This window comes from Lagopus muta, chromosome Z, assembly GCF_023343835.1.
Source record: "Lagopus muta isolate bLagMut1 chromosome Z, bLagMut1 primary, whole genome shotgun sequence".
Taxonomy (NCBI): domain Eukaryota; kingdom Metazoa; phylum Chordata; class Aves; order Galliformes; family Phasianidae; genus Lagopus; species Lagopus muta.
The window spans coordinates 58,991,365-59,568,080 of record NC_064472.1 but is presented as its reverse complement, the minus strand read 5'-3'; the positions used below and the strand labels follow the sequence as shown (position 1 = coordinate 59,568,080).

The 576,716-nt window shown below is 37.9% G+C and overlaps 6 protein-coding genes and 1 long non-coding RNA gene across 13 annotated transcripts; 2 read left to right on the top strand and 5 right to left on the bottom strand.

The window, feature by feature from the left end:
* Window positions 1–52,548: 52,548 nt before the first annotated feature.
* LOC125686840 (uncharacterized) lies at window positions 52,549–83,369 on the bottom strand. Its single transcript, XR_007373911.1, has 3 exons — window positions 83,234–83,369; window positions 56,943–57,094; window positions 52,549–52,984 (listed from the first exon to the last, which is right to left on the bottom strand). It is a non-coding gene; the product is annotated as an uncharacterized LOC125686840 (long non-coding RNA).
* A 92,350-nt stretch (window positions 83,370–175,719) lies between these two features.
* CETN3 (centrin 3) lies at window positions 175,720–191,710 on the bottom strand. 3 transcript variants are annotated; one of them, XM_048931743.1, is made up of 6 exons: window positions 191,623–191,697; window positions 191,039–191,144; window positions 189,510–189,642; window positions 188,071–188,185; window positions 183,415–183,606; window positions 175,720–176,213 (listed from the first exon to the last, which is right to left on the bottom strand). In XM_048931743.1, the coding sequence occupies exons 2-6, from the start codon at window positions 191,134–191,136 to the stop codon at window positions 176,170–176,172; spliced, it is 582 nt and encodes a 193-aa protein (XP_048787700.1). In that variant the 5' UTR covers window positions 191,137–191,144; window positions 191,623–191,697; the 3' UTR covers window positions 175,720–176,169. The 3 variants fall into 3 exon arrangements, with proteins under 3 accessions (XP_048787700.1, XP_048787703.1, XP_048787701.1); XM_048931746.1 differs by lacking the exon at window positions 191,039–191,144 and adding an exon at window positions 190,717–190,820 and having other exon boundaries at window positions 175,721–176,213; window positions 191,623–191,700; XM_048931744.1 differs by lacking the exon at window positions 191,039–191,144 and having other exon boundaries at window positions 175,722–176,213; window positions 191,623–191,710.
* Window positions 191,711–198,108: 6,398 nt separating this feature from the next.
* MBLAC2 (metallo-beta-lactamase domain containing 2) lies at window positions 198,109–204,788 on the bottom strand. Its single transcript, XM_048931850.1, has 2 exons — window positions 204,301–204,788; window positions 198,109–199,991 (listed from the first exon to the last, which is right to left on the bottom strand). The coding sequence occupies exons 1-2, from the start codon at window positions 204,743–204,745 to the stop codon at window positions 199,603–199,605; spliced, it is 834 nt and encodes a 277-aa protein (XP_048787807.1). The 5' UTR covers window positions 204,746–204,788; the 3' UTR covers window positions 198,109–199,602.
* Window positions 204,789–204,815: 27 nt separating this feature from the next.
* Window positions 204,816–225,525, top strand: POLR3G (RNA polymerase III subunit G). Of its 5 annotated transcripts, none has more exons than XM_048931349.1 (9): window positions 204,841–204,861; window positions 206,525–206,612; window positions 209,409–209,537; window positions 212,096–212,225; window positions 217,652–217,714; window positions 218,483–218,533; window positions 221,687–221,757; window positions 222,641–222,769; window positions 223,276–225,525. In XM_048931349.1, exons 3-9 carry the CDS (start codon window positions 209,418–209,420, stop codon window positions 223,360–223,362), a joined length of 651 nt encoding a protein of 216 aa, XP_048787306.1. In that variant the 5' UTR covers window positions 204,841–204,861; window positions 206,525–206,612; window positions 209,409–209,417; the 3' UTR covers window positions 223,363–225,525. The 5 variants fall into 5 exon arrangements, with proteins under 5 accessions (XP_048787304.1, XP_048787306.1, XP_048787307.1 ...); XM_048931350.1 differs by lacking the exon at window positions 204,841–204,861 and adding an exon at window positions 204,932–205,610; XM_048931348.1 differs by lacking the exon at window positions 204,841–204,861 and adding an exon at window positions 204,932–205,988.
* Window positions 225,526–225,778: 253 nt separating this feature from the next.
* LYSMD3 (LysM domain containing 3) lies at window positions 225,779–231,972 on the bottom strand. The gene is made up of 2 exons (XM_048931346.1): window positions 231,534–231,972; window positions 225,779–229,920 (listed from the first exon to the last, which is right to left on the bottom strand). The coding sequence occupies exons 1-2, from the start codon at window positions 231,783–231,785 to the stop codon at window positions 229,267–229,269; spliced, it is 906 nt and encodes a 301-aa protein (XP_048787303.1). The 5' UTR covers window positions 231,786–231,972; the 3' UTR covers window positions 225,779–229,266.
* Window positions 231,973–244,729: 12,757 nt separating this feature from the next.
* On the top strand, window positions 244,730–496,427 carry ADGRV1 (adhesion G protein-coupled receptor V1). The gene is made up of 91 exons (XM_048931822.1): window positions 244,730–244,843; window positions 255,628–255,812; window positions 256,676–256,825; window positions 258,005–258,100; window positions 258,900–259,004; window positions 260,328–260,441; window positions 262,433–262,998; window positions 264,780–265,050; window positions 265,779–266,108; window positions 268,030–268,206; window positions 268,925–269,148; window positions 276,059–276,091; window positions 277,822–277,948; window positions 278,039–278,224; window positions 280,067–280,247; window positions 281,067–281,230; window positions 281,846–281,969; window positions 282,315–282,581; window positions 284,928–285,054; window positions 286,480–286,697; window positions 287,848–288,591; window positions 290,373–290,746; window positions 292,149–292,325; window positions 293,380–293,560; window positions 294,159–294,361; window positions 294,990–295,119; window positions 296,553–296,633; window positions 297,991–298,130; window positions 300,257–300,866; window positions 301,766–301,981; window positions 303,277–303,492; window positions 304,438–304,682; window positions 304,882–305,063; window positions 306,116–306,927; window positions 308,411–308,620; window positions 310,488–310,618; window positions 310,911–311,010; window positions 312,144–312,323; window positions 313,222–313,385; window positions 313,939–314,032; window positions 315,791–315,869; window positions 316,407–316,545; window positions 317,054–317,195; window positions 318,496–318,758; window positions 319,722–319,897; window positions 320,503–320,627; window positions 321,706–321,872; window positions 321,959–322,102; window positions 322,346–322,453; window positions 322,922–323,174; window positions 323,853–323,975; window positions 324,188–324,410; window positions 324,861–325,065; window positions 326,766–326,912; window positions 329,757–330,012; window positions 331,520–331,728; window positions 332,494–332,667; window positions 333,069–333,251; window positions 333,897–334,076; window positions 335,341–335,505; window positions 336,116–336,233; window positions 336,827–336,950; window positions 337,311–337,449; window positions 337,694–337,879; window positions 338,204–338,436; window positions 339,441–339,589; window positions 340,779–340,980; window positions 341,403–341,622; window positions 342,740–342,979; window positions 344,540–344,689; window positions 345,390–345,863; window positions 346,582–346,725; window positions 348,509–348,680; window positions 349,050–349,185; window positions 350,799–351,646; window positions 352,876–352,993; window positions 353,771–353,942; window positions 355,643–355,885; window positions 359,924–360,331; window positions 361,261–361,445; window positions 362,638–362,887; window positions 363,049–363,188; window positions 364,720–364,880; window positions 366,005–366,105; window positions 417,403–417,519; window positions 424,804–424,982; window positions 445,452–445,609; window positions 454,979–455,100; window positions 486,479–486,670; window positions 488,300–488,477; window positions 495,842–496,427. The coding sequence occupies exons 1-91, from the start codon at window positions 244,822–244,824 to the stop codon at window positions 495,958–495,960; spliced, it is 18,696 nt and encodes a 6,231-aa protein (XP_048787779.1). The 5' UTR covers window positions 244,730–244,821; the 3' UTR covers window positions 495,961–496,427.
* Window positions 496,428–561,653: 65,226 nt separating this feature from the next.
* ARRDC3 (arrestin domain containing 3) lies at window positions 561,654–575,157 on the bottom strand. Its single transcript, XM_048931440.1, has 8 exons — window positions 574,579–575,157; window positions 571,826–571,907; window positions 569,399–569,546; window positions 568,072–568,174; window positions 567,459–567,715; window positions 566,930–567,092; window positions 565,958–566,112; window positions 561,654–564,451 (listed from the first exon to the last, which is right to left on the bottom strand). The coding sequence occupies exons 1-8, from the start codon at window positions 574,856–574,858 to the stop codon at window positions 564,395–564,397; spliced, it is 1,245 nt and encodes a 414-aa protein (XP_048787397.1). The 5' UTR covers window positions 574,859–575,157; the 3' UTR covers window positions 561,654–564,394.
* Window positions 575,158–576,716: the final 1,559 nt, after the last annotated feature.

The window sequence follows — 576,716 nt, the reverse complement described above, 5'->3', positions numbered from 1 at the left end:
ACAAGCGTCTGTGCATAAGTGCAATGACTCCAAAGTAAACATTTGTAATAGGATGCACTGTTCACTAGTAAAAACCACAACATTAAAAGGGAGACAAGAACATTAGAAAATGTCAGAAAGAAGAACTTTAAAAAAAATGTTCAGATCAGCTCATCATTCTGAAATTATTTGGAAGGCTAATACTGTAAGCAGGGACTTTCCTGTACACAAAACCTTGATTTCTCCTGATTCCACATTAGATCAATACATACATGGAAAGAAAAGTCTTTTATTTTAAAGAGCTAAATTAATTAATCTTTTATTTAGAGTGCTAAATTAAGCTTATTATTATCCTTCCTGCTTATATGGGCCTTGTTATTATCATACCCAAACTGCAAACAGAGCTTAAATGGTACTGTCCCAATTTAAAGCAGTTATGGTAAGGAAATAGTGCAAGACATCCCATTCTCCATTTTACAGATCAAAATTTCAGAGAAAGGAGGACATAATCAAAACTTGGCACCAATTCCCAACACTTTATTCCCAAATTAACTCTCAAAATAATGAATAAAAGATCCAGTCTTTAGAACAGTATTCACAGCAGTCAACAAGAAACATCAAGTTTGAAGGGGTTCTCAAAGCTTACCTCTGCCCTACCTAAAGACTTTTGTTTAGACTTTTTGTTTTGTTGAGTTTAGCACCTCAACAGGGATACTATTCAGAGATGCAAAGCTGGGACTAGACTGTGACACGCAATGCAAATACTGAGATACAGAAATAAATTTTTATGAAAATAACAAAGGACACAAAAGGATGTTAGGAAATAAGTTAGAGTCCATCTGCCTAGAAAAAGAAATGTCTAGATTTCAAATTCTCCTAAATCTGAAGAATTCTAATCCATATCTCACACTTTCTAGAATTTCTTATTCACTGGACTGAGTGGAAAGAGAGGAGGAAGTGCCTTCTTAGAAGATACTGTGCAAGATGACCCATAAGAGCAGAGAGCGGATAAAAAAATGTTTGGCTAGAGCATAGAAAATTAAGAGTGTGGTGCTGAGTGGGAAAAGCTGAAGTACGTAAAAGAGTAAAGAATGTAGCCCAGACATGAGCTCAGAAAAGGACACTTCATGAAGATTTCCTCAGAGAGGTTGCACAGAAGTACATCCAGAAGTAGACTAGACCCAACAAGAGCCATGACTGAGCAGTGCACATCAACTTAGCCCAGAAGATCATGCCTAGCAAAGGACTGTTCATTCAGACATTATACCGTCTCTATGTCATATCAGGAATGGTCTCTAATACCTTCTTGTTGCCCACCTGAAACTGACATATTGCCCGGACCACAAAACATGCCAGCATCTTGCTTCAGATACAGTTCCCCCAAATAGCATTGCAGTTGTTGTATATAATATATGAACATTTTCTGTGGAAGCAGAAAGCAAAACCAAGAGCAAGCCCTACTGTCATGTCTTGACATTCACGTGATTTCTCCTCCTGTGAATCTCAATTCTCCTTCCTGCTCAGCAGCACATCTCTCACAGTAGAAATAGCACTTACCTTCTCTTAGGGTAAGAGTCTGTAGTAAAAAAGTAGTATATTTTTAGTGCCACATCCTACAAAGAGCCTAAATGCCATTTCCTTCCATCTCAGAGCATTATGTCCATTTGAAATGTATGCAAGGAGTAGATGGTTGTAATTTTGCATTCCAATATATACATATAAGTTGCCAAAACTGATGCATGTCAGTGAACTCAACACTCTTTGTACAGTATTAGGTACTCAGAGGATACTAAACAAACATGGACCTTTAGAGTTATATCTGATTTGTCATTTCCAGATAGACTCCTGATAAGTCTACCTCTGTACTCAGTTTAGCTATGTACAGTGTCTCTGAAACACATTTTAAATTATCTTTGTCTGTCTTTTTTTCTAGCCAAAGCCATGACATCCATGTCTTCCCATGCACCTAAGTGGGCTGAATTTTCATGGAGCACTCCTCTGAACAAAGAAACATAAATTAAGCTTCAGTTACACTTTAGGTTCCTAAGTGCTTTTTTGGATGCCAACCAGAATAAAAAAAAACACCAAGGTCACACAGGAAGTCTATGGCAAGAAAGGAAACTGATCTGGGGTCTCTGTGGTCTAGGAATTGTACCCACAGTACAAGAACACCTTCTCCCTCTTCTGCTCCTATTGAAACTAAAAAGATAAGGAAAGCTAATGAAAGTAGTGAATGTGGTGTGGAGTTATTCCATTTCATTTGCAGGATTCTGAAACATGATCTATATGTACTTTTATCCATCTATTACTTCTTTACCCTTAGCAGATGATTGCAGAAATGCCAAATCCAGCTATTTATAAAGCAGCGAAGCAGTCGAGTGTTCTCTAATGTATGACTTCCAAGTGCAAGCAGTATTCACTGACCGGCTTGTAGCTATCTTGGCAAGGATTCACACACCTGTTAGGATTTTAATTTATCGAAGACAGACATATTTATATTTATGTCTATGGTTGTATGCTCATGAAATTAGAAAGGATGTTAGAACAACACTAGTGCTTTAAGAGCCGCCAGGAAACTCAGAGTTAAGATTCGATTTTCTGTCCTCAGCTCACCCATGTTATTCAAAACTCTCATATATGTATAGAAAGCACATGAAGACCAAATGGCTGATATGTGAAAAAAAAAAAAAAAAAAAAAGAAAAAAAAAAAAGAAAAGCGAATGCAAAGACCAATAGAAAATCCAACTGGAAAACTACCATCCATGCTCACAGGGCTCTTGAAATGGCCTTTCTGTAGTCAGCCATCCTTCAGTAATTGTCAGAAAACAGCCTGAATTGCTCCTACCATTGTCTAGACGATGCAGCATTCAGATTTGGCATGTTTGATTTCCCTTTGATTAATGAAAGCGATTATAGCAGGCTTTCCCAAGCCTGTTAATACTTTTTCTGTACTATAATGGCCCCCAAGGATCTCAGGAAACATAAAGACACTCCTACTAATTCTCTTCTATTTTCCAGACTCTGAGCAATTTCCATAGACCTGTTTCTTTCAGATCCATTATAGATATAAGTGATACACCCCCATTATCAGCAGATCATTGACATGATAGATAGTAATGACTGCTTTGGAGGCAGCTTGTATATCAACCTGCTGTGGAGTGCTTTATAGGCCAGGTTTAAATTCCGTAGGAAATGCTATCAGACACTTGGCCTAAAACAGTGCCTAACATTGCTACTCCTTGATGAAATTAAAAGTTTAGACAACTGTCCTGCCTTCTGTCCACAGCAGAACCAAGGTTAATGTGGTTTGCACATCTGGAGAAGCTGGAGGAAGGACAGCCATAGTTCTGAATCTTATAAATAATTCCTGTAAAACTGAAAGAGTAATGATATTTTCCTTAAGCATACTGCTTTCATAGTCAATGATAAAATTAGATTAACCTGTTTTCTTGTTATTGTTGTTGTTGTTTTTGGTGAAAAGCATTAGATTCTCTTTACTTTCAGTTTTTGTCTTCTGCCTTGTCTGAACTTTCAGCATTTTCTGAAGCTACTCTTGGCAAGACATCTATCTCCACTCTCAACAATACATATTCTATTCCTAATCTTCCTAAAAATATTCCCTAATACAGGTAGAAAGTGAGCAGAAGAGAAAACTTGCTCTCCCAGATCTGTTGCTTGTGAACAGAGCAGATCTTGTGAAGGAAGTGGCAACTGGAGGCTGTCTTGGCCATAGTGACCATGGAGTAGTTCAGTTTTAAATATTTGGTAATACGAGGAATACTGCTGCCAAAACCTCAACTCTGGATATAGAGACAGTAGATTTCATTTAACAAGATTCCCATGTGCAATGTTTTTAAAGGCACTGAGATCCCAGACAAAGCAAAAACAAAATGCCTTGTATGCCTCTGTCTTCAACACTGATGATGGCCTCTTGGGTTTCTTGACCTGAATTGGAAGATCGTGACTGCAATAATGATCAAATCCCAGCCAATTCTGAACTTGTCCAGGGTTTGCTGCTCCATCAGGACACATATAAATCCAAGGCACCCAATAGCATTCATTCCAGGGTACTAACACAGCTGGTCAATGTCATTACAAGACTTCTCTCCATTATTTTTCAACCGCATCAGGAATTTGGAGGGTTCTACTTGAATGAAAGCTGGCAATCCAATTTTCAAGAAGGACAAAAAAGAAGACCCTGGTAATTATAGGTCTGTCAGTCTCACTGATGTGCCTGATAAAATTATGGAGAAAATTATGCTGTGAATTATTGAAAAATACATGAAGGAGAATGCAGACATTGCTCTCAATTGCTCTCAGCCAACACAGGTGCACAAAAAGAAAATGCAGTTCAACTTAAATTCTTCTTATGAGAAGGTCACTTTCTAGTTGACTAAGGTTGATTTTGGTCAAGTTGATGTTATCTTTTTGGATTTCAGAGAAACTTTTTATATTATTTCTCAGAGCATCCTTCTGGAAAAAGTGTCCAGCCCGAGTCTAGACAAAAATAATGCACTGAGTCAGCAATTGGCTGTTGGGTTGGGCCCAAAGGTTTACAGTAAAAGGGTTTACATCGTGCTTGCAGCCAGTCATCATCGGGGTTCCTGAAGGCACAATTTCATGGCAAGTTCTCTTCAGTGTTTTCATAAATTATTTGAATATGGGATTAAAAAGCATTTTGAGCAAGTTTGCTGGCAATACTAAATTGGAAGAAGCTGTTCATCAGGGGTTGAAAGGCCTTGCAAAGAGAGCTAGACAAATTAGAAAACTGGGCTATCACCAACTGCATGAAGTTTAACAAGAGCAAGTTCCAGATTCTGCAACTTCAAGAGGCAACCCCAGTTAACGGTTTACGGGCTTGTTCGGCCCAATTCCATGGCTAGCAGTCTGGAGGGATTTCGGAAAATCCACGCCTCCAGAAAAAGGGAACAGGGGACACCAAAATAATTAAAAACAGTGGCAACGATCTGAAGAGAAACAAACTAATTTACTAAATATAGTATCAGAATGGAAGATAACACACCATTATACAATATAATTAGAATTGAAGCAAATAAATTAAATATAATGAGAGAGAATGTCTGAAATGTGGATAGCCCTCACCATAATGCTAGGTGAAATCCGCAGTCTGGTTGAGCAGCAGGGAAACAAAAAAGAGCGGATGAAGAAAAGCGGATAAAGAAGAGCCCGTCAGGTGACCTTGCCAGGAGTTATATCTCCTCTCTGACTGCAAAGCCCCCTGGGGAATGTAGTTCTTCTTATCTTCTGGACAGGTACCCAGAACTTGAGCATTAACACTTAAACTCCCAGTGCACTACATGATGTTATGATGTGGAATACCATTAAAAAAAAAATCACAAAACCATGACATTATGCATTCAGACTAGTGAAAGAGGTGCTTGAGAGGATCCACAGTGAATCAGATCTAGGGATCTTGGCCAGCAGTAAGTTGAACATGTACCCATACAGAAAGGAAGGCCAACTGCACCCTGGGATTCATCAAGCACAGCACTGCCATATAGTCAAGGGAAGTGATTTTCCCACTCTTCACTGCACTGGTGGGGCCTCACCTTGAGTACTGTGCAGTTTTGGGTGCCACAGTACAGTAAGGACATACAACTATTAGTAACAGTCCAGAGGAGGGCTAGAGAGATGGTGAAGGGTCTAGAAGACAAGACAAATGAGGGGCAGCTGAAGTCCATTGATTTGTTCAGCCCAGAGCAGAGAAGGCTGAGGGGAGGTCTCATCACGACCTATAACTTCATCACAAGGGAAACAGGGAGTAGGAGCTAATCTCCTCTCTCTGACGTCCAGCCAAAGAACCCAAAGGAAGGACATGAAACTGTAGCATATCAGAAAAAGATTCTTGACCAGAGAGCGGTCAGGCACTGGAACAGGCTTTCCAAGGCAGCAGTAATAGCCCCAAGCTTCCAGAGCTCAACTAGCATTCAGACAGTGCTCTCAGACATATGGTATGATTTTTGAGTGGCCCTGTGTGGAGCCAGAAGTTGGACTCAATGATTCTTATGGGTCCCTTCCAACTCAGGATATTCTACGATTCTACAAATTAAGTCTTACCGCCTTAACAAAAGTCATCTACAGGACTTGAGGACATCCTTCTTCCTTGTAATCATTGCAATCATAATCACCACCTCTTATATAATTCCAAGAAAGGGAGATTTCAATAAAGAGTGTTCACTGTCTGTCTTGGCTATCCATTAATAATTGTTTTCTTGCAGCCTGACTAGCAGGCACACAGCCTACTCCTCAAAGGTGCCACCGAAAGGAGCAGAGGCTCTACATTTCTTCGTCTGTCTGAAAGTAAGCAAATTCAGATTTGAGAAATAAAGGTAACAGTGGTTCTTGAATCACCAACAACTCGAGAAAGGATCAGACTAAAGAATTAATAATAGAATGCTATATTGGAAAAGTATTGCACATGTACCAGACAAAACATTAAATGCACACGTACTTCTAACTTATTTTAAGCAAAAAAGTCACTTTTTTTGCTAATCCTTTTTTTTTTTTTTTAATAAGAGTATAACATTTGTCATTGTGCTATGTTATACATTTGTGAACCATGCAATTATTTGTTTCAATATTGTTCTAATATTAATTATTTGTATTTTGTAAGTGAATCTACAAGACAAAATAGCGTCGTTTATGACAAGTTAACAGCACTCATTCTAATAGCATCTTCACAGTTTTTAAATTAGAATGCTTATTAAAAATACAATTATTAACTGACAAAACTTTAATTTTATATACATAACACAGTGTGAACAAGGATGATTCCCATTCTGCAACTTCTTTATTTCCATGCAAATCTTCTATTTTCAGTTATTATAAATATTTAAAAAATATATATTGAATAAGTAAGCCAATTTTCTTCCTGGAAAGCCTATGCAATTCATTGTAGTAATTCTTGACCAGAACAATAAAAGCTATGCACTTTTCTTCTAATAAAAATACTTCACTAGCCTTTGACAACTGGAATGCTGAAGCTGGAAATATGAGTTGGAAATAATCTTTACTGATAAGAAAGTTGATTTTAAGATCACCATGCTACAGTTTTGAAGAGTAATCTTTGCTTATGCATCAAAACACTGTGAATCGGTCTTCAGCTCTAAAGAAAATACATATGCATAAGTAAACTCTAAAGCAAAGGTTGATAAAGTCTGTTCATTTCTAAGAGATTCATTTCTTCAGGTAACACATTCTCTGAACAGTTAAGCATACTGTGAAAAAAATGCGCTGGTAATCTTCACTTCTGTTGTTTCAGAGATGGATTCTATATATATCTGTGTACAGTTCATATAACATACTTGTGCATTTGGTTTTTAGAAACAGACATAAAACTTGCATTTACTTGCCTGAAGTGCAACCACATGCTGTTACTGGGACTAACACACTAGAGAAAACTAATGAGCTGATAGCATCCTCAAAATACAAGGTATTGTCTTCAGCACGTGTCTTATTTCTCATTAGTTTCTGAACAGCTACTGTTTGTACTTCTGTTATTAAGTAGACAGATCAGAAATAAGTAAAATCAATTTGTGTGCACTTTCTGTGCCATAACCCTTATATTATTGGTACAATTATGTTACACTGCTCCGCTTCAAGTAAATCAGCTTCCAGTGTTGTGAAGAAAAGAAAATGCAGACATTATTCTGATATTTTTTAATTTCCTGGAGTGAAGTATAAACTTTGGACTAGCTCTCACGGCACACTCTCAATTGTAAAGAAAGTTTTGATGGTCTCTGAATTTCAGGAAGAGTTCAAGAAGTACATGTTGGAAGAAAAATGAATCATAACGTGTAAATATCCCTGCTCTCTTACAAGCTTTGATCACTTTTTGCCTCAATTCCTTTACTCCCGTGATTTGTCTCATCCTGGTTTAGCTCATTGCCAAAGGACAAGTTTACAACAACATTAAAATGGTTTATATTGGCTTGCGGGAGTATTGCCCAGTCAGGATTTAGACAGACATGGTTTATGTTGACGTGACTTAGGTCTGGGCACTCAGTAGCCTTCATTTTCTTTCCCATGCACCACACTTTTCAAACTTGATGACATATATCCTTGCCTAGAGGCAAGATCTTTTTTCAGTAAACACTTGAAATTTTTAACCATACGTCTGCTTCTACTATGGTTATAAATGCCAGTTTCCTGGGAGAAGGTATGTGCTGCTACCAAATAATAAGTTATAGAATGAGCTTAAACCTAAAAGTTTAGAGAATATAATGTACATAAAATAAATAATTTTTGCACTTAAAAAGAATGTTCTACTGAAAATTTCTAAATCTAGCAATCTTAGGTTAGCAAGTTACGTTATGGAATAAACATAATAAAAATAAAAATACTTTTAAAAGGTATATGTAAAAATAATTTTAAAAGGTTTAAGATAATTAAAATCCTCTAGTCCACTAACAATAAAAATATACTGCAAGATAAGAGAAACCACTCTATCATTGTTGAAAATCAAAGATATTTAAAAATAAATGATTGGTGTAACATCAATGGGGAGTTAGTATGGCACATTTCTACAAAGAAAGTGAGATTTGAAAGACTGATGGTACCAGAACCTGTAAGTATCTCTGGCTGTTATTCATGGACAAAACTGAGACATTCATTGAGAAACTGACAGTGGAACAATTAATGTGAGGCTAAATAAAGCGTTCTTTATTAGTGGCAGGGAAATCCATTACAGTAGAGGCATAGTCCATGAAGACCAACTCAGCATCATCAAGATGCAGAGCAGAGGCAGTGCAGAAGTACACTTAAACACTGTACTTCACTTGGAAACTGACAGACAACAGGAGAAAACTGACATGGTTAGATTTCAGTGTATCTTCTATACAATTAGCCTGAAGCTTAAATATTTTTGTCAGTTCTTTTTGTGTCTTTTTCATATAAGTCTGTGCTGTGCCACTGTCTGTCCTTACTAACTGCAGTCTCTTTTGCCACTTCTATGAGTTCATGCAGTTCATGGAGAGAAAGAGAAAATACAGAACTGCAGATATTTGTGAATTATCCTTTCCGTTCTAACCTCTTCTTTAGTCACTGCTTATTTTCCTGAGAATTTGCATAGTTTTTCGTGAAGATTTCTACACAACCACTTCAGAGTTGCTCTGTAAAGCTGAATGATTTCACACAGTTCTAGACTCAGAAAGCAACAAAAGTGATGTCTTTCTTACTCACTTTCCACTTCTAGAAGGCGGTAAGAGGTGCCTAATTTTTATACCTTATACAAAGTGACTTCACAAAACAGAATTAGCTGAAGACTCCTGAGAAGATGTTGAGGAAACGAGAGCTTCTCTAAACATTCATTTTGTTTTGTTTTCCACACCTCAGGCAAAGGAAACTTTTGGTTTCCTTTATTCCATTTCTAGTGAAAGCTCTATTTAAGACACACTCAGCTGGTTAGTAATGTAATGACAGTTTTCACTTCCATCCAGCCCATTAATTTTGATAGTAAAGAAAAACAAGTACATCTTGCTGTTATGGACACTGGCAAATGACTCAGTGTACAAAAAGGTGGCTTTAAAAGAAGCACTTAGAAGATTTCTGCCTTCCCATTAGTGCAGCCTAGTGAAAGGCACACTGGGGGTTTCATGCCGCAGTGCTATCTGCTTCCATTTGCAGAATCTCAGACAGTTGTTGGGAGAGCTACAACCTGTCTCTCAGAGCTCACACTCCAGCAGTAACATCTGAAATTTCCAGGTTGGTACTTTGTCATTCAAGAAGGCACACAGGGAAAGAGAGAGCTCCTTGGAAGATCTGTGAGAAATGTCTTGTGTCCACACCACAATAGCCTTTTTGCCACAACATCTGAGGTCTGTTTATTGGCTCCTCTCCCAGCTCAATTAATGTCACAGGTAATGGTATTCCTGAAACAGAATATTTTGTTCAGATGTAGAATAGAGCATTGTCTTTCTTTCTTGATTATAAATCTTGATGACAACTCTTAAATACTGCTGTCATCTTTACCGACGAGTTTAGTCCTGAAAAAATTGTTTTCTACATGTTCCATTCTGAAAGGTATTCACCTCCTACTTATTCATATATCTCAATGAATTTAGTTTTATATTGCTATAGAAAATAAACACTAGTTTTCTGCTTGGGAAGAAACACAATGAAAATTCCATTTAGCAGCATTTGCTTGAAAGTAAAACTGAATTCTCAATTTACCATAAATGTATTATGATCCATTCACCCTTTATTTGCAGAAATTCCTTCCTAAACATACTTGAAGATATGTGATGTTTTACTCAAAGTCAGAAGTACTGCCAGCTTTGAAAGAACTTTTCCTTGACATTTCCCATTGGCAGCCATAAAGAGAACAGGAATACTTCCTTATTCTAAAGAGTCACAGGTAAGGATTATACACATAGATATTCATAGATTATGCTAGACCAAAAATAAAGAAGACTTGTGAGAGATAAATGACTCATCATCCAAAATGTCTTTATTCTAGTTTTGCTTCTTGATATTTATCCTTTGTCAGTATTTCAGGGACAGCTATAAGATAATACCAACTATGATAGAAGGCATTGCCACCATGTGTGTAAATTGCTAATTATACTGTAAAGTTTGTTATGTTGCTCTGCAGAAGGCTAGATAATGACTGGACTTCACTTGTTAATGTGGGCAGGCAGTAGAATACTATGGGTTACTAAGGGATGGGTAACATTGCCCTTTAGATTCTAAAAAAATTATGAAGGAGAAGAATGATTAAAACTCAAATAATTTGCTGAAAGTTGGTCATTTTGTAATTCCATAAAGTGAAATCCTATTTATAGCAGCAGTAAAATCAAATAGTGTGCGATCACTCTGAGGTTTGCAACATTTGACAAATTGTAATTTTGTTCTTCACAAACTCCTAAACACTTCCTGCTAAGTGACAACAAGCATCAGCAAGTTTCCACAAACCTTCTGCAGCTTCTTTATCTCACTATAAAGAACAGATGCCGTTTTGGGGCTGCTGTGAGCTCTTCTGTTCTTTGCATAATATGCACATGTATATGAGAATGCACATCACATGAAAATGTGATAGCCAAGGCCTTTCTCAAATACTTTTTCCATAGAGCACAGTAAGCAAACAGCTGGCTCCAGGCAAGAATCATTTGTCAATCATGGCAAAAACATGAGCCACATGAAATTTCATGGCAAAAGTGACAACATTTTCAGCATTAATAACAAAATTATTTGAGCTGCTAAAAGATAAAAAGATGCTCCCGCAATGTTTTCTGGTACATCTATGAGATATCTATTTCTGCACTTTAATAGTAGCAAGAGAAATGTACCTAAAGTACACGCTAAATAGTTAATGCTTCCAGAAAATATTCACTTTCAAGCTATTAGAGTGCTTTTAAATTTTTCTACAGAGTTTCATATAAAACAAGGAGCCTCAAGGACTACCATTTCAGGATGGTAGAAATGTCATGTCATGAAGTCAGAATAAGCATCATCTACATGCTAAAACAGTGTTAAAGTAAACCTTTGAATGTCAAATCCTTTGCCTGTAGGCACTTTATTGTGATCCCCTTTCATCCTTTCTTGCCCTTGTTATCATTGGGAGCAAAAAGACAAATTTTAAAAGTCTCACTAGCTGTGTAGACAAATGGCAACAGAAATTCCTCTGGAAGACAGGAAAATTCCTGACATACACATGAAGCATGAAGACACGCGTCTTGAAAATGGCGTCACATCACAGACAAAGCAAGAAGTACAAAAATGAGAAGTAAAAATGGATCACTTTTCATGGAGGGAAGAGAAAATTGGCTAAGTTAGAGACAAACAAGCTAGAGCAGATATAAAGAAGAGTTGTAAAAAAGTGGTACATCTTTACAGAAAAATTGAAGAGAAGAATTGTCAATTTACCTTGCTGATCAGTGGTTGGACATGATGATCCTTATGGGCTCCTTTTAACTCGGAATAATCTACGGTTCTGCAATTTTATGGTTAACAGGGCAGCTGCATCCATGATGTGTAGAGAAGATGAAAAACTCAGGAGAATATGGATTCTCCCCTGCAGTTACCTTGTGGCACCATATCCTCCATCCCATATACTTTTCCTATTTAACGTGCTCAAGTTTTCCACACATAAAATTTAACCAGAGCAATATTAATTCATTGATGTCAAAATAATGTATAGGAGAGAATATATCTGTTGTAGCAAATGTAGACTTGTTCAAGATGACTATACTATGCATATCAGAGTAATCAAGAATGTAGAACTGTCTTTTGGAGATGAGAGACCAAAGTTCAGGATCTGCTCCCTTCAAGTAAGAACAAAGATTTCAGCTTCAACCTTTCCCCAGTAAGCCCTCAAGGCTATCTATTACTCTTGATGGAACATTTTCAATCTCAACTATTAGAGCAGCTCTATTTTGTATAAATTGCATTAAGTATTCATTGAATTTTGGGCTTCAACACCAGGGGTTAGTGCCCTAATCACCTGACTGTTCTAAGAAGTCATGAGGCAAAGCAGAGCGTGGAAGTAGTCATATAATAAGAATAAACAGCTTTTAGAATCTTCTTCCATCAGGCTCTACAATCCATCACTCTTGCTTTCACTTCCATAAGTCTTGACATCTTTGCAAACTTTCACTCTGCAGTTAGGTTACAATTCTGTCACCAGTAGAGTTGGTTGAGACCAGCTTCTTTATCTCTCTCTCTCTTTTTTTTTTTTTTTTTTTTTTTTGTTTGCGGAGAGGCTGCTAAGAGGCTCAGTTTATCATGATATAACATAGAATGGTTTAGAATTAGTAAGGCATTTTGGAGTGAGAAGAATCATTTCCTGACAAAGTCTAATCCTAAAAACATATAAAAATTGCCCATTTGTGTTTTATTACTATACAAAGTTATTTTTAGAACAAAGCAAAGAATAAATTAGGATAAAAATAATGATATTTGAAGGTTAAAATTAAAAATTAAATAAGGGAATTTGAAACAACGTGAAGAGATTTCTGTTTTTGTTGTGAGCTCCATCTAAAAATGTCTTTTGCTACATTACAGTAAAGTTACAGCCTTACATATGGCCATGCAGAACATTTGGTAGTTCAGTTAACAAGAATGGAAATAGACAGATGAGAAATATCAGAGCTCAGCACTGTACGATACAGTCGTGTACACATATTGATTTCCCTGGTCTTGTTCCATTTATTGTTCATTTCCACAGTTATTTGTATGAGCCAACCTCTTAATGCATTACTAATTCATCCAAGATCCAAACATAGCAATCAGCGCACAGACAGCAGGTCAAATGCTTTAGTGTGATGCTGGACATGACTAGGTGAAGGCCTCAGCAGACTAAATTCAACCTTGACTTTATTCACTTCTTTTACCATGCAGTCCAAGCAGAGAAGAGAAAATGGGAACAAGAGCAGAAGATTCATCAAGTGAGTGGAACAGGGAAGAGCAAAACTAAACAAAAGAATGCTCCCTGTTTCTCCTATTTTTTGTTTGTTGCAGGATTAGTGGTGTGGAGTACTCACCACACAGCTGAAATGTTGAATCAGATGAAATGTTGACTGTACCACAGTGTGTGCGCCTAACCTACAGACCAGCTGGAAGAGAGGATGGATGTGGAATCTCAGGTCAATACACAAGCCTCAAGAAATGCTGTAATACACGGATGTTGTCTTCCAGAACAGCAGCTCTCCAAGATTCTTAGACTTAACAGGAGCAAGGAAGAGTGCTCTGTCTACGGAAGGATGTTTGTCTCCAAAGAAATCTGGAGCCTGATCTAAAGTTCACACCACATTTTGTTTCCGAAGACAAAAGTGCTCTATGTATGAAAGAGAGATAAAAACTTTCGTCCTGTTATTTAGAACTTTTCAATTTAAAATCTTTCATATTTTCAGGGGACTAATTTCTTGTCCAACTCAATTATTATCATATAAAGAGCCTGTGATCAAGTAAAAATAAATAATTTATTCCAATTTACTATATCTTATGGCATAGTTCTTTTTTTTTTTTTTTTTCCCAGATAATTTCAGCAGAGCTGCCACTAAAATGAGATTAGATGAAAAAATCTATATGGTTTTATGCTACTTAAAAGTCATCTAAACTTATAGAAACTGAAAACGTGGTTCTCTGCCTCTCTTGTTAAGGAATTCTTTGACCTATGTTAATTAGCCTAAAAAGTGAAATCTAGTTTGAAAAATCAAGTATGAATTATATTCCTGCCATTATTCAACAAATCTCTTTCAATTTTCTGTGTTTTGAATGTAACTGGTATATATGACAAACAATGACAGTGCAATTTCAATGGAAGCAAGTGAAAGGTATATCTGATCTAAAACATCCATATGTCATCTCGGTAGTGAATAAGAATTTGCCAATAGCTTCAAGATATTTGTGCTTGTCAGTGAGTTGTGCATTTTCTGCTCTGAATTTCAAGTTCAAGATGTGTGGAAATAATCAAACCAGAAGAGGTGTCAAAAGAATATGAAGACTTACGTGTCACTGAGACTGAGTGATACAGTGATTTCAGGTTTTAATTGCCAGCAGTGCACACTGACCAAACTCACTATCAAGGAAGAAAAAATAAAAAAAAAGAAAAAGGATGTTTACATCAGGAAATGGTCTGTGACAGACACAGAATACAAAAAGCAGCACACATTTCTTAGACTTTGGAACAAAGAGTAAATTTTGGTAGTGTATTTTTGCTTGAATAGACACATTACAGAGGACCATATGATTTTCAAATCTGGTTTAGTTCATCTGAAAATCTCTGGGATAAGGAGTATTCTTTTTCTCTCAATCATTTTGCTCTGTCCTTAAATTAAATGCAATTCAAGGCTCTCTATCAATATGCATTCAAAATCAAAATTTCCCATTAGTGCTATTTGAAACTAAGAAATGTGTGACTGTTGACACAAGAGCAAATAACATGAATGAATCTGCAAACCTCAAGAGAAATAAAGAAAATGATACCCTAACAGCCACCCATCTGATACTGATTTCACCATCTTTCCACCCAAATGTTTCCTTCAACTTCTTTTCTAGCTTTCTCCTACTGACTTATCAAAAAAAAAAAAAAAAAAACCTAACAAACAAAAAAACACAACTTGCTTTGAAGAAAAATAGTTTGTGTATGTGAACTTGAAGAAGTATCATATGTAAAGTACTTTCAGCAACATTATGTACAAAAACATTAATAGAATAGATATTACAAGTCTGAGAAATGCAAGCATATTTGAAGTTCATATGAACAAACATAGAAAACCAGTAAGTAGCTGATCATTTCACAGGACTCACTCAAGTTCAGAGAGACTACAGTTATTACTCATCTCTCATACTTTCAGTCAAGTACACTGAAAAGTGAGTTAGGCTCAATTATGTCAAAAACTTATCGTTATCATAAAATGAGTGAATACCATATATCTGATTTCAAATAAACAAAAATAATTTGGGGACTGAAAGGTATTGTGTCTACATTCTCACTCTTGATATCCTCAGACTTCTGTAAATCTTTTCTCCTTCTGCACCCATTCTGGTGCTGTTTTTCACCCTTATTTGCATTATTTTTTTGATCCATCACTGTCTGCAATAGATTGCTTCCACCTGCAGCTCTTAATCCTGCCAGAACTTCTTCTACTGTTTTCTTGGAGGAGAAGTAGGAAACTTCAAGTCTCATCTGCAGCACAAGGAGGAAAGGAGTGAAAAGTCACGTGTTCTTCACCAGAAGAAGCAGAATTGTGAAATGGTCTCATAAAAACATGCATTTATCTCATACATGCTGACTGTCAAATATTTGTAAATTGCTTATTTCCCAGCAACAATATATCTTCACAGGCAATGAAGATTTCTTCTCTTTTTATGGTTCAATATGAAATTTTAGTATCTCAGATAAAGTTGCTTGCTCCTATAACAAATATAGAGTAGAAGTATAATAAAATAGATCAAGGCTTAGAAAAGTGGAAGATAATTCATTTTGCCCTCATTATTCCAAGGTTTATTTAAATTTATGGATGTCGTTATTCCTTAACATTTTCTACTCCAAACCTGTTTTTCCTGTCCACACAGCACAATGGAACTCCTGTTAAACTGTCTGACCCTTGTTCTTACCTAACCCTGCCCTCAGTTGCAAACTCCTGGCTCACCTGAAACCTAAGCCTGTATTTAAGTTAGCTCTAGGAACAGTCAAAAACTTTCCAAATATATATTTTTAAGCCCGCACATATGCAACAAGCAGTCCTAACAATGAGCAGAGATCCAGGCAAAACCACCAACTCAGTTTTCAGCGTCTTCAGCCCCAGGAGGCTAATTCAGAGATCATATTGTTCAAACAATGGATTGATCGGCATGTTCATGGGCTGCAAAAAGGCCAGCTTGCAATAAGAAGGGGGGCAGTGGGGGAACAAACAAGTAATTTGGAGCAGTAGGGAGCTGGGAGGGACGCCAGCCAGGCATACTCTGCACCATCAGCCCTGACATGTGGCCATGACTACTCAAAGAGGAAAAATGTGAGGGAAGACATTAAGTATGGCCATGCCAGAAGAGCTAGTTCAGCTAAGATCTGGCATGAGGAAGAATAATGATTCTGAGGCAGAAGACAGAGTGTCTGCATAGGAAATACCACTGGTGCGAAGAAGAGCCATGCTCTGAATGTAGGCTAAACATCACAGAAAAACAGATTGTGAGTATCTCAGTCTGAGTGTCCCCAGAATCCACAAACACCTTTGGTTTTGCTTCTCCCTCTCTTCCTTTCAAGGTTAAACAGGACATTTTATAGTATTTTTCAGTCTTTATTATATTCTAAAGAACTATAATACAAAGCTTTAACAAGTTAACAAATCAACTGAAAGCTTTATCTCCCTCTCACTTGGGCAGCTGTTTGTTTGTGCTCTATTGAAAAAAATTGTTTGGACATTTTAGGAATCAATTAAAAACAACAACAACAACAACAAAAAGCAAATATCAACAGCCCCCTCCCCATACACACACACACAAAGACCTACTTTAGACTCCAGGACACTGCTGACTTAATCAAAGAAATACCTTATTGTCTAACACTACGTCAAGAAAACACTGCAGAGTAGCAGTAGATTTGCAGAACCTCTGCCACAAGGTGTACTGTGCAGAGTATACCATATGAATTTCTTGGTAATTGATTTTGAATGAAGTGAAGTTTTTAGCCACATCCAAAGGAAAACAAATAACTTGGGGAGACAAAAAAAACATCACGCACCACAATATAACCAAAGCAGAAAGTGTGTGCAGTGAAATACTGACATATTCCCCTTCATTTTTTTTTAAGCAGGACGTCATGAATGAAAGTCTGACAGGCTATAACTTCTTACTTTTTAGTAATGTGACAGCATCAGTGAGTTGTTTAAATATTTATTAAATCACTTCACAACAAATAGTAACACATCTAGTGCTGTCTGCACTTGTTGTTACAGTCTCATTCCAACAAGGAAAGCACTATACGAATGATTTTTGTGTGTTTTTAAGATATTAATTCAACTGATATGTAGAATATGAATTTCTATAGGACTTCACTAACAATTCCTTTATTTTGTACTAAGATCGTGGTACTATACATGCAAATATTTAAATTCATAAATAATTGATCTTGAAAAATGAATGGTGTTTGATTAGTGAAGTAGTGCACACATCTTCCAGTTTATTGAGCAGACAGGAAAAAGCTAAACACATACTGCTTGTGCATGACTACTAAATTCATGGAGGGCTCGGATTTCTTAATTTGCATATTAATTTACTTCACAGGTTTGGATCAAGCAGGACTCAATTCATTGAAGCTTATTTTGAAGAAAAAAAAAGAAAGAAAAGAAAAAAAAAGAAAAAAAGAAAGAAAGAAAAGAAAAGAAAAGAAAAGAAAAGAAAAGAAAAGAAAAGAAAAGAAAAGAAAAGAAAAGAAAAGAAAAGAAAAGAAAAGAAAAGAAAAGAAAAGAAAAGAAAAGAAAAGAAAAGAAAAGAAAAGAAAAGAAAAGAAAAAAAGAAAAGAAAAGAAAAGAAAAGAAAAGAAAAGAAAAGAAAAGAAAAGAAAAGAAAAGAAAAGAAAAGAAAAGAAAAGAAAAGAAAAGAAAAGAAAAAAAGAAAAGAGCAAAATTATCTGTTTTGCCATTTCTTGTTCTTGCAAAATTTAAACAGTTCTGAGTCTCCTTTCCTTCCATATTCCTAACTATACTGAAAGCTTTGACAAGACAATGGTTTATGTCCTCAGTTAAACTCTCTCCGTTCTTACTCTTCCAACTTCCCACCCACCGTGACAAAAAGTTATCTGTAAACAGCAGCATAGGGTATGAACAGAGAGAAAGTTTTCATATACATTTTAACCATTATTTATTTCAAAATAAATAAATAAATAAATAAAATATGTTCTAACTAATTGTATCCATCTTAGGAAATGTATTTTGCATATCTTATTATTTTTCTAGTCAAATTTTAAGCACTTATTTTCACGTGAAAAATAAAAAATAAAGTGGAAGAAATCACATTCCCCTTCTCTCCTTCTCTCCTTCTCTCCGTCTCTCCTTCTCCCCTTCCCTCCTTCCCCCCTTCCCCCCTTCCCCCCTTCCCTTCCCTTCCCTTCCCTTCCCTTCCCTTCCCTTCCCTTCCCTTCCCTTCCCTTCCCTTCCCTTCCCTTCCCTTCCCTTCCCTTCCCTTCCCTTCCCTTCCCTTCCCTTCCCTTCCCTTCCCTTCCCTTCCCTTCCCTTCCCTTCCCTTCCCTTCCCTTCCCTTCCCTTCCCTTCCCTTCCCTTCCCTTCCCTTCCCTTCCCTTCCCTTCCCTTCCCTTCCCTTCCCTTCCCTTCCCTTCCCTTCCCTTCCCTTCCCTTCCCTTTCCCCTTTCCCCTTTCCCCTTTCCCCTTTCCCCTTTCCCCTTTCCCCTTTCCCCTTTCCCCTTTCCCCTTTCCCCTTTCCCCTTTCCCCTTTCCCCTTTCCCCTTCTTTCCCTTTCCTCTATGTTCATAAAGAAAAAGCAGACCAGGAAAATCCTATTGCTATAGTGCTACCTATCAGGAGTAAAAGAAACCAAATATTTCCTGAATTTGGAGTGAATAAACTCCACACACACTTCATTTGCTACTTATCACATTACTGAGTACTGATTTCAGATTATGAAAAATCAAATCAGTTGTGGGTTTTTTATTCCAAAGGGAAGCATGTATTTTGTAGAAGAGAACACATTTATCAAGGGGGGAGAAAGGGGGTGAGAGAGAAGGGGAGGATGAGGAAGCTGGGATGAACAGTAGTGCTAGGGACACATCACTCTGCCTGTGCATGTTCCCTCTGTTCCTCTTTTTTTTAGCAGTGGTATGAAGTGAGATGTTTATTTTGATCTTTTGAGCAGGCGGGCAGGAGACAGTGCATCCAGTGGCACAGATGACATTGCATACACTGGTTTTGCAGCAAAGGACAGGGACTGCTACTCTATTCTACCTCATCTCTCGCTCTTTTTTTTTTTTTTTTTTTCTTTTTTCTTTTTTCTTTTTTTTGCAAAGACATCAAGCTGGAGAGAAGGAAGAAATTGGTGCAACCGCATGATGAGTCAGGCTGAATATCCTCATCTGAGGGATATGGTACCTACAGAATGGTCAAGAGTGTGGGAAAAGGAGACTGTGACTACATAGAAGAGGAGAATATGAAGTGCATGAGAGCCCAGTAGCTTTGAGCTTTCTCAAATTAGAAACTGTATGTCTAACACAATGTATCTTGCCATATATCATAGATTCATAGAACATCTCAGGTTGCAAAACACCTTCAAGATCAAGTCCAACCGCAACTCAACCATACTACTCTAACAACCCCCCACTTCATCATGTCCCTGAGCACCACATCCAAACAATTTTTAAAAACATTATGTATTGAGAAATTACATTTCATTAATGCATTGTTTCAATAATTCAGTGATATAAACTGAAGACTTCAACAGTGCCATTACCAAAAAAGCCATGTAAATGAAGCCAAGAATTAGTACTACAGCAACGACAACATCCTATTATGTATTGCATAGGTACAGTGAATCTGAGCAGAAATCATGTTGGCAATTCTTCAGAATGCTTCAGTTTGTAATCTTAGTGCCTGGTATTTTCAATGAAGATGCTAGGAGACAACGGCTCATATCTACTATAAGATAATAAAATAAAATTTCACTAGGTTTTTTTATCATAAAAGACAGACAAAGAACAAGGAAAAGAAAAAAAATATAACTGTCTTCAGTAGATTTCTTTAATCGTCTTTATGTTTCTTGCTGTATTTAGTGTTAAAGGCAGAAGTAGACGAACCAATATACTTCTGTAGGCAAATAGGTTTGGAGGGGATTCCCTAGTTTGTGTGAGGGTGGTTATTTTTTTGTTTTTTTGTCTTTAGATAAACCAGTAGTTAGACAATATTTTTAAATATTTCTGAGTATTAAATCACTATGAAATACTCTCAGACTGCTCACACACTGTCTGTAAAGAAGTTTCTAAGAAAATATGAATAACAATTTGAGGAACCTGTGAGCAGGTGACCATATTTCTTGGGTAAAGTATTTATTGACTATTCTATCACTAGGCACGAAAACAAATGTAAAGAAGAAGAGTCTTCCCAATTTTGAATTCTCAGGAAAAAAAAAGAATTTTTTGTAAAGTTTTTGGGGTTACAAGCACATTTCAACACCATGCTTTGTTTAGCAGAATACTGGTACACAGATGTGAAATGGTTATTCTGGTTCAGGGACGAGAGCCCAAAACCCTGTTCTTCCAACAAACTAATTAAATTTTACTATTAGAGCACAATGCTCTTTCCTCCTTCTTCCAAACACTCATTCTCTCTCATACTCTGCTCTTGTAAGTTGATCCTTTGTGTTCAGTTCCATCATCCTCTTCTAACTCTCTCACATGCTCCTTTTTCTTCTCTAAGGCAAATAGCCTGGCAGAGTTAACAAACAGAAGATGCTTGAAAGAGAAAAACACTCATTTTCTGATTATTTTTTTCCATTATCATTCAGATGACAGTGAATAGGCCTTATTAATGTACAAGTACCTATTTTCTGCAATTTCGTAGGGAATGAGAAGGAAAGGAAGAAGGTAAAAATAGCAACAAATGCAGGTTTTCTTACCACTGAATACATTACATAGCAGCGAAATGTATATCACAAGCTTCCTAGTAAGCTAAAAATATTGTGCAGTAACAGGTGAAAAAGGATCAAAACACAGTCCTGTGTTCTTCAGTGTATTAAAAACATCCAAAAAATTAAAAATGTTTTCCACCAGAAGATAACCAAGTTGATCAAACTTCTCAAGCTTTTCAAACTGCAATTTTTGAAGAAAAAAAAAGAGGAAAAAAACCCACATTAACCTGAGATTGCAGGCATGGTAATAGCCCTTAAAATAAACTCTTAAAAAAAAACAAACCATTTCTGTTAATGGCTCTTCTTGCGCCTGACCAGAGGGTTTTTAATTATGAACATTGACAGCTCTTTTCTAAAAGTTCCTTCAGAACTTTGACAACTGGAGTTTCCACTCTGTTGATATGAAGCTGACTTTTTTGAAGGTAATGTAAGTACTGTGTAATACATTAAGATAGATTTGACTCTTTAATATTTATAAGATTAGCATTTATATTAGACCATAATGAGCTCCAATTAGTATCATTCCAATCTAACCTAAGGTCTATAACCCAATTTTCTTACATTTCAGACATCATCTTGAAAAGTAAGATGGGAAAGAATTGATTGATTCATGACAACATTTTTTAGGGTCTACTGGGAAGAAGAATTGCTTGAATGATTGATCAGCATTTTTTCATCTGTCGCTTACGGTGTCTTTTATAAAAAATACCTTGTAAAACTGTGAATTCACTGATAATAGAAAGTATTTATACATCAACCTTTTTTTTCTTTGCTTGTTCAAAATCTAAACATTTCCCTTGCATGTCAAATAAATCTTTAATTAAATTGATTTCCCGTGTTTCAACCTTTTCACAGGTATATTGTTAAACCAGTTGAAACCTCAAGGAGTTGCCATTCTGTATAACCTATGCTCTCAGTATATCTGGTATCTCATTAGCACTGCTGTGCCTGTTCAGAGAGGTCTCTTTGTAATGCTTTGACTCATGTGTCCAGTGATCTCATCCCTTGATTGAGTGTAGTTCATCCATTGAGATGTGCAGAGGGAAGGAAAGCCCTCTCTCAGTATGCAGAGCATCTCTGGACATATAGATTGTTTCTGTGAAGACATGACCAACACCTGCCACAGACAAAGGGATAGAAGGGAAAAGGGGATGTGTGAAAAGGATATTCTTCTCAGAGAGGTACCAGGAGACTGAGCCCCACCCAACTTCATTAGGCAGGTGGGCATAAAATAGTGAAGAAAATTATGAACAGATTTGAGTAATTAGAAATTACCGGATCATCCATAATGTTGCAAATTTTCACAATAGCAATTTTTGCTTATGCATTTCAGTTTCAGATGAAGAGTCCCAAATGATATACACTATGGGAATTGTACATGGGAATAAAAACACAAGAACTGTCAGACATTCATACAATTGGCCAGTGCTGATGCAGATGGATGATACAGATGGATGTGTGAGGGGACAGTGCTCTGTATGTGAAGTCTCACATCTTCTTCAATGGCCTCTGCAGCATCAGTTTGCAGTATGAAAGCCCAAAGACAGATTTTGTTGTTTGTTATGAAGGAAGAAACAGGAAAGATATCAAAGAAACGGAAACTTCTATAACAAAAGAAAATTTGTGCCTAGTATTCAGCCTACATAAACCACAAGTAAATTACCCTAGTTACAAATAATTCATACTTGCATCATAGGTTAGTTACATATAAATCCTATCTACACACCCAGAGACTTCCACCAGGTTTAAATGCTTTCCCCTTCACCTAGTACAGTTCTCAGGTTATATACTCTAAACCCTTAACAAACCTGTGCTTTTGTGCATGTTCCACAGTTTATATTTGCCTACAGTGAAGAATCTGTAAACATGAACAAAACAAATAGTAAACAGCAAAATAACATTCAAGGAAGTTATTTTCCATTACTTTACTCTCACATGTCTTCCACAGGACAGGTATATTCTGTAGCACACAAATTACTGGAATTTTGTCTTGCACATGACATCAGCTCACTACATGCCTTTCATGGCTTTTCTATCTTCTGCAGTGCTATTCCTGTCTTGTCCCTGAATGTGAAACCACAAGATTAAGACTGTGACCCAAAGCCTAGTTTCAGGCAAAAACATCCCCTGGTAGATACGCTTCATTTCAATTTGTTTTACAAGTTGATTTCAGTTCTTCATTCTTTCCAGTAAAAAGAACAAAATCTTTCCCATGTGCCAAGTGAGCTCTAATAAATCATTACCCTCTTATAGTTATTTCCATTTTCAATTCATTCCATGCTGTAATTCTCCTCAAACATGAATTCAAGTCAACTCATATGCAGTATTCCATGGGTGCTTGTGCAATATTATTCACCTTGTTTTGTGTTTCTGTTCTCTTAGTACCAGTAGAGGACAATAAATGGAAGTAATTGTTAAACAATAATCTTTAGTTCTCTTGTTTTACAGAGTAATCTCAGTCATCTCTACTGCCTTGTAGCATTTCTCCTTTCAAATAAAACCTGGTAGCTTCAGTTCAAACAGAATTGTATCTCCATTGTTATTTCAATTTTATGTTTTTCTCTATATCCAGAAATTGTAAAATCATTTTGAATCAATATGCCATGCAGCAAAGGAGAATTATACAGAGTTGTCAGTGAATGTCTTGAAATGGAGATGTCTTTTAAACAATTACATAATTTAAGAGTACTGTTTTTGTGAAATGTGCCTGCTACAACAGCATGCACATGCTCATCCATTCAAGTCTTTCCTTATATAATGCACCAGTTTTCAGGAAAGTGAGCCCCTTCAGTAGATCAAAATGTGCTACACATGTTCTGGTACTCACAGCTGAAAATCAACATAGTAAGGATAAAAGGTGTTATTGATGAAATAATAAATAATTAACTACATAGTTTAAAAAAAAAATCCTTCAAGGTTTTGAAATTAATGTGCTTGGAATAGAAGAAAGGAGATGAAGCCTTAAATGACCTTGAGAAATGTGGTTCAACGTAATCCATACATGCATGCGACACCCTTAAATTCAAGGTGAGGTGGTATTTGGACGTTTGAATTGTTTAGAAGACTTATATCTGCCATCATAAAATCTTTGGGTTGCTGGCTTTCCCCTTAGTGGCACACTCCCAGTTCTATCCTAAACTGACAGAACTACTTCAAGCTGGCAGTTCTCAGCTAACCTTGCAATAGGAAACTAGAAAAATGAAAAAAAAAAAAATCTGACAAATTAAAAAATATATTGCAAGTAAACCTTGTAACGGCATCCAGTATCACAGGCAATAGTGGGGAAAACAGCTTAAATATAAGAAGCTCTGATTGTATTCTTTTTCTTTACAGAAAGGATACCTTACTTACATTGTCTGTTTTAGCAAAGAGACAGGGAGATAGATATATTTTACAGTTCAGCAGACATGGTTATATATATGCATAACCTGTATCTTTCTGCTTCATGTGTTGGTTTGGGGTAATTAAAACAGTGCAAGTGATGAATTTGAGTACTCATTTTGTATAATTACTATACAGTATCAGTGGGAGAAAAGTAGTTAGCAAAAAACTCGTGAAATAACTTACGCATGCAAAGAATATGTACTGAAAACAGACTAGACACATCCTTCTGGATAAGACCAAGGGTTCATCTTGCTAAGCATCACATTTGCAACAGCAATTACAAGTGACTTAAGAGGAAGGCTTAGAACTGTAGAGTATGTAATACTTCCCTTAACGCTCCCTCAGACTCCAAATCTTTATAGCTCAGGTTCTTCTTGAACCACACATAGCCTTTACTTAGTCAGCAAGTTCCATCAGGTTGCCTAAACCTTTGCAGCTTTCTTTTCGGTGCATGTCTTCTCAGTGTCCACACAGTTTTTTGGCTAGGGGATTGATCCTTAGCTTGAAGAGAACTTCTTTCTCTTGCCAGTTTTCAATATGACATCTCCTAGCTTCTTTATTTCCTCCAGAGAATCCAGTAGAAGTTAGACAATATTAATTTCTCCAGTAATGTTTATAATTTCTCTGTCCATTTATTACTAGTATTCTTATCACTATGATGTCTGATGAGGTGCTTTCAGATCTCCTTTTGGTTTCCCAGGGACGTATTAGGAAACATAAGTGCTTTAATCCATCTGCATTCAGTAATAAGGTTGTGACCTTTATTCTCTCAGGCAGACCTCAAAGTTAACTAGGCATATTTGACCAAGAGATTCAATTGCAGCTAAGAGCTCTGAAGGAATTGCTCTCACAAAGCTCGATATGACAGTGCAGAATATACCAGACAGTGATGTGGTAGATCTGATACCACAGATCTGTAGAGACCTTAAGTTTCTCTCTGACTGCAATACCCAGGGAAGAGTGAGGGGGGAAGGATTTAATAACAGGTATCCTACATGCTGGTGTTTAATACATTATTCTTTACTATTTCAATTAACAAAGTTTTCAATTCACAAATATTATTTCTAGGATTTGCAATACCACTTTATGGTTTAGAACTGCAAATACATTTAAAGTTCACTTGCTACTGAAATGAAATTTTTACTTTGAGAAAGCACTGTTCTTTCTGCTAGCAAGGCAGGCTGCATTATTAAGTGTTAATACACATTTAAAAACTAAGTTCTTTCCACATTTGTAGCAGAATATGTATGGCTAAGCCCCAGTATATAAGAAAAGACATTTTCAAAAGTGAGTAGATCTAATTTACGGGAGGTGTTTGGAATCTCCTTTAAAAACTACTACATGACTCTAACATCTCTTGGGATCATAAACTTAGCCTAATGTACAGAAAACAGCAGTGATTTGATCAAGGATTTTGCTTTAAAATATTTGCTAGAGGTACAATCACTTATTGGTATTTTAAATAAACTGTCAATCTTCACTATTTCCTAAAGCCTTTATTGGGTACTTTGTTCAAAAGATCATTTCCTAGAGGCTTTTATCATGTCTAGAAAGAGGGCATATTCACAGAGCATTATTCATGATTTGTCTTTAAGGTACATTCTATTTTTTTGAATAACGTCTTCTGTAGAAAAGTAAATAGTTCAAGACAGAGTACTTTGAACTTCAAACTGACTAAATTTCCCCATGCCACATGACAAATAAGTCAGCCTCATGTCTTTTGCTGTAAATATTTCAAAATATTCAGCAATGACTTGACCCATGAACAGTTCTGAAGAAACCCAGCTGCTAGTAATTCTGGCACTACAAAGTACTTTGCACCATTTCCCATGAAAATCAGAAGAAAACCAGATCTCAGGCATTAGTCTACATTCACTGGACTACAAAACCAAATCCTGAAGAGAACTGACATGACATCAGCAAGGAAATGAAAATGGTCATATTTAGCAACAGGCTCAGGACTCCATGTATTGATGTGTCATTTATAATGTACATGTGAAAGCTTAGATTTTAGCACTCATTGCTTTTCATCATGGGTCCAGAAGCTTAAAAATAATTCTTTTATTTTTTCAAATACCAAACAACTAATTTAGAGAAAAATCAATTATTTACTCTTACCTTAAATCCCTGATCAGCTGTGTAGGAGCTACCCAGACATTTCTGAGATTTTTTTTTTTTCATTTCTTTCCCCATTTAATGGAAAGGATGTATAACTGTTTGTTATGTATGACTATTTAGCTGCTCCAGAATTTGAGTAAGAATCAGTAATCTACAAAATGAAAGCTATATTGCAGCAGATGGACAGAGATGGGAGAGAATGCAGGGACACTGAAGGTATCAGATGTGCTTCTGAATATCTTGCACGTGTATGATGACTACCTAGCAAGTGATTTGTGCATAGGAGAGAAAACAAAATCACTCACTGAAGCAGGCATTGCAGACCAAACTGTTCACTGTAATTCTGACTGAAAAAAAGAGAGAAAAATTTGTCCACCATTTTAGTGGTGAGAAACTTTACTGCCTTTGTTTCACCTGCAAGCATCACTGAGAAAAACGAGTCCATCAAACTAGCTTGTTTGGGGCTGACACCAATATCAACAATCTCATTTAGTTGATGGACTGAGAGGAGAAATAGACAGTTAAATCAACTCTAATCTTTTCCAGCCCAGAAGCTGTATTTTACCTATGGTTGTCATTGAGGATATATGTGTCACGTCATGGCTGAACATAAGGTCAAGTTGGTTACCAGGTTGGGAGCTGCATGTACACTTGATTAAATCTTTTCTAATACTTAATGTAATACAAGGTTATGCCTTATCATATTATAAATAATAATATATTTAAAAAATCTCAGTAGCAGCAGTATTAAATGTCTTTCCAATTGTTTGTATTGTTCAGAACAAAACTTGCAGTGATCTGTTATCGGTTTTCTTTAGTGAAAGACCAGCTCCTCAAGCTCTGTAGCTCATTTGTGATCAGTGATCAGCTCATCTTGCATAATGTTTTTGTTCCTTCATGACTAAGCAGAGATTTCAGAAGCAAATGATCCTATGTGATGACTTTACAGCTATTTGTTAATATTGTACACCAGTTTAAAAATACAAATATCATTGCTATTAGATATTAATCAAAAGTGATTCTACTTGAAAACCCGCAATCTCGCTCCATATTCCAACCCTACTTTAACTATGAAGGATGTAGCACAAAGGTAGTGAAATCAGCTTGCTAAGGTAAAACTGATGTATAGTAGGAAAGGCTTGTCATTACCAGAACTGACAAAATAGCTGCAATAAATTAAGCATTTATTGTGAGAAGTCACGAGAATTATTTTGCCAATTGTCAGCTAAGCATCGCACATTTTCATGCTAACTTGGAAATAGCAGTCTCCATTGAGAAACCCCAGCAGCTGAAATCCTGCTATTCACAAGAAAATAATAAGAAAAAAACCCCTTAGTAGACAATATTACTTTGTATTATCTACCAGACCCTATGCATAAGCTCTTCTCTTGAATATCCCCACTTTGTTTCACACTGATGTATTTAATAGCCTCATTTGTGTATTAGTTCACATTTTCATTATATTTTGCCATTTAGCATTCTCCATGATTGTGTTTTATTGAACAGATGCACTACAGTTTCTCTGCAGCAAATTCTATGATCCATAATTAGATGTCAATATGTTTTCTTGTAATGCTATTGTGAATTAAACACATTTTTAGTTACACGGACATTAATTAAAATCATATGCTGAATTGTTACATCTTTCCAAGCCAGTTGGAGAAAATATATCTGGTTTACTTCAGTGCTATAGAGCATTCCTTTTTATTTCTTCATTGCTTACCGCACTGGAAGATTCTACCCCCATCCCACCCCAAATGACGCAGTATTAACGTTTATAGCAAGATAAATCCTGTCCTGTGATGAGTGGATCTATGTGGTAAAGAATGCCCTCAATCATGTGCATTTACATGGGAGGTGAGGACACCCTCTCTAGGAATGGAGACCCACAACTCTTAAAGACGACAGAGGGAAAGGAAGATCCAGAGTTTGCCTTTTGCCCATGGGGCACTGCCTATACAGGGGCACAGTGGTGAACAGATGCATAGGAGCACTGAAACATGAACTTAAATAAAGAAAAATCTGGTCTTTAGTCCCCAGCTAACAGCCTGTAAGCAAAGTTTAGAAATCTGACGGCTGTTAACAGATAGGAGAAAAAGAGAGAATACGAATAGTACTGAGATCTTGCATAATCATTGACATGTTTTTTATATTAAATGATGTAATTTTTTTTGCCTGTAGGGGAATCAGTTTTGATGGGCAGGAGCTAAGAATTTTCTTTAAAAAAAATCTATAGCAGTAAGTTTTGGAGGAGGTTTCAAGCAGGTCCCAACAGAATGAATGGCATAAGGCTGGCATAAGATGTGTGAAATAACTGTAAACAGCTAGTGGGATGTGAGCTAGAGAGGAAAAGAGCAAAGAACAGCTTAAAATAATAAGGCGAGCCAGTGAGAACCAATATTCTTCCCTATTATTGTAGGTGGCACGTTCTTCCAAAAACACGCTTTTGGTTATTGTAACATTTATTTCAACTTCCTACTCACTGAGGGCAAGTTTTGCCCCCACTTCACAGCTGCCAAAGTTTCCAAGGCATACTTGATGTGATTTTGCTCCAGAAGAATAAGAGAGAGATGAAGAAAGAAAGTCAGGGTTCATCTTCTCCTATGCTTAGTGGAGTTTTTCTCAGTGAAACATACTGTTAAAGACTGCAGAGCAGAAATAAACAGAAGAGGTGCCCTCTAGAAAATAAAATAATTAACTTGGTGGTTCCTTTACATAAACACCCCATGTAAAGCAAATTCTGATTTGTTCAAAAGGAGGATTCTGCAGTGCCCTCTTTTACTTCCTTGCTATGGTACATTCCCTGTTGCTCAGTTCTAGTTCTACAGTCTAGTTGCAGATGTGAATTTGCTCACAGAAAAATCAGTGACCTAGATAGCAGCCTACTACTAGCAACTTTTACGTGCTATTGTATGATGCACTACCATAAAAACATATACTGCAATATCTCAGTAACTTCCCAAGAAATGTCTAAGAGTTTTGGTAGGAACGTATGGCAGAACAAACAGGTGAGAAAATAAGTGAAACTAATCCAAGCTGCTACATGAGAATCTCCTATTTGTGGAAACTTAAATCTTTCCTGTGACATTTTAAAAGACCATAGGTGTTTTTCCATAGTGTGAACTCTTTGCTACTTGGGTACAAAAACAGTTTTCCTGCAGCGTTCTTTGTTCTCTGTCCTCCGTCACTCCCTCCCATATACATCTGTATAGGAACATTTATAACCAGAAGTTGTGGTGATGGGCAATGTTCAGTATTTTCCAGAAGGTGGTAATTGATCAAAACTTGAATGATTAAAAGTTGGATATGTACAAATTGAGAAATTCAGAAGGGAAAGTAAAAATATCTTTATTTTATTTCATTGTAATTTTGCTGAGAAGTTCAAATTCTTAGCTTTCAGAAGATACAGAAGAACTTTTGTTTAAGCAAAAAACTTGCGAGTGGCTGCCTTTTTCCAAGTTTTCAGGCTGTGAAAGTTAGATTGCAATTTCTCCTCCTGACTTAGCTCTATTTTCAGAGAGAGCACATGCGGTTCTAATGAGTGCCATTAGGTCCGTGACAAATTTTCTGAGTATCAGGACTACTTATGGCAAAACACAGACTTCACAAAATTAAAAATAGTGTATTGAGTTCTTAGGAGATTGAAAGGCAAACATTCTGAACTGTGAATAAGTCAATTTTTAAAAACCTGTAAGAAATCTCAAATTTAGAGAGGAGCTCAATTTGCATGCAAGATTTTCTGTAAATTTTAAACACAAATGTCATTGAAATGTTCACAGAATTAAGTTATACAAAAGACAGCTTCTGACTGAAGATTCTCTACTGTTTGCAACTATCACATAGGCAAATAGCTTAAGCAGTTGTAGGAGTTTAAAGTCTATAGATCAAGGCTTGGATTCTCCGAACACATCAAAAGTCTCATAGCAGCTCCCAAGGTTCTGCTGATTAACCCAGTAGGATATTAATTAAGAAAACATCTGCCATCCATACTCAGCATTCTCTTTCACCAATTAGGAGAGATCTGGGTAATTCAGACTTCTGAAGCACAGCTTTTCTTTTTCTCTCTCTCTCTTTTTTTTTTTTTTTAAATACAGAATTAAGTCTATACAATACTAACTGAAATTAGCCAGTTTACTACTAAAACAGACTGTAATACTTACTGGAAGTAGCAGAATTGGAGAGGGAAAAAAAAGATTATCATTTTAAAAATAGTTCAAGCTATCTGACCCAGTTTTGTGTAGCTGCTGGATTCTCAAGCAGACATCTTCCTTTGCCACACACTGGAAGAAAAAAGGGGTTATGCAGTCACTTCACAAAGAAAAGTTAGAGAATAAAGCAAAACAATATAAAAGTTCAATGAAGCCTTACAAGTCTAAAACCTAAATAAAGTCTTTTTTTTCCTGAAGTTATATAAGAAGGGGTCAAATTTGGAGATGCGCTAATTGCTTCTCATGTTCTTTATCTGCCTTCATGTGATCCCACTGCTTTTATAGTATTGATAGTGGCATTTGCAAGACTGCATCCAAAGGTACAGTATTGTTTTTATTATGCCTTTGTTCAAGAGATGTGTACACTTTGCATAAATACACACCTGAACATAGCAGATTGCCAGCCGGTCTTTTTACACCTCCTTTTAGTGAAGAACCTTGTCCAGTTTCCCCCTTTCCATCTTGACTACTCTAATCAAGGTCAGTCTTCTCTACTCCAACCTATATCACTCTCCCAGTGCTATCCCTAGTTCAACACTGATCACAACGAGTTCCTTGCAGTTCACATGCTCTTCTTCAGCCTTTTATGATCTTCAATATGTGTTCACCATTTCCATGGCTTAACCATGTCCCAGTTATCACTTCCCATACACTGCTGAGATGCTAAGGACTCCAATCAGTAAAAAACAGACACTTCCTTTGTGCTTTCACTCTCATTGCCAATGAGAACACAGGTGTCCCTGTAAACACACACACACATCCACCCCCCAAAAAAACCCTTTGTTTTCCTATTCTAAAACTAACCTTAAAAATTCTCCTATGCAATGATACTTTCTGAAAATTGTCCATGGTTAAGCATCTGGTGTGCCGAGACCACTGCCTACTGTGCCAGTCAATTTCCTCTTATTTTTAACATTCCCCATACAGGACCAGCCATCTGTTTCTTGTTCTATCCTTTGATTGCAATCTTTTGGGGATGGGTTTATTTCTGTACAGTTAACACCAGCCAGACTGGGGTCAATGAACCCAGGCAGCCCCATTCAGTAGTATATAAATACATAGTATAGCCCTTCATACAGCAGTTGCAGAGATTTAGCTTGTTTTCCTTTTGCCATTGGAATGGGAATTAGTCCAACATTTTTCATTCAGTTCTTTTTATTTTTTTTTTAATTAGAATTTTTAAAAAAACAACTCCTCATACACAAAATAAAAAAAAAAAATAAATTATATCATCAGCTTTTTTTTTCCTTTTTCACAGGTATGTCATATGATAATACTATTTAAGAACACAATTGGTTACTGAATGCAACAATTTTGCAGTACACCTGTCTCCTTCTCCCAAAGCAATGCATGTTGCCTTAGGTTTAGTTGCTTAATTCTTAATTATCACTGAAACAGAATGTGTGGAACTGTGATCAGCACTATAACAAAAGAAGGAAAATATAGAAGAATTGGAGAAGAAAAAAATCCCACTGTAAGTCTTGTAAGACTTTCTTCTAGTTTTTCTAAGGTAGATTCTAAAATGGATTAATGTAAATAGTTGTTGTACAGAAACACCTGCTTTAAATCAATGAAAGATCTGCAGTTTCATACAAATAGTTCCCTCTGGGTTGGTACCATCTGAGTCATTGCTAGATTGTAGGTTTTTTCAAATATATACCGAGATTTTTCAACTTTTCAGACTTCACTGTCATCAAAGAGGTTAATATTTTGTCTTCCTTCTTTGTCTGTTAGGAGCATGGCAGGCAGCAGTCCGTGTTGTTAATAGACACAATTGTGGAAGGTGAGAAAGGCAATTTCAGACTTCTCTCTGACCTTATGAAGTTTTAATGCATTTTATCTTGAAAGTGCTTTAAGTACCCAGAAGCAGCCACGTTTGTTGTGAAACTATGCCAGTGGCTTCTCGTAATGCTTTTCCATTACTTCATGGATAATTAGATAGCTGTACCTCCAGTTCTACACCCTTCAGCAGTGGACTGCTGTATACTGTGTACCAGTCCTTCCATTTCCCTGTCACTTGTCCAGAATTCAGCATATCTTTTCATGTGAGAAAGTATAGAAATACCTACTTTACAAATATCAGAAGACTTTAAACATGTTAGTGAGCATTTCTCGGAACTGAAAAGTCTTAACTCAGTCCCAGTCACATCCGGATGTGAGGCTCTTACACAATTTTACTTCTGAAACAACAGGATGGGAAAGATCTAAGTTTCAAAAGCTCCATGCTGAGGAGGTGGGTTTAATCATTGGAATTTTGGCCTGAGGTAGAGAATGGAGATTAATTGCCCAATCACATCATTTTTTGCATCTAGTTATGCACACAACGTACTTCCATTACTAAAATCATCTTGTAGAAATGATGGCAGTATGGTATATGTAATATGTAGAAACAAGAAAGGTTAATTAACTAGTAAAAAGAAGCAAAGCAGAAAAACAACAAAAAGAAACAAACAAGCAAACAAGGAAACAAACAAACAAAATGGGTAATACAGAAGAGAATAGAGAGATGGGGGAAAAATAAAGCAGTGGCTAGTATGTCACTAATCTTGCTGTTTTTCTTGATTGATGAAATTCAAGAAAAAAGAATGCAAAATAATCTGTAGCCTGGATATTCACAGGTACTCTACTATACTCTACTCTGCTATAAGAGATGCCTTTAAGAATTTTCAGAGATTACTTCTCCCATAACTCTCCTTTCAATTTGAGATTCATGAGAAGGAAAGACTAATAAAACTAGCCAGTCCACACTTGTAAAAAATCATTTAACATATCACACATTCACACAGCAAATCTCAAAACACAAAGGCACAATCCTGCAAACATTTGCTCAAGAAGGTCTTATTTCTGTAAAGACAGTCCTAGAATACAAATGCATATTATTTCACAAACACAACATATGTACTGCTTCATATCTGGAGCACTCTGGAGCAGAAGCTCAAATGTTCCAAGTTATGTGGTACTTTCTGTTGTAGCACATGTCTGCTAGCGATTTATAGGGGAAAATTTCGCCTTGGCAAGGGCGACAAACATGTACTAATAATACTTTTCCATCTCAAACATTCATGTTTCATGAGTAGATAGGGACTAACAAACTTATTCGTTGGTGATCTAAACCAAAATATGAGCCCAGAGGTGAAACCCACTGTGCCAATAAATGATTTTTCCTATCCTGAATCTACAGGTTGCAGAATAAAGGAATTAAAGCTGTTATTCATTTTGGCTTGTTCCTAGTGTTACTGCATGAAAGCTATAGCTGATTAGCAGCTGCATCATCTTGGTGCAAACTCAGTGAGTTTGCCCCAACATAAAGACAAATCTCTCCAGTTATTAAGAGCAAATGCAAGCAGTCACTAGGAAAGGAGCTGATTATTCTACCATATTATACTATTCTCTCAAATGTCTTGATTTTGTTTGATATTTCCCCATCAAGTGCCAGAAAGAGTTGGCTGTCAACAACTCACAGGTTCCTTCTACAAAGCTGTAGATTTTCCAAGATTATGCACTAAACCAGAATTTGTGATGATTTACACCCACTCATGCTGTACATGTAGAAGGAAATCTGAACAATGAAACAAAGCCTGTATATATCCTTCCATTTGTAACTCAAAGTCACAAAATGTGGAGCACCCATCTGTAGAAGATGCTTTGTACAGACTACTCTTTAAAGATTATTCTACAGCTCTCCCCTCAAAAAATTAATAAGTAGAAAAAAATAACAAACAAATAAATGATGTATCTAGTTCCTGACATCACTTACCTTTTCTGAAAACTAAGATGATTTCCTATGTGCTTTGGTGTCTTTCAATCTTATTTCTAAGTAATGAAATATCTTTGAGGTTTGGACAATGGAGAAGTCACCATTTCTTGTCTCTCAGGTTACACAGTCTGTAGATGGCTTACTTCTTATCCGTGCTGATAGGTAGAAGCAAAGAAGCAAGTGTACCTTTCCTTACATATGCCACATTTGAATGTCCGGAGAGGGGAGAAGCAGAGTTGAAGGTTCCCCTTCAGAAAGTTCTTGGCTCTGGTTTTCATGAGTTTTCAGTCAATTCTTAATCTATTGATACTCAGAGTGACCCAGACCCATATTGTTAGGCTTTTCCCTCCTGTGATGAATGAATGTTGCTGAAGAAAGAGGTTATACTGTAAGCTATAAATCTTTGTGGATGAGTGCTTCTTAGCCAGCTGAATGTAGTCATTCAGCACATTACTAGCATAATAGACACAAACTTGCCCTAGGCACTTACCTGGGACATTTCTGAGTTTCTTGGAAAGAACTAACAACATCTTGTGGTTTTTTTCAGCTTTCACAGATATCCTATAATACTCCATCACCACTATTTGGTAATATCCCTGCTTTATCTGTTTAGAGTGGCACTTTACACTGTCTCATCCTAGACAATATTTCTATCTGTATTATTCCAGCATTCAAAAGAATCACATGAAATAGAACTCAGCTCACAGACTTTTTTTTGTTTCTGAAATGCAATAATATTAACATCTCTTTTATATTACTATGAATAGTCAAACATAAAAAGCAGATTAAATAATTTAGATCTCTGATAATTATTTGGTTCATATTCCTATATTTTCCATAGATGTAGGAAGTGAGGAATGGTCATATATTTAAACAGTATCTTAATGCAGTCTTAATATTCCCAAGATTAAAATGATGACACTGAGTTAAGTAAATTGTGTTAAAGAGTGCTATTACAGCTAGAAAGAGCAAAATATGTAATTCCAACCAAAAGTGAAGCAATTCCCTGATTTAGACTCTAAAGCACTCACTTCAGACTTCGAATATATTAGATATATCAAAAAATCTAAACAACTACATTTTGTATATCCTTTCTATTCTCAAATTATGAAATATTTCAAATATTTCAAATTCTGAAATAAGAAAAACCAAAGACTTTAAGTCATGGGAGATGTCAGTCTAGGGTACACATACACTACAAGGATTTTCACAGCAATGACCATATCTACCTATGCACAATCCATTCCAAAGACCACCGTATGTCTGTTGGATCTCAGGATCAGCATAACCTAGGCTAATGTGGAGAAATCTAAGTGAGAAAGAGCCCAGATCCGAAATACTCAGTATTTACATATATAGGCATTTTAGTTCAATGTTAAAAATGTGCTACAGTTAGGCTACGATGCTTATTATACTAGATAGGCTGTAAGCTGATGTTCTTCATCTTCTCTAAGAGACAAAACCTGTGTTTAGAGAAAAACAATAACACTGAGTACTTAGAGTTTCTATGCCTGAAAGTTATTCCACATTTCTGTAACCCAGCTGGGGCGTGCATGTATTTTCTTGTACAGAAAAATATAATAATATAATAAAATAAAATATAATAACCTGCCTGGATGCCTACCTGTGCTACCTGGTGTAGGGAACCTGCTTTGGCAGGGGGGTTGGACTCGATGATCTCAGGAGGTCCCTTCCAACCCCTACAATTCTGTGATTCTGTAATTCTGTGAATAAGTACTATATACTGTATAGTATATATATATATACTATACAATAAGAACTAACGAGATATCAGAATATGCTGGTAAAAGGACACCAACAAATTTGACAGCCCCAGAGGTCTCCCTTTATTCTAAGGTGATGGCCCAATCATATAATCTATACAGAAGAAAAATTTTTCTGGGTAAAATCATTGCTTCTCCTTTCCTTTACTTGCAATTCTACATGTCTACACATTTCTGGGAAGATTTGTCTATACAAGGTGCTGTGCTAGGAGGAATCCACCTCAGCAGTGTGCACCACAGCCCCACTTCTCCTGCACTAGAAATGGAGAAGACTTTCAGAAGAACGAATTTCCCTTTCCAAAGCATAAAGTAGTAGTTGTTTATTCACTATCATAATCACTTTTGCAATTCTTCCTCACTCAGTTCTCTCACTTTCTAGTCCATCGTCATTTCTCTGAAGAGACTTTTAGTACTTTCATAGCTTTTTGTATTAACTTGCAGTCTTTGGACTGTGGGTTCTTCCTGTGAAAATCAGGATATTGTGTTATTTCCTTCTGAAAGCTGTTTCTTTCTGTCTGACAGACTGCTGTCAATGCATAACAGTATTCTGAACTGGAAGAAGTTTCTATAGTTCAAAAAGCTGTTGGGTACCTCCCTCATCCCTGTGCCCGTTACCACAATTTATTTTCACAGGTTGGTTTTTTGACTTTTTTGGTTGTATTTTTCCTGTGTTATTGGTGGTTTTTTTTCCTTCACCTAAACATATCTTTACAAAACTGAGACTATAAAACAGAAAGGTGTTTTAAGCATGCTTTCATTATGTGCTGAGTCAGCCTACTTGCATTGAAAGCAGTTAAACAACCACAGTAAATTAGTAAAAGTTGTATACAAGAGAAACATGTAGATTACAGGTAGTTTTTGGCTACATTCTGCCAGGGCAGTTAGGAAACTTGTCTGCATTGTGAATTTATGTCTTGAGCACCTAATTTAATAAGAAGTGGATAGTGCCTTGATTCATACACCTACCAATATCTCCTTAAAAGATTAAATACTATCATAGACCTCAACTCTAGCCCAAAGCAGGCAAGTTCAGAAGGTCACCATGCTCTCTTTTGTTGAAGGACTTTATTGCAGATAATAAAATTAAATACATAGTAGAGAAAGAACACAAAGGTAGTTTCATCATACGCAATCTGCAGGGATGATTGTTTAGTGTGACATTTCACAGAATCACAGAATCACAGAATTGTAGGGGTTGGAAGGGACCTCCAGGGATCATCGAGTCCAACCCCCCTGCCAAAGCAGATTCCCTACAGCAGGTCGCACAGGTAGGCGTCCAGGCAGGTCTTGAACATCTTCAGAGAAGGAGACTCCACCACCTCCCTGGGCAGCCTGTTCCAGTGCTCCGTCACCTCACTGTAAAGAAGTTCTTGCGCACATTTGTGCAGAACTTCCTATGCTGCAGTTTCCAGCCGTTTCCCCTTGTCCTGTCTCCACTCACCACTGAAAAGAGTCTGGCCTCGCCATTCTGCCCCCCACACCTTAGATATTTATAGACCTGGATCAGGTCCCCTCTCAGTCTTCTTTTCTCAAGGCTGAACAGACCCAGTTCACTCAGCCTTTCTTCATAGGAGAGATGCTCCAGGCCCTTCACCATCTTTGTGGCCCTCCGCTGGACTCTTTCCAAGAGATCCCTGTCTTTTTTGTACTGGGGAGCCCAGAACTGGACGCAGTACTCCAGATGAGGCCTCACCAGGGCAGAGTAGAGGGGGAGGATCACCTCCCTCGACCTGCTGGCCATGGTCTTTCTAATGCACCCCAGGATGCCATTGGCCCTCTTGGCCACAAGGGCACACTGCTGGCTAATGGCCAACCTGTCATTTGCTTTTTATATACATATATAGGCAGTACTAATGCTTTATGAGAAAGAAGGGAATTAATTTCATTTTGTGAGAGCCTTGTTTATTAAGACAAATTTTTTTCAGTAATATTTAGATGCAGTTTAAACAACTCATTATAAATAATGTCAATAAGTAGGGAAGAAGTAGCTTCTCCATCCCTTTGCTGCTGTCAGAGCAGGACATGGGTGCAAGCAGACATCAGCAGTCAGTGAGTAGATAATAACATCCTGCTTTAAAACAGGTTAACAAGATAGTATTATTGATCTAATGAACACCACGAAAGATATCCAAGGAAGCCTTCTACTTCTTACTCTTACCCTTTCTTACAGTGCTGACAATGAGCAATTCAGGACTGAAATCTATGTGGATGACAAAGCAGGAAGTTCCACTTCAAGAGAATTTTGGACTGGTCATTTTTAGCCAGCCACAAACCCATGCCTTGTGCAGTTCTCTGCAGAAATTCCTACCCAATGGCTTCATTAAAATCAATTAAAAAAAAAAAGTTTGTCTCAGATTAGTTTTTGTCTAGCAAGGTGTAAAAATACTATTGATCATATATGTCATTTTTTTCTAAATATGCTAGGTTTCAGTAGAGGATTCCTCTGAATTAAAAATTGGCAATTGATCTGATCTTGGCTTCTGAAAATGTGTAATGAAATACACATTGCACAATATGAAAAGCAACCACACTGGAGGCAAAGCAGGGGAGGGAAACACGTTTGCTGTTGTATATGAACATGCCAAACTGGATAGACAAACAGTGAATTTTCTTTAAAAAGATCATGGTTTCTTTAGGTTTGCAATGGTGAAATTTTCATTTCATTTAGACAGAGACAGACAAATGTGCTGAAGGGAGTTAGAGAAACTTGGATATTGAAGGTATGGAAGCAATGTTTTCTTCTGGCAACGCCTTATTTTTTTGAAATTTATGATTTACAGTATAGCAATAGCCAATAGCAGTAGTATTACCACCATTTTTGAGTGCACGAAATTGCAGTGTTGTATATAAGGTTGGTTTTCCAATGAGACTGAAAGAGTCTCCTTCATCAGACATGGTTTCAACAACTAGGGTGATTCCTTCCTACTGGCAATACTGTGTCCAACACTTACTAGTCACATTTATTCCCAAGCCCTCCAAATTCTTACAGGAGACAAGTTGGACTACTTTACTATTCCAGTGCTCTGCTATCAAACATCACCACATTTTTACCAACAGTAATGTCAATGTGAAAATTACCAAATTTTAAGCCAAAAATTTCAAACCCAAGGTTTTTCTTTTACAAAAGCATTTAAAAAGCACTCAGCAAAATAGCTTTTACCCAATGAAAAGTATTATGTCAAGGAAAATCCTGGTCTGGTCTTTACCAATCTTTAAATATACTTAAGATAGTAGCAGGGCACTATCGCCAATTGTATTCCATTCACCTAAGTTCTTTCTTGTTTTAACTGAATGATACAAATGCTTTCAGCTCTTCCTCTGATATGGTGCTCAGTGTCCCAGCTCATCCTTATCCATTTTCTATTTGATCAGTATTATGTTCCCATGAAGTTTAAAAAACTCCATTATGTAAATAAACTCATTTGTGATCTCATGGTAGAGGACAACGGTAATACACATTATTTAATCTTGATTTAACAAAGCAGGCTGGATCATCTGCTAGGATTTATGGCTTACTGGTGCTCATACTGACTCCAACAGATGAGCCCACTCAAGGTAACAATTATAAAGAAACTTTCAAGGCTTGTACAATTGCTTCACTCATTTCACCCAAATGAATCAAACGTTTGATACAGAAACTATTGAAGAGGATTGAGTGGAGAAGTGGGAGAGCCAGAATTGCTCTTGCCAGGCATTGCCTGCCAAAAACAATAGGAAGATTTCTGTACATCTAATATTAGACAGCAGAACTGGACCTCTAGCTACTGTCTCCAGAAACGCGCCCAGTGGGTACGAGCCTATCTCTGCAGGAAGTGACCTGAGGGCACACGCTTTGTGCCAGGCTATCACTCCGCCTCAGGCACATGACTGGAGATGATGCCAGCAGCTGGGTACTGCTGGAAGCAGTGTGCTTCACTTGCTGAAGTGACGCTCCTTTGGCAAAATACAGCCTGCAATGCTGCCGTGGTTTTGAAAAGGTTTCTTTGATGCTGCCGGGGGGTAGGGCTGAGACAATAGCTCATTAACTAACTCTCTCCAATATATATAAAAAAATAGTTTCTAATTAAAAAAGATGCCAACTACAGAGAGAATGATCTGAAAATAACTCCCACTAAATCTCCCCAGCCCCCATTTCTTCAAGTTTCTTGGCTTTAAGACTTTCCACACTCCTCTCTCTGCTTCCCCCTCTCCCACCTCTCACCTCCTCCCCCTCCAATCTGGCTTCTCCGCCTCCCTTGGCAGGCTCTTTAGCTTTAATTCAATAGTCAAAAGGCTGAATCAAAAGTTGTATAATCCGTTTGAACCAACTTTAATTTCCTATCAGAAAAGGAGCAGTGGCTGAGGCTAGCCCAGCTGTGACTGAAAATTAATGGCAGTGACAAGCATGAGCTGCCGATATTTTTGCCTTATTTTGCATGTTTTATTTTCTAGCAGAGACACCCTACCTGCTCCACCAGGTGCAGTTCATGGGCATCTCTGTGATGGGCGTAGAGCAAAGCAGAACTGCTCATCTGGCCACTCTTGTCTGAAATGTAACTGCTGTCACAGGAAACCTGGAAGTGGAAATTGTTTTAGGTTCAGCATAAGGTGGATTTTGAAGAGAAAAAGACTGAATAAGTTAAGGGAGGGAGAGAGGCAGATGAAGAGAGGGTAGGCACAATTATGAAGAGACAAGAAAGACTGCCCAGTTTTACTCTTCTTGAATTATTGCTGAAATAGGTACAGAGCACACAGGAATTAGAAGAAGCCTTTAAGCAAGAAAGACCAGAGGGTGCTTTGATGAGCTTGATAACAACTCTGATATGTGGAATGGCTGTGGTGTCTAACTGAAAAGAATGAATGCTGGTGGAGAGAAAAATCTCTTGGAGCTAGTAGATGGCATTAATGCAGAAACAAGTATAAATTCACTACAAATATATTTGGACAGAAGATAAGGAGTTATGTCATTAGAGCTGGGTGATCTCTGAGCAGAGCTACAGGAACAGGAGTTTACTACCTTTAGGGCATGGGTCAGTGGTATGCTAAGAGACATGTCTCCATCATAAGAGAGCAGAGTGAAAGACTGACTGGAGGGCAGTAAAGGAGAAAAGAGCTGCAAGGGCAGGAACCAACTGGATTGCATCTGACAGTGACATGGTTGTCTTCAGCTCCAGTGTGGTGTGAGCCAGCTCCAGCACCCCTGCCCTCCACATGCTGAGATCGATAACAAATTGGTAACAGTGATAGTTGAGGCAGTCACAGCCTTGTCACAGGAGAAGCATAACCTTGTCTCGATCAGCAGCTGAGTAATTAGTTGTAACAAGCATTGACCAACCAGGTGATGCAAACAGGGGTCAAACAGACAGCAGAGCAATGCCTGAAACTGCTGGAATTGTGTAGCTGAGTGCCGCCATGGGCTGATTTCATTGGTGGTCTATCTAGAAACTGGTATATATGATTTGGGGCTGGAAAAAATTTATTTACATGAAAAACCTTCACAGGTTTTAAATAATAATAGTAAAGTTATGCTTCTGTATAATTCTATGAAAAGAAATAAAAACACTACACAGTGATTTTTCAGCATGTCGTAGAGAGCAGAGACAGGCTGATTTTTTCTCAAAGGCTAATATTGCACCATTTTAGTTTGATTTAATTAATTAATCTTGTGTGCTTAAACTCTTAAATTCAGTAAATGTTTCCTTTCACAAAAAAAGAGTCACACATTATGAGTAGTTGAGCCTGACATCAGTTGTCTTTTAACTACGTCTTATTAGGTAAACGTTAAAAATAGAAATCTAGAATATAGGAATTCATTCCTTCTGCTCTTCTTGGTTGTTTCATTGTTTTTGTTTTCATTGCTATGTTTTGGTTTGGTTCTTTTTCCTCCAGCTATTTGAGGGTTTGAAAATGAACTGGGCATACTGCATCACTTGAGAAAAATAAACTCTTAGATATAATGGGAAAATTTAAATTAAAAAAAAAGTAGGTTTTTAAAACCTGCAAGAGCATATGGCAATAGCACACACATCTTTACATGCACTGAATGCTGACACTTGCACAAGGCTGAATTTTAGATGTAAGGGAGACCGTGAGAACCTTCTACTCTCCATGAAATGAGGTACACACCACAGCAAAAATGCTATTAATCTCCCAGATCTTCACCAAATCCAGACACATGGTTCTCTTGCTTTCAGTATTGTGCAAAATATTCAAATTACATAAACTCAAACTAAAGAATTTTACAAGTTGCTATCAGTACCACAACTATAATTCAGCCATTTCTTCTGTATTTCTCTGGATTCTTTTGACAGAACACTCTTGTTAAATGTAGTAACAAAATACAAATTATAATTTGTTATTTTTTGTGTGTGTGTGAGGTAGTGGAAAAAAAAAAAAAAAAAAAGAGTACATTAGCTAAGAAAACACCTTTAATTTCAATAGTCACCATCCCCCCCCCCCCCCCAAAAAAAAGAGCACTCTCACTCCTGCCCCCTCCTGCCAACTCCTACCCCCCCCCCCCCCAAAAAAAAAAGGATAAAAAGAATCCATGTTGTCATTACAGAGGGTTTTATGGCAAAATAAATAAATAACTAAATAAATAAAATTACATTCATTTAATCTCCCACAGTTCTTTCTTACACAGTATCAACTCCCCTTGTGCACACCCATCCACCCTGCATACAGTGAGTGCATATGGGACATTGGAATAGCTGTGGGATAAGTGCAGTATTAGCACAGTATGGTAGCTTTGATATGTGATGCTCTGCAGGGCTGCCAGCAGAGTGACAGTCTCCTTCCTCTAATGCAAAGACTATTCATCTATTCAGCTCACTTGTAATAGTCTTATGTTGTCATTAGTGGCATGAAGCAGATTGTGCATTGCAATGGAAAGCTTTGCATCCCTGAGGATTAGTTCTTGCTTTTGAGTGCCAGTTCTAAAGCATTCAACAATTTTTATCAAATGAAAATAAGGGTCAAATACAAGCAAATGAAAAGAATAGAAAACAAACAGGCCAAAATAATACATAAGCAAGAATTTGTGCTCCTACTATATTCCAATGGGAATTTCTGTAGTAAGGTATTGTTCATACCAGCACAGTTAGGAGCTTATCCCTGATCACAGAAAAAAATCTACACTTTGAATTCAAATGCACAAATTGCAACAGTTAAACAATAAATGCTTTGAAAAAAATAATAATAAAGGCCAGGTGTTGCTCCATGGAATCGCTTCGGAGCATTTAAATCCGTAAATTTTACTGAATTTAGATAGTATAAAACTGTGAGAAATAGCTCAGAAAATAAAGGAGATCTGAGTGCCCATGACCCAGTTCTGGTACCAGCACTCATGGTAAGTAGAATTTTTATTTGAGTGGGTTTGCAGATTCAAGGAGAGAAGGTGCCACATAATTTGTCAGAGATGTTCCTGCTAAGGATAGAGGACCACTGTTCTAGGTGATACAGAAAAAAATCCATCTGGAAGGTTTACAGTGCAAAGCAACCCCACATGACAAATAAGTAAGTTGCCTCTAGTATAGCAGCAAGTCAGTGTTAGATCCAAGAACAGAGTAAAGGTCTCCAGTCCTAGTCTAGCAGTCTCTCCTTCCCCCTCCTTCCATGCCCTACTATGATATTACTGTGTTTTCAAGGACTAAATTTTAAGGCTTTGTATACCTGTAAACGTGGAAACATTCTGTGTGGAGGAGTGCTGGTAAAAGGCTATTTAAAAGAACAAAAATACCATATGCTTCCTGGATTAAACTTGAAACCTCACTAAAGTCAGTATAAAAGCCTAAGATCTACTTGTGATTTGGTGTGAATTTTCATTTGATCAGAGAGGAATGGTATTCTTGTAAACAAAGTTGCTAATTTAACCCAACCCAGAATAAACGTGAGTGTAAACATGAAGTAATAGCACTGTACCTTGGGAGCAAACAGCCTAAGGAGATGCTGCCCTCTGAGTTTACTAACCTTAAATACTAATGGAAGCACATCAATTACTAACACAATAGAGAATGAAGAGCATTCATATTCTCCAGCCTCATATAAATGGTTTCCTCCTAAACTAGCCGCCATCTCTCCGGACTGGTGGTTTAAAACAGATGCCGGCATACAGGCATGAATGAGAAAGTGTCAGTAGGGGTAGTAATCTTTGTGTCTGTTAACAGCAGATTATGTATTAAATAAGGCTACTATATTCAAACACTGCCATTTTATTCTTACTGCTAAGTATAGAAAATGTATGAGTAGCAAAGGCTGAGATTCCTCCCTGAAATATTCTAGTGACATCAGCCTTAATCCCTCTATTGATGAAGATCCAAAAAAAAAAAAAGCAGAAATAGAGTAATATTGTTAAGTAAAACCTAGTGACATAATTGTACTTCAATATTGGTTCTATAAATAGAATTATGTTGATCTTAGTGAGCGCACACTGGATTTGTATGCTTTGAGAGGGGAAAAAAAAAAAAACACACAAAAAAACCTTTTAAATTCCAACCCAAATCCATAATACTCAATTTTCAAATCTCTGGCACTTATTTTCATGTTAACAAAACATTTTTCTTTCCAAAGGAGTACCAGAAAAAAAAAAATTAGAAAATTCAGAAGATATTACACCTGTATAATTTCTAATCTCCAGGGGTGTATTTCCTTGAATAACTATCCCAAAACTCATAACTTCTATTATTTGAAGACCAAGCATTTATAGGAATTTAATTTAATCCCGCAGATCACAGAACTATGTTTGATGCTGAAGAGATGGGCAAGAAAGGACACGCATGATCAAAATTAATATATTTGCTTCTCTTAAACATTGTTTACTGAAAAATTGTCTTAATATTTTAATCATTAATAAGAGATTGGACCTCCTGACTTCAGTTTTAAATTGAATCCTTGAAATGAAAACTTCTGAAGAAATAATTAGAATAAAAAAGTACAGAAGGTGTCAGGTGATGAAGACAAATTTGATTTAAAATACTGTCAGAATCATAACTGGTCAATGTTTCTAGCATTCGAGTTTATGTGTATATGTATAATTAAATTTTTAATAATACTTTTACATTCATAACAGCTTGTAAGTTCTGTTTGTTAGATCTATAAGCAGCTGCACTTTCAGTCTAAAAAACATGGAGTGATAAACAGAATTATCTTAAAGAAATCTGCAACAGAGCTAAAGTTTTCCCAAGGAGCATATAGATGTTGGACATTTTTTATGAGACCACCTCACTATTTCTTAGCACCTCTATATTTTTCCAACTAATTTCTTAAAAAAAAATAACGTAGGATAATTCCATTTGCTTCCAAATTTCTATCTATCCATGTATCTATCTATCTATCTATCTATCTATCTATCTATCTATCTATCTATATGACATACATGATATATATATTTGTCCAGGATATGCTAACTTAGCCATGGCAGAATCATTTATTGCGGTAAAAAATCACTAGTTTCCCTATGTAAGTAAATTTCATTTGCATTCAAGAATGAGGTCTGAAGGAAAATACTTCAATAGACCAATCTGATTGACTACACCCAGAGATTTGTTGTATTAGGTCCCCCTAAAGTCCTCTAAGATGCAATTCAAAGTGACATAAGATACGTGCTGTGAATATATACATCTACAGGTCATAATCTTGAACTCAAAACATCTGAATATGGCAGTATCTTGTCATCAACTGACAACTCTGTAGTTTTGGTATAAGAAATGTAATATCAGCATGAACTGCAGCTGTTTGATCTTCCTGACAAGCCCAGTTCTTTCTCATCACATATGGAACTTGTGAAAAATTTCCTCCCTAAGATCTGTAATTCAGGGCACTACACTGAAAGTTCATGGAATCTTTTCCAGTATTTCCCTTTCCCTATGAAGCAGTTTTCCTTACTACAGCTTAAGTGTTTATTTTTTTACCTACTTTGTGCACACAGGTAAAACTTGTCACCTTTCATACTGCCACAAGATTCTTCAAAGATACAGAAGCCCAATTCATTCAGTCTTGCATAGTAGGTCATATTTTCTCAATCTCCAGTCACTTTTCTTTAATCAGTCATGATTAAAGACATTCTTGGAGGAAGGAATTAAAAATTGGACTTTCCTTCAACTATGATATCATCATCTGGAATAGAATGGTTTCCTCATTTCTTATAGACAAGCTTTGTTTCATATAGATTTTCTTTTTCCTTTTTTTTTTTTTCCCATAAAAGGATAATGCAGGCAACTCTTTCCAGCTGACTGACCCCTCAACACTGTATCTCATTCTCCCCAGAAAGAAGGCTTGCATAGATATAGGATAACATAGGTTTCTGAGATTATCTTTGCTGAATTGCATCTTGGTTTTTCAGCTTAGCCAAGACTCTTTTCATTTCTGAACACCAGCCTTTAGCATACATCCAATCTCCCAATGCCATGCACATAACTGTAGTGAACACAAAATGTGGTCATCTAAGATTTCAGAATTTTCATTAATACCAGATCACAAGTGAGACTTGCAGAAACTCATTTTGACAGGAATTCATTGACATTCATTTTGAATGTGATTTATCAAATAGATTTGATGCCTGATGCTTCAATTTAGAGAAATCTTAAGGATCTGTTAACAATCTCACTGTGCTCATGAGATATTTCTGCAACAATTAATGCATCTCTTGGTCCATCTCCTCTAGCCAGAAGGTTGGCTACCTTCCTATGGAATGGGTGATCAGTGTGATAAAAAACTTGTCCCATATTGTTTGTTAAATTAGAAAGCAGAAATTAAAGCCTTCTCTTCCCTTCTAAAACTGAAGAGAGGAAATATCTAGGAATCAAAAAAATAAAAATAAAAATAAGATATAATGTTAAGAATTTTTTTGTACCAAGAAGGACCCAGTTCTGTCCAGTTTTGAGTGTAGAGCTGCTGATAATACCACCTCATGAAGAGATATGCAAAAGAAACTTTCAAAATGCATATGGATTTGTAAAGAACAGAGAAAAAGAAGCTCGAGGATTTCTAATTGAGCGTGTTCCAACAAATGTAGGACAAGCTCGCAGTAATGGGAGGTTGGCAGGAGGGAAAAGAGAGGTGAGCAAACAGTCTAAATAATATACATCAAAGAAAGACAAAACACACTGCCACAGCATGAATAGGCATTGCCTCACAGGAATGCTTATTTCTCTGTATGTACCTAGGACACAAATAAATATATGGATAACAGAATAACCATTTCAGAATTAAAAATTAGAAATAAAGAGAAAGAACATTTTTGTTCTAACTTGATCAGTCAGTACAGGAGAAAAAGGGAAAAAAAGATTAATCAGCACAAACATGCCAAAAGTATAAACAAAGAAAAAGTATTTTTGAAACATAATTAACAGCTATTTGGGCATTGCTTTAAATGACTTTTTTGATGAAATGTAAGCAAACATGAGGTTAGGCCTAATTACCAGTTCTTTGTAGATAAATCCCAAAGCCATTACCAAGCTTTGTTGGATTTAATCTACATAACTTTTCAAGGAACTCTTTAAGGAAATGGCTGAAAATGCTGCATGTTCCCCACCCACTTAGGGGGCCAGCAACACAAGAAATCACAGGACACATTCAGCACATATGCACTGGAGGATGTCCTATAGACAGATAGAACAGGGACGTTCAGAGGCTGTTTGCATGGACAGCAAACATGTTCTTGACTATATCTCAAACACAAAAATAGAGATCCATCAGCAAACAGCAAGGATTCTACATGTTTTTTTTTCAAAGAGTCTGAAATTTGCCCCGCCATCCTTTTTTTCAACACAATCCCTGCTATATCTAGATCTTAAAATCCCTGCTCATCTAGATCTTAAAATTTCTGGTGCTGCAGATCCAACTTTTTTTTTTTTTTTTTAAGTCTTATCAGTTCTCTGGAGCTATATAAATAATTGACAGTAATTAATTATTATTATAGCTACCCAAAAAATGAAGACAGTGATCTATATCCAAAAGAGGAAAATTACTATAAAGGCCATATGTCAGATAAAAAATAATCTCCCCTTCTGACTTTCTTTTTTTCCCCTGTGCTTTTAATTTTTTTATAAATGTATTAAATAGTACATTCTGCACCAAAAAATTTTACCACCCATTTTCACTGATATCCTGTTATGCAAGCAGCACCTGTCAATACTCTCCTGTTGAGAGCCTCTGCTTGTAACGCCATGTATGGTTCAGAGGCTGGGATGATACTTCTTTTTGAATCTATAAGGAGTGTCAAGTCCAAAGTCACCGCAGCTTTTCATTTTCATCCCCAGAACTCCCAACATGGACATTTTTAAAATAGAAAATCAAATGCAATTATCTCACAGCAAGAGGTTTCTTCTTTGCTAGAAAGAATGCAAGGAGATGCTATCCCACCAGGATGTTACCAAAGGGAGACAGAGACACAAACTACCTAAAGACACATTTCAACTAGTGTGGGCATCTAAGTCATACTTCATTTACCGTATTTGCATGCTAGTGCCTTTAGAGTCACATGGGATTCAGCTAAGCGGAATTCACAGGAAAATTTCAGATAGTCTTTGTACTTTTCACAGTAGCACAGTTCCAGAGCTTTTTCACAAAGGGTTTTATCTATAATTTTCTCCCAAAGAAACATGATGCAAATAATACTATACTAGTGCAAGAACTGAGATTTTGCTAGAAAATCCCAACACTGCATACTACCAGAACAAAACTGTGTATGTAGTCCAGGTTTCAGAAGCCTCTTGCCTCTCAGGACAGTTTCTGCTCAGCCTACTAAGCACAGGTATGACTAGTAGAGGTGTGTACAAGGCAAGTGGAGGTTGAGGTAGACCAACAGAATCACAGAATAACAGAATTGTAGTGGTTGGAAGAGACCACTGGAGATCATGAAGTTCAGTCCCTTGCTAAAGCAGTTTCCCTACAGTAGGTTGCACAAGAAAGTGTTTAAGGTGGGTCTTGAATATCTCCCAAGAAGGAGACTCTACAGCTTTTCTGGCAACCTGTTATAGGGATAACTGTACAATCTTCTTTTCATATTTTAGACAATAACCAATTGTGTTCTCCGTGCTAAGGAAAACTACAAGTATCTTCTGAGCTATTTACCTTCTGTGTATTTTGTGAAGTGTTTGTGCTCCCTCAGTGCTAAAGATTAACAAAAGATAGAGACATAGTTATTTTAATTGCTATGTATGCAGCAGAAAGCCCTTTGATTTCTCAGTGGTTTTTTTTAAGCAAAATTTCTGCGTTGGTGTAAGGCAGATTTTCCAGGCTTCAACAAACCAGATGGCCATCCAAAAAAGTGATATGAAATTTTTATAGGAAGCTAAGAGCTAACCCATCTCAGGGAGAGATTTTTCAGAGATTCCAAACTTTTAAAAATAAATATTACCACAGGATCTTATGTATCTACATTTGAACTATAATGAATAAATAAATAGCCCCAGTGACAATTACCTAAATTTTATATTTAGAAGGGAAAGAACACGTGCAACAAACAATAGCACACTGTGATATTAATGAAGCACTTGCTTCCTCTAAATGTAGAAATTCAGCAATTATCACTAGAATTGGCATGTATAAAGGTGCTGGTGACAATTTTAAAAAGGCATATTGCTTATCTGATAGACCAGAATGCATGCTTTGGACCCGAAGCATTCTGTTACAAAGTGTTCAGTGACACAGTCCCACACGCAGCCAAGCTTATGCTCAGCTCAGCGATGGCTGTGGTGGAAAGAAAGAGGTGATTGCAAGTCTTCCTTCTGCTTGCCCCAACTTTGTGTTGGCTGGAGGCCAAGCCAGCCATCAGCACAAATTAGAGTTGCTATAAAGATGTTCTACTTTACACTAGCTAGTTTGGACCCCTGAGGAGTACAGCACTCAGACATCAGAGTTCGTATTGAACTTCGGACCTTTCCCATCAAACCTCTGTCAGGCTCCTTCCCTGCTAAAAGGTAGCTGCTTTATGCTCTCAAGATTTTTGCCCTGTGCTTTTAGAGCACGTCAGGAAAACTGACAGAGCTGACCACACCAAGCTGAAAGGTCTCTGAGTCACAGGAGTCTTCAGTTGCCCTCTAAAGCTTTAAGGTCACTGCAGTGTAACCAAAGATATGGTGTGGAGATCTTGCCAAAGAAATGCCTTCTGGAAGCTTTTCTCTCAAACAAGCTAACTCTACCTGAATCTCTTGTCCTAAGCAAACACAGAGCTAACCCGCTTTGCTCCCTCTTGAGCCTACGTATGCATCCTTAACCCTCTCCACCCCGATTTCCTGGGTGAAAAACACTGCTCTCCCATTTTTCATTAGGCTTCTCAGTGCAGACCGTTACCTTGTGACCCTATTCTAATTCACTTGCAGAAAAAAAACAAAGTTAGCATGATGTGGGAAGGTGATAATTTACCACCTGGCTGACTACAAGGTCTCAGCTTTAGCTTTCCACCCTATTATGTACCAAGTAAAGCTAGTCACAGGATGAAGAATTTAGGCAGCAGATGAAATCTTCTTTAAATCTCTGAGCAGTAAAGGCTTCATATTCAACTCTCTGCTTCCCAGTACACTTGTATAGAAAACACTGTTGAACACTGCTGAACTGCTAGGCCAAATTTCTTTTAAGTGACCAAGCTGGAAAAGGATCTTGTGGCACATAGCACTTCACCCCAGCAATATCTTCAAGTGGCCAGAAAGCTCTCTTTGTATTTTGGAATTTGGCACAAAATATACAAGGAAATTAATTAGTGAAGCAATCAGAATATGTTTGTTCTGCAATACAGACATAATTGCTTGTTCCACTTCTACAAATGCTCCCAGGAAGGAGGACACCTGCCCCATAAATCCACGTGTCCTGTACACACATATTGGTGCAGTGGCAGGGACAAACAGTCCTCCTGTGATTAGTAATCAGTCATGTACTCCTTGTACTCATAAAGTTCATTTATTTTTGCCTGGGGAAGAATCAACAAAATTGGTTCAGAAGGCTCTTTGTTGATAGGTAGTTGACAACTGTCATACACCATCAGCAAGAAAAACTGCAGCATAATTGAAAGTTTGCATTATTGATCCTACAAAAGAATTAGGGAAAAAAAGACAACACAACACACAAGGAAAAATTCATGGAGCTGTGAAAAAAAAAAAAAAAAAGAATGACAAGAATGACTAGAATGACTCCTGCTTTGTGCTTATGTGCTTACCTTCTCCAAGAGGTAACACTGCTAAAGGTTATGGTGTGCAGAAAGCCCTCAATACAGTGGCATCATGACCAGTTTTCTAGGTGGAGTAATTGCACTTTTTCCACATAAATTTTCAGAGATAGTTCAGAGATAATAGTATGTTGGAGTAAGTTCACATCACCAAGACTTCAGACATCACTAATGTGTTTGTTCAGACATCACTAATGTCTTTGTGGGGACAAACTGCTCACATTATTTGGTCCTGTAGAATAGGCACTCTCTGGCTTGCAAGATTATTAAAAGAACCAGATGCTCTCAGCAATTGTACTGCCTCTGAGATCCCCACCATTATCATACAGTGCCCCTTGTCATTAAGGACCAGGCTGTTAGAAATAATTGCCATGAGCACAGGAGACATGCAACCTCTATCGCCTAACCTCATGATGAACTTTCTACTGCAAAAGTAGTTAAAGCATAGAAACAGTGGCCAGAGAGCTGTTATCATGGCAGCCAAAAATTAACCACTCCTCTCCCACTACAACAAGTCTATCCATCTTCTAAATGAAATATGGAGCTTCTTGTTCCAACAGTTTGTTGAACCCCTAAAAAAATAAATACATGCCATCCCAGCCAAATAACTTAATAAGAAAAGAAATTGCTGTGTCACAGAAAAGCAGACTTCAACTACATCTTCCTGTTTTGGGCAATAATGACAAAATATCCACTGCATGGACTTTTATCCCTGCTCTGCATGCCATTTGATGCAATACTGAATCTGCATACGGACTGCAAAGCAGAAATATGATCTAACCACTTGTCTCAACTCTTCTCAAGATGCTCTTTGCTCACTCATGCTCTTGTTGTGTTTTCCTCTCGGCAGCCGGATGACTGTGTACAAAAACATGCAGTTATAAATGAACACACCAAATGGTTCTCAACACTGAGCAGAACAATCAGGCGGTGGAATGCACTGGGAAATTCCCCATTCTGCGCCTTTTGTTCCAGGCCTGCTAATGCGTTTTCCATGAGAATTTCTTCTGCAATGGAAAAAAATAAACATCTCTCCAAATGTTAGGCAAACAACTTATTTATTATTAGAAGGAAAGGCAGAAAGGGGAATCTAGCAGAGCCTTAAACAAGAATTTACTGTGCGAGCTGAATATTTTTAAAATGCAAAATTATATTTCAAGAGTCATTTAGTAAAAATTGTGACTCCAAGTCCTTACAATCCAACTCTTCTGAGATGTCATTAAGATTGGCTGCCCAGTGATCTTGGTCAATGGTATGTACTTGCACAAGGATGCAGAATCAAGTCGTTATTGCACCATCTTAGTGATTCTTCTCATGACAAGACCTAATTCCTATAAAGATGGAGACAAACACTAGAAGATACATAACAGTCTGAAAAGCGGTAGGCTAAATTTACCATTCTATCAGGCATCAATACACTGGTACTTTCCCATAAGAGATCATCCAGACGGCATCTGGCTGCGGAACAAATTTCTGAAGCTCTCCAAGAATGGTCTGGGTTCAACTTTTGTCCAACATCCTACCTCTGAAAATGAAGCAAAGAACGTAAATAGTAAAAAAAAAAAGGGAAAATACAAAAAGCAAAAAAAAACAAACACAATAAGAATTGATGAAGAAAGGGGAGTAATTATGTAAGTAGATTAGTGGTAAGGGATAAGTGTGATAAATGGAGAAGATGCAGGTTATAAAAAAGGGATGGTAAAGTAAAAGAGTTGTTGTGGGAAATTCTGCTGCTAAAGAGCTACAGCTCCAGGTGTTTTTCAAAATACCCCTCTGGTAACAAATGATCTATGACATTTGTCTCCTAATCCTCTCAGCATGCCTAAGCAACACCATAGTCTATTGATTGAAATTCTGCAGCATTGACCATAATCACAATACCAACCTCCTGCTACCTTCAACAGCCGTAGCCCACAAAAATAAAATCCCCACACACGTCATATACAGGAGGATTAAATTTCAAGCAGCAGTAGCTCTATAAACATGCTATGTGTTTACACGTAGCTTTCAAACAAAAATCTTTGCTGCAAGAAGTACATAGCTAAGGGCTGCATAACATCTTTTAGCCTTTCTTTAGAATTTCTGAAGTAGATTTTTCTTCTGGCTATTTTCCTAAGGCATAATCTGTTTTTAGGCTATGCAAATAAAAACAGTTTTGCTTTTTTGTTCAGGGGAAGCAGGGCTTGTGGTGGCTGAAAGGGCAGTTGAGGTGAGAATGATTGGGCCCCGTCTCTTCTGTGGTGGCATTGTGGTTTTGCTGCAGGGACCAGCCAAATGAAAGAATTGTGTGTCTTAATAAATACAGACCTGTGTAATGCTCTCTGTGAACATGTGTACTGGCCTTATGAATGTGAATAAAAGGGATGTACATTGCCCATAATTGATTTTCTTGTGCAGTTGTCTGTACTCCCCTGTACCTCAACCACACACCCTTCTGTAGCAATCTTGTGTTGTGCAACTGTTTATCATGAGGATTCAGCAAACATATACACAGCTGAATTCTTGTACAGAACTTGATTTATGGTCATAGAATTCATTTTTAATGAGCCCTTTCCCAAAATATCAACAGTGTGTTTTGATTTCCAAGAGCAGTTTAATAGTGAGGGGAAAAAAAACACGCACATACACACAAAACCCACCCTTCTTGCTCCTTGACTTAGGAATGCCACAAAGGCTACATTTTCTTCCAGCTTTAAATGGCACAGTAGATAGCATTACTCTGCCATAGGAAGACTACCTGCACGTGTAGCACAGCTTCAGCCTCAGAAGTCTTCATCTCCCTAGCTGCAGGGCAGACATGGAGGTAGGTATTCAGGAGAGAGGTACAGTTCAGAAGACAATGCTTAGTATCTGAGAGCTGCCTTGAAGGATCAGTAACCTGACAAGGACTGCAGACAATTTTTACTCTCAAATCACAAGGTCACAAAAATTACACCCTATATTTTAAATCAAATAATGTAGAAAATGCTGAACAGCGTGTCTTCTTTTCCACCTTCCAACATTTATGGTCATACATACATAGAGAGTGCCTTGAGGTCCAATCAGCATCTCACTAATGCTTGACATTATGCGAGCATAAGAGGCTGCTTTCTCTTCAGGGGACCAAAATATAGATGAATAATAAAGATGGTTAGAGTTTTCTCTATCACAGCTAGCTTGTCCAGAGGCAAAAGAAAATCTTGTCTTACATTTTTCATTCAAAATATGTGTAATATTGCTGTGCTTTAGCTGAAAACTGGGTTGGGAAAAAGTGATTCCTCTGGTTGCATGATCAGTGCGTTATGTAAAACACAGTTTGGTTATATCATCTCTGAGACTAACAACAAAATAGCTCATATTTTTTAATGGCTGACTTCAAAAAGGGAGATACCTCTCCCTCCCATCTGAGACCTAGTTTCTTTCAATAATTATATTTTTTCTAAGCCTCGAATGTCCTGACAGATTGCTGCAGCCCCAGAATAATCCGTGCTATTGGAGACCCCACATTGGAGAAGGACTAGGAGGTGCCCACCACATCACAGTTATGAATGCATCATGCCAATATAGGGCAGATCAACTCCATGGGTCAGCAAACAAAGACCCTTCCATCTGTTAGGACAGACTTACATGTCAAGCTCATGGTAAACACAGCTCATGTGCATCCACTAAGCAAAGGGAAGCCTGGCTTCCCTTACAACTTTCCTGCAACCATATGCATGTTAGCCTATTGCCCTTCTTTCAGCAAGGACCAAATTATCATTTCCTAATTAGACAAATCAGTAATTGTTGCATGCAGACCTTCAACTACAAGGCAAGAAAATCAAACTAGAAAAAGGGTCTGGCAGAGGCTCCCATAAATACAGCTGCCAGTGACTTTTTCCTCTCAAGAATGTGTTTATAACTGCAATAGAGTGAAAATTCAGCAGAAGACTTGGCATTAACTATTACATTGAATCTGGCTGTGTCACGTTCATGAAAAATGCATCCTCTCCGGCCACAAGACACAGAAACAAGTTCTACTGAATTAAAATCATCTCTAATTATCAATGATAAAGAAGTCAAAGGAAAAAACTCAAACTTTGCAACTGTAATTGGGTAATGAGTTATTGTTTCAAACGTCTTTAAAAGAAGAATTAGGTTGATTCTAGAAGGTCGGAAATCTTCTAGATACTTCATTATTTTAGTAGCTGAATTATTATCTAACAATTGCAGACCAGCACTGTACCACAAGTTATTATCAAAGGATCCATAGGTACAAAGTGGATGCTTTTCATTTATGGGTGAAATATAATATGCTATTTTTCTGCCTTTTCCTTAGGGCATGACATATAATACAAGCGTCTGCAAAAGCAAGGTTCATATACAAAAGCAGAAAGGGTCTGGAAAAATTGTACCCTTCTTTATAAACTTTTAACTGGCTGACTAGAGAAGGCTGTACTGGAGAGGGGAAGGCTGTGGGGTGATCTCATTGCAGCCTTCCAGTACCTAAAGGGAGCCTATAAACAGGAGGGGAGTCAATTCTTTACAAGGGTAGATAATGACAGAACAAGGAGAACAAGGGGAAAGGATTTTAAGTTGAAGGAGAGAGGATTTAGGTTGTATATCAGGGGAAATTTCTTTATAGAGAGAGTGGTAAGGTGCTAGCACAGGCTTCCCGGAGAGTCTGTGGATGCTTTGTTGCTGGAGATGTTCAAGGCCAGGTTGGATGAGGCCCTGGGCAGCCTGGTCTACCAGTGTGGAAGTTGGTGGCTCTGTCTTTGGCAGAGGGGTTGGAGCTTGATGATCCTTGAGGTTCCTTCAAATCCAGGCCATTCTATGGTATGATTATATGATTATGATTATATGATAACTATTTCTGAAGAAATCCTGAATTAAAGACAAGAGTGAACTGCAACTTCTATCTATCCCTGCTCCTATCATCTTTCTTGTTTATTTTCCATGCTTTCTCTTGTCTTCTGACTTTGAATTCTTTTTTCTTTTCCTTTTCTATCTTGTTATTTTCTTTCTTGTTTTGATAGCTGCCACACCAATTCACTTGTTGAGATTGTGACATTTAATGCAGGAATTGAAGAGTTTTTTGAATACCTGGGCTCTTTTCTGATGCACAGGAGTTTTGTATTTGTTTGATATGTTGGCACCTAGAATGTTTGTTATGAAATAAATTGCAAATGTTTAATAAATAATATAGTTTAAAAACATTTCACCATGGAAAAATATTTGTGAACTATTTTGGTATGAGTATCTTAAGGAGAAACAAACAGATGAAGTATTTTCTTTCATTATGTAAAGCTGGAGTTTTGATCCTCGAAAGCAAAATTTGCTTTGTAATCCGTTAGACCCAGAAATCCAACGAAAAGAGGTAAGGTGATTATGTCTTAGTGTGACAAGGAGTGAAGCAAGGAGCTTCTTCTCTCTGCAGTCACTTACAAAATGACCACACCACTAGCAAGCTAGAGCTTCTGATCATCTCATCATGGCCTGCAGCATTTGCTTCGGTTTCTCACCTCTTAAAACTACTACCTCCAAATCTGTTAACTTCATCCAATCTTGAGGAGCTCTGTCCAGAACACCAGAGACTTCTCACTCAGTGTCCAAATACTCATTGTTGAGCTGCCACTGTTTCATCCTCAGACTAAACCAAAGCACAGTCATTGATCTGTAAAGACAGTATGAGACAAATGCAAAATTAATTCAACGTTGTGCTGACCAAGTAGTTGTGAATGAGGAAAAGTAAAAACAAAACAAGAACAAAGAGTTTATTCAGTTTACTATCTCTGTGAGTAGGGATTAATGATAACACTGAGATGAAGCTCCAGAGGCACCACGAAATGTGGTTTTCAGAGAAAGTTTTCATTAAAATAAGGAAGTTACGCCAGCAACCTCTTGGGTGCTTTTGAGTCAGCTGTTTTTGTCAAAGGCCCTATTTTGGTTTCATTCAGGAAAGTCAAAATGTTACATGTGAAATGAGAAGTGATTACAACACCCAGAAACCCCATAAGCTATTTCTTTTTAAAGAGACTTTACAATGTAAAGTGCCAGGCTACTCTTGAGAGTGGGAGCATGCTGCCTAGATTCTGGTTCTCAGATGTGCTTAAGGAAGCAAATAGACACAAAGGTCTGCCTGTCAGTGCCTCAGAGCCTCCTTCCAAAATTACACACATCTACATCATGACACTCACACAGCGATACAATTACAGATTTGTGAAAATGACATCTGATATTTGTGGACTGAAATATTGGCCTTCACCTGTGATTTGCCTCAGTTTTTTCCAGTAGGAAAAAAATATATATTCTGGACATGGTACTACTTTAAAAGGAAATCATTAAACAAAAAGCCTTGATACATTTGAAATGTACACAACAAAATCAATTTATCTGTTCTGATGTTTCTGAATGATTCCAAGCTTTGTCCTTCATACAGCCTTTCACCTCTTTGCTATCTGCTTTTTAGATATAAAATAGTAATAATAGCAGTCCAGCACCTGTACTGACAAGAAGATCAAGATTTTTCTTTTTTCTTTCCCCAGGAAACTGTTTCTCCATGAGCTCTCTCCTGCTTAGGTGACAGCAAAAATGAAACATCTAAAGGGTTTACTCCTAAATCCCAGTTAGACCCACAAGGTCCCTGGATCTGCACAATTAATACTGGAGAAACATCAGAGTCCTGACACTGAAATGGCTCTGCCCATTCTGTTTTGAGACACAATTACAATGATGTCTGGAATGGAAATCGTCAAAATCAACCTCTGCAAGTGGATAAAGTGTATTGTTTCTGTAGCTCTCAAGGAAGTACTGTCAAAATAACTATGATGTCATTCACTTACAGCCAGAAACTATAGTAATCTGGGATCTGTTATACACCACTTTGATGCATTCCAGCCATTTGCAGAATCACAGTCACAGAATAGTTCCTACCGATAGACAACTGTTCCAACTCCAGGCCCATATCCAGGCAGCTTTTGGAGATCTCCAAGGAGAAGACTCCACGGCCTCTGGGTCCCTATGCCAGTGCTCTATCACCCAAACTGCCCAGAAGTGCTGCATGATGGTCAGAGGTAACTCCAGGTGGTGCTCACTGACTACTGTCCTGGCACTGGGCACTACTGAAAAGATCTTAGCTCTGTCTCCTCTGCACCCTTCATTCAGGGATCTGTGGACACAGATGAGATCCTCCTGAGCCTCTTCTCCAGTCTTAGCTGTCCCCGCTTTCTCAACCTCTCCTGACAGGAGAGCTGTTCCAGCCTCTGTAGCATCTTGGTGGCCTTCTGTGGAAGTCCATGCAGTATGTCCAGGTCTTTCTTGTACTGTGGGGCAGAATTGGTCCCAGCACTCCAGGTATGGCCTCACCAGTGCTGAAGGAAATGATCATTTCCCTCATTTCGCTGGAGATACTTTGTAAAGTGCAGAAACCCAGAATATAGTTAAGCTTCTCAGCAACAAGGGCACTCTGCTGGTTCATGTTTAACTTGCCATGCTCACCAGGCCCCTTGTTTTACTTCGACATTTTCCAATAGCCAGGAATTGTTTTATGAAAAAAAAGTGATATTATACAAAACTGAACCAAAACTAAAAATTGCAACATACCCTCCTCTCATATTCTCACTTATCAATTATGTTTGTAGTTTTCACTATTTGTAATTTAAATGGAGATGAACTGAGAAATGGGAAATAACATTTAGTTTTCAGTATGAAATATAACCTGTTTATTAACAACAGGCAATCTTTCATCTTTGGGATTTGAGATCTGCACAGATTTTGCTGCCACCTCCCAGCAAAATATGAGTTCATGGGAATGACCAATACTAATGATCCCTGAACTGTTTCCCACAGCAAAATGACAGCTGTGATTCTTAACCCCAGCTCTCCTCCTTAGAGCTGACTCAGCAGTAAATTTACGGCACTTCCTGAACTTCAGTGTCCCATGCTGGCCTTGGACATTTATCACCCAACCTTATCATTGAAAGATGTGTTTTCCCCACAGTTCACAGCCAAGTGCCCTCTTCATGAGACAATGGGTAGCAGGGAAGGCAGGTCTGGGTGTATTTGGGGAGATGGCTGAAGCCTTTATCTTGTTATCATCTTTCTGAAATGGAGGATGAGTAATGGTGGAACTTTGTGTAAAGCATGGGGAAAATGTCTGAAAACATGGGCTTAGAGAAGCGTTGAGAATTTTTGAGCGTGGTTACATGTAAATAAAAGAAATGACATCTTGAACCTACTTCAGGTTCGAAAGCTTTATGCTGCTCGTCTCACAGTTCATGGGAAATATTTATGTCCAAGAGCATGCATTGCCCTAGGACCAGTAAAGTGCTGTAAAGGTTAATAAGGAGTTACTTAGAAGACATTACCCAAATCTATGGCAGTTAACAAACAAATAACAGGTCCATAACTGATATAGTGTTTTCTATCACAGTGTTCTGAAGAAAATACCATTAATACCTTCTCTGTCTCAGCCTTTCCACCTCTAATACTATTAATACATTCTCTGTCTCAGCCTTTCCACCTTTAGAGATGGAAATCCTGTCCAGAAATGGATTTCATTAAGCCCTAACGCAGATTTTATTCTGATTGTGTTCTCTCAAAAATATCTGGTGGATTGGCTAGTACAGGTTTTTAAACTGGTGTGAGAGTAAGGCACTAACAGCAGAAATTTCTTCCAGGTTCAGACGTGGATTTCAAACCTCTTCTTTTTCATTCTCCATCGCAGCTTTTTCAGGCAGAATTTTATTTTTAAACGAGGGCAGAACCCAGTGTCTTTAACTTCATAACTTCTTGTTCAGAAACTCTAGCAGTGTGTGATAGTCTGGTTAAGAACTGTTTATCCTGCAGCCATGCCAGCAAAGCAATGCACCCTTGATCTTTCCATATGAGCTGTTACACATAGAGCAGGTTTCGCAGCAGGTTCCATGGCACAAAAGACATCACGTTGCAGAAATAATGCTCCAAACAGCCAGACACATTCTCACTTCTACAAATGTCTGAGCAAACATCCGCATCTGGTAGTCTGTTCTTTTTTTTTTTTGGTTTTTTGGTTTTTGTTTTGTTTGTTTGTTAATTTTTATTTCTTGTTTTGTTTCAAATCAAGTAAAATCCTAAGAATTACCTTTTGAACCTTTCCACCTCCAGACCAAACAAAGGTGATGCTGCTTTGGATTTAATTCATTGAATTAAAAAATGAAATGATTAAATGGTCACTGAATTAGATGCACAGATTCAGCAAGTTTAGCACAAATTACTCCTGAAATGCAACCCTTTTTCTCACAGTGGAAGAATCCGAGGATGAACTTCTTAAAATAAGGCTATTGAAAAATCAACATGATTTTCAACATTCTGTGGGCTACATTTTCAAACACCATTTTGAATTGTACTGAGGAAAACACTTTTACTCAGTTTTTAAATATCACTAAAATTCACATTTAAAGTGTAGTTACTCTCTCTAAGTAATAAAAAATTAGAAAAGTAAATCCTGAGCAAACATTTCAGATTTTTGCATCTCACTCTGGGAAGACAAATTTTAAAATTGCAAGTAGTGGATAAATAGAAACGTTCTAAAATGCAAATTAACTGTTACCAGTGATATAAGGCTAAGCCAGCAAAGAACTCTCATTAAGAATCTTAATGGAGGCCATAGATTTAATTATCGAGGGCAGTTGCACAACTCGTTCTGACCTTCTCAAAACATTTTTGGTTTGCACAGATGGGCCACAGAACTGTCTCTTTCTTCTGTCTTTTCCATTTTCTGGAACAGGCAAATTATTGAAATACATAAGTATTTTGCTCAGCAAAACTCTCACCCTTGCTTGTCAGTCTTGAATGCAGCATGCTTTCTGCTGGCAATGGAGGTGGAGATAATTTTCAAGACCTCAAATTCCTTACGTTTTGTTCCTTTCTAATTATTATTCCGCAGTTGATGAAGAGAAATGCAGCCTTGCTCCTTGCTCATTTTCTATTCACAGCAGTAGATATCCTGCACACTCAAAACATGTGCTCCATACACAGAGGATGTAGTACAAAGACGAAGCTTACACAGCTGGCTTAATAAAAGTGGGGCTTCAAATGTTTCACAAAGTATATGTGGAGTGTATCATGCTTTCTGCTCACTCTCCAGGAAATAATGAAGTTAGGAGCTGCTGGAAGAACTTATACTATGCATGGGCTTGTTGGTGCAACAGGAGAGCAGACATTTGTCAAAGATTTGGGGTGGTTTTTTTCCTGAGAGAAATAGTAATATTGACCAAGAGCTGATTGCTGAAAAGTATAAGAAATAGGGTCCTGGAAATTTCTTCAATATACTTGTGCAATATCTCAAATGAACAAAATTAATCTTGCTTATTGGAGTGTGATAACTGCTGGATGGACTTCAGAAATAATGTATGTCATCTGTGCTTCTACCAGGAGCCCCTACTCATATCAGTCTGGTAATTCCTTTGGGTAATCTGCTTCCTGTGATCTGTATTTCCATTCTGACACCAGCTAACATATTAAAAGATTACATTACTATTCAATCCTTGTAAGAGTTGCCTTAAAAATTTTGGACAACTGTCAGCAAAATTCTCCATTCTGTGTTGTGGGCAAACAAAATCTTGTGTCTCTCATCATCTCCAGGCCTTTATTCTTGGACCCATAAGCATGAGTCCTCATCTCTTTTCTGCAGAGTGAAAATTTCTGCTTTACTTCTATTTCTTTTGATGACAGACAAAGAGCACAGTGAAAAGCACAGTTTCCCTCTGTAGCTCTGTTTAACTGAATGAACTGCTTTATAACTTCATCATTTCTCATGCATTAAAAAAATATATTTATAAATTAGTACTGGAAATACACTGTCAGTTAATGAATGTGTAGGATTTTAGGACTCTTCAGATCTTGTTTCTGGTTGTTTTTGTTTGTTTGTTTGTTTGTTTAAGACAACCTGTCTTGCTTTTGCCTTAACACATTCCATAAGCATGTTAGTTGCACTGCTTAGCAAAGGTTAAAAGAAAGATCTTCTGCCTGGACTTATAGCCCCTGACCCGTGCCACACAAAATGTCAGGGCATCACTGAAGTTTTTCCACAGAACACAGTTGTGACTAGAGTTGCCTTTAGCATATTTACTCCTTAAAAACAATTTTCTTGACATTGATGTATCCATGTACTTAAGTTACAGTTAGCATCACAGGGAGGATATTTCCTTATTTCACAGCTCTAATGTTCAATTTCTCTTTGAGGCATCATAACTGCATTTTACTTTCACTGATCCTTGGTGCCAGCCAGCCCTAGTTTTCCTAAGTTTCACACAGTGTGGCTGCATTCACTGTGCTAATCTTATGTTACATACATTTTTTTGTCACTCCATGTGTTTCTAATTGGTTTCCCAAGCACCCGCAGCATTACAGCTGCTTTATTTGGCAGATGCAAGTGCCTACAAACCCTGTGTCTTCCTCTTCTCCACTGTTTTAGGTATTCTCCTTTGGCATTAAAGTGAAAACAGTTGTAATCAGATGTAGAGTATATATATATATTTTTTAAAAAGTATGGAAATGTGGCTTTGATGTTCCAAGAAGAGAAAGATCTTTTCCTGCAGTCTGGCTGGTGCCCCACCCCATCTCATGGAAACTGGCGTCTCTGTGCATAATCTGGAGATATTACAAGAGATTACAAGCGTAGTAGGGATGACCAGAGGATCAATGATCAGGATTGGACAAACTTCAGTTGCCAGTGGACAGAGAAGAGCAGAGAGGCAGGAATGGGGGCTCTTCATAACCATGTCCAAGCATAGGAAGAGGGAGCTGCCCTATTCTCCCAAGCCCTGATTCACTTTCTCTGTCCGTATAATGGGATACTGTACATTATTTCTTTACAGTGGGAAGTGGGAAATGTAAATACTTTGTAAAATACCCATATTCTTGGATAAAAGGACAAATACTTTTCTTTCAAAGTGCTATGTTTTATGACTAGCAGGTGGGTAAGCACACAAAGGTGTTTCATAAGCTGCCTACAAACAAGCACTGATGAAATGCAGTTGCTTCTGTATTAGGGGCACAGCATAAGGAAGTAGAGAAAGCACAGAGAAGTTAGGAAAGCACTACATTATCTTTAATGCCTGTACAGAACAGATTCATCTCATCTTGTCATCTGTGATCCTATCTGAAACACATACAGACCGAGTGAAAAGCCTGATGCTTATTTTGGCTGTCATGCAGATATGAAGAGTAGACTCAAACCCATCATCATTTGAAGTTATGGTTCAAGGAGATCAAGGTATTTTAAGACCAATGTCTAAACCTTGGATCTATCCTAAGTGTAGAAGTCCTAAGGTCATGGATGGCCTTAACCACAAGCACCAGTCCAATTTCAGCCTAGGAACCAAACTGCTCATCCTTCAGAATGCAGTTGAGAAACTGTTCTGTGTCAATGGCTATCCTTGCAGTCTTAATTTACTTCACTAAATACTCCAATAAGTCTGTAACATGAGTTTCTCAAACAAGTGAATCACTGTTTGTGTATAGAAAGGGTTGGTGAAAAATAATGAGTGACTCTCAATCCCATGTTCATTTTTCGTGGAAGCTCCCAGAGGAATGGACTAAAAATAGGCATGCAGGACAGCAAAAATTTTTGCTTAATAAGATGAGGGTGCCCAGTCTACACATGTAATCCTTGTAATGTTTCTGCTAAATTGAGCTTTGTATTGGGGTAGGAAAGAACTCCTACAAAATATGCTATTGCATTAATTATAAGTTTTCATTTGACAGCTTAATTAAGAAAAGAAGAGTTAGTGTAAGGCTTGCAGAATTGGTGATGAATCACGCATATTCGTATAGACTTCGTTTTCATGTTTCAATTATACACATTCCTAACTGATGAACAGCAACGTAGCATTTTCTGTTTAATAAATGTGATATCTGTTGGAATTGATAACATTAGTTCAGTAATTACTGAGCCATTATTGTCAGGCATCAGGAAAAGAAGTGGAAGGATGCCCCAGTTATTAACGTTTAGCATCAGCACTGAAAAAGAATAGTGTGGGGGTTTTACCTACGGGGCATGATACTTAGCAGAAGACACTAATAGAAAGTGCCTATGGACCCAATTAGGAAACAAGGGAGAGAGGAACAATAGCTTTATGACTGAAGAGACAGACAGAGAGTTGGGAGATCTGCATTTAATTCTTGTGTCTATCACAGACTTCCTGTGCAGTTTTGGTAAAGTTATTTGATCTCTTTATGTCTCAGCTCTCTATCTGTAATAAAAGTATATACAATGATACAATATGCTCTTCTCCCATACTGTTGTCTCCTCTTTTCAATTGTAGTAGCTTAACTGTTGGGACTATCTTCTTTTCTGATAAAATAGCCTTCTAATTTTACAGAGACTCACCAGATATGTTCATAGCACGAATAAAATGTACAAATAAAATGTAAAACAAAATGTTTTCTAAATCACTGAAGAAAAAAAAGACCATCTTTTATGCTGACACTCTGAACAACAGAGTTACAGGAAAAGTAGGAAAGCATAATCTCAGGCATTATTTCTAAAACAGTTTTGATAGAACATTTTGTATTGAAACTTTCCAAGGAGAATTTCCTTTTTCTTTTTCCCAGATACTGTAAGAAGACAATGGAGTTTAAGAGTGGGCAATACCTTCTAGCAGAGAAGACAGCTGAGAGTTACTATGGGTGATGCTGCGCTCAAAAGTTCATCTAAATCATTCAGTTTGTTCCCAGAGCATGACTGCTTTTTCTGCTCTGGGAATTTAAAATCTGAAAGGGTTGGGCACATATGCAGATGTCAGGGGTCCTTTTCTGATGGCTTTTTTACCATTTGCAATAACAGCACCTTTAAATCAAGTTCAGATGTTTATTTCCCCAGTGGCCGATACAAAGCCTCTCATACTGCCATAAAGGCAACTGCTTACATGTAAAAGAGGTTTCTGCTATAATTAACTTTGAATGTATTCATAATTATCTCTAACAAGATTACTGATCAAGAGCCTTGCCTGAGAGAACAGCTGGAAATGGCTCTTCATTCAACTTGCTAAGGAGCAGTGTCTGCTTTATTTTATCTCCTCACTGCCAGAGAATGATAATAAACAAAGCACCTGACTCCTATTACAGAATTATTTATTATTATTTTTTTAAAAAACACAATCTATCTTCTGACTTGATGAGATGTTCTGTTTTCATTAAGTAAAGCAGGAGGACATTTAGCGTCTGGAACAGCACTAGGTGGGAATTTTGCATGTCAAGAAAAGAATGGCAAAAAAATTTGGTCTGACATTTGAATGTATAGGAAAAAAAAGAAAAGGATGAAGGAGAAGACGGCTTCTTGGTCCACCTGAAAATTTGTGTTGCTTAAGCAAATCTGAATGGTAGAAATGGAAATGAATGTCAAGAAGCAAAGAGTTGTTTCCTCACCATTTGGTGCAAGGATTTTGGCAGATACAATAAATTAGCACTGCTATAAGTGCTGTGAACTCAACCTGCCGTGGTAGGTTGTGGTTTTCAGCATAATGCAGTGATGCATTTTCACTACTATAGCTGTTCTCCAGTTTATCACCTTGTGGCTAATTGTTACTAGAAACAACTGCAACTGTTCCAATTGAATGTTTTTGTATTTCTTTTTCCCACTGGAAAATGCTGATTTGACAAAATACAGCTGCTCCATGGGAACAGAATGATTTTGAAGTTCTGGTTGAAGCCAAGGAAATTGGCAGCTGTGCCAGTTTTGAAAATCTCTTTCTTGGGCAGGTTTATAAAATTATCCCCTGTGAGTTTCTGCCTATTCATCTGATATACTGCTAAGGGGACCAAGCTTAGATACAGGCTGACCAGATCTGGAAGTAGATCCTTTTTGGTGCTACCACTGGAGCTTGCCAATACCTGGGGAAGTTCAGAAATAGATATGTTGAGGTTGTTCAACAAGACAACATTTAAATTTGTGTTAAATAGAACTGTGAATCTCTTACCCAGGAAAACATTTTGAAGTTGTGTTTTTGTTCAATTCTGAAATTTTTCACTTAGCATCTGAAACCTAGCAGAGTATATTTCCATGATTTGTAATTGTAATTCCCACTGAGAAACATTTAAGCAAATCAGAATAAGTACACTAGTTCTGATAGGCTTTTTCTCAGCCCAAGTGGCACTGTGTAAGTATCTACCAGAGGAGATGCTTTCATCTCTGCCTTGGCTACATAAAGGCCTGGACAGTTATCAGAAGACACTTGCAACTAAAGACACTTGCAACTTTAAGATAGCTACAGTTCAGTGTGATAGGCTCTGTTGCTAAGCATACAAAAATAAAATAATATAAGTATTTTTAAAATATTTTTTTTTTAAAAAAAAAAAAGAACTACAGAATTGGAAGAGATTAGGCAAACTATTATAGCCAGACACAACACAGTCTATTGCTTATTGTGCTTTGAATGTCCAGGTATTTTGCATGCTGAATACTAAAAAAAAAAATAATCAAATTTGTTGTACGAATAAGACTCTGCATTCTCAGCTTAGTTTTATTTATAGTATCCAAAACTATTAATGTAAACATCACATCACAATTTTCTTGGCTATTTGGAAATACCAAAACAACAGCTTTCACATGGCTTCAGAAGTCCATTCAAGAGTAGTTGCATTTTTTATATTTAAAAGTCAATGTAGTATCATCTTTTTGCCTTCCTCATGTTTTTATTGTCTCTTCATTGTCCTGGAGGACTTTGTTGTGCGAAATATATTTGTAATAAGATGGGTAATTTGTGTAGAGACTTAGATGGTGTATGGGCCTTTAAATGTCTGAAATGATTGCCAGCCCAATAACTTCCTTTCTTTGTTATCTATATTTTAGATTACTCAGTGTCACCAGGAAGATCTGTTTGGTTAAGAAGAGGAAAATCCTCAGTGGCTACTTTTTGAAAGATGAGACAAGCCATCAGGAAGAAATCCACTTAATTAAAGGGAACCTACAAACAGGAAGGGAGCCAACACTTTACAAGGGTAGACAATGGCAGGAAAATGGGAAAGGATTTTAAGTTGAAGGAGGGAAGATTTGGGTTGGATATCAGGGGGAAGTTCTTGACTATGAGAGTGGTGAGGTGCTAGAACAGACTGCCCAGAGATGGTGGATGCCCTGTTCCTTGAGGCGTTCAAGGCCAGGTTGGATGGGGCCCCAGGGCAGCCTGACCTAGTATTACATATGGAGGTTGGTGGCCCTGCCTATGGCAGAGGGGTTGGAATCTGATGATCCTTCCAACCCAAGCCATTCTATGGTTCTATGTTCTAAGAACTATCCCAGCAGTAAGAAGCCCTGGAATGGAAACTGATGATCACGTAACCAAACAAGTTGGAAGCATGAGAGAGCATGAGCCTCTCCCAAACACTTTTCTCAAGGAGCCTCCTCTTTGTGATGCCTCTGCAGTACAAGATCCTGCACAGAGATCTCTTAATTACTCTTAATTTCAGATACTCAGGAGGAAGCAGAATCATGCAATTCAATTTTAATGCCTCAGTGGAAGTTAGCTTTGTGCATATCCATACTTGTGTAAGCAAGAGCAGTGTTATGAGCATTACTCACTGAGTACAGAACTACATCACAATGTATTGAATAAAAGCGGCTATTTCTCTACAAATGTTGCCTCATTCTGTTGTTAGGCCATCACAGGTCCCACCAAGCCATTATGATCTGTCAGTACACTGAAACAGTATGATTGAAAAGCAACTCTCAGCAGAACTGGAACAGCCCCTTCATTTTTTACTCTTTACTTTCATGTGTGTGAGACAGGGAGAGAGAGTGAGAGAGAGACTACTGAACTTTAAACTTCCTGATAAGCTGTATTGTGGGAAAGTGCCATTTTTAGGTTTACATGAAGGAGCTACCTCTGAGAACGGCCTTTTAGCCTGTGAAAAAAAAAACTAGAAACATCCCAGGAAGCCTCTGAAACATTGTAGCACTGTGAGAATTTGTATAAAAATAAACATTGGATTATTTCAGTCCTCCTCCCCTGAGAAAATCAGACCGAATTACTCAGGGCTACTAACATAATCTTCACAGAGAATGGGAAGTTAGCAACTAATACCAGGGCTCTTTGTCTTGTTTAGGGGTTTTTCCCCTCCTTTAAAATGTGAATACTTGGAGGAGCAGCAGAGGCAGGTTGTGATTGTGATTGGAATGGAATGGGATGGGAGCTGAGAGCAAATCCAGCAGAGCAAGCCAAATCAGAAGGAGTGCTTTTAAAAGGTGTAAACTGGAATTCACAGAAACATGAGAGCTTGGAAAGCAGCCACTGACAGACACAATCCAAAAGCAGACAAATCCTGGTCTCTGGAGTTCAGAGGATTTTTTAAAGCTTTTGTAAAGCATTTTTCTCAGGAGAAATTAAGATGTGAAAGGCACATGAGTCAAGCAGGGTCCCATGCCACTGCAAAAGCTGTTTCTAAGCCTGGTCAGAAAAGGCCTTCATTTCATGGAAAAATTATTCTGATTAAATTGTCTTCCCATCACAAAGGTCTGAGAAACCCACAGACTAATAAACTCACATGTCATTCCTCTGAGGACTAGTAAAGGAAAGACCACAAGATGTTGTGATTTCCATAACTGACAAGTGATTTCCAAACCAAGGGAAAAAGCAATGAGCAGGAAGTCTAGCACAGGGATATCTGAAACCATAGCACAGAAAATGAATGTGTAAGAGAAGTAGAGTGAAGGAGACTCCTCCACAGGGACACTGCCAGACCTGCTGACTGCTCTGCAGCATTGATCATGGTTGAGCAACTGCTTCCTGGAGAATGCATTGCACCCTGTCAGCATTTGCATGCAATCCCTGATGAACAGAGAACAGGGGAGAGCACAGATGGTCCCCATCAAAGTACAGTATTTTAAACCGAGGAGAGACTTCATTACTGATAAATGCATAGCAAAAGCATGGCACAAGAGATCTAAGCCTAGGACTCGAGCATTCTCCTATGCCCCTTTCCGTGCCCTGTATAGGAGTGAAGAGACAGTGTTCTGCCTGCTGTCTTGGCTGATACTGAATTCAAGAGTAAAGAAGTATTTATATAGAAAAAAATTATAATTCCATTTTTGTCCCTGGACATGCAACAAACTCATATTTCCCTGAGGTGAAACACAAACAAGAACATTCAGCAAATCTTGTGTAAGGACTGCAGAAATAGTTGCTGCCACTCACATTCCTTCCTACAGAAATCATTCCAGGCTACTCACAAGTGGTAGAAGGTCCGTTTGATATCAGATTAGACAGTAAAGGAAAGCAGAGGCAAAGATCTCCAATAAGAATAAAATGAAGGCAAAGAAGTGTCTTCTAGACATGTGGAAAAAATCAATACCTCCAGAAGGAAAAAAAAAATATATTCTACATTTTTTAGCTTTGCTGCCCAATCAGGTTAATAAAAACCTCCAAAAAATCGCCATACAACTCTATGATATCTACAGAGAAAATTCAATATCTGCTGCCATTAACAACATCATTAATAACAAATGTCTGTTTAATTACTCATGCTAAGATTAAAAAGGCCATTATTCTTGTAACTCGAGAAATTCATTAGCTGGAAAGTCTGTTTAATGCCAAATGCACCCCCCTTAAAGGAACATATCTTAATATTGAGAGGTATTTCTGACAGTTAGGCATTTGTGTTGCTTGAAGACAAGCTACCCAGCTGGGCAAAAGTTCATGCTGTGACAGCAAGCAAGCACTGCTGCATTTCAGAAACCTGGATGAAACTACAGGACATTTTATCTGACCTTCTTTCCTCTAGAGTCATTAAAATGTACAGGAGCAGTATAGGGCTCTCAGAAGTACTTTAATCACCTAGAACCCTTCATTCATCTGAAAGTGAAATAAATACTTCTGGAAGTCGGGCTTACGTAAATGCGTAATCCCCTAAAAAATTCTGAAGAGATTGTCCAATAATTTAATCTGTACAACTTGACTTTCACTCATTATTTACTGAGAAGGTCTTGTACTAGCACCATGAATCATGCTTAGGTTACAAGCACTGCATCTTCCATAACTGAATCCTCAGCATACCTAGCACAAGTATTTACCATGCTATTGAATAGATGAAAAAGCAGAAAATGCAGGAAGCCCTGTTAACACAGTCATTTGGATGATATCCATTTTTCAATGGCACTCAACTCGTAACTCACATTCCATCTCCAGAACGGAATGTGATTATATAAGCAGGTATAAACAGAGCAATTACCTCCTTCTGGAACACTATACAGATTGTTCAAATATACAAATTGAATACAGGGCAGGCAGAGGATCTGGTCTGTGGCAGAGATCAACATGAAAAGTTAAAAGTTTCCCTCCTCTGAACTCTATAGGTGGAGCAGAAAGGCCATAGGAAAAAAAAAAAATGCAGTTCATAGCAAATATGGATAAGTTTAACACTGTAATTCACTCCAAAAGAGAAAAAACTGAGTAAATGAGAAGGTAGATGATCTACCTGGAAGGTAGGCTCCATACTATGCAGGTTTTGTCATGTTCAGTTCTGTGCTCTCTGGTACAGGAGAAGCCTAAACATAGTGGAAAAAGTCCAGCACTGGGCAACCAAGATGGAAAAACATTGACTGTCCGACAAACCTATTCTCTCAGGGTTTTGCTAACCACTGTCCATACACCAATATAAATATTTTATATATTTCACAATAATAGAATTAAATTTCATGTAACATACTTGTAATACTGGGTTGAAGGCATTAGAAAATGATGAAATTGCAAAATTCACCCCCACTGACAAGTCCAGTACTTATCTTTTCTTTCTTTTCTCAGAAAGTGACAACCCACAAAGTTACAGACATCCCAGCTGCTGTGGTCACTGGCATAATGATAACAGCAAACGCTAATGAGTTCCATTGCTACTGTATATGATAGTAACACAGCAAACAGACTGTGCAGTCACATTCTAAACATGCTACCTGTAGCTCAGAACTTAAGAAGACCTCGGAGACTCTGGGTACAATTTTTGATTTTGTTTATTGTTTTCTTGCTTCTGGCAGAGACATTCTCTCACAAACATGAGTCTAGTCTTTTTAATGTTGTTGTTGTTTTAACCTCAAAACCTTTTTCTCCTGCTGAGTTGCCTCCAACCTATATCTGCTTGGAGTGGAATCAATTTTTTTTCCATCATGTTGCTGAGGCAGCCCAACTAGAGCAGAATATAATCTGCTTTCTCTAAAAAAATAATAAATTTACACTAATAACATGTTCATGATTACCAGGTACAGCTCAAGAATTATCCTTATATATGACACAACAGATGCTTTTACATCATGAAAGTAGGTAGACTTGAAAATACAAGGAAATAGTTGTAAGAGAACCTGACTAGTAGCTCTCAAAGTCTGTTTAGTTTGGCTCCCAAATACGATTATATTTGCCTTGCTTAACTTATAGATGTTCAAAAGCCTTGGGTTTTATAGTCCCTCTCTAGGAACACATAAACGTGTCTCCTTGACCCTGGGCACCACTATGTGAGTGTCTACCACAAAGTCACAAACAGTTGTTAAAATAGCATTTTATAAGCACTTCTTTCCCATTCCTAGGTCATGCAAGAAGGTACACTAATTTAGCGTGAAGAGTGGTGGTATTGTGGGTCAATAATTATGCTAATACAGATAATGATATGTACTTGTATTACAGATGTTTTCTCACAGTTAATTTTATAGTCAAGCAATTGCTTTACTGTGTTTAGCTTCACATTTGGGTTGAAGACGAAATAAAATGACAACCATAATTTGGTAAATCAGGAGCTCTACATGAGAGAAATGAGGCATTGTTTCCAAGCACATGGCCCTAAGTATTTTCTTTCCAACTCATTTTCTTCCTGCCTTGTTCTCTCTCATGGACCCTAATGGCTGGATTCAAAATGCCATGCCCAGCCTGTTATATCTTGTTTATCTGAGAAATTTTACACCAGGAGCAAGAACTGAGTTCCAAAGAGTGATACAGCAAATTAAATTTTTGATGTAGTGCAGCTGTTAACTAAAGTTTGAAAAATGTTGAGGCACTCTAAAACCTTGCTGGGTCTATCACAGAGGTGAGCCTGTGATGGTTGCTGGCACGAATGAGGATAAGGGTATTAGGGTAAGAATGATTTTACCACCCAAGTTTCTTAAAAGGTAGGCACAGTGTACATATTTCTTGTGTTTTAGTATGAGGGGAACTAGAGTGAGCTCTATAGCTCTATAGTGAGCTCTATAGTGAGCTTATATACAGAATTGGAAAGTCAGGTTGCCTAGGCTTCCTTTTTGCTTTTAAACTTAAATTTTAACTTACTTAAAGTAAGAGTTTTAACTTAAGTCCAAAGATGATTAGTAAAAATTCCAGCTGCACTTTTCCTGTACCTGTCAGTAAATTAAGCAGTTACATATGAATGTCACATAAGGGAGAATAGGTTAGCAGTGAAAAACTGTGATACACAAGCATGTCTGCTGCATCCTTTTTCTTCCAGAGAAGTGTGATAACCATGCACAGCTATCACACAGGGTTAAATTAAGCCATGGTAGAGCAAGTCCAAATGATATTACCCCATGGGCCAATCCAGCCCATCACATGCTAACTACACCTCTGAAAATTAACACCCTTTTTTTTTAAAAAAAAAAAAGGCAAATAGTGTTTTCTAAAATTATTTTCATGGAAAACAAGTTTTGTTTGTTTTTTCAAGAAAATTACATATTTGCAGAGTTCCTGGATTTTTTTATGATATTACAAGTTTCATCTGTTTTTCTCCACTGCCATTACCCTGGCCTCTTTTAAAGGTGAAGCTAATTCAGGGTAACCTGAGGCTCTGAGTGAATTCCATCTGCCCAGGAAAATCCAAGCCACAGGGAACACTTAGGAAGGAAAATGCTGCCCACAGCCCAGTGCTGCCATCCCAGAGAATTTGCAAGAGATGTGAGGCAAGCATTGGCTCTGGGTTGCGGCCATCATGCTCTAAACATTTTGTTCCAGCTCACTTTCTTCTCATTCCTGTCTCCAAAGGGGGCTAGAATGGAACATAGAACAGCCACAAGCCTCCAATCAGGGGATGATTTTCTGAAGTTTTCTCTTCTCCCCTCTCCAGCCCATCACCACATTATGGAGGATTGTCACGGAGTTAACTAGATTAATCTATGCCCGTGACAGGGGGGCAGTAGGCCCCTGGGCCATCCCTCTCAACCCCACAAAATGGGAAGGGAAAGGCGAAAGGGATAAGGAGTTGGGAGCTGGGCTTAAGGGAGGAAGAAAGTCAGCAGCAACTATCTACGGAGGAGAACTTATTTTATTAACTATGATATCAGAATGCAAGATAACACAATATAATATAATCTAATTGAAATTGAGATTAATAAATCAAAATAAAATAGAGAGAGAGGTCCTGAGACCAATTCAAGCCTGAAAATCTTGGTACAGCTAGGAAAGCACCTTCCAACACCCCCTGCAAGGCAGTAGAAGACTGCCCAATTCAGAAGAGCCAGATCCCATGACTTCTGCGAGGTACAGGGACAGGTACCCAGGATTGGAGCACTAACACTTTAACTCCCAGTGCACTACATGATGTGGAACACTGAGAACCAAAAATCACACAACCGTGACAAGGATGGACAAAAATCTTCAGGCTTAAGGCTCAGCAAACATTCACCCATCCTTTGAAACACAGCTTCTGTGCAAAAATGTGTCTTTTTCCAAAGCAAAATGCCTGACCTCTCTGCCTTGTGCACTTTTTGATGGTTCTATCTGCTTTTTTTCTTATTAATTGGAAGAGTGTGTATTTCCACCTCCTTTAGTCTGGATTGGCATGAGAATCAATTACACATGAGGAAGCCATAACTCTGGTTCACTTATTTGTTGTACTTTTTCTCTCTCCTTTTTCTTTGCTCAGTAATTTCATTGTCTTTGGTATAACTAGAGAGTTGATTGCTAAGCAAAATTCTTAAAATGAGTTTTGCAACTGACTTCAGTGAAAGAAAAGAAAGTATAGAAACTTATCCCTTATAAGAAGACATAATATTAACTACATAAATCTTAATATAACCTTTATACCATTTGTAGTGATCTAGCATGAAAACCACCAATATCACTGTAGCTGCAGGGCAGTTTCCATATGTAAAACCTTATTTTATCCCATGATAAAAATCCTTGTCTAAGACACTTGAATGTTCAACACAAATTACAGCCTTATAACTGAAGAAAATACTTATGTTTCTGCCTCGTATTCCCATAGTTGTAGCATTTGAACTTATATGTTTAATACTTCCTTATCAAAAAGTAGTCCACACATAGGTAAAGGTGAGAGAACATAAACAGCCAAAGAAATATTTCACTGTGAAAAATTTTGCTCTGAAGAAGCATCAAGAAGCAATTTATTAAATAAATACTTCAACAATACTTCACCCACTCTACATATTAGAGAGTGTGAATAGGCATGCATGTATAAGTATGTCTCCAAGCAATGTGAGGGTCTGCAAAAGTAACATGGGATTGCCTGCTGTCCTGTGGAGGGTTTGAATTTCTCCATGAAATGCAACCCCTTCTTTCTCTGTCCCTCGATTTTGCTTTCTAATACTCTCTTGCAAGACTCTTGAAACCTGTGTCCTGACATTAAAAGGAACATTTCAAGGATAGGACTGATAATCACTTCTGACTTTTTTTTTTTTTTTTTTTTTTTTTTTACGTTCCCACTTAGTCTCAGAGAGCAAAAGTAAATGTCCCAGAACCAGACTAGTCACATAAGTTTTGTACCACTTTTCCACTCATTCACTCACTCTTCTAGTGTTGGCTGAGCCCTGCTTTGTGCTTGTAGCCTTCTTACTGGATGACAATTATGTTCAAATAGTAGAGGAAAGCCATGCTTTGTGATTCTCCCTTGTAATTTGGACAAATTGCAAACTAGTTATTCAAAAACAGAACCACCTTTCATTTGAGAAAGCAATAACAAAAAGGTTTTGTCTTAAAGTGGCAGCTCCCTCTTTTGCTGATAGATGTATCCTACTCATTAGGATAGAACAACAACTTTGAAGGCTGCCCAAAAATTTGTTTTTGTGCCATGTGGAGATATATGGTGCAAGGGAAATGAAGTGAAAAAAAAACAGAATTTTGATGTGCCTAATATACGTGCCTTTTACAAATACTAGCTTTTCAATTCTCTAGCCATCTTACTTTTCAATAATCTTCTTTAAACTAGTTTTTCTTAACCTTTTTAAAGATTATTTAAAATAGCCTCAATAATTTAAAGTTAAGCCTAAATTTGTACGAAACACTTTCTGTGCCTATTGCATTCCCATCCTTTTTTTTTAATTAAGGAGATTCCAGCAGTCATTTCTGACTGCTGTCGCATCGTTCTGCAAATCCCTTCTGTAGCTCTGCTACACTGAGGTTCATTTGTGTCATTCAAATCATTGCTCTTTAAATATCCTCTTATAAATTTATTATGGCAATACATTCATATCTTTAAGTTTAATCTGAAACTTCGATAACAAGCAGGAGATGGAATAAATTAGTAGAAAGGAGACCAGATAAAAATTAAAATACAGTTCTGTCATTGCCCATATAAACTATTATGGACACTGACAGGATGGTATTTTAATTTTGTCCTGTTCCACCCCCTCTCTATGTCCTCCTTCACTCTTCCATCTCCAGCTTGTTAGCAATGCCTGCAATGAAGTCCAGGAAGATGGTACCACGTGAAACATGCACGGGAGATCTTCACAAGCAGGAATGTGAATGACACCAGGTAGAAATCAGAGTGCCACCACACAGCAAAAAGGACCTTCTCTTTTGTTAATTAGACATTCCAGCAATCCTCACAGAAAAACACCTCTTGTTGCCTAAATAACAATAAAATATCATCAGCAATTAACCCTGATGGAGATTTTCAGTGATATTATAGGATCAGTTGCTTTTTCCATGATCTACATTGAAGTGTTAATATAGTAGCCATAGGCAGGCCAGTTCCCAGCCCTCTGCAAAACACGTGGTTCATAACTGCTCCCCATCTGCAACTAAGAACCTGAACGTTGTTGGATTTTTCAGCATTCAGGTGTGACCGTTTTCTCTTTTCTTCAGTTAAGGGAGAAGAAAACAAGTCTTTTTTCAGTTTTCTTATTTGTTGAGTATCCAGGTAACAAACTACTTAAAATCAAGCAAACAAAACTTGATAATTGGCCCCTATCCCCATCTGAGCCACAGAAGGGAGTAACCATGGTAACGTGTAGTTTAGAGCAGACCATTTCGTGTACCTTTCAGAATTTAAGCTTGTGAGAATCTATCCATTCCTAAGTAGAATTATCACTCCGGGAGCAGTTTGTTCTTTATTTTAAAGGATGGTTAAAGCCGGGTCCAGAAATAGTCCCTGACAATGTGTTCAGGTGCAGGAGGGAAAGAAAGGGAGGCCAATATGAATGTGCACATAAAAAGAAAAGCAACAAATGGGGAAAAAAGGTTCCTCTGGGCCAAGAGACAAACAGGAATGGGCACTGAAAAATACAATAATTAAGGATGAGTCAAGCACAGTAGATTGTCAGAAAGCTCTGCTGCAAATGTGTTTTCTCATGAGCTAAGAAGCCTGGAATAGTGTTAGTCATATCCCAGCCCTCAGGTCCAGTGTCTCCTTCCTTGCTTTAGGGAACTGTTACTGCATGCAGATATATGCTTAAAGAAGACTACGGACATAAATTTTTAAAAAAATAACTATTGGTTTTTACAATACAGGAACTTTTTAATCACGCAGATTCAGTATCAGAGGATGCTAAGTCAATTCGGTGCTTTTGAGCATTTTTCCCCATTACAAAATATTTTCTGTGTTTTCCATTATCTGTGTAATCCAGGTATGACATTTCCTTCCATTCCTGTGTGTTTACAACAAATGCCCATGTAATGCTACTGACTGTATTCATAGAGCTGTATATATTATTTTGCTTTCTTCCTGCATGACACAATTAACTTTTATTTTTTAATGCAATTAAGAGTGTGTCTTGTAATCTATCCTGCTAATGTAAGTTCTTTTGTTCTCCTTCTCAAACAGAAACTACAAACACAACAGACTGTAGCTGTCTTTTTTTACGTAAGACAAGTTGTACTGTTTAACCAGAGCCTGATTAGGCAAATCAAGTGACACGAGTGGTTCCACTGAAGAGGTAGTATGCTACACAAGGCACCGCTCAGAGTTATCTTGACATGGAACTCTTAAGGAACAAGTTGTGTTCATATTTGAAAGAAGTTAGATTTCAATCAGAACAAAAATATTCTGAGTGAGAATGAAACATATTCCTGTATTCTCACATACTATCCTTCTGCAGCATTTTAAAGGGGAAATAGCATTATTTGCTCTCCTTTTCAAGAGTGGATATCCTTTCAGTGGGCAAATTCCAGGCCCCCTGCAGGGTTCTATGCCTGAAGGAGAATTGGCTGAATGGGTGGCTTGAAAAATTGCATCACAATCCAAAAGATACCATAAAATGTAGTGTACACAGAAGCACTCTCTTCTGACAGTACAACCACAGCTAGTGCTGCTCACATCATGTCCCCTGATTAGAACATTTTATCCCTTCTTTTTCTCTCTCTCTCTCTTTTTTTTTTTTTTTTTTTTGGTACTTTTGCGATTGATGATATCTCAAATGCATATTCTATGCATCTTTCTAAAAGTGAAGTGGAAGTTTACCATAAAAATATTTGGTAGGGAGGAATTTATACTCAGGCCTGCAGTCAGGGTTGCTTTTTACAAGGTACCTGAGATTAGGTTCTAGACATTTAGAAGAATAAATTCTGTATACCATTTCTCTAATTTCATGGTGCAACCTAACATAAGCACTCCAGTTAATTCATGATCACCATACTCTTTCCAGTTTTACTGCCACTGCTACTGCTATTACTACTACTAGCACTATTACAAATACTACTCTTTTTCAAGGAACAAGCAGGATTTTATTTATAAGCAAATAAATATTTCTTGCTGTTTAATTTTATCCTCAGAGAATTTTGCATCTTGCACACTTTGATAGAAATATAAGCTCATTAACGGAATATTTTTTAACCAGACCATTATGACTTCATTTTGAATCAAAGCTCATTAAAACAATTATAATCAAATGTTTCATTTTCTTTTTCCCTTGTGAGGAACAGCTGAAAAGGTTATGTTTGTTTTTCTTTATCTGAATCTCTAAGGCTATATAAACAGACTACATGGACTTATTTGTGCTCCTTCTCCTTTATACTTCAGGGTTTGAACAGCAGAGCATGTTCTTAGGACACTAAGAACTTGAACAGCAGAGCATGTTCTGAACAGTGAGCACTGTTCTTAGGGTCATCCACAAATTGTTGCGGCTCAAAGAATTGCAAACCTGACCACAGGAATATCAGCACCATTTCTTGTGTCAGTGCCCAGTGTAGATTGGCTCAGTACCAAGGCTCACTACCAATGGTCCAACCAGTAATGATCTCTTTATTCCACATCCTGGACAGATATTTAAGACTGTGTGCAACAGGGAAGGGGCTGTGAGGTGTTTTCCTTTTTCTTGGTTCATCTGTGGGACAGACACTCTTATCAGGAACAGTGTTTCTCTGCATGTCTTTGCATCCCTGCAAAAGGACCTGGAGATCCTTGGCTGGATCTGCTCATGTTTGGTAGGTTGAGGAATCAGATGTAGGCAACTGCATGCTGACATTACTTAGCACACACCCTACTGAGTCTTAACATTCAAAAAACATTGTGCTTAACTCCTTGGTTTGGGAATATGACTCTCAACACTGAAAGAATATTATCTTCATATGGGAAACAGTGATTATTCTTTTAGCTAACAAATAGCTAACAAATATACAGCATTTGCAAGCCAAAAGAACAGCCATTACCTACAGGAACTCCTGCATCACTTATTCCAAACATTAACTGTTTTTCAGTCATGAGACAGAAATTGTCTAAAAGCTGAAAACTCCATATACAATGGTTTTTTTCCTCGGGAAGGACAGCCTTGCCTATTTCTACTGATAATGTGAATCTCTGCTGCCTTGATGTAGCACAGTATTTCTTTAGACCACTCTAACCAACATCCACAGGAAACAATCATCCAATGTACAAAGTTGTACAATGACTAACCACCAGTGACGCAAATGTGAAAAGAAAAATGTCATCTTAAACTAATGCAGTGTTTTGTTCCTAGTAATTGACCTAGAATCTGACCTCTGATATTGAAGGAACAGAAAATACATTATAAGTGGCTATATTTTGAAGTAAATTATAGTTGAGGAGTTCCCTAGTGACAGACGTATTTATCACAGACTGATGTTTCCCACACAGGTGTTTATTACCCCAAAACTTCCAGTGTCCTTCCTCCATTCAGAAGAAGAGGAAGGTCAAGAGCAGCAGCATTCAGTTCATTTTGTAGTCAATCTTCCTTCATACCCAGAGTTACATTTCTCTTTGCAATTGGGCCACTGCTTAAGTGGAAAGCAAAAAAGGAGCTTTTCTTCTAGACTGCTAATGGTTAGTCCCCCTGGATTTGGGGGTTAAAACAAATGCTTTCTGCTCTACAACCTTTCTCTTCAACGTAGTCTAAACAGATAAGACAAAAATGGGCATAAAGTTTATGTATTTTCAGCACTGTGAAGGACTGAGTTATTCACTCTGCTTTCCTAGAACTGCTACATGTCCTTTTCTAATTTTCAATTTATGGGCCATTTTATAGGTTATGAGAGTTTGGAGCACAATCTCTCAGCAGTAGGTGCAAATGTCTTTTACAACATCCTCTGAATGATCATATTCACTAGCTACAAGCATGGATATGTAATTCCACAGTTCCATGCTGTTGAATGCTATATTGGTGGTATTATTACTTCAACCAGGATGATTATGACCTTTTTTTTCCCCTTCTTTTCCTTTTATTCTTTTCTTATCTTAAGAGAGACCAAGAGATTTCAGAAACACAAACCAGAAGTGTACATGGATCTCACTGCACATTAATGGCAACAGGAGCTATGCTAATTCTAAGTGGCAAAATATTTGATTGTTTTACTGTAGACAGCTCTTACAATGTTGACATGTAAAAGTCAGGTGGGCAAGCAATGCTGTTTTAAAGTGACTTCACCTCAGTATTTAATAATGCACTATCTCTGAAAATCCAGAGAAAGCTGTATCATAAAACAAAATTAAAAAAAAATAATAGTATTAGGAGAGGGATAGTCTATATTTACTGTGTCTTTCCTTTGATCATTTCCAAATGCAGACCTGGAAACCAATGGATATTAAATTTATTTCAGATTTGAATCAGTTTGTCAATCAGGTTAAAGCTGTCAGCTACACTGTCAGTCATACTTAGTACGCTGTCAGGGCTGGAGAGAAAAACAGCAGGATGGGAGTAAGGGAAGAAATAGCAAATTGGAGTATAGCTTCTTCTGCCTACACTAGTCTTTTCTTTGGTCCCTCTTCAGTGATAAGCTGCTTGCCAGAAAAAACATGTGACACGTGACATGAAAAGCGTCAAACTAGTTTTTTGTGTGTATGAATTTAGTTATTATTTATTTTTAAACATGATGTTTGGGAGGTCTGTAACTGGAGGATTTGGCAATGGCTAAATCTAAGGACTGTTTCTTTGACAGCAGTGGGTGGTGATGCTCTATTCACACCTCTGCAGGTTCTGCGAGTCAATGTCATTTTGTCCACTCACCAGCTTCCAAAGGCAAATCTCTTGCCTCTAGAAAGATGCTTCTCCCTTCTGTCAGCTTTGCCTGGAGGATCTGACAAAACAAAGAACGCAAACCTATTCTTTCTTTGTTGTTGCTGTTAATTACTTGTTTTAAGGAAGGCAGCAATCAAGAAAGAAATGACCTACTTGCAGATGCTGAGAGCATTTAAAATGTTTAAACGTAGGCAGTATGGTCAAATCAAGACATGAAGTTCATGGATCAGGCTCCACAAAGATAACCCATAAATAATGATATTAAAAAATATATATTATTATCTCATCTGTCTTCTGACTTCACCAACTTTTCAGTACATGAGAGCAAATCTTCAAAATTTCTTCATCAAACACAAGTACTTGAACGTCTTTTCCTCTCCTCTCCTCTCCTCTCCTCTCCTCTCCTCTCCTCTCCTCTCCTCTCCTCTCCTCTCCTCTCCTCTCCTCTCCTCTCCTCTCCTCTCCTCTCCTCTCCTCTCCTCTCCTCTCCTCTCCTCTCCTCTCCTCTTCTCTCCTCTCCTCTCCTCTCCTCTCCTCTCCTCTCCGAAAGCTGAGGCTGTTAAATTTTTTGCATTATGCTGGGAGCTTTGATTTTCAAGAAAAACATCAAATATTACCGGACTTCTGATAACATCACAAGAGCTGGCAACAAAGGAATACTATCTATAGATTGAAATAGTCTTTCCCAGGCACTTTAATAAGGCTTACACATCTTATATTCTAGCTGTGCTTTAATTAAAACCAGTTATTTTCCTTTGTATGAAATATATTAAACAATTCAGTACTTAAAAAAGAAAGAAGCTATCAGGATGTGTTTCTAACACTGGGTTTAAAACCAGTCATAATCAAAATTTATTTGTACAAATCATTTCAGTGGGAAAACAGCCTCCGAAGTGTGCATTCAATTAAGTATCATACCAAACCTTTGTTATCTTCATGTTAGACCTGGCTAGTGTCTATGTACATTGTTAGTCAAACAGAACAATATCATAATCACAAATAATTCTTATTTCTCATGAAAAGTTGACTCAAAACAAAACCCTGGAGGGGTTTTGTTTTACCTGCATTTCTGCTGGTACTTGTAGTTGTCTGAAAGCAAAAGCAACTTTAATATTGCTGGTTAAATTGAAGTCAAATATTAACTTATGAACTTTCTTTGACTTCACAAGATCATGTGGCATTTTTGCCTGTTATCTGAAATCCTTAATAATGCATTAGGCGAATGAAATTTCAGAAAAATTTGTTTGAGATTTCTTCTTTGGCTTCATCTGCAGTTCTCAATGAGCAATGCATCATCCAAACACATTATAGAAATTAGAGTCTGCATTCCATTATGCATTCAGACATTTATAGCAGAATGATAAACCTGTCTGTACCTCAGGGAGTTGGCTTTATAAATCAAGGCTTCATATAAAAAGATTACATTCCTATTTGAAATTATTGGGGTTCTATATCTTCTTTCTATATCATATTATAATAAGCTTCAGAAAAGGAAAAGGGAACAGAATAAATGAGGAGGAGGAAATGACGTGTTGTTAGAAGCAAACTGTACTATTATTTTTTTTTATTTTCTGAAAAAAAACTACCTGAGATTTCTAGAATTCTAAATTTCAACACTTTACCATTCTAGAGCTTATATAAAAGAAACAAACACCACTTATCTTTCTATTTTTGAAACATAACTGCTTCTGTAGTACCACAAAACTACAGAAGGTTTTCATGTATTTACCATCACTGAACTCCACTGAGGGAGGCAGACACTGTTATCGTTAGTTACACATGCACTATAGAGAGCCAGTGTTAAAGTGCAACTGCTCAGGTCTATCAGGCAAGCACTGATAGAGCAAGGTTTTAAGCCAAAGTCTTCCAGGCCCCACAGGAGCTGAATGGGAAGAGCAGCCACAGGAGCATCGATTCACCAGCAAGCAGAACACCAAAGGTCAGTGAACATGGAAGGTATTGGGTAAGACATTTTCTGATATGGGAATACTAGAGGTATTACAGCACGGTGTGTTCCATTGCCATGTGAGGTGTATAGCAGGCTAGACACACCTGCCAATCTCAAGAATTGGAGATAAGTTGGTAAATGCGATGAGAAATTAGTTCACAAATATGCACACTCAGCTGAAATTTTAGCTCCTTAGACAGAGAGTACACACTCACCTGAGCACATCCCTATGTCTTTTTTCCACTTCAATTTAGACATATCTCAAAACTAGCCTTGGAGTTCCTGAGCTGATTATCCTGCAGTGTATGGTCAAACTGTGATGATTGCCACTAGGTGAATGGAGGAGCAGAATGATACTCTTCTGTGTAAAAAAAAAAAAAAAATAGGTCTTCATTATGATTTCTGGTTGGCATAATGCCCTGTAGAGAACATTTGGTAATTTTATGTTAAGAAGGGGGTTTACATGGAATGATTTCCTAGGCTAAGACATTTTCTAATATAATGAAAACAGATGATATAGGAAATGGGAGAGAAAATGTAAATATACCTATACTTTTTTCCTTATACATTTTAACATTTGGTTTCATTTAATTTACAACTGAATTAATTCATAATGCAGTCTGTTTCTCAGCAAACCTGAATATTTGCTGAGAAGCTATCACAAAATTTATCTATATTCTGAGCATACCCAATAAACAAAAGGTAAGGGATGAAGTTTAGGATGGAACTTCATCAGCACAGTAAATATGGAGATAGGAGAATGTCCAAAGTCCCCTGGACTACTGCTGACTAAAATGTACATGTAAACTGGTAAAATTTCATGTGGTTTTTTTTTTTCAATTATTATTATTTAGAATTCTGCATCTTAATTTCATAACAAAAAAGAAAGAAAGAAAGAAAGAAAGAAAGAAAGAAAGAAAGAAAGAAAGAAAGAAAGAAAGAAAGAAAGAAAGAAAGAAAGAAAGAAAGAAAGAAAGAAAGAAAGAAAGAAAGAAAGAAAGAAAGAAAGAAAGAAAGAAAGAAAGAAAGAAAGAAAGAAAGAAAGAAAGAAAGAAAGAAAGAAAGAAAGAAGGAAAGAAAGAAAGAAGAAGAAGAGAAAGAGAAGGAAATGCATAAACTTCTGAACTGCTTTTCTCAGGGCTCTAATCACTTGGTTCAATGAGTGGCCCAAAATATTATTGAAACAGAATAATCACATCTTCTATGTCCTTGAATTATACCATTGGTTTGTGTATCTATATGTTATTTTATTCACTGATTTAAACAGAAGCTCTTGAGTACTGCAAATTACACAAGCCCTAAGAAAACCAAAAGATTCCATGGATCTGAAAACAACCAAAAGACATTGGTGCATATGACACAAGACCTTCAAGTCAAACAAAAAATCTGGTTTCCCAGCTTCACTTTTTGGTTTTCTTAGCATTTCATATTTCTATACGTAGAAGAAAAGATTTCATAGGACCTACTTACTTTTTTAAAAACTCGAACTACTTGTTTATTGTATGACACTTAGATATGTTTTGTTAAATGTAACTTGCTATCATATCACCAATAGCTGAGGCTGATAATTGATTTGATCAATAGAATTAATTTATTCTGCATTGCTCACTTAATCTGGGATTTAGAATCAGAAAGTCATGGAAGCAAAGTCTGCATGATGAATCCTATATTACAATCAATAATCCTTACTCTTTCCTAGTTCATTACAATTAGAGTTGTAGCACAATATTGATAAGGACTCAGGAAGTGTAACATATACATTATTGATTTCCTTTTGTGCTTATTTTTTTTATTTTATTTTTACAGTACAAAATACTCCCAAGAGATGCAAACAAAGACTAAGGAGGCCAGAAGTAGATGCTGTACCAGCATTACAGAACAAAATAATTCCGAGTATGCAGTCTTAAAACCATAACCATTAATCTTTCGATGAAGTGCATCTCTGAGTGTGGACTCATAAAGCATATAATAAAACACAGATACACCACAACAACTGAAGGCCTGCCTTTTCTCAGCTGAGGGACTTAAGACAGCAAAATAAGAACAGAGAAATGAGCACTGGGTAAATACAAGAATAATAGACAGCAAAATCACTTTTTGCTCTTAGCCCTTACATTCCTTTAATATTTTGAGTTTTCCAGGTAGCATTCTTACACTTTGGTTGACCAACATTGCCTACTATCAAGCATAATTTCATTGCCTAAAACTTTAAGAACATTCTTTTGTCTGGGTGAAAATCTTCCACATGAATTCATGAATATGGGTACACATACGAACAGAAATGGCCATATCTGAAATGGGACTTGTGGAAAGCAATAGCTTCTTTTATTTTATTTTTCACTGAAGAAATGACCAACGTGTGTTCCCTGAAAAGTTGCGATTACTCAGCTTCTAAGAAATGTGACTGATGGTTGACAAAGGTTGGCACTTGCACCACATGTGTGGCATCTGCTGTTCTTGGAAAAGTACACCCAAATTTTGACAAAATCATAAACCTATTTTACAGCTCACAGCTGCCAACAAATTCAGCGGATACTGAATTTTTGTACAAAACTACTAAAACAACAGAAATCTGCATACCTGACTTCCAGCTCTGCCCCATGTACACACACAGGTAACATAGCTTTGTAACCTTCTTTTTCGTGAAGCAGTGATGAGGTTCAGATGAGGGAATATTAAAAAGTAAATAATAATGTATTTCAGAAAAGTCTTAAGCAAAGCGAAGGGTGACATATTGAGGAAAGAAAACTAGATACCAGATATCTCATCATTAATTACCAACTATCCTGTGCTCTGAATGAGATAGTCATTTCTGAAATGACTATGATGTGGTCATATAATTTAAGACCGAATAACAACATGTAGGCATCTTTTTTCTGCTCTTACCCTACTTTAAAGTGCTTCACTTTGTGATCTTATCACTGTATTCTTAATGAAAGTGGTGTGGTAATCACAGCAAACAAAAGCCATCAGAGAATCTGGATTTCTGTGGGGATCATTCATTTCAGCAGGCCGGAACTGGGCAGACAGGCCTATAGCTTTGCCTCTCTAGTGCTCTTTAACACAGAATGTGTGGCGTGTGTGTAACTGATATATAAATAATATAAGAAAGACGTTGTTCTTGTGTGAGAGAAAAATCCCATTGCAGTATAACATTCCCAGATGTTATTTTTCTAGCACAGCTAGTATATGCAGAGAACAGCCTCCCCTTAAATAGCTTGCAAAACTTCTAGTGCTGTTCACTGCATTTCTTGTTTCAGACACCAGAAACCAGCCAGAGCAGCAATATGTATATAACTAGGTCTTGCATGTTTGCGTATTTTTAGTAAACATAGTTATTTGGTACCCAGCTGTGCCCCTGTGGTTTTTTCATATTGTTTTTGTTGTTTAAAGATCAAAAAGCACAGGCATACACCATGCATTGTAAAGAAAGGAAATGAGGAGGCAAAACTTAGATAATTTAAAAATCTCTTTGGCACTTCTCCAAAACACAAAATACAACTCTAGAGATATGCTTGAATATTACATTACGTACCTTGTGCAGAGCCTGGATCTCTGCCCTGTTTGGTTTACATTATTCAGACTTCCAGATAGCAAAACTCTCAGCATTGGCTTCCACAATCTTATTATCTTCCGTACCATCAGCTACATAGGCCTCAAAGAAGCAATTTTTAACTTTCAAATGTGACTAATGTAACCATTTAACTCTAAAAGGCCTTTTGTTTCATGTCTGAATGTGAAGATGTTTTTCTTCTAATCTTCTTTCCTTGACAATAATGTGAACTGTTTCACAGACTGTCGAGAACTTTGGCTCAGTGAGGAGTTATTACTGATTTTTCCATTTACTCTGTGGGATCTTAAATCACTTGAAAATATCTCACAAAGGAAGAAAAAGTACTTTATAGGCCCAGAAAGTGATTGAGATGTGTAAAGGCAGTATCTGTATGAAATGCTCTTCATTTGAGCAAAATGGCAGGAACAAGGAAGTTGCTTCACATACATACATACAGCTCAGAACTGAGATGGTCCTGACCAAGGAGTTAGAGGTGAAACCTTAGCGAAGTTAAGCCGTATGGACAGAATTTTGATAGGGACCAACAACAAGAACAGTAGACTGCAGAACAGCTGGTTATGAGAGGAAAACAAGTCAGAAAGATGTATGAGGAATAGTTCTGAGTTTAGCATAGGGGAGAGGATGTCTTTGCATCCAGTGTTCACAACAGGCAAACTCAGATTTATGAGCAAAGCAATTCTCTATTGTTTGTTTCTGCTTGGTACCAAAACAGATGTAAGAGCAAGAACTGTCTCATCTCTACTTCAAAATCTATACTTCCTGAATGAAATAACGTTTCAGTTTTGAATCTAATTTTTCACTTGAGCCAAAAATGAAAATACTATTATAATGGAGTTAAACATAGAAAAAATAGACACAGCTCCGTGGTGCTCATTTCCAATATTCTTGAGAATTATTTTTTAAAAAAACAGAGTGAGCACAAGACAGTGAATCCTTACATAGCAAAATATTCAGTGATGATTTCTGTGTGTGGTCCACCTGAGGAAAGGTTTCTGGACGTGGGCATGGAAGCTGTTTTTACTGTCATATACTCCCCCATTTAACAACAAATAACAATAAAAAAAATAAATAAAACACATGGGGATGGTTGATGCACTTCCCTAAATAATGCAAATGCCACAAGTATTACAGATTATCATATCTTAATCTTGGTAAGATATTTGTAGATCAAGACTTTTTCCAAGTAAGGTTTCACATCAAAAATGTGACCTCAAGATGCATACAAAGTTCCTGTTGACAACAAAGGAACCTGACTGCAGAAGGCAAGATCTGGACCGTGATAAAGCCATGGGAGAAACTCTGACACTGGTACTGGATTTATTTAAGTTCATTAGTACACTGAGCCAGATATTAAAGTACAGCATGTGCACAGGGGGAGAGAGAGAGATGCATTGAATAGAATGTGGAGCAAGTGCTCTAGAAGAAAGATGCAAAGCGACATGTTAGAAAAACAAACATCTGGCATACATTTAAACAAAGTTGTCTGGATGAACTGAAAAAGCAGTCACTCAGAAGAGTCTGGTGTGTTATACATAAAACAGCCTTTGAAATTCAGATGAGAGGACAGAGATTAAAATCCTAAATAGTAAAGGAAGGTTTTGAGAAGCTAAATTTTGGGTGGATCAACATGAATCCTAGCAGAGCAAAGATATCTGATTTTTAATTTGGAAATCTTGTAGGGAAGAACAATAAGTTGAAATGTACATTCATTCAAATCACCACATTCTTGTATGCCTCTGTATAGCATAGAACTCTCATTGAGAGTTATATTCCTTTAAATATCTATCACTCTCTAACACAAGTATTACTAGAGGAAATATAACCACCGTATTTATCTTGTATTCCACTGAATGGAAGCTGTCTTGTTTGAAATGCGGAAAGCAACTTAGAAGGTATGTATGTGTGTGTACACGTGCCATAAAAACTGATGGACAGATACATATGCAATATATGAATCAATACATATCCATGAATTTGTATCTACAGTAAAACAGAATTTTAAATTTATCTTACAGTAGCTTCTAAGTAATATATGCAAGAATATATTGCTTTACAGAAATATCAGTGTTGGTAGTACAGTGAGTCTTACATTTCCAGCAGATGAATTCTGAGCAGGATGTCTGTGAAGTACGTGGTGTAATCACTGAGAGTGTTGGCATGAACTCATTTTTAATCATTTTGTTCCAAATGTCCACATTCAAAAAATGTGTCCACACATTTTACTGCTACTCTAATACCATTAGTGCAGACTGCCTCCAGCATCCTCAAAGCAAGTGTATTGCAACTCCTACCCAAGTATTTCCACAGCTAAGCACATTGAGAGATGCTGTTTATTTAATGAAAGGATAACATGATGATGCTTTCTTTCCCAAGTCAGTCTTTGAAGAAGTCTGACTGTCCAGCATTTCGCAGCTGGAGAGTGGGTGGCTCTGTCCACACTTCCCAGACCCCAAAATCTAAATCCTACCCTGCCATGAAGAAGCAACTGAAGAGAAAAACACGGGAGTCAAAATCAGAAGAAAATACTCAATGGATTGAGAGATTTCAGTCCATTTCAAATGGATTTCATGAGAGATTTTGGACATATATATCTTTTCAACTAAACATAAAAAAATAAAATGTTTTTTCAAAGAAATGCTGTTTCTTGGAAAAACTTTACTAAATAGAAAATGCTTTCACAAACATTTGCATGAAACACATGTCCTCATGAGCTCTACTGGAGACAGTTTCAGTGGGGTTATTCCCTAATTCCTTTTCAGATAACACTCTCAATAACTTTCCAGCTAGTAAAGTTTCAAGATTTAATCCTGAAAGTTAAAAAAAAATGCATTTTGAAGGATTAATTTGTCAAATTTCTCTACCCCCATCCCTCATAATCTACAAATATTTACAGGCTGAAAAACAATAATCTGAGATGATTTTATGTACTGAAACAAAAAATATATTGTTTCCATCTGTCAGTTAAGACCCTTGCTTGAAGTGAGCAGTTAACTTCTAGGTAACACTCTCATCAATTGAATAAAGCCAAATATATTTGCTTGCCTATAGTAAAAATATCCAGAACCTATTTCATATTAGAATCAATATAAAACCGTAAGACTTGTTATTCAGTCCAGAAGGTTTCTGTTACCATTTCCTTTATCCTGCATTTGTTTTTAAGTTCCCTATAGAGTCCTTCTAGAGATCAACTCATTTATTGGGAGTTTTGTTTTTTAATCAGTTATTTCCTAATACAGTATTTCATTTAACATGCATGATTTTCTTGAACAGCCTTACAATAAAAGTCTTCCTTTAATCATTTCAGACATTTTAGCAGGCAATCATTTATGTATATATGTATGTACGTTAGCAATTAAGGATAGCTTTAATATTAAACTAATCAGGCTCCAGTTTGTGGTTAGGTAATCATCTCTTTTACTTCAGTGATATTCTGCTTTTTCTGCATTTTACTTAACACATATACATGCATAAATAAAATGAAGTGTAATAAAGGACAAAACAGTGTTTCTTTGGTGAGGCATTTTCCCTGTTTTCTTAAATATCTTTTCAGTCTGTAAAACAAAATGCATCCTCTTATAGTTTGACCATGCTCAAAACCAAGAAAAAGTATACGTTCATTGTTCCAAACCTCCTTTCTACTGACATGATGTTCCAAATGCTAAATGAAATATAATATTACAGGAAGCTGCAGATGGCTGTTCACTAGTTTCTCGACCCAGAAGTCTAGCTAGACCAGAAACATAACAACCAGCAGGATACAGAAAAATGAAAAAGGTTTTTACAGAAAAACCCCATGACCATGGAGACCTGAAATGACACTTCAGCACAAACACTGGAATTGCTGCTGCTCTTCTTCAGAGAGGCAAGATCTACAACATGAGGGATTCTCTGACTGGCAGAGGAGAAATAATCTGCAAAAGTTGTGGGGAGTTACAGATAACTTTACAATTGGCAAGCCAAACCTTTGGCCAAGGATCACCAGACCAAGGCCTGGAAGACCAAGTTTTTATCATAGAGGTGGTTCCTCATGATCATGTGCTAACTTACTGGAAAGATGGAGACAAGATGGATGCTCCATTGCAAAAAAAATTGTAACAGGTGCTCAGTTTATTTACATTTCACTCTACCTTTTTCTCTAGGCATAAAAAGGCACATTACATTTCCCTCAGAATCAAGCCTTTTATAGAGGGAAATAGTTCATTCTATACACCAAAAGCATCATTTATTTCCTGTCTAAAATAATTAGAGGACAGGGAAGGAAGATAGAGACGCTTTGAAAGGATAGCATTATTTCATCATACAGACTAACACCTTGCTTTAATGCAGTTTGGAAATTCTTGATATTGGACAGATAAATTAGGAAGATAAATTCTGGTGACAGAGATCTGATCAGAGTCTGAGGACCACGGCATGCATGTTTTATCTCCATGAACACAGGTTTTAATACTTGTGTTTTATTTCCATACAAAATGAGGCACTGTTACCTTTGCTTAGAAGACATAATCGTCTTTTCTAAGAGAAAAAAAGTTATAAATTCTGAGGGAAATGTAATATCTTTTGACATAGTTTTAGGCCACCCACACAGCAAGCTATGGAAACCAATAATCCTAGGCCAAGATACACTTAAATCACTGAACAAAGCTTTTGCCTTTTTACAAATTTTGTATTGTCTAATAAAAACAACATGAGCTGATTGTTTATTTAGAATTTTTGAACCTCCTCTTTTGTCCTGTCTAAGATGCAGTTATTAGTTTTCCTTTTTGTTAAAAATATACAATCTAATGTATTTTAAAAACAGGTCTCCAATTCTGAAGGAAAAATAATGTGATCTATTTTTAGTGCATGTCTTTTAATACCTGATATGAGTTCAAAATCTACTCTCAAGTTGATAAAATACAAGGATGTAAGATTATATATTTACTTTTATTAGAACCTGTTTTCTTTCTTTACCTAAAAATCATAATTACTGCTGACCTGATTCTTAGCACTGACTTTAGATTGCCGCTGCAGAAGTGACACAGCACTTCACAGCATTAAGCTTAATCTTAACACTTAAAAAGGTATATTAATCACCATTTTCTCCCACTCAATGCTAGTCCCTAGCAAAGGGAAATTTTAGTAAATGTAAGTGTGAAGTCAAAATCAGTTCCATTCAGACAAGGAAAGTCCTGAACTAAACCCACATGAAAGCATCAGAAAAGGTTGTCCTGAATTCAGATGGTCTTTTGACCAGCTTCCTAGATAGCAAAGATCATTAACAAAAGAGTCTTTATTTTTGAAGATTTTTACATAAATAGACACAAAATTTAGAAAACAAACTTTCACTTTTACACAAAATATTCTGAACACAACCTAATTAGAGACAGGGTCTGATTTACCAACTTTATCTGTGAGCTGTCCAACTGGTTTTAGAAGAACTGTAAGTGGAAGAAACAGCCAGAAGTTTAATGCAGATACAGACTGCATACCCTGGCACTTTATTTCCCTTCACTGTTTTCTTTGAATTGCCTAAGGAATACTCACACCCTTTAGAGCAGACAGGTACTGGGGTTAAGGAAAGGAATGGTTCCCTTTTTCCCCTTTTTTCCTGCTGTACACAGTACTGATAGCAATAAAAGTATTTCCAACAAAAATGTTCCAACCCTGTACCTGAGGTTATTCTGGAAAATGTTTTTGCTTGCCAGAGCTGTGGCTTTGCAAAAGGTAAGGAGCCCTGTGCTCTCTGCATTTTCTCCAGTAACAATGCTTTGATTCAGTCAGAAACCAGCTTGAGTTGAAAACAGTGATTAAGCTTGGCTTAAGTTGTGAGAATCATATCAAATCTCCTTAAGTTCAGTCCAAACAGTGGAATGAAAACATACCTTTTCCTTTAATAAAAAAATTATGAGTTTTTAAATGGAGCTTAAAACAAGTGTTCTGAATTAAGTTTTACTTATGACCTCAGGTATTGATCTTTTTTCTTTTAAAGCCTTAGATTTGCAAGTTCTTTGGCTAAATTTTCAGTGCAAGCTTGTATAAACCAGATTTTCAAACTCATATTTTTGCACAATAGGAAAAATAGGGTTGAGTGTAAAGCCTCGTAAGAGAAAGGAAAGGTACATGGGGCAGTAGCCCTTGTTTTCTTTATCTCTCTCAACCAGTATGTTATTTTAGCAGAAAAGAGGACTTCCAACATATAGGGTAAAAGAATTGTGTGTTAGAAGAACATGTCTGTCTGAAGTGAGTATCATTTTGTTTTCTGTGTATCTTCTCTCAGTGAAAACAAAATCTTCAGATAACATCCCCACTTCCCACAGATGGGGTGTATCAATCTTAAAAAGGTTCAGGTGCTCGGATTGGAGCAAGGAGTAGATCAGCCATCTTCTGCTTTCAGAGAAGGCAGTAGACTGCCTCTGCCCTGAGTATCCCTGTCTGAAATGCCACTTGGGGAGACCAGTATCTTCTCATACAACAGCTAGCTGTTAAAGATGAGCAGGATGATGTGATCTGCCTCTAGAGAAGAAGTGCCTGGCCATGTGCAGGACGTTGCTGCTGCAGGTTCCCTGCTGCCACTGCACAGGTTGCAGAGAGCTAAAGCATGGGGTTTTTGAGGATCCCCCCCCCACCCCATGAGACAGTCTTCTCAATCCGCAGTGAAAATAATCCTAAATGAAAAAAGTATCTACTTCAAAGCAGATTAAAATTTTAAAGCTGGTCTTCTGCTTCCACCGCTTCTCCATTCTATCCTCTCCTGACATAAGGTAGAATTTAATTGGTTTTCTTTTTCACTTATTTGGAGGCTTGAATCAATAACAAAACTGTTTCACTACAAGAAACCTTTGTTTTTGTGGGACAGCTAACATTTTGATGGTTCCTATCTTCTGACACATTGTAACTCTTGGCATTCCTTTGTCTCTAGCAAGTGCGGCAGAAACCCTTCCCACGCACTGACAAAAACTAGCTCAGTTTAGCTCACCTCTGTGTAGCGGAGGAGACACCTCTGTGCCACAAAGTATCTGCAGAAAGGCAGACACAATTCTGCAAAGCTTTAGCCCTCCACAGTCCAGTGCTTACGTGGGGTGTACGTACATTATACCTGATAACGTTTAAATGATTTTCTGGTGGGGAGGCTTTGAGGTATACACACTTTTGTCCTTCTATATAGAGTAAGCCCATATAGCCTTTAACACTGATGCATTACTTCCGCAGCACTAGCTGCAGGACCAAAAGAAGGCACTTCAAAGTAGACTGCACCAACGCACAGAATCATAGAGTCCAGCCGATGGGTTGGAAGGGACTTTAAAGCCCATTCAGTTCCAACCCTATGCTATGGGCAGGGCTGTCCACATCCCATCCCTCCAGTTCAGGCTGCCCACAGCTCCATCCAATCAGGGCTTGAGTGCCTTGACAGATGGGGCATCCATAGCCTCTCTGGGCAGTTGTGAGGCCCTGGGTCACAACTTTCTGAGTGAAGAATTTATTCCTAAAATCGAATCTAAACTAATTTTTCCTCTTTTAGTTTAAAACCATACCCTTTAGTGCTGCTTTCAGAAGTATGGGGCATCTTCTGAATTTCTGTCTACATGAGAACTTGTTTACAGAAGTCTTGCTGAGATTAAATGAGCATAATTTTCTTAGGTACAAAGAAACTCACCTGTCTTCAAAGTAACATCTGATGCTAGAACTTCTCCCACTGAAAACATCCTGCCTGATTTCAGCAGCTAAGAGTCTGTATCCCAGACAAGACTAATACCCAGGTGTAAGAAGCTGACCTATCAGAAGAGCAGCCCTTCAGATTTCAACAATGAATAATTTGCATCATTTCAATCAAACATCTCCTCTTCCCTTGCCCACTATCTGAGAAGCCAGAAACTACTGATAAACACAGATTTTTTTTCTTCCATTTTTTGCCTGTGGTTTTTTTGAACAGGACTGGAAACGTTACTTTGGCTTGCATTCTTAAGATTTCACAGTGCTTCACCAACCTACTGCAGTTTTTATCCTTTGCTTTGCATTTTTTACGTGGGACAATGCTGCACTGGAAATAGGGAGGTTTTGGGGTACAGATCTGTTAAAAAAATACTTTAATACAGTGAAATCAATCTAAAATCTGTTCTAGGCAGGCAAGTGGCAGGGGATAACATGAGCAAAGGGAATAAAAAGAGCTCTGAAGAGCCCATACTAGTTGCTAATACTTAATCTCTTTAAATAATGAATTAGCTGCTCATATCTACTGTCGCTGCTAAGAGAAAGCACTTTCTTTGTGAAGTGAAGTAAAGCTTGAATACCCATGAATTATTCAATATAAAGTGTGCCAGTTAAAATGCCTTGATATTGGAAGTCAAGTGTAAGATTATCTTTTGTCTGTCAGAAAGCATCTCTCCCATGTTACTGAGACTTGAGGGGGCGGAAAAAGGAGCCAAGCTGTGCACAACACGTCATGAAAAATAAGAGAGTTATGGTAGTGAAACACAGGACCATCTCCACTTATGGATGAAATCCATCATATGCAGGAATAATTCTTCTGAGCTTTGTTCTGTGTACTGCTACTGTTCTCCTTTGCCTCTGTGATCACTCTGTGATCTGTGACTCTCAGGGAATCACTGGTGATGCAGCAATGCTGTTCCACCATTTCTTCCAGCAGAGACAGTACTAGCTATTGATCTATCTGCCATCACTGACGTGGAAAAATATATTTCCTTACTCAGGTTTCTAAGGCTTCCAGAGCGGAACAATGACCTCTGCAATATCAGAATGTGTAATCTAGAAGAATGTGCCTTGCAGGATGATCTGAGCAAGAGGCACAGAAAATGAGTCTTTCTTGGGAAGGTTTAGGTTGCCCAGTTCTGTGCTACAACATGGTTTTCTAAGGAGACAAGTAATCAGCTGCTGTGTTACATCCAAAAAACTTGCTCAACTGGACAATATGAGAATTATATAAATATATAATATATATATAGGCTTATATGAGGCTTATATGAGACTAGAGAAAAGAAAAAGTATCTGGATTCTTGATAACACTCTATGAATCTATCTCCCTAAGGATGATCTCTATGGACAATCACTTCAACTAAAAAGATAAAAAGATAAAACAGAGCACTGAGAAGTATCCAAAATGTAACAGTTGACATTAAAAGGATTAGACTGCAAATTGACTCACTCAAACTGGAAAAAGACAGAAGAGTTACTATACAGTTTTCAGATATACATTCAAGCTGTTTTTTCCCTGTATTTAAATAAGATTTTTAGTGCTATTAATCAGTCTAAGCTTAGACAAAATCCTCAACAGATGAAAGTGGTTTGCCTCTTTGTCTTAACATAAACACCCATTGCAGATCTCCCTGTCCATCTGAAGCACAAAGAGCCAGATTTCTTAGCCAAACCACAAGCTCAGGCTTGTGTTTGTCTTTCCATTTCACCTGTACTACCCATATACTGCTAAAGAAAGCAATAGTTTTAAAACTATTTTGTTTTAAAACTTTTTGTTTTCTTGACCACCCTTCTTCAGGCCAGAGGCTATGTAAGTTCATTTTGGAGCAGTTATTAGTCAAACAGAGGAAAAGTAGGCTAATTAATTTATCGCCAGTCTCAAATATATACCAGAGTGAATAAAATCTGAATAAGCTTAGGAGATGAGATGTAAAACAAACAAACCTAGAATTCTTTTCTATAAACAAAGACAGTTTGGTGATAGTGTAGCTTTGATGTGTCTTATGTCAGAAATTTCTCTTAATTCAACATCAATACAAATTAATACATGGAATCTAACGTAAGAAGAATCAGAGTTGGGAAAAAATATTAATTCCCTTCTATTTAGGGAAGACAGTTGCACGCTGACTTTTAAAATATAGCTTGCAATGTCTTCATTCAATAGATTAGGAATATATAACGCGTTGCATGACAAATCTAGGCACAGTCTTTGGTGTCTTTTAAGACTGATGTTTAGCAACAAATGAAAACCATTTACCATTCTCCCCAGAGAAATTTTAGAATGAAAGATTAATTATCCATATTATTATGAAAGTTACATCCAGAAAAACTCTCTTGGTTTACATCTTTTGTTCCAGAAATTAATTTAAATGTCTTGAAAAGATTGTTCAGAATTTATATGGTGCCTTTCCTCATTAAAATCCACAGATATAAATCTCACAGCATTTAGAAGTATAGAGATTTTTAGCAGAAAAAATTAGAGGCTTGTCCCTTTTGAATGTCAGGGACCAGATTATGGTCTCTATAGTATGTATCTAATTCCCAGTGAAATGAATAGAAATCCCATGTATACACTGTTTTCATAATCGGAACCAATTGTTTTATTTTGTATCATTCAGCCTGTATGAATGAGAAAACAGAGACCAGGCATTGCAGGATAATGTCATGCTCTGGATCTCAAAGTCTTCAATACATTAGGTCTGATTTCACTTGTGTGTGGTTTCATGTAGAGTTAACAAGGTTTTTATTAGACTACCCAAGTTTTTAGAATGAGAAGAACCTCCTTAATTTCACACAGTTCATCGTTCTTTATACTTTATAGAATTAGTACCATTTTCAATTATTATTGTTCAGTAAGAGATTTTACTTGAGTAAATATGCTTCTCTGCCTTTAAAAGTACATATATGAGGAACAGGCCTATATATAGGCACAGTAACTCCATCACCTTGATGTGCAGTACTGAATATAGATTGTTTCATGTGTGGCATCTTTGAAACCTGCCCCCAGAGCATCTGCAACCTGTACTGTAAATTTTGAATTTAAGCAGCGCATGGTCTATTTGCAGTATGGGGTTTCTTGGTTTGGGGTTGTTGATTTTTTTTATTTTTTGCAAACTGACAACTGTTCCTATTTTACACACTGTGCAATATGCAAGTCTGTTAGAGTGACCTAGTTCTTCAGGAATAATGCCAGATGTCCTGTGCTTGAAAATACCTACACTAATGCTACAACCACCACTATCACTGTTTGTTTATGTAGTAATCAGCTGTCATGCTGTCTTTTTATATCAGTGTTTGTATTGTTTTGTACTGAGGTTAGAAGAGATAGGAGGAAATAATGTAATTGGACTACAAGCATCCTTGTAGAAAACATTAGATAAAACTTGATTTCAAAGTACTACAGCACTCAGTTTTCTGCTTTACCTGCAAAAGAGGTCAGATGCACTTTTAAGATACTCATGAACACTGAAGGACAATGCTTCAAAATGGAGATCTGGAACATTATTTTTTTCATAGGGCCATAGGTTAGATTTCTGTGGTGTTTTTTTTCTTCTTCTTCTTTCTACTTTTCCTTCAGCAGGTACAACTTAGATAATTGCACATCCAGCTATGGGAAATCAGGAGTTATTCAGATCAACTTATCAGACAGAGTTGTTCTTCATTGACTTATTTGACTGACCCATCTCTACTGACTCCTAAGCTGTAAACTGAACATTTCAATAGGAAGTTTATTCTGGGAATTGGAAGGAGTCCACAAATCGCATTAATGAGATATCAAACACTGTGTTTGGAGGGATATAGTAAGGGGTTGCAGCTGCAGCAACAATAATGTTTTACTCACCTTTTCTAAGAAAAAACAAAAAATTAGACAAATATCCTTCCTCAAAATAAATTCTAGAAAATAAATCTCAAGAATTAGCTGAGTTTCAAGCACTTCTTATGCTGGCATAAAAACTCAAGGTGTGTTGGCGACTGAAATGAATCTCTACTGTTTAAAAACAAATGCCACGGCCAGATAAAACAGTATCTATCAGTATCTTTTTGCCATTTAATCTGCACCCAAATAAAATCCTGTACCTTGTTACACCGGTGTAACTGCATTGCTTTCTGCGGATCTTTATCCAGGTTCATACTGTGACCTGGCTCTAGCTGTTACAATTATTCACTTCATTCCTTCCTTCTTATAAACCTTCTTTCTTAGGTTGAGGATTCCTTTCCATCTTTCTTCCTATCTTTTTTCCATCTCTCCCCCTCTCTTTCTCTCTTTTTCTTCTTTTTTTTTAGTATTTCAGAAAGCAACATATTAAACCAGTAAATCAAGGAGGAGACAATAAACATGCCCACTCCATGCAGGTACAAAATACAAGACAGCTGGTTAGCCATCTCCTTAGGGCTAACTGCTCTAAAAATCACTACTTTTCTTCTATTCCTTTTTTATTTTTTTATTTTTTTATTTTTTTTTCCTTCTCACAGCACATATCCAGATACAGAATCTCTGAGCTAATTATCAGGGCTGGGATTCTCAACTTAATCATCACTACCAATTCTCCGGAGTATAGTGGCATCTAAGAGCTAACCCCTGCCATGCTGAATCACAACCACAAAGATCAAGATCCAAAACTGAGATTCTCAAATGAGGAGTCCTGGTACACGTACATAACACAATCTTCTACAATTGAAGTGTAAACTAGGAGATGCTAGCTGATGAAATGCAATTAAAAGTTAAAGGATGAATGTTATAGATTATTAGTTTAACAAGGCTTTGGGGAAGAGAGAGTCCATCTGTCTGATTCGTCTAAAAGTAATTCTGTGGTGGGCTATCTCTATCAATTAACTCCTGCTATGTTCTACATGAATGAAAAAAGGTGAAAAGATAAATAATCCGTTGACTAAGTGGTTGTAACTGTGCACAAAGCATTCGGCTTCTGGTTAAAATAAGGGCAGAGTAAGGTAGATTGCAGAATTATTTCTCTCCATCATCCTCATTAAATTTCATTTCAGCAGGGAATACTGTCACTGTGGCTTCAGCTATCTCTTATAAATTCAAACTGATATTCAGCCCCAGTATTCCGTGTTTGGTACTGCCTGTTCTTACAGGTACACAGAGAGGAGTGCAGTTGTGTGATGCCGATAAGTGACAGGATTAATTGTTTTGTAATTATTCCACAAAATAATTTATTTTGCATGAATAAACACAAGTGCTTTTATTCTCTGCTGGTGTAGATCAGCATCGTCCCACTGATACTAGTGGAGGTGTTCTAATTTATGCCAACTTCAAATTTGGCCTGGTTTTTTAAGGACCTGAGCTATTTGTCAAATACTGCATAGGCACTACTGAATTGTGAAGTTTCCTCTTAGGGCATTTCAGCAGTAAATTACATTTTATAAAGAAACTTCAGCTGTCTGGATGTAAAATCTTCCTGGAGTAACTGCAGTAAATTAGTTGGTCTGTCAGATTAATACTATTTGCTACACCACTTGCAGATGTTCAGTCTTGTGAGATTTCCTTGATGCAACTGCCTATAACAAGCACATATTTATCACACTTATAGCTGTCCAGCCCTTAACTAACACTACTCAGGTGAAAGATGCTTCTTTTCATGAAATCTAAACTATATTAATATTTTTCTTAATGATTAGGCCATCCACAGCAACGGCAACTTACAAACATTATTGCCCATAATGCAAAGTTTAGTGGGTTGTTGAAGGCTGCAGATTCAGCAGTTATGAAAATATGTCAAAATTTATGCTTCATTATGCATAAAATTTTTTCTAGCATACATCACAATGTAAATAATTGAGAAAATGTCCCTGATGGACATGAGATACTGGAAAACAATAATTTAAGGAAATTCTCCCAAAACATTTTGTATTTAATTCACTATATGTAAAGTAATTTCAGAATTTGCAAACACCTTACATATTGATTGATTTCTAATTTTGGCAGCACTGCAGTAATATGCTTTGTTTTACCTAAAATTATAATGGATAATGTGAATATTTTGGCTAGAAACTGTGGTGCAATTTAATGAAATTTCAAATTGAGTGGAGCAGCCATAAATACACTGGCAGGATTATGTACATCTAAGCAGAATATTTTGAAATGAATGAAAGCTTAAGGGGCACGAAAGGACAAAAACAGCTCTTAATGTGATTCTTCATATCACGACAATCACCCTTATCCTTATTTTGTCTCCCTCTCTCTGCACAAAAATTAATAAAAGCAAGATTTCTTTATCACCATGGATTTATTAACTTTTGAAAGACCATCTAAGAATGAGGTCGATCATGTTAAATGTCATAATTGCAAGAAGTATATACAAGTTTTGCAACCCCAGAGATAGCTGTTTCTCTGCATGTCTTCAGGACATAAACCTTTAACTTTCATTGTTGCAAAACAAAATTGTCCTCAACTGTTGCTACTTGAAATTGTTCAGCAGAGTTCTGCAGTAGTCAAATAGGAATACTTCTTCAAATAGCTTTTAAAATGCTTCGAAAAAACTAACAACAAACCATTCCTGTTTATTCCACATTCTGTCTGGCTTGTTTCAATAATCATTTCAGTATGACATGCTAAATAGTCAGAACAAAAACCTTGGATAGATTATAGTAACTCTTCTTGTATATTTCTACTTCTCTGTAGCAGCATGCTTGTTCATTATAAGCATAGTTTTATTTAATTTCATTCCTTGTGCTGATAAAGGAGCTGATCCCTCTTTCCTTTAAATAGGACAGGGTGGAGAAGTGTCAGCCTTATTTCCACTCACTTTTCCGTCCTGGGCACATACTAACAATCCAAAGGTTTCTCCCAGCTTCTCTCTGAACTAGGGACTTGAAAACATTTTCTTCACTGCATGGTGTTATATCATAACTGAAGAGCAACCACAGAGTACCTTTAAAGGACATCCTCCCGTTGATTATTCTGGCCTGACCTCAGGCAAGCTGAAATAATAGGATCCAACATTCTTAATGAAATGCATCATATATCAAAATATTTACATATATTAAAATGAAGTCAAACATCCCAGGAGGTACACAAGAACTCTCTGTCAGCTGCTTCTGAATTTCTGCTTTCTGAAATTGTTCCTACCTCTAAAGTAGTAGAGCCAGGACTGAACACACATGAAATAATGTCTTAATCCCTTTAAAATCATATGATCACAAATCACCTGTAGAGAAAAATGCTGAACCTGGATGACTTACTACCTGATTCCTCAATTTGTATCACAGTGTGTACAAAGTTTAACTGGGGAGATTTCCTGGTGACATTGGTACTATTACCTGCACATTTACTGCAGAGCATAGGCTGTTCTTGCCCTCATTACTTTATGCAAATAGTACTGATTTCACAGAATGGATTGCTGATGAAGAAGTCTCCTTAAGGGATTCACGTGAGATTGGAAACAGTCTCATCCATTTAAACATAGCTTCCAACTATATTATGATCTTAAGTTTATATTTTTAATAGATTTTCTAAACAAAGTATGATTAAAACTCAGAATTTGAGAGCAGATATCCACTGCATGAAAATTCACCTTCTGAGCATGAGCTGGCAATGTGACTTTGCCACTAAGAAGTACCCTGGTCAGTATTAGGAGGAGAGCTGCCAGCAGGTAGATGACGTGATCCTTCCTTGGTGTCCATCATTGGAGTCCTAAATTCTGAACTTTCCTCTGAAAGAGAAACCTGAACACACTGGAGTATGTCGGGCAAAAGGTCACAAAGACAACTGATAGATTGGACCATCTTTCCTGTAAGGCAAGGCAAGGAGATCTGGGACTGCTCAGCCTGGAGAAGAGGAGGCTCACAGGGATGTCTTGTCTGTCTGTAAATACCAAAAGGATGGCGACCAAAGGACAGTCAGATTCTGCCCAGTGCCAAGACAAGAAGTTAAGGGAACAAAGTAGAACACAAGAAGCTGCCACTGGCCATTAGGCAGCACTCCAGTGCTGTGCAGGTGGTGGAGCAGTGGCACAGGAACCCAGCGGCTGTGGGTGTCCTCCTTGAGGATCTTTAAAATTCACCTTGACACCATTCCAGACACCCAGTCTGTTCTGCTAAAGAAGAAGCAAAATTTCTTCTGACAGGTTACGGTTCCTGATGATACCAGGCAAAGTAGTCACAGTTAGGCCAATAGACATATACAAGAAGAGATGAACTCACCCTGGTGAGGGGGGATCTCTAGCTATACAGTAATCTTTCTCAGAAAACAGCCCAGGACAAAGAGATGCTCTCTCAGTGGTTGACCCTTATATGAGCCCAAAGTGGCTACACCCCTTTTTGTCTCACAGGAAGCTCAGGTGCCAGCACTTTTCCTGTGATCCCTGGGCCAGTCACACTCTTTCACCAGGTGTTCAATCACCAATTCAAGCCATGACCTAACAGTTCCCCTATACTCCACATCTTCATAGCATGAATAGAGGTTGGGCACGTTTGGAGATGAGCCCATACATTGCATTTACAATATGTACAATCAACAGTACCTCTACAGAACACACAAAAGTTCATACATCAATTTACTTATGTGTGCAGACTTTCTAGTTGTTGCATAGAAATTGCTGGATTTATTCAATAGATTTTTTCAGAATGTCCAGAGGTTTTTTTTTCCTTCAACAAAGTCTACCATTGGCTGCTATTGAGGAGCAGAACACAAGAATGACTCTTCAGTGACATTGGAAGGTGTCAAAATTCAGTGATGTTACTCCTGCTACTGGTGTTGTGGGCTGCAGACATTGGGAAGTAAAACAGATGCTGAACAGGTTCCAGAACAGGCAAGTGCACCCGCCAAGGTAAAATACGTCCAGTATTATTGTCCTGGGCCAATATTTCTTCCTGAACCTGAATGCTGATTTGTACCACTCCCTTTGGCCTGATACTGATGGCCCATCATGTACCAAAGGAGGATTCTGACCTGCCAAAGCAACAGTTAGTGTTTCCTTTACAATGAAAATCAGTGTTTGCATTATAATTTCTGGGATCCATGTAATCTTCAATGTCATTTTTCTCAGCCCTCTTCTGTACCCCTGTACCCACAAAATGATTCCTGGGCCACTCAATTATCTAAGAGGTACTCTAAGTTGCCATCAACTTGGTGGGTGCCTTGATGGTGTAGAGTTGATTTGTTTGAGGCATTGGATAGGCCTACAGTAGTCTACTCACTGTATCAACACAGGTCAGAGTGCACCTGGCCCCTCCAGTCCAAGGGGGTGAACATCTACACTCAGCCTGCCACCTCTGTAAGCGGTTGTCCCCTCTGGCAACATCACATCTGGTAGCAGCCTTGGACACATTCTGGCACAACCTTCACATTTGTGACATGCCTGGAAAATATCTGACATTCAGACAGGCAGTCTCCGTGCTTTTATTACTGTCCACCCACATCATCTTTTGTCTAGCATGTTGCAACTTTTTACACATCCAATGACTAGAGATCTATGCTGATGAACCTTCCAGCTATCTGCCCAAGTTAGTGTGTCAGCTTAGTCATTTCCAGGTAACTCGATGGGCTGATGTTTGTACGTACAGTAGGCATGTATCCAGATATTGTCCTATGCCTACCAACGTTCCATATATAAGTCCACAATGGATAGCTCAGTACAGAGAGGCTCACCATGCAATCCAATGTGTGAGACCTCAGTAGAAGGCCAGCTGTCTGTGCTCCACCACACCACACTATCCATGTTCACCACATTATCATCTGGCTCTTGGGTTATAACCATCCACACTGCTCATAATTCAGCCCACTGGCTACTTTGCCCATCCTCTTCTTCAAACCAGATTGTCTTGATTGAGGAATGGTATGCAACTGCACACTGCTTATTTAGATTTCCTCTGCAGGATGCATCTAGGGATCCTCTGGAATTATATGTATTCCCTCTTGTACAAGACTGTTCTCTGGTGGAATGGCAGAAACCTCCCAGAGTGCATTACTATAGCCTGTCACTAGGCCAAGTATTTTCTGCAGTTCTTCCTTCAGAGGCAAAGAGGACAAACTGCATTGTCCCAGATAGGCAACCCAACATGCTACTGTTTGGGCTTGGACCATTCCTGTCTTAAGAATACAGGACAGATCTTTCACCCATCCTAAATAGGAATGTTTGTCTTTACTATTACCTCCATTACTGTTTGTGTTATTAGTTTTCCAGCCTGCAATGCAGAGTAGGTAGCCAATAAACATTTCTCGAACATAGTGCATCTCTCTTCTACTCCATGTTATACCTGAGACCAAAAACCAATTGGAGTCAAAACAGAACCCATTCCACAATCCCCAGCTCAACTCGACTCACATGTATGTTCAATTCCATGGGAGAGTGAGATCAAATGCACTAAGTGCCTGCGCTTATTTAACAGCTAACTTTGGCTGTTGAAAAGCGGCCTGTTCTTTTGGTCTCCAATCCCACAACTGGCCTTTCTTGTAGAGATCTTATGAAGGGGATCTCTGGCTATGCTGCACTCCTTCAAAGAAAACAGCCTAGGTCCAAGAGATCCTCTCCTAGTAGTGGCTGGCCTTCATATGAGCCCAGAGTGATTCCAATCTGGGTCCACCCCTTCTGGTCACATGGGGAGCACAGGTGCCAACACTTCTCCTGTGATCCCTGGGCCAGCCACACCTCTTCACCAAGTACTCATTCACCAATTTTGACCTAAGAGTTCCCCAACACTATCCATGTTATAAGAATGAACAAGCATTAATATATACTGAGGTGTATTCTCTTCAGGGGAAGCATTACAGACGTGGTTGGGAGACAGTGTCTCCACCTTTTTGCATATTTGTAATGTAGCCTTTTAAACACAGAAAAAATATTCTGCTTTCCTTTATTTTTCACAATGGCAGCAGCCATTCCTTTCCCACAAAATCCTGCCTGACTGTGTTTTGTATCACAGAATCACAGAATCACAGAATTGTAGGGGTTGGAAGGGACCTCCAGAGATCATCAAGTCCAACCCCCCTGCCAAAGCAGGTTCCCTACACCAGGTCGACAGGTAGGCATCCAGGCAGGTCTTGAACATCTCCAGAGAAGGAGACTCCACCACCTCCCTGGGCAGCCTGTTCCAGTGCTCCGTCACCTCACTGTAAAGAAGTTCTTGCACATGTTTGTGCGGAACTTCCTATGCTGCAGTTTCCAGCCGTTTCCCCTTGTCCTGTCTCCACTCACCACTGAAAAGAGTCTGGCCTCACCATTCTGCCCCCACACCTTAGATATTTATAGACCTGGATCAGGTCCCCTCTCAGTCTTCTTTTCTCAAGGCTGAACAGACCCAGTTCACTCAGCCTTTCTTCATAGGACAGATGCTCCAGGCCCTTCACCATCTTTGTGGCCCTCCGCTGGACTCTTTCCAAGAGATCCCTGTCTTTTTTGTACTGGGGAGCCCAGAACTGGATGCAATACTCCAGATGAGGCCTCACCAGGGCAGAGTAGAGGGGGAGGATCACCTCCCTCGACCTGCTGGCCATGGTCTTTCTAATGCACCCCAGGATGCCATTGGCCCTCTTGGCCACAAGGGCACACTGCTGGCTCATGGCCAACTTGTCATGACACCCAGGTCCCTCTCCGCAGAGCTCCTCTCCGGCAGGTCATTTCCCAACCTGTACTGGTGCATGCAATTATTCCTCCCCAGGTGCAAGACTCCACACTTGCTTTTGTTAAACCTCATCTGGTGTCTTACTGCCCAGCTATCCAGCCTGTCCAGGTCTTGCTGAATGGCAGCACAGCCTTGAGGCATGTCAGCCAATTCTCCCAACTTCCTCCTATCATCAGCGAACTTGCTGAGAGTGGCCACTATCTCCTCAACAAGGTCAATGATGAAGATGTTGAACAAGACCGGACTTCGCACTGACCCCTGAGGAACACTGCTGGTTACAGGTCTCCAACCAGACTCTGCACTGCCAATGATGACTATGCTCTGCCAGTCAACTAGTTCTCAACCCACCTTACCATCCACTCATCTTTCCCACACTTTCTCAGCTTTGTTATAAGGATGCAATGGGAGACAGTGTCAAACGCCTTGCTGAAATCAAGGTAGACTACATCCACTGCTTTCCCCCATCCACCTAGCCAGTGACAACATTGTAGAAGGCTACCAGGTTGGTCAAGCATAACTTCCCCCTGGTGAACCCATGCTGACTACTCCTGATCACCTCCCCCTCTTCCAGTTGTCTGGAGATGGCATCCAGCACAAGCTGTTCCATCAGCTTTCCAGGGACAGAGGTGAGGCTGACTGTCCTGTAATTACTTGGATCTTCCTTCTTGCCCTTTTTGAAGACTGGAGTGACACTGGCTATCTTCCAGCCTTCAGGCAGCTCCCCCATTCTCCAAGACCTCTCATAGATGACAGAGAGCAGTTCAGCAATCACCTCTGCCAGCTCCCTTAGCAACCATGGATGCATCCTATCATGTCCCATGGATTTATAAACACTGGTGTTGCCTAGTGCTCTTGGACCACCTCTTCCTGACTAAAGGGAAGTCTTTCACTCCCCAGACCCTCTCACTAAACTCCTTTTTCACTGAAGACAGAAGCAAAGAAGGCAGTCAGTATCTCCACCTTCTCAGCGGAGATCCTTTCACTACTGCTTTCCTCAAAAGTTTTTCATGAAACTCCATAGGAATAAGCATGTTTGTTGGTTCAACTCCAGTGTGTATTACTGCTTTTTTTCACTATAATCTGTTCTACTCTCATTTTAAAGAAATTTAAACTCAGTAACTCATGCATGTCTAGCTGTGAAGTACTTTCTTTTTTCCCACTTCTTTTCCCTTAGGCAAGCTAATAATGCATATCATATAAATCCCATAACAAGCACAAGTAATATGTTTGGTGTAGCTCAGTTTAAGCTTTGGTAAGCAGCTATGTCCTTTTCCAACCCACTGAAGTCACTGTCAGTTCTCAAAACTGCAAAGGAAAGCAAACTGGAGGCTTTAGCACAGAAACGAACATGGCCTCAGGGAACACTGGTAGCAGGCACACTGAGTCTTGAATTGTCAGCAAATTTGGGAAATGTGGAGCAAGAAGCAGCAAACACCAGGAGCTGCAGCCAGGTGAATAGGGTAAGAAAGGGGTGCATGAGCCCTGGTAGAATTCCAGTTAGTTTAGAGAATCAGTTAAACTTCTGGATTTTCACCCGAAACACGTTTCTGTTAACATCACTGGCACCATTTTTCATCTCACTTGTCTAGCTACAAAATGTCATGTTGTTCTTGTAGACATAATTATCTAATTGTTATTTGAATCCTCCTAAACCTTTTCACTGTTCGTTTAGCAAGTTACCAGCGACGCTAATGACACTCAAGAAAATTGCTCTGATAGGAGTTGCCTGTATACTATGATGTATCATAAATATAGATGAATGCAAAGTAAGATGCTAGGCATAAAATGCAAATGAGCCAGGAATGAGCTTCAGTTGTTCACCAGAGATTCAGATCTTGATGGAGAAGCCTCCGTAGGGCTACCAAGCAAAAGACAGGCTTATGTTTCTACTCCCCAGCTGCAGCTGAGTAGGGACAGCAACCTGTCATAGAGCACTAATTGAACAGGATGCTGCTAGAAGGAAATATGTGTCAGTGCCAATCCCCCAGAGGAAAGCCATAAGGCAGATTCATGGAGGAGCAACACGCAAAGAACAGCTTGGGCCAAAAATGCAGCTTTGAATGCAAAAGAGTCAGGAGGGCAAGCAGTCACAGGAGAGCTCTCCTGTAGCTGAGAGAAATAAAAAAGGTTAAAAAACCCCAAAGATTTAAATGGCCTCAGTAAGAGAAGCAGCAGGAAGATCGCTGAAGGGGATAAACAGCTGTCATGGGAAGCAGTAACTCAGTTCAATACAACTTTATTTCACTTTGCATCCTTTATACAAACTCTTACACACCATTTCACAGCCTTAAATACTCCATGTCAGCAAACTCCAGCAAGAATTAAAGAGAAAACAGGTGTTGCTTCCCAATGAGCCCATTTCTTCAGCAGGAGAGTGTGGAGGGAGGTGATGACCATGGACATTTCTCATCATGGAAGTACCCAGCTTGTGGCAGCTCCAGTGGACACACTGGCCACTACCAAGCAGCCTGGCAAAGAAAACCTGAGGGCTTGTCTGCCACCTCAGGAAGGGATGGGCATGGCTGACCTATCCAGGGCATGGCCTCCTGCAAGCCTCAGGCTTCAGATGCTTTGGCAGACCAGAACACTAATGGGTCTCCTTTCAGTACTCATGATGGTCAGCAGAATATTTCCTAAGAACCACATTAGGGGCTGCTGACTTTCCAGAACTGCAACCAGTTTTGTTTCTGTTATTTTTTTAATTTCTGTTATCACCTCATTTTTTCCAGATTAGAACCAATGCTCAAAACACCAAAGTCTCTCTAAACACCTAAAACAGCCTATGACACCTGAAAAGAACCTACATTTCAAAGTCTTTCCCATTTGATCTGCAAATCTTATAGCTGAATAATAATGAGCAGTTTTGTGATGATAGGGGTAGTATGCAGTGGGTCTAAAGTTCTTTTGCCAATCAAGTCTGAAATGACTCATTTCAAGCCAACAACAGCATTTCTCAAATGAAGATATGAAATCTTTATACCTTTTCATGCCTCCATCTCTGGGCAGACTGGATACTCAGCTGTGTTTAATAACTATGAGGCATGGCTCACAGAGTTGCATGCAAATATTGAGAAGGGCAGCATCTTAGATGACAATGAGGACACTTTAGAGGTCAGTTTATTCTTTGTTAGTATTGGCATCATATAGTCTGAACACTTTGTGAGTTAGCATTTAAGCAATTAAATAGGATATCATAAAACATAGGATATCATCTAGATCACCATTTTAAAAAACCCTTCTGTTTCCATTTGTCTGGTGCATTAGGCATGTTGCTGATGGCCAGAACGTTCATTCAGTTATATAAAATGTACATGATGTTTTTTTTTTTTACCACTAATCCAGAATCTCCTTACTAGATGTTCATGGGAAGCTTTTCTCCCCCATTCACTTAAACATCACCTGTAGTAATCTTCTGTATCCTCCAAAGCATGCTGAGCTTTCCAGAGAGACATCTGAAGGGCTAGGCACCAGCCCAAAGGCAGTCTGATGAAACTCTGCCTCTCAACACAGTCCCAAATGTACACAAATGTGTGCTCAATTTTTCCACTGGTCCCTGCCAGATCCTGGCGTATACTGCAGTGAAAGTAGGAGCACAGAATAAATTAAATAGATGTGAGGAAAAAAGAGCCTGAAATGATAATAACAGAGAAAGAATAGTTTGGAGAAGTGGTAAGAGCTGCAGGAAATAAAGTAACACAGAGCCTGGAAAAGAGACAGATGAGGTGTGGGAAGCAGGAGCTGATACTTAAAGGGAAAAATGGGTAATACGGGGTAGCATGATGCTTTGAAAACCCTTTCAGCTGGAAAATAAACCAAAAAAAAAGCAACCCAAAAAACTAAAAATCTGACTCTGAAGTAAAGTGTTAGTATCATTGTTTAGTATCATGGTTTCTGCTAAGTTTAATATTCCTCAAACAGATTTCCCATGTAATTCAGATAATTGTTTATTATTACTCAACATTCTGTCATTAAAAATCTTGTCCTAGAGAGATCCTAGGAAAAGTCCTGCAACAACTTTTAGTATGTGAAAGGGTTTACGTATTTTTTATATTTTTTTCTGCTCCATATAGTCTATCAGAACTCAGATAAGTTCCTGGAATTGCCTTTATTGCTAGAGTATTGGGGAGAGGCCCAGGGAGATCATTTGTGTTTCAGTTATATGGAAAACTATTTCACTTCTGAATTCTTTTCCTTTTTGAGGACTGCCTTGCTAAACTCCCTATCAGTGTGCTACAGAAGAAAAAAAAAAATCAACCATGAGTCTATTTGAAAGAGCACAGTACAAAAGAAAACTTGGGAAATATGGAAAGATATTTTTCAAGGCCCATACCTTTTCTGAGCTAGCAGCTATTTGAAAATGACTGTTCTGCAAGCATCCACAGATGTGATTTAAAAATAAAGACTCTAGGAAAATACCAGTGGTTTTCATTATTTCTCCATTGGGAATTTCTGGCTTCGTTAGTAGATTCAGTTTGTTGTTAGCAGCCAAATGCTGAATACTAAACAAAGCATTTCCTCCTAAATTAAATGAAGCTTTTGAATTATGTAGTTATAATGCTCACTCCACTGCAGAGAAGAAGGGGTTAATAAGCATGAAATATTACCTCTCTGTGCAAGAGGAGGGATTTAATTTCAGAAGGCAAGATCTTACACCATATCCTGAGTCAGACATGCTTTTACTGATTCAGCCATAGCATTCACATGGAAAGCTTTACATCATGGCCTTGGCAGACTCCCAGGCTTTCCCAGTGCAGGCTGCTATTTTTCCTTTAGCTTACCAAAAATAGCAGTGCACAGATTTAGTGTACTTGGTTTGCTGGTGTTTACAGGCATGCGAGCGTTGTCAGTATTGCTCTGGGCAGGCAGAGACTATTGCAGGTCGGCAAGGAGGGAGGAAAACACCAATTTTCTTGGCAGGCAGGACCACATGCCCTGTAGACAAGGAGACATCTGAACATCCAATCTGAGCCTTGTTACATTGGCACCATCTTCTGCAGTTGCATTCCCAGCTCAGGGACAGCCTTTCTGTCCATCTGAGGTAGTTGCAAAGGGGCTTATTTTCCATAATTCTAACTGAACAATGATGGCAAGAGAAAAAACAAATAGCAGTGACTTCCTAGAAGTACAGTTCTACAGCAAGATGTGCCCAAGTCCTTCCTTTAAAATGTTGAACAAAGTAAAATTCAGTTGCTACAGGAGGGAATGAGTATCATGAAGACATCCTTGCATGGAATTGCTGACCTGTTTCTAGGCCTTTTCCCAGCATCCAGGAGGATAGAGATGTAGCTGTTATGACAGCTGTCATACACTACAGCTCCTAGGCAGGCAGGGATGCAGTCTGGTTCGTGTTCTGTTATGTGAAATGATTGACAAATCCCGGTGCAGAGGATTCTTGAGTATCTATCACAGAAAACTGTGAAGGATAGCCGTTCAGATGTCTAAACGAGGACAGCCTCAATTTTTATCTGCCCATATGGGCATCCGCAGAATATTCCTTGTCCACAAGGCACAGCAAAAAAGAACACCAGCATGTCAGCCACTGCAGGACCTCCATAATCGACTTATCTAAAAGGCAGTGCTTCTGTCAGTAGATAGCACTTTTAAAAGAAACACACAATTGTTCCTTGACTGTAGAAGGAAGCTGGCAATAGAAGTGAGCTCTCAGAAAGGTTTTCCAGGGATAACTTACATAAAACAAATCACAATAAGGATTGCAGCAATAATTTAGCACATGTTTCTGCTTGAATTTGCTATCAACTAGCTCCATTACTTTCCTACCATGAATTCAGGAGGCTGACATGTTCTTCATCAAAACCTATGGTTCTTGCAATTATCACCTCTAGTAGAAAATTGAAAGGAGCTGATGGTAAGGTACCTTTCAGATGGAATTTTTTTCAGGTAAATTATCCATAATCATCTCAAATTCTGGAAAGCTGATGAAAATTATCGCTGAAGAGAACAGGTACAGAATATCACAAGCTGTCCTAACTCTCTCCACTTCTTGAACTCCTTGTCTCACCAGACATCACCAACGAAAACCTGTGGCAGAAAGCCAGGCAGAAAAGAAGACTAAGACATAACAGCCCTATGATGTGCCACCACAACATACCTGCTCCACCCTTTCTTATCTTTCATGAGAAAAGCACAATATCAAGCATTAGTTTAAAACAGGCTTCACACTTGAAGCCTGAGTTCTGTTGTGACAAAATTAGTGTAAAAGCCTCACACATGCTCACCTGTAGCAGATAAAAATGCTGAGCAGATCTGGGTTTGGGAAGTGACTTGCTATTGGAGGTATTAAAAGTCTAGAGGAGGGATGAGAGACACATTTAGTGACTGGAGTTTTCTTTGTTTTCTGGAGCCCACCGACAGTGAGAGGAAGTTCATTTCTTGCTTTATTTAATCACAGAGTCCTTCATGTTAATTTGCAAAAGACCTCATTTTCCAAGTAGACAGAAAGACTCACATATTGCTTTGTGATATTGCTTGTATGCATACCCATCTTGCTGCGTACTCCTTTCCTAACAGGATGTTCTCCTTCCATCATTTGACACTTTCCTTTGTTATTTTTCTTTCCTTTTACTAGGCGTGGCTGTAAGAGCTGGAAAGGATAGGATATTTGGGAAACAACAAAAGACAATGGATTTCACTTAATTCAGTATACAGGATTGAAGGCACTATACTCATCTACATCTATATGCACATATGTGTGCACACATATTTTCGTTTCAGAATCCTTTTTAAATAAGCTCTTAAATGCTTAAATGCTGACAATGCAAAACCATCAGCACTATGCAACTCTGGCGAATTAGAAAGTGTAGGCTGGGCAGCCTGCATCAACCTTAATAACCAAAAATAACTGCTTGGGTCTGAACCAAGCATTTTCTCATCAATATGCAGCACCAGAGTGTAGGAGGAGGAAAATGAGGAGTGGGAAGATATAAAACAAACAGTGAAAAGGAAAAATGTCAACTGTGCTCTGGCCTTCCTCTCTGCTTCTCACAGCCCACCCTAAGCAAAGTAGTTGTGATATGTGATGGGCTGTGTACAGAGCCATAGTAGCACGCATACAGACAAACACATCTGGTGAACAGTTGTCTGAGCTTGTGCTGCGAGTCAGTCAGCGGCATCCATGTTTCTCAGCTAGCGTTCTGCCATTGTTGCAGAGTGGTTTATGACTCAACTTTTTCCTTTGTAATAGGTTCAGCCCCCTAGACAAAAATATTGCTGTCACTCTTTCATCTTTGCCTCCTCACTTGCTGCAGCCTTCATCCACACATCTATCCATACAGTTAAATTCAGGATGACTGCATTAGAGAGCAAATGTCTCAGGATTTGATATGAGCACTTTATCTGAAATCCTAACCACCTTCCCTCCCAAAGGTCATTCCCTTCAAAGCAAATCATATTTACTGAGGTGTGTGATATCAGCTTGCAGGCCTGGCTTTGGCATCAAGGTAGAAAACTGTGTTTTCAGTTCTTCCAGCTACAACAAAAGAAGTACGTTAATGATATTACTTGAACAAGCTGTAGTCTCAAATAACATAGAAAAGTGTAAGAAAAAAGAGCTACTTTTTCAGGTTCCCCTCAATCAACAAGGAGCAACACATCTGTCCTTTCATTCTTCTCTGTTGCTCATGTTATCAGAAAAGCTGCTAGGGACAATTTACTCCTCTCAGTGTTTGGCTTAGTACAGTAGAAATGAAGGGAGGAAAAAATCCATTGTGCTGACTACCACTAGTTTTTGTTGCAATTTTGGTTATTTCTACTGTCCAATCCTGTGAAGAAACTGTGGTTTAAGCTGGGCTGGGTTTTGGCAGGAGTAGCAGGAGGAAAATTTAGATAAAGAGAAGAAAATATCTAGACACACAGACACGTATCTATGAGGTGTTCCACAAGTACCACAGGAAGAAGGGTTAGAGAAAAGACTCTCCCTAAACATTAGGGGTTAGTTCAGACAAAGAGCAGATATAGCCATGGAAATAAGTATCTGTGTGTACTGGAAGATGTGATAGACTGGCAAAGTCAAATTTCTCCAAGCAAAATTACCTGTGATTACTTGATGCAAGACATCACTCAAACCAATCAAATTGTTATTTTGGGAAATTATAAATTTGTATCCAGAGTCAGTTTGTCACTCATTAAAATCTTATAAGAATGATTAGGAAATGATCTTAATAAGTAAATGTTCTCCTTTTTTCGTTTAATAGCTTAAAATACAAGATGATCTCACATGGCTCTTACATGACCCCTGACCAACTTGTGGATAATTATTTTTATTCTCATGCTTACAGCTAGGATTGGGATCAATTTACTTCTTTTTGGAGCAAGCTTAGCTAAATTTTATGCCATTGTCCCTATGTGGGTGAGGACTATTGCCCTAGAATTATATATCCCTGACTTATTTCTGCCAATTCAGTTCTTGCTTCCCAGAGTAAAGGAATGCTGCAGGCACTATGAAGCAACTGAAGCAAAAACGAAGAGGAAACCTTATAAAACAAATGAAAGGGGTGTGATTTAGATCACCCTTGCGATTAATATCTACTATAAGGTGAATTATTTTGTCAGTTACATCTAGTAGATGGTTGCTTAGGCCACTTCTACCAGCCTTTCTGGCTCACTTGAAAAGCTATTCTTGCTAAGGAAATCCCCTGCAGGAGAGGCTTCACAGATCAGTTCAGTAGTTTTCATGTGTGCTGCATATCAGTAGACTCAAGCTGGGAACCTTATTTTATTTTAAGGAGCTTCTGTAAAATTCCTGTTGTTAAGATATGCAGAAGTAGACACAGCCATTATTGGAGTATCATTTAAACTAGACTTTGAAAAGGGGACTAAAATGTGTATACTTTCTTCTGATTACACAAGGGTATATTTTGCCCACACGCATATGTCGGATTTCTAAGTGTAAAAAATCCTTTTTTTCCAAGAATTATTCTTGTGAAATGATGGACTGGGTCTATCCATGAAAGAAATATATACCATTTTCTACTCTTAAAAATAACAGGAAAACAATATTGGAGAAACCATAAATCAAATTAACCAGAACACAAATTTAAGAAGAAACATGTTGTAAAATGCAAGTGACTGTAACATGAATGCAGCAGAGAATTCACTTTACCTTTAAATTTTACTTTTTCTCATATGGAGCTACAGGCAATTGAAAAGCTGTTGAAATCTGTACTTCTTAAGCCTCCTTTTCAATAGAATAACTACAAGAAACCCAAGAGATTCAAGTGCCCAACAGGTTAAGAGCAGTTTTATTTAATACATTGTCCTGCTTTGCTGAAAGAGAATGGTGATCTCTTTAAGAGACCTTTTTGATTTGCTTTCAGCTCATTCCTGCTTCACAGTAAAATTCTCTATTTCTTTCTCTCCATATCTAGGAAAAAAAAAAAAGAAAAAAAAATACTGCCAGTGTGACACATTTTCAGAAAGTGACAACATGGTTTAGAAACTGTCAGTACCTAATGAAGCATTTCAGCTCTATTATATAAGCTGTGATTATCATGATCATTTTACTGATACATATATGGATTTGACATCTGCACCCTTTAGCCTTTTAAATAATCTGGTCAGCAAAGTTGCTAGTATGTAGGTCAAGTTAACCATTTCTTTTTAGGTTTTCTGGTGCTTTCTCAGTCTCATGCTTAGGATACATTTTGTTTCTTCTCTGTAGGGAACAAAGCAGAGAAGACTTGGAAGATATTCAACAAACTCTATTATAAACTCTGAAATTTCCTATTGCTTACTATATTTGTTCAAGGCAATGCATCTTATAAGTAACACTGACAGAAAGGCTCTGACCCAAGAATTAAGGCACAGACCAGAACTCTTACCCCTGCCACCATTAGGTTACAAAAATGTTTATGCAATTTTAAGTTGTCTTATACAGATACTGAGAAGACAGAACTGATAATGTAGCTGTAGTAATGGGGAAAGGAGTAGGCTATAAAATCTACAGTAGAAAATGCAACCCCAGGGATTACAAGATGGACAAGCATGAGGAAAGAGTACATTTAAGATTTCTGAGGCTGGAAGCCTTCCTGAAAGGTTTTTTTTTTTTCGATCTTTCATAATCATTTATTTTGCTACCATGGTCCGCACTGTGCATAGGAAAGGCCCATGTCCCATGTCTTTCTGTCTGTTTCTGCATGACCATTGCTCCCCTTTCATTAGCTCAATGGAAGGAGTTTGGTGTCCTGGCAATGCTGGATGCAACCAAGCAGCTGCCAATCTAACATGAAGATGGAGAAGGTGCAGGAGCTGCGCATAGGAAACCAGGGAATCATAGCTGAGCAAGTCACAAGCACCTCACTGGGTGCAAAGGCACAAAGCAGTGGATATGAGGGCAATCACAATTTGGGTTGGAAGGCACTGAGTATCAGTTAGATTGCAGAGAGGCTTGTCCACCAATACTTACTCCAGTTTTGATGGCTCACTTTTGCTTTTGCTAGAAGACTGCTGACTGGGGTCCAAGTTTGACCATTTTCAAGTGACTGCAACAGCGAGTGAAGTGCTTGAATATACAATTCTCCTTTAGGTTGACAAAAACCTAGTAAAGTTCATGTACCTTCAAAACACACCCGTAGAGATTCAGGCTGACCTGATTTGATGTGATGACTGCGTCATCTGACATACAGCGCAGAGGAGATCTCATCAACAATTTATTTATCTGTTCATAACAGAAATCCTCTAAACACTGATTAGGCAGTGTCCGTATGTCTTGATTACCATAAAAAATGTGCTTTAGTCTCAGTAAATTTTGCTTTATTTGCTGAAGGATTTTGTTTGTTGTAGAAAACTAGGGGTTTTATGCTGCAAATATCCACTTGTTACATTGTTCCACACTACGGATATGTAACTACACTTACTCTCTACGAAATTTTGAAAAGCATTTGTCAGAGCAAGGTTAAAAACTTTTGTCTGTGTATATTTGTGATATGATTTGCTGGTTTCGAGATGGCTCTGCTCAGAAGTACTGTCTTTCAATGCAAATAGGTATGTCTGTTTTTTTGCAACTTGAAATCAAGGTGAGTACTCAACCAGACAGACACAAGGAATTAGTACAGTAACACGAGTGCTGTAAATGAAGATCTCAAGGCAAGTGGCACAGCATTTGGACTCTTGTTCTGGTTCTTCATGCAGTCGATAACATGCTTTCCTACACCTACAAAGTGCTAAAGGTAAGTCTGCCACAATGTGTCACAAAATTCAAGTGAAAGCTAATGATTCATGTATTAGAGCATGTGTGCATACGCGCATGTACAGAAAACAAAAAAATACCAGCTAGATCTCAGCAACAGTTTATAGGTAACTGCTGTCTGCAAAGGCTGATTTGTGTCTCTTCCTGGAAACCACCTACAGCTAGCCAAGAACTAAAGAAACCCTGAAAACTGTCATAGCAACATTGAAGATTACAGTTGGGAAGCCTGTGCCATATTGGTGCCTTGTTTCAAAACTGCCATCCAAAAATTCTCATTTAAAATCAAGCACCTGTTCGGTGCTTTTCTGAATCACGGCCATTCACAGTAATCATTTGTTCATGCTTTTGCTGCACTACCAACTTTTAGATCTTGAGACATATTCTCAATAATAACTGACCAGTCGAACTACATTTTCATTATTAGTTGCCGTATGAGCATTCTAGAAATAAAATATGCTGTCTCTTTTTCACATGAAATTTTAACATAATCTTCCTAAGGCAGAACTCACAGATGGGAACCCTTTCCCCTTTTCAGTCTTCTTTGTAAACAGATTTTTCCTATAAGAAATGAAGAGATGAAATTCATTCCAGGAACAGTGAGTACAACCCTGTGTCAGATCTTGCCCTTGTTTGTTCAGTTACTGTACAGATGAAATAATCACACATGTACAGTGCACAACTACTCCTAAATTATATGTAGTTCACTGCACCACAGAATTTACAACTTTTTACTGCAGTTTATATAGGGATGAGCAATAGATTATCTGCTAACTAAGGACTAGACATTCATCTGAAAATGAGACTCTGAAAACACAATTTTTAGACAACATAGTGGTCTGGTTACAAAACTCACTAATGGATCTGTGATTTAAAGGAACGACATCTTTCATTTTCAAGAAGTAGAACCAATGGATGAAGATGGGGTTACGACTAAAGTGCAAGAGATTGGGATAGCACATTGTTTAGTTACACAGTTTTTTGTTGTTAAATTCTCCTGAATGTCTCTTTTCCTGTATTTTTCTTTCATTCTGACAGAATCAAAGCAGTGATTTCTGTAGATTTCTTCTGGCCAAGAGCTGTGCATTGCTCTGCTGACAGCAAGCCCTTCCTATACAAGAACCAGCTCACGCATCCTGTCACATTAATACCTTCATGTCCTCAGCCTAAAGTCTTGTCCACATCTCTGCTTCTCCAGAACATATTAAATAGCTTGAACATTGCACCCAGTTTATTCCACTTGCCATCTACCCCCCACAGCTTCACAGGTGTAGTTTCACATACTTTTAGGCTCATACTTGTAACTTAACAAGCTCCCTTTGCCACACACTGCCCATAACACTGCAGCTGCTTTGTGTCTCTTTGCTGTTAGTCATGAAATGACTAAAGCATGCAGAGGTCAAGGCCCTTTCTTACACTTTGTTACTGTTTTTCAGAAAGTGTGTGCTGGTCTGCAGCTTTGCTCATTGTCACGGCTGAGTGTAAGACCCTGCATGAATCAAGAAATTGTAATTTCTCACTGCTTTTTGATGTCAGATTTTCTATATTCTTCATCTTAAAAAATATTAATTCTCTTCTGTACTTGTAATTTTTACTTTCTCTACTAACCCTAGTTGTAGAATCTTGGCTTTCCAGCTAGTATTTGTAAAGAAGACTCATCAGACAGCAGAAGTCCGCACAAACGCTTGTGCAGCAACTTTGTTCCAGAGAATACGTCTCAAAGGAGCACAAACACTGGAGAATTCCTTTGGGTTCCTTCATCCCATTGATTCTGCTGCTCTTGGTCAGACCCGCTTAAATTTACTGCACACAGTGTTTCTGTTCTCTGATGTTTGCTGAAGGCTTGCAGACAGAAACTTTATGAAGCCTCTGTACTGCCTCTCTTTTCTGCGCTCTTTTTCTCTCTCACACAAACCAAAACTGAGACACACGCGCACACACACAGTCACAGCTTGTCAACAGCTTTAGCAAAGTAAAATACAAATGGTAATTAGAAACATGTGACCCTGGAAAAGCAGCAGAGAAACTAAAAGGTCATCTTTTTTCCAAATGACCTAATTAGAAAAGCCTGGAGTGTTGGCTACAATATAATGGTTTTACACAGCATTTTAACATAGACTTCCTGTTTTAAAACAGCACAATTTAGTCAGTGCTCTTGCAAAAGAAAAAAAAAAAAAAAGGAATTGGCATTTAATGCCAGGGAAATTAGGCCCCACAGCAGCACCTGCCTTGAACAATCTCAAGCCCGTTACATTTCTGTCACCCCATGGTGACCATTCAGAAGAAAGTGCCAGGACCACTGCCAGCTGAAAGGGGAGACTGAAGTGATGCTGCAGCACTGAAGGGAGCATGGGAAGCACACAGCCAGCTGGTCAGTGTTGCCACAAGTCTGTTACACTGCTGTGCCTCTCAGGCATTAAGTGAGCGGAAGAGATGGAGCAGGAATGGTGAAATGCAGAAAAAGTGGAAAAAGGAAGACAGAGATGGGGCTTGAGGGGAGGAATGAATGGAGGCTTCTCTCCTGGAGTCACCCCAAAGAGAATAACGTGGGTTACTTCTGGGAAAATTTATGAACCTAGTTTCACCTCCTCGTTGCTCCATGTACTCATTTAATAATTTTCTTTGTTCTGGTGAATGTGCATGCCACTGATTTCTACAAAACTATTAATCCCAACTAGTTCATCATCTAGCAAAGCTATATTTAGTTTATGGCTTTTCCCCATAAATCAAACCCTGCAGGCTCCTCAGTTTTAAACATTTTAATGATGGCAGCTATTCCCAAGCTGTAGGGCATGTCCCTGCTGTGGTGGGAGTGCACAGGGCTGTGAGATCGGCTCAGGACAGCAGTGAGCTGGCTCCCAGACTAGAAGCTGGACAGCCAGGACACCATGGATCAAGCTGAGCTAATTAGAGAGAGGGACAGAGTTCATGAAGGAAGAGAGAGCTGGAGAAAATAGCTTGGGAAGTGCTGATTTAAGGTCTTAGCATGCCTCTGGATTATGAGAGGCAGCCAAAATAGGTTTCTGTGAATTCAGTTGAGGAAAAACCCTAGCTTTCACATGGCACAGCAGCTTAGTTCTTAGCAGCCATCATAAAGGTGGGAGGGACATTCATCTTGTGTATTCATGTCCCTGGAGACTGAGAAGTTCTCCACTTATAGTGGTTTCATTGGGAATCAACGGCATTGCCCATTTCTCAGGCAGTCTCTGTGTCCCATAGGATTGAGCTGGATCAGGCAGCATGGAAAAATGATATATACTGTGCATGTAATGTGCTGCTTAACAACTTTTTCCAAACTTATGTAAGCATGTGATCTTCATTGAAAACTGTGTACATGCCAAGTTTTGAGCTTTACATTTAAATTCTCTTTGAGAGTCTGTAATGGGGAAAAAAAAAAAAAAAAAAGCCATAATATTTCCCTCGTTTTATTGTTCTGAAATGACTGGATAGATTTTATTCAGCTCTTTTGTTATTTGTTTGCTTTGGTTTGAGAGGAGCAGATGTCATTTTTTAATCTCAAAGGTAAGTTTACTATGAAAGACACTGAAAACAAATGTTGAAAAATGAAATATTTTTTGAATCGTAACAGTGGTAGTGATGGTAAAATTATATTATGTGCTAATTATAGTTTTCTTGTGGTAATAATACTGGTAATGATGGATATCTCATCTGAAATTAAGCTGGGGCATTCAGATGTTCTTGGTTCTTCCTATACGCAGCCTAGAAAGAAAAAAGGAAGCATCGGCAAGATACCATATCATTCGTAACACAAGTTGTGTGAGTGCTTAAGGTTACAGAGTAGCAATTTGCATCTTCCATCTGTCACTCCAAAAATGCAGCCATTAGCTTGAAGACCTTACTTCTCAGCTCTGCAATGAGTGTCTCTCATGGGGAGAGAATCCGGTCCCTTTAAAGCATTCACACCTGCATGGGGCTGTCTGTTGATCTGGGGAGAATCAGGTCACTAAGACGTAACTTGGTTTCAAAGACTGAAAGGTACTAATTTTATATGCCAGTAAATCCATCAGATCACAAGGAGACTGAGGAAATGCTTTTATCTTTAAAATGACAGGCATTAATAATGTTACCAGAATTTCCCTTATATATAACTTTAATAGTTCAGGACTCTTCAAGATCTGCACAATGTGAAAGCTTCTGAAATATAAAAGGCAGTGTCCTCTTCAGAATTACTAGCACTGCCAGCATGGGCGTGGGAAGATGAAATATGTTCTCAGGAAAAAGAAAAGGGTGGACAGAATAGAGGAAAAACCACAACCATTTAAAGAGGGGTGTTTTATATAGATGCTGGTTCTGCCCAAATTTTAGCTGATTCTGAAAGGAGAAAGACCAGCTCCAGAGTGGAGCTGCAACCACTGGACCTAGCAGGGAAGACACCTGCTGAATTTCCACTTGGAGGTGCACACACATACATGAACTCTGGGAAGACAACATTCAGTTCTGAAAAAGCAGTAGGCATCACCCAGCTTTTGACACACACGTAAGTGAGGCTGCCCCTGGCATCCACAGCCAAATGACTGCATTACCACAACTCTTGATGCATTTGGTGTATAATAAAGAAATTTCCAAATAGCTGGTGCTGGCAGTGGGAAATTTACTACCTACTACAAAGCAAGGTCATCAGTATGCACACTGGGAAGTTCAAATCACAAACACTGGTATGGTAAGGATAGGAAATCTACTTAGATGGGCTCCTGGGAGCAAAGTGACAGAAAATGGCTGCTCAATTTTAAACAAAAAGTGGATAAATGAAGCACTCTGTTTGGATTGCAGGCCCTTTCTTAATAATGTTAATGGGATGTCAATCTTCTCTGCCTCCCAGCACAAGAAAAATGTGGAAAAAAAAATTTTTTCTTATGACACTGCTGTTAATGGAGTTGGGTACTGTGTAATTCTTATACATACATGTTCAGACTGAGTTAGCAAGTTCATGAGAAGAATATGGTAAACCCAATCAACCTTAAGGCACTGATAATTTCCTAGCAAGATGCTGAGGTTCATCTTAGTGGGATAAAGCTGGAGCAAGCATGCCCTGACCTGAAACAAGGCTAATGACTGAGTGAACTGCACCCAGGATGAAATTCTCCCCAAACACATCTGAATTAGCAGGGAAAAAGCACTTCCCAGGCAGAATATAATGCACCAATAAGTCACGTGGACTGGCTGAACATCCCTGCAGGTAGTGCTCAATGGTTGCTCCATGTACCTAGCATTTAGCATCCCATCTGGATCGTTAGGTTTTTGCTTTTTTCTTCCCAAGCTAATGGAGTTCCTGGGAACAGTTCAGTAATGGAGCTCTGTGGGGAGCTAGTGTCACTGCTTTTTTGTCTTCTCACCTTACTTAATCACCTATCTAATCTAGGATCTGTATTAGCTGCCCGATATAGGAGCTGAATCCCTGCCAAAATATGGCAAAACTCAGAGAGTGGGGAAAAGACATCACAGGAACAGTAAACCACACAGCTTTCTCATTTTGCAGCGTGAATTAGTCACTACTACCCCACACCTGCTTCTCTTTAAAAATCAATGAAAAAATATCTTGGTAAAATGATACAGGTGAGTGGTCATATTTACTGAAGTTCCTGTAATCTGAACTTCTGTTCTTTAAGGTACGTTTCATTAGTACCATGTTAGTAAAGCACACTGAGATTTTTACAATGGCAGCAGCGATTCATTGCCTTTGTTAAAGGTTATTTGAAAGCGTGCGCAGAACAGATCTATAGACAATCTACAGGATATTCCATTTGGTTCATATGATTCAAGCTCACTGCAGACTGTACAGTCACAGCTTCCCATTTCTGCTGGAAATACTACAAGCTATTATACTTTTTTATTAGCTATAATGTGCAGATATGGAAACTGAAGGATACCCAGCTCCTTCTCACTTCCAGTCGCCCACTCTCTCTTTCTTTCCTTTTCACATACACGCTTCATTGATCTGAATTCTGCATTTATTTTCATCAGAGAACACATTTGGTTGATCACAGAAGTTGCTCATTCCAAAGTGGAAAGATTTTTTGCTTTGTTTGGCAATGGGAAGGATTTTTAACAGGTTTGGGCTTTCAATTTCACATTTTATAAGCTAGCTGCATGATTTGACTGAGGCAGTGAGAGAAGAAAAGGCAAAAGGGTATGCACAAGTAGCATGGTGAATCAAAGTTCTCATGTTGGTTGCTTTACTGTCCCACTATCAGCTTTGTGAAGTTTCTTTATCCACAGAAATCCTATTTACAACATTATTTTTGGTTTTCCTCTCAGTCGAATTTTTCTGACTTTTCTGCTCAGTGAGCACCAAGCCAGAGACCTGGTGGTGTCTGTCATTCCTGCCTGATTACTAACACAAGCTGTAGGGCTTAGCAGTGTCTGCAGAGGGACTGATTCGCTTGCACCAGAACCACAACATGCCCTACACAAACATGGAGAACTGGGCATCAGCTGCAGTGAACTAAACTCTAACTCCTGGATGGAGCATCCCACTTGTGGCTGAAAAACAAGGCAACATTGCAGAGGTTATTGCATTCTTGAAGGCAACACTCGATCCAGGAATTTGCATTTTTGAAGCTGTCACTCAGGGACTACTGAACATGAATATTATGACTGTAGGAGAGAGGCTCAAAAGTGTGGTGTGCAAGAAACTGAGTTCTCGCCAAGGGCTGGGAGGAGAATAATTCAGAAGGAAATATTTCTCTTTTCTCTGCTGTGTTTTTCTTTTTTTTTTTCTTTACATAACCAACTCATATAGGAACATTCCTCATCCACCATTGAGGACGGAGCTAGGTGCCAGACTGTGTAAGGATGCTGCTCCAGCAAAGTCCTCCGCCACTGCAGGAAATGTTACCTGCAGATCTACAACGGGTGGGAGTATGGTGCTCCCTTGAACAAGCAGTCCCACTTGGAAAGAGTATATTTGGAGGTGATTACTGGAAGGCTTGCTCCAAATTTTTATTTTTTATTTTTTTATTTTTTTTTTAATTCTAAATATTTACCTTAGTAGTATTTGGACGGGAAGATAAATGGCAGATTGAATGGAACGTTCCAAAGTGAACGCACACATGCAAGTTAGGGTTTGCTAATATTTATGACAATATTTTTCTGAGTGAGGTCCTGACAAGTGGACAACATAATTGCAGCATGCCCTGGGATGGGTTGGGTAGAATCCTCATCATCTTCCAGTGGGAACTTATGTCTATTACTCAACAGCATCTACTGTCCAGAACCTGCCAGATCACCTCCACTTTTCATTTACTAATTGTTTTATTATTTATTAATTTACTAATTATCAGCAGCAGGTTTTTGAAAAACACTTTTTCTTTCCATTATGCTTGTCCCTTATCTTTTCTCAGAAGCAGAATTGAATATTCATGTGTAAATCAAATCACTGTTAATTTGGCTTGTTGCTATTTTTTTTCAGATAGACTGTAACCCCATCATTTTTATGGCACATATACAGTATTTGCTGTATTTTTAAAATCTTCACTGGTCTGTCTAATTACTTGGAAGTTGGTTTGGTTTTTTTTTTTCAAAGCTAAATAAAAATTTTGTTCCAAATCAAACATTAATAGGTTGGGAGACATACACATAGCCTTTTGTATCTGCACCTACAATTTTGTGGTTGGAGTCAGCTGCACATGCTAATTAGGCATTTGGGTTTTCAGCACTTTTTAAACCAATCTTCAAAATTAAGCATCTGTCCAGTCATGAGTACAATTACACAGTTTGCACAGGTAATTATGATATTGCAGCATAAAGACTCAGGGTTCAGTTCCACTCTGTTTGGCATCACAAGCAAAATCCCATTAATTCCCAAGGCAGAATAAAGTTATGGAAATACACCACTCTCATAACTGGATGACCATAATTTTTAGGACCAGAAGTTCAGCCATCTGATCTCACCTCAGTGATACACATGCTGGAGAGTGCAAACTGCACATGGCCAGGGCTTCCTTTTATCTCTGTAGCACTACACCACCACAATCATTACTGTTCACAAGACGCTTTGGCCTGATTTCCACTGTGCCACGTACAGTGTATGCAGCAATCAGCCACTACACAAAAGCATTTATAACCCAAGTTATGAATGAGGTTTTGCTTTGTTCAGCCCCATCCCAGCTTATTTATAGCAGGATTTAAGTCCTCATATTTAGTGCAGGGGATAGGGTAGCTCAAATTGTGTGCATTGTCAGCACATTTGGTCCAAGGGCCAGCACAAGTCAGTGGGAGCTGCAGCCTCAGCCAGACCATTTTGCAGACATCTTAGAAGCCAGTTTTGGGATTTTTCAAATCTCATGAGTCAAGGATCTTAATATAGTTTGTTGTATCTCTTAATCCAGTTTTACAATCTTACCTGTAAAATACATGAAATAGACTTTACACAGAAAATCAAGTACGACAAATGAGGAGATTTAGACTTTGGGTTTTGGGTTTGTTTGTTTGTTTTAAATTATTTTTTATTTTTTAAAAACAAAATAGAGCAAGAGGATCTTCCCCCCAAAAACAATTTTTATAAGTGGGTACCTAAGTCAAATTCTTAGCTCTACCAGAAATTTCTTGTCTTCATGAGAAAACTTCTCATTTCTCTCTGGTTCTCCTTCCCATCTTCCAAGTGACATAAAACCTTTCCCTTTTTCTCTCCCATGGGATAGAGCATTAATGTCCCCTTGGCTAGTTCTGATTCTAATAATTCTAATGCTTCCGGATGCCACCAACAAAAAGACAACAACTAAAGTTTTCATATGGCATCCTCTAGGCAGTATCTGGATCTGGTGGGATTGTTCCAGGACTATGAAGGAAGTCTTTGGGAACGAGAGGCTTTAGGAAAAAAATAAAAAAATAATGAAAAAAAAAATGTGAATAGCATTACTCTAGGAACGTTTAAACATTCGTCTGGAAAAACCAATAAATTCTCTGTACCTCAGTTTCTCTCTATATATAGAAAAACAGTCTTTACCTCCTAAAGAAAATACCAACATTCATTCCCTAAGGTTCGTGAGGTTTTCTCTTAATGAAAACGAGCTCCAGAGAGGAAGTTGATCAGGAACAGAACCTAATTTTCCCATCTCATGAATTTCAGACTTCAGTTCACACAGAATCACAGAATGGCCAGGGTTGGAAGGGACCTCAAGGATCATGAATCTCCAACCCCCCTGCCACAGGCAGGGCCACCAACCTCCACATTTAATACCAGACCAGGCTGCCCAGGGCCCCATCCAATCTGGCCTTGAATACTTCTAGAGATGGGACATCCACAACCTCTCTGGGCAGCCTGTTCCAGCACCTCACCACTCTCTCTGTAAAGAACTTAAAGTTCTTAGTTCTTAGTTCAGTTACAACATTATAGTCCCTTCCTCCATGTTACCTAAATCTGGCATTAGCTTCAATAAGGCTTCTCAAAGTCCTTTTACAGCTGGAAAATAAAACCCAGAAAAAAATACAGATCAGAAAGTAAGGAAATACTCTTAGGATATCAAGAAGAACTGAAGGAGAAGAAATGGGAGACAGAATCACATTAAAGTGTGTGTGTTCATAAAGAGATTTTTCCTCAAAAATGTTAGTCTGTATAATGAATTTGACTAGCAGGTAAGCTATAAGTGTAGCAACTACTGTAAAAAGCCATAAAAATGATGGGTTAACAATCTAGATGAAAAAAATAGTAACAAGCCAAAATAACAGTGATCTTTCATGTGAATGTTCAGTTCAGTCTGCAATGAGAAGGAACATTAATGATGAGAGGATATAACAGTCAAAAAAAAAAGTCCTGGGAAAGAAACTTAATGGAAATGAAAATATTATTCAGACCCCAATGCTGGTAATAAGCAAATTATTACCAACTTTGATAAAATTGGACAATTAATATGTATAAGTGCCATAAAAGCATGTAGAGTCTCTAGCATGCAACATGAGCTGTTGCTTAATAATAGAGGACGTGGTTTAGTCTAAAACTTTCATAAACAACATCTCTTTATATTGTCCTTTTCTTTCAGAAAATTATCCCATTTTTCTTGAGATCTTTTCTTAGGGTGTTAATAACAGAGTAAGAGTTTTTGAAAAGGCTTTTCAGAGATAATCTCAATTCTTAAGGAATCACTGCGCTTCTCATTTGATAGCAGCAATTTTACTTTTAACTGCATATGGGTGCCCTTGACTAAATATATATCAAGGATGTAAATATTACGTAGGCATACATCTGTAAGGGAGTCTAGGGAGTACACAAACAGGCTATGCTCTGCACCAGCTATCCACTGTTATTCACAACTGCCTCTGCTGCTATGCAGATGTGCACCCAACTAATACCTGAAACATTCTCAGACATCTCTGGAAATGCACAACTGGTAATCTATAAGTAATGCAGCATATAGCAAACATGGTGCAGACAGTTTTTAAGGCATTCTGCTGCAGATTCAGAAATGCTAATTCAAGCCATGTTGTAAGCTGACTTTGAAACCATCTTGCCTGACTTATCAAACCAGCTGCATTTTATGTCATTTGTGCTTGAAAAGCAAAAAGTGTCCAGATATGTCTTCCTGTGCTCCTTTTTGTAGCTACTCTGAAGAGAATTCAGAAGCTGACCATGAGTGTTAGCCTAAGGTGAGTCTTTTTTTTTTGTCCTGTTAGGACAATGATGAACATGTTCTTACGTGTTACATGCTTGTCTACAGCATGAGAACATTTCACAGCAAAGAATGCTTCTAGGCAAAAAGGGGCATTTCCCTGCAACAGCCTAGGATGGTTTCTATGGAAAATGGAGGACGAGGTACATTGGGGCTCACTAAGAAGCCAGGCTCCCCAGGCACAACCCTGCGCTTCATTTCTCTTCACAGAACTGCTCCTTGACAAACAGTAAATGATTTTCTCTCATGACCTGGCAGGTAGATGGAGCACATAGGATTATCCATAAAAGCAGTATGACAGATCGTCACAGCATCTGATACACAGAGTTACCTAAGATGTCTCAACAGGGGCGAGATCTGATATTAACCAGCAATTGAGGAAAAAGTTCTCCACCACCCAGGAAATGCTGCCAGAACTGCAGTCAGCAGAAACTGAATTGTAAAAGAGATGAAGCCAGCACAGAAGCGATGTCCTTCTGTTCCCAAAGGCTGTAGTTTGGGTCTGTTCAACTTGTTTTTCCTCCTCCAACTAGACCCAGCCAATAAAGCACTATATAATGCATTCAGATTCCTGTGGTAACAGTGGATCTTTCTTTTTGTATGACATTTTTTCAAAGTCAGCTTTATGTATATGATTCCCGCCTGCCAAATATCTGCCCCATTTGAAATCTATATCTAGCCTGAAACATTGTGTTTTGCCCTCTGGTTGACCGTCTGCGCCTCTGAAAGACATCCTTGTGAAGAAGTGCCCCTTTGCTCCTGTGGTTACCATTACTGCTCCACACAGTTTCCAAGGGTGATGCTATTATATTGCTCCAGCCACTATGTGCACCCTATTGAGTAATTTATTGGCCAAGATCCTAACAGAAGAATGGCCTGTCTAGGATCCTGTTGAATTTTAAAAGGTAGGAATATTGCACTTCATAACAGGCAGCCATTAATGATAACCAACAATATAATTCTGATGGAATTGCACCTCGCACGTGCACGAGACTCCCAAGCATAAGAAACACAGCAGCAATTACATTAACCTCTTGTTTGCCGTGCTTCCTGGAGCTTAATTACAGAACAGTGGAAAGAGCGTGACCCCGCAGCTCTCCAGCATTATAATTAGCATTCTCCATACTGAAGCCTATTGTCTGCAGGACAGTTTTGTCTCTTCTCTGTTCTGACTTGTGCAAGATTACACCCCTAAATGCGAGTTCATGGCCTTTCCTCAAAGTCAGCCTTTTGTTTTCAGCATAGCACCAAAATCAATGGGCTGGCAGGATGTTCAGTATATACCCATAGGGTCAGTTTGATGCTCATTCACTAGATACATACAGTGCACTGTAGAGATCTATACGAGATAACAATGATTTTCCACTTTCTAAGTGTAGCCACATGAGATTAGGTTATTCTGTGGAAAAAATGCTACCAGTTCCTTTTGTCATGCTATTAATGGCGAGTAGCAGAGTCTGTACATTTTGCTTGGATTACAGAGAAAAACCTGCTCAAAATCTTCCTGTTTCTCTTCTTATGTATAAATGAAGCTGTGCATTGTACCTCATTAAAACAAACTAAGGTACCTCATTAACACCAGCCAGGAAGTACTCTGAATGTCAGAATTGGAAGTCTGTATAATACTGACACAAAAACTTTTACTGAAGATAGGCTCTGTTTAATTAGGAAGATACTGACAGGTTTTAGCAAAAAGATTAACAACCTGAGGTTCAGAATTTTGCCTGGACTGAGTCCTGATGAAATATCATGGTCCTTGCCTCAGTCTGCTTTTTTCTTCACAATTTCTGTCTCTGTTAATGAAGAGAGTTGATTTTTTTTTCCTCTTTTTTTTTTTTTTTTTTTTTCCCCATTACGTCTTTTTTTTTTTTTTTTTTTTTTTTTTTCCTCTACAAGGAGAATGAATGGACACACACAGGAAAAAATGTAACAGTGGGAAAAGTTTTCTTAAATTTGGTAAAAAAGAAAGCAGTCAGATTTTCAAAAGCAGTGATAATGCAAAGTTCTGATCCAGCTCAAGTTATAAGAAAATATTTCAGATAGATCTGATGTTTAGGAAGACATTTCTGGCAGGACCTCACCAATGGGTGATAGGTTCTACTGCACCTCAGGCATTGGTTTAAGAAGACAGTAGGGATTAAGGAGAATAAACCAAAACTCCTGTCATTGACAAATCATGCATTAGATGTGCACGGAGATGATATATGTAGAAACGTAATCAAAACCTTCAGCTTTTTCTCGTGATTTTTATTTTTTCCTGAAACAGGAGTGCAAGAAAATATAAGTTATGTAGTGTTCTCACAACTCCATTAGTTTTCATAAATTCAAAATACGTAGAAATATTCTCATCCAGACAAGAGCAGCCCACTAAATCTGAGGCACCATTTCTGCTGCCTGCCCAGAAACACCAATGTTGTACACGGCACCTTTGTCTTGAGTAACCTTTTTTGTTCTTACGGAGATTGGAGTAGTGGCAGTGCTGCACCCATCCAGCGCTCACTGTAGCAGGAGATTAGTAATGATTTGCAACAGGATCCTGCTCGTAGGGTTGCGCAGCTTGCTAGCGAGGTGTAAGGCAAGATCTTCACCAAGCCAGGAACACTGTTTCTGCATGTTGGGCAGACGCCAGCCCTGCTTGGCCTGGGAGACGGGGGCACTGTGCTAAAGGCAGAAAGCTGCCCTCTGACTACTGAGTTTTTTTCCTTATATGGTGATTTTTGCCTCATTTCCCATCTTATTCAGAAGAGGAGTGGGGAGAAGAAATTGTAAAAATTGAACACAACAAATTTAGTCTTTTTTCCTGCCCCACGAGCAAGTAGGGAATTTTTTCAAGCAAAATCCTCTTCACATATATCAAGCTTATGCTGTACGGTTATGCGGTTTTCTTCATGTGAAAACCAGCATGTTAGTCAGCCATTTTCTGAAAGATGATACGTGTTTGATTAGTTTTAACAATGATTTCCAATAAATCGACCTCGATAAACATAATGTTAATTTCTTCTTAATTTGGAATCCAAAATTTTTCTGAATGCTCATTTTATTTTTTATCTGCTTTACTTGTATGTATCTAGGCGTGTTAAATTCTTGCATTAATGGTAAGAAAGTTACTGTTGTGTGCCTTTCATAACGTTTTAATAACAAATAGATTAATAGCCCTAGTTCATGAGAATTTTTAGCTATTATATGCAGGCCTCTTAAGCCATATAGCTAACCCCTCCCATATTTTCTCCTTTTATACAGATATATTCAGAGAAAATAGCTGATATTAAGTTTGTTTCCATTATTCAGTGCCAACTAGAAAAAAAAAAAAAGAAAAAAAAAAAAAAAAAAAAAAAAAAAAGACCTCAGGGAAAAAAAAGAAAAAGAAAGCAAAGCAAACTGACCTGTTTTTTAGCATCTGAAGTTCCCAGTCCACAGCAGAAGTTAAATGTCTTTGCTTTTCCACTGTGCAATGCAGAGAATGTGGTGGGAACAGAATAGCAAGGCAACTCAGCTGGAAAATATCTCAGATAGATGAAATATTTGTCAAGCAGTTTTCTCATGTGAATATGCCTCTAGTTGGTATATGCCAGTCACCAGAGCATGGCATTTGTTTTATCTTCTGTCCTGAGGATTTATTTTAAAGGAAAAACTGCTGTGTAAGGCGTCAGAACTGTGGTGATAACAAAGCAATGCAAGTTTAACAAGAGCTCTATCTTTCATGAAGCTAACAGAAAAAAAGTCAAGTTTTAATATCCTCAAAGTTCCCTTTTTCAGATAAGAATTTTGTAACAAAGGGACCTTAAGGCAGGTTCCCTTTCTTCCTCTCTGCTAGACTCGTATTCATTACTGCCAAGACATCATTTTGCATTTTTTAAAGATGCAGACATCAACTATGATAGCACTGAATTTAAAATGAATAACAACAACTATAATATTTAAAAACATGTTTTCCCCAGATGTGATGATGTCTCAATAGAATATGCAGAAAAGGAAACAAGGCACGTATAAGTGTTTATCAGCTTTGCAGCTTACAAAACCAATGTCCTGAACAAAGACAGCAACATATCCAGTGGGTGTTATCTGATCAAAAACATTCCACATGTACAAATCAAAGCTAGGGGTAAAAAGAGCCATGTAGAGATGAGATAGCCAAGAAGGCAGCCACATTAGGATAGAGCCTCATTTTAAAACAGTTAGGCTTTAAAAAAGGCAAGATGAGAGCTAAGTGAATTCCCTCTCAGGGCTCATGTTCTCGCAAACAGGTCTCTGAACTGGAGAAAGATTCATAATAAATCTGTTTTCAAGCATGACATGGGCACTAGCCTTTCCATAGGGCATTTTTGAAGGTGGGAATGAACAAAAATAAGTAAGAGACAAACCCAAAGGTTATGTAGGTAGAATTTTATTCAATTAATGTTACAGTTAATATTAAAAAACATAAACATTTAAAAAGGAAAGAGCCTATTGGTCATCAATGTGTAATACCCGCATCATCCTAATTAATTGCTGACTTAAATAAAATCAGTGCCTCAATCTGCTGCTCATCTCCTGGACAAAGCAGTTGAGCAATGCAAGTGAGGGTCTGCACTACATAGTAGCAAAATTGTCATGGAAGAGTGGCCCAGTTATTAGCATTTTACTCCCCAGGATGATTGTCCTGGAGATTGGCTAGGTTTCTGTGAGATGTTTGTGCCTCTGATTAGGTGTTTTTAACAAACAGTTGAGTCAGCACCAGAGCTGAAGGGATTAACTCATTTGCCTATCCTCTCCAAACTTGCTTTCATGCCTAAGTTTTGAATTCCTCATGAAGATTTTCCCTTGGTGGAGAAATAAAGATGAATGCTGTCTATGTTCTTCGGGGTCTGTAGGATGTCCCACAGTACTGATGTCCCCACCTCCACCCTTGCAGCATAAGTAGATGTCCTACTATCTATTTCCATAAAGCATGCAGGTGTTTGATAACTTCTGATGTTGCATATTTATTTTTGAGCTTTACATTTATAGGGCTTTATCTCCAACCATTTAGTCCTGAAAATAAGATTACAAGCAATAAAAAATTACATTAGATTTGCAATTTTAAAACATGCTATTATGCTGTGTCTTATGAGTTTGGAGTTTTTTAAATAAAAGAATAAAATTTTGTAGAAGTTTTCATTGAAAAAAAAACCAGAAAACCACCAATAATGCTGGCAACATCAAGACAGTGTCTTCATTTTCAAAGAAGAAATCTTTCAGGAGTTTAAGAGGAAATCTTTCTAAGTTTAAACAAAATAAAATTAAATAAATAAATAAAATTTACAGTGAGGAATGACAGGAAAAATCATTAAATGTGGAAGATGAAATTAGCCCTGAGTAAGTCTTAGGCTTACGTCTTCCCTTTGTACAACGTCATATTCCTTCCTTCTTTAAAGGAGGAAAAATAAGTAGTCTGCTTATTAATTTCAGAAGAGTAGAAGAAATGCTGTTGAGACAGCTGAACCAAATTTGCTGGTAAGAACAAAAGGCCTGGATCAGCAAGTAGGTAGAACTCATTCATGGTCTTAAGAGTAATAGTACTTACTCATTTACTTGGGAAAAAGGATTCTTAGTTATCAGTAAGTGGTCTGGAGGGGCAGTATGCCAGCCACTGCATCTCTTCAGTCATCATATGATGGCAATCAGTTTGCACCACTCAGTAACCATACCCCTTACACTTCATCCCATGTCTCCTGATTCTGTGCAATCCAAAGCCTAGGTATTCTCCTGCCCCTACATTCAGGGTCTGTCATTTAGGAGTACGAGCACAGAATATGCCTGAGCTTCTCTGTGCAGAAGAGTGCTCTTTAATCATTGTACCTTTTTTAGAAAAAAAAAAAAAAAGAAAGAAAGAAATTGTGGTGTTTGTTCACTTCCAAACATTTTTGTAATGGTTAATAGGACAGTGAAGATACAGCCACACCATTTGTGATTTACTGTTGCCGTGGACAGGGACTGGAAAGGCACTACAACATAAGGAAATAGGAAAATCAAGAAGTTATTACTGCAGTGAAAGTTCAGTGTATGATACGGTAAGGTAAGTAGGCACAATTTGCCTGACATGAGATTGGGCAGGAGTTCAAGTTTTATTTTGGAATAGCATTCAAAAGGTTGCATGTTTTAATACCACTTCATACTTGCCTTTGTTCCCTCAGTGCATGGGCACGAAGTGCAGACACCTGATGTCACCATGATGGAAGCCTTGGTGTCTGCAGGTAGGTTGAGCAGCTCTCAGCAAAGGATCCCCGAGCCACTGCCAAATCAGACCTTGTTTTCAATTATTTATAACTCTGCCAAATATGCTTGCTTCAGTCTTTTTGGTACAAAGTATGTTCAATTTTCTTTTTATTGCCACTGCTGTCAGATGAGTTGCCTGATTGCATCTGGAAATCTTAGTCAGTCCAGTCTCTGTCCACAAAAGAACAAAGAAAAGTGACTTTTAGTGGACAGAGAATATGAAGAATGTGGTACAGCTGGCATCTCCTGGCAACTGGGTACAGGCTCTGCCCCTTTCTGCAAGTCTCCCACCACTATAGCCCCAGCCAGCTCTTGCCCAGTTTGCCTTAGGATCAGCACTGTGATTTTCAGCAGCTTTGAGTCAGGCAAACTACATGAAATGTTCAGCATTAGAGACAAGCATGCCAAACATTGCTGATGCACCTGTTTTATGTTGAGAGTGGGAAGATAGTCAAAGAGGAAGTGGCCAGCTTTAAAAGAGAAGCAGCATTTTCAATTTCTGAAAATAGCCCAGATACAGAACTGGGTAACAAGAATACGTTACTGAGTAAATGCCTGTTGGAAATGCGCTTGGGCACTTTTTCATCCTCACACACGAGCAGCATGTGCTGCTTTCTCAAAGCACAGATTAGTTCTCACTGCTCTGAAACACTCCTGGCTCCATCTGCCACTCGTGGGGCCAAGGTGCTGCTTGGTGACAATGGGCAAAGCCTGGCAAGAAACTGCAACAATTGCACAAATTGATTTGTCCTTCTTTCCCAGTTCACCTTAGTTCTTGCACAGATACAGCTGATAGCACTCGGGTTGCTGCAGTACACAAGACAGAGTCTTCTGGCATACAGATTTTCAAACTTTGAAAGTGATTTCCTGGGCAGCATATTAATTTCCTCAGTACTCAACAGGAACACTGGCTAAAACTGCACTGCAGGTAGGGAAATTATAACAGGTCAGAAACTTGTAGGAACTTTGGAGAGTATAGGAAAATGTTGGTCATTGGTAAAAGAAACCTCCATTAGAACATGAAAGCGTGCAATATCCTAGGATGTGAGGGACAAGGAAGAAAGCATTTGGCATATGACATATCTGCTCTCCTTTGCTGGCTGAATCCAGTTAGATGGTATACAAAAGTGTCTTATAATGAAGTGAACAAAGATTTTCCACACCTACTAGGGTGGTAACCCTGGGGCTATGAAAGAAAAAAAAAAAAGATCTCTTAGAAACCGCAGAACACTTGTTAGTACTTTAAAAGATTGTATAAGCCAGGAGAAAAGGTTTTTATGTTGGCTAGTTGAAAGAGACAAGAGGACTTACTAAGAAGTGTGATATATATATATATAAATTTCTTTTCAGTTTGGCCATGAGTCCCTCTGAGCAAAGCAGGATCTGTGCAACCTGGGAGCTGGATTACGGAGCTCAGAACTAGGGGGAGAAAGGGGGAGGGGGGAACATGAAACATGTGGCTCTCACACTTGAAAAGAAATTTTGATTCACTCCCACACACATATAATGTGTCTGCACTGCACAGGAGTGCAATCATGGCATTTTACGGGCAGGTAAATATGAGATGTAAAGTACAAGCAGTGATCCCTTTGCTTCATGAAGCAGATGGTCGCAGAGACGCTGCAGATCTCTGGCATCTGCTCTGCAGCCAGGTTCCTGAGCCACTGCTGGACATGGGAATGGTGCGAGGGAACAATTCTGAAGGGGAAAGGACAAATCCCCAGGGAAAGCCCTTGCATCATTGGAGCTGTTGATCCAGCATACCATTCGCAGAGCAATGTCAACACCGTGGGACACACAGAAAGACAGGACTGCATCTGGTACTGCTCCTTGCTGCAGCTATTGAGCTGGGAAGTGAGACCAGAGAAGTTTCATGCACCAAGGTAGTGTGTGCTGAACAACTGCCCCTTGAAAACCTTATTTTCCCTTTGAATCAACTCAACATTAACTCCATATATGGAATTCAAAAGCAAGATTCTGCTTTCAAAGCACACACAGCATCTGGAGATGCTGCATACGGAAAAATCAAATAAATATCTGGAGAGAAAGTGTTTAGCCTAGTGTTTAGAGCCCCACTTTCAGTTCAGGTCTACCTTGACTTCAGAATTTGCCACCTGAGGATTCCTCTAGCCCTTAGGACATGGGGTGGGGATCAAATATTTGACCCACTCCCTTTACACATATAAGTACTTAAATACCTTTCCCTGCCTATGTGCTTAGTTTCCTATAGGCACATAGAGGCATAATTACAGCAAGAAGGTCAGCAGCTATTCATCACTGCAGTTCTGGGATGTGCATGGCAATCTGTAGAGAAGATGCAGCGCTTCCTTGCATAGTCCAACCAGTCCAAAATGCAAAAAAACTTGATTTTTTACTAAAAAGAGAAAATCACACCTTCAGATATCTTTCCTGTGTTTGACATAGCTCATCAGTCTGTTCTTCAGTGAACAATATTCTACTAAAAACGTGACTTGTCAGCAGTGCAGAGAGTGAGGATTGCAGTGAAATCTTCCTATCTATGTTCTCCAGTTTGTATCCTAAATTGCTAAGTTCTCAATGTGTCTCTGAGAACCTATTTTGAGGGTAAGACAGCTAGATATTGTGTGTTCTTTTATCCAGACATCTGGAAAATCTGCTGCAATCCACTGGTATACGGGACTGTGCCCTTGTTCAAGGCTTTGGACACGCCTTTCTTGTTAACCTGGAGATGAAGAAATATAACTAACGTCCATTTTTAAATGATGTTGGAGGCCTCAATTTCAGGCTACTTTCAAGCCCTGGAATAAATGTTGATGCTTGAAACCAAAAGCAAGCTTGGTGTTCAGGAACAGTATAATCTTCATTGAGAACATCATATGAAGAACTAGACCAATCCTTCTGTCAGCCCCATGCTGTCAGCAGGTCTGGCCTGAGCTGACTCACATAGTCTAACAGTCCCATTCCAAATTCCAGATATCCAACAGTACTGAGAATCTCAACTTTGGGACACTCGGGTTTTAAGTTAAATTAATCATTTTCCTGCCATTTTCTAATGTTAAGATAGGTAGCTCATTTCTAGTATTGAGATGTGAAGTTCGTCTACACCACAATTTCCATAGCTCACAGTTTTTTAAGACAGTCATTTGAAAAAAGAGTATGTTACTTTTACAGAAATACAAAATGTTAGAATGATGGTCATAGAACTCGTTGTTGACTACATAAAAAGAACCATAATAAAACCAAATATTCTCTAATTTAAAAAACTGTAAAAAAGGTGATAATATAAAATGATCACATGATTCTTAAACACAAAAGGCCTCAAGAGTCTAGGAAAGTTTCCACACTTCTGACAAGTGTAGTTCACTCAGAGCCCTAAGAGATGCTCAAGTTCTGTACTGCTCACCCACACACAAGGCCAGCTCAGCAAGTGACCAGCATCAGCCACTTAAAAGCACTTCATGGTTCTTAGTGTGAATCACTTCTCTGCCACTGCTCCATATGCTGAACTATCCCAATGTAAGGAGGTTTCTTTGCCAGTGGTGCCTGAGCTCTGTGTGGTACAGTTCTCAAAGTCCTGAGGAAGAAAGGAAGGGCAGCAGTGAGGCTGGTAAAATGGAGAATAAGGATTTGGCACATGAGCTGTGCCAGGAGGTGCCTGTATCTTCCTGTGGTATGATGTGGCAAACAAAGCCTACAATTACACAGAGGAATGATCCTTAATAAAGATGATAGCTACTTAATAGCTGTACTGAGTACAGCAAAAGAAAAGGTGGAGTGGAAAAAGCTGACTGCCTTTAAAATTATTTATTTCTGGAACCTACTTTATTCCTCATTGCATCTATGTATAAAATTGCCCACACAGAGCAAGTTGAATCCTACCCAGATTCTGTGAGTAGTGGCTAGCATCAAGATATTACTCCAGAAAACTCCTGCGACCCTGTTTTCTGTTTCGGCTGAGATTTCTTTCGCAATTACACCACAGTGATGGAATTAGCAGGGTCAGAGGAGATAGCATGAGAGACAAAGACTGAGCACATCTGATAACCTCCAGGAGACAATATACATGCTCAGAGAGAAATGTTTCCAAAACTAAGAGCTCCAAGCTGCTGCACAAGCAGGCATTCCCAGGGCTGAGTGCCTCAATGGCAGGGGGTTATTTGCTAGCAAATGTCAGAAGCTGGCTCCTATGGGCAGTGACTGTGGAGAGAACCTTAAGCAGCATTGTCAGACTGAGTCCATCCCTGATTTTGTTGGCATGTACAAAGGGAGGCAGCCCAAGCAGAAGCCACCACCGGGTTTTCCTCTGAGAAAAGGTTACAGACCAAAAAAGCAGCTTTCAGGCATCCTGATCTCTTTAACACATTACAATGTACCAGGACAGAAAGAGTAGGTATAAGAAGTCAGTCTGCTGCTCTGGAGACAAGAGCCTATCTGCACTCTCCCATCCACTGACTTTTAAAAAATCACATACGAGGAAAAAAAAAAAAAATTAATTTTTTTTTTTTTTTTAAAAAGGAAGAAAAAACCAACATCTTTGCTACAGAGACATTTTTAACAAGTATTCCAGAAAGAGCACCAGCTATCAAAAAGGCTGCCAGGACCAGAAGGAGCCATCAATCGAACAAGTTTACATTTCAAAGTTTTCTGTGAACACTGAAAATGTCTTTACCCTCCTTGATGGGAAAACTGCAGTGCTACAGGAAAGCAGCTATTTGCTGCTTCTTAGTGACACATTTCTGTGAAGTGGCCCTTTTGCCCTAGAAAGGGTGCTGGAATATACAGACGTACATGTATTAAGTAGATCTCTGGAGAGCTCTGCTCAGCACGTGGTGTCAGCCTCCCGTCTCTCCCCTTTGTATCTGCCATTGTTCATCTCCCAAGCTTCTCTGTCACATTGGAGATGAACTGGTTAATTTTTTTTAAAGCCCCTTCCTGATAGTGTTTAAGAGACGGCAGAATGCATCTGTCTAATTTTGACATTTATCAGATAATTCAGTCAAGTTCCCTCATGTGACACAGCTTTGTTCCCTCAAAAAGAACCTGCTGCAAACAAAAGGCCACAGTGTACCGTATGGCATTGCTGCTCCCAGATGTTTCAGAATTAAACTACCGAGCCTCTCTGGCCCCATGAAGCAGAGAGGAGCACAAAAAAACTGAGAGATTGTTAACAAGCTGCATTTTCTGTTTCTGTGCTCCACATTTCATCTCTGTGCTTGATTTTTCTGAGCCATTTGAAAATGATTAGGCAGCTCAAATAATTGTTTCCTGGGTATATTAGTGGCACTATAATTGTCATGTTTGGAGCTAAAGTTGGTAGAGATTGCAGTCTGCTCTAGAATATTCCAACTTCCAATAGATAACAGCTCAGGGATAAATATTTTGAAACTTTTATTACCCATTTCCCTCCCAGTTTTCCTTTGTTCCTTTGACAAGACCCCGTGCGGATGCAGTCTGACACCACTGCACATTGTTACCCGTGGCCAGGTTGTCAGCAGCCCTCAGCCAGGACCCTGCAGCTGCTCCCTTTGCTGGGTGCAAAGGCTAAACAACAGACCTACTTTTTTCAAGAAACAATAAATGCTATCTACTATGCTATGTGTTTTAAGCCGGCGCAGTCACAGCCTCTGATGGAATCATTATGCTTAAATATTATACTGAAATTATAATTTAGATTAGTTTAAGTTATTTGGAAGTAAAAAAAAAAAAGTTATTGGTTACCATGCCAACATTCTTTGTAAATATCACTCAATGAACTCCTCTTGACCCACTGGTCTGAGGCTGCTGCTGTGTGATGTACACCATCCTCTCAACACTGATCCATTACTTCTGCTCCGTGTTGGGGGTCAGGCCTGTAGCGTAAAGTCAAAGATAATTAGCAGCCCTATCAATAACCAGCTGCAGGACTGCAGCCCAAATGATAGACCAGAAAAAATCCAAGGAAAGATGAATAAAAAGTGGAGGAACATGTGTGTATATTCTATAGTTTGAGCAGCTGCTGTGGACTATCAACATCATCAGGAGACCTCAGCACATTAGCATAAATTCAAATGACAAATGCACAGTGCTATTCAGAGACTCATTAATTTGCAATGGGTGCAGCGCTCATGACATATTAGTGAAAAATTCAAATGTCTTTGTAGCATCGTGAGTTTAGTAGCGGGACCTAAGCTGCTAAAATGAAAACGTGTGCAATTTTTTAGCAGTTTATTAAATTATGAAGTGTGATGACTATATCTGTGCATCTTTTTAAGCAGATGAGGTCCAGCATGCTCCAGCACCAAATTGCATGGTTTGTGCAGAAATTTCCCCGTCAAACACATTTCGAGTGGGAGCTGTAATACGGGCTGTTCTGGCTGCTGCAGCACACAGGCAGATATCTCCCCCTTCTGGGGGAATTGTACTGCCACAATTGTGCTGAGACGGAAAAAGAGAGCTGTTTTATGGCTTGCACACTTCACCACTCCAGTCTTGCCCAGCAGGACTCCAGCCATCGGCTGGCTGGAAGGCTAGTGCCCTCCTCCAGCAGAGTTGTAGCCTACGCGTACACGTGGGATAGCTTAGCAGTGTTGCGTTAATTGAGTCTCTCTCCTTAAGCAGTCGCTTTGTTGATACAAATAAAGCAGAGAGATAAAAGATTCATGCTTCCATATGGAGGTCAGCCTGGCTGTAGTATTATTTCATAACACCTATCTTAGGCATTCAGCACTTTAAGTGCACTGCAGTGGTGCAGCTCTGACGCACTGCTGCATCTTTCTGACCTCTGTGACCAGGGCAAGCACCACAGTGTATTTCTGCTTCCTCTTGGACCTACAACCACATTACTGCCTGGCTCTGTCTAAGCGTGTTATTCTGCCCACCTGGCTGTCACATCCAGTGTGGGTTTCCTTTACCGGGAAAATATACTGTAAGATAATTGCTAGTACTTTTTGAGGAATAAAAACCTCAAAGTGCAGGAGCCACAATACCTAGTTAGTAAAAAATAGCTTACGTTTTCAAAGAGACTAGTGATTTGAGCTGCAGAGCCTCTGAACAATTTTGAAGCGATCTGGTATTTAAAGGGAGAGGAATCAGCTGCCAGGGGCATGTCTAAAACATTAGTTGCTTTTGAACATTTGGGTGTCACTACAAAACACCAGTCATTAGGTACCACAATAATAAGAGCCTTAATAAGGTTTGTAGCATCTCCCAGCATATGTCACACCTCAGAGTGAAAGGAAAGCCATTTCTCACTCTGTCTTCTCATCTGTGTCATGCCACCTGCCACGTAGGATATGGTATGTCACAGCTCACAGGAAAGGAAAAAAAAGAAACAGGGAGAAAAGGCACACATGAATGCCTTTCCCATCCCTGCAAGGAGCAGCACACTCCCCTGTGTACCCCAGTATTTGGCCTCCTGTTAAAGCCAGCAGAATTCTCACCACACACTAACATCATATTATTTTCTTTATCTGGCCTTGTCCAAAACTGCCACAAACCTTCATCACGCCGTATTGTAATGACTGCTGGCACCAGGAAGCAGTTTGAGGAGGAGAGGGCAAACACAAGAAGAGGTGTTTTGAAAGGAAGCGGTGAGCTTGAGTGAAGCCTTTGACCTTGGGCCTTGCCATTCCTTCCCTCACCAGGTTTCACTTGTAAGAAAAACAGAAGATCTGGAGAAATGGCTAGGGCAAAAACAACAGTAATTTTAGGCACAGAAAGGCACAGATAGGCCAACCTGGGGTATAGCCAGGAATGAAGGGAGAGCAGAGGCACATCTCAGTAGTGTACCAGTAGTGTATCAGAAGGCAGGAGCACAGTAATCACCATCCATTTCTCATTTCCCACCACCACTGAGGAAAGCAGCACAGCAGCACAAAAATGTTTTAAAGACTGACCAAGCAAAGGTTTGGGGGAGTAGGGCTCCCATTCCCAAGCAGTGAGCTATTGGGCTGACCCAAGAGCCATGGAGGAGATAGCTGTAGCTGAGGATTCAGCCCATTAGCTAAATGTCACTTCTGTCAGGAGAGGGTATTTTTTTCCTCCATGTAGCTCTTGAAATCCAAGTAAATCTAGTGGGGCTTTGGTTTCTTTTTTAAAAAAATAATAAATAAATAAACAGCCTTAAATTCTTCAAGGAACAACTTTCCTTCATTAATGCCACACAACAGGGCCCATTAAAAATATAACCATTAAGTTTCTTCAACAAACTTTGGAGTTCTCCATCTATTTCTGATAAATGCACTTCATTTGCACTTGATCAAGAATGCTGGCAGAAGCAACGCTTTACGTGAAAGAATTCATTATCAGTAACTGCAAAAGGCGAGATTTAATGTTTGTTTCAGTCTTGGTTTGCTATTTTTTTGTAACATCACAGTCCTCAAGAGGCAAACTGGGCACATGATACGCAGAGGTGACAGGAAATAGTTTTAGGAGCACTTTCTAAGACTCTATCATAGATTTCATATGAGTGTCTTGATAACAGGACTAAAATAGGAAAATATTCCTTCTAAAAATCCTACAAAATGAGTGTTACTTTGGAAGAAACCCAACAAAGAGAATTTGATAAGACAAAGAGCAGATTAGACCTGTGTCTAAAAACTGTCAGAACCAGTGATCTCCTGGCCCAAAAATGTTGTCTAGGGGAAAAAAACTCCAGTCTCAGTTACAGCTGTGAAAACCAGTCAGCCTCCTAGCTTCAGAAGTAAAACTAGGTCCAGCGTGTCTGGGAAGAAAGAGGTGACAATATTATTAATCTTATGACACTGTTTGTGTTAACATCTTTTTTTTTTTTGCACAGAACATGTTTGTATTTCAATTGGCAAAGTATTTACAATGAGACTAGATATACTCACCACCAAGGGCAATTAATTCAGGGTTATAAAGCCTGTGTTTTAGAACAGGCATGAATAATTCAGTGTTAGGTTGTTTAAGTGTGTTTTGCAAAATAGAGCTGCAGCTTTTGTTTTTCTTGAAAGCTTCTGGAGGAAAAAAAAAATTATTTTTATTATTTTTTTTTCTCCACCCCTGGGGAGGGCAGTGGCCTTTTGATGTTCCAAGCTGACCTGCATTTCTTGCTTGATTCCCACTAACTTGAAGAAAACAGGGCTTAATATGGGATGCTCACATGTGTGAGGAGTACAGCCTGATCCCGGGGTGTCAAAGCCCACCAAATATGCTGTGGTGCTTCAGACTGCTTTAATCATTACCAGCTCTGCTGGATTGCAAACTTTCACAGTGCTGATAAGCAGAAGTGCACATACATAAGTGCAGGGTACACGCTTTAAGTGCAAGCCTCGTCTGACTAATGACGTTATGGAGCCGAGGGGAAGGTGTCTGTGCTGTGTCTCCCCATATCTGCTTCAGGCTTGTTATACTGCAACCTAAGAAATGAGCCTGGGTAACCATGCTTTTTGTTTACAACAGACATCCTTTACCATTCAGACCCAAAAGAGAGCAAAAGAGTGGTGTCAGGTGCAGAGCTGCCATCTCCTTAATGGTTCAATCACGTTCTCTAAAACTTCATGTTTGCTTTCTATTGGGAATTACTTTAAATCAAGTAGAAGAAAGCAAGAAACAGTATTTTGAACAGTTTCAAACTGCTGTAATGAAGTAGTAAGGCATTAGCTCAGATAATCAATGGCGATTATGTAAACCTTGCTGCACTTGGTATCTTCACAGAGCTTAGGCAACTGCAGGGACTTTTTACTCCCAAATAAGTCTCAGAAGCAGAAAAATAAATACAGTTTGCCCCAGTGATCTGTGTCCCATCTTGTGCAGAGTGTTCAGTTATTCACACTGAAATAGTCTATAGCAAATCCTTCAGGTTGTACAAACCGCTGGAGGGCTAAGTATAATCTTTACAGTGTTTGAGGCATGCACTAGAAAGGTTGTTTCCAGTATCCAAGATGGAGCACTTTTGAGCAATTCAGTAAATCAGGAAGGCCCTATAATATTCTCCCACAATAGTAAAGATTAGTCCTGTCATGCTAGTCTTGGTAGGAATTGTGTGCTGAGAAACAGACCACCTCAAATTGACATGTTGTTGCTTTCACTGTCCGCTCAGACTCAAAGGACAAAATCTGGTGGTACTCACGTGGTAGCCGAGTGAAGCCTCTCCAGGCTAGAACAATAACCAGTGTTAGAAGACTCTGCATCTCTTCATATGCCAGAGGTGAGAAGAATTAATAGTACAACTGAGATGTTGAATTTTGTGCTTTTCTTCCCCACATTCTTTGTACAAGTAAGCACAAGACCTCAGAGAAGTAAGGAAGTATGTCCACAACTCTTCTAATATTGTACAGACTGTGTCACACTCACCTTGTACTCTTCCTGGAGACCTCCACATCAAGGACATATTTGCTGCCATGAGATCATGATCTAGAAAGCTTATAAATATTTGCTCTATGTTTTCACTACATAGTTCTGTGTTTCTATAACCAATAAAATAGCACTGCGATCTCCACATCATCTTTTCTCCTTGGGAAATGGGCAAATGGTAAAGTCAGTATTGAATATTTGCAGTAACTTGTGCAGTATTTACAGGCTATCTGCAAGGTTAGATTAAAGATCATTATTTAAAGGGAAACAAACATGTGCCCCAAACCGTAATTTGGAATGGTGTTTCTCTTCAGGAAAAAAAAAAAAAAAAAAAAAAAAAAAAAAAAAAAAAAAGTACATCTTCATTTGTTACCTCTATGGTACTTGTTATGGTTGATCTATTGTTTTCCCTGGAGTGATAAACCTCTAACAAATGCTTGGATGCTGCACTGCACGGCAGCATTTAGCAAACTTGTTTCCTCGTTAGCGCTCTGTCTTTCTCTTTGTCTGTGCTGCAGCATGAGAGAGGCTGCCTGAAGCGCCCAGACCTCATGCATCCCAGGATCTCTGGCTGACGGAGGGACACACCAAGTGCTGTGAGAGTGTGGGAAGGGAACAAATTGACAGGCAGCCAATGGGAAACAGAGAAGAAAGCATTTTTACTGCACTGTGTTTACAACTTGTACTTTCTCAGATCCTAAAAAATCTGCTGTTTTGCCTACATGTCTGCAAGACATTACAGTTCAACTCAGTAAAAAATCATACATGCAGTTATGAAAGTAATAACTTCCTTGAACAAATGTATGCTGAAATTCAGATTAAGAGTGGCCTGTAAGTTCTAGCAAAATGGAAAATTTACTGAAAGGATCCTCAGGTTGTTGAACTTGGATAGTGAATTTGCAGCCTGCCCCTTATTACTGTTTTAATTTTCATGCTGCAGTATTTTATCATCTTCTAAATCCTATTAAAGGTCTCTAAGCTGATAATGGGCTAACATAAAAGGGGGACACATATACATGCATGCATGTGTATGCGTTTATCCAGCTCCCTTTTATCCAGTTTTGAAAACAGTTAATGTACAGAGCAGCCAGGAAATTACAGCAGAGACACTGCAAAAGTTATTCCTGGGTATGTCAGGGTGGGAAAATATCTGCAAAATTCCATCGTTTTCTCCTACTTGTCTCCTTGTTGAGGCTGTTTTACCGAAAGGGATTGCATGCCAATCCGCTCTCCATACCAGTCCTCAGCAAGACATGGAACTCCTTCCTCTCTGGGTTCTCTGCAAATGTGGTCTGTCCAAATTTTTTTTTGCCTCAGACAGTAGACTTTACTCAAGGATAATGAGCAGGGCTGTATCAAATACACAAAAAGTACCTTTCTCCTGTGCTCATTTTCAGAGTTAACTATGTCTACTCTGCTTTGGCTCACTGAAGCCAGCTAGAGCTGGTTATCTATAGAGCCAAAAGTTGTGCTTTAGTCCCACAGTGATCCATTCCTTGCACTGTTGGCTTTTACTAGCAGTTAGTGTGGTGAGGCTCAATGTGCTCTCGTGGTGTGTGCCTGGCAATTGCTGATGCTGTGGACCTTCCTCATCCACCAGGGAGAGTAGGGAGAAGCAGGCCCTGACAAACAGCTTTCTCACATTTTCAGACTTATTTATTTCTGGAATTAGAATAACCAAGACTCCAACTCTTAATGGATATAAAGCATTCAGAAAGCTTAATTTACACCCAACATATTTTCCAAAAATGGATTTGTATATGGTAAATAATTTACTACATACGTTATAAAATATTGACCCAGAGCTTCCTTAAGGCTCCCTTATTATATGATAGCTCACTTTCATGTATCTTACAGCAGTCCTCTCAGACCTTGTTCCACTAACAACGCCATTGCTTCTGTTTCCATCTCATATCTTCATTATATTATTTTCTCTTGTTTTTTTATCTATATTTTGCTAATAACAAACTCTTCTGTTACTTGCAATGTGACAGAAATTTCTTAAATTTACAGTACCTCTGATAACAAACATGGTGCAGCGCTCACACTGCAGCCAACTTAAATATTAAAACTATTACTTTTTACAAATATTACTTTAATAAATAATATTACAAATATTACTTTAAATGAGTATAGTCAGCCCCAAAGAGACTGCATTGTGAAATGCTGGGAACATTTAACATTAGTTGTAGCACTTCTGCTACTGGACAAGGTACTTGAAGAAATATCAAAAAAAATTATTGATGTATTTTAAAGAAAAGTTTTGTAAAATGAAGATAAGGATAAATTTAAGATAGAATTAGTCATACCTATTGCTTCTCAGTTAATAAGCAATAATAAATCTGTTGGACACAGTAGAAGGCTAGAGAACTTCTTTAGTCTCTAGGTGTTGTTTTTTGTAAAGACCTAAAGGCATGAGCTCACAAGTGATGAGCCAGAAGGGGTGCTTCGGCTTGAACTGTCAAAACAGCAGCAGTATGTTGGATAATGCTCTTGTTGACTCTTACTCCCCATCCTTCCCAATGCAGGATGGCTTAATGCCTTCATAGGAGTTTTCACAGGGGATGCAAATCATCTTTGGTTTTAGACTTGAAGCAAGAAAATCATACTCATGTCACCAGGTTTTGGTGTGAAATTTCCCAGAAAATGTTGTTCAGAGAACTGCTTTAAGCTGCACCACTCTAGTCTTTCTGACCAAGCAGGTGATGCACCTTCTGCTACAGAAAACGGTTGAAGAATGCTACACTTGTGTGTAACTGGATTTAGAGTGTAATCAGGCTAAACAACCTAGGGCTCCTTTCCAGGGACTTGCATGGCCTGGAGAGTCAGGCAGGATGGAGCTTACCTGGACACAATACTCATGTCGAAAATTTGAGAATCCATGCTCTTTCCCACGCATGTGCAAGTAGGAGTGGAGAGGTTTCACCTGCTGTAGACCAAAGACAACCTAGAACCAGACCCAAGACTGGGTGGGGTAAGGGAGGAGAACTTTTATTTATAAAAAGGAATTCTAATGCCAGAGGGGCTTTGGTTTTTCTTCCCTTTTCATCTAAGTCCTTTTGTTTACCAAGACTACACAAAAATGCTGCTCTGGAAGCAGACTGCATTTCATGCACTAACACCAGCTACTCCCTGAAGATGGTTTTTGATAAATAGATGCAGAAGATGATGAAGACAAAGGTTAAAAAAAAAAACAAAAAAACTCTTAAATTCATACAGAGGTATTGCCAAAAATGACCAAATTTTCTCCAAAACCTAGGTTCTTCAAGCCTAGTTAAAGCATTTAAATTGTGTATAAGTAAGTATTTTATTCATTTGTTGATGCTTTGTTTCAGGGAGAAAAACAGACAGCAAAGTTGCAAAGCTTCCTTAGCCTATTCTTTATTATATAGTAGCATACATAATTGTTTGGAGCCACAAAATAGTCCAGTGGGATCAGGTTATGCAAATACATTACGCATCTCTTAAAATCTTCCAGAATTATATCATATTATCCACATCAAAATAAATATATAAATACGATTGACTTGTTTACATATGCATGGTCTTAACCATTTTCAAAATATGTTTTACAAAAGGAAAAAATGGAAAAGGATCATGATACGTAAGTCTCAGTCCAGGTTACAAAGTTGGACTGTTGGTTTTCTCATGAGATATAACCCAGTGACAATTGATGCTTTGTCATCTAACCTTACCTCAGCCTTCACACAGTTGTCTCTTCCCCTTGAGCCATGCAGACCTAAGCTGTCAATTAATAGATAATGTAAGTTTACTCAGTTGTCATGTAATGCTGTTATCCATGTGGAAATACATCAAATGTCCTAGTTTGCTCTAACTGCTATGGTGCTTAGTAAAAATCTCCTCCCATGGGAAGCCTGGGCTTGACAAATGCCCGAGGATTAGTCATAGAGAGCCTTCTCTTTGTGATGCAAAATGACATAATCATTGACTTTTTCAAATAGTATTACACTTCTACTTTCTCCAGCTGAAGAACTGAATCTTACATTTGCAAACTGTTTAGAGTGTATGAATTTGCTGCTGAATGAAGATGTCTTGCTAAGTCCGTGGAGCATAAAAAACACCAGCCAGAAGAGTTGCTTAGATTTTTTTATAAACTCAGGAAAGTCTATAAAAACTGCTTTTTCTTTGATTTTTTTTTTACATGTTTTCGTATCATATTGCTACAGTACCAAATAATCAATAATTTTGATCATTATCTTCAAAAATGACCTGAAAGTGTACCAAAAGGAAGTTTACAGAATACAGGTTGATAATTTATCATAGTAACTGTATACTTCATTTATTTTATTTACATTAAAGAGAGGCATAATATTTTTTTTCTTAAGTAGGATCAAAATTCCATTTAAATGCTTATTTTTCTTAAATCCCAACATCCAAAACATATGGAAAAAAATTGCCCCTAGGTATTGACAGTTGTTGCCTTTATCACACTGTGCATCTAAATTCCCAAGAATGATTGATTTAACGAGGTTTGCACATTAAAAATCTTTTTCTTTTTTACAGTAGAGGAAATCGCGAGAAAGATTAATGCCCTCTGCATGGTGCCATCGAATTAAAATGTCTTTCAAATGTCTTCACTCCAGGAACACTTTGCTATCCATGCCTGTACTTAGTAAAGCTTTTCTCAGTGTAAAGAATGTATTAGTCATGGTTGATGATGCTGGTGTGCTGTAACCTAAATACCTGGATTATGCATATATTAGACAAACTGGGCACTTTAGAAAGCTTTGAAGAAATGTTCATTTGCACATGTTGGCATAATGGATTTGGTGTCAGAAATGCATGAGGCTATCTGAAGGTATGACATCCTATCGACATAGTTTCCCAGTGCAGTCCTTGCTGTTATCTGGCATGAAGCAACGTAATATGCTCTGCCATAGCTTCAAAACTTTCTTATGCATAAACTTTCTGTAGAATTTTCTTTGCCTGATACAATAGTGTGTCACCCCAGCATTTATGGCACTGATGTTGTGCAAAAACTATATATATATATATATTTTATCTTCTTTTACAATCATGAAAAGTATGCTGCTGATCCAAACACTCTCACTGTATTCATACATAGATTTGGGATATGTAGTCTTAGAGAACAGCTCTAGGGCAAAAGGGCACCAACCAGTTTCAATATGCACTGCTGTTAAAGCCAGAGCTTGCACCCACGCAGCATATTGACACATCATGGAAAAAAAATCTTTCCTATCATACCACACTAGCTCACACCCACCTTTTAACTCTGCAGAATCCTAGGTAGGATCACAGAAGCTGAAGCTGGCAGGGACCTCTGGAGGTCATCTGGTCCAATCTCCCTGCTCAAGCAGGCAGCTTTTCTAGATACGTGCCAAGTAGAGTGCGGTAATCACATCCCCATCTGCTGATTACACTCCTGCTGATGCAGCCAACAAACAGGTCACTGGGAATCAATCCTCAATCATAACTTCAGTCCGTGTTTAGAAAAAGTAAAAGAGCATTCATATGTGTGGCAGGAGTGTTTCCTTAAGGATTTTATGCACAGTTACACAAGAAAAATGTTGATGCATGACAGAGAGAATAAAAAGTGAAAATATTGACCCAAGCAAAATAGATGAGCCAACAAGGAGACATTAACAGAATATTCCAAGCTGGATAAGGCTGGGAAATGAAATGTCAAAGAAACAACGCAGAAACTGAGGGGTGCTTTCAACAACAAATACAGGAGGAATCAGACAATATACAAAAATTTGGTGCTCTCTGCCATCTACTGTAATTACTAAAGCTCATTCATTACATCAAGTTTAGCAATATGTCATGAGTTCCACCCAGGCAATTTCCCATTATCCTTCATATTCTACAAACATATAGTAAGAGACAGCACCTGTCATGACAAGCCTTAAATGCATGAAGTAGAAGATAGGAGAAAACATGGAAATGAATCACAGAGAGAGACAAGAGATTAAGTTTTTTTAGATAATTGGCGTGATTTTGAATCTTTTCACACTTAAAAACAATACCCAAATAGCAAATAGCCCAAGAACAGCTGGTTATGTTACAAAACCAGATACTTGGCAAATATGTTTCTCTATCCTGAGCCTTAAACAAAATCCCTCATACTGTAAAATACATTGATCATGAGGCAGGAGTGCAGCACCGCTGATACATGCTTGATGCAATTTCTTAAAATTATACTGTTCTATTTCAGGTACGTTTTTTTAAACAAAGAAGAAACAAGAGAAGCTGGTCTCAGAGGGACAGTATGGATAAGTGCCATCTTATCTCAGTTATTATCTCTAGGCTGAAAAAGAATTTTTGAAGCAGCTTCTGGTACTATGATCTCCATTAAAAAAAGAGGCTAACTACACTGCTGAAATTTAAAACAATGAAAACATCAAATAAACCCATAATATAGCACACTCAATTCTATTTAGTTGACAAATGTAAATTACAAATATTTTTTAAAAAGCAAAAACATAGAAAGCTGTTGATTTTAGGCAGTAAGCTGTTTCACATCCTTATAGGGAATTATTTTTCCTTTTCAACACCCTTGCTCTCTGACCAGCATGACAGAAAGACTGGAAAATCTGAAAACATCAGCTGTTTTGGTCTGCTTCTTATGGTGGTGAAGGGATGACCACCCTTGTGGCTCTCCTACCCACTCCTCTACAAAACCAGAACAAATTCACACAATACTGAAAACACTGATTCTTCTGTCTTATCCTTTTGGGAGTGAAGGAGAAGAGATTAATCAATAACTGAAGAATGTTTGCCATCCATTTTTCAAAATGTCCCTCAGTAGGCAGCAGGAAATTTTGCCTTTCCAGTGTTAGCATAGGTGAAAGAAGGTTGCGATCACCATTCATTAGATGATTTTTCAACTGTGTTTCCTATGCTGCCAAAACGTTTTTTGTTCCCCAAATATTTTTAAACTCTCCTTCAACTGAATTTAATTCTGTCCTTGCTCTGCGTATATGGCCATGAAGCATAAGCAATTCATCTCTTCCCTTACCGAATAAATTTATTTTATATACAACTGAAAGTAGTTAAAGGTTGTAAGCTGGTATTTCACTCATTCTGGCTGCAGAATTCTCCATTACATCTCAAGAAATGCCCCAGTATCTATTAGCAAACTCTCAGGATGTGATTAAGTGATTTCCAGGTCTTGCTTTTTTTTTTTTTTTTTCATATGCGAAGCATGACTTTTATTCATTCAAATTTTCAGAAATTATGTTTTCCATAACATCTTGCTTTGCTATCAAGTCTGTTACACAAAGGCTTTTCCGTGTGTACATATTTATCCAACAAATTCTCTTTTTTTTTTATTTCTGCCTACCCGCTTATCTCACTCATTCCCTTTTTTCTCTCAACATTTTGTTCTAATCTGGGGATAACAGTGAGCTCTCTAAAAATGGAAAATTGGCTCTTCAGCATTACGCTATCTACATTTCTACCTTCTCCCTGGCTTATCTGCATGAAGCCATGTCATGAACATGCTTTATTTTCGTGTAGCTGGCTCTCAAACATGGTGGCAGTTTCATTCCCAGTAACCACTGACTGATTTTATGAAAACTTTTTTCAGGATGAATTACTTCAAACTAAGTAACTTCCAAATAATACATTTGTTACTGTGTTCATTCTTGACATTTCAGTACATTTAGGATTGTCATCGTATTTTAATTCAGCATAGCTAATGTGTCATATGAAGCACACTGAAAAGTGGTTTTGTATGCATTTCCAATAAAGCACTGGCCAGACAGCTTTACTCATTCTGTCTCAGCATGAAATATTGTCATGCCTGAGCTAATTCCTTTATGACAGTGATCATCCTGATAAGTGAGAATCTGTGAAACCATCTCTTGCATAGATCCTCGTGAAGATAATAAATGATATTTATCTTTTTCAGCACTGTTGTATACCCCTTGTCATTTCATCTGTGATGTATCTAGCTAGAGATCAATGAATCCAGCCATGACACTAAATAGCTAAACAAGCCATCACACTCAGTGTATGACAAATCTCTTGCTCTCTCCTGCTTGCTCCAAGTTCTGCCTCTCTGTTAAACTTTTTGTGTCTGGGAATGCGCTTTCTGATGACTGGTTTTAAAAAGTACCTGTATCCACATTTCCATCAACATTGCCACGTGATATAGACCAGAGCTTGAAAGAGGTTAACTTTTCAGTTTGGCTTGCAGACTTGAAGGGAGACCAAACAAATAATGGTAGCAGAAAGAAAGCTGCCCCCTCGATATATTGGACCATTTTGTCCTAAACTGTATTTGCAGTTCAGTGCACCATCTGAATTTCCCCTCATAGAAAGTACCTTCATCAAACTCAGAATTTCAGAAAGGGACAATACTTTAAAGTTCCTGTATTTCTGTTCTTATTTTCACTTTTCTCCTCAAATGACACCTGTTCTTCTTGTGTTGGTAGAAACACTGTTCCTGCTGCTGCTAGCTATGAAATTTATATTCTCTCACCTCCCCAGATACTCAGTTAACTCCTGAAATGTGATGGTAGAAATGTGGAGGAAAGCATCTTCTAAATTTCACAGAGAAAAACTCTGCCCTCGTGTCAAGTGCCAGATTTCTGCTGTAGAGATAATCTGCTCATGCCACAAGTGAAAAGGCTGCTAAGCTATCTAGGAATGTAGCAGAAACATCAGGAAACAACAATAGCTTTCCCAAGGAAGAAATCCCAAACCTATGGAACTTGCCTGATTATCAACTTGTCTTGATTGCACAAGTCTCTTCCAGGCTGATTGAGTTGATGCTTGTCTGCTAGTCTTTGTAAATTAGTAAGAAAAGTAATAAAAAGGAGAACCATATTTTCCATACTTCTATTCCCTAGTTGTTGACTTTTTAGCAATTACTTCAAGGTCGCTGCCAAACAAACACGCAGTAATGTTTCTGTAGGTTAACAGAGGAAGAACAAACTTCAGAGATCAGCATGTTGTTGACTTCACTTGAAAATGAGTAATTTGAACTTCCTGTGAATAAACTGGGAGTGGGAGGGGGGAACAAAAAAAAAGAGGAAGAAGAAGAAAACTAAAAAACATAAAGACAAAGCCTTCATCTTCTGTTTACCATACTCTGTGAACAATATGGGAAAATCCTAACAAATTATATAATTTTCATTTAAGAGTAGCACAGTATAATCTGCAGTTGGAAATGTGGTGCCTCCCTATACTAATCAAAGAAAATCTAGTGCTGAGATGGCAACAATGCAGGGGACATTACTATTTTTTTTTTTATAAGGGAGATAGGGAGGAAAATCTCGTTGTTTATTATCTTTTTTTCATAATCTCTATATTATGACCTTACTAGGGCATTCAAGCTCCTTACAGCATCAAATACACTTTATAAGAAACACTCCACAACTTCCTGAGGGGGGTTATGATGAGGAGGGGTTTGGCCTCGTCCCAGGCAACAAACAGTACTGAGGGAATGGCCACAAGTTGCACCAAAGAAGATTTAGATTAGATGTAAGGAAAAACTTTTTCTCTTAAAGAGTGGTCAGGCACTGGAATGGCTGCCCAGGGAGGTGGTGGAGTCGCCATTCCTGGCAGTGGTCAAGAGGCATCTGGATGAGGAGCTACAAGAGATGGTTTAGTAGCTTGTGGTAGAAATGGTAATGGGAGGGCAGTTGGACTAGATGTTCTTGCAGGTTGTTTCCAACCTTGTGATTCTATGGTTTTATAAATGTATTCATTTTTTAAATAGGTTTCTCAGCTCAGTTTTGGAATCCAGCTTTATAAAACTTACTCCCTAGGTAATTCCTGGCCAGCAGGAAGTTGCTGTTGGTTTATCATACAGAGCAGGATCACTGGAATCACTGGGCAGGGGCACAAGAGAACTGTAGAGCTGTAACCAGCCCTGCACTGCAGCCAAACTCAGCTGCTTGCTTGCAGCTCAGAAAGCATTTACATAGGGAAATGTAACAAGATGAAGTCACCATGCAGCAGATATTTTCAGCATCTTCAGTGGTCAACAGAAAGGAAGGGTCACTTGCGCTGTTTAGAAGAAAAAATCCAGAAACATAGCAAGGTTTGACAGATATTAACTACCTTTCCTTTTTTTTCTTTTCTTTTTTTTTTTTTAATATCTGAAATGTTTGAATGTTTAATGGCTGAAATGGCTCATTTTGAAAGTAGAAATTTTAAAAGGATCTAAGAATAGTTGTTTCCACCCAGAAGCAGTCACTACTAGACATCTCCTGAGATCTGGGTGGAAAATTTTCCATCAAGAGATGTTCTTTTTTACCAAAGCTTCATTGTCTGAGTGGTGACTGCAAAATGCATATCTGCCCAGAATTTGCATAAGTGGGAAGAAAGGGTGGATTTTCTCTGCAAATAGGCACCAGTACACCCAGATACTAAATTTGGAAGCACAGGTGTAAATTTTGGATGTGGTTTGTAGGTGGAAACAACCCCTTGTATCACTGGCAAGCCCTCCCAGTGCACCTCCCTCCTACAGATGACATCTGAGTCTTGGGATGCTGGGAGATCGTCTGGGGAGGTCACCAGATTCCTCTGACCATGACCTGCTGTTGGGCAGGGAAGTTGCTCTCCTCCCTGTAAGCTCTTCCAGGCTCAAAGTGCCTCATATTCTCTTAAAAGTGGCAAAACACCGGTTTCACCGTTCTTTCTGGCAGATTTCACAATGGAATTCAGACACAATCCAGTCTGATGGTAATGCATATAAAACTATTTTTTAATTGGGAAAAAAAATATTAATTGATCTCCTCAGAAACCAATTCAGAGACAGAGAATACTTTGCCTGGCTAGAGGCCAGTTTCAGCTGCTCAACAGGTATCTGAATTTAACTGAATAATGTTGTATTTACTAAGAGTGCAGCCTGCAGGGAGATTGTGTTGGAAACTAACTGCTAGGTGCTTTGTCTGCAGGGCCCATGCTGGCAATGCTGGCAAGGCTGCTGTAATACGGGGGAAGTTTTTCTATACCCAGTCTGTCCAGCCATTTTTTGCAGGTGGGCAGAGCATCTGAAATGATTCTGACACTTCCAGTGGAAAGATAGCACTACACCCTTGCAAATGATGAGCCCAGTCGCTGCTAAAAACACAAGGAAGTGTGATAATTCCCTCCAACTCATTCAATGCAATGGTACTTGGGGGAACATTAAAGTAGGGGTGTGATCACTCAGTTACTCATACAAGAAAGAAATATCATTATGATTTAGCTATTTAAAAAAAATCAAAATGAATCATTAAACCTCACAATAATGAAGAATTCTTCCTTATTCTGTAATTTAAGGAATAAAATGTGAAAGAGAAAACAGGAGCCCTTCTCTTCCTACCACATAAGCCGGGAGACAGGGCAAGCTGAGGAAACTGGAAGGTGTCCGCAAGATATTTTAAGGCTGAAGGAACAGTTGTTCTGTAATGCAACTGGCATTAGCATAACCACTGATACAACAATAATTTACAGAAAAATCACTGGTTGTACAGATTTCTAAAGGCTTCCTTTGAATAGAAAGCAAAGGTTCTTAGTAAAAACTTCCACTCCTTTCAAGGGTGGATACTTCAAGTCAAGGTTCAAAGGATTTTCTTTCTTTTTTTTGGCAGTTGTTTTCTCAGTGTATAATTTTATAATGATGTAACTTGCATCCCTGTAAATTATATTCCATGTGTCAGAATCAAATGCTCTTAAAACACTCTCGAAAGAACTAAATATATTTCATACATTCCTTACTAACTCTATGTTATAAGGTAATTGATACACAGCCCACAAAACATCTAAAAATACTCTTTCTGCTTAAGAGATGCCTGCAATTTCTTCTGCTGTGCATAGCTGCAGACCACAGAAACCTATTTGAAAATCCAGTTAGGGCAACGTTCAGGAAGTTACAGGGGGAAAACAACTTTTCACAACCTGAGTATTTGCGTTACTTTATAGTAACTGCCAGCATGTTCACAGAGTTCAGGGACAGAATACATTTCCAGAACATCTTTTCCTAATGAAAAATATTTTGTCATTGTTCTTGACGTTATTGGGCTTTCTACAGTAAATGCTGTATAAATCTAAGTGAAAAAGGAGAAACAATTACATTTGAATTGCTATTAAGTTTTTTTTTTTTATTTCAAGCAATGTGCAATATATCTAGGAATATAAGCATTATTTCCAAAATATATAGACATCCATCACTTATTTTCTGAATGCACGCAGGATTGGGGGATTTTTCATATTCATTTCCTTACTACAGCAGTAGTAATTATTGGCCTGTCCATTCCGATCCACCCAGATCTAAAGATCACAGAAGAGATTTCATGAAGGCAGGACTCATCAGTTCCATACTCCTGCAGCCTCAGACTTACTTATTTTTGTGATGGTAACTTGCAAAAAGAAAAAAAAATTGTTCAGCAAAAGCAAAAGCATTAAGAGGAGTACATTTGCTCCAGATGCACAAAATGAGGGTGTGAGGTAGGGGAGAACAGGAGAATGATTCAGAAGCTCTGAGGAGACACAGTGGCAGCAGCCCATTCCTGCTGGGGCAAGAAACTGGAGAGGCTGTGCCAAACATACACTTGGGCTTCTGGAGCAATGAGGTGAAAGTGGGAGCAACACCGCCCAAATTCCAAGTGCTAAAGTCCAAATGCTTTTACAGATCTCTCCACTGTGCTATAGGCCAGCAAAGGTACAGCATTGCACTGACTTCTTTTGCTGAAAAGTTTTGGTCATTCCCAGACACTATGGAGGGAAGGAAATCACCTTGGTTGTCATTTCCACATCAGTGTCACCATCAGACTCAAATCACAAGTGTGATGAAGGGATCTGTTATTGTCAATAAAAGAGGAGTCAGACAAAACCTTCAGCATCATTACCATGCACATTTTGTGTGAGAATAGGCTATTTTCTCCCTGCTTACTATGCAACGTGCATAGGATGGTGGAATTGGTGCTACTGCAAGTGAATCATTTAGGTTAGGAGAAACACACTGCTGCTGTCTTTGAGGGAAACACTGTTTGGCTTTCTGGGTCATTGTTTTATAGGATCATAGAATGTCCCAAGTCGGAATGGACCCACCAGGGTCATTAATTTTTTTTTTTTTTTTTGGGGGGGGGGGGGGGGTTGGGTAATAAGTATATGTATACATTCAGGAACTTAGAAAAAAATAAATGTGCTGTGCAAGAGAGAATAAAAACTGTAAGTTAATAGAAAAGGAAAAAAAAACAAACCACTCTGACTTTAAGTAAATGGGTAGAGTCCTGTTTTTTGTGCCTTGATAAAATATTTAATATCGTACTGAATGGAAGTACACAGAATATCTTAGGACAAGCTGCTGTAAAACGATTATATAAATGGACTGGCAAAACCACTCAGAGAATTGATAAGTAGTATTTGGAAAAAACTATCTTGTGGGGACCAATTTAAACAATGATGTGCATTTTGTTTAGAAAGTCAAGGTTAAGAGAAGATAGCAGAATCTGGCTAAATACGTAGTTTCTCTTAGAAACTAGTTACCAAACAACTAAGCATTTTGGTTCTGAGCAAAACCAGCATTTGTATTTGGGGCTTCTGGCTTCTCTATGCTCAAGTCTCATTCTCCTACACCCCTGTTCACAGCTGAACCCTAAAACATCAGATCTTTATGATGTTCCTCTGAGGAGAGCTCAGCAGTTCTCCTCAACACAAGACTATTATCATCTTTCTTCTTCCCATTGAATACCCCGGAGGAGCTGTCATTCAAGAAAAGAAGCTTTTCCCCAAACAACTGCATTTCTGAGGCAGAGTTCTCCCTATCATATGGAAAACAAGACAGCCACGTCTCTCTGCCTCTCCTTTTGCAGTCCCCCTGTCTTGTGCTCCTTGACCTCTAGCACCATTATAACCCAGGTGAGTAGGCTGGTACAGCCAGGCTTTAAAAAGAGACAGGAGTATGCAGCATGAGGCAGACATTCAAAGTTTACTGCCTAATAATGTGGTGTGAGGCCTTCACAGCCCTACACCAAGGTATTCAGATCCTGGTTTACCCAGCTGCCCAACCTGATCCAACAGAAATGCTACAACAAGGCCCTCATTTATTTCTTTATATATTTGTAACAGGTACCTTTGATAGCCTATCAGAATGATATGAGAGGCACAACGTGCCTAAAACATCTCTTAGTGCTCCAGTATCACTCTTTGACATGTTTGGCAGTGTAGACGTAGCCTTGGTATTATTGGAGGTAGGTACTATCAGGGACAGTAACTCAACGTAATAGTGATCTGGCATGAAATCTCACTGGAAACCCTCACAAACAAGAACATAAACCAAGCCAGTAGTTAAGAAATGATAGATTTCTCCAGTTGTCCCCTTCTTGAGATTTTATAAAACTTCCCCTTTGACAGAAGATTCTTTTAAGCTGCAAGAGACTTATTTGCATTACAGAAAGGGGACTTTCTATATGAAAAAAAAAAAAAAATCTAATTAATCTAACAGTTTCAAAATTTTCTTACAAAAGCACTTATTCACAAAAATGTAACTGAAAGACCATTTTTAGGAAATGATTTTATTTTAAAATATTGTTTTAAACAGTTTCTACATTACTTTAAAAAATAAAGAAATCAGAAAACTCAGTGAACTCTGTTCTGGACTCTACCACCTATAGCAGGTATACTGCATGTGATGTACATGAGATATTCAGTCACCAGCATGGGATTCATTTTCAGCTTATGTGTTAATCACATAGCAAGCACTGCTTTCAGTGTTGGCTCCCTCACTACAAGAAAGACATTCAGACCCTGGAGCATGTCCAGAGAAAGGCAACAAAGCTAGGGCAGTGTCTGGAGCACAAGTCTTATGGAGTGCTATGATTGTTAATCTAGAGAAGGGAAAGCTCAGGGGAGACCTAATTGCTCTCTACAAATCCCTGAAAGGAGGTTGTTGCAGAGTGGAGGTCAGCCTCTTCTTCCAGGTAACAGAAATAGGACAAGAATAGGACAAGAAGGACAAGAAGAAATAGGACAAGAATAGGACAAGAAGGACAATTCAGCTTTAAGCTGAATGAAGTGAGGTTCGGATGGGTTATTAGGGAGAATTTCTTTTCTGATACAGTGGTAGTCTATTGGAACATGCTGGCCAGGGAGGTGGTGGAGTCATCATCTCTGGAGCTGATGATATATGTGGATGCAGCACTGAGGGACATGGTTGGTAGATGTGATGATGATGGGCTCATGTTTGGACTGGATGATCTAAGTGGTCTTTCCAGTCTTCATGATTCTATGAGTCTAGAGGTGTAGATTATTACACCTTTGCTACTGTACTACTCAGACTGCAATGGATATGTTCTCAGAGCTCCTCTGGGTACCATTTCAGGTTTATGCCACTGTGCATTAATAATTATAAGCAGCAGCCCTGCACGTACAGTGGAGAGATCTGAAACGGCACCTCTGTCAGATGAGAACAGCCAGCCCAACCAGTGCCTGCAGTGTTTGCTCCTGGGGACTGGCAGGTGACAGGACAGGGGCTCCTTGATATGACAACACATTCAAAACTTTTGTAAAACCCAAGTTTGTAAAAAAGCTGAAATAACAAGCTTTTCTTCAAAAAAATTAATATTATAATTTTAAAAATATTTTCCTCAGTCTAATGTCCCCTTCTTTCACTACTTTCACAAATACAAAAGAGTTTATTCCATAATTTAAAAACTTTTAGCAGTAAAAGCAGAGAAAAACAAGTTACTTCACATGCATTTAGCTTAAACTGGAAACTTGATGTTGGCAATCAACTTCACATTTATTATAGGTTAGTATATTTCCCTCTTGCAGATTTTTCTCTCGTGTCCCTGTTTCCTCTTGTTTCTGCTATCATGTAACTTTTTGACCTTGTGTATGGTAGCACACATCCTAGTCTTTAGCATCTGTTTCCGATCAGCCTCCTCTCTTCCTTCCTGGCTTGTCCCAGAGCATGAGATCCGGACATAGGTTGAGTAATTCGGGTGATATTTTATGTGTACATGTGTATTTGTATACAAGCAATAAATATATATATATATATATATTGTATATGTGTATATGCCTAATTATAAATACGTGTGTGTATAACAGAATATGTATTGTGTATACATAATAGATGTATAACATACATGCACACAGTTCAAAGGTGACATACAGAAAAGAGGAAGTCTAAGCCTTGCTTCAAGATACATGAGTTGTGCTTCATATAGGATGCCTCAGAATATTACATAGTTGTTTTTTTCTTAAAAAAAAAAAAAGGAAATTAAAACAAAACAAAACAAACAAACAAAAAACCTGAAAGTGCTTTTTAAAAAGAGTACCTCTAAGAGCACATATAAATACATGGGCTAGAAGCCTTCAAAGTAGACCATGACACAATAAACTTAACTGCTGTGTTTACGGGCTAATGCGTGAAGAATTCCTGTTTTAATAACTACTTGATTACTCACTTACTCAATCGGTGATTATTTTGTGTTTTCTGGTAAGGATCACTGGTTAAATGCATAATTAAAGAATTACTGCCATATTCATTATCGGGCTTTCTTCTTGAGCAAGTAGAACAACGGAACACACAGTTCACAAAGTTGAGTGCCAGAGGCAACAGCTACAACAGACTACACCCAAACGGCGCTCTAAACCAGACTTCAAGAGTCAAAGGCCACAGCACTTAGACAGAGGCTGAAATGCCTAACCAGACACATAAGTTGTTGTCCTTAAAAAAATAAAAATTAAAAAAGAGGGAAGCAAGAAAGGAAGTGAACAGTTTGTAAGTGAATTAATGTTAGAAGGTCAGCCCATATTTTTAAATGAAACATCCTGATTTATGTTAATTTATATACAATACTATTTTTATAAAAATATAACTTCATATTTCCTAAATTTCTACAGCAAAGGTAAAGTAACTCTGTTAATAGAAAGTGGCAAAACTGGCTGGATGCTCCAATTACACCACTGTTGTGATGCATGTGGAGTGCTGCATAGTAATCTGCTTTCATATATACTCTTCAGCAACACTGTAGTGGGACAAATATAGGCACTTTGCTTCAGCTTCATACACTGATTCAGTGATAGAATAAAGTACTTCACAGATTAGCTTAGTCTGCAGCACTTAAAGGTCAGGATTTATTGTAATGTAAATCACAAAGCAATTTTATCTTGACAGAGATTACATACTGTTGCAATATTTCTCGCTGAATCTAGTGATGCGTTTGCTTTTTCTTTGCAACTGCTGTGCAAAATTGGACTTCAGCCCAGAAAAGAAAAAGAGATGGCGGCCTGTCTGGTTTTTCAGCAACAACTTAATTTCTCTTCAGATTTTTCAAAACTCTGAAAGAAAGCTATTAGAGAAAACAACAACAACGCCCATCCATGAAGACAAGCAAATCTTGCTGGATACATGTAGATTTTAAGTAAAACATCCAATGAATTATTTTGCATTATAACCAGTACTTAATTCCTATTAGCTGGAACCAAATGATCTCATTACACAATGCTGAAGCAGCATCCTGTCGTGTCATCCAGAATGCATTTATTAAAATAAATATATTAAAAAAAAAAAATCACAGCATTTATACTCTAGCTAAGACTGCAGTGGCAGAGAGCCAATGCTCAAGTTGCTCTCAAGTGAACCACTTTGGGTTACACACTGCCAGGACTGCAGGGCACCATCCCCTTCACATGAGCTGAATAAGCTATTTTTTATCATGTTCATGGACAGTGAATGTTCATTATATTAATGCACTACTTGGTCACAGCATTCATTAAAATACATGGTAACTTGCACTTGTCCTCAGACTGGTATCAGACAGGCAAATCACCAGTGGTTTCTCCATGCTTCACAAAAACACAGCAAAGTCTACCATGTTCCTCAGATGCTAAGCACACACACACCTCCAGTTGATGTAAGACTAAACTTTTTCATGGATTGGGTAGTGATGGATTAAATACAGCTAAAGAATATGATAAATGGAACCAGTGGTGCTAGCAGAGCTTCTTGGGGTGAGATGCTGCTCGTACTGCTTGAAGTCAATGCAAATTTGCCTCAAGTTTGAAAGAGAGCAAGCACTTCCTTCTTGGGATCACAGAATGGTTTGGTTTGGAAGGGAACCCAAGACCCACCTAGGCTTGCCTTGGAGCCTGCAGGGATGAGGCACCCACAGCTTCTCTGGGCAGCTGTGCCAGGGCCTTAAACATCTAATCTAAAATTCCTCTCTTTTAGTTTTAAATCATTCCCCCTTGTTGTGACACACCCTTGTAAAAAGCCCCTCCACAGCTTTCTCACAGGCTCACTTTAAGTAGTGGAAAGCCACCACAAGGTCTTCCAGCTTGCAGCCTGCTGGAGATGTTAAAGCTTTGCTGCTTTCCCACTCAGTCTTTCAAAGGTTAGTACTTCAGGGCAAACCAGGCATTTCAGTGAACTCCTTTTAGTCCAGAAAGCAGAAGGGAGGAGGACAGGAAAACACAATACTGGGTGGAGAAACTTGGAGAAGGACAGCAGCACTTTTATAGGCTGGTGTAGTGCAGCCCCGGATTGATGTGGTGACTTGATAAGATGTTAAGTTGCACAACTGTTTCCACAGACATACTATCACATTAACTATGGGCCCTTGTATGCTGCTAGACTTGCTCACCTCAGACAGAGCTCGCAGCTAGGATAAACAAGCTGCTGTGCCAGTGTACAAATCAAGTCTGGAATTCAGAAAGTCATTAAGACAATAAACATGATGCTAAGTTTACAGATTCACTTTTCCAACCAAAATCACACTTTAGGCTATATTAAGAAAGCTTTCTTTTTCAGTCAAAAATGCGGAGCTGCATATAAAAATACAGTTGTACAACTGCTGTGCATATATTTATATTTACATGAAATGACAAGTTAGTGGATCCTGATTTAAGATCTAGATTCCTTTCACTGAATTTCCACCTTATGAATTTGTTTTTCTTTCATCAAGTAGGATTTTAAAATGCAAATATAGGAAAGTTAAATCCATCACATGCTCCTGGCCTCAGCTCTGGCATCTCTACTCAGCCCCAATCAGTATTCACAAAGCTTCCTTCCAATGAGCAAAAAAAGCAGATGCTCCTGGAAAACAGCAATATTTAAGTAACTCTGCAGTTTATGAAACTTTGCATTTATTTCACTATGCTGTTAAGATTACAGTAATTGAAATGAGGGATCTTTGAGCCATATAAATATACATCTGAGAGTTTTGAGTGTCAGATACCAAGAACAGCCTATAAAAAATAGCAAGATTTCACAGGAATTATGTTCTTGTTTTTGCATTTTATTTATTTATTTATTTTTTAATTGTGCACATGGGGCTAAGTAAACCATGCAGTTGACCTGGTTAGTTTGGATTTAGGGTATACTGCTTATTTAAACAAGGATTTGGCAAGCAATGAAAAACTGAATAAATGAATAATGAAATAAACCTTCCATATGAGTTTGAGACCACTCTATTGGCACCAACTCAATTTTAGCCAGAGAAAATTCATTTTAATCAATCTCAGAACATACAAGTTTGTTTCACCCCCTTCTGATACAAGGTTCCTTAGTTGATTAATTTTAGCATCGTTACCGTTGCATGTAAATACTTCTTTCCAAAGCTGAAAAGGAAAGCAACCTCAGAAGCAGCCACTAGGCTCCTGTGTTTTAAAAACTCATGTTTTACAGACTGCTGTCAATGTATGTTAACAGTATATTCAGGTAATTTTGATTTTCAGATCTGCTAATACAAATAAATAATAACCCTTCAACAATCACAAATGGTATCTGATTTAAATATGTGCCCCCTGAATATTATTAGATGGTCATTTAGCAGTCAGAAGTACAAAGAAATGAAATGCAACTAGCTTTCACCAAATAAAATCTGGGCCAAATGTATTACTGCAGCATTATAGCTCATTTACTCTTTTATATCTCATATTCTTATAGATCACAAATCTTCACAGAAGCTTAACAGCAATTTCCACAGTTAGTAATTTCCTACTACGTTGCATAAGCTATACTTTTTCTTAGAGCAGGATCACATTTCTTTGCATGTCAACAAATGAGCTCCCTGCAGACCCAAGAGCTCACTGCTTGATGTTTTCTGCAGAAGGGGTCCCACAGTAAGCCTCTGAACTACTGCATCCAGAAACAGTGATGGAGAGTCCTCACAATTTCCAGCACCACAAGAAGAGGTACAGTAACTGTGCCACATGGTGTACCTCTCCAGGACAAGCCAGGCTGCAGGTACCTCAGTCCCATGATATGGTTGAGTCATCACAAGTCTGCAAATGCCAACACTGGGATTACAGATTACTTCACTGTGGGTCAGGAAGAGTCCTAGCACAAACAGTTATGGTAGTGTTGAGATGAAGAACCCCACTCCAAGCTTCTGTCCTTCAACAGGTTTTGTGATGGCAATAACACTGCTAGCAGAACCCCTTTCAAATAACACCTTAGGTGGGAAATCTATTGCACCAAGTTCGCTTGAAATGGCCCCAGTACTACAGACTGTAGTGGGAAATGCTATTCTCTGCTGGGCTGTGATGATGCCTGCATCTGACACTACTGAGTTGTGCTATAGGCACAAAGGCTCACAGAGAGCAGCTGTGTAGCATCTTGGTACCAAAAGAGAACTGGATACAATTTTTCAATTTAACCTCACCAAAAAAAAAAAAAAAAAAAAAGTATATATACCTGCAGCTACTGTTTTCATTCCCTGCTTAAGTTTGCATTGCATGCATAATAAAGAGGCCTACCATAGGTAGAATATCAAAATTCCTGGACAGGATGAAGGTTATGTCTACAAATGCATGGGGAGCATAAGGAGCATGGAAGAGCTGAGAGTTTCTTCATAGGAGGCTGGGGATTCTCCTTTTCCAGTGACAGCAAAAAGATGTGAAGGTTTCATGCATGTGAAGGACAGGGCCCTGGGCACTGAGATGCCTCACTCCCATGGCTTCCTGAAGAAGAGAGCTACAGACCCATCAGTCACAGGGATATGATCTAAATATTTCATCTCAGTGCTCAGAACAATGCCTCAGAAATGGCCACTGAAAGGAATCAAACATGCAGTTTGATGAAATGGTTTTTAAATGGTCACATAATACAGCTGGTCACCTGTCCTTTACTCTGAGGGAAGAAAGTTTTACTTAAGTAATCAAGATTTAGAATAAATTTTTATAAAAATACTCTTGATAAAAATCAGGTTACTGCATGGTATTCCCCTCAAATTTTGGTGGAGTATTTTATATTTTAAATGTGTGAAATAACAAGAGCTAACAAATACTTATGATCTTGTTCAGAAAAAGTATGGTTTGTAGAAGCTTTAGAAACAACACAAAAGGGCTTCAGTGCAAGCAGTAAGAAATAGTTTCCATAGTCTTTTGTTTTGGCACACTCAAGAAACAGCGGCAACACCTTGGAGATTGGGTGTCAAACATATCCTCATTGAAGCCTGCAGAATGGTAGTGAGAATCATGGAACCAAGAAGGGCACAGGAGAAGCAGAAAAAGTGTTAACACTAGGATGAAAAGACTGCTGATCAAAAAGACATTGCATTCCAAAATACCCATCATGGTTTGTATTTTTACCTGCTCTCAGACGATGAGCACTGAGGAGACAATAGGCACTGCAGCCTATTGGGCAGGGACCACCGGTTTCACATTCAGCAGAGCACAGAGATACAAGCTCAGTGACGACAAGGTTGCATACTTGAGGCAGGAAACAGTAAAGTTATGGGTGAGCTACCTGGTCGTCAGGACACTTCAAATGGTTGCATTCACCCCTTCACAGGCAGAAATAAAACAAAATGACCCTCACATCTTCAAGTGAGTATATATTGTTTTAGTAAAACCTGTACATCACAAGTAATTAATCTATTTTCTGTCTCTTTGCTCTCACTGCAGAATAAAAGTACAGGGTGATCCAACATAGTGTTGTGAGTTTTCTGCATATGATAAATGCTTTTTTTATTTCTGCTTTGTACAAGCTGCAGGTAAGTTGCTAATTTGCTTTCATATGGGTGGAATAGGCACACAGACTTAAAAACTGTGTACACACATTGTAAGAGTGAAAAGATTTTGCTATAAAAATTCAACCTGACATTTGATTATGCTGTTGTCACTTCTGAAACTTCATATCATACTTTTTAATCATAACAACAGGTCCCTCTAGTGGGTGAAAACATAACTGAAAAATCTATCATAATTTCAAATAGATGCTTGTAAAAACGTGTGAAAAAGCTGGTTATACTTTGTGCAACTTTCTGAAAACAAAGCACAGCTGGAGTGATATATAATTCTGTGGAGCTGCATCATTAAACAATCAAATCACAATTCTTCCCGTTCCTTCACTATAGTGGCACAGAAACTGTACCTCACAAGCATCAAGTTTTGAAATACATATCTAATTTTGCTGCTAATGTTGCCCTTGCTACATTGCAATCCGTTTCTCAGAAAGAATTGTGTGGGAAAGACAACACATAATCTTTTTACCAAAAAAAAAAAAAAAAAAAAGTCACAATAACACTTATCCAAGTCATGATATTCAGTATTTCACAAACTAACAAACTAGATGCTGTTAGCACTAAGGCTGATTTTATAAATGTGGCAGCCATTATAAACAGATACAATTCGTTCACTCACGCAGCTCCAGATTTCAGATATTTTATTAGTGGAAGAAACATTACCTCTGGCAGTGGGAGCTATGCCTTGCTTTGCTAAAAGTAGCAGGGAATTATCTGCCTTCAAATGGAGACTGAAATGCTGATTTGCTGAACTCCTCTTCTGATGGCAACATTTTGAAGGGAATTATTTCTCATCATTAAGGATCTTTGAAGACAGTGGCTAGAAATTATATGCTTTAAACCTTCAGACATGTTCACTTCTTTTTGTTTCAAACGATTTTTTAAGGGAAGTCTGCAGCATGAGATGAATTAACTAATATACTTCTGTACTGATAACTTCTTGCTTTGTGTTTGTGTGTGATTTATTTTTATACACAGCAATCACAAGTAGTGTGTAGATATTTCCTTTTTGCATTCCTTTGCACAGCACATTGTTATAGTGTTTTGATCTATATCGTTATAGCTCTATCTTTCACTAAACAAGAGAGCCCTGGGGAATTTCTTTCATTTAATATCTTTATTGATGATTTGGTTGAAGGGTTTGAGTGCATCCTCAGAAAGTTCACAGATGATACCAAGCTAGGGGAGAAGTGTTGACATGCTTGCAGGTAGGAAGGTCCTACAAAGCAATCTGGACAGGCTGGATCACTGGGCTAAAGCCAAAGGAATTAAATTCAACATGACCAAGTGCCAGGTGGACTTTGGCCACAATAACCTCAGGCAATAGTACAGACTTAGAGCAGAGTGGCTGGAGAATTGTGTGGAGGAAAAGAATGTTGGGGTCTCGGTCAGTGTTAAGCTGAACATGAGCCAGCAGTGTGCCCAGGTGGTGAAGAAGGCCAATGGCATCCTGGCTTGTATCAGAAATAGTGCAGCCAGCAGGATCAGGGAGGAGGTGGTTCCTTGTACTCAGTTCTGGTGAGGCCACATCTAAAGTTCTGCGTTCAGTTTTGGGCCCCTTACTGTAAGAATCAGAGTGCATACTCAGTAGGTTTGCAGACACCAAGCTGAGTGCTGCAGTCAGTACAATGGAGGAAAGGGAAGCCAACCAGAGGGACCTGGACAGGCTGGAGAAGTGGGCTCATGAGAACCAAATGAAGTTCAAGGTATTACATTTGGGCTGGGGCAATCCCAGGTATTTATGCAAAATGGGAGAAGAACTCCTTGAGAATAGCTCTGTGGAGAAGGACTTGGGGGTCCTGGTAGATGAGAAGCTGAATGTGAGCAAGCAGCGTGTGCTTGCAGCCCAAAAGGCCAACCGTGTTCTGGGCTGCATTAAAAGAGGAGTGGCCAGCAGGGAGAGGGAGGTGATTGTCCCCCTCTACTTGGCTCATGTGAGACCCCAACTGCACTACTGTGTCCAGGTGTGGAGCCTTCTGCAAAGGAAGGATATGGAGCTCTTGGAGTGGGTCAGTGGAAGACCACTAAGATGATCAGATGGCTGGAGCACCCTTCCTATGAGGAAAGGTTGAGGGAACTGGGCTCGTTTAGCTTTGAGAAGGCTCTGGGGAGACCTCATTGTGGCCTTTCAGTACTTGAAGGGAGTGTATAAACAACAGAAGGGACAACAACTGTTTATGAGGGTGGATAGTCATAGGACAAGGGGAGTTTTAAACTGAGACAGTAGAGATTTAGGTTAAATATTAGGAGAAAGTTTTTCATACAGAGCATGGTAACACACTCAAACAGGTTGTCCAAGTAGGATGCAGATGCCCCATCCCTGGAGGCATTCAATGCCAGGCTGGATGTGGCTTTGGGCAGCCTGGTCTGGTGGTTGGTGATCCTGCTCGTGGTAGGGGAGTTGAAACTAGGTGATCATTATGGTTCTCTTCAACCCAGGCCATTCTATGATTCTATGATATGATTCTACGATAAAAGAAAGGCTGCAGACAGAGAGTGGTCATCAATGGCTCTATGTCCAGGTGGAGGCTGGTAATAAGCAGCATCCGGTAGGGGTCTGTCTTGGGACCGGTGCTCTTTAACATCTTTATCAATGATATCGATGATGGAATTGAGTGCACCCTCAACAAGTTTGCTGATGACAACAAGCTGAGTGGTGCGGTTGATACGGTGGAAGGAAGGGATGCCATTCAGAGGGACCTCAACAGGATTGAACAATGTGCCCGGGTGAACCTAATGAGGTTCAACACAGCAAAGTGCCCTTTGCACTTTGCACTTTGCACTTGGGCCAGAGGAATCCCAGGCATCTAAACAGACTGGAAGGAGCGGTTCTTGAGACCTGTCCTGTGGAGAAGGATCTGGAGGTCCTGATGGATGAAAAGCTTAACATGAGCCAGCAGTGTGCTCTTGCAGATAGAAAAGCAAATGGTATCCTGGGCTCCAGCAGAAGAGGGGTGGCCAACAGGGACAGGGAGGTGATTGTCCCTCTGCTTTTGTGAGGCCCCATCTGGAGTACTGTGTCCAGGTTTGGAGCCCCCAGTACAAGAAAGACAGAGAGCTGTTGGAGAGGGTCCAGAGGAGAGCCACGAAGATGGTCAGGGGACTGGAGCACCTCCCCTGCAAAGACAGGTTGAGGGAGCTGGGCTTGTTCAGCCTGGAGAAAAGAAGGCTGCGGGGTGACTTAATTGCAGCCTTCCAGTACCCAAATGGAGCCTACAAACAGGAGGGAAATCAACTCTTTGAAAGGTAGGTAACAACTAAGGGGAAATGGTTTTAAGTTGAGGGAGGGAAGATTTAGGTTGGATTTAGGTCAGGGGGAAGTTCTTTACAGAGAGAGTCGTGAGGTGCTGGAACAGGCTGCCCAGAGAGGTTGTGGATGCCCTGTCCCTGGAGGTGTTCAAGGCCAGATTGGATGGGGCCCTGGGCAGCCTGGTCTAGTATCAAATGGGGAGATGGTGGCCCTCCATGTGACAGGGGAGTTGGAGATTCGTGATCCTTGGGTTCCCTTCCAACCCTGGCCATTCTGTGATTCTGTGATAAGGAAAACATTGAGTGGAGCGTGTTCAGAGAAAGTTTATTTTCAAATTAGTAAGGGCTTGAGTAACAAATAACCTCCACTGGCTAAACACTAATGTGGCATTTCAGAAAGACCTATATGGAGAGTTTCCACATGTTATATATCCTGAGTTCTATCACTTCTGATTAGTGGGTGCTGCCAGCACATTCAATCTGCTTAGCAACAGATTTACAGTAGGTGAGCCACTTGTGTTACCATAAGAGTAAGATACTTGCAGATTCTCTAGATGTTTATGATGTTTTTTTCTGACCTTCATTTTATCAGCATGTAACATCTTAGTGGGATTTGTACAGATTTTCCCTTGGTGTAACTTGGAGGAGATAGAAGAGCTCAAAACAATGACCTCTTATCTCTGCGGAATCACTCTTTTTTGTTACTCTGTGATGAAAACACTCTCAGCATCCCTGCAGACCTACTTCAGTGACAATTATCTCTCTGCAAGAGTGCTATCGAAAATGACTTCTGCATAAGTTTTGCTAGTGCCAGACACCATCTTCTGTACATTCCTGACCTAATGAACATGACAAATTAAAATGCAGCTCTTCCCTTGCACACAGTTATGTGTGCAGCAAGGCAAGTTGCATTCACCACCATTACTTGTGTAAGAGTAAAAACACAATCTGACACATACAAACTCAAACGAACAAACAGACAAAAAAAAAAAACAAAAAACAAAACCAGTTTACATTAGCAGTGCATCCACCAGATCCAAGTATACAAAAATCTGCAGCTGCATGGGTGGTCATGAGAAGCTATATGCGAACTACAGAGAATAAACCCCTCCAAAGGAATAACTCGAGTTAGTACACATATCCTTTTGTTCCATTCTTGTGTAACTCATGGTAAAAGCTTCTGCTAATTTCAACATAATTTAGCAAGCTGTGACATCCCAGAACACACAGCCTTAAGACAGAATTCTAGAATGAATTATAATATAAAATAAAAACACAGTAATTACACATAGACCATCTTAAAGTGCTTGTCCCAAGCAAGAGGTACCCATGAGCTATGCCCAGGAACACAGATGCCAGTATGGACTTAGATGCCCTCCTCTTTGGGCTGCAATTCCTCCTGCACAGATGAGGAATATGTTGGCATTATCTGACTTTCAGTGACTTAATCATTCCACAAAAACTTTCTCAGGAAAAAATACAAATCAAAAATGCCTGTCATGACAATCTTATGTCTGAGAAGACTGTTCTACAATAAGTTAGCAGGGTAACATTCGGTACACAACATGCTTACATTGTACTTCTACCCATTCAGAGGTTCTGAATTTCCTCAGAGCTACATGGGATTATTTAGAGAAGTGATAGACTTGCTGGCACAGTTAAAGTGCTCCTAGTGGAAGCTTTTATTGAGAAGTTCTAGCAGATTTTACTGTAATGGATTAAGGCTTTCCCTTGGCTACCTTTCTGGACTTCTACCAGACACCAATGCTCATGGGAATAGGGCTGACAAAGAACTTATCCTAGGTACTCCAGTTCAACTTCAACTCATCTTGAGCGGACCCACCTCTGTATTTCAAGTAGTATGACACACTATGTGTTCACAGTGTAGTTTATAAAGATGTAATTATGACAGTTGAATCTTGATACTATTCTATGACAGACAAGATTAAAGCATGTCATCAAATCACTATCCTTCTCCTCTGATATCCGACAAGGAATGAAAAGACGAAGAACAAGACCATGTACTCCATAAGTACATGACAAACTACCAGAAAGTGTCAGGATAGATGTGAGTTCCATAGGAGGAATACGTGTTAATTCTAGAGCCAAGCAGACTGCAGAGCATAGATTGCTGAACTGTGGACAACGGTCTATTACAGCATTCATTAGTGAGTACCATGGAAAGCCAGCATCAAATGCAACACTCACAGTGTTCAGCAAGAAGCAAACAGCAAGAAGCACAAGCTCAGTAGTTAGCAGCACAGAACAAATTTTTTTGCTATGAAACATTTTGCTATGAAAAACAAATCACAATTATGAAAGTCAGAATAGTGGCAAAGGCAAATATCATGACAATATCACCAAACATTATGCTGAATGTTTCTTTGCTTCTTTTCTTCTCTTTCTACATTACTCCAGCAATCTGAGCTTGCAAGAACTCTCCAATTCACTGGCCAGCACTTACAGATCTTGGCACTGTTGCTATGTAGCCTGTAACAATTGCTGGCATATGCCATTTTAGTAGGAAAAAGGAAATCATATTGTAAAAGTTTGCAATAAAACCTCTGTCTAGAGGAGAAAACATTCATTTTACTGAACCAGTTACAAACCAAGAGCAATAACTATCAAGAACTAATTATCAGTCATCTTCAGAGAAGTAGAGCGGTAATATCTCCATAAAAATAATTCAAAACTCATTCAAGAACCACAGTGGAGTATTAGAAAACTAGAATGTTCAAAATAAGGGCAGGAGACTTAGCGAAGAAGTGCTTTATGATGACTGCTGAGGGACTGTTTTAAGTTTTCTATCACTTTCACTGTCTGCTGAAAATGTCCTAAAACCATTCATGTAAGAGGCTGAAAGCAAAGCCAGGAATCACAGAATCACAGAATTGTAGGTGTTGGAAGGGACCTCTAGAGATCATTGAGTCCAACCCCACTGCCAAAGGAGGTTCCAAAGCAGAAAGTACTGAATAAGACAGTATCTGCTTTGCTCTTCACAAAGTTAAGAGCAGTTCATGCTCAGACACTGTATCTTTGCCCTTCAATATTCCTTTCTTAATCAAATCTGCTGAGATTGCAAAATATTTGTTAAAGAGTTTTGTTTGATTCTTTAAATAGTAGGTGTGGGGATTTCTTGTTTGTTCTGTTTGTTTAAAAGGAAGCTTTACAGTTTGTTTGGTTTTGCTGTTGGATTCTAAAGCATTTCACATGACTGGAGAGAAATTCGCTGTCCTTATTCTGAAGCAAGATTTTCTCTTGTGTGCAATAGTCCTTCAACTCATTTTCCTGCTTTCTTACACTTACACTGAAATCAGTATAAAAGAAAGTATACCCATGTTGAATGTACCAACTATTTCCTCGTGGACACCAATCTTCATACTGCAAATATTCCATGCTACCTGCTGGTTGAGCAAGAACATGTTTATAAAATCAGCTTTCAATATAAAATAGAGGAAGATTTACTCAAGCTTAAAGAGTGAGACATCAACTGACCACTAACAAGACTGCATTTCCTATTGAATACCAACACTCCATTACTCCCACTAATTTATTATTAATTTTATCCGTACCTTTTCTCCTAATTATACTTTCATCATTCGTTTTGCTAAAATCAGAATGCAAATATTTAAACAAAAAGAACTACCCTTCCTAGCAAAAGTTGTTCTCAAAACTTCTCTCAGAGCGATCCAGAAATCCAGTGGGAATCCCACTCAATGGTCACATACCCTACTAGGCTTAAACTTGAGGTGCCTATTTGCATTACTTGATGAATGATATGGAGCCACTGCTAGTCGACTTGCTATAAATTGCAGTATGAATGCACTGATACCAAAACCCTACTAGAGAACAATCCCAGAAAACTGGAAGCTTGCCAATGTGACTCCCATCTACAAGAAGGGTTGTAAGGAAGATCTGGGGAACTAAAAGCCTGATTGCCTGACCTCTGTGACAGGGAAAGTTATGGAGCAGATTGTCTTGAGGGAGATCACGTGGCATGTGGGGGACAACTGGGGGATCAGGCCCAGCCAGCATGGGTTCACGAAGGGCAGGTCCTGCTTGACCAACCTGATCTCCTTCTATAATCTAACGACCCGCCTGCTAGACGATGGAAAGGCTGTTGATGTGGTCTGTCTAGACTTCAGCAAGGCCTTGGACACTGTCTCCACAGCATTCTCCTGCAGAAGCTGGCAGCCCATGGCTTGGACAGGTGCACTCTTGGCTGGATAAAGAACTGGCTGGAAGGCCGGGCCCAGAGAGGGGTGGTGAATGGAGCTGAATCCAGCTGGTGACCGGTCATGAGTGGTGGTCCCCAGGGGTCGGTGCTGGGCCTGTCCTCTTCAATATCTTTACTGACGACCTGCATGAGGGCACTGAGGGCACCCTCAGTAAGTTTGTGGACAACACCAAGTTGGCTGGAAGTGTCTATCTGCCTGGGGGTAGCGAGGCCCTACAGAGGGATCTAGACAGGCTGGATGGCTGGGCTGAAGCCAGTGGGATGAGTTTCAACAAGGCCAAATGCTGGGTCCTGCACTTTGACCACAACAACCCCAGGCAATGCTATGGGCTTGGGGAGGAGTGGCTGGAAGACTGCGTAGGGAAATGGACCTGGGGGTATTGACTGATGCTTGGCTGAATATGAGCCAGCACTGCGTCCATGTGGCTAAGATGGCCAATGGCCTCCTGGCTTGCATCAGAAACGGTGTTGCCAGCAGGAACAGGGGAGGGATTGTCCCCCTGTACTCAGCTCTGGTGAGGCCACACCTCGAGTGCTGTGTCCAGTTTTGGGCCCCTCACTGCAAGAAAGACATTGAGGCCCTGGAGCGGGTTCAAAGAAGGGCAGCAAAGCTGGTGAGGGGTCTGGAGCACAGGGCTTATGAGGAGCAGCTGAAGGAGCTGGGAATGTTCAGCCTGGAGAAGAGGAGGCTCAGGGGAGACCTCATTGCTCTCTATAACTACCCGAAGGGAGTTGTGGTGAGCTGGGGGTCGGCCTTTTCTCTCGTGTAATTGGTGATAGGACTAGAGGGAATGGCTTCAAGCTGTGCCAGGGGAGAGTTAGGCTGGACGTTAGGAAATACTGCTTTTCTGAAAGAGTGGTCAGGCAGTGGAATGGGCTGCCCAGGGAGGTGGTGGAGTCACCAACCCTGGAGGTGTTCAAGGAATGTTTAGATTTTGTGTTGAGGGATATGGGTTAGTGAGAACTACTGGTGATAGGTGGGTGGTTGGACTGGATGATCCTGTAGGTCTTTTCCAACCTTGGTGATTCTGTGATTATTTCATAAATAAGAATTTTATAATACACACTCGAAAAATAATAGGGAAAAAACCTGTTAACTTTGCTGGCTCTAATCTCAGTCTCCAATAAACTGCAAGCTGTGTTTGTCTGTGCAGGGCAAACTTGTTCACAACCCCAGGAATACAAAGTTAAAAAATAGCTGGTTTTCCAGCAAGAAAGATGATCACAGAATTAAGCAAAACAAACTTAAATTCTTTTGGTAAGTAAGGGGAGAGAAATCAATTTTAAATTTAAGAGGCAGAGGCTACAGCCAGTAGACAGGAGATCTCGAAGATCAACCCCAGAATCCTGGAAGGCACACATTCAGTGTTTCTAACTACTTCACATCTTCATCGAATAACAGAATCATTTGAGTTGTAAAGAGGCCATTAAAGGTCATCCATGCCAACTCCCCTGCAATGAGCAGGGCCACCTACAGCAAAAGCAGAGTGCTCAGAGCCCCATCTAGACTGATGTTTAATCTTTCCAGGGATGGGGAGATCATCACCTCTAGGCAAACTGTTCCAGTGCCTCACTACCCTTACTGTAAATAATTCTTCCTTGTATCCAAACTAAGTCTTCCACCTTTTAGTTTGAAACCATTTCCCTTCCTCCTATCACAGCAGACTCTGCTTCAGCCCGTCTCCATCTTTCTCACAGTCCCCATTTCAGATACTGAAAGGCAGCCCTCAGACTCCCTGGAGCCTTCTCCAGGTTGAACAGCCTCAGCTTTCTCTCCATTCCATATACACTTTTGTCTTAGCTAGATACTGCAGAAAAAAATATCTACTTGTCACAAACACTTGCCATTATTGCCACAGCTATCAGAGGTGTAGATACAGAAAAAAGACTGCTAGCTGACATCTGGATGATTAAAGCATATTTGTGATATAGTATCTACCTTAATACAGTTGCCTGTCCTCTACCATCATACAGGAGTAATAGCTAGTAAATTGTAACTTTGAGAATATAAATTCTTGTTCATTTAATGTTACTATTCAACTACAACAGAAGTAAAAACCTACAAAAAGAACAAAACACAATTTTATTTGATGGATTTTAAATCATAGCTCAAACGAAAAAAACAAGAGTTTTCAGCAATAGTAAAGAGCAATTTATTAAAATGGAAATCTGTAAAATTTCATGTATCAAAACTAAGGCCGCAGTTAGTGCTAACATAAAGCCAACTTCAAAATGTTCTTATAATAGGATTTAATTTAGAAATATTATACAAAGCTATTATACAAATGAGCTCTAAAATACTCTGAAATGTAGTATTACCTGTACCAACATGACCACTTATTCTAGTGATGAGATTTAATGACATAAAGTTCCGAAGCAACAGTACATAAAACTTGTGTTTATTCTGGACCTCTGAGGAAAGTAATTTTCTACTGGACTCCATCAACAGAAACAAACTACAAAATACTCTACTGGCAGATGCCAATGATGTTTCCCTTTTGTGATAAATACATTTCTTCTCTTCCAGTGTTAAATATCTCCAGTCATAATAGCAATGAACTCCTCTAGATTGACTGTAAAGGAAAAGACAATTATTAGACAAACAGCAAATACCATAAACCATAAGAGAACATAACATACATATGCATACTGCACTCTTAAATTGAAGGTTTCCAACTTTGTATTTATTGGGTGTGACAGACATTCAAATTTGGATTTTTTTTTTTTTTTGCTTCTAGAACAGAATTTTTTTTTTCTTTTTAATGTGAAATGAAGTCAGAATGCAATCTTAACTACATGTGATTCTTAAGACAGAATTAGACTCATAAATAAAAAAATATTATTTCTAATTCTGAAAGTAAAAATATTTTAGAAATAAAAAATAAAAATTAGGAAAGTACTTTAAAATACAACTAAGAAAAACTACACCACTTTCTTTCCATTTTTAACATCTTTGTATGCTAAAACCATAACAATATATATAGTACATGCTTCTCAAACAACAAAGCTGCAGTTCCACTTATGATCAAATTCTATTTTATTCTTCAAAGAATAATTCAGACCTTTGTGTTCTGCGTTCCCATCTTCCCCCCAAAAAAGCAAAAATGACAAAATAACTCAAAAAAGCACACATTCACACCATAGTTTTCCTCTCCCAAATCTGTAACAGTGAACAAATAAAAAATGAATTTCATGATTCTACAAATTAGCTTGAATTAAGACAGACTTTTGACAAGTTTTTCTCCCACCTGAACTTTCTTCATTCTACAGTTATAATTAACAGAAACTTAACACAAATGTACTTGAAGAAATTAAGTAATAGTAATAAATTAATTAGCAGTCAGTAATTATTTTACTGCACTTACACCTGAGCTATTGACCTTACTCATATGTTAAAACAGAGACACTGTAAAAGAGCTAACCAATGAACATGTTCACTCTGCAACTAATTACCGTAGTGCAGAATGAACAGATTAAGCCAGTGAAATGCAAAAGAACAGACACATATGACAAACTGTCCTTGACAATTATGTGCCTCAAACAGTGTGCCCACGTTAATCCTGAACATACCATTGCAAAGCAGAAGTTACATCTACGGCCAGAGGAAAGCTAAACCAGTTCATGTTAAAAGTATTTTAAAAAATAAATACAAATCTGCCATCTTGCAACACATTTAAAAACAACAGGAAACAATCTATTTTAGCACTATAAACTCTAAAATGTCAGTCAATCAAATAGCTACACCACGTTGCATTACACAGAAGCACCGTGTTTTCTGCATGACTTAAAAGGCATTATCATGGTTTTATTTCACTAGTATTACCAAGTAAATCCATGTATTTCTATATCTGTTGAATTTTTCATGTTTTGATTTCAGATAATTACAACTTCCTGTAAGTTTTCCCTTATGTACTAACATGTCTTTTCCACTTTAATTATTCTTCAATTTATCATTGTTCATATAATGTAGTGGCTAACAATAACTGAAAAAAAAAAAAAAAAAAAAAATTAAAAAAAAAAAATAGAAGATTAGTAGTAAAAAGATAGATGTTGAAAAGTTGTAAAATTCCTGAGAAACAGTTCTAGCAACTTAAAATGGAAACATGTTTGGAATACTGGCCAAAATAAATAAGAATAGGGATAAGAAGTCAGAATGGATGATTACAGAAAATATACTGGAAACTTGTGTGCATTAATACTTATCTGTTTGATTCTGCAAAGTGAAGGTTGAAGAGTGCAATGGGGAAAAAAAACCCAACAGATTTCAGAAAGTAAAACAGATGGGTTTGGCCTATTATGGCTCTATTTTAATGCTTTGCTCTCAAGGGTTGTTCAATTAGTGGTCAGTTACTACAAAAGTATGATGCTCATTTTCCAGAGTTTGGAAATTAAGGCTTTACTGCATATAAAATAATAGCTGTTTGATTTAGTTATATTGCTCAACAAGCATAATGTTGCAACCTATTTTCACTCATTCAGGTTATAAAATTGTTTTAAGCTACACGTAAAAGTGTAACTGGAAAGAGAATACATCTCAAAGTCTATGACTAGTTTTCAAAGATAGTTACAGATTATCTTACTTACAATAATTACTATTTGCATGTTTACTTGAAGAGCAATATTCTCTGTGTATATGACCTTTGCCAGTAGCAGTTATCTGCAGGATATATTTGGAGTCCAAAGTAGCTTTTCAGTAAGCCGCATTAAACAGAAATTCAGAGATGAAACTCAATCAGTGCTGCTGTAAGAAAAGAAATTAAGATGGAGCCACACACATATCCGGCAAGACAAGTGACCACTTGAGCTTCGTCCTAAAACATCACAATCAAGGTATGGTTGAAATTGTCTTCTGAAGGTATGAGGATTTTAAAGGTGAAAGCAACACTTTCCTTAGACATCAATACTGCTTTCATTTTATGACACACAACTAAAATTGAAACCAGAACTGAAGTTTCACGTGGTTTGATTCATGAATGAAACAGAAGTATCTAAAAAGGACACAGGGATCGCTTCTTCTTTCCCTCCCATTAATAATGCATGTAATTAGTGTTTAAAAATAAGCTGAAACATAAAAATACTGTTAACTCTTTTTGCATGTACATGGCATAAAAACACTACAGTAGGAAAGGATATTTCTGCTTTATGCCATCGTGTACGGACACAACTTCATATGTGCTATGGTCTGACTTACTAAATTCAATAAATTAGTGATATAAAGCTGCTGATAATGTGAAGCCATTGCCTAATCTCAAAGCAGCAAAACATTGGTGAAAAGGGACAATTTGTTAACTTGGATTACCTTCCTTTATTTTACACCTGTTCTCTTCTACTGTTGTTTTTGAAAGTTATTCTCTAGTCTTAAGTGGGTCTTACTCAAGGCTCTGAATTTAATGGCTTGAGCATACCTAGAGGAAATGCAAACTAAATAAATGTGCATCTTTGTTGGCATTCAAAGAGGAGTAAGTTCAGAATGTCTTCTAATTCAACAAGTCATTTCAGTAAATGTACCAAAACTATTAAAAGATGACTAATGCATTAATCCATGTTGATAAATTAATTACACTTATAAACTTCGAATACTGTTAGAGTTACTCAACAGTAATCCAAAACTCATGTCCCAACCCTTTCTCAAAGCAGGGTAGATAAATCCTGTTGCTCAGGCCTTTGCCTCATTAAGCTGTAAAACGTCTCCAAGGTTGCTATGCTTACCCGCCCTCATGGTCTGAAAAAATCACAGCTTCCTTTCACCTTCTCAGAAACCAGAGAACCCTTAAGTGACTTTTTTTTTTTTTTTTTTTTTTAACAACTTTTTCCCCTAAACAATCAAGTATACTTGAATCAGCCAAATGATTACTGAGCATGATACAAATGTTCTCCTTTGAAGGCAAGTCTGCAGTCACATCAGCAGTTCAGCCTGACAGTCCAATATGAAGAACCAAATGAATTTCAAAGTAGTTTATTTCTCTGTTACTGCTTCAGGACATCACCAACCAGAGGGCAAGTTTCAGACACAGAATAGGAGATGAGGCAAAAGTAGGAACTACACATTACATTATTTTCACCTTTTCAGCAAGAAGTCTGCAAGAAGGACATTAAGTAATAAAGTCAAAGAAAAAAAATACCAAAATAGAAGACCAATGTATTTTCTTATATATACAAATGGAAGTAGTGGATTATAATTTTAACCATAACACATGGATTTGAAAATATTCTTCCACAGTTATCAAACAGGCCTGCTATTCAGAGTATATGCTTGTCTCTCTGGGTGGATGATCAGCTTGATTTACTGTAACTGAGGATACTTCATCAAAGAGCTGCAATTGTTGAGACCCAAGGTGTTATCAAGTAGAATGACTGATATTCACACTCTTTACCTCTTGGTTGTATTTTCACCTCACAAAGGCAAAAATCTACTGTTTTGGAATTGATTGTTTCTGCCACCAGTTTAGGGGGACACTGTTAAGAGAGTGGTTAACAACTAAAATAGAAATAGGAAACATTTCCACAATGAACTGAGGGTGCTGTTTTTTTCCTACTACAATTACAAGATGTTGGGTAAGTAAGTTGGAGTCTTTAATGTACTGCCCAGTGGGTGTGTGGACTACTGAAAAATACAGAAGAAAAATAAAAAAACATCAAAAAGAAGTTATGTTTTCTCTGCTAAAGAACTGTGCTGAGACTAGCTGTGCTACCTGTGTAACAAGAAACAAAGTAAATAAATAAAGGCAAAAAACTAGGTATGCTTATAGTACTCATACTAATCCACCTTCTTCTGACAAAATTTCTACCCAACTCCTTCTCATTATAATTTCTAAAGACTATTCCAGAAGTATTACATAGTCAGTTTCAATAGTACATGCACATTAAATCCAGAAGCCAAAGAAATTTTTGAAGAACTACAAATGCAAACATCCTCAGTGAAACATTTCCTGACCCAAAACACACCTGTTCCATAATGCTGCAAAGTGGAAATACAATATTACAGTGGTAAACAAATTTGGCAACATTCAAAGTGCAAAGAGAGATGTGACAACAAATCCCAGCAACCCAAGTCATCCTCCTCAGACTCCAGACCTCTGACAAGCTACCTAATGAGCAGGTGCTAGGGCAACAACCACTGCCCTTCCTAGTGTCAGACATCCATTATTTTTGTGACATATATCATCATAAAGTAAGTATTCTTACAGCTAAAATGAATAAAACATTGACTTGGAGAGTTAAGAAACTCTCCAGGAGTTAACAAGAGAGTAAAGTTAATTTAGTGGAGCTTTCCCTCCAACCCTAATTCTTTGCAAGAACATAAAACTGAAACAAGATTATGTTTACTGTAGATGCATCCACACAAGTCAAAAAGGTGAATGAACTGACAGCATGGAATTTCTAAAAATAGTCATGCACCAAAACAGATGTTACTTAGAAGATCAGCAGTATGAAAATCTGATGATTTACCTTCTTAAGGCAGATGCTAATGTCAAAAATAATTTTACAGAAAGTTCAGAAAAGTCTATCAGTACAGCACAGTAGTTCCACTCGTAAGACTAGGGTTCAAGTAGCCTGACGTACTGTGTTACAGACTTTATTTCACTAGGAAAAAAAAATAAATCTTTCAAATATAGTAAGAATGTTTACGTGGTATTAATTCCTATATTTTAAGTATTAGTTAAAAATACTACCAATTCATACTTAAAGATTTTTTCCCCTAGGCAGGAAATAAAGGAGAATTAGATGAGAGCAAGTCTTTGTTACATGACCGAGATGTTTGAAACTGGATGGAACACTGACTCAGAAGATTATTTACTTTTTGAGACTGAATCTTAAGAGCTAGAAACAGTATCAGTTTTCTTTAAAGGACAGAAAACAGAACCATAAGGAAACAACAGCACTATATATAAACATTATGCTGCCAATCTTTCACATTCAAACTTGTTCCAGACTACTCTAAAAAAGAAAATTAATGGATGAATAAGGAAAATGAACTAAGCTACCTCATAAATTTAGTGCTGATCCCAAAATAACTATAATCTTCCTGAAAGGACCTAGAGGTTTACATTGATTTCTACTGGCGAAACAGCAATATGACCAAAACCATCCCTGATTATCATTCTGACAGTTGAGTTGCCAGCTCTAGAAGAACAAAAGACAAAACATGCTTATGGCTGACATATTCTACTTGCTCTCACCTCTGTAGCTGCACTTTCAAATAAAAGTAAAATGAGTCTTTAATACAAATAAGTAATACAGGCAGTGCAATCACAACCACTCCTTTTAAAAGCCAAAAAAGCTTAAAATAATGTCTACTTAGACTATTATACTCTTTGCTGTACAGCTACTAAAGTGGATACCAATGCAATAGATGTGTGGAAGGACGTGTCTGACAAATAGAGGAACACCAGAATTATGCAAGAAACATGGCAGGAAATAAAAGCGAGATCAGGAGGTAGCATCTTTCAAACAAAAGTCTTCTCAACAGTGCACTGACTTTTGTAAAAACAGTGTCAACATTAACAGTCTAGTAGCAATAAAAGCACAGAGCTTTTACTATTTTTGCCTTTATGCTCCCTATTTATGTCACCAAAACAAAACAAAAAGTTTGCATTTTAACTGCACTGACTACGCTCAGAAGTTCTGCTTTTAGTCTCAGGAAAAAAAGGAGCTTTTTTTTTTTTTTTTTTCTTTTTTTTTTCTCCCCAATATTTGAGTAACTGCAAACAAGAACAGGCCAACAATTAACAAGCTTGCAGTTGTATGTCAAGTGTGAAGTAACATCTATCACAGGCAACAAAAGTATCTGTCACAAGGCTGAAAAAAAGGCAGGTGTTGTGGGTTTTGTTTTTTTTTTTTCTCTAGCAGTAGATGTTGCTGACAAATAAAAATGTTTTGCTACTGAAAAAGTTGATAGTTCTGAAGTCTCAGTTCTGAAATCTCAGATGAGAGTCACCATTGTGAAAGAAAAACTCACATAGGTTTCTATGACTCAGAAATGCAGAGTATATGCAGATTATCTTAAGTGCTCCTTAAGCTCCTTAAGCTCCTGAAATCCAGGTATTTAGGCTTCCAGCTTACATATAGATTTAAATTAATGGGGGAAATAAAGAAGAGAGTTGAAAAACAAATAAACAACAACTCTAAGTTGCAGTGCTTAATAAGCATAGTTTCAAACAGGCTTTGTTACCTAATTCTTTGTCTAGCTAATAAAGCTCTTCTATAACTCACACTGTATGGATCTTGTTTCCTCAGAGCATTTTTCACACCACGTTCTTCAGCTCTCTTAAGTACAGATGCACATTGGAGTCTTATCCAATTTAATAGCATAACTCTTTGTATCTGACTAACAAGCTGAAATCACAGTAGTGACACACTGCTGCTTAAGAAATATTGAACTAGGTGATCAAAAGAGCTTCTTCTGGTATTTTTAATCCTCTTATTGATACATACAGACATCAAAGTTTAATGTAGTACGCAGACTCTTCCACGAACCACTTAATTATTTACACTTCTACCAGAACTTGAACCAAACCTTTAATAGGTATGGTTTGATTAAGCCTTAGTGAAGGTGAGAAATCAATTTGATTTTTAGACTCCACTATACATTTTCAGGACTAATACCTATCAAAAACTACTTTTGTTACACATAAGCTAAATTTGAGCTGAAAGACAGATAGAAAGAAAACAGAGAACACTTGTAAATGTTAGGTATTTTCAAGATAAAGCTACATTAAAATACAAAGAAAATTAAGAGATAGAAATCCCATATAGTCCATTCTTAATACTTACTTTCTCCATCTCCATCCTTATCAAATTCTTCAATCATAGCCCGCAGTTCTTCATCAGACATGTTTTCACCCAGTTCTCTAGCAACCCGACGCAAGTTTCTCAGGCTTATTTTACCAGAGTCATCATCATCAAACAATCTGAATGCCTTGAGTATTTCTTCTTGTGGATCTCTGTCCAATATCCAGTCTGTCACTGTAAGGATTCTGAAGTTAGACTAAAAAATTCTGACGGGTAAACTCAGAATAACAGACTGAAAAAATGTATATTCCAGATTTCATCTGTTCTTTCATTTTTAACCTATTTCAAGTCACAATATGCATGCATACTTGGTTGGCTGCTATCTGGTCTTTCTCTACTCCCTTTTCAAAGCTGAGTTATTCTTCGCCATTTATCAGGTACAGTGGAAAAGCTACATGGCAATTTAGACTCAATCATGCTTTCAGTAGACTTTTCTATACAAATTGGAAGTATACACGTCTTTTCTATTTGAAAAATGCATTTCAGAAAAAAATACATCAGCTCTAACAGATCTAGGCTCTTGAATTTGTTGATTTTAAGTGTTATGATCTGGATAGAATTTTGACTTGCTGACAACACAGAAACAACATTAAGTAATTAAAAACAATCAGGGGGGAGGAACTTCTCTTTTAGACACAAAATCGCACTGACAAAAAAACAAAACCAAAGCCTGAGGTTTGTAAAAATGACGCTACTATATGCTGCAAAATGTTAATTCTGAAAGGATTTGTTACTCTCGGTTAGTCCTTTCATTGCATCCATTTGTTGCTTAGTGGTTGCTTAAAAGACAGCCAAGCTACAAAAATATTTTTTCAGTAATTAATTCAGACAGTTCTGGAATCAGATGCAAATATCTTTATATCTATGTACCTGCTCATATTACATGACATGGTATTTAAGACTTGTATCAAACCATTAAAAACACATCATACTTGTTTGTGCAAAGACAAACACTTTTCATCTGCAGATGGAATGCCTCCTTCAGCTTAGTGAACTTGAAAGCAAAATACCAGATCCAAGCTCATGCAATTTCACTATAGCAATAAGGATTTTTTTTGTTTTCATATTTATATAAATTTATGTGTTTTATATATAATGTAGACTGAAGTATATACAAAAAAAAACGACTCATACTTAAATATTTTCATTGAAAACAACTATGATGTATTACAGTAGTAAATCACTTGAGAAACTCTACTTTTATGGAAGAAAGGCCATAAAAGGCAATAAGAGCAACATCAGCTAACAAAAAAGCACTGCCTCTAAGTACCATAGTTAAAATGATTGTACAAAACAAGAGGAGATACGACTATACACATTTTAGATGGTCAGTTCTGACATTTAAACTACAGATAATCACACAAAACTATTGGCTAAGCAATTGTTTAACTACATTCAGCCAACTCATGATAACAGTTTCTATAACTTCTTTTCTCTAACTCTCTAATACTTCTGCTACAATTCTATAAGGACATATTTGTCACACCCACGCTCAGACCTGATTCAGAGTTTTTGGATTGATTCAGTTGCCCTCTCACTATTAGTTGTGCTACATGAATCTTCCTAGATCCTCACAGCATTTGCTGATTGTCTATATTGATAACTAGAACAACATCAACATGGCTGAGCAAATACTTACTTGCTGGTCAAACTCAGGGGTAAGATGGAAATGTACAGGCAGTGGAAGTAGGGATGGATGGCCTGGGAAGAATGAAGGAATGCAGTCCAGACATAGGAAAATAAGATCAGGAAAGCCAAGGCTTTCAGATGGAACTGAACTTGGAAAAGGATGTGCAAAATAACAAAAAAGAATCTTTAGATACATTGGTCAGAAGAGAAAGGCCAAGGAGCGCATACCCTCTCTGATAAATGAAAAGGAAGAACTGGCTTCAGCAGACATGAAGAAGGCTGAAGTACTCAGTGAGTTCTTTTCCCTCAATTTTCATTGACAGTCAGGCTTCTCAAACCTCTCATGCTCCTGAATCTCTAAGCAGGTGTCTGAAGACAAAATCTGTCCCACATTGTGAGGCAGAATGAGTACATGACTACGGGGCAGAACAAGATTCAACCAAGGGCACTGAAAAAACTGGCTGATGTAGTTGCCAAGCCACTCTTAATCAGATATGAAAAGTTGTGGCTGCCAGGTGAAGACCTTCGTGACTGGAAAAAATGGAAACATCATTCTCATTTTTAAGAAAGGGAGAAAGGAAGACCCAAGGAACAACAGACTGGTGAGCCTCACCTCTGTGCTTAGAAAGATCATGGAAACTTCTGGAAGAGATGTTAGGGCACATGAGAGTCAAAGAGGTGATCTAAGATAGCCAGCACTGCTTAACCAAGGGCAGACTGTGCCTGACCAATCTGGCACCCTCCTATGATGGAGTGACAGCATTGGTGAACAAAGGCAGAGAAAACTAATATTGTCTGCTTGGACTTCAGTAAGGCCTTTGATAAGATTCCACATCATATTCTTATCTCTAAATTGGAAAAATATGGATATGAAGGGTGGACTATTCGGTGCATACAGAATTGATTGGGTGGTTGCAGCCAGAGGTTTGTGGTCAGTATTTCTATGTTCAAGTGGAGACTGGTGAAAAGCAGTATTCCTCAGGGATCTTCCACGGTACCAGAGCTCTTAACATCTTTATCAATTATATAGATAGTAGGATCAAGTATACATTCAGCAATTTTGCAGATGACACCAAGCTGAGTGGTACAGTTGACACAAGAGAAGGAAGAGATGCCATCCAGAGGGACCTGTACACAATTGAAGAGCAGTTCCACATGAGACTCAATAAGGTAAAGAGCAAGGTGTTACACCTGAGTCAGGGTATTCCAAGATACCTGCACAGACTCAGAGCTCATTAAGAGCAGCCCTGCCAAGAGGGACTTCAAGATCCTGGTGGACAAAATGCTGGATACAGGCCAACAGCATGTACTTGCAGCCTGAAAAGCTGACTGCATCCTGGGCTGTAACAAAAGAGGAGCAGGCAGCAGGGAAAGGGAGGTGACTGTCATCCTCTATTCTGCTCTTCTAAGGTCCCATACAGAGTAATGCATCCAGGCCTAGGGCCCCCAACAAAAGAAAGGTGCAGAGGGTTCGAGCAGGTCTGAAGAGGGCTGCAAAAATGACCAAAGAGCTGGAATACCTCTCTTATGAAGGAAGCTTGAGGGAGCTGAGCTTGTTCAACTTGGTGAAGAAAAGACCTCACTGCAGCCTTCCAGTACTTGAGTAGAGCTTATAAGCAGGAGGGGGACTGACTTTTTATACAGTCTGACAGTAATAGGACAAATGGAAACGATTTTAAACTAAGAGAGGGAAAATTGAGGTTACATGTTAGGAAGAAATTCTTTACTGAGAGGGTGATGAGGCTCAGAGAAGCTGTGGATGCCCCGTGGTTGGAGGTGTTCAAGGCCAGTTTGGATGGGGACCTGGGCAGCCTGATCTTTTGGCAGGCACCCCTGCCCACAGCAGGGAATTGGAACTAGATGACCTTTAAGGTTCCTTCCCACCTAAGTAAAACATCAAGAATTTAAAAAGATCTGCGCAGTAATCATACTATATTTCATCATGTTATAGCATAATAAAGTGATACATTATATTAAATCAATAAATTTTCTTCTTTCATTTTTTCTTTTTAAATAAGGACTGATAATTTTATTCCCCCCTAGACTTCTTCAATTCTCTCCTAACTCATATTTCTTCTAGCTTGAATAAGAACTAAGAAAAAAAAATTACCCATCATTAACAACACATTTTCCTCATTCCTAACCTGTTAAGTTTCTAAAGTTTGCCAAAATTTAAAACAATAAAGGATTCACCGTTACTAAGCAGATTGTTATTTATAGCTAGAAGCGAGCTTATACACATTACATTGCTTTTTTCAGAAACATTAGATAACTTAATACTTCGAACACAGGGAATTGTGAAATAGATATGAAATCATAACACACATGGAGGTAACTCAGTTTATATTTTTGGCAAACACTAATTGTATGCAAAAGTAAAAATAATGTGTGACAATCAGAAAAATCCTCAAAGACACTAAATTCCTGTTTTTTAAAACTGTATAGATTGCTCCACATTTAGAGAATGTAGAAGTCTGTAAGATACAAAATCTTTACATGAAAGAAACAGTTAATGAAATTGATCGCTTTTATCAGCAGTTGAAAATCCTTGATGTACAATATTTAACATCTGCTTCAGTTCCTCTCATCTTTGTTAGATTACAGAAAAATCTGTATTCAGTTTACAGTTTGTCAGTCTATACACTCATTCCTATGAAATTCAGTGCCAACTACTTTTACCACAGCAGGAAGGAGAATACCAAAAAAAAAAAAAAAAGAAATATAAACATATGAATATCTATATTTCAAACTAGTGCTTATTGCTTTGTAGAAATTTGTTTCCTTTTATATTGCTGTGATCTTTCATCTCTATGGATACACAAAGAATTATTTTCTTCTACTATGTAAGTTTATAAAGGAAAATATAACATTGAATCTCCCATCTCTCCTTCTTAATAGTACTAGGGAAATACAAAAACACACGAAGTACTCCTGGTCACACTGCAATCACTACTGTAAGCTAAGTTTCTCTGAAAGTAGATTTCTAAAGGTATAAAATCAAATACATACCGACTTCATTAAAATCTTCAAAGGTGATCTTGCCTGTGGCTTCTCGATCATAATCTTTAAGTATTTTCAGTACATCAGCTTTTTTCACATCAAAACCCAAGGCTCTCATTGCCACCTTTTGGAATAAAAAGAAAGCGCAATCAAATACTAATATAAAATAGAGATTTAAGAGAGATTTTTTCTTGTTTTTAATAAGAACATTACTGCCTAAGACAGAGTGTGCACACCAGTGGGACTCAAGAACAATAAATAAAATTAAAATATCAAAAATGCTTTGTATAAAAAAATAATGAAATCACCCAAAACAGCACTAATAAATAGAATATCAAATTACAGTGAAAAAATAGCCTTCAGGTTTCCAATAATTTTAAAGAGTGCATCATATGTTTTTTAGAAGTAGATTTTTTTTTTCTAACTTTCAAAGACATTCAGAGTACTGTCTCTTTTTCAAAGATCAAATTGAAAATCATTCTTTAAATCACTCACAGTAAACATTTGACAAGTTATCTTTCAAGTGATTTATCACTTTTCCACTTGAAACTATGCAACTATGTAAATGTGTAAGTTATTCCATTTTTTCATTAGATCAGGAGTTGATGCTTAGTTTCCACATTTCAACAGAGATGGCAGTTTTTCAGCACATGCTACTTTGACTGCATTCAAATACATGAGCTTACATTAAACTACAAATAAAAAGCCCCACTCCTATTCAACATAGCCATTTCATATCTACCCTATGGGTTGATGTTGCAAAAGGAGATATTTCTTTACTCTATACATCTCAGTTCTTCCATTGTGTTATCTTCAGGGCCATATTTAACTAAACTGATAATAAACAACTTTGCCATCATGACAGCTGAGGATACAAAGCACACCCTGACTGGAAAAGCTGTATGAATAGTCCACAGTAGTTCCCCCTCTCATTACAGCTTCCAGCAGAGGCAAAATACCCAAGATCTGAAAAAAGAAGAGGGAATCACTATAATCAACAACATTCCTCTACACATAATTAAAGTACAACAAATGCCATTTTTCTTGTCTAATTACAGGACACAATAAGATTGTGGAACAAACTGGATTACATATTCCTTTCCAAAAGTATCTTACTCAATACATTAAAGGAATGCTGACCTCTCTATAAGACAGTATTTGCCCTTGACGAAGCTTATTCACCTGCCTAAGTCAAACTCTAGGGAGCAGCAGGACCTGTTACACAATATGCTACAGCAACTCTGTTACTGCGGCAACTATAGGACATAGTGGCAAAAGCTGAGTTTTACTTCAAGGCACATCAGCAATTTTTCAAATATCCTCACTTCAGCCTTCCAGGACATCTTGACCATGAAGCATTTTTAAAGATAAAGTCAATGACTTAAAAACTCAGTTAGATGCATATTACCTGCCCTAAAGAAATTTAAATGATGAATAAATAAAAATACCTTCAACTCATGGTAATTTATTGCTCTGTCTTTGTCTGTATCAAACAATTCAAAGGCATCTTTAATTTCTTGTTTCTGTTCCTCAGTCAGTTCTCTTCTCTTCTTTTTAGTTTTGTCTACTGAAAGCTCATTCCTACATGACAGGAGGGAAATTCAATACAACTGATTAATACTGGAAAGATACCACTGTAGATTACATTTTCCCACCAATAAGAAACTCATTATAATTGCACAGTTCATTGCCATCCCCATTCAGCTTCTTCCCAACTTGATCTTCCAGATTGAAGTAATACTTGAAGCAGACAATTCCTTTGCACAGGTTGAATGGCTCCTCTACTCCTCTGCCCAGCAGAGGTGATCTGGTTACTAAACAACCAAACAAAATTAGAAAAAGCTATCAGTTAAAAAGAATGCTTGAGGTTACAGTTGCAAGATGTATTAGCAGTTCCCATGATACAACTCCTAAAAAACACCATATTTCTAAACTGTAGCAAAACAAGAAAGTTTTAGGGGACACAGCTTTAACTCGGCATATAGCTGGGTTGTCCAGCTGCTGAAGTGAGTGTTAAGTGACATCAATTTGTGGATTTTTTGCCAGTAGCAGTTCATAGATGCCAAGCACCTATAGATTTTTTAAAATACTACAATATACATAATGAACCAGAGACTTTTTTTGCTCTGTTTCTCATGCATACAAAAGGGTCAAGTTCCCTAAAACAGCAAACACAAAGACAACCTTCTTCTCCCTCACTAGTTTAGCAATAACAGGAATAAAAAATTCTCAGGAACTGGGAACAATCAGAAAAAAAAAAAAAAAAGAAAATGGCAAAGATAAAGGAAACTTATACCAAGCTAGTAAAGCAAGCTTTAATTGTATTCACAGAGCAACTGCTCTTTATTCCGTGCAACTGCATGAAAATATGTCCATTTCAGCTCAAGCTTTTAAAAAAGTAGTACATTCAAGGCAATAAGTGATACAAACTACGACTTTTAAGAAGGCTGAAAGCACACCCTTGGAATATGCAGACACAGATCTGCAATCAGCAGCACAGCAAACTGTTGCAGCAATGAGCACAGCTACCTGCAGTGCTAATTCCTTTCATTCTGCAGTAGTGTAGCTGCACCCAAAGTACTGCATTGAGTTGGGGTGCCTGAGTACAACAGATGCAGAGAAGATGGCTAATGTAAGGCATACTGCAATCAGTACCTAGGTGGCTGCAGCATCTGGTTCAGGAGGAGCTGAAGGAGCTGGGTTTGTTTCAATCTGAGTGCGTTGGCAGAAGGACCCAGTGGGGGAGGGTAAGGCACTGTCTAGAGGATTAGACAAAGCAGACAGGCAGGTTCCCATCAGTGGTGCACAGCAACAAGAGTCAACTACAAGCAGTAAGAGAAGGTGGAAGCAGACCTAGAAGAAAGCACTGTCGCAGTGCAAGTGGTTATGCAGCAGAATAGCTGCACTGGGAGACCACAGGATTTCTGCTGTTAGCAGAGTTGGAAAGGCCCTGAACTCATACTGCTGGGAGCCTGACCTGCTCTGAGCAGAGCTGGAGGAGATGACTCCCAGAGGATCTTCCAGTCCTAGATTGCTTGTGGAACTCAACATGCTCAGGAATCCCTCTATATTCATTTGTTTGCCTGCAGCAGTGACAAAACATGTGGTACCACTTACTGTACAGAGCACAGATGTGTGAACACAGACCTGCTTTCCAAAGATGCTTATTTTTCACAGCCTGTAATTAGCTGTTTTTTCTTCCCTCTCACTGAAGATTATCTAATTCTAATTGACACCAGAGATTAACCAGGCAGCTGAGATTTAGCTGTCACCAACCAACGAACGGCACCGGGCAGGCTCCAGAAATGGACACGAGAAGCACAGGCTGGCTCTGCCTGACATGCAAGGCCGAGCGGCGACGGCGTGCCTCACCGTGCCGGAACGGCTGCCGCCCCGGGACGAGCAGCCGGGAGGAACGCATTTACAGCTCCGAATGCGGATAAACGCTAACACAAACACGGCGGTGGCGCGGCCCTGCCGCTCCACAGGAGCGCCTCCTCCCCACCACTGCAACCCCCGCAGCCCGACCCCAGCCGCTCCTGCCCGCGGTCCCACACGTACCTCACGGACAGGCTCATACTACCGCCACGGCCGGAGCGCGCCGCGCTGCCTTCTCCGTGGAAACGCCAACCGCGCCCTCCTCGCCTCATCGCAGCGTCTGATTGGCTAGCAGCCGGACCTGCTCCCGCCCTCTTGACACGCTCATAGGCTACTTCTCTGCCATTCAAGCAGAAGGAAGCTTTCCGTGAGAGGCAGCAGAAGGGGGCGGGGCTTGCTGAGGAGGCTGTTAGTCAGGTGTCGACGGCGCCATTTTGGGAGTGTACGTAGGCATGGTTTTTTCCGGCCCGCGCAGGGCGGCGCAGAAGGTGCCGCCCTGTTCAGGCTGGGGGTTGGCTCCGGTAGGATGTGGCCTGTGTGTCCTGTGTCACCCTTGAGGAACGTCAGCGGTGACATGGTTGTGCGCACTGATTGTATGGGAACGGTTTTATCCAGATTTTCTGGCTTCTGAAAGTCAGCTTTGCGTGGATCTTCTTAAAAAATACATCAAAGCCTACGTGTGAAGTATTCTGATACTTATTCTAAGAATTCAATCATGGTCTGATAGCAGCATGGAGCATGATAAGTTTGCAGGGGAAGCAATCCGTTTTACAGTACTTGTTGCCACTGGTATTTTCATGCTTTGGAAACCAGTGCATGAGCCAATGTTAACATTGTGCAGGTGGAGCAAACAATGCATTTCACTGATAAGAAAACCTTGACTGAAAAAATACCACCTCAGTGTGCCATTGGTTTGTGACAATGGCAACAGTGCTCATAGCAGGGAGGTTGCTCAGAAATGTATGATCCTTGATGTCCCTTCCAAGCCAAGCCATTCTATGATTCCATGACACTTTGTGTCCCTGCTGCCATGTCACTTGTAGTGTCTGTGGGCAAACAGGGGCAGACAGATTTGTTTAACATCTACTACCAAAGTGGAACCGTCCCATGCAAATAGCTCAACCATGTGGATGTTGTTCCCGTGTGCCGTATGATGAGTTGGTGGGGAAGACCAGCCTGGTTGAACGGGGAGCTTCTGCTGAGACTCAGGGCATAAAAAAGAGTTTACCACATGTGAATAAAGGGGCAAACCACTCAGGAAGAGTCCAAGGATGTTGGTATGCAGAGAGAAAGAAGAGCAAAAGCCCAACCAAGTGCCAGGTCACGATAAGCCCAGACAACACTACAGGCTTGGGGCAGAGTGGCTGGAAGACTGTGGAGGAAAAGGATCTCAGGGTTTTGGTCGTTGTTCAGCTGAAGAGTCTGGAGCATAAGTCTTATGAGGAGTAGCTGAGGGAACTTTGATTGTTAGACTGCAGGAGGCTCATGGGAGACCTTATCGCTCTCTACAACTCCATGAAAGGAGGTCATGGTGAGGTGGGGTTTGGCCTCTTCTCCCATCTAACTAGTGATAGGACTAGAAGGAATGGTTGGACATTAGGAAAAATCTCTGAAAGAATGTTCAGGTGTGGGAGCAGGTCCAGAGAGGTGAAGGCATCACTGTCTCTGGAGGCGTTCAAGAACCGTTTAGATGTTGCACTAAGGGACATTTTGTAGTGGAGAAATATTGGTGCTAAGTGGATGGTAGGACTGGATAGTCTTTGAGGTCTTTTCCAACCTTGGTGATCCTGTGACTCTAAAAGCAGATCATCTGGCAGTGTTTTCAGATGGTGTCGGTAGGACTTCTTGATCTGCTGGAAGTTCCTGCTCCACCATAATGTATCCAGAAGGGGGCACACAGGTCTCTTTCTGCTCTTATGAGAAAACCTCTGTGTGCTCTGCTGCTAAATTTGATTATACTAAGCTGGTCAGTTTTGCAAGTGTAAGAAGTCAGTGTCTTTACAACCCTGGCCTTAAAACACACTGTTTATCACCTCAGTAAAGGTAGTTGCTTTTCTGAGGTTGCATGTGAAATGGAGATGTCAGGAATTAAAAACTGAAAAGAAAAAAAAGTAAGTATTTTATTTTAGTTATAGTAACTGTGACTGGTGAACCCTTAGATTTTCAAAGCTGGCAATATCCCTTCTGAAATGACTATCCACAAATAGATGAGACAAATTAAAGTAACGCTAGTGGGTGCCTCACAACGGTGTATTGCTAACTTAGGAAGGAAAGTAATTGCTTATTTTGGGGATAACCTTGAAAATTCTATAATTCATTCTATCTTTAGCTTTTAATTAATTCACAAACTCATCTACTGCTTTCTGAAAGCCATTTGCAGATCTGTCTGCCAGCCATACCTTCATTTTAAGTGAATGCTTATTTCTCTATTCCTAATTTCTTTAATATTTGAAATGCATCTGTTCGCGTCTCCCAAGCTGAATTTGAGGGTCCAGGAGATTAGAAATCTTGTATCTCCTGTTCAAAGTCAGAATAGGTATCAGCATCTTCTGATGTAAACCATCTAGAACTGACGTGGAATACACAGTGGTTGCTAATGGCTTTTAAGACAAGTAGTTATTACATTCACTCTGGATTCTGTTGAGCTTTAAATAGTTTAACAAAGCTCTCATTAGCCCAGGTCATTCCATTTGGAGGAAAGTTATTTCTATTTCCCATGATCCCACTGAAGGGGAGATGGTCTGCACCATCTGTCAATGGTACCAAATGAACTCATTTGTAAATACAGGTCCCGAGCCATGTATATCTCTTAATTACCTTGAGAAACACACCAGCTGCAAATCTGCGTGTCACTGTGGTCAGCACTAACCAATCCTCTGGAGGCTGACTGTGCACAATTAATTAGAGCCTTGCCCTTTATCAAGAAACCAAACGTGAAGCATGATAGGCATCATTTCAACTTTCAGTGGTGTGCTGAACACTAGCAATGTAAACATATTTTGTTTCAAGTGCAGTTAATAGCTGTCTTTAGCTGTTGTCATGCGTGAAAATAAAAATTTAAGTTAAAACAAACTCAAATTGATCCCCCAGATAAATGCTTCCATCATATCCATATTTGGCATGCAAATTCCATGGAAAAGATTAACTGTAATATATGGTAAAGCCTTTTTTGTGAGTTTTTGTTTTATTTTGTTTTTTAATAAGCACCACTCATGCTTTTGTATAAGCTTTGCAGCATCACTCTATGACTAAATGAGGACGGAGAAGTGGCTTCCTTAGACATGGAAAAAGCTGAGGTGCTCAATAAGTGCTTTGCCTGGGTGTTCTCTGGTGGTCAGGCTCCTACCCATGTCTGCCAGGAGCCTGAACCTCTGGATGTGTGTGAAAGGAGCACATTCCCTTCCACTGCAACAGTGGAACAAGTCCAAGACCTCCTCATGAAAGTGAATGTATATAAGTCCATGAGGCCAGATGATATCCATCCTAGGGGATGATCCAGCCTAGAGATGGCTGATGTGGTTGCCGAGCTGCTCTCCAGAATATTTGAAAAATCATGGCTGGCTGCTGAAGTCTCTAATGATTGTGAAAAGGGAAACATTACTCCAATTTTAAGAAAGGGAGAAAGGATGACCCAGGGAACTACAGGCCAGTGAGCCTCACCTCTGTGCCTGGGAACATCATGGAGCAGATCCTCCTAGAAGCTGTTAAGGCACGTACAAGATAAAGAGGTTATTTGAGACAGCCAGCATGGCTTCACCAAGGGCAGCTCATGCCCAACCTATCTGGTAGCCTTCTGTGATGGAGTGATGGCTTTGGTGGATGGGGTGGGGAGGGGCAATGGATGTCATCTTCTTGGACTTCTGCAAAGCCTTTGACATGGTCCCTCACCGCATCCTTCTCTCTAAATTGGGGAGGCATGGTTTTGAAAGATGGACTGTTCGGTGGATTAAGAACTGGTTGGCTGGATGCAACAGAAGGATTATGAGCAATGGTTCCTTGTCAGGGTGGAGGCCAATCACAAGCAGTATCCCGCAGTGGTCAGTCTTGGAACCGGTGCTCTTCCCCATCTTCATCAGTGACACAGATCATGGCACTGAGTGCACCCTCAGCAAATTTGTGGATGACACCAAGCTGAGCAGTGCAGGTGGTACACTGGAAGGAAGGGAAGACATCCAGAAGGACCTGGACAGGCTGAAGAAGTGGGCCCATGTGAACCTAATGAGGTTCAATAACTCAAAGTGCAAGCTGTAGCACTTGGGCTGGGGTAATCCCAGGTGTTTATATAGATTGGGCAAAGAAGCCCTTGAGCGCAGCACTATGAAGAAGGGTCCTGATAGACAAGAAGCTGGACATGAGCCAGCAGTGTGCGCTTGCAGCCTGGAAGGCTGCATTAAAAGGAGTGGCCTGTAGGGAGAGGGAGGTGATTGTCCCCCTCTACTGAGCTCTTGTGAGGCCCCATCTGCACTACTGCGTCTAGGCCTGGGACCCCCAGCACAAGAAAGGTACAGAGCTCTTGGAGTGGGTCCTTCCAGAGAAGAACCACTAAGATGATCAGAGGGCTGGAGCACCTCTTCTATGAAGAAAGGTTGAAAAAACTGGGCTTGTTTGGCTTGGAGAAAGCTCCGGGGAGACCTTACTGTGACCATTCAATACCTGAAGGGAGCATATCAACAGAAGGAACAACAGCTTTTTATGAGGGTGGATAGTGATAGGAGAAAGGGGAAATGTTTTAAACTAAGATAGAGAAAATTTAGGTTGGGTTGGATACTAGGAGGAAGTTTTTCACACAGAGGGTGGTGACACACTGAACAGGTAGCCCAAGGAGGTTGTGGATGCCCCATTCCTGGAGGCATTCAATACCAGGCTGGATGTGGCACTGGGCAGCCTGGTCTGGTGGTTGGCAACTCTGCACAAAGCAGAGGGATTGAAACTCAGTGATCATTGCGGTCCTTTTCTACCAAGGCCATTCTATGATTCTATGATGATACGTAAATGTTTGTAATGCAGTCTCTTACTAAGAAAAGTGAAAGATTACTAAGAAAAGTGAAAGTGAAAGTTAGTTTTCCACTAAGTATCTTAGTGGAAAAATATTTATCTTCAAAATGTGTAGAAATCATTGCTAGACTGCATAGTATTATAACACTTTTATTATCTATGACAAATTTTTTGTCTTTGTAAAATGTAAACACCACAAAAGTCTTTAACAGATTACAGAGCACAACTTTCCATCTGATTTTTTTTTTTTTTTTTGTAGATTTCTCAGTCTACTGAAAATTGAATTAACATACATTTAGATTTAATGGATAAAGCAACAGTTCTAAATGCCCAAGGTGTTGCAATATTAAAATTTAAAATGTATGTTTTAAATATTTAGTCCAAGTAGCATTAAAGGGACACTGTCAAACTCTTACGACAAAAAACTGAGTAATTCTTAACAAAAATAGTTTGAGCCAGTTCTTTATATTTAAGACACATCATTTACTTAGTAGTGAACTTCTACAATACAAAAATAATTTTAAGATCCCCAAAACTATTTTTATCTGGATTATAGCAGCAGTTTACTAACACACCCCATTTTTGGGCTATGTTCATATAAAGCTCACTTCTGATCTAGGAAATTATTCCATAGTTTTGTCAAGGAAAAAATACAAACAAAAAAAAACCAACAGGTAACTGCATTTGTTGCATATACTTACTGGGCTTAAACATGGTTTAACATGGTGTTCTAACACTAACCTGAACAGTTAAGGATCTTGTAGCTAATACATAGCACAGATTTAAAAACAAATGAGAGGAATTCTCTCCTTTTCCATTGGCAAGCCTGTGAGCTTCCTATTTAGAGTTCTGGTTCTGTGTATCCGACTTCAGGTGCCATAAGGGTAGAGCAAATAAGCAAGTTACAGGTGTGTAAGAAAACAAGCTAATTGAACTCGACCTCAATCTACTACTTAACAATTCCAGAACTGTACTAACTGCCATACATATTGGCAGCCCTTCTGACAGAATACGCCTCTGTCCATGTTGCTGTACAGCACAGAGCAAGACTACTACTGGTATGATCTTCCAGATGTCAGTCACTCTTGCTAGAACATTCAGTGCTCTGTATTTCTTTGCCTGTTCTGACTTTTCCACATTGCACCATACTCTCAACTGCCCATTACAAAACCCCTGGCTATGAAGAACTGTACTGCTACACAAACAGTACTGTATGTCAGTCAGCAGGGAAAAAAGGAAAACCATATGGTGAAGCTTGTTCTGTGCCTCTACACAGAATGGCTTCTGCAAAAAGACTGTGATACATCCAAATTATAACAACTTTTCCAGGTGCCACACCAGTTCTGCGTATTTACATTTTGCTCTAGCTTGTAAGAGGAGACAGGCACTGCTAACAAGAATGAGGTGCATCACAGTGTATCAGTACTACTCTTGGTGAAGAACACACTCTAATAGTAAAGACAGGAATGCAGAGAACTGCGAAAGGAGAATAAAAAGGATTATGTAAGATGTTCTCCTTCACTATTTTTGCACAGCTTTTGCAGCTGGTTTCCCCCAAAAAATGCTTTTATCCCCAGAATTTACATCTGTTATCAAGGCCACTCATTTCCACTAATCCATGCCTTAGAGCCCAAAATTAAGGCTACCTTTCTCTTGGGTATGATGAGAGGGGGGAAAAAAAAAAAAAAAAAAAAAAAAGTGATCTTTCACATAAAGTGAAAGTCAAACAAATAAGGCTAAACTCCACTAGAATTTGGGATAAACACCTGCAATCTCTTGTAAGGAAATTACAAATCTATATACAAAAATAGTATAAGACAGTGTCCTTTTAAAGAAGTTGAATATATAGACTGCTAGAACAATTACACAAACTTTAAACATTTTAACAGCTTTTAAATAAGCAAGTTACAATGTCATTTAGCATTTCTCAGTGTATTCAGCTTGTTTTGGAACAGACTCAAATTCAGTGCACTTTCCATAAAAACCAAATGCATCAAAATACTTCATAAGCAAACAGTAAACAGTCGAAGATACATTCATTGCATGGAGGCAAATGCACCAGCTGTTTAATCCAACACTGCAGTGGGGCAAAGCAATGTTACTGCCTGCATCCGTTCTTCCCACAGAGCATTAACAGCCAAGCTACAATCCACATACACAACAAGACTCTTAAACACAAATAAAGGTTTTAAGTTTGTCACAGTCTATTTGGATCTCTCATTTGTAAATAAAGTATAAATTAAACTTTATTTAATGAGATTGTCAGAAAAAAACATTACCACAGCAAGCAAGGTTTCAATCCATGTTGTACAGACTACAACATTAAACACGTGCATTCATCAATTCATTACTTCAGTAGCTCACAATTTCCCTAATAATGTAACTTGCACACCTCTAAGCAAAATAGTTCCCTTCCTGTGACAGTGCTTATCATACTCTTCCATGGGGTACACATGTCCCCTGGATCACACTCAAAAGCATGAAAACCCTAATGATCTGGAAGCTGTTGTATCCACACCAAAAGGAGTTTGTGTCAGCTGACCTACCTATATCATCCAGCTTAAGAGTTTGGTCTATACCATTTCCATACACTAGTGGATGGTGCAGAAACTTTACAAAAATGCTGGAGGTGACTGCAGCAGGGGACAGCAAGCTCCAGGTGGTAACAGCTGCACCATGGCCCTTATTACTTTGTCCACAGCATCCTACCTATGCGTTGCTCTCATCTGCACCTGATGGTGCTGCTCTCAGCACAAATGAGGCCTTAACATGAGCTGTGTTAAGCCAAAGCCTGAGCAGGGATCAAGTGAACACCTACCATCTTAGTGCTACATCAACAAAGTTTCAGGCATGGATGTAAGAAGTCTCATTTTGGCATATATTTATCTGTCAGAAGCATATCAAAAATAAAACAATATATTTCAATCACAATACCTGTGCAAACTTGCCCTGAAAAAATACAAGGAAAAATGGCAGCTCTGGCTAAGCTACTAGTTTATGATTTTTTTCCCCACAAAAACAGGAACAGAGAAAGCAAACATAAGAATTTTTACAGCTCATCCACATCATTTTGCCAGCTCTTTCCTAAAGCATACTGCTTTGTCTTGTGTCATCATTTTCACAAGTCCTTTGATTTCTCTCTGGGAGACAGACAACATAAACGCATGCTCAGGAAGAAGTACCCCTGGAATTTGTAAGGTGAAGTGCTATGCTTGCAATGGATCTCATGGCACAAGTTGAGATTTTGTGACAAACTCCAGCTTTTGAGATATAGTTGGAAGCTAATCGATACAGCCTTTCTGCTCCAAATATGTTGAAGTGCCCAGGAAGTACCTTCTCTACAAGACCTCTGTCCACCAACTCCATGAGGCGCTGGCAGCTCACAATGTAGTCACTTATGTTGCTGTAGGGAAGCCAGTCAATCATGGATCCATCATACACGACATCTCCACTGAATAAAATCTTGTGTTCTCGGTCATGTAAGCAAATACTTCCTCGGGAATGGCCAGGCATGTGCATGACGGTGAGCTGCCGGTCTCCAAGGCTGATTACATCTCCTGCAAACATATACGCAACAGGGAAATGTATGCACTTAACATGCACATTGAGCACCACAAAAGAAGTACAGCCTACCCATACGCTGAGTGTTTCATACATACCACGCATGCACCAGGGCCTTTTTTTCTTGCTGTGTGCCAAAGAATTTGTAAAATACACTGGACAAAATAGCATTTTCCAGTGATTGTAACTAATAGCACAGGCTTGACCTACCTGTATTAACTGAGCCTATTTTCATCCTATTATGCTAAACAATAGGGAATGTGATAGGGAAAATAAAATTGGAAACAAACAGAAATCATCTAAGCCACTCCTTTGAAAGTCTGTAAAATTTTTCAGTTTATTAAAATTTATCCCCAGTTCACCCAGAACTCCACTGCAGTCAGTGCAGAATGACAGAACATAAATTGCTGCAGGAGGAGCAAGCTTTGCCTCGAAATAGGGTGATTTTTTTTTTTATCATCTTGAATAAGGCACATAAAAACAGAACATTCTTCACTTTAGCTCATTTGTTCCACCAACTTAAACATGAATTCCTTTTCATTGTATTAGCCCCTGATCTTGTACTTTCAGCAGAAAGTCAGTCCAAAAATGAAGAATAATTAACAAGACTGTTGTTAATTTTAAGTTATAATGCATGCTTAATTATAACAGTACAATTCACAGGTGGTAAATCTGTAAACTTTAGGGCTGTGCAGGGAAGGAATAAGAAACCCTATTGGAAGCGCATGTGTAATAACTACACAAAACCATTCTGAACAAGTTAATATGCAACACCACAAGCTTCATGAAATGAGAACCTGCAGGCACTGACAGATTCTAAGACAACAATGCTTAGAACTGCAGTAAGCATTTCAAGTTGCAAAGTCAACAAGAAAAAGCTACCAAACTCCTTCTAAGTTAGAAATCTTAAAGTTACACATATATCGTATGTCACAGGCAGGTATGCTTCAAATTTTCTCAATACTAAGCAATTCTGAAAGGCATGACCCCACATGTGTTGGGACTTGAGTAGGAAGCACTGTATTTCCAGGTAATGTCAACCCCTGTGCCTGGGCTGGGAGCTACTTAGTGAGGACTACTTCAAGTGCTGAGGGCAGGGATGCTGCTCTTCATCCACTCGCCGCCATTTGCAAAGCACTTGAATACAGTCTGGAAGTCAGTGTAGAGAAAGCATTTCACTACGCTGTACCCATCAGTGAAACTGGTTCGCAGTACAAGCAAGCAGCTAGCTACTACAAAGAAAATTTTCAGGCAAGTTCTCTTTTAAAGGAAATGCCAAGAAGACTTGATAGTAGAAAGTACCAAGCTAGTCTTTTGGGAAGATCTGGTATCCTGGGCTCCATCAGAAGAGGGGTAGCCAGCAGGGACACGAAGGTGACTGTCCCTCTCAACACTGCCCTTGTGAGGCCCCATCTGGAGTACTGCGTCCAAGTCTGGGGCCGCCAGCACAAGATAGGCAGGAAGCTGTTGGAGTAGGTCCAGATAAGGGTCACAAAGATGATCAGAGAGCTGGAGCACCTCCCCTGCGAAGACAGGCTGAGGGAGCTGGGATTGTTCAGCCTGCAAGGCTGCAGGGTGACCTCACTGCAGCCTTCCAGTACCTAAAGGGAGCCTATGAATAGGAGGGGAATCAACTCTTTGCAGGGGTAAATAATGACAGAACAAGGGGAAATGGTTCTAAGTTGAAGCAGGGAAGACTTAGGGTGGATATCAGGGGGAACTTCTTTACCAAGATTGTGGTGAGGTGCTGGAACAGGCTGCCCAGAGAGGTTGTGGATGCCCAGTCCCTGGAGGTGCTCAAAGCCAGGTTGGATGGGGCCCTGGGCAGCCTGGTCTAGTATTACATATGGAGGTTGGTGGCCCTGCCTGTAGCAGGGGGACTGGAGCTTGATGATCTCTGAGGTCCCTTCCAATCCTAGCTGTTCTATGATTCTATGATCTGTATGATCCTTGATCCAGAAAATGACTGTAAGAATAAAACAATAGTGGTGATTAAGTTTTTAGAGCAAATTGGCCCAATGGGTTTTAAATTGCTCCAAGCCCCAAGAAGGACAGCACAAAGGAACAGAACATGAAATCCAAAACTAAAAGAAATGTGTGGAATATTATATATAATTCTATACATATATATCTACACAATATATTTTACTTGTAATACAGTACAATTCACTTGTAAAATTACGTATGTGTAATTATTTACATTTAAATTACATATACTTATAAAATTATATATTTACATATACGTATTATATACAAAGAACTGAAATAGATAAAGAAAAATGCCAGTCATAGAAGACACAAGTGACTATGAAAACAGTAAGTGATAAAGCAGACCAGAAGTAGATGCAGTTTTAACTAGAACAGCCAAAGCAGCTGGTTGAAGGCTCTTGTAAGATTAGATAAAGAAAAAAACTAATGCCAGTAAATGTGGAACAGGCAACATAAAAGTAAGAGCTGTGGCTTTGGATTCTACCAGAATATGACTTCTGTATTTTGTGCAGTACTAGATATACTCACAGCAGTTGCTCATGCACTGCCATGACATGACACTTCCACACAGTTTGGCTCAATAAATGCTGTGCTAGAAACTTTTCTGTTACTTTGAGACTGAGTGTGTGTGCTCTCTTACATTCAATATATTTGTTTTTGTAATAATTCCTTCCTATTGAAGAAAAGAATAAACAGCTTAACCTTCTGTTGACTCACTGAGCTAAATGGATCACCAGGTCTTCCTTGAAGCCTTCGGTTCTCCCTTTCCCTGTGTCTGAGCTGAATGATGGCCCAGTACAGCCAGGAGGAGACCTTGGTCATCTGCAAAAGGCTGATTTAACTTGTCTGCTGTATGCACATTCTTTAGCTCCTGCTCCACCAAGTTCTACAGCTGCTTGCTAAAATAGATTTTGTAGGTAACAAGCTTATCTCTAAAAGAGGTGTGGTTTTATATATACATACACAAACACATCTGTACACACACATACATGCATATGTTATATGTGTATATATCTGTAAAACATCTTTTATATAAATAATACATTCTTCTTATACTTTACAACAAGACTATGTGCAGCGTGCTGCACTTGGGTCAGGGCAATCCCAGGTATTTATACAAACTGGGAGAGCAGCCCTGCAGAGAAGGACTTGGGGGTCCTGGTGGATGAGAAGCTGGATATGAACCAGCAGTGTGCGCTTGCAGCCTGGAAGGCCAACTGTGTTCTGGATGGCATTAGAAAAAGGAGTGGCCAGAAGGAAGAGTGAGGTGGTTGTCCCCCTCTACTCAGCTCTTGTGAGGCCTTATCTGGAGTTCTGCAACCAGGCCTGGGGTCCCGAGTACAGGACGGACATGGAGTGGGTCCAGAGGAGGGCCACTAAGATGATCAGAGGGCTGGAGCACCTCTCCTATGAAGAGAGGTTGAAAAAACTGGGCTTGTTTAGCTTGGAGAAGGCTCTGCAGAGACCTTATTGTGACCGTTCAATACTTGAAGGGTGTGTATAAACAGGAGGGGGAATGGTTGTTTATGAGAGTGGATAGTGACAGCACAAGGAGGAATGGCTTTAAACTGAGACGGGGAGGTTTAGGTTAGATATTAGGAGGAAGTTTTTCACCCAGAGGGTGGTGATGCACTGAACAGGTTGCCTAAGGAGGCTGTGGATGCCCCATCCCTGGAGGCATTCAATACCAGGCTGGATGTGGCTCTGGGCAGCCTGGTCTGGTGGTTGGCAACTCTGCACAAAGCAGGGGGTCAAAACTCAATGATCACTGTGGTCCTTTTCCACCAAGGCCATTCTATGATTCTATGATTCTGTTAAACAAACCCATACACTTTCCAATACACAGTTAAATAAACTGCTTTGTTCTTTATACAGTTATGCCTCAGCAGTTTACAAATAGCAAGTTAGCAGATGCCAGAACTGACTGAGGTGTGACACTGATTAGTCAATATTAAGATGCTAGATCCTTGCTCCTAGTAATACCACTGACTGTTATTCTAGGAAAAATGCCCTCTTCCAACAGGCACACAAACTGGGAGAGCAGCAGGTATTTCTACACGTTTCTGTCAACCCCAAATCCAAACCCCGTGTCTGAGAGCAGTGTCCAAACGGCCCTTGGTCTCCCATACAGGGGTCGTGCCCACCGCCCTCCTGTGCAGTCCCTTCCCCTCATCTCCTCCCTTCTCCTGTCCTGACGCAGCTCCGTGCCGCCCGCTCGGGCCCCATCGCTGCCCACCACCGTCCCGGGAAGAACGGCACAAACCACAACAGCCGCAGCCCACGGGTGCCCGCAGCCCGCCGCCGCGCGGCTCTTACCCTCCTGCAAGAGGCGGCTGGGCCGCACGGGCGGGACGCAGAAATGCCGCGCTCTCCAGCCGGGCCGCGGCGGCCGCGCCACCTCCCGGTCCGACAGCCAGGTGACGGCCTCGTAGTTGTCGCCACGGAGCAGCGCGGCCGCCTCGGCGCTGTGCACCGCCACCTCCTCGAAGTGCTGTAACCCGCCCGAGTGGTCGAAGTGGACGTGGGTGGCCACGGCCAGCAGAGGCCGGGGGCCGGCCCCGTCCGGCGGCGCCAGCAATCCCGCGGCACGCAGGTAGTCGGGCAGGCTGCGCAGCCCCAGCCCCGCGTCGATCACCAGGTCGCGCTGCGAGCCCCGCACCAGCCAGATGTTGGCCCGGTTGCCCGACTCGTAGAAGCGCTCCTGGATCCAAAAGATGCCGCCGCCCAAGGGCTTGTGCGCGAACCATTCCAGCGCAGACATCGCGTCCGGCGCCGAGCCCGTCCGCGCGGCGGGACCGGGCGGGGCCTGGGGCGCCGGGGGGAGGGCAGAGCCGGGCCCGGCCCACTGCGGCAGCCGCGGGCGGAGCGAAGCTGCGGGTGAGTAGCGGGAGCAGAGGGGCGGCAGCTGGCGATGGGAAGGAGAGGGGCCGTGGGAAGGAATGGGGGCAATGAGGGCAATGGGGAAGGAAGAGGCTCCGACAGGGCGTTGTCATCTTGGCAGTGTTGTCATCGCGGTCGGTATTTCACTTCCCTGACGCGTTCAGGGAATGCAGGTGGCATGAGCAATCCCCGCATTTAAGTGTCCATGCGTTATTTGCTCTGCCGTTATTTTCAGCTCCCGCTGGTTGCTACCGTCTCAGAGAAATGAACACAGCAGAAGTTGTGCTCAGAGTTGTGTGTTAATGGGAACTGGTTCAGGTGTTTGGCTGCCACACAGGCCTGCAGCTTTGGCCTCTTCTGGCCTCAGAGGGTTTGCCTAGCTGCATGAGGGGCAGCTCCTGCAGCACATACAACTTCACACGTTTCAGCTGTGTTTTTGCTTACCTCCAAAACTCATCCTTTTTTCTTTTTTGTAGAGTAAAAGCAACAGAATCTATCTGTAAATAAGGAACTTCATGCAGCCAAACATCCTTCATAGTCTTAATTTCTCATGGCAATTTTGTCATTCATAGTTTGTTTTTATACTCACAGAATCGTAAAATATCTCAAGTTGGAAGGAAACAAAGGGATCGTAGAAACATCAAGGCTGGAAGGGACTACCAAGACCATCTAGTCCAACCCCAACCCGCTACCACCATGCTCAATAACCATGTCCTTCAGTGCTGCATCCACATGCTGCTTGAATGGTGACTCCAGCACCTCCCGAGGCAGCCTGTTCCAATACCTCACCGCTCTTTCTGAGAATATTTTTTTTTCCTAATATCCACCCTCAACCTCCGCTTAAACTTAAATTGGCAGCTTAAAGCCATTCCATCTCGTCCTGTTGCAGTTACCTGGCAGAAGAGGCTGACCCCCATCCCACCACCTATCTGGTCATTGTAGAGAGCAGTAAGGTCTCCCTTGAGCCTTCTCCAGGCTTGTCCAGTCCCTTCTAACACTCCCCATAAAGCTTGTGCTCCAGACCCTTCACCAGCTTCATTGTCCTAACTGATGATCCTTTGCTGGATCATCAAGTCCAGCTCCTAGTTCCACACAGGACCACCCAAAATTCCAACTAGATTTCTGTGAGCAAACTATAAAGTTAATTGTCAAAGTCACTGTTTCCTTTCTGATTTCTCCTCTCATCTCTTGCTTTCACTTTATGATGTCAGTAGACTTCCCTTAGGCTTCTATGCTCAAAAGAAGATGAGAGTTAGTAAAACTGCCACATTGAAAGAGGATTCATTTTAAAGCTTGTTGCTTCTCATCAGATTAATTCATTATTTCAAGAAAATACTATAATTAATTTTAAAGCCAAATTTAAATATATATAGGTATCTAATGCAAAGAATGTACCAATTCCCGCACACCTGGAAATTTCCACCAAACCCTTTTCTGTTTTCTTCCTTTTTTTTTCTGTCCTCTTTTTTTACACCTTGATATCTGCTTATGTTTGGGAATTATCTGTTTATCTTTCTTCATTCTGCTAGGCTCACATTTTCTTATCTTGTTTTCAAAAGATTTTCACGTATTTTTTCTGTCTTCAGTTAATTAAATACTCAGATTTTTCTTTCTTGTCTTTCTTAAAATGATTTATGTAGGACATTCTGATTTTTTTTAGATAATTTTCTGTGAAGCGGACTGACATAGAAACGTGTATCATGATTTAGCTTCCTCCAAAGAGAGCATATTCCTATGGAAAATAATACGTAAGAAAATACTTGGTTTTTACTGTCATTTTATAAAAAGGCCATCCCTTCAATTTTGGGAATTCTGGAAGGATCTTAAGTAGACCTTTCTTTGCTCCTGATAGTAATTCTCCTTGTTGTCCTAGACAACTGTATGAAAAGCTATAAGTATTGTGCTAGTTCTTATTTCCTATTTGGACCTTTATCTTGTGTGGATTGCCTTAAGAATAGCTGGAATGTTACTGGTAGAGCAGGAAGTCTGGAACAGTCTTGCAGTTTGATAACCTGGTAATTACTGGTATGCACAAAGGATTTCTGGGCTGGGATTCCTCAGTCATACTTTATGTGGTCTTGAGTTGTGAGTCACTTTGCTCAAACTGGGCCTGTCTTGGACCTCATCTCTTGACATCATTCTCCACAAAAAAAATGTTTCTTGTACTTTTCTCTACCTGCCAGCTCATGGATCATACAGTGCTGAGATGGAGATTAGGTGAGATGTAGCTATAAATGCAGGCTCTTTATTTTTTTTTTAATAGCCATACAGAAATTTATGGCTATTGTGCAGTAAATTACTGTAATTGCAGATTATTTTTTTTTCTTTTATAAGACCTACAATTCTGTGATTCTATGATTCTGTGATTCTGTGATATGCTTGGTTAATAGGACAAGAGGAAATGGCTTCACATTTCTTCAGAGGAGTTTTAGATTGGATAATAGGGAAATTTTCTTTACTGAAAGGGTTATGAAGCATTGGAATTGGCTCTCCAGCAAAGTAGTTGAGCTCCCATCCCTGGAGGTAGTAAAAGACGTGTAGATGTGGTGCCTAGAGACATGGCTGGATGGTAGACTTGGTAATATGAAGCTCGATGATCTTAACATGGGTGCCCAAACTTTTGGCTTGTCTGGGATGCTTTCAGTGAAGAGCAGTCTTCACTCTGAGATTTTATATGTGATCATGGGCTGCATATAAAATATATAATGTAGTTCATGTGTATAAGTAACAAAACTTTTCTTTTTTTTAATATATATTTATTAAAACATTAAAAGAGAAACAAAATCAAAAAACTAGTGGGATATTTGACCATGTTTTTGTGAAAATGGTGCATCAGTGGTTTAATGGCTCTTAGTGAAGTGATGGTTCACAGTTCTGAGTGAATCTAAAAGTGTTCATCAGAGATTCTGGATGAAGTTTTCTCTTTTGGTGTTTCATCCTTGAAAAAAGTTGTTCACAAATGTATGTACTGTCAAAAAGTGTTGACATGGATAAAGTGTGGTCATGAAGTGAAGGGTATTTCTCTCTGCTAAGATAGGGCTTATACAAGTCTGATAAAGAGACATGTCTGATTGCAACTCCATACATTCCATTTGAAAATACAGGTAATGTATTTATGGGTCACAAATATACAAAAACCCTGGTGATTCTTTCAGCAATCTTGAAACCTGTTCCCAAATTCCATTATCAAAACGGAAGCCACAGCTACATATTTTTCACTGTTCGTAGGACTGCATTTAGCCAGTGTATCAAAACGCATACAATTGTTTGCCACAGCACTTGAGCCAGCACTGTGCTGCTCTCGCCCCTGTCCCAGTTTCAGCCCAGACAGTGCTGACTGCACAGCACTGTGTGGTTGCTGTAAGCAATGGATGTGCTCCCAAGGCTGGTTTGGCTGCTCCATGGGTCAGAGCCACTGGGTATAGAATCACAGAATAGCAGGGATTGGAAGGGGCCTTGAAAGATCATCTAATCCAGTATCTCTGCTGGTGGCGTAGATCAGGTCTCCAGCACGAGAGTTGATAGCTATTATTGGTCTTGTGCAAAGACAGCACTCTGGATTCCACTTCACCCAGCATGACAGGCACCTAAAGCAGAATTCATGGAGGCATGGCAGGGCAGAGGCCTGGTCATCATTGAGTGATGAGGCAGCTGGGGCAACTCTGATGCTGCAGCCCTGACCAGTCTACAGTGCAGTGCACTGGTAAAAGTACAGGGCAAGTTGTTCCACCATGCCAGATCTGCACCTGAAAGACGTGACACTCTGAAAGAGAGGGAGCAGACATAGTTATTTGCTGGCCCAACCCAGGGTGAAAGAAACACCACATTACTTCAGCAGGGAGCCTTCCTAGCCCCACCACTCAGCCATCTCCTGCTTCCTGATGGTACAGGGTCAGACTGTGACTATGGCCCTGGCATGTCCTTGAGCTCTAAGTGCCCTCCCTGCACCACCTGCCCAGGTTGCAAGGGATAGAACCTGAGGAAAAGGCCTCAAGTTACACTGGGGAGGTTTAGACTGGATATCAGGAAGAATTTCTTCATGAAGTGGTTGGTAAAGCATTGGAAAGTGCTTCCCGGGAAAGTGGTAGAGTCACCACCATCCCTGGAGGTGTTCAAAAGGCATAAGGAAATGCTGCTTAGGGACATGGTTTCTTGTTAACCTTGGTAGTGTTAGTTGCTTGGAGATGATCATACTGAAGATCTGTTCCAACCGAAATGATTCTGTGATTCTACCTTGATTGAACTCAAGTCACTACATACACTAAGCTTTATACAAAGAAAGTATTAATGCATATGTTATTAGTTAATTTCTGTCTTGCAAAAATACCTAGTAGAAATGAGGGGAATAATTTTATTTAAAGCATTAATTAAATTTATAGCACCTAAGATGGGCATTAAAAACATTTGAAATTTGTATGGCCTTTGAGAGTGCTTTTAAAATTACTTCAATGCTTGCTAAACGTTGGGTTTTATTCATAATTTTATATGCAATGTATGTCATATACGTAAAAAATTAAACCTGTTAAAATTTTTAATATTTTCAGTAACTTCAAATGGCTGGGTCAGGTAGAGGAAGAGGACGTGCTTCATTTACATTCAACATTGAAGCCATTGGCTTCTCTAAAGGTGCAGTTCTACCTGATGTTGTGTGTAAGCCTCCACCGCTATTTCCTGTAAGTACTGAAGCTTTCTTTGGTGCTCTTGATGTTCAGGTAAAGTGCATTCTCTTTCATTTATGTATTGGAATGAAGTGTAAGAACAACTCTAAGAACTTTAGGTCAGTTTTTAAATACTTAAAGTGAATGATCAGTTGTTGCTGGTTTTATCATTATTGTTATCTCTTCCTGCCCATTTGCTAGCAATTGTATCCGTCAGTAACCTAGATAGCTTGTGACGTGCTCGTTCATTAGTGACCTCACTGTAATTTGGTTTTCTGGATGCTGCAGTAATAGAAACACTGGATTTTTGAACTTGTCTGAAATGAAGTTATGCTAGTGTTTCAAGTTATGACTGTATCTGATTTAGAAATTTTCTGTTGATTCAAACACAGAAGGATTTTGGATGATTATCTTGTGCTTCAGTAGCCAGAATGTGAAAAATAATTTGAAAACAATAGAAAGATGTTTTATGTAATTAAGGGTATTGAGATTGGACATTCTGAGTGTGTTTGGAACGTATCAGAAAATTAAAGGGCAAGAAAAAGTAAGTTATTTTCTTACCAAGCTGAGTTTTGCTACGTAGTCAAACTTGGACAATTTTGAGGCTGAAAAGTTTTTCAGTTTTCAGTTTTATATGAGAACTTCCCCTTTGTATGAGGATTGTATGAAATTTTTCTCAACACATTATGATATGAAACTAGCAAGTTTGGCATGAAATTGGCGCTATTCTGATATTTACCTGAATAGTTATTTCACACATGGTTTTGATTTACTGAAGCAGATGTTATGTTAATGTCTTAGTCCACCATTTCCCTTATAATTTAAATGGCATGACTTCATTGATTTTAAGTCATCTAAATTGTTCCTAGTGTCATTATTATCTGCTTGATAGCACTAGGATACTGAATTATGTGTGAGTACAGATTCTGCAGTTACAATCAGTGATGGAGTTGCTTTAGAATTATTAATCCCATATGCGGTGTATAACCCCTTTCTAACATATACACTGGGGAAGCTGAAGATGCTTTTTTTCCACTGAAAAATTGAAGTAACTCAGTATAACTAGAACTAGCAAAAATAGCATGAATTACATTTAAAAATTGGGCAGTGACCAAAAGTGTGATCTTACAGCTGTTCACTGACTTACACTGAAATTATTTTAAGCAGTGAATTGTTGATCTTGTTTACATATTTCTTTTGATTTTTTTTTTTTTTTAATTGATTTCCTGTAAATGCAATTAGAAAACCAGTTCAGGTACATACCAGTTAAGGTACATCAGCATACCATCAGCATCATGAGAGATTTAAAAAGCAAAAAAAAGCTGAAATTAGTAAGCTCCAGCTGTGGAATCTGCGATAATGTTTTGTGGTTTTCAACCAACCACTCAGATATTAATTGTGCACCACCTGTCAGATGAGAGAAATATTATGTAGTTACAACATAACTGATTCCATCACTACCTTAGTTTGGCATATATTTTAGAAATTTTTTATTACATGTCTTTTCAGTTTCAGGATTTATAGTTCAAACAAACAAAAACGGCCAGAAGAATTTAACAGTTCACTTACCTGAAGAAAAATTGTGATGTGGCAGGCCTGTGTACTATCTGATTGTGATATGGTATTAATCAAACTGTGTTATTTGGGGTAATCATACATAATGTACGAAGGGTTGTCTGAAAGTAATGCCTTCTGTTTTATGATGTTGGCCCACACCGTCAGAGGCAGATGTTGGTTGGTATGATAGTAGGGGTTGAACCTTCCCACCCATATTCTGTTGCATTATATTGCTGTGCAACAGATGGCAGCAGAGGGGCAGTCTGACAGAATGGTGTCTGACATGGAAGAGCAGATAAAGAAAAGGGTTATCACCGAATTCCTCCATGAGCAATAAGTGACACCCACTGACACTCATCGACGCTTGCTGAACACCTATGGAGACCCAACAGTGGATGTGAGCACACTGAGGTGCTGGGGGGTGCATTCCAGCAGTCGCTACAGTGACAGTGGGTCGCCTCTGCTGGTGCAGGTTTTTACAAGCACAGCTTGCAGGCTCTTATTCATCGCTGGTGAAAATTCATAGTTAATGGAGCTGACTGTTGAAAGATAGTTTTGTTGCTGAGATTTGCTCCATCTTTGTATCTGTTGTAGTTTCCCTGGAAATAAGTAGGAGGCATTTCTTCCAGAGCATCTATTCAGTTAAAATTCTGTTTTAGAAGCAGTTAGGGCTGTTTGACTAAAGCAGTGGTTTCTGGTTAAGTTAGGTTGGAATGAAAAATTGATGTTGTTCTTTAAGAATCCTTTAAGCTTAACATGATTATGAATCACGGTTTCACAAATCTACTATTTTCTCCCTGATTGCCTGATGAATTTTTGTAGAAAGATACAAAAAGTTATGAAGTGTAAATTTAAACAGTTATGTATTTTAGAATGCAGTAAAGTATACTTGCAATGTAATATGCAAAGTTGCATTCTTCCATGATTATGTGTGTTTATTGTAGTTTTTTTTTTAGTGTTCCTGCATATGTGATGGATATCAAAGACATTGCAAATAATAAAAATAATTTGTACAGAGTACAGAAAATAAGCCAGTGCCTCTGAAAACAGGAGACGATGAAGATTACATGTTGGCCTTAAAACAAGATTTTAGAGGAGCTATGAAAAAAATGCCATATTTTTTGGCAGTAGAAGAAGATCATGAAGGTTTGTTTGTGTGCTTTTTATTTTTATTTTTATTTCTGTCTTCAGTATTTATTCCATGAGGGATAATGTAATGAAAGGCATGTGTTGAAAATATATTTAGTATTGATAAGGGAGAATGAGAAAGAGCCAGAGTAATATGATAGGAGTGCTCTCATTTGCATTTACTGAAGTTGCAGGTCACCCATACAAGTGCTGTACCTTGAAAGCAACTGCTGTGTTAAAAAAGCAAGGTATTCTGTTTGATATAAAGTAAAAAACATTAAGACCAACTATTTGTGGTTCTTTCAATTATATGATAATCAATACAAACTACATAGGTATTTCTACCTGTTAAAAATACTGTAAAAATTTTGCATTGGAGCAAAGAAATCCATAGTAAATATAAGATTTGAAATTCAGCTTCCATTTTAACTATGTAGAGGTGAACTTAAAACAATAAATATTTTAGATAACAGCTGGACATTCTAAAACGTGCTCTTTTAGAACATGAGCTAAAAAGGTTGGTAAGATGCAGAGAAGATCAGGAAAGACTAAGAATTCACTTGAAACAGAAAAATCAAAGTGAAAGTAAAGTATTGAGGTTTGCATCACAAGTATCATAAGCCAAATTTGAAGACAAAACTTGATCTTACTGCATTAGAAGAGAATGTCTTTTAATTAAATGTAATTAAACATTGACAGCCTTATTATTGTTTGATAAAAATAAATGCTACTTGATAACCATTCATGCATCATTACACTTTTAAAATCCAAGCATCCTGGTCAGAAAACAGAGCAGGGATGGAAGGCCACAGTCTGTTTACTTTGCAGTTGCAGTATTGTAAACCTAGCAGCCACTGGAGCTAATCACTGGGGGGAGTGCTTTTTTTTCACTTGTGACTTTTGCTTATCTCTGTTATCCTTCTAAGTGCTGATTCTCAGTGCTACAAACACCACGCGCTAATACAGGAAAAGAAAAAATATAGCATGTTAGGAAATTTGTGTCAAATTCAAGGCCCAGTCTGTGCTGTCTCTATCAAGCTTTACTGTTTAAGAATCTGGAATAGCCAAACATTAGATAATCTTTCCATTGCTATAATGTGGTGACTTCAAATAATGAGAACTCACATAAACTCTAAAACATGAGGTTTAATATCCATCCTGAAACCATCAAAGTATTTTCTAACTGAGTATTCATGGTAGAGATATGATACAGCTACATAATCTTGTCCCCTCTTGAATGTGGGCAAACTCTAGAGGTTCTTGAGACTGTGTGCAAGTCTTTTTTTATTAGCTTTGAGTACCGTACTCTGATTAATACACCTTTTTGACTTATTGACTGTACTGACTTGTTCTTGCACTAAAGTACTACTTAAAAAGAAGAAACAGACTGCAGTATGATAATACAGCTTCCAGTGCTCCCTGACCACCTTAATTTATTTTTAATTTGAACACATATGTTTAGCCACGTGTCTATGGTGTTTCAGTACCCTTTCAGACATCTTCTGGTGACCCTGAATTCCTGCAGAGAGCATAAAATAGTTTCAGAGCTCAGAGTTCTCACAGCAGTCAGAGGTGCTGACTATGCAGACAAGTAAACTCTTAGTTTTGGAACAAGAACAACAGGAGATCTGATCTTCATTTCTAAATCCTTTTATGATTGTAGAAGAAATAAAATTACTCTTTTTTAACTCGAATATCTTTCATCTCTCATGTAAACAAATTTCAATCTTTCCAGATTCTTATCTCACCAGAGGCTTTCTGTGCTCTTGATCTTTGTGAAGCTTGAAGTTTGCTATTTCCATCTGAGACACAAAAAAGGAAACTGCTGAGCCTGAAAGCATGTCTGAGTAGTTTCCAAGGAGCCAGCCACCTTGAGAATGTTACTTCTGTTTTCCAACTTTGCCTCATGTGGTAGTTCTATCTCTTAACCATTGTTTTTGTGTCCTTTTTTCTGAGTGTTAGTGCTGACTATGCTCTTTAATAGAACTGCTAGCTTTGACTGTTTTTGTACAAAAATTGGCAATTGCAGGTAAGCAAGAAAAGAGCCACTTCAGTTCTTCTCAGTGTCTCCCTGAGGAAAAGTTGGTATCTTGCCATAACTCTCTATAAAACCTTTAGCTGCAGAAAAATACCTCTGTTTCAGTGGTTCAGTATGGTTACATCAGTGGTTGTCTGCAGCTTAAATAGCTTGCTCTCATCTAATTATTCTTAACTGATCATTTCAGTAATGTGGTTTACAACCCTTTTCTTCCTTGTGTTTCATCTAAACATCTGGTAGGATTACAGGAGAGGCAAAGTGGGGACTGTTGGCAGAAATTTCTTAGATTGGCTTTGCTGCAAGAGCAAATGAATTTTTTTAGACTGCCAGCACAACATCTGTGAGCCAAATGGTCATTTGAAGAGTGAGAAGGGAAACATTTTAATTAGGTAGGACTAGCTATCTGTCTTTCATTATTCATGTAGTGAAGGAAAGTCATGTCTAATAGTACCTGGCAATTTTGATGCGTTAGTATACCATATGTAGATTTTCATCATTCATTTCAAACTTATTTTGAGCAAGTGGTAGGTGTATTCTCCATGGTCTCCATTTTCTTTACTTCCTAAGCTATGAATCATTCATATTTTTCCTGCAAGTATATCTGCTGTGACTGGGTGATTGTCACCTTGGCAGTGGTTTGTAATTAATTCATCAACTGTGAGCAGCAAGTCAGGCAGGCACATTTTTTTTACTGATGGCATCAGCAATTAATTCTTACTAAAGATCACTGAGCTGAAGTCAAAACTACTAGTTTATTTCCCCGTGTTGCTGACAGTTTCAAACAGCATCTATGAAGGCCATCTATATTAGGTGCCCCTCCAGACACTGTCATTTTAGATACAAGCTTTTTCTTGCTCAGTTTTAAGTAGGTCTTCTGCTGCCCTCACCACTGCTAAGTTTAAAATTTGAATTTAATTTCTGGTATCATCTTTTTCCACACTTTTCTCCAGTGAGTATGTTAGAAGTCTTCTACTGCATAGATCACAGTCTGTTTTTTACTTTTTGTACAATACCCACAAAAATAATCCCTGTTTGAGTAATGAGATATTACTACAAGTAGAATATACAGCTTTGTGTGTGGATATTGCAATTGGGCATGGTGATTGATAAGAAAAAATAAAACTGGTTGAAATTAATTTTCTCATTAAAGATTGTGCAAGTATGAATCCATATACCTACACTGTATAACTACTATGTTATTCATACTGCATTTCTTAATTTATTTCTTGTGCCCAAACTGAGGAAAAATGGACAAAAACATATTGTTAGAATTTCAGAAACATCTTCTTGCTGTAATGCAAAGTTTTGCCATTGCAAAAGTACTTGAAGCCCTGGGACTTGGTGATGATCAGTCATTCAGAGATCACAGAATCACAGAATTGTAGGGGTTGGAAGGGACCTCCAGAGATCATCAAGTCCAACCCCCCTGCCAAAGCAGGTTCCCTACAGCAGGTCGCACAGGTAGGCATCCAGGCAGGTCTTGAACATCTCCAGAGAAGGAGACTCCACCACCTCCCTGGGCAGCCTGTTCCAGTGCTCCGTCACCTCACTGTAAAGAAGTTCTTGCACACATTTGTGCAGAACTTCCTATGCTGCAGTTTCCGGCCGTTTCCCCTTGTCCTGTCTCCACTCACCACTGAAAAGAGTCCGGCCTCGCCATTCTCCCCCCACACCTTAGATATTTATAGACCTGGATCAGGTCCCCTCTCAGTCTTCTTTTCTCAAGGCTGAACAGACCCAGTTCACTCAGCCTTTCTTCATAGGGGAGATGCTCCAGGCCCTTCACCATCTTCGTGGCCCTCCACTGGACTCTTTCCAAGAGATCCCTGTCTTTTTTGTACTGGGGAGCCCAGAACTGGACGCAGTACTCCAGATGAGGTCTTACCAGGGCAGAGTAGAGGGGGAGGATCACCTCCTTTGACCTGCTGGCCATGCTCTTTTTAATGCACCCCAGTAAGCCATTGGCCTTTTTGGCCACAAGGACACACTGCTGGCTCATGGCCAACCTGTCGTCCACCAGGACACCCAGGTCCCTTTCCGCAGAGCTCCCCTCCAGCAGCTCATCCCCCAACCTGTACTGGTGCATGCAATTATTCCTCCCCAGATGCAAGACTCTACACTTGCTTTTGTTAAACCTCATCCGGTTTTTTTCTGCCCAGCTCTCCAGCCTGTCCAGGTCTTGCTGAATGGCAACACAGCCTTCAGGCGTGTCAGCCAATCCTCCCAACTTTGTATCATCGGCAAACTTGCTGAGGGTGGCCATTATCCCCTCATCAAGGTCATTGATGAAGATGTTGAACAATGAGATGACTTCTGAGGCCTTCTAAGACCTTCTAATTCTGGATGCTTCTAGGCCTTCTAAGTCCTAGGAATTTTGGATGCTTGTTAGGAGTAGAACGGTGACAATGTCACTAATTTTCTTTTTTTCAATCACAGAATGACAGAAGGGTTGAGGCTGGCATAGGTCCATCTGTCCCTACCGCTGCTCCAGCAGGAGCATCCAGGGCAGATTACCCAGGTCCATGTCCAGGAGGCTTCTGGTCTTGTTTAGCCTGGAGAAGTGAAGGCTTCAGGGAGACTAGTGAAGGTGTGTGGCAGTGGCACAGATTGCCCAAAGAAGCTGTGGATGGCCCATCTTTGACGGTGTTCAGTGGCAGATTGGATGAGGCTCTGAGCAACCTGCGCTAGTGGGAAATAGATGTTGGAACTGGATGGTCTTTAAATTTACTTCAAGTTGAAACTGTGTTATGATTCTGCAGTTCCCTTGGGTTCTATTTCTGAGAGATTACTGCTCTGTTATGAGGACGCTGTAGACCAGCTCCCCCTGGATGGCAGCTCAACTTCCTGGTCCATCTGCCACTCCCACCACATTTGTGTCATCAGCACACTGCTGAGGATGTGCTCTGCCATCATCCAGATCATTAACGAAGATGTTAGACAGGACTTGGACCCAGTGTTGGCCCCTGGACTTCCAGCTAGGCTTCATACCACAAATTACCACTCTGTGGTGCAGCTGTTCAGCCAATTATCAGTATGCCTCCCTGCCTGCCCTTCCAGCCCATACATCAACAACGGGATGGAGGGAATGACATTGATGGAAAGGACATACCTTCAAAATGGGGAGCAATAGTCTTCCTGGTTTTTATTATTTATTTATTTATTGGTTTTGGTTTTGAGACCTAGGGTTATAAAATCCAGGTTTTTCAAGTACTTACCATATGATTAGTTCTAGGAATTACCATGAAAACTGTTATGAAACTGTTTTTAAGTGTTGTATAACAGTGCAAGAAACTGCTTCATGTGGGGTGAAGAGGATACGCTTGTATGTTTAATTACAGGAAAATACCGAAAACACTGTGAATTGCCTTTCTAATGGATTAAAAAATCTTTGTGTCTTTCCCTACAGCAATTGAAAGGTACAGTAAAAAGTACATGGATGATGAAAAGGAGCATGCAGCATGGACTCCAGGTAATACCTGAGAATACCAAAGGCTGTTTTGGTATTTGCCTGGGTAATCTGTTCTTCTGAAATGTTTGATTCCAAATTTTTAAAGTAATAAAATAGTACATGTATCCTTACCAAAGCATGTAGTCTTTGTTGAGAGTTAGGCCCTTTTGGTGTTCTCAGATCAAAGGGAAGTATTGTTTTGTCTAGAAAAGAACAAATAAATGTGATTTTATTTTTTTCTCATTCAAAACAGCTAATTCTCAGCAAAAAACGCAAGCTTGATCTCTACACCTTTCCCTCTTTGTTATTTCCCATGCAAATACCAGTTCTGAACTGGGAGAAAATATAAAAGTTATGTACTAAAAAACTCCACCAACATGGTTTTTCAGTCACTGTTAGATTGATTTTATGACATTAAACTTTCACAAATATATCTGAATAGGTCAGTGTTGCAGACTTGATGATACTGTATAATTTAGAGGGCATCTGGGACACTGGAAGGACTGAACTTCGTCTGACTGGGGTAGATGCCAGCTTTCATTAAGTGGGTAAAATGCTGATCCTCTTTATACTTCATCCTGAAGTACAGGTAAAAGTCAGCAAAATCGTTGGGATTCAGCAAAATCTTTGGGTGCTAAAACAATTAGACTTACAAATCCTATATGACCTTACATGACAGTTAGAGTCACGTGATGAAATCAAGCACAAGACGCAATCTTGCTAAGTGAGATGAGGAGGATTACTGCTGTAAATCATTGTTTATAAGTATTAAAGCTACTTTCTGTACAGATTGGAGAAGACTTCCAAGAGAGATGAAGCCAAGGAAAAAGATGAAGAAAGGTAGATAATGTATTTTTAAATATTTTAAAAGGTTTCAAAAAAGGCATGCTAAAGCTGGTTACATGGACCTAATGAATAGGGATTTTGGTAGATTATTTTCTAAATAATTGAATAGATTGCCTGGCTTTTAATAATTTGCTAGCTGCTAATATGTAATATTGGAAGATTAAAAATGCAAAAATCTTTTTGTTTTGCAGTCCATCTTCTATTTAAAGAATAGCAAGCTGTTCAAATTTTCTTCAAATTTTTGGTTTCTCAATTAAATTGTATATTATTTTGTTGACTTGTATTTTTTTAGGTCTTTTATATGTAATTTAATGTAGTTTATTTTCTATTTCTCTGGTTTTACTTTTTTTGTTTATTTTCTTCTGCAGAATTGTGAACCAGATCCTTCAACAGCAGTTGGAGCTGGTATTGGTTGCTCTTTAAGGAAAAGAAATCTTTTTATTGTACAGCATCAGACGTGTATTCATTTTTAAGAGTGTTTTTGTTTTCCAGTATGCATGACTATTATTTTCAGTTCTCAGTAGAAGTCTGTTGCTTTGTTGATGTGAAACAACACTTGGCCTCCTGTATCTAGCTGTCTGTTACATACAATTGTTTACTTTCTTGCTCTCTTTGTCCAAGTCCTTCATATGTCATTTTTCAGTTCAAGGATAAAATAGAAAAAGGAATGGGAATGTGCAGTAGTCATGGAGACTGGCTCAGCTGGAAGCTTTTGTCTTTTAAGAGTGTCATTGAGAAGCATGGGAATAAAGGTAGACAGCAAGATTCAATTTCAATTAACTACTTATTTGCAAAATCCCTCAAGAAGAAATGAGTGCATATCCATTTTCTTTTTTAAAAAAGAAGAAATTGCACTGGCTTTTGTAAGCCTGCAGGCAATAATAAACTCCCCAAGATTCTGTGCAATCATAAATGCCAATCCAGTATCCCTTTGATATACTAACATTCTGATTATCACAAAGAATCATTGGTCAGTGCGTTCTTTATTTCCACCATCTTCTGTGCATGTTTCTCAATTTGCTCTTAAAAGTACATTTTCTTACATAATTGTAACAGCAAAGATCAGCTGCCCACCTTGATTTGATTGGGTAAAAAACCTGTTTCTCTAAAAGCAAAAATCGTGAGGTTTCAGGTTTTTTGAGGGGAATCTTGGTGACATGGAGATCATACAGAAGTCATGTTACTTTTTGTTTTGATGACACCCATGTTGGGTGACACTTCATAATCGAGTGGAACAAAGGTGAGGGAGTGAAGTGAATGTTATCTGCACTCATACACAGACAGGTTTCCTACAATTCTATCGTCAAAGATCACAGGAGTGGTTTTTGGGTCATTACGCTATATGTGCAGGGCTGCCTTCATTTTTGACCCCCTTTATGACTTCCCTGAGTGTTTCAACTTAACACCTGGCCACATCATTTACTGACATAACTTCAGGTAGGGTTTCTTATCTCCCACACTTAGGTTGGGCTGTGGACCACTATATCTGAAATATCAGCAATACCTCCAAAAAAAAATAGCCCAAACCAAAATTTAAAAAAAAACACAAGCAGTAAGCCGAATGGCTTCAGCTCCTGTATGCACGTGTATACAGCAGTCAGATTTACTCATGTAAGACAAAGCACTGTAAGAACTGCAATTTAAAAGAAAATAGATTGTATTGCCTTGCTGTTCTGCTTAAAGTTCTACATTCAAATGGTGAGCCTGTGTCTGTAATATTACAGTTAGCTCCAGAGATTTCCACCATTTAGTGGAGGCTTTTGCATATCTTTTTTTCACTTCCAAGCTGTTTATAGACATTATCTCTAAAAGTTTGCAGGTGTTTGTGCAGAGGTGATCATTTTGAATCACACTTACCTAAAGGCCTCCTTGTTCTGGATGTATTTGCTCTGACAGATGTGTTCATACATTATTACAGAGCAGCTTGACTTCCCTCCGCTATGTGTGGTGCTTTTGTCATTTAAAGTCTTCCTGGGCAAAATACTGAAGTGAACAGAGTGTTATGATTAATGCTTTTGAGAAAAGGGAATTGTTATCATAGCAGCTGCTAGTGCTCCGTTTCCTTAGACATTGGACCAAATAAAATACATCCCACATTGGACTACCTTCTGCACTGGAAAAGCTATCTCCTCCTTCCATCAGCACGTACAATTTTCTTTCTACATGACTAGGTTTAGTGTACTGTGGTGTAAAAAAAAAAAAAAAAAAAAGAAAGGTGCTTGTTACATTAGTGCCTGGTCAGTTTCTTTCTGGTTATCAGAAGCTGTATAACTACTCCAGTGTGGAACTTACCCTGGCATTTTTACTCTGCAGAGAACAGCCATTATGTTGGGTACCACCCTAAGATGTAAGTTTTATGCAGGGCAGCATGGTGCAGCAAGAGAGTGGAAGGACAGGTGTTGTCATGGAAGCAGGACATTTCTAGCTTTGCTACAGTATTTCTCAGCCCAGTGCTCTTTGTTTCTGCTGGTCAAACTGCACTCCTGGAACTGAGACAGGTGTTTCCCAAGCTTGGAGTGCTGCAATTCAGACAGCTCTGACCTGGTTACGGAGTCATACTTTCAACCTTTGCTCCATCATATAATGAAGTGGGATGGAATTGTAGGGAATAACTTGATAAAGGCTTTGTCCACGTAACAGTAATTTGTGGTCCAAAAGCCATTTAACTGCAGTAACCTTATTACCCCAGAGGAGGCTCACAAACACTTCTGTCTGCCTTTTTTTTTCACTTAAAAAGAAAAAATAATCCTTTCTCTCAAGTGCCCAGCTGTCATTATTTTGTACATACGTTTTATCTCCTCAGCTGATAAGAAGTGACAACATATCTGTGGAGCTTTTTCCTAAAATCTTTATTTATTGTGGGTAAGTGAAGAGCATTTTGTGAAGCTAAACGCTGTAGTTTGATCAAAGCTTCCATCAAATGTCTGTATAAAATGAATTTCAAGCTGGGCCTGTAGACATCACTTAGATAAATCAGGCCATTATTCCTCTGTGATTGATCTAGCTCAGAGCTGAAGTAATTTTAGTACAGACAGTATGGGATTTTCATGGCAGTTACTACTCTTAAGATAGAAGCTCTTAAAAGTAAATAAAAGGATTCATTATTTTATATACAAGAAAAAATAATTGTTATGTACTTTATTTCAGCAGGTGCAAAACCAAAAAAGGCAAAGAATTCTGAGCCTAAAAGTAACGTGGATGTGTTGAAAAAAATTGAGGTAAGGTGTGCTTAATCTTAGAGAATTGTACAATACAAATTACTGAAGGGAAATTAATTTTCTGATACATGATACTATGATAAGTTTTTGGGATAACCACATCAGCCTTTCTGTGGTCTTGTTACCTGGACTGACAAAAGTTCTGCAATATAGTATAGCACAAGGGGGAGGAGAAGGATAAAGCCTGGCAATGGAGAAACTGGTTTTGTTTGTCTGTTTGTTTTTTAATTCTATTTAAGGCCAAACACATCATTCAGTTGTTCTTCACAGTATAGCTGTGTGGCCTAATTGTGAAAAGTAGAGCTAACTGAAGGAGGAAATTGACCCAGAAAATCTAAATGGATGGTTTTTACAGCACTTTACTGCTTCTTATTGGAAATATACCCATTTGTAAGTTGAGAGCAAAGAAACAGAGAGGAGAATTTAGGAGGAAAGTTACTGTGATTTTGGTGCTGACTACCCACCAGGTGGAAATGGAAAGCTGAAAGGTGAAATAGCCCCGTTTTTTTTTCTTGATGATGTATCAGCAGTTTGGTGCAGATCTTTTATAGTTCATGGTTACATCTTATCAAGTATTATATGACTTTCTACTGCGAATTGCTCCAAGAGTGGATGGTAAAGGAAATGAATCATCTCAGTTTATTACACAAGATTGGCTTTTTTTTAGAATTGAAGTCCAATGATTTACACTCAATAAAAAAAGTTCTTATAATATTCTAGCATTTCACATCATGTTGTCCTTAGATGTTGACAAAAAATATTTGTACAGTATTGTCAGACTACTCATCTTACTGTTAACTGCAGCATAACACTTTGGTTGTGAGGAGGGTATATTGTTGCCATAATGTTAGATTATGCTGTAAATGAAAATGTCTTCTGACAGGAGTTGGAAAAGAAAGATGATGAAGAAGAAAAATCTGATGATGAGAAAGACAGAACAAAAGATAAAGAAGGTGAAGATGATGAAGAAGCTGAAGAGCCAGAAGAATATGATGAAGAGGAACATGAAGAGGTGCTTTATTTATTTTTCTGTTTACATCAGATCAGATTACAGTCACTGAGCAGCGTGTTGGCTCTCCCCAGCTTTTCTGAAGCAGAGGGAGAGCCACAGGGAAAGGCACTGTTCAATTAATTTTCCTTGTTGTAGTACACTGTGTTGTAGTTAGGCAAGTGTTTTAGATTTGTTACTCCCAAACAGCTCTGAAATAAAGAGCTGGCCAACAGGAAATGTGTCCTGCCACGATACATGAAACTACTTATTTTCACCATCAAAACAGGGCACAACGTTTACATTTTAAAAGGTTGCTCTCCTTTCAGATATAACAAAAATTAATTTTAAGTTTTCGTATTTTCTTTCACAAGAAACTTACATTAACAGTTCAAAAATTCTGTGCCCAACTAGTTTAAAACATATTTCTTCTATAAATTGTCTCCTTCACAAGACTGATAATATAGTGATTATATGTTTATTTATAAATATAGTGATAGTATTTTGGTCTGCAATATGTTTTCATTTAGGAAAATGACTATATTTCTTCATACTTTGAAGATGGAGATGACTTTGGTGCTGGCAGTGATGACAATATGGATGAAGCAACGTACTAGCTGTTGTTGCTAGGAGGTGTACTGTTCATGAAATAGAATCCTGGAGGTAGGCTGAGTATTACTGACAGAACTAATGCTTCAGATCTTTTGGGTTTAAGCTTACTCTCCGAAAACATATGGAACAATTTTTTGTAATTGTTTTTCGCTGTAAAATGGGATCCCAGATCCCACATTTTGTTCATTTGCCATGTTTTGCAGATATGCACTTTTTAAAGCTTCTCTGAGATGCCTACTGATGCCAATACATGGCCTCTGCACAGAAAAAGAATGTATCCATTTTTGTCGAATTGTGCCTAAGCATTTGCACTAGTCAGTTCTGTGCTTTAGCTGTGAAATTCCTCATAACTGGAGCAAAGCAAAAATAAAGCCGTTACGGATGAAAGCTGCCCATACTTAGCAGCTGACTTGTTTGAAGGAATTCGCATTAACTTCTGAATTCAGGGGACTGAAAATAATTGACCACTAAGCACTTTAATGTAAACTGACTTGAAAGAATTGTAGGAATACAGACTACCAAGGTAATAAGTATTTTGAAGAGGTACTGTTCTAGTCAGCAGAACTCTTACCTTTAGTATATTATTTAAAAGGAATGATAATATTTAACAATATGTTTACATTGCCTGTATGCATCAGTATAAGTGATTATTAGGGGTAATTTCATTTAGAAAGAATACGTGACAGAATTTAAGATTGAGAAAGTATGCAATTGTGTTTTCAACAGTAGCATGCAGTTTGAAGGCATAAGAGTTTTACTAGCTCCTCAGTTTTTCTGCCTGTTACGGCAATATTAACTTTCCTACCTCACAGAGCTGTTAAGTGAGATAGCAGATTATATCCATGCAAAGAGGCATTTACTTACTTTTCTACAAAACAAACAAAATTTACAGAATGAAAACTAATAAAAAAGCACATACATTTCTCATGCAAGAGAAATATGTGGTAAAGCATGTTGATTGTGAAAAATTAGGAAAACATGAGTGCTCAGAATAGGAAAACTACAATGTTTAGAAACTTTTTAAAGAACCAACAGCCAAAATGTAAAAAATTTATTCCTGAGTTTAGAAGCTAGAGGAACACAGTGACAGAGCAGTCTCTGTGTCCCTTTGTCCTTTGACTATATAAAATATTTATCAATGTTATAATTTATCAGTTTCATTGTAACATGAATGTGCTGTTCCTTCTAACAGGTTCTGTTGGCAGGACTAATGAAAATAAAATGTTTTAAGAGCAAGCCAATTCTTTTGTCAGTTTTCTTTGGAAGTGTGGCATTTTGTCAAGTGGCGCTTTACCTCACTGCTGACTAGAAAGTCATACTGCATTATTCTGTGGACTCCTCCCTGCAATAAGATGGTGCATTCTGCTAAATTATATATCAGTTCTAAAGGAAATTAAAATGCAATGTATGTCACACTTCAGAGGTAAACTAATTGCATTTTGAAGAACATTCAATAAACAGTCTGCTAAATTATATAGGAAATGTATTCTGTTCATTTTCTTTTGGCAACATACATACTAGCAGTTGTTTCTTCAACAGATGTGCCCATTTTATCTATGTGGTACATAACAGAAGGCACTGTAAACAAGGCAACCATGTTGAAAGGTAAACAATGAGAGAATCCCTGCAACTTGCATAAGGAAAACAAATAGAGTGCTTTTGCCAAGGGCAAAAGAACCAGAGGGTAAACACTGGAAAAGCAATACTGCATGTGTTATAATTTGGCCACTGCTGTGGCTAGCTTGAGCACATGACTCTTCTTTGGAACAGGGGACTTTCTTCATTCATCACCTTTAAAAGGTTAACTATGGTCACATCTGTTCTACACAGAAGCAATCACCGTGTCTCAGGATAGATCTTCTAGACTAGTTTAACAATGGTAGATAAGGTCAAAGCTTAAGAACAGCCTGTGCCCTGTGTTAAGTAGTTTCTGAAATGGAATGAGGTTGTATTGTTTCAGAGCCGTAATGCTCACAGCTGTTCTTGTAAGTTGATATTTCTAATTGCTTGGAATTTATTCCAAGACCATGATGTTTATAAAATGTAGACTGTTTGCTGGGTCTAGATCTAGCCGAGGCTGGAGTTGAAGGACAGCTAAGCAAGTGTGTGTGTGCTTACCTTCTTTCTGGGGTTAAGCTAGGACACTAACTTAATTTTTCATTCCTATTTCTCAATACTGTTTTCACAGAACTAACAAGTTCTAACAAGAACTTTATACAGAAAAGTTCCAATTTAAACAAGGCAGGCACAGGACAAACCTTTAACCTACCAGTTATGGTATTCTAGACATGAATGCTATATGCAGCTCTGCCAACAAATACTTATTGGCCAAGGAATATTTTAGATTACATACAAAATTAGCCAAAACAAACACAAGTAGAGGCTTTTTTATATTACATGCAAAATACAGTTAAGAATACATTATAAGCACTACTTTCACTGCAATCTAAAAAAGAACTTTTATTTATGTTCTTCTAAAACCAGAGGTGTGGAAGTATCTTAAATAAGACTTGCATCCTCATCCAGGATTATTTTACAAAGCTATACCTTGAACCTTTATAAAACAATTATACAAAAATTATCTGTGACAATATATTCCAAAATACAGGTTTAAAGCATTTAAAATTTTATATGATCCAACAGTGCAATATGCACTTAAATTTCAAACCTACTTCCTGACCAACTCTGTGTTGTAGTTAACCTATAATGTGATTTACCACGCAGTTTGATATTATAAAGTCTAAAAGACTAGCTTTACATTTAATTTAGTATATCAGATTTTAATTTCATACTGAGGAGTTACTCACTTTATTTGGAATATGATGCACTGCCATTCATGTGGTACTTGGGAAAAGACTTGGGAAAAAGTAAAAATACCTGCACCTTGCAAATAGCAAAACCAGCTGTTGTTCGTACTTAAGTCCAACATAAATTCTCCTCCCAACATTATATTTTCTGATAACAGTAACATTCTGATTTAAAAACATGCTAATAAAATACGCTACATAACAGTAAAAACATGCCAGACTCTTGGTCAGAGTATACTATTGTTCAACAAAACTGCTTTCCCTTTTTTTCTTTTTTTAAACTGCTTACCATGCCACTTTCAACAACTCAGTGACAGTAATGCACAGAACACTCTAGAAGTCCAAAGCCTGGGATCCACCAAAGAGCTACTCAACTCCAACACCACAGGAAAAAAACCAACAGTTAACAGTTAGCTAAGTGAAACGGCAGTGGAAATTAAGGCCACTTTGAACGTGATGGCAGTTTAGTACTTGCCTGTTAAGGTACATGTGGTAAATCAGGCTTAATGTTACACGATCCCCGTAGCTAACATTTCTTATGAAATTAAAGAATTAAAAATGTTGAGGTTTCAAAAAGTATGATGAGGAAAAACAGCAAATAAGCTTCAGCTAAAAAACTTGACAAATTAGGCAGCAGTTCCCAGTCCCAGGAGGAACATGGCTCATTTGTTTTAACGTGCCAAAACTGTTATCTGGACAAGTGCAAGTCACCTATTTTTAAGTTCACTTGCTTGTAATGTTTTAACCATAGAAGCTGCATCACATTAGCCACCACAAATTATTTCACAATACAAATTTTTGTAAACCTTACCCAGAACTGGTACTTGAACATTCATACTTGTGTTATTAGCGTATGGTTTTCAAGAGAAGAAAATTATTTTACAAGATTTTTGAAAACCATGTGTTACGTGACACACGAAGCCCACATTGACTTGAGTTCCTCTCCTTCTGTGGAAACTGTGAGCAGCCACACTGTCACCAGATATACTACTTTCATTGAAGTGCTCAACAGCCACTTGTTCACAGGTTGAACTATAGGATGCTTTCCTTCATGCTTTATGCTACACTTTCAATAAAATTTAAGTAATGCCTCCTATTTTACATTAGCCCATGATGTCAGAGGAGGATGCTGGTGATATAACAGTAAAGGTTGAACCTTCCCATCAATACTGTTACATTTGGTCACTGTGTGACTGATGGTAGCAGAGAGGCAAAATAACTGGCACCCATTGATGCATGCTGAACATTTACGGAGACCAAACAGTGGTTATGAGCACAGTGAGGTGGTGAGTCAAGTGTTTCAGCAGCAGCAACAACAATGTGAAAGACCACATTCTGGGCAGCCATGCACAGCTGACACACTGTGAAATGAAAGGTGTCTACTCTGCTCACTTACGCAGATCAGTTAATAGCAGTAAATATGTTGAAAAACAGTGTTTTGTAGCTGAAAATTCACTTTATCAGGCAGTGTTATTACGCTCTTTGTAAGCAGTACAGTTTCCACCAAAATAAGTAGGAGGCATTACTTTCACAGCAACCTACACACATTAATCCAATTTATGTTCATACACTCAGAACACGGTGAATAATACTTGCCCCACTTTTGGGGGGGCAACAGATAGTGGCACAAGTCCTTCCTCTCAAAATTCAAAAAAATAACTGCTTTGTCAGATTTTTTCATACTGTATATACAGTCAAGACAATCACAGGAGAGTTTATGATAGAGTTTAAATTGAAGTTAGTGATATTTTTTCCATTTCTCTCCTTTTTAGTCAGACTAAAGTCAGTTAACTCCAGCTTTGGTAACATTACTTCAGACAGGACCAGAGACATTTTACTTCATAAGGCAAATATAACAAAAGATTACAGGAACACATCAGTTTTTATTTAAAAATGTTCAGAATACACAAGAACCTCTTTTTTTTTTTTTTTTTCCTGTATGAGAAGTCCTGTTCTTTTTTGCTTGTTTTCCTCCTGCAGCATTTTCAGGCAGAGAAGAAAATAAGGTAGAAAATAAGTTTGTTCATGAAACCAAATGAAACATTCAAGAAAAGAGTGGTTGAAGAATACCAACTAGAGAACAGGGTGAAGCTGCAACTGGTCTATTCTGCTGCAGTGTCAGTTTCTTGCTAGCAGCCACTGAATCTCATCTGAAATTTTGTAGATTTCAGGAAAAAGTTGTTATTCCAGATTCATGGGCAAGTGAACATTAGCACATTCAGAACCCAATGGTAGCCACTGTCTGAAGAATCAGTTGCTTTTACACTGAGATCAAATGGAGGAAGAAAAAGTCATTACCATAAAGATTAATGAAGCAATCACAGCGAAGCGTCACACATCTCCACTTATTTCATTTCATATACAGCTGACCGTAAGAGAAGTGCAGTCCAGTCAAGTCAACTGAAGGATACCACGGGGAGGTATGTGAAGTTCTAAAGAAAAGATCCAACTGCTGAAGAACATACGACATACGTAGCAACATGTATGACATCAACAGGAACCAAGCTACCCTTCTATCTACACTGAAAAGTACTGAAGAACAGATTGATCACAGGCACAAATTTTGAATATTCCACCTTAAGCATTAGCTACTGCCCCTATGAAAGACTTCTAACAAAACGTGGACTTCATAGTGGCAATTAATTATAGAATGATTGAGTTTTAAGAATTCTATAAGAAAAATAAAATTTTAAGAACATAAGTCTTAACTGGCAACTGTAAACTTGATATTAAAATGACAAGTGTACTATGCATTCTATAAATATTTTAAAAGATAGATATCCCCAAATGCCCACTTCAGGGCTGTAAAATGTGCAGTGAAATTCCTTATGTGTCAGCTCAAACTACCTTCTTTTACTCTGTCATTAATTAGAAAACATACACCTATCAAAACAGAAAAAAGTGCAAAGCTTTAAAGACAATTCTGTATCTTAATTCATATCCTGATCTTGCACCAAAATCTCCTGCTTGAAGCATATTACAGGATTATATCACCCACTGAAATATCCTCATACTGGAACACTGCCCATAAAGTTAAATCATACATCATTAAGTATTTTCCCTGCATTCCAGATGCATTTTGCATTGTGGTTTCATCTAATGCTATGCTATGTGTCTATGAATAACATTTGCCTGGGGTTTTCGGTTGTAAGGCTGGAAGTCTCCTTGACCATCAACATTTATACTACTTGCTGGATTTCTTCCATTTTCTATTTGTTTCTGATGTGATGCTGCTGTGACAAAGGAGTGGGCGGATTCCATTGTAGAATGGTGACTGACATCTGCTTTCATCAAAACTTCATAATACAAAAGATAAAAAACGGGAGTTATTATGCCAATAATCAACATAATAACTACAGCTGTCCACCACCCTATCCCCCAGTCTGCTCCATAGTACGGATCCTTGCATTTTTTACTTCTACCATCAGTTTCAAAACAGACCTGTTGGGCTGCTAAGGCAGAAACCACTTCATTAAGGTTCTCTCTCTTCGTATCATTACACTTCACAATTTCTTCTATATCTCGATCCACTTCCTTTAAGAAGTTGCCAGCAGTCTCATTAGCAGTGAATTTATCAGAAGGTAATGCTTCCTGCACTTCTGGGGAATAGTGAGCAGGCCGAAGAACTGTTCTTCCTTTTGGAGACACATGTGTTTCAGTCAATACACTGAACTTTTTCACTGGAATTTTGATAGACCTCAGAGCAAAAAAGTCTTGATCATTGATAAGATTGTTAACTCTCTTGATATCCGCAACCTGAAAGAAAAAAATAATAGTTGAAATAGCAAAGATCCACGGACCTGAACTCTCAAAAAAGGTCTGAATTGAGAAATAAAAATTCTTCCCTAATGAAGGAAAAGGATAACTTATACCCAAGTGGCCTCCAACCAGTTAGAGGTCAAAGATCAAACCTGGACAAAGTTAAAGCAAGAAGGTTATTGAAGGACCCTTACTTGCAATGATAACTTTGAAACTCATTTCATAAACTTCACTTAATGTGCATTGAACTATTACTGGAAAGTATCTCTGTTAAATGAACAGTACTTTGCCATCAAGTTTTGCTAGTAAAATGAGTGGCTATGATTTCTTAGTCAAATTCAAAACTTTTGAGTAAAGATTAAAATTTCTAAGCATCCAGTGCACCTGACCACAACTAGTTTTGATATTACTCCTGCTTTTGGGTGCTAAGGTAGAAACAAAGCTTAGTTTAGCACACCATCATCTTCATCAGGTCAGTTCTCCCTTTCCCTGTTCTTGCTCAAAATGAATCTTGTTTTTCTCTTTAAGAGGCTCACATTTTAAATCTCAGTTAAAGGGTTTAACTGCCCTTGGAGAATGAGCAGCTTCATTTTCATACAGCAGTTCCATGAAGGCATAATATAGAGTCACAAACCTCAAGATAATTAGCCTGATGATAACTAAGTACTTAAAGTCAGTACTTTTTTGTAACAGAACACAGAAGAATATGGAAATTTTGTCTCGTACAGGTGCATAACACCAGAGATCCTTCCTGTCCTCACTGGGAGGACATTATCTGCAAAGAAATTACAGACAAAAGACAAGGAAGTTCAGAGCAAGGTCTAGAGACCCTTCTCCTTATAACTGCTCCACTTAAAACAGAGATTTGGGACAGAAAAAGTCATCTGAGACAATCAATCAATGCCCACTGCCTGCAGTAACACTGTAACATGTAAAGCATTTCAATTCCTATGACAGTGTATTTATTACGTATAACTAAATCAAACCGGCATAAAAGAGAAAATAAACACAGCATTCACCTGAGTGCTCAGCAAGCCTACTGCAAAGCAAATTACGCTTTTTACCTAAAGCCCTGAACCCCTCGCACCTTCCCCAGAACTAAGAGTGCACATCAGTTATCCTCCAGCTATGTCTTACTTGAGGTCAGTCTACATAGCTGTGCACAAAATGTCCAATTGCAGTGAGTCCTGAAACTTAAATTTAAGCCAAAGCCACGATGTCACGATTATCAAAAAGTTACACTGGGACTCTGGTACATTAGCTCACGGCAGGAGGGCTCTAATTTTATTACTGCCTAATGAATTAGATAACAGCATGACTTCTGGAAAACAAAGATCTTAAGTCTACCTCTGACCTTCGTAGAGCTGTAGGGCTAGGAGCTGGCACAGCTGACTTCCTACACCGCAGCAGAGGTCCCGGCCTCGGCCAGCACCATGCAGGCACGGGCAGCGACGGGAAGGGCACCCACCAGGCTCTCCGAACGCCGCCCAGCAAGAAGCAGAGATGCACAAGGCCACGCACATCGCTCGGCCCCGCGCAGCAGGGCGCTCTGCAGCAGCGCAACGCGCACGGCTGCAGGCGCCGAGCAGAGCCGGCCAGCGCGGACTCACCGAGCAGCAGTACTGCAGCGCGATCGCGTTCAGCGTGTCCCCTTCCTGGATGTCCTTCGTCAGCAGGATGATACCGTCCAGCCTGTCCCTCGACGTGCTCCGCCGGACCTTCTCCCTGCCTCGCGGCCGCAGCTCGAACACCTCGCCCTCCTCCTCGAGCCCCTCGCTCTCCCCGGCGTAGAGGTGGCCGCCGCCGGGCGGCTGCGTTCCGGCCGGCAGCTGCAAGCTGCATCCCGGGCCTCTCCCGGCCATGCTCCCAGTGCGGCTGTGCGGGGCGGGCGGCAGACGTGGCACCCTTAGCGGGGCCGCCGGCCCCAGCGGAGACGCAGGCCCGGCCGCGACCCCCCCACTCGCTCCGGGGACGTGAGACCCGGCCCTTCTGCCCGCCCCTCCCCGGAAGCGGCCGGGAACCGTACCCAGCACCGCCCACACCTGCTCCGATCCCGCCGTCGCTCCGCATGGCCGCCACGTCCTCACGATGGCCCCGCCCCGGGGCTGCGCTCAGCGCCGCCGCCGGAGGGAGGCAGCCGAGCGGGGCGGCGCGGGGTGGCTTTGCGTTGCGCTGCGCTGCGCTGAGCTGCGCCTGTGCGGCCAGGGCTGCGGTGGCTGGTCGGGCTGGAAGCTGCTGCGTTTGTGGCAGTAAGAGCTCTTCGGAGGAGCCCTGTGCGTCCTCTTTCCAGAGCGCGACGGCGTTGTGTTCCCACCTGGCTCTTGCTGCGTTTTGCTTTTGCAGCAGTTGCCGTGCATTTAGCATCAGCCAGTCACGTTTTGTCCCTGAAGAAATACCGTGTTCAGCCCGTGCTGACGTATTTCTTTCACAAGAAACTGTAAATTCACTATTCTTAATACCGTTTGGGTTTTTGTTGTTTTTTTTTTTTCACTTTTAAACGAAAGAAATCTGTTGCTAGAGAGAAGGAAGTGATAAGAACAGTTGGAAACGAAAACTTCCTAGCAAGCAGGGTTGGGCTGGGGGAAGTTTCTTCAGGCCCTGCAAGGGTGTGTTCCCCCACAGCAGGAGTCAGTAGATGCTCCACACAGCAGCTGGCAGCCCTGATGCCAGCCGGGGCTACAGCTGAGGAGTTTGTTGTTTTGTGTGGTTTTGGTTTTATTTATGATTATTATTTTACATAATTTCAGACTTTCTTACACAAAGAGGTCAGGAATATGTTTGGTACTGAAAAATGCAGAGTTAATTTGTGACTTTAGTTTTGCAGACTGCAGATATGAGCGCTAAACCATTGTGCCTCTCTGTGCAGCATCACACTCGGAAGCTGGAGGAGACCTTTTCCAACCTGAGTGATTCTATGATTCTATGATTCTAAGACTTGAGCCACGTTTCCAGGCATTGTAAAATAGACTGTCAAAGTACAATGCATTTTTGTTTCACAGTTGTTTTGGTTTTGGCTTAATCAATATATATTTAATATTTACCTTAAGGTAATACTGATTTGTGGACTAGGAAGAATAAAATCATATGAGTTGGAGGGGGCCCTTAGAGGCCACCTAGTCTAACTCCCCTGCAATGAACAGGAACACTTACATTTAGAGCAGGTTGCACTAAAAGCTGGCCGAAGTGGACGGGTCTGAGAGACGTGATGGCCATAAGCTAGGATGAGAGGTTGCACCAGGGAAGATTCAGAGTGGATATTAAGAAAAATTTGTTATCCAAAAGAGTGGTAGGGCACTGGAATGGGCTGCCCAGGGCAGTGGAGTCACCGGGCCTGGAGGTGGTCAAGAACTGTGTGGATGTGGCTCTGAGGGACATGGTTAGTGGGCATGGTGAGGATGGGCCAACAGTTGGACTAGGTGATCTTAGTGCTCTTTTCCAGCCTTAATGATTCTATGACTGTTGCATTTTGTGATGAGGCACAGAGCAGCACTAAGCTGTCAGCTTCTAAAGAGGAAAATGTATTGCCAGCGTGGAGCTGGGCTCAGCTGGTAGAAGCTAATCTATAGGCTTTGTTGTTTGTTGCTGGTGAAAATATTGCTGCTGATGCCAAACCTATTACCTTCTCAAAACAAAGTTTGTTACGTGTCAAAGGAATATTTCTAAATAGTTCAGAAGTTGAAGGAGAAATCTTTTTCTTTGCTACAAATTACTTGAAGGCATCTGCCCAATCAGAGCCTGCTCGGAAATAAGCTGTCTGTTTTTACCATGGGTCAGATGCACAGCTTTTGCTAATTAACACAGCTGCTCCAAACACCTTAGACACAACCTAACATAGAAGCTTCTATACAACGACTAGCTTGAATTGCCAGATTACATGGCAAATGCTTGAATATGCTGTCAGAGGTGCTAGAATGTTTCTATTTCTGACCAGATAGTTTTCTGAAAGTAATGCTTTCTGTTTATTTCCATGGAAACTACAACAGAGAGCAAAGTAACACTGATAGAGCACATTCTCAGCTACAAGGCTACTTTTTGACATATTCATCACCATCAGTCATGGACAAGGGCATGCATGCCGTGCTCATAAAAAAATCCGTATGGCCATCTGCAACATAGCTTGTCTTTCATATTGCTGACACCACTGCTGAAATGCAGCACCCACTCCATATGCACTTTTATGTCACACACCATTCTGTCACTGCCCCTCTGCTACCATCTGTCACATGGCAATAACATGTAGTGGGATGTGGATGGGAGGTTCAGCCTCTACTGCCGTGCCACCAGCATCTGCCTCTGACATTGTGAGCCAACATAACAAAACAGGAGGCATTACTTTTGGAATAGCCCTTGGTTGGTTTTTTCACCAATGTTTCTGCTGTATTTCCAGAAAGAGCAATATGCATTACTGAAGGTAACAAGATTTAATTAATTTCCCATCAGCCCAAAGCTTTCTTTTGGGATCTCAAGCTGCTAAGAAGTAATTATAACAAAGTGAATGAGAATTCCATCTATTGAGAGGTGCTGTGCCACATCTGGCATAGGATATCTATGGCACCAACTTGTTTTGTGTTGTTGTTTAAAGGAAGCTTTCAGGAGCAGAGATGAAGTGACTGTAGTTGTCTGTAGCTGGGAAACTGATGACTCAACCCCTATTCATGCTGCTGAAAGACTGCATTATGAGACCTGCCGGAGCTGTGGGTGGACCTGGAGCAGTCTGAAGGCAGGCGTCATACCCAGTGATGCCTACAGCAGTGTTTGATGGGCATTCCTTCATACGCCATTCATGGCATATCCTTCTGGAGATTTTCTTTAATCTTTGGGTGGTGGAGCTACAGAAAAGGTCAGGGTGGGGAATTTCACCATTTCTTTTATCCGTGGAGGTATACCACCAGGTCAAAATAGAACTGCTGAAGTAGCACTCTGTCTCAGAGGGGGAAAGAAAGTACTGGAGTTTGCTTTGACCTTGCTACACCCCTGTGTGTAACCATTTGTAACTAGTGACATTTTCCCATCAATAACAAAAGGGTATATTCCAAACTTGATGAACAAGACTGTAGCTGCATAGCTCCCATGAATGCTAATAGGAATTCTGCTTTTCTCCATCCCCATGTAAAGTTACTTTGCATATCCTAATAGTGCATTCTCAATGAGCAGTGGGGTCAATGTTAATCACTCCATGGCATTCCAAGAGCAAAGGCAGGGATCTCCACCACATTCCCCTTGGTCATGCTATGTCTAGTGCGTCTTAATCACAGTCAGGAATGTAGGTATTCGCGTAGACATATCTTAAGAAAATAATAAAAAGAACTTATAAAGAAGGTGTTAGAAGGGTAATGTGGCTTTTAAGTCACATTTATTTAAAAAAAAAAAAATCTGTCTGGAAATTTCATATAGTTATGTCCCACAGCAGTTTTCATGAGTCTTCGTATCACTTCCATTCACAGCGACAGGGCTCGATTGACATTTAGATGACCAATATCTAAATGTATACTTTAATTACTTGATTGAAAATATAAGCTACGAATCACCAAAAGATTAACTCAACGATTCAAATAACTTCATCTGTTTCTGCTTCCCTCTGTGGCACTTAGTGGTACTGAAGCTGTAGGATGCAGCTGTGTCAGTGGAGATCTGCAGCTCCAGTGGAGTCCAGTGAAGTGCCTTCCTAGGGAGTGTCTGGCTGTGAGATGTGTGAAGTGGAAGGAGAGCAACTGTTTAAGAACTATAGAGTTATGCCAGGATTAAATAAAGCTGGATTTGCAGACATTTGCAGATGAGTTTGTTATCCATTGGAAATATTGGCCTATATTTATCTAACTGTGAGTACCATGATTCAAGCCTTGATTCTCAAAATTTGCATAAGCCCTAATTGATCAACTGGTTTTGGACAATTTCACATAGAAGTAACTAGAAGTACAAATACAAAATTTGATCAGCATTAATAGGATTTTAACGACAATAAATGATAATTAACAATATTTTATTAGGCCTGTTATTTCCTGAATTTCATATTTCATTTATTTGAATATATTTGCTTCCCTTCATTTATTTGACTGCAATTCATTACTTTTTAATCCTTTTTAAATTAAGTATGTATTCATGGTAGAAATACTCTGTGTACCTTCCATTTCACAACCAGTGAAATTGAGTGCATTGGCTGTCTGATGCTTGTTTTTCATAAAATCTGTAAAGAACTTACTTGCAAGCAATTTACATCTTAGGTACCTTCTGAATAAGAAAATCTTCCGATGAAACCAGACAGACCAGTAGCAGTGAAGGCAGTAGGCAAAAAGGGTCTGTAGACCTTAGGAAAATTATTTCATATTATTCATAGGCAGATTTTTCTATAAAATTCTGAATTCCTACTCGTATATCCCTGTAACAATGCATAAGATCTTCTGTAGCGTGACAACTTGTACATTTTTCTTTGAAGACTGTCATAGATTAGTTCCAATTTTAGCTCTATGATCTCCAGTTAAGTAGCTGTTACTTTTTGATAACACTCCCTTGAGTAAGAAAGTTCAGTGCTCAGCTTGTTTCTTCTCTGATGGAATTTTTACACCGTAATCAAATCTTCCCTTCCTATTTTTTAAAATCAATTACACATTATGAAATTGTTAACTTTTTCTCTCTGTTTTCTTTAGCTCTCAGTTTTTAGGAATGTGGTTTGCTTGCATCCTCTCCTTTTTGAGTTTCAGTGTCACTTCTAAAGTACGGACACCAGAACTTAGGCAGTTCCAATGTTCTTCTCAAGAATACCCTGTGAAAAGGTAAACAGTTCCCTACCATGTCCTCCTATAGCTGTGGTCACTAGTTTTCTGTTGGTATGTCTGAAGATGACACTAATATTCTGTCACACCCAGAGCACTGCCCTGGATGTGTAAGGTGAGCTGCTTCTCCTCTATTCAGATTCTGCAGAGGAAAATGGTCCAGAAGACCATTGGTAAGGAAGTTATAAACTCCATTTTGGTTTTGAAAATATTCAGTATTGTTAACATGACTGTTTTTGTGGGACCAGCTTACCAAGTAAGCCGTTTTGGTACTGCTGGAATTTCCTTTCTGGTAATATTGATGTCACAAACATCCAGTTGTAATTTTTAGTTTAAGATGGGGAATGTGTTGAGCAGCAGCAAATCTATCTGTGTTCCTTGCTGAACAGTAAGTAGAAATATTTTCATTTCTTTAAAATGCAATTTATATTTTGTTGCTAATTTCTTAGACTTAGACTACTTCTTGAGGCCTACCAGCTAATTTTTGATCAATTTATCAGCACTGCACTACTAGCATTGCTCTATGACTGCACCACACAGCAAAGTGTTAAAAGACAAATCCTCCAACTATCCATTCAAGAATCTGAATTTATCTTATTAATCATTCAAGAATATGAATTTAGCTAAATTGTGCTCTTTGTTTTTTTCTTGTTGTTGTTTTTTCTTTTTTTCCTTTCTTTACCTTTTTAGAAGTGAAATCTTGGATTACCCTTTATGTTATTTTGGCTAGATTTGCTGTCAGTCTGCCTGACACTCCATTGCTGGGGCAGTCTGCTTTGTCTTTCTGATAGGTGGAATACTCTTAAATCTTCCCATAACATTTCAGGATATATTAAGAAACAGCAGGTAACCAACGGTTTGCATAGTTAGGCATTTTTGAATACCTCAAATGAAAGGTACAGAAATCAGATGAATTTTTCCTATGAAAATCTCTCATCTGTATGTATCTAAATAAGCTACTAAAAAAAGTTTTGCTTTTATTTTGCTGTTTTACTGTAAAACTGATGAAAAGTAAAATGTATGATGATGTGCTCCAGCGATTTGTATTCTAGGGTATTCATTAGTATGTAGCTTATTAAATGGTTGTGCCTTTCAGATAAAACATGCTGGTTTTGTATTTGCCTATATGTTTTTCAGTCATATTAAATAACAATTCATGCAAATTTAATATAATTTTATTATATTTTAACTAGTCTGGTGAAAATGCTACTGAAATAAATCGTCCCATTAAACTTTTTAAAGCGTTTAAGGTGTGGTTACAAATGTCCCATTTATGGAATAAATAGGAGAGTGATCTAATAGACATAGAAACACTTTATCAGGGGCATTTTCATGAATTTAAAAAAAAAGATTCCCTTCACCCCTGTTCTCTTGCAGCTTTTGTGTTTGCATTCAATTCAGCTTCTATGCAGGACAGCAGAATGCATCAAAAAGCTTTAAGTTCTTTGAGTGAGTATCAGACATGTTAATGCAAATACATCAGGGGTAATCCCTCCGTAAGAGAGACAGTAGCGTAGCCCACACAACATCAGTAAAATGTTTACAAGGTATTACTAAGCCTACTGTGACAAGATGTATTTAATGGGAAGCAACAAGGAATTTGTTTTATTAGTTTTCCTCCACCCTCTAGTAATAAATCTTAAAAGCTTCAATATTGATTCAATGAAATGAATGGCTGGGTCCTTCTGGGGAGGCTCTGACAAGTGGACAAATGCTTCCATGGTTACATTGTGCTATGCAGTATGGTCACTGAGCTTTGTTGGTTTCCTCCCTCTGCCATTGAAGTAAAATAACAAACCACAGGGAAGCACCACACATGGTGGGCACAAACTGGAAACAACTTTAAAAGATCAAGCTTGCTGATCTTACACAGATTTTAAACAATATGGTCTTTATTGATTTATACTCTCTACCTTAACCATTAATTTCACTGCTCTCTCCTCAGTTCTCCTGGAACCATTTTCTTACATTTTGGAGCAACTTCTAACTTTTTATTTGTAATAGCGTAATTTAAAAGGCCATGTGAGGGTGTGTTTCATAACAGTGTTAAATGGTTTACACTTTTTTAGGAATATTTTGTGTTCAGTAATGTTACTGTATGAACATAGGCTTCTGCAGTACCTATGATGACCAAAAGATATATGGAATTTACTTGCACTTGTTTTAGATGTGCTTTCCAGTGTACCATAATTAAGATGTTTGCTTTTCCATCTCCTTGCATCTATTGTACTCAAATTTCACGTGTCACAGGGATGAGGGTGATAACATAGAAATCAATTTGGAGCTTTAATATTTAGGAGAAGGAGTAAGTAGTAATGGCATACATGTGTTTCATTAGCTTAACATCGTTGTAGATTCAAGCATCACAGTGATAAAAGGAAATACTGAAAGCTTTAGATGATGTTCAGCACAAAGTCTGAATAAAACTGAAGAAGGTGTAAGGAGAGGCCTTGCATCTTTTTCCCTTGACAACCTACTCTGAAAAGAGTGTGTATTACCTTCTGCATTACCAGTTAGTATGGTTCTGTCTTCTACATGCCTGAGAGTCCCCAGGATCAGTGTCAGCTTCAGGACGCTGAGGCACTGGAGCGTTCCTTTGTAGACACAGTTCCACAGCCAGTTGGATGCCATGACTTCCTGCAGCCAAGAAAGTAGAGGTGGAGTAAAGTTATTTCTGGGACAGAAATGCTGGTCTCACTGCTTCCCACTGGAAGCTTACATTTATGCTGGGTACTTAAGCTGCGTGCTTACTCAAGTAATATCTTTTTATCTCAAGAGGGGAAAATAAGCAAATCTGCAAAATGTAAACATTTTATATAAAGAATTTCAAAAGGTCAGCTCTTAAGTTGAAAAACATAAATTATCTCTGTTTCCAAGTATGTTTTTTTGTTTTGTTTAGTTTGTTTTGTTTTTTCATTATTTGAAAGGAAGAAAACAAAATACATATCTGTGAACTGGGAAAATAATTCAGTAGTTTGGAGCCTTTTTGCTTTTTCTTAATGTGTCTGACAAACTTTTGGAGGACTTTGAAATGAAGAGTTTTTAACACTTTTGTTACGTTTCAGAGCAATGCCATTTTGGTTAGATTCTTTCTAAACTTCAGTCTAGTGCTTGATGGGCCTCTGAAGCTGTTTTTTCAGCGTTGTGATGGATGTTTTCTGGGACAGCTTCTGACATGTTGCATACTATCTATGTTGTCCAAGGCATGCTTCAGATGAAGAGGTGGACACACTGGATTGGAAGAAACAATCTAAACAACTTTATTTAGATAAATAAATTAAATAATTATTTATTTATTTAATAATAACTGCACAAGAGAAACAGGCAGACAGTTCTTGCCAAGTTTTCATCTTGGTGTTTCTCTGTGTGACCACCTTCAGGCCAGTAAGTCCCCCACTGGGGTTTGAAAGAAATGTTGGAACTTTGTTTTTGACCTAAACCATCTCTTCAGAGATGGCATTCTTTTTGTGTTATGACGTAAATTGTGTCAGAATTGCATGCTGCAACTTGATCAACAAAATCTAGGCTGTTTTAATTTGAAACAGGAGTTACTTTCTCATGAATTGTTCAGGTTTTTAGGCATGAACAGATTTATATTAACATTTCTGTAGAAGTCATCTCTTTTTTTTTTTTTCTTTTTTTTTTTGGTTAGCTAAGTTCAATAATAAATGGTCACAGTTATGTGAATGGATGCAATGTGTGTTAAAATATACTAAATCCCCATGAACCGATGCCAGGGAACATCTGCTTTTCTTTCATTATATTAGAAATCTCCCTATCTATCTATCTATCTATCTATCTATCTATCTATCTATCTATCTATCTATCTTTCTCTCTCTCTCTCTCTCTCTCTCTCTCTCTCTCTCTATGTATATGAATGAGTGCTGCTCTGAAAGTAATGCCTCCTATTTTATTATGTCAGAGGCAGATGTTGATTAAATGGCTCCCTGCCAGTATTCTGTTACATTTTATTGCCATTCAACAGATGGAATTATCTAATTAGACATTCTCATTTTCCATTACCTTAAATTCTGGATGTCTAAAAAAAAATCCTGAATCAAAACTCAAATTTATCTATACCTATCTGCATAGCAGCCATACAAAAACTACTGAGAAGTGTTGTCCTCTGTCTTTGTCATACAGTCTCCTCAGGCTGTAGTACTGTTTGGATTTGTCAGCATGGTGTTCTTCTAAATATCTGTTTATTCATCCAGAAGCTTTTCATTAAATTACAGATTTTAATGTTAAAGCATTCATGAAGCCCATGAAGAAGGACATGCAGCAGCTCAGGAAGGAGAGCTGTGCAAGTACCTGGTACTACTCAGCAGATGTCAAGTGATACCTGAACAAGGCGGTGCATTTCCTCAAAGTGGGAGTAGTACCCTTCAGAGAGTGCAACTAGATGACAACAGGAACATGATCAGAAAGCTCATTTTAACTAGAATTTAACTAGAAAACTAGTATTATCATAAACTGCTGTGCGACAGTGGTCCAAAGCCTGATGCTGTTAGGCATTTTTGAAGTGATTCATTAATAAACAGTCAAGAAATAGAGTTAGCTTATGTCTGATATATTTTACTTACAAATTGATCTTATGAAATTGCTATGCATATGTTTAATGTTCCTCATTCTGAGCACTTCAGTCCGCTTTGGCTGAAGTACCAGAAAATGTCTATGCAGGACTGATGTTTCAAAACTCTCAGCAATTCCTTGTTTGCTACTTGTATACAAATAGGTGTTTAGCCCAGAATTTGGAAGCTTGGAGTCCTCCCTCACTCAAGTGACAAAAAAAACTTTTTTAAAAAGTGTGATAATTTTTAAAAGTTTTAGAAGCATGACAGAAAACTCAATTTTATAGCATTTTAGAGAGTCAGCAAATTCTACTATTAGCTCTTACTTTTACTTTCTTATAGTATATAAAGATTACAGTGCTGTGATTGAAAACCAAATAGCCTTCATAGTCATGCAACACAGACATCTGCTTTATAAATCAAAGCAAAAATGTAAAGAAGGGAAAATATTCTCTTCTGAAGCCCTTTGTTTTGTTTTGTTTTGTTTTGTTTTTCTTCTTGCTCCTTTAACTCCTCTTTTCCTTCTCAGGAATTTGTTTTTTTTCTTTTAACTCCCTCTCGACTGATCTTTCCTTTCAGATGATGCCAGTGAAGGGAAAAGGCAAGATTTCAAAACAAACAAACAAACTGGAGTCTATTGATTCTATTGCCACTGCTTTCAATATTAGTTTACCCACAGCAGAGCCATTTCTACCATGCAGACTTTTAATGAATTCAAATCAAAGGAAATGCAAACAAATAAAGAATCAAGGGCTGTACTTAAAACACCTTATTTACTGCTTTTATTGAAAAGAGGAGTTAAGGCTGACCTGAAGAAATTGTTCTTTGCGATGCCAGATCTATTGTAGGCCCGGTACCAGGCCCAATTGTTCATTCCTGACATTTGTAAGGGGTGAGAGCACTGCGTGGGCAGCATGCTGAGTTGTTAAAAGTGCGTGTGGAGTGTCCCATGTCAATCATCAATAACCTTCCGGCTGGCTGAGGAACGCCATTGACAAAATCCCATGGGACCTCTGTCTTACGCTTGTAGATTACAAAGGGAATCGTAAGTCTCTGGAGTGGTACAGTGAAAATAAAAAAGTAATCAGGAAATCCTTAGGGATCTAATGAAAATGCAGAGTACTGCAAATTGAGTGGGAGAGAACAATAAAAGCTACAGTCATTTCAGATCAGAAAGCAGTTTTGTTCAAAGTCGTGTGTAAATTACTGTGAAACTATCCATGTGAATTAGAGGGGTCTCAGGTACTTCCTTTGTCTTCTGTCTCAATAATTAGCAATGTTTAATATGCATTGGTTTACTGTGATTGAGGACTGGGTGCTATTAAATCAATCTCTCTGATACTGGGCAGTGTGATAACTACCTGCTGGTGGGAGCCAAACCAAATGTAGGGTCTCTTCTCTTCCCAGAAAAACTGTATGAAAATGGGAAAAATGAGAAATAATTTAGACTGAAATAACATTTCATAACAATTCAAATACAGAAACAGTTCAAAATTATTCCTAGTGTTAATATCCAGTTTTGCTTCTGTGTAGCAAATCATCTACACCTTTATCTTATTATGCACTGAAGATCTTTCTCTATCCATGCTTATTTGTATACAGAGTAAGTCCAGAGATTCATCTTATTTAATATTTACATATTATCACAGAACTCTAAGATACACATCATCTAATCTAAGATAGTCATCTACACTCCCTGCTTAGAAAATAGAGATAAACAAGCACCTCTTGGAGGCAGTTCATTCTATCCTACTGTGTGGCTAGGTGAGACTAGAAAGCTGACTTTGAGTGCAATGCTTTATACTTTTAAGCATTTATTTTGGTTTTGTAAGTTAAATACTTAAGATCCTTGTTGTTTTGCTAAGTAATTTTTCAAACCTCTCATCACTCTCTAGCATCTTCTTTGTCTTTTGCAATTTACTTACATTATTCCTGAATTGTGAATCATGCAGCTCTATGCAGTACTGGTGTACTCAGTCACTAAACTAATGCTATCAGAAGATGTGCAGTGTTTAAAATCCTGTCATTTTGCCGTTGTTTTTGCTTTTTCCTTTTAACTTCTGTACTGTATTTCTTCTTTGCAAAGTTAATATTAACCTTAGCAGATTCTCTGCTAGCACTGTATAGTCCTTTCTGTGTATCACTGTGATAATTTTTTTCCATATACTCCATGAACTAAAAACACCAAAGAAAGCTCATTTGAAATGTAAGAATTCTCGAAAAACTGTAGCAAATATTGCAAATGTCATTCAGTTTTCATTCAGAGCAGAATTCTGTCCTGTCTATGTCCCTAAATATGCTATCTCAGAAATAAAGCTTTGAGCATTAATATCTAAAATTGTGCTGGAGTTATGCTTGGTTTTATTTCTAAATACTAAAATTCTAATATTAGAAAAGGATTTTATGTTAGCTTTTGTTCATTCAATACTAATGAGAAACATGGTTTTAAAAAAGTGCACCTGTCAATATTCACACAGTAGGTGTGTATTTTTACACTGCTTTTGCATCATGTTGTGACAGAGCCATGACCATTCTGGTTACTTAGGAGTGCAATTTTGATAAAAGTACAAAGATTTGGGACCAGAAAAAAATGATAGGATCTGGAAAACTCAAAGTATTTAATATGTGGTTGTGTAGTGCTATAGATTGAGAATGTTTGGGGAGTTAGATTTCATTGGAGTTAGAATCAATGACTTTTTACAAATTTGATGGAGTGGTTTCAATTTGTACGTGAGAAGAAGGGAGTGTTGGGAGCATTCGTGCATCTAATGAGATTCGGCCTACATGAAATCATGCTGCTGCTCCTGCTGCAGTAGCACTTCCACTTTTTTAAGAGCTAGTTGCTATCTCATTGATTCTGGAAATAGGGTAAAGATCATGTAAATGGGACTAAATGAGTGAGTTTTCATCAGAATTCAGTATTTTCAGTGTTCTGGGGCTTAGATGCAATGTTTTCTGGAAAAGTAGGAATCTTCATAGCTTGTTTACCATAAAATAGGAGAGTTGTAGAGTCTGGGGGCAAACACTGGCGAAGCCTGGTTGCTGCCTCTGTTTTGAGGTACAAGTGTGGCTCAGGATTTGTGTGGGGTGGAGGTAACCATAAAACAGGAATTAGACACTAGTGAAATTACCAAATCCAAAGTAACTGATCTAGGGATGGAGATTTTACATCCCTGCCCAGCACTGGATTGTGATCGGCTGCTTGTCCAAGGGCTTGAATCCAAAATCTGTCATCCTTCAGGCAACACCTGGCAGTTTGCTGCCTTCAGTAATAGAACAGTGCAGTCCTAACTCAGCAGAGAGACAAACAAGGCGGCGACTGGGAGGCTGGCTCTGAAGTACAGCGGCACAGGGGCAATTGTTGGGGTTTGAAAAATGTTGTCCTCTTCCATCCCACCCCCTTTTATCTCCACAGCAGCGGAAAGGCAGCAGGAGCCGGAGGAGGGAGGAGAGTGCTGTACTCTGCGCAGACAGGAGGGAGGAGTAGTAGACGGAGTGCATAATGCGTGAGTGACAGCGAGTGTGTGCAGGCGGCTCGCTGAGTCTAGAAGACGCAGATGTCCATGTCCCCGGGTCTAGGTAGGTTTGTCGTCTCTATTTTTCTCGTTTGAGGTGGCAGTCGGCTTGGAAGCATCCTGTATGAGTGGCAGAGACCTGCACTTCCCAGCTCTAGAGTTCTGCCAGCAGCACCTGTTGCAGCAGAGACAGGTTTAGCCAGCAACAGATAGCAAGCGTGCTGCTTACCCACGAGTGGCCACTGCATAGGGAGCGTGCTAAGGTTTCTGTTGTTCCAGCAGCTCCTCTTTCTGCTTTGTAGAGAAGGGCAAGAGGAGACCACGGTCCTTCCAGTGGAAAATACTATTCTCAGGGCAAGATGTCAAGATGCACCTCAGCCTGAAATGCTCTAACTGGCAGTTTTTAATTCAAATATGCATGAAGCTTTAGGTGTTTTAATTATGTGAAATAAAGTAGGTGGGGGAGCTGTACGTGCACTGTGTTTTGCATAAGTGAATTAAAAGAATGAATTTTCAGAATTATCATCAGATAAGAAGTGAGTTGTAAACAGGTTAGTGGTTACAACTGGAAGTCTTATGCTTATGGCTTTTGATATGCGATTCCATTTTAAATGTTGCATAATTTGCTCTGGCTAACCCAGATAAAGTTAATATCAAATGTACACAGAACTGTTTGCCAAACATCTGTAATTGTTTTATAATGAGCCTATAATTGCTTTATAGTATTGATGTGAAACAACATGTAAGTTTTTTAAAAATCTTTTTCTCTATATAGAATCCAGAAGTTTTAGGTTTTTGTTTGTTCGTTTGTTTTCTCTTTGGTTGTTTTTGCACTTTGCACCTATCTTCTAGAATGTGTCTTTCAATTAAAAAATGGACATTTTGAGAATCTCCCATGAGATCAGTTTAGGAAGTGGAAGTAGAATGTGATGTATTTAGGAAATAGCCTGTCTGTCCCAGAAGCCTATAACAAGCTTTTTCCCTTTAAGTGTCTTCATGACTTCCATATGAAAAGAACAAGCAGATTCCCAAGGAAATAAAATAATTTGTAGAGTACTCTGTTCAGAATTGAAATGGCCAAATGGTTGATAATGTAACAGCTAATGTATTTCAAGAATGCACAAGTTTTGATTTCTAAGTATAATTATTTCTAAGCTAGTATTGTCACTATTATTAATGCTATTACTGATTTCTTACATGCACTTTTTTTGTTTTAGTAGTTTGCTTGAAAAAATCAGTGGTGTTTACCAAATTTGTGAACTAATAAGTTAACTAGTTAGCATCAGTAATAGAGCACATGCTTACTATCTTACAGTTGTGGTCTGTATCCTGCTTACATGGAAAACAGCAGGGAAAAAAATGATACTTGCTTTTGTGAGAATTTTTCCTGGACAGTTTATTTTGCTGCCAGCATTTTTAAGGCTGAAAAATATTGCCAGATGAACCTTAAAAAAGTGATGCTCTTGAATAAGAATGATCATTATAACAACTAAACGTACTGTGGTATTCTTCCCCCGGAATTTACTTTGAGCTTCACTTAAGTGAAAGTTTCAGAATGAAGTCAATGAAGTCTAAAACATACCTTGTTATTAAAACTTGTGCAGAGAATTAAGTTATGTGCACACTTTGGCTTTCACTTTTCAATTTGCTTTTGGCTTTACATTAAAGAAATGTAAATGCGTGCTCAAGAGTGCTCAAGTCTGCAGATGCTAATCTTTAAAACACCTGAGTGTTTCAGTGACTTATGCTGAATTACTGCAAAAGTTATGAAAGCATTTACCTCTAAAGTATAGTACTAAAGAAAAATACAGCTACAGAGAAGTGTAAGGATCTCAGTCATGAGACACAAACAATTTGGGAGAAAAATTTTTGTGACCCACAAGTGACCTATAAAAAGTGATTTGTTACCCAAATGCAATAGTTGTTCAGAATTACAATGTGATAAAGATGAAGTGATTGTTAAGTGTAGCATTTTCTAAGAGTACTTCATAGTTACTACCTGTAAGCTTAGAAGGCTTTAGTTTTAGGATGCTTCATTGAAAACTCAGTGGAAAAGCACATTCTTGCATGATAATTCAAAAAGAAGGAGAACTAAAATTTGTTTTTGCTCCATCTTGAGTTTGTTATCCTCCTAAATATCCAACTCTTGATGTTATTAGAGAAAGGATGTCCAACGCCTTTAGCTTTCTTTTATTGCTGGTTACCCCTGCTCTGTTTTTGGGGGCTTTTTTTTTTTTTCCTTTTTTTTTTTTTTTTTTTTTGGCTTAATGATGAACTGATAAATTCACCAGCCTTTTCCATAGCTGTACTTTATACTGAATCAATGTGTAAGTTGTTCTCTAAAAACAGATGAGCAAGGAAAGATAGAATCATGCTGAAATTCTTTTCTGCTCTAGGAATACTGGGCCTTGACCTTCCAGAGGTATAATCATGTTCATAGCTATTTTTACATGTGTAATCCTACTGTTTGGTTTTACTCATTTGTATAAATTGCTTGCATTTCAGCTCCGCAGATTTAGGTATAAGTCATTGTTTGATATGACTGTAATGTAATACTTTTCCTCATTGGCATAATACATTAAAACTCAAATGCTATACAACATCTCAATCATCAAATTTAAACTTTCTGGACTATTGCTGCCAATTGTATGTATTAATCATAGTTACAGAAATTCAGCTATTCTGTTTGTTTAAACAAGAACAATATTATTGTTTACTAGAACATAAGGATCGACAGAAGGAATCAATGTTACCTGACATTTGTCTTATTCCAGCTGGATCCACTGTTACCTTTTATTACTCTGAAAGATGTTATTGTGTCTGCAAAGCCTCACTTGCCTCTACCACTCTTTAAGTGAATAACCCCACTGGAAAATACGTGCATAAAGATTTTGAAGTTCTGTCCATATATGAACATTTGTGGCATTTTGCAGAAAGAATTTGGAATCCATGAGTTGTGAAATATATTAAAAACGTGGAAGCCAGAGTTTCATGCTTTGGCTTATTAATATTTCCTATGAAATTAGATTAAATTGGTTTTACTGAGATAATTTGTAAATCCCAACTAGCATTATTCGTAGGATAAAGTTGTACTTATTTAAGCAGGCTTATCTGACAGGCTAAACTAAGCAATATGCATGATGCTTTCCATGTTCATTGCATTTCTGTGATTGTAGATTTTGAAGCAAGTTGAAGACAGAATCTCCTCCAGAATATCATAACAAATATTTATATACATACACCAAGATATTGGTTTGGTTATCTCAATTTGTATCTACTCTAAGTTTATTAGAGTATAACTACGAGATTCATGTCTAGATTGCTGAAGAAACTTTATTCTCGTCAGTCACTTATCATGGACTGGTCCAATATGTTACAGCCGTGAGTGGTTTCAAGCTTAGCTTCATTAAGGATTTAACATGGCCTTAATTCAGCCATCTGTTATGGGTTTGGCAGACCAACAGATCTGAAGAATTGGCTGGAGCTTTGGAAATTTCCCACATTTTTAAAGGTTAGGAAAAGTGCTATCTTTAAGAATAGATTTTGAATAATTCCTAGCAAGACAATGATGCAGAAGTAGGATAAAAAATGCATGTCATTCTCTGAAGCACAGGGTCCCCTGTCTGTCTTTAGCTTTGCTGAAAGGTAATTAGCATTTCAACCAGCCAATTTGGTTACATGCAATGAAGTACTTTAATTTGCTGCTCGCGGCTTGGTGCTGTTGAGAACTAGCTCTGTGTAATCCTCTCAAAGCACCTTTCTTTCCAGCATAGTTATTGTTGCTGGTCTTAAATAACTAATCAACAAAGAAATTTCCTTGTCTGGAACTACAGGGTGCCTTAGAACAAGGAAAAGAAATAACCATTTAATAAGGGAATGATTATAATTATTAAATAGTGATTATTAAATTGTGACATAGGTTAAAAGGTTTAGAAAAGCCAAGGAAAATACAATATTTGAGAAAGATAGTGTGAGAAGTCTTTGAACTCAAGCAAGTTTTGCTTGGGAAGTTCACTTCAGCACGTAACTACTATATCATGTATTTTATTTAACTTTTTTTTCCTCCCAGATTTAAGGGATTAATTCATAAAACAGATTAGAGAGAGTGCCTCATGAACTTTAGAAAATCGTTTGGAAAATGATTACTTAAATAGGAGGAAGTCTTTGGGCTGTAATTCTACAAATCCATATCTGAAATGAAAACAGCATTCTTTGCTGCAGTCCAATAACTAGATGAATACACTGCAGAGTAGAAATGAAGCTCATTTGGATAAGCTTTGTAAATTTAATGTATTTTCATATTTAATAATATACTTTTCCAAAGTCAAGAATAATCACTGAGACATTTATTGTGACAATTAGGCAGCACATTAAAATACCGTGTGGATCATAAATGTGTATTAACTTGTAATGATCCAGTGTGAAGAGCAACAATTCTATGGTCTGTCTATCTGACATAATGCCGCCTAATCCCCGCCATTATTCTATAATCAACATAATGCTGTAATCTATACTAGTCTATAATTCTACACTTTAAAGACGTTTTTTTTTTTTGAAGATTACTGTGTGTGGAACATTATTACAAGCAGGCTGTTTATGTTTTTCATTTTGTTTATTTTCAGTGTGAGAAAAATAACTAGTATGTCAGAGAAGCCCAAAATTACTTGTTCTGATATATTCTATTCATTCACAACATAGAACTTCATTCAGGACAAGTGCTTGTTGTACCAGTTTTGTCCTTTGCTCCCTTGTTCTAAAAATATGTTAAATGTTGAGGACATGAGAGAAACTTGCAAAGTGGGGAAATGAATGGAAATTATTGTGAAAGCTCAGATCTTCACTCAAGGAGAATGGATAGGTTGTTCCTCTCTGAAGTCTGCAGAACTTTCACAGCTGTAGTTTTTGTCCCATGTATGCAAGAGCCTGTTTGTGAGATAGGCTCAGACATTCAGTTGTTTCCACATAAGACTGAATTGGGAGTGCTAAGCATCTTTGTAGTTTTTGTTGTTGTTTGTTTATTTGTTTTAATGTTTTCTTCTTTATGCAAGAAACTGCATGAGAGTGTGTGAAAGCTTCCTTACAGTGTCTTAAGCTCTACACTGAACAAAAGACAGCTCAAAACATAGGCCCTGGTCCTGGAAAACCCTGTAAAACAATCTCTATTAGTGAAGGATTTGTGCTGTTTCCATATGGCTAGAAAAGACCTGGTTGAAGCTGAAAGCTAGATTTACCTATTTGTATAAAACTATTCCAAAAGAACACACTGTTTTTTACAGTACATAGTTAAATCTACATGTAGGTAGATTCTTTTCAGTTATGTGAAATTCTGCAGCTGAAATCAGTGTTGGGCTGGTTCCCTCCCCTCCCCTCCCCTCCCCTCCCCTCCCCTCCCCTCCCCTCCCCTCCCCTCCTCTGTTCTTTCCCCTTCCCCTTCTCCTTTATACAATCTAAGACAAAGTCAACTTCCCACTGTTGTATTTGTTAACATACTAAATGGTAGATTTTAACCAAAGTTTGTTTCAATTAGGCTTTGATATCTGTTTGAAATATAAAGTAAACTTAATAATGAATAATTTCCTTGGAATTACTTTAGATTAAAATTATGTGACTTCTACAACTAATCAGAAGTATTGACTGGTTTGCTGTTAGACCAACAAATTATAAGGTTGCAGCAAGTGTACCCTCTGCTTGCTATCTGCAATCAGAAGCTGTTGATTCAGCAGGGCTTGTTAGTTTTTTCTTTTATTTTCCAAATGGGGACTGGTTACCTCAGAAACTCTATAGCATTTACGAGATAAAACTTGGTTCTCCAGTGATTATTATGTATTTCAAAATTTAAAATTCAAGGTTATAATATAGATCCATCCAAATAGTTCTGAAGAAGTAATAAGAAGAAACTGACAGAAATCTTGCATATTCTGGGCATATCACTACTTTTTCCTATTAAGATGAGATGACTTGGATTTCTCATCTGGGTTCTGCCATGGCCTCGGCTTGCGTTTTTATGATTTTCAGCATTGGTTCCTGGCTATGATGGTGGATTTACCTTTTAGACTTGTAAAACAAAAATGATGGCAGGTAGTTCATGTGTCTTTTCTTCCTTAGGATGTCCGTGTTGAAGGATAGTTGCCTTTTTCAAGGAAATATTAGTTAGTGAACATTACTTTTTATATCAAGGTGTTCTTCACTTTCTGATCAGTTGGCTACTCTTAGTGATACATATAACCAAGAACAGTAAGATTTTTTTTTTAAATACTGCAGTTTTTAGGAAGCAAATGGTCAGGTGAAACCTTTCCTTGATGTTAGTGTCATTCTGTTTAAATGCAGATAAATCTTATGACCTGAGTTTGTGCTGTAGTTGTACTATGCCATGGTAGCAGTAGTTTGTAAGAAGGTAAGCAAGGTAAGCAAGCAGCTGAGTAGTAAATCTTCAGGGCAGTGAAAGATGATCATAGGATTTCTGCCCCTTGTAGTCCGCATTTGTGCTTTGACTAGCACTTTCCAGTGTTAGTAATAAAAAGGGGTACCTACAGTGCCCTTGTAGTAAAGAGGAAGACAGGAAAGCCTAGAGAGCAAAGGTATCAGTGACACCCAATGACATGCATGGGAATCACCGAAACAGACTCATATCTGAAATGCTGCAACTTTTAGTGCTGTCCTTAGTGAGAAGAAGTGCAGAAAACACAGTACTTGATACTTACAGTTCTCATGCTTTATTCACCCTAAAGCAAGTTGAAGTATATATATATATATACATATATATGTGTATTTAGTAAGATTCTTTCAAAATAACATTTTTATATGCTCTGCCTTTTCTACACTCCAAAAGAGAGAGACGTACTCATCCCACATCTAAAAAAACAAGCAAACAAATAAAACAAAACAAACATGACCAAAAATAGGATCAAATGTAACAGAAACAAAAGGTGCAGACTGGAGTAGTACACTTCAAATGCTTGGTTTTGCCAGCATCGCTGCTGTGTTTTCTTTTGCATATGTGGTAACTGTAGGAACATTGAGGCAATTTGGAAAAAATTTAGAAAAAACAGCACCTAACAGTCTGTAAGGAAATCCTTCAGTGTTAGTTTCAGGTCACACTGCACAGAAAGTAGAAGTCTAGCAAATCAAAGTTGCTTTCCTCTATTGCTTGCCAGTACTGTTGTAAATTTCAGTGGTTCTGAGATTGCAAAAAATAGAAATGCTGAAAATATGCAGGCTTTTAATATATTTCTGCAACAGAAGCAGGGACGGTAATGACCTTGTGAAACTTCTTGCTCTGTTCTGTTCCAGTGTACTACAGAGAATCTCCTCTTTACATATGAAAGAGCACATGTATTTCTCTCTCATCGTATTTAACCAAAGATGCTGTTGGGTGCTGACATCTCTGCTGTGAATAGCCTTCTGTCTGGCAACCATTGATAGCTGTAATGCTGTACTCAATGCAAAGTACTAGGCATGCCAGTTTTTGAATGTTCTACTTGGCTGAGTGTCCGTAATCACGTGGAGTAGACAAAGACAGGCAGTAAAAAGTGCACTAAACTTCACACTTGCTGTGGTGTGCCATCTCAGTGGACTTCAGAAATCTATGATAAGTAGTACAAAGATGAGCATTGCCGATCAAGTTGTATCTTGTGAGCTGGAAAGTTCTTGCTTCAGAATGGTTTCTTGTTTCTTCTGACAAGCAACAATGACCAGTTTGAAGGGTAGGGTCTTTAATCTTTCCATCTGCTTTGTTAGTGATCTCCCATTTCTTTTACCATTCTCTGTTCCATATCTGACATCTTATTTCATTTCAGATTTGGAATCTTTTGCAGAACATTTATTTCTCTTCATCTATGCATGTGCCACTAGGTTTTAGGTTTTCTCATTATTCACTGAAAACAGCCAATAGATCTTTAATTTTTAGGGAGTTTAGATTTATTAAGCATGAAAGCCAGTGTAGAAATCTGCAGAAAAGACTACTCGTCTTTGTAACAGTCTGCTGAAATGATGACTTATTCTTTATAAAGTTTAAAATCTTCATCTAAATTTGTTCCATAAACAGTGGGGAAAAAAATGAGTTAATTCTGGTGATTCAATAGTTACTATAAACAGCAGGTTCATAAGCCTTCCTCTCCTTAACTCCAGCTGGACAGCACTTTAAAATAGTATTACATCATTTCTGATATCACTTATGAAATTACTGTGTTAACTCTGTATGTGCAGGGTTTTAAGTGTCTGCTTTTTCAAGGGAAGCATAACTGCACTTCAGAAAGCACCGTAACACGTGACATAAGATGTGAATGATCATGACACAGAAATGCTGAGTTTGACTTCTTTGCTTTTTTATTATAAGGTGAAGAATGCACTTTTTAGACTTCTGAGATTTTCTGGTACTGTTGGGATGTCTGCGTAACTTGTTTGAGAGCTACTTCATTTTAGATGCTGGAAAACAGTTTTATTATTGTGTACTGTATTGTAATAATTAGTGTAGTATTGATGCTCTATGGTATCCCACTGCTGGTTATTGTTTCAAACATAGGATTACTTCATTAATCTCATTTAAAGATGGACTGGATGTTTTGAATTGAAAGATCTGAAAAGTGGATTAATCAGTTATGATCTGATCCACTACAGTTTTAGATTTGAAGAAACCAAGTTATAATCACTGTTTATACACTGGGATGAAGAAGGTGGGGAAGAATCAATTCTTAATCCCTGATCTTGCAAGGGCTTCTGCTGAACTTTATGTGGTGCAATTAATAACAAACTGTATTCCTTTATAATTTTGTTTAGCAAAACTGTAAATAAAGTGCACAGAGTGAGTTGATATTTAATAAAGTAAGGCATCTTTTGGGCTGTTAGGAGGAATTTGTTCTTCATTCTTCAAATCTTGATTCATGTTGTATTTACTATATCACATCTTTTTAAAATAATCCTGATTTTCAAAGCTGAGGTTATGTGAGTTAAAACTACTTTTGGCAGGCTGTGCAAGGTAAATCTTAGTACAAATAATGTAACAAGGAAGAATACACACCAGCTAAATAATTGATGGTATGATTGTGAAACCTCTCTTGTTCCACAGGAGTAATCCTATAGTTTCAGAATGCTCTCTAGTAGAAGTAATAGAATTCAAGTAATTCTAAACTTTGTAATCTTGCCCTCAAGGATCAAGTTTTCAGTATTACTTACTAGAAGCATGTACCGTGGGAAGATATTTGCAAAGTCTATGACGAGGTAACAGCAGAAGCTAAAAGGTCAACAAATTCCTCAGTTCGGCATGGACGATGCCTGCATTTGCAGACAGTGTGATTGTCTCAGAGTTTACAAAGGTTACACAACTGTTCACTCCCAGGCTTGAAGGCTGGTGTTTATCTGAGCAGTTCCACACAAAAACGAAAATGTTCTGCGGATTAACACAATCACCTTTTGAAATGCTGAGGATTTTTAAAAAACAGTTTTTTGTTGAGGTATTTTTCATCTTTGCTTCTTGCAGTTGGCTTTTTCTGCACTAACATCACTAATAGATCACTTCTTAAAAATAAAGCCTTGCTCTTGAAAGTCTGCTACGCATTTAATCCTTAATAAAAGTCATAGAGATCTTGAGTGACCATGTTCATGGGAATCAAATTCAGTTTGTAGTAGTGCAAAGTGCTGCAGGAAAACTGTTTTACTGTATGACATTTTTACTAGAACTAATGAAACACTTTTCTAAGTAGATTGCAAAATGTTTGATAGAACAAATGGTCCTGATTTTTTGCACTTAGCTTCACTGCTCACCTATTCCCTTGGTGACGTTCAATAGAAAAAGGGAATATTTTATTATAAGTAATTAAAATCAGCTAATTTTGTCATTCTGCCAATCCTGCCCTAGATGAATTCTGAGAGACACTGATAGCTTTAGTGACTATATTTACAGCATATACAATATGTCATGTCTGTGAATAATTTTTGTTCTTTAACAGGTTCGAAAACAGCTTTATTTCAAGTCCTCTTAGTGGAAAATTAACCCTTTTGCAGACAGAATTTACTATAAGATGAATGAAAGTCTGGAAGTCTTTCTAAAGCTTTATTAATTTTACTGGTCCAATGGCTAGCTTGTTTTCTATTCTTTATAGGATAAAAGTTATCAAATTGCATACATAAAAGAATTAACATCTGTACTGTATCCAAAGTGTTTTATAATTGTAAATTTGGCATACACTTGACAAAAATATGTCTCTGCATAGAGAATCTCTGTGACAAGAAAGCATGGTAAAATCATAGGGTAAGAGAAGCTGTGAAAATTATCTTAAGTAAGCATGCAAATGTTTAAAAACATTTCATGATCTGTAAGATAGCAGAAGATGGTATACGAGGTAACTGCAAACATCCAAAACTTCACCCTTTGTGGCAGTTAATATATATTTTTAAAGAGAATTAACAGCAGGAAAAAAAAAAATGGAACTGGAAGAAAGAGTAAGTTGCCAACCTTAAAGTATTTTTGCTGATTAGAAATGAAAATAATTGTGCAATATTATGTTTGTTGTCTTAAATGATGTTTTTTATTCCTTCACTTGGAAAACATTAAAAAATGCTTTTTAGAATATCTTTAGATTAAACTTATAAAAATAGAATTGGATACAGAAGATAATTGTGTTATCTAACTTGATCATTCTTGAAACCTGTGTGTGGTTTTTTTTTTTCTTCTCATTTCTGAAGCTCACTGGGAAAACAGAATATTTGCAGGGTTTTCAGAAACCCTTTCAGAAAAGTTGTCAGCATTGGAAGTGTCAAGAGAGATTGTTTTATATATTTTAGGTACAGAATTTATTTTTAATTATTCATGTTTTTGTGTTCTTGTTTGTTTGTTTGTTTGTTTCCATACAGGGATGCACTCTGATTCTTTATTAGTTTATTTGATTTTAGCAGCACTCATTCGTTTCACATCTGGAGAAACAGAAGTGAAGTTCAGTGGACAAACAGAGTTTGTAGTTAATGAAACAAGTACAACTGTGATACGCCTTGTAATTGAGAGGACAGGGAAGCCTGCTAACGTCACAGCAGTTGTGTCGGTAAGAAAATATGCTAGTTATCTTCTCAGTAAATATTAATATTTGTTACATTTGAGTGTTGCTTATACTTTTGCCAAGCCAGTGGAAAGGAAGGTGATAGTTCACTGGAGCAGTGCTTCATTCCAAGGGGACTGTTCCACTGTGCTCTGCTCTGCCGTGGTGCAGCCTCATCCACAGCACTGGGTGCACGTTTGGGTGCCACAATATAAGAAGGACATGAAACTATTAGAGAGCATCCAAAGGAGGGCTACCAAGATGGTGGAAAACAAGACATCTGGGGAATGTCTGAGGACCCTGGGTGTGATCAGCACGGAGCAGAGGAGCTGAGGGGAGGCCTCATGGCCACCTTACTTGTTGTTGAACCAATGCAATTTTCTTTAGTTGAGCAAAGTGAAAGCGGAGCTTTACATTCTAAAACAATTCATCTTTCCCACCAATTGCAAAACATTGTAGGCTACATTTGTAGTCTCCTTCTATTTCCTAGAATGATGATGGAAGGCAGAAGGCAGTAACATCTTCAGGTAAGGTAAGTTCAGGTGGCCTAATATAAGCCATGTGGATCTGTGCTTGGAACAGTCTTTCTGTTGAGAAATAATCATATGGTACGCTATACAAAAGATACCCAGTGACAAGGAAGGATGTTGTAAGTGGTTCTGGGGAAAGTGCTGTTATTTCTGTTACTCAGCATGGGTAATAACAGCCCACCATCTGCACCATTATCAGGAAATAATTTGTGTAACAGCAGGGTTAATAGCAGGAGAAATCATGTTCAAAGAGAGTACATGAAATCTGGGAAATCAGTCGAGAATATTATAGAAGGTCGTACAGGAAGGAGGTGACATTCAATTGTGCACTTATTGTAGATTCATGGAGAAGACACGGGAGACTTTTTTGACACATACGCAGCTGCATTTATACCTGACACAGAAACAAACCGAACAGTGTATATATCTGTTTGCGATGATGACCTTCCAGAGGCAGATGAGACATTCACATTTTATTTGACACTACCAGTAAGTCTGTGTTTTTTAAATTTATCTTTCATCTGTCTGAGTAATCTGACACAAACAAATGGTGTTCCATAGAATTCTGTGTAGTTGCACTTCTTGTGAATCTGAATCTTAAACAGGTCTGAACTAAAATTTGGAGACTAATCAGAATGGTTCTTACTGCTCATTTAGAAGGTTTCTCCATTCCTTTGAGTCTCTCTATATGTTGTTGCTGTGCAACATGGACAGACTGAAACTTAAGCAAACGTTACATTCAGTTGTGGACATTTGAAGGGGTTGCGCTAAGGTGCCAAAGAGTTGGATTGTGAAGAGAGTCATTCTTCCCTGTTTTATTCTATCCACTGTGCCTAAAAGAGGGAGTGGAAGTGGCAAAAGAAAAAACCATGATTTCTTATCCAGAATAATAGATGAGACTCCCCTGAAAACAACAAAACACTTTTAAAAAACGTTGATAAATCTCTGCATATTGTTCTACCTTACAGAAGTCATCCTACTAAGGAGTGATTCCTATTCAAAATTTTGAAGTAACAGAATAATAGATGAGACTCCCCTGAAAACAACAAAACACTTTTAAAAAACGTTGATAAATCTCTGCATATTGTTCTACCTTACAGAAGTCATCCTACTAAGGAGTGATTCCTATTCAAAATTTTGAAGTAACAGACCATGACTGAATTTGAAGTTAATTCATCATAGAAGAATTTTATGTTTATCTTATTCCTCAGGAGATGTTGGCAGTAAATTCCATGTTTTCACATCTTTTGATGTGTAGATGCAGTAGCTCAGTTTTAAACCACTGTAAAAAATTTGTTTCTTTAGTTGATATCTCAGTTCATGTAATAGCTTCAAAGTCTTGGTTTTATACATAAGTTAGGAAAAGAGAACAACTTCTGAGTTCCTGGTAGTGCTGCATGCTTCATGTTTCTCTGTACCTACGTTTTCATTACTGGATTGCCAAAATATAGGTAGTTATTTACAAGCTTTGTTACATGGTCTTTGTGGACCAGATAGAATATGATGATGAACTATTTTGGTGCTTTCTATTAATTTAAGTTAATATTCACTGTAATACACATTTAAAAAAAAAACAGTTTATATAGAGTAATATTTATAGTAACATCTAAATGTTTTTTTTCATGTATTTCTCATGTTTAATATCTTGTTTTATTTTGTTAATTTCAGAAACAATCTGCAAAGATAAAGCTTGGCTCACCCAAGACTGTCACTGTAACAATCTTATCGAATGACAATGCCTTTGGAATAATTTCTTTTAACATGGTATGGCTTTTTTGTGGTGTATGTAAAAATTTTAGAAAGCAGAAAAGATACTGGCTATTATTCAATGGAATCCCATGAAAATGGTTTCTGAGATATATCCTTGAAGACATCCTTAGAAGCAATCCATACATGTGTTTGTAATTTATGCATATATACAATATTAATACTACTCTGTGCTTTTGGGTGTTCAGAAATAGCCTAAGAGCCTCATGTTAGTATAAAAAGTATCTGCCTTATTGCTAGCATTCTCACAATATGACCTTTTTATAGGATTTCTCTGAAAAAATAGACATGGACATGCGACAATTTTAGAGCTACAAAACCTGGCTTGCAAGTTTTTCACTGAATTAGTGGAAGTCTTTAACATCTGTCACATACAACCATCTGAAAAAGCAACCGATGACCTAAATGATTGTCCTGTAGTAGATAGTCAATTTATAGCTACATTACTAATAAATTACCCCATAATGGTGAAAATCTATTTGTAACAGGTTATGAGCTCCTAAAAATATCAGTGACATTATGCCAGTGCTTTGTGTCTATTGACTATGTTCATTTACAGAAAAAAAAACACAAAAGAACCCTCCTTGCATAACAGGATAAATTTTTATTTGAAATCTCTCAGGGTTTTTATTAGCTGAACGAATTGGTTGGTAGGAAATGCCTGCCATCAGAGGACTGGTTTGTGGATTGGATTAACTTGTCTGTGGGAGTTTGGTATTTCTATGGCAACAGTTTCTTCATTCTGCTGGGATATTTGATCTGTGCCTGACTGTCTGTCCCTTCTCTTCCTCATTAGTCTGCCTTAATCACCGTGAATGAGCCCAGGGGCAGAAATGAATTTGTGCCTCTTACTCTAATTAGAGAGAGGGGAACCTATGGGACAGTCATCGTAACTTTTGAGGTGAGTTTATTTAAAACTCTTCGTACCTTTCTGCTGGACGAAGCTAGTAGGCTGTAATCATGATTTATCAAAGTGTTTGTAAAAGGAAGAGAGGAGCAAAATGCCTACATCTACAATTGCTAAATCTATTTCATGAAATGGATTCATATTACCTGCCATGGAAAATATTGCAATTATCTGAGTGTTTAATTTGAATAAATATTAAGAGGAGCTACAGAAAACTAAGTATTCTCTGTTATTTAGGAAGGCACTTGATGCAGTATTAGTTTATATTATACAAAGTGTATTGTGTGTAATATGTGTCTTTATATACATACATATATTTTACAGATAGACGTCAGAGTGACTCTTTAAAAGTTAGCCTAAATTTGAACATTTAGGTATGAGAAATTAGGACTTGGCGAAATTCTATCTATAATCCTCTGTATCTTTCTCTGTATTTTGAGCTTCCAGAAACTAAGGCTTTCAAAATAACTCTTGTTGAATATTTATTCTGTTATTTACCTACTTTATTTGAATATGATAAACTTATTGCTCTTATTGCTCTGTCATCTACCTCAGAGTATATTACATACCTTAAAATTATGCATAAAATTTTTCAAATGGGTATTTCTGTATCAGTTTCCTTTCCCTGGGACATCAAGGGTTTAATCTAGACCTGTCAAAATCTGAAAAACTTTGTTGTTTCATACTGAATATAGCATTACTATTAATAGATAAAGTAATGGTTGTGATGCTCTCTGTAATTTATTGTAGATCTGTTTGTTCTAAGGTTCAATAAATTTTAGTATCAGGACAATTACTTGGGTCCATCTCTCAGCATTGTTTATATATATGTGTTAAAAAATAATTTTGAAGATTTTCTAAAACAAAAGCATCTCACATTGCTTTTAAGTCTTCCTTGTCTTCCAGGTTTTACTTTTAGATTTAGCATCTTCAACAAGTCAAGATAGAAGGAACGCAAGACCAATAATTTATTTGTTTTAGAATTTAACATGAAACACTACCGATTTAAACTGAATTTTAATGTATAAGGTTTTGATAATGTCAGAGAATGAATTATGCATCAGAATATACCAGTCCTCATAGGAAGTCCTCTGTATGGATGTAGTTTTCTTCCTCCTCTTCTGTCAGTATATGATTTCTTCAGATTGGTTGCTTTGACTCCATTCACCAAAAAAGCATAGGACTTCACAACTGAACGTGAATACTTGTAACTAGGAGATGGCTAAACATGCCATGCTGTATACTGGCTACTATCCTTCTGCTGGATTTGTCTTGCTGTTCTGTATACTTCTGATGAGAAAAATTATTTTTTTGCAGATAAAAGATGGTCCAAACCCAGCTGAAGAAGACTTTAGTCCAGCCAGGGGTAACCTTACGTTTACTCCTGGTAGATCTATACTGATTTATAATTTAACTGTGCTTGATGATCAGGTAAGAGGAGGTTAACAGCTGTTCTAAAGATATTTGGGCTAATAAGTTATAAAAATGCTTTGCTTAAATAAGGTTAATGAATGGATATTTTCACTTCATGAACTCTTTATTTTCAGTCTTTGTAATATTCCTCCTGTAATTCTCATTGGTGAATATATTCTGAGCATATCCTGGCCTCTCTGACCATAAGGTGCTACTGTAGCAAATATAGAAATTAACCATTTTTTTCAAATGGTCCTCGTTGTATGGCCAAAGATGGTGTTCTCACATGAGACATCAGTTTATTGTTAAGTACTTCTTTTTAAATGTACTCTGGTTTTCCCTAATTATTTTTTGCCTTGCAAACTGAGGTTATATTTGGTATTGTTTTTTTTCCTCCTCTCCCTCTCCCTCTCCCTCTCCCTCTCCCTCTCCCTCTCCCTCTCCCTCTCCCTCTCCCTCTCCCTCTCCCTCTCCCTCTCCCTCTCCCTCTCCCTCTCCCTCTCCCTCTCCCTCTTCTTAATGAAGATAATCATGGTATTGCTTACAAGGTGCATTTTTTATTACATCCTCACTGAAGTCTATGTGCCTCTGTCTTCTATTAACAATGCATATTAATCCATTTTATTCTTTAATAAACTTGATTCACTCTCATATGTGTGAAGAGCAGAAATGGTATGTCTTTCACTAAAGAAAAAATACAATACATTGAATATTCAGAGGAAGAGCTCAAAAGAAGATGAATTATTGGGTTTTATGTAGATATGTTTCAGAGAAGAAGCATACTTGAAAAAAATCTGAAAATAGATGAGATTCCTGAAACAAACAGGCAATTTTCTGAAAAGTGTGAATACAAGATAGTAATCACCATCTTTTTACTTTCAGATTGACCAATTGAAAATTTATGCTGAGAAGATTTTTTTTAAGCTCAGAATAGACAAAATAAGTAAATATGATACAGAAGAACTTAATAAGAAAATTAAGTAGAAAAAAATAAAAGTGAAAGGCATCTAGCTTAAAAGTGAGCAACTTTAAAGCAACTTTTTCCATTTTTGCACTATAAAAACTGTTGGTCCATGTTTCTACTTATACTTTTAGTGTTTAGAAACTGTGCCAGATTGGTGTGCTGAAGTGTAGAAAAAACCATCTTTTTCTGGTTAGATATCATATTCCTGAGACTTAAAAACAGGAAGAAATTGTCATGGGTTTTCCTTTTGGGAAGATGTGACTTTATTATTTTTTCTCTGAGAGGTGCTAACAAAGTTTCTGAAGGAGATCTGAATCAGTATGGATAATCAGTGACTTTCCACTCTGAAGGTTTTTCACAGCTGTAATGTAAAAGATGACTTTTACATGAAAGCATGTACTGATGATTATGATGCTAGAGTTTACAATAACCCAGTGTTACTGTCAGAATTTAATTTGAGCTTTAAAGTTTTGAAGGTAGGAAAAACAATATAACCAGTATTATTATTAATAATACCAGTACTATTAATATAACCAGTATAACCAGACTATTATTTTGATTTCCACAGTCTAGACTTTGGGTAATTTTAGTGTATACATTTCCTGATTTAGTGAGGAATAAAGGAAAACTTAGTTTAAGAGAAAACAAGAGGCAAGGTAGTGGTGGAAATAATTTATCTTATTGTATTTGAAGCTTGACAGATGTATTTATTAGCCAAGCATGATGCAATTAAAAGCTCCATGTAACCTATTTATGTAAGGTAATAAGATATAATCTGCAACTAAAATTGAATATACATTCTGTTGCTTAAGTGCATATAGAGAGCATAAGAATTGTATTTTAGAAAATAGAAACACTGTTTTGAGAAGGCTTCTTCAGACGAAGTTGCAAGAAAGATTTTTTTGCCTGTTCACATTAATATGGAAAGAGTTCTCAGGTTTGTGTCATTTATCCTTTCTGCAAAATATATAAACATATTTCTCAGTAAGAGTTCTGCATATACTTGAAATATGACTTACACTCTGTTTCTAATATCATTCTCCAGATACCTGAAAACGATGAATTATTTCTTGTTTATCTGAGGAGTGTGGAAGGAGGGGCTGAAATCAACACCACAAAAAACTCCATTCAGATTAAGATTAGGAAAAATGACAGCCCTGTGCGATTCATTCAGAGCACTTACATGGTACCTGAGGAAGCTGATGTACTAAGAATTCAAGTGGTTCGTGGTAAAGACGACAGTGGAAAATTAATTGGACCTGATGATTGTGAAGTATCTGTTGCTTACACCATCGTAACTGGGAATTCAACATCGCATGCACAGCTTAATTTGGATTTCCTAGATCTACAGCCAAATACAACTATTGTTTTCCCACCTCTAGTTCATGAAATATATATAAAATTCAAGATTCTTGATGATGCCATACCAGAAATCGCTGAGACCTTTCAGATTGTTCTTCTTAAGGACACTTTACAGGGTGATGCTGTTTTGGTTAATCCATCTGCTGTTCATGTCACCATCCAACCGAATGATAAACCCTATGGAGTGCTTTCAATCAACAGTATCCTGTTTGCTCAGACTGTTATTATTGATGAAGACAAAATTTCAAGGTACTACAGATCTTCAGACACTACCTAGTCATATTAAGTGATTTGCTTGGTGATTTGTTTGCTAAGCATCCTTAAGATGGTAATTATAAAATCACTACTGAAAATTTAGTATAGGAATCACCTACTCTAATTATTATTAACTATGTCTATAAAGATTTCAAGAGAATAATGTTTAATTATGCAAAATTATTTTAATATTTATGAACAGTGTATAAGAAATGTAAATATTTAATGACGTTACCAAGATACTGAAAAATCCTTAATCTAAAAGCATGATCAGTGAAGCTGTGATGCTGCCATACACCAGTCCATAAGAGTGGGAAATAGATTTCAGGCTTCCCTTCCCAATAAATTTTTGCATATATAGTATAAAGTCAGTCTCTGATTGAAAACAAAAAGGTGTTGAATGTCTCTGGTGAAATGTTGAATACCTTTAAACTTCTGAGTACTTAAAATATATGTAATTTTGCAGATAAACTAAAATCAAAGCTCTATAGAAATGTTTACAGGCAGCACTGATTATACAGTAGTGAAATATTCATTTAAAATGTCCACTGCTACTATTAATTTCATCCTCAGAAAAACAGGTGATGTATCAAACTATGATTTTATCAAAAGACAATTTCATATTTCAGTACAGAAGCAAAAAGTTCACTCAGATGTTATTTAAACACTGATGCCTGACAAGTGTATTTTGATGTAGTCTGTAAAATAGTGTAAAAAATTGAGTTTTCTGAAATGTAACATATTTCTAAGAAAAAGGCAAAATGTACCAAGCCTGCATTTCTCAGTATCCTTCTTGTTGTAAACAAAGTAAGTTCTAAGAAATTCTTTGGATATATTACTAGTTTCCTTGGATATATTAGTTCATCAATAAGCACTCCATGAAAATGCTACATGAGCACTGCAGTTTTACAAATGTTAAGCCCTGAGCAGATGTCAGTTGCGGCAGTTAATATTGATTCAAAGAATCCTAGAAGCATGGTTTGGGTGGGAAGGGACCTTTAAGATCGTGTAGTTCCAACTCCTCTGCTATAGGCAGGAACACCTCCCTCTAGGCCAGGTTGCTCAAAGCCCCATCCAATCTGGCCTTGAATGCTTCCAGGGAGGGGACATTCACAGCTTCTCTGGGCAACCAGTTCCAGTGTCTCACCACCCTCACAGTAAAGAATTTCTTCCTAATATCTAGTCTAAATCTACTCTCTTCCAGTTTATGGCCATTTCCCATTCTGTCACTATATGTCATTATAAAAAGTCCCTCTCCAGCTTTCTTGTAGGCCCCCTTCAGATTCTGGAAGACTACTATAAGGTCCCCTGAGAGCCTTCTCTTCTCTAGGCTGAAAAGCCCCAACACTCTCATCCTATCATCATAGGGAAGATGCTCCAACCCTCTGATAATCTTCATGGCCTTCCTATGGAACCAGTCCAGCAGCTCCATGTCCTTGTATTGGAGGCCGTAGAACTGGATGCTTGTACTCCAGGTGGGGTCTCATCCAAGCGGAGTACAGGAGCAGGATCACCTCCCTTGACCTGCTGGTCATGCCTCTCTTGATGGAACCCAGGATATGGTTGGCCTTCTAGGCTGCAAGCATTCATGTTGAGGCTTTCATCAAAAGGCAGCCCCAAAGCTACCTCCTCAGTGCTGCTCTCAAGCCATTCTCTGCCCAACTTATTCCACTGAAGCCAGTGTACATCTTCCAGTACATGGATAACTAATAACTAGTTAGCAAGTACTAATTTTAATGATATGATATGAGCTTTTGTTTCATTCCAAACCATAGGTTTGAAGGGATCACAATAGTAAGAAATGGTGGAACACATGGAAACGTTTCTGTGACTTGGGTTATAATCCGAAATAGCAGTGATCCCTCACCTGTGACTGCAGACCTTATTCCAGAGACCGGGGAAATATATTTTGACCAAGGACAGATGCTGGTTACACTTCCTTTGAACATTCTTAATGACGATATGCCGGAAGAAGCAGAGCCTTATCTTCTGCAGCTCTTAGCTCATACTGTACAAGGAGGTGCAGAAGTCAGTGAACCATCTGAGGTAAGTTTACTTTCAGACCTTGCAGTAGAGACTCCACAATTTTTGTTGGATTGGCTAAATTGGCTGAAGTAGTTATTGAGTTTAAATGAGGCAACCTAATGTACTCTTTGTATACAGAGCCACATTTCAAATTCTTTGGCTTAACGTTATAAAAAGGCCTGAGTTATTTAATGCAGTAGAGTTCAGATTAGATTATTCCCATCATATGCAGCATTACGTAAATGCTGTCTTGTTTAGCTGCTTATTAAGAGAAGGATGAAATGCTATTCCCATTTCCTTATTTGCTGTTAATACTGGCATATTCTACACAGAGTAGCAGCCTCAAGAGGAGGGTTTGGTGATTAAGACTGTAACGTCTGAACTGTTAAATAAAGGGTTATTAGCATTAGTGACATATTTGTGACTCAACTCTCTGCTTTTATAACATACGATTGAAAAGAATTTGCTGAATGAATGTAATTTTTTCACTTTGTCTACTGAACCAAAATATCAGGTATTCAAAGCTCACTCAGACATAGATGAAGGATGGTGGGAAAGTTGCTATTATCAGTGTATTGGTGTTTGTGCACGAAGAATACTTTGGGGCTGTCAACCTGGTTTCTTTCTTGAGTGCCAATTCACTCAGGAGCAAAATGCAGGGTGACAGGACATACTTTCATGAGAGTATGAAAACTATGATGTATAGTAGTTATAACATTGAATAATCTTAACTGTTTTCTGTTTTGCAGCTTTTGTTTTACATTCAGGACAGTGATGATGTTTATGGTGTGATAAAATTTTACCCTTTGGAGAATCAGAAGATTGAAAGTAATCCAACAGGACGCTTTTTGTCCTTGAGTTTTGCAAGGGAGAGAGGAACAGTTGGAGATGTGCAGTTAATTTACACTGCACTGTATATTCCAGCTGGAGATCTGGATCCTGAGAGAGCAAAAGATGGCATTCTAAATATCTCCAGAAACAACATTCTCACATTTTCGGAAGGAAAAACACATGAAACTCTAAATATACCAATAAGAAATGATGCATTTCTTCAAAATGGTGCTCATTTTCTCATACAGGTATCACAACTGTGTTTTTTTTAGCCTATTTAATATGATCAGTGTAATATAGTACTTTCTCCTTCCCCTCGAGTGCAATTTAAATGACCATTCCTTTTTAAATAAAAAGCTCAGCGTGGCTCTAAAGCAAAGATTTCCTCTTTAAAGAAACAACTTCTATAACTATGCCATAAAGAGTTCTGCACTTAATCATGAATAATTACAAAGTTCAAAACAAAACAGGATTCGAGTATCAATCACAGAATTTTACAAAATGAGGTCAGTGTTGACAGTTGCCTGCTTTTTAAGTTCTGTTTCTCTGTCAATCTCCTGGCTTTGAATTTGAACAAAACAAGGTTATTAAAATAGAGAAGCAAGACAAAATTAAGAAGTAACAAAAAAGTAAATAGAACTCGTTCCCTTTCAGCTTAATTATACTCTGTAAATTAAAAATCATCAAACTTATATTATCTTGCCTTCATTTATGAGTTTGGTTAGAGAATTTGATTTTTTTTTTTTCTGTTTTCTCTGTATAGTTTTCTTTGTTGCTTTTTTTTTGCTTTTTTTTTTCTACCTGAATTTATATGAAGAGAACTTTTGTCATTACTAGTTAAAGTTGTCTGAAAAATGTAGTAAAACAGTTTTTGACAGAAAAAAAAAATTATTTTCAGAAAAAAAAAATAGAAAGAAAAAATCTATTTTAAGACTTTCATTTTTTTTCGTTGGATTTTTGTTGTTATTTTTGTATATTTTAGCAAATTATTGTTCAGAAGTACTGCTGTGGAATGTCTTGGGTATTGTTACTGTTGTTTGTTACTCATTTTTTCATTTGCAGTTAAATCTGCAAATGAAGCCCTATAATTTCTAATTTATATAAGCCCTGTAATTTCTACTTCCTGTGATCAACAGTGCCACTTTGGTAAAATGGGATGAACAACCCAGATGGTGACCTTGATACACAATGGGACTATTTGGCACAACCAGAGAGAAATCACAGAAATCACTGAAGCATTTCTTAGTCCCTTGTAATCTATCCATTTTAAATTAAACATCTTCAAGTGAAGGTGCTGATCCATGGATTCAAATTGGCCAGGCTTTGTGCTTTTCTTATGTTTACCAAAGATGTTTCAGCTGCTTCTGGAACCTTTAATAGATTTCCTACCTCTACCTCCTTCTCCCTGCATTCTCATTAAAAAAAAAAAAAGAGAAGAAAAAAAAGAATTTTGGCATTATATTATTTTACCCATTTTACATTTTTTTGCATTCAGTTAGATTAGGAATTGCTTCCTGGAAAACAGCTGTTAAATTAGAGTGTTCAACATCTGCAAGAGGCCTGAAAGATCCTCAGAATAATTGAAACGTTTCATTCAAAGTCCTTTTTAAATGTAAATTCAAGTAACACTGAAGTACGGTCTTTAAGACACGCGTACAGTAAGTTTATGAGAATGTTTCATGTTCAGTGATCTCAGGCACTTTGCCTGGATTCTCAAAATGTAGATTGCAGTAGACTTTTTTTTATTTTTTCTGTACTTCCTCCATGAAATATAAAACTATTTTTGTTTGAACAAATATAATCAGAGGAGCTTTCCAGCAGAAATACTTAATTTAGAAACTTCAGAAGATTATTTTATCAATGCAAGGCATTGATCAAATCAGTACTGTTAATAGGCCTAGTATAGCTGGTGTAGGGGGGTCAGTCTCCATCTCTGACTGGATTCCTCTTTAGTTACGTATGCTCACATGGTTTATCTGGGAGGTGTACCCACTTAATTTCTTTGACATGTCTACTAAGAAATTTTTGAAACAGCAGTGCTGTTAGCAAGATAAATTTGTTCTAGAATTATATGCTACCTGCATTTGAAAATTATCCTGAAATGTCAGAACTGTTCTGACTTGTTATAAGGCTCCTCATTTCTCGATTTGGTCTTACTTTTCCCCACAGCTCAAAGGAGTTGAACTAGTGAACAGAATTCCTCTGGTCCCTTCTGTGAGTCCTCGACTAGGTGAGATTCGAAATATTTCTCTCAGGATTACTCCAGACATTGCAAATGGAGAAATAGGCTTTATTAGCAATCTTCCGATTATTCTTTCCGAGCCAGAAGATTCCCCTGCCACAGAGGTAAGTAAGACTTTTTTACATTGTCCATTGCTATGGAAAATTCACTTGACGAAAGCACAGTTTCCTATACTTAGTATAGCATTTTAAAGTTAACAAATCATGCCTAATCCCAAACATTACCTTGCTTTAAAAAAGATTTTAAAAGTTTGTAAAAATATCTATTAAATAGCAGAAAAGTGAAACTGGCCTTTGTTTTCTCTGTGAATACCTAAAACCAGTAGGCATCTTAAATGACTTAACCTTTACTGCTCACACAGATCAAAAGATACTACAGATATTTTCAGTCTCACCAGCTGTGAACATAGTAATGTAAAGGATCAATATAAATCCCAAATCAGATAACTCACTTCATATTCTTAAATTAGAACTGGTAATAGCCTTAAATACAATTGCACTGAATTGTAATTCCAAGTTAAATTTATGTTGGTTATGTTTAAAATGTAGGTTATGTTTTGAAGAAGTGTGCATTCATAAAATTTGTCATGCATGTGTTTGTATGGTTGCTTAGTGATTTGTGGTATGAATAATCTGTCATCTGCACTAAGTGCCTGATAAGTGGTTAAAAGTTTTATGTACATATACTTTCATCCATATTTTGATATCACATATGAAGTTATACCTAAAAAAGCTGAACATTTTTATGCTTATATTCAAATAGTAATTTACAAAGGAGTAATTGTTTTTCCATCTAGTCACAACAAATTCACACGTTTCATAGGTTTCTATTGCACTGCATCGAGATGGGACTGATGGTCAAGCAACTGTGTTCTGGAGTTTGAAGCCCTCTGGTGTCAATCAAAAGGCCGTAACACATGATGATATAAGTCCCTTTAATGGCTCTGTCATTTTCTTATCTGGACAAAGTGATACTACAATCAACATTACTATTAAAGCTGATGATGTACCTGAAATGAATGAAACAGTGCTATTAACTTTGGACAGGTATCTTAATTTCTATTGATATGTATCATATGCAGTACTCCATTTATATATAAAAAATTAGCACATTGTTAATTAGGAGTAATTGCTCACATTGTGTCAAAAAGCATCTGAAGAATTATTAGGCTCTTGATTCAAACTGTGTATGGATTCTTCTTTGACTGGAGACTGATGTAAGAAACTATTTTGCATGTATTATCTGATGACTTAACTGCCTATATTTTGATAAAAGGTCTGTGCTATTTCGAAAATTCTTTCAGTTCTGTTCTTTTTCATAGCTCTTGATTGTAACATGTATTTTTCAGAAAAGTAATAGCAAGATTATGGGAGAAGGTACAGTGAGAAGTAAAAAGCAATGAAGAGCTATTTTTTTTGTCAGAAGGAGGTTTCTATGTTGTGCTGTTATTGCAGAAATAGATCGCTGTTTATTTGTTTGACTGACATGTTCTGTATTGCTTGCTCTTGATAATTAGGTACTTCAGTCATAACTCCCAGCCTCTATAATACTGCAGGGTGATTAACAACACAGTCTTCTGCTAATGAGAACCCAGTGGTGTTGCTGAAGCATGATGTTCTAGTCTCCTTTCTACAGTAGATCAGGATTATGGGGTAACTCAGGCTGAAAGGGACCTCAAGTAGTAGTACTATTTACATTTGAATACTTCTCAGAATACTGAGAAGTAGTTTATATCCAGGAGTGTATTCCCTCTCTGAGTTACTAACAGGAAAATAATAACTTCTTTTTATTTTCTAACAGCTTGCCTCTCATGTTCTCATATTACATCCTATTAGTCTAAGGTCTAAAAACCTTTTCCACTTTTGCTGGAAACGTACAGTGGTCTGCCTCCAGCAGCTTCCACGTTGAACATCTACTTAAACAGTCTTTACCTCATCCAAAAGAACTGTTTTTTTTTACAGGAAGTGTTAACTAGCTCTTAGGAGTTTCAACACCAGATACCCATGGTGATTATACCTTAGCAAAGGCAAGGAGGTCTTTAAGGTATTGCTGATTAGAAGGTGGTCACAATTCAGAGAGCATGCTTTTTTAACAGGAAAGATGTTACTTCATTGCAAGATTGGCTTGCTTCATTAAACATGACTAGTTGACACATCTAAATTAGAATGATTTATTCCAAGCTACCTTGGCTACCCATTACATTAAAAGGTGAATCCTGAACAAGGCAAAAACAACAGGACACTATTGCAAATAGTTCTCTGCTTTTCCTTTCTGTGGATAAAACTGGTTTGAAGGAATTCATTAGAGTCTCTGGCACAAAGGGAGAAAGTAGGATTAAAATGGTGGCTAAACTTGTGAGTGCAAGGTTGCCAAAATGCAGAGTGGAATGAAAAGAAACAAGTAAGTAGACAGTGGCGTTTTTTGTTTATTTGTTTGTTTGTTTGTTTGTTTTTTCAATTCTGACAGCTGTGCAGGTATATGAAACCACAATTTTTTGCTGTTTATTCTGTGCAGTCACTATAGGCTATGTCTTGAAAATGATGGCTGCAACAAGGATTGAAGTGGCAGCTGAGCAAATATAACCAGAATTCTGATTTTGCTGTATGTGGTGGCAGTAGTAAGCTCTGCTAATCATGAAGTGGCTAGTAAAAAGTGTGCCACCAGCAAACAGCTTTCCTACACTTGGCAGGGTCACAGAATGAACTAAAGAACAGGTGGTGTGGCCGAAAGAGAAAGAGAAGGAGGGAGGGAGGGAGGGAGGGAGGAAGGAAGGAAGGAAGGAAGGAAGGAAGGAAGGAAGGAAGGAAGGAAGGAAGGAAGGAAGGAAGGAAGGAAGGAAGGAAGGAAGGAAGGAAGGAAGGAAGGAAGGAAGGAAGGAAGGGAGGGAGGGAGGGAGGGAGGGAGGGAGGAAAGGAGGGAGGGAGGGAGGGAGGAAGGAAGGAAGGAAGGAAGGAAGGGAGGAAGGGAGGAAGGGAGGAAGGGAGGAAGGGAGGAAGGGAGGAAGGGAGGAAGGGAGGGAGGAAGGAAGGAAGGAAGGGAGGGAGGGAGGGAGGGAGGGAGGGAGGGAGGGAGGGAGGGAGGGAGGGAGGGAGGAAAAGAGAGAAAGGGAGGAAAAGAAAGAGAGAAAGGGAGGAAGGGAGGAAGAATTTGAACTTTTCTCTAAGCCTGGATGGTGTCCCTCACTTAAATTAGCAGAAACCAAGGATGACATGTCAGCAAAGATTGTCATTTCAACACTGGAGGTGTCTGTTCATACCAGGGCTCAAAATACTGGCAGGGGTTATCTGTTAAGCTTGTGAGTTGCTTTCTTGATATTTAGTACTTTCTGGACTAACGGAAGATTTCAGATTCCAAGGCTGGCAGCAAGCACTTCACAGTAGTAGTGAATTAGCATGAAAACAAAGATACAGTGTACTGTAGATGTGTTTGTACTATTCTACAAATTGTAGTATAAGTCAGTGGGAAAAGAGAGCACGTAAGAACTTCAATGAAACTACTGACATTGGAATATGTTCACAGGGCACTCAATAGTCTGCAATTAGTAATAGCATGGATCAATGTAATAATCAATGTAATTAATTCTAACAAGGCTGTATTGTTTAGCAGTTGGTGGTGTTGTTAAGGGAGTTAAATTTTACATGAGCTTTAATTCTATACATATCTGCAAGACAAGTTTTCTGGGACATTAAAATAGCATTTTCCTTTCTTACTATATGGTCTCTATCCACAGGCCATAAATATCAAAATTAACTCTGAACTATTTTCACAAAATGAAAGCAAGTGTGTATCTTGAGGAATATACTTCCAGAGAAGACAGATGAGTAATAAGGAAAAAGAAAATCTTGTGTCTGCTGAAGATTCTTCATATTTTCTTTTTTTAGGAGCAGCTTCAGGTTGAATGCCTGCCCTTTCTGAATAGGCCTGAATTGATCCAAACATAAATAAAACCTGATGTCTGTAGTGAAAGATATGTGAGAAAGAAAAACCCTTGGTCTTCCTGATGAATGTAGGTGGAACAGGCCATGGAAATTGTTTGTATGCTTTCTGAAAGCATATACATACTAGGGCTGTTCATTTTACCTGGTAAGCACAAACAGAAATCAGTTTTTAAAAAAATCTTATTGTTGTTTTTCCCTTCTACACAATATGTTCTCCTATTGGCAGTTGTCATCTCTTCAGTTAAGGTGCAGACAGCTATTGGTTTGACAGTTGACTTAACTGGAGGACCGGAATCTCCAGGGGTCTGGGGCAGCTCTGTGTTTGTGCTCCTGAATGAGTAGTGGTAAAATTGAGAATTTGGAGATTATGGGATACAGGAACAGGAATATACTGATAAATTTATTTTAATTAGTGAAAGTGAGAATCACTAAACAGTTGGCTGTTAAAATGTGCACAACTGATTTTTGAGTGTTCATTCATGGAATTGAGAATGCCAGATCAGATTTATATACATCTACTGTGACTTAAATTTACTTTACTATACATAATAAAGAAAAATTGAAGAAACATAATGTGAAAATCTTTATAATACTAGTGATTTCTGTGGTGCAGTACAACTTAGAATAGGGTGAATTTCCATCACTAGTGTATTTGGAAAATAATGAGACTCGTGAGATACAAAGCAATTTTTCTGAAAACTGCAAATGTAATCCAGGTTTCACTGTCTTATTGTGAAATATCTGGCAGCCTTTTTTTTAACATCTTTTTCATTACTGATGTTTAATGCATGACAGAAGTTAGCAAATCATAGAAGAAACATTCAAAGCACTGCAGGCTTTCAGTGGTTAGTGCTTAAGTGGTTTTTGCATCTTCTGTTACTCTGCATTGGGATGCAAAGAAAATCTAACATACTATATAATGGAGCTGGGATTTTCTGCTAACTTGGTGATTCCCTGCAGTTAGTTTCTGTCTCAAAACTTTATGTGTTTTTCTTACTTTATTTATATTAAGTAATATGTGCAATACTGTATGAGAAATTTCAGAGTAAAAGGATGGCTTTTCTTTTTGAAAATAGAATGTTGAAATGAGTGCTTCTGCACACCTACTGCTTGTTTTTATTACTTCTAAAAACTAACACCATATCTCTCCTGCTAAGAGCAAGAAAATAAAATCACCTCCAAAATCAAATAAATGGTGGATTAAACTTGGAGAGAATTTTTTTCCTCTGTAGAGAAGCACTGTGGAAAGTATTATTTGGAAAATCCTACTTTAATGCAGTTCTTTATAGCTAGGTCCTGCCACTAATTAAATAGGTAGATAATCCTGGGGAAAAAAAAAAAAAAGGAAAAAAAAAAAAAAAAAAAGAGAATACTCACTGTCTGTTGGAATTCCAGTCCTCTTCCAAAGCTATCAACTTCAATCACATTCCATCTCAGTAAAAGTTGTTTTATTTGTATTTAGTACATATAATAATAGCATTGAAATTCCCATGGTACCTTAAGCTTAGTCAAAATTCTGCTTCGTAATATTTTATAGTACTCCGCATATAAAAAGAATGAAAGAATATTTTGAAACTTGTTAGTTGTCCTAATTCATCAGTAGTTGTTGCTAAATAGTAATAATTATTATTATTTTTAATTTTCTTTCTTTCTTTTTTTTTTTTAAGAAAGCATTTCCATCATGACCGCTCATTTCATGTTAGAACGGCCATATGGGAAATACACATTTTGAGACTGCATTTTTTACATTAGCATTGTAAGCATTATCAGGGCTTGTAAACTGTAATGAAATGAAACTTTGTGTCCATGGATAGCCATTTTGCAGTAAAAGTTCAGGAGATAAAATGGCAAATGGCTGTTGCAGTGAGTTGTACCTCCTTACTCTGGTCAAGTGTTCTCTTCAGTAGCTGGAGCTGCTTGCCATGGTTAAGCTACAGTACAAAAGAAGCTGTTTTAACTTTTATCCTGAATGCCCTCTCTGTTGGGTTTCCGAAGTTCTGAATAGCCATCTTTGTTCTGTTTCCACATTGCAGTATTACAGGAGCACCTAAAGAGCTGGTTTTACAAACCATACAGAGTGAAGCAGGACTGAACTATGCAGCATGCGGCAATCAGGAAGGAGTTACTTTGGGATGAAGGGGAGGTGTACGAATGCCCTCTTTTTAGTTTGATGTTGTAAATCCCAGGGCTTTTGGCCTGGAGGCTCTGTGGTGGCGCAGGGCCCGCCATCCAGTCCCTTCTCTGGCAGGGCAAGGGCCTCACTGAACAAGGCCATGGCTATGGTGTCAGTCAAACTGGCAACACAGCTTAGTCAGACCTGGTGATGGTAGGCAGGGAGAGGCACAGCGCAGCGATCGCTACAGCAAGGAGGTGATTCCAGGCCCGGGTCCTGCCCTTGCTGTGTCCTAAGGGCACACCTTCAGTGCAGGACCCCTGGGACCATGGAAGAAGTGGTTAAAGCATATTGGATGTAGGGAAGTATTTAGGGTTCTGCCTTAGGGTCTAAGCCTCCTGCTGAAAGTTTTATGCTTCTCTTTGAGGAGTGCTTTACCATGTGCGGCTTAGCCCTCCTTGGACTTCAGCATCAGGATTTGAAGAGCGTGCTGAACAAGAAAGTATGCATTTCAATAAGGCAGTAAAAAGTCTGAAGGATTCTATCGTGTGTAAGGTAATTTTATTACAATGTGATTGTCGAAAGCATTGGAATTGGGCTCTTTTTTTCTGAGAAATAAGTCTGTGAAAATAGTGGATAGTAAAACTTTTGGGTTTAAATTTGAAATGTACTTTACCAACTTGTCTTTTTTTATTTCCAATTTTTAATTTTTCTGTGATTAATATATTCTGTGTAATAAGAATTTTTACAGATGCGTACCTTACAATGAGGGCATCATTTGTTGTTAACAGCAGCTTAGAGTTGAAAAGCTAAACCTAGGTGCTTCTATTCAATTTTTGTGTAGGATGGTTTATGACTTTTTGAGGTAGTAACTAACTTTACTATGTTAGAGTAGTGATAGCGATCGGACCGGTTTTGATATCATCCAGAGAAAACGTGATCAGAGATATTTTTAAAAATTAAAAAAAAAAATAAAAATGAAAGGACTGAAGTGTTCTTAATGAGACTAGTAAGAAGAACCTCAGAAATGGTATTTTCTCTTTTACCCGTTGGACTGAACCTCACTGCTTGCTTCCTGACCTGAAAGCTCTCTAGCTTTAGAACTGACTTATACTGTGGCTCTCTTAGATAATTAATTCTCAGTCTTCCATGACCTGTCAAAGAGCACCTGCAGGTGTTTGAGATACACACCTTGTGATACTCTTGTAAACTCTTCATGTGTGCTGTCCTCTTCCAATTTTTGTAATGCTACCATTACAACTATACCCTGGCACTACTCCTCAGTTGTTCTTAGCAGGCTTGTTGTCTATGTTGTGTTTAGACTCATGAAGTGTAACTTTGCAAAACTGAAAGAATACATATATGCGTATATTACTTTGGTAATATGATTAACTAAAAATTGTCTTAAGTAAAGTTTACTATGAATTTGTGCTAGGCTACTTTTTGTTACATAGCCGTTACAACTACTTTTGTTTATAACTTAAAAAAAAAAAAAAAATTACTTTAGCAGATTGATGAAATAGCCTATCAGAGAGGCATGTAGATTTTTTTCCTAATGTAGGGTGAAGTATTTCTAAAAGGGGACTGCTGCTGCACATACAAAGACTAATAATAATCAAGCTCTTTGGAGACGACTTGGTGGGTAACACCTTGAATGGGTCTTGGCATGCTGAATTGGTCATGGGACATTTATTGTAAGTGGGAACTACCTGCTTGCTAGCATCTGTCAGGAGGAAAATGACAAGCAAACAGGGTTCCCATTAAATATACATTATAAGCTTTTGGAAAGTAAAAAAGAAAAGCTTTATTGTTTGTTTATTTATTTATTTTATTGAAATTCTAGCAAGTGGTACTTTCATTCCATTCCCCACCCCTTTCTTTCTTTCTTTTTCTCTGCACTAACAGAGTAGAAACAGAAAGGTTTGTCGTGTACTTTGGGTAAGTGCAGTGAACTGGTTTTTTGTTTTCAGTGAATCATTGCTTTATTTTAGAAGTGGTTAGTTTCTACTTGTCTTTGTCACTTCTTTTCTTCACAAAAATAACTCTTGCTATATCTCTTCATACAATGCATGCTTCCCCTTTGGTGTTTCATTTGATGGCATGGGTTTCTGGCTTGAAAGCATTTTTTTTATTTAGGATCTGTGAATGATGAAAGTTATGAATGCATGCCTCAGTGTTTGATATTTGAATGTTTGATGGAATAATAGATCAGTTGTTCAACATTGCCACAAATACAGTTTGCCCCAACTAAATGGCTGAAATGACTGACACTACAGGGAAGGTTCTGTGATCAAAAATGAGTAGTTATCTTATTTTTGAATAGCACACATATAGTTTATGTTAACATACGTTTCTTTGTCTGTCAATGTTTTTTAAAATGCCACAAGCATGAACATGTTACTCTGTGAAACAGATAATTCCATATTTTGCATCTAGTATCCTGTCCTTGAAACGGTCCATTTTTTGGGGGGAAGGGGTGGGGGTGACTCCAGTTGTTTGTGGAGTACTTGTGGACATAGTCCTGGACTTGGTTTTAATATTGTATTTAATAGATATCATTCCTTTCTCAACTGAATAGTATTTAATGAACTCTGGGTTATAGTACAGTGAAAGCACAAAAATATAATACAATTTGCAGGCCTGAGATTCCATTCAAAACATAAGACTGACAGGGAATATGGAAGATGCAAGGGAATCTAAATACATAACGTGTAATAAATTATATACAGGCTGTGAGCTCAAAGGTATATTTTTGATGCATCCTTCAATAGTATTTCTCTGCAATTTTGAATGTAATAAATTTAGAAAGAGGTTGTTGAAAGTTACTGCTTCTGGGGAAAGGAGTACAAGTAATGTGCAAGGTTACATGTCACATGTGACCAATTGATGTCACTGACCAGGATGAAGATGGTGTGGCATGGAAGACCAGAGACAGAAATCCTTTACCAAGAGGAATTTGAAGTGTGTTTAGTCAGCGTATTTCATACTTGCACCATTCACCATGTGCTTTGAGACAGAGGGTTTGCTAGGAAGTAAGGAGAAAGGGTAGAGTCCCTGATTAATGAGAACAGGTCCAGTGCTTTCTAGAGTCAGAATGGGATCGACAACCTATAGAGGTTGTCCCCACATCTTTAGAAAGCAGATTAACATGTATTTGAGGATGCAATCAGTATTGAGGGGCAATATGTTAATAGTAAGTTTTGACAGAGAAGCTAAAAGTGGAAGTATGTGATCATCAGTACAATGTCAATGTAAGTAGTTTTGGAATTTCATTTATGCCTTGATCCAAATACAAAGTAATACTGAATGTAGGTAACTTTGTTCTTTCACAGTTCTGTTTCCTTTCATGTGTGTTGTGTCCATGTGTGATTAAAAAACAACTACAAAAAAAAACAAAACAGACCACAAAAAAACCACCCAAAAAAGAAATAACAGCTGTAAGAACTAACCAGAAAACAAGGACTTTTAAAAATTATTTTTGTGAATAAATAAAACATTAGTATTGAGACTTGCTTAACTTATTCTATTCCTTGCAGGTAACTGCTGGTTTTCATAACTTATTCAAAAACGTTGTCACTATTATTCTGTCCTCTGCATTTGTATGGATTTACTTGCCAAAGCAAATTGCCATCTGAAAAAAAAAACAACCTCTTACCTTCCTTTCTCAGTGTCAGTGTGGAAAATCAGATACTGAAATATGGGTTTACTACTCGTGAAATCATTATATTGGAAAATGATGATCCTGGAGGAGTGTTTGAGTTTTCTTCCTCTTCGAGAGGTCCCTACAGTATCAAGGTAATTAGATATCTTTATATCTCTTAAACCTTATAGGCAATTTGGTTTAAACAGAATGCTGGAAAAAGAGATGGATTTTCTGTTTTACAGGAAGGAGAGTCTGTTGAGCTGCAAATTGTTCGCACTAGAGGAAGTCTTGTCAGACAGTTTCTACGCTACACGGTAGAACCAAGAGACAATAATGAGTTTTATGGAAGCACAGGAATTCTGGAGTTTAAGCCTGGTGAAAGAGAGATCTTAATTACCCTATTGACAAGAATGGATGGAATTCCAGAGGTAAAAATTTATTTTTTTCTCTCTTCAGATTGTGTTTGTGGGCATACTTGGTCATAAGTTATTAAAATGTAAATGGTTTCACCTGTGAATATTATCAGTTTTTATATAGAGTTTCCAGGCTTTTTCTTATGTGTGAGAAATAAATAAAGGAAGAGTGAGTGGAAGATCTATAAGACAGACAAGTACCATGTAAAAGCATTTTATATATAAAAAGAAAAACAAAACCAACAGGTCTTGCCTGAATATTAGTTTTTCTGACAGCCTTACTGATTTATAATCCCAGAAATCTGCAGAATCTGGGCATATTTCTGTCCTTACTGTTTGTTTCTGCTTTTCTTTATCCCGTTTCCTTTTCAGTGTATTGTCAATCTTGGATTCCATCAGAAAGTTCACATGGGTTTGGTTCCACCACAGTTATATTAATGTAAAATTTAGTTTTTGTGATTTAGCACTCTTTCCTGCCTTTACATACAAATCCCCTTGCCATATTTGCATAAATAATTGTATTTATCTGACCATGCTAATGAGCTAAACTGCCAAAATGCCAGCCTTACAAAATATAAAAACTTCAGGAAACTTGGTAATCTTTTTGTAGGGCCAGGTAATCATCAGCCTTGCTTTGAAGGACAGGTGGAGGATTAAATGATGAGGGAACTAGGAGAACACAGAAATTTCAATTGCCTAGGCTATTGTTGAAATTCATGTTTATTTTCTCTAAATGCTCTAGAAGAAAGAGACATAAAATGAGTTTGAATTACACTTGCAGAGGCCAGTGACATAAGTTTGTCAAGTAAAAGCTGGGCATTAAAACACTAAGTTTTTTAAAAGTTAATTCTTCTTCTGCAGTATGAGAAATAGTATCTGGCTTCTTACAGCAGTATTACAAGTCTGGCTAAGTAAGTAATACATGTTGAGACACTCAGATAAAAACATGTGCCAGGACTAAGAAATAAGAAACCTTTTTTATTTTCCTCTGTCTTCAAAAGTGGCTAAATACAGAAACATATAGGCAGGACAGGTTTATAATCTTCAGGTATACAATAATTTTCTCCATAATGCCTTCTGAGCCTTGAAGGGTAGGCAGCCCAAGAATGTCTGAAATAACAGCTGATATCTTTGTTTGTAATAATCCTCCGTGGATTTTTTCTTCAGTTAATTGGAGCAGTTTTGCTTACAACTCAGGTAAGGGTTTAGCATCTGTGACATTCTAGAATAGCAAGTGCCACTTTTAAACCCAACTCTATGTGAAGAACCTCTTCATTATTTTTTCCTTTTCTTGTACTGACAGTGGGATTCATTGAGATCTCCCCAGTCTAAACTAATTCTGGCTTTCTAGATAAATAGATGCAATTGTTCTAATGTTCCCTGAAGCTTTTTCTTGTATAGGAAGAACCGAGTCCCATTAGATTAATAAAGCCAGCTAATTGATTCTTTTTAGATCAGCATGCTGTCAGTGTTTTAAAATCTTTACTTTTCCTCATTCAAAACAGGACTGTTAAGAAATCTTAAGTAAAAGACAACTTACATTTCAGAGAGTATTTCAAATATATCTGTGCCAGTGAATTTATATGATTCTAAGTTACATATACAAGATATACGAAATAAATCCTTGCTTATAATTTTGGAGAAAATGGTGCTTTTAAATATAGGGAATTCTAATGATTTTTTTTATCCGATAGCAATGTACAAATATTTGTTGCATGTAGAAAGAGTGTGTGATTTCCTTTTGTTTAAGTTTCTATCTTTTTCTAGCTGGCTGGAGACTGGGGACTATAGTCCATTTTGATGTTGATGTAGATGTTGAATATGTGTTTTAATTTTGGCTGTATTTCTCTCCTCTAGTTGGATGAGATATATTCTGTGGTACTTAGTGCCCACAGTGAAATGCCTGGCAAACTGGGAAATGCCACAATGGTCAATATAACCATTTTGAAGAATGATGATCCACATGGTGTCATCGAGTTTCTACCTGATGAACTAACAGTAACAATAAACGAAAGTAAAGGAGAAGACGTCTATACTGGTAATTCCTTTTTATTAGAATCACAGAATCGTAGAATCACAAGGTTGGAAATGACCTGTAAGATCATCTAGTCCAGCCATCCTCCCACTACCATTGCTACCACAAGGTCTAACCCATATCTTGCAGCTCCTCATCCAGACGCCTCTTGAACGCTGCTGGGGGCAGTGACTCCACCACCTCCCTGGGCAGGACATTCCAGTGCCTGACCGCTCTCTGAAAGAAAAAGTTTTTTCTTATACCTAACCTAAACCTCTTTTGGTACAACTTATGGCAGTTTCCTCGGGTCCTATTTGTTGCGTGGGAGAAGAGGCCAAACCCCTCCTCATCACCACCTTCCTTCAGGAGGTTGTAGAGTGCAATGAGGTCTCCTCTGAGCCTCCTCTTCTCCAGACTGAACAGCCCCAGCTCCCTCAGCCACTCCTCGTAAGACCTGTGCTCCAGACTCTTCACCAGTTTAGTTGCCCTCTTTAGAGTTACCTCTTTATCTGCTGTCTGCTTCTGCTAGGCTTCTTTTCCAATTTCTAGGATGGTAAACAGTTTATGGGCCTGGTTTGGCCTGGTTCTGTGAATTGTAGAGCAGAGGAAATTTGCGAATCCATGCCACTGGACAAGGGAAACAGGGGACCCCGAATAATTAAAAACAGTGGCAACAATCTGAGGAGAAACAAACTTATTTACTAAATATGGTATTGGAATGCAAGATAACACAATGTCTGAGTGAAGTCTCCTTCTTTCCTTTTTTTCATTTCCGATATGCTTACCTTTTTCATTTTGAATTTCATTGTTTTGAGTATGCCTTGTATATGTTTGCATTTTTAGCCGTTTACAGAGTTGTAAGAAACCAAGGAAACTATGGAAATGTGAATGTGTCTTGGGTTGTGGATCCAGCATGTACCAATGATGTCTATCCAGAAGGAGGGGTTATTTTCTTTGATAATTTGGAGTTTTCAAAAAATATCACCATTTACTCCCTCCCAGATGAGGTAAATACTTTTATGTTGTTTTATGATGAGAACAAAGAAAAAGTGCTAAAATATTAGAATGCAGAAAGAGAATGAAGGAATGCCTGCTTATCAAGAACTTGACAACTTACAGAAAAGATGAAAATACTTGGTTAGTTAATAACTTCAATAAATCATAAAAGAATTTCGGAAATTGAAAAAAGTTGAGAGCTGAGTGTAACTATAATGTGGTTAAGTCATAGGAAAGTTCATTTGAATATAACTCATATCCTGATACCTGGAATCTTAATTTCATTGTTATACACTAATGTATTTGAAGTAATATAAGAAAGATTGCAAATACTAAATGGTAAATATGTAAATCTGTAAAAATAAATTAAAAATATCAGAAGCAAGAAGCTGGAACATAACTTTTGTGTGATATGTACAGCAGTAAAGATGAAGGAATTTACTTATTGATGGTAATTTATACGTAACTGTATGAAGTGTCCTGTGTAATGACTTCTGACAAACATACAGGTTGATAAATATGAAACAGTCAGGAATCTCTTACCTATTAACCGCCTTAGTTGTCCATTTGAAATTTTTCAGTGTTTTGTATGCTAGAAATTAACTTATTAACACTTTCTCATTCAGGTACCTGAAGAGAGAGAAGTATTCATCATCAGCTTATTCAATGTTACAGGTGGAGCCAGACTGGGCAATGTAACCAGTGCAATTTTACAAATTACAGGGAATGATGATCCCATTTATTTTGCAGGTTAGAAATTATTGTTTTTAAATATGGAAAGTGTACAGTACCTGAAACAGATATGTATTTTTTTCTTTTTAATAGACAAGGTAACTGAGAAATCCTTATCCCAGCAGAACAAGTTGCATGCTTTCATTTTATTTAATTTACGTTTGATTCCTTCAGATACTGAGACTGGTTGGATTTCAAGGTACAAAACTATTCCTTTGTATCTGAAATTATTTCCATGTCTTTACTACCTGTACCTTCTATTTCACTGAAAAAGAATGAGAATTACAGAGCATTAAGAAAAAAGAGCAATTGCAAAGAACTCAGGGTTGAACTCAGGTACATTTTTGGTTTTTGTATTTTCAGAACCTTTGACAGTGACTGTTCAAGAAGGAAGTGCTGCAAACTTTACAGTTTTAAGGAATGGATCTGTTGATGTTGCTGTTGCTGTCCAGTATATTACAGTCAATGGAGATGCAACAGCTGAAGAAGGAGACTTTGTTCCCAGTGGAAAGAGCAGCATCATTTTGTTTGATGTTGGAGAAAGAGAGCAGAACTTATCTGTGTATATTAATGATGACGATACTCCTGAAACTGATGAAACGTTTTATGTTCTCCTTTTGAATTCTACAGGTAAAAGTAATGATCTGATGTATTCTTGGTTTTGCTCTCCTTTTGCTTTGCTGCAATTTTTTAGCTGCATGGTCTTATCATAAAATTTACTCCAAGATTTTCATACTTCATAGTTGTTGTAAACATTGGGTTTGGATTTTCATCTTGGATTTAATTTTTGTTGGAAACAAAATTTTTGTTAGAAACAAAAATTAAATGGTACAGTTGAGACCTTTCCTGCAAAACCAGCTGAAGTGGAAGTCTCTTTTCAAATGTGAATCCTCCAAATTAGATTCATTTCAACTTTATAAAGTTATAAAGAACTTTAACACTGCAAAAGTCTTAATGAAAGAGGGATTCTTTTATTTATTTATGTATTTATGTATGTATGTATTTATTTATTTATTTAAAAGCAGACAGAACAGCCGTATTTAAAGGAAGGCCATGTAAATTTTTTTTTGTTATAGTATGCATTCTGGCACACAGTATGGTAAAGTATGCATACTTTCTTCAGACCACATCTGAAGAAAGAATTTATTACCATAAGAATAACATCCTGTTTTTTATTATTATTTTTCATAGTTGTCACTTAGCAAGAAACAAAATTATCCATCACATTTCTCTGGTTTTCAAATACATATCTTTTTGGAATATCTGTTGTGTATACAACATATACACTGTTGTGTAACATGCATGAGAATATGAAAGGGAAGTAAAAGAAATACATAAATTTTCTTGGTCTCTGATTGCTTAATAAAGACCTTTTCCTCCAAAACTCAAGGTACTGTGGGAGTCACTTGCAATTTTGTTAACAAATTTAAATGACTTACTATCCTATGGGTTTTATTATTCTGTAGCTGAGAGGTGTTAAGTTGTGAATGCACTGCAAATCTTTTCAATCCCAAAGAAATCTGAACTGAATGAGCCATCAAAGCAATAAGTAAGAGTTGAGGGGCTGCAATTTAATAAAGAAAGATGATCATAATTAACCAACGGACCATACCTTGCGATTATGTGACAGGTTCTCAGAGTAATATACCTACCAGCGATTTAATTCAAGTTAGAAGACCTAAAATTATATATCTAGACTTAGGCATCTACGAGCACACCAAGCATCTTAGCTGCTGTTAGTCTGTGATGATCTAGTCAATAAAGCTAGAGAGTGACTCAAGTCACACTAAAATTTACATGCTGTGGCTGGCCTAAGATTGGCTCACAGGGCTGCATGGATCTCAAAGTGAATCCTGCCCTACACATTGGTAGCAGGCAGCCAGATGATAAGGAATTTTAAGCAATTGTTTTGAGTATCAGGCAGTTCATCTGTTTCCTGAGACCAACCAATCTTCATTGTGATACCCAGGTCTCTACAGCATTTCAGATCCAGGGAAGGGATCAGACAAAACCATAATCCTCTTTTCATGTTTCAATCTCTTTCTGCTTAACTTTCTTCAGGATCTATTGGTAGTTTCTTTTATTACCTCACTGGGAACATAAATGGCTTCTGCCACAGTGGTCCCTACAAGAATGGATATTCACCGTTACCCTTTTCTTCTTAAAAGAGCAGCATGTCATTGTAGAGCCTGTCCAGAGTCACTAAGAATACAGAATATTTCTGAATGCATTCCAGAAAGCAATTTCATTGATTTTCTTTCTGTGGTCTGTTACACATATTGGCTGTGAGTGTTGCAGGCCTTTTGATAACTATATTGGGACTATTGTACCTAAAAGAAAATACAAACAGAAGTATATGAAGTGAACTGTGTAAGTGCATTCTTTAATGTGGAACTGAAGCTGGGCTAATGCTCTGAAATAGGATGAAAAATGACATAGAACTGGAAACATGGTGTTAGAATTAACATCTCTACAGTGCTAATATGCACAATAGGAATCCTACAAACTTTTCCTCTGCATCATAATTATCTTATAATTTTTCACTTCAGCTCTTCTATGAGTATAAACTCATAGACGTTGCTCTTGGCTTGTATTTAGTTTAAATACAATACTTCTAGGTCTAAAGAAAGTCTGGGTTCTACAAATACCTTGTTATTTTACTCTACACCTCTGAATATCATCATTTTTACTTGACCATCTGTTCGAACACAAAATATGACTTCTTCTCCCCAGGCAAGGGACAGCTACATGTAAGGATGCCAAGCAAATAGAATCATATACCCACAGTTCATATCATATATATTTTCCTGAAAAAAATTTTATGCCTTGCTTATGATATATTACTTTAGCATTTTTACCCTGATTTGTCTGTTATTGAATATCTGAAATACTGCTTTTCACTGCTAAATAACTGTTCTTGGATTTATAGTTACCTACATTTATAATTACAATTCTGATTCCTCTTCCTCTTTTTAGGGGACACTGTTATCTTTAAGGCTGGAATGGCTACAGTTATAATTGAAGCAAATGATGACCCAAATGGAATTTTCTCTTTGGAACCTTTAGAAAAGGCAGTGGAAGAAGGCAAAAGTAATGCTTTTTTGTAAGTAGCTTTTAAATAATATTCTGCACACTTTTGGAACTGCTGTATGTGCTACTTTGCAAATAGTACTTTGATCTAACTCCATGAAAGTATGTACTAATAGAATTGTATTGTAGAAAAATAGCTAAAAAATATTTTGGAATACATTATTTGTAATGTGTGGAAGACAGGAACTGTAGTATATTAAAATAGATTCTAAATGTAAAAAAGTGTACAGACTTATGTTGCATTGTAAATACGTAAGAACACAGTGTTCTTATACTCTCAGCACTCTGGAGGTACAGAAGAATCTGACTGACCATAGTGTAACCTCTGCAAACGGAGAAGTAAAAAACTTCTTCAAAATTAGCTAAATAAGACTGTGGCTATAGATAGTTTTTGAAGCTTTCGCTTAAAAATCCATACTACTATTTCTTTTTTTTCTACTAGGTTTTTTCTTTTATCTATTAATTGCAGATTGAAATCTGTTCTCACATTCCAGATGTGAGTGCCTTCTAGGCTGAAAATGCTCTTCACTAATCTGACTTTTGGTATTTTTCTTTCTGCTACTGAATTGCTTTCAAGAATGAGAAGTGTTGAAGAAATCATAGCATTATAGAATTCTTAAGACTGGAAAAGACCTGTGAGATCACCACATCCAAACCCAACCCATCCACTGAGCCATGTCCCTTAGTGCCACGTACACAGCATCTTATCTTGTTACATAATAAAGTAGTAAATAAACTTAGTATGGGATTATAATTTGATGAAAACAATGATTTTTTTTTTCCTTAAGAATTCCCTAGACTAGATGTAAAAAAAAAGTTAGATCATCGTAAATGTGATAGGGTGAACAGTTAGGGAAAAGGCTGTTTTTATATAAATTTTTGATTATTCTTTACATATGTCTTTGATTTTTGTTTGTGAGCTTGTGCTGATGGCTACATGTCTTTACAATAATAATCACATCTTGTTTTCACTTAGTATATTCTTAACCTCAAATAAGGCATAGAACATAACCGTCTTTAATACCAGTGTAAGAAGGAGTTGAAGGAGGCTTGATGACTAAATAGTGAAATGTCTGCAGTTAACTGTAGATGATTCTCTTTCCTTTCTAAATGTGTTTGAGTATATTGGTTTTTGTTGTTGACTTTCCAAAGTATTATACATTCATATTTATTGTTTACACACTAGAAATACAAGATAAACCATGTTTGGGCCTGCACAGGCAATTTTTTTTCTAAGGTACATATGGTATACCTGGGAGTAGAATTATATTACAGAATTGCAGGTGTTTAATTGGAGTTATATTTATTATTCAGTATTATTTAGAACATAGTATGTTGCTTTTCCCTGTAAGGAAGATTTGAGTTTTCATGTTTTCCTTTTTTACTGGATACTGATGCTTACCTGCCAGCACACACTCTTTCTTGTATCACTGAACAGGATTTTGAGACACAGAGGACATTTTGGCAATGTTTCTTTGAGCTGGCAGCTGTTCGATAATAACTCCACACTGAGGCCAGGAGAAGAATTCTACGAAACTTATGGAACTGTGTTGTTCATGGATGGTGAAAGATCAAAGCCAGTAATACTACATGCTATTTCAGATAGAATTCCTGAATTCAATGAATTTTATATTCTAAAGTTGGTGAATGCTTCAGGTATTGTCTTCCGTACCACCATTCACTTCATACCTGGTAGAAAAGAATTATGTTTAATCAGTCAAAAAGAAACCAGCACTAGAAAGAGCATTGCTTTGAATCAGTTCTTGATATCCCTTGATTTTCTGGTAAGGTTTTAGGTTTTATTTTTCATTTAATATTAAATTAGGTATATGGAAATGGTTAGTTCCTGAATTACTGTTAGACGTATTGTGTTGATCTGAACTTAAAAAAGAGTGGCTCTCCATTTCTGAAATGAAAATGTAGTACTTTCATTTCAGAAACACAGCAATCTACATTTCAGAGACAGGTTCTCCATGCAGAAGAAGAAATATTAAAGATATTAAAGACTATGCATATCTACTGTAATAGAGTTCCTTTATTTTTTTTTCCCTAGAGGAGGTAAACCACTTGTAGACACCACTTCATATGACATAAATTACAACTTCAGATTGCTACTGGGTGTATTTCCTAATTTGGATTCATTCCACCTCAGTACTATTTATGGTCTTCTGTACCCTGGTGCAACTGAAAATGTGTGTTGACCTTTCCTGTAAGTGAAATCAATATGGGTGTACAGAAGATTTCCTTCTTAAAATAGGTAAATCACTGTACACTTTGATCATGGAGAGCTTACATTTACATCATGATCTTCGTATCATCAATTCTTGCTGTGAAGAAACAGATGACTAGTAGCACAACTTGTCAACAGTTTAAATACACAGTTGATCACTGATTTTGCAAGGTATACATCTGTTTCTGAAACAAAGGACAAAATTTTGCCATTTCATAGTCAAGTTTTGGGGTAATGTAAGAACTGATTTTGGTCCCATGCTTATCAAGTGAAACAAAAGTTGACTAATTAAGAAAAGCTGGACTTAATCTTTTAGCTGAAAGACATCTTTGTGTTTTGCAGCTGAAAAATAACCTATTAATTTTGCTATTGAAATTGTGCCACCACAGCATTTTAAAAATAATACAATCAAATTACACAATTTTGAAGTTGGATGATTTGATGGTATTCCAGAGGATCTTAAAGGAAGATTTGAGCCTTCTAAAAAATGTATTCTATTTAAGAATTTAAGTACTTCATAAGTTTCTTCCTTATCATGTTTGAAACCAACCATTAACTTTAACTTTTGTTACATAGGTGGATCTCCTGGTCCTGGTGGCCAGTTATCTGAAACCAACCTTTCTGTAATCGTCATGATCCCTTTCAATGATGACCCTTTTGGAGTGTTTGTTATAGATCCAGAGAGCCAGGAGAGAGAGATTGTGGAAGATACTCTTTCTGAAGATGATCTTTCCTATATTACAGACTTCACCATCTGGAGACAGCAAGGCACATTCGGAGTTGTCCGATTAGGCTGGGAAATACTGTCTAGTACATTCTCAGATGGACTGCCAGCAATGATAGATTTCTTATTGCTTGGATCCTTTCCAAGTTCAGTCAAATCACAGCCCCACATGAGGCGCCATCACAGTGGAACAGATGCTTTATATTTCAGTGGAAAAGGGGATGCATTTGGCATTATTGGTCCTGAAGATCCATACAGTGGAAATACTGCACTAACCAATTTTACATTCTCAGCATGGCTAATTCCTAATGTCAATACAGATGGGTATATAGTTGAAAAGGACAGTGATAATGGGACTTTATATTATGGTGTGAAAATCCAAACAAATGATTCTCATGTTTGTGTAGTTCTCCATTATACAGCATTAGGATCCAATATGACATATATGGCCAAAACAGCAATCATGAAATACCTGGATGAGAATACTTGGCTTCACCTTTTGATTACTCTCGATGAAAGTATAATTGAATTTTACATTGATGGAATTCTAGTTCTAGGAGGAATGAAGAGTTTGAAAGGAGAAGCGATTGTTGATGGTGAGGCAACAGATTTCATTATATTTTTTTTTACATGAAGTTCTGAAATGCACAGAAGAGTGTAGCTCCTTGAGAGGTGGAGGCAATATACTGAAATGATTTTATCTGATCAGTTTATTGAAAGGGCAAGGAAAAAAAATGAAAGAAAAGGAAAAAATTCTTTCAGGATTTTTAAAAAGTACATGGAAATTAGCCATGGAAAGTTCTAAAAAAATCAAACCTATAATGAGTTTAGACTGTAAAAATTTGAAAACAAATCAACAATTTTTTTTATAATATATGTATATGTCATGTACATTTACTGCAATTAATAATTTCAGTAAGATTTAGCTACAGGAAATATCCTGAGTTGCTACAATACATTCAGAGAAGGACAGTGAAGCTGGAAAAAGGAACTAAAAGAAAAAACATGGCAGGTGAGGGAACTGGACATGTTAAGTCTGGGAGAAGGCTGAGGGGAGACCTCATTGTTCTCTGCAATGACCTGACAGGAGCTTGGAGTGAGTGTCAGTGGTCTCTTTTGTCAGGTGGCAAGTGATTGGACATGAGGAAGAGGCCTCAGGTTATTCCAGGGAAGGTTTAGATTAAATATCAGGAAGAATGTATTCATGGAAAGAGTAGTTAGGCACTATAAAAGTCTTCTAAGGTCGAGTTGTCATCTCTGGAGGTATTTAAGTGACATGGTGCTTAGGGACATGATTTAGTGGTGAACTTGTATTGTTAGGTGCTGGGCAGACTCATTATTAGTTGATGTGGTTGCTCATCTCTAGAACTGCCACGCAGTGTCATATATACTTGACAGTGTCATATAACAGTACACTGAAGAGTTGGATTTTTGCTTCTTTGTTTTTGGAAAAGCAGCTGAGGACAGCTGAGACGTATGTGTTTTAGCAGAACAGAGTAGAATAGAGTGCAATAGAACAGAGTAGAATAGAGTGGAACAGAAAAGAGTGGAATGAAATAGAATATCAGAGGATAGGATAGGATAGGATAGGATAGGATAGGATAGGATAGGATAGGATAGGATAGGATAGGATAGGATAGGATAGGATAGGATAGGATAGGATAGGGCAGGATAGGATAGGGCAGGATAGGATAGGAATGGAATGGAATGGAATGGAATGGAATGGAATGGAATGGAATGGAATGGAATGGAACAGAAATTAATATGAGTTATTGGCTTAGTATGTTTGTAAAAAGACAGCTGTGAATATATAATATGCTGAATAGTATAATCGTTCAGAGACATAGAAGTATTAATGCTACTGTGAAAAGCATTTGGAATTTGTGGATCTCTTCCTGAAATCTGTACAGCTGATGCAGTGGGGTGAAACCTGTGTTCGGAAATGCTAATGCAGTGTTTATGAGTATTGTGACAGTGGATCAGTAAAGAGAGTCAAAATTGGGTTTGTTAAGCAAAACAGAATGAAAGGAGTTGCAATTCAGTTCTGCAAATCTCTGGAGGTAAGGGGAAACCTCTGACCTCTAAACCTCATAAAATTAAGGGATTGTGACCATGTTAGGATTAATATTAGGATTAATGGGATGAAAAAACTTGGACAGTGTAAGATGGAATTGCTTGGCCTCTGATGACCTCACTGAAGCTCTGAGTCGAGGTTCAAACAACCTCCTCATTTTTTATTTCAAGATCAATGTTTCCAAATTCAGTGGTAATAAGCACGTTACTATTGATTTTTTAACAAAAAGAACAATTTAATTATAGGCTTCTACAGCTTCAGAGAAAAGCAGTAATGTGAGAAAAATTATAATTTTCTTCTCAGGTCCAGGAATAGTAAGAATTGGAGCAGGAATCAATGGCAGCAGTAGATACACAGGGCTAATGCAGGATGTAAGGCTTTATGAGCGTAAATTGACACGTGCAGAGATCTATGAACTCCATGCATCTCCTGCAAAAAATGATGTCCATCCTGTCTCTGGATATTTGGAGTATCAGCAAGGAGAGACCAATAAATCATTCATCGTGTCTGCAAAGGATGACAATGAGGAAGAAGGAGAGGAATTATTCATACTAAAGCTCATTTGTGTGCGTGGTGGAGCTCGCATTTCACAAGAAAATACCACAGCAAGATTAAGAATACAGAAAAGTGATAATGCTAATGGTTTATTTGGCTTCACTGGAGCATGTATCCCTGAGGTAAGGTGGTCAAAGGAAAATTGTAGGTGAAGTTCTGTGCACATAAAAATTACAGGACCAGCTGATGTGAACAAAGTCTTAATTTCACATTGTTTGGCATCGGTTTGGTTAATACTAACAGTGGTTGGTGGTTTTTTTTTTCAACTTTTAGTTTTTAAGAGGTTTTTTCTTTCAGTGTACTGTGTAAACTTGCTACTTTTTGGAGCAGATTGAAATAGTTATAAATCTTCTTCTGCTTTAATCAGGTATGAAAGGAATAACATGACTGCTGTTTTTATTAGTACTGTATTATTTTGGAGCAAAAAAATGAGTGAAGTTTGTGAACTGGGAGCTCTTACAGATTTTTAATTACATTCTGCTTAGTCAGAGTGCTAATGTGCAACATTTTTTAGAATAACTGCACTGCCTGAGTGATACTAGTTTTCAGTTTGGCTCGGTTTGCTTTTTGTGTGCCTACCATATGCTACGATAATGGATTCCTTTAGGTTCAAATGCCACTGAGATACAGTGATGCCACAGATCATCAACCACCCATAAAGAAAAATTAAAAATGTATACGGTATGTTAATTCTTTTGCACCTATCTTATGTCCATTTCACCAAGGAAGCATTAGAACTCTTAGTGATGACGCAGGAACACAGCAATGGTTTACCAGTAGTTTAACTTTGTGTGCATCCATCTACTAGAAAGCTGAAGTCATATGCAGTATCCACAGTGTATCATACGGCATCCCTGAAATTTACTTAGTTTCTATGATAACATTAACCTTTCTGGAAATTTTCAGATGAAATTATTTTCTATTTCCATGTTGCTATCGTTTATTTCTAAAACATATGGTCCATATGAATACATTTACAAAGATGTGAAATTCTTGCTATCTGTTAAGATAGACCTGTAAGGAGGACTGTAGTACAGAAAATTTTAAGTTCTTCTGAATTATGATGGTATAGTTTTTTATCTATATTTTTCTATGGTGTTCGGAAAAGGGATGACCCAAATCTTTCTGCAGATTATTGCTAAGGAAAATTAAAATAAACTGCATTAATATAAAGTAGTTTGAGTTGCTTTTGACTTGTATATTTCAAGCATATTAATTCTGTTTTTGACAAACAGCTTTGGGAAAGAGATTCTGTCCAGAGCAAACCTGTGTTGCTATTTTATATATATTACCTTAGTCCCAGGGGACACATTAGAAATTGTTGCAAATTCCACAACCATTGTTCTGACTGCCATCAAAGTCAGTTTCAGCTTCCTACAACTCCAAAAGAACTGAAGATAACATGACAGTGAATTTTTTTTTTAGCTGAACATTTGACTGACATTAGAAAATTCAACATTACGCATTTATTGTCTTGATTTACTCTTACATAAACAAACATTTAAAATTCTTGCTTTCTTCCAGATATCTGATGAAGGTTCCACTATATCCTGTGTTGTGGAGCGTACAAGGGGAGCCCTAGACTACGTGTATATAAAGTACATTATCTCACAGGTTGATTCCACTGGCATTAATTACTCTGTTACCGATTTTTCTAATAGCAGTGGCACTATCACATTCCTACCTTGGCAGAGATCAGAGGTAAACCCTACCTTCCTATTAACTATTCATGCTGTCATTTACAAACCTGCTGGAGAATACCTTCTGAGGGTCCCTGACAGGCTTTCATATCAGAGTGTTTATTTCACATACTTTTTGTCATATTTTGCTGCACTTTTTTCTTTTTCTTTTTTTTTTTTGTACCTCAGTTCAGGAGTTACAATTTGTGCATGTGTATTTGGCTGCACATAAAGTTAAATAAATGTATATATACAATATAGAAATGAATAACTATATTTCTGTACATGTGTATGTATACTTTTTAAAGTGCCAATAGTCCAGTTACTTTTGGAATTTATCACTTTTTGAACTGAACGCTGCAACCCAGATTTCTCTTCACATCAGTTAAATAGCAGTAAAGTTAACTGCTGGTCTTGCATCCAGCTTCTGTCTCGTTTTGCTTGAACTATTTTAATGAATTCAGTCCCGACTTGCATTTTTTACAGTTTTTTTACAGTTTTTTACAGAATTTTTACAGTTATTTGAAGTGGTGTGAGACCACAATACTGCAGAAAGTTCATGTGTGTTTTCTAGTAGTGTTTGTATAATGAGCATGAATTTTGAGTGGAGGATGCATCCTCAGTTTCATTTACATCAGTTTGCAGAATTCAGCGTGGACTGATGGAAATTCTGTCATTTGAAAGGAGCCCAGTGGTTTCACTAGAACTGAGAATTTGGTCCCAGTTAAATAACATAATAACTGATGAAAGCTTGCCATATCTGCACAGTTTGTTCATGTCATTAGTCGTTCAGCTTTAATTGTGGTGAATCGTATGACTGCATTTCATAGAATTATACAAAGCAGAATTTTCCTAAACTTTTCAAATATGTTTTCCTGGATAAGGTGTGTCTTGCATTATCCAGTGCCAAAAGGGCTCTTGCTCCACTGCCTTTTGGTCCATTACTTTCAGAACTACAAAACAGATACAGTTGGCTTCCTAATTAAAAAATTCAGTGAATTAGACAGGTTTGTGAAGCTCTTCATCATGCTGAATGTTGCATGGTTTGATTTTTCCATGATTTGATCCTTCTCTAGGTGTTAAATTTGCATGTTAATGATGATGACATTCCGGAGTTAAATGAATATTTCCGTGTGACATTAGTCTCTGCAGTGTCTGGAGATGGAAAACTAGGTTCAACTCCTACCAGTGGAGCAAGTATAGATCCAGAGAAGGAAACTACTGATATCAGCATCAGAGCTAGTGACCACCCATATGGTAACAATGATGGAAATCATACAGTCTTGTTTCAAATAATTGTGTAGTTCCTGCTAGTCAGATAAAATGTTTTCTTTGTCTTAATAACTGAAGAGGCAATGCCAAGTATTCCACTTTACCTAACTTGTGATTAATTCATTGCTTATATACCTGAAAGAATGCTGAATTATTCTTGAGAATTTTGAAAGAAGGCCTGGAAGCTTTGCTAATCAGACAGTGTTCCCCTTATGAGAACAAGTAAAGGCTACATGTTGATCTTGTGGAAACATTAGCAAATGGGATTTTCTAATAATGAGTGTCATTTTTGTATGCCTGTTATACCACTGAATAGCCAATAATGTGAGGCTCATTTGAGAAGAGCTGATTCTATTACAGTGCTGTTTCTTTATCGAGACTGACAAGAAGATCAGTGAGAAAGGAAGATACAGCACATCCCTGGAATCAGTGTGATGGATGCATAAGGATATATCAATATAAGTGATTTTTAATTTCAGAAAACATCACATATTATAAATATCATTGATTGATTTAAATTGATTATCATCATTTAAATTTGGTTAGAATAGAAGCCATATAAGTAATACTTCTTGTCTGCCAGGTCTGCTCCAGTTCTCTGTGGGGCCACCTCCTCAGCCAGGTGATAAAATGATACTTCCAGCTTCTTCTGTACCACATATTACTATTAAAGAAGAAGTTGGACACATCAGATTACTGGTTGTTCGTGCACAAGGCCTTCTTGGAACAGTTCTGGTGGAATACAGAACGGTGCCACTTACAGCTTCCAGTCCAAAAGATTACCAGGTATGGCCATTGCCAAAGTAGTATAATTATTTGGGGATTTAATTAGCATTATTTATCCTGAGCTGAACCCTTCAGTTTGACTACTTTACCCCAGCTACAGTTCTTTCATGGAAAGACTCCTTGATGTGATGAATAATGTGTAATATTCCCTTTAATGTATAAGTTGCTATATGACTTCTAGGTTCTTTCTATGTAGGAAGTTGCATTTCCTAAGAAAATATTCTGGTTTTGATTTTTTGTCTTAAGAGAGATGTCATATTGCAAGAAGGTTTTGTTTTGTTTTGTTTTTAATTTCCTTCAGATGCATGTTAAAGTATTACTGCAGATGCAGGTTAAATTATGTATATACATACTGGAATTTCTACATACTTAAATAAAAGTCTGCGTTTGTATACATTTGCTTGTCCAACTGATAAATTGTGAAAAAAAAATTAGAAATGAATACAGATGTTCACTGGTCCATCCATTTAGGTGTCCTTTTTTGTAGAAGATTCATCAGATTTTTTTTTTAAAGCATAAGTAAAAAAATAGATGTTTTGAAAAAGACAAAATGAAGGTTTTATTTCTTTTTTTCATATGGAGGAAAACATTAGAACAAAAATATATATGAAGAGCTTTCGTATTGCAGGCTGTCATGGGCACACTTGAATTTCAGCCAGGAGAAAGATACAAGTACATTACAGTTAACATCACTGATAATTCTATTCCTGAATTAGAAAAAACATTTGAAGTGGAGCTGTTGAACCCAGAGGGAGGAGGTAAGTCACTTTCATCAATTACTTAGTTGTATTTTCATTAACTCTATTCATTAAAATCTTGTCTTTACTAGTATCATTTCCATGTAATTTCTGAAAAGAAACAAAAACCACTCCTGCATTCCTCAAGCAGCATTCTTTTTTCTTAGGAAAAAAAAATACTCCTTAGTTCATTTGTTAATCTTAGTAAACAAGCAGACACGTAAAGGCAGTTGCTGCTTTTTCACTTTATGTAACAATAGTTGGTAATGAGAATTAAAATAATACAGAAAATGTATTAATAACTCATTGCATTTCAAAATTTTGAGTATTTATAAAATGTTTAAAGCTAAGTGGTCAAAGTGTGCAAGTGGTTGTTGCTGATTGAAAAAAAAAGTTTTTTTTTAATGAGAGAAATTATAAAACATTGGCTCATAATGTGCTCAGTTGGGTTATTGTACTAGGTTGTGGATGTAGAGAGGTTTGGGAGTAACAGCCAAGTTACAGCTGTTAGGTAGTTATTTGTAAGGCCAAGAAGAATGCTCCAGTTACTGGTTTAAGGTGCTAGGACAGCAAGAATCAGTGGTTTCCCTAATCCCTTAAAGAAGCTTATTTAGTTGGAGAAAATTTTTAGAGGAGATTTAATGTCTTGTTCTGGGGAAATAAATTATTGGAAACACTGAGAGTCATATATTGATTTTTTTTTTTTTTTAATGGATTTTGTGGAACTGTGGTACTTTATAGAAAGTTGTGTCACACTATCTTGAATAAAACCAGCTGTCCACTGTGATTGTACGTGTCTATGGTATAGTGTAGCCTTAGTGATTCTTTTGATAAAATTAATAGACTTCTCATGTATTTCATCTTTTTGGTTGAACAGTTGTTTTGTTAAGAGAAGTAAAACCTTTCTTTTTCAAATGACTTTGTCAGAGAACTTAAAACTAAATTTAAGAATCCAGTAGGTAGATAACCTCCCTAAAATGAACTCTCTTTTTGGTCTGCAAAGTACACGGCAAGCACAAAGTTCAGGGTAAAGTCTCCATTAGTTAAGCTTTCTGCAGATCTTCCCAACTTTCTGACATGTTCTCACTTTGTGAGATGTTAGAATGAAGGGTCTGGAGTGCTTTCCTTGCATTATTTCAAATTTACATTTCTCTATGACAAACTTCAGGAGTGAGAAAGGTAAAATACAAAAAGTGGATACAGAAAGGAAAAGAAAGACAAAAATAGGTGCAGATGCTTTCTTCCCTTCTGCCCTCCCAGTGCTATGCCCAATGTCATAAATTAAGAAATTTTAATCAGAAATACTGTACACTTTCGTAACTGTAGTTCATGCCTTTCTAGAATGCTTTTCTCTTTTTTCTCTTGTTGCCCTGAATTGTTTAAATTACCCTCTGCTTACTCTGTATTTATAAATGTATATATGTGTATATATGTGTGTGTCTGTCATCTAAAAGTTGCTGAGCTCTTTAGAAATGATGGCAGTGGTAGTGGTGATGGGAACATGGATTTCTTCCTTCAAACTGCCTATCAACATGGTAAGCATTTTTGGATTAACCTTAATTTCTTTATTGCTAACTGCAGTACCCCTCATAAATTATTCCATTGACATAGCTTATAATAGTGTTACTTAATTTGTAGCTTCAGATGATACATTTAGGTCTATCATAGATGTTCTTTGCCCTGTTAAGGCAGGCTTACTTTCAATAGCAGTCAATACTGAATGTAACACAGAAAGTAACAGCTTCTCTATCTTTAAAACTATATTGTTGTAAAACACAGTATTGTTAATCAGCAAGTATAGGCTGCAAAATTATTTTTGCTGGCAATATCAAATTTTCTGGAGAACAAAGAACAAAGACACTTTTTAAATGCAGGGTAATCTAAGAATGACCTGACTACATGTTTTGGTACTTGTTTTATTTTACTTTGAGTCTCTATATGTCAAAAACACTCTTCAAGAAAAATAAGCCTTGATAGGTTTTCTTAAAGGAATGCTTTCTTTTTTATTTTATTTTATTTTATTTTATTTTATTTTATTTTATTTTATTTTATTTTATTTTATTTTATTTTATTTTATTTTTGTCAGTTTCTTTAAGTTTCTAACTATATCATGGCATACAGAGAAAAAATGCAAAAAAAAAAAAAAAAACCCAAAAACAACTATATGCAGAAAACCTGAAAATTGAGGGAAAATTCTAATTATACATGCCTATCACTTGAGCCCTACTGACCTGAAAAATGTCTTTTAGCGCCCATTATATAGTATACTCCACAGTGACAGTCTGATTTTCTGATTTATTTGTAAATTCAGAGGAGTTCAGCTTGTAACTAGCCAGTGGTTTAACAAAGTTTTGGAGCTCCAGGCATGTAATGTTTCCTCATCTGTGTTTCCAGAAATTGTTTTTTTAAGTGCCAGACTCTTTTTAAGCAGCAAGTTATTTTAGCCAAGATGATAATTGTAGTAGTAAGACTTCCTGGATTTATTTATTCTTCTTTATTTTAATTCCAGTTGCTGTTATGATAGCACTTGCTTTTATCCAGTGTACACTGTTAAAAATGTGTTTCATTGTCTAACTCACTACCACCCTAAATTTTGATTGATATTCATTAATTAAATGATGAGGTTTTTTTCTGTTCTTCCCTTAAAATAGTTTTAGTTATTATTTTGTTTTGGTATGTTTTTCCGCATTAGAGTTGCCAGGACTGTGTTATTGCAAGTCAGTTCTTTATCCATTTGTATAGTTATTGTCATTATTCTACACTTATTTAAAAAAAAAAAAAAAAAAAGGCTTAAGTGCAGATATGTGCTTTTTATAAGAATGATGTAAGAATTTCATGTAAGAAATAATGCTAGAAAAAAATAATAACTCATTTTGGAACTTGTACTTACAGCCAGTTTGGGGATTGCATCACACATCATTGTGACTATTGAAGCTTCTGATGATGCTCATGGCATGTTTGAGTTCAGTGCTGAGTCACTCTCGGTGAATGGAACTGAGCCTGAAGATGGAGATAGCAATATCGTGCTGGAGGTTAGAAAGTTCTGGGTCTCATACTGCTGTGCAGTCCTGTTCTATTCTGTTTTTACATTGTTTTGTTTACCCTTGGCCTACAAGTTTTTAACCTGGCTTTATCATGCGCATCTGTTTTGTCACTTGGGAAGAGCAGACTTTGGGCTGCTCAGGGAACCAATTGTTAAAAGTCCCCTGAGATACTGTTTCTGTATGCAGTTATTAGAGTCCATCAATGCTGGTCAGTTTTTAAGCACCACCTCTGAAGTGCACAAAAGCAGGTAATCCCAAAACATCAGAAGTCAAGAAAGTTGGGCAGAAAGCCGGTTTGGCAGAGCAGGGATCTTCTTGAGATTTAGGTAGGAAAAGAAAGTGTATGGCCACTAGAAGCAAGCTTTGGTTACTTAGGAGGACTGCAAGGTTGATGTTTCCCATCTCTCTGCAGAGAGAAAGTTTGTGTAACCAAAGCTCAATTATAGTTGAAGCCAGCCAATACTGTGAGGGGCAATAAGAAAGTATATTAACAGCAAAATATTGTTCCTTTATTTGATGAGGATGGCCACCTCAAAAATAAGGACATAAATAACATGAAAACACTCATTATGGGCTCCCTCCAGAGCTCTGAGTTATGGAACTGCGTCTTTGGTAATGATCAGCTTCTCTCCAAATCTATGGTGCCTGATGAAATTCATCCCAGGCTACTTAAAGAGCTGACTGATATCATTATGGGACTTTTCCCAATTATTTTTCAACAGTCTTGGAAATCTGGAGAGGTCCCAGTTAACTGGAGGTTGGCAAATGCTGTCCCTTATCTTTAAGAAAGGCAAGAAAGAAGACCCCACTAATTACAGGCATATTAGTCTCACTTTGGTGCCTGTTAAAATTCTGGAGAAAGTCCTGGGAGTTACTGAGAAACACCTGAAAGATGATGCAGTCATTGATCAGAGTCAGTACAGGTTCACAAGGGAAAGTCCTGCTTAAGACATTTACTGTCCATTTACAACAAATTACTCATCTTGTGGAAAAAGGACAGTCGACTTATGTAATCCCTTTGGATTTCAGCAAAAATTTTGATGCTGTTTCTCACAGTGTCCTGGATAAAATATCCAGCATACAAATAGGGTAAAACATACTGTGATGGTTGAAGAAGTGGCTGACAGATCAGGCTCAGAGGTTTTTAGTAAATTATGTAACATTAGGCTGGTAGCCAATCACTGACTGAGTTCTGTATGACTCCATTTTAGGGCCAGTTCTCTCCAATGCTTTTAAAAATGATCTGTACTTGAGTGCATAGCAACTAAGGTTGCATACTGAAATCAAATTAAGAGGAGCTGTTGAATTGCTTGATCTTTAGAGGGTCCTTGTGGAAAGACCATGTCAAATTGGTGGGATATGCAATACCAACTGTATGAATTTTAAGAAGAGTAGGTGCCAGATTCCGTAGGTGGGGCAGGACAGCTCCAGCTGTATGTACAGACTGAGGAGAGCAGTCCCACAAAAAGGGAACTGTGGATTCTGGCTGACACAGTTGAATGTGAGACAGCAGTAATGCCCTGGAGCCCAGAGGGCCGGCTGAGCGCTTGTGTGCTGCAGCCCCAGCGCTGGCGCTGGGCAATGGAGGGGTTGTGCCTTTTGCTGTGTGCATTGCGGCCTCACCTCCAGCAGGTTGGGTGCCACAGTGTAAGAAGGGCATAAAGATATTACTGAGCATCCAAAGGGGCTACAGGTGAGGAAGGGTCTGGAGGACAAGATGTATGAGGAGCGGCTGTGGTCCCTGGGTGTGCTCAGCACAGAGCAGAGGAGCTGAGGAGAGCCCTCCTGGCAGCTCCTCACGGGGAGTGGAGGGCAGTGCTGAGCTCTGCTCTGTGTGACAGTGAGAGGCCCGAGGGAGCGGCATGGAGCTGCGTCAGGGAAAGGTCTGCACCAGAGGGCGGTGGGCATGGAGCGGGCTGCACAGGGTGTTTCGACAACATTCAGACAGAGGATTTGAATGTAGAATGGTCTTGTGTGGAGCCAGGAGTTGAACTTGATGATCCTTGTGTGTCCCTTCCAACTCAGAATATTCTGTAGTTCCATGACTTTGCTCTATACCATCTTTTCTTTTTTATTGCACCAAAACCACAGAAATCTTTGTATTTTCCACTTAGATTGTGAGAACTCATGGGGCCCTGTCTGAAGTGACTCTGCACTGGATCATAGACTGTGATCTTACTGAAGATCTGATCTCTGCATATGGAAACATAACATTCGATGTTGGTCAAGTGAGAGCAAACATCACAATACAGGTTTCTCCTGATGACGTTCCTGAACTGGATAAGATGTTTTCAGTTTTGATCATCAACGTTTCCAGTGGTCGCCTTGGAAACCATACTAAAGCAACATTAACAGTTTTAGCTAATGATGATCCATATGGACAGTTCATCTTTTCTGAGAAAAACAGACCAATAAAAGTTGAGGAAGAAACAAAAAATATCTCTTTGACAATAGTAAGGCTTGGTGGTCTCCTCGGTACAGTAATGGTAACATACAGAACTCTAGGTGATGATGAAAAGTCATCCTTTCTTCCAACTAACGTTGTTAGAGCAATACAAGGAGAAGATTATATACCCATTACTGGCTATGTTGTCTTTGCTGCCAATGAAAGAGAGGCCACAATATCTTTACCTATTTTAGATGATGATGATCCTGAGAGGTCAGAATCTGTTTTTGTGGCTCTAAACAATACTGTTTTGATTGAAAAAGTGCAAGATCGGCCAAGTAAGTATCTTACATATGTAAACCAAATATTCAAGTATGCAGGCTAATGCTTAAGCTCTGTGGGATAAAATGCAATAATTGAAATTACAATAAATATTTACCTCTACCTAACTCAGTATGGTTAAGAATTCTATAAGTAGTATATGTTAGAGTATGTAATATTCAGTATGATAATTCTGTGTCTACCGACAACTTATATTTCCTTTATCACTAAATTTTGTCATGGGTTGATAAGCATTTTTTTATCCCTTTTGCATTTGCCTTAGGCAAGGCCTTCTAGGTTAAATGTCTTACTGTATTGGTTTTATGCATAAAAGTGATGCAGCATTCACTTGATGATGTTTCTCTGAAGCCTATATTAGGAAATGTTAGTTCCACTTGATGAAAGCCAAAACAGCCTTTTAAAATGTAGGTGGTGTAGAATCACGCATGCATACTGTTTTTCATTAGTGCATAGATGTTTGCTTGATCCTTTATTCTGATAAATTCTGGTCATTACAGCCTGATTTATATTGAAGAGCTTCTTTGACATGCCTCACTGCTTCCCCATCCTACCCAAGATTAATCATAATTTTAAGGGAAGCTTTACCAATAATTCTGCTGGGAACTGGCAGGTTGCTTATATTTCAAAATTATATTGTCCTATAGACAAATAAACAAATAATTTTGATAATAGCTTACCTCATCTTTATGCCACAGCAAGGTGAATTAATAAGTTAAAAAATAGGATTCTCTACCATAATATAATACAAATACTAAAAGTATCTTCATTTTATTTTGTCAAAATGTAAAATGATTGCTTTGTTAAAGGTAGTAGTGGCTCACATGCCTATGAACTTTATAGCAACATAGAAAAAATTTCAGACTTGTTCTCACTAAGTTGTTATTTCACATTTCAGTTGTAAATTCTCCTCGTCTTGGATCAGCGAGTGAGACAATAGCTCATGTAATTATCAATGCCAATGATGATGCTTTTGGAACACTTCAGCTTTCAGCTTCAATTGTGCGAGTTGCTGAAAATTATGTTGGACCAATCATTAATGTGACCAGAACTGGGGGAATTTTTGCAGATGTTTCTGTGAAATTTAAAGCTATGCCAATAACTGCAACAGCAGGTAAGAAATCAGAACAGCAGAAATACATATTGTGTGTTAAAGCGGACAGGGCATTTTGTATGCTTTTACTAACCAAAGCAAACAAGTGTGTAACAAATGCAGGCAAATGAAACAAGCAGAAAAAAAATGAAATGTGGTATTTACTCACTGTGTTCAGGAGACAGCAATCCAAGCCCTGTGTGACCACATCACACTTTAAATAGCTCGAAGTCATTACCACTGAAGAATCTAGCAAGAGAGATAAGAAAAGGAAGTGGCTATTCATTTCCCTAGTGGCTGCTTGCGTCTTCGAATTGGAAAAAGAAAAAAAACAAACATAAAAATAATAAAAAAGTTTTTCATAAAAATCCCATAATGGTATTTGTAGGTACTTCCTAGTCCTTCCTATTTAAACCTGTCATGCATGGCTCATATGAGTTTATTGGAAGCGAATTGAGAGCTAGAGGCTCCGCTGTGAAACAGAAAAAAACCTAATCAAAAGTCAAGAAGCCTTTTACTTCTAAAGAGAAGAGAAAGAGATGAAGTTTTGCAGTTGGTTCCTGAAGTAGGAAAAGCTACATGAGGAAACCAGCAACCTCATGAACTACAGACTGAAGCCTCTCCTAACTGATCAAACCCACTGCATTTTAGCTGTGCTCCAGGCTGAGTTATATATATTATTATTATTATATATTATATTATATAATATTATTATATTATAATATATATAATATTATATTATTATATATTATATTATTATTATATATATCAATATATTTCCAATTATTTTCTGAAGGGGAGTCATTATCTATTATATCTTAGTTGTTAATCAGGCATTCTTAGGGGAAGGTCTGCCTAAAATGAGATCTGCATGCACAGTATTCCCGTTCAGTAAAATCTACTTTGACAAAGGTACTTCTGTTTACTTTATCTCCTGGAATGCCAAACAACTATCAGAAATCAAAGACAGAAGTATCTCAGTAGTGTGATCTTCTCAACGGAAGAGAATAATGGACGTTTTGTAATTGCCTTTTGGTCTCACAGTTTACATTCTGTTTTGGCCAAGCTGAGTTTTAGTCTAACCCATTTAGATATCTAGAAAGCATCAGGAAATAAAAAAGATTATGTTCCCTGGCTTTGAAGATTAAAAAAAAAAAAAAGGATATTTCAACACAAAGAAATGCATGTGTAAGCAAAAAAGATAAATATTACTGATGATAAATATTAGTGGTGTTCCATTATAAGCCATAACATTTTAATATCTTCTGTGTTTTTATTATTTTTGGTTTTTTTTTTCATTTGATCTACAAATCTAGGAGAGGACTACAGTGTAGCCTCATCAGATGTTGTCTTACTAGAAGGAGAAACAAGTAAAGCTGTGCCAATTTATATAATTAATGATATCAATCCTGAAGTTGAGGAGTCCTTTTATGTTCAGCTGCTGAATCAAACAACAGGTGGAGCTCTGCTTGGATCTTTGACTAGGGCAATTATAATTATCGAGGCTTCGGATGACCCATTTGGATCTTTTGGTGAGTCTTGCCTGATTTTTCTCTTCTGTTAACATTTTTACTACAGGTTTGTGATTCTGTGAAGATAAAGAGGAGGTCTAGTTGAAGATAGTAAAGGACAAAGTAAAATTGTTATATGTTATAATGAAACATATAATGAAGGTGTAATGGTACTTTAATATTGCAAGATGCAATGAACAGTCAGTTCATATATTGATTTTTTCCTAAGTGAACGGAAAATGGATTTTAAAGTCTCTTCTAAAGGTGATGGGTAGAATTTGAATTTCTTAAACAAAACAAAACACCTTTTTATTTATTCTAAGTGCTGAATTCCTGCAATAGATTTTACCCAAACTCTACGTGCCAATATCTGTTTAAATAGTTTAGTCTCTTTATTTTACTAAGTATTTAGATGAAGCTTTCTTTACTGTGAGAGTGATGAGCTGCTGGAACAGGCTGCCCAGAGAGGTTGTGGATGCCCCATCTCTAGAAGTGCTCAAGGCCAGATTGGATGGAGCCCTGGGCAGCCTGGTCTAGTATTAAATGGGGAGGTTGGTGGCCCTGCCTGTGGTGGGGTTTGGAGATTTGTGATCTTTGAGATCCCTTCCTACCTGGGCCATTCTGTGATTCTGTGAAAGCAGGCTGGCTGTCATGCTAAAAATTTCCTCACTGGAAATTGTAACAAGTGTGTCTTTGAAGAGATTAGAAATATCTCATGGCTTGTGTTGAACAAAGGATGTGGTGGAATGAACTTTTGGGAAGAGAAGTGAAGGCTTAATTTGTGTGGTTATTTTCTCAGTAAATAAAAATATTAATACTGAATGTTCAGTTTTTGTTTTAAAGATGATTAACAGTGATTTATTTAACTTCGTAATCAAGTGAAATAATACTGTATATAAATAAGAATGATACTTTTACTTCAAATATTATGACTAATGTAATAGACCTCTTTGTGCTGGATTTTAGTTTTTCAGATCACTGAATTCACTGTGGAGGAGCCTGAATTTGGATCAGTACCCATAGATCTGCCAGTAATCCGCAATGCTGGAACTCTTGGTGATGTGACTATTCACTGGATTGCTACCATTGATGGACATCTTGCTGATGCTGACCTGCAGTTTGCTACAGGCAATATTACTTTTGCCCCTGGAGAAACCTTTCAGATGCTGCTGTTGGAAATCCTGGCTGATGATGTTCCAGAAATAGAAGAAGTAAGTCAAGCAGTTAAATCTTTCTTGAACATTATTTGAGTTTTTAATTGTTGTAGAAATAGGTGTAGTGGAAAACAATAAATGTTCTGGCAGGGAAATGTAGGATGTTCCTTTTATACACATCCTATCATTATTGTTAGAAATACCACAAATTGTTTAGCTGCATTAATTGTTTCTCTTTTTTTTTTTTCTTCTTGAGATTGTCCTTGTAGTATTAACTCAGGCCTCCAATGGTGGTGCTATTGGGGTAGATGGCATGGCAAAAATTACAATACCTGCCAATGATAATCCTTATGGCACAGTTTTCTTCCATCAATCCTTATATCGAATCCAGGAGCCACTAGAAAGAAATTTGCTTGCAAACATAACAGTCAGACGAAGGTTTGTACATTGCTTCCTTTATTTAAAATTATAAATTTCTTACCTTTAATCTTTGCCATAATGTCAAATTTCATTTTCAGTATTCACAGCAGTTCTCTGATCTGCCAACTCAACACATTTTCATTTCAGATACATTGTTTCTGCTTACTATGAGTGTACATTGTACAGTGTACTTATGTGTAATATATGTTGAAAAGTACAACATAAACGTTCTGTACACATGGTACGTGATGATTCTTTCTATTCATCTAATCATCAGATTATTTAGGCCTGCTCAATACCCTGCTCCTATCATTTGAACTGAAGGACAAAATAAGCCAACACTTGCAGAACTGAAATAAAAAAGAAAATGAAAACAAGATTCATGTATGTGACCTGTTTACACAAATGGATAGAGATAGGAGGAAGGGGAATGGTTTTAAACTAAGACAGGGGAGGTTTAGGTTACATATTAGCAGGAAGTGTTTCACACAGAAGGTGCTGACACTGGAACAGGTTGCCTAAGGAGGCTGTGGATGCCCCATCCCTGGAAGCATTCAAGGCCAGGCTGGATGTGGCTCTGGGCAGCCTGGTCTGCTGGTTGGTGACCCTGCACATAGCAGGGGGGTTGAAACTAGATGATCATTGTGGTCATTTTCAATCCACCCCATCCTATGATTCTGATTCTATGATCTTAAAGGAAAGATGACCAGGCTAGGCAGCACTGGCTTTTTCTCCATTGCCAGTGAAGAGAACTAGCAAGTCCTAAGAAGACAGAGCTAATTCCTAGAAAAAAATGTTTACTATTATGCATTCTTAACAGAGTATTATACAGGCTATAAACAATCAAGCCTGCCATCTACAACACAAACAAACAAGCAAAAACCCCTCAGTTATTTTTGGTATTAGCTTCAAAGGAAATGCATTTTAATCCATTACTTGGAATTTTTCATCAATTCAGAAATGGCCAGTCATTTATTTATTTTTTCTTCACTTGTATTCTTAACTCAGAAACAGAGTATTAGACAGACTTTGTCAACTAACAAGACTTTCTTTATTATAATATCTTTTAGTGAGGGAAGATTTGGTCAGCTGCAGATTTTCTACAGCACGTCTGAGACTGATGTTGTAGCTCTTGCTGTTGAGCAAGGTCAGGATATCCTGGCCTATTATGAGTCTCCTGTACAAGGAATTCCTGACCAACCATCCAAGACCAGAGTGAATATGTCAACAGCAAGTGACCCAGTGTATGTCTGCGCAACTCAGTGCCTAAAAGAACAAGCCTGTTCAGCCTTTACGTTTTCCAATGCCTCTGGGATTCCTCTCTGCCTTTGGCTGACGTCGGAGATCAGCTCTTTAACTAACACTTCAGGATTCTGGACCTACAAGAAAAACTTTACTAGTGCATTCACTCTATTTAGCACACAAGCCAGTGCTGGCAGTGACTATCAACCTGTTACAAGACAATGGGCCATCATGGAGGAAGGAGAAGAATTTGCAAATCTCACAGTTACCATACTGCCTGATGATCTGCCAGAACTGGATGAGAAATTCACCATAACCCTTTTGAAAGTTGAACTAATGAACATTTCAGCAAGCCTAAAAAATCAACCAACTATAGGACAGCCAAATACTTCCACAGTTATCATAATGATGAATGGAGATGCATTTGGAGTATTTAAGATCTACAGTGTAAGTCCCAATGCATCAGAGAAGGGCCTGTACATTGAAGTAGAGGAACGTCCTCAAGCCAGTGTGCAGCTAATGATACACAGAACAGAAGGCAGCTTGGGACAGGTGACAGTGCAGTGGCATGTAACTGGTGGAACTGCTACCCCAAACGTGGATTTTATAGGTGTTGGTGAGACTCTGGTGTTTGCTGAAGGTGAGGCAAGGTTTAGTTTTCTCTTTTATAAGACTAACAAAAAGTAAAAAGAACCCAAGTACACAATTCTTTGGATGTTTTTACAAGTAACAGCTTATTCTTAGGCTTTATCTCCCTGAATGTGCAGGATATGTGTGCAAAAGAGAATGTTTGAGCATTACTTTACAGGATTGTCTTGCAGAACACACACAGTGGTACTGAAAAAAAAAAAAAGAAAACCATAAGTATCTGTGTTTTGTTAAAGAGGTATTGCAGTGTGCTGCTTTATAAAGATTTCCTTTACATGACGTAAGGAATAATAATGCTAAAGAGAGTTGCAGGCATCAAGGATAATGGTAATGAGAATCAGACCTAGTTTTTTTGTTAGCCTTCTGTCAGAATGCTGCTAATTTTTCATGGTGTCTAGTTTAAATTCTGAGATCATATTAATTGCATTATGTAGCAACATACTTAAAAATTTTATGAACAGGACAAACAAACCACCGGCAGACTTAGCTTTTGTATCATCCAATGTGACACGTTTAATGATGTATTTTATATTTTCAAAGCCCATGCTGATGAAGCAGGTATATTGAAAACAATTTGTAGGAGTGTGGTAAGGATTACAGTGTGCTAGCTAGTTTGATAAATCATCTAAATGTAAAAGATGGTTTCTCTTTTTCTGCTGGACAAGATTCTGAGGCTGGCTTATAACTACATCAGTGGTTAATGGTTTAGTCAAAACTGTTTTATAACTATTTTAAAAGACAATGTAGCAGCAAAAATGTGTACTTTGAAAATTGATAGTCTCATAACTATAAAACACGGCTGACTTCTGCATGTGCATTGCATAACAGGATTGTATTGTAAATTTTTTTGATATATGGAGATTAGAGATTGATAGTGTTTCCTACTCATATTATTATTCTTTGATAGTCTCAGAAGCAAGGAACTGACATAGTGACAGCCCATTTTAAAGCATTCCCTGGCACAATAAATATATTTAAATTGAGTGTTCATACTTATGCATATGGTTTATCAGAGAGCTTAGGCACTTGCTAATTTAAAAGAATGGCTTTTTTAAAAAAAAAAAATAACATTCCTCTCTTCTAAGTTAAATTTTAAATTCAGAAAATATGTAATGCAACTAAAGAATTCAGGACATTAAAAAATAATTCCTATGTTGTTAATTTCTATATAGTGTGATTGTAAAATGTGATAATTTCATTGACCTAAAGTGAAAGTTCAAAAATAGTTGAATGAAGCTGCATAATGTCACTCAGTAAATGTCTAGCAATATAGGTAAGGGTGATTGAAAACGGTTTATGAGCTGGCTCGGCCCAGTTCCTTGACTAGTGAGGCGACCATGACAGACTCATACACTTCTGTGCTGTTTTTTTTTTTTCTCCTCATGAATCTTTCCTTTCAAAATGAGATCATTATCTGTTTCACAAGGTGATATCCGTGTGCATGTGTATGTTTATATGAATTCTTCTCTGTGTAGGTGAAACAAAAAAGATGGTTGTGCTGACCATTTTAGATGATCCAGAGCCAGAGGATAATGAAAGCATCAAAGTCAGCCTTGTTCATACTGAAGGAGGGAGTCGGATTCTGCCCAGTTTTGACACTGTCACAGTGATTATTCTAGCAAATGATAATGTGGGAGGAATTATAAGCTTTCATACAGCCTCAAGATCAGTTATTGGTCGTGAAGGTGAGTCTTTAGTGATGACCATGCTCAGTTTAACATTGGTTTCCATCTTTGTGCCTTCTGTTGATAAGAGTGATTGTTTCACTGTTCAGAGAATGCCAGCAGGAAGAGAGTAATCACATGAAAGGCATGAATTTTAAACTCTTGCAAGTATTTAGAGAATCACAGAATGGTTAAGGTTGCAGAGATATCAGGAGACCATCAGGAGACCACCCAACTCTGCTCCAGCAGGGACACCCAGAGCAAGGTGCCCAGATTCATGTCTCCTTTTGAAGATCTGCAAGGAGGAGACACCACAGCCTCTCTGGGCAGTCTGTGCCACTGCTCCTTTACATGCACAGAACAAAATGGTGCCTCATGGTCAGAGGGAACCTCCTGAACATCCTGTGCGCCATTGCCTCTGGTCCTGGCATTGAGCACAGTGAACAGAGACTGGCTGCATCCTCTGTGCGCGCCCTCTTCAGGAATTTATAGAGACTTGTGAGATTCCCACTGAGCCTCCTCCAGTCTGAGTAGTTTCTGCTCATTACAAAAGTTGGTATTTGTTCAGTAGCACTTTTAACATTCAGGAATCAGTTAGAATTCATATTAACATTTTTGTCTGGATACGAAAGTTGACAAGGAAACCTGGGTCTGTAACTACATACTTGAAGTATGTAAAAAGGATGTATTGGACTTCCGTGTTTGGATTACAGTGAATTGGCTTTGTCATAAGGTACTTTTCCCAGTTCAGTGAAAATACACTGTATTTTATAAAGTTGTATTTAAAAAAAAATTGTTTTCTGTTTTCAGCAAACCATTTTTCTGCTAAGTATTTATTTGTTTTTAATGGATATGCAGAATTCTCAAATAGGATACAGTTAATTTCAGTGCAGTGCTTTACTGGGTCATATAGAGTAGGAGTCTGTCCTCAGATATATGATTGTAGAAGTGGAATCTTTGTAATGTTTATACTTTCTCTGGAACCTAAATTTTGTGTACCTGAAAGATGCTTGTGAAATATGGATGTGATATCCCTACCTATTATAAATAAGCATCTGTCCTCTGCTGTGAATGTGTTGACTAATACTACCAGTTTTGCCTGCTGATTTATTCCATGTTGATATAACATGGAAATTTCACATGTCCACATTGAAAATATTTAATATGAGTTGTATAATTGCAAGTTCAGAGCTGTATTCTCTACTTTTTACAAAGATTTCTTAGAGGTTCGCTCTTTTTAATTAAAAAACTTTGAGGGTTAAATGTGCAAAATACCATAATATTCACTCACTGTACATGAGCACTATCAGTCAATACTGATTAATTCAGAAATTATAGGAAATTATTAACATTTTATGACTTATTTCTAATGCTTATGATATTTGCAAGTTCAGAGTCACGTAGGACTTAGAAATAATTATAGGCATTTTTTCTGCATACATTACGTAAAGTCACAAGACTGTACAAATGTTTGGATAACGTTTATTCATTGCCAAGGAAATGTTTTAAAAGACTATTTTTGTTCTGACTGGTACATACAGCATTTACTATTTTGTGCATTTCACAGACTGATATTGCTTTGTTTATGCGAGTTTTTTGGACAATTCACATTCTAAGTTTGTCATCTGTTCCAAGTTCCCTCATATTTTTGTAATTCTTTCCACATGTGAACTAAAAATGAAAAAACTCAGAAGAAAAGGTTTAGATCTGGGTTTTTCTTTTCATTATTACATGAAGATGTTTCATATGACAACTGTGAAACAATTAAAAACATGTCTGTCTTTCAGAAAGGTCATTTTAACTGTGTGATATTTGTTTTTGAGTTCTCATTTTTGTAACTGTTACGTAGGAGACCCCAGATTGTTGCATCTTGTCCTTTAATTCCTAGGAGAACAACTGCAATTCCATATTGTAAGAACTGCTCCTGGACTTGGAAACATTACAGTTGAGTGGAAGATAGTGGGGCATAACGTAAAACAAAATTTTGAAACCAATTCTGGAATACTTTTTTTTGCTGAGGTAAGTCCATAAGCAGTCTTCTTGTCTTCATGAAAATACTGTAATTACAGCTGGGTGGAGAAAATAATATGATATTTTTAACAATCTTTATTTCTTTATTTATTTATTTGCTCTCTTATTATCAAACTTCCAAGCTGGAGGGAGCTTACAGTTCTTGATACTTTAACTTAACATTTCTTGAAGGTGTTTTTAGAAATACATGCCACAATGATTTCAGTTGTGTTTTATATCTGTGCAACACATTTGCATATATATATGCAGAATAATAACAATTCAATTTAATATTAAATAGGGAACGCTGAATACAACATTGTATGTTCATCTGCTGGATGACCATATTCCTGAAGAAAAAGAAGAATACCAAATTATCTTGTACAACATCAGAACAGAAGGTAGTGCAGAACTATACTGATACTTCTTTAAAATACCATTTAAAAATAAAATATTTTCATATTTATTAATTCATTTTGGAGGTGTAGGACTAAACAAACTGCAACTGGTGCAAAGTATGAAAGTTCAATAACATTTTATTAAAAGCTTGATTTACATATATAAACACTATTTTTATGTGCATGTGTGTAAACCCCGTAGCATCACTACAGATACACTAAGTTTTTTTAATCCTGATTTAACTCCACCTATTCAATTCGCTGGTCAGTTACTTTCCTTTAACTGAATGCTAACTTGAGCTTACTGGTACATGATGTATAATGTTACCATGAAATACATAGATACTTTTATCTTTTAAAACAACCCTGTGTTATCTCATTGATCTGTCTCTGAATTTAATGTGGTCAGAATATTTTATTCTTGCCATTCCAAATCTAATGAGAAATGAAGCGTGAAACTCCATCCCTTCTGTAATACCCTTTGTCAAAATGAAATTAATGTCCAATCACCAGAATAATTTGGTATGGGTAGTATTGCTCAAGGACATGATTTAGTAGAGGGTTGTTAGGGTAGTATGGTTTGGTCATGGTTGAACTCGATGACCTTTAAGGTATTTTCCAACGTGAGTGATTCTATGATTGGTGACTTACTAACTTCCTAGAGTCATGTGACCCTTGTAAACAATTAGGATTATTATAATTATTTGTAAAGACAGTAGTTGGTAATGGGAGTAATTTTTTGATTGGGAAGGAGAACATAGTTTTTAAGCTTTTAAGATTTCACAATAAGTCCTGGAAAAATTTTCCATTTAAAATAGATTGTACTTAAAGAAATTGTAAGTACTGGCCTATTATGTTTTCTAATTTCTTTATACATTGTTGTGACCTTATGGTAGGTATACATACAATTTCTGATGAGACTGTATGTTCTATTTTTATAGAAAGTAAATATATGTGCATATATAGGTCTCACTATATATGCATATATATAATCCATAAGCTTTACTGAGCTTTGTTTTTATAATTCACTGAGCTTTTGCTGGCTGTCATTTGAATGTAATATCAACAATGGTAAAAGACAAAAAAAAAAATGTTCTTCACACTTCATTCACTGTAGTCCATTGATTCTCTTGCAGGAGTTTCTCCTACAGGTGCTGCTGTTTTGGATAGTCAAGGATATGAAGCTGTTCTAACGGTAGAAGCTAGTGATGAACCACATGGAGTCCTGAATTTTGCTTCCACATCCAGAGTAGTTTTAAGTCCAGAAGAAAATAAAACAATTCAGCTTTTTATTAACAGAGAATTTGGATCCGTAGGTCTGTATAATAACTCTTAAGAGAAAGGAAATTTTGTTTTGATAATCATTAGGCAAATATCATGATAATGAGGATGTAAAATTTGGAAAAGTTTTGTATACAGTTAATTAGTTCAGAACGTCTAAGCTTCTTAGTGTGGGCTCAGAAACTAGGTATTAGCCAAAACTGTAGCCATAACCCTCATTTATTCTGCAAGGAATCTGAAAGCTGTGGCATATGCAAAATTTCTTACTAAGTTCAGATAGTCATCGTTATTTATTTATTAAATAAGACTCTTCTATTTCTTATATCTTATTTCATACAAAGTAGCTTTTCTTTTCATATGCCATCTAATCTTTAGGATCACTCTTTTAATGTTTACTACTTGATTTGATTTACTAGTCTGCTAGAAATGACTTTATTCTAAAACTGTTTAACTCTTGTGTTTGGTAATAATTATGTATGTATTCTGATTTTGATTGTTTAAATCTGATAAGCAAATAAGGTACATTTATTAAGATGTATACGAGCACTGTCTTCAAAGCTTTTCTTCAGTAACAGCCATTACTGAAAGGTATCTTTGGTGCAAAAACTGGTGTTAATAATACATGAGATTCTCATTTAGTTGTACTTCAGCAATATTTGTATCTGCAGAACTTTAAATGTCTGAGTATATTTCATCCTGATGATTTTTAAATTTTTTTCTACAGGCCAGCAAAGGCTTTGACAGCAAAGCACTTTGATGTAGGAACAAAAGTCCATTAGCTCCATTCTACTTCAGATTAATCTTTTAATCCTTCTGTTTTGTAGTTAGTCTATGTATTTCTTTTGGATGAGGAACTGATCTCTTGTTTATATCAATTCCAGTGAGCATTGTATAAGAATTGAAGAAATTTTTTTTCCCTCACAAATTTAACAGGTGCTATCAATGTTACATATGCCACAGTTACAGGATTGCTCTCTGTAAGTAATCAGACAGAACCAACCTTGGCTGAACCTGGAGATGATTATATACCTGCTTCTGGCTCACTGATTTTAGAAGAAGGAGAAACATCAGCTGCCATAAATATTACTATCCTAGAGGTAAGCTCCAAACTTTTTAATTCTATACTTCAAACAGAGGAATAGTTTGGAAACTAAAGCTTGAAGCCTATATATTACTAGAAGCTATTAGTAATTTCATTGTTATTAGAAAGACGGTTTCAGTCTTAACACAGAAAAGCAAGTAGTTGTAGAAAGCAGCTGCCCTTCTGTGTGAATGAAATATAGCTGTCTCATTAAAGCTTTACTAAATATCTGTTATTATCTATTACCATCTAAACAGTGTGCTTTGCTGGATATAGCCTTTTACTTTCTTACTATTTGAGATTTATGCCTCTAATATTGGGCAGTAATTCATTTGTAAGAGTAGTTTAGTGTCACCATAGGATCTTTTCATGAAATACAATGTCTTACTTCATAATTGTTTCACAAAAATTAGTTTTGCACCCAATATTTTTTTTTTCAGAAAAATAGAATAAATGAATCCTTTTTTCACTGTGACATTACAGACTTCAAGTGTGTTGTTCCCTTGTTAACTTACGTGAGTTTCTTAAAGAAAAATGAAAAGAGCATGTATTGTATTTGTGTTTTGCAGGATGATATACCAGAAGTGCAAGAATTCTTCTTGGTTAATTTAACTTCAGTGGAACTCATCATGAATCACTCAATTTCATCCCCACCTAGGCTGGGTAATCTATCTTATATAAAATTGTATTTTTTCCTTTTTTATGTCTTGTATGATTTTGGGAAATTACCATCATTTTACTTACTTGCCAACTGTGCCAAGATTAGACATGGTAACCTGAAATAAACATTGTAGAATATAAAATATTTTCACTATTATACTTATTTGTTCCTGTAGATTATGGGGAAAATATGAAGTAATTTTCACAGAGGAGTTACTAATTATTGGTTGGAAAGCACCTGAAAAGTTTGTCGAAAAAATTGACTTAATTTGGCTATTCTGTTCAGTCCTTTTAAAATCTCTTTAAATTCCTCTTTTGTCCTATTTACTTTTAGGAATCATATTGTATGGTTTTATTACTTTTTCAGTGATCTTCGTATGTCATTTATTTCTCTATTCTTCTGCTTTTCAGTGCATAGTTGACATTGACTTAAGGATAGTTGGAGTATCCTATGCTACTAAAGACTATTTATATTCTTTCAAACGTCTTCTTTGACTCTTTCCCTTTTTCTTTGCATGCTTATAGAAGTGACTGAGTTAATTCGTTACAGATTGAAAGGTAACTTTCAAAACTTGTAGCTGTTCTGTAGATAATGAGCTCTGATTAGTTGAGCCCAAAATGTTCAAGGAGTAGGAGGGCAGGAAGTGGATAATCAAGGGAAGTTTGGGATGCCAGACATAGAATAAGAGGTGTGATGTTGATGGCAAACCATTACAGATCCCAGCTGAACAGATCTGCCTTCAAAGTGGTAAGAGAAAATGTGGGTTAGAAGTCATGCAGAAATGCTGGTAATTGGCAGCACACCCTCAGGATTTCTACACCTAATTATTTTTGCTATCGTTGTAGGGCTATCACTTGTCTTCATCTGTGCCTTATACTGACAGGTTTAGATTCATGGCAATGACCTACTTTTAATTGTTTTATCTGAATTGATAAAAATCTTTCCCATGAATCTAAATATAGTATATTTCCTGCAGACTCAATGAAGTCAGGTTGATTTTAGAAAGTAAGTTATAGTTGATAAAAAGTAAGTTGAAATAAATTAAGATGATCATGTGGTGCTGTTATCTGAACAAATTAAGGCTGTATTTTTTTTGCAGAAGAATCGAGTTCTGACTGTCAAATTCTTGAAACTAGTGGACATTAATCGATTATTCAGTGTTTTCACACTGTGATACATTCAATTGTTATGTTAGGGTTATTGTAAAGACATATATGTCTTTATGAAGCAGTAGGAATTTACAGTACATAAATAGATAACAAATAATTCTTTTTTTTGTGAGGTCTGTGCATTTAAGGTGTATAATGAGGTACTGAAGCATGAATAGAAAATGAAATACTGGATAATTTATTTTACTCAATTTCTCTCTCATATTCAGAATAGCATAGTCTATGAAATGTTGAATCTCGTCATAATAAATGCATACAATGAAGACAAATTAAGATTCCCTGAGAAACCTACCTTTTAGTATTTCCAAGTGTTTACGTGCCGTTTGCTTTCTGAGTTTTCTTTAGTCATTCCTTTTTCATATGCATTATCAAACGTAACAGTTGTATTTCAAGGCAAGGTAGTGCAGTCCAAGTAGAAAGAGCTCTTTCTCTGAGTCTTTCCAATTATACTCCTCTACTTCTATTTACTCCTTTATATTTTGGAAATCACTGTTTTGGTAGAGGTTGAAGAAACATTTCTTTTAGTTCCTGAAAATATTGAAACTTGACTTCATTGTTCTTTCATTTCTCTCATTCTGTTTTGCCTTTTAGATGTGGAAGGTTTAGCTTCTCAAATTATTATTGACGCTAATGATGGAGTAAGAGGAGTAATTGATTGGGAAGGTACCAAGTAAGTTTTATCTTCCTTAAGAACTCATTGAGCCTATAAGAGATTAGAGTTGCACATTTTCTTTGTAAGTTAACAGTGAAACTCCTGATAAAGATAGTGCTATATCTTTGAGATTCAGGTCATCAGAAATAGAGTAGAAGATTTCCATACTGCAAACATTTACTTTATGTTTGTTCAGAATTCTTTTGCTACTTTCCTACTTACCTGCTTTCACTGTTGTCCTTTAAAATAGTTTGCCTGCAGCAGTTATTTCAGCTTCTCTGTTTGTGTAAGCATACATTCTTGAACCAACCAGATCTTTTTATTAGACTAATTTCTAGAAGATGGAAAGAATGCTTGTATGAACATGAACTGTGTACAGATAGATTTCCTTAATCTCCCACATAGTTACCAGTAAAAAAAACACAACCTAATTCAATGTACATAGTAAAGAAAGGTTAAAACATTGTATTAGATGACTATAATGTAGGGAATTGTTTAGAATCTAATTCAGAAGAACACAGTGATATTGAGACTCTTTCTTGCTTTTTATTTTAGTTTTGAAGTTAGTGAATCTCATGGGAATCTGACAATAATGGCTTATCGAAACAGAGGATCATACGGCAATGTGTCTGTATTTTTTTATGCCCAAAATTTGGAGGCCCAACTGGGTTTGGATTTTTACGTGACCTCAAGAGTAAGCAGTAAACTCTAAACCTAGTAATTTTTATTCCTACAGCTTTCTTAAAATAGTATCTACTGAATTCTGCAGAATGATCAGTAGTGCACCTACATATTTCAAGTTGTTTCAATTACTTTCACCACAAAAAATTTAAAAATCTCTATTTTCAATAAATATATATATTTTTTTCACTATAATGTAAACAATGTAAACTTCCAAACATCTATCTCAAATTTAATTTTGCTTAGACATAAAAGCTTTTAAGGTTTAAAAGCTGTTTTTTTAAAAGCTTTTAAGATTTTTTACAACTGAACTTTCAAAGTAAATTGTTCTTGTTTGTCCTAATTCTGTAATGTGTTGTAATTCTACATTTTTATATCAGTCAATTCATAAGGGACAGAGAGAGTGTGATTCTTCACATGCCTCCTTTTCTGTTTAATAGAATTCTGTTTACCATACTTTAAAAATAGTATGTGGTATTATCTGCTGTAAGTATTCAATGCTTTCTGTGTTTCAATGATAGACACTTTTTTTTGCTGATGGAGAAAGGAACAAGTCTATTGATGTCATGATTTTTGATGATGAAACTCCTGAAGGTGATGAAAAGTTCCAGTTAATCTTAACAAATCCTTCTCTGGGGCTGGAATTAGGAGAGAACACAACAGGTAAAAGTTAGTTTTAATGTTCTCATTCCTTGGAATTCTACAGCAATCATTTTAATTTCATTTTTCTGAATAATCATATTTTCACAAAACACTATTGCCCGACTGTGAATTTACTCCTTTGGAGGCCTCCAGCTCCTCCTGTTTATTATCCATTCTCCATGCATTAGTGTAAATGCACCTCAGCTGGGCCACCTTTTGGGTTGGAGAAGTTCTTTACCATACTCAGGTATTTCCATAGTAACCAACCTCACACCAGCCAGTCTGAAATGGTATGTCATTCTCCTCCTTCTTAAAGACACAAGATTGTGTGATCTTCCTAGCACATTCCTCTCCCACAAGCACTGGCATGTTACATTCAGGCTCCTTTGTAGTGACCCTGGTTTCAGCTCCGCCCCCCCCCTCCTTCATGCTTAGGTTGAAGCTCTGTCAATGAATCCTGTCAGCTCCTATTGTAAAACCCCTTTCCTCCAGTGGGCCAGCACTGTGCCCTCATGGCCAAGGAGGCCAATGGCATCCTCAGGTATATGTATTATAACAGGTGAAGTTGGTAGGGCAAAAGAGGATCTCTTCCCCCTTCACTCTGCCCCATTGAGACTGCATCTGGAATATTGTGTCCAGTTCTGGGCCCCTGAGTTCAAGAAGGACAGGGAACTGCTGGAGATGCCAGCGCAGAGCCACAGAGATGATTTAGGGCTTATGAGAAAAGGCTGAGTAAGCTGGGTCTCTTTAGCTTGGAGAAGACTGAGGGGTGAACTCACTGATGTTTATAAATATGTGCAGGGTGAGTGTCAGGAGGATGGAGCCAGGCTCTTCTCATTGACATCTGATGATATTACAAGGGGCAACGGGTGCAAGCTGGAACACAGGAGGTTCCCATAAATATGAGAAAAAACTTCATGGTGAGGGTAACAGAGCACTGGAACAAGCTGTCCAGAGAGGTTGTGTGACAGTCTGTGATTCTGTGAATTTTTAAGAACTTTCAAATGAAAGGAAGTATTTTATGTAAAATAAGGTATCAGAAAGCAAGAAAATGCCTCACTATAATGAGACCTTTTTATATTTTTATAATCGTTTTCTAAGAGAGGTTGTATTCTTCCTGCATAGACATCTTACTAGTTAAAGTGAAATGCCTACTTATTCCTTCAGGTTCATGTGGACATACAGGCATAATATGTACATTAAAGGGAGAATGCATGTAAAGGAAGATTTGGGTTTATATTCTGTATTATGTTAGTATGTATTTATGTTTATATTTTCCTATGCTAATTAAATAATATTTTCATTATTTATTTCTCAAAAGCTACAATCACTATACTTGCCAATGATGATGGCCATGGAGTTTTGTCATTCAATAACAGTGATCACTTCTTCTTGAGAGAGCAAACAGCCAGCCATTTGATGGAAAGTGTTGCAGTACTGAATATTATTAGAGAACCTCCTCAGGGAATATTTGGTACTGTGACTGTTCAATATCTTGTAAGTGAAATTAATTCTTCAGAGCCATCAGTGGATTTGACCCCTTCTCAAGGATATATTGTGCTGGAAGAGGGAGTCAGATTGAAGGTAATATGCTATTTATTACTAAAAATGTGAAGGAGGCTTTTTTGAATTTGTTGGAAAGATTTAAAAAGTATCTGAACTTTGCCTTTTTTTTTTTCTTTTTCTTTTTTTTTCCTTCATTCACAAAGCACGTTGATTCATGAGCTGGTACTAATTTCTTCTCATTCACTTATGTGGAAGAGCATGAAAATTAAATGGGTTAATCTTTAGATATTAATTCCTAAAATAGTCACTAAATATGATCTATTGTGAGAGAATTTATTGCAAGTTCTGTATTATTTCGAAGTGCACCATTGCTAGTTTTTTATTCTATATAACAAAGATATGTGTGCCTGTGTAGCTTTTAGTTGTTCAGGTAATCTGGAGGATGAGCCCCAAATTAAACACTTTCTCTATTTTTTTCTTTGTTAATTTGTGGGTGTCTTGCCTTCTCCTGCACAGTGGTGAAGGAGAAAGAAAGAAGCATTCAGAGGAGAGAATACTTCAAATATGCCTTTATTTTTTCCTTTCTTCTTCCTTTTCCCAGCACCAATATCAGGATTTTCCTGTTTCCCTATAGACAACTTAGTTTCCAAAAAAACTAAATTAAAACCATCTTAACCAAGTTACACTCATAGCTGGGACTGTAATACATAGCTGGGTGACTGTAAACTACCAAGAAATTTATGGAGTAATTGGAAAAAGAAAAAAATGAAATAAGAATCAAAATTTAAAATAGAATTTCAGAGTGTTGCAGGATTTGAAGAGAGAAAAGGAAAAAAAAAAGTTGAGTTACACCAATAGAAAGCACCAGAAGGATGACTTTAAAACCTCGGTCTAACTATCCTTACCTCACTTGCCTGTCCAGATTTATGAACTGCTATTCACTTGTGTGCTATCCAGAGCCTTACAGTGAAGAAAAATAAAATTTCTATTAGAATTGTGTCATGTCCCAGTTATACTGTATACTTGTTTTTTTGTTGTCAGACGCTACATATTTCTGCAATACTAGATGAAGAACCAGAAATGGATGAGCATTTTATTGTCACCCTGTTCAATCCAACTGGAGGAGCCAGATTAGGCACAAGAGTGGAAACTATGATTACTGTTTTGCAGAACCAGGCTCCTCTAGGGCTTTTCAGCATCTATCCAGTTTCTAATAGGTACTGTAAACAGATTGAGTAAAAAATGAGATTGTTTCTTATATTCAAAAGAGATGCTATTTCTTTACAATTTTATTTTTGATTAACAAAAATTTGCTAAAGAAGTTCAGCAACTTAATTTTAAAGCATTTGTAACTTTGAAAGGTCAAATACTATTATTGCTAAACAAAAGGAAAATACTTTAAAAAGGCTTGTTAATAATCAGATTTTTTTTTCATACATCAATACTAAATTATTGTCTATAGATTCCACTAGTACTCTTTTAGTAGCCAAGTTAAGAGTCCCAGATGTCAAATGAATACATTTTGTAGCCTGTGTAAAATACAGTTTTACTGAAAGATGTTTTTCAGAAGCAAATGATCCACGTGGAATGACATTTTAAAAAATCACTCAGCTGAAACCATGCAGATAGTGTGTTCAGTTTCAGACTAGTGAAAGATCTTGCTGTATTGCATAGGATTTTGTCAAAGCATTAGGGTAAGAAACGTACCTACTTTCTTTTTATTTCTGCAGCTGGAATTGTTCTTTAAAAATCTTATTTTCTAATATAGTATAAGAAAATAATTCATTTTTTGTTTTTTTTTTTTTATGATTCTCACATTTAGGACAAATTTTCTTATCATTGAAGAAGCCAACACTACAGCTTATTTAAAAGTTTCACGGACTAATGGGCTCAACACATCTGTGAGCATTGAGTGGGAGACACAGTCAGACACTGCGTTTGGCATCAGTACGTTTACTTTATGGAGAATGTCTTTTGAATTTGTCAGTTAGAGATAATAAGAAACTAACCAAACACAGGAAATCTAACTTTGGAATGTAAATTCATTCATTCAGGCTTGATTAAATAAATATATTCATAGATTATGTAAAAATTCATTACATAAAATGGCTTAGGTGCATAAGAGTCACCCTGTCCATCAGCCTCTTCTGCCAGAGTTTCAGTAATATCTTTGCTGAGAATATGAACAGTGCTGTCACTACACTTTAAAAAAAGTATATATTTTTGTTTACTACTTGTAACTCTTGTTTTTTCTAACTTAGTATAAATGTCATGCTTTACATACACCCGACATAATATTATCTTGAAAAAAGGCTGTGACATGCTTTTCTGTGTTTTCTTCCAGTCTTACCGTGATGCATTTGTGGGAGGCTATCAATTAATGACTACTTCAAGCTCATTCAAATTTGCACTTGTAGTGAAGGAAGTTGTCCTTTCATCTCTGCCCTCTCATTTCTGTTTCTGTGCTAATCATTCTTTATTCCATAACTGATGTGTGTATCCCTGATCCACACTGAAACAAGAACTAAAAATGAAATGCCTGATTTTGAACATAGATCAGTATCCTGTTGTTCTCAGCAATGGGTCTAACCTCTGTGTAGGACTGGGAATTTAGCTTCTGAAATTTTCAAAAAAAGTTCAGTGCTTTTTTGCTGTAAGCCAGCTGAACAGCTTTGGCAATTTAAGAACCTTAGTGGCATGACTGCCTGGATACTGAGAGGAAGGTGAGAACAAAACATGAACATCCTATAGTTTCTTTTTTTCACTGCTTGCAGCATGCCAAATCATTGTTAGACTTACATTTCCTATCATATCTACTATATGGTTGTAGTAAATGAAAAATAAATTTACTGCTTAACTTTAATTATATCCTCAGCGTTATTCTGTTTCTATGCATTTACATACGCTTAAGACGAGCACTAAGGCACTTAATACTGGTTTTGGCAGGAGATATGGGATTGGACAACTGTCAGCTAATAGTAAACATTGTTTAATTAGAAAAATGTTTTCTGTTACTGTGTTGCAGGGGGTGGAATCAGTGTCCTGTCTGTTCTGCAAAGTTTTGTGGAAGAGTCGGTGTCTGGTTGGTGTTTCTTTACCTTAGGAGAAATTTTGTATGGTGTTCTGTTGCATGTGCCTCCGGCCATGTTTTCTACGGTCTACCAGTGGAAAGGAGTATTTATTCCTGTTGAGGTAAATGTTTCTGAACACTTTGGTGTTTGATGCTAGTTAATAAGGAATAAATTTACAGTATGACTTTTTTTTTATTCCTCTCACAGAATTTCACTATGTGGAATCCTAAAAGCTGCATGTCTTACAAAATTGGTGGTTATTCCTACCTTGTGATTAGCCATGGAGGAGCTGGACAGGGAGCTTCTGACAATAGTGTGTATACATTCATGCCTGGACGCAGATTGTTGTGGGTAAATCTATTTTACTTATAAAATTATAGAATAGTATTGATTAGCCAGGACCTTGGAAACATTGTCCAGTCCAGCCATGTTATGCAAAAAGAAAAAAAAAAAAAAGAAAAAAAAAAAAAAAAAGCATTCTATGTGCTGTAATGTTTTGGGATTTCTGAAATACTAGATGACTTTAACAAGTGTATTTGTATGTATACATACATATACAAGTAATCACCCTTTTTTGTCAAATTTCCCTCACAGATGCAAACTCTATCTGTTCTGGATACCAGACATGTGAAACATTTTACTGTGGAGAAGGAAGACTATTTGATTATTGTGAGCCATCCAGCTAGTTCCAGTTCCATCCAGGTTTGAATGTTCTTCAGTTTTCTCTGGCTCTGGTGTGGTAGTTTGTTTAGTTGGAGAAATGAAAGAATAATAGTAAATCTATAAGCATATATTTCAAAGAACTTGCTTCTGATCCTATTATAAATTGGTAAGTTTGTTCTTAGGCATGTTTGTATGTATGAATACTCATCATGAACAGACAATTTACATCTGGTTTGCTTTTACTGCTAGTATTTCGTTTTTAAAATTTAGCATGGAAAGGACAAAAATATGTTATGAACACAAACCTGTTTTCTAGGGAACAGGCACAGCTGCAGTAAGGGAGTTAGCAGTTGCTTACCAGTGGATTTGTCTTAATATGTGGTCCACCTTAGAAACTAGGAATTTAGTTCACAATAAATCTTTGCAATTTTTTCGGCATGTCATTTACTTTCTTTTCTTTCAGTGCTAATCAAGAATATATAAAGAAAAATTTTCATATTTCCACAGATTTTCCAGTGGAATAATAACACGTTTCTTCTGCATCATCAACTTCCACTTCAAGGAGTTCTGAACATAGACTTGTTTCCTAGGGGAGGCTTTATGTATATGTTAGTTTCTTTATCAAATACCAGCCAAAACATGCTCTTGTACCAGTGGTTGAATAATGAGTTTAGGAGGCTTCATGAAGTACCAGAAAAAGAAGTAAAACATATGGAGTCCTGGATTTCTGGATCTGATATCTATTTAATTACTGCAAAAGGTATTCAGCAGAAAACAACAAAAGAGTTTACGGAGTGTATGAGAGTTTGTTCAGTAGCAGAGGCATTTGTGGTAAAGGACTTCAGATAGGGATTGAATTATTACTGGAGAGGGTGACAGTCCTCAATAAGAGTTTAACCCTAATAAATATTTTATCGCAGTAATCTCTGCTTTTTTTCTCTGAAAATAAAAGCACTGTGTTTGTTTTCAATTACTTACAAAACAAATGTTTTCTCAACAACACTGGGAATAACAATAATCATCTACCTGCTGATCACACTCATTCTAAGCTTTCCTGAGCTTTTTAACAAAGAAAATATGTCTTTTATTATGCGTGTGGTATTTTAGGTGATATTTTGTCCCTGAAGCTACTTGGGTGTTTATGTTGCAGTTCACACTTTTCTTTGCAATTGCCAGTTGCCACATTTCAACTTTAGCGTTCATTTAGTGTTCATACATGTCATTGCTTGCACTAAAGCCATTAAATGATGTCAGTGGATAAATTATCACATGGGCATCACTGATACTATGGAGTTATGCACCAAATAAAAAGGAAAAAATAATCTGTCTCGCTTCATATTAAAAAGCTACCAAACACTGACTTTTGAAGGGACACTAGTGTGTGACTTATCTAAAAGGTGGCAAATAACGTGATCTTTGTTATTTTGATTCTTTGTAGAATCTGGAAATTTTTCTGAAATTTTTATCTGGGAGACAGGGCAGTCTACTTTTAGACACTTTCAGTCTCTTCCAGTGCATGATGTCAGAAACATCCATGTCTTCATGCCCCCTTCAGGTTTAGGTAAGACTTCAATGAAAATATTTCTGCGAATTCTAGTTTATAATGCTGGTACTGTAGAAGTAGACAATGCTCTTTTTTTGTGGTATTTATTTATCAGACCGTAAAAGTTAGCATCAACAGTGATCTACAAAGAACATCTCTGATATTAAAACATTTTAAATATATCTAACACTAAAAATGAATTATTTCTTTATCTTCTTTGCTCCATGTAGTTCATATCCTGCTAGCAGGTAAGGATATAACAGCACTGTATTCTTGGAACTCGGAAGCAAACTCGTTCTCTATAATGCTAGAGGCCCCATATGCGGATCATATCACATCAGTTATTGCAAGTTCTTTGAACTCCAGCAAAAGCTTGATTGTTTTGTCTATGGAATCCAACTCCCAGATTTATGAACTGACCACTGTTTCCAACCAGTCGGATTTTATACCCAGGTAAGTTTTCTTTGTTTTATATAGCTTGTCTCACTGCTCCTGTATTTCCTTTTCCCTGGTATTGATTTGGTTACAGTACAGTGTTACAAGTTTCTATGTGTGATGAGCTTATTTTATTAACGCTAAAGAGAATTTTTCACTGTTTAAAATAACCTGAGTTCAGCTTCATATTTGCTTTTAAAACACAAGAAAGATTTCCAGTCATTACTTTTTTCTTTTCAAGTTTCTACTTAGGATAAATGAAATTGCATTCATAATTATTTTCAGTTACTTTATGATCTCTTGTTATTCTTTTAAGGAAAATACCCTTCTAACCCAAATTACTTCCAGAGCAATGTAAACAATAATTACATCTCTAAAATGTTCAGTAAATTTACAGCAGTGCTTTGAGAGATCACTAATCAGCTATCCTAAATTTATAATTGTTATATGCACATGTTTCTGTGCCAGTTCAGGTGAATTGATATTTGATCCTGGGGACATGGAAGTTGTGATAGCTATCAATATCCTTGATGATGTTATCCCGGAAGAGGAAGAATGCTTCAGAGTGTGGCTGAAAAATCCTAAAGGAGGTGCAGAGATCGGTTCTCATGGTTTTGTTAACATTATTATTCCTTCAAATGACAATGCCTATGGAGTCATAGCATTTGCTCAGGTAAAAATTCTAAGATAAATCATATATATAATTCCTGACTAATTGAACACATACTGGAACTGTAAAATTCAGAATGTTTTTCTAGATTTTTTTTCTAATGTCATCTAGTAATAGATGTGTAACATCTATTTAGCATTACTATATGATTATGTAGAACACTGGGTGATAGGACACAAATTTCACAGTCCCTATTCTGAGATTTTTTAATCCCCTTACATTAGATTAGCATGTTAGTTTATTAACTTGGTTTTGCAACAAATTAAAAATCCAATTTTTAGATGTCGTATTTGATTGCATCTAGTTGCTGCTTATTTATTATGCAAGTGAATTCAGTAAACAAATCTGAAGAGCCTTTGTCTTGCTTCAATTATAGGAGGGAGAGGAGGTCCTCTTATATGTTTGTCTGATTATGAGATTAAGACACTGCGGGTCAAATGTTTGCCCAACCAGTTTATTACAAATCCTAGTTGCTCAGGGAGATGGGGAAGGGAAGACAGGCGATAAAAAAGAGATAGAAAATAGAAGCAAGGAGTCTTTGTAGAAAGTGAAAGAGAGGTAGTCACCACTGAGGTTTTCAGTGTTGCTTCTAGTTTTTCTGTTTATCTCAGGAGCTCGTCCAGTCACCACAGGGGATGGGAGAAAGCCAGTAAGCTTCATAGCAAGCAGGCCCTGGGGGAGTTCTTTCATAGAGGCTTTTTTTCTCTTATGGGATTCCTCCATCAGGTGTTTCTTTTCTTTTGGAGCTCTTCTCCACAGTCTCTCAGTTTAGCAGGGGGTGTTTTATCCCCTTGCTTCTCAGGTGTTTTTTTCCTTTTTCTTTTCCCTCTGTTAGTGTGACACACCTGGCCAAACAGATAAGCCAGCAGGGAGTGGTGCCTTCGTTGCCATGCACAAGCTTTTCTGCTTTTTGCAGTGGTCAGCTCCTTTAAGCTGCATGCCTGAAAATGTTTCTTTGTCCCATTTCTGCTTATCTTCATGAGTAGAAGGGCTGAGGCATGGTGATGCCCACCACTCACCACCTTAGATAATTTACAGTTACCAGTTAGAGTCTCATCACCAAAAAGGAACACAAAGAGAGCTTTGAGCCAAGAAAGGAAAGAAACTGTCTTTCTCAGTCTTTTCCCCTGAAAAAATCCATTAATTGGGTTATGTAATAAGGTGAGTCAGTCTACCAGAACAGAATGAATTCTTTGGAGAAAATGTTAGGTGGAAGGGAGTATTTGGAGAGGTTGTTCTTAAATCAGCAAACACTTAGAGGACAACCAGACAGGGATAACTAAACATGTACTGAAGATGTGAAAAAGCGAAGAGTTATCACCGAAATGAAGCTCTGCATCTGGACTTGTGTGAGGTGGACAAATAACACGAAAATCATTACATTAAATATAAATCTCTATTATATTTCCGCTTGTTTTGTTACCTCATACAGTTTGAACATAAAATACTATATTAAGAAAATAAATGTACTTGTCTTTTTTGCTTGACATTTTAAAGAAGTCTGACATGTCAAATTCTAATATCCATGAAACCTACCTCAATAGGTCATATAAGTTTAATCAATTAATAAGTATTTGTTTACTTAATGATAGACAAGTTTATTGATACTTGATGTCATTGCCCTCTTTGAATACCAAGATGTCTAAGTAAACTTTTCTTTATAAGAAAATAACTTTGTGGTTTTGCTATTTTGTGTTTCCCAGAATTCTTTATTTAAGCAGGTTGAAGAAATGGAACAGGACAGTTTAATCACTTTGAATGTTGAACGTTTAGTAGGAACATATGGACGAGTTACAGTAGAATGGATAGCCAATGGGAGCATAAGTGATGTATTTCCAGCTTCAGGAATGGTATGTACGTCACTGATACTAAGGAAGCACTGACTGTATTACCTCAGAAAATTGGTGTGGACCAATAGTAAAGAAGTAGTATTTGCAGTAGTTGCAAGGCTGCCCTGTTCTGTTAATTTTGGCTTCCTGGTCCTTGCCTGTGATGTTAGCAGTTCTCGTTTTTGTCTGCCGCATAATAATACCACAACATGACTGTTCAGAACCAGAAATGGCAATTAGTCCAGGCAGTAGAAATGTTTATCTGTAGTATCCTGTTCCCATTTTCCATTCTTTCTGTTGTGAGATACAGCTACTCTGCCACATTATTGCATAGGCAGGAATCTAGGAGTGTTTGTTCTTACTTCTGGTGATACCAATACTTTTGAGAACTTCAGTGGCCTAGGAGAATATCAGAAGTCCCAGTTTAGCTTATTTCTAAAACTGTTCAGATTTCCAACCATATTAAAATTGAATGTTTTCTGCTGACTGGAGCTTTGTATGCTTTATAACCCATGGATGCATGATTCTTTAGGTCAAGTGCCTCCACCTAGGGGCCATTTATTAAAGACACAAAACCCTGAGATGTGTGAGTTTGTGGAGCTCAGATATAAGTCACAGCTATGGGAAGAAGGGCCAAAAGATTTTAGAAAGGAGCTTTACTTCTAGAAATCATGAAGCGCAGCATATGAAGTATGCTAAAAAGATTTTGAGAGAAATCAAGATGGGGAAACAAACAGTGCTAAAAAAATATAAAATCATACCAAAATTATTTAAATATTCCCTCAGCATTCTCGATTGGAATGAATAAAAAGAGGATGCTGCATGGCTTTCCTGCAGACTTTTGCAGATAGGAAGAAACAAATGAAAGTATTAGTGTAACATAATTCACTGTAAAGTTCTGCTTAATCTACAGTATAGGTGTAGCCTAATTGTTTCTGAATCCTATAAGGACTTAGGATACGTGTATACTTATATGTATATATGTCTTTGTTTCTGAGAAAGACCAGGTGAAGTGGTTGGCCTTTTGAATTCAAGAAGAAAAAGAAAAAAGCATTTGTCAGTCATTTTAAATAGAAGACAGAAGGGAAACATTGATTAACAAAACTACTGACTTAGCATTCTTTCAGTTAGTAATGACGCTGGTACCTATTACACATTCATCATACTTTTGATATAAATCCTGGGTTGACCGTGGCTGTCTGCCAGGCCCCCCACTCTGTTGTTCTCTTACTCTGCCCTTCTCAACAAGATAGGCATAGAATAAAAGTCAGAAAAACTTGTTGACTGAGGTAAAGGCAGTATAATACGTAAAGTTTCTCTTTAATTTTTCACTTCTCTCTCTCAGTTGCTGTTGCAAAGCAGCGTTTCCTGCTCTTATATCTGCTCTCTCAGAGCACACCCGGTGTAGCTCACGGCTCACCTCTGGTAGCAGTGGGTCCCTGTTGGAGTAGCTGGAGCTGCTCTGCTATGACATGGAGCACTGCTGGGCTCTGCTGACAGAGGCTTCCTGAGGGCCCCGCTGTCAGAAACTTGCTATGTAAGCTCAAAACACTCAGCCTCTTGCCTGTTTCTATGGGCCTTTGAGGTAATCAGTTGAAGAGACAGCCTTGATGCTGTGCGAGCACTGTTCCCCAGTAACTGAAAAAATTGATCTATTGGCACTTTCTAGCCACAAATGCAAAGTACAACACTTAATCAGCTTCTGTGAGGAAAGAGAGCTCCACCCCAGCTGGACCTGGCACATTATGAAAGGAAGAATGCTGAGTTAACAGCAGTTAACTGATTTTTCCTCTCCTTGTAATGTTAGAGAAAGCATCAAACTTAAGTGTATTATGCAAGAAGCCTCAGTGGAGAAAGTTAATTTTGCATCATTTGAAAAGCATGTAATGAAGGACAAGTTGAATGTGAGCCAGCAACATGTGCTTCTGCAATAGTCTGCTTTAGGCATAGCATTGCCAGGAGGTCAAAGGAGATAATCCTGTTCCTCTGGTCAGCACTGGTGAGAAACATGTATATTGCTGAGTACAGCTCTGGGTCCTCTAGTGTGAGAGAATGAGAAAGTCTAAAGAAGATCCCTAAATGTCATTAAGAGATTGGAGCATCTTGGATATAGGAAGAAGCTCAAGGGGGACCTTATTATCATCTATAATACCTGGGAGAGGAATAAAGAAGACAGAGAAATACTTTTATGTTGTGTCTGCCATAGATACAATACAAAAAATGCCATTTGAGCACATGAAATTTGGCATCGGTATTTGAATTTGATGACCCCCATTATTCCCTCAAGATATTCTGTTATTGTATGATTCTAAGAATCTTAAGGAAAGACACCATTATTGTATGGGTGGAGAAACACTGGCACAAGTTTCCAGAATTTGTGAAGTCAGTCTTCGGACGTATTCAGAGCCAAGCTGAACATAGACTGAGTAACCTGCTCTAGTTGAACCTATTCTTAGCAGGGAAGTTTGGACTAGTTCATCTCCTTTCTAACCTCTGCCTTTCTGCAGTTCTCTGCTAATAAGCATGTATGATCACTTTCAAATAACTGACCAGTTTTGCATTGTCTTGAGGCGCAGCATCACTAATTAAGATAGTTGTAGTATGCTTGATTATACCAAACTCATTCTCATCCTTGTGGTTTAGTCTTTGGTTATTATGCGTCTAACTGAGAATTCATTTCTAGCTTTGGGACTTAGGTTTCACGCTGCTTTGCCACAGTGCCTTTTTCTTAAAATGAGTTTTTGTATGCTTTCTTTTTGTTTTGTTTTTGCTATTGTTGATAGTTATACAGAATAAAATATTTGGTATGGCAGCACTGAGAATATGTTTGTCTTTTTTCTTTTCCCTCTCTCTAAAACATTTTAGATTACATTTTCAGAGGGTCAGGCACTGTCCATGATCACACTGACAATTCTTGCAGACAGTGCTGCAGAGCTTTCAGAGACTGTGGCTATCACTCTCACTCGTGTTACCACTGTGGGTGTTCAAGATACTACGAGAGGAGCTATCATTGATCCCAAAAAATCAAGAGCAATACTTACCATTTTACCTAGTGATTCCCCACATGGTGTGATTGGCTGGCATACAAACTCTCTCTTTGTTAAAGTCACAGAGCCTGAAGGTAGGTCTGTTTCTCTTGGTTGTTGTAAAACATATATGTATATTTTTAAGGTAACTTTTTCAAGATAACATTGATTATATGTTTTTCTTAAAGAGCAGTATTTTTATACACAAATTATGTAGTAGAAATATCTTTAAGAATTTCTGACTATGCAATTTCACTGCATGTTGTGTGTCACATTGTGCATATCAACATTATCTAGTCATTTTGTAGGGGCTAACCTATCAAAACCTTGGCATCCTGTGTCGTATTTCACCAGCACTTAAGATCCTTCTGTTTATATAAAAAGCAAATTTGCCTATTTGATTAGGTTTGTAATCTGATTAAAATAATTTACAGAAAAACTCCTTCCTCAGGAAATAAGTCAAAAATAGACAGGGGAAGACAGAAGGAAGTAGAACAAGTGTGAATTACATTTCAAGAAAATTGAAGTTTTCTGCTTACGGACTCATTTGATTGGATGATATAAGACTTTAAAGGACCGAACGCATGGTTTGCCCGAGGAGAATTACAATGGTGCTTGAGCTCTTAGTCTCTCTACAGGCCCAGGAATGCAGGCAGCTGATTCCTCCAGCACTCTCTGCAAGCTGTTGGTGCTTTTCCAACAGCTGGCTGGGAGAATGGAAAGATAAGCTATTAATACTTCAAAAGCCCAATTGAAATTTTCCTGGCAATATAATATCCTGTCTGTAAAAAAAATTATTTTTTATGAGATGTACATTTTCCGCATTTTCCATCAGAATATTAGTGCAGCTAAAACCTCTTTGCCTGTTCTATTTTAAGGCCAATTAGCACTGAAGGGATTTTTTTGCTTGCTAATAGAAAATGAACTATTGTGAAATAGTAGCTAATTAGTACCATAGGTAATTGATAGAAATAATTAGTTTGATGAAACTATTTTGAAGTATAAAGCCTGTTGATTTTTATCTCTTCAAGTTAACTGTTAACTTTTAGCTAGATGTTGTGTTTAGTTCACTGGAAAAAAATGTAAATCTGCTTTCACTAAAAAGATATTCTACCCTTAGAAATGTAAGTACATGTAATTTTCTTCAGAATCTGTGTTACAGAGAGTTAAAATGGCTTTTTCTAAAATGTACAACCAGAGTGACGAGCTACAGTGAAGCTTTTTGCTATTAGAATTACTGGTGATCTCCTAGGCAGGTAAAGACCAGGCAAAAATAGTGAGATTGGAGTTTTGAAGGAAAAATAAGTAAGAATAGCAATACTGAAATAAAAGTTTGTATAGCAAGCATTTAAAACTGTAAATATTCAGTTTTTCTTTATTCTTCTAGATACTGTTTTAAAATACTTTCCTGGCTTACAAACTATTTTGTGTTTACACCATCTGTGTCTGTTCATTTGCATGAGCCAGGTATGGTTCTGTTCCTAAGCTGAGCTAAGTGGTCTCTAGTAAGGAGCTCCAGTATAAATAGGCAAGCTGGAAATCAAGCAGAGCAAGGGTATAAAACAATCGCATTCTTCATTCTTTTTCCCCTCCTTTTTATAGGACAAATGAATTCAACTACTGTTACTTTGCAAATTGTTCGTGAGCAAGGATTTGTTGGAGAGATTGCAGTTCAGTTGAGTACCAAACCTAATTTGGACCTTCCTCTCTCCAACCAAGCAACAGAGAATGAGGATTATATAATAGAAAAGAAGACAATTATTATGATGGAGAATGCAACAGTAACTTCTGTCATGATCACTATTTTACCTGTGAGTAGCCTTAACAACTTCAGGCAATAATTTAATTTAAAGAAATGAACATTATTACTGTTTCTATTTTAAGAAAAGGACTTAGTATTCTAGAAGAGGTGAAGGTAGGATTCTTGCATCATTAGACAGCGGTAAATTACTAGGAATTGCAGTCATCTATTTCAGAAGAATTTGTATACTGGTAACTGGGAAGGAACTAAGTAGTTTGCGTTGTCCTACTGCCCAAGTTAATATTATTAAAAAGGAGAAAAATATAAATGTCTTAGGTGCCTGTTGTTTTGTGGAGAATTTATTTTAACTTACATGCTTATTAACAGATTTGGTCTGTAGTTTGAAAAATATTAATTTTTCACTAAAAGTAGATGAATTATTTAAATACATTCAGCATGGAGATATTGTTTTATATGTACTGGTTCATTTTATGAAATCTGACCAACTTGTTTTATAGGTAGGAGAAAGAAGTATCAGCTAGCAATTCCTGCTATTGTTTCAGCAGGTTTGGAATCTGGCTATCAACTTCAGCTTCTAAAATTTAGCAAAGATATTCTCTTCTACCTTTCACATGATGTGAAGTAAGGAATTCGTTATATGATCCCAAATTCTCTGACAGCATACCAGAAGTAGTCATCTTTATGCATGTACTCTAATTTTATCAAACTTAGAAAGCTTGTAAAGGTATAAAGTTATAAAATTTATAGTTATAATTTAATCATAGTACTTTGTAGTGGGAAAAAAAAAAAGTGACACTTAAAAATATTTTTGCAGGACAATGTTCCAGAATTACAGGAAGGATTTATAATCAATATTACTGATGTGAAGCTGATCGATTCTCTCACTAGAGGTCAGCCAAGTGTGAAGAGGATTGGTTTAGAAATAGCTGAAATAACAATTGAAGAAAATGATGATGCAAGAGGAGTATTTAGTTTTAGTGTTACAAAGGTAAGTGAATTTGAATGAAAAATATTTGAAGTCACATTCCAGCAGGAGAGTCTGTGATTTCGGACCACTTTTGATATTATTCTAATAGGGTTTATGACAGTAAATTGTTCTGGATGGATAGGTCAGATGTCAGACAAGCAGTTCAGTCTTGGAATTTTCTTCATAATTAATATATGAAAGTTATTAGGAAGCTGGAAGTGCTAAAATGAGAGTCTCATAATTTTCTGAGAGGAACTCCAGGATGTCATCTAATTGGTACTTCTGCTATGCAAGATCAGTGCTAAACTCAGACCAGATTACACGTGATTGTGATTTCTATATTTATTCTTATCCAAAAGTCAGTCAATAAATAGCAGTTGTGATACTCACTAGTTTCTTTGTTGTTATTGTTGAATTTTCAGGATAAAACTGGAACTGTTGTTGGTTATGAGGTACCACCACCACATAATACACTGAAACTTCCAGTTGTTCGACAGGCTGGGAGATTTGGGTCAGCAGTTCTGTATTGGGAAGCCATTCCTTTAACTGCTGGTTTTGAAGATTTTGCACCATCATCTGGAAACCTTACATTTGCAGATGGGCAGGTGGGCACTTGCTTAAAGTGGATCTCTGGTTTTTAATTTAAGAGCATCTCACATTTTCTACCAATGGAATTTTCATCCATTCATTAAAATAATTCTATTCATGGCCTCAGGATATGAATGATTCTCCTGACTTCAGTGCTTTAACATGGAAAAGCACAATGTATTTGTATTTGTAATGTATTTGGTTAAAATATTGACCAGATAGGAATACGTGTCTTTGGTACCTTTAAGTGAAGCCATAATTTTTTTATGATAAAGGCCTTTAGCCTAAATCTGCAATATAACCTGTCTTCTCTGCGAACTTTCAGAATACTCCTGTATGTTTCTTTAGTTTTAAATTTAATACTGTCTCTGAAAATACTTTGTGTATATAAAAGATTTTTTATGTCAAGAGAATTGATGTTTGGCAATAAGAAAGTATATTTTTTGAGCAGAATTGAGGCTGAGTGGCAATGATGTCTGTCTGTATATTAAAATATATAGGCATAATAAGAAATGAGCACAATCAACAATGTCTGCTTATCTGTAATTATACAAAATTTGTTTATTTTACATTTAATATTTTTCAAAAAATTCATATAGAGTATTAGAAATGAAGTTTAGTTTGTTTTGCTTTGGTTTTTTTTCTTTCTATTTTTCTTTCAGGCTACAGGAGAAATAGAAATTACAATCATAGATGACAGTGAAGTTGAATTCCTTGAGATCTTCAAAATTGCTTTAGTGAGGGTAACGGGTGGTGCAAGACTTGGAGATGAAACACTAGTAACTGTTGCTATTCCACCCAATGATTCCCCTGTTGGTGTATTTGGTTTTGAAGAAAAAAATGTGAGTTTGATTTGATTTGGACTGTACTATTTTCTGCAAAGGCAGGATTATTGATTTGTGTCACTAGCACATAGCTGATTTTGGTAACCCTTCATTGCACTGTAATACAGTTCTTTCACTGAAAATGAGTTGCATGACGAGAAGCGTGACCAGCAGCAGATCAAGGGAGGTGATTCTGCCCCTCTGCTCTGCTCTCATGATACCCCACCTGGAGTACTGCATCCAGTTCGGGGACCTGCAACACAAGAAGGATATGGAGTAGGTCCAGAGGAGGACCATGAAAATGATCAGAGAATTGGAACACCTCCCCTGTGAGAACAGCTGAGAGATGTGGAGCTCTTAAGCCTAGAGAAGAGAAGGCTCTTCGGGGACTTTATAGTGACCTTCAAGTACCTGAAGGGGGCTTACAGGAAAGCTGGGAGGTGACTTTTTATCAGCACATATAGAGACACGGCAAGGGGAAATGATTATAAACTAGGGTAGATTTAGGCTAGATATTAGGAAGAAATTCTTTACCGTGAGGGTGGTGAGACACTGGAACAGGTTGCCTGATGAGGTTGTAAATGCCCCCTCCTTAGAGGCATTCAAGGCCAGGCTGGATGGGACTTTGAGTCAATCTGGTCTAGTGGGAGGTGTCTCTGCCTATAGCAGAGGGGCTGGAACTAGATCTTGAAGGTGATTTTGAAGGTCCCTTTCAACGCAAACCATTCTGTGATTCTATGAAAGGCGTATTAGTGCTTGTCTTTATAAACTATGTGTGATGATTATGGCAACGACAGCACTGCAGCATAGACTTGGACTTCTGTATCAGTGCATTTTGATTCTGTGTACTAATAATCCAGGATGTCCAAGGAAGGATTTTTAGTGTTTTGCTGAATGTTAAAATGGATTTTTAGTAATATTCATTACTGAAACTAAAGTTTGGAAAGAAATTACAAAACATTTCTCATCTTACTGATTGACAGTGAATGATTCTTCTGCTGTCCATTTTACTGGTGACTGCTTGTGACTCACTGTCTGTGATTGTTTTGATTTACAGACCCTACGAAAGTAGCTTGAGTGACTCATATTTGCTAGCAGAATTCAGCACATTTCTTTGCCTGTTACCTTCTTGCTGATTTTCATTCTTTTCCTTTGTTTGTTGTTAATAATGCTTTTTTTATATTTTTCTTTCTTTCTTTCTTTCTTTCTTTCTTTTTTTCCAAGTCAGTATGAGTACAACTGATAAAAACTTTTCTTCCTCCTCCTCTTTTTTTTTCTTCAGGTAACAGTGAAAGAACCTCAGACACCTGATGACTCTGCAGCGATTGCACTGCTCACTGTAAGTCGAAGTCCTGGTGGACAGGGAGCAGTTACAGTGATATGGATTCTTGAGGAGGCTGCTGAACATGACTTGACCCCTCTGAATGGTACCCTTCATTTTAATGAGGTATTTCTGATACAACAATAAATGATTTACTATTTTTAAATCTACAGACTTTTTCTTCATGGATTTGTTAGCATGGTTCTTGTTTGATGTTTATTAAGCTAGAGATTACACTACCAAAGGGCTAGTTTGAACCAATGAGGAAAACTGTTAATGCTCCTTTTAAAGCAATATAATGTTATCAACAGGGAAACAGGCTTCTCAAATATGAGTTGTTTTTACTGTTAAGAAAGAGGAACAGCAATATACTGCATGTGAGTAATGATTACAGAACAATTCTGTTCCATTATCATACAATCAAAAAATAAATTTGAAGAAATGAAAAGCATGAACGATGTTCAGCCTCTGCAGAGTATTGCAAAATATCCAGAATATTTCTTGGATAGAACATAATGCTTATGTTTTTACTGTTCATTAACCTGTGAGTAAACATTTTAGGTAAACCAGAAATTTATTTTTTGAAAAAGGTTCAAATATACCAAGCATATGCATACTTAATATGGGTTGTTGATGATAAGTAGTTTTCTGCATAGTATAATACTGTATTTTTTTTTTAGTTTCACTTCATATATACATAAATATATATATATCTTCTGGTCTTTACATGATCCAGACTGAATCCCAGAAGTTTATTGTTATACGTGCTGTAGAAGATGGTATCCTGGAAGGGAATGAAACATTTACCATTCAGCTAGTCTCTTCTGGTGATGCAGAGATATCCCCTGTAAATGGTAAATAATTATTTAACTACATTCTAATTTTTAGACAGTTCATATGAGAATTCTACTAAGCCTGCTCATATTAGACTATGGTGCTTATGTATATTGAATTTTGCAGTGTTCTTTGATATGGTTTCTTTGATTGTTTTGGAATGTCATTCTTTTTTCATAAGTTGTTTACTCTAGAAATGAGTAAGAATTTTAGGTCATATTTGTTTCATTCTAAATTGTTGATATAAACTGCTGTGTTCAGCATGAAAAAGCAAACAAAATGCAGAAACACAAAACAGTTAACACTGTGCAAAAAGAATTCTTTATCGAAAAGCAACAATCAAGCTCAGCTTCAGAACCTGTAGGAACCACCGATTAGTTTTGTTTGTAAGGGACCATGCAGGGTGTTTATTTAGTGGAAAACCATGCTAAAGGACAGTTCCCAATTAAACCAGTTTGCTGAGGGCATTATCTTATCAAATTCTGCAGATTAAACAATGGGGCTTCTACAGCTTTTTCTAGGTAGCCAATGCTTAAAATTCATAAAATCTTCATAAGTTAACTTTCAGTTATACATTTCAAAAAAATATTTAATGTTAGAAGCTTTGTTCTAGGTCTGGCCAGCATCATTATTTTGGGTGATGAAGGAGCTTCTGGAGTGGTTGGAATAGATCATTCATTCAAGCATGTTCTGATTGGAGAACCTTCTGGCAGTTATAATGGGACTGCTCTTATTAGGTAAGTGCATCTCATTTTTCCAAATAAAGGAGAATCTCAGAAGCAATGAAGATCCATATTTTTCAAGCATTTCTTGATTGCTGTATATTGTTATCTCTTCTAAAATGTGAACTATTTTTAAATTTAGAAGTGTATTTTTAAAGAAGGTCAGAATATACGGCACAGGGGCCAAAAATTGCAAACATGTGCTCTCCTTGATGATATAACTCAATCTTCTTCAAGAGTGCTAATAGCATTTCTGTTGTGCTCAACAGTATGATATACTGTTGTTCTCTGGATTGGATATTTTTTTTTTCTCTGAATTGGATATTAACTGTTAAAGTAGAAAAATAAAATCTGTATTTGTGTTCTTAACTGCAGCCTGACACGTGGCCCAGGGATTTTTGGTGAGGTCTTGATATACTGGAATATAACACCTCCTCATCATACAGAATTTACTGAGATATCAGGAACCTTGACGATGAGAGACAGACAGTCTGCTGCAGTTGTTCTAATACAGGTATGAGACTGAATTTACATCAGTAGCTACTTTGAGTCGTTTCTTTTATTTAGATATTATCTTGGTTAGAAACTAATTATACCTGTCTCCCAGGAAATAATATTTAGTTTTATTAGTATTTAGAAAGTATTTATTAGTAGCAGTATTTATTAGTAGCAGTATTTATTAGTAGCAGTATTTATTAGTAGTAGTATTTATTAGTAGTATTTAGAAAGTTTTAGCTATCACTCTTCATCCTCCCTAGGCTCTAGATGATGACCATCCTGAGGAGAAGCGTTATTATCAGTTTCAACTAACTGGAATCAGTGATGGAGCATTAATAAATGAATCTAGCAACACAGCAAATATTACCATGGTTGCCAGTGATCTTCCATATGGAGTGTTTACATTTTCAAGAGAGTTGTTCCAAACAACAGAAGAAGAAAGATGGGTATTAGATTAAACTTCATTCCTATGTACAATGTTTAAAGACTTCAGTATTTTTGCTATCTTTGTGCTTAACTTCAGAAGAAAAATAAACCAAAGATTTCCTGCGTTTCTCATAGCACAAGCTCTATCATGGCTTTTGGACTTCTTTGACACTCCGAGAAAGAGTGCCGTCTGCTAGGCTGCATATAGATTGTATTTATTAAAAACAGATGTTATCTCTAAACCTGTTGAAAAGATGCCTTTAGAACAGTTTTGAAAGCAACTGTAATAGAAGAACAGAGTTTCTAATATATTTATTTATTTAATAAGTGCTTTTTCCCCTTAGGTTAACATCACTATTGTGCGCTCTGGAGGATGCTATGGCAAAGTGCATCTTTGGTTTCAGATAATAAATGGAACTGCAGAGGAGGGAATTGATTTCACTCCCACAGTAACGGAGTTATTATTTGAACCAGATGAGGAGAGTAAAATGATTTTGATTGAAATTCATGACGATGACATTCCTGAAGGTCCTGAAGACTTTTCAGTGATGATTACCAAAGTGGAACTCCAAGGAAGGTAAAGAGAATAACTTGTTGCAAATAAGCTTGTTGATAACAAGCTGAAAAACATATCTCACTTAACTGCATAAAGTCAGCCATGAAATCTAGCCTGTTCTGATGTAAAACTTCATAAGACAGCTATAACAGTGATCATGATAGAAATGAGGAAATCAGTTTTCTTAATAATGGCATGAACGTTTTTCTGATTAAGAGCCCAAACATTGCATTCATTTCTTGAATGTTTAAGAAACAGGTGTTGGCAAGGTTGTTATACGTTCTGTGACAAGTAAAATATTATTATTTGAGACATGCCTATTATGTTATAAATACTGTATGTGGTTTAGTAGTGTTCCAAAAGGAACAGCAAAGCAGTGAATGCAGCTCTGCATTTCAAGCAGGTGTAACACTACGTTATGTAGAATAAAAACACAAATGTGGAGTATGTGAACTTGTCACTGTGTGGAATTACTTTAATGTGGAACTATGTTTTTTACAATTCCAATTCATTCTCTTTTCATTTATATCTCTTGTGAGAAGTTATATTAAAAGTTTGTATTTACAGTGACTGTGTTAGGAAAGATCATCAAAGTTGTGGATTCCAACTGAGATACAAACACAGGTCGTTATGATAGCTGTGTAATATATTAGCAATGGGAATGACCTGTACAGACAATTACTAGTTAAGATTTTCCTGATTGAAGTTTTCAAAGCTTCTTTTTTGAAGCATGTTTTCATGTATAGTGCATGGGTTTCACTGCTAACAGATGGTTAATCTGCTTAGAGTATAACCTCATTAATATTTTCTAGAGTTTCATGGGAAAGAAAAAATGAAAGATAAACATCGCTGGAAGTAAACTATTATTTTTTCCATATAACGTTTTAAGAAAATGTGGCAAGAAAGTCTGTGGTATTTACTCTCAGAAAATACAAGTGTTTGTAGTAATCATTAAAATGACATTAATCTTAATACTTTCACAACTTTTTAATTATTATTTTTGTGTGTGTGTGTGTTCTTGAAAGTGGATTTGATTTTACCATCAAAGAAAATGGTCTACAGTTGGATCAACCTCCTATAATAGGAAATATATCCACAGTGCGAGTAACTATAGCAAAAAGTGACAATGCAGAAGGCATCATAGAATTTGATCCGCAGTACATCTTTCTACAAGGTTAGTTTGCTCTAAGTTTTCAGTGTGAGTTAGAAGATAAGTCTGTGACTTGGACGTAAATTTTTGAGTTAACTTCCAACATCTGCTCTGAGTTTTGATACAAAGTGTGTAAGCAGCTGTAAATAAGTTCTTGAGTGATTTTTCTTCATACTTTCTGTCACTGTATCATGATTGTTCAGGTTGTATTACTTAGGTACCTGGGGCAATAAAGTTGAGAGTGAGGGAACGAGAGAAATGGCCTACTATGTGTTTCAGTGTCTTTCATTGTAAGAACAGGTCTCCTTTACCCAGAATATTCTGTTTGCAGTTTGAGACGCTCAGCAGTAACACTGAAACTACTTCGGTTTTTTAAGTGGAAATTACCGTAAGAAAATGTAACAGTTGTTTCACTCAGCTATTTCTTATGCGTGTATTGTCATTAAGAAATAGTAACTAAGCTGGCTTAATATATATGCAGTTGAAAAACAGTTGAAACCTGTTTATTGCTCCCTTGAAGAAAGTAAAAATATGAAATTTCATATCAGCTAAAATAATTGACTATAAAAGTCATTAATAAAATGACTTCCTTGTCATTATTCTCCTAAATTCTCAACATACCTAGCTCCATTTCAGTTTGCTCTTGAGTATTTCTTTTGAATTTAAGCTGTTCCTAAGATGATAGCCTCTCTGCTTAAGTGTTTAAAACCTATCTGAAATTTTCTTCATTTATCACATTGACTTTCCCTAATCCTGAAGATTTGTTTTTACATTTGCTGAAGATAAAATGAGCATAATATAGTATGATAAAGTGTCTTAATGTGTAAAATTTTCTTTTAAAGGAACAATAACCAGTCATTCATACAAATGATGTTACAGCAGCATAAGATCTTTTTTCCTATTATTTATTTGGTAGAAGATGCTTACATTAGCTTTTGTCACTGACTAAAGATCTAAATGGAAAAATAGCAGGCAAAGTTTTTAGAACATAAACTTCCATCTTGATTGAAGAAGAAAGTATTACTGTGCTACAAGAAACAACTTCTTGCTTGCATTAAAATTATGTTAGAAGTGGAGTATTCAGTTTTCAAAAGTAATGCTTGTGGAAGCTTCTTTTGTACAGAAAGAAATGGACTTAAATACTTAATTCTTTACATTTAAAAAAAATCTGACGTAAAATATCTATGGTAATTTTTCTTAATCATTCTTGTAGTAGAGGAAGATGCTGGAGTAATTATGATTCCTGTTGTGAGGAAGCGTGGAACTTACGGCTATGTAACAGCTGATTTTCTTTCTCGAAGTATTTCTGCACTTCCCAATGGTATTGACTATGTAATCCATAACAACTCAGTCACGTTTTATCATGGCCAGAACCAGACTTTTATCTACATCTCTATTATTGATGATGACGAAAGGTAATCTATTTTTCTGATGATTTATCATTAAATTACTATTCAGTAATCTTTTTTTTTTTTTTTTTTTTTTTAGTGTAAGCAGTGTACCTATATGTAGAATTTGAATAAAAAAGGAAATTGTTGTAGTGATGAAAAATGCATCTAAATTTAAAATGGAAATGAGAAACTATTATTGAAGTTTCATAGACATGTGAAATGTAAACAATTTGTGAGATTGTCGAAATTATTAGGTATTTATTAGATATTTAACATAAATGGGAAGTAGGACATTCTTTTTATTTCACTTATCACCATTCGTTGTAAAAAGGAGGAATCTTCTGTTGTAAGTACTGAGCTGACTTCTACATATATTCAGAGAGCTCCATGATTGAATTAGTTGAATCTCTTTTCTTTTTTTTTTTCTTTTCTTTTTTTTCTTCCAGTGAATTTGAAGAGCAATTTGAAATCCAGCTGACAGGAGCTACTGGTGGAGCAGTCCTTGGACTCCATTTAGTGAGCCAGATCACCATTGCTAAAAGTGACTCGCCCCTGGGCATTGTCCGATTTCTTAACGAAAGTCGAATTACACTTCCCAATCCTGATATACCCATGACACTGTCTCTGGTGCTGGAAAGAACTGGAAGATTGTTAGGAGACACACAGGTAGGCTCTGGCTGTTGAAGATGTTGGTTGCTTTCCAGTTGCTAGATCAAAAAACTCCTACATTTTCCTACAAAAGCTTCTTTCTGACTGACTTCTGATGGGATGATTACAGTTTTTTTATATGCCTTTGTTGTGTATAGTTGCAGTATAGCAAAAAATGTAGTTAAACCTTTCTATTTCTCCTTATTTTTTTCAACTTTTATTGTGGTCTAATGTTTTAAGCTAGCTCCTAATCCTGTCAGAAACATGATTCGTATCATGCACTACAGGTTTCGTTTAATTTAGTTGAATTAATTCCTCAAGCTGGTCAATTTTTTTAATCAATAAAATGTTCATTATGAATTTTCTAGGTTTCCAGACCAATGATAAAGATATAAGTAAGAACCAAGGCCTTTCATAGTCTTGACAAATATTGGAAAATCTTTTTCCCATGTCAAAATTGTTTTAGTTGTCTTTGACTTTTTTTTTTTTTTTTCCTCTAGAAGTCATTTGAGAAAGCAGAAAAAAATTAAAGTAATCAAAATAAAATCAATGTTTAAAGTGCAGAATATGGCCTCCTCAAAAGCAAATATAATTATAGGAAATCTTGAAAATATTCTAGTTTTTAATCAGGCTGCAGAAGTACAAAAAATCATTTGAGGAATTTAAAACTTTTATTGCAGAATATTAAATAAGTGTTTGTCATTTTAGGTCAAATATTACATACAGAGTGAGTACTGATTTACTTGGGGAGCTTCACAGAAAAAAATCTGGACAAGCGCAGAATTAAAAACTGGCCTGTGTTTTTCCCATTAGGTGCTCTAAGGAAATTTATTTCATTTCTAACTATTCATTTATATTATTAATACATATCAATTTTAATAAATTGGCATTGTGGTTAACTCTCACAATTTCCTTTTGTAATTTGATATGCTTATTTTTCCAAAGGATTATTCAATTTTCTACATGCAATTCATTGTGAATATTTTGTGGTTCATTATAATCAACAAAGATTTAAACATCATTACTTACCAGATTAAGGAACTTTATTTCACTTATTGCGATCTGTCATTTCTCGCTCTTGGAGGCCTACTGTAACATAGCATCACTCTTATTCTGAAACTGATATCTTCCACAGATTAACTGGGACATTTTAGGGCCCAATTCAGAAGAGATTTTATCTCCTTTGAATAGTGATATTGGTGAACCTGTGAATGGATCATTTTATTTTGGAGACGGAGAAGGAGGTCCAAGAACTATTCATCTACAAATCTATCCTCATGAAGAAACTGAAGTTCAGGAGATATTTGTTATTAGACTGAGCCTTGTGAAAGGTGAAACAGAAATAGATCCAAAGGCAAACAACATTACAATAATAGTAAGTCATTATTGCTTTTCTGTTTTCTGAGATCTCTGTTGATACTGGAATTCATCCTGTGAAATTTTTCAAAATTAATCATACTGATAGTTTGTCATTTGGCTTTCTTGTCTCTTCTACTCACATGTATTGGTATGACTTGAGCTCTTAAGAAAATGTTGCAAATAATCTATTGGTAAAAATCAGTATATAAGCCCTGACTCAGCTGCCTTCCTTGCAGAAGTTTGTGGTTCTCTTTGGTGGGAGCATGAATGGGTCTTAATTCCTAACTGTTCACCATTTTGAACTCTACTTCTCCTCCCACTAGCACATATTAAAGAAATTAAAAAAATCACAGTGAAAGACAGATAGTCCGAGAAGTAAGGCAGAAAAGCTGTTAAGGACAAATATTTCCTTTAGGGATACTGAAGTTAAGGATTTCTATATGAGACTTTTATAAGGGGGAGGGGAGGGGGGAATTGTTGGCTGTATTGATTTTTCTGGCCAGTGTTGTAATGTATTGATGGACTTAACTCCTTTTTCTACAGGTTTTCTGAAGGTTGTCCTTCAGAGACTTAGGTTTATTCCTTGAAATGAAATGCATACCAATGCATACCATATTTCACCTTGCATGCAAATAAATAGTTTTCTCCGTAGGCACCAGTGTTTGTGCAGAGCTAATCCAAGGCAGAAGTCTTTGATTCTTCGTATAGCCTTTATGTCTGGTGAAACTACATCATTGTATAAGAATACAAAAATAATCAAAATATTTACTAATTGGATTTCTAGTTCTTTGTGTACTATTACCTTGTTTCTCTCCAAGTGTTCAGAAGATAAATAAAGAAGATTTAGAGGATAGTTTGGATTCATGGTAAAAACTTTGGAATAAATTTGCAGCAATGAATTATTATAAATACAATTGTCTGTTTGTGTCTTTTGACCCATCAAACAGGTCTGGACAGTTTTGAGTTCACTGAAAACTGAAAAGAGGACACTGTTGCTTTCTCTGTTGTGTCTTAATTTTATCTCCATGGGATACTCTTTCCTAGTTCTTTCAAAATTAATTTATTCTCTCAAATATGTTTTAACCATTTACAATATACAAGCTGTTATTGTTAAGTGAGGCTTGAGTAGACAGAATTGTCATTGCCGTTTGTTTTCATAGGAAGTTTCAATTAATGAAAGATAAAGATGCTTGTGTATTTACTGAGTACATCAAATTTTGATTCACATTTAATTTAGAGCTTGCTCAGACTTCTTCAGGTATCACTGTAGGATCTCGCAAATCAGCAAGTTATCCACAGATCTCTTACAACTCTCTTACAATCTTGTATGTGTGTGGGAGAGAATGTGGTCTTGATATCACTCCCTTCTGATACCCTGATGTTCCTGTATTCTGTTTCTTAAGTTCTTCTCACAGACTCTGTTAACTTCTACTGAACTCTTGAATATTCAGATGAGATAAGTCAATAGGAAGAGTTAGTGGATGTATGCCCTGTAGCAGAATGAAAAATTTAATGATTTTAGCAAGAATATAGCTCATTCTGCATTTCTAATTTTGTTGTTGTTTGCTGTTTACAGATACAGAAGTTTGGTGATCCCAATGGAATTGTACAGTTTGCTTCTGAATCATTATTTGAGCAAAACTATACAGAGCCCTCAGCACTGGAAGGACCACGAAGTATTACACTGTTTCTCAGACGAGTTCAAGGCACTTTGGGAAACATAACGGTATTCTCATTCTTATTTCTTTTTCTAATAAGAGTGCACTCTGAAATGATCTGCATAATAATCTGAAATGTGAACATATAAAGAACAGAGGCAATATATATATTTATATATATATTTCTGTTTCTTTCAATTGTTTGTTGCTCCAATGCATTTTTGTAATGTTGCCTTTCAGACTGAATTTAGCAAGGGGTTCAGCTTAATTGTCTGTGGTTTGAAAAGTCATATTCAGTCTCCTCACTTATAGAGAGAAAAGAAATATAGCATTGTAGTTGTCTCTTTTCTTTCTGGTGCCATCTTCATTTGGTTTTGTTGGGAGAGGAGAGTATATTTTTATAGTGAACTTTCTTTGAGAACATCAAAATTTACCTTTTTTCCAGCTGTATTTAGAAGGTAAGTGCCAACTATTTTGGTCCACCACTCTCACTGCTATTTGGCTGAAGTATTTTTGAGGTCTGTGTTTTAGCAATTATTTAATTGCTGTTTATTTATTTATTTTATTCTAATTAATGCATGAATATGCTGTATTAAATGAGGATTCTTGACAAATTTCTATTCTAAAGAAACTTGGAGAGAGGACAGACAGCAAAGATATTACGGCGTCAAAAATATAAGCAATTTTTAAACGTGGTTCAAAGTGTATGTATGTTTCTGATTCTGTGTGTAACTTTGTTTTCTTTTGCTTTTTTTTAACTCATTTTAGGTTCACTGGAAGTTATATAGTGAATTTGACATGACAGGTGACTTTCTTACAACAGAGGGATCTGTTGTCATTGCTGACCAACAGAGTAAAGCAGAAATAATTATCTACCTGTTACCTGATGATGTTCCTGAACTGGATGAGAACTACATAGTTCAACTGATTTCAGTAGAAGGTGGAGCAGAGCTAGATGATGATAAAAGAATTTCAAAAATAAATGTTTTTGCAAATGATGATCCCCATGGAGTATTTGCCTTGTACTCTGATCAGCAGTCAGTATTGGTTGAGAAAGACCTTGATCGATATGTTCAGATTAATGTAACTCGGCATGCTGGGACATTTGGAGAAGTGGTCATTGAATACCAAATCTTGTCTCATCAAGAAAAAGAACTAATTGCACCTGAAAATGAGAGGGGATATCTCACCATAAAAGATGGTGCCAGCTTTGGTGTGAAAAGAGTGCCAATAAGCAGCCAGGTCTGTATAATGCTTTTAGATCCTTAGATATCTAGTATCTATGCAAATGTGCCAGAATGAGTTGCTATACTCTCAGCAGTATCCGCTATGAAGAAAGAGCAAAGAAGACATTTTAAACCTTATGTATATCCTATTTCTGGGAAGAAGTGGACTTAAATATTGTGCTTTCAGAGGATATTTGCAAAATCACTTCTATGCATATGTTGATATAGTTTGTTTCCATCACTGATCTTCATTATTATGATTTCCATATTTTATTATCTTATGCATCAGAAAATACTTTCTCAAGTTTCCGTTTTGAATTGTCAGTAGTGATCTGTTGCTGCTGACATATAAAGCAGCAGATATATTTGTTGTCAGCATTGTCAGGTTATTTGGTATACCTAGAAAAGAGTTACGTTCACAATGTGGTGAACAGTAAAGATAAAAGTGAGCTGAGCCCCGCTTTTCCATTTACAATTTATTAAAATGACAATAAATGCTTTGCAAGTTCAGAGTTCAACAAACTACTGGTCAATCACATTTTCAATATTGATGTTTTACCTGTAGTTCTTTTGTGCAAGATAACAAAATGCTAGTCTTGAAAACACTGCTTTTGTATGTAAGTAGAACAAAAGTTCTACTCATCAACCTGCTACTTAATTTTTTGAACTGGTGGATATCATGCTTTTTCTGGAATTAATTTTCTACCTTTTAAATTAAATTTTCCCGTTTTTAGGCATTCCTTTTATTGGGCTTGAATTTTACCCTGGAACTGATTAATGTAAGCCTGGCTAGGGAAAGTGCCAAGGATGTGCCTAAAATATTAGGAAAAGCAAAGTCAGCTGTTGTGCTTGTTCCTGCAGAGGCTGCCAATTCACAGGTCAGTATTATATATCAGGCTGCAGTATAACATTTCTACCATGCCTCATTCAAAAGATAAGTGCAGTTACGATTCAGTTTGCTCCTTAAAGTTTTTTTCATTGCTACCAATTTAATGAGTGACAAGACTTTTGTAATTTTTATACCATGTACTTTTCTGGATACACAGTTTTTAATTTTTATAGAAATGTGTTAATACTGCAAGAAAATGTCCCTCCAACCAATAATTTTGATGTATCTGTGTATTTAAAGCAACAGTAAATAATGTAAATATTACAGTTAATTTATGCTATTCATTCTGAAAGTAATGCCTCCTATTTATTTTGTGGGAACTACAACAGATGCATACAACACAATTACCTTTTTTGGTAGAGCATGTTCTCAGCTACAACACTATTTTTCAACATAGTCACCATGATTGTCTGATCTGCACAGATGAGCTGATTGAGATGCTCTTTATTTTGTGATGTGACAACTGTGCATGGCCATCCAGAACATGGCTTGTCTTTCAAATTGCTGCTGCCACTGCTGAAGGGTACCACCTCCCCATCATTGTGCTCACGCTCACTGTTTGGTCTCCATAAATGTTCAGCAAGCATCAATAAATGTCAGTGGATGTTTCTTTTTCTGCATGGAAGAATTCAGCGACACACAGTGAAGTATTTGTTTGACTAATACTTCCATGTCAGATGCCATTCTGCCTGACTGCCCCTCTACTGCCATCTGTCACAGTCACACAGCAACATGTAATGGGATGTTGGCAGGAAGGTTCAACCTGCATGGCCATACCACCGACATCTGCCTCTGATATCATGGGCTGACATAATAAAATGGGAGGCATTGCTTTCAGAACAGAATATATATTTTTCTTTACGCTAAATGAATATGCTGAGATTTAAAAGGCAAGAAGTTATTCTGAACTAATTCTGCATTTACGTAAGGGAGCCGCAAAGTAGATAACAACAGCTATATAGTAGCTTATGCTAGAAGATGTAGAAATCATGCTGGTTTTTAATGCAGTTGGCAATACATTTGGCTAATCACAGTGTGAGAAATTCTAACTTTGGCCACTTCATATGACAGTGAGAAAAGAGAATTTGTCTATTCAAATACAGTATATGTGCTTCAGATGATTTCTTATGTATCAGGCAAAGATAATGGAATTCTTAAATTTTAAGTTTTTAAGTAATTTTATTTGTCTTAAAGCCCTAATATTTCTTTTAATTTCTAATTGAACTTAAAACTCTATCAGTATTATTTACTTCAATATTGTTTCTGACAATGCTTACCCAGTAACTGCTTTTAGAATGTGAGAATTATCCTTTAACCTAATCTGCTGCTTAAAGAAAAGGAAAAGTAGATTATGCCAGCAAGAATATTCTGTTAAAGTTATTATATGGCAGTAATTTATTTGCACTGGATACACAGTTATTGATTCTATCTCTGTGCACACACATGTGTATATATGTTCACTACTATAGCTATTACTGTGAACATCATGGACAGGTTATGTTTTTCTTTTAATGTTTTCAGTAGAGAAATCCAAGTCATATTAGTTCTTTTCTCTGAGATTTAATTTTCAAAAATCTCAGAATTAAAAAATTATTGTAGATTTTTTAAGGAATTGAGTGTGTGAGTATCTGTTCATATACTTTAAACTTGCATCACAACTACATGTAAAATGATTGTGAAATACCTGTTTTAAAATATATAGTATGCTTGCACATGTGTTATTGCCTATTCTTACTCCATTTTCTGTAAGAAAATCTGTTATGTTTCCCCAGGTTGGCTTTGAATCTGTGATTTTACAACTTACAAATATTGTAGCAGGAACAGGTCAGGCTGTCATAACCAGAAAAGGAGTTTATGGCTCTGTAACAGTTAACTGGATTTCAGGATACCCACCAGAACTAACCACTGACTTCATTCAGCCAGGCAATATTACTCCTCCTTTTGGTAAGTGATTATCCGAGGAAGGAGGTATGACAGTTGCATAACTGTTTTTCTTATTGATATCTGTAAATATTTCCTACATTAATAAAGTCTCAATAGAAAATAATTGTATGGTCTGCTTTTTATTTGCATGCAGTTTGTTTCATTCATGAGTAGAGGAAGAACTAAATGTCATTGATGCCCATCTGTGAGGTAATCATAATGCTATGCCCTAATGGACAACTTTGTATAGGAAAGACTGTTAACCAATTTATTGTTGCTAAATGGAGTGGAATTGTCATTGCAAACCCTATCTCAGCATATATTCAGGTGGAATGAGAATTTCTATTTAATGACTTTGAACTGTGCCCTCTCCTCTCTCTTTTTCTTCAGGTATTGTTCTGTTTTCCTCTGGTGATGAAAGTAAAGTAATCTCATTTCAGGCTACTCCAGATAAAAATAAACGTGAGTCATTTGCCATCTCTTTAACAGAAGTGCACAGCAATGTGTCTGGTGGGGCTCAACTGAGGTAAGGTTATTACTTTAAATTTTTAGTTTCACAGATACTGGAAGAATTATTATCTGTATACAGGATTATGCCTTATAAAAACCACTTTTAAGTTATAAACAGATAGAAAGGGTAGTGCTTTTTTTGATGAATTTGTAAGTCTTGTTTCAGTTCCACAGATCCAATATTACCAGAACTGACGCTTCTCTCAAATTCCAGTGTATTTCATGCCAGGAGGATGCAGGGTATCCAGAATGTGTCTCAAATCATAGGGACAGTTAAGAAAATGAAGAACCAAGATCAACAACTTTAGCCAGGAAGCTGAAGAATGTTTTCATTAGTCTCCCTAGAAAATAGTAATAAGGTGTTCTTAGGTGACAAAATGCTATTTCAAATAAATTGAAACAAAAAAAAAAATGTTCAGAAAATGCTTCATTTATATTAAAAAATATTTTTCTTCTTAAAAATAGAACTATTCCATTTAATATAGTCCTCCATCTCAAATAGATTGTTACCGATTCTTCAAACTATTTTATTTTCGTTCTTCCTTATTTATTGATAGCTAAAAGTGGTATAAAATGAATGGACATAGAACTACACCGTGTATGGAGAAAGGTATTTGCTTCTCCACATTACAATTATACCGGCAAGTCAGAAGGAAGTAAGGAATGAACTGGATGACTAAACTCCCTGGACAGACTCATTCTCCTAGGCTTGTATGTTCTGTGGACTGGTGTCCTCAGAGCACCTATTTAACATGTGAGTTAAAAATCTTGAGTGTACAAGAATGATGTTTTTAGAAAACTTAACACTAGATCCCACAGGAGGCAAAGCTGATAATTTTAACTCCCTTAGTGATGAAAAGTGTCTAGTTTGTTAACGAAAATCACATGCTGTAATTTACTGCTAATTGGTAGCCTATAGCGTTGAATACTGGGTCAGTTACAGCAGAAATGTAAGGCCCAAAGTTTAGTAAAGGCCTTTTTGGAAGCAGATTATCACAGTTTTCAACTTTATGCGTTTTATTTCTTATAATAAGGGTATAGATTTAGTATGAATATAATAGAGTTCAAACTGATACTTATTAATGGTGCTCAAATCTGGAAAAAAAAAAGTATGACTAATATTGAGAGAGTATGGTTAATAGTTCAAAATCCCACTGTAAGTCTTCAAATAGATTCTATCTGCTCCCTGGCTAAAATGGTAGATCTACTATCATCAGTGTAGTCCACAATTTTCATTTTCTACAGGAAGTTTGTTCTATAGTTATGACTGGCATTTCTCTGAAAGGCTGTATTGTAATGTATCTCCCTGCTTTTTGTCCACAATAGAAAAAATTATAGCTGTTTTTCCCTCTCCATTTTCTCATGAAGTCCTTCCTTAATATATCCTTTATTCTGTGTTAAATGAGATTGTATTAAGCCTATGAAAGGCTGTGTGGCAATGATTTAAAACAGTGTTTTAAAAAAATCTATTTACATCTTACCTTGTATAGTTGCTGTTTCTTCCCTCAAGTGTTACAAATTTTTCTTTTAGTTCAATTTCTTACAGTGTTCACTGGAAACTATTCTGTGTCTTCTAAATTTCTTATTTCCTGTTTGATCATTCAATTTGCAATATCTGTTCTTTTTCAGATCAGGATTTACAATAGCTGAAATTGAGCCATTGGGGATATTCCAGTTTGCTTTTAACTCAACATTCATTTCAGTTGAAGAAGATGTTGAGTCAGTCACACTACATGTCCAAAAACTGTTTGGATTTCGAAGTAATGTCACTAAATTGACATATCAGACTACTCCAGGAAGTGCCAAACCACTAGAGGACTTTAGGCCTATTCATAATGGGGAGCTTATATTTGCACATTTTCAGACAAATGCCATGATAGAAATATCAATAATTGATGACACTCTTTCTGAAATTGAGGAATATTTTTTTGTAAATTTGACTGCTGTTGAAATTTTGGATTTTCAACCTGCTAAACTTGACTGGAGTCCACGTTTAAATCCAGCTTTCAGTGTTGCAACAATTAATATCCTGGCTAATGATATTCTTCATGGAATACTAAGTTTGGGGCCAGAGTTTATTCATGTTGAAGAAGATGCAATCAATAATACTCTCAACACAGTGATAATTAATATCAGAAGGACCCAGGGGTTTACTGGCAATATTGAAGTAACCATTAAAACCTTTGGAGGAATAAGTGCACAGAGTGGAGTAGATCTATATCCTTTGGAAAATGTTTATGGAAAATCAAACTATACGTGGGCAAATGAAGGAGAAGATTTTGAGGAACAGTCAGTCTCTCTGACTTTGCTGGATGGAGAAAGAGAAAGCAAGGTGTCCATAAAAATTTTTGATGATGATGAGCCTGAAGGACAGGAATTGTTTTATGTTTTCCTCTCAGATCCTAAACATGGAGCTCAGATTGTGAAAGGAAAGGATGAATATGGATTTGCTGCTTTTGCAACTGTGATTATTGCAGGTACCAGTTTATTTTGTTTTCCTCCTCTAAATAAGTAAATGTATTGGAATTAAATAATAGTAAATAACTATAGGTACTTCTCAAAGTATTTATGTGAATTTTGGCTTTTTTCTTGGAAAATAAACAGGGTATTATGTCAAATCTTGACTTTTTCAGTTTGGAGAAAACATCTAATATACTAAAGCCCAATATGCATCCATTAGCAATTTAGCTCAAAATACGCTTATAGATGCTGCTCATCTCTGCTCGCATTCCTATCATGAAGGGAAGGGCTAAGTTTTAGTGGTTTTGTCTTATATGTAGTGGCACTGCATTTTTGGTGTTTTTCGTTTTTTGTGGTTTTTTTCCTATTGTCACTTCCACAATGCCTGATGCTTTATGAGGTATAAAAATAACAGGGAAAGTGTTTCTGTATTTTGATACTGTTTAAGCTCTGTTTCGGGCTTTGATTGGTTGGTTGTTTGCTTGTTTTCTCCTTTGCTGCTTTTCTGAAGCTATTTATGTTCTAATGAGAACAACACAGTATTTTCCAGCTCTCTAGTTTCATACGTTGAATTAAAGAGAAGAAGAAAACAAATTACAAATACGGGAAAATAACTGAATTCAAGGTAGTGGGTGGGTGGAATAAGAAAGGTGAAGTCATGCCCTTGGAATCTTTACAGGTCATAGGAAGCATAACTAGCTATGACAAAGTTACAATCTAGGGGTACAACGAAGACAATTTCTGTTTAGAAAAAACAGTTATAAGTTCTAAGTAGACATGTTATAACTGGAGTGGGTATCTCTTAGGGTAATTCTAAATAAAGTTTATGAAACTGTTCTTGACTACTTTAACACCTAGCCTCTTGATATCAGAGGACAGAAATTCAGTCAGTTTGCTGATGACTGGTGAAAATATAGATTTATGTTCACAGATGGTACCAGGATTCTCGTAAGAAATTTACTTTCAAAGGAATTCTGTAGGTTAAAATACATAAAGTGCAGAAATGCCAACATGTGAATTTGGAGATAAATAAGGAATGTACATAAAGAAGAGTACTACTAAAGGAAATTTTCTTGAGGCATCCTACAGTAGTCCTTTAAAGCATACTTTTGGTACCCATTTTTTTAATCTTCTTTTTTTTTTTTTTTTTTTTTTTTTTTTTTTTTTTTTTAAGAGAAAAAATTAAAAAATTTAGTCCCAACTTAATTTCCTAGCTAATTAATTTCATGGGCTGTTTCCTATATAGGAAGTGATCTTCAGAATGGCATTTTGGGATTCATTCCAGAAGTACAAAGTGGTCTTATACTTGATGAAGACTCAGAAAACAGAGAGGTGCTGCTGGTCGTTGCAAGGCAATCGAACAGGTGCAGACAGCAACTGATTCAAGTACTCTGCGTACATTCTGTGTTAAATCAAGGGTGCTGCTGGTAGTGGAAGAGGCTATTGTAGAATTTTTAAAATAGTTTTTGCCTTCCAGCTCATTTAATAATTTCCCAGATTTTCGCAAACAGGCGTTAATATGATTAGGTCCTGTCACTGCGCTTCTATTAAACAAAAAAGGGAAACCTCACTATGTGGCTGCTGCGTGGATGTGAAAGTTTTGCTTAGGTTAAGGATTTGCACTGCTGAAAGTGAAATTGAAATTCTCATCTTCCTGCGTAGTATATAGAGGGTATGAATATTTGAATGAGTAATTAACACGGTGCCTAAGTGTTAGAACTATACTTGTGTCTTGAGTAGCACAGACTGTATTTTTTCTAATGTATGCATTTGTTGTACATTTATATGTACTTTAAACAAATATCCTCAAATGTTCTATGTTCCTCAGATTTACAGGAAAGTCAGATTCTGACTGGTTTTCCAGACAATTGATTACCATAGTATTAAAGAAAGTAATTGAGTACATCCTTGAATTTCAGACACCAGTGTCTATTTTGCAGTTGATGCCATGTTTTCTAAAGGAAAAGTCAAGAAGAATGTGGGTGTTCATCATTGCTTTATTTCCTTCCCGTGTTATTTTTTGTATGCATACATTTTTTTCTGTGCATATTTGAGAAGAAGTATTTACGGAGTTTTCCATCCTAAGTCAGCTTGTTGCTTTGTTCATTTTGAATACATTTATTCTTTAAATTTGGTTATAGGGCATTTGAAGATGTGAAGGTCTTTTGGCGTGTGACATTTAATGAAACAAGCGCTGTCCTTCTGAAAGATGGTGTGAATTTGGAGAATGAACTTGTGTCTGTGCTGGGATCCACTACTTGCATGGCAGGTCAAACAATGTGCAACATCTCAATTGAAATAAAACCTGATAATGTAAGTAGTTAGTGTACATTTAGGTACAGCACAGTGTCACTGAATTGTGATTTATCAAGACGAAAAAATAAATCTCTGGTACTAAGGAACTGATGCATAAGATGTGGCTTGAAAACAACATCCACTCAGTTTCTCAGTTTCTCAGTAAATAAAACAGATTTTATTTACAAGTTTTTACTGCCTCCATTGTGATTGGTTAAAATTCAGAAAAGAGTTGAGTATTTAATTTGAAGAGTAAACTACAGGTCTCACTTTCCACATAACTATAGGAAAAAACAGGAAGGTGTCATTTCACTGAAACGTTCATTCATATGCTAAATTCTCAACCTTCGCACAGAAAATTTTTTAACTGTCAAACACTCATTTGTGTGATTTTTATGAACCATATCCTATTAAAAAAAAATCCTATTAAAAAATAATGTTCACCAAAAAACTTCTAGTACAACTTCTACGTGTTTTTTTTACTTAAGTCTCACATATCTGTGAATGCTGGTCAATCATAGAACTGCGTAAGAACTCAACATCTGAAAATCTGTACATATCCAGGTTGAGAGTAGTGAAGTCTGGTTTAGCAGCCATCATCCACTGGAACCATTTAGCATTTGCCAGTTGGGTATGTGTAAGCCTAACTGCCTTGAGAGGCCAGCTCAAAGTCAAAAACTCAGCTATCATTTAATTAAAACAAAACACAACATTCAGTCACTGTTGTTGAAGATAAGAGGATCACTGCAATAATTGTAATAGAGCAATTACTTAAGAAATGTGGGATTAATGTTTCTCATTCTTACAGTGTGTTCAAAAAGTTTGAAACTTCCCAGGAAATTATCCTAGCAGCTGGGCTAGTGTCAAAACTGAAGCATGGGGAACAGAAAAGAAGTTTTCCTCCATTTTTTCTGACTACTTTCTACAATGTTGTGCAAGAGGTAGAAAACAATAAGGATACATAGTCATAGTTCATGAAGAGAGCCATCTTCCTTCTTCAGATGTTATTCTTAAAGAGCAAATTAATAAAATACATACAGTAGTGAATCACAGGTTGCTTAGTTTAATGGAGAGACATGATTCTTTAGTAACAGCTGTGCAGCAGTTGCAGAGACATGGAACTCAAATGCGTACTAATCTACCAGTTGCTGATGGAAGTCAAAAGGTTCCTGTGGCATTCCAATAAATTAGAGCCTGCCATCCATTAGTCAAGATAGTTCTATTTAAAGAATGACATAAGAATTACTTAACAACAACTTAATTAAAAATATATGCTATTTAACCCCCAGTATCTTGCTCCTATGTATTTTTTCCACAGGTAGTTAGGCGTGACATGTTTTTTGTAAGGCAAGAAGAAAGTGCACATTTCTCAGAAAACATATTCCACATGTAATTCCATAATCTGGAAAGTGAAGCTCTGAAAGAGTTTACTATAATGTCTTATAGCAAAAATATCAATAACTGTAATGTATAAACAGCTGTTTTACTGCAATCATCGGGTGAAACCTCAGATGTCACTATTGCACGTGACAATGTGGTGCCTATTGCAACATTATTTTGAGGGTATGCTTTGTCATACTGCATATTGCAATAAAATTGTTTGTGATAAGTGTTAGTGCAAGTAATTCACTGCATATAAAAAAAAAGTATACACTTTCTAAAGCTTGTAGAAATTAACAGATCCTTTAATGATATGAAAAATTGTTCCTTGTTTACAGATACCTGAATTTGAAACATACTTTTTTGTTGAGCTGTATGCTGTAAGTGCAGGAGCTGCATTGAACAGCAGTGCCAGATTTGCATTTGTAACAGTTCTTGAAAGTGATGCACCTCATGGTTTAGTATATTTTGCTGTGGGATCTCGTTTTGCTGTGGCTCATAAGAAAACAACTTTAATCAGTCTGCAAGTGCTTAGAGATTCTAGTACATCGGTAATCACAAAGGTTAGCTACAACATGCAGGTAAGAATGATGTATTATTAAATTGTTGCTTATTCTCTTGAAGTAATTTTGACTGTGATTAACATTTTTTGCAGGAAACTGTCAAATGGTTGCTGCTTGGTAAACTGCTTTATTTGTCCATTAGTAAGGAGATTTGGTTTCATTGCACTGTCAACAGTGATATTGTTCATAGTACTTTCTAGCAGCCTCAAAGAGAATGGTCAGTCAGTCATTAAATATGTTTCATTCTTTGTCCTAAGGTTCTTTTGAAACTCAGTTTTTTGAAGTTTATTTCTCTGAAGCTAATTCTTTATCATGATGGATAAGACTGTAATGATGTAGCTGACCAAACAACATACTTACAGTGTTAGGCCAGAGGTCTATTAATGCTTAGTTCAGTCTTAGAAAATGAGAGAGTTCTTTCAGAATTTTTTTCCATGTTCTTGATGTACTAACCATGAAAATTGTTCCTCTGATTGAAAATATTGTCCTTAGGTGAATTTCATCATCCTCATTATTTTTTTTTCCTGTATTTGTAGCTTTAACACAAAAATATCCTACCATTTGCTGACCCTCTTATTTTCAAAGGAATACCTCATTTTCTTTGACAGATGATGAGGATACTCCTCTAATAGAAGTTGCACAGCTCTAAAACCATAATTTCTTCAAATTCCTTAGGGTTTGACTCCAAAATCAAGCACGGGATGCAAAGAGGGCTCATCTATTGTATTGGGATAGCACTTAGTCTGATCTACTTAGAATATGATGGACTTTATGAAAGAAAAAAAAATTCAAGAAACAGTTTTTATAGAAAACATTGTGTGATCAGTATTATTCCATCAGTGTTCTAAGTAAGGGGCTTTGCATTTTGTAGTTGTATTGCATATGTTTCTATTTTAACTGCATGAGATAATTTGATGCATTCGTGCATTATAAAGCAAGTGAACACTACTTTAGTTAGAATATGCCATTACAAATTCTCACATTCTTTCCAGCCACGAGGTTATTACCATTTAGATATTGATTCACAAAGGAATTGCTTTTGCCCAGTGGATATGTAGGCTGAAAATAAGGGACAGTTCTTTATAGTTCCTTATCCATTCCCATTTTTTATATAGCAATTCTATTTTAGACAGTTTTAGGTTTGAGGATACGTTATACCAGGTATAAAATATGAGACTCTTAGTGGAAACAGACTCTTATCTGTATTGACCACTGGTAATCAGAACTAGTCATTACCACTTATTTCCATATTCCTAACTCTCTGCTGGAAGGGAACAAGGAGGAAACCTCAGGTACTCAACAAGTTCTTTGCCTCAGCATTCACTAGGAATCATGTTTCCTACATCTCTCAAGTCTGTGAACCTCTAGGCAGGGTCTGGGGAGAAAAATTTCTCTGTCTTTAAGAGAAGAGCAAGTGCATGATCACCTCATGAAATTGAATATGTCTATGGGCTCAATGGAATGCATCCCAGGGTCCTGCCGGAACTGATTGATGTAGTTGCCAAGCCATTCTCCATTATATTGAAAGGCTATGGTCATCAGGTGACTGGAAAAAGGGAAAAATCACTCCCAGTTTTAAGATGTGTTGGCAGGGAACTACAGGCCAGTGAGCCTTACCTCTGTTCTTGGAAAGGTCATGGAATGGTTCCTTCTGGAAGCTATGTTAAGGCAGATGCAAGACAAGGAGCTGATCCAGAACAGCCAGTGTGGCTTCACCAAGGGCAGATCATCCATCACCCAAGTCTGTTGGTCTTCTATGATGGACTGCTGGCATTGGTAGACAAAGGAAAGGCAACTTATGTGGTCTGCCTTGACTGTTGCAAGGCATTTGACGTGGTCCACACTACATGCTTACTGTTGGAGAGAGATGTTGAATAGAGATGGATTTGAAAAATTTAGTATTCAGTGAATAAGGAATTCATTGGATAGCTGCAGCAACAGAGTTGTGGTCAATGGCTTTATGTCCAGGTGAAGGGCATCTGTCAGGGATCCATCTTGGGACTGGTGGTCTTTAACATTTTTATCAGCAACCCAGATAATGGGGTGGGGAGGAGTGCACCCTCAGCAAGTTTGCAAATGACATCAAGCCAAGTGGTGCAGTTGGTAAGATGGAAGGAAGGGATGCCATCCAGAAGGAACTGGACAAGCTCGAAATGTGATCCCCTGTGAATCTAATGAGACTCAGCAAGGCCAAGTGCCACATGTTGCACTTGAAGTGATCTCATATGTCTACAGAATGAGAGAAGAACTCATTGAGAGCAGCCCTGTGGAGGAGGGTTTGGGGGTTCTAGTGGACAAAAAGCTCAATATGAGACAGTAGCGTGCACTTGCAGCCTGGAAGGCTGACAGTATCCTCCTGGGCTGCAACATAAGGGGGATGACCAGCAGGGACAGGGAAGTGATAGTTCCTCTTTACTCTGCTGTGAAGCACCATCTGGAGTACTGCATCCAGGTCTGAGGTCCCCAATACAAGAAGGACATGGAACTCTTGAAAGAAGTCCAGAGGAGGGCCAAGAAAATGATCAGAAGGCTGGAGCATCTCCCTTGTGAAGACGGGTTGAGGGAGCTGGGTTTGTTCAGCTTGGAGAAGAGAGGGCCCTGGGGAGACCTCATTGCAACTTTCCTGTACTTAAGGGGAGCTTATAAACAGGAAGGAGACTAACGTTTTACATGATTTTGTAGTAACAGAACAAGGAAGAATGGTTTTAAACTAACAGGAGACTTAGGGTGGATGTTTGGAGGAAATTATTTACTCAGAGGTTGGTGAGGCACTGGCACAGGCTATCTGGAGAAATGGTTAGGTACCACATCCTTGGCCAGGTTTGATGTGGCTCTGGGCAGACAATGGTGGGTAGGTGGCAATCAGCTTGCAGCCGGGAGGTAAATAGTCTTTAAGGCCTCTTACTACCCAAGCCAAGAATTAGAATCCTGTGATTTTTATGATTTTCATTAGAATTGACACAGATGATGTGATCTTACTTCAGAGTAAATGTGAACATGTGGACACCACACTGATTCACTCTACTGTTCCCCTGCAAATTCAAAAAATATCTTATTTATTCCATAAGTAAACTTTTCTAGTTAAACCAAAATGTTTTCAAAAGGGGTCTAATACTTCACAAATAAAAATCTTTGCTCTATATAGTAAGAGAGCTTTTCAAGAACACTTGATTCGGGTTATATTCTGTACTTAAAATGACTAAAAACTATTGAAAAGTCATACATTTGAACAGTAGTTCAGAATGTTAGTTTCCACATAAGGAAGGCTTATTATATTACCAGATATAAATTCACAGTTATGGTAACTGACAAAAAGAATGTGAAGAATGAAACAGTTCCTACAAACCTCACATAAAGTAAAAAATAATGATACTTCATGGGGCAATGATGCTGCATAGCATTCCCAGATAAGTTAATCTGTCTGCCTTGTGCATTTATTCTATAAATATTAAATAATAATATATATATTCTATATGTATTCTATATTTATTCTAAAAACTTGTTTTTTTTACTTTAGTAAACTTTTTTTTTACTTTTAGTCTTAAATTGATGGTTCTTCTTCAAAGTAGGTATACTGAAATTCAAACTTTTACCAGGTCATATTATTTTTGCCACATATTTCTGGAATGTTTACTTAGCATTTGTATAGTTTTTACTTACAGAGTTTTTACTTACTGAATTGATGGCGCTTCATCCTGCATATATAAACTTACATGGATCCTTCTGGAATTCACCTTATTGATTTCTGTTTATCCAGAAAAGCTTTGTGATTATTTTTTTTTTCTCGAAAAAGAGAGAGAACCTCTTTACTGATTCAGACATATGTAATTCTTTCTTCTATGTTCCCAGTGATCAAAAGTGATAGATTTCTGTTTCTGGGACGTATTTCATATAATGTAATAGTTATAATCACTCTTAGGAAGTACATTTTGAAAGGAGATTTTGTTTTATGCAACTGAAGTTTACCCACTTAACATATGTTTGTTCAACAGCAGCTTTTTTTGAACAATCTTATCTGTCATCATGTCACCTGAAACTCTTTTGGTTTGTTTTAAGGAACTGCAAAAGCCTGAAACTGTTGGTCGGACTTTCATATCTCCAGCTATTGCGGGACAAGATTTTGCCAGAGCAGAAGGTCTGCTGACTTTTGAACCTGGGCAAAGAAATAAGTTTCTGGATGTGACCCTTACTCCAAAGACAGCGTCATTAAACCCATTTCCTAAACGCTTCCAGGTTGTGCTTTCTAATCCCACAGGAGGTGCCCGAGTAGATGATGTCTATGGTGTTGCTAATGTCACCATTGTCTCAGACATGGGGTCCTTGCCATTCTGGATGCTGATTGATCAACTGCATCAGCCTCTTGATGACACAATTTTACAAAGAGTCCTTCAGAATCTGAATGTCAAGGTGGCCGCAGAAACTACTGAAGAACAGCTCACTGCTGTGATGCACGTAATAGATAAGGTAAATGTTTCCTGGTGTTTCTTGAAAAACTAATGACTTCAGTAAGTATGATCTATAATAAGATCAAAGTTATAATTCATAACAGGGACCCAGAATTTACTTCCCAGATTGTGGAAGCAAAAATAGAAATCACAGGTACCACAGTCAAGGAAGAAATTTGTTGCTAATGAGGATGATGACAGGAAATCATAGAACAATTAGATTGAGAAAAGCAACCAATATTAATTTTGCATATTTACACATAGCTCACGATTTCCTGCTGTACAGAATTTTATTCAGTGCTATACTTTTAGAGAACTTACTGTTTCTTGAAGGCATCTTTGTTGGTTCTAGCCCTGGCACAATACAGTAAGTTTTTCGTAGCTTCTGATGTCAGCACAAGGACAGATCATACCATGGCCAACTGGAGTCCACTGTACTCTTAACTAGGCATATAGCTTGCCTTTACTCTTGCAGTAGCTTTGGAAATCGAGTTGGTGCTATAGTTGGGCATTTTAGCATTGCATTAAATTCTGTAAGAAGTCTGAGTCTAGTAGTCTACTTTTGTGGCATTCTGGCTCTTCTGCACCTCTGGAATAATGCACACAAACTGGAAAACAAGCATGTAGACATTATTGGACGTTATAACACTCTTCATGTCAAAAATTCTCCAAAGGATAACAGTTTTGGTTTTTGAAAGAATGAATACCACATGGGTTCTTTATCAACTCCATTTAGTAAGCATATCTTTATGTAATTTTGTCAGTAGAGTGCTCCTCATATCTTGGTAGCAGCAATTAGAAGTTGAAAAAAGTTTCCTGAACTTTCAGAAATAACGCTGGTAGAGAAACTAAAATGTAGTAAATGATAAAAGAGTTCAGTGTGAGGAAATGTTTTAAGCAGACTTCTGTGCATAGAATGCTGTTCAATATTTTTTTTCTTCACAATAGGTTACAGATATAGGTGACAAACATTTACTCTCTGGTAAAAGTAGAAGCCTTTTCTATGAGATACTCTGTGCTCTCGCTAGTCCAAAACGCAAGGACACACGAGGATATAGCCTGCTTGCTGACGTGACTGAGAAGTTTGCTTTTTCTTTGCTGACTGAGATAATGTGTGGATCACCGGGGGAGAGGTTAGTGAATGTGAATTCATAGTTTTTACTTGAAATATATGACAAAAAATGCTGACACAGACATGAGAACATTTAAGTGGAATTTTTAGATATGGGTGTTGCCTATCATGATGCATTAACGACACTGTGTTGTGCTCTGCAACAGTTGTACAAAATGCAGTATAGGCACTACGACATGGTGTCATAAATAACCTGTGCACTGATACAGGATAGCTGTGAGGATAAGTTAGAAAGTCTCAGACCTGTTCATTCAGCTTTAGTTCAAAAACTCTCAGGAAAAAGGGCCATTAATATTTTTGGGAAAATAATTTGTAATTACATTGTAGGGAGCTACTTCTAAGGCTTGGGTGAGTGAGAGTAAGGAAGCCACAAGTTTTACTGGCACCTTAATTCTGGGATTCTGTGATTTTTCTCTTTGGTTTTGTTCACTTGAACATTATTTTAAATTATGTTAAATTGCTACCTTGATCTACAAGTGCATAGTATCTTGTGGTCAGACTAATGTGTAGGGGCATTAGTTGGCTTTGGAAGTAGATAATCATCATTTATGACACAGGTGCTTTTAAACAGTGTGTTTCTCCCACTGAGAATCTATTAATGATTATCTGTCTGAATTTTAGGATAAAGGTTTTCGTAATCCATGTCTGTGAATATCAGCATGATTTAGATTCTATCTCAACTTATTTTGGAAATGTAATTTTTTTTCCTATTTCTTTCTGTAGGGGGTCTGAGGTCTATCTCAGCATGAAAGGCAGTAAATGACGTAGATACAGATGTTACTCAGAACAGAACTTGCAAGTTACAATTTTTTTTTCTGAGTTTATTTGCATTATCTACTAGCAGGTCATCAGTTTTGATGTCTCTTCCTCTTGTAGACTCAGTTCCACATCAAGTTATAAAAAGAATAACTTTATTTACCAGGGAGTAATTTTGTTTGTACATCATGATAAACAAAACCCTGAGGGGAAACAGAGGATTTGGAATATGTAATTACTACATGCATAGATACTTTGTCTATAATACTTCAGCCTTTCTTTTTTTTTTTTTTTTCAGCAGCTGAAGGTCTATCAAATGCCTTAAAACCTTAAATTGTGGAGGAATAATGTATTAATTACAGATTCACTTTAGAATCACTCTGTGAAAAGCAGCTGAAGCTCAATTCCACTTATCTGTTGCTTTTCCATTTTAACAGAGGCAAAAATATCCTTGATAGCTGTCCATACATTGCAATAATGGCTCACAACTGGTATCCTCAGCAAATCAATGGACACAGATTTGATGGAAGAGACGGGGATTCTATTCAAGTGCCTGAGCATTTATTAAAGGTCTCTGTTGTATTATCTCCTCCCCAAGAAGAGAATTGTGAATCTATACAGTTCACAGAATACAGCAGTCAGCAGTGGTTTCTCACTGGAGATAAAGAACTTGCCCTAAAGAACAAGGTTTGAAAATAATACAATTTATTTTTACAATAAATCCACTCGGTTAAAGTACTGCTCAAAACCAACAAGGTTCACTTAAAATAGTGTGTGTGTGTGTGTGTGTTTCTGAATAAAATGAGCACTGACTGAGGAATTTCAGTAAAATCTGTATTTAATTTCAGGTTTTTTCTATGAGTTTAAAGAGTCAGAGCTCACACCCTTTGAAAGACAGCAATGAAGTAATTTATCGGATTTATGCTACAGGAAGTCGGATTGTTCCACAGAAGTCTCTATGTCTCCTTTGGAATCAGGCTTCAGAAAGGTTATTTTATTCATCTGTTTAATGTTCCAGTGAACCCGTGTATTTGTCTAAAATATGATAACTGTGATTAGGTCACCTGTAAGTATAAAATTCTTCCCATTTCCTTTTATGTATTTTTTATTTTTTTACTTTTCTAGACATTATAATACTGTACAAAAATTTTTGTACAATAAACTAGCTAATTATTGTAGCTGAGGCATTTCTAAGACTTCTACTTTTAACTTATTTCACCAAAATACCATATGTAAAAATGAGGCAGAGCTGACAGGCCATAAATTCCAGAATTGCATTACTTTGTCATTCTTAACATTTTTTACCTCTTTACAGTTGTTTTCAGACAGCACTTAAAATCCATTCTTACAGAAGTAAACTATTAAACATGCTTGTCCAGGGTTGCTTCAAGTCACTGATATACTCAGGATATTACTAATTTTGCTGTCATAGAGTCTTTTCTCTGTGTCTATAAGAGAAGTAAATGTATAAGTGAAATAAAATAAAACTTTTTAAGGGCAGACGTAGGATTTATTTAGACCAGTAATCTGTCTTCCATAGTGGCTCAAAAAGGATGCCTGTGGAAGAGTAAGATCAGAATGATCACGTTTTAGCTCCCCTAATACCACTCTCTGTTACCAGCTACAATGCATATAAGGCGATGATTTTTATTTTTTTTTTAAAAAAAGACACCAGCTGCTTGTTCTGAATATCAGTGCTACTAACTTAATGTTTTTCAGAAGAGATGACAGACCTCTCATCATTTTCTGTTCTTACCATACTATTCATACTATTGTAAACAGTGGAACAGTTTTGCTTGTGGTTCTCCAGTGCTCCAATGTTCAGTCTGTGTCTTTCCTATTCACACAAAATAAATTGGTGAATTCAAAGATAATTTTGTTCTGTACTCTGTGAGATCTAATTGTTTTGACTCTGATATCATTAAAATGGCTTGATCAGTCTGAAACTGATATAAACTATTTCTTTGCAGAAGGGAGGGGCAGCAGGATGTACCTATAATCTCCCAATTTATCTAGTTGCTATCATAGACAAGATATACTTTCCATTAGAAATTATTAGATATGTCACCTGCATTATCCTCTTCCCAAGTCAGTTCAGCAGTACTGAAGGACAAACAGAACATGATGGTAATTTCAAAACAGCAAGTATCAGTATAAAATTAATTATTCTTCAGAGTGGAATAAGGTATAGTGCAAGTGACCAACAGTTTAAACAATCAGCCCCATATTTGTTGCAGAACCTTTAAAAATATGACTACAGAAATTCTTTAATGGAAAAAAGACATTCATTATCATCTATTCAGAATTTCTTTTTAATAACAAAAGTGAAAACAAGATTATAAATAATATTTTAATTTCATGTAAATGCTTTATTAGGAAAGAGATCACAATGAAGTATTTACATACTTGTAATAGTTTAGAAAACTTTGTTTTTCAGAGATACAGTAAAAGTTTTCAAGGTTGCTTACCATGTAAATTACACAAATCCAATTACAACTTTGTAAATCTTTGTTCTGCAGTTGGTTATCTGATAGTGGGTTCTGCAGAGTGATTGATGACACATCAAACTACGTGGAGTGCGCTTGTTCTCATATGTCCATTTATGCGGTGTATGCCCAAACAGACGACTTGTCTTCATACAATGAGGCCTTTTTCTCTTCTGGATTCATCTGCATTTCAGGTCAGTAGATACAATTTTCTAATTATCAGCCTCTAATGACCAGAAAGATTAATTGATTTTTAACAATTTTAGTAACTCGTGACAGTCTTTTTAACTGGAGAAGTATTAACTAACTTCATTCTATATAAGTTGCTATCAGGGCTGGTATGCGTACATTTAGAAATTTTCACACTGAAGAAAAATGCAGAGCAGGAGAGAAGTATGTTGTTTTCCTTGTGTTGTTTTCCATGTTATTTATTGAACCATGCGAAAGTGGAAGATGACAATTATTTAGGGCAAAAACCTAAAACCCGAAACCCTTCTCTGTCTGTCACAGCAGTAAAGTCATCCTTTTTTTGTCAAGTCTTTCAATCACTCTTGTACTTCACCTGAAAATTCTTTGACAATTTAAGTTTATAGTTTACGCTCAGAAGTGACAAACTGAGGGTGATAGACTCCCTGTCATGTATAGAGTTTCCTTCCATTCTGCGTCCCAACTGCAGTCTGACATCTTGGGAGAAGAACAAGAGTTTAAACTAACCAGGATCGTGATTATTTTTACTGACAGCTATAGTAGCATTTAAAAAAGGCTCAAGGCCTCAGAGAAGAAAGAGATCTAAATTTTAAAGATTATTGACATTGCACCTTTCACACTGCATTTCATTTGTGCGCTGCAGTCAGTCCTGAATAAAGTACTTCCTTCTTCACTTGTTTCTGGGCACTGTGCAAGCAGAACATATAAGTAATGTGATCACCAAAAAAATATGCTAAAGAGATTCTTGGTGTATCCCTCAGGTCCTTAAATGGTGTTCTGGGTCTCCTCCATGAGAGATTTATGATTTCTTTGCTTTATACTTCATTATTACAGCAATTCTCCATGTGCAGAAATAAAAAAAATCACTTTGCAAAAATGATTGCTTTACGTTATGTAATTATTTTAGCTCCCAGTCCTCTGAAAAATAGGTATTAAAAGTAAATTCATGTGTGATGAAAGTGTGACACAAAATTAATGTTCTCTTAAGTTTTTGTTCTTTTATTTTTTTTTTTTATCATGATCTGCACCTTCAAGAGTGCCAACGTTGTCTTTCTGTAGCACAGTTTATTAGTCGAAGCCTTAAATTTCCATTTTTCTTGTTCCTGTGTAGGTTTCACTTTGGCTATTATCTCTCACCTTTTCTGCACCAGATGTGCAATGTTTGCAGCTAAACTTCTCACACACATGATGGTTGCTTGTTTGGGTACTCAGGTAAGAAAAGTCTGAGGTCTCTAAGTGTAAATTAAGCAAATCTTTCCTTTCCTTTCTGTCAGTTCCATGGACATGTGTGAGTACCTTCTCCTCCCTTCCTCTTCCCTCCCCATCCCTCTCCTATCTGGCAGTTTGACAGCAGCTTTTTGAAAAAGAAAACTATTTTAGGACAGAGGTAATAAAGGAGGTTGTTCTTGACAGGAGTGGACTGGAGTACTGTTAGCTATTCTGAACAGCTGAAAGAAAATTCATTTACAGTTGTCTGTGTTGTGATAAGTACAGCTATGTCCTCTTACAAGTATTTAGAAAGTATAGGTATGATTACTTATTTACTATGCAGTTAAATTTTTATGTTTTCACTAATACTTCTGATGTCATGTTATTTAATACATTTTCAATTAAGAACTTTTAACATGAAAATGAATACTTAATTATTGCTAACAAATAAAAGGAAAAGTGTACTACTTTGCATCTTTGTCTAGTTATATTCAGATAGGTAAACGCTGAATTTACAGCTAGTGCATCTCAAACCAATCTGCAGAAAGAAGGTAGCTTTATAAAGTTAAATTTTTTTGCCAGAAAAAAATAGAAGCAGCTTTTCAAGTTAGTCACATTCCATATATATGTATATAATTAACTTCCCTTAAACATTTGTGCTGTATGATCTGTTTTTCAGTTGCTACCAATGCACTAATTAGTATTATCTGTAGATGGCAGTCAAACCTTTTCAGCACATTACTCAGTAACTCGTTCTTTCAAGGCTATGCCTGCTCTGTGTTTACTCTCTCAATGAAGGAGAATAGCGGTTCACAAAATCCAACCTCCATTTCAGTCTTCTCCATGGACCTAAAGCTTCCAGTGCTAACTGAGCGTTTCTAAAGCCTCCAACAACATACATTTGAATGTTCAGTATACCCAGTTTTGAGGGATCTCACCAAAAAGATATAAAAGACTTTCTAAAGCCTTTCTAAAACTTTTTCTTTCTCCATTATGGTATTTACTCAGAGAAACATGACATTACCGAAATATGTTACGTCTCAAATCCTCGGTTATTTGTTAGTTTGTTTAGCCATCCTATTTGTCATCAAAATTCATGCAACAATTCTGAAAAATCTCAAGGAAGAAAAATGAGAGAGCTGAGATTTTCAGTTTTGGAGTAAATTTAGGTGAAGATTTCTGTACTTGAAAAAGTATAGCATGAACACAATTCACAGCATCAATAGGCTTTTACTCATCAGTGAAGTTCTCATTTTTGACAAACTGTAAACCTGGATTAGAATCATAATAGGAACTGCTATGCTTTTGTCTTGGAATAAGCACTTCATAGATTGTTTGTACGTGCTTACTTGGCTTGATGCATCACATACTCAGCAAATTTCCATATGTATAAATCTAGGCCATTTATACAGCATATGCTCTGTGTCTGTGGAAGACACTGAATATTATGAGTGGCACACATGTATGGTAAGTTTTGATTTTTGTGTGCGAGCTGCTCTCTGTATCTGTGGTGTAGCTATTTCTTTGGAATATTTGAGCGTGAACAATTTGCTGACAGTAGTAATTGTGTACAAATGGCTTGTTATTCTGGCCAGTAATGCAGAGTTCAAGTCTAAATAGAGGAAACGTCATATAGGGAAACTTGTAATCCTTTTTATTTTTGCCGAACAATAGCATATATTTGCTAATTTTGCCAGTCTTCAAGCTAGTGCAACATCATTCATCATGTCTATAGCACTTATCAAGCTGACAAGTCAGATTCTTTCTTCCATTGTATTCAACACAAATGCAAGATGAAGAAGACTTACTATGTTTAGCTGCCTGAAAGCTGTTTTACGCAACCTGAGCCGATGTGCAAACAAGCATGTAAGATATGTGTTATTAAGATCAAATTGTGCAAACAATCCTAGTTTAAGAAATTGCTAAACGTTTATTTGAAAATGATAAACTGCGGCCTTGAGAACTAATACTTGATAGAACTGTTTTATCACTTAATCAGATGTAGACAAAATTGGAAAACGCAATTCTGCTAGAAATAGATACATTGGAATGAAGTGATAAAATATCCAAGAGGTTTTACAGGAATAGGATCACCGAAGCAAGGGTTCACATGGAAGTAATGTGCTTGAAGGCTGCGACTCATGAAAAAACATTGGACTTGAATAGGAAAAGGGCAGCTAACAGGATGGTTTGTAAAAGCAGTCAAAAGCAGAAAGGTAAACACTCCTTGAGAATTCAGCATTCAAACATCAAGTAGCAAATTCTGCCATATAGAGCCCACATCTGTCATTTGATGAAAATGGAACTTCTTTGTTAACAGAAATATTGTTGATCTTAACCATTCCCTAAAAACCTGGGGGAAATCTCTATTTCCCTATAATCAAAACCCAAAAGAAAATTGTTATATGTATCAAGAGTTTGAAAAGAATATTCCAGTATGCAGTGGGTAGAGAGATACTATGTACCACCTGCCACAGAAGCAACTTACGCCAGTCAGTGGTCAAATAGGCAAGTACTGCCTCTCTCTTGGCAGTAGAGAAGTCTTTGCAGCAATTCAGATCTCCCTTAAAGTTAGTGTGCTTTTTAGAGTCAGGCAAATGAAAATACTACTTAAAATGCTATTTCTAAACAAGCCTGGTCCAGAACTTCACTAAACTTTATGTCCATATGAAATTTATATGGACCTAGCAAGTATCATTACTGTACAATTAGACCCCGCTGCCTTGGATGAGCTTATCTGCTTTATAAAACCTAGTTGGTTTTGAGGTCTGAGATTTCTGATCTGATTTCCTTCCTGACAAGAGTAAACAAGGCAGAACATAGTGTTGTTAGCACTTCAGGAAGATGAACAGCCCACAGAGCTAGTAAGAGGTCAAGAGTAAACAGAACTAAACCCAGTGGACTGGAGTTGCTGTCCACTCTAGAAATTCAGCTTCATGATAAGGCCGCGATAACACTGAAGAATAAATTTATATTCTTTGTTGCCTCTGCAGTGAGAACTAACACCTAAAATTTTCCTCCCAATAATTGATTTAATTCTGAATTGATTATTGTTTAGCTGATTTCAGTCATTCCCACGAAGTCAGCACAATTTTAAATTTGTTCAGCTTCTTTAAAAAGCAGTTAGCTTTTTAAATAAGTAGAGACATGGTTATTAGCTTGTGTAAGTACAATTTCATAGTAGATTAATCTAAATTGAATACTTTTATAATACAGCAATGTCATTTTATGATCAGGAAGGCTCTGAAGACCTATCTCTATTACATTATGTTTCTAGTTGTGAGTTCTCAGTACCCAAGTAGAATCAGATCGTCAAAGCTAATCAGAAGTCTGTACTAGAAGAAACGATCATTTATGTCAAGATGGTAGTGACTGAAGCTGTTACATATATATACATAAGTATATATGCGTACACATTTTAGATTTAAATACATGCTGTCTTTAGATGACAGATAAGGTGTATTGCATCTTTTAGAACCTAGGGTCTAGAACTGGGCTTAGAACTAGGGTCAAGAAATTCTTATACAGGCACTGGAACACAGAGGATAGGCATAATACAAAATATAATCCTAAGGAAGGACTGTTAAGAAAAGCAGCAAGTCGCTCTTAGACGCGTGGACAGTAAGGGAACCGATTCCTACGGAAACATCATTACTGCATATTTCCTTTCTTCCAGTAGAGGGAGCAATTTCGCCTTTAGAATTCCTTGTTACGGAGAGTGCAAAGTGGGGAGAAGACCGTTGTGAAATTGCTGTGACACTGAGACGCTTGGTATTAGCATGAAGCCATCTGCTGATATTTAAAGCCAAGGACCAGGCGAAAGTAAGGGTCAGTGCAGTGCTATAACAAAAGATTTGAGATATCACTTTAACACTCTAAAGAGTGTTGAAATTTAAAAGCACCTGAATTAGCTTTATCTGATCTTGAAAGGAAGGATGGAAGGAAAAGTGCTCATGTCCATGAAATCATGGACAAGTGATGGAATCTCTAAAAATTAAAATCTGAGATACACATATAATTTAAATTTTGGTTTTTTTTTTTTCATCGACTAACACATGATTTTGGTCTCTCACTGATAACTGGTTGTTATGGTAGTACTCATCTGCTTCTACTTCTGTTACTTTTAGAGATAATGTTACTTTACTGTCCTTGTTCACTTCTCTGACGTTAGAACTACATTAATAAAATAGTGTTAATGCACAGGCTGTTAGTATCTGCTTAGAAATTATCTCCTGGGGTTTGCCAAAACTCATATATATGAGCAATACTGTAACATATGTTAGAATTCTGCTACATTATCTCACACCTCCTGTCCTCATTACAAACAGTCAAATGTTCTACTTTTCACTTTAAAGTGTAAGGGTATGAGATTTCTATCAGTTAATGCCTTCCAGCTCTTTCTTTTTCTTTACACCCCTGCTTTTTACCAACATCACAAACTATTGGGGACCACACGCAGAGTGAAATAGACAGCAGCATTTCCAAGTTGCCCATTCATCCCTTTTCTCTGTGTTTTACCAGGAGAAAAATTATTCTGCTCCCTCTCTCTGATTCATGCTTTTCAGCATAATTATTTAACTCTTGTTTAAATTTTCTGTGTCCTTTCTTATCTCCCTTTGTTCATTCCACTTGTGTGCCATTCTTCTATAACAAAAATGTAGATAGCTATTATTCCCCCTAATTAGCAAATCTCACATTGCTCATTTGCCTGCTAACAAGCTTTCTTCAGACCTGTCTTTTTGGAGACAAGATTCTCTGCATTTGCTGTTACACATAAATTCTGACCTTAGGAACACCTGCGCAACATTAATCAGAACTGCAGAATTTAACGTAGGAAGGAAGAAATCCATCAGCTTTCTTGAGCAACAGTATCTCAGTTGTGTTGCTTTGCAGCAAATTACAGTCATATTAACCAATATACAGAAGCTAGCCAGCTTCTCTTTTTACACCACCACGATCACTTCATTTGTTTTCACATTTCCATCTGCTGGGATATACTTATATTTTTTTAAATGGTCTTTTTGATTCAATTTTTGGCAGTTTCCTTGTAACTTTCTTCTTTACATCCTCCAGTTAGCTGATGTTCCATACACACTAGATAAAAAATACTTTTAAAGACTAAAGGTGGTTAATTATTGGTGTAAATGACACCAGAGACTGACTATGCAAGATTCATCTGGCAAGTACAGGCAGAATTGTGTCAGGGTCCAGACTGTATATAAAAAATAATTCAGTAAGATTTTCATAAAAACCAGATTACCAATGATCACAGTTAACTGTGATAATTGTACTGAATTTTGAAACTAGTACAAATCGTAGATCTGAATAAACTCGTGAGAAAGATTGTGAAATACACAAATATAAATGTAAATGATCACAGAAAAAAGCAGTAAGTGTTATATATTAGTTGGACGGAAAAACAAAGAGTATACAAAGTGTATGTTCATGTGCAGGAAAGAAAAAATCATGTTCAGTCATGGAAAAGTCTTTAGAAACATAGTTATTGATGATATGCTCTTTCACCACTATATGGAAACAGGTGACAAATGAATTGTTCACAGTGTCACATGCGGTCAGTGGGATCCTTCAGAGCAGTTCCCCTCTACATGTCTGAATTCAAATTCATAAAAATTCAAGTTTGGATATAATTTATGGAATTATTTCTGTTTTGAAACTAAACACTTTTTTTTTTTTTTTAATTGAAGCTCTGGAAGATGATGACTGACCTTTTAAAAAAGTGTTTCCACAACAAGAAAAAAATTGGGAACTGGAAATAAAGAAATCATGCAATGCAGATGTGTTCTGTAAAGATGCATCAATCCTCTAAATCTTGCACATACAAATAATTTCTCTTCCTATTACCTTTTTTACAGGTGCAAAGTAGTTGTTGCTATTGGTTCCTTCCGAAGTGTTTTTAAAATATTTCAAGTTGTGCTTGAGTATATCTATTATCTAAATACACTAGTGTATTTCAATTAGAGACAATTATATCAACATTCTCAAAAGATCTCCACATGAGATAAAAGACTGAGCTCTGTAACAAAATCAATCTTCACATTTAATTGTGCTCTGTAGTTGGTGCAGTGTTTCAGTCTCGTACCTTGGAGCAGGGCTTTGGGTAGATGGGTGGTTTTTAATTTTTTCTTTAACCCTTTTAACAATTGCCAAGTCATTAATTCATTATGATACACTTGGTCCTACTCTTGACCTGGGAAACATAAAAGCGATGTTCATGTATGAATCTTTATTAACCTTTATATTTCAGATAAGCATGCAACTTGCCTTCTATTCTATATAGAATAATATATGCCATTAATACTATGAAGCTCATTAGTTATTTCTAGCTGAAACCAATTATAGCTACTAATCACTTCAGATTAATTGTCAGTGTGGATGTCCAAGCTTCTCAAGTTTGTCTTAGAACAGCAAAAAGCTTTCATTGTTGAACTTGATGGCAAATTCTGTCTGTTGTTAAAATATACTTTGTTAATGTCAAACTGGTTTCTTGAAGCCTTGCGTAAGTGTGGTGTCACTGGAAATGTAGAGGAGTAGAAGCTAATAAAGAAAGTAGATGAAATGGTGCCATCTGTATGCACAATGAGTAACAGTATTAGCTCTTCAGCCACCTTTAGAGATATGAAATCCTATGAATCAGTGATGGAAAGATCACATTTATCTTTCTCTACCTATGTGAAACTTTTCCTCTGCGATGTATCCTTGGTTATGTTTATTTAATAGAATTTTAAAATAACTGAGCTATGGCTATTCTAGCATTAAGATTGTAAGATTTCTTTGTTCTGCAGAACATAACTCCAGAAACTCTGCCTTTTTGGACTGGAAAATTTTGCATCAGACTTCTAATAAAACTTTTATTAAGCTTACTCTAATTTAGAAGTCAAGAAATAATGCTTTCTAAAATAATGCAATATAAAAAAAAAATCTTTTCTGAAGATAATGGTTCACAGTTGCCGGAGTTTCTAACATTCTGCTGAATATGTGAAACTCATCCATATGTAGAACTAGAAGCATTTGCATAAGAGCAAATATAAATTATTTGGGGTTTTATTTTTCAGTAGTACATTACCATTACATTACCATTAGTCTATAGCTCTATACAGTCTGCTCACCTGATGGCTTCGTTAGAGTATGTGGTGCTGCGCAATCTGTCTGTGACAGTTAGTGCCCAAAAAGGGATGCAGGTATGTAGAGAGAGCAACAGTGATTTCGGAGAATTCCATGACAGGTTATGCACTATGTATATGTATATATAGATACTGAATGCATCAAGTAGATGCTTGAAAGCATCCAGAAACATTATCAGCAATGCTGATAATAGAGCAGGAAAGCACGCCCTATGAGTAGAGGCTGAGAAGAATTGGGTTGCCCAGTGATCAAGAGGCATTTAGATAATGGCCCCAATAACATGCTTTAATTTTTTGCTAGCTCTGAAGTTGTCAGACATTTGGACTCAGTGCTCTTTTAAGGTTTCTTCCTGCTGAACCATTCACTTTCAGAGAATCACAGAATTGTCATAGAATAGTTTGAGTTGGAAGGGACATTTAAGATCATGCAGTTCCAACCTCCCTTGTGGACACTTCCCACTCAAAGGCCCAACTAGACTGGCCTTGAATGCTTCCAGGGAGGGGGCATTCACAGCCTCACTGGACAACCCGTTCCAGTGTCTCACCACCCTCACAGTAAAGAATTTCTTCCTAGTATTTAGTCTAAACCTACCCTCTTCTAGTTTTAATCTATTTCCCCTTGTTCTGTTGCTACATGCTCATACAAAAAGTCCCTTCCCTTCCCAGCTTTCCAGTAAGCCCCCTTCAAGTAGGTCAAGGCCATGACAAGGTCTGGAGCATTCTCTTCTTCAGTTTGAAGGACCTCAGCTATCTCAGCCTGTTCCCCCTGTAGGCTAGGTGTCTCCCTCCCTTCCGTGTGACAGACAGCACTGTTCAGAAAAGTCAGATATCACTGGTAAAGCCATGAATGTGAATTAGTCATCTTGAAGTGTAAGTTCCCCTTTTTTCCCTGTCCTACTAAGACGTCCCTAAATATCAGGTCTAAATCTAGAGATAACTCTTTTCCTTACAGTTCATATTTGACCTCAGTCCTACTCTTTGATCAGTGCAAGACTGTAATTGTCTTCTGCTTATCATTCATTACCCTCCATAATAAAGCAGCTGTTACTCTATCTGATAACACAAGATTTCTCAGACTGAACTCTGTATTTAATCTCTGCTTTTTCTTGTTGTTCAGTTTTCTTTTATTTTTGGAGTTACTGTGGCCTCCTTGAACAATTAACATTTAAAATCCAATAATAATATGATTTATTTGCTTCATGTAGTGCAATTCCAGATGTGTTTATTGTGTTCATACTCAAAAAATTCAATTTTCAATTCCAAGTTTAATCCAAACTCTAAGCTCTTATCTGCTAAATTTCAGCCAAATAGTGTTGAAAAATTTGCTGGACTGTTAGTATATTATATTCATATAATATATATGAATTTGAATATATAATATTCATATAGTATATTGTATTCTCATAGCTGAGAGAATAAGCTGAGAGACAGTGCCCTGTTCTGAAATATTTTGTCTGTAATTATTTATCAGATGGTTTCCTCAGCTGTATTCAGTTATTTCAAGTCAAATAACCAAATCAAACTTTCCCTTATACTCTTATAACTTGCCCAGAACAGTAAGTAGATGTATCATCTCTGCAGGTATGTAGATTCTTGAGATGCACCATCACCATTTCCAGCTGAAGCACTGAAGTGTTGTTAGAGGTTTTTGCAGAGCAAAGAAGAAAAGCTGGAATACTACAGACCTCACATAGTCCTTTAGAAGATAAATCCCCAGCTTCATTTTATTTTCTAATCTTTCATGTGGTCTCTGTTACTTGATATCTTGTTTCTCTCAGACTTTACTTTGATACAGAACACTGGTGTAAGTCAAGCAGTGTAGATAAATTCCTGTTAATAGTGTGAAGGTAGATTTGAAAGCTGCACAGATCTTCTGTCAAACTTCTGTCAGCCAATTTTCTTTATTTCTTTGTTGTATGTAATGTAGAAAAACAATACACCATGGTATGGGTACTAAAACTGAAGGGTCCTTTAGAATTCACTATTCTCTTGAGCTAATGGGGGAGTAGACTCCAGTTTTGTGAGGAACTAGAAAACAGGAAGAAATCCATCCTGTGCATGTATTGGTTCTTTTTGATTTATATTCTATTTCAGTTTATATGTGATAGCCAATCTATACTTGCTACATGCCACTGAAGTCTGTTTAATCCACCTTTGTGTTCAGATTCTGACCCAGTAAATATTCAGAGGTACCAGACCTGAAATTTTCTTTTATAAATTACGTTACAAATAATAACAAGAATGTTAGTGTAGTTTGTAATTAATAAATTATGAATTGATAACAAAATTCATTTTCCCATAATTAGATACAAAGTAGACTTGCCTCCCAAAAATTTACATCCTCTAAATATGGGACTAAGAAAATTATACTGTAATATACATTCGTATACATATTCTGCCCTATGTTTTTGCTTGTTTGTTTTTTTTAGATGCAGAGGCAGCTGCGTGACTTTTTAAAGTTCTAGCTTTTCAGTGACTGTCTCAAACTATGGAAGGGTTGTACACAAAGGCTGATTTCTGTTCAGTGCATCTAGCCCTCCCATGCTCCCTTCAGGTGGTGGGAGTCTTCCTCAGCATCAGAGCAGTCAAGCTGATAACTACTTGAATTACTTTACAGGAATTCTATCACTATCTCTTGACTACGGTGAGATTGCTTTCACTATGTTGAGTTTAGCCTCTGTGAGTTTCTTCTTTTTTGTGACAACTTTGTCATGCTAATATCAAAACAAAAGCCCTATCAGTTTTGGGAGTGTTAAAGCGTTTGTCTGATTTCTATAAGCAGTAGTCACAAAATTATCCAAAGATAATTCTCTAGTAAAATTGCTCTTTACTAGATTACACTACTGATATGGGAACTACACTTGACCCATTTGTTTTTCTTAGGTGTCCTCTTTTTTATAATTAAGTTATGATTTAATCTCTCAAGAAATGTCAATATAGGAATATTTAAAATTTAGAATATTATTCAAAATAAATAAATAAATACAAGCATGCATTTATATTTAAGAAAAAAATCCTCTCCACATTCTGAACAAAACCACAAATTTTGGTTGATTTGACATTTATACATATATATGTAAGCATCATAGTAGTTTAGTGTCTAAACTGTGACTTATTTAAAAACTTAGGTGATGAATGGAAAATTTAGTTTTATTAATTGATAAACTATGTGAAACAGTATACAGTTAAAAACTTTTCTGAAAATGGATACATAGATACAAAAAATAATATTTTAGATTGTCTTTAGACTGAGATATTCTGTGAAATTGTGTATAGTACAATCATGCATCCTGTAGGCTGACCAAATTGCAGATGATTCCAAGACAACACAAGTACAATAGTAATTTTATATCCTCACCTTATATAATCACACATAGACAGTAGTGGTACGTTGAAGATTTTTTATGAGTTTTTTTTTAGGAACAAAAAGGTTGGGCTGCAGTTCCTGGAAAAGTTGCTTTTGCTCATTATTTCTAGCTTATTTATGTTTAAAAAATAATAACAACTAAGCATAAGACACTATTCAGTAACTTGTATTGCCGGAAATGTTGACAGTGTTAAATAGATTTTCTTTTTGTAAAGAGGTCCAATTACTGCATTATTAATGATATTATTTAAGTACTCATTAAATGTGACATTATTTAATAGGTCTGTGTTAGTTTAAAACCTTCATTAAAGTATTACTGTAGGGGGTTTTGTAATCTTGTATTTTTCCATCCATGTAGTGCTATATTTCCCACTGACCCTATGAATTGGGAACCTTACTTGGATAGTGAATATGGGTTCTTAGGCCCTTGGTGAATATTATGTAGGTTATGTTGTTTTCAAGTGATACAAGAAATTGAGGGGAAAAAAAATTAAGCATATTCATTTTCCATTGACCTCCTTTAAATTATTGTGTGATGTTAAGGTGATGTTTATTTGTTCTATATGTCTTAATAGCAGGTGGCAATCTCCTGTGTTAAGAGCATCCTATTAGGCTGTACTGAATTTCATAACTGATCAGAAGCAGAAGATAGAATTTCAATATGAGAAATAAGGCAATCAGCTACTTCTGTGTTATGTAATTGCAAATGTTTTTTTCTACACTGTATGTAGAAAGAATTAATGTACAAATGTCATTATTTTTCTTTTATTTCTATTGGACAAATGGAATTTTAGTATCCTAGGATTGGAGAAATTTTTTTTATGTCAAACTCAGGAGTTGTAACTTTTTGCAAATTATTATTCTGATTATAGCCACAGCTAGATTGGTAAGAATGATATTACTGATTTATTTGTTTATTTGCCAAAGCATAAAAAATTGCCCTTCATGGTGTATTTTCTGAATTTTGAATATTAATGAATAGTTTTAATTTGTATGAAGTTGTATGTTTCCGAAGACAAAGAGAATAAGCCAATTTCTCTCACTTTTCTATGTAATGTAAGTTACTCTTATGAGAAGGTTCACTTATTTCATCAGGACTGCCTTGGAATAAGTATCTCAAGTAGAGAAGTCTAATTCTGGAATCTGTTTCAGAACTGGAAAAATCTGAGTGCAGTACACTGATATTAGATCTTATACTCAGGCTGTTTTGAGGCTGTTCAAACTATGAACTAATGTCATTCTTTGGGAATTCCCTGTAAGTGTTAAAAAAAAAAAAAAAAGTTACTTAAAACTCTCCATATTTCAAAATGACATTTAAACTGTACTAGACTAAAGACTGATCCTTTATGTATACCTATACATGTATAAACTTATATGTATGTATATATGAGTTTGATACATGATTATGGAGATGAGAGAGAAAAACACTGAAATTAACTCAACCATATAAACAAGACTAAAGTAGCCAAAACAGACTATAAGACTAAGCTGAAAACATTTAAAAAGATTTAAAAAGAAGCTACAAAAAATGATTTATGCATGATCAAATATCTACGTTTTATCGTGCCTGGATGCCTACCTGTGCGACCTGCTGTAGGGAACCTGCTTTGGCAGGGGGGTTGGACACGATGATCCCTGGAGGTCCCTTCCAACCCCTACAATTCTGTGATTCTGTGTGATTCTCTATCTTCTTAATAACATATTAGGGAGCCTGCTGGTTATGACTTTCCAGTGCTTTCATGATTTTTCATTTTTTTTCTTGAGCTCTCACCTGTTTAGGATACTGTTTGCTCCTTAATTACACAAAACTCAATGTTTTCTTTTCAAAGTACTTCAAAGATATTCCAAGATGAATATGCACTGGAGAAATGTCATCCCTTACTTTTCTGAAGATTCTGATTATATAAACCATGCTTAATCTTTAACTTAGCATCTTGTAGGCCTTCCAAATTCATGAGGCCTACACCATTTTCCTCTGAATTGCGCTAGAGTGATAAAAAATGAAGAGGCCAGAATAATCCCTTTGCTTTGCTTAAAATAAAACTATTTCATAAGTAGAGAAAACAAAATGTTTTCTTCCACAGTATTTATTGAAATTTTCCTTGTGTTGTTTTGTTTTTTTTTCCATTCTTAAAATCAGCTTAACAATGTTGCTTAACAATGGCTCATACCATGCTCAAGCTTGTAACTTGCATCTCTCCACTCCATCCTCTTCTGCATCCCATCCCTTGCTATATTGAAATTCAGTATGTGCTCCTTTTCTTCCTACCGTTTTCAGCAGTTTTCACCAAAATCCTCTTTGCTCTACTGATTACCATCTGTGACCTCTTTTTATCTAACCTTTAGCTGTGATAGAATACTTGATGCTTTAATTTGACATTCTGATGCTCTTTCATTAAAGCCTTTCTCATTCTGATGCCTCCCTGCAACACACATTACTCTCCACATCAATCCTAAAGTGAATTTCTTTGATTTAGCTAAGCTCATTAGCTCTGTTATGTTCTCTGTATCCAGTCAGCAGCCCTTGTTAACTCTTCAGATCATGGCCAGAAGTTGTTACTGGGCACTGTACTCTCCTTGCTCTTTCATATTGTGGAAGTCCTTTTAGTGTACTTCATTACAAATGCATTTTCTTTGGCAGTGAACATGAGCTAGTTGCCTTCTTTCCGGTGAAACAACACAGCAGGACACCATTCGAGTCCAGAACAACTTCATTTCATAGTAAACAAGAGTTCTCCTTTTAATTGTCACATGATCTGCTGTAATTGTGTAGATGAATATAGTAAGTACAATTCACTAACAATTTTAATGCCTAATAAGATCTGATTAGGGAAGGTAAGGATAGCATGTAGTATACACTGAGATACTGCAGTCAGTATCACCAAGACAGGAGCTTGATTCTTTGTAGAGAACTGAAAACTTATCAGAGTAGGAAATCTGGAACTTACAGGTAGTAACAGCTCGAGGAAAGGATCAGTCATGTTCTGCCTAAATTGTCTACATTTCAGTACATTTATCCTGCTAGAAGTATTTTTCCTGATGACTATTACATTTGTTCATGGGAAAATTTTGAGTAATTTAAAAGTTTTTAACAGAAGTCATAAAACTCAGTTCTTAACTCTGGAAAGTTAGACGTGATAAGAGATGTAAAATATCAAGGATTTTTTTATACAGAAGAAATCAAATCTTTATCTTCATCTGTTAACGTGCTTGTTTGTGTATGAACTATGTACAAGCTTATAGTAACTAACATACAGATTTTGTTCATTTAGTTCTTTGATTAATCAGATATGATTCTGGTCACCTCAAAAATAATATCACAGTATGTTGTTTCAAATGACTATAATTTAACAGAATCTCTATCTCAATCTTTGATCTCAACCACATTGATATATAAACATTATTTCAAAATACAGGAACAACTAAAAGGACTAAGCAACTAAGCCTGCAGATCTCTCTGAGATGTATGAAGGGAATTCCAGTTAAGCAAATTCTTACATCTGATTTCTGAGCTTTATTTTCTCTTGTTTTTCACAGACAGAAATTTGTTGCAGTTTTTATTGGAGTAATCAATATTTAGTGGTATTCTTCCACTGTAAAGTTCTACAGCATGTGAGCTTTCTGTTTGAAAAGTTGATTAATAGAACTGTATTCTAGTAGGCCCATTCCTGCAATGCATTATAACACAATACAGTGCAGAGATCTCTAAGTTACCACTAACTAAATCTATTTCAGAGTTGGAAAGCTGTAACTGTATTAATGTAGCATTCAGTTCTGCTGGGCTGCAAGGTTTATTTGTTTCTTTTCTAAACTCTATGCTTTCTAATCATAGAATCACAGAACCATAGAATGGTGTGGGTTGGAAGGGACTTTTAAGGTCATCCAGTTCCAACCTCCCTGCTATACAGAGGGACAATTCTAACTAGACTAGCTTGCTCAGAGTCCAATCCAGCCTGGCCTTGAATGCTTCCATGGAGGGGGCATTCACAATCTCACTGGTCAACCACTGTTTCACCACCCTAATGGTAAAGAATTTCTTCCTAATACCTCTTTCATTTTAAAGCCATTTCCCTCACCCTGTTGCTACATGCCTTTATAAAAAGTTCTTTTCCAGTTTTCCTGTAGGCCTCCTTCAGGTAGGGGAAGGCCACCATAAGATCCCCTCCAGAGCCTTCTTTCCTCTTGACTGAAGAGCTCCAGCTCACTCAACGTGTCCTCATGGAGGAAGTGCTGCAGCCCTCTGATTATCTTCATGACTTTCCTCTGGATCTGCTCTAGCTCCATGTCCTTCTTGTGTTGGGGCCTCCGAACAGGATGCAGTACTCCAGGTGGGGGTCTCACAGTAGATGGAAGGAATCACATCCCTTGACCTGCTGGTCATACTTCTCATGATGCAATCCAGGATATGGTTGGCATTCTGGCCTGCAGGCGCACATGGCTGGCTCACATTGAGCCTTTCATAAACCAATATCCTCAAATCCTTAGGGCTGCTGTCGAGCCATTCTCCATCCACCTTATATTTTTGCTTGAGATTGCCCTGATGCAGGTGCAGGACCCCTTGCACTTGGCCTTGTTGAACATCATGAGGTTGGCATGGGCTCACCTCTCAAGCCTTTTCAGGTCCCTCTGAATGACATCCCTTCCCTCTAGCATATCAACAACCACTCAGCTTGGTGTCATCTGCAAACTTGCTGAGGGTGCACTTGATCTCACTGTTCACATCACCTATGTTAAATAACACTGTTCCCAACACTGATCCCTGAGGAACACCACTCCTCACCAGTCTTCACTGGGACATTGACCTATTGACCGCAACTCTCTTGAGTGCAATCATGCAGCCAATTCCTTATCCAGCAAGTGGTCCATCCATCAAATCCATTTTTCTCCAATTTAATGACAAGGATTCATGTGGGACAGCATCAAATGCATTGCGCAAGTCCAGGTAGATGATGTAAGTTGTCCTTCCGTATGCGTTTTGTTCTAACCTGTTCTTTGACAGCCCTTTGATTCTCATGGCCTGTGAAAGTACACACACACACAAAAAGGGATAAAAGAAGTTAAATGATTAATTAAAAATTGGTCTGGACCTTTGAAATTCAGTATTTTTAACGGTTGAACATGAGCAAGTTTGGCTGTCAATATCTGATGAGGTAGAAAATATATACATATACTTCTTTTGATATTTTTTCTGAAGTTGTTTGTACAGAGCTGAATTCTGTCTGTGATGATACAAAAGATCATGGAATTTTTATGTATGTTTGTATAGCTCAAATAAGTCTTTCACTGTAGGGTTTTTTTTTTTTTTCATTTCTGTTTTACTCCTATTTTTCTTTCTGTCTTTCTATATCTTGATGCATGAGTTTTCTTGCTTTTCCTTTTCCAGTTCTCTCCTCTCCAGCTGTTGGAAGTGAATTGTTTGGTGACCATGCAGTGCCATGCTGCTGGCTCTGTTCAACAGACCACATACAGTTTAAGATACTGACTGCCCTGCCTGGCAACACTTCACCCCCTCTGTCTCCCCAGAAATTCAATTTGAAATATAATAGGAAGTAACTAAATAATTAGAAAGAAATTATAATTTTGTGTTACCCTTACAAATGTAAACTTCATGCCCTACAAGAAATACAACATTAAATTGCTTTATAAATAAAAAATATATGGATGCATTTTCCATTATATTCATTTGTTGTAACTAAAACCTAAGGAGGAACATTCAAAATTTTTTTTTTTTACATTTTCTGTTATTTAATTTGTCCATAATCTTGCAACTGATGTTTCATTTTGATTTAAAAATAGTTTTTATGAATGAAGTATGATCTGGGGGATGAAAAAAGCTTAAGGCACAACAGAAGCTAAATTTGGCAGCTTGTGCAGGTATAATAGCCAGGAAAGAAGGAAAGAATAGAGTATAACTTCCCCTTCTTCATTCTCCTCCCACTCCAATACTACCATTACCTCCTGATAAACAAGATGGGAAAACTGGTAACTATAAACATTGAGAAAGCTGAAGGAATGAGTTTCTTCCCATCGCAATAGATCAGGTTTAAGACCACCTGAGGAATCTGAACATGTGGTGGTCCATGGGAATAAGCAAGATGCATCCCAGAATCCTGAAGGAACTGGCAGATATAGTTGCTAACAAACTGCCAATCAAGTTTGAAAGGTCACAAAAATCTGTTTTCCCAGTGACTGGGGAAAAGAGATCATCCCACCTATTTTTAAAAGATTAAAAAAGAGGGTCCTGGGAGCTACTGAGTATTTGGCCTCACCTTAATGCTCAGTAAGATCATGGAAGAAGTCTTCCTGGGATTTACGTTGAAGCATATGTAAGATAGATAAAAGTTTAGATGATCATTATGGCTTGACCAAAGGCAAATCATGCTTGACTAATCTAGTGTCACTTTGTCACTTTGGCATTGATTTCCCTCAGTCTTTTTCTGCCCAAGGCAGATAGTAAATCTCTTTTCTGTATCTTGCTTAATTCTGTCTTAAGGAACAGCAATGGGAAGGTTTCTTGTTGGTTTCTGAGGTCTATGTCAGCCTGCTTACTGCTGACTCTACAGTGCTTTTTCTCTCAGTAGTGTTTTAATCTTCCTTTTCCCTTATTTTTGTGGATATTACAGTGATATTAATCTATAAATATAGCTTATCTAAAAGATAATGTTTGGATAGTTATAAGGCAAGGGGGAACAGCTTTCAGCCAAAAGAAAAGAGATTTAGATTATATGTTGGGAGGAAATTGTTTACTCAAAGGGCAGTGAGGCCCTGGTGCAGCTGCCCAGAAGAGCTGTGGGCACTTAAAGCCATGCTGGATGGGGCTCTGGGCAGTCTGATCTGATGAGTGGCAACCCTGCCCACTTGAAACAAGATGGTCTTTAAGATCTCTTCCAACCTAAGCCATTCGGTGATGGTATTATATGACTTTTTGATCTGGTATTTTTCCACTTCATGTTTTTACTAACAAGTCCAATGGGCTAGTAGAAGTAATAAAATTATATTTTCATTCTTTTTTTTATTATTTAGTATTAAATGGTAGAAATAAATCTACTTTCAACTTTGGAAAATTGTCTTTCAAAACCTAGAATAAGAAAATTAACAATTATAGCACATCATATGCGTGTTTTTCACGCTACTTCTGAACCCTGCAAATAATTTCACAATCATTTTACAAATGTAGACAAAAAGTGTTGGTTTATCAATTACATTAATGATATGTCTTCCTCTGTATCTGAAGAAAAAAACTCACTTTTTTTTTCTTCTTCAGATACGTTTTCATTAGGTTTAAAATTGGTGATACGTTTTCTGAATACATACTTCATAGTTTTATTTGGAATTAAAAGCTTGGATATATTTATGACCAAAGTTATAAAAAAAAAAACAAACAAGATGGAGGATCAATCTGTCTCTAGGGAAGGGAAGGGAAGGGAAGGGAAGGGAAGGGAAGGGAAGGGAAGGGAAGGGAAGGGAAGGGAAGGGAAGGGAAGGGAAGGGAAGGGAAGGGAAGGGAAGGGAAGGGAAGGGAAGGGAAGGGAAGGGAAGGGAATTTTTAATAACTTTTACATAAAAGTCTGACATTTTAATGATTGTTGTGTACCTGCAGATGTCAAAGAACACATTTTTCAGACTCATTCTTTGCATATGTATTGTTAATTGTATGTGAGGAGATTGAAAGAGTTCTTCAGCTGAGATATCCAGGTTAGATAAGATAGATGCATATATTGTAAAGAAAAATTAAATGTCAGTAAGCCTAGAAATAGTTTGCACTGTACCATGATACACTCACTATGTTAACAAAACAAAATGCTTGTAAAGATACAGATAAATATTTAGCTATCCATAATGTGTCAGTTGTTTTTGGGATCTGGTTCAAAGAGGAACATAGAAATATATTGGTTTTTTTAAATGTCTGATCTTGCTTTCCCTTCTCAGATAGAAACTTTTTCAGTGATCTTATTCAGCATGTTCTCACAAGATATGGTGATCTGATTATGGCTCTTATTTCTTTTTTCATAAAATTCAAACATAAGTGTTTCAGACTTGACATCTCCCATCTTGTCTTCTTATGAATCAGTTCTTCTTTCTTTAAAACACAACAACAACAACAAAAAACCCAAGTATGCCAGCTTTAGTAAATGAAAAGTAATAAGGCTCAGTGTGTGTGTGCCAATGAGTATGTAAAGAAGATTGCCACACCTTAAACCTCAAGCAGCATTCAGCACTAGGATTTAGCATACCAGTTCCTATTTATTCAAACTGTTGCCTCAAGAGCTGGTATTTCAGCCATGTTTGCCTTAGATGAAGTATGCCAGTTCTCAGCTTATCTCTATTCTAAGTACTAGTGTTATAGAAGAACTTTGTCAACATTTCTGCATTCCTTGACTGTTATCAAACAAGCATTAGCTGTGAGGAAAGAAGAACACCAAAGATGTTAATAATCCGATGCTGCTATTTCAACTAACACCAGTTACCTTTTTCTTTCCACTTTCACATGTCTCTATTAATGAACAGTTTTGGTATTTTCTTTTCAAATCTGTTGGGATTCAGTTACAGCCATATGAAACAATATATAGTAACCAAGACATACTGCGTGAGAAGGCTTCTTATTGCTCCCCTTAGTGCAGGATATTTTACCTGTTGATACACGGAATCAATTAGGAAGTACATACTAACTCCTGCATATTAAAACGAATTTCTGCTCCAAGGTTAATTAATCTGGTTTTGACCTGTTACAAGTTAAGAAGAGTTGTGTTCAAAAGTGCTATGCTTTTCAAAATTCTCTTAGAGTAAGAACATTAGAGCATAAGTTCTGATAAGAATTTGTGTGTTGTTCACAGTCAGCTGCAGTCAGTTTCCTAAGAATGAAGCTTTAATATGGAGATACAGTCCCACAAAAACTACACACCCTAATGTGAAATGTTTCAGCATGCCCTGTTCCCAGCCAGAATAAAGATGGTTCATTTCAACTGGGGATATGACTACCAGTCTATAGGCTAGTCTGGATGGGAGGCTCCTTCCACTTCACCTTTTGATACTGTGCCAGCGCACAAAAAAATAAAAAAAATCAGATTCCTTAGGTCAAAGCGAGGGAGCAAGAGGGAGCATGACTCTGTGGCTAACTGACTGGGGCACTTACTTAGAAGAGGGGAGATCCTGGTTGTGATTTTTGCTCAAAAGTCTGCACAAGAAGCTTGTGCTAAAGAGTTATTTGTGTGTGGAAACTCTAATAACTAATCTGCCCCCATTCCAATCTTCAGGTTGAGAAGGGCATGGAAGCCAAGACTCTCCACTTCTGAGGTGGTCTTTTTTTTTTTTTTTTTTTTTTTTAATTGCATAAAATTTGCATTTTATTCTTTTATTGCATAAAGGAGGGGCATTGTTACCATTTCAACCATTTTTTTTAAAAATGAAAGCCTGCCAATTTTTGGGAGAAATCTTCTGGCTGCAAACTTGAGTGAGATGTAGAAACCTCCTTGCAACTCCCGATTGCAAGGCTACTTCTGAGAAGAAACAAGCTATTGTGAATTTTTCTCTGTTCTGTGACTTCTTTTGGTGGGAACTTGTGCCACTTACGGGCTGCAGTCAAAATGCTGGCTGCTATGAAATACATTCCTTGGGAGCTTGTGGCAGCAGTGAAGCTGAGATGTACCATGGCATATCTTCAGCTGCATTTTCTTATTGTCTTGTCTCTTTGCTACCTGCTTTGAAGACCTTCTTTGTAGCTTATCTGGATAGAGATTCCTTCCAGCCTGTGTTTGTGAATTACATTTTCAAAGGGGCAAAGAGATGTGGGAGAAGTGGTGTGAACTATATCCTCCACAACTCCAGAAAGGGAGAGTACAGGTAAATCAAATCGTGTCTAGTCTAGAAGCATCCTGCAATATAGACATAGTGCTATGAACACATTGCAAATGTGTATGGAAATGCCAAACTCCAGGTTCAAAACAGGGACCCAACTTAAGAGCTCAGCATCTACATTTCAGGGCTGCAGTTTCTCTTTGGTGTTTTAATGTAATGTTTCCTACACAAAATCATCCAGGACATTTATGGTGATACTGGAAATTTGTTGAATACCGGTAACTTAACTATCCTTTCTCCATAGCACAAAACATTATTTGTTTTTAAAAGACTGCCTTTTTAAATGCTGATGAATATTTAAAGAGAGTAATCAAATATAGTGTTGAGAATTTCTAGTAATAGGCTGAGTGATACGTTATAATATCCTCTATTGTTTGTAAAATATTATTAATGATGTAACTTGTACTGTAAGTTTCTTACATATAGAACATATTGAGATACCTTGATGTTCTGGAGTTTTTTGTTTTCGCATGTACTTGCATTTCTCCTTTACTATTTAAATTGATAATCTCATTTAATTTGCAGTTCAGCTTTTAGTTTCCTGTGCAAATTAATGAGGTCTACCATTAGCCATAAATCACATTCTGTCAAACCTCTTCCAGTGCCTCCTCCAAATAACAGAAATCTTGAAAAAATGTTTCATCCATAGAAATACTTAAATTCATACATTTCACAATAGTGTTTAAATAACCAGTTCGAGAGATCATTATAAAAAGAATGCTCTAAGAGGCCAGTGTCATATTCTCAGCTACAGAAAATGCCATGATTTTGACAATGTGATAGAACAAAATGTCAAAAATATGCATACTCAATTCTTTATCCTGATTGTACCTGTTTAATATAATATTTTTAGGCAATCAGATAGCTTTGTAAGTTCTGTTAATGATCATATTTTGTTGCTTGCGTGTCTTCAATTGCATAAAAAAAAGATGGTGAACAGATACAAATAAAGATCAAGAATAAAATGACATTATTACCTTGTATTATGAAGGAAAAAAAAAATATGAAGGAGGATAGAATTATTTAATTTTGTCTGGAACAGATGTGCTTTGTTTCAAAGAAAATTAAGTTATTAGAAAATGAAATCTTCTGGACAAAACACTCAAAAAATGAATGCATTGTCTTGGAAACAGATTTCTTCTCGTTTGAATGAATATGAACATGGAGTAGTTTTATTATTTATATTGACTCTGAAAATGATATTATCTGAGGAATATGGGAACAGCTATCTGATGTGTCTGAAGAGGGAAGTTAATGCGTCAAGAAATCCATCTGTAAAAGAAAGAGTAAGGTAGTCTAAGAGATCTTTTGCTGGTAGTAGCTCTCATATTGGTGACACCTTCCTGAACTGCAGTATTAGTGCGTATGAACTGTCTCATTCATATGTTCACATTCGTTGGCAAGAGTATTCCTTATACATGTGAGACACCACTTGAAGATCCTTCTGTCCATTTTAAATGTGATAAAATTACTGGGTGTCAATGATCACCCTCCAGTTTGCTTTTCTCTTTGAACACATTCTCTCCTAGCTCCCATGTCTTCATCATTAGTAGCTAAGACACCAGAAGACTGTGGGTTTTGTAAATTAAATGTGCCAGTTATTCTGTCTCCATATTGACTGTAGGATGAATCTTCCTTTAACAGATCTATGAGGCCTGACTTATTTTTTTATTCTGAAATATCCTTGGTTTACTTTGGACTATATTCAAAAAAACTTTCTTTTTTTTTCTTTTGCAGGAGTTTGAAGTATATCAAACTGTACATTGTCAAAATTAACTCATCACTAAAGCTGCCTGATAAATATTACTTTGCTGTCATTTCCTACACAACTTACCAAATGACTGTATTTTGTAACCTGGTGAAAAAACAAGACTGTAGGAATGCATGGTCGGCAGTCAGTTGCCCATCTTTTTTAGATATGCCATGAACAGATAGAAGGTTCCTTAAAACTTTATGTATTGCAGCTGGTAAAAACACAGTATTAATGGTACTGAGTGAAATTTTAGTTTAAGCCAGAAGTCCACTGTATTATAACATTCACAGTATAATTTGGATGAGGGTGCTCAGTGACAGGACAAGGGGAAATAAGTGCAAGTTGGAACATGGGGTGTTCCATCTGAACACCAAGAGAAACTTCTTTAATGTGAGGATGACAGAGCTGAAACAGACTGACCACAGAGGGAGTTTTAGGACTAAATACTTTTCTGAATTACTTGACATTATCTCAGCTAACAACAAAGAAAAAGACCTTTTCCAACTTTTTATTACTAACAAAACTTCAGGTTTTATATTTTTCATATGCAACCTGGGACTACAATCTTCCACCTTCTTATGTTATGCATAACTAGAGCACAGTCAAGTGTTTTCCTCTTTAAAAGGAAGGACTTTGAAGATCTGTACATTCATTTTTATCACAAATCTTTCATACACTGATATTTTATCGCTTTTCAGAGATCATCGACATGATCTTAAAACCTGTCTATTCAGAGTTGTCTTGCAAGAATATTTCTGCTTGTATGTCATACCAGATAGATCATTCAAATGGAATCTGATTTGCTTCCTCTGGGATTCTTGGAGCCTGTTTTTCCTGTCTAAGTACTCAAGAACAATATTATGCAGCTTTAGTCCTATATATGTTTCACTTTTTCTTCTTTTACTGTACATCTCTCATGCTCTGTTTTATGAGTGATGTTTGTGTTCATTTTCCACATTTGCTTACAGGTTCCGAGATGAAAAGATGAGTAAACCCCTTTCTTTTTTCCTTCCTACATTGTCATGCTAATATCACAAATGATAGCAGGATATGGTGACAGAATCAGGAAATAATTTACATTGAAAGGGACCTCTCAAGAACATCTGTGAAAAAACTCAGAAAAGGAAACTGTTTATAATTTAATAAATAATACTTACCAATTTACATTAATTTTTTAGTACTAGAAAGCACATAAAAGATTTACTGAGTTAGCTAAATTGTTAGGGAATGAAAACAGAAAATAAAAAATTGAGATTGAGGCTGAAAACTTCCACTTAGCACTTTTGTTGCAGTTTCTATTTCTGGCTGCTAAAAGTGGTGACTAATTCATGCTTACAATTAAAAAAAATTAACAACAACAAAAAAACCCACACCATCAAAAAAGCCTGCAAGCTAATTATTTCATATCTGAGTTTATAGCAGAATGAGTTAGATAAAGTGGTTGAGTTCCATACAAATAAATGCATTCTCTCTTACTTATTATTCCTATTACAGTTATCAGAATTTGAGATTCATCAGCTCTGTTTTGCTACCATGTAAACTTCTTAAAAACAGTTAAATTGGAAGAAAGAAAATGCCCAAGTAAGCATCACTGCAGCAGCCATATTTTCTAGACTTTCCCAGATAGTAGGTGATAGAAAGCCTACAAACATGCTGATTGGGTACCAATGACTTACTTCACTATTGGCAGTTCATCTTCCCATTTCAGCTAAGGCAGACATCACAGTGGCTTGTGTGAACAGACTAATGGTGGGACTTGGTTAGTGTCATGGTTGGAGAGAAAATGCCAAACCTGGAGAAAAAAAGTTTTCAAGCTGTAATCTGTTCTGCATTAAATTCTTAACAGAGCAGCCTAAAGGAGGAGTACTACACAGGCTTCCATGCATATTTGGTAAGAAATTATATTTCTGTAGGCAGTTGAAAGTATCATAATTGCATAAAGAAGTATAACTAAGTCTCTGAACTAATCCATTATGGGAATCAGTCATTAACAGGATTAGAGAAAAAATCAGAGAAATTCTTAGTACACAGAGGTTTCTTATACTTGCAATTTCCTTGTCATATGTTATCCTTTTTTCTTTTTGTTTTAATAAAGTATTTTGAAGAAACTTTCTGTAGGACATTAAAGTATAAAATAGCAGAAATGTGTTTCTGAAATAAAGAATAAGGTCAGTAAAACCTTAAGGTCAGTAGCTATTTGTTGAACCAAATTGTAAGTAAATGGTACAAAATTTGCTGTGACTATCCAAATTTTTCTATATATCCAACTCCCATTGGAAGGGAGACCAGCTTTAGGCTGTTCTGGCTCTGAAGTTTGGAAGTTAAGAAACACTTTTCCAAAATGGCTTACCAAAGGTCTAAGGGCACATCAGAGACAGCAAGCCCCCGTCCGCACTCTGGTACACTGCATTTCCTTAACTTGTTAACTCCATTGCACAGCTGTCTATCCCAAACAGATGTCCTTGAGCACAGTTTTTTCTGCTCTGGCTCCACAGAGCGGATCTCTCCAAATTTTCACACTGCTTTCTTATACCCTGTTTTGCCTAACATCCCTTTTGCTGTACTGATAATCTATTTAGGATGAGTTCCATGCACTCACCACGTGAAGCTTATCAGACATAAGCATTTTACGGTGGTTCTGGATTGAGAATGGTAGGATCTAGACTATCATGAAGACAAAGCATTTTCATATACTGTAGGACAGGATACTTTCTTTTTGCAGAAGAGAGATCTGCAAGTGTTATTGAAACAAATATGGTTAATAAGATAAAAAGAAAGAAAAAAAAAAAACACCAAAACCCAACAACTTGAAGTGCCATCCCTAAATGTTCAGAAAGTTGTTTGAAGATTGCCTCCTAAATTTTTCTGCTTCTTATATTCAGATTAGTTCCTAAACCTATTACACTTCAAATCCTTGAATTGACAGAATTCAGTTTGTTTCCCCTCTGCTTTGAGCCTGGCAATCATGTATAGAGTTTCTCTAATTTTATAATACAGCTGCTTTGGATGAATCCATTTCCATCCTTAAATAACTTTGCTATTAAATATTTCTGCCACCAGCACTGTCGTACAGTGTCCCAAATGACTGCTTCTGGCACTGTTCTTTGCACAAATTATGAACACAGTTGTGTGACTACAGGATGCATTTCTATTTACTGCTAGTCTGAAACTTTCCCTATCCAGCATTGCATTTACTAGAAGCCTGTATTTTGAACTTCTGTCTAGTTAGGAGTCAAGCTTCAGACTAGGCTTTCCCTTACGTAGCAAAGAAGAATCTCTGCAGGATCTTTATACACTTCTTGTTCAATAGAGAACACATTTTTCTTTCCCTGACATTGCATGACAACAAGCTGATTAGATTTATCAAGTGTTTTTGAGAAAAAATTAAGCACTAATTATAGTTGAAAGTGAAATAAACGTTGTTTCTTGATGTATCTGTCACTGTTGAAGAGTCACTGTTTTTCAGCATTTAAACCAGAATACACTCCTGTTTTCCTTATGAAAACTGAGAATTCAAGAAATGCACAGCAGATGAACCAAGGGCTGGAGCACTTCTCCGGTGAAGACAGGCTGAAGGAACTGGGCTTGTTCAGCCTGGAAAAGAGAATGCTCAAGGGAAACCTCACTGTGACCTTCCAGTATTTACTGCAAGGAGATTATTAACATGAGGGAGATGACTTTTTACAAGGGTAGTTAATGATAGGACAGGGGGAATAGTTTTAATATAAAAGAAGGGGAGATTTAGATTAGATGTCAGGCAGAAGTTTTTTACTGATAGTGTTGAGGTGCTGGAACAGTTTGCCCAGGGGGGTGGTGAATGCCACATCCCTGGAGGTGTTTAAGCAAGAACTTGTCAAAAATGGTACTTGTATTTGCTTTCCATAATCTGTACTTAACAAATAAGTGAACTTATTTTATTTGTACACCGTTCCTAGTCTTGTCAAAAACAGGAGAAAGATCCATCAATACAAATTAGATGACTGAAAGCCTTAAGTAAACTTGTCTTTATAGATGAATGCTACTCCAGAGAATTTTAAATACTTCTTAAGTTATCAAAACTGAATGGTGCCCATGCTTTTCCTTCAAAGTTTACATTTTCTCCACTCTATAAGGGTGCCTGTACTTGTTTTAGTAAAGGAAATATCAGACAATATGTCACTTGTTCCTACAAATCAGTATCTGTTGCTATAATATAATTCATATATCCCATATATCAATCATATATCATGTATGATACACTATATACTATATATTATTATGGCTGAATTGCTCAAATCTGAAATGGGGAGTTTGTGTGCCGGATGTGTTGTCATATAGTAGATATTCTGCTGTTTCAAGGCTGGATTCTCAGCAACAAATGACTGGCTATATTGTTGCAAATTTTCCCCATTTTCTATTCTGTAGTTCGTACGTAGTCCCAGGCACTTCATTTGAGTTGTTATAGATGTGAATGTAGGAAAAATAAAATACGTATTTATACACATATGTGTTTCAAATAAATAGGGCAACGAAGGCCAGTCTGTGGTCGTCATTCTTGTACCAATAAGGTACTAGGCAGGCCAGTACCTTATCAGTACTTTAAGTACTTTAAAAGGCCACTTTGCTCCTGAAGTCAGTGGGAAGTGGAAATAATAGAATAACACTTTGGCCCTAGATGACCTTGGAAATGCATTCTACTGACTGAAATGACTATGGTTTCACTGTGTCAGTTTTGCTTTAAAAAAATGTCTTGTAAAACACTGTGAAAGAGCTGGATCATGTTATACCAGCTTAGGTTTAATACAAAGAGTCATTTGGAGCAATGGGTTTAAAGTTTAAAGAGCTGTTTAGAATAAAGAGTTACTCATTGGAATCTCACAAATAATCATTGCATAAGTTATACTTGGGTTAAGAGTTTTTTGAGAAAAAGCATTTTTCCAATGGCCACGATAAAATAACTTCTACAGCTTGAGCCTCTCTCTGTAAGATTAAGCTAATCTTCACACCCATAAAGGTTTTTGTAGCTCATTTGTTCTGTATTCACCACAGATTACTAAGTCTCATTTACTGAGAAAGAGCAAAATGTTTGTACCTTTGTCTACTGTGTCCTACCTAAGCATCCCACATACTAGGTTATTAGATATTCCATAGGAGAGATTCATTTATTTTGAACAGGACTTCTTTGTGTGTGAGGTTTTTTTCTTGGCAACTATAGCTTAAGTATTAGTTTCAGCAAATAAGAGTTTCTGGTTGAATATCTTACTGATGAAGAATCCCAGAATGCTGAATTTTACAGCAGAAGGGGAGATTATGTTTAGTACCCTGTCCAATCAGAAAAGGTAAACAAAGTCCACTGCTGAAGATTAGGTGTGATAATGTTGCCAACTCTTATGGAGAGAAGTACTCAGCTGCTAACCACAGTATATTTCAGCTTGTTTATCACTAATGAGAAAAGCATGATCTTTCTCATAAAATGTACTTCTTTACTACAAAGCAGGTGATTTATTGTTCTCATGTTTATGATGTGAATTTCCGAAACCAATTTGAACTATCCAACATAGAAAATTATTTCTTTTGTTATCTTTGTTTTCTGGGTTATGTGCCTTGAAGTATTTCTAAGATTTTTGGTGTACTGACAGCAGACAAATACAAGACTGTATTCAACATTTTTTTTAGCACTGTTCCATTCTTCAGTGCTTCTAATCATATTGTTCTTTGAATGCTAACACCAGTCACTTTTGATGAACCTTACTTGGGATTCAGTCCAAAATCTTTGATTTATTATGTAAGAAAGATTTTGCTCATGTAGGGCAAGGAGAGGTACAAAAAGCAGAACTGTCTTCAGGTTGCCATAAATGTATTCTCTTAACTCTGAGTACTATTGAGAGCATGATATATGCATGTTGCTTTTGCCTGTCACTGAGTCTTTCACAAACAAAACAAACTTCATTGCGAACACTCCTGAGAGAGATAATAATTGTGCATGCAGAAAGTTCTCTAGGCAAGCATAGTTACGTTTTCAAAAGGACAAACAAATAATAATAATAAAAAATTAAAAAGAGCATCTTAGGTAATCATTCACAGGCAGAGAATTTGGAATCTGTGTATTGGCTTTATTAACCTTTTTTTTCATTCTAAGTCAACATAGGTATGTGCCAGCATCTTCAGACCAAAACATTCCAGTTCAATAATCACGTGTTGAGTGCATGGGCAAGTCACCTTTGTATCTTTCCAGAGTTCATGTTGAGGTCTACTCTGTGTCCATTCCTATTGTGTTTCCAGGGAAACAGAAACAGAGGACAATAATAGTCATTTACCAAACAGCTGGGAATATCATGCTTGATATTAAAGTACATTGTATAATTAATCTCCCATATCCAGTTGGGAAATGCTACTTTATAAGTATATCCTATGTATGTGATATTGACATACATTCCTTTCAAGAATACAAATAAAGGAATAAAAAAGGTAACAGTAAATAAGAGATAAATAGTATTTTCCTTCTTTCTGCATGTAAACAAGCAGAACTGCAGGCATTTTGAAATTCCTTTTAACAAAGCAGTTGAAAAGGATTAATTAATTCAAGTTATAACAGGCATCATTTTCAATGACCTTGTAGTCATGCTTGAAAAGCCTGTATGATTAAAGAGATTACAAAATTGATGGTTGTTCACAGTTTTTAAAAAGAGAAGCAACAATAGAAGTCTCTTCATTAAAGTTTTTATTATGCAGAAGCTATCTTAGAGAAATACGTTTGCTTGTATTCACTTAGGCTTGATAAGTCTATAAAGTATCACAAAGACTCTAAAACAATGAAGCGGATTTAAGGTGATAGAATAGTAAAGATTAAAAGTCAGAGGAAGATACAGCATATGAGTGTTTTCACAGAAGAGAATGAGTACCTGAGTCATCCTGCTGGAGGAAGACTGGAATTATTGAAACGTGCAGAGAAGTAAGAGACAGTAGTTAGCATCTTTGTCTTAATAATAGAGAGCGTAACTGGATAATAAATCCAGTTCTACATTGACATCTACTGAAACCTCAATCCATAACACAGTACCATAGATTTTTAAACAGAGGAGCACCTGCTCACTTTTCTTATGCCGCTTCTTATGTTCTGAAGTGATCAGAATTTGGAAACACAATAGGATGCACTTGGTTAAGTAGCCATTAGTTTTTAGAAGCTTCTGTATCAGGAATGTGACACAACATCTTTGTTGCCCTTGAATTGCTATTTGCAGAAAAACACCAGCTTAGCTTAATTTTCTCATGAAGATATTTCATAGCTGTTCACAGCAGGACTCTTTGGGACAGTAGTGGTTAAATATTTTCTCCCTGAGAGGTAACTATATCAAAATAGAAATATGCTCAAAACTTTAATTTCAGTCAATGCTGTCAATGGGTAGAACTGGAACAATCCTTTTTATTGATCCACACTAGCCATTGAAAATCTGTAGCTGGCAAACTTTATAAAAAGCATCTTTATGGAAAGATTTCAGATGTATGCCTGTTGTGCTTAAATCATGTATAAACAAGCCATATACAATGTGCTTTGCTATGGTGTTTCCTTTTGTCATGACAGCAAAAGAAAGATTAAAATAATGTTCAGCATACTTGACTGTACAGATTTGTAGAGCGCCAAACTAATGAAACAAGGCAGTGATGCCTGAGCATTCCAATTTGCTGTTTTGCTCTTCAAGATCTAAGCACCAATGACAATAACACTGTGGTCACCAAAACATGTCTCTTCACTGTCTTCTCTCTTCAATCATTCATGTAACTTGTGGCCATTCCTTCTACACCACCATCAGTCTCGATTCTAATGCATATCTTGCAGCTTCAAAGTGAGTGGGAATGCTGTAATGACTAGTTCCACAACTGTACCAGGAAGTCTTGGAATCAGGTTCATTCGCCACATCTTTAACAAGTAAAGCTTCCAAAAGTAGGCGCCGCTGCCAGTGAACGTTTTTCATTCATAATGGTCGTGACTTGTGACTTTACCACCTTTTTGTAGACATTTCTGTGTCACTACAGACTCTTTGCACCAGTGTCTAGGAGGTTATAGTAAAGGGTCAAAACTCTTCTGGGCAAAAGATTGTGTGTTGGCATAAAACAGTTGGGAGTCTCTTCAGTCAAATATGTTAAAGCTCAGCTTGGCTGATAAAAATCTCTCAATGTAGAAGTGCCATGATTGTCTTCTGATTGCTATGGTAAAATAAACAGAAGTGAAAACACCACTAGGAAATGCTTAGCTAATTCTTTTTATAGGTTTATGTTTCAGGCAATGTCAGTAGAGCTGTAAATGGTAAGCTTCTGGCACAGAATGTAAAATTCCAGAAAAAGAAAATCTTTTTCTGCAGAATCAGATTTAATATTTAAACACAAGCAGCATGGATGTAGCCCACTGAACTTCAACACATCAAGGACAGTGTTCTCAAATAAAGTGACCTGCAAAGGTTCAGTTCTGGTCTTGTAGACCTTTGAAGCTAGTTTGTTTAATTTAGGGCAAGTTTATGTACATGAAAGAGAATTGTCTATTTTGGCTTTGGAATCTGGATTGTTGTTTAACCACCATACATAATTGTGGTATTACTTATTAATCTTCGTAGCCTGAGGTCAGTAGAGATCTGAAAAGCAGCTGCATGGCTCAAGCATGACAAGTTGTCTCCAATTCTTTCTAGTGACAGATGGTTTTAAAAATAATCACGGCAATATGTAGTTCATATATGTTATTTTTTCACAGTCCATTGTAGAGTACTTAAAAATACACATATGTGAAATCTGTATGTTGTAGATGAAAAAAGTGGGAGGCAGAGAAAAATCATTCCTATGTGAGTTCTTAAATTAGGATAGAGCAGAGTCAGGATTAAAACACAGGTGCTTTCAGTCCCAGTCTAGTGCTCTGTGTACTTCACTGACAGAAATACATGCTCACAAGCATATTCTCAGTAAAATCTGTTTTTTTTTTTACAAACTATAATCCCATGTTGTCTTTGAGATACTGTTATGCTACTCTTATATTCTGACTTGCTTTTCCAGAAATTCAGTCCTTTAGCTGCTATGATTTCTTTAAAAATTTAATTATTCTACCCTGAGAAGGCTGTTCAACCTCAAGCTTTCAGAGTTTCCTACAGTCTGCAGCTCAAGTTGTCTTGTTGTTTTTCTCCTAAGTTTTCTGATAGAAAGCAGTTTCACAGCCCAATAGTAACTAGCTGGAATTCAAATCTGTGAAAGGCTACTTCAGAGGTCCTTAGGTAAGTAGGTGGTCTTGTGTGTTTTTAAAATAATGGTATGAATTCATTGTTCTCAGGTTAGAATGTTCAAGTTTTAAAAAAGTTCCTTAAATAAGAATAGCTGCTTAAAAATATAATATTGTTAAATGTAAGATTAGTTACTACTTTTCATTTTTCTCAGATTAGCCTACATCACATCAGTGTATTTCTTCAAGACTTGCTCTGATTTATTTATTTGTGTGTGTGTGTGTATTTTTCCTAGTTCTTTCCACTGTAGATACGTTTAATTCTTAGAACGGAGCAGACACTTTGTAATTTTCCATGTGCTACTTAGAAGTTTATGTGAGATTTGGAATTAATCACTTATACAATTCTTCCTCATAATGTAGTTCATCTGCTACTGATTGACCAAACTAAGTATAAACTTCTTAAACTGTTGATGATTCCTTTCTATAAATTAACAGTGCCGTTAACCTCCCCTGAAGCAATGAATTATTTTCCTGAAAAATCTCTCCCTTGAGAAAGGGGTTGAAACCATAGAGCCATAAAGGTTCTTTGGATACTAGTCCTTGCAGAACTAGAAGCATACCTTTGTTACATATAAATATCTCTTTTTGTTTCACGGTCTAACTTTACAAAGTGAAGTGAGTAGCTTAACACCTCAGCTATAAACTGTTAAACTAAAGCCAGAAGCTTCAATCCTTTTTCTGCAGGAAAGAGGACTTCGCTTTTTTGTTAGCAGCTGGAACAGAAATGTACAATGTCCGTTCCAGTGGTTCCATTTGTAGTTTCCCAATATACAGCAATGGAAAAGGGAGCAAATGTGGGAGGAGGAAATGATTTTTAAAGAGCATTATTTTGTGTTCACAAACAAAATTCTACAAATAGTTTTTCTGCTGCTTCTTTCTTCTGTGTATGCTGGAGTGAAAAACAAGCAAACAAACAAAAAAACCCTATATGAAAACAGAAAGTACTACAGTAAATTTGTACGTGTTTAAGAACTAACCACATCTTCAAGTTAAATTATGAACATACTGCATAGATATGTCTCTAAAGGAATAAAATGCTAACATAAAAATATATGAAACCATATGAAAGCCTAGTTTTCAGGTAACCCTGAAAAGCCTTTGGTAAGAAACTCCAAATCTTTTGGTAAGATTGGATTCAGGAGAAGTTCTTCCATTTTTCCCTTCTAAATAAATAAATAATTATATAAATGTACTAGACTGGTTGCAGAGACAAAATAGAGTTTGTTGAACTCTTATTATTCAATACCTAGATGCAGACCAAAAAGTGCTAAGAAAATCAGAAAGAATAGATGTGATGCTCTTACACCAAGGACCCACCCATTACTTAGACCAGTGACTTCTCATGTGCATTATAAAGCATTACTTGTGGGAAGAACAGTGCTTAAGGGTGTACTTGCTTTTGCTCTATCTTTTGTAAAAGATAGGGGTCTTGTGGGACATATTTTGTAGATCTATAAGAAAAAAAACCCACAACATTCTAGTTATAGTGTGTTTGTAAACGTATCTTACTTTATGGCAAACCTTTCTAGAATTCCTGGGGTGTCACACATACCTGAATTTGTAGGTGGGTTGCGCTCCTGTCTGGCTGTAGTGACACCATTTGCTATTAGCATTTCACTTCCTATTTTAATAGTTATGTTCAGAGCACGTTAGGAAAACATGTCCCCTGCATGAGAGAGAGAGGTTATCTTTGGCCATAATCCCAGTGTGTTCATACAGAAAAAGGCACAGTTGTGTGCCATCTGCACATTGTATTTGTAGGAGGGATTACTTTGAAAGGATCACTTAGACTTTTGTAGCTGTGTGGCACAGTGGATATATACTATCTATGTGAGTTGAACATTTTCAGCAGTAAGATTTCTATGGTCTCATACTCGTTTCTCTCATATTCTATTGGGAGGATATTTTTTCTGGCGCCGAGTCAAACTTTTCAAGCTACATTCATTTCATTTTCTTCTATGAGAGAAATGGAAGATAATACAGTGGAACGTCCTTTTTCTAGTGCTGATTATATACCTAACATATTTGAGTTTACACCATTCCATCATCTATACGCTATGCTCTTGAACCTCCTTGCATAGGAATAAATTTCCATCTCTTGCTGACAGCTGAAGGTAGCTTTTTTATCCTCTTTTAAGAAGTGTTGTCTCCTGGCAGTCAGCAACCTTGTCCCTTTCACCTTCTGCTTGCAAATGTTACCAAAGTCTCTGTAAATTGGCCTTTAATTTTTTCTTGCTTATATTCTCAGATTGAAGGAAATTCAAATTAAAAAGGAAAGAGAAGGAACTTATTAAGTGTAGTAAGTTATTTGAATTATGGTTTCTGTGACAGATTTATTACAGTGTCTCAAAACTGCCAAACTTGCCTGCAGCTCTGCATCAATTCTCTGTATTGGTGTGGTTTTTGCTTACTTATCTTGCAACATTATTTTGCCAAAGTGCAAAAACATTGGGAATTAAACCTTAGCTTATCACGCAAGTAATAACTAATAATGTTTTGGGAGGGGAAGAAAGTCTGTTAAGCTTTTTAACTCAGCTTCAGTATGGTTTTAAACTCTATCACATTGCAAACACAGTCTTTCTGTTCCTGAATACTTCAAGAGTAAAATCAATTCTGGGCTAATTTAGACTTTTAAGGTCATTCTTACAACTCCAAAATATTAACTCCTTGCATGCACTAAGTTTTGCCGCACTTTTTAACAACTGGAGAAAGTGTTTTGTGTGGTTTCCCAAAACGTGAATAACATGAACTATATGTGCTCTCTGTGTAAGCTGAAGTGTCTCTATAGCCTCTCCTGTTCTTCTGGCTTGTTCTTTAGTCTAGCTTTTGTCTTTCTTCATTCCATTTGCGCCTATTCCTTAAAATTATTTTTTTGTTAATCATCTTGATCATTAGGTTAGATACAAGGAAGAGAAAAAGTCAGTGAAGACTGTGGGAAAGGGGAGAAAAAAAAAAAAAAGAAACCAAAGATGTTCATTTTCATGTGAGCTTGCGGGATGACTCATGCCCCACCAATCTGACTGAATTCCTTTGTTTAGGGTCAGTTCAGGCCTAGAGCGAAGAGCATTTAGAAGAGTAAAAGAAATGGTAACGTGTTCAGTTTCTCTTGGAGCAGGAAGTCAGAGATTTCACTGTGCAGCAGTGTCTTACTGCTAACACATGGTAAAAATATGTTTTCAAAGTTCTCTGGCTTGCTAACCTCTTTGAAGATACTAATTCACAACTTATGATATCAGTCCTGTGTAAAAAATGTAAGCTGCCTCCATTTCAAAGGCTTTTCTTTGAAGGCCTAGGAAGATCTGGCTTTTGAGAACAAGTAAGTCTAAAAAATTTTCTCTTCCTGAAGGATACAATGACTTTTCCTTTCCACTTATTCAGACATTCTGGAAAGGCTACATTCTAGACTCTTTACAGCATTTTTTCTGATCCTCTGTAGCTTTATTCCCACCTTAAGCCTGTTTCTCAATGCCTCTTCCTCTCTTCCCACCTCCTGTGCCAACCCTCTCTACCTGCATCCTTCATTCCCAAACTCAAAGCAAAGAGTGGGACTGGTTCTGCTTTGTTGTTTAAATATGAAGAAAGAAGGCACTTTGAATGGAGGTCAAGATTTGCAAAATTGGTTCTTGAAGAAGTTCTAGGAGACTGAATATAGTACAATGAAAGTTTTCAGATCTCTGGAACAGAGATAGGGATTAGTGAAGAAAAATTTTGAAAAAAGAAATACAGTTCATTGCCTTGTCAAATTGTAGAGTAGGATGTTGAACACAGTAAACAATTGTGCGGTCTTTGCTAAGCTGCTAATAATCTCTTCAGCATTGTCTTTCGTTTTCACATGATCACTGTCATCAGAACATTTCAGAAGTGATTGCCTTTTGCTTCTTATTTAAACGATGATTCCCAAGGAGTGGGGTTTTTTTTCAATTTTAGTATTCTACTTTGTGATGAAAGCAGATGTTATTTAATTCTGTTTTGAAAAGATTCAGTACAAGTTAAGGATTTTGAGATCAGAACAGTGCTGTTTACTCATGGATGTGGTTGAAGGAGAATGAAATATGCTGGGTGAAAAGATAAACTTAGGAACTTTGCCAAGTACTTTGTAGACATCTATCTTCTGTGAAAAATGAAAACAGAACAGAAGTTGAAAAATTAGCCAAAGTAGCATTTGGAATGAAGAACAGAACGCTTTAAATGTGCAGTGCCAAAAAAGTCCTTTTTATTCCTGGAAAAACCTCACCATAGGAATTCTAATGATGATACGTACAACTGTTGGTGGGGGGGGGGAGGGAAGATTAAGTGAATTAACTGAATTTGGGAAACACTTAATGGTTATCTCTCTGTAGATCTCTTTAATTTTGGCAGTGACAGAAGTATGAGAACACACATGATGACGAGGGGATTTCCACTTAATTAGATGACTTTCACTTTCACACTGAAAACAGATATGCCCACTGAGAGGCAGTCTTTACACGCACTCCAATTTACACACACAGAAGACTGATGTTTCTTCAAATTTGCCCATATGAGATTTTCTTGCTATATTCTGCATGGATTTTCTTTACAGTTTAGCTGAGGAGGGGAATGAAGGGGACTCCTATGTCACATCCTCTAAAATGTTTTGAATCAATGCTCTGTCATGAGCAGTTACATCAAAATCTGCAAGGTGTTACAGACAACAACAAAAAAAGAGGTATTCAGTAAAAATTGTGAGACTGGAACTTTGAATTCATATTTTTGCAGTTTTTCTAGATTTAAAAAACAAAAAAATCTAGACTTTTTTTTTTCTATTTTTTTTAATCTTATAGTTTTTCATGTGCACTAAAATGTGGTAAGACATAGGAAACGTGATCCAATTTTTCCAGATATTAATTTATGCTTTATAATAAAAAGTGTTTGACATGACTTGGAGTAAAAAGTAGAACTTCTGTTTTTGAATTGCATTCCAGATTTCTTTTGAATAAGATTGTCAGCTTGATTTAAATCAAAGTAGCAAAGAATCTCCAGTTAAGAATGTGTGTGTGTGTACAAAAGATGAAGCTTAACATAAGTTGTATACCTATTTTTGTATCCATTTGCCATGTAAATTTTCATAGTGTACACTTTGTTTGAACAAATATAATCAGAAAGTACCAATATTCGTGTTAATGAGGATATGCTAAATTCCAGTATGATTCATGGAGTAATGCTACTGTAGCTGTAGCTTGCTCTCAAAAACCCTGTGGGATGAGATAATATCTTTTATTACACCAGCCAGCACAGCTGGAGAAAACAGACAAGCCCTATAATGTGATTTATTTTTTTTTTCTCATGAAGTACTGAAGAAGGGGTTCTGTTTCTCAGCTTCTGTATTTTATTTTATTTTATTTTTTTTTCTAATTATGTAGTTCACAGAAAGGTACTACTTTACCAAATGGCCTTGCTATGGTACAAGTTTTATTGGATGCCACTGACCCAAAAGGACAGTCTGATAATGCTGGAAAAATTTAGGAGAACTCAACCTGTTTGCTTAATACTTTTCCTTGAACTCCTATCCTATTGGCTGTGCAATGCAAAAGATAAAGCGTATGAGCCTTATCTTTTCCAGAGACATTTTATTCTGAGAGATCTGAGAGAGCAAGGACATGCCTATGTAGTCCTTTTCTGGCAGAAATAAGTATAGACTTCAAATGTCTCAGTCTGGATTCAGGCCAGCGCTGAACAAAAATTGTTTAGCTACAGTTGGAGTTGTTTGGTGTTTAAACTAGCATGGGACTCAGCCTCTCCACAAGACTTATCTTCTCATGGACTACAGATACTTAGCCCAACTGCATAGCTTTTAATCAAGTACTAGCTCACATTCAGCTGAACATGAAGCATAAGGCAGATGAAATCACATCTTCGTGCTTGCTATAGCAGAAATAATAGCTAATGTTATGAAACACAGGTTAACTGCCAGGCATGGCAAGTCTGCTCTCACCGTGCCAAGAGGTGTGTGGACTGTTCGTTAGCCTAACTCTTTGAGGAGGGAAGGTGCAGAGGGATGGAGCAGAAAAGGACCTCCACAGGTCTTTAGTTTACAGTGGTTAACTAAGCAAATTAAGATTTGTTTGTTTGTTTGTTTTCTATAAAATGGCAAAATTCAGTTAAAGTTTTTCAATTAGAACAATTGACTCTGTGAGCATATTAAGGAGAAGCATAAAAGGAGGTCAAATATGCGGCAGTGTGGTCATGACAGTGAATAAATTAATGTGCATAAGCTACTTATGCACTTTCGACCTTCTGATGTTGATTAATTTAACACATGGGCAGGGTCTGAGGAGAGTATTTGCTATTATTAGTATGGTTGAATATAGGAAGCGTTTGAAGCGCTTGGACACAGCAAAAACATCCATGTTTCTGCAGGAACAGGCAAAATGTGTCCAAATATAGAAACAATCTCTAAAATGTGATTTGTTTAAGATGTGTGATTGTTTAATACAGATATGCTTTGTGTTTGGTTTGTGTTGCAATAAAAGATAAGGACATGTTCCTAAAACAAGAGGCTACAACAAAAAAGTGCCTCTGTGCACTTCTTTAAAGTAAATGTGGTGACTAATTGCTTTAGAATTATCAGTTAAGTAAAGAAGGCGTTAGCCCATCTTGTACATGCTACTCATACACAATACCATTCTGTTTGGCTTTTTCTCCTTGCATGTTTAAGTGTATGCTCATCAAAGCTGTTTTTCAGAACTGTTTTCTGTCTTGGCTCTTTTGCCTGCAAAATTACCATACATCTGAGAAAAATGCTCCTTGTTTGGGACCTGCTGAATGTAAACAGTACTCGGTTTTACAGTCACAGAGCTGCAGAGGAGCTGTAGTCACTTCAGAGGAGGAATGCAAACTGGGCTAGGCATCTGTTAGCTCACAAACAGCTTTTTAAATAACTTAGATCTTTGGTTGTTTGACTCTTGTCCTATCAAGGGAAAATTGATTTCTGTACTGTGAGTGACAGGAAGATTCTCAATGTTGAAAACATTCCCAGAAAAAAAGAAAAAAGAAAAAAGAAAAAAAGAAAAAAAAAAAAAAAAGATACTCATACCTCTTACTCTGAATGCTGTACCATTAGTGCTTTTAGAAGAGAATTTATCATTGCACTGCATTACACAATATACATCTTGTTCAATCCTAGCAGATTCCTGCAACGTTTTCTCTTAGTCAACTAGTGGTGTACAGAATGCTCTGGATATCAGATTTACTATCATAGGATTTTTTTATTTTTTAAATCATGCTAGATGTTCGGATAGTAGGGTCACAACCTTTCATTATGTTCTGAAAGGTACAGTAGAGGACATTGTATTTGGGCCTAAAAATTCCCTACCACTGTGACTTTTCTTTCTTGTTTTGATTTCCTGTCATGTATGATTTTCATTACCTTTGAAGTTTTTCCTGTCTAAAAGTAGTATTTGTGCAAGGAAATGAATTTATAATGTTTCTGGTTACTTTTTCTGGTCTTAATTTCATAAAATCATAGAACCACAAGGTTGGAAGAGACCTCCAAGATCATCCACCTACCATGAATATTTCCCCACTAAACCATGCCCCTTAGTACAACATCTGAATGGTTCTTGAACACCTCCAGGCTCGTTGATTCCACCCCTCTGCCCTGGGCAGCTTGTTCCAGCACCTGGCCACTCTTTCGGAGAATAAATTTTTCATAATATCCAACTTGAACCTCCCCTTATTGCAACTTGAGACCGTTACCTCTTGTCCCATCTCTAGTTATTTGGGAGAAGAGGCTGATCTCCATCACACAGCCTCCTTTCAGGTTGTTGTAGAGAGCAATAAGGTCTGCCCTAAACCTCCTCTTCTCCAGACTGAACTGTCTCAGTTTCCTCAGTCGCTCTTAAGACTTACACTCCAGACTCTTCACAGATTCGCTGCCCTTCTCTGGACATGCTGCAGGGCCTCGATGTCTTTCTTGTAGTGAGGAGACCAAAACTGAACACACTACTCAAGGTGTGGCCTCACCAGAGCAGATTACTGGGGGACAATCACTTCTTTGCTCTTTCTGTTTTCTAAATCCTAAACTGAATTCTTACGGTAACCCCAGGCCTTCCTGTTCATCACTTGGACTTAAGGTACACCCACTTTTTAACTGGTCACTTTTATCCAGGAAGTCACCAACTATTTTACTTTTCCTAGCAGGCCTTCACACCCCTTCTTTCATGTGGCCTGTTCCACATCCACACAGCTGACATAAACAGTGTGGGAATGAACTAGTCAACAGATTCTCCAGTACTCTCCCATATAAAATTAAATACTAGTAAGTGAATTTCTGTTCCTGTTTAAGTTCTATAGATCTGAGATATGTTGGATACTTTGTTAGTTTTTAGTCAGACTGCACGGATGGATTCTAAGTACTTTTGGACTAAGGAGTTCCATATAAAGTGACATATGGAAAGGCGAGCGCGCTGACTTCTCTAAAGTTATCAGTCAAACCTGTGACCATTATCAATTGGTCAAAATTAATCAAAAATTAAAGCTACAAAAATAATAAAGAAATGTTGGAAAGAATCAGCTGGAGAAGTATTTATAAATCAGAGAATTCAAGAACATGGTATACCTTTCTAGTTGCAGTATTTAAAAGTTCTTAAAACTTGTTTTCTTCCTGTAGCTTCAAAAAATGAACAGCACTTAAAGTTCAGATGTACCTAGGTACGATGAGTCCAAACCACTTGATAGTGGCTGTAATGGATATTTTTGGACAGATAAAATATCTCTTTTCCCCTAATTCCTACACATGGGAACAGGAATATTTATTAAATGTTTCAAATGTTGTGAAGTAAGAAGAACTGCATCTCAAAATTTGTCCCATTCTTTTACCAAACTGCATAAATATACCTGTGCATTGATGGAAAGCATGACAGGTAAATATATTTTTAAAATGTAGAAAACAAACTTATAATTCATCTTTCTCTGAATAAAGAAAACCATTCTCAATTTAAATTGATCCTGATGTTCCATGAATGTCCATTAGAATTTTGAAGATAGTATGAGTGATAATACGTGAGAATATGATCAAAGTGGTGCCCAAAGCACTGAATATGGTTAAGTTTCATTCTCAGCATCCTCTGGTACTAGTTTAGCAAAATTATCTTTCATACTGTGAGGAATTAAGACTGGAACATGGTAAAAGCAGCTGGTTAATAACAACACAGAAGTGTGTGCTCAGATTCCTTAATTATTTCACAGTACATCCTGACAAAGAAATGGGAATTAAACTGTATGAGCCTACACAGGCCAGCCTTGTGCATGGCTATCCAGTTTAGTAGGTAGAATACAGGTCATATTTAGTTCATTTTCATTGTACACAAAAAAACTATATGTACATTACTGCCTTAATAGAAGTCCCTTTGATAATACTTAAGACATCATTTAAAAGTCTTAAAGTGGTTTTGATTTTGAGAAATCTTGCTAAGTTTGGATTTTGTCTGCTGTCTGCAAGCCACTTGTAAGCAGAGAACTTGATTTGAGTTCAGCATATTGATATTTACTTGCATATCTTGCAAGTATTGCATATTTTGACATCAGATTTGATTTTGCTTTCAACACAAATGAAGCTGGATTAGAATAAAAATTCATTATACAAAGCTAAACCAGTGAGAAACTCTTAAAACATTATATTCTACAGCGCTTATTAGAACTCCTAGTCTCTAAATATCAAGTAAATATCAAGCAAAGTATGCATCAGAGTAAATTGTTCAGAATAGTTTCCTATGCAGATACTTTATTCCAGAATAACCAACAATTTATATTAGAAATCATTCTGCATGAAGAAAATCAGGAGATTTTAGGAATAAGGGACTTTCTCTGCAGCTCATTTTCTCCTGTTGACAGAAACACAGATTGCAGGCTCTCACTAGATGAGGAAGTTCCTGTATTTGAATTTGAAAAGACACTTCAGAACAAAGTCCATGGCAGCAGGCATCAGCAACACAATTTTTAAATTCTATAAATACTTGAACCTTACTCTGGAATGCATTTTTACAATATTGTCTTAGTATTAAAAGTTGTACTTGTTACCTAATCTACGTTACTGCTTTAAGGTTAGGCACACTTCTAGGATCCTTATCTTTTTGGCATACCTCATGCATTTTTCTTGTTTGTCTGTTTTTAATCTAAGCTGTTCCTTAGAGTACTACTGACCTAATTCCTTCCCTGGCTTGTTTATAGACAAGGTGAGTCTGTGCAAAACAGATAAATTACGAGTACTAGATTATTTAATGCTATTTAATACTCTTTGTCAGCTGACATCTTTGTGATGGTATTATTGTAGTGCCTGAAAAATCCTATCTTCAAATCACTTCAAATCTTTCCTTTTCTTATAGCCTATGCTATAGGCAAAGCCAACGCTATGTAATTCACAATGATTTTTGCAGGTTCTAAAGTCAACCTGTTGATTAACAACAAATACAGAGGTTTTATATTCTACTTTTATTGGGGAGGGAAGGCGTATACTCTTCTGTTGTGAAGCCTTGTGGGCAGAGAAAGCAGACAGGTAAAGATACTTGTATCACAACAGATAATGTCAGAACGATTATTCTCTGGGTCATATTTGAACCTTTGTTAGGAATCTGGATGAAATGTTGCCATAGAAATTTAAATAATACAAGTATTTATTTTGTATCAAGGATTACAAATAATAGAAACATAGGGAATGAAATACTCTTCAACAAGGGCTAAGAATGAAATATAGGAAGCAAGATCTTGCATATAGAAAGCATGATCTTCATGAGACTACTGGATGTGCTTTCATTTATTCATTGTAAGCACTATTCTACGAAGTGTTAGCTCTTGCTGAAGAGCATTTCATTCATTTAAGTAAATATATCTTCATGTGTTAAAAACTTGTTACGAAAGTTAAACTGCTTAGTTGCCTAGTCATATAGAGAAGCATAGAAGAGCTCTGCTACAATGCATGAAATATTAATCAGGTCATTAATCTGTTTGTATCTTGACCCTGATTTATGATGAACATGCCTTACACTATATTGTCGTTAGCCTAGGACAGAAATCTGTAGGCTTGCAGGCAGATAGCTGCAGTTTACTTCAGCCATGGTTATGACTCTGGATAATGAGTCTAGAAAAATCTTGAAGAAGAAAGAAATACACAAAGCATCAGTAGCTAATAGATGTTTCCCCCTTGCATTTATGCTATTTACACAACATCATAGGATTCTAAGCCTGAATAGAGCACTAAATTCAGTTTAGAGCTAATAAAATATCCGACTGTCAAATTTGTGTGCACTTGTTTCACTAATCTGAACTTCAGGAAAAACTGTATCCAGAAATGGAGAAAGTGAAAAATCACATTGTTAATAGTTTTACCCAATCACAGCCACAGAATCACATAATCAGAGAATTGTAGGGGCTGGAAGGGACCTCTAGAGATCATTGAATCCAATCCCCCTGCCAAAGCAGATTTCCTACTCCAGGTTGCTCAGATAGGCATCCAGGCAGGTCTTCTTCCAGAGAAGGAAACTCCACAACCACCATAGGCAGCCTGTTCCAGTGCTCTGTCAACCTTACTGTAAAGAAGTAAGTTCAGTTTGTGGCCATCTCCCCTTGTCCTATCACTACACTCCGCTGAAAAGAGTCTGGCCTCATCCCTTTGCCTCCCACAGCTTATGTATTTACAGACATTGATCATATCCTCTCTGAGACTTGTTTTCTAAAGGCTGAACATACCCATGTCGCTCAGCCTTTCCTCATAAAAGTGGTGCTCCAGGCCCTTTATCATCTTTGCAGCACTCTGCTGTGCTCTTTCCAGGAGAGTCACACCCCTTACATATATCTTTTAAGTAAATCTCACCTGAGAGGCTTCCAGAGACAATTAATTTGCTGTGGCAGATCTACTTGAGGTCTAATCTGAATTTCTAGACAGAAAACAGCAGGAGGCAAATCCCACCATAGAAAATTCACATCCTCAGAACAGCTTGTTTGGGACCTGCCAAATCAGCATGTTCAGAGTGCCTGAGTCTGGGTACTCAGAGTACCTGTGTCTGGGTACTTAAGACCGAAAAAGAGAACATATATACCTTTTATGATTGTAAAAAGAAGCTTTCCCAGCTTGTACTTGCATGATTAGGGCAGAATTGTTGTATTGCTAAGGATCTTGCAGTGAGATTTAGGTGGACTTGGCTCTTGTGTTGTAACACACAGAGATGTACATCTTTCAACCAGATCTAAATGCGGTACAAAATATAGGCACTTATGCCTATATTGCCTATGTTCTGATTCTGCATATAGAACTAAAATGATTATTAACCTTCTGCGAGTCTGCTATTCCTTGTTTTCCCTTATTAAAAAAACAAAGAAACAAAAAACAAACAAACAAACAAAAACAACTCTAAAACTTCTCAATGGGTGTCACTCAATGGGTTCTCTGTAAGGTACATCACTAGAGAAACCATGTTCCAGCTGACCACACAATTTGGTGCTTTTAAAGGTAGGGAGTTACCACAGCCTTCTCCTGAGGCTTCCAGCTGCTACTGTGGTTCCTGACCCCCTCCTGCCCTCAGACTGCTGGCCACCAGGTCTGGGGAAACAAAAAGTCCCGAGCCAAAGTATGGAAAGTGAAGACAGTAGAGAGTGAGCCCAGTGTGAAACCAACTGGCATCCTGCTCAGCTGGGGGAAGGGCATGAGTAACATATGGTTGCTGATGGCTAATCGCTTCTTAAAATGGTTGCCAGCTTTTCTGCTGCCTATTGTAGTGTAAACATCTCATATACAAAAATGTTGTGGGTCAATGTGTTCTGAATCAGTATTGCAAGCTATTTTAGTTTAGCTTTTCTTACTTCAAGGAGCCAGTTTGCACTGATGTGTAATAAAAACACTAGGAGCAGATAAGTCATAAAACAAAACTGTCTCTAAAACATACAGTGCGGATTCCCTTTCAGACTTCAGAGTTTCTGTTCATAAGGCAATTATATATATTAGAATATATGCTCTGGATAATGATGGAAGCCAAAAGAAATGAGGCTGAATGCACATATTGCTTTTCTGGTGGCAGTTATAAGACACCACTCTCTGAATTATGTTAATTTCTGAAACAGTTTAGTGATCAGTGAAATCATGGAGCATATATGCAAATCCACAGAGGAACTTAACTCCTTATTTTTGCATCATTATAGCAGAGTAAAGATGATGTTACATGGTAGTTATTGAACTTTTCTTTTGACCCAGTTAAACACTGTGTTTTGAATCTTCTAAATTACATTTTTTTAATTTTTTTATTTTTTTATTTTTTTCTGTGCCCTGAAACATGCTGTGTGTTGTATTGTTACTTTTTCCAGGAAGTCTGAGTTAGAATTGTTGCTAGTGACCATAAATCTCCAGAATTTTTGGTACATCCATTGTTGGTATTTTTGTCTCAGCACTTAATATCAGAACACAAACACAGAACACTTGGCTCACATCAGTGTGGTCCTGACCTACCAAGCAGTAACAAAAAGTATGATTCATCTGCACTATTATTAAGCGGTGTCCCTGTGTTCCTTGAGGGCACCCCTTTTTTACCCATATAAAGTAAATTCAAAGCAGAGGAGAGCAGTTCAGTGAGGACACAGGAGTTTTAACATGCTTATTTTCATATGTTATTGTTCACTGCAGTTAAGTCCAACTAAAGGAAAAGCACAGTAAATTCTGCATGCTACAGTCTTATGAAATTGTGCTGGTAAAAGGACAGATAGCATGAGGCTGGGCTCTTCTGTTGTTTTCTTTTTAGCGGAAAAGCATGCAGACAAGTTATACATTGAAGGAGATAATCTTTCCTTGCCTGGAACAAACAACACATTTTGAATTGAAAAAGAATAAATAACGAAATAAATAATTTCACTGTATATGAAAAATGAAATGGCAGCTATTAGGATCACTTTCTGTAAGACATGCACGAAGACATGTCTAGAAGAAGATGATGTCTGAAGCTTTGTGTGTTCTTACTGTGAGACAGGAATCTGCAGAGATGATAAAAGTGCAACATAAGTACACAGATATGTTCTTCATTTGGCAGCTTGGTTTCTCCTGATGGGAAAGGATCTTTTTTTTTTTTGTTTGTTTTTCCATCAGGAAGTCTGAGAAGAAATGTGGGGGGCAGGGGGGTCTTCCCGCTTGGATGAGAAAGTGAAACTGTGTGGAGCCACAGAGGCAGCCTGACCTAGCTCCAGAGCTCGCTGTGTTCTGCTGCTTGTTGCTTTTTTTCATCTGCTTGGGTTACTCTTCTCCACAGCTTTTTGTTTGAGGCCTCACATAGCCCACAGCAATGTGCTACCCAGTCAGCACTTCTAATACAAGGGAACGTTTTTCACTCTCAGATTTGTACTCCCTGTATGAGAATGTTTTTAGCAATTCCTAACATTTGGCAAATGTTGTTTATACTTTACTATTTTATTATTTTACTATTACCCTTTACATACTGAAACTGCATAAAGTACAGTGCTGTGAAGGAGTTCTGTAGCTAACACCACATAAGATATACCTAGGTATTCGTATACCTGGGTGTTCACAAAATACTTACTGAATTATCAGGTAGAAGAATCAGGGCAGCATCATAAGATGCAATGGTTCATGTTGGTAAATGTATGTGGACTTCAGCATAGATTATTTCTGTCCTCTTCATTGGGTGTTGCATATTTTCTGACCAGGAATAGATGATACAATATAATTTGTAATAAAAATCAAGGGAAAAATCCCATTTAAATATAAAAATGAATGTATATATTTCCATTAAAGCACTCAGAATTCAATAACTTTACAACATTTCTGTGGAACAGTTCTGAAGTGATGGCACACTGCTAACTATTCCAAAGTGCTTTCAAACAAGTTTAAAACAATTGGTGGAAGATGCAGTGCAGGCTGTAATGCAGAAGTAAGAGGAAGTGCTGATACTCTGAATGTCTATTTGGAGTTATTGTCACTCTTGAAATGTTACATGCAGAGAAATATATTTTCAAAGCTGCTTTTTTGTAGAGTTTATGAAAATATGCATCACTCAGTTACAAAGGATACCATTGCAAATGTGTATAGTTCCTTGACTCTTGAAAAAAGAATACATATGTGGAATGCTGAAAATATTAAGAAGCATTTAATCAATGTTTAGGTTTCTTCAGAGGCCCTCACAACTCCTTTCCATGCATCATTCTGGATTTGTTTATACAATGAATGAATATTATATAATCCTATGAATAATTTGGGCTTCGTATATGTGATAGTTGCCCCCAAACACAATCCCTTCTAGTCTGGTGTATGCAGTTTACATTTATAACTTTTATGGTTCAAACTAAAGATAAGATTTGTTTCCATTTATCACATGCTGTATCTTCATTTTAAAGTCCATCATATGCTAGCATTTCAGCATCTAACCACAGTAAGCAGGAATTACTGTTCCTTTTTATTCAATTTATTCATTCTTCTTTCATATTTCTGATGCTTCAGCCAACCTCCTTTTCAGCTGCTGTTGTTTACCTGGTTGGTTTGAGGTTGGTTGAGCTTTCACATCTTTCCCTTTTCACTTTCAAACAATATACAAACTTCACTTAGATTGATTACTTTATCAATAAAGTAAATTGTCTAACAAACAAAATCTAGCACCACTAATTCTGAATAGCTTTAGAAAATTGATTTCCTCATATCATATATAGTTGACATAAATGAACATGTCATGTGTATTTTTGTGATCACAGTGTATGAGAGTAGAGAAATCTTCAGTGAATTTTTTAACAAATTTTTAGTTATGTAAATAAAGGTATAATAACTTAAAATATCTGGTAAAAATGTGCAGAAAAGAAAAATGTAAATACATTAAGTATGGTTTCACAGTAGCAAAACAAAAATCTTCCCATTTTCAAAGAAGATATTGACTCTGAGTATTTGCACTGGAAATAAGACAGGGAGGTAAAAAAAAGCGAATAATATAATGTGAAGGCTGTGGCTACTGAGGAAGGAGAAGGACTGAAATACTGAAGTGCATTACTATGTTGGAACAAAAAAGTCCCTGTTCCTGATGTCAAAAATTCCGGAATTAGCCCCTGGAGGTCTAGCATCAAGTGCTTATAGCAAATCCTCCAAATCAGATTGCTATGGGACTGAAATATAGTAGATTAAAAAGGGAGGAGTAATCTTGACAACTGCAAGTCCATTAATTCAGTATTAGAAGAACGTGAGACATTAGAAAAAAAATCTATCAAAAGACATAGAGGTAAAGAAAGAAAATAAGCCCTCCCCTGTGTTTAAACTGAGATCATGCCAGACTATTCTGGTAGTTTGCTTTGGTAAGATAAATTCAGTAAAATACTTGATATGTCACATAATTAATTATTATTATTATTAACACATAATAAAATAATAATAGATTAGTCCAATGAGATTTAGTTGAATGTAGGAAGAGACAGCAATGGGAAGAAGACAGCTGTGGGGGTAGTGAACAATGAGAAGTATTCCAATGATCCAAAGGCACTGGTCTACAGAACAAAAAACAATGTGCCCTGGCAAAATGTGCTGACAGCAATAGGTAGAGATGCACTGACATGATAATGTGGTAGTGGGGTCGAGTACAGAAAGACCTGAATAGCTCTGAAGGTTGAATCATGAAATACGGTTCTATTTATGAGATTAAAGGGAAAAGGTCATAGCTCGTGGGCTGTTAGCAAAATATTTTTCCCTTGACAAGGGGTAGTCAGTTGGAAAAGAGAAGTAAAACCGGCTGTACCAGATGACAATGAGATAACAGTGGTACTACCATATATCAGAAGTATTTTCAAGATAAATAGGGAGATAAGAAAAGTGCTGGATGAGAATCTTGGACAGAACCAAAGTGGAACTCGTGTAGAAGAGTGGCAACAAACTGATATGCAGGCTGCAAAGACTTTCACATGAGGAACAGAACTTACTGCAGTGCAACTGCATGAAGAAGGAAATGGTGTTTAACCTAAGAGGGGCTTACAGCATAACAAGAAGATATGAACTGACCACAAATGCATGCAAGCTGGAAACCATAAGATGGCTTAAAAATGAAAGAAAATTACAGAAATGTAGTTTTTAAAATCGTCTGGTTTTGTCCTGTTATGATTTGGTGTTGGTGACTTAGGTTAAGTGCTTAGGTGCTAATTTCCTTGTATGTAATTGCAGAGTAATTATTTTCATGTTACAGAGGAACTGCAGTATTCTTTTGTTCATTTACTGACTGTCACACAGGAACCCTGGCAAAGATGTTTTTGCTCTTTAACGGTAGTGAATTACTTTTCCTTTTTTTGTTTTATATGTTTTTCATTTTGTAATTAACAATCTTATGAGTGTTACATTATCACTCAGTGATTTTGAATGTGACCCAGAAACATCACATACAGATTAACAAAAATGAGCGGACTGCTATGTCAGCCACTTATTATGCCTTCTCAGATCAATTTGGGTCAAAAATGACAGGCAGTAGGAAGAAAGATTATGTGTATAATCTCCTCATAGAACCAAATAGCATGCCACAACGATATTTTGCAAAGGAACATTTACAAGTGTATAATCTCTATAAACAGAACTCCAAAAATTGGTATCAGGAGATTTATTTTTTTTATTGTTGTTTCAAGAGCGAAAACTTATTCCAGCACATGGTATGTCTTTCCCGTGTTAAGTAATAGGTTCATCACTATAAAAGATTGGCCCACTGCAGTTAAAAATTAAGTGAAATATCTTCTGTCCAAGATACAAATTAACAATCACCATGATAAAAATATCTAGGTTTTTTTTTTTTGCTTCTTTAACCTCTGTTTGTTTGTAGTCTGAAATCCTCTAATGCTACTAATTACAAAGCATTCTTAGCTGAGTAGCTGTTTCACCTGTATTGCTGCCTTATCAGCATCGGTCATGCCTAAGAGAAGAATACTCATTCAGCAAAACTTTGGGCACTTAACATTGTTTTGTTAGAAAACTGTTAACATATCAAGATGCCTCTTCCATATCTTTCAAAAAAAAAAAAAAAAAAAAAGCCAGAAATTATTTTTCTTGAAAAACAGGAAAAAGAAACTTGCAGTGAGAGTTTCTTTGCAAATGCAAAAGTCTTTCGGCCAAGAAGGTGCCAAGAACATATTCCCACAACTTTCTCAGTCTGTGCCTCTCTTTCCATCCCTTCCTTGTCTTCAGTGTGACAATCTGTTCTTGACATAAACACAAACCTGCAGAGAACAAAAGGTGATAAAGCCCTGCCTCCTGTGTGTTGTACTCAGTTTGTTATAAGTACATGCATTTATTCAAATGTTAGGAAAAGTACTATTGGCACTGTTTGAGCTAGCTAGTGATGCACAGGTGCAAAAATTTGTTTTGTATATTCCTAGTGGATGGCATTAGGTGGGTGTTTAATCCACCCCAGACAATGGCAGTTGTTTCACAAGTCATCACTAGGCAAACAGCAGTCTATTTCAAGCTGTTTATTGACCTCTTGATAACCAACTGCTTTTGTTGCAGTGATTAGACCCCATTTTCTACTGGAATGCTCCTGAGCACCACATCAAATACTGGAAGTTCATTTGTTTCCTTTAGAACATGAAATTTATCTTACAATTACTTTTACTTCAACTGTTGTCTAGTTGTTCATTCATATTCGTCCTTTTCATTCTTGGACATCACTGTGTATGTGAGAGATACCTATCTGCTGTAGTATTTGTCAATATACACAGCCTGTCTTCATAAGGATATTTGGACAGTAAAGATGCTGGGCCCAAGACCATTTTGTACAGGTGTATACCAGCTCCTCTGGTACTTCAACTTCTTTCTTCACCCGTCTCCTGAAAACTGACACTCCCTAACTCTGTTCTGAAGAGGTCTCCACAGCCTACAAATTGTACTACCAGCAAGTTAATGGGCTGTTTCTCAAAATATCTTCTTTGTAATGGAAAGGAAAAATCACCACTTATGCAAGCATTCAGTAGGCAAAACAAACTTTTCTTTATGTGAACACTGTAAATCTTTAATGAAGTCTGCTTGTTGGATTATTTCCTCTGCTAAAAAGAAGAAAGAAATCACAGAAGACAGAGCTAAACATTTCTGAGATGTGTTTTAGATTTAAATCTAATGCTGACATTGTTTAGTAGTGCTCAATGTAATCAGTTGGTGGTGGAGCACCTTTATTCTTTCCACAATAGATTAGGTGCTTATTCTGTTAGCATATTATCCTTCGACATTTGGCTTGTCTGTGGAAAATAATTTATATCATTTTGGTAAGTGTTAAATCCTTGTCTGCTGTTAGGCAGCAGTAGTAGTGAATCACAAAATCACAGAATCACAAAATGGCCAGGGTTGGAAGGGAACTCAAGGATCATGAATCTCCAACCCCCCTGCCACATGCAGGGCAACCAACCTCCCCATTTATACCAGACCAGGCTGCCCAGGGCCCCATCCAACCTGGCCTTGAACACCTCCAGGGACGGGGCATCCACAACCTCTCTGGGCAGCCTCTCTCTGTAAAGAACTTCCCCCTGACATCCAACCTAAATTACAATAGGAATGAATTATTTTTCTTACCACTCAATAAAATTTCTGGCCTTACAGAAGTCAGAAGATAGTGTCTCATTTTACAGAGGAAAATCTCCATCCTCAGTTTGAAAACTGGTATCTAATATTGCATTGTAAATAGGCTGGAGAACAATATTCAATAATAAGAAGTAAATCTCTATAATTTTTCAGATATGGATGTAATGGAAACTAGATTGCAAGAATTGTAAAGCTAGTTTTGTGGCTGACGCTGCTGAAAGATCATTTCTTTTGTGTGAATATTAAATGTAAATTTCCAAGGTGTCTCTCAGTCTCTGGAACTGTAATTTAGTGTGTTACTTTGAAACTGAAGATAATTTATTTCCTCTCACCCCTCCTAGCAACCCCCATCATTAGTATTAAAATCATTAAGTTTGACTTCAATATATATATTTTGTATTTGCCCTACAGATTTCATTTCTGGCCTCTGCTTACCTAAGCCAACATCTGTCTGAGGAAAGCTGCTCCGCACTCGCATCTGTTACACATTACCTTTATCTCTGCCAGTTCAGCTGGATGCTCATTCAGGTTAGTCTCATAGACCTTTTTCACCCTTCCCCAAAACATCTGTAAAATAACTGAGACTGTGTTTATGTGTTTTTGGGTTTTTTTTGTTTTGTGTGTACATATGTTGGTATTGCAGTGCTACTACAGAAAAAAAAACATTCTGTTTTTTATTAAACCTAGAGTGTCAGAGGTCTAGAAGTAAATATTAAAACACTATAAAGAATTTTTCCTCTACTATCTATTACAACTGCATAAGAGTTTTCACATCTCACTTTGTCCTATAGGCATTATTGACTAAAAACACTGAAGAACTTCTTATTATAGGTATTAGCTTTTCTAAACTTGTAATTGGTCCTTTGAAACACTCTCTTGAAGTTAAACTACACTATCTTTTTTGAAGTCAGTAGCATTTTAGTCATTAGATTTGTGAAGTATACCTTCCTAAGTTTGCATTAAAATAAAGACTATATACATTCATAGATACTGTCAGAATTTTGATGTATTATACAACTATACATGAGGTAAAAACAAACTGAGCTTATGTGACCGTGAACAATGAAATACATCATAGAGAAGTATCAGTTTTATTTCAGTCAAAGTAGAAATCTGTGAGGTTGTTTGGAAAATATATTCCCATACCTTCTTTTAAAAATGCTTATTTACCACTAATGACTGAATTATCCCATTTATGTTTCTGTTATTTTGACAGGATTTGTCCATAGCACACATCATATCAAACTGTATTATATATGCAGCTATATACATTACCATACCAGATATCCAATTAGCAGGTGATCAGACCAAGCAAGGAATTGCAAATTAAGAATATATATCTAAATGCAGTGTTTTCTTCTAATGATATTAATGTGGTATCTGATGTTTTCCTGGAATTATTGTCAGGTTGCATGCACTGAGAACCCTAACTGTCTGTCCAATAGCTCCACTGTGCTGCTTATCCTCACAGACAGTGATAAACAAGTTAGTCTAAAACCGTGTACAGCCTTACTGGGGGAAGAGGTGAATGGGTGTTTTAAGGGTGTTTTTTAATGTGATGTATGCATTGTGATATAGTTAGAAGCAGAATGTTTGTCAATTATATTGCTTTTGCAACTGTTCCCCAAAATGCAGCACTGTCTTTCATTTGTTTCATACTGTACAGAGATCTAAACTGCTCAGTCTGTAGTGAGGCCTGATGTTCTCTTTATTTGTTGTTTTGTTTTCCTGAATACATATAATTAGCCAAAATAAATATTCTCTCTGGAAGATGTTTCTTTCTGCTCACTCTATCAGTACTGAAATTCTTTTTCATCTCCTCTATATACGTTGGCTTATGACTTTCTCTTAGACTGACTAACCTAATTTATTTTGTTACCTGTAGACCTTTTTTCTTCCTGCTGCTTTTTTACTTCATTCCTCAGTCACTTCAGTCTTCTTGAATGTTTCCTATTTTCTACAAACAAATTAATAATTTCAAATTACCAGTTTACTGGAATATCTCCTATTCAGACTGCATTAAGTTGCAAGTTATTCCCTTTTTGAATTTTTACTTCTGCAAGTATTGTTAATAATGACAAAAAACTTGGATGGTTGTTAATGGTTGATTCATTACTTTTACAGCTGTAGTTGAAACCTTCTGTTATTTTTGTTCAAGTCCAAGAATTTATATGTGCCATTTTGTTTGGTGGGGCTTCATGTTGCTATTAATCATGAAGACTTTACACTGAAATTTGAGGTGACAATAAAGTTTAAGAGGGAAAGCACCCTTTATAGCCTGTTAAGTGACGATCTGACAAGAGTAGCCAGCAGTAACTTGGAGTGAAGGGGAATACCCACTTTTCTGGGTAAAGGTCTTCAGTTGTGAATCATTCCACATGGATGGAATTTGAAACATGCAAAAGGAGTTTGAAACATGCAAAAGGAAAGAAATCATCTGAAATGCAGATGAACCCAGCTCTTAGAAACAATCTACTACTCTTGATGGAGAATAGGTCTTGAATTTCTCTGTCTCTCATGGCAGAACTAAGTGAATTAACTTTCTAGCCGTTCTTTATTTTTCTTGACTCTGTTTCTGCTGTTGGAGCTTATTAAAAAAATCATATATTTGTTGGAGCAGGAGCGACTATTTTTTTCTATTCCATCTCTTTGCTTACCACAGTTCATGCTTGTTCCACAGACTCAGATGAACAGACATTGATTTTATCTTTTTTTTTTTTTTGTGGAGTGAAATCCTCAGCTGAGCTAAGGGAAAAATTAGGATTCAATTCCTTATTTTCGATGCAGAGTTGAATCTTGTATATCCTTGTAATAATTGTGTGTCTCATCTTCACCCTATTTTACACTAGATAAACAGTGCCTCAGCTACAGGGATAGTTTGGAATACACAAACAGGTCGTCCTCTTCAACAAAACAGGAGGGAGGAATGTCCATTGAACCACAGCATCTTTCTCAGTTACGGTGCAATCCGTATCATTAGGAATCACACCATTGATAACGATGCATCTGAGATGGAGACAGATTGCTTTACTCCACCATCAGTGTTGTCCATTCTTCCATAGCATTTCCACCCAAAGCAGTAAGAAAACAGTGCCAGAACCCCAAGGAGTGACAGGAATACCTGTGGGCTTGATTTGGACTCCACACTACTACTAGCAAAACCTGTGGATAGAGGGGCAAACCAAACTAATTTGGAAAATCTAGATGCAATGGCTTTATAAATGGCAGCTTTAACGCCTGTGACACAAATGTTTGTATTTCTCAGCATGGTATACCTAACACACGTGGCATGATTTGGAAGGCAGCAGAATTAATAATATATGGGACTTACATACCTATGTTTGGGAAACAGTGAAAAATATGCAAACAGATTCTGTATTGCTCAGACACTCACTCTGCCATCTGTGAGGCTGTATACAGCAGTGTGTACTGCTCATGACTGTGAATGTATCTGCTAGTGCCAGTCTGGATCAATGCACACAGAAGTAGGTCAGTGTTACAGTCAATTGTGAGCTGCGTGCAATTGTGTGCAACTTGTTAGGAAATGAAACATGCATAAATTAAAAAGAAAAAAAGGTATCAAAAGGTGACCAAACAACACTTCCAGGCAGTTAATGTAATGTCTATAGGAAAACCCAGAAGTAATAGTTGGTCCAGCTTATGCAGATACATTTCTGTAGTCCAGATCAAATACGCTCACTTGCTAGACTCTAGGACAACATCCTAACCTTTTTGTCCTAATTTGTGTATCTCCTGCATATTAGTATTGTAGTACTTCAAACTTTATTTTATACATATTAGTAATGATTGCAATAACAAAACACATAGCACAGTTCTCTAGTTCTTTTTCCACTTTTTAACTTCTTATAAGCTTGCCTTAGATATCAGTATTTACATTACCAACATGCTGACAGAAATGCATGAATGGGAAGGACCAAAGAGGCAGAAGGAAAGGACTGTCAGCAGAGGCAGAACAAAAGGGCACATCAAATCATCCTTTCCACCTTTGTACTGTATTGTTACATTTCTTGGCTTATATGAGTGGATTTCTGTAGATTGAAGAAAGTTAATGTCATTACCAAATGTTTCAAGGATGAGGCTTTCTTGATTGCAGAAGGAAAAAATAAGCAAGGCATACTTTACACTTTGTGTCTACATAGAGTGAGCTTAGCCTGAAATATTTGCCTCATACTCTTGCTGAAATTGAAAAGACTTAATTCTTACAAATGTCCCCACATACAAATGTGTGCATAAGCCTATATTTTCAAGTGCAACCTGTGCTTTTATCATAAGAGCACACATGGAGGATACCTCTGTATTCTGTTGTTCTTCCTGTGATAACCGTTATTTAAGAAAGATAACTTTCTTCTTTTAGGATGTCCTAACTTGTTAGGAAAATAACTAAATTACCAGAATGTAAATAAACCACCTTTTGAGGAGAAAATGAAACTTGTATAGTCTTCAACTACTAATTCTGACATAGAGCAAAATAATGTTAGAAAAGCAATTTTTTGTTTTGATCCGTTGCTAGAGTGGAGTAAGTCAGCAGAAAAAACAGCAGTTCTATAAGAAAACCAGAATGAATGGTAATAAATGGCATACCTGGATCCTTCTTCTTTGTGGATTTAATGGCAACTTTCAGGTTTTTTAATAAAACTATTGCAGCCATTCATAAAATAGATGAAGGAAAATATTTACCATTGATCTGGGATACTTCACTGTAAGTATTTTTCAGCTGATGTTTACCTGAAATCCACAAATATCACTATAAACAGATGAAGAAATTAAAAGTGTCCCATCCTCAGGTAATTGATTGCCTCATTCAAAAAGCAAAAAAGCTTTACTGAACTTAGCATAGTCTCACTGGAGTGTTATTTGACTTTGTAGTTGTTTTCTGTTCTACCTCAATACAGTAGCTACTTGTGCATTTGTTCTTCCACTTGAGCAGCTGAGAAATGAACTTTACATTTTATCCTTCTCTAGGTCTGGCAACAGGAAAGGAGTTTTTAAAATTAGTACAAGTATTTGTATTTCATTGATTTAGTTTCTGAAGGGGTAAAAGAAAATAATATATAATTATGAAGACAGAAGGTTCAGTGCACAGGAAATGTGAAGTAACCACACTCCCTTAAATCTTTGCAGAAGTACTGATGTTAAAGTCTTTTTTATGACGGATGATAGGTAAATATGACAAAATAAACACAGAGCAAGGACATGAAGTACAGTTTCTTGGAAAGAAATCTCTGTTGGATGGTTGAGAAAAATGTTCTCTGGATAGTCAGAAACAGTAGAACTAACAATTCTTGAGCATAACTGCATAAATAAGTTCAAGGATTTGCTACCTGGAAATGTTCAATGTGAAGCATAGCCTAGTCAGGACTATAGATGCACTTTTCTTCACTCCTTTTTCCATGTTTCACTGCACAGCTGACATTCACTCAACTGTTTCCTTTGAGAAGAGAGAATATTTATTATAATAAGACGTGAAATAAAATATTGAATCCCAATGTAAAGGAGAGAAGATTGTATGAGAACAACCATTAAGTGAGAAAAACAGTTTCAGAAACTGTGGATATTTGTTCCAAATTTTCATTTCTTCAGTATTTTCTTCTTGTAAAGTCCAATAATGGAATTAATAGTTTTTCCAATGTTCTTTTAAATTATGCAGGAAAGTTCCAAGTGTACAGTAGGATTTTCCTATATTCTTTCAAGGAAAAACAAATTTGCCTTTGCTCACATAGTACCAATCACCAAATGAGAAAAAAAAGTTTCATAATAATTTTTGTATAATTAATGTAATTGCCTACACCAGACATACAAAATGTCATTCTCTAAGGCAAAATTCAAGAGTGCTTGCTGAACTTCTAATTTTTTTGAAAACATATTTTTAGCAAATATAATGTTGTTTATGACTTACGATAGAAAGTATTTTATGTTCATGCTATATAAATAACAGAAATAAAAACATTAAAAAAATTAACTTCTGAGATTTACATGAACAATCCACAAACCAGTAATTAAGTATTTGTAAAAATTCAATCTCTATACACAACATGTTGGCTGATGGAATCCACAAAATTTCATAGATACTGCAATTTTCTTGTCATTAGATTTCATATAGATTTCACATATCCTAGCAATAGACAGCTGCAAGAATATAAATCAACATTATTATATGAAATCCTTCTGTAGTGGGTGGAAAGGTTTGAATATGATTAAGGATAACTGGGTTCCTGAAGATGCCTGTCCCTTATTCTTTGACTGTAAGAGAATGTAGAGGTACAAGCTTGAAGCAGATGTTCTTTAGCTAGAAAAAGTAAAAATTACTCCTTTATTAATCTCAGCTGGAAGGTCAAAAATAATGATGGAGCATGCACAATTGTGGCTGGTACGATAGGTTTGAAGTGGAGGAAGTGAAGAAATGTTTTGCAGAGTATATTCTGATCATGGATGGTATTGATATTTATTAGAAAACAGTAACATGCAAATGTGCATAATAAAAAAATGGGCAACTTGGCTAAGTGTTTGAGCCTCCCTCAGGGTTAGAAAGTTTTTTCTTTTGTTGAGATGGAATTTCATGTATTTTAATGTATGTATTGCATCCTGCTAACGGACTTCATTGAGAATAGTGTTTCTCCCATTTAATCACTCCCATCCCTCAAGTTTTCATGGACACTAATGAGATCCCCCTGAGTCTCCTCATGTCCAAGCTAAGCAGTCACAGTTCTCTCAACCTCTCCTCACAGGAGATGTGCTACAAGTTCTTGATCAACTTCTTGGTCCTCTGTTGGGTTCTTTCCAGTATATCCAGGTCTCTCTTGTTCTCAGCCCAGAACTGGAAGCAGCACTCCATATGTGGGCATTTCTTTTTTTCATCCCATTCCCTCTATACGACCTCCAGATCTCTATTAATGCTCAATAAAAGTTTTCTTCCTCAATTCAGTCCTCTGTGCAGACAGGCCAAGTATATCCTGCCCAAGTATAAAGCAGCAACAAAATCAAGTGGGCTATCTCTTTAGACACCAAGAGTTACTTCCAGGTAGAGAACAGGTAGAAAGTCAGAAAAAGTTATCAAATGTGATAAAAACTTATAGGATTCTTCTAATGAAACTCCTACAATTGTCTTTCTCCAAAGTAAAATGAAAAAGAGACATACCACTTGGGAAGACACAAACTTTATTAGGTATCAAATCAAATATTTTTGGTAGAGAAACTAAGAAGATATCAAGAAGTTATCAACAAGATATCACATGCTCAAAGACCTTGGATAATGACTCTATTTTCTGATCAGGGCCTCTGATGTGAATGCCTGCACTGTTATTTGCTGTTATGTTAAGGTTGTAATGATATTCTTACATTCATACTATATGTTGAAAAATTTGAAGGAGGCTAGTGTGTTTCCAGCATTATAAATACAGCTGAACGATATCTTCAAAGCCTTTCAGTGCATATCAGATTTCAGCAATCTTATGTGACAGTCTTTGGTATGAGAGTATGGAAATCCAAGAAAAAAGCTATCCTTTTGCACTGCAAAAATTAAGTTTTCTACTAAATAGAGTGTCTTCTTGTCATCAGTAGTCTGATTGAAAATCTAACAATTACATAATTCAGTATACTTCTTTTATAACCAGTCTCTTTTGATTACTTAGGAGAAGAAAATGAGAACTATTTGTACTGAAAAATATTTATATTTACACACATAGTAGGGCAGAAATGCATTGTATTATAATGTTTGGAGTGACGTTGTTTTTCTGGGGGGGATAGCTGAACATCCACTAAATATATTTATTAATATTCTGCATTGTTCTTCAGGCTGTTAATTTCTGGTATGTACTGGTGATGAATGATGAACACACAGAGCGGCGCTATCTACTTTACTTCCTTTTGAGTTGGGGGCTTCCAGCTTTTATTGTCATCCTGCTTTTAATTATCCTGAGAGGCATCTATCATCACAGCACAGCACAGATTTATGGCCTGGTCTACAGTGATCTGTAAGTTTCACTTCAAATATCTGTCAGCTAGCAATTGCGCTTCTAGATTTTATTTCTAATTTACTTGCAAGTAGACAAGGGAATGTGCATATGGCCAAGTGCAGTAATGGGCAGGGGATTTCCTTGTCTGAATCGAGATGAAGCAAGCATATCACCCATACACAGTGCTGCAAACTTTCTCCACGGTTCCATCCTGGTCTGAGCCCTGGTGAAGCCAGCTCTGGCATGTCTGTCTTGTGGGTGAATTATTTATTCTTTTCTGAGACTGTGCAGTTCCAACATGAAGGACAGAAGTGGCCACTACTGAAGAAGTGAGCTGAGCATTGTGTTTTTCTTCCATTTAATTCTACAGTTTATTAATACGTTAAAAAAAAAAAAAAACAAGGAAACTTTCAACCCTCTTGTCTTAGATTATTAAAAATATTTCCTGCTACCCAATGTTACTACATTAACATGTCAAACTTTCTGTACTCTTTCATTTGGAATATTGAATACACTGCATTCCAAAGTGTTCTTAGTTTGAACACTGCTGTAATGCCAGTAATTAATTCAATCCTTTCAAAGCTATATGTAATCTCAGAAAACTGTGCTACTTAAAATATATATATATACATCTATGTATAACTTCAGAAATTTAAGTGGAAAAATACATAGCTAAATATTTTTGTTATCCTTTCTTCTCTTTGACTCTGACATCTTTTCTGGCAAAGTTAATTCATGATAATAGCTGTTCTAGGATATGAGGCTACTATTCTTACTTACTTTGTGTCATAATTACATACTCCTTGTACAGCAAAAAGTAAACACACAGCTTCTATTTAATTTAAGGATGTACAAATTTCTTTATGAAAACTTCTTATGAAAGTGCTTGCAGAGTAGGCATAAAACAGGAGAGCATTCATCCGTCTTCCACAAAGGTGCAGCATCCATCATACCTTTGTAACCCAGTGAAATTCAGTGCAACTGAAACTGTTTTATTTTTTTTGCCACAGAAAGGAAATTACTTGAGAAGTAGATGCTGGGATTCATTGTCTGTGTGTGTATGTACATATGTGATTGTCTTCTGCATGCATATGTGTATTCGTACAAGTGTTTTATATTGTAGGGATAAGCTCATTTGTAGCTCAATGAGCTACACTGAGTACTGGAAGCCTAGTTTTACCACCACCATAAGAGACACCAGTTCTCATCCAGGAGGTCCAAACTGGCAGACCATTTGAGATATTAATGAAACATGACAGGGCTGCATCAGCTGTGTACAATGCCATACATGCAGATGTTTCTTCTCCAAACATGGGAGACAATAGTATTAAACTTTTCTTCCCAGTAGAATACTTCTCTGTACACGGTAAACACAAGAAATATGTTTAATCAAGTCTTTTGATTGCAATCAGACAGCAGGCTAATGGTATCATTATGCAGTGAAATACAGTTTTACAGCTGCTTTTTGTTTTTGACATCTACTTAAAAAATCCCTACATTTTGACAAAATTATTAGGTAGAGGAAAATTAGTAATTCCAGATCACTTGCCCAAATTAAATATAAAACTTTTCCAGCATTTAAAGTAGGCAAATGCGAGAAATCATCCTAAGCCTAATGAGTCCACAGCTCAGTCCAGCTCAGTAAGAATGAGCACTGTAAGGAGATAACGGCAAGGATTTTCATAAATAGCATCAGTGCTGAATCCTAGCATGGAGAACAGTTAAAAAGTTCCTCATAATTATACAAAGAAGACTTTCAAAGCCAGAATTTAGGAAAGAGGATTGAACTACATCACTTAATTTATTTTCTCAGAATCAGGATGTAGTAGTGGAAAAAGTAACAAACAGATTTCCAGAGTCAAGGCAATTGCAAAACAACTTCAGAATCAGCATCAGAAATATTTTGAGAGCAATCATTTTCTACTAATAAGCTCATTTCATGTAGGAGCTGGAAGACAGGTCAAAATAAAAAAAAGCAGTGGAGCCTGCTATCCTAGCTCTAGCCTAAGTAATTGATCTCTCAGGAAACTCATTTTAGCATTTCTGTGGTGTCTGGCTGACTGTTTTCTTCCTAACTAGCCTGCCATGGGTACAATTAATAGCTGAAATTAAAAACTGAAACTTATATAACTTATGCTTTTATGTAATAAAAAGGTTTGAGCTGTATTAGATTTTGTACTCCAAAACAGCTGCTAGGAAATGATCTTCCTTTAGTTATGATGCCTTTAGATATACACAAATATGTTTTGTACAGTATTTTATAATTCTCATAGTATGTAACAGTATAAAACTAACTGCCAAGGTGATGGTGTTAGTATACAGACGATGATTACCCATCATAATATCTTATATCTTTCACATGATAGTACAATATCTCTCATAATTGACTGAGCTTATGTATGGTATGAACACTGCACTGTTTGGCATTATGAAAAAATTGTTATGATGCAGGGAAATTTTTCCATACCATGATACCACCAAGTAGCATGATGTTTCTGGATCATAGCTCAGTGATGTGTGCATGTGCTAGCTGCCAAGAAAGTGTTCTTTTATTTTTCCCTGTGCTAATTTTCCATTGCTCGGGAGTTACCAGTTCACTGGCATTCGAAAGGCTTTAGAGTGGAGTTTGCAGTGCAAAACAATACTGTGGACTCCAAGACCTTCTCTGCTCAGCTTCTGGTGCCCAGAACTCACTCTCTTGCCCAGACTCACCCTTTCCCACTCCTATGCAGGCAGTTGAAGATATCTGTCCAGCAGCTTTTCCCTAACCCATGGCACTGAGAAGAGATTTGTGGTCTACCAAAGCTGAGCAGAGCCAGGTCATAGGGATGGTACTGAAGAATTAACAGTAAAATTCCTTGAAAAGAAGTCAGAAAAAAAGTTAAGAATTTGTTGTGAAAATAAGGAGAAGTGAAAATTGTTGATGAAAGGAATATTGGCATAAATTAAATAAAATAAGACATCTCTGGAGTGAGATGGGCAATTGCTTCAAGTGGGTTTGAATGATAAGAGGCAGTTTAGATGGATATCTATGAAGGAAACTGAAGCGGTTGTATGAAATTTTGATGCAATACTTTGCCACAAAAATTAATAAGATTTGATACCTTCTTTAAATCATGTGTTAGTTCTCATGTCTTTTAAAAAGAATAACAAGTTATTTTAGATGGAGTTGTCTGTAACTACTCCTTCTGTATTACTTGTGTACGTATTACCTATTTGCTCAATCATGCAATGAAACTTCAAAGCAAGGATATTCTCTGCAGCCTACTTGTTTTCCAATGCAAGAGAAATGAAGAAGGAGTCCACAAACACATTTACCATCTGGCCATTTAGACTTTCTGAGTTCTCATACAACAAGGTTTGTCAACGTTTATAAATGAAATCTCTGATGTAAAATTTCAAGTATGTTGTCTACTTTGGTGTCTACTCAACACGCTCTAAAAGGTATATCCTTGCTTAAGAATTACTGTGATGGCTAAGGCATTAATGTTTTTTGTTTCTTTGGTTTTTTTTTTGTGATAAGGGGCAGATTATTGAGAAAAGAGTCAGATCTTTTCAGCTGGCTAATAACTGAATTTGGAATTAAGCTCTGAACTAGGCAGTTTAATATCAGTCTTAAAAAAGTATGTCATCGTTCAGTATTTCTGAGCTTTTATGATGTACAGATAATACAGACCCAAATAATCTTTTCTCTTCCATTTTTTAAAAAAACATATTTCTTATTTCTCACCTGATTTCAAGAGTTATAGGCAAAAGTCTTATGAAATACAAATACAGTTCAGCTGGTATGGTGGAAAACATTTGAAGGCAAATTGAAATATTGGCAAAGAGAGACAATATATAGTGGAGAGATCTGAAGTATTACATTAACAGTAGACCCCAACTTTATCCCATTTTCTGGTGGTTAGACTGAAGAAAAATGCTAGCCTTATTTGCTTAGTACGTACCTCTGATTGCCTTACAGGGGATTTACAAGCTGTAGATAGTTCTTCTGGAAGCCAGTATGGGTGGTACAGTTAAAAACCTCAAACTGCTGAATAACTGATAGTCATACCAAGGATTTACAAACTGTAGATAGTTCTTTTGGAAGCCAGTATACTCGGTACAGTCAAAAAACCTAAAACTGTTGAATAACTTGAGATATGCAACAGTTCAGACATTTTTTATGCAAGAAGCTGGGTTTGGGTTCATGGCAACTCACAACTCTTAAATTTAAAAAACAAAGAAGCAAGCAAAAGGACTTTATGGGCATCCTTGACAATGAAGTGACTTTCTAATCTTTCATATAACCCTGAAAATGTAATTGTCTACACTTACATAGGAGTAAGAATTTCAAAACTGAAGTCAGTAGAATATCACCAGTTGCAGGCTTCTGCCTTAACTCATCTGTTTATGAGATTAGAGGCCAGATTTATTTAACTGTATCACGTTTTGTTCACAAATCTGAGTTTTAAGGGTTAATTATGTCTCATTCGCTGGGCCTCTACTCAAGAGGTTGTCCAGAGCTATAACATTCCATGAAGAGAAGGAAAAGTACTCTGTAAAATTGGCCAGAATCACAAGGCAGTAGAGCTTAAGCTGGAGCTTTTGATGCACTTGGGTAATTTGAAAAATCTTATCTGCTATCATATTAAAGCATGTTTCTTCGTACATGTAAGAAGTACTTTTGTGCACAAATGTGTTGCCACTTTAAGGTTTGAATCTGAAACGACCTTCTGCTTGAAACTTAACTCCCCAGTATAGACCTAAGGCCTATTTTTTTTTTTAAAGAACATAAAGTAAAACAACTAACCTTTCAAATTGAGAAAAATAGAAATGACTATCCATGATAGAATACAAATATAAAAGCTTATAAACAAATATTTCCCTGCCAGCTGTGACGTTGCAAAAAAAAAAAAAAAAAAAAAAAAAAAAAAGAGATGGTTTTCCAGCACAATTTTAGCTAAGCTTTAGTCTAGCTTTTTTGAATTGAAAGAAAATATTTTTTTCCTCTGGTTCTCGGGATGTGTTTTTGTTTTTGTTTTTTTTTTCCAGTCATTTCTGAGACCTGGATGTCTGCTCCTTGCAATTTTGTGAGCTTTCTTACCATCTCCAATCTCTCCAGTTTCTGGAAGCATCTCTTTTCTAGTGCAATCTTTATGCTCAAGCCATGAAATGATCCCCTCTTTATGTCAGGAGACCCCATCTGATAAATATGTTTTCCTCTTTTCTGTGGCAAACAGACTGAGTACTGAGAAACCACATGTATCATATACAGTGCTTTGGAATTGTAGAACTAACTTTTGATTTGATGTCTGCAATAATGATGGTAGCATCTAGTAGCATAGAAAGGCTAAGCTAAATGTTCTGACAAAGATATCTTCTTTGTATCATCTGCCATGATTATGAGAAATAACGAAGAAAGTGTACAGAAACATTCATTTTCAGGGAAAAAAAAAGACTACTACCTTATGTGCAAAACAGGACAAGGAAGACATTTTTTAGCAATGTCAGTGAATCTGGGATTCTGGGATAGGGCAGGGGAAAACAAGAACACAGAAAGCTGGAAATGATGAACTTTTTGGGTTTTTTTTTTTTGGTTTGTGACTAAGAGTTATTACCCTTCCTGTTACTCACGTTGCTGTTTCACTGAATCAAGTTCTTGCACTTGGGCACAGCACAAGGCACATATTAATAACTAGGAGCCATGACCAATTTTATCAAGAAAAGAGCTTCACTAAAAATGAGTTCCAATACCAGGCATATGCTTCCTCAAACAGAAGTGAGTCAGGGGCACTTTGTGATCTTTGTGAGAGAGTCAGACCTGAATTTCAAATAAAACACGCAGTGCATTTGATTTCTGAATAATCAGTTTCTTTGAGTGAGTCATCTGCTCTTGGGTTGTAGCCCAAACTACTGATAAAACAGAAGCCTGGAGACAACTAATTCTCTTAGATAATGCCTTAATTAGTGGTTTGTGAAGCACTGGACTGTGCATAAAAGTCACACATACTTCTAAAGATACTTTTGAGGTGAAGCACAAATGCTAGCAAGCGACCAGGGTTCAGATCATTTCTGAATGTAGCAAAGAAGAGGAGATCTTGAAAGTAGCAAAGTGATTATGCCCTGCTTATATATGCGGTGTTATGCAAGTGGTGAGAAACATTTACTTATAAGTATTGCTGAGATTGGAAGCGTGAAGGCCCATCAAAGATTTGTTAAGTTTTAATTCACTGGCATAGGTGGAAGGGTAAAAAACAGGCCTTAACTTGAACAAAACAGTCAGATTGAATATATTCATGGTGGTTTATGTAAGTTCTTACTCAGTGAGTATCATTTGTTTTGATGCTCTTACAAGGATAAAATCTTCCAGAAGCATCTTTCCAGTCACTATTCCCCATTTAGGTTTTGTTCCCCCCCCCCCCTCCCCCAAGGGCTACAGCCCCTAGAACTTCTAATTATTGCTTTTACTTAAAATGGGGACCCTATAAACCATAATTTGCCACAGATGCAGTCATGTTTTCTTTCTAAGCATATGCTATGCTGATGCATAGATGTTTAACCTTGACAGACAAAATACTGGAAGTTTCTATGAGTATTTCCACAATGCATGGCTCTTTCATTGCTGGCACAACATCTGGACACTACTCCTTGGCTGTTCTCTGTCATGCAGCTCTGCTTTCTTAATTCCAAGTGCTGGTGCTGCTCTCAGTAAAAGGCATCTTCTAGTTTGAATGAGTTAATTTCTGGGCAAGAATTTTGATTAAGTTTCCTTTGTCTCTCTCCCTGTATTACTTCAGAAGTGCTGAATTTAGTCCTGGTTCTTAAGATCAAAGTTTTTGAAACACAAAGTTTTTGCAGGCAGGAAGGCAAGAATAAGCCAACATTCAGCAGTTTTAGCTGGACTGTCAGAAATGCTGTCAGAGGCTTGTGTGATGAATGGATGTGTATTCCCAGCACCTGGTGCCTGTTCATTGTTTCATATTCCATACAGACATGGAAATGCCTCCTGCATGTTCCTCTCTCTTTGGGTTCTGTGTCCTGTTATCCCAGCCACTTCTGTTTCCATTTCCTTTCTACTCTGTTCATTGGCAAAGCATCTAGGTGGGACCTTCAGCAAACTGCTGTTTCCAGTGTTCAATTCAAAATGATTGGACATCTAGATTTGGAGACAAATGCCGCATGAGCTTTTTGTTGAAGCAGTGGGTGGAAAAACACGTATTTCTCACTGGCTGAGTTCTCATCATTCATTTCTTTGCCCTTCTCAGTAAGGTCAGACCATACTGAACTCTTTCTTACTGAATGAGAAATACTTCAGATGAGTTACTTCTCATGTCTGTATTGCACTAGAATAGAAACAGTACCCTGTACATATTACTGGACAAATATTCAAGTAATATATACATTTTACTTGCCTGATCTGAGCAACAGTTAAAAGATCTTGGGAAATATTTACTGTTAATGCTAAGCAAATGTCAGTGCATCAGAAAGAGGCATAATTCCTGTGTTCTGGTTCTAAAGCATTACAGTACAGGGGAAATTCTGACTGGTGAAATTCTAAATAGTGAATTGGGAAAAATGTTTGTTATTTCTTGAGGGTAAAATTCTTGACCATTTTTAAGAGTCTGAGAAATCGACATTGCTTACAAGGTTGCAAGGAGAGGTTTTTATAGGTGAAAGCTTCACCCCCATATGTCCTTGGGGATTCATTCTTCACACAGCTTAACCTGAGGGCAACTTTGTACCTGAGCAAAACTCCAGAGTCTCATCTGAAGTCTGCATTTGCATTTGTGATGACAGTGTAAGACAAAGTGATCACAGAATGAAGATTTGTACCACTGCCACTAATAGCTTTAAAAAGCTTGGTCCTTCCTTTCAGTTGTGTAAGAAATTAACAGTGTAGGCCGTCCTACTTTATGATTTTAGTTAGCAGGATACCACCTACTGCTACTAAAAAAGCTTGTTCTTGGTTTGCCTGTTATCTAGCAGTTTAGAAAAGCCTTCATCTGGTAGGCTAGAATATAACAGGAAATGCTAAAAAAAGTAATTCTGAGATCAATACCAGCATCTGGCTGGAACTGCTTCATTGACACTGACATGTTGTTTATAATAAGTAAACAAAGCTAGCCTCTCCTATTTGATCTTTCTGAAAATAGTTAAAAAAAGAGCTTTTTTCTTGAACTTTACCACAGCACTGTTCTGCAGTGGGTCAGTTCTGTGCTCACATTTAGTTACTTGAAGTGCATGGGCATTGTCTGTTCTCAGTGCAGTCAGCAGTACTTTAGGAAGACAAACTCTTGTCTCTCATGTGTAATAGGACCAGAATGTGTGACTGTGTTTCACAGACATAGATACACCTGAGAATAAGGAATGTAACTTTAGCAGATTTAGTTTTCTAAGCAACTTTAAATTTGATTGCCAGTATGGCTTGCACAGAGTATAGAAAGCTCATAAAAGGAATGGTTGTAATACATGCTTGATCTGGGCTTTTATTATGATACAACCCATGAGGAAGTTTGTAAGGGAGGACAAAACATACAGATATAAAAACAAAAAGTAAGTACTAAATGCTGTGCGGAGAGGAAAAAAAGCACAATTGTATGACAGTTTGTCATGTTTCCTGCCAATGGCAGGCTGTAGGCCTAACCCTTACATGCATTTTACAGTTTGTGTATGCTAACATGTCCTTTTTCAGGTAGACTTATATGAAAGTCCTGCCTTTAAAGAATGGACAGAAAAAGTATTCTAAGTAGGCATGTTTGCCCCAAGAGTCAGTACCAGAAGAACATTTTCTTCAAAATGACAAAATGTAAAAAATAGTAAAAAAAAAAAAAAAAATCAGAAAAGTGACCATAATTGTAGTTCATTATTTTAAAGCCGTTGATAATGAATGATAAAGATGGGGAAGAAGCTTTAAATAGGAATAAGATGATAAAATCAGTCATTTATTTCCTTATATAATTTAAAACTTGCAGTGTTAACAACAACCCTGATCTAAAAAATTTCTAGCAGGTTTCTCCAGCTTATTTTCCTGGTGAAATTCAGAGGACTATGAGAGTTCTGGGTCTTACAGAACAATCTCCCGAGGCATTCCAGAGCATCCAGCACCTAGGGAATATGGACTGTGCTAACTCTGTGCTTGTGCCAGGGCCTTGCTTCTTCTCCTTGGGTAACTGGTGCTTCCATAGGATTTACATCCAAAGAGTAGTAGAAAAGTGGGGAAAAAACGAGCAAACAAACAAACAAACAAACAAAAACCCCACAAAATTTAGGAGTAAAATTGTTCAGAAACATTATTCTAAAAGGTGACACCATGTATCATAAAAAGACTGAAACATGGTGGGTCATGTTGCTGTTACAACAGATGCCATTTTGGGTTGTCATTATAGAAAAGCTATGCCCAGGCATTTTGTTTTTCCCTTTTTACCAACTGTTTAGCTATACAGTAACAGCAGTGGTAGAGAAAAACAAGATATTGTTTTTTGCTTCATTATGCAATACGTCTGCTTTAGTGACAAAGCTGTTGTTGCACATGTTGACTCAAACCAAACCTTCTGAGGTTCTGTTCTTTTCTATTTCAAAATAGCATCTTGGCACTTCTTCGTTCTTTGTTTACGGATTTTCCCCACTGTTTCCAATGGTTAGTAGTTACTAATATGTTAGTACTTCCATTGCTGAATGTGCAAAATTATGGGGTTTTATATGTGAATAAAGATTATAGGCTCAAATCATGCTATTTATTTGCTGTCAACAATTCACATGATGTGCGGTTGTCTTTTAAAAAAATTGCTGGGACAGCCTGTCCAAATGTAAACAAGGAAGAGCAAGTATTGAAATTTCTGTAAGATCCTCTTTCTGAGTTTATATTTCTTAACCAGACCAGTTTAACTTTCCATATCCTTTTTTTCCCTCCCCCTTCTCCTCTTCCTCTCACTTTCTTTCCTTGACATTTGCTGTATAGAGAAAGAAAATTAAAAACCTGTCAGTAATGCTCAGGATTTGACTGCTACATTATCACTACATAAAATCCAGGAAAATTATTTTTCAGCACTTTGCATTTTCTTTGAAACCTGAATTCAGTAATAGAACTAATTTTTACGTGTTGAATTATATGTGAGACAAAGTATGTAGGCCTGTCTCTGAACTAATCTGCATGACATAGAAACTGATTTAAGTCTAACAAACACAGACACATCTTAATTTTAGTTTGTACCAAACAATATCCACAGCAGCAGTATGGACAGTAGGAGATCCCTGAGATCATCCACTTCCCCATCACTCTGATAAGATGATGACGCCAAGTACAGGGCTGAGTCGAAGGAGATAAATTTAGCTGTGCTATACTTGAGGCAGTAGTGTTTGATTACAGAGATCTCAAAATGGAGTTGTGTATGTGGGTTACATATTTCACAGATGTATGAGATGCTTTGGGGAACATTTATTGTTCATCTGGGATATGCCTGCCTTGACCCATAGGCAGATAGCATTCAATAGCAGAACGTTCTCCTACTAATGTACAAGGAATAGTACGTCCTCTGTACTAATTGTCCCAGAGAACATCCTCTATTCTTTTTCTCAATTTCAGATATTTTCAAACGTCTTTACACTCTCAGTCAACTGTTTTCCTGAAATTATACAGTGAGAAGTATTTTTCCCCTAACTTTAGTTCTCGCTACCCATCCCTTAGGTAATTAGGTTAAATTGAACCAAGACCACATCTTAGTGTGGGGTGACATGTGAGACAACTGATGGGACGTCATGGCCATGGATTTATGATGAACTTGTATAACACACTGAAAGGGATTTTTGAATGTCCAAAGATGAATAAGGCTGTAAAATGAACTCATAGCTGCAACCAAAATGGTATTTTGGAGAAGGCAGCTCAGTACTTGCACAAGGACTACTGCTCCATGTCTTTGAGGGTGCCCCAGCACTGGGAACCCATGCAAGTAGTTCTGCCCGTATCTGCTGTTCCTGCTGTGCAAAGGTGGATACAGTGCTGCAGTACAAATTTAGATTTTCAGACTATTTATGAGGAAGCCAACTGGTACTTCCTCCTGAGCTGTAACACCACGAGTTTCCGTTCTGCACCATGTCCTGCACAGGCTGTACTGAGAGCTGCATGTCTGTTTACAAAGCAGGAAAAAAACCTGCTTGAAAATCTCAAACAAACAGAGCTCTACATATTGCAGAAGTCTCTTTTAATTAAGAGTAAATTGATCCAGAACTCAAGGGCTGGAGTCTCTCAGGCTGTTCTTTAGTAGGTGAGAACTGAGAGAAAAGTTGCTTTTTTTTTTTTTAATCAATTATGTCAGGAAACATTTGTGGTTCACTCATAAGAAAGAACGTTTGTTTGTTTGCCTATCAGTAACAATACTGACATGAACTCATAGTAGAAGCTCAACAAGCACTGTTTAAGATAAAAAGAGAGTCAAAATTTTATAACTGCTGCTGAGTGTTGTTAAATTTCTAAATTGTTTTACCTGGCATTTTCTTAGATTTACTAAATTGCTTACTTCACTGTTAGAAAGTCCACATACTTTCAGCGAATTTACTTTTTAAACTACAGAAGTGTATTTTTTTTTCAGAACTAGAAGCAACAGGAACTGACATTTAAATAGCTCCAGATAGATATCGTGCAGAGAGAACTGTAATATTTGCAATTGTTATGTCTGTCATCTGAAACTTCACACATCCTGTGCATATAACAGATTGTTCTTTGAGGCTTGAATCTACCAACATTACGGAACTTCTCTGCAACATGTAACCTCAGCAGACTGCCAGCTTTTTTAAGACTTCTGATCGTGTCTGTCATTGTCAGGAACCCTCTGATTTATATAAGACAGTGTAAAGTGCTTGGGTTTAGGACCTTACCAGTGGCAACACTGTTTTAGAGAAGGAGATAGGAAAATATTTCTAGTGAGAGGATGAACACATTTAAATATAATTAAGAAATTGAATGTCTCATTAGAAATGTCTAGCATGAAATTCATGCATATGTAAGAAGGTTTCTAGTAAATCCAGAATTGACATTATTTTGTAATTCTGCACCGCAGCTTAACATTGGAGTTCAGTTTATAGTTTGTCACAGTCCATGTAATTTGGCCAACATGGGTTAATCATACAGTTTGTTTGCAGGTCATTAAAAAAAGTGGCAGGAATTTTCCAAAGAATGCGGGAGAGCTGGTCAACCACAGGCTGTACAGCTAGTGTTAGCAGGATGTGGGCTCTGCCAGGCATCTTTGAAAGTTCCAGCCAACACCCTTTGACTCAGTTATAAACCCCTGCTACTTTCACCTTAGTGTGAGGCCATTTATTGGAGCTCCCTTACGCAAATACAAGCAGATAGCTCTCCCCTGGTTATTTTGAGCTACTCTCTTGTTGCAGAGCAAACAAAAAAAATCTGTTTCCCATGAGGAGAGTCATGTTAAATGAAACCCTTGCATATTGAAGAGTCATCACAATGCAAAAGCCATGCTGCATTTCAGTTGGCCTCTACTGCTTGAATAACCTCTCTGGCCTGCCAACTGTAATTTAGAATACCTTGAGGCTGCTGTAATTTATGCTGACCAGTGTGAAATTGCTCTTCCCTGCTCAGTCCTCCTAGTTGGAGGGAAGGTCCTTGCTAAGCATGCCCACATGAAGATTTCCAAAGCACTGAATCATGGAGAAGGGATAGAGTATTTTCCTGAGTCATGATGCCACTCTGTTTGCCTTCCAGTGTTTTGATTTACTCCAACCACGTGACTTCTTTTGAAACATGTTATGTGTTCAAGGTTTATCTGAATAATGAGCTGTTTGCAATGCAGAGTGCATCTGACCATTAATGCTCACCTTCAGTACAGCTGCCATGGCCTTTGAAGTATTATTTTTATGAAGGCATCTATAGCCATGTATAAAAGTAAATGGAAGCCAGATGTTTGTTTTTAATCAAATTATGCTTTTTCACTCTTTGATTTATAGCTTTCAGAAAAACAATGTAATTACTATTATTATCATAATTATTATCATCATCATTAAGTACTTTTAAAAGAATGGAAGATGATGCCTCTTTTTAATACATTGTTAGGCAGCTGAAGTACATTATTTCATTGTGACTTTTTTCTTTTTATAGTGGACAAAATTCAGTGTTTCATATGTTTCAAACACCACTCAGTTTCTGAACCAGCATAGACATAAGGATTTACTTGTGCTGATTTGGAAATTATGACATCCTAAAATTATAAAAAGACAAGTTTATGATTAGCCTGTGATTTATATATGTTCTATTTGAACTACTTAAATATGACTATTGCTATAGGAATGCAGTGTAAAAACACAGCATTTTGATATACGTTATTAGCTGGTTTTAGTTTGTTATTAAACACTGTAATAAAACTGTTAGGAGATATATTGTCACTGCATTTTATCCAGAAAAATGATCTTAACACTGATCTTCGATCTTAACACTGTAAGCCAAGCCACAGGAAAAAATACTGATTTATCAACTTTCAGGTCTGTCCCAGGTACTCTAAAGGAACCTGATTCTCTCAGCTACATATCAGATACTACTTACACTAGGTTTCCTAAAAATGAGTCTTCTACTTGTCACTTCTAAAAATGTTTTAAATTAAAAAGACTCTTCAAAATCTGCATATTCATGGTAAATAAACTTAATTTAAAGGTTGAATGACAAACTGGTTGTCATTGCTTCCCCAGCCAAAACTGCACATCCTGTGGACTTACATGTCCTGTATCAGGTTGGTCTCTGTGATGTATGTATGTGGCATTAAGATGTGTTGTTTGGTGGCTTTTAGGGTTTTTATTTCCCAATTCAAAGTACATGAAACAACACGAAAGCTGCATTGACAGTATTTTTGTAGAATGAAATAGAACTATGGTGTGTCCTCACAGGTGGCATTTGACCAGTGTTAAATTATTGTTGACAGACTGTACATGATGGAGGGAGTCAGATCTGTCAGATCTGATGTTCTTTTATCACTAATGACTTTTTGGACTCCAAACCTCAGTCTGCCTGTTTCTGGATATTGACTTGAACATACATAGCTGGAGTAGTGCAAAACAGAGGTAGATGTTTTGGACAGTACAAACATTCTTCTTTTTTTAGACTGCAGCAACACATTTTTTCTTTCCCTTGAGTTTCTGAGGGATTACTTTTTCCATTAAATTTTATTATGCATATATTGTGCATATAATTATGCATATATTGTATGATATTGTAGGTGATTATGGCTAGACACAAGCTTTCTTACAATCAGAGACATTGACAGGTAAGAACCAAGCAAATGCTAAGTAGGAGGCAAAACATCAAATCGGATAGGCTTGACTCTGTAAATTGACTGTAAAATGTTTAGCAAGCATTCACAAGAGTACAGAGACTTATCTACATTACACCTCAGAGGCTTGATTGGGAAAGAACAGCTCAAGCACAGACCTAAATACTAACATTGTAATGCATTTGTTTTAAGTATTCTTTTGTGTTTTTCCCTGAATTTCTGGGAATTAAAGTGCCTGGCCATTTTGTGTCTGGATCCTCTTTTAATATCAGAAAATGAGAAATGCGGGACCTTATCATTGTGGAATACCCCTAAAAACATCTAATCCCTTCTCCAGTAATGCCTATGACAGGTTTCAGACAATTTTTCTTGAAATTCTCTTAAAAGAAGAAGAAAAAAAAAAGTGTGCAGAGAGCCAGAGTACCATTCAGAGCCAGAGTACTATTCACAAGCAGTGTTGCAGAGCTGTGAGAGATGAGAAGCTGTTTATACATCATTCCCAACAGATTTTTGTTCAGTCAGAAACATTGTACAGTATTCCCCACTTCATAGTTCTTGTTCAGGAAGCTTTTACTCATGTTTAGATCTGGGTGTAATTTAAGGCCCTCAGCATGTATTTTGCAGCAAGGAAAATATGTTAGAACATGGAGAAGGTGTTATTCTTTTGCAGTTTGTCTGCATGAATTTTGCCTGTTCCTTTGCCTAATCGTGACTGCCTATATATGACATGTCTCTTTACAAAGAAATAGAACAAATCTAAACAATTTGTTTCTCTCTTTCTGAGGGGAATATGTTTATAAGGCTTCTTGTAGCCTTTGCTGCTCTCCTGTGAACTGCCTTCTTCCTTTTTACAACACTGACTAGGTCTAAATTATTACTTCATAAGTGTTGCAGCATATGCTGCTGTTCATACATCAACACATGATATCTACATTCTTTTCAGCAGCATGAGGTTATGACTCATGTTCTGTTTAATGTGATGCACAGTAATTACCAGATTATTTTCTGCAGAATTAAGAACTAGCCATAGTTCTAGTAGGAATATAGTAGGTTTTCCAGATTTACTTTATGTTGCCTTACATTGTGTAATTCAAATACTGCCAGAAGTGTCAAAGTTTATAAACTATATCTGTAAGCTCACAAAAGATTGAAATCACTTGTATTTGATGCATTCTCATTCCAGAAAAGTATCTTGATTTTTCCTTTTGATTCTCATCAGTTTAATGTTCTTTGTGTCTCATACTAGTTCAGTTGCATCTGCTCAAGAGGCTTATGTTGGTTAAATCATTTTGTTGTCTTATCTGACATTTGCAACAACGTTAGTACATGTCCAGTCATCTCAAATTTCCCTATTTCAATATATATTGAAAACAAATGTCAACAGGCTAGCTGTGTTTTCAGGTCAGTTTTTCAGAATTCTTGGATGAAACATATCAGTAAGTCATGACTTTAAAATGTCTTTCAAATATTGTTCAACATCTTCCTTAGTTATTAATGGACTGGAAAATATTACATTTACTTCATAAAATATGAGTCTGGAATAAGGAGTTTCCATTCGGATTTACCACAACACAAAGCTGAGAAAGAAGTCTATTGAATTTCAGTTATAATTCAGAATGTTATTGACATCTGAGGTCTGTTCTGGAAAAGTAACATGGTATTCAGTAGGGACATGTAGAAAGAGTCTTGCCAAGTATAATTTGCTATGCAGAAATAGAATGGGGAATAACGGGCTGTTAACCAGTTCTGCGTAAAAAGATCTCATGCATAGCATATTGCGGACAATAAATTGAGTGTATGTCAACATTACTATGCTGTGGCACAAAATGGAAGTGTGGTATTGGCCTATATGTAAAGCCGCTTACTCTTAAGTACACATAAAGCTCTTCTGCTTTAGCCATCTACTGAAATGAAATGCTGTCGAAGGTTTAGGGCCCTGCAATTGAAGAAATGTGAGTAAAGCTGAGTGGTCAATGAGATTCACAGCAGTTTTAAGTGTAAAATACTCTCAGATAGTGAATAGAAATGTAAAATCTGAAAGAGAACAAGTTGCTTTTTTTGAGGAAGCCTGGAGTGTATGAAAACAGATTGTAATCTGATTTGTCTATTTTCACTTTTTATCTTTGTTTTATCCACTCCATAAAGAAATTCCTGAGTGAGCATGACTAATGATTCAAGCTCTGACTTTTGTTACTTAGGTTTTTCGGTATACAGACATCTTTTGTTCACAGAGGTGACAAAATACAAATGAGTGCTAATTCATTGTCTGACCTTTGTCTTTTACCTTCTTGATGTAACATGACCAATATGAGCAAACTCACACACTGCAACAAGTCCCCGTTCTGGAGTGGAGCCTTCCCCACAGTTCCACTATTCCTAGAGGAAGGGAGAAGTGTAAGTGCGGTTGAGCTTCACACCTGGGATTAAATAACAGTGATGGAAAAATAAAAATAATGTATTTTTAAAAGCAATAATAACAATAATATTCTAGGTCTAGATCCGGAGAGAAACTCACAGTAAATAGAAGTTAGGTAGATAGGTACCTGTTGGCAAAAGTAGAAGAGAGCACTAGGTGAAAATGTTTTTACAAGCTTAACTTTCTGTAGTTTAAAGCTGCTTTTGAAGGAAGATTTGATTGGAAGTCAAACATTCCAAAAGAAGAATAAAACTGTCTTCAGTGCACTGAAGTATTTGAAAAAATTCTTGCTTAGAAAGGAACAAGATACGTCAGAACTTGCATCCAATATCTTCTGTAATTTTTTTAAAGAAGTCTGTAATTCTTTGGCAATTTTCATATTTTGCTTAAAAATTGTTCCAGTATACATCATGTTTGTTATTTTTTTCTTCTTTATACTAAAACTATTCAGAGAATTAAAGGATGGTCTCCCATATCTTATGTAGCTGGAATCCTTTTCCTTGTATTAGGGAATGTTGTAGATTAAGAGATCATAGAAAAGTTTACAACAGGCTTAAGTAGCATACTTCATCCCGTTGAGAAGAAAGCAAATGTATGCATTCATTTTATTGATTAAGAAGAAATTAAAAAGAAAAAAAAAAAAAGAAAACCAAGGATACACCCTGATTCTGGCTGTCCAACCAAGGTTATCTTAATAAATAGAATGACTAAAATATATATAACTATTTGAGATGTTGTCTTTTCTAAAAAGAACATTAGTTTATTGGTATCCTTATTTAAAAGTTCCAGCTTAGTTTTTATGTACATTGATGTTAATAGAGAAATAATATGTATATTGAAGGTGTTTTTCATCATTCTGGTCCTGATAAAAATACATAGAGTGAATGTGTTATTGCTTTGTACTGAAGGCAAGGGAAAACCTAATTTGATACTCGGTGTTTTGTTTTGCTGGTTTTGTTTTTGTTTTCTATTTGACCATTGCACCAAAAGAAATCTAAAGTAAGATTTCTAGATTTGTATATTTTCTTGCCCATGTAACTTTTCAGGTTTTTTTAGAGCAAGTGCCTAGGTTTATGCTACTTTTGTTCTCTGAGCATAAAGGAATGCTCACAGAAACATTTCAAGACATTTTCAGATAGCTATTTAACAGCATGTGTGATCTCTGAAATACAAGAATGTATCAAGTTGAAAAAGATAAGATTTCTGACTGTAAATGCGGTTTTAGAGAACATGTTTCTGTGCAGATTCTTGGTTTCAGTCTAATCCCTAAAAGTAGTATAGACTGTGGTGTTAGGCCTTCACATCGTTATTCTATTTGGGTCAATTCAAAGATACGTTTGGGAACAAAAAGTTAGTTTCATATTTAAGAAATATTAAAATTAGATTAAATAAACCAACAGTGAAGCCAGCAGGCCAATGGAGGTGACTTCTACTCTTGTCAGTACCGGTGAGGCCACACCTGGAGTCTTGTTCCAGTTCTGGATCCCTTGGTCTGAGAGAGACCTACTCATACTGGACAGAGACCAATACAGGGCCTGGAGCACCTCCCCTGTGAGGAGAGGCAGAGAGAGTGGGACTGCTTAGCATGGAGAAGAAAAGGCTCAGTGGGATCTCATCCATGATCATAAATCCCTGAATGGAGGATGCAGGAATGACAGAGGAAAGCTTTGTTCAGTGGTGCCCAGTGCCAGGAGCAGAGATAGTGGGCACAACTTGGGCAATTCAGAGAAGCTAACTTCCCTGTTGCTTACTTACTCGCTCACTGATGTTATCAGGCAGTATTTCAGCCTGTTGTCTCACTAAGCCTGTGCCTTCTGAAGAACAGTCAAACAAGGTATATAGGATTCTGCTGGAAGTTATTTTGTGATTCACTTAATATGCCAGACATGCTCTGGGAGTGACAAAGAACTAAATCCCAGGGACTTGCAGGACTTTCTGAACAGATTACTAACAGCATGCTCACCTGACCAAAGGGTAATGTATGCTAGTGAGACAAATACCCAGGCTCTTCATAGATGTACATTACACCAGCACTGGAGAAGAACTTATTTAGCTGAGCTGACCTGAAAAACAGAAGGGCTGGGTAAGTTACACCCTTTTAATAGGGAGAGCATACTGACTAGACATACTGACTCCTGAGCTGTCCCTTGGGCTGCTCAGTTTTGCGTCATCTCCAGAGTAGGTCAGTGGCACTAAAGCACATACTTACATCAAGGGAGTTCTCAGCAAATCCTGATCAGTCATACAGTGGAGAACTCTAACTATCATCTCCATATCTTCAAGTTATAGTCTTATATGTTTTTGTTTTTTTTTTTTTGTTTTTTTTTTTTGTAGTAAGTCATGTTCCTAGCACATCTTTATAAATAATTGTAACTATAATAAATGGAAAGAGAACATTTTTTTTTTTAAGTGGCAAGACGGAAGCATTTGGCTTCATTGTACAAATGACATATAATTTCCAGCAACTTGAGAAGAATTTTGCCTTTAAGACTTGTTCATTTATTTTAAAAATATATTTCTCATAATTTAATTTATGGTTTTAAGAACTAAGTATAGAAAATTGCAAAATGACCTTTTAGACCTTTATGACTAAGAATGATCACATTAAATGAAGAAAGCTTGCATAGAGTTGGTTAAAATATAATTTGTTCTATTGCAACAGTTTAAATCTCTGAAATATTGCTCACGCTAAAATATAACATGCATACTTCTAAGGTACAAATGTTATATTCCTTAATATATGATAAGGAATAAATCCAGAAGAACCCAGTGCATATTTTTGAGATTACTGTGGGAATAGAGATAAAGGAAGTATGGGATAGGTGAATGGACAATGAGATTGAGAACTAGCTGACTGGCAGAGCTCAGAGGGTTGTCATCAGTGGCACATAGTCGAGTTGGAGGCCTGTAGCTGGTGGTGTTCCTCAGGATTCATTGCTGAGCCCGATCTTGTTCAACGTCTTCATTAGTTGACCTGGATGAAGGGATAGAATGCACTCTCAGAAAGTTTGTTGATAATACAGAGTTGGGAGAAGTGGCTGATGCACCAGAAGGCTGTGCTGCCATTCAGTGAGAGCTGGACAGGCTGAAAGTTGGGCAAAGAGGAAAACAATTATGTTCAATAGGGGCAAGTGCAGAGCAGCTGTAGAGTTGGAGAGAAATAACCACATGCATCAGTACAGGTTAGGAGATGATCTGATGGGAAGGAGTTCTGTGGAGAAGAGCCTGAGTGTTCTGATGGACAACAGGCATATTGTGTGAAGTTCTACGCTCCCTAGTTCAAGAAAGGCAGGGAACTACTGGCTATCGTCCAGCAGAAGGATACAAAGATATAGAGGAGCCTGGAACAACTCCATTATAAGGAAAGGCTTAGAGACCTGGACTGTTCAGTCTATAGAAAACTGCTTATAAATAGCTAAGGAGTGGGCATCAAGAGAATGGGGCCAGACTCTTCAGTAGTGCCCAACAACAGAACAAAGACCAACAGGCACAAACTGGAATACAGGAAGTTTCATCTGAACATGAAAAAAACTTTACTGTGAGGGTGATAGAGCACTGAAACAGGCTGCCCAGAGAGGTTGTGGAGTACCCTTCTCTGGAGATACTCAAAAGTCACCTGGTCACTTTTCTGGGTAACCTACTGTAGGGAAACTGCTTTAGCAGGCAGTTGGACTACATGACCTCCTTCCAATCTCTATGATTCTATGATTCATTCATTTGATTCTTTGATTCTGTGATTTGTATTTTTTAAAGTGTATTCTTATTTACTAATGGCTTGTGTTTATAAACAGCATTTTTTCCCATTTTTTTCATCAGGTGCTTCATTCCAAATGCGTATGCTGCTCTCTTCACTGCTGCACTAGTGCCGTTAATGTGCTTGGTGGTGGTTTTCGTGGTGTTCATTCATGCCTACCAAGTGACCCCACAATGGAAAGCTTACGACGATATTTTCAGAGGAAGAACGAATGCTGCAGGTAGGCTACATCAGCTACCCCTGAGCAAAGAAGTCAGACTTTCAGCATGGTGCTGAAAGTTCTCTCCCGTCCAAAAAAACCCACCAGAAGCCACTGCTCAATAAATACCAAAGCACTTCTATAAGATTAAGCATGCTAGTTGTCCCTTTTTAGTCTGTGGATGTATTTTCATGATGAAAGTTATGCAAGTGCTGAGCTGTTTTACCAAAATGAGAAAAAAAAAAAATGTGAAGCCTATACAAGAAATTATTACCACTTGTTATGTCTAGTTTGGTAATGAACATAGAACTAAGTAAGCATGCTGTCCTGCATGGTTGTGCCTGATGCCAAATAATACATTTGTAAGGAGGGAAGAGGCTGGGTGAGGAGTAGCATCATTTTCTGGTCGAGATAGAACAATGGTCAAGATACTGAGCAGTGCCTGGCCCTTGCTTTACGGTGTGTCCTGCAGCCGTGTGGGTCTGTGGGCTGCATGTTGGAGTACTTGGAGTTAACATCACTGTTTTGAGATTTCTTAGTGCTTCGCATAACTGAAATGTGCTTGAAAGAAAAGATCTGTCTCATGCAAAACAGGATGTATTGGTCTGTTTGCTCGGCTGCAACAATTGCAAATACAATTACATTCCCAAAATAAATTTGCAGCAGTTCATACCAATTCTGAATAATATGATACTCTGTGGAAAGCTTAGAATAATTCTTTTGTTTTCACGCAGTTCTTGAAAAAATAAATCTGTTTTATAAACAAGGACAAATATGTAGATTTTAGTAGAAATGTGTCTATTTTCTTAGTGACTAAAGGAAGACAGATTTTACAGCCTTTCAAAGAGTCTGGAATCATTTTTCCCAATTTGTTAGATGAATATCATCTGAACTTAAAAGGGACAGTGTATTATTAAAAAATTCCATCCAGCAGTCCAGTGCTTGTAACTGTTTGGATTTACAGACAAGCTGTAGTTTCAAATTTGCAATTGTAATTATAATATGAAGCCAGGAGATGTTTTATTTTGAACATTTTTTCAGAGATCTATTCATTTTATAAGAAAATGAAAATGAATATAAAGCACTTATTATTCAGACATTTCTTCAAAATTGAAGTGACCAAGTGTCAGCTTTATTAAGAGCTATATATGAGTTTGTATAAGGTCTGCTTATAAATATGATATTCAAGACTTTACTTGCACTTTATGCTTTTATTTCTTTCTGATATAAAGGGGACTGCCTGGAGTAATCACAAAGGTGGCTGTTTATTCAGTGTTGAATAATAAGGTCTATTTATTTATAAATAACTAGGGTTTTTTTAGTATCTCTAAGGATGAAGATTCCATATCCATATGCTGAAAGGTAATGTTTGTCTCGGGGCAATTAAGCCAAATTGAAAAACCACACTGTATTCTGAAACAGTAACATTACCATAAGCAAAGACTTGTAAGTGTAGATTCTTTAGATGACTGCGTAAACTGCTGGAAAAACCTCCTAAACTATGTAGAGCTAACCTGAAGTTCCAAATTTGTGATCTCTACTTGAGGAAGGTTATTGCTAACTTTAATAGAAAATTAATAATAGGAACAGTTAAATGTATCCTCATATGCAGTCTATACTGTTATCTTCAAATAAAATGGGATGCTAAAAATTTACATATATTATTACTCTCTTTTCTCCTGCTGTTGGAAGATTCTCATGCTTACCTGACAAAGAAGTTTCATCTTGTCTCCTCCAGCTATCAAAATAAATTCTATCTGCTGTCATAAAATATATTCATGAACATAGGCAGCTCTATGCTTTATTATTTTGTTCTGTCTGTAGGAGGAGTGTTTGTTACCCATTCATAGATTAGTTACAACTTATTAGTTGTACCTCCTTTTCTGTCATGTGTATGTTCTTCCTCTTGAGCAGTCACATCTCTTCCACTGTATTCTGGTAGATTTCAGGCTTTAAAGAAAATAACACAGCATAAGGACAGTTAGGTCAGCACAGTTCTGCTCTCAGTAATCATTGCCATCTCCTTTGCCAGTGGTCTGTATCTTCCCATACAGCTTATCATAGTTTTTTTGTGTGCATGGAATAGCTCTTTAAAAGCTTATGATTATAAATAATGTTGTACTGGAGAGTAAAAAGGAATTAATATCATTTGCTAGCTTCTATTTTGTGGAATATGCAGCGTGCACACTTTTCACTTCCCTGCCTGGAGCACTAGATAAGTGAGTTTGCTTTCTCTGTTTTTTACCACTGCAGCATCACTCTAATACTAGCTGTGCTGTTTCACGCTGTGGTTGATGCAGCTTGCTCAGGGCAGGGAATTTTTCTTCACAATAGAGTGCTAGAAGAAAGGGCAATGGAAGAGTCAAGAATGAATTATCTTTTAAAACAGCCAACGTTTCTTCCTTTAAAAAAAAAGAGTGCTGGAAAATAGTGTGAAATCTGATTTAAAGAAGATGTCATCCTGAACCCCAGTGTCCTCTTTCAAATATATGCATTAGGCTTGCTGGAAAAGAGGCTCCAGTTTGAACTAAATCAGCCTGTCGGCTTTTCAGCAAATATGTTTTATTGACTGATTATTCTTCTGTATATAGAAACCAACTTCTCAAAAGTTAGCCTTGACAGCAGCCAAGTCAGGAGCATGCATTAGATAAACAGCCTCTGGGTGAACTAATATTTAAGTTTGTGGCAAGAAAGACTGTTTTTGAAAGATCTCAGGTGGTCTGAAAGCAGGATAGCTGCATTTGGCTGTAATAACAGGAGGTTGGAATAGGGCTATATAAATAGGGGACTGTTTTTTTCTTGAGAGTCCTAATATGCAAGTACAAAAATTGGAAATAAAAAAGATAGTAGTCCAGTATTTATTGTTTTCCTTTCCAACTGTTTGTTAACTTTTCATAATTTTGCAAAGATTTGAAAATATAAGGAAAAAAAGTTAGTTGAAAAATCACCTGTATTTTTGTTCTAATAATACCATCATTAATGGATGATCTCAATTTCTGGAACATCATAACTTAATTTTCATGCCCTAGGCATAAATACTGCAGTAGACTGTTCTTGATTCAGGTATCATGATTGTAAATGTGCCAGAAGAAATCTAAAGATTAAAACCTTTTGTTGCCATAATAGAACTTTATGAAGAATACCTTAAATATTTAGCTTTAAAACTATAACTACCTTTTCATGTCTTCCCTACTATAAATTTCCTTAGTATATTTGTCATCCCAGCAGTACTCAGTTCCAGCCACAACACATCATTCTGGGTAACCCATCTATATCTACTACCATATGATCCTCTCAAGAAACAAGCCATCCAAAATGCAAGTGCAGGACATTCCAACCATGCTTCTGCACTCAGGAAATTTTGCTGAGGACTGGGATTTTGATTTGAAATGAGAATATACATCTAAACTTGTTGTTACATGTATTCTTTATCCTGTAAGCTTGCACTCTACAATCTTTATCTTGAATTTTAAGATACACATCATCTACCTGAAAGAAGCAATGGAATGGTGAGTGCCAAGAATGCTTTCATCCAGAGATGACAATATTGATCTAGGAATCAGGAGCCAGGTGTTAGCCACCTCAGTGTTCACAGTATTCATCGCAGTTTTATTTTGGATAATATTTTAGTTTTTGTATTGCTCAAGGGGCTTTTCTTTTTTGCAATTAGGAGAAAAACAAATTTTTGCCTCTGAGGCTTTTAAAAATATAGCTAAAGACAAAATACACAAGCATAATTACAAGCTGAAATCAAGAACAAAGATCTGAATAAGATAACTTAAAATAATCACCTGCCCTCATGCAATTTAAATTGTGTTTTTACTGTGCTTCACATGCTCAAATTAGCTTTCTTCCTTTAAAGAATTCTGCAGAAACAAGTTAATTTGCATGATTTATGCCTATATAGTTGTGAACTTAGCATTCATTTACCATCTGGCATAATACTTTTAAATAATTTTATTGTATTAAGATGAGGAGGTACATTTTCTTTTCTTCTTGGATTTGCCATGGTATGTGCCATGTTCTCTATACAGCATAAGTTGTAATAAAATAAAATAAAGCCTAGTCTTTCATTTGATTATACCATGAAGTATCTTTAAGATTTGTAAGAAAGTTTGTCAAAAACCTGAAATTAAATGTGAATGTTGAAGTAGCCTGTATTTTATGCTTTTTAACAGTGACATGGTCTCTATTCTTCTCATGTGTGTGATAAGTATTTCTCTTCTTTAATTTCAGAGTAAAAAAACAAAAACAAAAACAAACAAACAAACAAAAAAACACACAAAAAAGTAGCAGAGTAAAAAAAAAAAAAAAAAAAGAACCAAAGATAATATTTTATCAGGTTTGCTACTTTGTATTTTTGCAAATTATCTCTGAGCAGTTTTTTCGAGTTGGATTTCATGAACATTTATTGCCAGCTTTCTAGTCTGCAGTATCGAATTGTGTTAAAGTCTGCACATCTTTAACATTTACAATCTGGAATCAGAGGTTTTGTGTTGGGTTGCTGATTGCATGGTGGTGTTGGAATTTTCTCCTTTGAGCTCTATGAGGAAGTCTTGTTAACTTCTTTATTTTGGCCACAAAATCCTGTTACCAAACTCCTTGTCAAAAAGCAGTAGCTGTCAAAAGAAATCAAAAAAGGAGCCAGCAGCACTTGGAACACTGTCATTAGTTTCAGAAAAAGATTTTTGTGGCATTTTTGTAGTTATGATCCCTGACTTGTTAAGCAATAGTCTGTAAATGTTTTACTAAGATTAGGTCTCCCACGAAACAGTGACAGTCTGAGTAGTTACACATTCTTCTGAGTCATCTAGGAAAAATGTTAGGTAAGATTATCCAGGTTTTGTAGCAGGTCTGCATGTCTAGCCAAGAACTACGAAAAGCAATTAAAGTTGTATCATCATCTTAAAAACTTGAGGAGTATAAATATAGTAAATATTGATAGTAAACTCAAAAGATCATTAAAGCTTTATTATTTAATTGATTCTTTTATTGACCTTTCCATTTTTAGGGAAAAAAAGCAGTTCAGTCAGTAGACACACTGTGAGCCCACAAAGTGGTAAAAATACGTTTTCATATGTTAGCAATGTGCAGTATATTCTTTATTTTTCATTTTTAAGTCATTTAGGTGGTTGCAAGCACTTGTTCAGCTTTATACTTCAGAGTTTAAATATTTTCTAATATTTCCAGACTTATTAATTTCTATATCATTTACACTTTTCACTGTTAGATTCTTATTCCTGGGAAATGCTGTCTCTAACAGGTAATAAAAGAAAGAAGAAAACCTTCAGATATTCTACCTGGCAGCTTAAAACTGGTTTTGTGATGAAAAAGGCCAAGTATGTAACATTAAGGAGTGGTTTTCAACTGCTCAGGCAAAAGAAACAGAAAATTGGCAATTTCAGGATCTGAATATTGTTTTCTATTCAATTGTCATTTCTAGGAAGATAATAGCATATTATCCCCTAAAGTATATGATCTAGGCCAAACTGGGAGGTTCATTCTACTTCATGCGTACCAAACTCTAAAACTTCATCAAAGCCTACCTATCTTACTGGGTGTGATTTTCTGAAAGGACTAATTGTGATATCCTGCAGACAGCTGCAATTCTGGCGATCTATAAAAGCAATTTGTTTTCCTAGTTCAGTTACTTTTCCTAGTAGAGCTAGAGGTTTGCTCCATAGCAATTAGTGATCTTAGTTTCACAGGTCTTGTTTAACCCTGCCTTCATCAGGGGGTTGGAACTTCATGATCTTTAAGGTCCTTTTCAGTCTAACCTGTCCTATGATTTTATGACTCTGTGTTGTTCTTACTCCGATGCCTCCGTTCGAGCAAGTAGTTGGTTCATTCAGCTGTCAGGTTTTTTCTCCGCCCAAGTGCAAGTTTTCTTAACTGTAAAGCACAGGATTGACAAGAAGACATTTTTAAAGAACCACTTCCTCTGTACAGCAGGCAGCTGGCTGAATGTGCAAAGGATTTCCCCTGCCGCTACCCTCTAAAACAGGGAGTGGCAGGCGCCATCAACTTAGTCTATCACAATTGATGTGCACTCCTCAGGAGTAGCTGTGTTTAAAGGTTACGTCGAATTAAAATACATCTACGAATCCAAGATCTCCAAGAGCAGAACAGATGAGGTAGTGAAGTAGAAGTGCCCTGAAGATTACTAAATATAAAGAAATCAACTTTGTCTGGTTTTGAAGAGTCTGAATTGTAAACAGGAGAAATGATGGGACAATACTGCATTTGGAAAGCTTTTTTGGCCTTTCTTGGAAGCAAAGCTCGATAAATTTTCTCTCCCAGTACAACTCCTTCAAGGTTCCCATTAAGGAAATTGTATGTTTCCACCATTTCAATACTTTTCCTGGTTCATGAATTTTATAATCCAAACATGTCCTGAGAATATTGCAGCCTTTGTTTCAGATTCTCAGCAGCATCTTTTTAATGTGAATTATTGGACAAAAATCTAGAGTGTTTAAGGACTACCCTACTGTAGTAAAATTATAGTTTTACTGCCCATAGAAAATGATTACAGTGTCGGACAGCTCTTACAACAGCAGACATTGCAGAAAAAAAATCAGGTTTTAGATATGTTAATAATAAACAAAGTCTCAGCAGTTGGGAAGAAGTGAGAGACCATGGGCAAAGAGAGCTATGTGGTAAATAAAGTGTAATTTCGCCTGGTCAAAAGCCAGCCTGGACTGCGCTAAGTCTGCATACACTGAGCAGCTGCAGCTAGGGCTGCATGAACTGCATTTATCTCTATGGAATCATCAACTCTGCCACTGTCTCTTAAACCTCTAGTTAAGGAAAAGGGAAGAGATGTTTCAGGACTTATGAACAGTCAGGATGGTGACATGTGCATACATTATGTCTGTATGGATAGATACACTGATACACATACAGAAGTATTTAAGAAGGAGGTGGACTGACTGTTGCTTAAACAAAACCTTTCATCAGTCCAAGTACTAAAAAAAATTATGTTAATCATGTAAAAAAGAGCTATCACAGTTCAAATGTATATAATGCCCAACAAAACTGCTAGACAGTACCTCACCTACATCACGCTGGTAAGGACTTGGCTGTCCAAATGCAGTCTTTTATCTTCTGAGATTTATTTCAAGTACTGTATGCATGACTACTGCACTTGAATTCAGAGTACAGTTCTTGTAAGAGAAGTTACTTCTGTCCAGAAATAGACTTGTTTGTTTGAGCGGAGTTGTCAGTCTCCTCTCCGTGTGAAGGAAAGTGCAGATAACTAGACTGTTTTGGATCATTCCATGCCTTTTTATTGGCATCCTCCTCTTTTATGCAATGCTATTTCAATAAACTTCAAGTGAATTGTTCATGATCTTCTGATAAATTTTCTGATATATTTCCAGTTTTTAAAGATTTTTGTAAATGAGAATACAACAAATTGTCTTATAAGAATGTGGGTGAAGGGAATTCAAGCAGCTGAGACTTTAAGTACTGGCAAAGTCCACGTCTGAGTTAATCCCTTACAGTACTGATAATGAAGCAATTGCTCTTGACAAAAGCATAATATTCAGTGTACCCATATTCAGCATGTGGCAAAAGACAGGTATCGTTATGCCATTTTTATTATTTTACCAAATATATAAAATTTGTAACTGATTCATTTGCACTTATTAGCATTTGTTTACGTTAACCTTTATCTGAGTTACTCTTGAAGGTGTGTTTCTTAGAGATCTTGCTAGATTTAGTGAGCTTAATTCTCTTTTTACCTGAACTAATTCAGCTCTGCTGGGATGGCAGTGAATTTATCAGAGCTATCCCTCACACACATTTGAAGATAGTAAAGTACTATCATTGTACATCCAAAGTGTTTGATATGACCTAGACAGCTTATTGATCATCTCCTTCAGCGTTAGGTCTAATGATCTAGAGCTGTAAGGTCATGATTAATATTGTGGTAACCTTCCTTATGTGATGTTTGTGTAGTAAAAGCAGCAATTGAGCTCTTCTTGCATGCTCTGCTGCCCGCAGTTTGTCCCCCTGTAACTTCCTTTCTGCTCTTCCCAGCTCTCCACCTGAGTTGAACAATATTGCAGTGTCATGCAATAGCCAAGTCATTACTTCAACTTTCTGAGAAAGTTCTCTGCATTGTTAACTTTGACCTTTGCACGGTACTTAGAGTATGCCTACATTATTGATCATTAATTGCCAGTCCATTGCATCATTTGTGCTTTCTAAAGAGCTAAATTTTATTAAATTATGTTGGTATTTAACAGAACGATTATATTTTTCTCTTAATATCTGTTCGTAAGTAAACCAAGGACTTTCTCTATGGATAATTACTGAGTTTATCTTCAGAAAGATAAATCTAAAAAACTCAGCATTTTATGTAAGTTTATTCATTTTTTATTTTGCTTTATTAGGTTATTTCTGTAACCAGACATTTTGAGATTGTCAGGTCCTTGCCAATTTTTATGAACTTTGTTAAGTACATGCCTGGTAGGTATTTAGATTCATTGTGTATGCAGTGTAGGATAAAAAGGAATCCTAATGCTTGATTTCTTAATATGCCACCTCGTGCTTTAGAGAACTTTACATTTTTAATTACTGTGAAAGAATCGTGCTGCTAGCTGTGCATATTAGTAGCTACTACAGAAAATTGTTAAATGTCTGTTGAGGCCATGAGGCATTTTTCCTTTCCCCCTGGGGACTTTAAGGAGGCTCTAATGTGAGTTTCTCAAACAGTGCCTCCCCAAAACTCTACACTGGTGCACTGTGGCTGGCATTGAGAGGGGCAATGCTTTGCACAGCACCTCTGCTCCTCTCAGCTTGTAGACCAGGCAAACATGGACTTTGTCGTGAACACTGTCAGAACTGGGGCCTGGGTGTCAGGAGCAGGATGGGCTGGGGCTGAGAGCTAAACATCCTGCTGCTTTCTTCTGTTGCTTCATGCAAGAACCTTCATGACAGTGCTCCTGAAATCCCTCACACTGTGAATACAGAGAGGGATGTGAAGTGCTGCCCCACATATGGGCTTTAGGCCAGATTTGCATGTTTGTTTGTGAATGTGAATGCCGTTAATCAGTGCAAATTTTGTCTTTGGCAGACTCCTCAATGGAGCAGAGATACTCTCTTGACATTTTATAAGGCTGGGTGCATACTCATATTTGATTTGCAGGAAAAGCAACAGTAAATCAGAATACACTGAAAAGCCAGAGCTTTGCTGTTTTCTGTGTGAACAGTGCTAACATTTGTTCCCCTATCCCCTCAATTCCAGGAGCTCTGCTGTGCATCCTGTGAATTCATCCCACTCTCCAGGCTTTGCCCCTAGCTCAGGGACATGGCTGTGCATTGCCTGTATAGTGCTTAAAAAGTGCTTCTTCACACCAAATGAAAGCCTCTGATTCTGCTTTCCAGAAATCCCTCTGGTGCTGTACCTCTTTGCTTTGATTTCCATCACCTGGCTGTGGGGAGGACTGCACATGGCTTACCGGCACCTCTGGATGTTGGTCTTCTTCATCATCTTCAATAGCTTGCAGGTAAGAGTGACCTCTGCTTCCTTCTGTCCTGCAGACATCTGGTGTTTGGGATGAGCAAAATGCAGAAACAAATAGTGGCTTGCATGTGCCACACTATAAGACCTAATGGTGATGTGTGTCTGTTTCTGAAATTCACATCTAGAAGGCATGTTAATGCATGAGGTGCACTGTTTTGAAACAACTGCCACAATTGCATGCATTTAATTTCATAGTTTATAAACTGGGAAAGAAAATTGCTTCCTTACTTATGTAATGTTACTGAGATAATTATAGCAGTAAGACTGAAGCTTCTGCAGCCTTCATAAAGAAACACATTTTTTAAATTTTCATTATGTGTTAATTCTTTTTTTTTAAAAAAAAAAGCAAACACACAAACACAAAGCTTTACTGTAACAGTGATTTTTTTGTTTTGAGGTGAGTCTTGGGGATTGGCTTTTCTCATTCAACATGGACTAATTTGAGATATTTTCCTTGAAAAAATCAAATGCAGACTAGATGTTATGATTGCTTCCCCCCAAAAATAAAAACAGCCCTTTGAAGAAAGGCTTCCATCGAATCAGCCAGTTCTGTGTTTCACTGAACTGACCACCCTAGTGCACATTATGGAGTTGTTTACAGAACAGAGGGTACTATATCATGGATGGGAAAGCACCTGTAATGTATGAGAACAGTAAAATGATGAAGAATTCAAAATAGTATATATATTTATATTTTTAATAAAATTTTTCAAAACAGGTGTATTTTAGATGTAAGATCAGAATGGGAGGGTTTCCATAAGGAAAAATCTACATGCTTTCAAAATGATCATCACAGTCAAAAACAGTTATTTAAACAGAGAAAAATAACCATAGTTTATTCTCCTTGTAATACGTTTAATTGTTCAATACAACTTTCATTTATTTATTCTGCATATATTGGCATATATGAGTACAAATTCATTATGATTTTTTTTCATTTCTGTGAAGTTGCATGAGTAGATCTTCTTCAGTAATTATCTGTAAAGTTGCATTTTAGGAAACTTTTTTGCAGTGCAATGGTCACAGCTCTTCAGATCTAGCCACAGTCTCCTTGCTTGTCTCCTCCCTTTCCTTTCCCCCTGCAAAATCTGAGAGCATAAGTGAAGCCCCACAGAATTTGCAGTAGCATGAATATGACTGTTTTATCCAAGTAATGGTGCAGAGCCATGGAATTATTATTTTAATGCATGCTGCAAGTTTCAAGATTTTCATACCTGCAGTAGCAGCAAGAAGTGAAAGGGGATGCTGAAAGCCAGTTGTGTAAAATGAGAGTACCACAATGTTTGGCAGAAATTTATTGCAGTAGTGGTCCAGCGTGATAGCAGATGACATGAGAAATGGACACAGAACATGCCTAGAATAATGTGCAAGTCAGGACTGATAACAGAGAAGTGCATGTTAGGATTTTATCTAAATCCAGACAAAACTGAGATGGCAAATTTGCTTTTCTCAATCTATATGAAGTTTTTCAGTTGTTAAATTTGATGTCTTTATGTTGTTTTGTTTCAAATCATGTACTTTGAAGTAGAAATAGCTTATTTTTACTCTTATTGGCTAGTTCTTGTTGTTTTTGACTGATCTCTTGTCTATGTTGCTGGTCAATGCAAAAGGTATTTCAGTAACTGCCACATAGATATTACATTCAGTTGTGTGCTTCTTCTTAAAGCTAATTTTTATGGATTTTAGAATGTCAGAAATACTTGCATGCATAATTTCACGCAACTGAAAAAAACAGGAATTTCTGTAGATGTTATTGTGTCATTTGATGTTATGTCTTACATAATTTGTACTGCCATGACCAGTACTTTTCTGTCCACTGCACCCCAGTGACAGCAAAAACACCACAGAACCACTTACAACGTGGCATTTCTCAGAGATATTTCCTCTGTTGCATCCCAGCTCTCAATTGTGTATGTCCAGCAGCTTTGTTTGAAATCATTCTAAGGAAATGAAAAATTAAAACACCAAATATTAGAGGTTTTACCCTCTGACTCACTGGTTCTATGCATGGGGCACAGCCTCAGCTTTGTAGCTGTAGCAGTGCCAGTGGTTGCATTGTCTTTCTGTTGGCAATGTTTCCTTCACTTTTCACCTAAGAAAGAAACTTGTATTTACCAAGCAGATGTGAATGGTGTTCAGGAGAGAGTTTGATGACCATGTGGTCTCTTGTGGTCTCTTCTGTATCTGATGACATTTGGCTTCTTAGCCTGATAGACGGTAGAATCTGGAGAATGTCTGTAGGTGGCAGCTGGTCTGCAGGATATGATACAGCACCCCCACAGCAGACATATTTCTATCAAGTTACATCAATACTTATCAATGTATTAATGTATGTTATTATAAGGAGAAATATGTTACTTTTTCTTTTTTCATTTCCTAGCACTGGACAATCTGCAAAAACTCAAAGATAAAATACTGTTTCTTTTATTGAAAAGACATGCAAAAATTTAAGATGTCTACTCTCTTGCTGGCTAATATTTTAAATTTTAGGTATGAGATATAATAGGACGTCTACCTTTCATTAGTAGACATTATATAAACTACTTTCTAATATATAAATTTATCAAAGGGATAATATATAAATTTATTAAAGGGAGAAGGTATCTCTTCAGCATCAGGTACATTAAACACTTTTCCCCAAGAGGAAAGAGAACAAGAAATGTTTTACAAGGAGCAGAGACCTGTTCCCTGTTGTTCAAGAGTTACAGACCTGCAAACAGAAGCACAGCCCGTTAAATGTGTTCGTTATCCAGATGGATTCAGCTCAGGAGACTGCAAAAGCACTGTGTATTATCCAATTCACTTGTTTAGCCACATGACAAACATTTCCAAGGACATGTACTTGACAGAAAAATCTTCTCCTAAGGACAAATTGTTTCTGAGCTCTTCCTGTGAGAAATGGTTTCCATTGGAGAGGAGCTTACAGTGCATGCTATTCATGTGCATGAACAGGGAGGACAGTCCTTTCTCTGTAACTTCAGGAATTAGCATGCGAAGTGCTGCTTGGGAGAACAATGGCTGATTTACATGGTCTCTGAGTAAACCTTCACCCAGAAAATCGGGATAGCTATGCCCCCTTTGTTCACTGAGGCCGAAATGAAAGTTTAAAAGGTATTTAAGAACTTACCCTTCTGTTGTGCTAAAAGTAGGAAATCTCAAAATAATTTTAGAAAGTATAAAAGGAGCGAAAGACTGTGCTTAAGATACCTGATGCTTGGAGTTCCTCAGTGGCACGTTCCTGATTATTCCATCTGTGCAGCACCTGTGTCACTGAAGTCTATCCTGTGCTCTCTTGTGAAAGGGTGATGCTCCTGACCCTTTCAGTGCAGAACAAGAGAGGAATATTTACCTCTTTCTTAATGGGTTTATTCACAAGCTGTTTGTTGGTGTCCAAAGGGAAGGAACAAGCTGCTGTCTTGTGTGTATCTCTCTGAAGGTTAGGATTTCACAAACCATTTTATGTATGCTATATTAATAGCATAGATCACTGTGTTTTTCATGAGATTTGCAGGGTGTTTCTAGTTTGAATAGCTGAGGTAATCACTGGCATATTTACAGTTCAATCGAAGCTTGATCCAAAGTTCAGGGAGGTGGGTGGATCTCTTCCCCTTGTTCACAGAGAGGTTGGGGTTAGGCTTTAGCTGAGGCTGCTCAGCTGAATTCATTTATCATCATCCTTTTTCATTATGGTCTTGATTACTCTTTGGCTGTACTTCCAACAACCTGCACTGTACCCCTCAAGACTCTCTTACAATTTAGAATATATGCACGCTGCAAACTAGAAAGCATTAGGTACACCCGAGTGCCCCTGATCTAATTTTCTGTACCTTGTTCTAATCCCCACCACATGGCAACAGAATCAAAAGCCTATTTTTCATCAATTTTAAATCAAGTGAAGAACAAACCAAGACTACGAGGTAACCCATCACTAACCACAGGACTCAAAAAAATCCAGCTGTTGTGGCTGACACACAAATGAATAAAGTGTCTTCCCATTCTGTGTTTGAGCACACCAGGATGGTTCATAACCACATTAAGCAAAAGAATTACATATAAGTGTTCCCAAAACACCCTGGAAAAATCTGGAATCAGCAGTTGTTTTTCCAAACTGGACAGAAAGTTGACTTGACAAGAACGAATTTTAGAGGTCAGCTAATTGGCAATAAGTAACATGAGAAAAAGATTCAGAATTTCATATATGAATGTTTAAAAAGCCCATAGTACATTTAACAAGAAAGATCAGATCACATAAACACCAAGGTTGGAAAAGACCTACAAGATCATCCAGTCCAACCATCCACCTATCATCAATAGTTCTCCCTAACCCATATCCCTCAACACAACATCCAAATGTTCCTTGAACACCTCCAGGGTTGGTGACTCCACCACCTCCCTGGGCAGCCCATTCCACTGCCTGACCACTCTTTCAGAAAAGCAGTATTTCCTAATGTCCAGCCTGAATCTCCCTTCACCATTCCCCCTAGTTCTACCATTAGTTACATGAGAGAAGAGGCCAACCCCCAGCTCACTACAAGCTCCCTTCAGGTAGTTATGGAGAGCAATGAGGTCTCCCCCCCTGAGCCTCCTCTTCTCCAGGCTGAACATTCCCAGCTCCTTCAGCTGCTCCTCATAAGCCCTGTGCTCCAGACCCCTCACCAGCTTTGCTGCCCTTCTTTGAACCCGCTCCAGGGCCTCAATGTCTTTCTTGCAGTGAGGGGCCCAAAACTGGACACAGCACTCGAGGTGCGGCCTCACCAGAGCTGAGTACAGGGGGACAATCCCTCCCTGCTCCTGCTGGCAACAGGTTGGATATACAGAAGCCTACTAAACAGGTGCACACCCAAACCTGACCTTGGCAAAAGCAGATGTCATTCTCCAGACTTAAATAATTAGAGTAACAGAGGCTAACTGGAATGTGAGCAAGCACTAGCTCAGGTAGAAAGGAGATAAAATCTCAGAGAAAACAGTAGACATGGTGGCAAAACAACATGGTAATGAGGAATACCTTGTTTCTGGGACAACAAAAAAAATTGTGGCAAAAGAAATGCCTAAGGTTTCAGAGGCAAAAACAAAATGAAAAAAAACATACCACATCATTGATATAACAAAAAGAGAACAGAGATTTAAAGTTAAACATGTAGTAGTAATACATTGGAAACAACAAAGGTAAAAACCAACAACAAAAAGCAGTTCTTAAACCCATACCAGTACCAATTGCAAATAGTATAGTTTTTTTCCTTAGGTTTGGTATTTAACTGTGTGTGAATGGCCAGGGAATACTGAAAGGGGTACAGCTATAAGTATGATCACTTCCTGTTCCTTCTGGCATCTTCCTAAAGCACCTTCTCCTGATGAGTCCCAGATGGACAGCACAATTCTGTTCAGAGCAGTATGTAAAGGCAAAGAAAATCAAGTACTGGATAGACATGAGTAAATACGCTGGGTCACAAAAGGCTTCCTCACGGTTTTGCAGAAAAGACAATGCTCTATAGATAAGCCTAACAGAAGACAGTGAAGTTGTTGTAGTATTGCCAGGTTAAGATAATGTACAAGCAGAACATCAAGAAAATTGCATAAGCTTGTTCACATGGAGATAGTACAAATAATACCAAACCCTTTTCTGTCAGCAGAGTGCATGAATCAAATGCAATTAAGCATCTACAATAAGCCTTGCATTTTGACATCTGTGTGATCAAGTACATTCCTGCACTGTTTCTGGAGACTTCTTTTATCTTTGAAACAAACATAGTGTACCTCAACAAAAGAAAACAGTATAACAAGGACAGTTCACTTGTTTTATAATTGAGCAAGTTATCATAGAAAAATAAGTTAATTTTTTTAAGGTCAGCAGCCTTAAAAAAAGTCTGCAAGTTTGGCTGGAGTTAAGAAATACTGTACATTCATTTGTGCATTTATTTGAAGCCAAGCAGTAAAAGGAACTAATATAGAGCAGACAGAGAAAACTTTTCAGTTTTTGAGACTTGTCACATTTTGACATCAGCAGCTAAACTTTTGTAATCCTCACTGGGCAATAGCATTGGTCCAGATTTATGAAAGCACCTAAGAACCTTGATGACCATTCAGTGACTCAAGACAAAACATCCAATTTTATAGCCCACTTTCTATGTATCTTCCTCATGTTCTTCCTGAAATTATTATTCTCTATGTTCCACCGTAAACATACTCTAATTAATGATTACCATTATTTTATTTAATGAAATCTGTTATTAATATACTATCAAATTACTTATGGAATTACTGGAAAATATTTCCTTTATCTACACAAGTCCTTAATTAATAAATCCAAATATCAGTCTATAGTAGAAAACAAGACAAAGCAAAAAAGTATGTAGTTTCATAAATAAAGCATTGCTGGTTTGGATGTTCCTTGGTTATGATGGTGCAGACATACAGAACGTGCTTTGACTTTACTGGATTTTCAAGTAGATTCAAGAAAAAGAGATTACTTAAAACACTTGCCCAGTAAGAATAGGAAGAAAATAAATGCATTTTTTAAAAAATCAAATGTTGGTATTAAATTACATGTTAGGTCTTCTAGCATTTACTGTGTTCCATCAGCACTTCTTGAAGAATATACATATTGAACATACATTTCAGGAAAAATCTCCCAATACTCAAATTATTTTTTAAGATAGAAGATGAAAAAGCAGTTTTAATCATTCTCCTAGAAATGTAGTAATAGTAAGAATTGTATAGTAGGAATCAACAAAAGGAATATATCTGTAAGATGAATTGCTACAGTCAGTGGAAATTTATCCACTGAAAGGAACGTGGGATCAGGTACATTCTTTTCATCTTCTGGCTTTGTCAGTAACAACAGACTTCTCTTACTGTTGAGAATAAAATAGCAACCAACTTGATTTCTTATCTTTAACAAATTATCTGCCTCTTCATTTTATATTGCTGCTAATCTCTCTTTGTCACCATAAGTAGCATTTTTCTCAATAACTCAGCTGAAAGAAGTATGTCAGTATAATCATTATGTAGAATTAATCTGTATTTTGCCTTTAAATTTGACTAAGTTCTGTACTATTATTTAAGATTAATTGATAGAGCACTGCCAGCTTATGCTATTCAGAAGTTAAGAATGTGGCTTTTATGTGTAGAAAGTAATGAATTTATTTGTGATTAGCATAAAAGCTGAGCACTTTTTGTTTGTTTGTTTTGGCATTGTTATTTGCAGTCAAAGCCTTCTTCATGCACTGGCTCACTTTCAGATGGAGACGGGCAGCAAACAGCAGGGAAGAAGCGGGCTGTGTTCTACATAGGAAAATTGTAATACCCAGATCCATAATGCTGAAAGGATTCATATAGAAGTGCTGAAAGAACTGGCTATTTAATGGTGAGCCCACCACCATTTTTGAAGAATAGTGGCAATTGAGAATACGACTGATGGAAAGGAAGGACATAGCGCTGCTCCCAGTCACTGTTGATAGTAACCAGGGGATATGGCTGACACAACACATGGCAGAACTACTCCAGGAAGACTTTTATAAATTTGAGGGAAAACCTCACAAGGGTCAGTAAAGAGATGTGCACAGTTACACTCTTGTAGTACACTATGAATGTCTTCAGCTTTGATATTGTATGTCTGACCCCTGATCTTGCTGAAGAGAGTGTGCCAGGATGAGTGTGGAGCAGCAGTGTATTCCTACTGTAGATAAGACAATTCTGGGGTGCTGTGGGAGGGCTTTGGCTGGCTTAACTTTTGTGAGTTAATTTCTGTCTGCTCAGTGCTGAAGATGCTACACTTGAAATACTTTGTGCAGCTTTGGGACTTCTAGTTCACAAGGTATGTGGAGGGTGTGGGTAGAAAGAAGGACTGCCACAGTAGTCAGAGGCATGGAAATTTATCCTCTGAAAAATGTTTGAGTAAAGCAGGGCTTATTTAGCCAGGTGAGAAAGTCACTAATGGAATATGTAGTAGCATATCCTGAGATGGAAGGGATCCACAAGGATTGTGAAATCCAGCTCCTTGTTTCACACAGAACCACCCAAAATCCAAATCCAGAGTTTGAGAGCATTGTCCAAACGTCCTAGGGAGCCTGTTTCAGTGCCCACTGCCCTCTAGAGAAGAGCCTGCTACTAACCCCACCCCAGGTTCCCTCAGGCCCTGTCACTGTCACAGAGAGCAGAGCTCAGCACTGCCCTGCACTCCTTGTGAGGAGTTGCAGCCATCATGAGGGCTCCTGTCAGCTCCCCTACTCTGCTCTGAGCACACTCAGAGACCTCAGTCACTCCTCACACATCTTGCCCTTCTAGATCCTTCACCATATTCATAGTCCTGCTTCGGACACTGTCTAATAATTTTATGTCCTGATATTTTGGCACCCAAACCAATCAGAACCTAAGATCCCTTTACACAGGACTGTTGTCCAGTCTCTACATCTGCCAGAGTCACCCCATCCCAGGAGTAGAATCTGTGCTTGCTGTTGTTGAAATTCATGCAGTTGGTGATTGCCCAGTCTGCTAATTTGTCAAGATCTTGCTGCAAGGCCTCCACAGTATTGAGAGAATCAACAGCTCTTCCTAATTCACTTTCCTACGCAAACTTACTTAGTATGCATTCAAGTACTGCATCCAGACCATTTATGACAGCGTGAAAGAACTGACCCAAAACAGAGCCTTGAGAAGCCCCCCCAGTGAAGGGCTGCCAGCCTGATGTTACCCGTTTACTCTTACCCCTCACGCCCGATCTGTCAACCAGTTCTTTACCCATCACATTATGTTTCTATCTAGCTGTATGCTGGACATTTTTCTTTTCCTGAAGGAGAAATGTTATTTTCTGAAATCCAAAAATATTACAGCTACTGGCTTCCCTTGGTCAGCCTCATGGGTAACCTTGTCATAAAAGGAAATCAAGTACTTCAAGATGATTTTCTCCTTGTGAACCTGTGTTGGCTATGACTAATTCTCCTGCCCAGAGAAGTTTTATATCTCCAATGTTGTAGAATATTAAAACTCATCTAGGCAACACCACTGACAACTGACCAGATCAGTGCGGTACCTCCAGAGGTACTGTCTGCCACTTTTCTATGTTTCTGGTGATATGACTCGTGTAAAGACCTGTTCTCAAGCTATTCTTTGTAATGGATAACAACACCAACAATATAGCACTGAGAACGTGAGCTTTTAGGAAAACATAAAATATTGCAAGACTAATGATAAATCCTGCAGAGATGGAAATATTATAGGCAGGGAAAGTTTGATACAATGTGAGCCATCTCCAGGGATGACTGTGAAGTGATGGATATAATGTTTCTCGAGTTTCAGTACCTCAGAATGGTCTGTGTACATACCTATCTTCATGCTGACATCATCATGTTATGATGTTATGAAGGGTGATCTGAAATCACTTCATGATTCATGAAAGGTGAAATAAATGCAGATCAGGTTTTAATAGCTTCTAGAGGAATGACTCATTCATCTATTCTGCGGATAGGTATTTCCTACACAAGAAGCCTTTTTGTTGTACAAAACTGATATCAGTGTATGAGAAAGATGCGTTTTTGCTGTCTTCATTGTAAATAAAACTATATTTGAGGGCAAAAACTCCCATTAATTTCCTAATTTTATATATGTCTTAGATGGCCTCCAAACAACTGCTGTAGTAAGAATGAATGGAATTACTGCTTTTATCTCTCTTAGGGCTTTTTATTATTCAGTGCACTAATTATACACAATTTAGGGGAAACTGTAATAAGCTTTTATTCTTAAGTTAATAATTCTAAATTCAGTAAAGATTGATTTCTTTTTTTTTTTTTCCCAAAGGACTAGAGGCATCATACTGTCCTTCTTGTATTTTAATTTTAACTTTGACATACAATACACTTTGAACAGGTGTTACTGTTGGAAATTGTTTAGATTTTTGGATTGCCATCCAGCTGATGCATCAAAGGCATATGAGTTATTGAACCATCATCCACCCTTCATTCATGGGCAGACTTCTTGAGTTTCAAAGAAAAGAGAAAGTTTAGGGGTATGAAAAATGTATAGAAGAATGGGGAAAAAAAATTGAATCATGTAAGCAATATATTCCTTATAGAATAGAACATGAAGGGACTTTGGTCATGGATAAAAATATTATTGTGTGCTACAACCAAAATGAGGATCTCAAATTCTAAAGAGTAAAAAGATAGACCACTGAATAAGATTAATAATCTAGTGAAATTCTCATCTATTGTGTGCATGTTACACTTAAAATCATCTTGAAACCATCAGTGAGAGCAATCTTTGGCTGCTTCTTCTAATAGCACTTAATTCTTTTTCTTCTGTTAACCTACATTCAAATAGCCTGCAAATGCAAATTTCCAATGGACAGCTGTTCACTAAGTGCACTTAATAATGATTATGCCAGTATAGGCAATAATGAGTACGAGTTGTTCAGATTGTGAGGGAGTTAGACTAAAAGAAATTGATATAATGGTTTCTTTTTAGAGTACCTTTTTTCTACAGCATTATTATTATGAACTGTAATAGATTGCCAAAAGAAACAATAGGGTTTTGAAACAATAACATGACATGAAAATAAAGTTTGCTTCTTACTTAGAAGTGTTTTGGAAAAGAGTAAGCAAGGAATCCCTCAAAAGTAAGATAAAATATAGCTATCAATTACTACTTCAACCAATTATCTGCTAGCCTACCAAAAGAAAGGCAGTATCTGTCCAACTCAGAGGAAGTATTTCATACTGAAACACACACAAACACACACATACACACACACAGAAAGGATTAAGGATGAATAAAAATTGGAGAAATAATAATATTTTAAAATAATGTGTCTTGATACTAATCTTCAGCTTGATTTTTGCTATGACCAAAGCAGAAAAATGCTAGTACAACTTTTTCATTACACCAAGATTTGGAGGAATGAAGAATCACATACAGCTAAACAGACAGTTTTTAGTACATGGAATGACTTAAAAGATTTTTTGTGTGTGATTCAACAACACTAAATGCAAAATTATATATTAAGATACTAATAGTAAAAGAATTTCTGCTGGAAGTTCATCAGTTACATACAAGGGCTATTCCAAAAGTAATACCTCCTGTTTTATACTGTTGGCCCACTGTCAGAGATAATGTTGGCGGAATGACAGTAGAGGTGGAACTTCCCACCGGTGTCCCACTGTGTGTTGTTGCTGTGTGACAGATGGCAGCAGAGGGACAGTCTGACAGAATGGCATCTGACATGAAGGTATTAATGAAGAAAAAGGTGTGTCAGTGAATTCTTCCATGCAGAAAAAGAGGCACCCACTGACATTCACTGATGCTTGCTGTACACTTCTGGAAACCAAGCAGTGGATGTGAATCAGTGGGTGGTACATTTCACCGGTAGTGGCAGCAACAGTGGACCACCTCTTCTGGTGCAGATTGTTAAAAGTGCAGTATGCAGGTTCTTTGCCAGTGAAGATGCACAGCTAATGGTGGTAACTGCTGAATATTTTTCAGCTGAGAATTTTCTCTATGAAACAGTGGTATTGCTTTTTTTGTATGTATTGTAGTTTCCATGGAAATAAATATGAGACATCACATTCAGTGCAACCTACATGTAGTGGAGGAATACAGGCTGAAATAGGTGTGATTCTTTACTGCAGGACAATTTCAAATCACCAGCATGATACAGACTTGAAGCATGCAAATGTGACACTAATTTTGTACCCAGTAGCGATATTAACACCATTATGCATATAAAATACTGGTGGCATATTGTTTGGAATCCTATGCACAATTCTGAGCCCACTGGTCAAAGAGATGAATCTTGTACATGATAGGAGCATTAAGGGAATATTAGTGGTGATCAGGGATTTGAAAATGCTATTTTAGGAGCCTGATATTATTTTACATGTCAGCAGTTCATCTGTTCACACTTAACTACCGTGGTGCAGCAGTTGTGGTGTAACACTAGTGTTATGCTGCGCACCAAATAATACATCCTGTTTCTCAACAGGCATTTTTTTAGACATTTCAGTCCTTTTCAGATTTGACTCTAACTCAGAGAAACTTTTTATTTTCCAACACTACTCTGCCAGTTCTGATTTATATGGGCAAGCAGATAAATATCTAAGCTGCTCGAAACACTGTATGGCTGTAATCTCACAGCACTAAATTATCTGAGATTTTCAGTATTTCCTTCTATTTACAAAAGAATCATGGATTTACAGAGTGTGTTGACTGTACTGTCATGTTTATTCAACAGTCAGTTTGTTTGAAGGTTTGTAAGTGTAATGTTGCCAATGTTTTAATACTAAATTTTTGTGATGGATTTTTTTCTCTAAAGGGGAACGTGTCAACAGTTAAATGTGAGATCTGACCATAACCACTTAGTTGCAGGTCTCTCAGGAAGCTTTCTAATGCATGTGGGGACTGCAAATCATTTGAATCTGGAAAGAGCAACTGTGGAGCTGAAGCTAACCATAGTTGGATAAAAATTGCTAAATTATGTTTTCTTTATTTTGAGCAAAATGTCAAGTGTTGATCTTTTGCCTTTGCCTTGACGAAGGTCAATTGGATTTTAAAAAGCATCAATCAACTCATACTGTCAGCTTATTATTTGTTTAAATTCTCAGATGTGTTGTTTTGCTGTTAGAAGATAGTCATGGAAAGTTTTAGTGACGGAGATTTATTAGAACTTCAATTGCAAAACTGGTAACCACACTGAAAAGTTTTATTTGTTCTTTGAATGTCTTCTTAAAGCAGGGTGAGTAGAAGACTTTAGTTTGACAGTGGCGTCCTCTGTGTCTGTGTGTGCATATGCATGTGCACAAACAAAACACGGGATCTAATGGAGCGTACTTTATCCAGATGAAAAGATTTCCTCATGTTGTGGTTGTGCTTCAAAGAATTGTATAAAGAGAAAACAGGCTGAAAACAGTAAGACTGCAGGCCACTCAACAACCCACATATCCTCTTGAGGATTTTGATTGCTGAGTATCTCTTATGTTCCAGCATCTCTACAACTGATCATATGTGATCCAGGAAACACAAATTGGCATTTTAACAGGCAAACTGGTGCATTTCTGGAGCCAGAAGCTGAAGCAGGAACTTTTTTTCATTCCTAACATTTGAAAGACAACAGGAAAATAGTGATCCTCACCATGAAGTCTGTTATTGTCCTTTAAAGCTTTGTTATTTTCACACTAGCTTTCTTGTAACCACCTGCTATTAGCCAAATTGGCCAACTTACTTGACAGAAAATTTTACTTCATGAAAGACTACACATACTTGTAGGTCTGTCTTCAATTCTGTCATTACATTATCATTAGTGAACAAAAAAGGGCTGATCTGGTCACACTCCCTACCATTAGGGTCTAAATTAGTACACTGGCTTCTTAGGGCTTTTTTTTGTGGTCAGGAAAGAAGAGTGTGATTACAGAGGATGTTTCACTGTACACAAGTGAGGTTCCTGCTTTCTAATTATTTCTAGTTAGTAGAATGTTTCAATATTTTCATCCTGTAATGTCATATTAAATAGAAATGCCCTTGTATTCTACAAACAAGCAAAAACTCAGTAACAACAAAAACAGGTAAAAATAAATCATATTTTTCAAAGGAACTTTTGACTTTTGTGTTGCCCTTTAATGATAAGGAATGCTTTGTCCTTTCTTTATTACATTGGTTTTTTTTGCTGATGAACATCTTCTAAAGTCTTGAGAAATATAGCTATGATAGGATCAAGCGCATGAACTAAGTACCTGCATACTTACTTCTCAGTAAAAGAGAATTTCTAGCAATTATTTAGCCTTAGATATTCCCAAAGACTAAGAAACTATTATTTATTAACTGTAGTACTCCAGAGTTCATGAATGGGCTAGCATTTCTTTGTATTGGACTCCATATAAACAGAGAACAAAAAGAAATTCTGTGCCCCAAAGTGGGATTTGGGACAGGAAATGGAGACCAAGGAGACACAGTAGAAGGCAGTTGTTAGACAGCAGATCAGCAGGTATCAAGGTTTTATAGCTAGAGACTCATGAGGAGGTCATGAAGAAGTTGAGATGATAAGACATACAACTTTTTGTCCTCACAAATCATAACTGACAGAGCCAAGTGCTACTTTGGTGCATGATGGGAAGATGAGAGACAATGGGAATAAACTAGAATAAACTCCCTTCCAACCTCACATGCATTATTTATCTCTGAACTGAGTCAGAGAGAAATCAAGACTTTTCTGTACTCTTAAGCCATGCTCTGGCCCATTGCTGTGGAGCATTTTGCAACAGGTAGCAAAGCTTCTCCCCTGCTCTCCACAAACGAATTCCAGTCCTATCCCTGAAACTCTGCTGAGCTTTGTAATGAACACAATCCTATATTAACTCATCTGTTCTTCTGTCCCTTTCTGCGAAGGCTTTGTAGAAAATTATCTGGACTTTGCATGCATTGAGAGCAGAAAGTCTTCCTTTGCTTATCTCAAAATCTTTTTTTCATTTTTCCTCATGAAACAGGTAATATCAAAATTACAAACCAATGACTTGTATACACATTTCCTTAAGGGCTTTGCTTTGCAAATAAACAGAGAGTAAATGTATTTCAGGTAGGATACAGGATAGGATGTAGTGGAGAGATACAGAGATGATGAGATTCCTGGACCAGCTGAAGTTTTGCATTGGAATCAGTGTAGAAAGAGTCAAAAGGTAATTTGTCCCAAATTACATTATTTTTGTGTGAAATTCATTTCAAGTTATTTTCCTAGTCCCTTTGAAAAAAGTGTACCTATCCTAACTTTCCTTTGGGACATATGAAAAACAAGTGAATAGTATCTTTAGGATATGACTTATGCAATTTTAGAAATATTTAAACTAGCAGAAATTTTGATAGTTAAAAATATGCTTTGAAAAAACTTGTAGGAAGAAGGAAGAAATGCAGTATTTCCACTAATGTAATATAACTTTTAAGTTAATACATTGTAAAGAAATTTCAAAACAATCACAAGTATTCATGTTCTGCTTGTGAGCATTATGGTAAGATATCTGAATAGAATATCTGAAAAACCAAGAATGAATTATTTTTAATGACTCAGGTTTCTATAGTTTGTACAGCCTCTAAGTATTCATGCTCATTCTAGAGCAGTACAAACTATCACCAGCCTGTCAGTCCTCAGAATACTTAAGTCAGATGGATATTATCATCTCTGTTTTATAGACAGCTGGGATGAAAGCTGTGGGAAGATTAATGTGTAGGGCCAACATACTTCCTAATTTGGGAAGCACATTCAATGGCTCCTACGTTTCAGGCTGGTGCTCCTTTAATTAAAACACATTATTACCAATCTCTTGGTCTCCACTGCCACTTGTACTTCATTTTCTAAATGGATTTTATTTTAGAAATGGAAGCCAAAGACTGTACTACTAGTTCATTAATTCTTTTTGATAGTAGAGAATGGAAGAAGCTATGGGATTAAAGATTAACTGATTTAAATAAAGATCATCCTCTTCCTGGAAACATCTCTTTTCAGATTGCTCCAGGTTGCCATGCCACTATAAACTGGCAATGAGCATTAGCACACAGAGTTTAGTTGCTTTGCTAACATGGCTTGGCTTATATTGCGAGAAAGATTTGCAATAGCTAAGCACAGATTAGAAGAAAATAATGCAGTATTTAAATGATATCTATCTTGGCTGGAATTTTTTCCTGGCAGAGTACCAATACAAACAAGTCAAAAGTAAAATTAATAAAAATCCAGAATTGTAATTATAACTTTCTGCCAAAAAATGTGATTTTTGAGTATAGACTTAGCTATCCAATGCATGAAAAGATTTTTTTTCACTTTGTTTGCATACTGACCTAAATCATACTGTAACTACATCTTATCCAATAAAATGTTTGATTAGAAATTTAACAGTTAAGTCTTTTTTTTCTTTATTTTCTTTTATTTTATTTTTTTAATTAAAAGTTGGAATCAGTCATCATGGCAATATTCAAACACAGTGTAGAAGGTCTCACAGTGTTGGTTTAGGAAATCTTCGTAGGATGCTTTATCCTATTCTAGTGAGTAATGATTGTCATGGCCAGCACTTCTGAGTGGATGATCAAAGGTAATTTCAGAGGCCTGTATCTTTAATGCTGGCTTTGTTGCTATCCAGTGATGATGTAAGGCAGCAGGGCAGAAAGGATCCCAGAAAAGAGCAGGGTGTGAGTGTGTTGTGTCCTCTTCTCCTGAGCGGTGGGGGCTTATGTCATGTCCTCCTATGGGATCACAGAAACTCAGAATCACAAAATTGCTGAGGTTGGAAAGGACCTCCAGAGACCATCAAATCTACCTGCTAAGCAGACCCTCTACAGGTAGGCTCTACAGTCCAAATGGGACTTGAATGTCTCCAGAGAAAGAATCCACAGCCTCCCTGGGCAGCCTGTCCCAGTTCATCAACAGATTGAATCAAATCCTGATATCAGACCTAACAAGAATAGAGGAAAATGTAGTAATCTCCTTGAAAGTGAAACCTTCCTTTTATTGCATTCCATAAATAGTGAGAAAGGTATAGACTCTTGTTTATTTTCTTTCCAGAAAACTGTCAGTGCTTCCTTAAAGCGTGAATACCAGATTACTCGGCTGCCATTCGAAATATATCTGTACTGTATATCTGATATGACACAGATAATCCTAAACAGACATAAAGCACATGTGCTTTGGAGCCAGGAGTAATAAAACAATGTCAACAATGAGGCAAAGACAGGGTGTGGAACACAGAGGCCTGAAGCCTGGGCTCTGTGCTGTGCAGGCAGCTGCTTTGCTTTTGACCCATCTCTTTCATTCTGCTGCTCCTCACCACAGGAAGATTTATTAAATAAAAAATGCTTTACTAAATGTTTTGTAGCATAAAGACTAGAAAGCCCAAGAGGTTGGTTGAACTACATTTGTCACAGCAGCTGTGCCATGAATATTCATATAATCATGGAATCACAGAATGGCTTGAGTTGGAAGAGAGATCTGGCTGCCCAGAGCCCCATTCAACCTGGCCCTGAACACCTCCAGGGATGGGCATCCACAGCTTTCTGAGCTGCCTGAGCCAGGTCTTCATCATCCTCACAATTAAGTATTTCTTCCTGATATCAAACCTAAATCTCCCCTCTTTTAGAATAAAGCTATTATCCCTTGTCCTATGGCTACACTCCCTTTAAAAGAGTTTCTCATAATCTTTTCTGTAATTGTGTGCACTTACATCTGCAAAACATAATATTCATATCTATAGCACGTATTAATGTTTTCCTGACTATCTAGAAACTATGCAATTATCTTTGAATTGGTAGTAATTAATGATCTAATCTGATAAGCATCCACATAGATAATATAAGAATTCTTTCTATGGGTGAAATTCTTGAGCAGGCCAAAGTAATACTAACAATATTATAATTTTTTGACTAGCATTTTATCATCCTACTTATGCTCATAGTGATTCTTACTATATCATTTTTCTTAAGCACAGAAGTTGAAGTTTTGTATATGTGATAGTCACACATGAGATTAAGTCATAATCTCTAATTCCTTTTCCTTTGCTCTCAGCAGTAGATAGTAGTTACTACCATTACTTTTCTTGTTTTCCTTTTAGATTTCTTCCCAAATCAAGAAATTCAGTTTATCATCTATTTAAAATCAGAATCATAGAATCATAGAATCGCTCAGGTTGGAAAAGACCTTAAAGATCATTGCATCCAACAGCAACCTAACCATGCTGCCGTAACTCTAACGACCCCCTGCTAAATCATGTCCCTGAGCACCACATCCAAACAGTTTTTAAACACGTCCAAGGATGGTGACTCAACCACCTCCCTGGGGAGCCCATTCCAGTGCTTAACAACCCTTTCTGTAAAGAAGATTTTCCTGATATCCAACCTACAGCTACCCCTGGTGCAACTTGAGGCCATTTCCCTTTGTCCTGTCACCTGTCACCAATGAGAAGAGACCAACCTGCTTTCGCTATAAGCACCTTTCAGGTATTTGAAGAGAGCAATAAGGTCTCCCCTCAGCCTCCTCTTCCCCAGACTAAACAGCCCCAGTTCCTTCAGTGTCTCCTCATACGGCATATTCTCTAAGCCCTTCACAAGGATTTGTGCCCTACTTTGGACCTCCTTCAGCACCTCAATGTCCTTTCTGTACTGAGGTGCCCAAAAGTGGACACAGTATTCAAGTTGAGGCCTCACCAATGCCGAGTACAGGGGCAGGATGACTTCCCTAGTCCTGCTCACCACACCATTCCTGACACAAGCCCGGATGCCTTTGGCCTTCTTGGCCACCTGGGCACACTGCTGGCTCATGTTCAGTTAAGTGTCCATCAGTATTCTGTAAATAAGTTTTACAGTCCATCAGGAAGCTTTCCAGCCACTCTTCCCCAAGCCTATAGGGTTGCCTGGGGTTGTTGTGACTGGAATGCAGGACTCAACACTTACTGAAACTCATATAGTTGGCCAATCGATCCAGTCTATTCTGTTTCTTCAGGGAAGTCAACATATGACTAAATTGCTAAACACAATTGCTAAAACACAAAGTACATTTTGTTGTCCTAGTTCATATATGTAAGTACAATTTTTAGGGTGTGTTTGTACCTTTTAATGGAGAAAGAAATACTTAACAAAAATTTTACATCTATTAATGTGATACATGAAGTTTAACCAAAGTTTGTGTCAAAGGCAGTTGCAAGTAGCGGAGTGTGTATTCTCAATGTCCATATGGAGACAGTTCAACGTGGAGTTACCTAAAGACAGATATGGAAGTTCATCTGTACACTAAAACTTCCCTTACTTGCTAACAATGCTCAGAAACCAGTTGTGCTGATACCAAATGTATTGTGCCTCACTTACCTATATTAAAGTACATCTGTAGTTACATGTAAACAGAAAGTAACATATCTATCTTCCTGTTTCCCAGAAGAACCTTATTGTATCTTGATACAATACTGAAACAATGCAAAAAACAGCTTAATTTAACAACAACAACAACAAAACAAAAAAAAAAAAAAAAAAAAAAAGGAAAACAAACTCTCAAGAATATATAAACAAATAAAAACAAAACACTCCCATCTCACAAGCATTTTTGAGGCTTGAAATACCAAAACTATATGTAATGGTGAGGCTAGGTGTATGAAGAAAGCTAGGATTTGCTATTGAGAGTGCTTAATTCAACTGATTTGGCCAACAGTATGGGTTGCACTGTGTTATATTAAAGTTTTCCGAGTGAGCCATACTATGCTGGACTGAGGTGTGGAAAAGCAAAAGTAGCCAGAATGTTACCATTCCAAGAGTCCTTGCCAGAATAGGATGGTGAATGTTACACTGTGGTTTTCTACATTCACTAAGTTATACGAAATAGCACATCAGGCAATCAGACTTCCCTCGCTTTCCTTTGTGGCTGGCTTTTATAGACAAATGTTTGACCTTTTTAATATAAAACTTTGAAGTCCACCCTCCTGGCAAAGTTTCCCCTAACATAGAAGTGTCTCACTGGAGCTTCATTCCACTTCCCTCATGAGATTACTTCTACCTCCCATCAGGCTTTTTATCACTTGCTATCAGCTCATCATTACTGCCAACTTCCAGAACGAGACAACATGCAGCTATAAGCACCTTCATGTGTGGCAGTCTGGAGGTGAAATCATCATTAGGTCAGCATTCCCAATTTGGTCTGACTCTCCATGCTGGTGGGGCTCACGATGGCATAGTGGCCTTGCTCTGCTCATGACTGTGACTGCATGGATCAAGGCTGGAGTTCTTCTGTGAAAAACACGAGGACTGTTTCCAGCCACATGCTCTCTGCCTGAACCACTGCGCGAATCTGCTCCTCTGACTGAGAGTTGGCAGCTTTCTATATTTGCTTTATGTTGGACTTCACTGTGCAGCCAAGACAGCTCTGTCAAACACTTTGGGTGGTTTTGCAATGAGAAAACATGATACTATCGAGCCCGCAGTTACTGCCATAGAAGAGTGCTGGAAAGAATAGGTAGTGATCTGCAGCCCTCACACAAAGAGTGAGATCTCTAAAGGACATATATTCCATGCGAAGTAATGGGAAAATCTAAGCTAACAGAAAGAAAGAAAAAGCCAAAAAAAAAAAAATCCCAAACCCAAAACAACAGCGGAAGGTTTTAGTGTTTTGAAAATATGTGAAAGTCCATCCTTCAGCAGATCCTATCAATCCTATCATTTTTTTCCTCTTACGAAATGCTCCATACATAGCTGGTCACAGAACAGGACATATCCAAATTTTTGTTTAGTGCTACAAACATATCTTAGGTCACTTCTGGCATTAATCCATTACAGAGAATTTCCAAGAGGGAAACTAACTTCTTGTTTTTCAAGTACAAGCAGAAACAACAGTTCAATATTTCGTGACTTGTACTCTGTTTCTGACAATGGATAGAACTGTGTCCTCACTAAATTCAGTAAATACAGCAGGGCATGAAAATGAACTGTTCTCTTCCTTTGTTTTTAGGTATACATACATGTATGTAGATATATCCTTAGACATATCCTTTAATATTGCACTGGCATGCACTAACTTAGGCTTTTTGTAGCAGAATCACAGAGAAATAACTAAATGCTACAAGGCCATTACTCTATGAAGTGTTCTTATCTCAAAACTGGAGAGTGATCCATGCTTGGAGTTAGGCAATGGAATTTGCTTGATATTCATTTCTTCCTATTTAGTTTCTGAAAATTTCCCATACTTTTCTTGTTTTGAGTGTGCTAATGCTTCCATTTAGCAAGTCCAAACATTTTTTTTTAATGTCAGTGGCTCTTCTATTAAAAACAAAAGTTATAACCTGCAACCAGAAAGCTTTTGAGTGACTAGATCTTAAAAAAACTTAAACCATCAGTCTAATACTAGAGTGAAGGCATATCTATGACTTGTTTTTGTTGTTGTTGTTGTTTTTAATTTTACTTTGAGTAACAATCCCTATTTAAAAAATCTCATTAATTCTTAAGGCACTCTTTTTTTCACTCTGAGCTTTCTATCTTTCCACATTCTGGGGGCAAGGCAGAGAGGGAGTGGAAAATCAGCTCATTATATGAAGGCAGAAAGTGAATGATATCAGAGACAGAGCCAAATATATCATTATTCCTCCACCTACTGTGGTGCACCTACTTGTCAACAATGGAAGGACATCTAGTCCTTGTCCTCTTTTTTTGCTCACATTTCCTTTCTTTGATGAGCATTCCTACTCAAAGCAGTGTTAACTTCCTGCTTTATAAATAAGACTTGCCTTCTGCTGTTTTCCATACTGTAGAAAGGCTGTAAATATCTACAGTAATTTCCATTAAAATCTAGAGGAATAGGGAGTGTAAGCTACTGACAGGATTCTGTGAATCTCCTTTTAATAGCAAGACCTACACAACAAGACTGTGACAGCTCCAAATGGTTTTTCTAGTAGAATGCTACAGTACAAGCATATCTTATTTCCATCATCCTTTTCCTAAAAACCAAATCAGATGGAACATGGAAGGTAAATATGTCAGTAATGCTAAACCCCTCGGTTCCTTCCATGTCAGATTTTTTTTTTTTTTCAAGTTTTCTTGTCTTCTTGGCTATTGAAGTAGCACCAATCACTCACAGTTTTGCTCTTTTATGATGCTCCTGAGAAATGCTGCTAAATAAATCATATGTCCTATTTCTCAGACACATATCACAGAGTAATAGGGAACAAACAAACAAATATAGGTTTAAGATATACTTTTTTTTTCAGAAAAAATAATATATCTGAAAAAAAATCAATTAAAGGAAAAAGTTATTGTCATGATGATAACTCCTAGGCTCTACATAAGTCTTCATTTTGAATTCTTCCCCAATAGCAAATAAAATGCAATGATACACATAAAATTACCTTCTCTTTTATGACTTCCTGCATCTGTCAATGCAGACTTTCAGCTCCTAATTTATTTTAATTCTTTTTTTTAAATTAATGTGCATAAACAGAAAATAGTACTTTAAAAAGAAGTCAAATACTGAAATGAATACTGTAATGTGTTGCAGAACTCCTACTTTCCTGGACTGTGTACGGTTGAAAGTGACCTGTGTACAATGATGCCTGTTTGTATGTAGCTTATTGATCTTCCAGATTCTCTCTTAAGTACTGCTTTGCCATGGTATCTTGCTGCCTGCTTTCATGCACATCTAGAGATTTGATTGTTCTAACACTGTTAGTCAGGGAATCTCACAACCAATGGCCGTAAGTGACAAAGGATTTTTTATTTGTCATTTCTTGCCTGTTGGAAAAAGAAGTTAGAGCTGTGTCAAGGCTTAGACACTGAAGTGTCATCTGAAATGTAGGGTTCTTAATGTTTACCCTGAAGAGTAAATATGACTACAGATTTTTAAAGAATATTGTAAAGTTTAGCAGTAAAATCATGACCCTTATTTTTTTAAGTCTCTGTAGTCAATGCAGTTGAAAAATACATCAAAAAAACTACGTAGCTTTTGGTGTTCTTGGTATTCTTTGGTGTTTCTTCTTTTTCTTAGTGCAAGGTTCCTCAGTAGACAAATAATCCAAGTTTTCCAGTGATACATGACCTGGCTGCTTTCTGCTATCTCCAATAGCACAAAGCACAAGAAGAACCTGATACCAAGTGGAACTCATGGGCTGACATCTGACATCTGATTCATGTGCAGGGAAAAAAAGGGAAAAAAAGCAGAGGGTAATAACCCATGGGCAAAGAGATGGGAAGAGATGGGGAAAAAAATACATCTGATCTGCTTTGCCTTGTCTGTTCTTCAGTATTCTTAGCCTCTTGTGGTTGGTGTGAGTTACTGAGTCTCACGGAGAACTCTAAAAAATGAAAGACTGCAGCCAGGACTGCAGAGGTGAATTTTAAGCTGCTTCTGTATGCTTCTGTCTTGTGTTTGTTCTCCACACATCATGCCTGTCCTACTGCTGTATTCTTGCTGTTTGACTCAGTATTTATTTCTTCCTCAGCTCAGCTGAAATACAAAAACAGGGCTTCCTGGGTATTTGTGGAATGACTACACTGGAAAGAAGTAATGGAGTCTTATTCTAACCCAGCTTGCACATCTGGCAAGCTTGACAAAACATCTGTATTTTCAATGCATCTTTAAGTTGAACCCCTATCTTTTACAGTTTGAATCTCTCATCTTATAATAAATAAACAAGAAAAAATAACTTTGGCAGGGCTGAAATAGGAGGTACAAATGACTGTCATGTGGGAGTAGCTGAAAGTGTGCTATGAGCTATGCAAAATATTTATAGTGAATCCTGAGTATCCAAGCAAATCTACTTTTTAAAGATTTCCCAAAGTCTGTGAACCTTTTAGGTGAGACTCAGCCAAGTTTAGACTAATTCCTAGCTGAATGCATTTTGCCAGAAAGGAATTTATGGCTTTGGCACCAGATAGAAACTGCAAGATTCAGCATTGTCTTGGCATAGTTGGCATTGCATAAAAAGAAACTTGGCAGTAGGGACTAAGTTTCAGGTGTTATGCTAATATTAAGAAAATATAGTCATAATAATGAAAACATAGTATTTTCATCGTAATTAAAAAATATACTCATAGCATTTTAATCTCTGGAATTATAAGTTTATACAAAAGAAAGCACTTCAAACCACTGTATCTTAGTGCAAATCTGTAAATTTATAGATCACTCTGTAAGTAATACTTTATACTTATTTCCTTGCAAACTGCAACAGATGCAGTAACATTATTTGACAGAGCAAATACTGAGCTACACAAAACACTATTTTTAAATATAGTCATTACTAGTAGCTGATGTGTGTGAATGAGCTGATCAAGATGGTATTAATTTTGTGGTGTGACAGCTATGCATGGCCATACAGAATGTGACTTACTTTATACATAACTGTTGCCACTTCTGAAACTCACCATGCACTGCCTCACTGTACTCACATCCACTGTTTGGTCTCCGTCAACACTCAGCAAGGTTTGATGAATGTTGGTGGTGCCATTTTTCCTTCATGGGAGAATTCAGTGACAAGTCTTTGCTCCATATGCACTATTATGTCAGATGCCATTCTGTCAGACTGCCCTTCTGCTGCCATCTGTCACACAGCAACAACATGTCATGGAATATTGGTGGTAATGTTTAACTTCTACTGCCATGCCACCAACATCCACCTCTGATGTCATGAGCCAACATCATAAATAGGAAGCATTACTTTCAGAGCAGCCCTTGTACAGTCCTAATGATAGTTGTCTGAATGATTGCTTTCGTTACCGCGTTATTTTATGTTGGCTTTTGAGTGCATTATGTATGCGGCGATGGTTGCGTGGTTGCTTCAAGAAATGATGTTCTAATGTCACTTCTCAAGATGGTGAGTTTTGCAGTACTCAGTTACTTTCGTCTTTTGATTTTTAAGTGAATTTTTAGAACTTCAGCTAAAACTGAGATAAATTCTTATCTACAGATTAAAAAAATAGAAATAATAGAAATAGAAAGCAGATACCTTATGAAGCAAAGTGCTGATAGTCTGTGGATGTTCCCACTAGAAACCATGATAAGCAAGAGAAAAATGTAATTGATAACTATGATTATAACTTCATGAAAAGTGCTGCTTAATGGCAGTTAAACAGTCAAAACTTTGATGATGCACAGCAGGTCCAAAGCTTACTTAGCAAATGTAATCACCACTTGGCAGGTTTGCATTACTAAGGACATGGCTTTTACAGCAGTGACTTTGAATGCCAAGAAGAAGAGTTAGATTTAAACAGAGAGATCTGATTTACATTTCAAAGCTTAATATTTCTGTAGAGCCATGAGTGGGAGATCTTATGTGATGGCTTAAGATATAGTAGCATGTGACTAAGATAATACTTCTGTCATCATGACACCAATAAAAGATCTTCAAGCTGTTCTCAAAGAAAACATGGATGATAAAGATTTAAAAGAAAAAAAAAAAAAACAAGTATGTATTTAAAGGCTTTTTTTAATACCTAGACATACACAAAAATGGTGCTCATGGGGTTCATCATTATAATGCTTGAAAACCAAGTAACTTGGAGAGGTGAATAAAGAATTATGTATGTTTTACATGTGTCACTTGGTAAACATTAATGATTGTGCATAAGTATATTCAATTCTATGGCTAATTTTCTTCCAAAACAGATTAGAAAAGACAAAAATGTCAAATATATATCAGACATTGTACAATGGCCCTGATAATGATTTCCTGAAAGTGATTCCGTCAACTGTGAGTCATTTCTTGATGTGTAAATGCTAACTTCTTGAACATGGCAAAACATGGAAGTTACCAGGATTAATCAGACCAGCTATTTTCCCAAATGCAGAAGGCACTTGTTACATAAATTAGTCCTAATCCAAAGCAGGCTTTGACTGGCCAGAGATAGAAAATTACAGCAGAAAGCAGCAGTCCACAGCATGAGAATTTCCATCAAATTAATGAAATCCCCATGGAAGTTCACAAGAAATCAGCAGAGGCATTCAGGTGCAAAAGCACCAGGAAAAGTGCCCGCCACCCCAGACTGGCCACTGACAGCCGCCCAGAAATCATAAGCAGGAGAGAAGGGTGGCCTGCACATTGAGACTGTTTGCCAACAGTAAAATTGGCATACTCCAGACAGAGAATAAGGTTAAATCTGACACCGTGATAAGATTATTAAAACTAGAGTTAAATTAACCAAAGCACAGACCATTCTGCATAAGTTCCTCTGCAGAGAGCTGAGCTCAAAAGTCCATCAGAGTAAAGATAACTCCTCAGTTGACGAGACATCTGTTGGTGTGTGATTGCTTGTTATTTTGCCACCTGGCACCAATAAATGTGTAACTTTAAAAACAATAATGATGTTGTAGCTATGGTGATCTAAGCCTACATAGTAAGAAAGAATGATCCAGTTCTGGATACAGAGGTCTTTCTGTGATATGCATAAGCTACTACCTTTCCTTGCAAGCCTTGATTTCTCCAAATATTCTCTTTCGGAAAGTCAACTTCTAGAAATTGATAAATAAGAAGTAAACTATACAACTTTAGAGCACAATGAATTTTGTTAAAGCTGATAAATGCTTTGAAATCTGTTGAGGAACTGTGGTTGTTCAAATGACATTTGTTTTCCAGAAGTCCTGCACAGATGCTTTAGTTTTATAAATAGAAATGCCTTTCTTCTAAAACAGATCACATCATATGAATATGCTTCTTCTTGGGAAAGTTCTTCAATTCCAGGACAGGGTATCTCAGCCATGAATGAAAATACACGCATGTGAGAAGTGTGATATATGCTCATAAAAAATAATAATAATAATTTTTTGCCTTGATGTGTTTGTTTTCATTAAATCAGTAGAAAGTCATTTTTCTTACAAGACAGTTTAAAATTATGAGAAACAGCAAGCACCTTGGTTTTCTCTCAGTATATAAGAAGGGGATAAGGAAGAGGTTTGTTGATGGCCTAAATCTGTTGTTCCTTTCTCCTTATTATTGGCAGAATTATCTCAGTTTCCAAATTCAGAAATGCTGCAGTGAAGCTCAGTTACTTGGAATATGTAGAATTAGAGGGCAAAGAGGGAAAGAGAGAAAAAACAGGCATCAAATATGCAGTGAAGACATTCAGTGGATCGGTCTGCCACGTCTGCATGTGATCTCATGGAGATGTAAAATTTATTCAGCCTCTTTATTTACAGCTGTCAGAGTTTGTCCTTAATTTAATAGCTTCCTGCTACTATTGCACCACAGAGTAGGCAAATCAAGCTTTTGTATTTGAGAATTCCCCTCACACATGTGCAGGCACAAAACTCTACCAGAGTTAAAAAGGCAGTAACTAGAGCCTGAAGAAATTATCACTGCTGACTGTTGGAGAGAATCAACTGTACAACTCTGGACCGTGTTGAAACTGAGGATAAAAGGACAGATAGAGTAACACCACCTCCAAAGGCCACACAGTAATTCTGTGACTGGTGAAGTATCTGGATTGGCCTGGAGCAGCATCAAGGCTGTTTCCATCTCACTGGCTGAAAAGATACCCAGTGGACTCTTTCTCATGCGAAGCATCCTTCAAACAGTTGGCTTTTTAGATTTGTTTTTGCCAATTTTTGCCTCTTAACAGTGCAAAAAGGCAGATATAATAGGCAAACAGATGTACAGACTACTTTGCTGAGATTAAATAACAAAAGTTGAGTTGTCTTGCATAAACATGCACTACATGAACAGCAACCTTTAGTGACAATATCTTACACACGTTTTTCAGTCAGCCACTGTATGTATTTGAAGAGAATTGTGAGTTTCCCAGCTGCATTTCATTATGACAGCCTAATTGTCTACTTGAAGTAGTTCTAACCTTTCTCCAGGGGAAACACATTAGTAATACTTTTCCTTCTTATCTTTTGCTGTGACCTGAGAAACAGTATTAATAATGCTGTCATAACGTAGCCATTATTTACATGGAATTAAATGTTTTCTAAGCAGCCCTGGGGGTCCAGCGCACAGAAGTTATGTAGCATTACAGTTATAGCCTCCAGAATCCTATTTTATTCTCTTCATCTTTCAATCTCCTCCCAGAATCTCAGGCTGGTAATCATCAGTCACATCACTCTGAGACCACAGTTTCTTCTGACCTTCCTGCACGTCTTCACAATGGTTCTGAATTTTCATGCAATAGCAAAAGGCAAAGGTAGTAGGCAGTACTTTTCTTTTTCCTTTCTTTTTTCTTTCTTCTTTTTTCCTTTCTTTTTTCTTTTTTTAGTAGAAGCCATGGAGTGAAATCTTAAGAACACAAAATGAGTGTTTACGTTATAACCAAAGGAGTAATTACCTGTGCTCCTAATATTCGTAATCCAAGTACAGGCAAATCTATCTTCTTTTGGTAACTTTGGAGCATTCAGCTTTCTTCTCAGACCATCCTGTGAACAGAATTTGACTATTCTTTACTATTCTTTGTCTTTCATATTTGGTCTAGTAAAGACACTGTTCATATATATCTGAAAAGCAAATTGGTGGCAATTTGGCCAAGGCCATTCATGATAGACACAGTGAAATATACATTACAGTGTCAAGAGCCTTATTTTCATAATACTTTAAGACTATTTCTACAGTATTAAAGGATGAAGTGAAAAATAACAAAGAGTATCAAAAATGTAATGAAGGAAAATTCATTTTTCAAATGAGTGCTTTTTTTAAAAAAAAAAAAACAACTGAGACATATTATAAGGGTTGTGATTGCACTGACATTCAGGGTATCTGCATACTTGCTGTGCTCTTGCAAAGTAAACAGTCTGTTAGCTTCTGGTGCTGAAATAAGGACAGATCAATATGGCTTGATCCATAGCGTCTTTGTGTTTATGACTATTGGGACTCAGTATTGTCTGTCAGAACCATTTGTCTAATTTTCATTTGCCAACATTCATTTCCAGTGGTTTCTGATAGTGACATAGAATAGTGAGAATAAGATCATAAGCTCCTTAGATTCTTCAGAATCCAACAGCATGCAGAACTTCATTTCTACAAGCCATAGATTTTTCTACAGTTCTCTCTAGAACTGTACAGGAAAATGCATTGAAGAAGGATCCATCCTTTTTCTACCTAAGCAAGTAAAGGTCTTTCCAACAGTGCAGTTCCAGTGTGATACATGTAACCTACTTAGGAGTGTTGGTTTTCTGAGATATAATGGTTTCATAAGCTTCTGCTTGTAAGGCAGTGTGTAATATTCCGCTGGGTAGAAGTGAAACTCACAAATTTTTGCTTCTGTTACCTACCTTAGTCTGTGAATTCTCCTGTTCTTAGATCAGTCAAACAACCTCTCAATTTGATCATTGTGCAAGGACTCAGAGCGGCCTTATCGCTGCTCCACCTCAACATGTGGGATTTCCCTGAACATCACATGCCAAAATTCCTTCCAGTCTACAGTACTAGCAAGGGGAGACCTCACAAGATCATTCTACATAGAGTTCTTGGTTCCTATTATTTTTCTTTGCAGCTTGTTACTGAGTTTGACAAGATTGTGTCTGTGTCTTAAATGGAAAATGTGTGTCGTGGTAACTGACAAATTACTGTATGATTGATGCCCACTCCCCTATTTTAGGAATGCATTACTATGAAACAAGAGAAGGCTAAAAAAACAGCTTGAACTCTATGGATCACATCTCATCAGCCTATCTCTAAATCTAGATTAATGAAAGGAGGGCTGCATCTGGAGTGAACAGAGGAGTGCCAACTGTGAGCCAGTACATCCATGCACTTCTGGCCCTTCATGCCTGCGTCCTGGCAGCATTGAGAGCAGGCAAGGGTGTTTTAGCTGTCAAAATGCTTCTTATGGTGCTGGTGTAACAACAGTTTCTCAGAAATAGCACTGCCTGAAACACACTGAGACTTAAATAAGGGAACTGAAGTTAAAGAGGTAATTGTGGCGCTCTATTCTGTGTTTGTTTGCTTTAGTAGAATGTGTCTATACTCAGGCCTGCACAGAAGCACAACATAGCATCAGCCTTTCTTAAAGGAACCTGGTGTTCCTCTGGTTTTGGGAGACAGCTGTGCAGAGCTTGCAACTAATTGGTTTCCTTGAGAAATTACAAAACCACTTAAAATGAATGCATGACGTTTGTGACTAGGTCCTTGGAGATGGGAATGCCAGAAACTGTTCTGAATTCTGGGGCTGAGAGTCACCATTGGTATCCATTCTTCTTAGAACTCTTATCCTTTACACATCCATTAAACTTAAATTAGAAGAAATCCACTTGCTGGTCCCATTATGTTTGACCTACATGAGAGTCCTTGGATTTGTTTAGAGAAGGAAAGGACATTTTAGTCCCTTTTTACTGTCTCTTAAGTGCAATATGTGTTTGCATCAGTTTTTAGGAATGTATTTACATGAATCACTAAGAAATTTCCTTTGTAAACCTCTCAGTTAAGTGCTTGAATCTTCATGACAAAAAAAAAAGAAAAAAAAAAAAGAAAAAAAAAAAGAAACTATCTGGAAAAGTGAAACACTGTTTTGTTTTGTTTTTTTTTTTTTTAAATAATTGTTGTTAACACTTTTGAATTGTTTTCTGTTTAAAAAAAAAGAAAAAAGTTTGCACAGAACTGTGTGTCTATCTGGATTTATTGCAGCTGTATGAAGGCATTTCCAGAGTTTCACTAGCTGAGACTGAAATCCCACCAAATCCCATTTGCTTCTGTTAGCTTTGGACCAAACTGTTATTATGCACTGTTTTGTTTTGGCCTTAGATATTATGAATCTGTGGATGAAGCATTGTTTATGTTGCCTGCTTTATAGGAATGGCAGCGAACATACTCTCTCAACATAGATTTGAAGTTCCTTCTACTAAAAATTCCCAAATATAATTAGATGAAACTCCTTACTATTTATAATCCCAGCTATTACTGTCATGCCGATGGGCTCCCTTCCAGTAAATTGTTCTGTTTAGTACAATTGGTTATAGAGATCTAGAGGACAAGATGAAATACAAAAAGCAATGCAAACATAACTGAACTGCAGTAATCAAGAAGATTCCTGAGATCTTTTTCATGCACACTTCTGGTTAACTCCTTCTTTATTAATCATTTATTTGGATGATTCCTTAATTTAAATGCATAATTTTCACTCAGTATCAGTGCAATTTAATAATTAGAGAAGGAGAAAGTCAGACTGCATATTCAGAAATTCCATCACTGGATTTCTAAGCAAACAGAGGACGAGGTTATAATAATTATTATATATTTTATATATATATACAGTATATATATATATTATGTATTATAATAATTATATAATACAATTCTCAGCTAAACCTTCTCTCAAAATTTGCAATTTTTAAAGAAGAACTGTAGAGACACTCAGTACACTCTTTATAGTAATCACAAGTAAAAGGCAGTGTGAGATTAGTGGATGCCATAGAGAATATAATTTATGGTTACAACTTGGTGTCTGTAACAGCAGAAATACAGACTGAAGCTGGGGCAAGAATATAAGAATTAGCAAGGTCAGTAATAAAACAACAATTGTAGCTAGGGACCAACAGCCAAAGCCTATTGCAAAGGCAGCCTGTAACCACATTTTTGCTGTTATGACAACTGTAAAACTGTTTTCATTGCTGTGAACTTGGATTTGCTGCGGAACTGTGTGGGTTCAAACAAATAATCATTTTCAATGACTCTTCGGGTTGTGTTTGTTTTTTGCTTGTTTGTTTGTTTTTGTGGGAAGGATAGCATTTAACTGGAGGCCTTTGGATGTGCATTTAGTTTTAGTCCAGGTCGCTGATTGACAGTGATGACATCTTATTATCCAGAGAAGCTAGCTGCAGCCCTGCGAGGCATGGGCTGCCGGTGTAATGGAAGGCATCTGTTACAGCATATTGCAGCTTGCTCTAACTGTGTTCAAAATCTGAACGTAGCTTCCTTCTCTTCACATATGGACATTCTTTTTCTCTTCCAATGTTCCAGGGTCTTTATGTCTTTGTTGTATATTTCATCCTGCATAATCAACTTTGTTGTCCTGTGAAAGCAAGTTACACTGTAGACATGAACGGACACAGCACTCCAGGATCTGCTTTCTTCACTCATGGCAGTGGTTTGCCAGCTGCGGGGGGAGAGATCAGCAAGTCTACTCAGAATCTCATCAGTGCTATGGAAGAGGTAACAGTGCTCCATAGTTATTGCATGTGTTAAAAATGTAGTTTTAAGTGGTAATGCTGAAGTGAAGTGAATGAGATGATAATTATCGCAGTTCCTCTTTTCCTCTTTTTTTTCTTTTTTTTCTTTCTTTCCCTGAGTGTATATGGGAGAAAAGTTTCCTTTTACTGTAAAAAAAAACATTATCCATGGCCATGACGATATTCTTGGAACACACAACTCAATAGCACCATCCCATCATGGGTATTACTCTTTCTACTTGCGTGTTTAATGTGCTACAAAGGTTGGTTAAAGTGCTGTCAGAAGTAGGACACAAGAAACGAAAATATCAGGATTATTCTTTCGACATACCATGGGTCTTAAGATGAGTTCTAAGTTTTGAATTTCACGAAGTCATGCTCTGTTAATTTTGAGACATTATTTTCAATCTCATCATTTCTGGAACTGGAGTGCTGCCAGTATCTATTTTTTACTATCTGTAGTAAACCAAGGTGACTTTTGATGCTATGTATGTTTGCTGAGTGTAGATGAAGAAGATTCCAGCTGATTTAATGGAATTTCAATATTTCAAAGAATCAAGTCAGCTCTAGTAATACTTTCTGTAGAAACCAAGCTGCTCAACTGTGTCTGTTTTGTCCATTTCTCTGCTTGCTCACCTGTAGATTTGTCAGGGTGTTAAAGCTCCTTCAGCTGCTTCTTGGCAGACTGCTGTTCATTGGGCTTCTCAGAATGTCACTTAAGGTGGTGTCTGACTCTCCAGATTAGTGGAGAGCATAGCTTCTCAGCTCCATGAAGTAATCTTTTATATTCTTGTCTCTCAAACAATGGGTGAGCAATATGCCAAGCAAATGTATTTTGATTGTCATAAAATATATGAGTTTAGAGCTCAGAGCTCTGGCTTTGCACCACAGTTATGGAGGAGATAGATTTAAAAAATTTAAAAAATTAGAAAATTAAAAAATTAAAAAGCAAAACCTTTTTGTAATGAATTGAAATTGTGATTTTTGTTTTTATTTTATTTATTTATTTATTCGGTGCATGTATGGCTTCACTTTAAAATGATGGTGGATGAAATATATCAAAGTTGCTATCAAAGCTGTAGGGCTGCACACCAACACCTTCAAAGATTGATAAATGACTTTAAGAGATTGTATTGGTAGATCCTAGAAAGCAACAAGTTGACAACAGCAAATCATCAAATGCAAAGTAATGCTGATTTGTGGCTGTAGGAGGAGACAGGCTCCAGTGAAGGAAGAAGCAGTGGTGAGAGGAGAGTCACACAGCATATTATGGCTGGAACTACTTAGTGCTTTCTTAAAAGTTCTCTATACCAGGGGCCAACGTTCAGCAAGAGGAAAATGTTTTTAAAATTTTAAAATTAGATGTGTAAGGCAGGTTGTAAGTAAGTTAAATGACTTGTTTTGAGTACATACACTTATGTATGTATGTATGTATTTAAATTAAGCCACCTAGTTCAATACAGAAGCAACTGAATAGCTGGCTCTAAATCTGATTTTGAATTCAGCTCTGGTTGTAGATTCTAGTCTGTTATTCCAAAACAGCAGTCATGTAAGTTATTTTTACAGTCTAGATTTTATGATTGCTGCGTTTGTGTCTTTTTAAACTCTACAGGTGCCAGCAGACTGGGAGAGAGCATCTTTGCAGCCTGCTAGTCAAGCCAGTTCTGCCTTTAAGCAGAGTCCACAAAATGGCAATGTTTTCCACCCTTCGGGAGGATTTAGTAACAGCTCCCTGGTTGCTGATGAGGAGTCACAGGAGTTTGATGACCTAATATTTGCATTAAAGACTGGTGAGTGATTGCTCTCCTTGTTCTTCAGACTGTTACGTTGTTCTTCACTCTAATGGTGTCACCATTTCATGAGATCGAATTACTGTTAATTTAATCTGATTACCATTGAAAATACAAGCTGGAAGGTTTTGGCTTGATCTACTATTCTGTGAGCTAAAAATATTGTGCAGACTATTAAAAATAACAGAGGACTATGCAAAAATAGGTTTCAAGTCATGATAATTCACAGACATACAGAATGTAGCAGCAGATTGGAGGCTCTGACATTTTTCCACAAGTTCATAAAAAGCTAACTTGCTGCATTTAGATATTGGCCATCTTTTTTCCTGTTCCTTTCTTTTTTGAGTTGATGTATAGAGTATACGTATTGTCTGTCTTTATTTTATATTTTGGCAGGCCCAAATGTATTTTTGACACCGTGAAATACAAATATTTTTCTTATAATCTTGCATACACTGGAGAAAATAAGCTAGATAGATTTCTTCCTAAACATAACAGCCAACTCTGATGAGCTCACCATGTTGCTGAATAACAAAGCTTCAGGGAGGGCACTCTAGATGTCTACACTCAACCTACACCTGTGAAAGGAATCACTTGTAGTCAAAGTTTTCTCAGTGTTCTTAGAGTTCATTCCCAGCTTTACCTTCACTGTAGTATTGCTTTTCTATTTTCTCACCCACTCCACCAATGAAACCTTAGTTTATTCAAATGATGACGTAAAAGGACAGCCAGAGATGGCCTTCGGTGGAAGAAATGAAGTAAAACCTAATTTAAAGATAAGCAAATGTGAGAACTTCTGATAAGAAGACCAGAAAGGGAAAGGAGTCTCACCTGGTAAAATCTAGCAGATGTTAACCTGAGCCCACCCTTGTAGACATGAGTGAAATATGGGTGAGCTAGCTTGGTGAAGGTATCCTCAGGATTACTCAAACAACCTCCTGTTATGTTCCTGAGGGCCTCGCCAAGCTTATGGGTCTCCAGGAGTCCTGCAAAAGACAACCGGCTGAATCACCAGGTTAAGTTCTCTGACGCTTTACCAATAATTCCCCTCAGTGGCACCAGTGAGAACATCTGAACTGGGTGGAATACTGGGAATGCTAATGAAGGGACAATTTGTTCAGCTTAATTATAACACTTAATCTCTTAATTCAGTTGCCACTGAAGAAACCTCTTCCGATTATGAAGATAACTGGATGATTTAAAACTGAGCTAGTGCTATGTAATGATTTTTTTTTAATAAAGTTTGTCACAAATGTTCTATTTTACCATTTGATTATCCTGAAAACTATGCAGATTACAAATTCCCTGTTGTGCATTTAAAGATTTTGTGCAACTTTCAAATGTGAATGCATAAGCTTAGAACTGCAAACCCTTTTTTAAATGTCTAACTTTCAATTCTTTTACTCCTTTCAGAATATTTTGAAGGAAACTAGGTCATTCATAGGATGTTAATGCCATAGGAAACCACTTAAATTTAATGTCCCAACTGTTGCATATGGTGTTTGCTGCTTGAGCAACTCAGTTGACATCAGCTGGCGTATTCACTGGGGTAAACGCTGTGCACTGTGGAAGACTGAACATTAAATCATGAAGAGCAATCTAGGCAACAGCAGTAGTTGAAAGTGATGGTTAACATAACACACCACAACTCTTTTTAGATTGACTTTTTTTTTTTGTATAAATCTTCAAGTTCCATCCTTACTTATTTACTGTCCTATGAAAAGAAATAACTTTTAAACAAGTTTTTGACTTTTTTTTCCTAACTTTTACTGCTGTCTTCTCTAGAATTTACATTAATATTATCATTTGTTCCTGTGAGCCTCCTTTTGAAGCTTGTAAGATTTGAAGTTGGGACCTCAGGGCACAGTCTGAGAAAAAACTTTCGTTTACATTACTTGTTCGAGTAGAGCCTGTACCTTTTGCATCAACACCTGTTCTCATGCCCAAACTGCTACAGGGGTACAACTCCCCTATTTCTAAGAAAAAACTAGTCCCATCTAGTTTCAGCCTCACATACGTTTGAACAAACCAAACTGAAGAGGAGGTACTGAGGTTAGAGTTGCTTTAACCACCGAAGTAAATGTTTATCAGCTACTGCCTTAGATACAAGCTGCAGCTCAACATGTGCTTTAATCCAAGACGTGAGTTTCTCTAAAAATGGAAATCATTGCTGTTTTATTTCTACCTTTCCAATCCAGTGCATGGCTAATGAATCAAGGTGCTTTGATGGCATGAGAGACAACATCAAGACAATGAAAAGGAACAAGAGGTGATACAAAGCGAGATTTCTTTGCATTTCATGATAGGCTTCAGCTGTTACTACATGCACTGAGCTGAAGGAAATTTTATGATAGGTTTAAGCTAGCAGCCTGATGAGAGCCAGTCCCCAGTCCCTTCGGCCTGCACATTTCTTCTTCCTCTCTTGCATCACTGGTTGTTCTCACATGGAACCGCAGAGACACAGGTCAGAGAGTTCTCCTCTCCTTCCTCAACCCACCCTCTTCCTCTCCTCCAGCCACTCCACACTGTCAGTCTGATGCTTGCTTACACCAGTCCCAGCTCAAAGCAGCAGCCCAGCACCAAATAGACTCAAACATATCAGCAGCAAAGATGCCCAAAAGTAGTTCTCCTCCACCTTTGTAGTCCACACTTTAGTTCAGCTCAGAATTCCTTTTCTGGGGAAAGAAAAGCTCCTGGGAGAGTGGAGAAAAGGTGCTTTTTGCAACATATCAGCTGTTTTTATCATTCCTGAATTGAGAAGTGAGCTCGTGGGGATAGAGGTAGAAGAGAAATGCTCTGCTGTTCCTGGAATTTTACCTCTAAGAAGCAGAAACAGACACCTTCATTATCTGTCATTCCTTAAAACTGTCAATCTGTAATCAAATTCAGTTTTAGCTGTGCTAAAATATTAGCTCCTACTCTGAGGGCTGGGTGAGGATCAGCACTGATTAGCAGAGGAATATGCAGAAATGCCTTTATGCCTTTCTGCATTTCATCTGTCCTTTCTGCTTATGTAGTTTGAAGCTGTCTGAAGGTTACTTTAATTTGTGCTCAGTGCCTGCAGACCTGACGTTTACTCTGGCAGTCAGGATCAGTGAGAAAGAGGGTGCAATCTTAGGTCTGTTTAGCTGTCAGCAAAGCTAAAATCTCATTCCTGTCATCCTGCTTCACTCTTGCACTGCAATTGGCCACACTGTGTGGTATTAATGAAAGATGGCTGAAATTATACAGCTTAAAAACCATCACGGAAGCCTTTACTGCACAACTTTCTTCTTGCCTTGCAATGGTTTAGTAATTTGCAGTTTGCAGCGCAGCTGCACAAATAGATGCACTGGCACACTTCAACTGATTGCTAAAGAGACGTGTGGCAGAACTATGCACTTAGCCCTTGGTTCCACAATCATTAATGCTGGACCACATTACAGATTAACCTGGAATATGGACTGGATCATAGGAAGGCAGACAGCTGTGTCTCTGGCTAATTAGGTACACAACAATGTACTGTTTTGTATCCAGCTTTTATGCTAATGTTACACAAGCCTTGCATCATACAGCCACAGAATTTTTTATGTCGTGCAAATAGTCTAAAAGATGGACTTGTTCTGTCACTAAAGTCATAATTTCTTATTGTTACTGCTAATTGCACTAATTAACTTCTAAAATGTTATAATTTTGAACTAGATCTTTTTTTGCCTCTTCCTTTGTCTCTGTCAGTAGATGATTTAATAAGACAGTTGCCTTTCTGATTGTCAGAGTTGTATGTTGCAGACATCTAGGCTAAAGCCCATGATATTCAGGGGAATTCTGTGTTGGTAAGGTCTGGGGAGATAAAAACTGAGCCCACTGAATAAAAATAGATGGAATCTCCAAATAGCAGTCTGTCTATCAGCTTTGCTCTAATGCATAAATATCGTAAGTGCATGACAGCTTTACTGGTCTCTTATCTTCCATCCGTGTTTCCGCCACAGATGCTCTTTTTTCCCCCCTTCCATAATGCACAATACTGAACCAAACCATTCCATTTCAAAATATGGCAAAACCTCTGAAAGAGGCTCTAAGCCCCTCCTGTCCTGACTGATGACCCACCTGTGTAGCAAGTTGCTTGCAAATATATTTATGGATCAGAGTTGGGAATGCCAGCCTAGTACATGGTACTTTCCAAATATGTATCAGTATCAACATAGAATTTTTTCCCATCAGCAATGTGAATGTTTTTTGCTCTAAATAGAGGCATAAAATGGTAAGTATTAAATACATATTCAACTTGGAGAATCCTTAAAAAAATCTACTATGTGAATTTGAAAAAAAAAAAAAAAAGTTACATAGAAATGCAGTTATGACAATGAAATGTAGTACAAATTAACTCATAAATTTCAGTTTTTGAACTGGGGTTCCAAAATCAGCATGTTTTTAGACTTTGGTGTCATCACTTTAGGTACCCAGTTCAGGAACTAAGCATCTCATGTTTGGTATCCAGAACCAAAGAAACTTTTGAAATTTCACATTCTGAATGTTATGCAGTAGAATGCCTTGGAGACTGTCAGTGGGGTGATAAGCTTTAGACAGTGGCAAAATGCCACTGATGTAATTTCTGTAAAGTCCAATCCCTACAAGTAGTAATGAACAAGTAGCAATGAATGGCCCATGTAGCATTTTTCTAACACACCTTATACATTCAACACAAATTATGGTTATTTTTGGAAACAGTACAGAAGTGCTTATGAGACAAAAACCTCCCCCAAGATATAATGACTACAGTCAGTACAAAACAAACCACATCTCACTTAAAATGCTTCAGTGAAAGTAAATGGTAACAACTGCAGTTTCAGTGCATGTAGGCATGCGCTGACAGTCTTTCAACCAGCAGGTGTCACTGGAGGGATCTTGCTGATTTTGCAGAGCTCAGTGGCTTCTCAATTTCTAGCTAGCCCTGTGATACAAAAAGAAAGGCCTCGTTTTTGTGTATCAACTTTTTTTTTTTTTTTTTTTTTTTTTTTTTTAAATGCTGTAGTTGCTTCAAACTGGGGAAGAGTAATACTGCCAGCTACCCAGCACCAGCACCTCTAAGGGAGTGCACGCATTTTTGGATAGGATTATGTTTAAATTCTCCTCTAATCTGAGGACAAGCTGAACCTATGAACTCTCTGAAACTCCATCATGTAAACAGTTGTACCCTTCTGCGCCAGTCAGTTGTTTGGTGAGCTGGTATCCTGGTTACACCTCAGCTCTCATTCCTAAAAAGGATCAGCTCTTAAATAGTTTGTCTTTGTATCAGCAGCTGAACAGGGCTGTTGTAAACCCCAAGTAGTCTGCTCCAGTCTCAGGTTTACCAAATCCCTGATAAGAATGTCCTTAACGACAAAAAATCCCTTCTTAACTCCCCACAAAGCACGCACACATGAAATTTCAGAATAAGTGTGGTATAATAGCAGATTAGTCTTGTATCTGATCTTTTTATAGTAACCAGCACAAGATTCTTCTGGAAACCTCATACTGAATAATTGCAGTATAACCACCAGTAAGACAGATGTGTTTCTAACCCTGTTTAGTTCAATATTTGCCTTAAAATCATCAGCAAGACTGTTTTTGGACACGTAAAAAGAAAATTTTGTAATATAACTTTAAATGTTTTCAGTCATGTCTTTTTCCATTTTTGAAATCTTTGTCTTTTTTAGCCAAAATAAATCTTTCTGTGTGAGTTTCAATGCTAATGATGCTAAATAAGAATATTTGTTTCTTCTCTTGAAGTACCTTGTTTATGTCACAGTTATCACCTTGTCCTTCTGTCACCAAATGGCAAATACAGCAGTCAGATTTATCTTCTCTATTACACTCATGTTTCCGTTCTAGAGCAAACAGTTTTAGAGAAGATAAGAAAAAAACAAATAATTTGCTCATGCAATTGTTGTTTTTCCCAGGACTTTGAAACAGCTTTTAGTCATTAGGACCATAATTTGATGAAAAGGTTAAATATGCATGTAAATTTAAATGAGTAAGTATGGTTTAATTATCTTTGGTACACTTATTAACAACATTTGTAATGATTCAGACTCTAAACTTCTCACCTTTATTACAATATCAATTCATCTATATCTCTCCTATCACAGTCTGACAGTAGTTGCTGATCTTTAAAGAGCTTGGATCATACAAAACCAAGCTTGGGTCTCCTCTGACAGATGTGATTGAATGCAGTTTCTCCACAAGACACAAACACCAGAACAAAGTGAGGTGGAAACCCTGGAATGTCAGCTGAGACAGAAAAAAGAAATTCATTGTACAACACAGACATCTCTGAAGTTGTGTTTTAGTATGAAAATGGAAATCATTGCCTCCCCTGGCATACCCTGTTCAAGGCTTGTTGAGCCAAGTGTCATTCCCCTGCAACTCCCTTTAACTGACTGTAGTTATAAATCTACTTCTGCCTGAAATGAATAACTTTCCTAGTTATCTGTAAGTGGCATTACTGGAAGACCATCAGTGCCTGAATGCAATACAGCTCAGAGCTGCACAGTCCAAAATGTAAAGCCCAGATGATCTGAACACTAACACAACCCAAGTATTTTTTAGGATATGCTTTACAATACAAAGACAGAAGGACTGGGAAATGCAGTGGAATGTATAGTCCCAACTGATGCTCTGTGAAGTAGTCTGTAAAAATGCTCATTTCATAAAAAGTAGTGCAGGTATCTGTATTTCACACTACACAGATGAGAGAGAAAACAAGGAAGCAGCTAGGTAGCAGAACTCCTGTGACAAAAAGTTGGAGAGGGTGGCCTCGAGAGGTCTCTTCAGACATGTTGTGGAAGTTTCCATTGTCCAAAGGCGAGTATTCTTGCACAGCAGAAGGAAAACACCATACACCAGCTTGTGCCAAATGTGGGTTTAAAAAATATTTATTCAGCATATTTTCTCATGTTGAAATTACAATCTTATTAAATCAGCTGGAATTATAATTTAACAGGAAAATTATATCATTAAAAGTCAATTCTTTATGAAACTGTCCTTGGAAATACCAGCCAGTCCATGAACCCAGCCTAAAACAGGCCTTGATTTATGCTCTTATGATTTCAAGGCAACTGCTGAATAGCTGTTGTGCCATTTACTGGGGGAATTAAAGTGACTGACAGTGGAATTGTAAAAAGTGTATCTGGGGGGTACAAAATTACAACAGATAGTGATATAATCTGAGTATTCAGAATTGTTGACCAATACCAGACAGCTTGTCATGATGCTGTATAGTTTCAAAGAACTTCAACAATCAGAGTGAAGCGGAGCAGCCCTGTAAAAGGACACAATGTCACCATTTCTGTCTCAGGACCTGATCCTCTCTGATTCTTAAGAGTTTTCTGTCTTCTCTGTTCTAGGTGCTGGTCTCAGCGTCAGTGACAACGAATCTTGCCATGGCAGCCAGGACGGGGGCAGCATGGCAAACTCTCAGATTGTTGAGCTTAGAAGAATCCCCATAGCAGACACCCATCTCTAACTCCACTGCTTGCTTGTTTTCCTTTGTTTCCTTTTTTTTTTTTTAAATTTCAGTTCAAGCCTACGTACTTCTTTATTTGTACTTCCCTTTGCAAGAAAACACTGTATGAAACTGTGTAGTAAAATGCTGTGAGCTGTACTGAGCGCTTAACAAAGGATGTTTGTTTGAGTTTTTGTATTTCAGAAAATAAACTGTAGGTTTTTTACAGTGAGCATCAATAGATACAGTGTCATTTGGCCTAGATCTGTATCATGTAGTGAGATGACATATTTCATGAACTGTAGCTTTTTTAAATTAACCTGTATGTGTAACACTGACTAATAAAAGCAATAGAGTCCATTTGATACAACCAAGCCTGTTATTTCTCCTGGCTGCTTGTGGAGCTGGAAAGTGATACAGACACTCCCTCGGACAGAAAGGCATTTTCACTGAAGAGATCTTAGTTTCCTACACTGTACTGTTCTGGTTGGCTTTAGAGCACTCAGATCTGCAGTCTTTGCAAATAAAGATGGCCTGACCTGCATTCTGTCCTGATAAAATATGTGATGATCTATAACAAACAGGAAAGGGAAGATGAAGAAAAACTGATAGTGAAATGACTAAAAGGCCATTCCAGGGTGTATGCATGCTGCTGATTACCTTAGCTTGCTATTTTTTTAGTGTTCAATTCTCATCTTCTCCTCGCAGGTAGAAACAAGGGAAGAGTTCTAGAGAGTTGAATTTTCTATCAGTTTCACTGAGAGCCACACGTGTAGCCCTCCTCTGATGGAAGGCCTCAAGTCTTACATTACTCACAGACTTAGATCAGTAGTTGGGGTCATACACTAACAAGAAAAGCTGCTCCCCTAGAAAAAAAAACATGCAGGGGAAGTGTTTCAGCGCCCAGGGGGGAGGCAGGCTGGTCCTGCAAGAGTTGTTAACTCTCTGCATCTGCTCAGATACTCTGGAACAAAAGCATGCGAAAGCAAGGCAGCAAAGAGAATTTTCCCCTGAATGTTTCTGAGCATGTAGAGAAATACAGTAAGTGTGAAGCAAGCTTTTCATGCCTACAGCAGGATATTGCCTGAAGGCTGCTGCTCTGAGCAGCAGCCTGTCCTTTTAAATGAAAACTTTTCTTATGGAAACTTTTCTATGATTTCTAGTATAGCAGTGCACAAATTATACTGCTCATGCTTATGTATGTGGGACAAATGAAAACAAATACAAAATTTTCATTGCCTCTGCAGTGCAGTAACAGCTCAGACTGCACAGCGCACTTTCATAAGTAGACACAATCTTTAAAATGGAAGGACACAGGTAACTTTCTAGTCAGCAAAACCCTTAAATGAGAGCTTTTAAGTACATGTTGGAATGGCTGAAGAATAAGACTATATAATAAATAAGCCTGTATTTAATGTGCACATGCCCTGCTACATCGAGCCTTAAATTTCTGACTCCCAAGAATTTTGTTGTTTATGCTCGACATGCTGCAGAGTAAGTGAAGCCAAATCTCTGCAGCCAGTAGGCTGACCTGAGTGTGTGAATGACCCTGACTGCAGCATGGGAGGCAGATGAGGCACAGCGGTGTGAGAATGGGAACCTCAAACACTGGGTGCAGGGCATCTGGATCACAATGGGTGACCTGGTAGAGAGTGAGTCATCTAAGGACATTTCATAAGTCATTTTTATATGGGGCCAGACCATTTCCTACAGCAGCACACTGAGCCCTGGAATGTACTGCAAGTATCACTGAAATAAGATGCTCAGTTTGGGGTTAAATCTGGCTTGGGACAGTTTGCAATATGGTGATACTGTAGTATATATTTTTTTAATTTCTGCACAGGGAACTTGGCTCTTTAAGACTTTTTTTAAACTCCGTCTCCGTTCTTCCTGAACCAACTGAGATGAGCATTGGCCATAGCTGATAGGTTCACATCCATCCACTAATCCTTAACAGAAGCTTGGCCCTTCAGAACGATTGCAACACTTGCTCAGTTGCGAGAGCTGGGGCTGTAACAGATGCCTCATTACTTGCAGTACATGCTACTACATGCTGTGAGAAAGCTTACAAAAGAAGGATGTTTGTTTGATTTTGACTCACCACCGTAAATGTTAATACTTTTGTGTCACTTCAGCTTGTTGCACAACTGGCCTGGTAAGGGATTTACTGTAAATGCATCAGCGTTTTCAGAGTAGATCAGTGGGATTGTGTCTGCTGCCAGCACTTGCTGAATTTTCCATCTCTAGGTGGTGCTCACATGGCTTAAGACCACAAGAAAAACACTAGGTACAGCTCTAGACGCTCTTTTTATACAGATGCTGTGCTGTCTGTAGAAAATTTTGTGTTTCAATAGCACAGGTCTTAGCCACACCGTGTGCACTGTGACTCAGGTGTGCTGATGGCCACACCTGGGCACCTTTACTGACAGCTTGGCTTACACCAGCAGGGCTGAGTGCTTCCTGCAGTGCTCTGATTTCAGGCGTTACCCAAAATATGATAGAGAGTACAGAGATTTCTTTGTTTTTGTAAGATCAGTGAACTTACAGCTAGATGATTTTCCATTGAATGACCAGAGTTACTAACTCATTACACACTTTGCTTCATTCCCATGCAGAAATACACCAGGACACTCACTGTCTTTTTTTTTTTTTTTTTTTTTCCATAGGGAAGGAGCTGCTGTTCCTCTGCAAGAAGCCATTTTGAGGGGCAGAATGAGCAGTATTTAGTAGCAGAATTTCATAGCTCACTGAACGCAGAGGATCCATTTTCTAATTAGCTATACCTAAAGCTACTCGCATGCGTTGGCAGAGAGTATGGAGGGCAGATGAGTGAGCGGATGTGTTTCAGGAGTTTATTGTCACTTATGTTCCAATGCAAGGAAACTCACTTCCTTAAAAGACATCTGAAAAAAAATCAAGTGAATAAGTGGTGAAAATTACTGAGCTCAACACATATCCTTGGGGAGTGTTGTGTTTTTTTTTTTTATAAAAGCTGATGTGGAAGATTCTGGTTTCACTTCCCTTCTTGGATATACAAAATAAGTCAACTCATGACAGTAATCTGGACAGAAATCTTCAGATTTTTTTTTTCCTTAGAACCTGTAGAAGAGCCCCATCATATCCATGTTCTGCTTCTACAAGTGCCCCATTTGCCAACATCCAAATCCAAAGTCATCATCCTGTAAAGAGCATCACAATGTAAAAGATTAAATTGTACTGGCAGCTTCCCAGCAACAAAGGGTGCCTGTGTTCAACATAAAATTATGTTATATTGACTGACCATGTAGAGGTTTTACTAGAAAAGTGCTTAACTTCAGGCATATCCTGCCTTTGGATACATTTCCTTAATGCTGTACTGTGGACATTGGGCAGCTATTTACAGATTCTGCTTCCACAACACCAGTGCAAACCGGTAAGAAATCAGCATGTCCCGGGTTTGCTGGCAGCAGACTTTCCCTGTGAATTCTTTACATGAGTAGTAGAGTGGAGAAGCTGCCACATGTGAGTTTGCATGAATATGCTCAATTCAATATGCTATTCTGTTAATTTTCAGAGTATCAAGAAGCATTTCTGTATTTTGTTTCATTGTTCAACATAATCTTGTATGAATTAGGTAGATAGAAATAATCGCAGCATGGTACTCAAGTATTTTTGAATGAAATATCTGGAACTAAAGTTGCACTGAAACTGAGCTGAATCAGTTGTATAAACTGGTCTAAAAACTAAGAATGTTCTTGTTGCTTGTTTTTTAACTAAGTCAAAGCTGTGTTCCTGATAGAACCTTCACGAATACACAAGATTTTGAGGAAATTATTGGTAATTCTTCTTTCTATCCTGCTACTTTTAAACATTTTATTCTCTGTATACATGAAGACTGACGGGACATGTCTTTGGTGCTGCCACTCTGTTTGGTGTCAAGATTAAGGTGAATGCACAGGAATCAGCAAATTATTTCGCTGGCAGCTGATACTGTAGACTGCCAGGACTTCCCTGGAGGTGAAGGAAAGGGAGAAATATTCCAGGAATTATCAGCACTGAGCTTGAAAATACTGAATTATAAAATCATTTGAGTTGGAAGAGACCCCAAAGGCCACTTGGTCCAACCCCCCTGAAGCAAACAGGAACACCTATAGTTCAAGCAGGTTCCCAGAGCTCCATCCAGCCTGACCTTGAGTGTCTCCAGGGATGGAGCATCCAACACCTCACTGGGCAACCTGTGCCAGTGCCTCACCACCCTTATTATAAAAGACTTTTTCCTTATGTCCAATCTAAATTTTCCCTCTCTTGGTTTGAAACCATTTCCCCCTGTCCTGTCACAGCAGACCCTGCTAAAGAGTCCGTCCTTTCTTATACAGATTTATATGCCCACACTCCACTCCCTGGCTAAAGCGTACAGCTTGGAGAAGGTCCCAGGAATGTCTCATATCAAAGGCTGTTGTCAAAAGTGCAGAGAAATGTTTTTACTGAAGCTGTCAGGATTTTCCCCAGCTCAGCAGTTAGTCTTTGAAGGCAGCATGGTCATTCCTCTGCTGCAGCTCAGCAGGTCTGAACACACAGTGATTTTATCCAGAGACACCCTAACCTCCCACATCTGGCACCTCCAGCACAGCTCTGCTCTTCACACAAAGCAAACAGCAGCATCTGTCTGCCCAGCTTTTGAGGGATACACATGAAACATAAGTATAAATCAGCATGCATACAGGGACAGAAAATAATTATGGAATACAGAAATTTAATGAATATAAACAAATCCAGTTTCCAACTGAAAGATAAAACACTATGGTCCAGATTATGAACTGGTTTTCCCTGGAAATGTCTGGCCTCCTACTTGGCAATTCCTTAGCTGAGGCTAAGCGCATGATTTCCCCATTTCCTCACTGGAATGAGTGCTGAGCCTGAGGCATGGGATATACCGGTACTTGCCAGCAGGGATGCGTGAAGATGTCTGAAATGTCTCTTTACTTTCAGCCCACAGTGGTGCACCAAGTGTGAGTGACACCCACCACTGCATTATGGCTCAGACCCATATGTGTCTGACTCTGCACAGTGGGGAAGCAGAGAAGCAAATACAAGGATCTTCCCATCTGACAAGGACCAGACAGATTTCTACAACATATTCACACAGCACCATATTTCTTCTTGCCTTAGGAGAACAGCATGTCCTGAAGATAGGAGGACATGAAGTAAAGAATGAACAAACAGTGACATGTCTCGAATTCCCTCTTGCATCAATGCTGCAGGGTCCTGATAAAGGGAGACAGAGAGAGGGCTGCCTGTGCTCTTTCCTGTCTGGAGATAACATGGGTGCCACCTCCAGCTGCTGCTCGGGAATTTCTGAGAGGGTGTGGGATGGAACAGGTGCTGGTGCCAGGACAGTTTAACACTTTAAAAATACAGACAGAGTCACGGGAATGTTTCCTGGCACTGCTTACCTTCTGTACAGACTTTATTTCTGAGTGCAGCCCGCATTTCTGGAAGGTCCATCTTTTGCAGTTCATCAGCACTGTCCCCAAAGTTATCCAGTACTGCGCTGTTTTACAACATGAATTTGCTATCGGTTGGTAAATGCCATGGAGGTGTGAACAGCAGATATGAGCCCACGCCACCAGTGAGTTCAGGAGGCAATGAGAAGCACAGGAGTGTGGGGACACATGTGGCATGCTGCCAGCGAGGGGTGGCCTTCTCTGCCACACACAGCTGGAGGACAGGAGGTCAGCCTGACCTCAAACCCCCAGCAGAGCTTCTTTACAGGGGGGCTGGGCCCCTGGCAAGCAGCAGCCCCTCCCTGGGGCTGGCAGCAGGGACAGCTGACAGTTGCAAGTCACCAGCTGGGAATATGTAAGGTTCTTGTGCGGCTGTGATGGGGATTTATTGCAGCAGAGAGCAGCACCCAAAACAGCAGAGGAAGGACTGAGAGATTTGTTTGTCCAGGCTGGAGGTGCTGGCAGCTCAGGTGCTCTGAGCTCACAGCTGCTTGGAGCTGGCTTCCTGGGTTTGGGAGATGCAGGATCTGTGTGCTGCCCCACTGCATCTGACTGTGCCCACATCATGTCTGCTCCCCATGCCACAGATGTCTGTACGCATTTCCCTGCAGAAATCTAAAAATACGGCACCACTCCTTCCTGCTGAAGGAGTGACCTTTCTCCCCCATCCCTTTGCTCAGCTTTTCAGTCTTTGCCACAAGCTGGCCAGGGAGACTCACTATTCACTTATTCCTTCTGATAGCTTTTGCCTCAGTAGAAATTCTTTTTGTACTCGCTCTTGTCCAGGCCTCCTGAAAAAACATAATGCCAAATATGAATAGTCTCTGAATAGCCTCTTTTTCCATCTTCTAAGAAAGAAATGGTTTTCTTTTTAATAGTTTTTTTGTTATTACACTTTTTACCTTTTTCTGGATAAGGCCTTAAGAAGTCAGTTCCTACCCCAGACAAAGCCACATGAGGATGCCCCTAGCGTTAAGCACATCCCTACCTTTGGTTATTCTACTCTGTTCTCATCATTAGCCTAGTCTCAAGGAGCAAGAGGTGAGTTTGTGGTGCTGCAAATGGCCTGAAGCTGTACTCCCATTTGTGAGCCATGCTCTTATTTTTAGCAGGATACTTCATTTAAGATGAGGTGTCTACAGCGTCTGCCACCCACTAGAAGGAGCAAAGTGTTTGTGCAGGTCTCTGAGGTGACAGTGAGTACTCCTGTCCAGAAAAGAAAAAAAAAAAACAAAAAAAAAACATACATTGGTAGACCAAAGGAGAAACTTTCCAGAGCTTCCTTGCCTTTTTCTTTTCCACCACTCGGTTGCTCCCCAGTGTTTCCACATAGGTAGTTCTCTCTGCTCTGATACAGACGTCTCCTGCCAGCACTGTGTGCCAGAGCAGGGCACCTGAGACAAGCATGCTAGTTCTCCACCAAAAAGACTTTGCCTACAGCTTTCAGGTCCTCACATTTTTAGAGCCAGATTTAAGAAAAATCAGGTCATTTTGCAGGCTGTTCAGAGTTCAGAGTGCATCAACCCCTTAAATTTGGTGCCAAAAGAAGATGTCTTGCACACAGAGGTGGAGTGAGGTTTAGGCTGATGGCTGACCTGCGGATATGCTCCTCTGGCATGGCACAGTCTGCTGTGGTGCGCAGAGGACTAGTAGGGCAAATGCCAGTTGGGGATTCTACTGATATGCAAATGGCATAGCTCATTGCAAACGCTGGGAGATTAATGTTAAAGATAATCCTCAGAGCATGAAAAAGAATCCTCCATAGCCTGAGGAGATGGACAGCTAATTCCTTGGAGCCAGTGTACATAGTCATGCCATCCAGCCCCAGGGTCACAGACCTTGTTTTTGAAAGCAGTGTGCTCTAGAGGAGAAAGTAAATGGAAAAACAATATTGTCTTGATTTTGTAACCCAGAAAAGGAGCCTTGAACGTTCATGAAAACATTCTTTTATTGCAAAGGAAACAAAAGTTGAGGTTTTTCTCCTTCTCATAAAAAGAAGCCTAACATGATTTTTAAAATATCTTAGCTTTCTGAAACAGTGAATTAGCAAAAAAACAAAATGTGCATTTCTATTCATATCTTCTCTGGTTATAGCAAAATCCTCTGAGAAATATTCTTTGAATTACTCCTTTTTTGTTGTTTTGTTTTGTTTTCAGAGGTACTAGTCAAACAGAGGGAATGTTTTACATATCATATGAAGTCAGTTAACATCTAGAGCACAAAACACGAATTTATTGCCTGTAGACCACAAGTCTTCAGAATTCTAATTGAACAGCTTGTTTCATCTTTCAGCCCGGTATCTAACTCTAGAAGGAAAACTGTTGTGTTGGAACTAACTAAAGACCTTCCATTTTTTACTTATATGTGTTTTATATTGGTGGTGGTAATACCTGATTTGCTCAAAATTAGGCCTATTATTTCTAGTTTTTCTGGGGAAGTGGGGAAGAAAGGAATGCTTAATTCTTTGTAATGGAGAGAGAGAACTTCTCCAATTGGAGTAGTTCAGTATTTTGTGAGTTCATATTGCATTTCAATATATAACCTAATGCTCATTTCTGGAAAGGGTTTGAAATTTGCTTTACTACATTGTTGTAGACAGAACAATATAGAGAGAAGGAAAGGAAGAGGGACCTCACTAAGTACGAAGAAGACAGGAAGTGTCTTCCTGGTATAATCCACACAAGGCCAAAACTGAAAACAAAACTGAGATCAGCAACAGTGGGCATCATTATCTTAGCCTGGTTATTAACAACTGCAGGACTTAGCCTGCAGCGATCAGTTTCATTTGTGCTGGCAGCACAAGGCTGACAGTGACCACTCCACTGCTTCTCAAGGTCAGATGCTCGTCCTCCTGCTCTCACACATTTCTCAACATTGAATTGCACCAAATGGGAATTATACACTACATTTACAGGTTTTAAAATCAGATCTTGACTGAATTCTATTGTGAATATGAATGCAACTTCCGGTTTCCAGATGGAAAAATTGGATTTCCAGATCTCCCACAAAAACCTAAAATTCAGCTTTAGTTAATGCAGCCTAAGAATTGGGTAAGTGCAGCCTCACTAAAGGCAGCTGAATATTGTGAGTGACGCATTTGTTTTGGAAACACTTTGCCTGATCATAGCAGCATGCTTTTGAGTTTTTCAGCTGTTCTCCACTGTGTTGGCGTACACTTGCCCTCCATCCTGGCTCCATTGCTCTGAGTGGAGGTGAGAAGCACCACCTGGACAGGCCACATGGGTACCCACGGAGGACTAGGCCCACTCATCGTGTCCCAGAATCAATGCCAGCCCAGGCTTTCCACTGCAGAAAGAAGTGTGGCAGGACCAAGTGCATCTAACACATCTAAATGAGCCTCAACACATATGATATCAAGACATTTTCTCCTGTCTCTAGGCTGGGTCAGCCTTAGTTCTGCAACAGGAATAGTTGGTTGGACTGGCCACTGTCTTGGGAGCACCTTCTAATGCTGAGGACGCTGAGGATAATGTCCCAACCTACAGAGACTGATGGCTAGGGCTGAAGAAGACATACATGGCCCTCCACCCTCACCTTTCCTACAAAGCCTTAGTTACATGAAGGATATAACTGAAAGGTGCACGTCAGTATTAAAAGCAGAGCACGGTATAAAACTTAGCAACTCACACAGCTCCACAAGAAACAGGACAGTCAAGTCATTGCCTGAAGCCACTGCTCTTATTTCTCACGAGGACTTCAGTGACGCTAAATGCACTATCTGCTCTCTAGATGCATCAGCTGCGTCTGCAGCAGGAGTGCCCCTCTGGGGGATGTTCGCATAAAAGCAGAGACAAAATTAATTCTGCTTCTGTCATCTTCTTTGTCCAGAGTCTTGCTTTCGGTAGCCACAGTGACAGCCCTGGGCAGTGCCCAAGGTACATCTCGGGTCTCCCGTCTCCTCTAGCCGCTGGGGACATTTCTGTCTAGTATCAGATGGTAGGAATGAACTACTTCAGAGGAATGTTGCTGGCTGCCAGATAGCAGGCCTAAATGGGACAGAGATAAAACACTGCCAGTATGTCCATGCTTTCAGTATCTTGAGGGCAAAATTCTTGAGGAAGAATGGACTGCACCTGAGCAAACCCACCTTTAAGTCTTCAGTTTGGGTACTGTCATGAACAACGTTATGTTGTAGCCATGTTTTGAAAGAGAAAAAGTTTGTTGTCTGGACCCGTAAGGCATGGGAATGTCTAGCCCTACAAGAAAAGAGATTTGGAAACTGATCAGGCACAAGGCAAGGGAGAGAGGAGACAGGAAGCTTCAGGATTTGTTTTTGAGATTCTGTCAACCACTGGGACCTACCTCACTGGGCAGTCCAGCCTGCAGCCCTGCAGCAGGAAAGTCAGGTCTGGTTTCCTTATAAGCAGACCTGGGGAGTACATGGGCATGAAGTTTCCCCATCTTTACTCAGCTAGATTAAACATTCAATAAAGGTGGGTTAAAATGCGATACAAAACTTATCCCTGGATGTTTGGCCAATTTGTTTTTGAAGCCATAAAAGGAGGTCTGTTTGATTCTGAAAGGTTGTTTCAGGCTTTCTGGATTGATCTTTAACTGGTGTCCAAAGTTACTAAGTGGGCTGAAGAGAGAAAACTCTTCTTTTTGATTGATTGTCAAGTCTGAGGCTGAAAGTCTGTCTCTGGCCACATGATCTCCTGATTAATTCTTCCTCCCTGTGGTTTTCTATACAGCAGTATCCCCTGTGGCAACACTAACTTTTCAGTTCATTCTGGCTTTTTTTGATCAAGCAGGTACATATATGCTGTACAATAGATGCCTGCACGAACAGGTCAACATATGTGTTGTGAGAGCAGATGGTGGTGATGATATGTGGTGAACATCTTGCATCTTGCCTACTGCAGTAGCCTGCTGAAATAAGGGCACAACTGGTGTTGAGCCCACTAGCTCAATGAATTCAGAATTCAGCTTCTGCCAAAGAAATTATTTTTCTTGAATTACAAAATACTCTCTTAAGCTTTTGCTTCATTCATGTAGGAGCTTCAGGGTACTGGCGTTGTCAATTTGTATAAAAATAGTGAAAAAATAATAATACAAAGCAGTAGTTTATTGTAATATTGCTTTGGTAACCCAAGAAAATGTGAAAGATTTTCCTGTGCATCACTAAGTTGGAAAAACAGCAATGATAGAGATTTTGTTAATGTCTGGTTAAATCACTCTTGCTCTTGCACTCTCACTTAGAACATTCCAGAATGCCTGACAGTGATTAAAAGCAAACATACTTCATAATGTTAAAGGAAAAGGAAAGGACATGTTAGGAAATGTTGTAGATAACATGCTAATTTCCTTTGTGTGTCTCTGTGTGTGCGCGCGTGTGTGTGGTATTCTTCTTCTTCTTTCTTTTTCCTTTTTTTCTTTTTCTTCTTCTTCCACAGATACAGGTTTAGTATCATCTAAAGACCTAGGTTACATTTTTGCTTGGAGATAATGAATTTGGACTTTGTGACTGAATGGGAAGTTAGAGGATGTCTGTGAATAGTGCATTTCACTGAAAGTGAATGCTTTTTCTTATGGAAAGTTGCTTGAATATTCAGTCATTAACTTATAAAACAAATAACCCAAAAGAACTTGGCTTGTACCTTCCATACACATCCAAGAGGATTTAGTCAGAATTAGCTAGGTATACAAGCCTATCACATGCGACTTTGCTGTAGTTTCTATTTGGCTGCAGACTTTCCACTCTGCACCAGCAAGACTTCCTGTGCTATTGGTGAACCAAAGTGATTTGGATCTCTGTATTCCATACAAATAATTAGTAATGATACATACAGAATTTTCTAATTGTAAGAAACTGCCTAACATCTACAAAGCCCACATTGAAACAAAAGCGCAGTATCTTCCCACCTGCCTCAGTTAGGCTTTCCAAGTCACCCATCACTCTGTGATTCCTTATTTTTCAAACTGAACCAGACACCGCCAAATAAAATATAACCATTTAATCATCTTAGATGAGAGCTATAACAATATTAGTCACTGCCTAATAGCCTTTTTTAAGGCACTAAAAAAGCAGTCTTGCCAAGAATACTGTTACCCTTCTACAGTTTAAATCAATAAATCATAATTGTACTATGTACTTTGACCTCTTTTCTACCACAATGTGGAAAACAAACAGCAGGAAGCCAGAGACTGGTTAAGTAATCTAAAACAATTTGTAAACTATAATTAAAGTGACTAGTTAGGCATATTAATTAGTAAATCATTCACCGTGTCAACAGTATACAAATACACTCAATTTCAGTAAAATATTCGCAGTGCACTACTCCAATAATGTGACTGGTACAGGAATGAAAAGGGCTGTGTTCTTTTCCACTGTTTCCGTTCAGTGTTTGAGTAGGAATTGATGACCACATACTAGAAGTCAGTTAATCAATTTCAATAATTCCACCAAATTTGGATGTTTCATAAATTACGGCTAGCCAGAAGTGCTTTATTTCTAATGACTAATTACGGATATTTTCATCAATATTCCCCAACTCATATTTCTGCAGACACAGCTCAGAGCTTCTCCTGTTTGCATTCCTCTCAATTGGCTGCTTTCTGACAGCAGTTCTCAACTGCTTTACTGTTATTCTGCTAACAGTCAGTGGAGAAAACAGCCATTGAATATTATAGCAAGCAGGATTGATTACATGTGACTTTGAGTTAAGAGTTTGCTCAGTGAAATAAAGATTATATTCTGATAATGCACAGAGAAATTCCAAGCAAAGTTTGTTCTTGACCTTGATCCTGACAGCGATCACAACTTGTATGTGTGAAGGAAAGTGAAGAGAAACCACTTCTCTCCTCCCCTGCAAGAAAGGGAAGGAAGGAGAGAGAAGCCAAGAGACGGAATATTCTTAAAAACATGACATTTTCTGAAATAATGGAAAGAGCATGGCTTTGATGAATTTTCTCATCACACTGCCAGCTCTGGATTCCTCAAAGTGCATCTGTGCTGCAGGGATTTACAGCAGGGCAGGGTGCATTCTCCTGGCCAGGCACAAAAGTTTTAGATACCTAAAACAGGGATTTAAGAGGAATTTTTGTGTTATCTTCAAAACATCAGTCAAAGCCTCTGGGCTTCCTCCCCTTGAAATGGCTCCAGGGCCACTTCCTCAGTTACTGCCCTGAAACACTCATTAACTTGATGCTTGTACCATGGTGGAGAACAACATGGATTTGCAGGATCAGGACTGTCCGTCCATTACTGAAGAAAAAGATCCAGATTTTTCTGGAGGTCATCTCAGGCCTTCCTTTTATACAATAATTGAGCCACTGGGGCTCTGGTGGAGGAAAAGAGCACTGTTCAAAAGACAGATGTGCCTCATCCACTTTCCCCAGCTTGTGCAATTAGAGGTTTATTGTCATGCCAAACAGTGCAACAAAGCCCTCAAAACACACAAACACGGGAAAGCAAAAGTAGAATTTACCTTGGGAGTTTCAAAAAGGGGGCCTGCACAAACACACATCAGAGAAATGCTCCCAGCCAATGCATGCTCAACAAGACGCTTCCCCAGTAGTTAAGGAGAAAACAGATTTTGTCTTTTATCTGAAGCTCTCTGCCTCCCTGTATGCATGCCCTGGGTGCCTGCTGGAACTGAGCTGTATCCTCACAGGCTGCCATGTGCCCTGAGAGCAATCCCACAGGAATTCCACAGGGATTTCTGTAGAAATGCCCTGGTCAATACCCACAGCAGGCAGGGGAAATAGAAGGAGTAAAACAACCCACAGCTCTTGCAGTGACATGATAGCTTAGATCCAGACTAGGAAAGAAGGCTGTCTGTGAAAGTTGTATTTGGAATTTAGCTTCTTTTGGAATTTGCTGTAAACAAAACAGGTCACTTTCTTCCTGTAAAACAGTGACTTTTGGAGATGAACGGCCTGAAGAAGTGTTTTTGCAAGATAAAAACCAGTAAAATGTGGTGCTGCTGCACAGTAATTATGGGAAAAAAAATGAAGGGAATGAAGTAAAGGGAAAGGGAAATGGGAAAGGATGATGGGAGGGGAAGGGAGATGGAGAGGGAGAGGGACAGGGAGAGGGAATGGAATAGTGAGAGGGAGAAGGAAAAGGGAAAGGAGAAAGGAAAAAGAGGAAGGGAAAGGGAAAGGGGGAAGGAGAAGGGGAAGGGAAAGGGGACAGGAATGGGGAAAGATTTTCTGTACCTGTGCTCTCTGTGATCTGCTTACTGTTTGAGGTGGAAGAGTGGGCTCTTGTGGCAGCATCAGCAGAGTAGAAAATTTCACACTGTAGACCTGATAGTATCTCAAACATATTTTGTATTATAGTTTTTGTTTTCTTCAGATATATGTTTGGGTATGAATATATCTGTTCTTAATTTAGAAAAAAAAAAATTGTCAATTGCTTTATATTTTTTGTGACTTCCTCTCATGGACACGACAGGACTAATACATTGCCTCATGCTTTGTGTTGACATAATTGTATTAGATGACACTAAATGAGTATAAAATGAGACTATTCTTTATCTAGCACGATTGCTGTGTCACTTTATGGATGGTAGACTGTGGCACTATGCCTTTCTCACAAGAAATTTATTTTTACATAACTGTGTAGGAACACTTAGGGTCCAGTTATAAAATATCCATTCAGTTTCAGAGTAAGTGAACTGAATTTTTTAATTGTGGATGGTGTTACATTTTGATGTATTATGATACTGTGTTTATGCAAGGACACTGCTTTCCAACTTGTACAGAACTGTTGTGCAACTAACGCTCACTCTTTCATCACATGCTCTTTGTCTTATGTGTTTGTGTGTGTTTAAATGAAAACATTGTATTTTCCTTTAAAAAAATAACTCAGGTAGCAGGAACACCACTTGCAGTTGAACTTAAATCTCAGTGTGCAGGTATTTTGATCTTCATTTAAGAGAATAGTCATTATTAAGAAATCTTCCAAGAATTGTTTTTGTTATTGCAGGAAGTTAGCTCACTGCCTAATAGGAGTAATCGCTCAGTCAAGCATAAAAGCAAAAATAAGAAAATTAACTAAGCTGCTCATGAGTCATCTTGTGTACCTCCTATTATTTTTTTTCCTTTTTTTTGGGGGGGGGGGGGGGTGGGAGGGGAACGGGGAGGGGCACATTATATGTACAGCTCTTAGCTGTACTGAGCAGCTTAATTTGGAAGTTCAGCTATGCATAGGTGTGTGTGTATAGCAGTAAATTCTTACTATAGCTGGAGTGCAGCACATTTATTATGCAATCTTTTAAGTGAAGAAATGTTCAAGACTTCAGGGCCTGCTCTGGGGTACCAGAACAGTTTTGCTATCATGTTAGATAGGAACAAGGTCATACTTAAAGTTCAGCCTAGAGATGGCAAAGTGATAGGAAACTTGGTTTATTTGTCTTTAAATGGCTGGAGGGGACCTCTATTTAGCTACTGTAGGCACAGAGCACATTTGTTGTTAGTCTGTTCAGGCTACCAGATATGCTTTATTTCTGAAACGGAAAGGTTTATTACTTTCGGTGAGCCTTTTATAACCATTTTGATATACATACAGGAAAACTGTATTTTAGAATAAAAAACTGCAACTTAACAACTGAGCCTCTGAATTTTTCCTTCAGTTAGTTGCTCTGTTTCATAAGCTCATTAGCTAGCAGAGGTAAATCTGATAGCTTCAAGGTGTATTATAAGCAGAAGGCTTATATAATGTAATATAATTATAAGGCTATCAAGTTGTGAGGTTGTTTTATTTTTTTGAGATCCAGTGTCCCATTACATTCTATTTGTCATGCTAAAAGTCTGTGAGACTCTACTGTAATTGCTTAGCATCTCAAAACAAAAAGAATAGACAGCTTTCTGCTATTTCATCTAATGAACCTGGGCACACAAAAATTCATAGAACCAGACAAGATTCAGATCAGAATCCTGAGGAAACTGGCAGACGCGGTTGCTAAGCTGCAGTCCATCATAGTTGAAAAGTTGCGACAAAGTCCCTAGTGACTGGGGAAAAGGTAATAACACATTCTTTTTAAAAGGATTAAAGAGCAGGACTCAGAATTACCAACCAGTTGGCTTCTCCTCAGTGCATGGGAAAATCAAGGATGAGTTCCTTCTGCACACTTTGCTAAGACACTGAGGAGATATGAGACAGACAACAAGGAACATCACGTACAGACTGACTGCATAAGACATTTTTTGATGCTAAATTATTAGCACAGATATGATAAGCATTAAAATATATATCTTTTGCAGTCATTCTGTACATGGTGTTCCATGTTGACTGTCTGAAATCTTCTTTCTGTCTTACATATGCCTTAGCATAGTGTGCAGGAAGATCTCCTCTCTATTTTCCCATGCACTGAGGAGAGGCCAGCTGGCTGGTAGCTCCCCTGGTATGTCTAATGAATTTGCAGGTGAAGCAGTTTGTAATGCAGCTGCATCCTTTCTTTCAAAGCTCTCTGCGCATTTTTGGCTCAAATGTTGGTGAGGCTGGTTCTCCATGACGATTCCCTAGTACCTCATTTTGAACTCATACTAGTTTTGAAGATTAATGCTTTCTGTTGTCTTTAACCAGTCTTAAAGATTTCTCTAATGAAACACTTACAGCTGTAATGGCTTCCAGAGCTCCAAATTATTTTATCTGTATGAAGTTTATCACACATCTCTGCACACTTTTGCGTTGGCAGTGTGCCATGTTGAAATAAATGAGTCAGTGAGACAGCACAAGAGAAAAATTCTGATAGCAACATCAGCAGAGCCAAATGCCTACCCTTGTGTAATCTGAAAGGACTTCATGCAATGCTCAGTGGTCTGTAGATGCTCAGTGATGTTCGGTGCTTTGTAGATGCCTCTTGGTGTCGAGAGGTTTTTTTCCTGTGGTGATGCAGTTGTAATGTCATGCAAGTGTGCCTTATGTAAGCAGGTATTCTTTGCCAAGCCATTAGCTCTGTTCCAAGGTCCAGTTAAGAGCTGGTAGCAGTTCCCTTAGCTTTAGCATACGCTGTTACAGTTTTACTGCTGCCTCTTCTGTCTTTCAGCAGGGAATGATGAACCTAAAAATGCTTGGCCTCTGCTATTGGTGATAGCTTGGCACAGCTGAATATGAACTCCTCCTGCTTGCCTTAAGGCTTACAAACAGGAGCAAGACTGAGTTTTTACGTGGGATTATAGTTATAGGACTAGTGAGAATGGTTATAAACTGAAAGAGAGGAGATTTAGATTAGATAAAAGGAAGAGATTCTTTACTCAGATGGAGGTGAGACTCTGTCAGAGGTTGCCCAGAGCAACTGTTAGTGCTTTATCTATGGAAGCACTCAGTGCCTGGTTGGGTGGGGCCCCGGGCAGCCTGGTCTGGAGGGGGGCAACTCTGCCCATGGCAGGGCGTTGGAACTGGGTGGGCTTTGTAATTCATTCCAACCTAAACTGTTCTGTGATTCTATGATTTGTTGGTTAAAGAGATTTATGTGTGTATGTATGTACGTATGTATGTATGCATCTATCTATCTATCTATCTATCCACTTATTTATTTATTTATTTGGGTAGGAGGATTTGGGGGGATGGATTTTTTGTTGTCAGCCTATATTTTTACTGTCCTGGTGAGGAAGGGGTCCAAGCCTTTGTCAGCATCATCAGGCTTTGGCAGGGGTGTTGGTCTCGATGATCTCTAGAGGTCCCTTCCAACCCCTACATTTCTGTGATTCTGTGATGTATGCTAGACCAGATGCAAAGATTTTCCCCAGGAATCTGTATTCCAAGAATTTATAGATCTCCCAAAATGGTCTCTTCCTGCTTGCAGTGGTCACTTACTTCCTGCAGAAGGGATTGCATAATCTGTGGCTGATCTCACTGCAGAGGGACTGCCTCCTGAGGCCTTGTTCTCCTTAGCATCACCTCAGCTATGCTGTTTCCGGGAAAAAATTGTCAGGACAATTCCTGAAGGGATCATGCCTGATTCCTGATTCATGTCTGTTTGTTCTGTGCAGAATCAGCTGCAGCAGAACAGCAAACTTTAGCAACAACATGCTGACAACAGCATGAAGTTCTGCTAAAAGTTGTGTCTGAAAGTGTGATGCCATGCTTTCCTCTCACCAGTGAGGGAATCCTCCCAGTGCCTTTGAGGCAAGATGTGTCAACTGTGATAAAAAGGTACAGCAAGGCTGGCAAGCTTCAAATGGCACGTGAACCACATCTCAGGAGATGATACATTTTGTACACAGCTCTAGGTGCTTAGGTACAATTCTGAACACAGAGTAAATGTTTTTGTCAAGAAAGAAGGTAGAGACGTGGGTAAGTATATGCAGCTATTATTTTCAGGTTTTATCACTGTTCCTAAAGCCTCGGAAGTGTTGTTTTGTGAGCTTCCTTGAAGAGTGTAAGTTTGTTGAAATTGTCATTATCTTGTCACTTACCGGCAATCTCATAATAGCATAATTACTCTCTTGTTCATCAACTGTCCATGTTTTAGTTTCTGTTGTGATAAAGATAAGCTCTACAAAGGTTACACTAAATAGGTTAAATATTTAAATAATTCAATACAATACACACAATGCATGCAGTAGTGCTGGTTTCCACCATTCCACAGCCAGGGGGATGCTCAGCGGAGCAGGACATGTCCACCAGGCTTTGTGCTGGGAGGAATCATATAGTGCCTGAGCACAGTGCCTGGGCCAAGGAAACAGCTGTTCCTTTCTCCATGTGCCTTTTATTGGTACTGATGTCAAAACAGAGCTTGATTTCTGTGAGAGGACATGACCTTACATCTCTCTGCATTTTCCTGTGTTTTCCACATTGTTTCCAAACAGCAAGGGAGGGTTTGTTTTGTAACTTCTGCCTTGGAGCTGATGGAGATCAGCACTGATAAAAGGTTTGCACAGTTCAGTAACGAATATTCCAAAAGGAGTGTTTAATCAGTAGATGAGCTTTTGGATGATACATCATATTATTTTGCACTAGGGATTGCAGCAGTGTGCAAAAAAATCATAAACTGCTTTAAGGGCCTAGGTTTAATTAATTGATGTTGCATCATACATTGGATTATAATGCTGTTGAACATATTTATGCCCTGATTTACAGCTTTGTTTTGCAGTTGAAACTCAGCTTTAAAAGAAATAACACATGAACTTTTGTCTTTCAAAACTACAAGGGCTGCTCTGAAAGTGTCACCTCCTATTTTGTGATATTGATCCACAGTGTCACAAGCAGATGTTGGTGGTATGGCAGCGGAGGTCGAACCTTCCCACCAATATTCTGTTACATGTTCTTGCTGTGCAACAGATGGCAGAAGAGGGGCTGTCTGACAGAATGGCGTCTGACATAGAAGTGTGGATACAGCAAACGTGTGTCACTGAATTCTTCCATCCAGGAAAAATGGCACCCTCTGACATTCATCAATGTTTGCTGAATGTTAATAGAGACCAAACAGTAAATGTGAGCACAGTGAGATGGTGGTTCATGCATTTCAGCAATGCCAACAGTTTGTGACAGTGGTTCACCTCCGCTGGTGCTAATTGTTATGAGCATGGTGTGAAGACTTGTTCATCACCAGCAGAAGTGAATTGCTAATGGTGGTAACTACTTTGAAAAACTGCATTTTTTAGCTGAGAATTTCCTCTATCAAATAGTGTTAATCTGTTCTTTGTATCTGTTGTAGCTACTATGGAAATGAATAAGAGGAAATGTTAACAAAGTGACCTATGTATATACTTTGGCTACGTTTTAGAACAAGGCTCAAGGCTCAGTCCTTTTAGCTTTTTTTTTTTTTTTTTTTTTTTTTTTTTTTAAGTAAGACTAAAAGACAACAATATTCTTTTAGAAACACAAAACAGCGGGAGCTAAATGCTATTCTCCACTATTATGGCATTGAACTGAAATAACAGTGAAGTTGCATTGCATTTTTCCCATCTTGGAGAGAGAAAAGCCTGTCCCCAGGAGCTTGGAAAATGTCTACTTTTTCCAAACTGCTAAAACTGTCAGTATAATTTTTTTTTTTTTTTTTTTTTTTTTTTTTTTTTTTTTTTTTTTTTTTTTTTTTTTTTTTTTTTTTTTGTGAGCAAGAGAGAGGACAAAATAATGGAGTAGATGAAGGAGGAAAGGAACAGATTCATCTGGACTGGCCTGTATCACAGAAATACCAAGGTTGGAAAAGACCTACAAGATCATCCAGTCCAACCACCCACCTATCACCAGTAGTTCTCACTAACCCATATCCCTCAACACAAAATCTAAACATTCCTTGAACACCTCCAGGGTCGGTGACTGCACCACCTCCCTGGGCAGCCCATTCCACTGCCTGACCACTCTTACAGAGAAGTAGTATTTCCTAATGTCCAGCCTGAATCTCCCCTGGCGCAGCTTGAAGCCATTCCTTCTAGTCCTATCACCAGTTACACAAGAGAAGAAGCCGACCTCGAGCTCACTACAACTCCCTTCAGGTAGTCATGGAGAGCAATGAGGTCTCCCCTGAGCCTCCTCTTCTCCAGACTGAACAACCCCAGTTCCTTCAGCCGCTCCTCATAAGCCCTGTGCTCCAGACCCCTCACCAGCTTTGCTGCCCTTCTTTGAACCCGCTCCAGGGCCTCAATGTCTTTCTTGCAGTGAGGGGCCCAAAACTGGACACAGCACTCGAGGTGCGGCCTCACCAGAGCTGAGTACAGGGGGACAATCACTGCCCTGTTCCTGCTGGCAACACCGTTTCTGATGCAAGCCAGGAGGCCATTGGCCATCTTGGCCACATGGGCGCAGTGCTGGCTCATGTTCAGCTGAGCATCAATCAATACCTCCAGGTCCATTTCCTCTACACCTGTAGCGTTGCCTGGGGTTGTTGTGGTCAAAGTGCAGGACCCGGCATTTGGCCTTGTTGAAACTCATCCCATTGGCTTCAGCCCAGCCATCCAGCCTGTCCAGATCCCTCTGTAGGGCCTCGCTACCCCCAGGCAGATCCACACTTCCAGCCAACTTGGTGTTGTCCACAAACTTACTGAGGGTGCCCTCAGTGCCCTCATGCAGGTCGTCAGTAAAGATATTGAAGAGGACAGGCCCAGCACCAACCCTGGGGAACACCACTCGTGACCGGTCACCAGCTGGATTCAGCTCCATTCACCACCCCTCTCTGGGCCCGGCCTTCCAGCCAGTTCTTTATCCAGCCAAGAGTGCACCTGTCCAAGCCATGGGCTGCCAGCTTCTGCAGGAGAATGCTGTGGAGACAGTGTCCAAGGCCTTGCTGAAGTCTAGACAGACCACATCAACAGCCTTTCCATCGTCTAGCAGGCGGGTTGTTAGATCATAGAAGGAGATCAGGTTGGTCAAGCAGGACCTGCCCTTCATGAACCCATGCTGGCTGGGCCTGATCCCCCAGTTGTCCCCCACATGCCACGTGATCTCCCTCAAGACAATCTGCTCCATAACTTTCCCTGTCACAGAGGTCAGGCAATCAGGCTTTTAGTTCCCCAGATCTTCCTTACAACCCTTCTTGTAGATGGGAGTCACAATGGCGAGCCTCCACTCTTCTGGAACCTCACCAGCCAACAGAGAGGGCTGATGGATAATGGCAAGCAGTTCAGCTATCACCTCCACCAGTTCCCTCAGCACTCTCAGGTGAATCCAATCTGGCCCCATGGACTTGTGGTAGTCCAGTTGGAGTAGTAGGTCTCTGACTGCATCCTCCCAAATCGCGAGAGGTCTGTCCGCCCTCCAGTCAAGACCAGCAGCTCATAGAGTGGAGTATCCTGAGGATAACTGGTGTGACCTTTAAAGACAGATGTAAAGAAGGCATTCAGAACCTCTGCCTTTTCCTTATCCTCAGTGGTCACATTCCCAGCCTCATCCAGTAAAGAAAGAAGATTCTCCTGAGTCCTCCTCTTACCATTGATGTATTTGTAAAAAAGGGTTTCTTGTTCCTTTTAACCCCAGCGGCCAGACTGAGTTCAAGCTGGGCTTTTGCCTTTCTGATTTTCTCTCTACACATCTTAACAGCTTCTCTGTACTCTTCCTGAGTCACCCGTTCCTTCTTCCACAGGAGGTAGATTCTCTTTTTCTCCCGCAGCCTCAAGAATAGCTCCTGTTCATCCACGCAGGTCTTCTTCGCCGCTGGCTCATTTTGCAGCCCAGGGGACAGCCAGCTCCTGTGCCTTTAAGACTTTCTTCTTGAAGAGTAGAAAATATGCACTGACCAAACCTGTTTAACCATTATTTGAATAGTTTAAACAGATGGCATTGCTCTTTTTAATCAACAATATGAAGTTATTATCAACAATAAAACATTCTTGTGAGTGCCTGCCAAACCCTCCATCTTGGCCAGTGTTTCACGGGGAGCTTATAGAAGGAATGTGTTTCTTTTTCAGAATGCATTATATGATATCCCCTTCTCTGTGCTAGCACTCTCTGAGCACGGTTGTCCCTGTGTCTTCTGTCACAAGTGTGATTGAGCCAGGAAGGTTGTCAGCCCTTTTGCATTGAGTGAAGGTCACTGTCGGTCTGCGCAGAGGCTGCAGTGTGAGGATGTGCTCTCTCAGAGTATTAATGAATGAAGCATTGGAAAACTTAATCTGGAGAAGGTGTCACCAATTTGATATACAAAATAACTTCAGCACATTTCTTAATTTGGTTGTGGAAAATATTTTGATGAAAATGGAACAGCAAGACAGCCACGTGTTGCTGCTCCGTGTGATCTGCCTTTTGTTATTTTGCATTGAGGGCTCCAGCCTTTTCCATTCTTGATTCACTTTCCAGATAATGCAGATTCAATGCTTTAGAAATAACAGAGGTAAAGCAAGAAGTTTGAAAAAGAAAATATGTTCTTTTTATTTCCAGATCTCAGGTAGATGAATTTGAATGCTATGTTAATACTGGATTTTATGGAGCATTTAGTGCAGAAATCTGAGTTTGTGGTGAATGACGCAATCTCCATGATTATGTGGTGAATTTATGTTCAAATCTTATTAATCTTAGGTCTAAAAATCTTTGTTTTCAATAAAGTTTTTCAAGATGATAACTGGGAGAGAGAACTTTGTCATTTTTTCTTCTTCCGTTACCAAGTTCTTTATCAGAGATGGCTCTCCCCATCAAATTTCAAGGTGAAATTCACAAAGGACTCAAGTCACCGAATGCAAAAGCATGCTGATCTGCTCTGATGCTTTACTGTTTTGTCCCACAATTGCTGCTACTGATTTGAGACCACTGCTGCTATATGAAAGTAGTAACAGAATTCCTTTTCTTCCTGTCTTTTCTTGATATGCTCTGGGAAAAAACAAAACAAACAAACAAAAACCTTAGCTTTTCAGTGTGGCCTGCAACACTGCATGGGAAAGTTGTGGTCCTCTGACAAGGATATATTAAATCCGGTGGAGTCAGGCAGACTATGACTACTACTTATGTTGCCAAAGGGCTTCAACAATTTATTATTTTCAAAACTTCAGAAAGCAGAGACAAACTGTCCAAATTCCACCACACCAGCATAAGATGCTTTATGGTGTTGAGCTGGTTCCTTATCATCCTTTATCAAAATCATAAACTGACAGGTGACTTTTGGTACATTATATGGTATTGACACCCACTGGGTAGCAGAGGAGCAAATAAGTATTTGCTTATATTTTCCAGGTCCCACACAAACAGAAAGCTTATTCAAAATGGAGCCAAGAGAGCTACTGTTTTTTAATGCAGTACATACAGGGAAACAATTTACATTTAGGTTTAACATAAGCATAAACTAGTGATAAAGGACAATTAAAACAAAAATTGCAAGATATTTTTGTCAGAATAGTTGGAGCTTGGTAATTGGTCTGTGTCCTGATTTTCCTTTCCTTGGAAAAATAAAACACCTTTAGTTCATGATGAACCTAGTGAGGGCTATGAGGTCTCCATACCTTGGAAACAATCAGACCATTGCTGTTTTGTAACTAGATTTTGCTGACTTTGAATAGCAAATCTTAACAAGAAAAATCAATACATTCAAGATAAATCTACAAATATGTTGCAATCCTGCAGCATTAAGCAAACTTCAGGCAAACAAACGTGTGGTATTCAATTTTCCATTAGTCATTTAAAGTGGAAAAACTTACGTGGTTGTCACTACTGGGATAGGGAATTCAGCTTATTTAACCAAGAAACCACAGTGCAGCACTAGGCTCCCTAGTATCTCATTCCAAAGGTACTTTGATATTTCTTGTACTTACATAAGATCAGTTGTCACTGAAAAGCTATAAAACTGAAACATATGTGGACTTATCCAGAACTAGGTCCTACCTCTCCTTTTCAAAGTTTCATCAACTAAGGCAGGGCCATACAACACCGAAGTGTAATAATGCACTAAAAGCTTCTTAAACTGTGTATTTAAAAAATACAGAGAAAACACAGAACTTCCCTGTGCTGCTTCAGCACATGGGATTTTTTTCTCTGCCTGGCTCAGATGAATGATTTGCTGCTTCCCAAACAGAGATTCAGAAAAGTTGCTTTTGACTTTCTTTATTTTATTTATGTTGCTGGCATTTGGGGAAGGAAGGATGGCATGTATCCTATGTAAGAAGGGCTGAAAGGCTAATCAGTGCTTTTTGACCTCCAGCAATTTTTTTTTCCTTTTTTTTTTTTTAAACTTTTTTATTTTTCAGGGGAGTTGGTCAAAACTTTGTCGAGTTAAGGGGCACTTTCTTACACTTGCACACTTTCTGCATTGGGAAAAACCAAGAACTGGCAAGAAGAAAAGGAATCTGTACATGTTCTGTCCCAGTATGCTGCACTGACTAATGAAACGGGGACTGAGGGTGACTCAAGGCTGAATGACTTTTATTTTTAAGAGACTGCTAGGCACTCATTCATCAGAATACTGGTAATTTAGGCTCCTTGTAACATCTGCTGTGGCATTTGTTAATTACTTTCTTGCTGCCTGTTACTGTTCCATAGGGGCTCTGTTTTGCATCAATTAGGATCAAGCTTGAGACACAAACAACTGGAAGATATTTAAGATGGATGCTTTTCCAGATGCAGCTCTTGCCCTTTCCTTGTTGGTTTCACTGCTCAGCAAAAAATACCTCAGAGAGCAGGCAAGCAATGTTTTGTTGAGAGGCCAGAAGTGTTTGGTTTGAAGGTGAGGGACTAGGATAAGGAACAGCCTGCTCCTGTGGAATTTTATCTGGAAGGGTGACTCACACCTCTGGAGCTTGCCATGTCTGGGCCTATGCTGCAGGCAAGCCAGTCGCTGCCCTTTATCGGGATGAGACACTGAGGTGGGCACTGCCCTTGAGCAATGGGCTTGTCTTGAGGCAACAGGAAAGACTGTGCTCAATCCCAGCTGCTCTTCACGTGGATGCTCAGAGTAGATCTGCCAGGGGTAAATGTGTGGCTTTTGGGTAAAGAGCTCCCTTCTGCTTGCACTAAAGCAGCCAACACTGAGGGAAGAACTTATCAGTGCCACGCCAAGTGCAAGCAACAGTGCCCGACCTGCTGCTCGCCTCGCTGGGCTGACACCATCTCCAGGGCTGACAGGCCTCTGACTTCCTTACCACTTCATATGAGTCCTGTTCCTGCCCTCTAGAGCTAGAACTTTTTTTGGAAATTGCTAACTTGGCAACCATTCCTGTGGAAGAATCCAAAGCTAACCACTTTTTAATGTACATGCAGCTCACTTTTATTGAAGGCGCTGGATGCAATAAGGGGTGATACAACAAGCTTCTATTACAAACAAAATATAATTTTATACTCAACATTCTTCCAGCATGTTCTGCCTTAACTGGGTTTTCGGTTTGAGAAGGAGCACGTGGATCTTGCAGGGCTGTGAGGTCAAGAGCAGGCCTGCAATGTGCCTGGCTGCAGGAGCTCAAGCAGTCCTTACTGATAAGCATCTCTGAGCAGAGAGCTGTACCTCCCTGGAGCTTTAAGGCAAGAGTAACTAATTACAGAATTTCTTCTTGCCGAAACACCTCTGCTCAGCAACACATAGTGATAATTTTCTAATACTTAACAAAGACCAGGGTCAAATGAAATTGTTTAGCTCTTAATTCTAAAATTCCCTCCAGCAAATTGAAGTAGAGAAGGTATTTTAACACAACACATCAAACAGAGATATTTCATATATTGTAATAAAGTTGACTTTTTTTTTTAAATAAAGATGCTGGGTGATTTTTTTTTTTTACATTACCAAATTACTCAACAGAACATTAAAAGATATTTGGTAATGCCTTCACTTTGTGTCTAAAACGTGTATTGTACAAAAGAGAGATAATTGCCTATCTCCAGCAGTTGGACATGCCAATTATCTGCCAAATGGCTTGCATAGTTGAATGGCTCCATGTAATTTTGCTGGCATTCTGTAAAGGGGTGTTTGCAAAGTCCTTCAACACAAATAAAATCAAGTAACAAAATGAAATGCTGTTTCTTGAAGGCTTTTTGCTCCTTTTCGTTTTACTTTTTAATTTTTTTTAAGCCTGTATGATAATACTTTTATCATCATACTTTTAAAGAGTGAAATAAGTTTTGAGAGAAGTTGATTCCTGCTCTCCTATCAGTTTTTCCTTTTTCCTTCAAGCACTGTACATTTTGTCCAACAGGTCGGGGGCCCTGGTCTCCTATTTGAGAGAACTGCTTATTTAGTGAGTGGTGAGGTGGATGTCTCCTTCCTTGTCTATTTCCTCTTCCTCCTAAGGCTCTTACTCCTGCTGGTTATTGGCTAACATTTTGCACAGTTGGATCAAGTTTGCCCATTCAGCATCATTTGAGAATGCCAAATTTATGATTCGTTATATGCACTGTTATTATACGGAGAACTGGTTTTGTTCTCAGCCAAAGCATTTCTCTCTTTGCGGAAATCGGGCTGCTCATCAACGTGGAAAGTCTGGGTAGGAAGAACAAGTGCGAGAGCACAGCTGGAAAATAGTCATTATCATGAAGACAGACTGAACAGAGGAAAAAAATGACGATGAATGAAATTTATTTTGGTTGTATTAGAAATCTTCTGAGGAGCAGAGCCATCATTTGTACAATAAATGTATGTTTGCTTCTAACTGCTTCCAGCAATATTAACTCTGAATTCAGCTATCTTCTCAGGTCTGCAGATGAAGGTGAGAGATGGCATATTCCTACATGGGAAGGAATACAGTGTTCCCCTTGCTCAAGTCCTTGCAAATGTTGTTGAAGGAGGAATTTTGAACGGCATAATACTGGCCAGAGGAAGGAAGTTATTATCTTTGGCCTTAAATTGTACCAAACAGCATAGGTTACCACAACATTCTCTCCTGCAGAAAGCTGTCCTGCTCTTTTTTTTATTCTTACATTTTCCCATGAGCAACACAGCATGGGCTCAAAACAGCAAGAAGCTTTTACTATTACCCAATAAAAATTGCTTCTTGGGAAAGTGTGAGGAGCTAGTTTTTAATCTTTTCCCAGACCCCACCTCCAACCCAGCTTCTAAAATGCACTGATAGTGGACATGGATGTGATATTCTCATGGTATTTAGTCATTTGCATGAGCCAAATCACCACAAGTGTGTTACAAATGGTGTAAAATACAAGAAGGGTAATTCTATGTAGCCACAAAATCATAAAATCATAGAATGAAAGAGAGTGGAAAAGACCTTTAAGATCATCTAGTCCAACCTACCACCTACCACTAACGTTGCCCATTAAACCATGTTCCTTAGTACCACAAGTACACCTTTCTTGATCACCTCCAGGGATAGTGTCTCAGCCACCTCCCTGGGCAGCCCATTCCAATGCCTCAACACACTTTTGGAAAAGAAATTTTTCCTTATATCCAATCTGAACCTCTCTGGTGCAACTTGAGGCTATTACCTCTCGTTCCATCATAGTTACCAAGGAGAAGAGACTGTCCCTAGCCTCACCACAGCCTCCTTGCAGGGAGTTGTAAAAAGCAATAAGGTTTCCCCTCAGCCTTCTCCAGACTAAATAATCTCAATTTTCTCAGCCGCTCCTTGTAAGATTTGTGCTCCAGATCCCTCATAGTTTTGTTGTCCTTCTCTAGACACACTACAGGGCCTCAATGTCTTTCCTGTAGTGAGGGGCCCAAAGCTGAACACAGCACTCGAGGTACAGCTTCACCACAGCTGAACACAGAGGGACGATCACCTCTGTGCTCCTACTGGCTGCACTATTTCTGATACAAGCCAGGATGCATTGGCCTTCTTGGCCACCTGAGCATACTGCTGCCTCATGTTCAGAAGAGGTTACTACTGATGAGTGACATGGAAAATGAAGTTAACTTTGGACAGTTTTGCACAGACAAGGATTCTGCAAGACTACAGACTCCAACATAGAATCATAGAATCCTTAAAGTTGGAAGGGACCTATGAAGGCCATCTCAGCCAACTCCCCTGCAATGAACAGGGACATCCACAGATAGATCAGGATGCCCAGTGCTTGCCCTGAAAGTCTCCAGGGATAGTGCATCAATCACATCATTAGGCAACCTGTTCCAGTGCCTCAACACCCTCAATGTAACAGACTTTTTCTTTACTTATAACCTAAACTTATCATCTCTGAGCTTGAATCCATTTCCCCTTGTTCTGTCACCACAAACCTGGATAAAGGTTCTGTTCTCCTCTTTCCTGTATCTCTCCTTTAGATATTGAAAGGCTGCTATTAGGTCACCTTGTAGCCTTATCCAGGATGAACAGCCCCAGCTCTCTCAGCCTGTCCTTGTAGGAGAGGTGTTCCATTCCATGGATCATTTCCACAGCCCTTTGCTGAATATGATCCAACAGGTCTATGTCTGTACTGCAGACTCCATGTCTGCACATAGTACTCCAGGTGAGGCCTCACCAGCACAAGTAGAGGGGCAGGATCACCTCCCTCAACTTGCTGGACACACTTCTTTTGATGCAGCCCAGGATACAGCTGGCTTTCTAGACTGCGAGGGCACATTGCTGGCTAATGTCGAGCTTCACATCCACCAATACCCCCAGGTCTTTTTCAGCAGGGCTGCACTCAATCCTTTCATCCCCCAGCTTGTATTGGTAATGCGAACTGCCTTGACACAGGTGCAAGATCTTGCACTTGGATTTGCTGAACTTCATGAGGTTCACCTGGGCCCACTGCTCAAGCCTGTGTAAGTCCCTATGGATAGCATCCTGTTCCGCTGATGTGTTGACCATATCCCACAGCTTGGTGTCATCAGAAAAATTCCTGAGGGAGCACTTGAGCCCATTGTTGATGTCCTTGATAAAGACACTTAAGACTATTGGCCCCAGCACAGACTCCTGAGGAAAACCACTTGTCATCTATCTCCATCCAGATATTGAGCCACTGACAACCACTCTCAGAACTTGATCCTGCAGCCAGTTCTTCATACATTGAACAGTCCACCCTTCAAATCCATACCTTTCCAATTTGGAGAAAAGGATTTTTTGGGGTACCCTGTCAAAGGCATTACTTAAGTCAAAATAGATGACATCAGTGGCTCTTTCCTTGTCCATTGATGCAGTGATACATCATAGAATGTCACTAGGTTAGCCGAGCAGGATTTGCCCTTGATGAAGGCATGATGGTTCTCCCATATCACCTCCCTGTCTTTCACATGCCTTAACATAGCTTCCCGGAGTATCTGTCCATGATCTTCCCATGATCTGTCCATGATCAGCACAGAGATGAGATTGACAGGTCAACAGTTCCCAGGGTCATCATTTTTACCCTTTTTAAAAATGAGTATGATGTTATCTTTTTTCCAGTCACCAGGGAATCACTGTAGGGTCCACTACATTCACTTGTAAGATTGTGCTGGAGACAGAGTCTATCTTTAGATGAGAAACTGACCATTTTCAGTATGATCCAAGTGACTTTGAAGGACCCTGAAATGTGTGACAGCTCTGCTTGTAAAGTCCAAGGGGGAGGTCTTGATATGTCTGCGGCATTTCCAGACACCTCTGGAAACCTATGCAGGATGGGTGAAACAAAGGAAGGCGGTAAAATATAGGAAAAAAAATTCCCTCTACCTTATTTCATTTTTAAAGAGGGAGAAAAGAGGTAGTGAGCTATCTTGCAGGTTAATATAATTTCCTGCAGAAATGCTGGACAAGTACAGTGGAGTCTGCAGATAACAAGAAGAAAACAAGGAGATGAGAAACAGCCAACGTATATTTGTCAAGAACGAACCACATTTAACCAATTTAATTTCTGTCTGTGAAAATAAGGAAAGCTTTCTTAACTGACAGATACAGCAGATGTTACACATTCTGCTTTTCATAATAAATTGTTGTATTGTTTCTCCTGACACTTTTTTGGCAGGGAATCATGGTTAGCTGTATGCGCTGATGGGCTGATATAATACTAATTAGAAAATCACAGAATCATAGAATGGCTTGTGCTGGAAGGGATCTCAAAGATCATCAGGTTGTAACTGCTCTGTGTGACATCTTGCCACTAGATTAGACTGCCCAGGGCCCCATCCAACCTGGCAACGAATGCCTCCAGAGATGGAGCATCCATCTACAACTTCTCTGACAATCTGTGACACCCTCTGATTAAAGAATTTCCTCTCAGCATCCAAATCTTCCCTCTTTCAGTTTTGTCCTATTACAACCTGTGTAAAAAGTTGATGTTCAGTTTATATGCTCTCTTCAAGCAGTGGAATGCTACAATGAGGTCTCCCCACAGCCTTCTCATCTCCAGTCTACTCCCTCAGACTTTCCTCATGGGTGAGGTGCTCCAGCCCTGTGATCATCTTCATCTCCCTCCTCAGAGCTCCCCCCAACAGCTCCAAAGTGATTCTCTGAACGTGTTAAATTAATGTCATTAAATACAAGAAAAACACTGAGGCTCTGGAGCATGCCCAGAGAAGGGCAACAAAGCTGGTGAGAGTTCTGGAGCACGAGTCTTATGAAGAACAGCTGAGGGAACTGGGATTGTTCAGTCTGGAGAAGGGAAGGCTTAGGGGAAACCTCATTGCTCTCTGAGCAAAAAATACGACTCCCTGAAACAAGTGTGTGGTGATGTGGAAAGGCAACTACAGGTCTTTTCCAACCTTACTGATTCTATGATTCTATGATTCTATGACCTCTATTCAGTACTAATCAATGCTTTGTATTAGTGATTGAATGATGAAATAACAGTACATTCATTAAGTCTGCAGATAACACAGAATGAGAATGCGTGGACAGGATTGGAATTAAAGTTGATCTTGACAAGATGGTGAATACTAGTCTACAAGAGCAAGTTCACAGCACTGCATATCAGTAGGAACTAACACCTCTTCAAACACTTAAAGGAGAACAACTGAGTTGGCAACATTTCTGAAAAAACGACTCAGTGGTGATTGTAGTCTACAGGTTTTGCACATCAACAGCGCAGTTTGGACGAGAAAGTAAACACTGTCCTGATATACAAATTAGAAGACTGCCTGTGAAATTAAAGTGAAATAGTCTTTCCTCCTCATGGTTCACTATGGCAAGGTTTCCATAGTAGTAATGTGTTATAGTAAGCAGGAATAAAGAAAAAATAACTTGGAGAGGATCAAGAAAAACATCAGTTTGGTCAGGGATCTAGAATAGAAGTTCTTCAGAAGAAAGATAAAAATTGCTAATGTGTTCACCTAGCCAAGAGGAATCATGCCTCCAATAGAAAAAGTTGCAAAAGCAAAAGTATGTTCTTCCATACAGATGGCAAATACATCAGAAAGCAATGAGCTGAACTCGTAAAAAGGAATCTTTACTAGTTGAGGTTTCTCCTTAAGGAAAAGGAAGTACTGTGCTGCGGAGCACTTGTTGTTTGATCAGTGGAGAACAGGTTAGGCAAATGTTCTGGAAGGATATGTGTAATTAAACCTGCTTTAGACTAGAGGCCAACATCAGTTTTTTTTCACGTCTTCTAGTCTGTGACGTTGACTAGTCATACACAAAACTTTAACCAAAGGTTCAAATTGATTTGCAAGTCTCAGTGTAGGAAAATAGTTTGGAATATAGTTCAGAACATTAGCATCTGACAGATACTTGTAATATGAGCCTAGATTTTAGGTGAGATTATGCTTTTTCAAGCCTTTTTTCTTCTGGTCTCGTGTACAATACACAGTTTATGTATTTTAATGATTTTCAGGCTGGCCCCAGATACTCAAGTGGACTTGTGTTGCTAAATGTCAAAACTCAACTGGACATGCCGAATAAATGTGCACAGAGGGATGAAATTTTGTGCTGTGAATGTCAAAGTACACAAAACTGTTTAGTTCACATTGCCAGATTGGCGTGGACAGCATTTTTGTGTAGCAGTTGTTCCTTTTAAAAATAGCATGCTTCGTCTTAGCAGTGAGTGAGAAACAAATAGCTCTTAATTTGTAATGGAATTGTTTACTTTAGATCAATTGTTCATTCGCAGATGATTCCATTATTTATTTCAGATTTTATTAAATTTTGGGATTGTATCTCTTTGTCTTTTGCAGCACAAACAATGGGAATGGAAACTTTCTTAAGCTCTAATTATGAACTTTTGCTATTCTTTGTGTTTTACTCATCTCCCTAAAAATTCTGAGTGTTTGCTCTATTTGAAGATGAACAGATGTGCACTAGCTTCCTTGGAAAGCAACAGGATTTTGCTGCTTTTGTCTGTGTGTACTTCTCTCAAGGTAATCTTTCCTTGGCAGATTAATATCCATTTCATTGGATTTTTCTTCATATAGAGAGAATGTGTATGTGTGAAAACAAATACTCTACTGAGAACAACCATAGGGAATGCAAACAATGTGAATATAAAGCTGACACTGCAAGGATGCTGCTTTTCTCTGCCAACATCAAGCCATAGAAGTTTGATATTCAGACTTTTTATTAGAAGGAAAAGTAGCTTATATTTGGCTTCTTAAAGAATTAAGGGTCACAACTGAGAACAAATATCATCCTCTGAGATGAACTGAATGCAAAAAATTTTGGCAGATAAAAGAAATCAACAGTAGAGAATGCAGATGAAGAGAGTTTTGTGTGCATGCACGCTCGAAAGATAAAATATTAACTCAGCTTGCACGAGTATTCAGGCAGAATAAAGAACTCAAGAGAACAATCAGCACTAATAAGGCTGCACCTTACAACTCCAATGTGCAGCCTTTCTGCCTCGTCCGAGTTAAATAAAAACATCATTTCCATAAGAAATTAACTGAAGAGATACTTTTGTCATCACAAATTATGCAATGTTTTGGAATATTCATATTGCTACATAATGTTTTTTAAGACTGTGCAACTGACTTTTAGATTTTATCTAAAATCCTTTCAAAATCCCTGGCTCCAAGGTGGTGTCAGTAATAGTGATTTTATTTGTTTGGTTGGATTTTTTTGATCATGTCGTTGTCCAACAAAGGGAAAAAGGGATTTCTGCCCAAGAGATAGTAAGGCTGACCGATAAAGCCTTAAATTAAATTTAAAGGGAAAAGAGATAAAATTAGGTTAAGGGACAAGTAAATAAAGTGAATGTTGTTGTGGGAATCTGCCATAGGCCACCCAGACAGGATAATGACACAGATCAATTATTCCTTAAGTAAATCTAGATTTGTTGCCTTTGTCATTATGGATGACTTCAGCTTGCATGACATTAGCTGTGAACACCACACAGCTAACACAAATACATCCAGAAGATTCCTAAAACATCCTGATTATAGCTTCTTGGTATAGATACTAAAGGAAATGACTAGAAAAGGTGCCATTCTAGATCTTACACTTCTTAAGTAGAGAGGGCCTTGTGGTTGTACTGGTGATTGGAGGCTAAGATGGCCAAAGAGGTATTCAAGTTTAAGATCTTTGGCGGCAGAAGGAAATCTACCACCAAAACATCAATGCTGCATATGGGGAGAGCTGATTTCAAGGTGCTTCGAGAGTTAAGTTAGTTAAAAGGGTCCCCTGGGAAACTGCTTTTGAAGACACTGGGGTCCATCAGTGCTGTCCGCTTCTTAAACATCAGTTCTTAAAAGCACAGGAACAGGCAATTCCAACGTCTCGAAAGTCAAGTAGGTTGGGCAAAGAGCTGGCTTGGCTGAGAAGGGTTCTTCCAGAGCTTGGGCAGTAAAAAAGGAAGTGTATGGCCTCTGTAAATGAGATTAGCTGACATGGTAGGATGACAGAGATGCTATTTACCATGTGATTGCAGGGAGAAAATTTGTGAGACCAAAGCTCAATTAGAGTTGAAGACAGCCAGCACTGTGAGGGACAACTTAAGAACTTTTCAGAAGAGGAGAACAACAGAAAACATTGGTCTTTTACTTGAGAAGGCTTGTTACCTCATGAACAGGGACACAGAAGAAGAGAAGATATTTAATGTTCTTTTGAGTCCATCTTCACCACTGATCATGGGCCCTGAGACTCCCAGAGCCATTGGAGGACTGTGACTGAGGTAACAGTAAGCTTCCAGCCATCCCTGGACTTGTGCAGGATTTGCTACTCCAGCTGGATGCATATATATCTTGTACGTAAGCTTTCATGTCTAACTGTGCCACCATTTTTTTCCAAGTTTTCTTACAGAAGCAGCAATAACATTTTTTTAATACATTACTCTGTGGTATCAACTCTATTTCAGGAGTGGAAGATTTTCCCACTAAATGTCTTCACAAAGAAACTGTGATTATGCTGAAGCAGTTTACCAAATTAAGCATGTTTACAGCACTACAACACAGGATTTTCACTGATTTAATGATCTCATTTTTTCTGCCAACTTAATCTTATTGACAGAAAACTGTTGGCATACACAAATCTGCAGTATAAGGGCAGATCTCTTTATGTTTCTAACATACCTATTGAGGTTTGCATTATAAAAATAAATACGTAATCATTCTTGTCTCCAGCAAAGCCCTTAAATCTGATGGTGTTTTGATTTTTAAAGGTTAATTGTACACTTTGCAAGCAAATGGTCTGTTACTCATTTAGAATTTGCTTTACATTACTGAGTATAACGAGACTTTAAGTTTCTACAATCAGGCTCAAAACTTCAGTTTTCCACTTTTCAACATCTCTCCTCTCTCTCTCCCATCCTGCCACAGTGGCAGGACGCTTCTGAGCATAGGGTCAGTGCCACAACAGTCACTTCACTACAGAAAGGAAGAAACATTCCCTCTGTCTGCAAAGAGAGCTGCTGGTTTTGTATGCTCTCTAGAAAAGATTAATCCAGTGCTGTGAAATCAAAATGTGTTGAGAGACTGTTCCCAGACAAACAGCTGCTGCATTAGATTTTCATCATCACAAGACTGATGAGATTTACTTTGGGCTGCTTTTTTTTCCATTGGCACAGAGCCCCAGTGATAACAATTCTTGTCTTTCTGCTGGTTGTATTTTAACCTGCCTGCTGGTTTTCTTGTTTGAGAAGTTAAACAGCATAGACTCTGGAGGCAGGTCTGAAGTAATTTCATACTGCTACTTCTGCTATTAAGCATCCAATCCTCTAATAGTTATAACACTGTAATGCATCTGATTGACTTATGTAATGTAGAGCAAATTAATTAATAGATGTTCTGAGTACTGGATTGTGTTTACTTACAACATCTGAATGCATCACTGTTATTAACTTTCTGTGTGTGATGTATCACAAGGCAGGAGTATATAGATGCTTAAGGGATCTTTTAAGGGTAAGCAGCACTGTTTCAGCTAACCATACAACCCTGACAAGGGCCAGGTCCAAATCTGGAACTGGATTCTCACCAAGTCCAGCATTTCCAGACTGCTTTAACCTTTCTGACCTTTAATTTTCCAGTTTGAAAGTTAGGCTTCTGTAAGGAACATGTTCATCTGGTAGGGCTGAGTAGTTTAATACTTAAAATAATCCAGATCCAGTATTCAGTGCTCCTCTGCTCAAGAAGTATGGGTCAACTAACAGAGAAATGCTGTCCGAAAAATGTGAAATTTTTAAGGATTTTTGCTATGTGCATTAACTAACATGGATGTGCTGTACACACTTTTTCTTACCAGCATGGCCTTTACCTCCCATAGAGTTTTTTAGTATATCTTAATTTATAATCTTACTAAGCTCTGCTCTTTCTATTTCACAAACACAAAACATTTAAGTAGAGCATAAAGGCTGCTTCAGAAATCTGGAGTGGTTTATTAATCAATGTGACATGGTCAGTTTGTTTCTTGAAAACTTAAAAAACCCACTTGAAATATAGGAAAGTACATTGCTTCACTTAATACTTCCTTTAGCAGCTAGTATTTGCGTGATACTTGGGATTTGTGGAATGTGTGCAAGACAAAGCTCACATTTCTTAGAATTATTTTAGGATGACTAGTAAAAGTGAAAGCTAAAATTACATAGTGGATGCACAGCACAGCATGGGACTACATAAAGAGGATATTCACCTGTCCTATATTCACCTATCCTTTCCCCCCAGTTATCTGGCCGAAATACAATAAATCATATCCAAAGGCTTTCATATTCCATAGAGGCATAGTTAGCAATTTAGGAACTCAAAATAAAATAAATTTCTTTTTAATTTCTTTTTTTTTTTGAGAGAGACAATTTTAGTCAGATATATCCTTAATTAATTTGTTAGCATTTTTCCAGAGGAAAAGAGATCCTTCTTATTATGTTTACTGTAGACTGAAAATTAAAATACTTCTCTGGCTTCAAAGTAAAAGTTAAGAATAAAAACATTATGAAACTTTCCCTTGTAAACCAAAGTCAATTCTGTCACTTTGCTGGCCAGTACAAATATGTCTTCACTTAGAAATAGGTTAATATAGGTAAAACAAAACAAAACAAAACAACAAAAACCACCAAAAACAACAACTACAAAAAAAAAAAAATCACCAAAATCTTCCCAAAAGAATTCATCACAAATGAATCATCCTTTGTGGAAAAGCTAGAGAGTGTTTTCAAATGCTAAAGAAGCTTTTAAGTCTTCAGTGTAGGAAACCAGATGGTTGTCCTTTCTTTTCCTCCAAAACAGACTTCCACTCCCTTTGAAAACTTGAATTAATACACTGATGTGCCATTTCAGCTCTGCAGGACAAAAATCCAGAAATGACAGTGTTAATAGTGGTAAGTTCATTTAGTGCTGTGTTTTGGAATTCCTCCTGCAGTCAGTAAATGTGCAAATATGATTCACCAAATGTCTATACATAGATAACAGATTTGGGAGCATTAGATACAAATATTATCAAGGAAAACATTCCTGTGAAGTAAAATCTTGCAGTTGCTATATGGCTTGTCTAGGAAACATATTTGGCAGAAAAATGAAGTAGTAAAGCCTGTTTCAAAACCTTGCCAGTTTCAAAATGAGGGTGCAGGAGGGAATAGATGAATCGATGTGTAACCTTTTCTTTCACATTTCCAGTTGTTTCTTTTCCTTCCAAAAAAAAAAAAAAAATCCTTCTGAGATGAGTATTTTGCCATTTTGAAAAGCATGGTTGCAGAATGTCATTCCAAACTCTATGATCTTCATAAATAGGAACAGCCAGACCTGGCAAGCCTATTTCTGGGGAGACAGAAATGTCATGACAACCCACACACTTGCAGCTGTTGGAGACAGAGATTTCATAATTTAGTGCTTTTCACTTCTATACATCTTGGGGAGAAAGCATAAAGGAGAAATGCTGCATCCCATACAGAAAGATGACTAGAAGAAGCAGGTTGTCTTACAACAACTGTCTTGTGAGATCACTGGTTACACCACTTGTCCCAAAATATTATTACTAACGAATTCCTCTATAATGAAAGTGTTGTGGAAGATCTCATTGGCAAATCAAAATTCAAATTTCAAATTACGTAGATTCATGACACCTTGTAAAATGCTGTCTTTCTTATATGAAGGAGCAGAAATACAAATATAAATTTTGAAGCTACTTAATAAATTTTCAGTTTGATTTTTGAAAGACATTTAGATAAAATGATTTTAAGTCCAAATGTATTTTGACTGGGAAGCAATAACAAATTTTGAACTTTAACCCAACCTTTTTGCTTTATCTGAAAAGACAAAGTTTAGTCAGTGCAACACGATATATGTATGTCTTTATCTATTTCATAATAAAAATAAAGCCCATCTGACAGTGAATAAGTGCCTTCAGAAGAGCATTTCAGGTGCTATGGTGAGGAAACAACTCCGAGCTTATCCCAGTGGAAGGGAGAAGGGCATGGTTGTGAGCTCTGCCACAGATCTGGGGTAGGAAAGCTGCTTTATTCTGCCTCAGTTTCCCCAGTGCTGCCACTCACGGTTATGACGAAGGACGGGCTGGTGAAAGCTAACAGAGCTATGGCTGTACCCATTTTAGCTGTTTTTGTGGGGGAATGTGGCTTGTTTCTTCCCTGTGGGATTGCCTCCCATCCTCCCCCCTGTCCCTAACCAACTCATAGGCACTGTTGCAACTCCCCCATAAGGAGGCAAAAGCAAGAGGGCAACTATTGTCAGAGTACCCTGAGGCAACACCAGGAGCCTTGTGCAACTGCTGTCTCTGTCATACTTTCATACTTCCATGAGACTTGTCTGCACCTTTTTTTCCTTTTTTTTACTTCTTTTTTTTAATGTAGCTATTTTATAATGAAGGTCACGTGAGTCCAAAGAACAACAATAAAGCCTGTAGTTTCCCAGTAGTGATGACTTCTGGCAATGAGTTTCATATGTCCTAATCTGAAACAAAGGCAGTACAGGAAGAGCGAGTGACTCAGTCGCTGATGCAGAGTCCCAGAAAGTAAACACTGTCTAACTAGTCCTATCTGGTTTTTAGGAGCTTGAACCAGGCTTTTTGCTGCGGACAGATTTCTTTTGAGTGAGTGTGGGTATGTGTCAGGAATTGATGTAGTTTGTGAAAGCATTCTCATCAACAGATTCCCCCAGCAGTATTCAGATGTTGTGTGGGAAGGAGAGGGGATCAGGACTTCTTTTCCTTGAAGAGGAAGCTTAGAACACAGTTCACACACTATCTAAATAGGTGCACGTGCCTGGACTTCATCCCTGGAGCAGTCCTGTCCCTGCTGAGCCTACAAAACTTCCAGCAGCTTCATGGCTCAGTTTTGAGGAGCACACCCCTCACTACAATGGTATACTCTCCCATTTGCTCCCATGGAGGTGAGTTCCACCTGCTGAGCCTCCTGTCTGGAGGTCTGTGAAGCTGAAAGGATTTCACTGCCTGTGGAGGGAGGACTGTGGAAAAACAAGAGCTGGTTACTGCCTTCTTAATATCCTTGGAAACTCTCAGGAGAAATAACACTCTCTTTGCTTGCTCAAGTTTTCAGTCCCTTCCTTCACAGAGAGAGTCCTTAAAACCACATATCTTCCCAGAAAAGCAGATGGAAGACGGAAGGCAAGCAACTCCTCTCCAGCACCAAAACAGTGACCCCTAAGGAATGTTGCTGCATGTATGTGAACCAGCACTGTGATTATATTTTAATAATATACCAACATGACCTTTGAATTAGCTGTCCTTCCAATCATCCCAGGGAGACAATGGCAGTTAGTGTTTCATACAGCACTTCTCAGTGCATGCTGGAAAACACCACCATGCTAACTCCATTTCAGAGATGGAGAAGCTGCCAAATGAGAAATCAAGTAGCTTTAACATAGTTAAAGTGGAAGCACAGAGCTAGGGACTGTGAGCAGCTTCATGGGCCTGAGCAGCTCAGGCCAACGTTCTTCAGGCATCAACATTTCCATAGCAGCTAAGCATTTAGCACTTGCACTTCGGGATTTTCAGACAGTATCTTCTCAAATTAAGCAACTGAGCTACTGACAAGCATCTTGTTAAATTCTGTGCAAGTTATTTAAAAATCTAAAAGTAACCTGCATGATTAGTTATCATGTTCAGGGAAGCACTAGAGGTATTTCAGAAACGAGAACACCAGAAATACTATCTGCTAAGATAGCAATCTGAAGCGAATAAATGCAACTCGATTATCAACCCAAAACGTCCTTTGTTGCTTTATTTTGCCACTTAGCGCCAGCAGCCTGTACCAAGCACTGGCTCAGTCTGCGTCACAGCTAAGGACAATTAGCTCCAACCCTAATTTCGTGATGTATAGCAAAGATAACCTTATGACTCCGGGGCTCGGGGGGCGGCAAGGGTGACAAGTCGGCGTGATAGAAATATGTAGGATGTGTGCACGTAGATATACATTTTTGCTGTAGTACAGCTGCCTGCCGAGGTCGCCTGCCCCTTACCGCTGCAAATAACGCGCGCACTCAGCCGCTTTAACGCAGAATCAGCGCACGAAATGGCAGCGCTGGGAAGCGCCGGGGAAGCCGCGCCGGGAGTCCCCTGACTCAGCGCTGAGTCACCGCCGCCCCGCCGCCGCGCACGCCCGGATCCGCACGTCACGGCACGGGGGGACAGACGGAGAACGGCGTCCTGCACCCCTTTTCCTCCGCTGAAAAAGGGGGAGGGGAAGGGGGAACAAAACAAACGAAAGGGAACCAGCGAAAAGGAGAAGAAAAATCCAGAAAGAAATAAAGCAGTAGCAACAGAACAAAACAAAACACAAAACAACCAACTCTCCCCCAAAATAAAAAGTAAACCAACAACAACCAAACAAAAATATCCAGATCAACCGGAAATCTCTAGCTAACCCCTCCCCAAACTTAAATAAGTCAAACTCCTTCAGGCTTGGTTGTGGTGTTTTTTATTTTTTATTTTTTTCAATTTTTAATGAACTATTGGAAGAACTGATGTCAACTTGGAAGTAGGAGTTTCACATATAACATATGCTTAGGGCCTCAAAGCAAAAATGTATACCTTTTGTGAGTTGTTGTTTTTGTGAGCCTGTTGGAAGCCCGGCTTTCCATTGTATAAATTCACATAGGTTGAAGAAAACAACAATCCCTCCTTCCTCTGCCCTTCTGTCAAACAAGGCTCCAGGTTATGCACAGGATTTCTGATTGTGGTTTACCATTAAAAGTTAAAATCTTGAAAGTTAAAAAAAGGTTTGCAATATTAGCTGAATGTCACAAAACCTTTGCTTAATCCAGTGAAGCTCCTCGTTCTGTGAATAACACTATTTTTGTGTATTACTCTGTCCTGCTGTAAAACCAGTCGCAGTTTGTTATCACGGTCTGAATTAGCACATTGAGAGATCTGGACTCACTTGTTGTTGAGCAGAACTAACTTCTGAGTAAGTGAACATGCTTATACAAATTCCTGCGCAGCAAACTACTGTTTCATGCAGCCCTGCTGGGAGAAATTATGAGCTTCAGATTCATATGTTGCAAAAAAGCTTACGCAAAAGCTGGTTAAATGGCATGCATCAAATCTTCCATGTGCAAGGCCAGACCCTGAGCTTCTCTCGTCAACATATCTGTAATTCTCCTAATATCTGGCATGACCTGGGGGATGTATTTCACTTTATCTGATTGCCTTCAGCATGCAGAGTTTGTGCTGCGTCAGAAATGCCTGTTGTTATTTTAGACTGTGAGACATGTGGACGTATACGTACATGCAAAATGAATGCAGTACTGACTTTCATTATCATTTTTATGTAAGCAGTCTGGTTTTCGCTTTTGGTTGTTTTTTGGTTTTTGGTGTGTGGGGTTTTTTTGTTTGTTTTTTTTTTTGTTTTTTATTTTGTTTTTGTGTGTGTGTGTGCACGCATTATTTTGTTAAAGAAAAGCATTTCTAAAAGTAACAGGTAGTTCAGGGAGTTTTAAACTCCTTCATTTTTGTCTGCCCAGGCTGAAACAAAGGTTTTCAGAAAGCAGACATCAATACATAAGATCCTTGAAAGTGACTTAATATAAAACAATAACTCCTTTCAAATTATTATTTCTTTAATTTATTTATTTTTGACAGAGGGAGCTGGTGGATATGAGCGTTTCGGGGAAATGACAAGCCATGTTTTGCTTTGAATTCAGTGCCAGCCTTTTTTTTTTTTTTTTCCTGAGCTAAAAAAAGGTCAGCTGTTTTAGGCTGATAGTAAAAAAGGAAAGTGTAAAGTCAAAGTACTCAAATTCTCTGCAGCCTTTCAAAAATAAGACTGATTTGAAAACACTAAAAATTGGATGTTAAAAGTTAAAGATGTTGAAAGTTGGAAGTGACAATTATATTCTTTGTCTCAAAATCTCTCAGTGTTTTTGAAAAGCATCATAGATGCAGTTCATTACTAAATTTCTACATTAAAACTGTTTTTCTTTGGTGACTTTTCTCTGCAGATGAGTGCTAATCTGCCTCTGCAAGAAAAAAAACATTCTTTGATTTCAAAGTCAGCAACTCGTATCTCCTTTTCTTCATTGTTTTTTTGTTTGGAGTCCAGCTTTTCCCTTATCTCCAACCAGCAATGCAACCTCCCATCAAGATGTGATAATCCTCTGGGTCTGGCTCCCCCAGCCTCTCTCATGGCTCCGTGGAAGGACGGTCTCACGGCTCAATTGAGCCTGGTGGCCTTATGGCCTTACAGATACTGCAAGTGCAGCCTCAGGCCTGAGAACACCAGGCAGACCTGCCAAGGCCGGATCTGATGATGGGGTTGGAAGAAGTGGCTCTGAGGGACGGAGAGAAGATAGTGCAGGTGATCCTGGAGGCTTTGGAGAAGGCTGAGGCCTGATGATGGTTAAGGGGATGTGGAGGGATAGCGGAGAGCTAAGAGAGGCTTAGCCAAGAAGAAAAAGGGCTGTATGGCCTGAATGGATTGATGTAGAAGTGAGAACACAGACCATGTCTAAAGGAGCTCTTGTGTTGTTTCATTTCTCCTTTTGAGTTTCTTGTACTAAAAGCTTGCCCAAAGCTCCAAACATGGGAGGCACTGAGAAGAAGCTGTCCCAATAAGGAGCCACGCAAGCCTGTTTTTCACAGCTGTTGTGTCTGTGCAGCCACAACACCAATGGGTGCAGCTGGTTCGGATCAACAGATAGGCTGGGTTCCTTCTCTCCAGTACTGCTTTTGATCCAGCAGTTGGAAGCAGGCAAACCTGGCACACGGTGACCTGCTTTCTGCACTGTCCTTCAGGAACTTGTCAGCAGTCCAGAGCACATTCTGTAGATGGCAGCCTGGTGACGCAGCACCTCAATGCGAGCCCTGTGCGGGGTGGCTTCGTGCTATATTTATGCCATTTCGCTGTGGTGTCAGAAGCAGCTCTCCAGGCGCTTCTAGCATGCTCAGAAGTTGCAAGCCCTAGAAAATGGATGTTGCACAACGGAATTATATCCAGCGTGAGTTGGCATAAGGTACCACCACTCAGCCTGACCTACTGAATATCACCCCTGCCTTCCCTGCTATAGCACTGACACTCCTCACAGACTTCCAGCAGAAAACTATTTTTGCACACCTGGTTTTCTGCCAGTTTCAACCCCTGAGTTGACTTACTGTAAGGTCAGCTGGGCACTGGTGCCAGTGCAGGGGGGGGCAATGGGTCGGCTGGAGCAGAGAAGGACAGTCTGTCCTGCCTTCAAGCTGTCCCACTGTCCCTGAAGTGCTCAAGCAGATAGAAAACTGAAAACAAGATAAACCCACTATGGGGGTGAAAGGAAAATTTATTTAAACATCTTTGTGCAGCACCCACAGTACATTCCTTTTATGACGACAAAAAGGATATAATTAGCTTGAATGTTTTTATTCTCTAGAAGGGAAAATCAGAGTTCAGGCCTCAGAAAAGCAAAACAGCTGACAATTGCTGATTCTTTTTCCTTGCTCTTTTCTTTTCGTACTATCCAGTACTCTGTGGCATCGTTATGTCTACCTAAGAAACTAAAATCCCCAGAAGTAAGCATTTGAAAATCGACTCAAATTCAAAGTTATATAAGCTTGCACTTGCATACAAGTCATTTAGCTGTAAATTCATACATGTAATTTTTTTTATCACATATTCATCAGTGAGCTGTACGTGCAGAAGATAGATAGTGGCTTCTTCTCTCTGATTTCTCTTCAGTTAGCCCCAAAAAATCTAACTCATGCTAAAATGTATTTTGTATGGGTTGTGATGTCCTTAGCTTTCAGTCTCAGTTTACAAGGCTCAGATAAGGTAAAAGAAAGGGAGGTAGAACAGTGCTTCATGCTGAGCCGCAGTCATGTGTTCTGTCCCTATGGCAAATAGAGGGGAATCAGACTTTTCCAGCACATATAAAGTGGAAAATAGAGCCAAAAAATTAACCTTCAAGCCAAGATTTCTGCAAGTTATTTAACTTTTTATTTTTGTATTTTCTCTGGTTAGATACTTCACTACAGTTCTGTCACTGAGACCTCAGACCATTTCACACTTATATATTCACAATTTCTTTAGAGTCCTTCAGGGTTCACCTTCTAGCTCTCCAAACCTGCATATGAAAGACTAATATACTTTTTTTTCCTAAGAAACTGATTAAATTAAAAGTCAACAGAGTCACTCTTGAATTGAAAGGCAGAATTACTGCTGCTGCATGCTTGCTGGCAGAGACCAGCATGGGAGGGGAGTGCTCCGGCAAGTAAATCATCCTCTCACTCGTGGGGCTAATGAGCTGAGAGTTAAGGAAATGCTGAGCTGCATTGCTGTGGTTATGCTCCTGAACCATATGAGGCCTGTCAGCCCAGCCACTTTCACTACCGTACTGAAAGGGTGCAAAAAACCCTACATCTAAAGAAAGAGGAATGCTTTTCAGAAACAGAAACTTGTGTAAATCACCTCTGAGCAGATGTTTTGAGTGCTGCTGGTGGATCAGCAGTTTGAGGTCAGCAGTAGCTTGCATAAAGCAAAACTCATAAACAAGTTGGTGAGTCAAGCTCATTTCCTTGACTAACAGGAATAGGATTTCATAAACATAGCAATCACTTTGTGCTCTCCAAACTGACTGTGAACTCTGCGAGCCAGTTGATGTAGCATAGGAAAAGGGGGCAGGCAGCTGCTTCCAGAAGCTCTTAAAGAGAGACTGTGAGAAAAGAGGCTCTTTCAGAAAACATGACGGAGTTTAGACTTCAGATAATAGGGTGTCCTTTTAGCAGGACTTAAAAAACACAGTAGTGCTTTATTTCTGACCTGATTCTCTTTAATATTTACTGTATATGTTATCTACTATGACCTTATTGTCTGTTCTTAATGTGTTTGTGTAATTAAACTGTGCTTGGAAAAGATTAAGTGAGCAAAATCAAACTGCTTAAGAGCACAGACTCATAAATTTCTCTGTCATTCTGGTGAGGCAACAAATATCTTCAAATCCTGTTTACTTCATTGGAAACTCAGATGGGTGAAATTTACAGGGGAGTTAGGACTTTACAGATGCCAATAATTTACATTTTAAATTAAGAACACTGCTGGTCTCTTTCTTTCTTATTTTTGCCAGCCCTGTATAAATGCTATATTTCAGCTGTTTTAATAGAAAAAGTATTGTGGGTTTGTGCAGGTGAAAGAAGGAGCCGGGAATGTGACTTTCTGCTGGTGCAAGGCAATGGCATGGTTCCTATTCCTCCATTTTAGTGAGATGGTGGCCTAATGGAGCAACCTTCAGCAAGACCATCACATGGAAGCACTGAGTCAAGCACAAAACTGGGTTCATATTTGCTAAGATGCTCTAAGTGAAACAGTATCATAACATGCAAAAGTCATGATAGTGAATGTTTCAAATCATTATTCTACAGTGAGGTATGATCATCACCAACCATAAATTCCTCTCCTACTACTCTGCCATCCCTATATCCAGGCAGTATTCATGCTATCAGGCTTTGGGGGCATATACTAAACTTTTGCTTGGTTGATCAGTTGACACTAATTTTATTCAGTGTAAGTAGATTCTAACAGTCTCCAAAATTGTCAGTAAGGATTGGAAAGATTTCTTCGCTACTTTTGTGTTATAATTTACCAAAACATATTAAACTTTTTTTTTTTTTCCAGAATATACCAAATAAGATTTGATAATACTGTATATACATGAACTAGAGAGCCACCTGTTATAATTTCTATGGGATCAGCTCACTGTGCATAGCAAATTCGTATAATTCCCTTCACTTCCACTCCCAACCTACCAATGTGCCATCTTCTACTTTAGCTAATCTCAGGGACTTCCTGTAAATCTCACATTTCTTGTCAAAAGATTAGCCTTTGTTTTTCAATTGCTGAAAATTGCATTCTCTATATACCTCCTCTCTGCTGCTTTGAGGCTTTTAAATATTTCTCCATCCATTTGTCCTTTTTTTTTCCTGTTGTCTTGTGCCTTTATGCCTCTTTTGCACTCTCACCAACTTGATCCTTTTTTCCCCTTTCTTTCTTATCCCTTTTTTCCAGGATTTCAGTGTTTTCAGAAGTATTTCAGAATTAAACTGAAATGGAACAACTTTCTTGGAAGAAGGTCAAGGATATTAGTTTGTAGTTTTGATGATCATATTCCAGTGTGAATCTTATGAATCCACCCTGCTAGGTTTCTGATTTTCCAGTAGATAGTTTTTTTGTTTTCTTTCACTTTGAATCTCTATAATCGATTTGAGTATGTGTGATGTTCTTAAAATGTTGCATAATGTCTAAATAGAGCAGTATCATCAAGACAAGTACAAGACCTTTAATGTTTGGTCAACAATACCCAGAAACTGACATGGATAAAATCATTTTGTCAGTTGAAGGTAGATCCTGAAGATCTGCTATCATTTTTTCCAGTGATCAGAGTGGTACACAATACAAGTTCTGAGGAGATGACAGACTATCTGTAGACATAAAGCTTTGAATAAGAAAGACAGAAACAAAAACAACAACAACACAACCAACCAAACAAACAAACAGAAAAATACACCAAAAACAAGAAAACCAAAACAACAAATCCCTAATCTCTGATTGATGAGTTTCTGTTTTTTGTTTTAAGTCATGCCTGTATCTAAAAAAATACAAAATGTTGAAGTGAAATTTAACCAAAAAAGATGGGTTGGCTAGCAAACGTCTGTGGATATTTGTACAGTACTTTACTACATTACAATTACTTTAGCTAGAAAATATAATGACTGCAATTATTTTGGGAAAACATTTGGCAGAGTAACTTAGATTGGAAACCCGAAGAACTTAATAGTGCTTTTGATATATGGTTATAATGAAACTGTAGATAAAACCTTACTGTACCTGGTAGGTGTAACCTCTGTGTTATAAATCTGAAAAACATTTAGGCTCCTCTCTGGAACCAGAGAACTGAAATAGAGTGTGCTACTGCTGAGAACAGAAACACAGCAAGAGAAAAGTTTAACCTCATAGCCTATCAGATTTGCTTTGCATCGTGTAGTAAATACAAAGACTGGAATAGTAACTGGTAAAGCTGTGGGATGGAGAAACATAATCTGCTGCTGACAAGCAAGTGGCATGTAAGTCTCAGAAACAACATGAGGAGCTCTGATCAAGCCAGAAGAAAAAGGTTAAAAAGCCTTGTAAATGAAATGCTGGTTTAGCTAAACAACGCCAGCAAGAAATGAGTGACATATGCAGTCCTACATGTAGATGATTTCTTCATATTCCTTGACCAGGAATTCACGATCTTCTGAAAGATAGCTCATACAGTAAATATCAAACTGTATTTCAGTCAACCCAGTATTCACATTTACATTAAGCTTTCCAACGTCTGTTCCATATCCATTTTATGTCAACTGCAATTGAAAGCTGTTATCATCTGGATTTTGGGTGGGCTACAAGGAGTTATCATGAAATGAGTAAGCTTAAGTATGAATTATATATCGTTCTAAGTCCTCTGCTGGGTTTTGGGAGCTGAAGCCAAAGAGCACAGTCTTGTATGGAGTTTGGAAGTATGGAAATAATTCTGCTGAAAATAAGAAAAACTGTCGCCTTCAGTTTGAAGAATGGTGGGCTGAGATATAGGACCCTTCATATGATCGTATTTGATTATTCTACAGAAATTTCTAATAAGTATCCACATGTCAATACATCTTATACTTCGCAAAATCTGTAATCAGGTGAGGGTTTTTTTGATCTGTGTCTGGTGCAAAATCTACTTCAACCATAACAATTCTACGTTTATAAGCAAGAAATTTCTAAATGACTAAAAGAGTTGAAATGGAAAGTAACCTCTTTGCTATTGGGGAGCCGTAGGCATGTTTATTGTGGGGAGCAAATTCATATCTGGACTGCCTAACAGACTGGTTACTAAGCATGTACAAGTTAAATGACAAGTACACGTTCTTTTCTTTTACACAATTGTTTGCTTATCTTTGAAGTCTCCAAAGTGCAAAACAAAGGTACTTTTGTGAGAGTCATGGCTTCCATTCAGGAAAAAAAAAAAAAACTCAACATGAATCCTTGAATAAAAATTGAGTTTTACAGCCTTTAGCTTGAGTGTTACATCAGTAACTATACAAAAACCAAATATATCACAGAATCATAGAATGGTTTGGATTGAAAGAGAACTTTAAGATCATCTAGTTCCAATCCCCCTGCTATAGGCAGGGACACCTCCCTCTAGACCAGGCTGCTCAAAGCCCCATCTAGCCTGACCTTGAATGCTTCCAGGGAGGGGATATTCACAGTCTCTGTGGGCAACCTGTTGCAGAGTTTCACTACCCTCTACCTTGTTTTCATCTGTGTTATCTATTCATCTTTCTTATCTTTGTTTTCATGACCCAATTCTGTTTCCAGTTAATAGTACTTTTGCTATTGGAACTGCTAAGGGCTTGTTGTAGGCTTCAGGAGTAACTGTTAATGTCAAGAGCTTCTGTAGATATAGAAAAAGTAGCCACGTAGCTCTACAATATAGACTAAGATAACAGAATTTGAGCTGAGACCTCCAGAGATCCCTTCCAATTTGTGTTGTTCAATAGTTCAGTGACTGTTTGCAACTGGGTACTGGTGAGTTTCTGCTTTGTAGTACATACTGTATTAATGATTCTCTCCAAACTGAGACAGGCCAATTTATATTTAAATGTTGGCATGGTTTTAATCTTATGACAAGTTAGTAGCTTTAAGACTGCATAATAATCAATGGCACAAGCTGAAACTAAGACAAAATGGGGGGGGGGGGGGGGGGAAAAGCAACCTTCCCAACACAGAATCACTGAATCTTTTTGAGTTGGATAGGACCTTTTAAGGCCATCTAGTCCAACTCCCCTGCAATGAACAGGGACACCTACAGCTAAAGCAGGTTGCTCAGAGCCTGGTCCAGCCTGACCTTGAATGTCTTTGAGGACGGGGCTTCCATCACATCTCTGGGCAATCTGTTCTTATGCATCACCCTGATATTTATCTGTTTGGTTTCTTGGTGGAACTGGTAGTTATATAAATAATTCAGGTCTCTTATGTTCAAATCTGCCTGTATTTTCACACCATACTGAAAAAAAATCATTTTTTTGAAAGCCTATCCCTGAGATTAATAAAGATAGCAAGCCTTTGGATAAAATAGCTGGTAAAACCATCAAACATCTAAGGAGTCTATCTGTAAAACAGAGCTTTCAGCAAACAGGAAGTGTCAATTAACTCAAAAAATATCCACACCTGCTTAATCCTTGAAGGATCACATTTTTCTGGAAGGAAGTGCTATAGTGAAGTTTCATGGCAAAACTTCATGATATCATTAGACAATTTTGGCCTAAGAAAAGGCATCTACAGCTGTAGTTCATCTCTATTCTGTAGTATATTTTTATTTCACAGGCCAAGAGCTGTGGTTATTCCTTATTAGCCACAACCCCCAAAGCTGTGGGTATCAGCTCACATGGGAGGAGGGTTGTTATCATAAAAATTACCTATTTCATGTCCTTTGAGCACAGCCATCTAGGCTGGAAAAGGAACTTTCCTTCACCTGTGAGTGTTACACAAATTGTTTGCTTCTTGGTCATGGGTTCAATGTGCTTTCCAGCTATTTCAGCTTTCAAGTTTTCTGAGTTACAGAAGAATGTCAAGTAGAAGAAATCTGTAGAGAAAACAGGAAGAATGATTAAAGTGGTGCTATATGCTGTTAAATGTCATGCTAGATGGCTAACATTCCATCTTTATTTGTTTGCATATGTGCACACTGGAGAACTGGAGAACTGGAGAAAGACAATAGCTGCTTCATCAATTGTCATCCTCACTACAACATGGGAGGACTGAGTCAGTGGATTTGAGACTCACTGGTCTTTTACTCTTCTGTTGGTCAGAAATGGTGGTGTTGATTGTTTGGATCTTGAAGTTAACATCTCTGCCAAGGATAAACACACAGTGGATGAAAGAAAATGGAGAACAGCTGGCAGTGACTCAACAGTCCCCCACCCTATCCCTTCAGAGAATATTTTCTTAGGCTTTGTAACTTGGTTCTCAGTAATGTTAAGTTCCATTTAAAATGGACGTAGAAATACGTAGTATATATTTTTGAAGTCAAAGCAAACATTGAAGAACAAATTGTGAAATTTCATTTGGCAGCAGGAGGTTGCATCATTGGCTTTCCTCTCAGCCTCAGGAGGTTTCATAACATCTGAAGACATCATCATGAGTGTGAGAAAGCTGACATTTAATAGTCTAAGAATGGGAAAGATTATTAACCATTAAGTGTCAAGGATGTGAAGTGATTGAACCAGTATTCACAGGTTGCTTAGGGAAGTCATGATTGTGTGCAAATAGGAAATAAAACGTGCTATGCCAGGAGAAATATGCATTCTTAGGCCCTGTAAAATGCTGCCCCCTATGCCCCACGCCCATACTGGGGAGTCTCCATATGCTTCCATATTTCAAAACTTTAGAAGCTCGTGTGGTCTGGGCACTTACCTGGTATTGATGAGGGCCATACACAAGCACAAGATAGATGATACAGACGAGTTAGTGTCTGCCTTTGGGTCCTTTTCTTCTTGAGTACCAAATGTACATTTATTGCATAAAAACTCATCAGCCATTTTGCTGTTCACTGGTGTAATATCTAGAGGTCCTCTTGTAGAATTTTAAAATTTTCTTCATTTTGATTCTCCCAAATAATTTTGTGCTGTCAGAGGCTGCTGTCATATTGCTATCGATTCTTTTCTGTATAGATTGAACGGCAGTAATCTATGCTGCTGACAGCTTTCTCCTATAACAAAAATGACTTTCTTCCCTAGGTATAAGTCCCATTTGCCAGTACTTCTGACATAAAATAGAGGATGACATGAAATAAAATTTTCTAGCTTTTATTAATGTGGATGTGTGTGTTTATCTATATACATATGCACATATGAGTGTATATATGTATATATATTTTAATGAGAACTGCCTTAATTTTCTTGGTTTGCAATTTTATTCTATGATGCTATTTGAAACGGTGAATACCAGTAGGTCTACTACAAACTCTATATATCCATGTTAATGGTAATAACATACAAAAAGAGACAGTATAGCTTAATCTGGCTGTGAAAAAGCATACTTCTTTATTACTAGCACTGCAGTATGAAGGTAGTTTATCTCTGTTCATGGACTTTGTGTGATGTTTGGCAGGGGGGGTTGCATCTTTTTGCCAATGTTTTTTTCTTTTATTGTCTTTAGAAAATTTGCATCGTTTGTGAATTAGCATCAGCTGAACCCAGGAACCAGCTGATCTTTCTCTTGCAAGTCTCTGATATGTTTTGAAAAGGTTGTCTAACCAAAGTTATCTGTTGCAAAAACTTTTTTTTTTTTAATCTGTAACAAGAAGTCAAGTGAAAAAGGAACAGGATATCAGTTTGACTGACTTACCTGCTTAGTATCATTTTATGCAGACATGCAAGCATTCAGACGTTGTTGGTTTTTCCACCCTCTTTTCTATACTAGTAGAAGTTTAGTTCGGAATGGGAAAAGCAGAATTGGGAAAACTGGCCTTCTATCCATGACTTCCAGTCATAAGTTACTAACCAAAATAAAGCATCCCTGCATAGCTTAGATCCTCTATTCGTGTATTGTAGTTTTAGTCTCATAGTATGTTATTCCTAACCTAGCCTTTAGAAATTATTTTCTTTTAATGAAATGAAAGGATGTGTTCAAAATAGACATTATAAAATGCTGTGTTTGTATTTACAAATACATTTGAAATTATTATGATTTGACTGAAGTTCCAGCATTTTTCACATAAATGCCTATCTCATACAAAAATACTGATTTGTGTTTTAGGACTGTGCATTGCAAATGAAAAGTTATCTGAATAACCAAAACACTTTTATAAATCTCCCACATGAGTGACTCATTTAGCCAGCTGGTAAAAACACATTTCATTGTTTCTAAAGAGTGCTCTTTACTAAGCATCCTGTTTTCTAAAGATTTATCAACTGTATTACTTAATCAGGTTAAGAGAGGTCATTGTCTTCCTCTACTCTGTCCTCATAAGGCCCCACTTGTAGTACTGCATTCAAGTCTGGGGACCCAACACAAGAAATATATGGAATTACTGGAGTGGACCCAGAAGACATCCACAGAGTTGATCAGAGGGCTGGAGCACCTCTCCTGTGAAGAAAGGTTGAGGGAACTGGGCTTGTTTAGTTCAGAGAAGTGAAGGCTGCAGGGAGACTTCATTGTGGCCTTCCAGTGCTCAAAGAGAACAGGAGGGGGAACCAACTTTTTACACAGGCAGGAACATGACAAGGAAGAATGGCTGCAAACTAAAAGAGGGAAGATTTAAGCTAGAATGTAGGCATAATTTTTTTTACTCAGGGGGTAGCGAGGCCCTGGCACAGACTGCCCAGATGCTCTAGATGTCCCATCTCTGAAGGCATTCAGGGCCAGGTTGGATGGGCCCTGAGCAGCCTGATCTTATGGGTGGCACCCTGACCACAGCAGGGGGTTGGGATTGGATGGGCTTTAAGATCCCTTCCAAGCTAAGCCATTTAATGATTCTATGGGTATCATTTAATTAATTACAGCATGATTGCTTACATATGTTGTTTGAAAGCACACATTTATGTACAGTCAAGACTGAGGAATGTAAGTGGTGTAATGTATGGCTTTGTACTTTTCATTCACTTACTGACTTGTATTTGCTCCTATCTGGATCTCTCTGACTTGCAGAGGGGGGGACTCATCATTTCTGCTGTGGAAGGCCACCAAGAAAACAGAGTTACTGCAGGATACAGGGTGATGATTCACTGGATGCTCGCTCCCTTCTGAGTAATAATTGAATCATAGCTGATGCTAAGGATGGAAAAGATAGCTTGACAGAAAAAAACTATGGCTATTAACTATGGTTAAAGTTTATTTTAACTGAAATGAACTGACTTCTAAAGATTTGCAGATATCCCTAAAACAAGAGGATATCTTCAGGGAGAGGACAGGTGTTCTCCTGAGCAAGACCTGTAGACAATAAGTGAACAGTTGTGGGGATTTTCCTCAATGCCTTTTCCCACTGTATCCAACCCTGCTACACTACTCAACAGAAAACTGACTTTACTTGTTTATGATATTTCCTACGTCATGCCTAAGATACAAGATTTTGAAATTATATTTGGAAGATTTTTGAAATACTGAATTTCGGGTCATTCCCCCTCATTTATGTTTTTCACATTTCTTAATGGAGTAAGGTGTTGGGATAGTAATGACAGAAATATCTAACAAAGGAAGAATTATTTCATACTAGTATAGAAAACACCATTCAGCCAAGATAGTTTATGATTGAAGATTTGTAATGGTTCTTGTTCAGTTTTCCTAACAAAAAGATATGCTAGATTTAATGAAGTGCAATTTTGTAAGATGTATCGTTCAGATCACCAAATATTAAAAATAAATCTTTCTGATTTCTTTTCAGATTTCTTCATATCCATTGATACATTTTTGGGAGATGATTTATACATATCATTCTCATTTCTTAAGGCCCCCCAAATATGGTTCATTATCTTTGGAAATTAATGTTGAGGAATTACTCAGCATATATGGGTCTATGCAATTACTACCTGCTCTTAATGTGAACAATTTTTCTCCTTTTACTCTTTCTGGGGAGTTACCTTTCAAGAGAGCTATCTCTTAGTTATTCACTAGTTATTCACTATTTAGAACATAAACAGAAGAGTGTTTTTTTCCTTTTCTCTGTCCTTCTTTTCTTTCTTTCTTTTCTTTCTTTCTTTCTTTCTTTCTTTCTTTCTTTCTTTCTTTCTTTCTTTCTTTCTTTCTTTCTTTCTTTCTTTCTTTCTTTCTTTCTTTCTTTCTTTCTTTCTTTCTTTCTTTCTTTCTTTCTTTCTTTCTCTCCTTCTCTCCTTCTCTCCTTCTCTCCTTCTCTCCTTCTCTCCTTCTCTCCTTCTCTCCTTCTCTCCTTCTCTCTTTTTTTCCTGAACTTATGTATTTTCTGTTTGCAGTTTGTAACATTTAACTTAACTAAACGTGATTTTGTGTTTCCTATAAAATTTTAAGCTAATCCTTGGGGCAAACGGTACTGCATGAGAGAAAGGGAAAGAAAGTTATGGTCATCTAAGTAAATTTAGTATCTGAAGCTTTTTGCAAAGTAATAAACTACATATTACTATACTACGTATTTTTTTTCCCAGGTGGTAGAAAACTGTCTCTTACAATTTTCCTTGTATTTCTTTTACCATTTTCTTTAATTACCAAGTTTTCCCCATTTGATGAGTAGGGCAGAAATGAACTAACTTGTGGCTGATTTACTTTCTTTTTTTTGTGTATTGAGGTAATTAATGGCACAGTTTGTAATTCAGAGAATGGTAATGACTGATGTATTGGTTACTAAAGGCACACTCACTTAAGATGCCAGCCCAACCCTGAGACTGTGGCTTAGATTTTACTCTGCCTTGATTTTATTCCATATCCTCACAGGGATACAGAAACTCCTCCAGGGCTTTTCCTGAAGAGAGATGGCACAATCAGCAGGTTCTCTGTGTTCAGCTGTTGTGCATTAAACACTTGCTGCCAATACATTTTCCCATCTGCATGGCTTGGAGGGAGATGGAGATGTGAAGGAGAGCAGCAAAAGCTAGGACGCTCGGTACCAGGAGCCCCACTCCAGCTGCTGACAGCAAGCTTCCCAGCTTTTGTTGGCTGCTTCACACAGGGTGGGGGAGTTTGACATCGACTCCCAGGGGCATTCTGACGAAAGCAAATGTCTGCTTTTGCATTCAGGTTTCCTTTTAGAATTAAAATCCAACTGTGGAGGTTATAAACTGGGCTAAGCTTTATTTACCTAATAGATAAGGAATTTTATTGCTTGCAGTGTTATTTATGACACTAGGAAAGACAAACAGAAGGATGAAAGGAAATATATTTATTGGAGGTACCCGAGGGAATATTTTCATGAATAGGGAGTTTAATAAGTGCCAAACTGATTGTTTTCCCCGTTTCCCTCTCCCGGAGCAGAGTTACAGGATTGTTAATGTATGAAGATATGTTCAGTACTCAGTGTACAAAATGCTTGTGTTCATCAGCTGAGAAAATGGGACCTAACAGCACCAGTGAAATAATGTGGGAGTAGTACAGCCTTGATATTGAACTCATGAGGGAGGAAAACTGTGGTTTCTCTTTTCCCTGTTGTGTGTCCTGAATTGACACAAAGCCATGATCCTCCTGAGCTGGAGGCTGGGTAGAAGCATGTTGGAGACATGAAGATTCTGTGACCCCATGATGGGCTTTGGGACCAATACCAACCTTGAAAAGAAAATGTCTGCTGCCTAAACAACTGTGATGAATATCTTTGTCCTTGTTTGGAAGAGACAGCTGGGGGAAACGACCTAGCTCTGGGCATCTACACTGCTGTTTTTCCCAGCTGTTTCTAAATTCCCTATCTGCAAAGCGCTTGTGAGTGATCAAGCCAATTCAGAATGAAGACTGATGGATATTCCTATGTTAATTAAAACTCATTTGGTACTGCCAAGGACTATGGATGAAGCTGCCAGACATTTCCCTTCCCATCATATGAACATATCTGTAATGTGTGGCCTCACCCTCATGTTGTGCATCTCTCAGTGCAAGAGGTTTTAAGGGCAGCTGACAGAGGAAGCTGCCTTAGGCTGCAGTATGCAAGGGAAGGCAAGAAGGATGTTAATATGAAATACTTACCACTCCTAGCAATGAAGAACATTAATGAGGAGGAAAAATGAAAATCTTTTTGTCTGTCTTTTTTATCTTTCTTTTACTCAGTATAAGCTAGGTAATGACGTTAATGACAGATGTATAATATGTAGTGTAAAATGTAAGCTAAGGCAGCTTTAGCTTCTGTAGCATTCTCATTGCCCTCTCCATCTCTTTCTGTCTGTTCTTCCCATTATGTGTTGTTGACTATTTCCTGTAAGCAGCATGTTCTTTTTGCTAGCTGTGCAGAAATTCATACTCTCATCTATTAGCACTTACTGGTTCCTATCTGTGACAGGGTAAAATACTGCCAACTCCAGACACTCCAAAGAAATTATAAAAGAGGATTTTTCGTAAAAAGAAGTTTGAAGTAACAATATATCAGTTGTGAATGTCAAGTTTTTGATGTCAGAATTGTTTTTTCAAGCCTTTCTCCACAATACATTAGCTATGTATTTATTTTTTAAGTAAAGATTCTCCTGTTATATCCTGTTGCTCTCAAAGCCAGAAGGCCTTTGATTTAAACCATAGAACAAACTCAGAATGGCCTTCTCATAACAACATAATAACATTTTATAATAAATAAAATTTATTCATATTTCTTTTTTTATATATGTTATTTTTTTGTTTTACTAAGAAAGGAGAAGAGAATCACAAAACACACAAAACACACCTTGCAGCTCTGATGCTCATGCCGCATGTGTTCAAACAAGTCTCTGGGTGTGCTCAGCACAGGGCAGAGGAGCTGAGGGGAGCCCTCATGGCGGCTGCGGAGGGCAGCGCTGAGCTCTGCTGTGTGTGACAGCGACAGGGCCGAGGGGACGGCATGGGGCTGCGTCAGGGGAGGGCAGCTGGGGGTCAGGGAAAGGGGCTGCACCACAGGGCGGGGGGCATGGTCCCAGTGCTTGAGTTAATGAGTGCTTGGACACTGCTCTCAGACGTGAGGTTTGGATTTTGAGTGGTGCTGTGTGGAGCCAGGGTTTGGACTCGGTGATCATTGTGGGTCCCTTCCCCATTCCAACTTGGGGAACTTTCTGATTCTGTAGCACTAAGTCTGTGACAGAGTCCAGCCTTAACCTCCCGTGCCAGTTCTTCCTTCAGCGGGCAACTGGGCCATGTCTGCAGCACTGACGGAGCACTGGAAGCTAAGGAAAGTGGAGCATTTCTGACTGCTGGTCCCAGCCATGGGGTGAGTTTGTGATGTGTCACATGCTCCCCACCTGCAATCTGAGGATAACTCATCTGTTTATTGGATGGCTCTGAGGATGGGTTAACTAATTTTGTGCCTGACATGGCTTTAATAACAACAAAGTGAGGCTTTAATAACAACAAAGTCGTGCACTGTTGCAACCGCAGTTACTGCATCCTGCTTAAAAATAAATAAATACAGCCTTTGGCAGGCAATTCTTTGCTTAGTGAATGTGATGCTATCAGGGTCTTTGAGAGGGCATCGCTTCCCCTGACTCCTTCCCTCTGGAGAAGCTGCGAGAAGCCAGGACTCGCGTGCTACGAAGATGACTGCTACAAACAGCTGCTCGCCATTATCCGCAGCGGAGGAGTATGTCAAGGCTGACTGAGGTGACTCAGAATTAAAAAAAAATAGGAAGGGAGGGAGGGAGAAAAGAGGGTGAAACCAGGCACTGGTTCACCAGAACATGACTCAGCTGCTCAGTAGGCCCTCTGCTGAAGCTCACCATGCTGACCCTGCAACACTGCTTTGGTCTGCAGAAGCAGCAGACACAGGCAAATGCCTGCACTGTGTATCTGGCAGGATTTCACACCAGAGCTGTCCCAGGATCGCACTGCAGTGCTCAAAGGTAATGAGCCAATATTAACAAGAATCTGTCCTGAAGAATTTTGTCACCCCTGAATTTTCTCATGGTTTCTGCTTCTGTATGAATACACACATGATGAGGAGGGAACAGTGCTGAAAAGTGGGAGTGCTGTAAACCTTGTAAATGTTCAATTCTTTGTAACAACAAAAAGGGTGATGCCATTATGGCTGTTTGGATGTGCAGGGATGCACACCATATCAGCTCTTTTCCTGCTTCAAGTCACTTTCTAAGCCTATGTACTTCATGAATCCAAAATGGGTGTCCATCATTTAGCGTATCTTCATTTTAAATGTGCTTTTCTTCGATGCATTTGTTTCCTTATTTCAAAATTCAGTCTAAGAAGGTTATTTTTTCCATAGTGGTGGCTTTTAAAAGATTTTGAAACACATGGATTAGCTGCATGTGAAAACAGCAGGAGTGAGAAAATGGAAATGTTCCATGCACAGGTGTGCTCTGAGATTTATGGCACCAAGCTATTACCAAATGCGTGCCAGGCCCTGCCCTGTGAAAGCAGATACTAAGAGGGATATCTCAGTCTGTTAACCTCCCTAATCATTTAAACTTCCTTAATACATGGCAAAGTGCCGCCTCTTCTGCAAGGCGTGAAGTGGCTAACAGCATGTTGGTAGCTTGCAGCAAATTACATGCACATACTTGAAAACAGGAAAATAGAGAATCTCATATGCAGCCCCGTCACCTCCAAACTGTGGATTCTACCAGGTTGGCTTCATTGGGCAGTATAAAGATGTAGCATTCTGTAAAATAAAGTGTAAACGTTTTTGTAAGCAGTAAGTTTTAGTTTTAAGTCTCCAGAAGATTTCTTGTTATGTTGACATATGTTATGTATGTTATTGAAGAACGACCGAAAGAGAGAAAGAAGAAAAGGCATTTTCAATAAGGAAAGTAAATTGCTGGTGTCTTTTTCTGTTTGTCTGCCTGAAAAGCATCTTCATTTTTAACAAATTCTTAACATTAGGTCTTTTTCAGATTTTTTTTCCTGTCAAACTACTTGATATCTTTTAGTCTAGCACTGCTGAAACGTGTTGCTGATTATAGCAATTGCCTAGTCTTCCTTTACTTAGAAAAAAGCACATGGAATTGAAAAACCATAACGAGGGAAATCACTTGGGTAGCTCTCCCTGGCAAAGAATCCCTTCCCTTCTCCTTACAGAAAGTGCTGCCTGTATGTTTTATGATTCACTTTTCATGAAACCTCATTCAAGTCCAAAATTATCCAAGCTTCACTTAACACTTTATGGTCATACTCTAAGATGTGGGAGATGGAAAATATGTGGAATATATTGCTATTTAAAGTCTCTGGGACTGCTCAGCTATGAAAATTTGAAGTTGTACTGAGATCATAGTGGAAAAAGTGTATGAAGGTGGGAAAGTGGTCTTCAAAATACTTAATGTCTTATTTTAAGGACTGTAATGTGAGTTACTAACATGGTTTTCAAATACCGAGTCTGTAGCATACTACGGCTTCTATGGCATAAGATTTACTCTGGAATCAGAAAAAAAAGAATATGGTTAGATGCTGCACTTAGTGAAAATGATCAAGACTACATTTTTGGTAGAGGGTTGGCCTAGCATAACTGCAGCAGTTGCATTAGATAGTAATGTTTAAACTTGGCATATCTGTCTGTAAGGGTGTTTATAAATCCACTCTTTAAAGACACAGGACAGCTGGGAGCTGCAGAGAGCAAATTCAAGACATAATTTTCCATCCCATTCTCAACAGAGTACATTCATTAGCTCTTTGTACACTGAATATTCTCAGTAATATTTTTTTTTCTCAAATATGTATTCTTGTTGAAAAGTTTCAAATGGATGCAATAGACATTGAATATTTCTTAAATCTTTGACTCCAAGACTGAATGAAAGGCAAAGATGGGCACTGAAATGGCTATAGCAAAAGGAAGACCACAACTTCAATTTACATTAGGTTAAAAATGTCAGATAACACTGGGTTATAGAGTTAAGTGTAATTAACCTTTCCTTGTGCAATATGTCCCTGAGAAGGAAGCTCACACATGATTTCCTAAACCTGAAGTTCAATTAGAGACTTGGGGAAGAAGTAGGTCCATGGAGATCCCAAGGGTCTTTTTTTGCTTTTCCAGGGCATCCAACAACTTGTTTGCCATAGTGTTATGACCATTGTGTTCCAACTCTCAGCCCTAGGTTAAGCTTCTGGGAGCCATTCTTAGTTAAGAGCTGTGGTGAGCGACATGGGTGTGTATTACTGGACAAAAATTCACAGGAGGCCCACTGAAAATGGCTCCATTTGATAGAACATAGCTGGCCCCGTCTGGGTGCCATCCTTGCTTTCAGATAAGCCTTCCCCTGGAAAGGTGCTCTTCAGCATGGTATGCATGCAGTGCACTTTGCAATGCAAATTTCTTTCTTGCTGTCCTTGCACAGACACTGCATTAAAGCAAAATTCTTCAGTACAACAGATATTCACTAAGTGTTCAGTTCATCATGCTATAAAAACAAAACACCAAACCTTGCAACGTTACCTAGTATATTAGTAATGAATTTTGGAACCTTCCCTGAATCAAGCAGACCTGTTCATTACAAATGCTGGGATGTGATGATCTCAAGGGTATTTCCAACATAGACGGATCTTGGGTTCTAAATCAGCATCAACGATGTCATGAGCTGACTAGGGAATGGGATGTGCTATGGTAAGGACCAGTCGTGGGCGCACTGGGACTGTGTTGCTGCCCAGCTTCACACAGCCTTCAGCAGTTTTAGCTGCTGACTCCTCAGATTTGAGCCAAAACAGCCATGCAATGAAACTCCAGATGTCACTTGGTCAGTAGGTCACCTGCTTGGAGTGGTCTGGTGAGGGACTGTGCCTTAACTGCACAGCACATTCTGCTGGGTAGGATGCTGCAGCTCCTTTGCTTCAGAAGGAACAGGCTAAATTTCAATACCTCCATTTATACATGTCTTAAATGTCTTACATGTTCTGTGTTCGTTTCCTCTTTGTCAGTGCATGGAGATGAAATTTTGTGGGTCAATGCCATGTTACTGATTTTTTTTTTTCTGCAATTTGACAGAGGTCCTCTCTAAGAGTCACTTAAAAAAAAATAAAAAAAAAAAAAGACTTTGAAATACCTCACTTTTCCTTTAAATAACATAGCTGACCAAAATAACATCTTTGATTAAAAGCCACAATATTTATGTTTCACCATGTCCTACCTACTGGCTTACGGACTGAAATTCACCAGCAGAATGTCATAATTGCCAGGCTCTGCATATGGACTGCTGATTTATTTGACAGACACAACATCCAGAATATCCAGGCGCATCGCCAGCGACTGTTCAGATGTTGGTGCAGGGGAACACACCACGTTCTCAATAGGTCAGTACCCCAGAAAAGTCTTTTTCTGGTTGCTTTGTGCTTGTGGTGTGGTTGGAGTGCAGCTCTCCCCTGCTGCTTTTCTTCCACAGGTATAAAGATGGTTTGAAAAGCCAAAAATTTCCTTTCCTGGAGGTCTAGTTCAGCAATTGTGAACTAGAGTGAGAAGAAACTAAATTAGAGAGCTACAAATAAATCCACAGGATGGTTGAAATTTTATCTTTTTAACTCAGTAAACACAGCCTATGCTCTCCAAACCCTTCTAATGATCTTTTTTTCCTATTCCATGTACTCTGTATATCCAAGTGGAGGCCAAATAAATAAATAAGTGAGGCAGTAAATAAAGACACCCATCCAAATCTTAATAAACCCTGCAGAGGCTAAAGAGGCACTTGCAAGAATCAGTTTGTACAATTGTGTCTGTTGTAATCCATATAAGCAGATAAAATGTGAAAAACCTGGGCCTATTATTTGTTTCTTTAATAAGACCAGTTGCTTACATGCTATTTATTTAAATAATTGCAACCATCTTCTTCCCCCACCCTTGCTTTTTCCTTTTGGAGAGCAACAACTCCTAGAAATAACCAGAGTCAGCTGTGAATTCTGGAGGCTCTGCCAGGAGCAGGCAGGCTCTGACACTCACAGGGAACAGAGTGACACAGTTCCGTGTCCCCTGGCATCAAAGCAGGTGCCAGGAGCACCTTTTAAAGGAATCATAGTAGGAGGAGTGAGCTGATTTCCTCTGCAGCTGCTCCCCAGGGCGGCCGGTACTGGACTGGTCAAGGATGTACTTGCAGGTGAGAGGCAGTGAATGTGATAGATATCTGTGCTGCCCTCTGTGAGTTGTGCTGTGCAGCATCGCTCCGAGGTGGAGGAAGCTGGAGGTTCTGGGTACGAGCATCTGAATGTAGTCCCATAGCAGCATTTTGAACCCCCTTATTAAAACTGTCACCATATTTAGCAAGATCTATGAGCTGCAGAGCCAGAACATCTTCTTATAAGGGTGGAAAACACAAGAGCATGCCCAAGTCCAAAGTGTCCTCTCTTGAACTTGCAAGAATTCTGTTCCATGTAACAAGTAAACAGGCTTCTAGATGGCATAAATCAAAGAAGCTCCCGCCTGCTCAGAGTACATGCACAGGTGATGGAGGCGAAGCAGTGTGCTGGGCGCTTTGCTATATAAGATGTTCCCCAGAGGGTTTTGGGGGCATTCTGCAAGGGACTTTCCTGCAGTGGTGTGCTTATGAACTGCAGATTGCACTATGGGGCTAAAGATATCCCTGTGTTTGTCATTGGTGGGACGTCTGGGTTCTTTATTGTTGGAGGCTTCAGGCAGAACTGCTAGTGCAAAACTTGGGTTTCTTCTCACTGCATGTGCTGCTTTGTTCCCTTCCCCTTTGGGTCTGGTCCTGGTGAGCTAAGGAGAAAGAGATGATTTGTTTGGAGTATTTAGTATTTATCAGCTGGTTGCCAAGAGAGGAGGTTAGCAGAGCTGTGCTCTCCGCTCGCAGCAGCAAATAAATGGGAGCGACGTGCTGCTCACACTGCGCGCCGGCTCCAAGCGTGCTCTCAAGTGTATTTGTTCCCGTTCTTCTGGGAGTGCCAGAAGTCTTGTTAGCATGAGGGCATGCAAAAACATGGAAGAGCACCAAAGAGATGCCAAATAAATGAATGTGTTTTAAAATGACTTTCCAATTGCAGATTGTAAACAAAAAGTATGAGCACAAGTATATGGTAATACAGCCTACATTAGAATAGGCTTTCCATATGTTAGTTGTGTGAAAACTATGTTTATAAGTCAATTTATAGCTTAATTTGATTTTTCTTTTTTTTCTTATGGATTGTGTATGTTGTTGTAGAACAGTATTAGGACATGTTATCTCCCAGGTAGAAAGGTATGAGATAGCTGCAGCATGCTCCAGCATCAACTGAGCCAGTATATGCTTTCCACCTCCAACAAATTCACCACTGAGGTGAATTAATTTGCTTTTATTTTGAGATATTTCAGGGTAAAATGTTGAAATATGATAGATTCATTACCATATTGCTGCTGCCAATTGATGAGGTCGTATCGTGAATAAAACTAAGTTTTTTTTTTAATGAGAATTCACATCTTCTTTCTATCCATCAGTCCTGGTATTTTTCAATAAAAATATGGCTTTGAGGAGAAAATGTGCGATGCTTTTGCACTGCACTCTAGGAGGGCATTTCAAGTAAAGAAGGTGTTTTGTTTTTTGTTTGAAGAAACCAAGTTTTATGTTTGGTGGTACTGTTGGTACAGGATATAGGCACAAAGATAAGCACCAAACTAGAGTATTTTGGGACACTGAAAAATTTGAATAAAATACAGAAAAAAGAAGACAACCGTGTTAGGGAAGATTGTTACCAGTTTTGAGTTAATTTGAATTATAAGGGAGAAAAAGAGGGAAAAATTGGATGAAAAATAAGCAGTGCTGTATTTAGAAGTTTAAACTACATTGTTCTAGTTCTGCCAGGGCAGAGAATTGTTTTCTCAATTTCTTTGGGAGGGTCCCCTTGTGCAGTGCAACTGATGAACCATGAATTGCTTTGGGGGAACGCAGCCCTGTCACATGTAATTGTGTCTTGTGCATGACAGCACAACAGACAGCAACAACACTGCCATTCCTGTCTTCACCTTAATGGTGTAAATTATCTTCCTGTACTCAGCTCTGGTGTAGCTGCACCTTTAGTACACTGTTGAGTGTTGCACCCCTCACTGCAGTGAAGACATTGAAGCCCTGGAGTACGTCCAGAGAAGGGCAATGAAGCTGTGAAGAGTCTGGAGCACAAGTCTTATGTAGAGTGGCTGAGGGAACTGGGATGGTTCAGTCTGGAGAAGAGGAAGCTCAGGGGAGACCTTATTGCTCCCTACAACTGCCAGAAAGGAGGTTGTGGTGAGGTGGGGGCAGGCCCCCTCTTCTCCTAGATAACAGTGACAGGACAAGAGGGAATGGCCTTAAGTTGTGCCAGAGGAGATTCAAGTTGGATATTAGGAAAAATGTTTTCCTAAAACAGGGCTAGAAGAGCCACGGAAGGATTTATCAAATGCTGCTTGCTAGCTGGTAGGCAAGCATGACAAATTTGCCTTCACCATTGTTGAGCCATCCATCTGTAGTGGAAAGTTTCATTTTGAATCCAGGCAGACTGGTGACAGCAAGGCCTTGCTTAGAACTTGGCAATTGCATAACAAAAAACAATAATGTATTAGAATTTGCAGGGACATTTTCCTCTACTTCCACCATATATTCTTTGAAAACAGAAGAATCATGTCTTTGGTGAAATATTGACTGACATCACATTCACCAATAAACTTCAGAAGTAAAATTTATTAAGTCAGAAAAAACCTGGCCTCCTCGACTGTGAGCATGTGGTGAAGGAACAGAGTATGAAACACCAGAGAGCTCATGGCTGGGTTCACTGCTTGCTCACAGTGATGCCAGAGAGATTTTTGCAGTTTTCTGTGAAAAAAGGATTAACACTTAATACTTGTCTTTGCCCTTTAGAATTACTTCCTGGGTGGGGGTCTAGCTTTTTTTTTTTTTTTTTAATCTACAATTCTTTCCCTCTTCAAGTCTAAATTGCTTGAAGTTTATGTAATATTTAAGCTCTCACCTTTGCTGTCTATGTCCCATTCTTCACTCAAGTATGCAGACATCAATACCGAGGTGCCTGAAGTAAACTGAAAGCGCCTCATCCTTCTGTGCTCTGAGTCCTCCCTGGTGAGCTGGATTAAATGAAAAGGTTCACCGTCCAACTCAGGTTTCATGGCTGCATCTGGCCTCAGCTCAGAAGTTGCTGCTCTGTCCTGGTGTCCGCTAGCTCAGGAGATCCAGCTCTAAAAATAGCAGGCTGTAGCTGGGCAGGTCCAGGAGTGACTGACTTCTGGGAGAAGAAATTAATATTTTCCTATTTCAAGGATATAATATGGAGGACGGGTAAAGCATTGTCTGACCATGTGCCTTCTTCCGAAGTTGCTGTCACAGGGAAAACTGTGGAAGAACTGTAATGCAGAGCAAATTCCAGCACCTCCTCCTGGCTACAAAGCCCAGAAGAGAGGTTAGGAAGTGGTATGTACAGATTGCTAAAGAGGGTCAGTTTTGCACAATTGCAGCTTGAAATCTTTACATTTTCATGGACAGCAGATATGGAAGGGCCATTAGTTCCACATCTTGGTTTAACAGATCTGTATGCATGCACAAGTATTTTGATACTCAGAATAATTAAAAAAAAAGCTTGCTTTGAAAAAAATCCAGACGTCAAAGAACAAAGCTTTGCTAATTTCCAGCTTTTTAATAGTTCTAAAGGTTAAAAGAATAATTAAGAAGAAGTTTTGGTATAAAGGGAGTCGAAGGAAACACTGCCTGAAACAGCTAGACGTGTATCCCTTAAATGACACTGGTGCTAATTTAACTTCTAACATTGCCACATGCCTTTAGAAATTAGAAACTAAAAAGGGTTGTCCTGGTATGAAATCATCACCATGACTGCCATCATTTCATGGAGTCCCAAGTGATAACATTTGTTGGGTTTGGTTGGTTTTTTGTCTTTTTTTTTTTTTTTTTTTTGGTCTACTGCTGTTATTATAGAGGAGAAAAAAACAAACAAAAAAACCAAAAAAGCTAGCAAACTAGGTTTTCCTGCAGTCTCCATCACTGATACTTACAAATTCACGAGTAATTTGAAATGCTCTGAAACACTCCTCGTTTCATGGAGTGAAGCAAAGAGTTAGATCACATGCTCGGGCCCCACCAGCAGCTGCACCTTTAAGGTGGGATACAGCACCCCGAGTGCCGGGTCCTCAGCGCCTGCCCACCCGCGGCAGGAGCAGCGCACGTCGGCTAGCCCGATGACCCTCCTCTTAGGTCAGGCCAGCCGGCGATACCGGCGGATGACGATAATCCCGTCTGTCGGGGCTCAGCTGTGCGCGGTATGCGGAAGCAGGATGCCACAACAGGCACTTGGGAGCTGTAATACTGCACTCAACCACCGCTGGCAGCGCGCTCAGAGCAGGTGGCCATTTTCAGCACTTGGGGAAACCGGGCTGTCAAGGGAACAGCAGGAGGCGCTTTCCTGGCCCCATTTCACCAAACCGCGTGGCCAAAACCCACCTGTGAAGTAACAGCTTCCAAACACTTCCTCCCACCCCTACCTGGCTATGCGTTGCCTCCCCCCTGCCCACCAGACAGTATTGACAGCATACATATATGGGACTTACACCTGCAATTTCCTACAAACGGGGTTTGAGTAAATGATTTAGGTCACACGGAAAAGAATATGGCTTACACTGATGACATCTGATGTCTTTTTTTAAAAAAAGTTTATTTTCCACAAGTAAGAGCAATAGGAAAAAAATTAAACTGTTTTCCACATATTGTTTTCTTAAAACAGAGTCTACAAGAACATATTCAGCACCAAAACTAAAAAAAAAAAAAGAAAAAAAAAGAAAAAAAAAGAAAAATACAAACAGCCATAGAATATAATCTATAAAGCAAACATTTAATATTGCACTTTGTTTCTCTAACGTTTGGATTTTACTTACTTTTTCCTAATTCAGATCAGAATCCTATATAAAATACTGGGCTATAACTGTGAACCTCATGTTTTATAATGCTGAGAACTGACCAATACTTGTGGAAGAGTAATGCCTCTGAAAAACTAAGAATTTAAACAGAATTTTTTTACTTTATAAAGTTACAGAATTTTTCACTCCAATCACAAAGGCTGTGAAGCCGTGTCAATTACTATATTGGTCAATCCTGCTTCATATGCAATTCTCCATTGTATTGTGGTAAAAACTTCAATGCTATGTGTATCAGAAATTGTTCCCTAGTCTGTTACAACAACAAAAAGGAAAAAAAAAGTAAAACCACCAAATGCCCTTTTATGCCAACGATCCCCTTAGCTTTTTTTGTCTGTTTGGAGAGGGTAGAGAGAAGGGACATTCACAAAATTGGCCTAGTAACGTAAGACATCACCCAATTTCCTTCTTGTCCAGTATTCTAGCTCAAAATCCAAACTTTTAACTGAATCACTTAAAACGCGACTCATATGTTATCACCCTGTCATCATTTTTGAAACATGAATTTTCTTTCATGTTCTCGTAAAGGCCACTTATGGAAAAGCCTATTGTGTCGTATGCATGAAGCCTTAAAAAAGAAGGCAGAGATTTTTGAGAACAAGCCCCACGCAGAACACCAGCCTCCTCTATCCCCCTTCCATCTGAGCTTTTATTGCACAAGGAAATAGAGACATGATGGATTAGTCCTCGATCTGTTTCAGTGGTCAATACCAAAAGCGTGTCCCTTTGTTACTGGTCTGTGCTACACGAGTTCCAAAAAGGGAAGCTGACTTTTATAAATCTCTAGGCATGGAAGTGCTGGTATTTGTGTTAGCAGATACAATGGCTCCAGTGCACTCTTTACTTCCGAGGGGTACAATCAGGGGCGAGTGCTCTGCATCATTTCTTGCACTCTGAATGAACACATGCTGAAACTGGCTCTTTTGTTTTAAAGCTCTTGAGAGAGTACCACAGAAAATGCAACTACTGAAGCAATTCTCAGCTAACTAATACCCATGTATGGCTGGTAACACTGATCTTCTTCCCCCACTTTAATTATAGTTCTATTCTTACTATTTTTACAGTATCATAAACCCTGAAGATAATACAAAGTGCACAAACTGAGCTCTTAGCATAGTCCAAGCTTTTCCTGCAGTTGAAATATACTTGCTACTAGAGACTCATAATATATAGTATTTTTGGTGATTAGGTAACTATGTATAAAAATAAATTTACTTTCTCTTCCCATCTCTACTAGTTGAAATATCTCTCTGCCTGTGAGTCCTGGACAGCATTCACCTATTTCCTTTTGGAATTCTTTTGAGGCTCAGCTGGTGTTTACTGGTGCTGCTTTCACTTGTGCCTTTATTAGTTCTATTTTTTAAAGCTTCACAACTCGAAACATCTCTTTTTCATAATGTAGAAAGAAAAAAGGGAATGAGGGTGGCTTTTATAACTTTTGTGTATGTCCCTATTGCAGCTCCCCCTCTCAAATAAAGAACTAAAACAAAACACACACAAAACAAGGAAGTAACTAAACAGTGCAACGTAACAAAACAAATAGCATTTCAACAGTTTGGCAAGTGATGAGTTCACCTGAGATTAAGTGATTTTTAGGCAGTCTGTAACAAAATGCTGCTTTGCGATAATAGTAGAAAGGCAACAAACTCTTAAAGAAATCAAGAAGGTATACAATCTTGACAAAGTCTATTAGTCTCCTTCTGTTATCTCTCCATCCCCCAACCCTAATATATCCCCATTATGTTGCTTATCTACTACAGTAGGCTGCAAAACATACAGCAAGAAGGATTGGCTTGAAGGCATTTGATGTTTGTAAATAAATCCACAACAGGATCCAAGCTGAAGAGGTGATACGTGACCAGCCTACTAGGACAATTCTGAGCATGTGCATATGCAGGTAAAGTCCAGGCTACATTAAATTAGAAAAGAAAGAGTCAGTGCATTTGTCAAAGTCCGTAGCTTTTTTCTTTTTTTTTTTTGTTGTCAAAGCTTTTTTTTTTTTTGCTCCTTCTTGTGCAGACCACAAACAAGTGGGGGAAGGAAGGGGGGGTAACAACAGTGCGGCATAACTGAGAAAAAGCTGTAGTGACACTGAACCGCACAAAATAAGCAATGAGCATGTGCAAATCTTCAAAATCATAAGAGAAAGCCATCCCTCTCTTGCAATGTGGTTTGAGTGTTTTGACACACATGACCATAGGTTAGTAAGGCTGCTCCTAGTATGTGCCAGTATTTAAATGAGAAAAAGGGAAGGGGAGAGGGTAAGCTCAGGTCTTCAAGCAAGTGGAGCAGTCCTACAATGTTACTGTAGGCTTCAAAGCATAATCACAGGTTGTTTTCATGTATTCACCATACAGGCAAGAGCAAAACCACTTCCTTCTAAAGTGTCTCCACTATAACGCCTTGACCTTCAACATGGCAGGTATGATGCAAAACCCAAGTCAAGTCAGCTTTTCATGGATTCCTTCAACGAGAAGGGCAAGATGGTCTGTCATCTGTAGGCTGATCTGGGTTTGGATCAATCTAAACAGAGGAAACAAGTATTAGAGGTTATTTTAGAACCTGCTACAGAAAAAAAATGTAACATTGTCTTCAAACTTCTGATACATCGCATCCTCAATCCAGAGGGAATTACTGAAATTACTAGAAAACTTTGAACGCCAGATTTAGTAATCAGTACTAGTAATTGGGATAATAAATTCTGTACTCCAAATGGAATGGTGGAATGGCGGGGTGGGCAATGGGGAGGAGGTGAGGCAGGAAGGTCCCTTCCTAAATCTTTAAGTACCTGAAATGAACAGGACTTCAGGACTAAGAATTAAGCCGCAGAACAGCTCTTACAGAAGCCTCACATGCCAAGGAAATGGCCTTCTGCCCACTCAGAACTGTTTCAAGAGGTTAAAAAAAAAAAAAAAAAAAAAGAAAGGGGAAGAAGTGCATCATGCCATATACCGCTGTTTTTTTTTTGTTTTGTTTTGTTTAACTAAATGCATTCAGGCAAGCATTAGCCAAAGGACACTGCTCTTTTGTCCTCTATCACTGCTTTTACCTCAAAAACAATAGTGAAACTTTGGAAGTTCTATCATGGGCTTTTACAGTACTAAAAATACAATCAGAACTTCTAAGGAACCATAGAAATAATAGTTTTGTCCCCTCTCCCTTTCTCCCCCCCCCCCCCCCCCCCCAATCAGGCTTCAGAATTTATGAATACACAGAATCAGATGTGGAAAAGATTTCTAAACTTTTTTTTTGCCTGTTTAGGAGTTGGAAAATATTAGTACTTTGTGCCTCCATAGGGCCTATAGAAATGCTGCACTGAACAATGCAACATTAGAATGTAGCTGCAGGACAAGCAGGAAAGGCTTTGAACTAGAAGAGCATAGGCTTAGCCTGGGTATTAGGAAGAAATTCTTTACTGTGAGGGTGGTGAGACACCGGCACGGAGTGCCTGGAGAGACTGTGGGTGCTCCTCCACTAGAAGCATTCAAGATCAGGCTGGATGGGACTGTGAGCAACCTGGTCTAGTGGGATGTGTCCCTGCTTATAGAAGGGGTTGGAGCTACATTATCTTAAAGGTCACTTCCAACTGAAATTTTCTATCATTATATGAAAATACTGCATTCTATATATAAGGCTGCTAAACTGGCTGTGTGTATACATGTACATAAAAACATGTTGCTATCATTTCAAACAAGAGTTTGGGAATTTCTAGAAATCATGAGACTTCATGAGAATTCTGTCAAAGCCTCCAATGCAAGGAAACAGGATAAAAGTTAAAACAATGGGGCAACGTTCAAATTTACGGTTACACAAGTCAGGCAAAAAGACACTGAATGTAATCTATGCTGAGAAAAAGGTGTGGAAGATTACTGATACAGGTCATTGGTAACTTCACAAGAAAAAAAGAAAGTAGCTGCCTTATTCATTGCTGGTTCAACTTCTTAGTATTTTTTTTCCTGACACTTCACATATTCCAGAATACAGATTCAGTAAGAGAATATGTTGATTCATTTAGTTTGAGGTGCTTACTTCTGAATAGAGTGGTGGAGGCAGAAAGCGGAATTCTTGGATGTATGCAAATAATGGTCCTTGCATTGCTCTCTCAAAGTCATCACAAGCAGCTATAGGTGGCAGGCTGGACTGTCTCTGTTCCTCTGTGACCACTTCTGCATAGCTTGGAGGTGCTGCAGGGAAAAGGTACACGCAGTTCGAACAACAGTTCTTATGCATGTCAGGATACATAACATGAGAAATATTAAACTTATTATTCCAAGATGCATCAGCAGGTAAATAAGTGACTGCAGTGACAAAAAAAAATTGTTGAATATAAAAGGGAGACTAAGAAAAGGTCGCTTTATTTTATTCTAACATTATGCTTAGTAACATCTGCTTACTGTAGTTTAATTAGCTTCTCACCCTTTAAATCGTCATACTTAAAGCACAACCCAAACACTGAATATTTCTGTACAGACAGGCATGAAGGAACTGAATGCAACCTTTGACTCCAGAAATGCAATGACTTAGTAGTAAAACAGTGCTTATCAATGTATGTGAGAATACAGAAAGGAGCTAATCCCTTGCTAAGGGAGACTCTCCTTTGACAAGAGTAGCATCTCCTCACTAAGACTTTAGTTAAGACTGGTAAAAAAATACCAGAAACTGGTTTTATTACGAGTTACAATGTCATTTAACTAAGGATGCAATTAGGATACTGGAAAGAGAATTACTTCTGCACAGGGACAGTGGAATCCTGTGTTATTGCCTTCAGCAACTTCTACATAGCTGGACGACAGCTACTTTTTACAGAGAGAAAGCTAAGGAGGAAAAGAATTCTGATCCAACCCAAGCAGGTGGCAAGAAAGCATCTGCAAGGGACTTCCTAGGGCTCTCATTATTAAAGGATGTAATCTGGATCTGTTAAGATGACAGTAATGAATAATGCGTACAAAATTAAAAGCAACAGAACTAGCAAATTGGTTAGGATTTGTGTTGTCAAATTACCTTCTGGTCTTTCAGGCAGTGTCAGACCAAGCCAATTCATGTTCATGCTACACTGGCTGCTCACACTTGATGTCCTGCTACCAAATGGGTGTAGAGGAATGGTACCAATGACCAGTGGTAAGTTAAGGAATAAATCCATGGCTCCTGGAATATCAACGTAGACCTAAACAAAAAGAGACGTATGATTACAATGTACATGAGTCAATAATTCATCTGATAACTCTTTTTGCCATGAAATTCTCCATGAAGATCTTGTTTGTCAGTTTCAGCGTGCATGTCTTTAAAGAGACAAATTCAATTTACGAGCAGGATTCTTAACATGAGCTTACACACAAGTGTCATCTACTCATGACATATTTGCTTAGATAACAACACAACTGTTTAAGAAACTACATGATTTAAGTCGAATTTACTTACAAAACACCTGCTGGGATACTAATACTTGGAAATGCATTCTTTTTGTAGCTAGCATAAAAAGCTTTGCTATGGATTTTTTAGGACAATGGAAACTAAACATGCTCCAGCATACCATCAGTGAATACTCCACACGGATTATACTACAGTCAAGGATTGAAGGGGAAACAGGTGGAATTTTCAGCACTTTTCCATTCCAGGTTTCTGTCTTGCCAGATGATAACGATTCTCCACGCAGGTTGGCAACAAGCTGTTTGACTTCCTTCATTTTTCCCTTGGCATAAAATGCCTGTGTTTGGTAAATGGCTGCCTTTGGCACCACCACACGGGAAGAGCAGTTTTCAATCTCAGCAAAGATCTGAATTGATTCACCTGAAACAAAACAGAATTTAATGTGATACTGGAATTTACTAAGCAGCGTAAGCAAATTTCCATTTTCTTCATATTGTTACAATGCTCTAGACTCTGCTATACCTTTAGAAACATCCATTGGTAGTAAAAGGAATAGGACCAGCATGAGCTAATCCAGAAAAAAAATAATGAATAACTGAAATGGAAGCAAACATTCTTCAACAATCTGGAAACACAACCAGCACTCTTCAACAATACACTGAGACAATGGCTGAAAGTAGACTGAGATGCTAAGAGCAGTTTTAGTATTTTGTTTATATGAAAGTAGTTTTAAAAGGGAAGCAAAACCACTTCCTATAATTACTTCTGTTACATACCTGGGGTGTAGCCCTTCCTTTCAATTTTGGCACTTAAGGATATTGGGCCTGAGGTACAAAACCAACAACAGAGAGTCTTTTCTTTTGTGCCTGCTTGGGGTGACTGCAAAAAAAGAACAAGAAAGGCAGTTTAGTTAAGAGTTCAGTGAATGTGCTCATATATTTTAATCAATACCTCAAGATTATTTCTGTTATGTATTTACTGTTACTTATTTTGACAAGCAAAGTTTGTTTCATTTGTAATAAAAAACCATCATGCAATTTAAATGGTGCTGTACAGATACACAGCATGTCCTATTTCACTGCTCTTTCGACAATTTTTTTCTGCCACCCTCCAAACTACTGTCATTTTTAAAACAGTGATTGTAAAACAGACTATGTATCTCAAAAGATACATACCTTATAGCCTACATAAACCAGCATATTGTTGGCAAAGCTTCCTACTGGAAGGTCTTCCAACTTCCCATTACACAGCATTTCAGAAACATTAACTAAGCTAAAGTACCATAACCTTAACTCTTCTGATTTTCTCAGTTTTTGAACAATACTGTCTCATCTCTAACAAACAGACTTCATTTACATGGTATCAGGATTTCGGATTTGATCCAAAGCCCATTAAAGTCAAACGGGAGTCCTTTGATTTTAATGGAGTTTGTGCAAGGCCGATGTTGTTCTGCAAATCTGGTTTTTCACTCATACACACAAGAAACCTATTTCAATGGACTTCATTTTTTTCCCCTCCCATCAATTAGTATGAGAAAAGGGGGGGAAAAAAAAAAAAACGAGAAATTTTAAGCCAAATTGGAATCAGCTCCTTACTGGAAGCGGTTGCGATATTAAGATTTTAATAAAAATGACATTTCTGAAAAAGACCATATAGAATTGTGATAATTTCTCCCCATTGGTAGAAAACCATCCATATGGAAATTACGCATGCCAGTACATTTTTCACTTTGCATTTTTAAGTTAGCAGTCTCTCACTAAAACGTTCTTTAAAGTTATACTGTTCCTTCCATAATGATTCAAAACTGAAGAGGAACAGTTGGCAAAAATTTTCCTTTTTAAAGATGAATTACAATTTAATAGTATTAATTTTAAATTGACAAAGGTATCTTACATATCTTAAAAATGAAGCAACTCCAGGTACAGAATAACATCAAAACAGCAGTAATGAAAGAGTTGCCAAACTGATATAATACTTAAAAGATCAGCTGTCATTAAAAAACAGTAAATAGGTATTAGATAAAATTCAATGTTGATATTCTTTCTTGTATTTTACTTATTTTTATGTCAGAAAAAAAGAATGAGTAATTTTGTCAATTCTTACCAGTAATGAAGGAGTGTTGATATCTATATGTTCAAAGACTGTAAATTCCTTCTTTAATTTTACTGGTAGAAGCCAAGGCCTATGCAATTCGGCTTTCACCCAATAGCGCACACTGCCATGTCTGCCTTCGAATGAGGTAGCAAGTGGTCTGTGCAGGACAAAGGTCAAAACTGAGTAAAATCTTTCTCACTCTTTATAATAATGATATAATCAGATCAGGGATTAGTATGTAGAATTCCACCTTTAATGCACTGTAGTACTTAATGAAGCGTAACTTATTTGCAAAGTTTCCATATCTGAGCAAAATTCAAAATTAAAGATGGGAGAAAAAATCATCTCCAATTCACCCTAATTTAGTTTTGTATCGATTTTAAGAATCAATTTAAGAATTATACTAGAAAATGCCAGCAGAGTTCACATTTCCTTTAAACTCAAGAGGCTGCTTTCACATCCACCATGCCCTTTTAAGGCTGCATTAAGACTACCAACTTAAAATTAGTAACAGTATCAACTGGTTTGAATACTGTATTTTGAAGTAATTGTTTATTGTTTGCTTGGCTACTATCTCAGAGTCTTCTTTTAGCTGTTACTGAACGCAGTAGTTCGTATAATTTTAAGTATGTATTTCAAATGACGGTTCTGATTTTAGAGAGAGTTTATCAGAAGTACCTTCCAGTTCTCATCTACTCCAATAAGAGCAGTTTAATAAAGTTTATACGGCATACAAAATACATGCACATCTTTGTTTACATATTATATGAACACACATGCAGAATTATCATGACTACTGCTCTCTGAACTTTTAAATGACTAATTAAATTCGTTTAAGAGATTTGGAGAAAAACTCTGGAAGAATCTCCAGACCTTTCACCTTTGCTTTTAACATCACAGAATTCCATTTATCTCTAAGTAGCAGTGCTCTTTTTTTTTTTTTTTTTTTTAAATACAAAAATTTTTGTATTTACATTTTGAATAAATAAATGTGAAAACATTCTGTATTTTCTACCGGGAGCACTGTGAGCCATTCTAGTACTTCACTTAAATGACTCTTTGTCAGTTACAGGTATGGCATGTTTAATTTCTGAAACACTTCTAGTCTATATTCAATGATCAATCCTGTCTCATATTCTGCAGGGCAAAAAAAACCCCAAAACCACTATCAAGAAAGCCCCTCAGTGTTTTCCTTCTTTCTACTGTTGCTCAATTTTTTTTTTTTTCTTAATTAACTTTGGACATGTCCCATTGATAGGAAGTCACAAGAAAGGGTAAATAGGTGCCCAACTCCAGGCCTTTAAGTTTTAATACCAGCCCCTTGTTTTTTCAGTGTTATCAGAAGCTGGTTGCATAACTGTTTTTTCAGGTTAAACAACTTGTTCTAATCACTGGTTAGACTTCAATTTATACTTCAATTTCATACGAAATATTTCACACTGATATATTATCCTGCTTTTTCATCCCTTCCGAATCAAGGGAAGGTAAAAACTATCATTTTTACTTTTTGTAGTAGAAATTTTCACAGAATGACAAGTTACCTCTGATGATCTCCACATACACAGCATACCAGCAACTATCTACCGTGAAGATGCTGTTCGCGTCTTACACTGACCCATGAAGTGGTTATGACCTGCAGGTTCTATTAAAGCCAGCACCTCTAATATAAACAGATGGTTTGCCAGCTTTAGTATTAGGTACTTAGCTATTTCATGCAACAGTCTGCCAAATTTATCCAACTTTAATGACTTCACTGCTTGAATTTTACAAGCAAAGGCTCCTTCCTCTCCCTTTTTTTCATCTGTTTTTGGACTGTCACTATCCCTCTGCATTTTGTATTATTGGAATTTGTATTTTAGCTCTCCCTCTTACTTTGCTTCTGCTTTCTGAGACAAGTGAGATGAATGATGGGAATATTTCTCAGTTCATCCACTCATTTATCTGCTTATTTCCATCCAGCCTTTTTGTACAGAGGCCAGCTTGAGAAGACACATTCCATTTAATCTGGAACAATCTCCACTTTTATTGTTAGCTAAAATACTCACTTCTGTTCCAGACTGAGTCTAGATAAGCAAGCTGAGGTCTTATCACCAGTTCTGCTGGTCTGCAAGGCTCTATCGGTTAAGCTAAAAGTTATTCCAGCCACTCTACAGGACTCAAGCCAGTTAAACTTCACTTCTCCTGGGAGGAGTTAAAATATTAAAAGGCATAGCCAGTCAGTATAGCTTAGTCAAGAGTGAGTGAGCCACCGGGCAGAAACATTGCTACCATTTTGTGAAGTTTGAAAGCAACCTCTTCAGCTGAAGGAGATGATGTCCTCTGCTGCATGCTGCAGCACAATTCCTGCCACCATTGAAAAGGTTTCCCCTCCACCCAAAGCAGGCGTGTCTGCAGGCATCGCACTGCCCCACTAGCGTGGTACAAGTAGGCACTTACGTCTGTGGAAGCTCAAAGCTGAATGCATATTCGTGCCTTCCTGAAGGGATCGTGTGAAGGCCTTCCTCAGAGTTGTCATCATCTAGGAGGCAAAAACCCAAAATGCTATTTCACTGGCACTCATTTTTACAGAGCAAAATGTTATCACATAGGCATAAACTGCAAAATAAAAGGGATTAGCAAACTCATTGTGATGCCTTAAACAGTGTCCCAGGAGCTACTGAACACAAGGTGTGTATAACCTTCCAGGTTTACCTGGAAGCAGAAATTTGCTTTAATTCATAATCCTGCCTCTCAACACTGTCACAGCCATCACCCCTGCCGTACCAAAGCCTGCCAGAAAGATCAGTGATGGAAACTGATCTGATTTCCCACAATGATTCTCATATGAAACATAATATGAAATAGAGGCATCTTTAACATCAGTAAGTTATCTTACACCCAGAGGCAAGTCTGGTGCATAGAATACATTTAGTAATTATTATTTTTTTTGGGGGGGGTGTGAAAAAAACACTGCCTGGCACCAGCATCCAGTAATTGATCACAAAAGAGAGATGTCCAAAGAGCATATATGGAAGGATAAAAGGGAACATCTCTTGTACTGCTACAGATTTGTGGTTTATTCGGGTATCATTACCATCAAACAAACAAAAAATGCTGACTCCATCAAAATCTGAAGTTGGGAGAAAAACAGCCGAGAGCACCTCCTACCCACCTAGGGAGGCTGGGACAGAGACAGGCATCTCGATGGTCTGGGGACACCCGCTTACTGCCAGCAGCTGGAGGCACCAATAGAGACAGGAGGGAGATTTTAGGCTCCCACTGTCTTACAAAGACACGGTGTGGCAAAGAAACAGGCACGTGGCAATACTCAATAAACCCAGGGGTGTGAAAGCAATCTTGGAAAAAAAAAAAAAAACCGCTTAAAATGTAACAGAATAGCGAAAAACAGGCAGGGAGGCATTCACATAAACGCACCTCCAGCTCGCCGCGACTGAAGGAGACTGAGGAAAGCGCTCCGAGGGAGTGATGCGACGGCTGCGAGCGGCTTCCGCCTCGTTTTATTGTTTTACCGCACGCTTTTGCCCCGCACACCGCCCCAGCCCTGTCCTGCCAGCTCAGCAGTCCCGCCGAGCCGGGCGGCCGCGGCGAAGCTGTGGTAAACAAGTGCTGAGCTGTCAATCAGCGGCCCGGCTGGAGCAGGAGAGGACCGGCCTAAACCGGCGCGAGCAGATCCCAGCCAGCCGCGCATATACATACAGTATACATTACACTCGCCGCAGTCGCTCGGCAGCTCCGCTCGCCGCCCACGGAGGAGGAGGGGAGGCGGGGGCGAGGAGGGAGGGGGGAAAGGAGCCGCCCGCGTCCTGCTCGCCCCGCCGGCCGCCCCGCTACGTGCCGAGACGCAGCGCTGGACCCTCGGGCGGCGCTCGGGGAAGGGAGGAGCGAAGAGGGGGGCGGAAGCGAAGCCCTAACAGTGGGGAAGGCACCGAACCCCCCCCGCGGCCGCCCTGCCCTATCCCCGGGGCTGCTCGGACCCGCGGCCCCTCGTCCCCCGCCGCAAGCCGGCTGCGGGCGAAGGGACCCGCGCCCTCGTCGTGGCGGCCAATCAGCGGCTGGCATCGCCTTAGCAACAGGCCAACAAACCGCGGCCGGCCAATCGGAGGCGCAAGGGGGCGTGGCTTCGGCCGCCAGCTGCGGGGCGAGGCGTGAGGCAGTCATTGAAACTCGGCCGCGGGGCCGCGCGGCGCCGGGCATCGCCCGAACCTGGGGTGCCCGCTCAGAACTGCCCGCTCAGAACTGCCGGGCCACCGCGCCATCGTCCGGGCTTTGCTCTCCGCGCGGCCGCAGAGACGCACGGGCACAGTGGCGGGCTGCGGTCACCCGCAGGGACTTCGGTGCGGGGGAATTGTTTGTGAAGAAACAGCTCGGGGAGAGCCGGTTGCGTGGAATAGCGATGTTCAAACGCAGCCGAGTTCCGAGCCCCAAGTTCGGTAACATCGATAGATCTTTAAAAAACGGCTAACAGCAACGCAGCCTGAGGAGAAACTCATCGAAAATCCCCGAAGAAAAGGGGAGCACTCCCTCCGTGCACCGCACAATGCGGTAGGTATGCAGCACGTTGAAGGAGAAAAGGGGAAGAGAAAAAAAAAAAGCGAGCGGCCCCGAATTACATAACCAGTTTTAACATTATTTTCCTGTGCTAGGAATTAAGTCATCGCCACCACCTGACGCGCGCAGCCAATCTGCGGCGCCGAGCGGGAGCACCCCCCCCTCTGCCCAGGACCGGTCCCAAACAGGATTGAACCGCTTCTAACAAAGGGTGGAAACTTCGCAAAAACAAGAGCCGAGTCCGCCGGACCGCCGCGATGCGGGCGTGGGGAGGGCGACACGGGGCCCGGGGAGGGGGCTGCGGCGGGGGGGGAGCGCAGGAAAGGGCAGGAGCGGGCAGCGGGGCGAAAGTGGAGCGTGTGTGCGGGAAGGGCGGCCCGACGGTGCAAACCGTCGCATCATCGGCCGCAGGGTTACCGCCTGTCAGCGGGCCGGGCTCGGCGGAACGCAGCCCTCGGCCGGCCGACACGGGGCTCCGCTCCTCGCCGGGCTGCGCTACACGGCGCTCCCCCGCCCCCCCCCCCCATGGCTCTCGTCCTCGCGGCGCCCCGGCTGCCCCCGCAGGTGACACAAAACCGGTCACAACCAGAAAAGCACCCCTAAAAGCCGCGAGATCCCCTGAGCCACGCCGCCAGGCTCACCTCTCTCGTGGCCGATGAGGACGTCCTTGTGGTTGAAGTACTCCACCTCCTCCGTGTAGTTCTGCGTGTAGGCAGTGTTGGAGCCGGCGTTCCTCGACTCGGTCCAGCGCACCTTGGCGTGCCCGCGCGCGTGGATTTTGAGCGATTTCACTCTGATCTCCCCCGTCACTTCTAAATTGACCCTTCCTGAGACCGTGTCCCCGCTGGAGTAGACGGGGACATTGCTGTCATTGAGACAGTCAAAGCTTATTGTCAAACTCTTCACCTTCCCCAGCACCATGATTTATAGCAAAGCGTAGGAAAAAAAACGAAACAAACAAACAAAAAACCTGTAAGAAAGCGGAAAAAGGAAAAAAAAAAAAAAAAAGAGGGGGGGAAAACAAAAAACCTAACGCAAAAAGCGACCCTCGCCGCACACCGACCGAGCAGACCTACAGCCCCTGCATGGGGAGCTAGAGCGGGCGGGCTGGGGCGGCCCCGGCCCTGCCGCGGATGCCGGCGCTCCGCAGCGCTCAGAGCGCTCGGCTGCCCGGCGCTGCGCTCCGCTCACAATGACGGCGCCGGAGTGCTGCCACCTCACTATAAGCGCTGTGACAAACAACTCCCCCCCCCCCCAACCAAACGCTACACGCTCGCGCATGCGCCCTAAGAGCGACGCCGGCCCGCCCTCTGCCCGCCCTTAGTTCGCGGAGGTACCCACCGCTGCTGCCTCGCCGAGCTGCTGGACCGCTTAAGCGATGTCAGCGTCGTCGTTCAGGCTGGCAGCGTTTGAAAGCGTATTTCTGTATTTGCCCGTTTTCTCCAGTAAAAGGTCACCCTTGATCCAACACCTGGCGGGGAGCTCTACACCTAACTTCAGACCGACAATGTTCGGCCGCTGCCTCTGCCGTGATGGGACTGTCTGTGTGTGTGCACCACCGTGCGGCACAGGGGTGCATCGACGGGAACCTGCCGGAGGGGCGGGGTGCCGGGCAGTCCTGCCGGTTCCACCCGGTTCTGCCTTTCATGTCGGAAAGACTTCGGGAGATGCAGCTCTTCTCTTTTCCGTGTCCTTTAAACGATCTGCACAGCTGAAAGACCCAACTTCGGTTGGAAGGCACCCACGTGGATTTATTCCTTATTGTGCACATGTTGATAAGGAGGGGACCTGCTTACACTGGTGGGATATGGCACATTCTAATTTATTTCGTGTATTTTTTTTTATTGTATCTACGTACATCAGTCCAAAAGTAATGCCTCCTATTTATTTCAGTTGCAACTACAACAAAGACCACAATAGCACCATTTATAGAACAAATTTTCGGCTGTAAAACAGTCACCATCATTAACCATCGTGCATTTTCGGCAGCCATGACCAGCAGCCTGCATGCCACACTCTTAACGATCTGCACCAGCAGGGGTGACCCGCTGTCAGTGTCACCGCTGCTGAAATGCAGCACCCAGCACCCCCTGTGCTCACATGCGTTCTTTGGTGTCCATCAACATTCAGAGAGTGTCAGTGAATGTCAGTGGGTGCCACATCTTTTTCATAGAGGAATAAAGTGACACCCCTTTAGCTTCATTAACACTTTCGTGTCAGACAGCATTGTGTCAGACTGCCCCTCTGCTGCCATCTGTTGCACAGCAACAAAACATAGCAGAATTTTGGTGGTAAAGTTCAATCTCTGCTACCATACCACCAATATCCAGCTGTGATGTTGTAGGCCAGCATAATAAAACAGGAGATGCAGCTTTTGGGGCAGCCCTTGTAATTCAGTTTTCCCATTCCAGGTTTGTTGGAGAAGAATAAAATACTTTGCTGATCTACTGTTAAATCTGCAGAACTTACTGTCCCAATTTGCCTCCCCTCTCCTTAGGACTGCTGTCTTTGGTCAAACCATTTCTGGACACTTATCCCCAGCACTGCTGCCATGATACAGGATGCATTCCACATGTTTCATGTTAGCTTGGTACTGTTGATGAGTGTGTGGGTCAGCTTCATGTATCTCACATTTTACCAATTCATGGACAGTTATGAGTCCCGGTGACAAGTCAGTAGACAAGTCCTGGTGACACTGGCAGTAGATGGCTTTTTGTCAGTTCTTGTGTTGTGTTTCTGGAGGAAAATGCAGTGGATGGTGACTTGCTTGTCAGACATA

Excerpts from the sequence above, each read along its gene's own strand:
- CETN3 (XM_048931743.1), bottom strand. The coding sequence starts at position 191,136 with ATGAATATAGAGGGATTCCTGAGCATGTTGAGTTCCACAAGCAATCTA. Across the intron at positions 188,186-189,509 it reads TAAATTACCATGAGTTGAAG|GTGGCAATGAGAGCCTTGGG; the intron begins GTATTTTTATTT and ends TTATTCCAAAAG. Across the intron at positions 183,607-188,070 it reads TGAAGATTTTAATGAAGTCG|TGACAGACTGGATATTGGAC; the intron begins GTATGTATTTGA and ends GAATCCTTACAG.
- MBLAC2 (XM_048931850.1), bottom strand. The coding sequence starts at position 204,745 with ATGTCTGCGCTGGAATGGTTCGCGCACAAGCCCTTGGGCGGCGGCATC. Across the intron at positions 199,992-204,300 it reads CAGCCGCCTCTTGCAGGAGG|GAGATGTAATCAGCCTTGGA; the intron begins GTAAGAGCCGCG and ends ATATGTTTGCAG.
- POLR3G (XM_048931347.1), top strand. The coding sequence starts at position 209,418 with ATGGCTGGGTCAGGTAGAGGAAGAGGACGTGCTTCATTTACATTCAAC. Across the intron at positions 212,226-217,651 it reads AGTAGAAGAAGATCATGAAG|CAATTGAAAGGTACAGTAAA; the intron begins GTTTGTTTGTGT and ends CTTTCCCTACAG. Across the intron at positions 217,715-218,482 it reads GCATGCAGCATGGACTCCAG|ATTGGAGAAGACTTCCAAGA; the intron begins GTAATACCTGAG and ends CTTTCTGTACAG.
- LYSMD3 (XM_048931346.1), bottom strand. The coding sequence starts at position 231,785 with ATGGCCGGGAGAGGCCCGGGATGCAGCTTGCAGCTGCCGGCCGGAACG. Across the intron at positions 229,921-231,533 it reads CGCTGCAGTACTGCTGCTCG|GTTGCGGATATCAAGAGAGT; the intron begins GTGAGTCCGCGC and ends TTTTTCTTTCAG.
- ADGRV1 (XM_048931822.1), top strand. The coding sequence starts at position 244,822 with ATGTCCATGTCCCCGGGTCTAG. Across the intron at positions 290,747-292,148 it reads CTGGAGCATGTATCCCTGAG|ATATCTGATGAAGGTTCCAC; the intron begins GTAAGGTGGTCA and ends GCTTTCTTCCAG. Across the intron at positions 366,106-417,402 it reads TTGCTTGTTTGGGTACTCAG|ATTTCATTTCTGGCCTCTGC; the intron begins GTAAGAAAAGTC and ends TTTGCCCTACAG.
- ARRDC3 (XM_048931440.1), bottom strand. The coding sequence starts at position 574,858 with ATGGTGCTGGGGAAGGTGAAGAGTTTGACAATAAGCTTTGACTGTCTC. Across the intron at positions 567,716-568,071 it reads AAGGAAGGGCTACACCCCAG|GTGAATCAATTCAGATCTTT; the intron begins GTATGTAACAGA and ends GTTTTGTTTCAG. Across the intron at positions 567,093-567,458 it reads GTGTGGAGTATTCACTGATG|GTCTACGTTGATATTCCAGG; the intron begins GTATGCTGGAGC and ends CTTTTTGTTTAG.